The following is a 568,277-nucleotide window of genomic DNA, read 5'->3' on the forward strand; positions in this document are numbered from 1 at the left end:
TAAGTATGGCCTGGGGCAAAAAGGATGCTCTATTCAACAAACCTTGTCTTTTTTTGTCGTTTTCAGTACTTCTGCCCCTCTTGATCTACCGTAGGCTGTGATGTAAAACCTCAGGCATCTGCACTGCATCTTATTTTTTGTATTTTTTGCTGCTTCATCTTCTTGCCCCAGGCCTTTCAGCCAGTATTCACACCAGCTGATTGCGGTTTCTTTTTTTCTTTTCGAACTTTCTTTTCATTCGGATAATTCTTTTGCATGTGCTAAAGACATGCAAAAGAAACCAAAGCTGTCCTTTTTCCACCCCTTAACACATCAAAATTGAAAACCTTATAAATATAAATTAATTGAAATGTTTTCATTTTAAATGCGTGTATTCCGCGTTGAAACACGCGCCATAAAAACACACACGCGCCTCCCCAGTCGGCCAAAGCGCTCCAGTCGTTCGTGACGTCAGAGCAGCCGTGCCTTTAAAGCTGCTGGAAACCACTGCACGTTAATCCTGCTGGAGTCTGCACTGTGAGGACGGATTACAATCATCTCTAATGCACTTGAAGATGAAGCATTAATACAGTAGTATCCCGATTCATTTTAACCTGGCATGGCATAGACTTTTCTCTTTTTTTAACTGTAAGGTGAGGTTCATCTGCAGAAGCTGATCCGATCTCTGCGCGCTGCACACAGAAGGAGCGATGCATTGGGGTTAACAGGTGCTCCCGCTTTTTGTTTCGTCTTGGGAAGGAGTTTTTATTTTGGAGGTATGTGCGTTTTGAACTTTACACGAGGCTCTCGGGTTGTGCGAGCAAAATCAGCCCAGGGAAAAACTTGAGAAAACTATTGCTTCAAAAACAAACAAACAAACAAAACAAAACAAAAAAAAACTTTCAACGTATGAAATGAGTCGCAGGGTCGCTTTGTCCAGTGCGACCAAACTCCTCCAGATCAAAGACAGAGTTAGATGAATGGACCGCAGGATGTTTTCTGGTCAGGGTGCCGTGAATCACAGCTTCAACCAGAGCGGTGGCCTGGAGCCCGGCGACGCGTCTGCGGGCGCGGCGAAGCTCTCCCCGGCTGGCTTCGTCGTGCTCTCCGTCGTCCTGGGCTTCATCATGACTTTCGGCTTCCTGAACAACTTCATAGTGCTGCTGCTGTTCTGCAAATTCAAGAAGCTGCGCACGCCGGTGAACATGCTGCTGCTCAACATCAGCGTCAGCGACATGCTGGTGTGTTTGTTTGGCACCACGCTCAGCTTCGCCTCCAGCATCCGGGGAAAGTGGCTGCTGGGGCGCGGCGGCTGCAGCTGGTACGGCTTCATCAACTCCTGCTTCGGTACGTGTCTTCTTCTGCTCTCACAACCTCCAACAGAACATGTCCGACTCAATTTTGTTTTTTTCAATTTAATGCATTGATTCGACTTTTTTTTTAGTGTAACTTTTATTTATGACCAATGTATTTGGCATAAATCCTACATGAGGGACAAATGTAACGTCTTGTTGCAAGATACAAATGTCACAGGAGGAAGATGGGGACAGAGTAATATCTTTGTTAAAGAAATTCCCATTTAGATTTGGAATAGCTACAGTTTTTACATGTGTCTGCAGCATTTCTTAAACTATAACTTTGTGGTGCATTAAAAAAAAAAGGATGACTGATCTGACTTCACAATGAAATCTGCCTGTCTATAAAGCCCTGAAGCAAACAGTTGCTGCCCATATTTAGCAAAGGAGATATGGCTTTGGATAGTAATTGCATGGATGATCATATTTCAGCTGGTAGCAGTGATCAGCCTTAAACTATAACTTTGTGGTCAGGAAAAATATGTTCATTTATTTTTGAAAGTCTTAATTTAGTGGAATCCAGTACTTACTTTCAGCAGTGAAAGTAAGTACATTTCAACAAATGGTGTGAAGGAAGCTCAAGGAATTAGGACAAAGTGGATCTGTGAGGTTAACCAGGGAAAAACTTTGCTGGGCAACATAAAGATTGGAGCCTGGGTCAATGGAAAAATGCCATGTGTTGATAAATCCAGGTTTCACCCTGCTACAGAAGAAGCGAGGCAGAGGAAGTGATACACCCATCATACCTTCTGTACAAGCCTGAAGGGGAATTGCTGCTTGTTGCAGCCGGGCAGATCACAGACATATTCGTAGAGACAGTGCCATGTTATTAGGCACTGCTCTCTTCCTGGTTACCTTAATAGTTGAAGGATCTTTGTTTTCCACTCATTAACTATCTGTGTCTTTCATGATCATTTCACACATCTGAAATAAACTTTTGCAATTAAGGTAAACGTGTTGCCTTTCAGCCATCTGACTGGCAGCAACAGGTGGGGAAGTGAGAGTGCAGAAGTGGTCAATAGATAATTGCTCCATTCTGACCGTGAGCTGTCTCTCCATTTATACTTATTTTAACGTAAAGATTATAAACTAATTGAAATGAACAGAGCTTTTCAATAAGCTAACTATTTCAGTAAAGTTTGAAATGGCAGCAAATCTCTTAAATTGTCCAACCTAATTAGATGCTGCGCTGGAGGTATTTTTTTCTTGTTGTATAATCGGAACAGAGAGGCTGATGGAGATTTGAGGCACTAATGTTGTTTCTACTTGGGTAACAATGCAATTATAAAAACAATTACTTTAAATGTGGCACATTTGCTTTCATTCAGGGCCTGAAAGCGCTTGCTCAAATAATAGTTTCCAACAGTTTTACTTCAGAGCAAGATAGTTTTATTTACCACATTGTTTGCGCTGCGATGCACAAACTACAACTGTGACAGTTTGAGAATGGTGAAAAATTGCTTATTTAGTTATCAAGTAAAATGTCTGCTCAAATCTGCACTCGCTGTAGAAAAGTAAAATCCAGTTTTCACAAACTATTTCACCATCTTCAAGATCCACTTTCCCTTAAACACAAACACTAAGGTTAGTTTTTTTTTCTTATGAAACGCTGACAGGTCTCAGGGAGGTGTGTGTTTTGATGCCGATGCTGGGATTGCCGAGCCTGTGGCTGAAGGCTTTTTGTGTATCTGTCCAGAAGGTGGTGTGACAGAGTAACAAATTGGATTCTCCAGTAACCGCTTCTGGAAATATTAGATAAGACTGCTGAGCTCATTTGCATTCTTGTTCACTGCATATTGCAGGGATACAAGCTGAACAGCTGATATCAATATGAAGTCCCTGGAGACTGGGCCATTAAGTGGGAGTGAACAAATAAACCCGACCCGAACAGCTTTAACATTAATTCACATTAAAAGCCCAAAAACTAATTTGTTTTTAACAATTACTAGAAGATCCTTGGGTTCAGAGCATCACTTACCTGAAGAGCTTCAAAATGGACTTTTCCTTTTGCTTGATTTGACCAGAACCGACAGGCAAACAGTTACAGGTCATCACAGTGAGCCAGTAATAATGTCCCTGGATGTTAAATGTAAAAGCAAAGTTCTTCATAAGAATATTACCTGCCATTTCTACAAATTTGACCTCTTTTACTTCTCATTCTGCTACTTTAAATGATAGGCAAGTGAGCTGCAAGTGAAAGACCAAATGTCACTCTAAAATATTGCAAATAGATTCCATTAGCTGCTAAGTACAAGAGGCCACACGGACAAAGCGTGATTTTCAAAGCTTTCATAATTTGCTGTCAGGCTTCAGATAATTTCTGGTTTTCCACTTTCAATAATGTCAAGAGTGTCAAAAACCGACTCAAATGGCTTGTTAGTTTTGCTCCTTTAGCTGATATACAGTGGCTTGCAAAAGTACCTTTTTGAACCTTTTTGCATTTTGACTCATTATGGCCACAAACCTCATTGTAAATTATTTGGAGTTTATGCATCTTTGCTGCGTCAAAGGAAAATGGCAAATTGGGTCTGGCATTTTCATGGGCAATAATATCAGATTAGGGTCACATTCACCTGCTGTGTGAACGCAGCTTATCCTAGCAGGTTTGCTGCTGTGCCGTTCGCTTTTCTTGTTGAAGTGATTGATTGAATGCAGCTCTGTGACTTGTTCAAGCTTGAAATGTTGTTTCGTTAGCTAACTCTGCTTTTATCCTTTCTAAAACTTCGACCCTGAATGATCTGCTCTGTTTCTTGGCCTTCATGATGCCATTTGTTCTCTTATCTTCTCTAATAAACTTCTGAGGCTTTCACAAAACTGCTGGATCTATTCTAAAATTTAATTATTTACAGGTGGACTCTGTTTGCTGGTTGGGTTATTTATCAAACGATTTATGTGCTCTGACTTTTTATTCTCAGACTCTTTCTCCTAAATAAAGTGACAATCTGAAGTTAAAGGGTTTTGTTAAATACGGGCAAATTTGAAAAAGTCCACTTCAATCGTTTTTTCTATAATTTTATGGACATTTTTAGTTTTCAGACATTGACAGCTGGCACAGGGAATTGTTTCTTTGTACAGTCTAATTTTTTGTCATTAAACTGGAATTTACATGTTTTTTTTTGGTTTTTCATGCTTGAGATGCAAAAACATTTTTCATTACTCTGTTTTTGTACACGTTTGCCATTTTTCCTAGTTCTAAATTATTTTATGTAATAATTTTGTATATGATTTAATTAGAATAAATTTCTTTTATTAGCAAATGTTCAAAAAACATTTAATAGCCCATCATTGTTAAGACAACTTTTTTTAGGAAGATCTAGAGCAAAAATATCTCTGTGGATGATAAAGGTTGCTCATCTCAGTTGTTTGCAGAAATCCAACAAAACGTTTGGTTTAACATGACAAATTCTTAAACAATTCTCTGCATACAAAAGACTTGAAAAGGTTTATTGAGACAAGTACATTTTCTCACATGATAATCAAAATGTCTCTAATTTCTCTGCTCGTTCAGAGCAGTTTTGAACTTAGTCTTATTTGTTTCTATATTCATGTTTGTTTGCTTTCTTATCATTTCACAGTGGGGATTTTGGTGAAGCATTATGATAATTTCACATCCGAAAGCCTTGAATATTTCATGCTGTGTTAAAAATGAGCAGGTGTTTGGACTTCATTTTCCCTGGGGCTTCTGTTCTGTGCTGAAGGCACATTATTTTTGCATGAACGAAGTTTGATCCAGTGCCATTCTGAATTCTCCTGTATCTGCTGCTGTGCCAATTAATTCCCTTGTTGGGACAGCAGTACACAATAATTTACAGTTTTTGTGGGTGCCAATCAAATATACTGTATTTTCCGGACAATAAGTTGCTCCGGAGTACAAGTCGCACCAGCCATAAGATGCATAATAAAGCAGGAAAAGACATATATAAATAAGTTGTATTTTTGGTGGAATTTTTTTTTATAAATTCCAACACCAAGAACAGACATGCCATCTTGAAATGCTATTTAAAATAAAAATAGAATAGAGGCAAGAATAGGCTGAATAATTGTATGGTATGCTAACTTTACATAACGCAATACAAACTCAGAAGTGGATGGTATGATAGCATAACATATTAAGAGTTATTCAGATAACTATAGCTTTACTAACATGTTTACCAAACCATTCGTGTCTCTCCAAATCACTAAATCTTCATCTTCTGTGTTGCTTGTAAACAACTCCGCTAACTCCGGAGGTAGCTTCTACCACACATTATCGACACAGGCCTACAGCGCCCTCTTGCGGATTAGTGTGAAAAGTCGCTCCGGAGTATAAGTCGCATCCCTGGCCAAAAAAACTTCGACTTATAGTCTGGAAAATACAGGAATAAATATTAACTTTTGCTTTTACTTCAGATAAGATTGCCAGGAGAGTAACCAGAGAACCATAATCAAAGATTAATTTGCATTAAGTTGCAATGTCACGAATGATCATGTGCTCCGAGACTCCAGCAGGCTTGATTCCAACAGGAATAAAAATCAAACAAGGCACACAAAGGATCTCATCTATTCTCCCGAGGAACAGAAAAGATACAGACATCTGACATCTTTTCCAACACCTGTGTCATATCTCATCTTCTGTGCAATCACCTTTTCAACGCGTTTACCTTTTGCTTTTCTATATGGAACCAAATGCCAGGAGCCGGCCTGAGCAGGATGACTCATGCTCATCTGCTCTCAGTGTTTATGTTTTGACTTTTACCTTGTACGTGTGAGATTCCTGTCTACCTGTTGCCAGCTTCCACAGCATGCCAGTCTGCTGATAGTGTTCGTTTCAAGTAAGCATGTTTTTTTTTTTTTAAATGACTCAGTCTTCTTTGTAACTTGGCCTTGCGTTTGCACGTCTCTCAGCATGGTCTGTCGCTATAGGGAATCTTAACATTGCCAAATGTTGAAAGAACAGATTTGCACCTGTAAATATACTGTTTTATTGTGATTTATGTTATGTATATACTATCTTTTACTGAGGTCGATCAATCCGGGTGTTTTTTTCTCGATTAAAAGCTTTTATTTTTATAGAAAGGGTCTCTTCATGTTCTTCTTGTTGAATAGAGCTCGTTCAGTTCCTTGTTGCACAGGCTCAAACATCCTGGGTGTAGGGTGTTCATCTGCTTTCAGTCTGCTGGTTATTTAGAGCAACAAACAGATTGAGTTGTTTCTGTGACATACTGCATGCCCTCAGTAATTGTATTCTTGTTTTATTTTTCATCTCTTATCTTATGTTTCCTGTGGCCTGTACTGGGAAGAAGCCTCAGTTTTTCACTGCGTCATCATATCTTTGCTGCATCTGGCTTTTTTTTTTGACTCTGTCAGGCTAAGCGGTCTCATGATGAAAGTGAACTCCGGCTTTCTTCTGAGTACAACCCGATCAGTTTGGGACTGATCATAGATTAAGGTAAACCACACACCCCCCTGAACTTATTCCCTTTTAAATACCACAGGTACTGTGGTACTAATATTTGGACAATAACATGAATTGACTCATCAAGAAGTTACCCATTCTACACTGCGCCACTTTGCAGTTTACGTTTGACATCTGTACGTAACCTGTTCAGTACAGATTAATTGTGTGTTAACCCAGGTCAGCGTGACACGATGTTGGTTAATTGCATTTACTCAAAAGGCAATTTGTAATTTTGTCCTGACATAATTCACATTATGTCAATAAGCAATAGATAGGTCTTGTAATTGGTGCAACTGACTGGAGCACTTCTTCTGCCAGCCACGAATTTGGCCCCAGGCAAAGAGCCACATACAGAAAACTGATAAACACTGTCAGACTGAACGGTCTCGTGATGAAAGTCAGCTCTGGTTTTCCTTTCAGTACATCACAATCAATTCCCTATTCCCTATATTTTTTGCCAGTAGAAATAGGAAACTTAAAATACGATAACTTCCACGCAAAAAGCTGAGTGAACATTTGCATTGTGTAAAATAAAAGAATTAAGGACAAAGAATGTTGCTCTTAATCCTATTGCTATTATGAATTTCAATAAATGTTTGGTCTTTGCTTTTCTGGCATGTAATTTACCTTTTGTGTTATGTTTTTAATTTAAATCCTGGCACAGTTAAATGCTACAGAGAACTGATAAAAAGCTAATTAAATGAAGCATTTAATTGCTAACGTAGGTACATCTACAATGTCAGGCAACTACAGAAAGTAAAACTGCTTCAGCAACAAGAGAAGGCAAAACAAACTTTTTTACCTGAAAGTAATGTTGCTATATAAACCCTAGAGCTTATTTTTTTTACAGAAATGGTTGTAGAATAAATGAAGTAGCAAGACGGAAGACAAGGATATAATATACATACTGCATAGCAAAACGACAGCAGCACATCTGCTATTAAGAAGTTAACTCCGTTCATATTGAATACCTGAGGAAATTCATTCTGTGTCCTTCAGCTCTTAGCCACAGACTTTCCAACTGAGTTTAGCCTTCTATTAATCAAGCTTTCAAAGCAGTCTTGCTCATATTTTGCATAATATCAAGGTTGAATATAATGCAATGCAGTGTTAAGATAGACGTTCCCTTTTCTGGTATTTTCTCCCTTATTTGCCTGACCCGTTTGTTTATTTGCTTAGTTTTTCCTCTCATTTAACTGGCTTTGTCAGCCTGCACAGGACAATAACTCTGTGCAACTTTGTGAACTTATGCAATATATAGTTCAGCTTATCGGCAAGATCATTTGCAAAACATGTATCAAACCTGTATTTGAAGCTTGTTTTGTCAAGTCTGAACGGTAGACATGTTTTAGATCACAAAACACAATGTAGTAAATGAGGAAATATTTTGGAGCATACAGTGCAAAAGAAAAATAAAACACTATTTTAGAGGGAATTTAGATTTTACGTCTGCAAAATGGCATTAGACCACAAATATGTCAATGGCATTTTTGTAAATATATAAATGGAAAAAGAAAATCCATTCCCATCACGGATGAGCACGGCGGGATTATTTATACAGGTGAGCAGATAGACTGAACACTGTGGGCGGCTTTGCTTTAGATGTGTAGCTTTACTGACTAACACCAGAAAATAAATTTCATATCATCCCGGTGGCAACAAATAGGTGGCGAAGCGCGTCGTGGCGGTACACAGCAGGTATATAAGTTTATGTGTGTGACGAATGCAGGAGTCAAATCTCGTCGCCATCATGAACACAAGAGCTACAAATGTCTGGGCAAGGTGAGAGTTAATCTGTTAAACTGACTGAAGATGAATACATAAACTAAAAACTGGAGGATAGATGTTTTTCATAAGCGTATTTGTGAGCCTGCCTCTTGATTATTGAATTGAATAATTTCAGATATTTGTATAACTTTTCTTCAGGTGAACTTATAAAATGAGCTGTTATTGTTAGTTTAATTTTCTGATCTAGTTAAAGTGATGATTTTTATAATCACTGACAGATAATTGTATTAAAGACCACAATATTTGGATAGCATTTCTTGTGTTTTGCTGGGTTGGCCTTGCAACGCACTTGGTTTTTGTCAAGGCTTCTTTTTTTTTTTTTTTTTAACCAGGATAAGCCAGAGAGGAAACCTGTCCCTGACTCCATAACCTCACAACTTACAAAGACAGGAAGAGATGAAGTACGTGCCCTGTTGTGTTCACTGGTAGCCGTAAAGAAGACACACTGAAATGTTCTTGCGGCTCTTTTCTCAACAGTGATTTTCTTATTGGTAGTCTATGTTTAAGGCCAGCTTCGTGAGTAAAGTGAAGAAAATATTTCTTGTATTGTCCTTGCTTTCATTTACAAAACATTGTCTTAATTGTATGATGGCTAAGTGACAAATTAAAATATTGTAACATCATAGCCATTAAGGATTTAATCATGGAAAACAAGCTCAACAGATGGTATAGCACATCGGTCCTGTGATTAACGGTGCCTCACAGCACCGTTAATCACAGATGCTTTAATCCACACTGGCAATATGACTACTGTGTGTTTGGTTACAAGGCAAATATCCTTTCACATATATACAAAGGTTCTACAAAAAGGTTTTGAAAACGTCTTTTGACTTGGCTGACTGATGAGAAAGAAAAACTTTGTAAATCCAGAAACTGAACATGTGCTACTGCCCTGTGAGAACTGCTTCTCCATTTGCATGCTGCATGAAAGCCAGCGGCGAGCCGTAGTGTTGGGGGTTTTATTTCTAATCTGGCACAAACCAAAAGCAGATGTTTCTAATAAAAGGGAAATTACTCCCCAGCTGAAGGCGTACAGGTAGAATAACCAAAATCACAAACATACAATGACATAAATTTTGGAAATAAACTGAAATTGGTATTATTATTATTATTATTATTATCATTATCATGAGAACAGAAAATGCTCCAGGAAATAAATATAAGCAAGAAAGGAAATGAGTTAAAAGCTTTTTTCATTTTCTTTTGCTATAGACAGCATTTTAATAACTTCCAGACTGTTTAGGAAAAGAGGCAATTCCTCAATGGAAATCCTTGTTACGTGCTTCATGTACCATGAAAGTCTCCCCTGGCTGTGTTGTAACTCAGTACTTCAGAACCTTAAATGAAAACTCCTGCTTTTTTTCTTAAACAACTTGCTAAAGGCGGCATGAATATCTGATATTAATCTTTATTCTACTTGACATGAATCCCACTAGTCTTACCCAGAAACCAGAGAAGTACCAGGCACTGGACGTGTACAGATCTTGTCTCTGTGCCCACCCTCTTTTTCCATGGGGTGTGCATCTTAGAAACCTTTGGGAATGACAGCTAAGCTGAGAGCTGCTACAACTTGTTACGGGCAGAACAAAGAGGGAAAAGCACAAGAAGGAGAGAGACTTTCTCTGGGTTCTTTTCCTATTATCTGTGATTAAAGGTCCTTGTCAGACTTTTCTGTTGAAGCCTCTCACCATACAGTGACCTCTGCCATCTGACTTATGAAAAATGTTCAGTCACATAACAGCAGATCAGATCCTGATGGCAGCAACTTGTTGCCTTTAGGCATCTAGAAAGAAAGAAGACTGGAAAGAAAGCCGGTGAGCAAACTGAGAATCAGAATTGGGGAAGAAAAGGGATTACAGTGACTTTGAACTTGGCGTGGTTGTTGGTCTGATCTACTTTTCATTGAAGAGTTCAAAGTGCCTTATGTAGTAAAAACATAATAAGAAGACATGCAATTAACAATCTACAAACATTACATTTTGACAAATGCCATCACCAAAACTGTCAAAACACATCGAACATATTCAACATATTCAAAAGCAACTCCAATCTTTATTTAATGCAACTACTCAGCTGGTTTTTCCATTTTCTGAAAATGTTTTCCAGATTTGTGGTACTTAGATTCTGAATGCTGCTTCTCCTCGTTTGGTTCTGGTTCTGGGGATGCAGAGCAGAGCAGAACCAGAAGCGCTATACAAGTATTGGCCATTTACCATTTTTATCATTTGCACTTTTCCTTTTTACTCAAACTCGTACATCAAAAACAGAAATGTTTGAGATGTGTGAGAGCAATGCATGAATTTCAGAAAACCTGGACAAGAACAAAGCGGTTGGTGGTCAGAGTGCCTGTCAGAGAATCGAGTTTGAAAAGAATATCATCCTAAATCAGCGCATGTGGAAATGATGAACCAGGTTTAATTTATTGCTCAGTGAGCAATCATTAAGTCAAGCAGCAGTGAAGGCTTTGCTGCACCTCAGAGTGCTAGGAATGAAGGAGTCAGCTGATGGTTGAGAGGAGCTCTTCATTTAATCACCTGTCATAAGAATTATTTTGGTTGCTGCTAAAGTCTCTAATTAGTTATTGTTCGCCACAGATCTGGAGGAGTAGTGATGTCTGGGCGCTAGATTCTTTGTGACTAAATTCTTAGGGGAAAATTAGTGAAGCCGAAGGCCATCTAAAAAAGAAAAAAATCAACATGACAAAAACTTTCAAAGTATTTGTTGGAATGTTTGTTACCTCCAACCCACTCTCAGTACCTCACACCTTCACTTCTTTGTTTTTGCTCCCCAGGTATCGTATCCCTCATCTCTCTGGTGATCCTCTCATACGACCGCTACAGCACTCTGACTGTTTACAACAAGCGCGGACCAGACTACCGTAAGCCCCTGCTTGCTGTCGGGGGCTCTTGGCTTTACTCCTTGTTTTGGACAGTGCCTCCTCTGGTTGGCTGGAGCAGCTACGGCTTAGAGGGGGCTGGAACGAGCTGCTCCGTCTCCTGGACCGCTAAGACCGCTGAGTCACATGCCTACATCATCTGCCTGTTTATCTTCTGCCTGGGTCTGCCCATCCTCGTGATGATCTACTGCTACAGCCGCCTGCTCTGGGCAGTGAAACAGGTACAGTGGCGCTCGGTATTCACGTGTGTTTGTTTGTAGAGGAACAATTTTGGCACGTCATTCTACAATGTTGAAGACAAAATTACAAACAGTTGCTCAAAATGTTTTCAGCTCCCCACAGCAACTTTATCCTGCTACGATTTCTGGTGAAGGGTTCAAACATCATCAATTATTTTACTACATTTAAGCATATTGTCCCACAACTATTTTTAACATCTCAATCTTTTTATCTTTCAGGTTTTTATTTGTTTCTTTTTGATCAATCCATAGTTTTGCATCAGTTATTCTAAATATATGCCTTTACCAAAGATTAACACTAACTTTGGGAAAGGCAAAGCCTTTCCCAAATTACAGTCTCAATTAGTTAAGAGAAAAATAATATGAGATATTTCCTGAAGTCACTTTTGGAAATATTCATGTATATCTTTTGTAAAATGATACAAATATGTTCACTTCTTCTGCAAATATACTCTGTCCTTTAACAATACGGCATCAAATAGTCTCTTTTTGTTACAGTTCACAAGATTAGAGCATGCAGGGCGAACTTTAGCCATTTGGCCATGACTGGTCAACCTGACACAAAATCATCCTGATTTTGGATTTGGATCCTTGTCCTATTAAAAGATACAATAGTGAACATATTAGTTTTTTGTTTTATTGCTGTAAAGACCACAGGATTTTATTTGGATGTCAAAAAACCTCTGGATGAAAAATGGGTCTAAAGCATCATAGATCCTAATCTGTCTTGCGGTGCTTCTCTCCAAATTGACCTTTTGCTTCAGCCAGCTGGAGTTTGTGTTGCCAAACAGTAAAATTTTAGTCTGTCATTATGCTAAAGTCAAAGGATTGCTTTGTAAACTCCTTATCCATATCCAGCTCACCCATACTTGTTCAAACTTTGACTCTGAATTTCAATTGTTTCATATGTACCTTCTCTTATAGCTATTTTCTGATTTATTCAGATCTGCATATACCAGTCTCAGTAGTCAAAGATACTCTGATCGACATTAAAAAGGTAAATATAAATTGGAAATTTCTTCAGTGGGAGATTGACTGGAGTTCAAATCCAGAACTTAAGACCTTTGCTGCACTTGTTCCCCATTCTCTCTGCCTATTTTCTGCCTGATTGCTGTCAATAAAGACCTTTAGTGCCTCAAAATCCTTGGGGACAAAAGAAAAAGGTTCAGTTCTATTTATTTTGTAAAAATTGTTACCATAAGATTTTGAAAACAAAATTTAAATGGGAGAGTTTTTTATGCTCATAATCAAGGTGAGATTTTATAAAATATTTTCATGTTACTGCTGCAATAAAAGATTCAATTTGTGATTTATGATTTTCTTTTTAAGCAGCAATTCTTGACCAGTCTTAGTTGGATAGAAATGAGAAAAATGTTAAAACTTTTATTGATAAAGTTTGGCTAAAAACCTGCATGTACTAAAGATTCAAAATACTGTAAATACAAGACATGCCCTTGAAGCACCTTCTAGTGTTGACCTCAATGCTTTGCTATGAGTTTGGGAAAAAACATACATTTGCCCCTTCAAATGCACATTCTCATACAAAACACATTGTTGTTTTCAGTGTCCAATTTAACTGCATTTCAGTGGATTTTACCTTCAGTCAGTGGAGATATAGCACGTATAAGTCTTGTTGCACCATTTTCAGTCTATTATGTTCATGTGTTGTGTTCTTTGGTTGCTACATACCAATAACTGGGATTAGGTCATCCTAGTTGAAAGAGAAGATATTTCTGTCTTGTGTTTTGCATTCCCTGGTCACTGACTTGTAGACTGGAATTTCATTCTTCTATTTTTATCCACATTGAGGAAGGAGGGCTGTTGGTGCATGTAAACCTTAAAATGTGTCCAGAAATGTCCAGCGCTGACCGATGTCCATATTTGTTACCCTGTATCCAGAGTCTGCCAGGTTGACACCTCACCATGCATTGAAATGTTATTTTGCTTACTACCTTGGCTGAGTTAGCATTGAGAAAGCTGTTTGCTGTAAGATGCAACAAGCCCTGGGAAACAGAGAGAAAAAACAAGCAGGCTTACAGAAACCTGACGACAATGCCATTAAGTTGAGCTGTATTATGCTGCGTAATAGGAAAACCATCTTAAGCAGCTTAGCGGAAAGCTTTATGCCTGCATCCATTTTTTGAGATGAAATCTCTTCATCCGAAGGCAAAACTTCATATAAAGAGACAGAGGGAAGTGCTGTAGGTAACTGCATCAGTGAACTGGAAACTTCCGGGCGAGGTTGTAATCTTCTTGTGTTTGTGTATCCATAGATAACTGAAAATAAACACATTTCCCTGCCAAATATGGGTGTGCATTCAAGAAAGGAATCGGTTTCATTGTGTTTGTGTTGATGTGACACTTTGGGAAATTGTTGTGTATTAAAGCACCATAATACATCATTTTATTGCATATTTATTCATTTTTGACATACTTTATTGCCCTCTTAATATGGAAATAAAGAGCTAAAAGTGTCTCCTTCCCCCTGGCTAGAAAACTTCTACTTACAGGTCTTGTATGTGTGTCTTTCTATGTGAGGACACAAATTCAAAACTAATAAGTAAAGTCATCTTGTACTGCATAGAGCTGGTGTTGGACATTATCACTCGAGTGAGCCTCTGCCACGTCTGGCTAGGAGTGGCTTTGTGTTGCACGTCATGTCACCATGGGAATGCATCTTTAGAAGAGTGCAAAAAAAACACCATTAATATTTAAAAATTTAAAATAAGAGTTTGAGTCGCTCTTCATGAGTATGAGGATCACATTAGACACTTGTAACATCTGTTTTCAGCTTTTCATAAGGTCATAATATTCTTCTATATTGACTCTGGAGTAAGGATGGGATTCAAGAATGTATTTTTCTTCATTTTGATTCACATCAAAACTATGTTGCAGAATTTGATCTGCTGGAATTAGACTTTTCTCCACCTCATCCTCCTCTGTTTTCTGTGGAGTTCCTCAAGGATCCATCTTGTGACTTATCTTATTCAAACTGCACTTGATTTTTTGGGAGGTTTTTTCATCCGTAATATTTTGTATCATGTTTTTTATGCATTTTGTGCATGCTCCTTAGTCCAAATGACACATTACCTATTTTTCATTAATTTATTCATTGGCTGTGCTCACTTATCCTTGCAAGGTAATAGAATAGGTGGTGCTTGTCTCAAGCAGTGAGACGTGGGATTCATTATGGACAGATTACCAGTCCATCACCAGACAACAGAGACAAAAAATGCATTTTAATTAGCCAAACATGTATATTTGGAGTGTGAAAAAAGCTGGAGCACCTGAAACGTGCACATTCCATGTAGGAAGACTGGGATTCGAACCCAGGACCTTCTTACTGCACGTGAAGGACAGCTGCAGGATCACTCGAAAACATTTTGATAAATCTCAAATTCTTGCCTCAACACTAATTTCCATTTACACTAGGAGTGTTTTTGATTGGAAATGTAACTTTTCTCAAGATGAATTAACTGGACCTTTATTTCAGAGAGCAGGAAAAAGTTGCAGGGGGATTATCAATGGCCTGCCCTTCTGACAAAGCCTAAACCACCCAGGCTTGTTGAGAGTTGTGGAGTTGCTTTAATCCATTCTGGACCTTAGAGTGACCTCACCGTATCAATAAGCAGCTTTCACAAAGTGCCTACTAACTCAAGAAATCTGCACGGGTTTCATTAGATGAAGTACATTCTCTTAACTCATTACATTTATTGTCTCTGTCTTTGAGCCGTCATTTCGCTAATGTCGAGTGAAATAAAGAAATGCATTTGAATTTGTTTCACGGGGATTTATACCTTCTGTCACAATAATCACACACAAATGGGTGGAAATGGCAGTAAAAGCAAACAAGGATTAATTTTTCATGCTTGATGATAATTCAGTTTGAAGTCATTTATCTCTTGTTTTAATGCTGAATGTCTTTAATGAACTTTATAAACAAGGACAATTACAACAAATTCATCAGCAGGAAGTGGAAAAGCAGCACATGGAAAAACATGCATACAGATGAATTCAGCTAAAGCTCAAAATCCAAAATTAACTCAATTTTGTGATCCAGTCTTTCTTACTTTTGTATTTAAGTCATTCTTCTATAATAAAGGTCCAAATATGGAAATTATGGAAATAAGATTAATAATTTTTAAATTTGCATGTTTTTAAATTATGTTGTGCTTTGATTACATCCAGTCATGGTAAAATGGCCAAGTCAGTGAACCAGTTGGCTGGCTAATTTTGAAAATAGATTAGAGTTGTTTTGTCATAAATTGTTGCTTTACCAGAGAGAATTGAGAAACTGCGCATCAGCAACCCTGAAGGTTGAGATTTTCAAAAAATTCCTTTAAAAAATTCCTTAATGTCGATCACATCTTGTTTCAATCTGGTTGAAAGAAGATTTATGGGCAATTTCAAAAATACATTTTTTTCAGTCTTCATCTTTTCGACCTGGATTTGTATGTTTTTTTTTTCGTTGAATCCGTTCCTCGCTGTGCTGAACAATTGCTATGAGCTGTTTGTGATGACATGCTGTCTATTACGTTTTTCATGAAACATGGCAGTGTGTTTTCTTTCCAGAGGTCTTGATGTTCCTTCAGGTGCAACTTTTCCAAACTAAGCTATACAGCCGCATTCTTTTGAGACAGAAAAAAAAAGCGCTTTCTCATAGCAACTGTTCCAAACAAGAAAGATTTGTTGTGTGCTTCAGTTTGTTAGGAGGATTTCCAACTTCTAAAATCATTCTCATAGTAGAAAGGACAGTTTGGCTCATAACCCAAACTCTTACTAATAATCATTTTATTCAAGTAAATTTGATCACCACCACCTGACTTCTACTTTTCTTATCAAATTTTCTTTTTTTCTACTTTGACTTTCTTTAAAAGTGAAGCTCAAGTGATACAAGAAAAAAAGTTCTGATCATTTATATTCTGATCAGGGAAAGCTATCAGGAAAAGTGGCACTTAGAGGAAAGCGGACGTGTATCATGAGACCACAGGGAGCATTTCTGGAGATAAAGAACATCATGAATATGGTAATCTCACGATAATCTTTAAACGCTCAGATTACTTAGTTCTTGGATGAACACAAATTTTAATACTGCCATGATTCTCAACCCATGATCAAGTACTACTAGTAGTACTCAGATGCCTTTAGTGATACTTATAGTAAAACCTGTTATTTACAAGGCAAATTAGACGTAATCTGTCACTTATAAAAGCCAAACAGATGGTAGTCAAGGACATTGAGACACAATCCTACTGGGAGTGAAGTGAGGAATATTTTAGGAACATTGAGGTAGAACCAAAAGCAGAAAACTGAATTGAAAACTTTGTTTTTAATGATTTTACATTTAATTATTAGCTCTGAAGTTGAAAATCAGATCTAAGAAAACATCCACCCAATCGAAGCGTCTTCTAGGCAAATGTTGAAAAAGGATTTGCCAAATTCTGCACTCAAAGATCAGACTAGTTACCATTAGTTAAAGCTTTAGCAGCCAATACTTTGGATTTAAATATAAAATAAGATTTACAAATATTAATTGAGCATATGTTGATGTGCTTTAATTAAATAAAAACTCTCAGAAGAGCAAATGACATCTTTATCAAGGGAGTTTTTCATTAACATTTAATTCTCATTAAATGTTAATGAATTGAAAAGATCCAACTCCTGCTATACTAGAAATTTTTGATTATATTGATAGGTCTATAGTTACTGATTGTTATTAAAAGCTTGAGAATCATTTCATTGATAGCAACATAGTTGCTATCATACACAAATGGTTTCATTGTAGCAAAAAAAATTATCCTTTGACAATGACTCTTTTTATAGTGTTATTTTTTATTTTAGTGTTATTTTTTTTTATTTTGTCAAAAGCTGGAGCCTCAATTCTCAAGTTTTTCCTGCCCTGGTTAATAATTAAATTATTAAATTAATCATGCACTACTAGAGCAACATAAACTCCACTGCGACACAGGTCAAATATTATTATATTATTTATTAGAAAATCTGAAATGGGCACATTCTGAATTCGCTTTAAGGTTTTCTGCAAGATGGAAAGGATTAGACAATGTTTCAAATATAAATGCTACCACATACATTTTTTGTGTGACTGTGATAAAAAATTAAAATGTCTTTTAACTTTGAAGCTTCTGGGGGGGAAAAAAAACAACTTTTAAATCGAAACTGAGAGCAGCTTAAATTTTTATTAAATCTCACAGCAGTTCTTTAATGGTCTCCCTTTCATACTGGAGTATTACTAGCCTTTTGATGTTAAAAATCAGGCTCCTAATTGACACACACACACACATGCACGCACACACACACACATATCTATTGTATACAAAAATCACTTACATCCATATATATACATATCATGAGGATTAATAAGCAGCAGCAGAATAAAGAACCGAGGGCGAGAGCCAAATTGGTCGCAATGTGACTTCTCAAAATTGGGACTCTGTTTCTTTAAGAAGCTCCTGCTCTTTTCGACTCTCTGCCTTCAGTGTGTGATCACAACAATACTTATTCATTGTGCTTTTCACAATAGTTCTTGAAAAAACAATGGGAGTTTCAAGGATTTCTCAAACATGCATGAAAGAATCAAAGCAAGACTCCAGATATGTTTTTAATGAGAGAATAAGATTTCTAACACAATGTAAAGCTCAAAAGACAATTTTACATGACCCTCGCCTTCTAAACCCTCTCCCCTTCTTTAATAAACAGAATGAATAGGTAGAAACTATTTTTAGCCATTTGTTATTTGAAAATTGTTAGAGCAAACCAGGTTTTACCTGATCACAGTGCTCTCTCATCTAATGAACCAGGAAATATAAAATATCAGTATTCTACAAGAGTAATTTTGTAGTTTCACTTAAAAGCTCATTATATGACTCTCAAAATTTAAAAAAATGATTTCACTTACAAGAAAAGTTGCATGGAAATATAAATCTTGGGAAACATTTTAGTGCAGTTCCACAACTTTCTTTCCTAATGAAGTAATTTTTAACCTTGGACTGGGTGAACATAATCATCTCCCTTCATTCTTGTTTTATTCTTTTAATAAAAACTTGTGAAGAAACAGGATAAGACAGATGTAATTACACCTGGCAAAATATTTGGCAATTAACTGGAAAACAATTCAATAAACTCAACTGAACTGAGAACAAACAGAGGAATTGATTCTTTGTCATTTCTAGTTGCTGATGATTAGTTAGTCCACATATGTTGCAATGAATAGACTTTTCTAGATCATACTTACTTTACAAAATGTGACTTTTCTCATATTCTTGCTTGAAATTTAGCTTAGCACACTGTATTCATAACCTTGAAAGTCTCTTTTCTTTTAAAAAATGTATCATTACTTTTAAAGGAACTAAAACTTACTACCATAAACTGTGACTTAAATTACTTAATAGTTTGTTGTTTACGACATATGTATGCTTTTCCACGTAAGCCCAGAAGAGGGTCTGAACTTAAGTGGACAATTATGTGAGACTCATACTACCAGAGATGAGTCCTTTTAATTTTGAGCCAAATTAATTCTGACATACTAAAATATGTCTGAGCTGTTGGAAGGAAATGGTTTGTTGTGGGATAAACTTTCACCAGAAAATATCCAGGAAATCACCTGACTTTTCTTTTGGAACACCTGGCCTAGCTGAACTTCGCCAATGCAACACCAGTTTGGACTTTGTTCTTATCCTGATCCATCCACCATGTTGGAAGAAACCGGGAGTCCTCAGACTACCTGACCTTTACCTCTCTGGCCAGGCTTCATTGGACCGTTTTAAATAGTTTTAGTTGAAAAGCAGATTTCTTAGAGATACACATGTGCATTTGCAACTTTTGAATCAGTTTTCTACCACCTTAATATGTAGTCCATCCCATAACATTTATGTAACGTCATTTTACATTGAGCTTAAGTTTAATTTTATTTTATTTTATTAAGTATCAAAAACATAATGCAACAGAACATCATGCGTTATATTAAACAATTACCATAATTTTGGATTTTCATGAGTTGCAAGCCATTGTCATCAAAATGCACATAATTAAACACACCTACTCTTTCTGAACTGAATATCTGAAGAAAATTAACCTTTAGGATATTTTCAAATTTATTGATAATCACCTGTGGTCTCATAGCACAATTATCTTTGTTTTCTGCATCTGTGTAGTTTGCCACTATCCTCCTTCATTCACAAATATTAGCACGTATTCATTATGATGATATTTGTCCACTAACCTTCTTCATGTTAGCATATTTTGATTCTATTTAATACATATTTAATTACCTTCTTATCATCTTGTTTTATGAATCATCTTCAATTGTATAGGTGGTATTACTAATCATATTTTAGAAACAATTCAGCCTGTTTCCATTGTGCTTCAATAAAAAAATAAATAAATAAAAAAACACTCACAAAGTAATTGTCTTTTGTATCATTATAAAACAGCTTCTAAGGTTAGGTATTGTTGTTCTCATTTTGGAGCTTTATTGCCTCACAATGTTCCCAGGTGAGTGGGGGAAACAGTAATGCTTCCTATCTCTGGGATAACATTCAACAAAGGATACTTCTGACCCTCAAAATTGGCTGTGTGCCTGAAAGATATAATTGCTTTGCACCCAGGCATGATTGTTTTAAAAAAACATGGAGGGGAGGCGACATTTCCAGCTCCCTCTGAAACAGTAGTATGCAGCTACTCTAAGTTGCATCAAATTATACAACAGGAAAAGTCTTTGCCACAATTGGCGCCCACCTTCTTTTGGCTCAGGATGAAATGAATCCCTGGAGGTTTTTGAAAAAGCTCTAAACCATCTAAAATGAATTTGTGAGAAAGCCCAGGGCTTTTTTTTTTCAATAATTTTTTTAAAATCAATTATCAAAAACATAATGCAACAGAACATCATGCATTATATTAAGCCTCTTGTTATGTTTGTTTCTAAGGTACAGCAATAATATTCCTGGGTCAGTTTGTCCCAGCGACTGTTTAATCATGCAAAAAATTCCTCCAAAACATTTTTGTATCTGATTATTAGCTTCACTGCTAACCATTTCAATCAATATTTGTGCAGTGATGTTGTTTTTATTTCTCACAAATGTCAATGATGAAAATTTACTCCTTTAGACATAAAAAATTTAATTAAAATTTTTTTATTTCCACTGAAAAACAACTACAAACAAAAAAACCCCAATAATTTTTTTGAAATTATTTGTAAAAAAAATAAATGTTATTTTACATTTTGATTTTTTTGTTCAATGGCTGATCTTTATAATTGAACTTGAGACACATATACTGTTTTGGGTCAAATTGACCCGCTGATTTAAATCAAGACAAATGAGTCATGCAGAGAGTATTTATGTTGCCTGCCCACTCAGTGAGGTTTAAATTTGACCACAGGAACCTACATATGTCTAAAACAAATAGAATTGGACATTTTTAAAAATCTTTTATCATTTAACCCTTCAACTTGAACTTAAAGAAATGTGCCTACTCTTTTTGAACTGAATAAGTGAAGAAAAATCACTTTTAAGAAACTTTAGTTTCTTAAAAGTCAAACCATAATTGTGGTTGTCTGACTGAATTGTCCGAGGATCTGAGATGGAAAAATCTGCCCACTTTGCTTGTCCTCATACCAATTTAATCTCTGGACATAATAAGATGTCCAGAGATTAAAAGAGAACCAAAATGTGTTTAAAGATGTTCATCTGATGTTTCGATGGCAGAACCTTTTGTGTAAACTATTCCAGAGGCATTCAGACACTTTGGCGCATTCCTCACACCAAGTCCAACATTTGCACAACAGCTGGTGCCTTTCTCAACACAAGTGTGTCACTTGCTCAATGGACAATGCTCAACACTCCTCAAAAGCGAGTATTTATGTCAAAGAAAGTGTCGGCATCATCAAAATGTAAAGTCATGGCGCCATTGTTTAGAATCAAGACAGTGAAATGGCTTTCACAGAGTGGTTGTTCACTCTGTTTTCTGATGCAAAATAATTAAATCATGGAGACCAAACCATGAAAATGTTCGAGACGGTGCTATACTCTATCCACACAGTCACACAAAATCTACAGTGAAGTTACTCATTACTGTATTTAGTGAGGTAAATAACTATAAGACACTGAATACATAAACTTTGCAGTTCTACTGCATTCTATGCTATTTGCAGTTATTTCTTCACATAATTGCACAACAGAAAAATGCAGACTTACTTACAAAAACCATAAGAAACATCTTTTAGATTGACGTCAGTTTTTACTGAGGTCAGCAGTGGATTGTGTGGAAGCGTTTGATGCATGTCTGCAAAGATTCCAGTTTGTTGGCAGGAATGAAAAACTGCTGCTTGTGATGTTTGAAAAGCACTAAATGTTATGGAGGTTGAGCTGTAATTTATGAAGGTTTAATTTCTGATTAGATAAATACAACAGCGCAATTGGGAAACAATGCGCTGTTGCACAAACCACGAATATTTATTTTTTAAAAGCATTTTGTACATTTTGAAAATGGATGTTTTTATTTTTTCAACATTTTTTTATCCATATTATTTCAAGTGAAATCACGTTTTACTTTACTGAGATTTTAAATATTGGACATTTAGTGATAGATGAAAAAATGGTTATTTCAGTCTGAATAAAATTAAACTTTTAATTATTGACAAACATTCAGCTGAAGAAACTCACAGCCCAACTTGGATCACTGGTAATGATCCCTCATGTAAAGTAGATGTCATGCAATTAAATTATCATATTTAATTAAGAATAACAAGATATTTACATAAAATTAAAAAAGCTGGAGATAGCAGCTGCAAACAGAGATTGGAGAGTGGTTTTGTCCGTTTCTGCAAAAATACACAATTTTCTTGGATTTTTTGATGTTCCATGAGATTTAATGGAGGCAGAGCAATCATGGCTTAAAAGGGAGCTAAACACATATCCTTGGGTTGGTGAGCATTTCTCATCTTTAGTTTTAAATCAAATTGCGTCAAGCTGTGATTATATTGATGTATTTCCCTTACAGAGATATTGCTTCCCCCCCTTTTGCATCTCTGAAGCATTAGAAGTCTCCTTTTATACAACCTCTGGCTACATCACAAATTGATCATAGTTTACATTTTGCTAAATGCTTTTTCAACATTGTGAAATGAGCGTTTGAGGCTGAAAAGCTGTTGGTGTCCGTGCTTTAGTTTTCACCTTGAGCTGAACTCTCTTATTTATGAGGACTAAAATATTGAGGTCTCTACATTCAGGAGAGTGTTTCTTATTTGCAGGACTATTGGAAAAATCTTTTTACAGGATCCGATTTTGCATTCATTCCGCTGTTTTCTTTATCTAAAGCTTCTTATTTTGCCCAGCTTGTCTTTGTTGCTTATTTTCCTCTTAAATGGAGCCTGAAAATGTTTAATTTCTGCATTTTGATGTTTTACATTAAGGCAACTTTGATCCCTTTCTCTGTTGTCCGACAGGTTGGGAAAGTCCGGAAGACGGCAGCCAGAAGGAGAGAGTACCACATATTATTTATGGTTCTGACTACAGCAGCGTGCTACCTGTTGTGCTGGATGCCGTACGGCGTCGTAGCCATGATGGCAACATTCGGCCCACCCAACATCATCAGTCCCGTTGCCAGCGTTGTCCCCTCCCTGCTGGCCAAGAGCAGCACCGTCATCAACCCTCTAATCTACATCCTGATGAATAAACAAGTGAGCAACAGTATATTTTTTGTTGTATTTTACAATTTCGGTATGTTATTTCAATTTTAGAATTAGTGACACTTAACACTTTGGCATGTTTCAACAATTTTATTCACACAGTAAAAAAGGAGATAACAGCTCAAATCATACAAATTCTCCATTTAAATATCATTCGAGTTTAAGAAGAAGAAAACTCACTGAATAATAAAAATCAAGATCACCCTAAGGCTGCTGGGAGTGAAACAGGACCTCCTATCGCACTAAAGTATAACCTAAAATTAAATACTGAAAAATCCTTTAGAGACAGTGTGGTCCACAAGTTCCCACCATAGTAAATCAAAACAAGACATGAAAAGTAGGCCTCAAGAGAAAAAAAGGCTGGAGATCGGGTTGAAAGAACTTTATCATCAGTGTCTAAACAATGTACTCTTCCAACATCTATCCACCAGCTAATGTCAACATTTTTTACAGCTCCTCGTATTTAATACTGGCAATAAAAAAAAATCAGTACTTAAGTGGACAGGAAAAAAAACTATTAAGGTCACAGAGACTTCTCTGTGACCTTAAAAGTCACAGAGAGAAACCTTAATTTCCCAGAAGTTGTGTCTTTATTCTGAGTTTTTGTTCCACTTTAAAAGTCTGACAAATGATTTAAGGTGGAATTTGGCACAATACTGGATGAATGAAGTTGCCAGAAGGCATCAGGGACCAGCTGAATGCTATGTGGTCCGCAAGCATGCAGTAAAAGAAAGATGCAAAAACGTTCTTTAATAAAACAACAAAAACCTTAAAGCACAGTTGACTCCTACAACATTAATGACAATGATCTTCAGCACAACACAGCACACACAGTTCAAGACTCGACCCTAATCCTGACTTTTGCATGCTCTGTGCAACAGAAAGTACAAATGTACAATATGTTCAGGGCTTTTTGCACGTTCATTGTGCTACAATCACAACCATGTTAACACCCCTGCAGCGAGACCTGCAACCTGCAAAAGCATCATTTTGATTAGTCTTATTACAAGCCTTATTACTGGGGTTCTTAAAACAGACTGGGGTTGGGTATATGTTTACTTTGAAGAAGAAAAGTGTCAACAGGCCTTGCAAATGCTTCTAGTCTGAACCGGGAAGAGGGAGGAGAATATTGACTACAATTATTACTAAGCATGGGCCTGCATTACATTCTTTTGGTACAATAACTATCCAAAAAACATGCCAAAAAACATGCCAATTAAAAATAAAAATATATAACATGACATAATTGCTTTGGTTTAAAAATAGAAAAACATTTTTTCTACTGCTGGTAAAAATACATATTTAATATTAGTCTAACATTATATATTAAATTTAGTACTTTGACTACACAAAGAATACCCACCACATTTATGTCCAACTTATTGTTGTGCAGAAGAATTTCACCATTTTTGCAAGAACAGCCAACTAATGACTGCTGGTTAATTAGTTGGGCTATCTGCTGCGGTACACACTACAGTCTGTTGCTTTGTAGACATGCTAGTATCTTCTTAACTGTAGAAATAACTTCAAATGTCTGCATGGGTTTTTGTGCTGATAAAGGGAAAATTTTACAAGTTGGCGAGAGAACGCGCCGGTCAACCCAGCACCTCTGCTTGCATTTCTTTAAAATAGCATAAAATTATTAAAACCAACTTTTCAAAACCTTGGCACACACTGACCTCTGGGCATGCCCACTTTCTAGAAATAGCTTGAACATATTTTATCAAAACCTTTTCAATATCTCATTGTGGGAAATGCTTTCAGGGTTACACAATTTTGCATCAATGTGATGAAGCTTTTTTTTTCAACTAACATCTAAGTAATTCACTGAATTATGCATCATCTTATGCGTAGTGTACTACACATTATTTCACACTGATCAACCACAACATTGAAATCAGATGGGGAAAAGTATGTTGCTTTATTACTTGCTGTGAAATTCTTGTAAAAATGATTCTGGTAGTTTGACAGAAGTTCCCTTAAAATGTCTCAAATCTCTTTCCAGATCTGAAATTGTACTTGGCAACTATTTCCAAAAGAACTGTACACGATACTTCATAAAAAATAATTTTTTTGGCAGGATTAGTTTTTCTTTCCACAATGCAGAGAGAGGGAGTAGGGGAATTTAATGTTACATATTCATGTAATAATGGACAACTTAAGTGTTCTGCATGGTCTGGCCAACCTGCCAAAGTTGGTTTTCTTGTTCCAGTTTTTTCTGTCTCATGTCCTCGACCCCTTCTTGTCACAACGCCCCTAAAGAACTTTGCTTTCTTTCTCCTCCGCAAAACTTTTTCAACTTCCAGCAGCATCTTCCTGTGCTGCAATGCTAGCACTAATAAAGGCAAAAACCATGGTCTCTGTTTTAAATGTTCTATTTATTAAATTTGATTCAAGTCTAAATGCTAATTCTATTTTATTTTATCATTTCTCATTTTTAAAACTAAACAGCTATTTTCAAATAACTGAAACATAACTGCAGCCTCATTAAGAAGAGAAATACTTCTCTGAAACAACATCTCGGATGAAAAACCTACAAAGTCCAAATGGCTAACAACCAATGAGTATTTTGGATAGTTGAAGTCCCACATAAAAAAGCATCTACACAACAAAAGACTGATGTTTTAATGTGGTGGCTGACCATGAGTTTCTCATACTATTTGCAAAATCACAAATTTATATTAACACACCGTATATAAAACACCAAAAGTGAAAAATGGTACTCGATTTTAAAAGTACTTAGTAATTTCTTTCATAAAATAAAGATCGAATAACTTAAAATAAAAATAAAAAACACATACCCAACCCAAGTCAAACCCCAGTGGCAGCTTTTTCCTTTCTACACTACTGCAGCAGTCGCTTTTCTCCACATACGTCTTCAAATCTTTGATGAAACCACTACTGATTGCACACATTTATTAAAACACTTTCCTCAAGCCAAATATATTCTGACCTCCATTCCCGTGCTGACTTTAAACATCTACAGCTACTGCCGGATGTGGCACCGGCTCACTGCAAACATAAAGCAATCAAAACTTGGAGGCAAAGTAAATCCCGAGACACTGCTGGGCAAAAATCCCAGATTTTTAACCGTCTCTGTTCTGAGCCGTGGTGGATATTGGAACTCTGAACCATGTATAATTGTAAGGAATGCACTTTATCCAAAGTAATATCCCTGCGACGCATGTATGCAGACAGTACAGCAGAGGTGAGCTCCAGTACAGGGTTGGTCAAAGCAGGCAGTGGTAAAAATACATTCAATAAAGAGTGAAATGACAGCAGAGAACGATAAATTAAAATCTGAGGGGCTGGTGATTGTTGAGGCAGAGCTGAGAAATATATGACTGCAGGAAAATCCACTGCTCCACGCAGCATCACAATCAAACTGGATGGCAATGCAATACTGCCGCAGAATGTACTGCATTTATCTAAACAGTGACAAGGCAACCCGAGGAAAGTGTTCAGCTGACCATCAGGCACGGGGTTGTACTCAGCACCCGTTTTATTTTTTGGCCCCCATTTACGTTCATTTTTTACAAAACAAGTGCATCGTAAAAAAAAAAAAAAAAAAAAAAACAACCTCCACTGTGATCAAACTGGTGACGGTCAGTCATCGTGCAAAGAACAGTGATTTCAGACCAATCATAACACCAGTAGTGAGAAACTAACGCCCTGGTGACGACTCGAAGCGGCTTCTGATTCTGCTGGAAGATATGTACAGTAATGCGGATCATCCGTCTTTGAAAACTGTGCATTCTTTTTGTTGCTGCAATATGCGGACACTTTTATGAAATTCAGAGTGACTCTTCTCTTCACTCGAACCACTCTGGATTGTTAAAAAAGAAATCTGAAGTAATAAACTGTGGCTTTTCCTTCAAGTGGATTACCACCCATAAAACTGCAAAACATTTTTTTTCTTTATTCATTTTTTTTTTTTTTTTACATGACTGATACACACCAAGTTATTAAAAACTGACTTTCTATCTAAAACACTGATTTGTTGCTACCCTAGTCAGCTCCACAGCTAACGTGGCTCAGCTAAAGCAGAGTTTTTGTGTTTTACCTCTTCAGTCTCTCTTCAAGTAAATTGTTATTAAAGAAGGCAAGGTCTTTAGACAACCTTGGAGCCGATCCCTCCCTGGGGGGCTATGGCTTATGCTCTTACTGGGGCTAATTGGAAACGAGTAAGCCTCAGCCTTCTTGTCTGTTGTGGCTTTATTGCAACTCTCCCTTGGTCAACCAGCAAAGACTAGTGTATGCAGTTGTTTTTATTTTTTTACTTTCAGGCTCAGTGGGTTTTATATTTTAAATGTCACAGTCGATGGCGCTGAATCCCGGAATAGTTGCGCGTCCCTTCCTCCGGAGGTCGCTCTCGAGCCCCGTATTGATGCGCTGGATCAGGATCTTCTCGTAGAGGAGGGGGTGATAGGCGCCCAGTGTACAGGCAGCATCGTAGTATTGCTCGTGGTAGTGGCACAGGTCAGACTGCCTCATGGAGGGAATGTACTCGTACACGTGCACCTGCTCACACAGCGCCATCATCAGGAGAATGCCTGCAATGTCAATGTAAACAGGGAGAAAGGCCAGTGTTTATGCTTGAAATACTTGCAACCTTACATGTGCATATTTTTTGCAAACAAACTTTTTTTTAATTAAATGCTGATGTTTCTATTTCGCACCACTTTGCTAAAGAGGACCTCGTCGTGTTTGAGTTGTTGAAGTGATTTGTAATTTCTGACACTCTCCTTGCCATTTCTCAGGAAAACTGTAATACAGACTCATAGTTTGTCCAAACAACTCTGCTACAGAGCAGCGTTGGTTCACGGTGCAAGCTGCGGCAGTAAGTTGACTCGGGATAAACGTCACCTAGTTTTCGGAAACCGAAACCCCCAGGATATGCACATGCTTACTCCGAAACCTCCTCAGGATTTTCTCAAAGCCCACGTTCTAAAACGGGCCCCAGGGCAGAAACAACAGAAAGCACGGATGAAAACAATGTATGAAGAGTGGGTTCGGCTCACACAGCATGTGCTGCAGGAGAGCTTCTTGCTGTGACATGCTGGGAGCACAAATGGCATTCAGCATAAATCTATGTTAGTAGTTTTGTCACTCTTCATTGCTTTGCTCTTTCCTGCTGATTTCGGTTTATCATTCAGTCCCCGATTGTTTTTGTGCTCGCAGCCCTAAATGTCTCCACATGTCTAAATCTTCTCCACTGTTGCTCTCTCCGTGTGAACATTTTCAGCAAATTGTCAAACTGTGGACATGTTTAGTCGGCCCCATTTTTTAAATTATTCTTCCCACGCTGCTAAAAACCTTCGGGGCTTAAATATTGAACATGTCAAACGTTTATTTCTATAAGTTCAGTATTTTCTTACTTTCTATAAACTTTTGCAACTTCTTTGTGTCCACTACAAATAACTTGATATTTGCACTTATTTGTGTCACTGTTGTGCTTTTATTTCTCTGTGTGTTTGGATCATTTGTGTTACATTTGGTGGAAGTTTCAAGTCAAAAACCCCATTAGAAACATATTTACTAAGAAATGTGTTGAAATGTGAAAATGTGCTGTTTTTTCAATAGCATAAAGTGCAAAATAAACGACTATTTATTCCAATGTGTACCTCTCCTTATGGATAAGCTGGTGTATAGAAACAGAAAATGTTCTCTGATGCTGGCAAATGGTGACACTGCTAGAATAGAAGATGAATGGATAAAATAGCTTGTTTTCATGTTTCTTCTTGTACAGCTCAGATCTTGTATATTCTCAGATATTTTCCAGAATATCTAGAAAATACTTTTATCTTCATGACGACACACTGAAGAGATATTAATCACAATTTACAGTAAATTACTCTTCAAGTAATTGCACATCTTCTCTGTGATGTCAATTTTTCACAATTGAACCACTGAGCTATTAGAAGTTCGTTCTGTTCTTTATTATTACCTGCTGTGATGCCCTCTATTTTAATTCGGAAACTGAAAAGATCAACATTTTTGTAGGAATGCTCCGTACAAACACAGAATTAGATAAAAGAAAAACAGTCCCGATCCACAGACAAAGAGACTCCTTGTCTCTTAAAGACGAGGACAAATCTGTTCACTGTGTATCTTTGTCTTTTTTGTGCGTCAGTTCTACAGGTGTTTCCTGGACCTGTTCCACTGCACTCACTGGTCGTCAGAAAAAGGCAACACTTCGATGCCCTCCAAGACGACAGTAATCCCCTTGAACCGCAGAGTCCACAGCAACACAGTGGCCCAGATCTCTACAGATGCTCTCAACTAGTCTTACACCAACCGCTCCTCCCCTTCTCAACCTCATGACCCAAGCATGAAAGTCCCACCAGTGACCCATCTGAACTAATATGCAGTCGTGACAGCTTCAACGATTCCAAAAATACTTTCCACGGGATTTCAGAGGCTGTATGCAAGGATTAGCTTCCTCTCCGCTCAAGGCGATGCTTGGCGATGTCGTCTCGCACGAAGTCAGCCTTACGTGTCATCCTAAACATGTTGCACTGATTGAGGTCATGGCTTTCTGCTGCCACTTTGATTTTCTTCCATGCCATAACCTTGGCATGGAAGAAAATCAAATAATGAAGTTAATAGAAAATAATGCCATACATTTTCTACCAATACAATACTGTTCTGACAATTTGCTTGCCAATACAGAAAACAACCAACAGCTAATGTTGCCAGAACCCAAGGAAGACGGATGATATAGGTGAATAATAATCTCTGGCAACACTTTTATTTTTCTGTGAAAAAAATAACATGGCTGCTGTGTACTGGGCTTTTTCAAAGCGTACTTGTTTGAATTTCTTTTTATTTCCTCAAGCCATCTTCTGGATTCCTCTGCCACTCAATTTCTGAGTATTTAAAGGACTTTTTAAGGTATAAATTAATCAGAAATCCACTTCATGTTTGCTCAGATGTTCCCTTTAAGTCAATTTGTACACCACTCTGTATCAATGCGTTACCATTTCATTCCAGCCTGCTTTTCATATCTTAAACTGTGTCAAACCCACGTAGGCCACCTGATTCATTTTTTGTGTATAATCTTAAGACCAATTCATTTTCAAATAAATGTCCTTCTAAATTAGATTTTATTTGTATTGATTTTGGTTGCAAATAATACAAAAAAAAAGATAAATACTCTATATTTCACCTTTCAAGACACAAATTCAAAATGTTACAAAAAGCAATTAAGTTACCGAGAAAGATTCACCTACATGGATTTTCTCAAAACGCTGCTTTGCTTTCCTCCAATAGTGTTGTGTTGACTTTAATCAGTATTATCCTCCTAATGACATTTTAATAAGGGGGACATAACCAATCGCTATCATCATCTATTCACACGTTCATTAAATAAATCTGCTGAAGTGCAAGTAAGATCAAGGAATCAGACTGAATAGCATTTCCTTTTCTGATACACATGACACTACGGCTGAATTATTGCAGCACTGCATCTGCTTTTAAATGTTTTGGGGTTTTTTTCTGTTAAAAAAACTGGAAAAGGAAAAGCTTGAGTTTATTCTTCAGTTATTCACTCTGTCCTTGGAAAAGCCAGCCAAATAGAAACTTCTGCCTTGCTTCAAAATTTAGTCATAAATTTTGGGACTAAAACCTCTCCAGAGTTTTTTAGCACTTTGACTGTAAATAAAGCAAAATGTTTCAAAGGATCACAAAGTACATGTTCCACCACCATTTATCTTGTATGTAGCCAAAACCTAATAAATTTGTCTTGTCATAATGTTCTAACGTCTATAAAATGTTGCATTTCTTTCACATTATTTCTCTCCTCATGCTACGTCTTTACATTAAAGCCTACCTGTACCAGATTAAGATGTGTTAAAATAAAACCCACTCTACCAACGAGAAGTCGCAGGAAGGAAAGCTGCAGTGTCCCACGGTGGCAATGAGACAATGAGACGGGGAGCTAAATGTGATATCTGTGGGGGAGCTCAAAATATCTGAGGCTGTGATGCAACACATTAAGAGTGATTATGGAGGTTGTACACGCCTCCTACATAAGCGTCTCAGAAAAATCTTGACCCTTTTTGCATTTTTTTTCCCCAAGTAGAAATGAATAAAAACAAGACCCAACCACTTTTAGCGCATCTACTTGGCTGTGACTAACACAGCGAAACATTCACAAGGTCTAAATGAGAAAACGACTATAATTTGTTAGAGATGGAGTTGCTTTCCTGCGATAATGATACCTGAAGCCAGTTGTGTATTCTGACAGTGTGACACGAGTCCCTGTGGACGCGCTTTCCACTGAAAGATTTTATTGTTCATGTATTTGGCTTAAATAAAAATCCATATGCGGCAAAAATTCACGCATCATTTTTGGACTCTTGAACTTGGCAAGCGGAAACACTGCATGCAAAAACTGGTCAATTAATGTTTGACTGGCTCCAAATCGGACCTTAATCTAAGAAATGTCTCCAAATTGCTTTGCTAAATAAATTTATGACAGAAATTATTCACTAGAAAGAAAGGAAATTATCCATCAGATTAATGTTTCAGAGCTTAAACAGCTGGAAACTAAAAAGTACAAAGGCGACTGCAGGAATGGTGAAATATGTAGCTCCCATATTTCGCTGCACGTGTGTTTCGTCACCTATGAACCCAGAGGAGGGGGGATTGGGCTGGATGTTCTCCTGAGTGTTGCTCTGAATCACATCCCACAGTCGCCACACGTAGCTGGGGTGAAGGATGTAGAAGGGCTGGTCGGGGTGGGCTTTACGGTGATCAATGTACGGACCAAACAGGTTGTAGTCCGGACTGGCATACCACTGGGGAAAAGACAAAAATACAAAAAAAAAAAAGATGGAGCGAGAAAGAAATTCATTTTAAATTCTTAGACATAAAACATTTTCAGGTTTCAATAATTACTATAATAAAAGTTCTAGCATTTAGTATTGGTGCTTTAAAAACTAAACTTACTAGATAATCTATACTTGATGACTGCAGTGCTAAAAACCTCCATATTTTTTATTACCCTTAAATCTGTTTTGTAAATCAGATTCTTCCAGCATTTTGACATTCAAAACGAATCGAGACCCTTTTTTAAAAAAAGGTTGTTCGATTCCCTAAATGACGAAGGAAACAGGAAGAGTTTTGTAAATCCATCAGTCACCGCCTAACAAATAATCCTAAATAATGATCTGGTTTGTTGAATTAACTTTGTTACCAGTTAATTAAATTTTTTTGGACTACAATTATAATAGCAGAGTGTGTTTATACTCAGCAGGGAAGCCACCACAGGAAACTTTAAGCAGACAGCTGAGCATATGAATGTTTTTCCACAGCGTCAATACAGCAGATTGACTGAAGTAGGCAGTTTCCATCAAACCCCCACCAAAAACAAAAAAAAAAAGAAAAACGCATAAAAACATTGAAAGCAGCATGAAACATCTTGAAGCTTCTGGGTGCATTTTGTTTGCGACATCATTTAATTAAAAGGCAGCTGTAAAAGTTGTCATTGCTTGTAAAGTCAATAAATATATTTTCAATCCATTAGAACAAATCGGAGGTCATTTTTGGAAATTAAGAATTACATTTTTTGAATTGTTCTACTCATGTTGAAAGGTTCAACAGATCTAATTAAGCTGCCTACCAGGGTGAGAAAAATATAAAAAAGAAACATGAAGACACTTGCAGAAGATGAAAGGCTCATATGCTGTCAAGCATTTCAAGTGAAGTCGGCAAAATTTCTTTTGTCTTGAAGATGAACTGGCACTTCGGCTTTATATTCATCCCTGATTTACCGTTTCTACTCAGGCCAGAGCAGCACGTGGTCGTGAATCTTAAATTTTATCTGCCATCGTATCTTTTCACTGAGCCAACCCCGAGCATCAATTTTGATGTGTTTATTTCATATTTGACTCTGCAATATATTCAGTTGTTCTTTGTTGCCTCCACTGTTAGTTGGTCATGTTTTATTTATTTGTCGTTAGGCTTTAAAAATGCCTGATGACAGAACAAGATGGACTTAACACGAAATTGCTTCAGTTCAACATGAAGAATACGCAAGTCAGCAGAGATCACCAGGTTTTTTCCTTTTCATTATTTGCCGTCAGAGTCAAGATGAGACTTAATTAAATTAATTGAACCAAACACTATTATTAAACACAGAGATTACTTTTTAAAATAGAGTATTTAGAATTAACAAGAATGAAAAAAGTAGAGATTCATCGATCCACCGATTTCAAATGATTATGGTTTCAACTGAAGCAAAATATGCTTCAGTTGAAACATATTTTCTTCCACTTTTTCCTGTAATAAAAATATTAATAGACACAGAAAAAGGAAGAGAAAGAAAATATTTTCAGGAAAAGTCCCGGGCCACAAATCGAACCAGTGGATGACTTTTCAAAGTGCTGGAAACTACATTTTAGTAGCGTTCTTGATTTGGTAAATTCAGACAATATTGTCATCTCTTGACAGCAGCACAAGAGGCCAGGCTGTTGAGACGAGAGCTTTCCAAGCATCGTGCCATTTACAAAAATCTTGACAATAATCCTTCTCCCTTTCTTCTTGTGCCTGAGAATTTCTCATGGTGAAACCACAGAAGAACACTGAACATTATTTGAATGAGTAAACCAATTAACCTTTTTTTTTTTTTTTTTTTTAATCTGGTTTTGTTCCCAGTTTTTCTGAACAACCTTTGCCATTTCTTGATGTGGTTGTTGTGTGAAGCCGCTAAAGCACAAAGTAAAATAATTTTCTTCTGTTTCAACCCAGAGAAAGCTAATCAATGATCTAGTGCATTTTTTTTGTAACGTCATACTGAGGAATAATTTAAACTATTCAGACCGCAGACCACCAACAGCATAAATGCAAATCAATTTTTATTGCAAATACAAAAGTAGAATGGATCTCACAGATTGCTGGAACTAGAGATGCATAAATCATGCTTTTCTGGCTGAAACCAGTTTCTGGATGTATTTGCAGGTTGAGCTGCTGTTATTCTCATTTTGACCAATTACAATATTTCTTCCCAAGGACTGCAGCACATAAAAGAGGAGACAGAGCTGCTAGTTCTCTCATGCAGCAGAAGATAAAGAAATGACAGGATTATCCATATTTAAGTGTTAAAGAATATGAACCCAACATATAAAGTAAAGTAAACTAGACGCATGAGAGTAAGAACTGAAGAAATGTGTGATCCTCTCTGGGAATTATAAGCTCAGATATCATGTCTGAAGTGACGTTGGCAATGCGACGGGGAAGGAGAACATTTCTATGAAGTGTGACAGATGCATACTGGATTTCCTATAGTCTGCAATTCACGCATCACAGCATCGATGTTTATGAATTTATAATCCTTTAAAACCGCTGATGCATAACCAGCCGGCCCTCTGCAGGGTACATACCTTCTGCAAGTTAACATTGTAAGGTGCAGGATCCCAGGCCACCAGCGTTATGTTCTTATAGATGGAGCTCATGTTGAACTCATGCTTGGGAATCGCCAAAATCTGTGAAGAGAAAATATGACAAATTAATGCATCAAGATACAGTTCTGGAAAAAATTAAGAGCCAGCTGCACTAAAGCGTCATTGTTTTTCCACCAAATATCAGTTTTTGAACTCCTCTAGAGTTAAAACATTAGTATTGTTGTTTTTAAATGAATATTAACTTGTTTTCTTTACATTGTTTGAAGTCTGGAAGCACTGCATCTTCTGCAAATAAATGCAAAATTTTTGTTTGCAATTTCAGAGACATGTCATGAAATAACAGAACAATACATCTACAAAAAGTAAAATTAGAGAAACTGATTGTTTTAAGTAATTTTTTTCCAGAGATGTATATATTCTCTATTTGCTTTTGTTAAACTGAAACAAAAAAAATAATTAATATCTGGTCTTTTCCAAACCAGTCAAGCAAAAATGTGATTGCTCTGCACAACTCCAATTTATATCATTATAAAACATTAAAGGTATGCTGTGTAAATCCAAATAGCTGTAACCTGAGTCAACATTAACAAAACTGAAAACAGTCATTAATTGTATGATTATTAATTTTTCATACTGAAACAAATCGTTAAAGAGTCTGTTGTCAAACAGAAGATTTCAAATTTAACAACCGTTTCACTGGAAGACCTGGTACAAAGCATTTGTGCAAATATGCTGTTAATTAGCTTTTTTTCCCCGAACATTGGTTTCGTCTCCAGACATCCTCACCCCGACCTCAAACAAGTTCACCCAGAAGTATTCTGGTGAATTCACGTGCTGCCATATTTATTTTAGAAAGATGATGTTTTCCCCTGGCAACCTACTCAGACATGCATGGTCTGAACTTGGGATGAATTGACTGAGAAGTCCACTTGTGTGGTGATAAGCAGCTGTTTTTCACCAAAGAGCAACCTTTCTTTTTGTAAAATAATGGACGTCAAATTGTTTTAAAAAGGTTTATAATAGGGTTATTTTTGTAAAAAAAAAAAAAAAAAAGTAAATACTAACATCTTTCCCGAGTGTCGACACTCGACTGTGTGCTCTTAAATCGAAACTTCTCAATACCCATCCCACAAAGCTTTTCAGTTTTGTTTAGTAAAAATGACAAACTGGCATTAATTTAAAGTCCCAAATTGAAAGAGCGGTTCATTCATTTTACAAAGACTGGAATATTAAACTTCCACCTTCGATTTACAATAATAAAACTCCTCGTATCCTGAATGAGTCATTGTATTTTGTATCGACTGAGAGACTTTCAATCAGTTTTAACGACAAAGCCCCGTTTGAGAAGTACAATACAGGAACTTTTCAGGTGAATCAGAGAACTGCACAAGTCTGAAATACAAAATTATTTAAACCAATTTGATGCCAGATTTCGACGTACCTGTGAGTTGATGATGCGGATGGTAGTTTTGTTTCCCACATCATGCTCATATCCCTCCGTTGGGGCCGCGTTGAACCGCAAAACTGCATCATGAGCGTCTAAATGACAAACAAGGGCCAAAGTCAACAGAAGGATAAAGGATTGAGCTGATATCAAAGTACACAAAGAGGTAGGAGTGGGCAAAGAAACGATCTCAAACTGTGAGGGATTGGAAGATGTTAATGAGCGATCATGAAATATTCTACAAAGCACTTTCTATGAATTGCAGATTCTTGTTCTTGCTCAGGTGCGTTCATTGATATTCCTCTTAATACCTCAACTTATGCGGCAGGAATTAAATACGTTACTGGCTTAATGATTACCATGAAACAATTACAACAGTATTACTTTTTGTGCATTCACAATTAGAACTATATTTAGCAACTGAGTTTGCAACAAATGAAAATAAAAATCAGATTTTTGTCCCAGATGTGTGGCAGTAAGGTCAGGATGTTAAAAACATCAAAGAGCAAAAAGTGTTGCATCATTAAACTTTGAACTTTACAACTGTAAAAGAACAGCATTTAGAAGGCGTTTCCTCCTCACTACTTTAAAATGAAAAACTTAAAAAAAGCAGCTCTCATCCAGCTGTCACTGTCTACTAGCTGGCAGCAGTTCGGGAACATTTGGATGGATGTTGATGCTCTTTCGGATCCTCTGGTTTGTCACATTTGTTTGGATTGCTAGCGTTGTATCCGAGGGTGTGATCACACTCAGCTGAGTGGCCAATGCAGTACCATATTTGTGCCATTATTAATAGAATGAAAAAGACAAAACCTTCACAATAAAAGCATCAGAGTAGACTAAGCTATTTAAAATGTTGGTAAAAAAAAAAAAAAAAAAAAAAAAAAAAACATCTAATGCTTGATGCATTGTGTTCAGGCTTCGATTTTTCCCTGACACATCAATTAAAACCTTCTGTTTTAATTGATATGTCAATTAAACCCTGTTTTAATTGACATATCAATTAAAACAGAAGGTTTTTGATTGATATGTCACCATCTGAATGGGAATGTGACAGTGTGATTAAGTAATAATTACAAGTCAAAATCTAAATTACATGATACACTTGTTATAAATACTGCCATTACCAATATTAATTGTGACACAGACGCTAAAGATAAACCAACTGTGATAAAAAATTTCCTCAAAAATCATAATATAGAATTTTCTTAGTAATGAATCTGGCTGGATATGGAGGCGAGAGTGAATGTTACCCAAGTATTTTTTTTATTTTTAAATTAAAATAAATTAAACTTTGAGCTACAACGTAAAACTACTTGAAAGACTATTTTAAAATATTTCTTAAATTATGTCTGATAAAAATTGGCAAATTAATGCAAACTCATTAAAACATGGTTAGAAATAGTATTTGGCCTAATTTATAGTGTTATGTTCTTTAAGAGCTATGATTTTATGTAGGAAAATCTTAATTAAAACTTTGATCAGAAGGTTGTGATGCGATGTTTTTGGGGCCACTATTCAGAAGAGATGAAGCTCATCATGTCAGCAAAGTGAGGGAGAATTACCCTCACAATTTTAAAATAATCAAAGTTTTTTTGGGGGGGGTTAAATAATCCAACCTATGCAAATTTAAAGTTCCTCCAACTCAATTGTGTCCATCATCGCTGACAACAAGCAGTACTAAAGCGCTCCCTGGTGGTTGGCTCAGGTTACTGATGGGTGAAGAGTAATGAGTTCTCTACTGAAAACATTTTCACACCGCACGGCCGTGAAACGATTCCTTTGACGTCCTCTGATGTTTATTTGCCTTTGTGAAATCTGGAGCTTAACAGATGGTGCAGCATTTACATACATTTCAGACTATTTGCTGATCGATTGAGCTTCAGAAATCCCCCTCTCGCGTCGAACTGACACATGGAATAATGATCCTTCAGCTTATGAGCCGACTCTTCTTCATCATACATACAGCCCTTCAGCAAACAGTTGAGCTTAGCCGGCTACGCTAGAGAAATACTCAAAACACGTCTCTCATTCAGAGCTCTACTAAAATGGTAGACTTTAAATGACCGTCTCCCCAGACAGATTGTCGTTTTTCTTTTCATGTTCATCAAGGTGAAAGTTTTTCCCAAAAAAAATCTTAGCATTGGCGTTTTGTTTTGCAATATCATTAAAAAACCAGTTTCTCAAAAATGAAGCTGCTCTAATTTAAAGACACACAGTCGATGTGTTTCTGAACGCTAGTGGTTTCTGCAGATAATTAAACAAAGAACTAAGAGAAATCAGTCATGACCTTCATCACACATCCACACAACAAAAACACAAAATAATGGCGCCATTATTTAAGAGTCATGATGAAAACATTACACTGAAAAAAGAAGAACATGTCTTAATAAATTTATCTTCCAGAATGTCACAACCTTGAAAGCCAGGTTACAGGACAATTTAACCTTCCAGCATAATATATATGGCAAATAAATCACATTAACCTAAACTTAAGATACTGAAAACTAAGGAAATTCTGAGTCATGACATTAACAAGCAGGGACATAAGTTCAAATATCAAACATCCACAGAAGAAAAGCACAAAATGGTCCTACTGTTATGTGACAGACGTAACAATATTCATCCATCCATTATCTGTAAACCCTTATTGGGGTCAGGACTTGCTGGTGCCCATCTCCAGCTGCGTTCCGGGCGAGAGGCGGGTTCACCCTATCTGATTCCACCATTAGAGGGCATTTTGTCATTTCCTCATTCATTTTCAGCAGATATTCTCCAAGTCACAGCAGAGGGAGCTAAACTGTATACAGGAGTATCGTAATGAAATAAAGCATTAACAATATTATTTTAGACGGGTTTTTTTTTTTTTTTGCTTCATGCTGACAAAAACACAATGTTAAGAATTTTGAATCTAAACAATAAAAGGTTTTAGGGATTTTTAATCCAGAAATAATGTATTACAGCCCACGTTATTATCAGACAGACTTCTGACCAAACAGTCTGAAACTATCTGCAGAATGAGATTCAAAAAGTGTTATTCTTAAAGAAGCTGGATGCTCATAGAGGAGCCTGTTTGAGCAAGTTGGCGGAAAGTTGAGTGGAAGGAAAAAGTGTGATTGGAAAAAATTCCACAACCAACACGGACAAGATGACAGTGAAACTAAGATTATGAACATTTTGGGAAGATTCCCAGACACAGATGCAACAATGGACAGAATACAGACGCAATGACAAGATGGGCAAAATTTGTTGAGCTGCTCTCATCCTAAGCTCAGAGTGTGAGAAGTGACTTGTCTGGGGTAAAAAGAAAAAAGACTGACCTTTTCCTCAGGCTTTCAAAGTTCTTATGTTAAATAAAAATAAATCTCATATTTAATTTGGAAATTAAGGTTGTAGAGTCTGTAAGAAGTGTAGAGAGGCACAGAATCTGCTTGAGGTCCAGAATGACGTTCACTGTTATTGAACTTATTGGTGATTACTTTTCATAAGGCAGACACATTTTTTATTTATTTTAATCTAATGTCCTAAATTTCGACCTAACACTTCTTTGTATGTTTTTGTCAGATCAGATCAAATTAAACAGAAATAAAATCTTTCCAAAGTTGTTACTTTTTCAAAAATATTACAATATTTTAATTTTCAGTTTTATTAATTAATTTATTCTTTATTTATTTGACTTTTATTGATACAGATTGTCTCAATTAGATCCCAGATCTCATTTACAAGAGCGACCCGTTTTGATAAAACGCAGTTTTAAATTGGATGAGAGAAAACACAACCAGCAGCATAAAAAGCCACAGACAATTTATCACAATAACAAACTGAATGTTATATCACTTGTGCCATGCAATAAAAAGACAATGCAACAAAATATACTTTTTTTCTTTACCGGCTTGTTGACGCGCCCTTTGTTTTGAAAACATAACATTGAAAAGAATAGATTACATTTATTCCCCCCCACAGTCTCATTAATCATTTGTTCACCAGCCTGACATGGGAGTATCTGTTTCTGCATCTTTGAATGATTTGTTGTTCTAACATTGAGTGCCTTCGCCCTCGGATTGGGTGTTGTTCCCTCCATCCACCAGATGATGGCAGTCACCCACCGTATCACTTCCACACGTTTGACTCAACTCCAGAGCAGCAAACCACTCACATAAAGGTTTCAGCCAGTGGAAACACCAAAGTCAAAATGCCAGTAAACCTGCATGTGCCACGACAAAGATGTCAGATTTTCATTTATTTTCAAGCATATTGATTATTAGTGATGAGCTGCATAATGCGCATTGAAACCGTCTTTCGAAAAGCACAACAGGGCGACGGCAAGTAGAGAAAGATCAATGCAGTTTGATTTCCTGTGGAGGCCGAACTAAAGAACTGCTGTCATGTAAAAGCTAGCTCTTCCAGCGCCACATGGTTGCTTGGTGGATACTGTGGCCACATGACGCTTGTCTTGTCCGTCGAGTTGCATCAAGTATCGTACCCCTTCTTTATGCATTGAGAAAAGGGATGACGACACACTGAGTAAACACCCCTGCTGCTGTATTGTGTTTGTATAAATGGAACAAACGTCAGTGCCGATGACCATGAATAATAATTTTTTTAAGCCATTTTCAAATGTATTTGTACAAATATACTGTTGAAACCACATACTTACACACACTGCCTAACAATACAACTTATCTTTTCTTACTGTTAGTGAGTAAGCCATACTAAACCTATCCTATTTTTTAGTTATATCTCTCATTTTACTGGCAGTTCACAATAGCTTAGACTGCAATGTGTGTAAACCACATGCGAGTGCCTGAATTGGAATATCGTAGCTTTTTAAGTTTGTAATAAGTTAATTCAACACATCTGTGGTTCAATTGACACACCTGTGAAAAATAGAAACAGTGAAATGTGCCTATCAACTGCAGAGCAAAAGCCCTTGATAAGAAACTGGCAGAGGCAGATAAGAGGGTCTTATCTGAAGTGAAACGGATCCTTTACTGACATGGGCGCGAAGGCCACTCTCAAAGGAAGAAGCCATTATTTCAGAAGCAAGTAAAAAGACAGATTAAAGTTTGCATGTTCAAAGATGATTTATTTTTAACTTCCTGTGGTCTGATGACACAAAAATAGTTTGTTCAGCCTTTTCAGCCATTTGGAGGATAAAGGCGAGACGCTTGCAAACCCAACAACACCATCCCATCTGTGAAGCGCAGCGGTGGCGGCAGAGTCATGTTGGGTTAGTTAGCTGCAAAGTGGCTTAACGTCAACAAAATTAATGCTTTGGAGTGGCCATCACAAAAACCCAGAAAAACTCTTAGAAAGTCCATGGACACGTCTGCGAGCGGTGGCCTAAAACCGGACTCAGTTACGCTAGCTCTGACTCATGAGATGATAACCAAAAGTAAATCATTATGAACAGCTGATCCAAATCAAAATGTCGTGGCACTTCGCAAGTAGAAAGAATTTCAGTCATCCAAGTTGAAGATTTAGTCTGATTTCATGACGAATAACGAGGAAAAATGGTTTCAGAGAAAAAAGTAAATGTTTGGTTTCAACTGTACAAGAATGTAAATCTGTTGACTTGCATACGACGACAGAAACAGGTGAACCTTGTTTGCTCAAGACCATCTCGGTGTGTATCAAATTACAAGAGGGAAAACAAGAACAAACACAGAGGCTAAAGGTAGAAGAGGATTTCATGTGCATGAGGAATGTGAAATAGAGACAAAATTGGATATACAATCAAGCTGCCTGTTCTTATTTGTCAAATCAGATATGTCCTTTGAGGAGACAGGAGAAAAACTCACAAAACATGTACGGCAATCGCAAGCAAAAGGGTATAGAGGAATAAGAATTTAGTCAGCATTTCTATAAATGTGCAGGAATCTTTTAGCACTTCAGGCTATTTCACATTAAGGAGAGCTGTGGAAAGACTAAAGCAGAACGACTAACGTTTTCACTGACACAGCACAACAAGTCAATTCCACCGTGACCGCAAGATCAAGTGCATAATGCAGGTTTACATCACCTGCATCTGATTTTCCAAGAAACCTGCTTAGTCAGTTCCTCTCTGTCCAGGACGATGTCGTTTCAGGCAGCAAGCACTTCATAGTCTCAGGAAACAAAAATGAAGTTGATAAGCATGAAGCTCAAGCCGAGCTGATTAATCCTACTGCTTATTCTGCATAGCTGTTTCAAAAATGCAAGGAAGCTATACGTGATGTGAAGAAGGCTGATTAGCCACCAGAGGGTTTTTTTTTTTTTTTTTGCTTTTTCTGGTGAGCCATCTGTCGCCGAGTTCACACTCTTACCACTTACAGAAAAGCTGCCAATAGTCGCTTAAAACCCAAGAACACACACATTCTGGTGGCGGGAGATAAAACGTACGAAGCAAAATCTCAACTTTCCTCACAATCAGATTGACAAGCTCATCTGTGAAACCCCCAGGAAACCTGAACACCGTTCATCGGAAGACAGATAAAAGTGACTCTTTTTTTTTTTTAACAAGCCTGTGTGGTTTTTCTCAGGAGTGTGCATAAAGAACCAAGACAAAACTCCACAACATTGTGAACAAAAGGGCTACACTGTATTTCAAACATGCAATAAAAGTTACAATGTGAGCAATGTTTACCGGTTTTATTCCTTTAGAAACAGAGATGTTTCCTCAATCCTCTTTCAGCTCAGTTCTGAATCCAGTCACATTTCTTAATATGAATGCATTGTAACTCTGACTGCATATAGCTGTTGTCCTGATGGACGGCCAAGATATTTGCAGCCTTTAACAGGTTGTTCTTCCAGGTTTGACATATATTTAGCTCCATCCATCTACAAATCAATTCCCCTTTGCTTCCTTGTCAGTGCTAAAGAAAATCAACCCAACAAAACTGCACTGATGTGTTCAGTGTAGTGTGAAGATTACTTTTTGTACTCACACCTGGACCTTGAAGCTCAGTTTTGGTCTCATCTGACTAGAGTTTCTTCTTCTTCCACATGTTTACCATGTCCTCCACATGGTAGAGGCAAAAGTCAAAGGGGATTTTTATAAGACTCCCTTTCCTCACATAAGGGCCAGATTACTGGAGGCTGTTGTGCTGTTGACAGGTCCTCCTATTTGAGCTGTGGATCTCCTCCAGTCTCCAGAGATCTTCCGTGGGATCTCAGTGGGTTTCTCTCTGATTGAGTTCTAGTTTTACAGTTGAACATAGTGTAAACTTTTCTGCCCCTGATTTTTATTTGCAAGAAATGGCTATTCTATCACATCTCAGAAAGTATCTGTGGGTATAAGTTACAATATGGCCCGTTTTAATTTGGTAGTACATTTCTCCAGCAGTTATGTGCCGATTGCAGATTTTCCTTGCAAATTTCATTACCTCCTTGCAGCAGATTTACATTAGAACTTGAGTGTTTTGTTTTTTTAATCTGACCTGCTAATCTCTAGACATGCACAGGAAATAAAAAAAAACTGCAAGTAACTACATATTACTCAGAATTATTTGTGTCTTATTCATGGAAATATGTGTATTTGTAGAATGCAATAAAGTTTCCAAGTGTATCACACAAAATCTTCTAAAATCTCCTGTTGTAATTTCACTACCAACACAGCTTTGCATTCAGGGCATGCTGGAAAATACTTCTTTCATCCTGTTGTGAAGAACAATGCAATTTCCTCCAAAAATATGTTTTAATATTTGAGAAAGTACAGACATTTCTCCAGAACTTTGTCTGCATCGTTTTATGTTTCTTTCTCATGCTCGCAAAATGAGTCTTCTTGACTATAGACAGGTGACATGAAGTTTTCTGACTGAACTCATAAAAAAGTTAAATTTTAATGAAATGCCTCAAGTTTCAATAGCAAAGCAGCAGCTTTCCAAACAGATCGTAAACATTGGAAGAGCCGAGGAGCGGCTGACAGAATGTAGCAACATGTGTGGGAGTGGCAGCACACAGTAACTTTATGCATCAAACATCCTGTCACATTAACACATTTTTCTGGCAGCTTATTAAAATAATATTAAATTGTAAGAACAGTTCAATAAAATGTTTTTCTTTTGCATCTTTGACACTGCATCTACTAACAGCATTGATAGTTTTCACGTGTGAGAACTACAATTTGCTGCCCTTTGTTAAAACATATCTATGTGCTTAATCTACCACAGGAAGAGGAGTCTCAAACTAACAGACTGAAACAGATAAACCAGCTTATGCTTCATAACTATTATAGCGCTTATCAATGTTTGTTTTCAACACTCACCTATTTCCTTGCCCAGTCTGGAGCGCAGGATGGCACCAGCAGAGGTGACCACTGCACAGCTTTTGAAGCCACTCCTGCCCTGTTGTTTGTTCAGCTTCTCCAGTGGAAGGGATGGCACAAAGTCTGCCCAGCCCAGAGAGGAGAAGGGCTCCTCCAACCCATCCACCGTTTTCAGCTGAGCCTGGGCTTTCATTTGACACAACAACTCTTTGGCGCTCTGGGAACCTTTCCGATGTCCGTTGTAGAAAACGTGATGTTTGTTTGCGCTCATGTAGTCCTTCATGGCGCGCTGCAGTCGGGGACTCAGCATGTCGGCGGACGCGTGGCCTTTCCACAGCCTCTGCACCACAGAGGCAGATCGGGAGAAATAGTAATCTTCCAAGTCAGAAGACTCTCCACCAGGTCTCCCGTCTTCTGCAGTCCTAATTTTGTGCTCAAGATCTTGATCTTCTCTGCCGTCCTCTTCATCCTCACCGGCGTGGTATTGAGTGGCACTGATCTGGTTCTGGTACATTCGCTCACGACTCTGGACTGCAGGGTCTGAATGAGAGCCCACATTCTCTGTACCAAAAGAGGACCAGGCAGCCAGGCTCTGCGGGTCCAGGTACTCTTGGTGACCCGCCTCCTGGCTACCGTAAGTCACATAAGGGCTCTGGCTTGCCTCCATGCTAGTCTCTGAGGTTATGGAGCTGGTGGAAGGTTCTGGTCCTGGTTCGTCTCTGAGATATGTTGTAGTTAATTGCAAAGCCAGTTCAGGTCTTAAACCAAAGATGGCATTCTGCTGATTGGAGGCTTGTATGGAGGCCAGCCGCCTGGTGTCAGGATGCTGGGACAGTAACGAGCCAATAGAGGTCAGAGACTCATCCGCACGGGCATCCAGGAAGTAGGACAGCAGAGCAAGAAAGACCAGGACCCAGACCAGCATGGCCACCAACAACAGCCTCCGCCACTGCTTCATGCTGGACTTCATTACTGTTCACTCACATAGACACCCATGGAGCTGGCCCGCCAACAACAAATCCCCTTAGCCAGGACTCAACCCACAGGTCAACTGGGGAAGGGCTGTAAAACAAACCTTAAAGTTACTGCTTCAGGCAAAAGGGAAACATGTGGAGAGTTACTGCAGGCTGGTGAAGCACTCACCTGAACTGATGCCTTTATTTCCTCCTGCCCATGAGTCTGTTATGTGCAAACAGGACCCTGAGGAGAGGAATGGAAACAGTTAGGAGTGTGAAGAAACCATCTGTAGGCCTTATAGTTTGTGCAGTTGGACAACATCTGACCCCTATCCACACAACTGCTACGTCACGACTTGCAACAATCTTAAGCATGGATCAAAGTATGTTGGATTAAGCATGGATCAAAGTGATCCAAACCTTGGAAATGATTCAGCGGCGTCTGAAAATGGCCTCAACCAGGTGTGAGGTGTGTCAAGTTTCAGCTCATCCCTGCTTGTTCACAGTTGTCTTTGTTTTGTACAACATGCATAGCTACTGCTGTGAATGTGAACAGGAGCTAGAAAAATACCTCATTGATAACATCTCAGGTGCATCAACCACTTTAACAAGATTTCTTTAAAATGATCTCTGGACAGACTGAAACCAGTCATCAACGTCATGTGTTGAGAGTGGCTGATCTGCTCTTTTGTACCACAGGAAAAAGATAAAAGGTCAAAGTGTTACCCTGCAACCTTGGGTGGCAGAGTAATGTATTAGAAAAGATCTGCCTCCAACATGTGATGCTGTGACACAGAAAAGATAAGATACACACGTTGAGTTCTCATTAACATCCAACGGAAGATTTATTCTTTTTCTTGTGCAAACATACTCCATATTCAGTACTTTATATCTTTTGTCATTTAAAAAAAATAAATCAAAACAAAAGCACATGAGTTTGTTTTCAACCACTCCAACAGCTTTCCTTCTACACAGATAAGATATAATTTACTATTTAAACATCTTATAACTACTGGAGCCTAGAAAGATGAAGCCTATTGAACCCGTTACAAAATAGCAATATTTTATCCATCATAAAAAGAAAATCCTAACTGAAGAAGGCAGAATGCTCCTTTAATGGCGCGTCTCGTTACTAAATGACACATTAACGGCCCTTAGTTACGATGACTTTGGTTCTTAACAAGAAAACACAATTTTACAGAAAAATAAATAAAAATAGTGTAACAGTCTTTTAAACGTTTCTCCACACAGTACTCCTCACAAACAGCACAACATGACTCACTTAGTCGACTTCCCATTAAATAATATATTCAATTCTCAAAAGTAATCTATATTCAAGTATCAAGATACATTTTAACTAACCTGTGACACAGAAAATATGAGACACACACGTTGAGTTCTCATCAACATCCAACGGAAGATTCATTCTTTTTGCGAGCTCAATCTTTTCTATGCCGCCAATGCAATGCGCCCCTAGTGGTCACGTGGAGAATTGCATGGACTAACTGAAATGACGCTAAATAACTTGTTACAACAAGAAATTAAAAGATACAAAATAAAAAAATATGTTTGAGGTGTCTATGTTCTTACTTATTGTATTTATTTTTGGTTGGTTTTCACCCCTCTACAAAAGCAATTTGCCCAACTTCTTAACCTCCCAAGATTTCAGTTACCGTTTAAATAAGCCCCAACAAACTCAATATATGGAGCCGACATCCTCAGCCTACTAGCTCCAAAGTCTCGCCACTGAGATCCAAACACAAGTTCCCAAACACAAGATATACCCAAAGGACTGCATCTGGATATCCTCAGTACCAAAAGACAGTTCAGCTATCCAAACTCTATAGATGTGATATTTTTTTCATAATGACCAATTTATACATCAGTCCCCCAAAAATTCCCATATTAAAGATCAGTAAAACTGGAGTTAAGAAAAACACAACCTTAAATGTTGCCAAAGAAACAAATATTTCTATGCAAAGGGGAAATATGGAATGAGTTTTTCAAACGATGATTTCATCATCTTAAAATACGTTAAAGTTTGTAAAAATGAACCGAAATAAGTCAATTAAGTCTGCCAGAATATCAAATCCTTAACAATCGAATTGCACATTTGCTTTTATATCAACCATGATCTCAATTCATTTTCTATCACAGATTTATCTCATTCTGAGTCAAATGTTCATGACAAACGAACTAAAATGGGCCAAGTTCCTGCTGAGTGTCCTTAAGTTTAAGAAATTTCACAGAGAATGATTATGCACATGAGTCTCACCATTTATTTTCTGTTTCCTCTTTTGACGTGTTACAGTTAATATTGGAGCACAAACTGGTCCTGTGATTCAGAGCATGATAGTTTCTTTTATTCCTTGTTGCAGTGAATCCCACAGTAATTACTAACAATATCATTAACTGACTGGCTTACTTTTAACATCTTTAACAATTCTCATCCAATGTGTTGGATGGATTCTGTGAAACACACAACAACAAAAGGTGAATAAATGAAGCATTAAATTGCCTCAGATCTGTGGTCTACAATCCTCTCAACCACATACAATTATGACTTTTGGTCTCTTAATGCTTGAGCGTTTTTGTCGACAACAGAACGTGAGAGAGATTGGGGTAGAGATGAGCAGAGCTAAGCATGAGAGTTAAGCCTCCTCCAGTCCTAATTACAGCTTCCTGTCTTCGTAGCTGCGAGTCCTGTGGAGTGCAGCAGAAGTGATCTCAGGTGGCCCTGTAGCCTGGCCTCTTTTGAGTTTCTCTCCCAGGGTCATGCAGAAGACTAAAGCTCATCATGCTGACCCTAAACTCAAAGAGAGGAAAGCAGCAGGGGGCAAGTGGGCTAGAGGGAGCGCTGACAGTATGGGAGAAGAAAAAATACAAGATGGAAAAACATGCATCTGCACGAATGCATGCGACTGTGGCTGAATAGATATATCAGGCACGAACAGATGAAAGCAGATAGTCGCATAGTAGTGTATATAGAGACAACCTTTTTTTAACCTGCTGTCTGACAAAGTTGTTTTTATTGGCACTGTTTCAGAATAACCAAACAGATTTTTTAAGATACATTTTCCGAAATGCAGAAGCTTGCATACATTTCCTTACTATTCGATAGCATTGCCTTCTAAACTATATGACTTATTTTAAATGTCAAGTCAACTTTTCGAGGTTTGTAGCATCTTATTCCCTCAACAAAAGTCAAAGTGTTGTTTTGATTCTTTCATTAACGTTTGAGGAATCCTGCAAAATTATTCGCTAGAGTCCCCCTTGCAGAAAAACATCAACACAACATGATGCTGTCAACCCCCTATAATGCACAGTTTACATTGTATTCTAGTTTGCTGGCTTCACTTTTTTTCTCCAAATATAATAATGGTAAATATGAGTAATGATGCTTGAACAGGTCAACAAGTCTCTTCCTGATACCTTAAATGATTCATTTCGATTGTTCTATGTATACCACACAATAAAACCGTGTTTAAAGTGCATCTTAAACACTCTCACAGGTGTGAGAGTGAAACCATAATCTCGTTTCACCTGGTTTCCACCTATCGTGGGCTAAAATGCTCATGCTATCCAAAGACCCTTTTCTAAATGAACAAATTAGCACAACATATTGCTTTGAAAAATCTTGTAGAAAACTCAATCTTTTCCCTTAAGGCAACAAGCCTTCAGCACAGACCAGACCATAATCTGCAGCATATTTGGTCGAACCTTCTTAGAGCAAATGGGGCTAAAGTGAAAAAAAGCGGCATCTACAAAAGGAAAGTAACAGCATTCTTTTGAAGAGAAACATAACCGGAAAAAGACAAACAGGTACTTTGCAGTCGTGCTGTGAACAAGCAAATGTCATCTGTATGCATTACTGCTGCATGGCACCCCGCTGGCGAGTGCTCCCCGAGGCGTGACGCGCAGGCAAGGGTGCCCGATGGTTGCTCAACCTCACCTGATGGTGACCAAGATGTGCGTCTCTGTTGCTGTGGTGAAACACGGGTGTGCGGCACAGATGGAGAGGCGGAGGTGGAGGAGAGAGCTCCTCTGGTGAGCTCTTCACAAAAGGAACAACAAAACGGGAAGCATGGAAAAGCAACGTTGCCAGACATCAAATGCGAACTAAATGACTTGGCAGGAAACAATGAGCAACAAAAGGAGCCTTTTGGAATATAAATGAAAACGGTTGTGGTTTGCCTGAATAGACTTCAGGTACACAGAAATGCATGAGTAAGAGTAACAACAATTAGACATGTTTTGCTATGTTTTTTGTAACAAATAAGCTGTTTTTGAAAATGTGCTGTGGACTAAAAGAGTGTTGCACAACCGCAAACAAACCAAAAGTTGGCCACACACCTAATCTGATGACACAAGCACTAATCAGAGAAGGGGCCAAGATTAGCCGTATGGTAACTGAGGATGATGGGAAGATGGGTGAGGCCAAATACGAGACAGTTCTCTAGAAAATCTATTTCTAGGGAAACGCATTAAAAGGTTCCACAGACTGGTTTAGATCCAGCATAGGCACGTACATCAAGGTGTTAAAGTGACGCGTCTGAACTTGAATACAACTGCAAATATTCCACAGAACTGAAAAACCGGTCTTCTCACATAGTTTTCACAAAGAATGACAGATGTAAAACATTTTTCCTGTTTTACATCTGTAAAACAGGGTCTATTTTACAGATGTACAAAGCTGGTGCAGAGTTCAAGGTGCAAAATGTGTCTCTAAAATGTACGCAGTTACACAAAGTTCTAAAATATTTTTTACAATAATTTAAAGGTGTAATTTTTTTGTGTTGATCCACAACATAAAATGGTGTTTGCAATGTGGTAAAAAAAAAAAAAAAAGCTAAAACCTCTCAGGGCTTTTTGAACATTAGTGTACATAGATTACTGCAGATGTCTCCGAGATTTCTGTGGTTGGCTCCGTTTTCCTACACACAGCATCAGCAAAATGATTTAAATGAACTAATGTCAGCTGGAAAATACATAATCTCAGTTTCCCTGTGTTTTTCTGAGCTGGTCAGAGAAAACCCTCGAAGAAAGGGACAGGTTATCGCACGTCTAGTGACGGCAGACATTTAATCCAGTCATGGATTAACTTAGCTATAAACAATATATTTTAGTAAATGGATATTTCTGGTTTTAAGAAAAATAAATGAGCCAATAAAATATGTGTCTGAACAGTGTTTGAAAAAATTAAAAGTGATACGGACTCATACTCAGTGGTAATTGGTGGCTGAATTGACTAACGACAAACATTTCAGTGAAAGTTATTCTGAGTGGCTGAAGAGATGCCAGGCTGATGATTCTTCCAAAAACAAGAGTAGTTTGCCGCCTTGTTGGTTCAACAACTAAATAAGCTTAGAGGTGACATATAAAATAAAAGAAGTCAGAATAAACTCAGACAGGTGCAGAAATAAAAATAGTTGTTTTCTGGCAACAAAATAGTTAAGACTTAAATGAACCTCTGTGAAGGGTTTTTTAAGAATATCAAAATATCCAGAATCCAAATGTTAAGATTCAAAGAGAGTGTTTTTTGTCATCACAAACTCAGTTTACAACTGCACATGATATGACATAATATATCAAATTTGCAACAACTTTCCTTTAGTGCTGATGTGACCTGAGCCTGCATCTGTTGGAGATTAAAATGTTTATTTTTTTTGTTTATAAAACTAGACAGATTTTAGTGTCTTTACACTCACTTGTGAGAAAACCCAACATATTTCTGCCCATTTTCAAATGATTTAGCTTTTTTTAGTTGGTTGAATTAATCAGTCATAATGAAACATGATGCAACATTTTCATTCTTCAATTAAATAAATAAATGCTCTCTGTTCATCACAACAGAGATGCCTCTTTTTTTGCAAACATGAACTACAAAGCTTTACACCCATCCAACAATGTAGCACTCTCCAGCTCTGTTTGCAATAAATAAATAATAATAACTGTGGAGATTTTATTCTACAGCAAACCTTGCACAAATCTTTCATAACTTCCCAGTGGCTTGACTGTGCGGGTATGAGCCATTCAGAAAATGACAGATTACAGGGTCAGGATTTCCATTTATCTCTATGGAAACTATTGCAATCTGATCTCTTGTCTTTGCACATTTCTTTCCCTCCAGCTCACTGCAACATTTCACTATTATTTAAATAAATTGACAATCACCACATCCCTTCATGTTCTAATGCTTAGTCTGGTTGGTGCCTGCTTGTAGTTTAGGGAGTAGTTGAAATGTAGCTGGGTTTCAGGCAGGTTTTTCTGGAAATCCTTACAGATGACTTGAGGTCTGACTGTGACTGAGGCGCATCTATGCGGCATGGTAGCAGATTTTGTCCTCCACCCTCTTTCCATCTCAGTGCTTTCATGCTGAATTTTCCTCACCCAAAAGGTTTTTAATGACCAAAACTTTCTGTGGTTGTTTGCACAAAAAAAAAAAAAAAAAAAAAGAAAAAGAAAACTGCAAACACACATTTTTCTAGCCAAAATTTATGAGGCTGCTTCGTGCATCTTCAGTGTTTGGGGACGGCACATCCCTGTTAGCCTCATTTCTTTTTCTGCTACTGGCTTTAAATAATGCTGCACTGAAATACTGGCCGACGCCAGAGTCTCCAAAACACAGATGCGTCGACAGTGTTCATCCCTAAAAGTGCAACAAGATTGCAGTTGTCAGGCAACACTGGCAAGATAATTAAATGTTTGTTAGGAGTCATTCCAAAAATGCTCAAATATGTGCATGTTCCTTTTAACATGACAAAATGCTCATTCTTGAAGAGATAATGGCTTGTTTTGTCAACACATGCAGCATTCTGACATCTGGCCCATATTTTTTTAGTCTACGTTTACTTACTTGCATACTGATTTCCTGTCTGTGCACCAAGTAATTAACCTGACGCACCAGATGGACTGCTACACTGAACCAACTGGGAGATAATCTACAGGTACTGGAAGACACTTTCAAAGACATTTTTGTCAAAAAGCAAAATTCTTAGCAACACTAAAAAAAAAAAACAAGAAAAAAAGAAAAGCCATTCACAACATTTCGTTGTGAGATTTTTTGAACAATTTTGGCGAGACAACCCCAAAAAGTTTTAGATCTGTGATGTTGTGATGTTTTTAAATCCACAGAACAAAATTGGACATCTCCAGTGAGTGATTGTCATTCTTTAAATTTCTGCAATTTCTGTTAATATATGCCAAAAAAAGAGAAAAGAAATAAAGAACAAGACTTAAAAGCACTGTTAAGAAAGATGTGTAAAACGCCTTAATGTATAAATAAATGTTCATCTGCCTTTGTATTTTGAGTTATTACTCCGTTGAAAGATGATGTATTCCAACAGAATAGCATAAAGTCCCAGCATGTTCTGGTTCAACCAGTTGCAGTGAACCGCAGATGCAATTTGATAGCCGTGTAAGAACGTACCTCGAAGCTAATAGCCGTTCACCATATCAAAGAAAATTCTCTTCATGCTGCCCTGCTGAAAAACCAGTGGGAGAAATCCCATATTCTGAATACTTTAATCGTAGCCACTTTGAAAAATTTATCAGACATGTTAAAGTGGTTCTGTGCTGAAGTTTGAGCTTTGTCACACGCAAAAAAAAAATGCTACAATGATTTGGCGTTGAAAGAAGATAAAAAGAGAAAGCTGGAGAACGCTCACAGGCTTTCATCTCAATAATATTTTAACAAGAAAATAATGATTAATAAATCACATTGTGTGGCTAGAGGGATATGGCTAGAAATAATTACACTTACATTAGAATGAACTTACAAAAAAGTGCGAGTTAGGTGAGAATAAAAAAACAAAAAAACAAAGAAGCTCGTCTACAAAACCAGCAGCAATTTCTCAGTTGTTCTGCACACTACTTGTCAAAACAGCACTGTTTAAAATCAAATCTGAACCAGAAGACATAATTCTCATAAAATACTAAGCCCTTACACATCTAGGTATGCTGTGAGAAACAACAAAAAAAACAAACATGGTCTTTAATTGTTCCACCTTGAAGGAATGTTATGTTGTTACATTTAGCAAACAAACCCAGTAATGTTACCATGCCAAAAAAATCACAAGTCCTGTATTTCTCTAGTCAAGTCTCTTTTCTTCCATTTTACTTCCTTTAATTTATCTTTATGCATTTTATAGCAGTTAATTTCAGTGACTTTTTGTGTAATTTCCATCTTAGTCAGATTTTTCATCCTCAAATCTCAATTTATTGTGTATACATGTGTGTTTCCTGCTTCATTATTGCAGAGGATACCAGCAGTTCTCCATGTATTGTTTGACTCCCTTTAATTGATGAGATCTGTAACAAAACATCATCAGAAACCAGCAGCATCCCAACCATCCCTTCCTGTTGTGTGCGTAGTTTGTTAATTCAACCAAACGTGGTGACTTGTGTCCTTGCTGGGTCAAGCTAATTATTCTCTTAAATAAATAGGTTATATATTAACATTTCTATTGCTGGTAGATAACCTTCCCAATAGCACACGCAAATCTTTTAAGCAGGTTGTTGTGTGCTGCTTGCTACAGAGTACTGCTGACAAGTTTACTTTAAAAAACTCACCACAAACAAATTTCTTTGAGACCATTAGTGCTGTAGTGAAGCCCAAAGAAGAGGAAACCAACTCAAGGCTAAGATTATAGGAGACTTTTACTGCCATAAGTCGAGGGCACACATTTTCAATCTGAAAGCAGGATTTCAAGGCTTTGTTCTTAAAACTTGTCATGGTTGTTCTAAAAACTTGTGCTCTCTTTCAAATATTCACTGTGTTCATCAAAACCTTTCTCCTTGCGCTCGACTCAGATCTCGCAAATCTTTCTGCTCACTTGTGAATCATTTCCTGCTCTCTCTGGAAACCTCTCAGCCAACAGAAGAAAAATGTTATACTGGGTGCGTTTGTTTCCTTTTGGTGGGTGAGCCAGAGTGGCTGACCTGCTTTCAAACTGAGATCCAAGCACAATTACTAAAAGTTTTGAGAACACAAGACATGAAATCCTGCTTTTAGACTGAAGGTGTGTGTTCTTGACTTATGGCAGAAAAATTCCCCCACATGCATTTAAAAGAAAAATGCATTTCTGTTCAGTAACCAGGCCTCTTTGGTGGTTTTTCCTAAATGAATGATTTCTGACATTACATTAGATGATTTTAGTTTTATGTGGCTTATTTGCTCATGCTTTATGTGTTTTATAACAATTCTTTAATAGATACAAGTTATTTGGATTAGATCTCACACCTATTAAAGAAACCTTATGTGGCATTTACGGTACATGTAGTCGCTTAGATGCACTAATTCTTAATTTCTTGGAACTTCAGTTCTTTGTACTATTGCAGACAAACATTTTGAAGAATCATTTGAAAAGCAAACGCAGACAGAAATTCCTGACAGTCTGAGCTTCTCTTTGTCAGGTTTTCCAGCAAGGGGCTTCAAGATGGTGGAAAATGGCTGAGTGGGTGTGTGCACAATTCCAACTGGGAATCAAAGCTATTTCTGGGCCGAGAAAGCCAAATCACACGTTGGAGCTCAATTTATTTACTTCACAACAGCTTTTTAAAGTGATAATCCAAAAAGTCACACCAATTCAACTCTGAACTGTTTGACTGAAGTGCAACTAGATTTTTGTAAAATGTTATTAGATCATTTTCAGACTTGACTTGCACTTTTTACCTGAATCAGCCTCGAGGTTTGGGACTTCCAGAGATGATGTTAACAGTTTTTTTTTTGTTTGTTTTTTTATAGATTCATAATGATGGCCACAGAACTTCCTCTCCAACTGAAGGCTGCATGAAACAACTTCAGGGTTGGCACCAGCAGCAGTCCGCGACAAAAGCTTCCAACTTCCCTAAATAAAAAAAATTTTTTTGTTCTGTTTCCCTAAATATTTGTCAAAAGATCTCCCTCTCAAGGCACTTTGTTGTTGTTGTTGTTTTTTTTGCAATGCATGATTTAATGCAAACTAAGTACACAGTTCTATGTGACTGAAAGAAGGAAGTAATCCAATGAGAAGAACCACAATATGGTGAAGGAGTGTACAAATATAGCAGCCTCAATTGCAATATTGGACAATTGATCTGCATTTTTAGTGGACAACATACTATAGTTTGAAGTAGGAAGAGTGCCATAAAGGAAAAGTAAGAAGTAGAAAATATGCAATAATTGAATCCGATAATCAAATGTCATTTTTGTTTTAAGATTTTGCAGCCCAATATCACATTAACAAAAGGTCGTGGTGCATAAACAATATTTAGCATACATTACTAATCATATTGAAATGTTACAAGTTAAATCTACTCAAATAAGCATAACTGGATATAATTACTAAGGCACGCTTTCTTGCTTATGATTAGTATAAATTGCACTCAGGAAGCAGAGCTGCTTTCATACAACGACAGTTTCTGCATTTGCTGCTCTTTACGGGTCCAGAAGCCTGGTTTTATTGGTCAATTATTCAAAAAGTATAAGCAGTATGATTTAAATGGGTTGAATCTAAAATTGGTAGCGTTTTTTTCATGGTGAAATGCCAAAGGAAAAAAAAACAGTTTATTCTTGCCTGTATACAATGTCTCTCAACCTGATTTTAAACAGCGTAGATTTCAGATGGTAGCGGATTTTAGGTAAGTCAGAGGATCTGACAAGCCCTTCGTCTCAACTGCTGGGCTACGGTTCCTCAGAAATGGCTCTAAAGATCTACTGTCTGAGCACATCAGAAGTCAAATTCTTGGTCGTTCCCATCAGGCTCCCAGTAAGGTGAAGTGAGAAGCTGCTTGACAGAGCATCTAACATAGGAAGCCTTTTCATCAAGAGGGTGCTGGTCTGAACTGAGCACAGCTGTCCACCAGCACTTCATGTTTCCTCCTCCTAACAACATTCCAGAAAAACTGCAAGTCTTCTTCTCTAGTAAGTAATATCTGTAGAACTGTCATGAGAAAAATCCGAGATGTGAAACCAAAGCGATATAGAGAAGCTGGGCTGGTTTACCGCTACAGCAGAGTTGTGCTCACAACCACATCTGGGTTGCAGTGACTCTTGCATAAAGACCAGACACCTTTTCAGAAGCCAACCAAATAAAAGGATGGTGTTACTGAAAGTTAGTAGCCAATAAAAATAGTTTGCATGCTCTGCAAGTGAGTGATCATGATCTTCAGCACTTTAAAAACATAACTTGAAGCTTAAGAAACGGGCCCAGTGATTTATTTTTAGAGCAACATTAAGCTTCTGCAGCTCTGCAAAATGGTCCTGTGGTAGACTGACTTGGTGTTTCAGATCTGAGGGTGACAAGCATAACACTTTGAAGTTGGGTCACTGTGATCGTGCTTGTTTTTGATTTTCTCTGGCTCAGAGTGGTTCTGTCAGACAGCACCACAGATAAACAAAAATAGGAAGTGTCTGCTCCCTCTCTCCGACTGTGGCATTCTTTGCCTTCAACCTGGAAAACATTCGTTTAAAATCTAATAACTAATAAAATACATGTTTCTGGGTCTCGTCCTATTTTCTTTCTGGGACAGATTCAGGTTATTTTCTACAAAACTCTAAGCATTATTGTAGTTAATATGCAACTTTGAAAATGATTAACTGGATTGGTTAATAACTGAGTTCAGAATAACTCCTGTCTTTTTCATTCCTCATTCTCAAATTGTTGTTTATGAAAATATGAACAAACTGATCTGCATGTTCGAGTTCACACTTCCCTCCAATCAGTGAGATGAAATTTTCAAGCAGAGTTTCAATAAAGTCTTGGTTTAACAGGATTTTTTTTTCCTTTTTATCTGCTGCATGGACTGAAGAGGCCCCAAATTAATCTCTGTGTGAGACATTAAAGTGCAAAGCTGTGAAGTAGCTATACAGAGTTTAATTTTAAACACATGGACCGCTTTGTATGAGGAAGAGAGAAATCAATGTGGCCCACATCTCCTGGCTGTTTACTTCATTTGTTTTCCTTTTTTTACATTGTGAAAGCAGTTTTGGTGTTTATGTGATAAACCAACACAAATACAGACCAGAATAGCAAAGAAACAGGAAAAGTATTATTGTCAAAAAGCTTCACAAGTAGAAATATGAATGAAAGTGGCATGTATTTTCATTACTTTGAACCGCCAATTAAAATCTCGTAAAACCAATTGTCTTCAGAAGTGAATAAATGAATCGTGTCCAAAAATGTGTAACTTCCAGCTGGCCTCAAAGGTTCATTAGGGAACATTAATGAACAAAAAGCATCATGAAGATTAAAGAAAACAGCAGACAGATGAGCGAGAAAGAGGTTTACATTTTTAAACATATCAACACTTTGGCAAAGAACTAGAAAGAGCTGATTATTTTAATCTTAAATGTAGCCCAGGTAAATCTCAGAATAAAGGTTAAAAAATCTCAGCCTTCAGATAACAGAAGTATCTTAACGATTAAAACCAAACATGAACAAAATTAGCATAAATAAGCTGAGAGCATCTCAAATGTAGATGGCTTCCATTTTCCCCTCTTCCTCTCTTTATAAAGTCCCGGGTACTTGTCCACCCTGCTTTAGCCTCTGGAGGCAACAAGGTTATTACCATGTGGGAGAGCAGACTTCACCCTGTGTAATTATGCTGGCAGCATCTGAGCTCTCCAAAGGCTCCGCTGCACTTCATTACATCTTCAAACCCCAAAGTGCTGCTGTTAGAAACAGCCATTAGGCAGAAAGTAACAAAAGCACTGACAAATGAGCAAGTGCAGACAGGACAACGTCAAAGAGAAAAGGTTTCTTGTTGACATATAAAAAATAAAAAAAAAAGATTTAAAAACGCGTAACTAATTTTCTGAAAGAGTGTGGAGCGATTACATCTTTTTCTATACAGCACCTCGAATAACTGGAGGTTATTACTTCTTACCTCCAAAGAAGAGGCTTAAAATTCCAGACTTTAAGCTTCCTTATACATCCTGCCCTAATCCTACAACTGCTCCTACATAATGACATAATGAAAGACTTTCTCCTCCCATCACTTCCACAGCTCACCTTCTTTCCTCCCCCCCCATATCTTCCCTGTGATGTGACCTACATTCGACTGCAGCGATGTGCATGTGGATATACACGCACACAGCGCACCACTGAATACATTTGTGCACATTTGCGCTAAAGTATTTTAATACCAAGCCATATCCAGGCAAAGAACAGAATTTTCTGCTGCATCCAATGTTGCAGTGACAGAAAATCTGTGCAGTCGCTCTACTACCGCACGACCGGCCAGATTTTCTATGGGAATGTGACTTACTACCAGCAGCGGATCAGCCATCTCCTCGCCACAGACACCTAGCGCGAGGAGGTGAGAGTACACTGCAGGCGATGTAGCTCATTCCAGCCATCCAAGTGGCTGCCAGTCACACACATTTGGGCTTGCAAACGCATGGCTGCAAGCATGCAAAAACACAGAGGGGGCAAAAACAGAGAGAAAAAGACAAACAGACACCAACAAATATAACGAAGCAACACACGCATTTTAGGTTTTTCCAGAACTAAAATGGAACAGAAGCATGAAATACAAGGAGTCAGGTATACAAAGTGTGAGCAAATATATATAATCTTCTGCTTTATATAAACAGCAGCATACCTGCAGCTCAGCAAACATCCAATGCTTCCAGGTTCTTTCAAAATTTTTTTAATCTCCTAGATTAAGACAGTAAAATATCATTAAATATGCCCATATGAAAGAGAAAACATGCACAAAATGATGAACGGTCTGGAAGTGAACCAGGGAATATGGTGTGCCTGCTCTACCACTTAGCAATTTGACACTTATTGAAAATAAATTGCATAGTTTGTCCTTCTGTGGCAGGATCTCTTAGCATCCAGGTTTACCTTGTCAAAAAGACAAATTAAATCATTTATTCAGATGCTCTGCTAAAAATGTTTCCACATCATTTTCCATCTGCGCATCTAATAAAACTTTCTATGGGTTTAAACATGATGGTTATTTATGATGTGCTCCAATTATGTGCACGACAATTTAAACGGAGATGGAAGGTGTAAAAGTTAAGAGAAGTGGCAGAGTATCCCGTGATTTATTGTTTTCTCTTCTTGTTTTTTTCCCCCTCAGTACTTAATAATCACCTGACGAACATTAAAGTCTTTTTTTGAGTTCCCAAATAGCTGAATTACTCCAATCGTGTAAGCAACTTCAAAGATTATGCATACTAACCTTGCTATAGGTTAATTAACTAGCGTTGCTATAGGTTAATTAACTAGCGTTGCTATAGGTTAATTGCTGTGATATTTGCACTTAAAAAGGGCAGTATTATGTGTTTTCTAGACAGAGTGCCATTTTACAGCATAATCAAGTTGCTATGTTACCTTCATTTGCTACAAATGTGACTTATAAGAAATCTCACTCTGTAATTTAACGCCTTGTAATTGGGCTTCTGTCTTTTTAAAAAGATAGTCGTTTTTCTAAAACTCTGCTTTCAGAAAATCATCACAACATGGCTCCTCTATTATCCCTTTAACAATGCTTTTACCAGTGCTGCACTGAGAAGTAGCCTGCATAATGAACTCAGCAGAACGGTACCGCCAGCTGTTTGCTAATTGCTCCGGACTAGTCTGAAGGAACTGAGTGGGGGAGTCCTGGAGGAGAGCTCCTCTGTGTAGCTTGAAAGCTTGGAAATGCAGCTCCAGGGAGGAGCTTCGTCCTCGAAAGCGGCGCTGGGTCCAACCAGACATTTTGCATAGCTGAACAGTTGCCACAAGAGATTAAAGGATTTCTTAATCATCCATGAGAGAATCAAGGCAACGTTCCATGTTGTGTTATTTCCTCTTCCAAAACACACCTAATGCATAGCAAAAAGAAAAGTTGTTTTTACATAATACTGCCACTACAACTAACTTTAAATAAATGTGCCTCACGCCAGACCTTATTTTATTAGATTTTATTTTTCATAGAAATCACCCTCTCTTAGCTGGAGATGTCATTATGAATGCTGTGTGCGTAGCGGTTACATGACCCAAAACGGGTGAAAGAATGAAATCCGCTTCAAGACGACCTCCTTTCACAGGCTGGTTACAGCACGATGGAGCTGCATGCATATTAAGTAGGTGTCCATGTACATTATGTAGCCTGGGACTGACAGACATTCAAAAGCTGCCAGGGTGTTGTTAATTAGGACTTTGAGAAAGACGAGGTTAATTAATGAACAGAATGTGAGCGCTGGTATCATTTCTGTCGTAAGACCTAAAAACCTAGGATGTCAAAGGTATATGGTATTAGCAGCGAAAACTAAACCTCTACAATTCAAAGAAAGATTATGCATTTATTCTGGAGAGGTGCAGATGCCATTTTAAAATGTATATTTGACGTTTTGGTCATAAAAAAGATGAAAACAGTAGAACCCATTATTCTGGTTCTACCTTGGAGGTAAAGGGATCAAACTTAGGAGTCGGCCTCACGCTGCTGTAAAAACAGATCCTGCAAGGTCAGAGCAGAAAGGACCAACTCCATTAAAGACAGACTCCACTGAGGCAGATTAGGTCTGTCCTGTCCTCTCTATCCACCTTCAGCTTCAGGAGTGATTACATCAGTGAGGCAAAAAATGTCTATTTTTGAAATGTCGGTCTTAGAAGCTCATTAATCTTGATCCCAAGGCGCAACTACACCCAGTGAAGGTAGGGGGAAATCTGTTACACATTAATATCAGAGTCCATCTGTGGAAGAAAACCCACAAATATTTATTTTATTGGGTGGGGGGGTTCACAGAGACTAAACAAGACTCCAAGCAGTCCCAACGCCAAATGAACACAACAAGCCTTTAGTTCTTTTCTAAAAAATTCTGACAAAATAAGCAGAGAAATAACACCTGGGCAAAGTTGCTGCGCCGCTTTGCAGGCTGGCTTCGTCTGAGCAGGCCACAACATGTTCTTGCACTTCATTGTGCATTTAGTTTTTAACAGGAAAAAAAAACTTGACTTAATCAGTGAGAAGCAATCAAAGGGTCATCTGGACACATTACACCCGTTTAGTCTGAATAAAAAAAAAAAAAGACTTAAAAGAACCTGACAAGTTAAACAGAAATTGCCACTTCTTGGTGACTAAGAGCTTCGTCTTTACTGAGGAAAGACATCTAACAAAACCATGACTCTGGGAAGAGTTGAGTCATTGTTTTACCTAAACAAACTGAGGCTAAATCATACAGAGGCTGCAGCTCTTAATGACAAGCTTTCATTGCTAAACAGGGCCGTCTTTAACACATGCTGTCAAACTCAAGGTCCTATGAAGGAAATTCAGCCTTGCACTTCACATTATGGCTGCCAAATTCAGCTGGGAGCACGGACACACACAGCCAGGCATGGGCAGGTGTGAGATCGCCACACTGTGAAAACCTTGGGTAAAAATACTCTGGTTTTATAATATGTCTAACTTCCAACTGCTTTTATTTAACATCTAAAAATATTTATTTGTAATGCTGCTAAAATACAATATCAATTTATGCTGGGGGGGGTTTTCACTCCACAACACATATATATACTTTTGGCTTGAGATTATGTAAAGTAAGTGAATAAGTTACGGTTTGCTGTGAAATAAAGTAGTAATGTGTTTATGCCTGCCACATTTGGATTTCAACATGTCATAAAAAACTGCTTTTTGTGAGCTGAAGATCACGTTGTTTCAGGTGCACTTTTGAAAAATTAGGCAAATGTACATCATTGTATGTGCTGCGATACACACACTCCATTTAGGCTTTACGTTCATTCCTTAATGAGCCTGTTCTGTTAATAATATGAAGAAATACGACTCACTACACTCATCCTTCTCCTTTTATAAAGAATACATCACTGCAGATAAAGACAACAGATAGCTCAAGACAAATCTAGAGGAATTGCATTTTAACTCCAAGAACAGTCTCACTTGATAAGTGTTAAGGTTTAAAAAAAAAAAAACTAACAATTGCATCACATATTCCCTCTGCGATCATAACAAGCGATACATTTAGTCATAAAAACTGATGAGCGCCATTCAGATCGCATGTGGACGATTCAAAAAGAGTCACAAGAGCATTTGCCAGGCAAAAGAAAGGTTGTGGGTCCAACTCTATATATGTGAAAATCTACATCAGAGTGAGCAAGACACTGAACTTTATGACTATGACCTGTATAGTAAGTGTTTCCAGAGTTCAAGTACACTATTAAAGTGCTGTGGAAATTCTGTCTGTTTAATATTCACCACGACCAGCTGAAGCAAAAGATGTGGTCGTTTCCGTCATGACACCCAGTTTGTTTACTCTCTACTCAGAGGCTATACGTCTACCTCCTAGGGACGCCAACAAGTTTCGTTAACATCAGCGTTTTACATGCAGGCTGCTACATTTGTTGGAAAAAAAAATTATAATAATCAGGTGTCCAGAGAAATCCACAACTCCATAGCCATTTTCAGAAAGCTTGACCTCTTCATAGTCCATCTGAACTCTGGACACTTACTTTTGCAAATAGCCTGAGATCAACAGATATTCTTTTTTATTTTTTACAGAAGAAATATAAAAGTCACACTGCAATAAGCTGCTGAAACATCCATTTCGGGGAAGACTCAACATCAGGATTGGACTGCAGGCCTCAACAATCTCTCCTTTCAGATATTTTACCATGGTGTGTGGACAGCTTGTTACAATGCAATGCAATGGATCTGCGTTTCTCCTGTCCTCTAAATGCTTGCACACTCCGCCAGAAATGAGGGGGCACAGCTGGTCCTGATGATTCGAGCGCTCTGGCTTTTGAAGACTGACCTCAGATAACTGCTGGCCTCGTCACTTAGAGCGCCTCTGAAATTACACCTCTAGTTTCCCATGGTGCCCACAGAGTCCCACACAGTCGGGTGTTCGTACAGTCGGGGACAAAAGAAATGAAATTCCACTTTGAACTACAGCCAGCAGTAAAATTATATGAGCTTTACCTAAAAGGACTTGGAGCTGTATACCCAGTAAATCCATGCTGAATCATGAAGTCCTGAGTGTTTGGACCATGTTCTTTATAGTAAGCTTGGAAAGCTATTTGTTATGACGTATCATTAACTCCAACGTTGAGAAGGTTGGGAATAGCAGATTATTCAAGCAGAAAAGTATTTTACAAGACACATATAAGGCTATCCTCCCAGAAAAAGAAGCTGTGTGGATGTGTGGATGAATCCAGCAAGACGTTAGAAATGGAACGTTTTATGCCACGAGTTAATAAAGAGTCGATTATCGTTGTTCTGGTGTATCAATGTTTTTAATAAAAATAATGCCAGCGCCATGCTGTTGATGCAGTGTTGTCACATCTAAACATTAGTATTATTAATATGTATGTCCTAATTTGTTTTCCTGGTAACCAAGATAAATATAATGCAATAGCATGCTTGAAATGAAAGTTTTTAACAATTTTATCCCAAACAGCTTTCGTAATGCCACAGACAATACTCATTTCAATGCCGACGAACAATAAATATTTTAATTTCTTGGCAACTGCTATAGTTAAAACCACACATTGAGATGTTTCTGAGGGAAACCTCACTTTTAAAAACATTAACAATGAGGCAAGAGCAACACATCCACCCTAAAGCTCCCCAGGACAAAGCAACCACCAGGAAAACAAAAGGTATGCCAAAAGTGCTTATTGTTGGAGATGAGGCAGTAAATGGAATCAGTCACGTTTGCAATGCCAAGAAAATGAGGGTGATTTCTTTTTCTGGTGACACTCTGATTGAACTCACAAAGTACTCTCAAAGTGCCACCGAGCAGCCAAATATTGAGACCTTAGTTGTGCATGTTGATCCCTAAACAAAAATCTGAGATTCTGAAATATATTCTTCTAACATTCTTCTGAACACTATGGGAAAATCAAAAATTAAAGTCATTTCACAATGGTCCAATTCCATCACCTCAATGGGGAGACGAAAAACACTCCAGGCTGCTCATGATAAACAAATGGCTGATTAAAAGCTGCTCTGCCAGCTCAGTGACCTTCATCAATAACCTCTGGATCTATTGGCAGCGCTTTCACCTCTTTGGAAGAGGCGGGCTCCATCTTAATAAACATGGGGTAAACTACTCGCTGCAAACCTTTTTCATTTCATCAACAAGAACAACAATGTGATCATCGCGTCAGAAGAACAGGCTGACATGACTGGGGTGGAACCCTCCGCGAATTAAGAACAAATTATTCCAAAACAAAAGTGATACAACATCCTCCATTCATTCACTGCAGTCACAAAATACCTATGAAGAAAAGTCTTCTGGACAGGATTTACAGGTGGAATAAATCAACATGTTCTTCTCGTCACTTCCCTCCTTAGCGCTCACGTAGCAAACCGCACTTCATTCAAAAGTCCAACATATGTGGAAAATTTCTTGACTGACTTTAATGAGCTTCAATCTTTCATTTGCATTGATTATGATTGTTTAATAATTCTATGCGCCACAAATCTTGAACAAGCTTCCAGAAAACTGCTGAAACATTGACTTCCTTTAAATCTCAACTAAAAACCCAGCGGTTTGTAGTTGTATTTGAAATGTAATCAATTAAGAATTTAATGTTTTGATTTCTGATTCTATGTTGCATGATTTTCTGTTTATGAGGTAAAGCAATTTGAAATGCCTTGTTGCTGAAATGTGCAAATAAAATTTGATTGATTGATTTACAGATGTATTGCTCCATAATTTAGAAATGTACGTGAAGTATGTAATAAGTGAAAGGAGAAAAAAAAGAAGATGCTGACAACAAAAACTACGCTTCTATGATTAAATGATCGTTTGAAGTCATGTTTTGTTTGGATTAAAACAAACCAAATTATTTATTTCCCAAACAAATTACTGAATGGAAAAATCTGTGACACTGATTTTTCATAAACCAATCTAAGAATATCTGAGACTGACACGAACCAAAGACCGGAATTTAATCCAGAAGATCTTGCAGAGTGTGAAATTTAATAAACGTTAATAAATTTAATAAAGTGTTATTGTTGCTGAACAGACGAAAAGTACAAAAATAAGCCTTTCTCCTCCCTTACATGCGTCGATTTAGATTAATCTAATGGCTACCGAATGTGTGGGCATGATGTCACAATGAGCCTTTCATTATGAAACTGCAAGAGCAGTATTCCTTGTTATATTTTCAATAAGAGGATGAATGGCTTGGCGCCACATCAACAGATTGCCCAGCACAGTCGTCGTAATGTAGAATATGCTGTCCTTATTATTCAAGTCTGATGGAATTTATTCTTAAAGAAAAAGAAATAAGAATAAGAATACGGCTGCGACAGACTGGAGACCTGTCTAGGGACAACGGTGTACAGAAAATGAATGAATGAATGAATGAATGAATGAATGAATGAAATGAATGAATAATATGCAGCTACTTGTGGAACTTTTGGTCACAAAATAAAAAGGAGCAAAACAGAGAGGATACGGTGAAGCAAAGTTTGTCAAGCTTTGACAAATGGTGGCCTTGCTGCTGCAAAGGTCAACAAAACCTTCAGGAGTAAAAACATTTTCACATTCCCTTTATTCCCACTAGGAATGAGCCTTTATGAGATTCTGACAGAATGATAACCTTGAGCAGAAATATCACACTCTCATGATAGTAGTGTGAAACAAAAAACAGAAAAACTAATTCAGAGATGATGATTAAACAGTTTTATTTACTTTTGAGGAAATAATAGCATGTTCCTATATAAATGATTAAAATGACTTAAGTGTAGATGTCAGCCAAAATCATCTTAAAAATTAAGGCTGAAATCTTTAGACAGTAAATTTGCTGATCAGAAGTCAAAAAATATATTTTTTTCAGTCATGTTTTAAGATGTGAATACGACATTTATTGATGATATAGTGAAATCAAACATGGAAAAATACAGTGTCTGACCTAGGAAAAGTACAACACTGACTTTTTGTTGATTTCTACCACTGCTATTTTTCTCTACAGTTTTCAAGACGTCCACTTCTCAGTTTGTAGGTGTAAACAAATTACTAATTGGGTTTGTTCTCGTCGGGGGGGGATTGTCTGGAGGAGGAACATTATCAACCCCAGAAGAAATTTAACTACAGGGGAAAAAGAATCTCTTCCTCGCTCACTCTTCTGCATGAATCACTTCATCTCATCTGATGTAATGAGAGGAGTAGCCCTATTACTGGGTCATTATCATTCACACGGGCCGTGCGTTTCAGCAGCTTTACCTTATTGTTGTGAAGCAGTTGGAGCAGAAAACCTCAACCTGCAAAGATTAACCCACTGACAGATGTTTCAGCATTAGTCATAAGTCACATGGCCGCAAGTTTATGAAGGGAGTTTTTGATCTCCTCAATGTGTAGGGCGGCAAGATAAACAAACCCATGTCTAGTTGTTTTCATGTTAAACTTTGGAGTTACTTCCCTTAATGCGGTAATTTGCAAGCTTAGACAAACTGTAGCTGTTTTGCTGCAGGTCAACACACACCTTCATTACTTAATTGGCCTTTTTCTCTTTTCTCTCACATTTGCAAGAGTGGATGAGAGAAATTAGTCCTTTAGTGATGAGGAATTCTACTAAATTAAAAACAATCTTCCAAATACAAAGATTTCAAGACACTTTGAATAACAAACTACGAAATACAAAAAATACAGTTAGTCATTTAAAGAGAAATTGTGTTTTTTTGGGAGGGGTGGGGGGTTCACAAATTATTGATATAACATTTTTTTCCTAACTGAAATGTCCTCAAAGGTCAGATTTTTAGATGAGTGTGAGATTATTCCTCAGCGATTAAAGACTAATTTACTTTAGTGACTTCTGCAGGGCCTGATAAAGGTGGAATGCTATTTGTGCAGCTTGTTGATTTATGGGAACTCTGTAAAATACACAACCTTGATGAGCTCTGCTTCAGCCTTTCAAACAAGAAGAAAAGGCATCTGTTCCGCTTACAGAAATATTTTTAGCTGGTAGTCTTAGATGAACTCTCTTTTTCTCAGTCTACTCTAAAACACTCCAGACATGAAAGTTGTCAATTGTCTCTCTATTCTGCCTCCCTCAAAGCAAAATAATCTTCTCTCCTTGCTGCACGCAACACAAGCCTCCAAAACTAAGACCAAAATTAGTTAAAGGGATTGTTTTAATCGTGAATAAACAGACAAGCGTGCACCGAGAAAAAGAAGAAACATGAGAATAGGGTGTTTGCTTTAATGCGGTTTGGAGCTGCAGGATGAAGCTCCATTGTTGTTAGTGTGTACCCAGAGAACACCTCTCCTGCACACCTGTACTCTGCTGTCTTCGATTTGCAGACACAGAGGGAGATCATCTTACTTCAGACAATAAGTATCCAGCTGCAGAGACAAACAGATCCCAGACAGCAACCAGGAATAATTAGACAGTTCTAAGCAAAAAATGAGTATTTTGGTATGTTTGAAGTGCCTTTGGCTGAAGGTGCGCACGAGTACTTGCAGTGCAGATCGCCTTACTATGCAAAGTCAGGTAAGACCATGAATAAGACCATTGTTTAATGCAAAAACATTGTGGAGTAAAACCATAAAAACGCTTTGCAGTGCAGGACGTTTACGATTTTGCACTTGCTATTCTAACAGCCCCATTCTGATCAGCAGGGTTTCCTGTAAAGAACTTGACTGAGTTTCTCAACTGAAGGCATCCTAACCACTATCAGCTACACACAGACATTTCATATGTCAACCCACAGAATTGAGGAAATTACCCCATAATGCAGCAGATTAGCAGTAATTATGAGAATTAATCTATTCCAACATTACAGAGGAAGACATGTTAACGCCTCAGAGGTCTGTTTCTCAGCACCAGACAATAGATCTGTCACATACAGGGAACCACAAAGTCTGCTGTATTTGACGATAATACAGTGAGTTTTTCCATGTTTGTCTGCTGATAACTGAGTTACAGGTGGCTGGTGTTTATATTCAATGGGCAAGAAGTGAAGAGCACTGGGGTCAGTTGACCAGGCCACACATCGGACAGAGATCTATGGGCATAGCTGCATATGTTAATGGTTCAAACACCAAATATACCTCAATATGCTCTAATACGCACAGGAGAAACCGCCTTGTCACTACCACAAAAGGAGCTAGCATCTAAGCTTGCCGCAATAAGCAATTAAGAATTTAATCGCTTGGCAAATTAAGATGAGCTTGCTAATTTTCATTCTGATGATTATTTTTTGAAGGGCAATTCTGCTTGCAGAGACATCAGAATCCATATCATTTATGGTGTGTAAGTGTAAGGGTTTTGTTTCCATTTTGTTTACTGTTTTGGACAGTTGTGTTTTATTTTGTACATTTAAAATATTTAAAGTGTTCTTTTTAAAATGAAAGTTTATTCGTCTTTGAGAGAATTAACTTGAATCATTATCCCATTGTCATCATATTACTTGAAAATGATCTCAATACAAAAACCATTACCAAAATAATTACTGGGACAATTTAGCATCCAGCAACATTTGTGATTGTGACAAATTTTACTACTAAGCCGACTAAAATCTGCAGGCTTCTCGATCGCTGCAATTTGGGTTAAAGCCAACCAGAGCCAAGAAAACTGAATGGTGCTCCTGGATCGACTGCTTTGTAAATGCCAGCTCATAATTATTTTGGCTTCCAGCATTTTCTTTGGAATATTTCAGAAAAGCTGTATGAGAAAATTTGGAGTTCCACTCTATAAACGACAACAATCAGTAAAATAAGATAAAATTAAATATCAAAATCCATGATGAGTTTAGGCAATGGGAAGTGAGTGAGAATACTTTTTGTTGCGCTTTTCTAAAAAGCACACTCGGAGTCTGATGTTGGCAACAATCAGATTCACCATGAGGGCTGTGATGTCATGATCAACTTTGATAGCACAGAAGTAGTGGAGGGTGTCACATTTTAGAAAAAAATATAAAGATTTAAACTCCTGCTCCTCTCTCATTTTAGATAATAAAATAACAATAATCTGGCATTTCAGTGTAATATATATATATATATATATATATATATATATATATATATATAAGTTGTTTTTTTTTTTTTTTTTTTTTTTAAAGCAAAGTAAGTAACCACTCCCTGTTTTTTGTTCCTTCTAATTAAACATTAGAAGAGTGGACTAAAACAACCTGCCCATGCAGCTTACAGTCCGAACCAACACAAATAGGATGAAACTGCACAATTTCGATTGTTGCAGGGTCCTGACAACATTGCAACTGGGGTTAGTCATGCTGCATGGAAGAGACAACAATCAGCTTCTCCTCAAGTTCCCCAGAAGTCTTCAGGCAGGCCTGATTTCTCTGTGTGATATGAATGAAGTCACTTTCTAAGCAGAAAACCCCATAATGATTCATTGTCCTCGTACAGAGTAGCGGCAGCCACTAACTGGAAAACAGTGAACTGTCCTGCTTGTGTCGATAACGCCTTCATGTGATTAAACCATTTGACTCAATGAGCCAAACGCGTTGAAATCAACCGCTGTGGCTCTGAATGAGGAGGTCCAGCGAAGTAATTAAGACAAAAACAGCAACAAAAATAGACGCGTTTTCTGCATCCAAATCATTTGAAAACCCCCTCCAGTGGTGGGTTTTATTTATCAGCCGAACATGGAGCATGCATCATCATCATCTCTGGATGTTGCTCCGAGTCCCGAAACAAACGAGCACATTTGAGCGTGCAGATCTGCACGGAAACCAAACGGAGAGCGAACAAAAAGCCTCACCTAAACGCCGCCTCGCTGCTGTCTGGATGCTGCTGGCCGCCGCTTCATTATTCCGCTCCCGTTCGCCTTGTTGCACAGCGAGCATGCGGCTCGGCTCGCCTCGCCTCGCCTCGCCTCTGCCCTCCCTCCGTTCACTGAGCCGATATCCACTACAACTCTGAGCAGAGCGGCTGTGTTGTCTGTCACATTGTTGCTGCCCTTTTCTCTCTCTCTCTCGCGTCCATATCCGATTTTTTTTTCGTAAAGAGGCGGAGTCAGGGAGAGACATTTTTGTTTCATGCCAAGCACCGAGGTAACAAGAAGGGGAGGGAAAGGAAGGAAGGAAAACGACCAACAAAAGAAAAAATAACAAGGAGGGTCAATAAAATATCTGTCAGCCTGAAAATGCAAAAAATAAATTAAAAAATTGGTGGAAGCTGAAGAATATTTCAGATTTGACCGTTTTCCTTCTGGTTTGTTTTGCTCACAGCAGATATAAATACATATATTTTAATCTAATATTGTTTTGGCATAATTGAAATATGTCATATCAATAAATTGTATCATGCCGTGTCGTGCACACTTCCGTGGGAAGACAAACATGGAACATGATTCCAATCCAACCATGGCAATGAAAGTTTGGTGGAAGGAAAAAAGTGGTACGGGCTAAGATGTACAAGCAAGCTGAAGCTTACAAACTACTGATTTCACTTGTTGGATCTATTTGACAGCATGTCCTTATATTGTGAAGTATGGATCATACTTCTTCTAAATGTATGAATTGTTGAACAGCCCAGTGTTTGCATTGAGGATATCAGTGTGTGTCTCAGCTGAGGTGTTTAGGAAGCCCAGGTTGCTCTCATTGCAGTCTACTGCTCACATTTAGGTTGTGTTGTCTCTCCATCTTCATTTTATTAATAGACAGTATGTTTTCTTTGGGGCTTTGGTCAGACCGGTTTGTTCAGTCAAGCACAGTGATACAATCATCTGTAAAGCAGATACTTTTACAGTGAGGTAAAGAGCTGGAAAATGAAACTGCCGTTTCTATAAAGCTTCTCAGCAGAGGGGAAGCATGAAGTGCCTCAAGATTTCCGCTGCCCTGGGTCTGGACAAAACCCTGAGCAAATATCGGAAGATGACGTGACTCCCAAAATCACTGCTGACTATGGAAACCTCAACCTGCCTGGAGTCTGTGCAGGGTCAACAGCAACATTTCAGTTCTTTTTGTCCTCAGATGAGATGAGAGACTCTGACGCTGTTTGTGATTCTCAGATTTTTAATACAATAATGTTACAATTGTAGACCATGTTTAACACTAATCTGTGTGGTGATTAATGTAGCACTGACTCCAGCTACATTAATCACGTGTGGTACAAAACGGTTCACATTTTGTTAATCTCCCCCAAGCTTTTGAGTCAACTTTTATCTGTGTTGCTTTTGTAGTATTTACTACCTCACATTCCCCCTCCATTTAACTTCCTATTAATATTCTTGCAAATAGCAAGCAGGCATCTTATTTAGCAAATACTTTTTGTGTCTTACTCTCTGATTGCTAATGACATAAGTGACTTTCTATTGGTTAAATGTCAAGTCAGCTGTCTTCCCCATGATTATGTGGACTCTCTTGTGTAAAACTTCCTGTTATTGGTCATATCTACCGTATTTTCCAGACTATAAGCCGATTTGAACCATGCGGCTTATAGCCCCGTGAGGCTTTTCTGTGGATTTTTCTTCAACCACCAGGGGGCGTTTCAGCGCGAAGTGAATCACCGGAAGTCAAAATTGGAAATGAAAGAAGAAAGCGCTAATTTTCGTTTAGAACAAGCACATGTAAGCAGCAGGCACGATAGAGAAATGTTTTCAAACTCTCATGATGCAGCTTTAAAGTTGAAGGTTATCGAACTAGCAATACAGGAGGGCTTGGCTTTGGAGACGGAGGGCTGAGGCCTTAATATCTGAAGCAGATTTATTAAGGCTGCCCTCTGCTGGGTATTTATAGAAAACTAAGAGCAGCAAAGATGCCAGCGGCTATAGGTGCAGCAATGGACCTTACCATAATGGCCGCGTTTCATTGGCTGATGCCCATTCTGCAAGGTAGCATTAAAAAAACATCACAATTTATTTATTAGCCTTTTGTCAGCGGGGATGGGCCAACAGCGTCTCATCCTGATCAGACACCAGCAGTCGGAGTCCAAGTGCATAAAGCAAGGCTTGCAGGAAAAAGAGCATCAGTTGTCCATTGCGGCCACGTGGGATTTTCTAGGTCGTTTGTGGGCGGAGCTTGGTATGGCAATGTATGTACGTTTATTTATTTTTTTCTAAAAATTTGTAGGTGCGGCTCTATAGTCTGGAAAATATGGTAGTTTTCAAACTACAAATCATATTTTGGGTTTTCATTACATCGTAAATGTATTAATGTTCAGCAGTAAATATAACTTGAGCAATATCACTTTGCATGTAATTGATCTATTGTAGTTTCTCTTTTTGAATTGAATTACTGAAATTAATTAAATGTTTGATAATATTCTAATGTACTGAGAGTTGTCTTTATGTAAACATCCTCAGTACACAATATCATGACATGTGACTTTTCTTCCAGGATTTTTGTCCTGCTCATAACCAATCGCTTTGGCAAATATTGCCCTAACTTGATTACTCTCTTGTCTGTAGAGCAAACAGATTGTTGAACAAATGAAGTGCTACACCTTTCCTAAAGGTTACACCTTTGCCGTGCTGTGTCTTTAGCATGCAAGATAATTCAATGTAAAGGTTTTGTTTTCTATCCAAGAGACTCCAAGACTTGCTTTTATGAGACTATCTGGAGAACCCAAAGAACCAGCAACAAGACGTGGGGGCAATATTCAGAGACTCTAGCAAGGCAAGAAGCTAAAAGGATGAAGTGCAATACATCACCATAGCCCAGAATAGGCGAAAAGGTTGTTTCCACCAGTTTCTTTTCCACACAAAAGGAAAAGCAAGACTTATTTGTGTGGAAAAATCCCAAGATTTTCAACATACTGATAATGCTTCTTTCAAAAATTACTACATTTATGCAGGCTCATGAATGAACAAACACCAGAAGAAGACACGATTCCAAAAAGCATTTCTGACTCAAGCTGCTTGGATTCAGTGGGGGGTCAACAGGAACTTTTTGTCCTCAGTCGAGATAAGAGGCTCGGATGTTGCCCCGGGTTATCAGATTTTAAACACAGATTCAATGTGTTAGAAATTCTTATTGTTACATAAAAGTCACTCGGTCAGATTTATTAATAATCCTGTGCGTGATTCGAGAGATGAAAAGTTACACTCTTGAACTGCCTTGACAGAGAGAAAGCTCTGACTTCGAGTACCAAACATGTCTGTTATATGAGAGAACATAAGAAAAACAATGGGAGGCAGATGTTAAACAAAAAACAACGTGTCTGGAACAACCTTCAGTGTGTTAGACAAGATCATTCTGTGAAAGTTTATAAGCATCAAATTAAAGATGACATGACCTTCAGAACAATAAAGCCATAAGACTCCTCCTTGAACTATTTGTTTCCATTACTTTGTCTTCACAATGGCTCAGACATTTGCATATTTACCTATAAACACATCTGGTATCACTCTTTCTTATCTTTCTTTTCTAAAGAAATATAGAAATGATAACCTTAGCTCTATGACTGGAAGCCTGAAACATACAATTAAAGCTTCAACTTCAAACCTTTCTCTCATTAGCCTGGCCATTGCTTTCCCAATCAATGGACTTGACACCATCTGACAGTCATTCCAGCACTATTTGTCCCAAAGTACACGCCCCTTTTCTGAAGGACCTGAATCCTTGACAATGTTGCCAGGGGTCCTCATTGCTAATGCACTCTGGTCGTAGAGATTTTGAGAAAGACAATAGGAAATCATGGTCCAACGTTGTCAGAGGGGAACATGCAGTCGCCCAGATTGTTTAGAGGGCGGAAAACGATTTAATATATTTCGCAATCCCAAACGGAGTCTGGAATAACACAAGAGATTGACTCAAGCCTGCAGACGACCTCATGTCCATCTACAAGAAGTTTACTGTTAGTAAACATGCCAATTTTTTTGTCATGACGACGCTTATTGATGGTCAAATTAAAGATCAATAAGTGAAGGTAGTGATTCTTGATTTCATGTGTGTAAATTCTAATGGTAGCTGTATGACAGCATTTAAACATGTGCTGCAGTAACTGCTGGTATTTGCATTTAAGCACCTTTTTGTGCTAATTTTTAATTTTAAGAATTTACCTGAAGGCTGATTTTCACAAGCCAGTATTTAAGTCATTACTCACCTGTTATGAACATGTAAAATGTGTCTTACACTGTTAGGATTTTAGTTGGTGTGGGTGTTCTTGTAATAGACGATCTTCGTGGGAGCGCATCTGAAGCGCACCTGAAGCGGATCTCCTACAATTGGCGGCAGGATTCTTAAGGAGCGGTGGCGCAACCAGTCATCACTCGATGGTCCCACTTGTTGGTCAGAGTCAAATCTCAAGTCTTGTTAAGTCTCAGGTCCACAGAAGATCTAGTAAGCTTTGTGTGTTCTCCCACAGATTGGAGACGTCTCGTTGGATCCTGCCAGGAATTGCATCTGCTCTACTGCCAAGCTGACTACGGATCGACCGGAAACATCTGCCTGCCGCCTCGGCCCCTAAAACCTCGCCGGACCTCCACACCAACACTTCCTACCACCTCCCTCAGCAACTCTCCTTCCCCTTCTCGTTCCCTCCTCTGCCACGATCCCGCCGTCCTTTTCCTATCTAAACCTCTCCCCTCTCCGAGCAGCACCCGAGCCGACCCTCTGTTTTCCAGCTCAGAGGACAACCCGGACTCACCACCCATACAGAACTGTAAAATAAATCTTTTTGAACTTTAATCCTCATGGCTTGTTGTTTGAGGCCTGCATGTGGGTAAAAAAACTAAAATCCAACATGACATACACAGCATTCACACTCATGTCCAATGAGTCTTTGTACCCACCATTCTTCCTGTGGTTAAGAAAGACGTGGCCTTTAACACTGATTTTGTCTACAGACCTGATGTAGGACAAGTTGGAACATTTTCTTTCCTTTTCACTTCACTCAAAAAATGCCTGGGGTAACACAAAACAAGAAGTTTATCTTCTTGTTGTTGACGTTAATCAGCATTACAGCCACCTACTGGTAAGGTGGCTGTAATGCCACCAAACCTAAATCCACCATCAAGCCATCAGCAAACTCCCTGGACTCTGAGCCTTTAATAAAGCTGTCGAAACTCTGACATCCCCCTGTGGATCGTTGACCTTTATTTTAGTTTTACATAGTGTATGTGACTACAACACATACCAGTAGTCAATGTGTTGTGTATACATATATTCATACAAGCAGTGTGAATATATGTATACACAACATATCTGTATTTCAGGTTTTCTCCTACATATCATGTTGTTTCTAAGTCCTTTAAGTGCCCAAATATATAATATATTATCATTTTTATTATTATAGTTTTCATTAATAGTATGAATATTTGTATACACAACACATTGACTTTCGCTATCTCTGCCATTTTAACACTGTAGGAGGTTTATTCTATTTCTGCATGGTGGTGGAGCATCATATCAAGCATCATGTCAATTATGCTGCTCCTTTCTTCGTCAAGTTTCTCTTGAATAATAGAGATCTCATCTCATTGAACCAACGTGTTTAAATAAAAAAAAATCTCAAACATTTTCTATTTTTGGGACCTTACGACTAGTTGCCATCCTTTCACTATTCTGGGGATTAGTGTGCATTTCAACAAAGCTACAGCAATGTGCCATATTTCCACAACAGACAAGGAAATTCTAAATGGTCATAGCTTTACAGGACCTCACTTCAAAAGCTTCACTCTGTTCAAATCAAATCGATCGAGTTTACTGGCATTTATGATAACATGCGGGGTTCAGCAGAAGCAAAATCAATTTTCGTCAATTGCCATCCCAGTCCCCAGACTTAGTAAATCCAATAGGAAACCTGTGCAGTGTCGTTCCTAGAAGTATTTCAAATGCATTGCTGGATAGCGACAAATTATATTCAGAACCGAAAACAAAATTTTGGGTCTTTTATTATGCCGTTTTTATATATTATGGCAATATAATATATATATATGCCATAATATATATATATATATATATATATATATATATATATATATATATATATATATATATAATATATATTATATATATATATATATATATATATATATATATATATAATTTCACTTACAGATAAATTAATACAGACATGATTTATTAGGAAGGCACAAGAGTGAAAGGCCACAGGAACAGATTAAGTGCTATCCTATTGGCAAAAGGGAGCAGTACAAATGATTGACAGCTGAAGTACCAATAAGATTGGTGTAAAACCATTTTTCTTTGAATAAGACCTTTAAGATCTCCTCAGCGGCAGGTATGTGTTATAATTTATTTTTCAATTAAGCATTGCATTTTTTAAAAATATTGCAGTTTTAGTACATACTGCAATAAATAGTTTGTGTATGTTAAGTGTTTTTTTCACATCATGGGACCCTGTAAGTGTGGAGAGCACCCTGTACAATTTCTCTTCAGGATAAATACTTTGACCTCATTTAGGTGGCATTCGGCTCCCTCTTGATGTGTTTTTGCTGGATCTGATTTTTATTGCATTTTATGCAACGTATGAATTATGGCTACAAAAAAATAAAAATAAAAAATTTGCAGAAAAACAAACACCCATTGCTTTAATGCCTTATCTGGTTTCACCATAGCAGAGAGCTATTAAGCAACAGCTATAGGGGTATTGCTTTGTAGCTGGTTCGGTGGTTGACCCTGGTGCAATGCAGAGTGTGTGTTTGTGTGTTGCTCCCTTAATTGCCTCATCAGTAAATGTCAAACGTTCAAATGGTTCCAAAATCTAGATTTATTCATTCATTTGTGCCTCGTCGGATGCAGGCGCTCTGCCTGCATGCTGCAATTACTGCTGCACGGCTAAATGTGGCAATGAATAATAAATCACAGCACAAAAGGGCCTAACTAGCTGCCTGTGAACTGTAAGATCAGCTGGTGGAGCAAACTTGGTGTTTGCTCTAGAATCATTCCCCTGAACCTCTCCTCTCAATAAACAACCACAAACACAAAAAAACCCCTGAAATGCATTCATATGGATTAGGAAGTTAAAACAGACACTTCAAATGTTCCCTTGAAATAACCACAGGCCACTGGCTGCTTTGAGCACAAGCTGTTCTTTTTAAAGTGAAGCTCAATAACCGGAGCGTTCGAAGGCAGATGACTCACATGAACTTGATGGTGTGCTCAGAGCCCGTGACTGAAAAATGGAGATCGGAAAGGGGGGCTATGGGAAATGTGTTTCTGGCCCCGAGCAATATGTTAAGACCCTCTTTCTAAAATGTCTCCTACTGTCATACTCAGCCGCCCCCGAGCAGGTCGGCAGCTCTTTGTTGAACACCTGACTCAGGTGCTTATCATCTTCCTCCAGGTGCCCGTCAGTCAGCTACACTTCATTATACTGCGGCCTTTGTAGTGCAGAGCAAAGAAGGAATTGAAGGAGAGAGTGTGTGAAGAAGTATGCTGTTTTCTTTGCATAAAAATGGTTTCTTGCTGTTTTTTGGACAGGAACAGAGTCATCATCCTTCTCATTTGATATTTTACGTACAGGGCCTTCAAAAGTATTCATACCCATTGAACCTTCATGTTTCAACCTCAGATGTAAACGTATTACTGGGATTTTATGACATTAACACAAGGTAGTAGGTATTGTGAAGTTAAAGCAAAAGAAAACTTTTGTTTTTACAAATAATAATCACAAATGCATGATGTGTCTTCTAAGTCAAAAGTTAGATCCACTTATTGCTCCAAATGATATTTTGATCCATTTTCTTTGCAAGCTTTGATCAAAGCAAGTCCACATTTGCTCTTGCTGTATTCGTATAACTTTTTCCCTGTTGGAAGGTGAACATCTGCCCCAGTCTCAAGTCTTTTGCAGTCTTTAGATTGCCCTGAACGTAGTCCCGTCCATCTTCCCATCAGCTGTCTCAAGCTTCCTTTCTTCTACTGATGAAAATCAACTCCATCACATGATGGTGCAACTTTTTCAACATTTAAGGTACTTTCCACCACAGATTTCCAAAAATCGTAATTTTACCTTAATCTGAAAAGGCTAATGATGACACCAATGTTACGAAATAACTTTCTGCTTCTACTCCCACATAAACATCATATTTCGGGACCAAATTATGTTGGTGTATCACAGAAAATCCCCCCCAAAGTCTGACTAGTTACAAATGTATTAGAAAATGAATGCACAAAAATGCCATTAGCCGTGAAGGCGCATATATTTTGGTATTTTTTGGTAATTTTAACTTTACAGGGTTGAAGCATTAAACAAGGAAAGATGCCTCTCTAAATGATGAGTCTTTTTTGCCTACTGCTTGTTTTGCAGGTTATGGCGCCTCAATGTAAGTTGTAGACTTACATTCCCACAAACGGCAGCATGCACTCCAGGCTTTTTGCCTGTGACTCCAGCTCTAATCTTTTCAGCGTAATCATCACCGAGGCTCATAACTGTGATCTGGATGAATCAGAGTGCAGGCAAAATGCTCTCTGCCGCTGCTAAATTCATACCTGAACATCTGGCCCTCTCTCTCATCGGCCCACTTTGTTGTTGCTCTCAGTTAATTGTGGGCATTAGGAACCCGCAACAGCGTGACGGTTTCCATGGAGATCCACTGATGTTGCTCGGGTGTTTCAAGCCTTTCGCATCTCGGTCATTTCACGGCATCTGTCTCTCCGTGTCGCACAAGCTTGACCGATTAGGGAGTGATGTGCGTAAGCAAATTCTGGGAGCCTTAATGGGCTCATTCAGATCAGCAGAACGCAGATATTTGATTTCATGTTTCTTGACAGAAGGATGAGTGAAGACCCTCATGTTTGTTATCAGCTTTTACACGCAACACATCAGTCAGTACATGGCATGATGAAAAACAGCAGGAGGTTAACTCTTATTTTGACAGTTTGTAAACAGATAATTGTGAGAAATGACTTCAGGCAACAAGAACGGTCTAATAAAATCCCTGCTGTCAAGTCTGCACATGACAAAAAGAGTGTGGTTGACATTGTGCCAGGTGGTGAATTTGACTTGAGGACACGTGTTCTGCATAAAGCAAACATATTAGCAGATATGAAAATGCCTGCGCACGATGCAAAAGACAGACGGTATTTTATCTGAGACTCAAAATTTGGTTTTGCAAACTCTGTTGCAAAGTCTTGATAGGTATTTGAAAAACCTACAATTACTTTTGCTTGTTAATATTTATCACCAAAAGCGTCTTTCCCCTGCAATGCTTCCATAGATATAACAAATCAATCATAAACTAAATCTCAGAGATTTAGTTTGTTTCAAAAGGCAAAACGTGGATCTGGAATTGATGACACACCTGAATGGTTGCGTTCTGGTCTGGAGCTCAGAAAACCAGTTAGTATTTGCTGTCTAAAGTGATTAGTGCATAGATTAACTATTGTATGCAGTACAAGCAGATGGAAACTAGACGGAAACAAATGACTTTTGGATAATTTCCGGAGCTCATTGCTGTGGCCACCAAGTTAGTGTTCACTACTACAGTGGAAATAAGCAAAAATGTTTTCCTTTAAAAATATCTGTACATGCTTTTGTTATCCTTCTAAGTTAACTTATATTTATGAGGAGCATAATGTTCACATTTCCTATTTCATTTCTAGTATTTGTTCATTGTTGTACTCAGTGGCCAGCCTAGTTAATATTAACTGGAAGTTGACACTGAAATATTTCCGTGTTTGGGAGCAGAAATAAGTGGCTTCCACTGCTTCAATCTATGAGACGGTAATGCTGCATTTTAAACTCCAAGCTGTGGACAAATCTCCAACTTTACCAGATGGAATTGAGATTTTGGGACAATTTTAATTTGATTTACAGCACCCTCAATATCCATTGGTATTTCTTGAAAAATGTGTTGAAATATGGCTGAAAAATTAATTAGTATTTTATTGCAGGAGCAAAATTACATGCTGGGAAATTAAGAAAAACCCAGCCATTATTTAGATTACATTTTGTAGGGATAATATCTCAAATGAGGAACTAATTGTTTTTAATAAAACTACATGAGCCACGAGGGCTGACGTGTTCGTGTGTCTGACAAAGAGAAATAAACCGAGAGAGAAGTAATTATATATTTTTAACACGTTAGCGTGCTAGCTGAACTTCATATCAAAATGTAAAATGCTATGAAAAACAATCAAGATTCATTATTGTTCATCAGCTACCGTACGTTTATTTCTATCACATTCTCTTTTAGTGGTGTGTTTATTGTGGTGTTATTGCTTATATGCTTCATAATTCCTCTGAATAGATCACTTCCTCCTGTTTCTGCCCAAATCAGCCTTCATTAGAAACACTTATTAATGATTTAAAATCATTCGGTTATTACTGAGCCCTTTTTACCAACTCAGGTTTTTGAACAGAAAGCTTCATAAAGCTACATGACGAAAGATTTTACTTTTACTTTGGCTCAACACGTGCTCTTTCCAACGTGTTCATGCAGACTGCATTGCATATCCTCACAGATAAATGTGATGATACAGTGTCGACTCTGAATTTAGTGTTCCTTCTAGCGACTCTCTGAACAGGATATAGCACCACACATAAGGCAGAATTACTACGAGCATCGTTACTATCACGATCAGATATTTGTGTCTACTCTCTTGTACGGTGAACACAGGGGAACAGGTGTAAAGTACGATAAAGGGATGACATTTAAACAGCTACCTAGCTTGATTTTCAAACACTTCCATTTCTCTATTTTATCTTTATTGTAGCACATCAGGCTTCTCTCTGGAGCACAAAACCGCTCAGTAACTAAGAGCCTTGCTTCAGCTGCTGCACGTCTACCGTCAGATCAATAAATACACTTGAAAAAATGTAAATGTGACAAACAAGGGTCCATCCTCCTCTACCAGCCTGCAGCATGGTAGGGGAGGCTAATAATATTTACGTTTCACCACTAGAAAACCAGAGTTGTTGTTATTTACTGCAAATTTATGGTGCTGCAATGCAGATGGTTCAGTGTTGATCAATTAGAAACTTTATTTTCTGTTGGGATTTGTATTTTTTCTTGATTACAAGTATGAGTATCCTTTGCAGAAACTGGTCAGTTGCTGCTTGTTTATAAAAGTGGAAATAGCTTAAATTCTTGTCATTTATTAAGTTTGAATGTTGAAACTATTCACAAAGAAATACGTCAAACCTGTACCTGATTCGTTGTTAGAAGCTTCCATCTGTCATTACACGCTGCACGACAAAGCGTGATAGACTGTTGTGAAACAAAGCCTCTGGGAAATAACGTAACTCACCGAGTCCCTCACAGTTATTAATAAGATGCAAATAAAGGCATCTCCATTTTCAGTCAACAGCGGAAGGTGTTCTATTAGTTTTAATTTTGAAATTGACAATCTGTTCAAGAGTTGGGGTTGTGAGGGTGGGGCTTTATGAATATTGCATATATGAGATATGGGAATAATTTAAGCAGTACAGATCTTCTTCTCAGAACTTGTAAATTAATAAAGTCTTCTCCAGACAGGGGGGACTTTAGGAAATGTGATGTTTTGTATTATTAATGTCTCATGCGCCTCCTGTTCAGCGGTTCAGCACTATACCTTTGGCGCCACTTATGCAACACTTCACCTCCCGCTTACTGTTGTTGCAGGGAGGAGCTCTGCAGTCTCTTTATCCTTTGTGAAATTGTTTTGGGGGAAGTCTGTGGCGACTAAGTGAGTTATGATAGCAAAATACAAAATGGAGATTTTCATTAGTGGCATCTTTATGTTGTTTCAGAAAGCATGGAAACAGAAGCGAGCAGAAAATAGACTCCTTAAAGGCCACAACGACATCTAAAAGATAGATGTAAAACCAACAAAATTGACACTTACTGTGCATGAATTATTCCAGAGCCGAACAAACAGTGAATAGAAGAGTTTCTTTGGATGACATTTCATTCAAACTAAGATTTGTGACATGTTTGAAATCAGCTAAGCTCAAATCTCACTCTGTATGGTGCCTAGAAAAAATATTCACCCACTTTAATTTTTTACCCCTTTTATTGCTTTTACAAACCTGTCAGGATCAACAAAATTAGATATATTTTTTCTTTTTTACTTTGGCTTGGCATATAGCACCTACTCGAGATTGAAAGTGCTCACTAGAGATTATTCTGGTATCTGATCACAGTATGTACAGTTATAGATATTTATAAAATGTGCATATTCTGTGTTTGAACAGAAAATGTGCTGCAGTCTTTTTGTTGTTGTTGTTGTCTAATGATTGTGAAATGAGAAGAGTCAGAATGACCAAAAACTATATCAAAAGAGGAAATTTCTTCCTTCTCCTTTGTGTTTTCTGTTGCACACGGGAGGAATGCTGGTTAATGGGGATGCTGTGAAAGCAGCAAACATCTGCTCTTCTCCTGACTCCCTCCAGCCCTTTGAAACATTCGATGAACTCGCTGACCTAAAAAGAGCCTGAATCATTGCAGGAGCAGACTACTTGATATCTCTGCATGATGTCTACATATAAAATAAGTAAAAGCTCCAGGGTGCTCTTCAACAGGCATGGCAATACCCTCTGATTTTTTTCCAACCTGTAGGACATCAGCAGCTATTTGTTGGATTGAAAAAACGGTCGGGATGTTTTTCCAGGAACAAATGTTGCTTTTTGGAGCTGTTCTTTGTCCTCCTCCAGTTGAACTGCAGTAAAAAAAGATGATGTAGGTAGAAATTTACCCCCAGATTTACCCCCACCACAAAGCTCCAACCTTTGGGGTGGAGCTTTGTGGTGGGATGCTGCTCAGCATTCTGAAAAGTAGAACTTCACAATTATTTTTCCTCCTTACGAGTTTAATCACAGCCAATGTTCACGTTCTCTGTTGAAATGATATTGTCTTGGGATTTCCAATTTTTGATAGAGTCGACATGGTTTTCTTCCCAGAGTGGCACCAAAAAGTTGTCAGGTTCACACTGAAAACTGTCTGCTTTTTCATTTTTACTCTTCCTGTCCAGGCAATAAAAATTTGTTTTATTGAGAAATCAAACTCCCACCATTTGATAATCTGCTCTATTTATTTCTGTATTTGGAAGGATTTTAACTTCTGCAAAAGAAATGGGTTGTTTCCCTGTTCACTTCCACTTCCTCCAATAGTAGTAGAAGGGGAAGTTTGCTTCCATCCACTTAGGAGCAACTTATTGAGTAAAATGTATTTTTCATCTTTCCCTTGTACAGCTGCAAGGAGTGTACTGCTGCATGAGACGAGTGAATTTCTCAGCACCAGTGAACAAATGTGTCCGTTTCCAGTGGAAAACTGAAACAAAATAGATCAGATTTCAAAAACCCAGGAAAGGACACAATTTCTACAACCAGATCATTTCTAAGAATACTAACAATAAGAAGATACAGTGTGATATTTTAGCAAAATGATGTTTAAAATACATATAAAACATGCTACGAACAGGCTGTAAGCTAGGCACTGAAAATGTTACATTTGAGCAGGAGAAAGGACTAAATTTAACTTTGAGCATGCTATCCAACTCTTTGGTGTGTAGAGTTCACTTTTGTGTGGAGGACTATAATTAGGTGTAGTGATACAAGCAAAAGATGGGTTTTAAAAGTAAAGACAAAGTTAGACGGAGCTTCTCTGCAGAACTATTTATAACACATCACAGGCAGTGAGAAAAAAGAGAGAAGATGACCTGGAGATGCTGCAGCATCATTATTAATGGTAATGGCTCTGGTATGTAAATGGTTAAAATTGAGACGGCGAGTATTGTTTTTATTTCAACAAAGTTTAATTACAAAATACTTCCAACTATTTTAATTGTATATTATATGAAACCTATGAGCCAGAAATATATTTCAGGAGTCAGCCATGAAAGAACACCTCAACCACATATACCTTAAGTTTTCAGCATCAGAGACTGAGATCAAACTCCTAACATCAGACTCAACCAGATGGGTTCAAAAGATAAAAAGCAATACTAACCCAGAGGATGTTTCAGTAAGCAACATGAAAATTAGATCATCAGTCTGACTCAGGGGAAATTGGAAAAGGCCTCAGAATCTCTCCCACTTTCCCACTTTCACTAACTTTTTATAAATTACATGACCTCCTGAATTACAGAGATAAATGCCATCTAAGTTAAAGCAGCAAACAAAGCTGTGTGAATGACAGAAGTTGAATGTGTTATTTTAAAAAAACTTTGTCCATAGAGGAAGGCAGGACCTCAGTTTCTCAGTTGTGGACCTTGACTTCTGCACACGCCTTCACTTCTTCTATCATTTTAGAAACTGAATCAGCTGACAAGGGAGAGCAGAAATTGAAAAAACGAGAAACAGGACTTGGAGCCCGCTCTTGTTTCTTAAAATGGCAATATCTCAACAAAGGAACGACAGCAATGATGAAGCACATTTTCATGTCTGTTCTGTCCCTAATGAATAGATGTGAAAATACGAGCAGAAGTAACAGACTTAACATCTTAGCACTTGACAGAGCCGCTAAAAGCACATTAGTTTTCAGCCTTGACTATTTATAAACGTTTCTCTCTTACACCAATAAACCGAGTGTTTCCGACAGAATGAAACAGAAAGAAATCTTACCGAGGGAAATTGTAATAAAAGTTTAAGGTTTGTGCATTTTATAGTTAGAAGTTGTGATTTTCTGTGTTGTTTTGGTCTCTTTTGTTCTTTAATTGCCAATATTGCATATCACATATTAAAGAAATCCTTGTGGACTTTACATATTGTGAAACTGTGGGGAAAAAAATACCTGTAAATAAATTTTTCCTGAAAGCTAATGAGTGTAAAAAATTTTTTTACACTCATTAGCTTAAGAGAGCAACGATAACTAAAGATCTACTCTAATTATTTTTTTTATTTTCACAACCTGTGGAATTTCCTAAGTAATTTTTGCAGATTTCTTTAAAAAAAAATATTGCTATAAATATTTTTTGAGCTACTTTTCAAATCCAAGTCTTTTAAGCATACCATTCTGATTAAACATTGCTTTATATGAAGCTGAACTTGTCCTCTGGTATCTATTTTTTTCCGTCACAGCTAATCCGCAGGGTATTTGGGCTGCGCCGCTCGCTGTCACTCGCAGCTGCTATATTAATCTGCGCTGCTGTTTTCCCAGCTGACCTCAGGAGGCTTGCCTGGGATCTCTTCACGCTGTACCTGTCACTTCCTAGGAAATGGCAGCTCCACTCCCACAGGCTCGCTGCACGGCGACGGCAAACTGCCTCTGCTCACCTTTTGTCCCTTTTAGTGCGATTCCCATGTCTCCTGTGCTTCAGGACTGTGCTTTGCAGTTCATATCCCCACCTCACACTACAGTCCTGTCAGGCTTCTGTGAATCAGCAATTATGATTTTTTTTTATCATGGATTGCAATGTGTGTTCAATCTTATTACCAAGCAGAATGAGCTTTTTTAAACAAATAAAGAATATCTCATTTTTTTCAACTCCTGAAAAAGTAGTCATGAATTTTAGTGTTACTTTATCTGTTTTTCAAAATGTGAAACTACTTATGCTCCACTCTGCTTACCCTGGTGGTCTGTTGTCTTTACTGTAGCATCTCTGCCTAATTTTAATTATATTATTTACTTTGTGAGACTGAGTTTAATGACCTTAAATGCTCCCTGTTGGTCTAATCATTGTGTGATTTAATGCAGGAGTGGGTGGGCATGTCATCAGCTCAACAGTATGGCATATGGAGTAAGGTGGATCTTCATCAGTGCAGACAGAGAGTCTGAACAGCATAGCTTGAAATAAAGTTACACCATTACTGGGTCTTTGTCAAAGCAGTTGTATTGGTTTTTGCAGTGGAGCATAATGTGGCGTCTGAGGCTTATGTCTTTGCAACAAGAGGGCGATAAAATGCAAAGGTTTTGTCTTTTTACCAACTCCTCAAGAAGAAAAATTGTTGACTGCCCTAAAAATCATTAGTAGTGAACTATTTTGAATAATTATCCTTGTGCATGCAATTGCAACAATGTGGCAGAGACAAATGTTAGCTTTGATGCAAAAGGTGAGGGGGAAGCAACTAAATAAGATTATGCTTAATCTTTGAGCGTCACGTTGCTTTTTGAAAAGGAAGGTCTTAGCCCTTTCAATCAGCTCATGCATGTGCTGCTCAATGTGCTAATGTTGGAGAAATGACTGACTATTACAGAAAAACCGCAAACTGGATGCTAACTAGCCTGAGCATTCATGGAACACTCCTCTGTGCTTAACTATCTGTAGCATTTCAGAGAGCAAGCCGGACATGAGCAGCATGTACATGAGCATTATTGATAGAGCATTAAAACTGTCCTGCCGGCTCTGTTTGGTTGTTTTGAACTGAACACTATTTCTGTTGATGACAGGCCCGTAAGGAGGAGACATATTGTCTGTTTCATAATATATATATATATGTCAGTGACAGTTTCAATAGATATGTAGAAAACATATTTTATAAAAGTTACATACAGCAGCTTTAAGCACATTGTCACCCTGCCCTGAACATAAAGTTTCAAGGTACTTGGATCTTCTCTTTCGATTCGTTTTTTCTTCCATGTTCTACATCTGTTTTGTTTCGTTGCTCTGCTGGTAATCTCCCTGGTATCTGACTGATGTAAGCTGGATGTAATACCTTTAATGACTGCATGTTGCTGATAAGATAGATCTTCTTGAGCTCTCTGGAAGCCTCATGTCAACCTCTCTAAAGCTGCTTTAACGTCTCCAGAGACACATTGCAGGAAGAGTTGGGCCTGTCTATTTTAATAAGAAGTAGAGCACACAGCTGTGCCGTGAGCACGTAACTGAGCGCATATCCTGTAACTGTCCTGTGCCTGTGTATATTTCTGGTACCAGAGGCTGATGCGGTGCCACACTCCCTCTCCCTGCAGTTCTATCCTGTCTAAGTGGTAAAGACAAGGATGAGGACGGTAGTTGCCTGTAAAGCAGCCCATCCCCAGGCAGGCAGTCAAGGCAGGCAAGCCTCGGTCTGGTCCTTCATTATATGACCACGCCCGCCTGGCACCAGTTTGGAACTGGGTTGTTTCCATGACGACCAAGTATTTGATGGGCAGGTCTGCGTGTGTGATGCCCAGTTGCCTGTGTGAGTTTGCAACCCTCTGCTGTCTGCTGAACAGGATGCTAAAGATCTGGCATGTTTGGATATCTACTCTTTAATATATTTAGTGCGCACACAAGGCCCTTCTGTACGCAAACATGCCCTGTGAGGCTTTCGCTGTCGGGCCAAGTGTAGGGATTAAAGAATTTGGAAACGGCTAGCATTCAGCAAATCTACTTTTAGATACAAACGCCTACTTCGTACTTTCCAGCAGCCAATCACAGAGCAGAAGACACCGAAGAATTTGGGTGTCTGATGCGTGAAATCTGGGTTTAGAGCCTTGTTCTTTTCTTTTTTCTTTCTTTTTTTTTGCATTATTCTTAGACAAATAATGGTCTTGGATTCCAATGTAGAAACTTAGTGGATATACTTAATTAGTTGAAGGAGTCAAACACTGAGCAGTGCTTAAAGTTTTTACCAGTGCATGTCCTGATTGTTAGAACTTTTATTCTATTAAGCAATTGGAATCAATTGAAAAGAACAAAAATTTATCATAATAATTTTCCTGCATTTTATGACTGCAACTACAATTTCAGTAAAAAGTATTGCAAATTTTACAAGATGTAGTGAAATTTTATTTTCCCATATAGATGTTTTTACTTCATTGTGCAAATAGGGCAAATAGCTGCGTTTTAAAAGGCGCATCTGTTAGGACTCTGTGTTGTTTTGAGGTTTGTTTATTATTAATCATTCCTATGTCTCTTATATCAGACTTGCCATAGTACAGTACTCCCAGTTTATGTCTTGTCTCGAGTTACTGTCATTCTAGGTTAATTATGTTTTTTAGGTTTAGTTATTTTTGTGCGCAAAATTTTCATATGAATGTCAAATTAATTATGTAAAGGTGTAAGTAAATATCTGGGTTTGTTTGTACAGATTTTACCCTGAGTAGATATGTCATGTTTCAAATTCATAACAATTAAATTCGTACACCAAAATCCGTCCATCAGTCAGTTTCATACAGCACTTTGTTGCATATTCATGCTGCTCTGAAAAAGGAACAGAAAATATGTGACACATTCAAGCACATTTTGAGATTCAGTAAAGTAAAGCAGCTAAAATTATGAGTCACACATGACCGAGAACGTTGTGGTGAGATGACTGTGTAGCCCACATATGATTTGAAGCTTTTTCCTTTAAGAAGTGCCATGAATATCTGAACAAGTTAAAAAATTCAGTTTGTTTGTGTCTTCATATAGCGCACTGTATTTCCGTAAGTTTTATTCCTTCCATTCGTTTTGCGTTCCAAGAATTTTGAGCAGTTTGAAATGAATAAATAGAATAACATAACCATTACTGCACTTCAGTGTTTTAAAGATTTGAAGTATAAGCTGCAGAAAAAAACCTCTTGACACATAAGCTGTAGTGCAACCTTTTCAACCATGCAACAGGAAAAGGACATGAGACAAAATATATTTTAATTTAGTTTTGATGTGGTTTTCTTCCATTTTAAATTAGTTACAGCTTATTAAATGTGTTTGAGGGGATTTAGGGTCTTATTTACCATTGTAAGATTAAGAATGGAGTCTGAGATGGAAAGACTGGCATGACAAACAATGGGCATGTATGAACTTGAGGACATGAAGGGGAAACGGAGCCTTTTGCAATACTTGGTTTGATTAACGAGTGGTGGCGATTGCTGCGCCACTTCCTCCTCTTGACAAAGGAGATTCTAAAAATATTCTGGGGGAAAAGATTAAATCACACTCTTTCTCCTTTTGTTTCTCGCAGAGAATGCATGTAAACGTTCCAAGACTGAAATTCACTCTGATCTCAGCTTTTTTGATGCTGTTTTCTAAGTGCCTGAATAAACATGCTTGGCAGTGAAAGCTAGCCAGGCTTTCTTTGAAGGATCACTGGGTGAGTAGGATGAGATTTCTTCCCATATCCTCCATCTCGGGCAGCACAAAGGAAGAAACCTCAGTGATATGGCAGGTTTCCAACTCTTGCTTCTAAAGAAATTGTCATATTTTGGTTCTAAACTGTAAGTGCAAAATTGGAAACCTATTTAAAGGGAGAAATATTTTTTTTAAAGCAAACCAGGTTGGTTTAAACATTTAACAAAAATAATAAGCACAATTATGAATAATAATAAAAAAAACAGCTTCAAAAATACCTGTGATTTTACAGTGCATAAAACCTGAATGCTATTTTATTGGTGTTTGCAAAATCTGATGCTTAGATGAAACTATGTGAAAGAAATCTGCCAGGCTTTGTGCAGTGTGGGAAAACATTCTCTGCAAGACTTCTGAACAGCCCCATGTGGGTTTGGAAAACTCTGGATTGGTGGTTTAAGTCGGTACCAAACACTGCACTCTGAATTCAGAACCAGATCTGAAGAAGGTGAACAAACGGTCAGACTAGCAGCTGTAAAAATCTCCACATATGAGTCAAAGTTGGATCATTTGGAAAGTTTTGCAGTAAAAATTTAAGCTCCTGAGGAATATTCTGTCTACCACAAGGTCTCAGAATTACATAAGCTTGTCCAGGTAAATATGAAAGAAAAAGCTTAAACGTTATTTAGACGCAAGCTGTAAAAACAAGTAGGCTTGTTGTGCTGGATAGCAATCCAACATAACCATATAAAATAATTCATCAACCCAACATATGCATAAAAATAGGCCATATTATAAATGTAAACCGAATATGAAGATCTACAACGGTACACAACGGCAAGACTTGTGTCAAACAAAATCAATCAAAAAATTTGAATCCAGAAGTTAGAAATTTGTATAAAGGCTCTCAGTGGATCAAGCCATACTGAGACTGAAAGTTTTGCTATTTTTTTTCCCCAATCAGTTGAAGTCTGGCACTTTCAGAAGAAAATGCATGCAATTAATATTCAAATCAATTAAAGGTTTAGTCCTTTTCTTCTAATACTCGACATAATAAATCACAAATAGTCATTTAGCTCAGAATCAAACAAATTGGAACTTGGGAGTCTATCAATACATCAAATTATTGTTAGCTTGCCATGAGGAGGTTTTATTTGCACAGATACATTTTTAATATTTTATGAAATACATTCTAGGAAAAAAAAAAAAAAAAAAAAAAACCTTGGTATTTTATTCTATGTTGCATGCCTTTGTGTTTTGTGTTTATGATGTAAAGCACTTTGAAATGCCTTGTAGCTGAAATGTGCTATACAAATAAAATTTGATTGATTGATTGCATACTCTTACAATTACTTATATGGATGTAGCTCTTCCAAAATAACTTCTATCCTTTTTGTATGGTGCATGACCATCCATATCAAGATCATCATCAGATGTCATCAAATGTGGAAACACTTTGTTGACTTCCTCTATTCTTATTGTAAAAATTGTCCTGGTAATTCTGTACCTGAGGCTGAACCTGAACAGCAGCACTGAGGAAGAAAGATTATAAATTACAACATGCCAGCAAAAAAATGTGGGATAATATAATTGAACAAAACAAGCACAGGAAAAATCAGAGGTAATCACTAAACAGAACCTGAGTAACCCAATATGCTACTTAAATGTCAAAAAACCTCAAATAGTACAGAACTAAAACCTGTAGTGACAAAACAGAATTAAAGTTCCACACATAATGTGTAACCAGATATTGTTTTGTTTCTCACTTTCATAGATGTAACAATTTGTTTTTTACGTTTTTATTGAAATGTAGGAATTGTACAACACTGAAATCTTCAGGCTTTTACTGAAAACATTGCAAAATAAATAAACATCAATCTATCACGTACTGTTAGAGTTTGTGTTTAACTCAACCAGCATCTCTTATTGACAACTGTCTGGTCTGGGATTCTCCACCAAATGTATGAACAATCTCCTGGTTTTTCCACCAAATGTTGATTTCTGAACTCTTCCTGAGTTAAAACATTAGTATTGTTGTTTCTAAAGGAATATTATCTTGTTTTCTCATCATTTCTCATCTTCTGCAAATAAATACTAATTTTTTTTCTTGGAATTTTGGAAACATATTGTCAGTACTTCATAGAATAAAAGAACAATGTTCATTTTACTCAAACATTAATCCATAAGAAGAAAAAAAAAGATCATTTCAAGTGGTGTCTGAATTATATACTCACTGACCAATTACTTTATTAGACAGTGACTGGTTGGAACCTCTTTTGGCTTCAGATCCGCTCTGTTCTCTGTAGCAGCGCTTTAACAAGACTTCAGAAATGATCAATAGTTTTTTTTATACTCACACTGTCGCAATCTTATTATCCTGTGGCCTGCAGATCCATGTACTACGCCCAACCAGAGTGCAGCATTATTGTAATATATAAGAAGTTAGTTTGGACTTATCTGTGCTTTGGGACGTTCTTTATTATCCTAGCAGAAATAACCATCAGAAGATGGGTGGACTCTGATCATAAAGGGATGGTTGTGGTCAGTGTTAATACTCAGGTAGGCTGTACCAATAAAAAGATGCTGGTATGAAGGGACCTGAAGGAATCCAAGAAAAAAAATAATCATTTCAGCTTCTTGATAAGCCTGGCAGGATGGAGCCATTAGTTAAATTCTGATCCTATGTTATATTTTACAGCAAATGGACCTAAATGTGGCAGAACAAAGCAGCTAATAATGATTATGGGTTTTACTGATGGACAAACACATGAACAGGAACCGGAAGATATAGGAAGTTAAACTTGAATGAGTGTACGGTGATTTTGAAACCAGATTAGTCTAATTAGAGAAATGCAAAACATTTGGAGCCTGAAAGCACTGCATCACTGTAGTTTGCAAGATCTAAACTACAATAGCAACACAGAGACATGACCTGCAGTATGCATAGTAAGACATAAATAGCAATTATAAAAATCCCAACATAAATCAAAACGTTAGTGGATTGTCACACCCTACCTTCTGTTGCTGGAGTTTATTTGCAAGTTCAAGCTCAAACTTGAACTTGCAAATAGAGATTCAGAGATTTTGCATACCTTGTTTGGAATAAGTGGTTATTTGAGCTGCTGTGTGCTTTCTCTCATCTTAAACCAGTTTAGTTAACTTTTCTGAACCTGAGAGATGGTTTTGAGTTGAAATCTCAAGAGATCAGAAGTTTCTGGAATGCAGACACACCCACCATCCGGCATAAAACAATCGTTCCACCTTCAAAGTCGCCTAAATCCCCTTTCTTCCTCATCATATTGTTCACTTTCAATTTGAGCAAATCATCCTCCTAAAGTCACTGTGATCAACTTATTTGCTATTTGTTTCAACAAGTAATTAATTTAGGCATACCTAATGAAATTGCCAGTGAGTTTCTGTCTCTGCTCTATGCTTACAATACACATGATTCATCGTAAGTAGAGCTGAAGCATAAAACAAAGAGCTGTAAGCCTCTATAATAAGGAAGCTGTCTAATCCATCAGAGGGCTTTGAGCAACGAGGATTTGCATGACAAAACAAATATTGTGAAACACCACTAAGATGATGTGATAGACTGAATCGAACCGGCCCGGCCTGCTGCATAATTTAGCAGCACGACTTCATCTTGTTATGCCAAAGCACCCCAAGCGCAACAGGTAGGCAGCAGATATGTGCGGCGTCATTGCTTGTCAGTCGCAGTAATGTATAATTCATTTCTCATGTGGTTTACTTGAGTGCAAGATGGTAATTATCTTAACATATGTGTTCGCCTCAGACTGGCGCTTCACTCTGACCCTGCCAGCTTTGCAGTCACCAACATGTGTGCAGGAATATGACCCAGCGTACAAATGAACCCAACGTGTGACCACTTGGACTGCCGAAGCCACCATTGTTGCTTTATGAGTGCGTGGTTAGGAGCACTGCTGTGCAATTTCACTGCAGCTCTGTTTGGGCTTTGAAGACTTGTTTCCTTTTCTCCCAAATTGGCCAGACTCCCCATAAGTTATAATGAGGGGGAATTGGAAGCCAAACTACAGATTTGAAATGGTAATTAGTAAGACTCCCTGCTACTGAGAGAGACAGAGGGGCTGATTTAGCAGAACAGAATTAAAGATTGGAGGATAGTACAGGACCCATTTAGATGACTGTGGTATATATAGCTGTGTTACCGAGAAACAGGAATGGAGCAAAGTCATATTTTAAAGAAAAGATCTACCAAAACAGATTACAAGTTCTTGGGCCATGCTGCAGTCCACTCAGTAAAGAAAGGCCTGCTGTTTTTCGACAGAATATTGCGCCGCTTTATTCTGGTCAGCTGGGATTGTTTGTGTCTATATTAAATTATGAAGACAAAAAAAGAAAAAGAAAACGCCACACAAAAGCGAATACAACCCTATTAAGATACATTCTTCTAATTTCTAATTTGCATGCCTGCTTTGTTTGCGGTAGAACAGCAAATACCCAGACAGAATGTGTGGGACAATAATATGCCTCAAAAGATGCCATTAAGTCCATGTGACAGTACATTTCTCCCCAGCTAATTGTCGCTTCCTCCTTTTTTTTTTTTCTTTTCACTTTCACTCTAATTAGTAAAGTATGTAGGGCGCTTGGAGTTCATCCGCTCCACTCTGACATGATAACTCTCTCATCTATTCTCCCTTCACTTCTTTGTATGCCGAGGCTGAGCAAACAGTATTTTCAGCTGTCTCAAGCGATTCGCTAACAACATGCATTTAAAAGCATTGTAATGACTCATATCATATTCTAATTATTAATGTATGACCGAGTCTTCAGATAGTCTTTCTGCTTACGGAGACTCTGCAGGATGCTTTTAGATTTGTTTACCTGCCAGGAAACATTTTTACCATGCACTGTGCTAACCCTGCACCTATTAAGTTATTGTAATGGCTAAGAGAAAAAAGTATTCATGCTTTTATCCCTTTAAGCTCACGTATATAATCTGGATATGTGCTTTTTGATAAAAGGGGGAAGCAAAGTTCTGCTTTACTGTACTGCAGGTTTTACTCTACCAGATTTTATTTGAATCTATGTAATATTAATGAAGCCCTTTTGCCTCAGTGTAAAGCATCTGAGCACCACTAACATCTTTATTAAGTTTGTTTATGTCTTTGTGTGGATATTGGGACAAATGAAAAAAGTATTTGCCCCCTTGCATATTTCCTTTTGTTTTTGCTTTTTGTCGCACGTAAGATGAAACAAAGATTTGAGGAAATGCAAAAGCTGTTTTCAAATTTAATCCTCCTGTTCGTTTTTGAGGTGCTGTGGATTTAAATAACTCCGAGTTGAGTTACTTAAATCTCCGGGTACATGACGCGATGACTTGTTTTGACGTGGGGTGTTTAATCATGCAATAGAAACCAAAAAATTCCTCCAAAACGTTTTTGTATCTGATTATTAACTCCAATACTAGCCATTTCAACCAATGTTGGTGCAATAGTGTTTTTTTTTCTCACAAATAAAGGATCAATGATGACAACTCACTCATTTACTCATTTTGACATAAAAATTAAACTTACGTTTTTTATGTTCACTGGGAAAAAAAACCTACAAACAAAACAAACAACAATAAAAGTTTCATGCAAAAAAATGCTTCCAACTATTTTCAATTTTTTTTACCCACAACTAATAGGAGGGTTAATAACCAAATTAGTTTGAGTTCAAAGTCACAAACTAATGGAGGGGCTTTAGTATTTTTCCATTGTAAGTTGTCCTGCTTCTGCAGCAGCTGTTATGACGGCGAATGCTTCATTAGTTTTCATCCACATGTGATGGAACTCAAAGCATCCAAAGTCTTTACCAAGAATTTTTCCCCAGGAAAAAATCAGTTGCTTTTCCAAAATCAGTCCTTTTCAGTTGTTTTTTCTCTTTTATGAGTGGATTATGAACTCTGACCTTAACTCATTCAAATGCTACTGTGCTTTAGATGCTGTTCCACGTTTTCTCCATTTATGTATCACAGCTCTGCTGTGGTTCACTGGAATCCCACAGCCTTAGCAATTGCTTTGACTTTTCCCAGACTAGTATATGTCAATAATTATGTTACTCTTTGCTTTTTGAACGTCTTTCAAGTTGAAGCAAAAGAAAAAAAAAAACATTTATCACAAATATTTGATGATTTAACAAAGGGGGATGGCTACTTTCCATTAATTAATGATGAACATATTGATGAAAATAAGATGCTAACACATAGTCGGCTTCATTTTGTCTCTTAGTAAGTGTTTCATTTAGATCGAACTTTGGGACTCAAAGTTTCATCTGTAAATAGTTAAACCCTGACCTCAGTATGCCCTTTCTCCCCCCAGTTAAGTAAAAAATCTTAACTAGCTGCCATGCTGTTAAGTTTCACCAGCTGAAACATTCAGCTGGTGAAAACAAACTCAAAGTGGGGGAAAAAATGTTTCACATGAACTGGATGGCTGGTTGCTTGGTCAGGTACTCGCAATAGAAAATGAGGCTGATCATCCTCACTTAGCATTATTCCCTGCTACACTTCCTCTGCTACACTTCCTGCAACATAATATATCCAGGCTCTAATACAAAGCCATTGTCTTACAAGCATTCCTCAGCCAGTTCCTCAAACCTAATTACTGAGAATTTGTTAGCGTGTGTAATTCAAAGTCAGTGAGTGTGAATGTAGATAAAGATATGCTATTTGTATTTTTTCATAATTCCACATGGAGCATTCAGGAGAAAGAAAAACCATAATAAGCAAATAAAAGGCATGAATTTCATCTGATTCTTTAGATTATAAAGAGTTTATGTGCAAAAAAATAAATAAATAACAATAATTTGGTAATTACGTCACATCCTTAATCCAGGTACTCTGTTCAGTCTAAAATTGGACAAATAACTTTGGATCAGAGGTGTGAAGATAATCATGAGTTTTGAAAATAAAGGATGAGCTAATTGGCACCTAAGTGGTCTGATGAACATTGAATCTAAGAATAACGAACGAGAGAAGAGCTGATCCAGACATCTGTCAAAGATGTTGCCTCGGCTTCTCCTTCCAATTATCTCATAATAACACGTCTGAAAGCACCAGATTAAAGACCAGCTGTTGGTAAAGACTCTCTGTTTTTTGTTGTTGTATTTTTTTTATTTTTCTTTCAGTTTTAGTTAAGTGCCAAACGAAATGGAATTTGCTTCATGTTTTTCCGTCGGTACTTTCTGCTGAACTCCAGCAGAAGAGAAAGATTGAGGTGGGAGCGCATGGATTCTCCCATAGCTGCATGAAACAACTCCCAGCAGATTTCAGACATTAAACCAGAACAGCAGGAGGCTGAGTTGGTGAAGCTGCCTGTACAAAAACCTGCTTGAAATTCAGAAGAGCCAGAAGGAAAGTTATTACAAATGGAATCAGCGACATGGTTTTCATTAAGTTTGCATGTCTGCTGCATTGTGCGAACATGAAGGGTTTGAACATTTTGTCCAATGAGACAAGGCGCATGTTTCTACAGCTTAAAAATGGTACGGTCAAACATTTCAGATTTTCTTTTACCTTCTTTTAGAAGTTATTCTTAATTGGTTATCTCTAAAATAACAAATGAGATTATCAATACTTTACTATTAAAAAAAAATCTTTACTATTAAAAAAAAATCTAAAAAGTAAGAAATTTAAAAATCTAATAAAGAAAGGCTATGTGCAAATTTTTCAACTATACTTCAGAGAAAAAGGTTTATTCTTATTTGTTGTTATTTATGTGTCTTTTCAGCATATTAGAATAAACTCAGAAACAACTTTAAAGTATCAATCTAACTATAATAATACAAAAATCCATAACAAAAAACCATAGTTATGACCTGACATACCTTTCTACACTATGCAGGTGCTCTATCTGCAGTGATGAAGAATCCTAGGCATTTAGCTTTCCATCTCTAGATCTGCAAAGAAAACAATGAAGTACCAATGAAACAGCATCACATCTTCTTCTAACAACCTTGGACAAATGTTTCTCTCTGTTTTCCTGTTACTAACTGAACTATAAATACAGAAACTACTTTTTTTGCACAATGGTGTGATATTTAAGTCCGTCCTCTGAGAAGTCGATTTTGCCCTTTTTTTTTTTACAGAACTTCCTACCCTTTCTCCCCATGACAAAAAAACAGAAGTTACAGATTATTTTACTCTCAATTTTCAGTTTTATATAACGCAGTACCACAGAATACTAAACGTCTTACTAAACAGCATGTTATTGATGTAAAGTATTTTTGAAGAGTGCCCAAGTTTGCAGCAACCCCCTGCATTCTTCATTTTCCCTCTCAGGATTGATTTCAGACTTGGCAGTGGCTCACACTGTGAAGAGAGAAAATCCATCTTCAGTAGCACACAAACACCCAGGCTGAAGGTTGGTGTTTTAGTTTTGGGGTTTTTTTTTTTGTACTTTTCATGTGAATTCCTGCTTCAGGCTCGCCAGAGGCAACTATTAATGACTGGAACAGGCGGCTTTCTACTCACTCGGCCAAGTGCGAAGATGGATTGGGAAAGAGTGATGCACCGGTCATTAATGATCTATTTAGGGCCTGACACTATCTGGCGTCCCTTGGCATGATATCTTGGAAAGGTCACCGCTGTGTGAGAAAACTGTTTTAAGAGAATCACATGCTTGGCTGGATTGCTTTGGGTGCAGAGTGACCGAAACAAGAAAGACGGATTTGGCCGTAGAGTTTCAGATGCAACATAGAGAAAGGAAGAAAAGATGAGCGGCAATCACAAGTAGATTCAGTTTCACTATTTCAGTCAGCCGTTGTTCCGTCTTCACTGCAGGTGTTCAGCATAGAGTGACTGGAGATAACATTGTCTTCCATTATATAGAGAGAGCATGCATGCAGTGACAGTGGAATGAAAAAACTCCCCATTAGCATGAAGAAACCTCCAGCAGAACCTGGTTCCACGACTGACTTTGGGTTTGAGCAAACTGAGCAAACACACATGAAAGAAACAGTGATCCACCATTACTTTCTATGTAGTTTATAGCAGGAGAAGGAGAATGTTAAATCACTGGCTGCAGTCTCTCAGCTGATGGCCTCCTAAAGGAAGGTGTTACACTCAACACAGCGCCAGACCAGATGTAGCAAGAGAAAAACACTGAGAGAAAACACAAACTTACCAGCTGAAATAAGAGCAAATAAGGAGGGCTCACCAGAGATAAAACCATTTTAAAAGACTAAGCTTTCTGTGGTTATGAAACAACCAGGCATTTTCATGAACTACTTATAATTTGATCATCAGTGTGACATCAGATATGCCTCATGACTTGGATTGCATAAAAGTTCCCTGGGGATTTTCTCAGCTGAAATGCACAAAAAGACAAACAAACAAAACAAAACAAAACAAAAAACAAAAACACAGAGACCTAGATTCTCAGCTGTTATGGAAATGTTTCATACTGATAAAAAAGCAAAACCTAAACTCCTCTGGGGACCCGATTGTTGCTGCTAAGGGGAGTTCAGTCACATGAAAGAGGAGCATGGCCGCTGCCCCTTACGCTCCTACTGATACGCCACAGAGAGAAAGCTGAATAAGCACTAAAACTGGATGAAAAACATGACCTTCAGGTCCAGTTCATGTGCAGCATCAACCCCAGTCAGCCACGAGGAAGCAGACATCGGCATTCTGCTGGTCTTTTATTCTTAAATGCAACATGCGCAGTTTTCTGCTTTTAAATGGCCACATGTAAAACTTTTTTTATTTTTTAGCGATTTGGACAATCCTCTGTAATATCATGTTCTCCATCTGCAAGAGAAAGAATGTTTGTCATAACAGCAAAAATGAGCTTCCTGTTCAGACAGGACACTGATCAGCAGAACGTTTTCAGAGCTCAACATAAACTTCTGTTATCTGACTCTCTGTATGCGTGTGTGTGTGTGTGTGTGTGTGTGTGTGTGTGTGTGTGTGTGTGTATGTGTGTGTGCTGCATGCAGACCTACCAGCCTTTGCTTGGCTTCCTTTTGGTGATAAAATCTATGTATGTTGAATAACAGTTGCAGAGCGGTTAGGTTTGGGTTATACTTTGAGCTGGGTACAGTTACAAGTTACTTACTTGCCTAAATCCAAACAAGATCATAAGTGATCTAGATTTTTTAATCACTTTTTATCCAAAAGTTACTTTTGGATAACTTTTGATTTTGGATCTGAGTTTACGGTCTTTGGCACCAAAAACTGAAGTTTCTTCTAGATTGTTAGAAACAGGAGCTGTTGGAAGGGAGCTGGAAGGTTTTCATTTTAAAACGCTGTCCAAAAAATACTGTTTTTGTCATTTTTCACAAAGCCAATCTATTGTAACTACTTTTACTTAGGAAATAATTACGAGGAAAAAGCTTACCGAGATCGATATTATAAAACTTTAATGTCCACCGCGGTGGAAATTCTCCCTCGGCTCTCCAACCGTAAAATAAAGCACGTTCATACAATAAAAATGTCAACAATTTGTGAATAGAATAAAACATCTGTAAAGGTAAATATTGTCATTTAGTTTAGTTTAGACTTTCACCCATTCATTCTCTACATATAGGATGCATCAAACCTCTCTATGTAGTCATGCAATGGACAGACATCACAGGACAAATGTAAAATGAAGTTTGTATAAAAAATTTCTTATTAAAGCAAAGAAAAAAAAAAACGTCCAAAGCACCTTGAATCTATATGGAAACTTATTGCGGTGATGATTTTTACTGTATAATCAGATGGCAAATGGATATCATTGCAAAAGGATGTTTGAGGTTTTCCTCATCCGATATTTCAACCTCCATATTGATGGTTTCACATGAAGACAGACGTCTGCCTACGCAAATATACTTTTTCTTGTTTAAAGCGTTACTAAATCTGTTTCCTGTGTGACTTCCTGGCTGCCTGGAAGAACAACAGCCAGTCGCAAGGGTTACAAATCAGTGATCACGAGTGAGAGGGTGAAGTACAGCGGGGGGACTTCTGAACAGATGGGGAAACAGAGAGTGGAAAACAGCCAGGGGTGGCAGGGCAGTGATATATGGGCGAGTAAAACAAACAAGTGCAAAAGGTCGACAGACGAAGATTTGAATGCGTCGCGGAGTCGGGACCTCTCGAGGTGGAGGAGGAGCGGAGTCAAAAGGAGCAATAAATAAACAAACAACAGAGGCTGCTGGGGGAAGGAGAGTTCCTCGAAGGTCTGTGTGCTCGCAAAGTGGAGGTGAGGAATGCTGTTAGGGGGCAACTGTGGTTTACATCCCTGTACAGAGATAAACGGCATTGAAAAAGCTTGGTGATAAAAGAATGTTTTATTTGGATATGTGAAATGTGGACCCTATAAGGAAAAGTCTAACTGCTGTACAAAAATCTGACATAAAAACTTGGTTACAGAGATACTGAAAAGATTGGAAACTCAGGAAGAACATGGCATCTTGGGAATAAATTGTGAAGGAATTGGTTAAGTTGCACAACTATATTCCAACCTCTGAACATCGAGGAGATGTGTTAATGGAAATCATGAACATCCACCTAAACTGACAAACTAATAATCTAATTCCAGCTCACAAAACACAGTTAAATCCAAACCACAACACACTTTTGTTTCCTAACTGGCAGCTTATTGATGCAGTTTTTTCTTGGTATTTATGATTTTTCCTTTCACTAAATCATGTGTCAGCTATTTCTAAGGAGACCTTTGGTTTATTCCTGCTTTAGGGGGGTTAGTATTCCACTTTCATCCGCACTTGTAATTAAGAAGACACTTGATCTTTACTTGCAACATCACATAAAGACAGAGCTTGTTCTTCAGCATTTGGAGGAAGCCCGGCTCATACATGTGGAGCCATCGGCAACAACCAGTGACAACTATGATGGATGCAGCGAGACAAAAGTGACAGATGGAGAGAGAAGAAAAAGAGGAACACTTGATAACGTATTCCCATCTGCAGTGAAATGATGACAAATGGCTTCCATTTGGAAATGGCAGCAAGATTTCCCTTTGCAAGGATTCCTCTAGGTCCAAGCCGCTGAGCTTGTCTTCATTTGTCCCTTGAGCTTCGTCGTTTTCTCTGTTCCTCCTCTTCATTCTGTCTGACTTCAACGGTTAACATGTTAAAAGGATTAAACCCAGCGGTGTTAAATGATTCAGCATTGCGAGCAGGAGTGTTTCTCCCTGGTTTCCGTTACTGCTAAGCATTTTTAAACCAGACCCTAAATATTTTAAAGTCTGTACGGCAGCTGGTAATGCAATTGTGTCCACAGGCTTTTTGAGGAGACTGTTCAAATTTGGGGGATATAAAACAATTTTACGTGGTGTTTTTTTTTGGGGGGTTTTGTGCATCATGCAGAAAACAGATTATTTATCTAGAACTTTCTGAAGTCTTGCTGTTGCAGAGCTTACAGAGATACAAGTCGCTACATCAGAAAATGTATACCTAAAGCGAAAAATTAACAACCAGTCCAGGTGGTACCACTAAAGAGTATCTACTGTTAAATGATCCTTTAATTTTGTGATATTTTTCTAAAGAAAAAAAAGACTAGTAATAAATCAAGAGCTTTTTTTATGCTATTTGAGACATTTTGATCTCTAATATTGAGCTCAAAATGTTCTTTCTCTCTTCAGTAAACAGCTGTGAGATTCCTCCTGGTTCCTAGCACTCACAAGTGTCTTTGTTTGTCCTTATGACCTGAGTTTCAATGAAGAGAAATCTTGGGAAACATAATTTTGCTGCAAAATGTGATAATATTCTTTTACCCCATGCTGCCTCACACAACTGCAGTTTCTTACCCTTCGTGTTTTGTCAGTACAGCTTGTCGGAAAGCATCTAAAGTATGCAGTCACGTTTTTACCTGCTTTTTGTCTGACTTGAAGTCATATTAAACATAAGCTTTGTTGCCTGGAGAGAATTTGCAGCGTACATTTCCTGCACCAGTGTTTTTTCTTTGGTATCATATCCTGCTATTTCTCTACGCTTCAGCTTTGGTTTCTTTGCTTTTGGGTTTTTTTTTTTTACTTGTTTTATTTAATCAAACGTCTGGCCAGTCACAGATTGGTAATTTTCTCCATACAGGGATTCAGCGCCATTTTCTATTACCTTTCTGTGGTTACAGTGAAAGGAAGAGAATGTAATTCATCTTGGCAAACATTAATTTTCTCGCTCTCTTTCCCACCTGCACCATGGTTTGTCGACTTAGCACCCATCTCTGATGCTATCCTTGCTTGGATGGATTTCTGGCTGCGCTGAAAAGGAATCATAAGTCTGCGAGTGCAATCAGCTGAAGAGAAAGTGACAGAGTGGCACAATATCTTATCTGGTTTTCCTCAGGACCAGTCCTCCTGCTCAAGGACTGGAGATGCATTCTTTATCAGCAAGGTCAAAATATTCCACTATTACGCAGCACACAAAGATAAATAAATTCACTCTCTGTTAAAAAAGAAAAACTATTTATAATTTACAACTCAGATAGTGATTTTTATCATAAGATCTTGGATTGTTGAAAAATAATTTCACATTAGTAAAATAGCTCATTGTGCATAACATACAGTTAACCTGGATTAAGTGATTTTGAGTTATTACATTTATTGGACCACAGCATAACTAAATATGAATAATTATGTAGTCAATTCACACAATAACTATGTGACCATGTAGTTAGCATTGCTGCCTTCAGGTTTTTTGCTGCATACAATTGCAGAATTTCTTCAAGAATAACAAAAATGCTTTATGTCTTAATACACCTTAGAAGTGACATGCATGTTTTTTCTTTTGTCTTTTGTGTGACCTCCTGAAAAATTTGCATGGACAGAAAATATGTTCTTCACCAAAAATGGCACAAATAAATAGTTGCACATTAGCTTCCAGCTTTGTAAAAGTGCACTGTGTATAAACATGGTTCCTTTTTAGCTGTTTTTTCACCTAAAACTTTGTCAAACATTTCATGCATAAATTGTTGTGATCACATTTTGAGCTGGACTGTGAAATGCTCCCTCCTCAGTTTTACAGGAAATTAAAATGAGATGACAAAACCACGTTTTGCATGTTCAGTGTGATCTGCGGAGGAGTTGGGATTTATTTGTTTATTTATTTTTAATATAGCAAAACTGTTTTGAACTCTAGCCATCAAGGACAGAACTGCATACATCAAAACAGTCTGGATAAAAGCATTTAATCCCAGATTACAGTGTATTAGCATTTTTCTAGAAAGAAGAGAAGGAATTTTACTGTGTAAATAATTACTCTATTCTACATAACCTGTTAACAATTATCAGTTACCAAGTGGTTATCAAGTTGTTTGAACAGAAAAAACATTGAACATGTATGTATTTGCAGGAAGAACGAGATGTTATGTCAGATTCTCATCCTGAGCGTATGATAGCATAAACACCATGGGAACGTCCAGCTAGCACACCATTTACAAAGGTGATAGGTTCAGTGTTACAAAGACAAGAGAGTTTTGAAGCAATATGTGTTTAATAACTCCAGAACAAAAGCAAGATGCCTTCTGAAGATGCAAAAGATCATCTATCATAAAACCAGCCTTTGCCAACAAGAACTGAAAAGTCCCTCAGACAGGAAGAAGCCTGAATGCACCAAATAAAAACAAATGACAAAGAACCTTTGTTTTGGAGACAAAATAATTTATTTTCTACGGTGTTAAAAAATGATCTTTGTTAGTGTGGAGGAAAAAGGGTGAACCTTACAAACGCATTCCAGCTGTAAAGCACGAGGGTGGGACCATCATGCTGTGTGGACGTTTAGCTACAGAAGGGACTGGTGCACTTCACAAAAAGGATGGAGTCACAGAGAAAGAACATTATGTGGCACCATTGAAACAGCATTTTAACAGGAAGTTGAAGCTTGGGCACTAAAGGACAACAAAGTCAATATTTTGAAGAGAGCATCAGAAGGAACTGATGTCAGCCCCAAAGATTTATTGTAGAGCTAAAAAAACAAATGTGTGTGGTCACAAAAAATACATTATAATTTCATTTTTTTAAGCTCTCCAGTGGTTGGAGTTTGCTTGGTAAAATACGCACCAATACTGACAGAAAAAGCAATGAATATTTTCTCCTGCACCTTAGAAGAGCAATATATGAAATCAAATGCAAAGTTTGTTCCTATGAAAACACACGCATTGACTTCTGTTCTGTCCCCGTTCGACAAAAATTGACCTCAATCAACAAAGTACAGAGCGTTAGAGACTAACTGTTCCCTTAATGGTGTAAACGAACAATTTTATGCCATCAAGCTTTATCAGTAAATAAGAAGTTATGTCTGCTTTATTAAAACCTGGTGTTATTGCTGCCACGTGGATAAAGTCACTGACAATAAAAATCTATTGTCAAATAAGCTGCAATATGTCAAATAAGCAAATGTTCAGAGTGGTAACTTTAAGCGAGGGCGTGCCTGTTGCAAAGATTCTGAACAAAAAAGAGAAAGCGAGTCTTGATTCTAGATTTATTTTCCCACCAAGCTCACTGAAGCTGTTGGAGAAAGAGGACACCAGGAAGACAAGAATCCACGCCAGGATAAAAGGTTGTAATCACAGAGAGCAGAGCTGTAATCAAGCACAGGGCCTGTGGCACAAAACAGACAAAGCATAGCAAGAGAAAAAAAAAATGTAATCATAGCAGGGAAGGAAGGAAAATGATAATATATCTGAAGCAAAACCTTTAATCACTCGGGGGGGACAGAGACAAAGGGAGAAGGAACCGGGCGACAGAAGTAGATGGAGTGGGAGAGGTGAACAGACAGCAGAGACAGAAGGTAGGCTGGAGTGGACATAGGGGTGAAGTTGGTATTTTTAACACGTTCTAATCAAAGCCAGCACATCAAAAGTGGCCTGCTGTGAAAACGCCCTCTCAGTTAATCAGCAGGAAGAAAGGACGGGGAAAAGAAAAAGTAATCGTTATTCATACTGGAACAAAACCGTGGCAGACCCGACCTTTTTCTTTTTTTTTAATGAAGATTTGTCGTGTACAGCGTACAGAAATGAGGGCAGGATGGAGCGAAATCTTCTTATGCAAATCTTTAACGCATGAAAAATTCCTCTTGTACACTTTCAGGTTTAATAAGCTGGGAGTCCCACCCTGTCTTCTGCTGGTTCGGTGGGTTTTTGAGAGGAGAAAAGAGAAGAGAAGATGAGTTGTGCCTGGAAACAAGATGAGAGCTGACTCAGGGGAGGATAAGATCTGGCTGCCTCGTGTTCGGATGCATCCCCCTCAGCTCCCGCTCTGGTTTTTCTGGGGGTTTTTATAATCCTGGTGCCATAGGACAGTTGTGTCTTCCCCTTTAATAAATCCCAGCAGATTAGCAAACAAGAGAACATACTACTACAGCACATCCTTATCTGTGTTACCTGCAACATAAAATGAAACAGTGTCATAGTAGGAAATGTGAAAAACACCAAATATCCTGAAAAATCCTGAAAAGCTATAAACAATGTAGAATCCCTTGTAAAACTGTGCAAAATGTAAAAATAATGTTAGAACTTTTGGACATCTTAAATGGCAGATAGGAAGCCCCGGTAGCAAAAGTACATAGCAAACATTAAAAGCTAAACATACATCTAGAGGTGCCAGGAAATGGTTTAGATGAACGCATCATCATGAGAATGACCTAGTCAAAGTCTGCAGCAGCACTGAAAATTACAATTCACATTTGCTCTCCATCAAAACCTGAGCAAGCTTTTAAGAAGAAAGAGCAATAAATTCAGTCTCTGGATCTGCAAAGCCAGCGGGAACTTAACCCAAGAAAGCTGCTGGTACAAATGGAACAAAACTGTAGCAAAATTGCAGAGTTACACACACACACACACCCCCACACACACACACACACACACACACACACACACACATATGCATCACACTTTTTCATTTGTAAAAGTTTTTTGAAAACTGTTCTCATGCTTTGCAATCGCAACTCTGGTACTTTGAGTTGACCGACAGCAAAAATTCCCAATAAAAAAACAAGACAAATTAAATTAATACCTTAGCAAGTCACTGTAGCTTATTAATGTTACCTAGTTAGCAGTGTATTTTTTTTTGTTTTGTTTCTTTGATATTTTTTCACATGGGTAATCCCTGGGATATTGACGAGCTGTGGGCCTGACGATGCTCAAGTCACACTGCAATCAGGCCCAATCACGACCCCTGGGCCCAGCGGATCAACGCTCAGGTACAGCTTAACGCTCCCTGACTTCACCCTCCCATCAGTAAGGACGCTCTGCACCGAATGATTGCTTGTCATTCCACGCGCTTTCAAAGCTCTGCTGAAGAGACGGGGAAAAAAAGTCACATCCAGTGATCAGCAGCCAGCCAGCGGTGGGACAATACGAGAGCTTGTATGCAGCAACACACTTCCAGCCCCCGCGGCCCGAAGGGAGTGGGACGGTGCAAGCATTTAAAAGCCTGTTGTGGGCAGGATAGCGGGGTTATTATCCAAGAATCATGACAGGAATTCAATACCAGGCGTTTGTCTTGAGAATTTTTTCTTTTGCCATATGAATCTGTATGTTAATGCCTCTTTTTTTTCTCTCTCTCTCCAAGTCCGTCCTCATTTTATATCTCTCCGCTCTTCTGTGGGGAACAAGTTAAAAGCATAACATTGGGAGTACTTGACTGTGAGGATTCCTCTTGAATGTTAATCAGTCTTATCAAATGGCAGACTGCAGCACAGTCCCAGGCAGGGATATTCTGAAAAGTCATCTGATTATTCTGTCTACCTCACAGATAAGGGGGGGAAAAAAATCAAACAAATCTCTGAGGCCTGGATGGGCTTTTGCTCCTGGATGGATGAAGCATACGAAGTGTCCTGCTGGCAACGCGGCATCAAGAAGTGACGTTTCAGAATGCAATCGTGTCGACTTGAAGGCGAGGTTTGGGTTGGATGCCTGTTTTCTCTTTGTTATTTGAAAAGCTGTCCTTTTATGCGGGTTGTTTTCGTCAAAACAATAACAGCAATAATTTGTTCGATGACATGAAAATGAGACAAAAATCCCAAACATAAGAAATCAGGAAGATGACAAATACTTTTGTTTGCCCTTCATGTTTCCATGAAACAATCTTAGAAATATAACATTGTCTGTCATGAAGTAATGGTAATGTCAATAATATGATTGTCTTATAAGCTCAATGTTAGTAATAAGGAAAATGAGACCAGTTTGGGGCCATGCCAAGTTGTAATTGTGGTGCTTTGATTTGTTTCTGGTGGTAAAAATGATTTATTATATATAACGATTGACGTAACTTGTCTTTCCAAAGTTGCCTTTAAATATGATTTTAAAATGTACATAAATAAACCAGATACACAGGCCTGTGACTCGTTTCAAATACATGATTAGATATTTCATTCCTCTGCCAGATTAACAGGGTTAACAACTTATTCTGGCAAATAAGGAAGACAAAATGTTCAAAAATATTGTGAGACTAACGTGACCAAAAAAAACAAAACTGACATGAAAACTGAAACTGAATTCAAGTTGTCTTTTGTCCTTGCTTGTCATTTTTCATAAAATATGAGAAAAAGCTGAAAAGCTTGGGCAATTATGAAAAGAAAAGCTTGAGGAACATCTCAAGGTAGCTGGGTTAATAAGCAGCAAATAGGTCAGGCGATTAGCTATTCAAGGCACATTGTGGTAACACTGGCCTCACAAGCATAGACAAAGAGAAAATATTTAATCTGTACAACATTCTGCCTACACCGCTGCTGCTTGTCTCAAATAAGCAGCGGCGCTGTGTTTCTGTGGGAGTCAAAATCCTGACGGATTGCGTGAGCTGCGGGGGGACAGGACGTTGTGTTTGTGCGCACGGATCAGTTGAAGTAAAAACCATTTCCTTCCACCATTTGTCCAGTTATTACACGCAGCAGTTTGGACAGTGACCGTCGGTAAATTACAGCGCAGCTCAGACGGACGGCAGAAAATGGAGATTAGAAAAAGCAAGCCTTCCGTTTCTCTTCAGTGGTTCGCGTACAAATGTGTGGCAGGACCCTTGGCATTTTAAAAAGAGACCCGGAGCATAAAGATTTAATGAAGCTGTAGGAAATGTCGTCTGGTGAAGTTTAAATGTTTTAAATGCTGCTATTTTTGACGCGGCAGAGGGACGAAGGGCATTTCCTGTGGCAATCTCTGTGTCGGTGGTCGTCTTCCGTTCTGCCTTTACCACAGCAATTCCCCTGAGGCCTCAGTACAGTGATGTCTGTATGATGTAAGCTTTGCATAAGCTACTGCACAGTATTACGGGGCTCTAAATGAGCAACAAACTATGAGGAAGAAAGCCGTGCATCAACAATAGAAATCAAAATTTTGCTTCTTTTATTAGATTTGCAGAAAGAAAATCTTCTTCTCTGTGATAGGGATGTGTTTGGGGTGGACTGACTTACACAAATTTAGCACAAAAAGAATAATATCATAAAAGAAGGACGGCTGGAAGCTGAATTTAACAAGCAAGGGAGAGAAAAAAAAGGTGTCCTAACACAGAATTTATCCAACAGCCCACTCAGACTCAGCTGCTCACATATTTTTTACGCTTTCACAACTGTCGCTCTCTCCGTCTGAAACACTTGCCTTTACAAATGGGATGTTACAACCCTTTAAGCTGCAGCCCAGGGCGAGCAACACGAAGATGTTTGATTAAAAGAAAAGGGATGAAGTAAGCTGAGCAGTGCTGTTATGGAGCCAGTGAGCTGAAATGAAACTGATTCGATGCTCATATCTACATTTAAATTGGTGCCAAATCCAGTTCATTCCAAAATGCTTCAATTTAAAGCACTGATGTAAGACGTTGTGGAAGCAACCACACAGTCGCACTCAGCCGCTGTACTTTCTAACCATAATTATATTTACAGATGCGATAATTAAGAGTAATTATTCAATAACGACTCCCAGAAGGATTTGCTCATGCCTACTTTGTCAGCTGCACAACAGACCGCAGAGCAGAAATGGTGTTAAAGGAAATAAATCACTGTTTTTCCAGCTTAATTTTCCAGCTTAAGTTTGAACACAGCTTGTTTGACTGTGTTCAAACTGGCTGCATTCTCATCACATGAAGAATGAAGCTAAATGCAGGAGAATCCTGATAGAAATAAATGAGCCAAGAAATTTACTGATGAGTAATGATGTTGTGTTTGGATGGCTGAACTGTGACATCACTCAGTGGCCAGCAAGACAAAAGTAGCTACGTCAAAAGCCAGGATTTATATCTTGTTTTGAAAACTCTGTATGCTGCTGCCAGGATTATCTTGTAGAAGAGAGTTTTAAACTCAATAGGATTTTCTAGGCGGCGTAAAGGTTAATAATATATTTTCTGAAATCCGAAGACATGATGTTGGAGATGTTTACAGTTTCGTTTCTGGCTCTGACCATCACAGAATCAGCATTTTCCATTTCCACAAACAACTGATATTTTTAGAATATTTTTATGCAGTGATTTTTCTCAACACAATCAGTTTGTGTTGAGAGGGTTTGACTAAACAATACAGCAATATATCAATACATTCATTAAAACATATTTTGGAGCATGCTACTCGTGGTCTTATTTTCTTCTCAACAACATGTTGATTATTTGTCTCTAAACAATCAAATCAAGTTGACTTTACACATGTGGAGCATCTGAATCATATTTATCAGGTGAATTCCAGTTTATTCATATTAATGGCAAGTCTTCACCTCTGGGAGTTCCACAGGATTCAGTTCATGGGTCATTTTTGTTTTCTTTTTGCCAAGAATCATCGTAGAGCATGGATCATTTTCCACTGTGATGCTGATGATACTCAGTTATATTTATCCAATACATCCTGGTGGATCCAAGTAGACAACAATCACATCATAAATAACCTGATTAACTCTTAAATTTCTGCTTTTAAATTCTAACAAAATAGAAGATTTAATCTCTGGACCAGAACCTTTGAAAAATAAAATGGTGTTAAATGGATGGCATTGCACCTTAACCCTAAATCAAGCAACATAATTACTTGGGAACAGTGTAATTTAACAAGCATAGGGCCAAGAATGGGCATTGATAATGAACATAAGCAGTGCTAAGCTGGGAGGGTACATAGGAGGTTAAAAAGAAATAACACCAATAAGCGCATTAACATTTAGCTGTATTATTTAATTAAAAATCAAACCCATATATATCCATGATCTTTTTAAAAGTATGACTTTTTTTTTTTTACTTAGCACAGTTCTATAGGTTAGCTCCGATAACTGCAATGCAATCTCCCCAAACATTTTCTAGATTGTAAATATTTCCTCTCGTATCAAAGTTATCAAATATAGCTATTTTATTTCCTTTAATCTGGCTGCTGATTGATTCTGGACAACGTTTTAAAACATGGCAGCATGAGTAAAAAATGTTTGAATATGAACCTCGCATTTAAATAACAAGAAGAGAAAGATAAGTCAGTTCATTATGGCATCTGAACAACAAAAGCTCATCCCAAGAAAATGTTTACACTTTCAGTCACTACAGAGAGGAACTGACAACCAAATGCAGCCAAATCTAAAACCAAGCTGTATCAGTTTTGAGGGAGGTGGACATGGAGGTGAATTATTGCTCTTCTGAGATGAATTAATTAACAGAACCGCTGACTAAGCAGTCAAATTGCATAATGTTGAGATGCCCGTTACAGGAAAATTGAAGTCAAGCTTACAGCATTAAGCATTATTGACTTGTTGCTTTTACCAGTGAAAATTGAATGTTTCACATGTCTTTCTAACTTGTTAATCAATGACTTTTGTTCATTTGAAATGTTATTTTAAAGACAAATATTAAATATCTGCAGCTTTATCCATAATGCCAAGGTTATTTCAGTGTTTAAATTCATCCTCAGGTTTTACATTATGTAGAGTATAAACCTCACTGTGTTTCTATCAGATGCTTCGTCTTTTCTAACATAATTGCCTGATGGTGTTTGCGTCACATTTGAGAACTTTAACTTTAGCAACTATTACATTTAAATACCTAAAGCTGATTAACATGTATTATTATACAAATTGTATCTTCTTTAAAATGTTCAAATTGTTAAAATTTTTGTTGTAAATTGGTAAACGTTCAACAATCAACCAATAATCAAGTGTCTGTTTTTGAAATAACTCAACAACTAATCATGAGCCTTTTAAAGGAAGCAAACACCCCTTAAAGTATATTTTATGAATGGCTACGTCATCACACAAAGCAAATATTTAGACTCAAATATTAAAACTGAATGCAAAGTTTAGCTCAATATTTAATGTATTGCTCAGACCAGGCAAAGCAGCACCGGTGATATAATGAAAAATGTTTTTTATTTATTTTTTCTTTCTTTATTTGGATTTCACAGACAAAATTAGGCCAACACCAGCAGTAAAGCCTTGCGTCTGCAGCTCTGTGTGCAGCAATCAGACACTTTAATCAAATAATTTGCATGTGACATTTTCTCTCCACTGACCTATTCATTGGTTAAAGGGAAACTCCAAGCTGTGTCCAACTAACACAACACAAACCTGTGTTTGTTCTCATCATTGGATGTCTTCAAAACAGCAGGTTTGACATATTAAAAATTTTTATTTACACATAATGTATTTTACCACATGTTGAAGGATATCTGAAGACATATTTATTCAGAGAGCTGAAATATGCAATGATCCAAACTAAACATACTAATAGTCCCCCAGGAAATGCCTGAAAAACAAAAGAAAAAAACAACAACTAGGAAATAGGAAAAAGTCAGAACCCAGATCTTTGTCACTGATATTCTGTACGGACTGAACCTGCGATAAAAACTTCAAACATCCGACAGCTGACAGTAAGAATTGGGTCAAATTTCCTCAAATATCTGAAACTTGCAGATGGGTACAGAAAATTTGACAAAATTATAAAGAAGTTATGTAAAGAATTATAATTTGATGCTGCTGCCTAAATAATTTCTCCTGGTTTTGGCCATAAATAACAAAAGGTTTTTCCTGTGATGAATTGTGTTTTGCCCAGGCTGTCGGTTTAGGTACCTCATAGTTTTTATAGATGTGAGCAAATGGAGGTGATTACAAATGCACACTTTTTATTTCTGCAATTTATATACAGAAAAACAGAGACCCTGCATTCCTCATAGTTATTGTTCACAGACATTAGCTAATCACACACATATCTCAGTAAAATACATTGAAGTTTGGGGTTGCAATGTGACCAAAGGCTCTTTCAAAATTCTGTTTGATGAAGATATAAAATTACAAAGTTTGTGATTGTCTCGGTTTACCTTCGGTTTACCTTAGTGAGTCTATTGTCAGTGTATAATTATCAGCCTGCACAGTCGTATTGGACCCAAATAGCTTCATGCACTGGAATCCAATTAAAAATAGTAATAAGGGAGGCTTATAGAAACAAAGATATGTTTATTGAACAGAACCTATTGTACTTTAAAAAGACAAAAATAAATAAAGTGGTTTGTGATGACATGGTTTTCTTTTACATCATATTCTCTATATTCAGATTATTTGCATTGAAGATTTTTGTATCTATTTAATCTTGCTCTGTCTAACTAAAATATTTGGTTTTTATACCTAAAATGAGTCTGAATCAGAGGCTTTGTTGTGGTCTGCAGTAGCAGCATATACTTGCTTTTCTTTTTTTTGCTCTCTACATCTCTGGTGAGTATTGATAGACTCCACATGACACATTCAAAATACCCTTAATGCATTGTGCCGAGTATATTTCATTTAATGGCCTCCAACTGAGCAATCATGCACAGACTGACGGAGAAATACAAGAAACTGCTATTTTATGCCGTCAAACACCGAAGTCCCTGACTGTTCAGCAGTGAATTACTGAACAAAATACTAATGTGTTATCATTGTGTCATTGAAAGCAAAAGCAGTTCTGACCCAGGATCCATTTTCGCCGCTCTTGATCGGTGTGATCAGGACTTAACATTCCCATTTGCATTTTTGAGCACAGCCGATGCCATTTATTTGAAGCTAGTCGGAACGGTTCCAGCTAATGTACCATGCAGCCGTTTTTGCAGATCAATAGGCTCCGCTTACCCTGTAATCACTCCGAGGGGTTATTATATAGGTCAGGTGATCTCTGTTATTATCTGCAGTCTGCAGGTATAGATTTTTCAGAGATCAAATGGTTACGATATTTAGGATGCATAGCAAATAACACAAACATTTATTAGAGCTTCAAGGACATGCAGAGGCAACGTCTCTTTGGCAGAGACTTTCAGCCGGAGACATAAAAAGAAGAAGCCACGCCAGAGCTTAAAATATATGGGCACCAAAACGACAAGAACAATAAGTACAAAAGGAGGAGGACAATAGAGGATCTGTTCATAGACAAATAATGAATAATGGCTGGCAGCTTGCAGGCCTTTTTTTGGCAGCTGAGAGTATGTGGACGTTGGCTGTGGCTTTGCTGCACTCTAGTGGCAGAAAGAAAACATGGACTCGTGTAATCTGTACAAGCGATGACGACGGTTCAAATCTGCATGGCTTATTTTAGCCAGATTTTAATAAACCAATTGCGTTTCACCTTTAGGTCATATTGCATATATTTCACTTGTCAGTGTCCTCATCTGTGGAACCAGCCCACATGTCCTGGTCTGTGTGGCGGACACTCTGTGTACTTGTCAGAGTTTTCAGTCTTTATTCCACAGAAATAGCTGCAGCAAACTGAAATGAGTAGGTGTTTGATCATTATCACATTATCACATTATAACCAAAAGCATGATGTGATTGTCCCAGTTTATCACATAATAAAGAGAATACTAACTACGGTGTGATCAGGACTTAAAATGGTGCTGAATATAGGGAACACCGTTGCACACAAACAGAGTTTATCTCACATTTATTCAAATGAAATGGAGAAGATGTCAAAATGTGTGTGAGTTAGGCTGCAGTTTAACACAGCACTCCGTTATTCAGGCTTTCCAAGATTATTTGAGCGTCACCAGATCATAACATCTTTGAAAAACATTAGTGTAAAGGAAAGCCTGACTGTAATGTGTTATTAATGCCATTAGTATAACATCTAGGACATGAAGCATTTATAACCAAATATATATAGTATAACATCTGACTTTCTCACATCTGTTTAGCTTCCCTGCATATGTGAGCGATTTCTGCACCTCCACCATCAGTTTCATCTTTGGTCTAAATGGAGGAAAAACATCAGTATTATGTATCAGACACTGGAGACAGTAGAAAACTACAAATATCTTGGGACTATTTTGGATAATAAGTTAAAATTTACCTGCCTTTCAGAAAACCTACAAAAAAAAGGGCCAGCAAAGATGATTTTGTCTAAGGAGGCTCGCAAAGTTTCAAGTTGATGAGTCATTGATGATTCTATTTTATAGATCATACGTTGAACTTATGTTGCCTTTTTCCCTCCTCTGTTGGTTTCAAAAAATGCCCTTAGCAGAGTCATACACACTAGTAATGAGATCTTTGGAGTTGAACAATGCTCACTTGCAGAACTGTTCAAAAAAACAAATCATTAGGGAAACTAAAGCAATTATTGTTGATACTTCTCATCCTTTACATGCTGAGATCCAGTTTCTGGCTTCTGGCATCAGGCTCAGACTTCTTAGTATGAAAAGTAACAGGTACAAGTTCTAGTGTTTGTAGCAACTGTCGGTAAGTAATTAATAAATACGTCTGCTGTACTCTTCTCATTATGTATTGATTTGTATTTCATGTCCTTTTGACATGATTTTTTATTTTTTAATAGTTGATATTTTGCCATTTAGTTTTTAATACTTGCTGTAACATCAATTGCCCATTTGGGATACAAATCTGAATCTGCATCAGATTTGTTTGGAGCACCGACTGATGCTTTACACTTTGTCTAATCCAGTCTGAGCGCCATTAAACCCAATGTGCATATTTACCCAGCAGTCTTTATTGGGTATAAGCTAAGATTTCTCAAAAATATAAGCAAGAAAGATTTTAAAACTTCTAAAATACTGTTCAGTGTGTGCAGACACCTGTTCAAACAATTATTTAAAAAAAAATGTTTACAAGAAAAACAGCATCAGATCAACAAACAGCTCAATTAAATGCTAGAAAAAAGACTAGAAACATTAAATATTACATGTCTAAGTCAACCAAAACCAACATGAAGCATTTATAACCAAATATATATATATACAGTTTTACCAAAAATAAGATATACACTGACTTAAAGAGCTTAACATCTGCTCTCAAAACAAGAAGTGAAAAACGTTAAATGACAAATATCATATGGAAAAGTAATGAAGCTGTACACTTGTCTTTGTATCATTGGGACTTCCACTGGACAGAACCAGCAACTCAGGAAGGAAACATCTGCTTCGCCTGAAAGCTGAAGATTTCTGCACCAGCAGCAGAGCCTCTGAGCGTTCCTGCTGTACACTTTGGTTATTTGACAAACTCGTCGTCGTCCCCTCAGATCATGAAGGACTGAGTTTGTTTGTAGTGCTTGAACTGTAGGGAGTGGAGAGAAAATACAATCAATCATTTCCTTTAATTAGCCTGCTATCAGCAACTTATCGACTGCCTTTAGTGGCAAACCTGAAGCAATGCGAGCAAAACAAGCCCTGGAATGATAACAACTGTTTTGATCACTTACGTTGCGGGTGGGAGGAGGCGGGGGAGGCGGAGGAGGGTTGTAGGACTTGGAGCTGAAGGACAAAGGGTGACGTTTCAGAATGAGCTCAGAAGAAGGTAATATAGCTTAAAGTGAGTTCGACCAAACAGAGACTCTCACCTTTTCGTCTTCCTGCTTTCTGTGTGAAAAAAAAAAAGTGACCAGGAAATCAATGCATGTAGTTTTGATCAGCACTTTAATTAAATATTATTTATTCATTTATTGTGGAGTCTAAAGGTTTGTTCCAATCTGATTCCTTGAGAAAAGTATCTCACTAAATTGAGGAATAAAAATTTAATATTCAATAAATACTAAATCAGCCCTTCTGTGTTTTCCTGTGGATTACAGCCAGAGAATTACATCTGACAATAACTGCAGACTGAAAATAATAAGAAAAGCAAAGGTGAGACTCATTAAACTCAAAAAAACAATTAATTAATCAAATATTTAGAAGATGATTAGGGGGTCCAAAAGTCTAAAGCTGAAATCTTTACTTCAGCCAGAAACTGCTTCTCTTTCCTTTCTGTTTTAGATTGTAAACATTTGCCTGGTTTCTGTCAAGTCAAAGGAATTAACTAATGCTTTCTGGTTGGGAAAAAAATACAAGGCAAGAAATCTGTTTAAGATAATGATCGGCACATTACACAAGTTTGTAATGCGCAGCACTAATCGTGTCCTGGAGGTGTAATTAAACACCATTTTTAATCTCAGTAGCGTCGTAAGCTTGTGTTGCTCCAAGAAGATGTTGAGAAACTAAGAGGTGACAATCAAAAAACATGAAAATGGTTTTGAAATCTCACTGGTTGATTGGAGAAACTGTCAGACTTGATGTTTCGGTTGTACAGTGCATCTAGAAGGCATTCACAGCACTTCACTTTTTCCTTACTTATTTTTCAGCCTTATTCTAAATTGTACTAAATTAGTCTCTTTTTTTTTGTCTGGCTGCTCTACCATACAGGCCTGAATGGTGGGTTGTTGCAGAGATGGAAGGTTCTCCTCTCTCCACAGAACACTGGAGCTTTGACAAAGTTCCCAGTGGGTTCTTGGTCACCCTAAAGCTCTTCTCCCCATAAAGTTCAGTTTAGACGGCTGGCCGGCTCTAGGATGGAGGCCATTCAGCTCAGTAGAAGCTTCAAAGCTACAGAAATGTTTCTGGATCATTTCCCAGGACAATCTTGTCTCAGAGGTCTATGGACAATTCCTTTGCATTCATGGTTGGCATTTGACCTCTGACCTGCAGCGTCCACTATGAGCCAGGCACACATATCTAGATTTGTGCCTAGTCTTCTGCATGTTCTCATGTCTTAATATGTAAACTCTGTTTAATCTGGACTGCCCCCGTCAGAGACTTGCAGTAACATGTCAGCACTCACTCTTGCAGCAGCCTCTGCGGCGGCAGATGCAGATGCTGACACAGCAGAAAAGGATCAGCGCCACAAATCCTGACGCACCTGCTATCAACATCGTCATATTCCATGGATCTGCAGGGGCAGTGATACATGCTTAGTCGTTTCTTATTAATATATGCCAGATGATTAGTTTATGTTTTCTACAAAGACACTTACATTCAACAACTGTGAGCTGCTTGGCTACACAACTCTTTGGCGCCCCCACACTGTTGGAGGACTCACAGCGATACATCCCTGTGTCTTCTTTGGACACGCTCTTGAACTTCTGCTCCAAGCCGTCAGAGATAAAGTCAGAAGACAAAAGGCAAGCTCAGCAAAGATCAGCAACTGTGACTCTATACACTGCACAAATGGACGCCATTTTGGGATGCGCTCACCAATGTTCCCTTGTTTGTGTCGATGCTGTATGGAGCGTCTCCCGTGGCTGTCAGAGCCGTATTGTCTTTGTACCAGCGGTAGGTGGCCGGCGGTACGCTGAGCTTGTCCTTACAGAACAGATCGAGGCCGGTGCCGACAAACACCGAGCTCGGTACCTCACATGACGGGACGTGAGGAGGCACTGAGGAAGAAAAGGAAGCAGACCACACCACTTGGAAACATACATGCACTTTTTGAGCAACGAAAATGTTTTGAAAACAGAAAATGAATAAGGCCGTACACTGTGCATGGCCTTTTTGGGTAGTAGAGTCTAATCCCAATGCTAAGTGTGTGAGTTCGCAGGAAAACCTTCATAATGCAGAATATTTTTGTTGTTGGTTGAATGTACAAAGTACCTCTGATTTATATGACATAGAGTTTTTATGGCGAAGAATGAGTCACAAGGACAGTGTGTATCCTGATAAAAGAGGAACTAAATCAATAATTTTCCTGGTCTTCTTTTCTCCAGGTATCCATGTGTCAAGATATCCGTGTGCCTACATCACAGTATCTCTCTTTTTAATCTTGGTAAAAAGCCCAGATGCTTTTAATTATTTACACTGACCCAGAAGGAAAGAATTAAACAACAGGTTCGTTTGGCAGAAAACTTAAATCTAATGTCAAGGGAAAATACATGCTTTATAATAATGTACTTTTGAAAGTTTCAGCACTTTTCACAGATAGAAATGATGGTAGGTAAAGCATAGTGTGGTATTTCTCACTGTTTTTCATTTTAAAATGTTGAGATGTTTAATTCTTCCAAAGATACACTTCTGTTCATCAGGGGATTGTTTTTAAAATATTTTAATAAGTTACTCAAATCTGTGCACAATTTTAGAATACAGCTAAAATATTTTTAAAATTTCATTCTTAATTTGTGATTCCTAAATGTGTGTAAAGTGCTTTACTGTTCATCGGTCAGGAAAGTTTTACAACCTTTATTTTGTAAAATTTGGAATGACACATTTTGGTGAACAGTGGACTACTGGGCACTTAGTTTATGAATTTAATGGAAAATATTTTACCACATTATTAAAAATCAGCAAAAAAATAATCTAACATTGTAATACTTTCATGTTATAAACCTATGAAGGCCCTCATTTCTCTAGATTTTTAATAAACAAGCTGCAGCGTTAGAGTGGCAAACAGCAAGTTATAACTAAGAATGTGTTTGTCTGCGTTCAGTTTTAACATACCGAGCACATTGAGGGTCACAGTGGCCTCTCCGAGGTTAACGTGGTCTTCACTGGCAGTTACCTCACAGCGATATTCCCCCGAGTCTTTCTGGGTGACGGAGTGAATCGTCAGCGTCGCTCCCTCTATCTTAGCCCGACCTGCGTAGGACTCTGAGACGGAAAGCAAAGAAATTTAGTCTGGGGGTGGAAAACAGGAGGCAAATCCATGACAACATGCATAAATGTTGGCTTGATAAATAAATATGAGCTTTCAAGGTGCGTGTCTCACTTGCAAATTTCTTGTCAAAATAAACAAAAGTCACTCCTTTTCCTTTCTTTTTCCACTCAATTCGAGGGTTCTGATCTTTTTCCGTCTTGAACTCACAGGACAACACGGCGTCTTAAAGGGCAGAAAGAAAAGATGTGCTTAATATGCAGTGGTCATTCTTTATGTAAACTTTAGTCTCTTCATGTCATTTTATTTGGTGTATGTAAATGTAAATGTCTTTTATTTCCCAGATCTTTTTTTGTTTGTTTGTTTTTAATATTTGTATGCATGAATTTAATACTTCATACCTAATAACTTTAAGGAGAGACTATGTGGCAATTAAAATGTACTTTTCTAGCTGTTTGGTTGTAAAGCCTCTTAAAAACAACAATATGCATAAGCAACATGCAACATGAACAGTTGCATGTTGCATGTTGTCCTACCTGTGTGCTCATGGATCTCCACTTTGGGCTTGCTGGTGCTTACTGTCACTGACAGACACATGTGACCTAAAACAGAAGAATAACATGCTTGTCTCAGTTCCTCTAACACAGATTTTTAGATGTTTTTGAAAAATACCACCTTCACAAGTAAAAAAAGGGACATTTATCAGTTTTTCAGTGAGTCTATAGTTTTTGTTCAAAGAGAAATAAAAGATGGATCTTAGCAACTTGTGCAATTTAATGCTGGGAATATATGTTGATTAATCTTGTGATAAAGTGAAGAATCTGCATGGTGGTTATCATCAAAGCCTAGTGTCACTGTATTATATTACATGCACAAATTACTGTTTTGTACACACAAAAATAGACAGCAAGATAAGAAAAAGAAAGAAAATCAAAACCCGTCCCACATATTTGACTTGACCAAATTGACCTTTTCTCCAAAGTTTTGTAATTCTTTCTGGAGGAATACTTTTCAAGACTTCATCCCTCATTAACAAAACACTTTAAAGTGCAAAAACATATTAAGACGTATATAGATTTTTGATTCATTCAAAGCAAAAACTTTGTGCCAGCGACATGAAAGCACATTAAAAGTGACGCCTTCTCTGTTTCGAACGTTCTAAACATAAACTGAGCTGAACTGTCACTAGAAACTTAAAAACTAAGCCAGATGTTATTTCTATGTTGTAGGACTATAAGAAGCTTGTGAGCAGACGAACAGACAAAACCAGAAACATATAGACTAGTATGCGATTAGGTTCTGGTGGTGCCAGGAGCGGTGCTGTTCAGGAATGTTGCTGATGAATCATCTCCTGACAAACTCCTGATAACCTTCTCCACTGATCTGTCTCTTCAACCAGCGCTCAAACCCAAACACACACACACACTGACGCCAAACACACACTGAAATGTGCAATATTGAAAACCTGGCTGTGACCCGACAATCAGTGTGAAAATAGGCATGTGTCCAGTTTCTATGTAAAATAATACAGCTTCAGTCAGACTGGATACAAACTAAAGTCTTTTTAGTTTGGTTTTGGTCTGAAACCTGAATATTCTTTGATCCTAAATATTTCATTGTAGCCCAGGTTTTATGTTAAGGGTAATTTTTGTGCTGGAAGGTAAACTTGAGCCACAGTTCTAAGATATTCAGGACCTCTAAAATATTTTCTTCCAGTATTCACCTCCATCCACCATCCTTCACCAAGGGGATGGTGTGTCCAGGGTAATCAGACAGACTCATTTGCATCCAGGCCTCAAAGTTAATTTCTTGACCCATTTACGTTCTTCCACTACATGGCTCGTAGCAAACAGAAATCTACAGTATCAACAACAGATTTCTTCTCAACACTCTTCAGTTTCTGAAGCCTATTGCTGATTGTCTATTACCTGTCAAAAGATTTTCCCACCTGAGCTGTGGATCTCTGCATCTCCACCGGAGTCACCAAGAGTTACCACTGGATTGTTTTTAGGTGCGTCAGATTAAAGGAGGTAAAAACAAAGGCATGCCACACTTTTCAGTTTATTTATTTATTTATTTTTATTCCCTCTTTCTTCAGTTTCACAGTTATGTGCTACTTTGTGCTGATCTATAATATAAAATCCCAATAAAACACACAAGTTTGTGATTTCAATATAAAAACGTAAAAAAGATTTGATATGACACAAAACCAGACAGACAGACAGGTTTTCAAAGAGCTGCATGTAGTTTAGATTTCTGCTACAGATGCATGTGTCATCAAATGTTCGAAGATGGCATTTCGTCAGTGTTTGCGTGTGTGTGTGAGGGTGTGTGTGTGTGTGAGTGAGTGTTGGGACCACATGCATGTGCTCTTCTTGCACACAAAGACAGCCTGTAAAACTGTAACCTTACCCACCTCAGCTGACACGCCACACACAGAGGCATGTACATTTGTAAGGATCTGACTGAAGCCTGACCTCCGATACTATAAGTTTACCTTCACCCTTAACTTCTGGTTTTTTGGGGGGGGAGGTTTCCCTGGATGTTTGCCAACGATGCCAGCCAACAAATGCATTTTGCAATGTTGCACTCTCAGGAAAGGGAAACCAAGCTTGTAACATTTTCGATTGGGCGTTTGTTTGGTTTTTTTGTTGTTGTTTTGCTCTGTTTTTAAAAATGTGAACATAGCCAAAGCAAATGTGTTATAATTCAATCTGAGAGAAAAATGCATCGATCTGCAAATCTTTGGAAGAACATCGGCTCCGCACAAATAAATGTGAGGAAGATGAAAACACCAGAGCTCCAATTATTGACATCAAGCTTGTTGTTTAAAATTCCTACAGCAACATCAAATGTGTGATTTTAACAGATAGCGAGCAGTTATTCTCATCCCAGACCAATTAGCTGGAGGGTCACACGAAGGCCACCTTTCACAACTCAAGTGACAGGACCTGAAACTCCTCTGCAGCTCTGTGTGATCCGTTTCATCAGCCTCTGGATCTCGGGTTCAAACAGCATCAGAACCCGCTCAGTGTAAACATGAAGCTCAGCCACTCCCTTCACAATCTCGGCCCCTGAACACGAAACGCCCTCCTCCCTCTGCATGAGGGGTCTGCAAAAGCTCAATCACACACACTATAAATCGGTGGAAAGAAGCCCAGGAACAAATGGAATGCAGTAATAATCAGCTTAAACTCTTTGTCTGAGTAAAGTTAAATTAAAATATATATTTCATCAGGTCGTGGCCAAGAAAGTGAGAATAAACATAGAAATGTAGGAAGTGTTTGTTCAGTTGAAATTGCTGCAAGAATAGCTTCTTTTTATCAAATTTATCGTTTGTCTGTTTTACTTGATTAAATTACATTTACTCCAAAATCTCAAAACAATGAATAAAAACAAAACAGAATGTCCAATATAAAAAAATGAAACTTTTCAAATCCTGCGCAGACAGGATAATCTTAAACTACTCTCATTAGTTACAAAATATAAGAACTGTCCGCAAGTTTTTCTACCCAGAGTCACTCACTGTGTAAAGCGATGATGAGCAGCAGCAGCGGCAGCATCTTCGTGGTGTTTTATGGTCCGTCCCGGTTCTGGAGTTTAGCTCTGAGGGGATTTGCTGAGTCTGGATGAGATAAAGTTTAAGTGCTAACTCTCCACAGCCTCTTCTTCAAGTTTCATCTGCAGCAGGGGCTCTGGGCGCTCGTGTGTGCTGCACAACTGACAGGGCGCAAGGGAGGGAGACAGGGGTTTACACTGTACATGCACACACCCACACACCCACACACACACGCTTACACACACACATACACACACATAGGAAATATGAGCAGGACAAGAGTTTGTGTTTTGACCTGTGCCAACCATTAGGCCACTGATTACAATGATGTATCAGATCTTTGTTCAAGAGTTTCTGTTATTAAAAATTCTGCGTTAAACATGAGAATAACTAAATTTATATTGAAGAACTCTATGATATATTTAATATAACCATACAGTGTAAATTTGAAGACCATTTATCGAATGATGAACAATGCAAAGGACAGGAGCAGCTTTTAATCTGCAGACATAGAATATTGCCAAAGTCAAAAAGGTATAACATTAAAAATATTTTGTATAGTCAAAAATAAGGATGTTCTTTGTTGGCCAAGGTGTTTTTCAAACATGTGTGGATAAGTGGATATTGTATATTCAGTGACGCATTAGTTTAAGCAATACGTCACATAATTTAATGCAATAAAAAAAAAGAACAGGAGAAAAAAAATCCTGCAAAATTTCATTTTTAAAAATTCAGTTTCTGACAAAGGACTTGACAGAAATACAGTTATTCCCCCTTTAACTGCTAAAATCAAACACCTGATTAATGTAAACGCTCATTACTGGAACATCATTGCTCAGCATTTTGAAATATTTGTTTAAAGCTGAAACATTTAGCTTGGTTTGTTCCTGGCTGCAAATGAGTGTTTTTCTGAATCTGAAAAAATTCCTTTTTTTTTTTATTACTATTTTGCAAATTGCTTTTGAAAAGCGGCCTTGGTTTTTCATAACACTTCACAAAATATCACAGCACCTAAGAAACATACTCATTTTTATCAGATATCTTTACTGAGTTTCAAACATCAAAAATATAAGAGAACAACGACAAAAACAAATGTAAAGAAAAACAAAACCAATCCCGTTATAACCCACCTTCCTCCCGCTGCCATGGCCCAAACCTACACAAAAGGCACTCGCTCCGGCAGCACCCCAAATCTGAAATGAAATTTTTAAAAAGTAATTCCTTTTGGAAAAACTTCTCAGAACATTCCATTAGTGCACACTTAATTTTCTCTGACTTTACAAAAAACATTCTAGGTCTTCCCTTCCAGGAAAACTTGAAGTTTGGCCACTAGAAAAGGGAGAGTGAAAACTTTCCTCTCGAGTTCCCAGAGATGGTAATTGATGGACCAGGCAGACTTTAGCGACCTAAATGGCATTCTGAGCAGGTGCAATGTTTTCTTTTATTTTTAACTTTTAGACAACCTACATTTCCATTATTACAAATGACGTAATGATGCATCACTGCATCATTTATTCAGCTCACTTAAACTGCATAAGTGAGAGGTGAACACAGGAGGGGACTTTAGAAGTCTTACCTAAATTCATGATTCATCAAGAAGGTTGTGGTTTAGCTCACACTCCCACACACACCTGATTTTGAAATTTGGGTCATCATTAAAGCCCAATGATGCCATTATGAATCTGTGAAATGCCTCCTTTGTGCTGGCGAGGTGGAACAGAAAGAAACCTCAGACTTTAAAGGAAACGCTTCAGTAAATTTCGACACTTTTTTACAAAAACACAAATTTCATGTCAAAACATCCAACACATCCGTCACATGTGGTGTGGTTCTGTTTGATCCAGTTCTGTAGCATTCACACAAAGCTACAGAAGCCTTGTGTAAGAAAGAAAAATACTGACATTACATGACATTGAAAGCTCAGACCTGTGGATTTATTTATTACATTCCATTATTTCTCTTTATGTCACAGGTTTTTGTAATTAAACGATCTGTATCTTTGCACCTTTAGCTGGGCCCGACTGTCTAAGCAGAAAACTGGTCAGCATGTCGGTACTTTGTGAAGGTATATAATCTTAGCTCGGTGAGGCTGTTTGTAGAAAGTTTTGTCAAATGAAGGCTTGAGGAATTTTGTCTTTCCTCAGATTTGTGAGTTTAGTATCAAACCATTAGACATAAACAAAACATGGCAAAAATGTTTGGGTTTTTTTACATTTAATATTGACAATATTAAGCTAACAGTTCATGTAAGTCTATATAAGTTGCTCCACTCTCCATGTTCTAGCAGCAGGACAAGCTCTGGTCGTTTACTTTCACTTGCGTCTTTATTGTTGTCCAACTTGTTAACCAGGCCCTCCACTTGATACCAACGGGCTCCTGTAGACATGTTGCTGGGGGGCTTGTGCGACAAATTCTGCCCTGTTTTGAGAAATAACTAATGTTATCGGATTTTATTTTGATTATCCTAAAGCGGCCCTCCCACTAAGTGAGTAGGATGTCACAGAAGGTCTCCATGTGTCGAGTGTCGGATGAGGTGCGGAGATGAGACAGCTGCCGTTGAGCCTCTGCGTCCTTGGCTATAAGGTTTCTAACCAGCAGCAGTCACACAACGGCACATTGTTGCTCGCTGCAGCTAATGTGCACACATGCTTACACTTGTGGCCATATGCACACTCAAAGACACACGGATAAGCCCCACACGCCGACACGTGTGCGAAGGCGCACACAAGAGAGGGACAGTGAAACGCTGTCAGCTAAAATCTCAGCTGTAGCACCTGTTCACAATCAGCCGTCCCAGCTGTTCGGCTCTGAGCAGGTCTGATGTCATGTAACACACAGTGACACACTGACACACGTGTGCCAGACTGCTCCGTCGCTCACTTGACATGTTTGGCATAAATAAACTGTCCGAGGTAAAGCTCCTCATATTCTGAAATATCTTAAGAGTTGAGTTTGAACCAGCAGTGCGACTTCAGTCATCGGTTCGCCAGCTGCCTTCATTAAACTTTGCTGAAACTAAACGCCGAGGAGTCCAGAACTTTAAACTCTGACTTCAAAACAAAGCATTGGTTCAATTTTAAAGCTTTAACATGTCTCTATCTCTGAAAAAAAAACATGTTTTTGTAAATTTCCTATATACTTTAGCAGTTTTATAAATTTTGATGGTTTTTGCCAAAGTAATCTCGCATAAGGAGCATGTAAACGCTGCTGTGTTGAAAGTTTCTGATTTTGACATGTAAGTTTTTAGTTTCTTGTGGGCATAAATCGGATGCAACTTAGGCTAATGTCGACATTGAAGATGGATGAGGACCCAAATGAAGACATAACAAGGTGTTTTGAGGTCACCGAACATCAGTTATAACCATAAATAACAACAAACATTCCAGGTAGATCTGGTATAAAACAAAGGATGAGTAAGCTGAATTATCACTATTAAGTAAAGTGGAGGATGTGTGATGCTGTGGGCCTTACATATGAACATCTTTACCAAAAATAACTCTGTGTGTTAGCGCCACATGCAGGTGTGTGATAAAGATAAAAAGAAATCTTACAAATATGTTTGCTCACAAATTCTCTGCGAGGAAACATGTTGCTATTATGTCCTATTTATTTTTATTTCATTTGGGTCCTCATCCATCTTCAATGTCGACATTAGCCTAAGTTGCATCCGATTTATGCCCACAAGAAACTAAAAACTTACAGGTCAAAATTAGAAACTTTCAACACAGCAGCGTTTACATGCTCCTGGCCAGTTATCTCTACAGGATTTGAGACGTCAAAGTCACAAGGAAGAAAGATAGTCAGGCCACGAGACAGGTAGTTAATTATTATTTTTCATTTGAAGGTCAGAGTCCAGCTTCAGATTACCAGTAAATAGGTTTGCTTCCTGGGAAGTTGAGATCAAAATTACCATAGCTGTCCTTTTAAATAATCACTATTTTCATGCAATTTTCTAAAAACTATTCTGAATTTTATGTCCAAATCTTTGTACAAGACTCACTTAAAACAGCTTTTTTTTCTGTGGTCTTTATAAACAACTATCAATTAAATACTAAAGTTTAAAAACTCTAAATACTCCGAGCTTGTGTTATAAATCAGTTTGTGCATTCAGGAGTTTTTGTCTTTATTTAGAGAGTGTAAACTTTCTCCCCTAATACCTGTGTCTGAACCAATGCCAAGAGGAAGAAAAAAATTGAAAAAAATATGGCCTGACAAAATCAGGTCAGGGTTATGAGGTTTATGATTTACAAAAAGAAATAAAAAAGGAGGCAGGATAAGGGCTGTTTAAAAAGACTAGAAGAACGAAATAAAGCTATTGTTCAAGTCAGAGAGCAGAGAGACAACATTTGAAACGGTCTCAATCGGGAATACTGAAGCAAATTTTAGAAATCAAGATGAAGACGCTGGTGCTGCTCTTCGTGAGCGTTACAGGTATGAGAGTTTTCATTTTCCCAGGAGAGGAACAGACTAAATCCTCTCCTGTCCGTCTGTGCCGTTTACTGGCAGCTTACGAGTCTCTCTTACTACACTTTTCCATGCACCGTAGTTTTGAGCTGTTTTGCAGTGAAGTCTTCTGTCAGAAACTTACTAACAGTGTAATGTAAGTTTAAATATTCAATAATGAAAGGGTTGCTGCTTTTACAGCACTTATAAAAAGAATAGATTATTTTCCAGATAACTTCCCTCACCGACGAAGGGTCAGATTTAAATTTTATTGCAGTGACTGTAAAATGTCCTCTCCTACCAAGCAGCTTCAAAACAGATTTAATATCAACACAAAAAGGATGGCGGTTGTTTTCATGCCTCCTAACTTTATTTTTCTATTATTTCACATTGCAAGCACAAACTGCAATCTATTTTGTTGGGTTTTATGTTAAAGCTATAAAGTCTACAGTCTTAAGTTACATACTATAAGTGTCTCTTTGAAAACAATTTGTTGCAATAGGCTTCAGCTGAGATGAAAATGTTTTGAAAAATATCCACTTGGAGTTTTGAGATTTGTTTTTGTAAAAGAAAAATTGAAAATTGTAAGCATATTTTTTTTCCAACTCCAAATGGTGAATTATTTTCTGTTGTTTTTTTCATCCAAAATCCCCAAAAAATAATAAATGGTATCCCGTTGATAATGGTTTTATCAACGACCATTTATATCAACTGTTAATAACCTCAGCTTTTTTTTTTCTTCCAATATTCTCACAACTTCTGTTTACAGTGGCTATGGGAATGCCCACAGTCCCAAAAGATCCAGTTGCAGAAGACAAAAACCAGCCGCCAGTGGCCGGGGACTGGGTACCCGCCCTGGGGCATGTGGTGGTGGAGCATCCTGCACCGCGGGTTGAACCTGATCCCAAAGAACAGCAGGAGAAAACGGCTCCAGCAGAACAGAAAGAGAAAGAGGATCAACCTGAGACCAAACCAGATGAAGTCCCGGTGGAGGAAGAGTTGGAACCAGAACAAGAACCAGCACCAGAATCATCTGGTTTGGTCTCTCAACCTGAGACCAAACCAGATGAGGTCCCGGTGGAGGAAGAGTTGGAACCAGAACAAGAACCAGCACCAGAGGGAGAGGCAGAGCCTGTAGAGGGTCCTGACTTTCAGGTGGAGTCTGACGTTAATGTTGAAGTCGAAGGACAACCTCAATATGAACTGGAGGAAGAAGAAGAAGAAATAGACCCTGGTGTTCAGGTGCAATCAGCTCCTAGGGTAGATGTTGGAGCTCACATGAAGCTGGAACCAGAAGAGACACCTGAGTCAAAAGAATCTCCAGAGACATTTCAGGCACAAGCGGAGCTCGATGGAGGAATAAGTGCAGAGATGGAAGATGAAGAGAGGCAACCCCTCGCTGTGATGGAGTTAGAGCCGCTGGACGATGCCGACATGCCTGCAGAGGAAGTGAGCGAGATGTCAGAAGAAGAAATGGCTTACAGAGAGGCTTTTCAGGAACAGGATTCTCCAGAGGAGGAGGTAGAAGAGGAGGAGGACAAGGTAGACAGAGAGGAAGATTTGATGCAGAAACATGAAAATAATGTTCCAGATGAGCAAGAAATCTTGGAGCTGGAACCAGAGTTAACAGGAGAGCAAAATCCAGAAGACACACCAGATGCTGCGGTTCTGGTTGAGGAACCGCTGGATCCAGCGGCGCAGCAGACGATGCCTCTGTCAGAAAACTATTTCCCAGAGGAAGAGGCAGGAATGGAGATGTATGCAAGGGATGGAGCACCAGAGCAATTCCCAGAGGGGCAAGGAATGGAAGATGAAGGTCTTCCAATGATGATGGAAGATGATATACAAATGCAAGGTGAGAGGAGATGAAACATTATTCTTTTAAATTAAGCAGCACACTGGAACTGTTGGATTTATTTAAGATTTCAACTACTGGACGTGTTTAAGAGCTTAATTCTGTTATTATAGATGAGGTTGCATAAAGGAATTTATTTTTTGTTCAGTTTTGTTTAAATATAAAATGTAATGTCTAGAATAGAATAGAATAGAATAGAATAGAATAGAATAGAATAGAATAGAATAGAATAGAATAGAATAGGCCATCTTTAGAAGAACAATAAAAATCTGGGTAGAAGCACATATTTTTTTATTTTTTTCCTTTTTTTAAAGGCGCACAAGCTTATATTTCCGAATAGTAGATGATCTTATATTTTAAGACAGGCCATTGGTAACCACAAAAATGAATGCAGTTAATGTTAAAACGTTTAAATGTTTAAATTATCCCGCAATTAAGAAAATCTTGCATTTTTCCTTTTTGCCACAGGGGAGCGCTATTGTCCCGGTATGATTGTTGATGGGAAGTGTTACCAGTTCTTCAAAGGGCCTCTCAATTACGAAGATGCCGAGGTGATATTATTAATACGTCATTTCTTCCCGATTGAAATTATTTATGTTTTAAGATTTCTTCACAAACTCGAGATGATCTCACACGACATCCCTCCGTCTGTTTATTTTCTTGTAGCTCTTTTGCCAAGAACAATTTCCAGGAGGTCACTTGGGCTCCATCACAACCCAACTCGTCCACCAAGAGCTGATGAGTCTTATGCGGCAGAGCGGAGGATACACACGGACCTGGGTTGGAGGACGACGACTAGATGTGTGTATTCTTCACAACTTCATATCTCGTCAGCTGCAGAACCTGCACGATGTTTTATTTGGAGGCTCACTTTCAGTGAAGCCTGTCAGCCACCACATTATCAACCAAACATCCTGTTGCCTTGTCCACGCTTGAATTTTTATGCTTCTTCTATAGTTATTATTGCATTCTGTGTAATTCCAACTTTCCTAAAGACAAAATGTCTGACAATCACGACTCTTCAAAAATATTCATTACGTAGAATTTTAAATTAAAATCAATTCCCAACATTTCACTTAGCATCTTTTTATATTTCCATTTTATTATTATTATTTTTTTAATTAAATTAGTTGTCAGATATACTGATGTTGGTGCATAGTGCTTTGCATTAAAAAGGTTCTGGGTTCAATCCAGGCTCCAAACAAACACAAGACACAAGCAGCAGAAATGATTCACTGAGGTTTAAATTATTACTTTGTTACTGTTCAATCTAAGGTTTTTTTCTGTATTCACACACTTGTCAACATGTCCTGAGATAATTTAGCTTAACTTTAACAAGAGGCCTTAATGTTTGCATCGCTCTGCATCGTTCGGACGGTTCATTCCTCAAGTGGAGGAGTGACGGGTTCTCATGCTTATTTTGTCACATTGCAGAGACGCTTCGTCTGGTTGGACGGATCCCGCTGGAGCTATGAAGACTGGCTCCCCGGCGAACCGAATCACACAGCCGGGGTGGAGAACTGCGTGGAAATTCTCGGTAAGAGATGACCTGCTGGTCAAATTTGAGATTTCAATTGAGGTTGGAAATATTTTTTTCAAATTTCAATATTTTTATTAAAAAAAAAAAAAAAAAAAAACGTTTTTAGGCACATGTTGATTTATTGATTGAAGCTGAACACAGTGTTTCACACAAACACAACTTAATTACAGGTTGTTTCCAACTAATACTAGTGCCTCATTATGCTGAAAAACTTTGCTGTGATAAAGTTTCTTATGTTTTTAGCTTGTTTGCTGCAGCTTGTAAAGCCTCTTGAGGAGTTTACTGAAAACACTTCACACTGATATTTTCCATAACCCATTTGCATCCTGCTCTGCCTCCTGTTGATAATAATTCACATGAAGGATGTGATCTCCTGCTGTGATGGAACAGCAGCTTTAAAAAAACAAAAAAACCTCCCTTCATATCTGAAAAGCAGCTTGATTTCTATTCAGAAATGCAGGACAAAAACCTTAAGTCTGTACTATAGTTTAAAAACTTATCAGCAGATATTTTAAAGATGTCAGCAGTTCTTAAAATGACTGTTTAATTTATGTGATCAAACCGGATAACTTCTAACTTTACCTAACTGGATATGAAGCGGTGCAGCTAAACAGTGAGTTTAGCGTAAGGAAACTAAAGAAAGTGTCATTCCCCTGTGGTTTATTGTCACAAAATATGCTGCTTCTTTAAGCAAATACACATATTTTACTGATTTCTCCCATATCGATGAGGGGGACAGCAGGCAGAGCAGACGTGCGTGGACAGGATGAGAGCTAAAAGCAACGACATGAACAGATTTTCCCTCAGGTTTCCCTCTAAACATAGAAAGGTGAACTGTGTTTGATCAATTCTGCAAACCTACATTATTGGATATGAGTTCCATAATTCAACACTGAATTTTAGCCTCCATGTTTGATGAAGTCTAATTGGCTGATGACGGCCACTAAAGTTTACAAAACTAGCTACTTGCTTTAAGGAACAGTAAATCGTTCATATTTTCATATATGGTCAAGTTGGTTTGTGTATTTGTTTATTTCAATTAATAAGTGAAATGGTGGTTAACTGTCTTATTTACTCAAGTTGTCTTGACCTGATTTTAAAATTTGCTTGATAGAGTGAATTATTTTTAAGACACAGTACATGGCAGTTTCCAAATGTTTAGTTTATTATTTAAATATTAAAAGTGGCAGTAAAGGAACGCTTAACTTTTTACTCATGATTTGATTTTTGTCTGTTTCTGTTCCTTCAGGAAATGGAAAGTTTAATGACTTCACATGTTGGGAACCTCAGGCTTTCGTCTGCTCCTACCCTGCTTAGTCAATTCAGAGGAAGAACAACAAGCTACTCTTTTTTTTTTTACCTGAATGTTTGCTTAATTCAGAGTTGTATCCATTGCTTTGTGTCTGTATTAGGAACAAACTTTTTAGACTAAATAATTAGTCCACAAAGAAAAATAGATAAGTCAATATTTCAGTCAAAACCATGTGGTTTTTGGTTGTCAACCAGGATTAGTTTTGTAAATTGGCAAACGATGTTGTTTTTAGAAAATGGGTGAAGTTCACTTGTAACATTTTCATGTCAGATGCTCCAATCATATTACAGCAACGTTTGATTTTATGGCATCAGCTGGTTGGGGTAAAATTCAAACCTCATACTTGAGTTATTTCTCAATGTATTTGATTTTTAAAAAAACATAAACTTTTTGATAAAGAAAAACTTTTTAGCAGTGATTATATTGTTGTGAATACCAGCATGAGGTAGCATGTAATTACACTGTTACTGCATGTTTATAAGTACACGTCTAGACCACTGTATGTTCAAGGTTTAAATACGCTTAAAAAAATCTAATATTTGCTGTCAGAATAACATAAGATTCAAGAATAAACTATTAACAAGGGTTTTTTTTTTCAATCTGTATAAATTAAAGTTTAATTTAATATTCATGTAACCATCTTATAATGAGTACAGTTTGGGGGAGTGAAGGTGATTTAATTACAATCTTCAGTTGTTAATCTCGTCATGAGTTACATTTATAAAGTGCAGGTTATTGGTTTTCTATTAGTTGTTTTAAATACAACGAATTGAGAAAATGTTCCTGAAAAAGGCTTAGATTAGGTTTAACTCCTGCAGCTGTTTCCGATATCCTCGATTAGTTAAAACTACACATTGCTGATTAGGAAATAGAGATGACAAATTTTAATTGTATGTCAAATGCAGGGCATTTCATAAATTATGTATTTGATGCAACTGCCAAGCAAAACACTAATAGTCTGTCTAATCAATTTGCATAATGTACACCCCCAGAATGTAGATTGGTGAGAAACCAGGTTATGTTTGTTACAAACAGTCAGCTTAAAACTACAAATGTGTTTGCTAAACTGATCACAAGTGATCACACTCTTGCGTTCAGAAAGCATCTTTGTTCATTCAATAGAAATCCTCGCCCTCTTTTTAATGTTACTGCGGATTAAAACCCATTTACTAATATATTTACACTCCCCTGCTGCAAATAGAGCTACTATAAGCCCGCTGTGCCTTACATGCTGCTGTGTGACTCATTTTCCACTGACCCATACACAATCTTTTCCTGACCTTTGCACACAGAGATGAGGATTACAAACTCTAAGGTCTTTATCCTGCTGTTGTATTTGCTGACTGCTCCACCTATGGATGCATGAATTATCACCACACACACATGCACACCCGCGTTCTCACCACCATTCCTAATATTCAGATGACAGGGACTTTTCTCAACTATTGTTCAAAATGCCACATGGGTTCTCTCAGGCTTTCCACTGTTCTCCTACCAGGAAAAGTTATGGCTGCAGGAATTAAGAGATCATGAATAAATGGGCATGTGAGCTCTGCTACTCATAGGAATAGCCCTTACGGCTTTAGTGTACAGTAAGTATTTAAATAGCTCACGTTAATTTATGGACTCTACATATCATCGGAAAGGATTGTTTTTGTTGTTGTGAGTCAGTGCAATACATTTAATTTCTTCACATGCTTAGAACAGAGAGCCATATATTCCTCCTGTTGGGATCTTGTTGCTCTGCAGTGATGGAAATCCCCCTCCTCCATAATACCTTCACTGATTATTAGTGTTGCTGTTTAAATGAAAGTGACTCACTGTTTGTGCTCACCATCTGTCAGTTCAAGCCATTTTCCAGCTTCATGCAGCACCGCCACCTGTTTGCCGGCTCCACTCTGTGTGTTTGTGAGCTCAATTCACCGAAGCTGTGAATCCTCTCACCTAAACCTGGACAGCCTGGCTTACAACGCCGTCACCGAGTCCGCTCTCAGTCAGCAGGCTGGACTGTGCTGCTAGCAACATCACACCCAAAACAAGCTTTAGGGAATTGTCTTTTAGTATGTTTTTATGTACCAACACTTAACTCTTGAATCTAATTGTAGTGTTAACTATTTCTTTTGGTTGAATGACACCGGAACTTGGCATTTTGTGGATGAGGGAAATCCCTTGTGTTTTGTATACAGTATGTTTCTGCAGCATCAAATTTCTTTATAATAACTGCAAAAACTCCTCCTGCAGAAACCCATTTATCACCCAATTATGTCACTGAGGCATGTGGCAGCAGGGAAACACTTAAAACATGCAGGCTAGTGTTGACAGAACTGACAAGCACCGTACCAGACTTTCTGGTAAGCCATAAATAGTTCAATGTAAAACATGAGAAATGCTTTCGTTGAAATTAGCGGTAGATATATGATTAGAGATACTGAGACGCATGGTAAAAACAATTTCTGAATGTGGGATTTGTTTTTGAGAAAAACTACATATGGATATCCTTCTTTAATGGCATCACAGCACATGCATGGAGGATGAGAGGCTTCTTTGCCATCACCCTAATCTTTTTTTCACGCCAGAGACTCTCAATAAGAGTCAACTCAGGACTCTAGACGGGACACTCCAAAATATACCTATTATATTAATAGATATAAGCATATACAAACATGGTCAAATTAAAACTTTAAAACAAACATCTGCCAAAAGAAATCTGTGCTTTGAATTTTTACATTTAGAGACCCGTATAAAGTTGTTTAGTTAACCAAACATTATTTTTAATCTGGTTGCCTCCATCTTTTGTGAGCAGGTTTACACTAGAAGAAGGGAATAATTATTGTATGACACACATTATTAAATTTAAAGGCACAATAACTCACATATTGTCAAGCCAAATCAAGAGAACTGGTTGGGTCTAACAGAAGATGTGAGGAAAAGGATGAAAGGTGGGAGTGCATGGGAGTCGGTTTCAATCATGTAATCTTCTGCACATGTGTGGCATAGCAGAGGATATAGCATCACACAGTGCAAGCTGCTGTTGAAGCGTAGGGAGGGGAGGGGAGACCCCTGCTTCAGGTCACAGAGAGCAGATGAAGCCGCCTCTATAAAGACATGGACTCAACCTACAAAGGTGCGCACTCTGGCAAAAACATAAATTAGAAGAGGAGAATACCGCTTCCTGAAGGTATGTTTCACATTTTATGAAATTTGGCATTTCAACTAAGAATTTTTATTCCACGTACTGAGATGGCTAAAGAACAACATAATATGCGTTTTGAGTTGAAAAGAAAATGAAAGTGTTAAAAACTATGTTTCCGTACCTGTTCTGCACTTCAGCACATTGGGAGATTTTCAATATTTGTATGAAGATGTTTATCACTTTGTGACGTTCTCATCTCTCAACACTGTCCAGAAGACATGGAAGGATTGTTATCAGCCAGCCAGCCTTTTCTACCAAAGACTTCAGAAAGCAGAAGGAAAGAAATCATGAGTCATGATGAGAAACTGCAGAGCAAGGAAGAAATGACTGATCTGGGTAAACCACAATTCACTTTATCAGGACAAGCTGTCACTGAAAAGTACAGAGAAATAGTTTTAGACAGTTACTCATTACAAAGCCTGATAGATGCAAATATATAAATGTATGTGATGTCTCGTGCTGAAGCTTTGACAGACCAAGATATGATGACAAGGGAGGGTTTGGACAGGAGAAATGTGTGGGAGCCGAGCGTTTATTATCCCCTGGGAAAGGAGTCCTTTCATTTTGTTGGTCATGAAGTCAACATCCGGGAGTCCACGGACTCATACGGCGCTCTGATTTGGCCTGGGGTGAGTCCTTCCATCACCATTCTACAAATTCACTGGACAACAGCCATGGCTTTTGAATGAATGGTTCCCTGAGTGAGGCATGCTTACTGCCACCCCACAACCAATCAAAACACTGGGGATTGTCTGAATTTTAAGATGCAGTGCAAATTCATACGAAGCAAGTTAAATAGTGATACTGTTGTCAACAATAATGGAGTGGCAGAAGTCCATTGACTGCACTGGTACAAAATGTGCACCTAATTTGTTTTTTATTTTATATTCGTGCGGTCTTCCTCTTTCTGATGCCGTTCTTTACAACTAGCTAGCTGGTCCATATCAAAAACTTCCACTGCTGATAAATATAAAAACTTGTCTCTTTATAGGCAATAGCTCTCTGTCAGTTTTTAGAAAACAACCAGCAACAAATGAACCTGATGGACAAAGCAGTGCTGGAGCTTGGAGCAGGAACTGGCTTACTCTCCATAGTGGCAAGTTTGTTAGGTAAGTTTGTGTTTACATGGTTTGAATGAATTATTTTTAAATTCATGAAAAGGTATGGATGGATATTGTTGAATTTGAGTTGTTTTTATTGGCTCATTAAATTTTTATTTTTTTTAATTTTGGGGGGTGAATACTTTAGCTTTGTAGCTAATTTTAGCTTTAATTATCTTTGTAGCTAAATTTAACTTTAATTAGCTTTTTAGCTAATTTTAGCTTTAATTAGCTTTGTAGCTAAATTTAGCATTAATTAGCTTTGTAGCTAATTTTAGTTGTAATGTAGTTTGTTGCGTACTGTGCGAAGTTACATCAGATCAACATGCTCGCGATAGCCTACATGCTACTATAAGTATTTTAGCTAGCTTTAGTTGTTTTGTTTTGTTTTATTTACAAACTTTTGCTTGCACATTAGGGGGAGTAAAATTATAAAACTTGACATTCATCCACAATGTTTGACATATTAGCTAAAAACTATAACACACTCACTGCTCTTGAACGGATGGCCTTACAATCTGGCTTTGTAAGCAGTCTTCTGGACCAATTTATGAGACTCCATAGCTGGGATTTTTACACTGACTTAAAGTTTTCACTCATTTTCAACAGTTTTTCCAATAAATGTTTTATGCAGAAACTATTTTTGCTTTTTCTGCTGCTTTTCCTTCTTTCTCATATTCCTGCAATTCTTCTGCGGTCGGCTTAAAACGCTTCTGCAATTTTCACCACACATTGAGCTTACAGCAATGCAAATTTTTCTAGTTTTCATTTGATTTTTGTATTTTTTGGGGGGGGGGCATTTTAGTACATTTTAAAAGTATATCACTCAAACAAAAATAAAATATTATGTCTCCACCAGGTGCCTGGGTGACTGCTACTGATCTGCCTGACATCTTGTCCAATCTGTCCTTCAACCTTCGCCGGAATACCAAGGGGCGTTCACGCTACATCCCCCAGGTGGCTGCCCTCTCCTGGGGCCAGGAGCTGGAGCGAGACTTCCCCTTCCCGTCCTACCGCTACGATTATGTGCTTGCCGCTGATGTGGTGTATCACCACGACTTCCTTGGGGAACTGCTCAACACTATGCTTCACTTCTGCAGACCAGGGAGTGGGACAACCCTGCTTTGGGCGAACAAAATTAGGTTCCAGTCAGACCTGAGGTTCGCAGAGAGCTTTAAGAGCAGTTTCAACACAACACTGCTTGTTGAGGTACCGCAGGAGAATGTGTGGATATACAAGGCCACAGCGAAGGAGTGAACAAACGAGATGTAAAAGCTCAAAACCAGCTCAAGAACTTCCTAAATTTGTTTTTCTTTTGTTGATTTAAATCAGTGCAGGGAAACGTTTGGCTTGTTCCATAATCATACGATTCGTATTTTCCAGTAATATCACATGAAATGAAATCACGGTAATACTTTCCAAGTACCCTTTCAGTTTTGATATGGGCCTGGATGACATTCCTTGACTGGAGTCTAAACACCATATTGCAAATGCAAAGTTCCTGACACAAAATTTCATATGAATAAACTATTTTTATTTTAATCTCTTGAAACATTTTCTACTTCTGAACAATATAATTTTTTTTTTTAGAAATAATTGGTTTCCTATTGTTTACCTCAGAAAAAACCGACCCGACATAGTGTTGCATTCACAGTTATTCATTATAAGTGACAATAGTTGATCAATAAATAAATGTTTAAGAAATATTTAAAAACAAGCGTGAAAGTTTGAGCTTTTTGGGCATTGCAGCGTGGAATAAAATCAGTTTTATAACTTATAAAGAAAAAAAACACTTTCACATAAATGGCATGTACTCTATAGCAGCATGTCAACAAAAAGAAAAAAGAAAAAAAGCTTTTGAAATGTTCAGAAAATTACTGACAGCACCAGATGCATAATTACTAAAACTATTAATGGGATTTTTAAAACGCCTTGTGTGAAGTCAGGACATGACCACATGAAATTAAGTTACGTTGTTTGGAATTGCTAAATGAAGTCCTCTCCAAATTCAAGCTTCACCTTTATTTTGTCCTTTGCATTTCCAGGAAAGGAAAACAGGTCAAAAAGTTCTCCGTCTGTAGTCAGAAAGCTCAGAAGACACTTTTGTCCTTCCCGGGGGCTTTAATGAGACCTCTTCTAAAGAAATACAAGTCTATAAACTGCATTTATTTTCAGTTTGTGTCCATGACTTTACGATATGCAGCAAGTTGAGGACTTTGGCTGCTCCAGGATGGACTCTCTGCGGAGATCGTTTGGGATGGTGCCTTCAGGCCCCCAGAGGTTCAGCTCTCCATAAATGCCCATGTCAATCATTTCCTCTTGCCAGGGGATGGAGATGTTGCCTGTAGCAAACTCGTCAAAAAATGTCTTATCGGGATCCTCCAAAGCGACACCCCTCACCGAGGAGAAAGCCCCAACGTCATCCAGGTCCTTGGCGTAGACTACTTTAGGGTCGGGGACAAACGGAGGCGGGAGAATACCTGAGGAGTTCAGAAAAAATAGATGTGTTAAAGCTTTACTAGTACCTACTGAGACTTTATAAGCCATTAATGAATGTTTGAGTGTTTTGACATTTTGTTACATTTGAATTACCAACACATAAACTTAATAAACTCTGAGATTTTGTGATAGTCAGTAGACAATTGTGAATCAGAAGGAAAATGATATACGTAAATTTACAGAATAAAAGTCTGAAAAGTGTGGCACCCGTTAACATTTAACCCCTTATACGTCTGCCTGTTTGTGTTGTTTCTTCGTTCTCCACCAGTCTCAGATCTTTGGTGCCCTCTTTCAGGTTTTCTTTACCAACTTTATGAGCTTTGGCATATTTTCTTTCCACACTGACTAAGATTATACTGTGATTCTGCCACAGAATAATGATACTCACAAGTTAGTATGAGCTCTACTCACTCGTTATAGTTGCATTGAAATTTGTTTAGGGATGTCAGAGTAAAAGGGGCTGAATATATATGTATGCCTTTTTTTCTACTTATAAAAAAAAAATCATCTTTTTCTTTCCACTTCACAATTAGGCAATAGTTTATGTTGGATTATGGGATAAATGCAGAAATATTCCGATACTCAGTATTTGTGGTCTTCGTATGTCTAGAAAAGACTGAAGGCTGCGTACCTGCATTGAGTTTCCTCCAGTTAATGTCTTTGAAAAAAGGATGTGCTCTGATTTCATCGCAGCATTCGTTCTTAAACCCCATCCTCTGATCAACCTCTTTAGCCAGCAGCCCGTCACACAGCGATTTCGCGTGTTCACTGAAGTTATCCGGGTAGGTCACCACGCGGTTCAGCATGCGCTCCTTCATCTCTTCTCTTTCAACCTGAGCAGACGACGAACAACCTCTCACCGGCTCATTCATCCAATAAACTCCAACAGAGACTGAAAGAGCCAAACCTTTTCTCCTCGGTTTCGAAACGGATTCTTAGCCGCGATGAACTCATATAGAGTCACCCCCAAGGTGAAGTAGTCCACCGAGGTGTCATATTTATCTCCTTTCAGCATCTCTGGAGCCATGTAACCTGCAAGTGGAAAAGTAATCAGTGAAGTAAATCTTTTAAAATGTAACTTTACAGAGCTTATGTCTATTCAGGAAAAACAAAGTGGTGGGTCAGAGCAAATGTAGGGGAAGAAGGAGACAACTCACTGTCACAATCTTGATTTTGTTCATTAAAAGGCATGCTTGTTGCATCAAGGAGGACAGGCCATTATAGTTATAGAGACACAAATATGGCGAAAGAGAGGTAAAAAAATAAACTAGAGGTGGAGGGACACCAGTAACGACGACTGTGAAATGCACACAGAAAAAAGTTAAGAAGATAAAATTAGACTAACCTGGTGTTCCAGCGTAGCCTTTAGTCATTGTTTTGCCTTCTTTTAGCTCTACAGCAAGACCCAAGTCAGATATACGAACATTGCCTGTTAAAACAAATTTGAATCAAATTAACAGAATACCACAAAAAATTTAACGTTTTTTTTTTTTTTTTACTTAGAATTATGTTATTGTCATTGAACAAAGACAACAGTGGAGCACACAACAATTTCACGCAGTTTTAGTGATGGCATTGTTGAGCAATCTGATAGCCAACATGGGAGACAACTATTTCTGAGTCTGGCTGCTCAACAACAGACGCTGCAGAATCTTCTGCCAGACGCCAAATGGATGACCAGAGCATGGAGAGGATGGGTGTGATCTACAGGCACTGAGGTTTTAGTAAGAGCATTTACCATCATTGTCAAGCAGCACATTTTCTGGTTTGAGGTCACGGTAGATGATTCTCTTCTGGTGGAGGTGCTCCAGACCCTGGATGATCTGAGCGATGTAAAAACAGGCTCTGGGCTCGTCAAACCCAGGGTTGTTCTCGTCCACCAGGTAGACGTGGTACCTGAGCAGAGCAAACAACAGAGGACGACTCTTCACATGTAAAAAATGCTGCTAGCATTCATAATGTTGTGTATAGATGGACACATTATAGAATACTCAATTATATTTTTAATGCATTTAAGTTAGTGAATATGAATTGAAAACTACTTTAAAAAAAACAGATTTTCTGAAAAAGCTGATTTTGAACTTGTTTTCAACTTTAGATGACGATAAGAGGTCAGCGCTTTAGGAGAACCCACAAAACATTTCGCGTCCGCTGAAAATGAGTGCCTTGTTTTGCCTTCATAAAGCATTCCTTCGGGGACGTATTTGCATGAACCGATTCTGAACTTGTGCCCTTCTGCTTGGCATGTATGTCGCTGAGATCCTTCATCTGAGTAACACGAGTTTGGATTTTATAAGCAAGCAAAAAGATATGAGAAATAAATTCATGCACAGAAGTTAGAGTTAAATTACACTTGGTATGATTGCTGAAGTTTCATCTCGCCTTTTTTAGGTCTTCCCTCTCAAATGAGTTATTCTTATGTTGGAACAGTGGAATAAAAAAAAAACTGTGTGGTTTGCATAGTGAATTTACTTGAGGTCTCCTCCATTCATGATGGTCATGACCAGACAAAGCTCCTCCTTTGTCTGAAAGGCGTAAGCCAATGAGACAATAAAGCGACTGTGGACCTTCTCCAGAATCCTCTTCTCCACCATTGCCCCCTACAGGGATAAAACATGAGAGGCAATTTTAATAAAATGAGATAAGGGACTTTAAACTACAAAAAGCTACAACAGAGCCTTGTGCGTCAGTGCACTTCCATTTTCGGGAGGAAGTGGGACGTGCATTTTGCAAGATGACCTCAGCCGAGTCAAGGGCAAGATATAACTGTGCAAGGAGTTCCCTTCAGAGGAGCTTTTCAGTAAAGCCCCCAGTAATCACTCTATCCCTGTCTCAGTGTTTAATTCTGCAGGCTAAAGCCAAACGAGACAAAGGCAGGGACAAAGATGATTAACACCCCTGCAGCCCGGCAAGCACAGAACACTTTTACTAATACATGAAGCCAAATCAATATCTTGATTATTCAGACTTCTTTGGAACAAAAAGAGCAGCTAATTGAATGTAATGCCTACCAAAATAAAGAAGCCAGTGATAAATTCATGCAATAAAACGCTCTATGCATTGAAATTGTCGTAAATCGTGCAGTTTGCTGCGTGGGAAAGTAAACTTTCACCAGTTCCCACTTTTGCGTATCTAATTGAAGAGAAGGAAGTCTGATGTTTGCTTAACTATAAAAGAGTCACAAATATATGCACATCTGAAAATGTTGCACAATAAATAAAAATCGCTGTCGTCATAGTGTTTGTGTTTGCAGTATCTCAGTCTAGGGACGTCTTGGTTGCAACATCATCCAACGTTTCAGGTGCTGTGCATTCACTATCCATCACTATCCGTTACGATGTGATCAAGTTCTTACAGATCAATCACACAGTGTGGGGTGTGACTATCTGATGATGGAAAACTTTTATTTTGACAGAATTTATCTTTTTTTTTTTCAAATATAAGATGAAACAATTTTTTCTGGTGCTAGAAGTTTATAGATTTTGAATACTTTCTTTTTATTATCATCAACGAAGAAGATAAAGTCCTTTTTCTAAATCAACTTTGAAGGCATTGTGTGTTTTCAAAGCCAGCTGAGTAACAGACATATATAAAAAAAAAAAGTGCAGGGCTTTCACCTCATAGCCTTTCCTCTTCTTCAGCCTCTTCTTGTTGAGTTTCTTACATGCGTAAAGTTTCCCGGTGGCTTTCATCTGACAGGCAGACACTTCCCCGAAGCCACCTTTCCCCAGCACACGGAAGTCCAGGAACCAGTCTGCATCCATGGGCTGCATCTCCAGCCACTTCCACTGCAGGAACCTCTTCAGGTACATGCTCTCCAGATAGAACGTGTAAGGGGCCTCTTGGAGGTACTCCAGCGTTTTGGCCAGCGATGCAGAGAACAAATCATCCCCTACAGCCTCCAGGTTTTCCTTTACCTTGGCTATGATGTCCTCAGGAAGGTACGGGCAGAAGTGTTTGGCTGATGGGTCCATGTACCTCTGGACAATCTTGGAGGCTTTCTTTCCTCTGTCAGCGTCCTCTGCCAGGTCATAGTCCTCGATGTCTTTCCACAAACGACAAGCGCCGTGATACTCTTTATTCGCTTCCAAGAATTCCCTAAAGAGGCGTTTGCCGATCGGCTGTTCCACACAGATCGAGTCAAAGGCCAAATCTAGGGTGTCTCTGAGGCCCTCACAGATGGTGATGTGGGGTAGTTTGAGCCGAGCGTGGTACTTCTTCTCCCGGGCTGCTGCAGGGTTGGAGCCATCGATGCTTCCACGTGCGTTGATGTACGCAGAATTTGCTACCACAGTGGTCAGTCCTCCGATATCCATGTTGAGGGCAGGTGAGTGTTAGGCAAAGGAAAGGGAAGACATTGCAAAGGGAGAACAGAGGCAGATGGTGTTTGATAATAATTACTCTCCAAATGTGAGGATGGAAAAGGGGGAAAAGGAGCTAGGAAACAGGAGACAGAGGAGTGGTAGTGGGAGCATAAGGGGGGAAATGCTACTCAGGAAGACTGCAGCACAATTTGAGGGACTGTGCTACACAAATACACGCACACAGGAACACACACACCTGAGTCAACACCTTTCAGTAATCCATTAACACCCCAATGCCCCAGACAAAGTGTGCGAGCACCTGCTGGAACAGTACAACACCAGAACCGTCTGTAGGAGTCAACCAGTGCAAGTAGATTCGATTCATTTTGCTGTAGTTTGAAAAAGCAAAACGGTCTAAAACTGAATGAGGTTGACTGTAAGTTGTTGCTAATGCTTATCCCAGTTTAAGGGTAAAAGGAAAACAATGCAATGATCTGCAAATGATAAAAAAAACAGATAATAAATAAATATAACTTGTACTTCTGCAAGACATTTCAAAGAGAGCTGCCTGATGAGATTTTATGTGACTCAACAAAACAGAGCAGGACGTATACGTTACTTGGAAGGAAAATGTCACGGGCTTCACTTCACATTTCACACTTTACTACAAAAAAGTAGGAAAGCATTCAAAAATGCCACTCATTTGTTTCAGCCTCTTTTTTTACTGTGACATTGTTAAACTAATACAAGGAAACAATTGGCATCAACTACTTAGTAGATAGTGTAATTGTGTAATTTTATCACAACTTGGAACATCAGTTCAATCTAGGATCTGAAAATGTAAGTATAACTCGACTGCAAACCTATGAAGACTTGACGTTTCACCTAAACTGACTGACCACAAAGAGAGCTCTCATTGCTGAAGCAGCCAAGAGGCAAACAGCAACTCTGGAGGAGCTGCAAAGATCCATGGCTCGGGTAAAACACTAGACCAAAATGAAACTTCTGACATGGATTTTGTGGTGAGTTATGAATTATTGTTATATTGCAAAACTGAAGTGTGCTTGAGTATTTTAAGTCACATTATACTTGAGGATCAATGACACAACTTTCAAAAATGTCTTCTTCTCTCACCAGTCCAAATTAAATAAAAAAAAACAGGATCATTTTCAGACTAATGTGAGGTGAGCCTCGCTTCGTAGAATATGACATTTTTGTCCAGACTTGTTTCAATAAGTTACTGACCTTGACATCAGATGATTGGACTTCCAGTGCTTCAGAGGTTCTGGGTTTGTTTCTCACCTTCAGAAGGAGTCGTCGTCAATCTCTTAATTTTGATAGGCTGGTCATTCTTGTGAAGTTTTCACGTTTTCTCCATTTGTAGGTCATAGGTCTCACTGTGGTCTCAAAACTTTAGGTGATTTTGTAATCCTTCTCATATTTTTAACTCCATGAATTCATAACGTGTTGCATTTCTAGATGGCCTACTTTATATTGTGAAGCTGATCCTGCAGTTATATATGATCTCAAGTCTCAGGGTTGAAAATCACATTGATGTTAGATTTAAAACATGCAAGACATTTTGGTCTTTATAGATTTTCCACCTTAGTAAAGTAATTAGAAAACCACTTTGGTATTTATTCTGGTTACGATAGTCTAAGAAAAAGTATAAACAGAAGAAATTTGTAACAATGAAGTTGCTGGTTTTTCACAGCACAATCAGGCAGGTTTTTCACAGCACAATCAGGCAGGATCTCTCCACTGATCTAGAGCTTTGCAGAAACAAATTAGCTTTACTTTCTACCGTTTTACTTTCCGTTCTTAAACCGCTGTTATGCAGAAATAGAGCATATTACCCAAGTGCACACTACCTACCTTTGAAACATTAATTTTAAGAAAAAAGACAAAAGGGCAATTGAAGAGTACTAAGTTTTAGTTGAAGCTTTGCAGTTTTGGTTGATTTGTGCCTGACTTTTCTGTGCATATATTTTTTATAAATGCTTTGAAAATAAATAGAAATGTTATATTTGGTCCATTAACCCTTTCATGTCAGGACTTTTTGCTTTTTTTTTCTTAAGACATAAAAAAAAATGTAGGAAAGAAATTTTTGTAAAATGTTTTATTTTTTTTTTATTTTTTTTAGGTGATCAATTGTAATTTTCTCCAAATACAAAGTTTTTGAAAAATACATCAGTAGTATTGTTCTTTATGGGTTATCTGATCTCACTATCTTGAGTCGTCTACAGAAAGCGGGTCCGGGTCGGTTGGCATGCTTTTTGTCTGTCTGCCATATTGGATTTAACAAAAATAATTTCTTGCATTTGCAGCTGATGGCCAGTAGTTGATAGTGTATTTTATGATGCATTAGTGTCCACTTCAGTGGTCTGTGTGCATTTATAACAATCCACAAGAAGCACAGAAAATGGCCTTTAGATAGCTCTCCACTGTAGTGACCACAATGCATGAAAGGTAAATAAAACAAAATGTGAGATCCAGCATGTGTCTTTAACTTCTGTTTCCGTTTCCAACAAAAACAGTTGATGCAAACTTATTAAAACAATCTATATTTTAATTTGCAAACTTATATTAGATTACAGAAAAGGTATTTGGAAGAGTCAGTACATGTGTTGCTCAGTTTTAAAAGGGAGATCTTTGAAGGGAATACACAAAGATCTACACAACCACACATTGTGTTACATCAATAATTTTTGAAAGGTCTATCTTAACCACTGGCCTCTAAAGGATACTATAAGCTACAATCTTTGTAGGATTTATATACTTAATTAACAAACAAAGCTTATTTACCTATCAGGAGCCTGGGTTATGAGTCTTTACCTCGCTGCTGCCATATTTTTGTAAACACTACCGAGGCGTCAACAGGGCGGCGGTGAAAACTTCCTCAACTCCAGAATACTAAAAAAAGGAAAAAAAAAAAAAAAAAAAAAAAAAAAAAGAAATAAAAACAGATACAAAACAAAACTAGCAAACAGGATCAGAAAGCAGCTGCCTACAAAACAGGAGGAAGCCAACCCATCTCAATGGGAAACTATCTTAAATCATTGTGCAGAACACAAACGAAAATGTACCGACGGGTCGGACGGAGTCCGGACTCGGGACGACGTTCCAAGACCCGCAGAGGTGACTAACAGCACGTTAACGCAGACATAGTAGGGAACATTTTGATCATAATGTCTGTCTGCCAAAGGTTAATAGCAAAATAATAAACGAGTAACTATTTAAACAGGTACATTTTACATTCTCCAACAGCAGTGTGTTTTTATAGAGGGATGGCTTATTGAAAAACAGGATTAGATGTACAAAGACTTCAGGTCAAAAAAGGAAAAAAAAAAAAAAAAAATACCCAAAATCAAAGAAAGAAAAAGCCTACAGTTCCCTTGGATCGCACCTCCCCCCAGAGCTGTGGTGCAGGTGCACGTGATTCGGGAGCAGAGCGCTGCCTCTGCTTGTTCAATATTCATCTACAGCCCTGAGAAAGCCAGACAGAAATACAGGCGTGGGACACAGGGACAGAGGTCGGGGGGGGGAGGGGGGTTCAAGAAGCGCACATGAAAAAGGGGGGGATTCGATTCCCATGGTGACTGTGGTTTGAAGGACTGCGCTCGTTGGAGTGGTGAGCTGTGGGAGGGTTAGTCTTCGTCGTCGTTTTCCTCATACTCATCCTCCTCGTCGTCGTCCCCCATGTAAGAGACGGGGGTCTCAACACGAGACCCGCTGTAGTGAGAGTCGTTTGAGCTGGACGCCATGGTGCCGTCAGTGCAGCCGTCACTACAAAGTAAAAGCAGAAAGTAAGATAAACCTGAATATACTGGGAGAAAAAAAAAGAAAACAAGATAAGATCTGCTTCCCACCTTGCAGTGTAACGACCTCCATTGGCAGAAGAGCCTCCAGTGATGTAGACGTTGCTGATGGGGCCTTTTGCCATCTCTTCAAGAAAATGATTTGCACAAATACGGTGACTACATGACGGCTGCTGAACTATTTACTCGCTAAAAACTGCTGAATGGATTTAAATAACCTGACATGAATGAAAATATATCCTAATGTAGTCAAACTGTTTCCCCATTTCATTTTCATCTTAACTGCATTTCTTCCTGACACTGGCATAAGTTTGAAAGCATTTACCTATAACGTAAGGCTCCAGGGCTTTTGGCACCAGGCTTCGTGCAATTTTCAGGTTCTCAGGAGAACACTTCCCCACTTCCAAGCCACAGGCCATGCCCATGCGCTTTAGCACCTCAATGTCGTCGTGGATCTCAAACATGCTGTCGAAGTTGAACAAATACTCAAACCTGGAGACAAGGAGCAGAATGGGAAACATGGTAAAACGTCAGATTCCCACTTTGGCGTTGATGGGAAAAGACGGCGCTGGAGACGCAATGAAGTAGAAGCTGTTCAGCTCATTTCAGCAGTAAACATTTCCAAATCCAGTATTCTCTATAGCAGCCAGAGATTCAGAGCTGGAAGCACATTGCTCCTTTTCTCTACTACATCAATTTGGTGCAAAACAACCTAAAAAGCAACAAAACCTGTATCTGGTCTAAGCATAGCAACATCTGAGAAATCAACTAAATCTCATGTCAGTGCATGAGCTACATAATATTGCATACTTCCTATTAGGCAGAAAAATACCAACTATAACAGAGAACTTAAGAGTAGCATTACCTGAATATTAAATACAACTTGCTTAAAAGTACTTTGTATTTACTTTCAAACTAATTGCACAAAAAATATATTTCAAAGGAACTTCAAAATGGCAATTGATGCGTCATCTTTTTGATTTGCTCATGTACAAACCTTTCATCTGAACTTATTTGGTCATTCTTCTGCTGAAGTGAGAATTGCCTGTAGAACTTCTTGCTTGAAATTGTATAACACTCGTATTTTTCACAGCAAATGACTCATGCTGCTGTCTCAACATAAACGTGTAATTCAGCACGGAGACAGGAAGTTGACTTTATGAGACTGAGAAAACATTTCTCCAAAGCCAAGTCAATTTTGAAGCTTAAAGAATAAAACTTTTATATTTTGGGTTTGAGAAAATATTGACCCACCACAATGTTAATGCCTTAGAGAGGATTCTGTAGGGTGTGAGTGCGCGCTATGCACTCGCACGCTTTTACTTCGCAGTGACGGCTTCACACAAGTTCCTTGTGTGGACTTCGTACGAGTTCAAAAGTTGCTGGAATCAAGTCAATGTGAAAGTTTCTCTTCTGCCAGAGTTAAACTTAAATCATAAAAGAGCTGGCGATCACGTACTTGTCGTTGGAGATGCTGCAGTCGATGACGGTCTTCTTGCTGGTGTTGACGATAATAAATGGAAGATGGATGATGGAGTTTGGAGGTGGGGGTCTGTTTGCTTGCTGCTCTGTCTCTTTATTCCTCTTAACGAGGTTCTTGAAGGCTATTTGCTGTCAAGACAAACATGAACTGTTAAGTAGCCACCAGATACTTTACCGTCTGGGGTTTGATTTTATCAGGGAGGCAAATACCTATGATTTCTACTTTACACCACTGTAAAATAGTACCAACTTTATTTATACACTTCATTTTCAAAATATTCCTCTCAGATCTCGCTGTTCCGCAGGTCGTACTCCAATAGCTTCTTCATTTATTTTAAAGTTAGACATAAGCCGTTCTGCTACCATTGCACTGCCATCAAGTATTGGCAACAAAAAAAAAAATGGCATCAAGTCTTTCATTAAATCTGGGAAATTTTGACCCACGGATGCTGTGGAATTGTTTTTAAATGATCAGTGTAAACTCTGGTTATCATTTAAGTGTGTAAAACAAATAATTGAGGACATATGTTTTACTACACCACTGTATTAGTAAAGAAGGTTCAGTCTGAACGATCCACTTCAGGATTGGTACAAGCACTCCATTCACCTGCAGTATGAGCTCCTGCAGCTGTGATTGTTTCTGCTTAATCCTCTCCAGCCGCCTTTGTCTCTCCACCTGAAGAGCAAATCAAACAGCAGCAGCTAAGAGGTGGAGCTGTTGTAAAATGTTTGGAGACAGCGAGGTGGCAAAGGTTTCCTCCTCTGTACCTCCAGGTTTTGGCACTCCTGTGCGGAGTTGGTGGGCAAGCCAATCCACTTGATTTCTTTCTTCTCTTTGGAGATGATGTTCATGGCCATGAGCACATTGAGCGCGTCATAAACACGCCGCCGTATGTTTTTCTGGTCATAAACGTGCTGGGCAAAAAAAAAAGAGGGAAAAAAATTGCTTAATTACCACAAAGGAATCAATTTTGCCGCAGTCTCGCATTGGAGGAAACTCCCAACACTCACCGAGTCATTAGGTGACATGTGGTTGTCTGAAGAGCTGAATTCTGCCACCAGTTCGTCTGCCACTTCGTTGTAGGTGGTGACTCCTTTCTTCTGCACCTTCTCACACACTTTCATGGAGAAATGCCGCAGGCCCTTTCCATTCTTCTCCCCTTTTTTACCCCGTTTTCTGTGGACAGAGCCCCCCGCCCCGTCACTACACGTCTAAACATGGTGACACCTTCTGAACTTCTTCACTTGGAAAGACAAATATATTGTGCAAAATATAAGTTTTTCACAAATATTATGGGGAAGACCCATAATGATTACATTAAGTAAGAAATAAAAACAAAATAATATACCTTTTTTTTTTTTAAAATGAGTAGTAAATAGAGTTCATGGAAATAGATAAAATAGAGCATCATGAAGACCAAAAAATAATTATGACGTACATGTAATGTAACAAAATGCTATAAAAATGCTGGGAGTATTTATGTTGAATTTAAGCTTCACAAAGCTCAGCAAAGACTCACCCTGACGACCAGGGCGAGGCATCAGCGGGCTGGGCCTGAGTTAGGAACTGGGAGCTGGGCGTGTGTGGACTGTTTACCAGAATCGTGTTCGATACCGTCGGCCTCTGCGGCGTTCCAATCACCTGCAAAGGAGAGGGCAGAAGAAGTGGTGAGAACAATCAGTCTGTCCGGCGACTGTGTGGAGCAGTTATCAGATAACTGATATATTAGCAGATACCTGCTAATATATCAGTTATCTTAACTGATATATTAGCAGATAGCTGCTAATATATCAGTTATCTTAACTGATATATTAGCAGATAGCTGCTAATATATCAGTTATCTTAACTGATATATTAGCAGATAGCTGCTAATATATCAGTTATCTTAACTGATATATTAGCAGATAGCTGCTAATATATCAGTTATCTTAACTGATATATTAGCAGATAGCTGCTAATATATCAGTTATCTTAACTGATATATTAGCAGATACCTGCTAATATATCAGTTATCTTAACTGATATATTAGCAGATAGCTGCTAATATATCAGTTATCTTAACTGATATATTAGCAGATAGCTGCTAATATATCAGTTATCTTAACTGATAGAGAAGATATCAGTTGTCCAGGGTTTAGATTACATTAAAACAGTGAAGTAATATTTTCTGGATGAGTCAGACAACAGCTGAAAGTTTCAATTAGAAATGAGCTTTCTTAAACAGCTAATGTCTATGGTATTTACAAAGCTAAAATGATTTAATGCAACTCAAGTTCAGGTTACTTTGTGACGTAGTTTGTTTTTGTTTTTTTATCATTTTTTATTAATTTGCCTGTTTTCGTTGTTGCTGCTGTTGCAAAACAATTTCTCACATGGGCTTAATAAACTATCTGTCTACTTTAACATCTACTAGATTTCTATAAATACTTATTTTTATTAATAGAGCAGCCAAAAAAGAATGGAAGACGACGCTGGAAGACAAAAGCTTGATAACCATAGAGAAACAAAGCTTTTTTATGACCTTATCTTACTGATAGTGTCAGGAATATTTCAAATTTCATATTTTACAGCACTGTGAATTTTACTGACTAGGATAGTGCAGGTGATCAAATTCAAGGGGGGGTGGGGGGGTTCATGTCAGGTTATAGAGAAACTACAGTTGCTCAGACTGAAGGTTTGAATCAATCTGTTAAACTCGGTCCTGAGTCTCCTTTACATATCGACACATCGAAGCATCAAACCATCCAACTTCTTCTTTTCTGGAAAACGTTTCTGGATTTTTGGTGAACATGTGCATCCCCACCAACACGAGTAGGCCTACAGAGGATAGGTGATCTATTCCTTCGCTAAGGTGATATGTAAGCTGATTTCCGTTGTGTATACATTGCTTCAACATAATGAGATGATGGGTGTAATCCTGCTGACTGTAGAGTTGATGAGCTTAGGATCAACTGCCTGCACCTACCCTCTGCCCGGTCACCTCGCAATGATAATAGGGGGGCTTACATTACGAAAGATGAAGCAAAACTAGGTAGTTTGTTTGTTTTTTTTAAACATCTGGAGAAATTTTGCAGTAATTTGTTCATTGTGGTAGCCTTGCAGAGATTTATACCCATGCACACTCACCATGTGTGGCACATGCTGCATATGTGCAGCAACGTTCACATTAGACGGCCCAAGAGTTTTGGGTAGAAGCTGTTTGGGGGCAGCTGTAGGCTGGACAGTAACCAAGGACAGAACACCTGAGAGGAGACAAAGGAGAGCAGCGATGAGGAGGGCTCGCAAATGAATCTCCATTGCCCCCTGTTGTTCACTTTCAAACAACAAGGAATGCACCTGGACATAAATGTGTGTATGCTACAGAAATAGATTAGATAAAAATGATTCAAAAATATGCAGTTTTATTTGAATGCTGAAGAAGAAACAAATATTAGGGTATACCTTTGCTAGGGCTCAGATTCTGATCGATGAAAACTTTCAGCTCTGCATTTGTTTCAATCAGACCAGCCTGTAAAAGAAGAAACTTACACTTTTAATCCATCAACAACTAACTTATATCTCCTTTAAGTTAGCCCTGTTATTCATTTAGCCACATTTCTCTGTAATGATTTGCTGATTTTGATATATACAAATATCAAAGGTAAAATTAATGCAAGTCTTAATGTCTGCAATTGAAATTTACATAAAGCGTAAAAGTTTTTCTTTTGTCTCATTCTCAAGAGTAAATCAAACTAAATTTTTTCCATTTTAGGTCACTTAGGATGAACCAAATCATTTCTATTAAGAGTTTTCACAAATGTTCTTTAAATTTAAAAAAATTACATTCCTCAGTGTTTGATGGAGTAGAATTGCCTTTAAGTTGTATGACTTGGATGAAACATTTTGGGCTTCCTTTTAGGTTTCTTACTGTAGTTTACTGGCACCAGTACTTTGAACAGAACTGGTGTTACTGGGTCGAGATTTATGAGCTCGAGATAAGGGCTTTGCGACAGCCACACCAAAGCACTGATTGTTGTCCTGAAGACACAAACCAATTTCGCTCAATGCTAAGAGTCAGAGTCCATTTTCAAGACCCGTTTGTGCCGAAACTTCAACTTCCTGACTTTGATCTAGTCTGTAAAGCGCACCAGTCCCTCCTGCAGCAAAACATCCACATGATGTTGAATGCCCGCTTCATTCAACACCATCTTCAGACAAAAATGTCCTTCACTGGTTTTTGCTCTCAGGTTATTTAGACAATTTCCAACAAAAACATTTCAATCTGGGATACAAATTCCATCTTCTTTCTGACAGCTATGAAAGATATACTCACATAAAATAATTTGAATAGATGAATGTTTCAACTTCAGACATGTGGAAGTTGTACCCAAGGATGAAGCAGACTTGTGGAGGTTCACAATGACTTATTTCGATGTTTTCATGATGTCACACAAGCAGTGAGATGTGTCTAAAGTGTTGAACTTAAAATAAGTTTAAAGCTGTTCCTAAATTTACCTCAAGTGTTTTAAATTGACTTGTTAAAACCTTAACAACTCACCACATCCTCATCTGATCTTTTCTGAATTAAAGACTTAGTAAGTTAAATATTATTTAATCATTCTGGCTTTGGGCAGATGGAAAAATTTTTGGTTATCGTCACTTACCTAAACAAGAATAAGTTTAGAAGAATTTAATGTCAGATATGAAGGATAAATGTTTTTTTTTTATAACTTAGAATTTCCCCTTTAGGAATTACTAATTACTAAAACATAAATAGTAATTATGAGATGGTAAAACATACTTACTGTTTATGTAAAAAGAAAAAAGGTAGTAGGTCATTTCACTATTTTGTACCTTTGTAGTTTTGGTCATTTCATACTCAACTTTTCCCAGGTAGAAAAGGTGGTTTCATCACACCAGCAAATAATATCACCAAATCATTTTGATTTGGTCAGGAGTCACAATCTGAATATTTCATAGAAATGATCCAACCTCAATAGGCATCAGAATCAAAATAACTGAAGAAAGCTGTAATTCAAACTTTTCAAAGAATAAAACAAGCCAGATTTAAGTCAAATAATCAAAGTTATTTTACCAGTTCATTATAAAGAGAAAAAATATATTTTCAAAGGTTTAAATAGGTGGTGGCCTGATATTGAGTCCAAGAATTAAATCAGACTCAGGTCTTGTGCCGACATTGGGTCAGATTAACCCAAATTCAAAACTCATGTCAATGCATAATTCTGTTCAAGTTACAAAATTTTAACTGGATTTTAATCTTAAAAAATGGCATATATAATCTTTATAGAGTACATATATACTTACATCTTTAGCCATGATCCCAAAGGACCAAAAGGAGTTCTGTGTAAGGTTAAAAAAAATTATATCACTCAATCTTCAGATTCCTGCAAAATAAGAAGAAGAATAAATTATTACAATGACTGGGACATTTCCAGTTTTAGTCAAAAATAATATATTTCAATAATTAACCCCAGGTCAGATGTATACTCGCATGTTTTCACAGGCTCATTTGAACTTATTTGTGAACTAAGGCCCAGTTCAATTTGCTGACTGGGAGCACACTATAGAAAGCTAACTACATCTCTATGGTTAGCTCCAATTTCTCTTTCACATTGGCAAACACACGGAAGGTGTGATCAATCTGCTTTACTTTTAACCCCGAGAGCCTTTGAGAGACGCATCTGAACACGTTTTGCATGTAGAAAAGCACATTAGACCACCCCTAGATGCTCTGAACTTTTACTACGCTAAGAGTGCACAAGGCCTACTTCAGGTACCGAGCACGTCCGGAGGAGAGGCATCGTCCAACTTCTGCTACAGGTCACGAAAGCACGCTAACTTTATCGCAACACCGCAAAACTACCCGTGTGGCTTCACCGACAGGGCTACATGGCTACAGACAGTGAGGCTTCTCGCCACAGCAGCAGCCTTCGCATCATATGTTGACAGCAATGTAGAAATCTTTTGTTGACTGCAGCTAGCTAACCGTCGCTGCTAACAGCGAGCGTCAGGTTCAGCTCGCTGCTGTTAGCCTGCTACCAGTTAGCTCCTGCACGCTTTGAGCAGATTCACCGACAAATTGCGAGAACCCTGCTCCCCGGCTGCACAAACCAGCCTCGTCCGAACAAGAGCTGCCACTGTGACAAACAAACGGGACATTCACCACGTTAAACAGTCAGAGTGGCGAATCTGTGCACTTACGAGTGCACTCTCTTGTCTCTTCGACGGCTGTTGTTGTTGGCATTTGAGAATGGAGGAAGAGGAGGTCTAAATCCCATCTAAACAGGAAACAAACTGGGCAATGTCAATACTCTTAATCCGTTTTACAAATGAGCCGAAGAGATATGGATTTCACAGATAATAAAGTATTTACCCAGAGGGTTTATTTTATACGAGACGCTTTTTAAGGGGGCGCTAATTCAGTAAGGGATGCCAGGATTTGCCTGTTGGTCAAAGTGTGGCAGCTGGTCGTTTTCAATCGGTGCTGACGACCTAACGAAGACTGTTTTTATTGATAAGTAACGAAATAATGAGCGACTAACCCAGACCCTTCGACTCTTTCCTCTCTGGACAGCTGCTATATTTAAAAAAAATGAGTAAGCCGTCCTGGTTCATCCAGAAGGATTTATGAGGGTTGGAGGTGAATCCAGCGGCCTCAGTGGAAAATAAACTTATTCAGGTTAAGGCACATGACAAATATTAAAAATTGAAAGAGCGAACAAAACTGAAAATATATATGACTCCTAAGTATACATTTGTTTTTAAAATTGCTGATATAATCTGTTATTCAGAGCTGAGTATGAGGGTTACCTCCCAGTCCCTCAAAAACAAAACTAATCGATAATTCTGGATTAGCCTTGCAGACTGTGCATTTTTTAAAAAACAAATGGTTTCTTCTCAAATTTTTCGAAGCGCAATTTCTTTGTTTTAAGTTACGAAATAAGGTTGAAGATCGTGTAATGCCTGCCTGAACTACAAAACAACGCGAAGGCTTCGACATTGTAAACACTTTCATTTTAAAGTAGGAAATTCAAAACTTTGCAGACATTATATATGCCCTAAAATGTAACGTTTTTATTTTTTTACACAAACACAATTATTGATATTATTGCAATAGAAGCCGAAGACTCTAGTAATAATGACAAAAATAGATAACTGCATAAAGTAGGTAAATAACTAGTTATCTGTTAATTACCAGCTGGCTATTTTAGCTAGGTGCTAACTTAGTTGAGAAACTGTAATTTCCGCTGCTTTGTTAGCCCAGCTGCTAGCGGACAAGCTAACTCCCAGCTGTCATCCAGATCCGCGCTACAGTTAGCCCAAAGTTTACGCTGTAAACTGCGAGTCTGTGTTTTCAATGCAAATTTAAAACGTTCAACCGGTTAATGGGTAATTGCACGAGCTCTGCGCCGCGGAAGGCCAGTTTCGCCCAACAAGTCAGTAAACGGATCTTACCGGTGCACTTCCCAAGTTAGCAAATGCACTCTGTTACTAGCCCAGCTCACAGCAGCGCCTCTCACAATCTGATCTTGGCGGTGTCTCGCCTCAGCCCGCTCTGATTGGCCAGCGTGGAGGAGACGAAAGCAAAACAGCAAAGAAGGCCTTGCCCACACGCTACATCTCGTGGGATTGGTGGAGAGGAGCCAGCGTTAGAGATGCGTGTGCCGCCATCTACTGCACAGGAGTGGGACGACGCTGTTCATTTTCCCGCACTTTGCTGGTCGTGTTTTCCTGCTTCACAACAAACCTACAAGTGAATGTACTGCTCGATTTAGAGGCAATCAAATGTACATTTAGATCAAGTTTCTAGTTAAAACATAAGAGAAGAGAAAATTTTTCTTATCTTTTGATAGATAGATAGATAGATAGATAGATAGATAGATAGATAGATAGATAGATAGATAGATAGATAGATAGATAGATAGATAGATAGATAGATGGATGGATGGATGGATGGATGGATGGATGGATGGATGGATGGATGGATGGATGGATGGATGGATGGATGGATGGATGGATGGATGGATGGATGGATGGATGGATGGATGGATGGATGGATGGATGATGGATGGATGGATGGATGGATGGATGGATGGATGGATGGATGGATGGATGGATGGATGGGGGGTGGGTGGGAGGACGGACGGACGGACGGATAACGTTACTGCAGAAAGTGAGACTAATTAAGATTTATTACTTAAGTATTTTTTATAATTATCTTGTACATTTATGTTATTTAAGCCGAAAATAATTCAGTGTCTAAGAAAATTTGAATATTGGGAAAACATGAAATATTGGAGTCATATAATGTTGCACCCTAATCAGTTAGTTAACTCATAATTAGCAGATCTGTCGCAGGGGTTCTATCTGGATTTCCCTACATGTAACACATTCGATTTTCATCTACTCTGACCAGTTTCTCTGTCCCTACTGAGCAAAATATTCTTTGTATACTGCTGAGTAAAGTGTTGCAAGATTTCTTAAGATGTTAGTATTGTTTTATATCCTAACCTTGCTTAAAATTCTCTCAAACTTTATCCCTGGTCTGTCTGCTGTGTTTCTTGGTCTGTTTGTTTGCTAATGTTCTCTGTACTAATCATCACAGAACAGCTGGATTTATCCCATGACTAAATTGCACACTGGTGAACTTGAACTAAACAGCTGACCTCTGTAGGGATTTTTTTTTTTTTTTGTAAATGACTTTATTAATAAGTGATGAAGTAAACAAAGACTTCAGATTATTAAAAACTGAAATCTGAGTCTATAAGGATGTATAAATTTTTCACAGAAATGTGATCAAGAAGCTCTTCAGAATCTCAAGAGCCACATGTAGCTCTGGAGCCACCGATTGTGGACCCCTGCTCTATAGCATGACAGTCATTTAATTACATTTTAATAAATATTCTTTACAAGAGCTGAAGAGGAACATGAGACTCAACTTTTGCTATTACAGCCCAAAATAATAGGAGTCACCACCAATACTAGTGAGGTTTGCTGCAAAATAACCTTTTTAAAAATGTATCAAAATCTTTTTTTGTTGTTGTTGTTATTGTTTTCTATTTTTTGTTGCACATTTTAGCAATAACTTAAACAATTATGAAGTTTGCATTGGTTAGTGTAACTGCTGTGTGGCCTTTGGGTAGTGTTTTTGTTTAATGAAGCGTTTCTTCTGGGGTCTGTGCTTGGACCCTTGGGGGTTGTTGTTTGTGAGTTATGCCAGTAAATTCAGGTTTCATAAGCTCAAAATAAGCAGAATTAAAAACAAAAACAATTCTTTTTATAACACTGGCAATATAAATATTGTTATCCTCAATTTCACCAAAACAAAACTCAGTCAATGTAGCTTATTTTTACTGACAAAGCCAGCAGAAATTTATATATAAAGTATAATCGAAAGCCTTTGAAAGCTACCATGCTTGTACGGGACATTGATAGTGCATACAAAATATCACAACAGTGCATGACTGTCTATTTTACACTCCTTTCACTATAAAATGACAGTGGTGGCAAAAAGGAAGCTGATGTCCACAGATACAGTATCAGTGGCACTGCTGTGTGGTGTGTTCATAACACTTGTGGCAGGGTGGATTCATTTTTGCATGAGATAAAACCGAGCTGTGCCTTCTGTCCGCTCAGCTCAAAGCGATATTTTAGACAGCTCAAAAAATGAGATGTACTCTGTAACTTTTTATCCATAATAACAAGAACTCATGTTTCATTGTTGACAAAATGTTAGTCTCCCAATGCCTTTTTCCTTATTAAGCATAATAATAAGGAAAAAGGTCATAAAAGGTCAAAACCTTATATAAAGGTCATATTATACCATCCATTTTGGAAAAAAAACTCAAAACAAGACAAAAGTTATTATTTATCTTTATATATTTCACAGTGATTATATCAGTTTGATATATTAATTCAAAATAAAATGTAAGCCAACCACTAAAATAAAAGCTTTGGAGGAAACTCATGATCTTAGTTTTGGTTTCTAGATCTAGCTTTGGTTCACATGTTTCTGTTTTGTTTCTTTCAAATTATTGAAGTAAAAAACTTGGTTGAGGAGGAATACCATAACTTTTAGATTATCACGAGTGTTTAGGCAGGACTCGTCACGTGTCAACCAGCCAGCTAACCTTGCACTATAAATGATCAAATTTGGGTACAAATTGTGTTTAGTCTGCATGCTATTTTTTAGGTTTTTGTGTTAATGCATTTGGAAATAATAAAGGTGCATTTTTGACAAGGTGAGGGCATGTGTGGTGGTTGATCAATAAAAAAGAGAAAACTAAGGGAACATGCATCAAAATACTTTAATCCTTAAAAAAGGATTTGTTCATTGTTCCAATAATAAGTGTCCACTGATTATAGGGTATAAATTATGGATGAATAATGTTCGACTGACTTTTTTCTTTGAAATTAGTAGTACTTGCATCTTTTGAGAGCATAATTTGGCATCAGAAAAAAACAGTCCTCCCACATGGGTTTCTTTCTTCCTTCTTGCCACACTTCCATTTATGGAGAAAATTTTTTTTAATTGTCATAAAATGGCATTGTTCCACCTAAGTTGTTGACTCTTTCCATTTTCAGATGATGGATTGAACAGTGATCCGTCACATCTTACACCCTGGACAGAAACATATCTAATAATTTGGGGTTTTTTCTCCTTGATGTACTGGTTGAAAAATGACAACCTCTGCCTCGTCTGAGTTTAAAAGCATAGCATTTAAAAGTTCTCTAGTCTTCAATGGCTTCAAGATGGTTGGACTTTAGTAGTCTAGTAGAAAAACAGAGCTTTGTATTCTCAGCAGTACACTGGAAAGTCATTCCATGATGTGGTCTGATCATTTTCCTAAGATAAAACATTTATATGTGTGTCTGTTTTATCATAATTGTGTAAGTGCGTGTGTGTAGCATAATTGGCTCAAACTTTGAACTCTGCAAATAGCCTTAGTTTGTGAAGGTTTATCATTAACATGAACAAACTGGAATCTGTGAGACAAATGTGATCTAAATAAGACTAGTACTTTTCCTTGATCCCCTTTCCTTCTAGGACAGGGGTGCTCAGAGTCGGTCCGTGAGGGCCAGCGTCCTGCATGTTTTAGTTCGCTCCCTGGTTTAACGCACCTGGATCCAATGATGGCTCATTAGATGGCTTAAGAAGAACCCCTACATGATGAAAAGGTCTTTACTACCACCAGGGAGAGGACTAAAACGTGCAGGATGCCAGGCCTCGAGGACCGACTTTGGGAAAATGTCCACGCACAAATACTTAGATTATTTTTATTTTTATTAAATATGATGGGTTGTGGCCTGGTACCGCACCTCTCCCCAATGACTGCTGCAGATAGGCACCAGTCCCCCATGACCCTGCAAAGATAAGCAGGTGGAAGGTTTGTCAGGGTAAGAATTTAAGTTGTTTCTTTTTGTAAGTCACGTTTTACAGCAGGATGTACACCAAATAATGAATTAGAAATATTGGAATTGTCACACAAGCTGCCTTATTTTTTTCCTTTCAGTTTAGATCTGAAAGGATCTTCATTTGGTCCCTGAAATAAAGCAACTCACACAAGAACAAATGCTGCAAACCTCGACTTTCTGCTCAGCTACTTCCTTCGCGCATGCGCACGCGGAGCAACAGACGGGCTACTAAACTGGTCAAACAGCGGGTGTAAAAATGGTAGGTAACCAAAATAAACACAAACCCAGGCACTGGCTTTTGTGCCATGAAGGCTTATCTATCAAGACTGGTGGGATAATGTCGAAGCGCATGATGTGTCGCGTTTTGTGAGGCTCACAGTGCTCAGTTAATTGTTTTCGCTGCTGTTTCAGGGAAGGTCAGTTGATATTTTGAGAGCAGCTAGCAGCATTAGCCACACGTCCCTTTTTGGCAGTCTGGTAACTTCGGCTGTAAGAAGGTCAACCGCTGGACCTCAAACACGGACGGGGTCGTCTCACTAAAATCTCGGCCTGTTCATAACAGCACTGACACTTCAGTGCGGAGGATATATTCTCATGATGGTTGTCAGTACATTCTGGCTAACTCAGCTAGCGTTAGCCAGTGCAAGTTACTAGCTGGGATGTAGACAAAGCTAACCCAAATGTTTCCCAGCGATGACCAGGTTTGTCTGTAAAGGCAAACGGAACATCCATCTCAATCCACGCGTGATTAATGGCAGAAATCAGTAAAAATGTCAGGCGGGTCAACAGCAGCTCGTTGAACTCAACCTTTAGCCTTCGCTTCGAGGAAATGCTGCTCTGCAGAGAAGTGTCCAGATGATGCAGCTGGTCGAGATTTTCCCCTTCAGTTGGACCAGTTTGCTTTATAATTTAAAGTTAGAAATATTAAGGGAAACAAAAATCATAGTGCAATTTTATGCAACCTACGGATATTTCTACGGATGCATATGTGTGTTCAGCCCTTAGGTTCAAAACCCAGACGCGTTCAAAACCCAGACGCGTTTGCTTATCTTTCATCTGAAATGGAAACATAAAGAGATAATCAGCACATCCAAGCTCCCAAGCTAAATTTGATAAATTACCTAAATGAGCAGTAGCACTACAGCTGATTTAATCTATAATTCAGTCAATTGGAAACCTTGAACTGGGACTGTTGTCACTATATGGTAACTTCATGTAAAACAAAAAAAATAGGTTGTTATATATCCAGATAACAACCTAAATATTTTTTTTAACAAAAAAGGGCTAACTGTTTTTATCTAAATCAGCTTTCAGCTAATGACTTTCTAACTGTGTGTTTTATTGGAGTGACAGCCGATTTGGGTTTTTCTGCACGAGAAATATTTAGTTGTCTTTTCTTCAGCCAGCTGTCAAACATTGCACAGCAACAGGTGGCCAAAAGGCAACGCTTTTTACTGAGTACTATAGTCCGAACAGCTGAAGAACTTTGCTGTCAAACCAGTCTTTTCTCCAGCACCTTAATATCCCATTAGAAAGACTTTAAACTGGCTGCAGAATGCTAATAGTTTTCACTTGGTTTTGAACCAGAGTGTTTGGAAACAAGATTGTCGTGTGCAGCTTTGCTTAAGGTATTATGAAAGCTTCTGGGCCTCATAGATTCCTACAAACTAGTGTTATATCACTTTTATGTTTCAGTATTCTTTACTTATATGTGATTGGTTGGAGCTGGCTGAAAGTTAAAGTCTCTCCTGTTTTGATTGAATTATTTATTTTTATATTTCTCAGTATTTTCGGCACAGTGCTTGCGTTACACTCCAGACTTGTTGCACCTCTGGCTTGTCGCGATGGCATCTTATTTCCATCCTCATGTTACGTCTGTGACTGTAGTTATCTGTGGGGCCCTTAGGGGTACAGCATGTGCTCTGAGTACCCACAACATCCCTCTTCAGAAGAGCTTGTGTTGCTCTCACACAGCGTACAATTACCATCCTGTTAAACTCTTGTTTGTTGGGGTTACTGACGGTGTTGGACGTATGGGTTTCTGAGCGATTTCTTGCCTCCTGAATGTGTTTTAATGTTTGCATCTCGCTGTTTGTTTTCATTCTTGTGTCTCGGTGTGTTTGTGCGTTGGTTTCTGCTTTGCCTGGTCTGATGCCGCTTGTCTCTGACCACCCCTGTCCCGTGTCTGCGCAGCATAAGCTGAAGTCTTCACAGAGGGACAAGGTACGGCAGTTCATGTCCTTCACACAGGCTGGGGAGAAGACGGCCGTGTACTGCCTCACGCAAAATGACTGGAAACTAGAAGTTGCGACGGACAACTATTTTCAAAATCCAGAGCTTTACTGTAAGGAATCCATGAAAACCTCGGTGGACCGGAAAAAGCTGGAGCAGCTCTACAATCGTTACAAAGGTAAGGCTCGATAACTCACATCCTGCTCTGCATGCTGTTTCCGCAGTTCTTTAAAAGTATTTATACCCATTAAACTTTTTTATTATAACCACAAACGTCAATGTATGTCATTGGGATTTTATGTGATGGACCAACACAAAGTAGGAAATAATTATGTAGTAGAAAAGAAATAGATGTTCAGTGAATTGAGGTTTGTATTTGCAATTAGCTTTCATTACTGTTTTTACCTTCAGAGGTCACCTAATTAATCATTTATCATAACCTTGGGATCACTCCGGTTGTTCTGTGAAGAGTTTAGAGGTTTGTTTGAGAAAATTAGATTACAAACAGCTTAATGAAGACCTAGGAACACAGCAGGTACCGTATAGGAGTGGTTAAAAGTAGGGAATGGTTGTAAATGTCAAGCTACCAAGGCATGTCCACTTGGTAGGATGGCAACTTGCCATTAACGACAGAAAAATTCAAGATTCCTATGATAACTCTGGATGAGCTGCACATATCCACGAATCAGGTGGGAGGACCTCAACAAATATTAGTCACAGACTCCACAAATCTGGCTTCTATGGAAGAGTGGCCCTCAGAAAGTTACAAGAAGACCCCTCTACCACAAGCCACTTGTAGTGTTGTTGTATAATATTGCAATGAAGAGAAGTTATTTTCTATCATCATAATGTCCAAGCCCCTCTATCTGAGCTTTCAGATTTGGGGAATGCAAATCTATATCCGTTATAGGCATAAAATACAAGTCCATCCTACTGGCCAAGTGTATTATTGGAAAGGAAAGTTGAAATTTGATATGTTGTGCAGCTCTGTTATAGGTCAAAGCATATTCATGTGTTAGAATGGCCCAATCAAAGTCCAAATCAGCTGCAAGAATCAAGCATTGAAGCTCAGGCATATTTATCCAGCAGTCTGACTAAGCTTGAGTGATTTTGCAAAAATGTCTTATTCCTAGTCGGATAAATTGGAATCATACAGGAAAGGAGTTGCAGCTGTTTTTGCAGCTAAAGGCGTTTTGGGGCTGAATGCAAATCCCAGCTAAACTTCTGATTTTTATTTGTTGAAAAGTTTCCAGATGGTCTATAGCTTACGTTCCACTATATTTTGATGTTGCTAAGTTGTGTTGGTCGGAGGTTTTGGTTGTGACATAACATAGTAAAGCTTTTTGTAAATCTGCATCACTGTCTCAGGTTGACGTAGAAAGCTTCACATAGTTGTGCTTTTGTTTTATCCAAAACGGAGAAAGTCGCCCAGCTCTTTGTTTCGGTAGATCCCCAGGATGAAAATAAGATCGGCATTGATGGGATCCAGCAGTTTTGTGACGACCTCTCGTTGGACCCGGCCAGCATCACCGTGCTGGTCGTTGCGTGGAAGTTTCACGCCGCCACTCAGTGCGAATTCACCAAGAAGGAGTTCATGGATGGAATGACAGAACTGGGGTGAGTGTTTTTTTTTTTTATCAGCAGCCTGCTTTGCACTCTGAGTTTCATCTCCTGGTGGCTCTCCTGCTGTAGCTCCAAGGGAGGGAAGGCCGGCTAAATATAGATCCGCCCACAGCCAGGGTATTCTGTGTCTTCGTGTGATGACTCAATGAGAAAGTTGCAATGTTTTGACTTTTAAGGCTCTGTGTCTCCGAGTCTGTCTTCAGCATCCAGGCGGTCCTGTCACGACTGGCTGGGCTATGCCAGCCTGTGATTATTTTTGACGTAACTGGACTGTTTTTTGTTTTTCTTTTAGGTGCGACAGTCCAGAAAAACTGAAAGCCCTTTTGCCAAGATTAGAGCAGGAGCTAAAAGACAGCGGGAAGTTCAAAGACTTCTATCAGTTCACTTTTAACTTTGCCAAAAATCCTGGACAGAAAGGTCTTGGTAGGTTAAATGTCAACAGACAAGGTGTCATTTTGAACAGATAAAAATCTGAGCTGTTCCTCTTGTTGCAGATTTGGAGATGGCTGTAGCCTACTGGAACCTGGTTCTGTCAGGACGTTTTAAGTTCCTTGATCTTTGGAATAGATTTCTTTTGGTGAGTGAAAGTGGTGCCAGTAATTTATATCCCATCATTCATACCCCATAACAATCCGGTTTGAAAGCCTGTGCAATCTCTGGCTTTTGTGCATTACATCACTGAACTGAAATTACTTAATGGGTTGAGTTCAGCTTTCATTTGAAAGATAAGAAACTGGACACAATCCATCATTAGAGGTTCAATCTGTGGGTTTGTCCTTGCTTAAGTCCTAACATCTTAAGCAAGAGGTGTCCATACGTTTTGTCATGTGGGTCAAAATCATAAGCACAAAAGTACTAAACATTTACCTTTTTAAAACCTAAGATCACCAGAAATGTTCTCATTTTTATTCATTTTATTTCCTCAACAAAGCTGAAATACATATTTGAAGGAAACAAAATAAAAATTGTGCATTAACCAAGTGCTAGTAGTGTGCACAATTCAGGTATGGAGCATCTTATGGGAAACGCTTTCTGCTTACAAAGTTCTCCAACGTTATTGAATTATTTCAGTATCTTTTGTCCAGAGTAGACGAGCCTTCAATTTTCTTCCCATTAAGTATTTGTTTGTTGCAACAACTTAATGGGAAAGCGTTTAGAAGAAAAGGAAGTGGCAATGTGGTAAAGCAAACACACATGCAGATAATCGGTCGTCTATCCAGCTACTGGAAAAAACTCCATCTTTAGAAGGTTTACTGAAAGCACTGTAGGTAACTTAGAACTTGTAGTTCCTCACCAACTTGCTTACGTTATTACTGCTTTACCTGCCAACATCAAACGTAGACAGACAGAGAGCCAGACTACATCTTGGTTAAATAACATTTGTTGTAGTCCAGGCAGTTCATCCCAGAATCCATAACTCTGACTACTGCAGTCTTCACCTCATCAGGACTTCATGCACCTTGGCAGTAGCTGAATTTGGGCCGGAAACCGTTGGATCTCAAGAAGCAAATGTAGAAAAAGTCTAACAGATGAAATATGGGTAAATATTTCATTAGTCTGTGGGGTTTTTTTTGTTCAAAACCTTTCATGAGGAAGCCGTTGACTAATGTAGAGCTTGTTCACAAAGACTTAACTCTCATCGTTTAGGGTTTAAACTTTATGTAGATTTGAAATAATTTCAGCATCTTCTTTTTTTTTTTTTAATTAAAAATGTCTCAAAACATTAAGCTAAGGCTGATGAGGGGAAGAGCAACTTAAAATTCCTGGAGAACCATTGTGTTCAGGTGTTTGAGAAGGATTAAAAAGCCCCATAATTAACTGTAGTCTGGTAGACATGAGCGCCTTTACTTGGTGGGAAGAGTTCAGAGAAAAATGCAGGATGTCCGTCGGAGGCTGTCCTAATGTGCTGTTAGACAGGAAGTTATTACCTGACGTGGAAAGTGTCCTGACAGCACCGCTGGTTATAAAAAGGACAAAAAAAAAAACCCCAAAAAAGTTGGCATGTTTGTTTAAAGCAATGCTAACTAAAAATCTAGAAATCTGACATGTTAACAAGTCCAATTTTGCTTTAAATGTCCCACTTTTGGAACCAAAGAGATAAACCGGATGGATTGGAATAAAATGTTTGTTGGTTTTAATTCGACTAGTTGGTCCATAAGTAACATACTGCTTCAAAGACGTGTGCTCTGTTGTGATATGAAGATGTATTTGTTTTTAAAGACGAGGGGAAAACGAGGTGCGAACCGACACGTTTAGCTGTGTTTTCATCAGCTTTTGTCTGTTACAGGAACATCATAAACGATCCATCCCAAAGGACACGTGGAACTTATTGTTGGACTTTGGTAACATGATTGCAGATGACATGTCTAACTATGATGAGGAAGGTGAGTCTTTAGTGACAAGACACACAAAGCCTCTATTTTCTCTGCTCCATCACTAGTTATTTAGCGTTTTATCTCTGCTCTCTCTTAAGGTGCATGGCCGGTCCTTATAGATGATTTTGTGGAATTCGCTCGACCAATTGTTACAGGATCCAAACGTAAAACTCTCTAAATCCGATCCCAACCCTGGAAAGCCAGAACATTGTTTCTTTTACAGCGACATCATAGTTTTTTTTAAGACTTGTACAAAAAGAAAAGTGGAAAAACTGTAGACTTCAGAAGAGAAAACGGAAGCACTTGAAGCCGTCTTTCAGGGAGCTGAGTTGAGAAACAACTGGCCACATTTTCGGTCTCCTCGAGACTGAGGCGCCGTACGGACATCGCCAGTGTCTCAGCGTCCCGGAGGTTCCCTCCGCTCTGCTCCGGGAGGAGCGCCACAGCCTCACCACTGGGCCAACGAGGACGCGGCACCGAGACGAGGTTCACCCGCTGTGCGTTCTTTAAACGGACAGGACAGAAGAGAGCTGTGTGCTTTAAGATTCTTCCAGGTCATCTTTGTTTTGGTATTTGAAGCTCTGCGTGACTGTGCAAACATCCCATGTCTTAACTCCAGCTTTGGGACAGAGTGCTCGCGACACCAGCACCAACAGAACTGTTGCAGTTTTTAACTGTACATACTGTATCTAATGGGACAGATAACAAAGAGAGCTATAAGAAGAATAATATAATTATGTTCAATTTATAAATGCAAAAAGATGATTGTTTTATGTACAGTAAATGCTCAGATCTCTAAACGGTGATGCCTCAATATTACGGATAATAATGCTGTTGGTTTAGTTGTTCGGTGGATGTCCAGTCATGGCGTTGTGAGCTCATTGAAAGCATGTTCTAAAATCATTTTGCGTCACTTCAGGCTGGTTTCAGAAATAAAGTTTCACTAAAGTAAAGGCAGTGCTTTAATTTAGATAACTGATACTCGTTCATTTGTCTGAATAATTTCGGTTCCGAGTGGTCGTACGTAGGCATGGGCCGGGTGTCGAGGCGTAACGAGATTCTGAAATGTTTCAGGTTCAAAACTTTATGTCTGCAATTTATTTTTCATTGTTATTTTGTAAAGACATTTGAGGTGCCAGAAAAAGTATCCAAGTGAGGAGTTTTCTCCAGGTGTGTCCAACACAAATTAATGTAGACTGGCCCCTCTCCCACCTGTTGCTGAACACTACTTAGCAGCAGGCTAAAAAAGAATTAAAAAGTCTGTTCCTTATTTCTAATGCTTAGAAAGACTAATTCTACTGCTTTTAAGTATTTGTACAAAACATATGTTTACATATATATAGCACACACACTGCAGTGTAGCCCCTCCCCCACCTTTTTCTGGGCAATTGTCTCATCTAGCTAAAGAAAAGCCTGCTGCATTTTTCTCATGCTTTACAAAAAGCATAATTTGACCATCTGCAAATATTTCTGGTCTCGAAAAACGTAGAGTAATGCAGTCTTTGGCCATGCTCGCCTCCCCACAATGTTACTGCACACTGCTGGTCAGATGGCTAAAAAAAAGGCAATTTTATTATTATTATTTTTTATCTTACAGAAAAATACTAATTTGTGGCAAAAGTTTGGGTTGCAAATTATATATTTGGGGTAAAGCAAATCCCAATTCTGTTGCTGAGCACTGCTGGTCAGTTGGCTAAAAAAATTCAACTACATTTTATTCATGCGGACATTAAAATACCAATGTGACTGTTTTCCCTACTTGAAATATTCTCAGTCGTAGGCGAGCTCAAGATGTTTTCAAACTACACCTGGCAAACACTGCAGGGATTGTTTGGAATAAAAGCAAGTAGAACATCTCAAATCTTCAGTTTTAAATTTGTACTAAAACCGTTACGACTTCACTCAATAATAAATAAAAATACTGTGAGAATCTCATACCGGCCCATGCCTACTTGTAAATATAATGTAGTCTGATTTTTTCCACTGTTTCTTTAAGAAAAACAGAAACCAGTCTTGGAAAGACTTCTTTAAGATTATTTTTAACAGACGACCCCGACTGTAGTCTTTGTCACTCTAAAACCTAATTTTCAAACTTTACAGTTAAGAAACGCTCAACCTGTAGGATTGCATGACATAAATCTGTGTTTTGGCAGCGAGGAGTTTTTTTTTTTTTTTCTTTTCTTCAGAAGTTGAGAAAGCGACGACAGGACAACAGAGTAAGCCTTAAGAGTAAATGCCTGTCTGATCTTTCTGTACCTGTCCCAAACGATCTGTTTCAGCGTTACTGCAGGTAGTGAACATCAGACTGTGTTGTCGATGCATCGTTTTTGTAGCCTAAGTATATCGCTCATCTCAGAGAGTATAAAGCATGAGTTTTCCCATAATCCTAGATGTATTTAGCTTATTTGTTTGACGAGACTCATCATGGAAATGTCCCAGAATACAGCTGTGCAGCAAAGTATAAAGCAGAAATATGGTGATGCAGTTGTGAAAAGTATTTAATTTTTTAAAAATTATTATTTGCCATGAGCCAGATGAGCTTGTCCATTAACCAAACTCACGTTGCAGGACACCTTGTGCCACTGGTCTGCGGTAGAAGAAGACAACCATGTGTCTTAAACTAGAGCTCATTTGTTCTTGATGTTTTGATGAAGTTGCTGCTTGTCCTCTTTGTGTCTTTTTTTTTTCTTATAAGAGCTGGGTGATGCTTTATTTTATTCTTAAATAAAATGTATATTGGGCACTATAATTTATTGGGAAGCTATGACTGCCTTAAAGGAGCTGCTCTATTAATTTGTATAAATATGGGTTAAAATATTGATTCATTTATTTTATTTTATTTTTTTACTCCAAACACCTTTATTACACTCATTTACCTTTAGTTAATTAATTCAAGATATCAGATATTGATTTTGTTTTGCACTAGCAACTCTTCTTGTCTCATTGGGGATTGTTAAAGGACTCATTAATTTATTAGACTGATTATAGACGATATTTCAATCTATTTTACGGATATTTTCTTACTGTCCAGGTCCAATAATCAGAAGTTGTTCATAATTTGCAACTTTTTTTGAGTTATTAGCAACCTTTTAATTGCTTTTTCAGTGACCTATGAGTTCTTTGTTTGAATGCAAACTATTTTATAATTTCACCACTATTTATGCTTTAAAGTTAGTGTAAAGTCGCATAGCTTTACACCAATGAGTCAAATACAATATTCTGAGTCTATAAAAAATTTTTTATCGAAGTTTGCGCAGAACTTCAGGAACATATACTGTATGTTTGCCTTCACTTACTTATTAGGATGTGCTGCTTTAAGTAAATATTGGTTTAGTATCATTTTCTACATGTCCAAAACAGTTGTGTATGTAATCAGACAATAAGCTGTTTCACGCTGTTGTTGATTTTTATAAGTCAAAAATATGACAGAATATCATATGGTTTTGGAATTAACATCAATACTGTTCAAATGTCTTCACAGTGACTCACTTGGAATGTAACTTTGTCCCATGCTGCCCTATGCAGACTCTCTGTCTGCAGCTATGAAGATCACTTGGGTTCTAATGCTTGAAGTGGCTCCAGAAGCAGAGCAGTCTGACCTCTTTTGTGACTAATGCCATTATTACACTGTCCATTATTATGGACAGTGTACAGATTATTGTGATTTACTCTCCATGTTGGCAGGAAGTTAAACGGTATGGGGAAAGGACAAAAAGATGCAGCCTGTCTTCATACAGCAGCATGACAAATTTGACACTTTTTATTCCAATTCAAACACAATGCAGGGTTGTGTTCAAGATCATATGAGTGTTTTTAAAACTAAAGCTAAAATTTCTTGTAATAGGTGTTGCTACAAATGTGTTTCTGAAGTTTTTGGACAATTTTCTTAATTTGGCCATATTTATAACATGTGGTTGAAAGCATTGCCACTGCTGCCACTGAATCCCTCAGGTTCTACTTAAAGTATTCTAGATTTGCAGATAAGTGCTGATTTTTCACCGCTAATTAAGTTTGAGACTCCAGAAGCAATTGGAAGCAGGATTTTGTGTTAAATTTGTATATAATCCTATTATGTAACCAATTGAAATTGTATTGTTTGCTAGTATGAAATCTTCAGGGAATAAGTTTCAGACTTTTTGTTGTTTTCTAAACCTGAGTTCGGATCCCAGGATCTGTGTGTCTGCCACGTTCTCATTTTCATCGTCCAAACAGACAACATTGAACTGCAGCCTCTGTTCACAAGAAATCGTCACGTTAGGAGGAGCTTCTCTCCCTCCGTTTGTTTTGTGTGCAAATAAAAGTTGTGCACCTGTGCGGATGTTACCTCTGCGGTACGGCCACTCCTCTCTGGGCGAGCTGTAAGGTGAGCCACTGAAAACTCGGGCTGCTTTGTTATTTACCCTCACAGCAGCTTGTTGCTCTCTGGACGTTGGGGATGGAGTAACCTTCATGTTGGAGGTTGTTTGTACGTTCAGTGGACGACCGGAGCTGTCTCACAATGGACAGAGAAACCAAAGGAGATGCAGCTCAGCCTCCAGGTTGCTGCAAAGACACTGACAGGTAAACGTTTCTAATGTATTCTCGTTATTAGATCGGGGAGTGCCTCAGCGCCTGCTGCTTCCTCATGGGTGACCTTACACAATCGGCCTATTTGCATCACCTTCTTCCTCTTCAGATCATTGTTGTTCTCTTTTAATCCATCAGGCCAGCATTAGAAACAGAAGCTGTGGTGTTTATTAAAGAGCACAGACTGCTCCCGATTCCACTCGGGTGTAATTTAATACTTAACCATTCATCCAGCCGGGGCATTCGATCACCTGGCTGCAGCAACCCAACCCAGTGGAGGCAGCCAGGGGAGTTGGCTGTACAGCAGGAAGACACATAAAGGAAGAGGGGTCAAGGGTCTGGCTTTTTCCATCGGCTTTGTGCATTGATGAGAGAGGGATTGTGTTCGCCCCCGCAGGATCGACCCCTACGGCTTCGAAAGGCGGCACGATTACGATTCCTACAAAGAGATGATGAACGAGTACGTGACTGTCCTCAACAGAAGGTCGATGAGGTGGTCCAAGCTCCTGGAAGACAAACCCAACGTGGAGAAGAACCTGACGGGTACAAACATCAATTCACACAATGTGTGATGTACAGTCCTTCACACAAGCGCTCACACCGCCCTGCCACGAAACTGCCCCAAACCTCAATGCATTTAATCGAGATTTCATGTGATAGACCAACCAAGTCTACACTTGAGTTAAGGGCCTATTGAGTTTAGTCCCTTCGCTCAATACTTTGACTGGGCCGTTCCAACACATGAACACGTTTTGATCTGAATCGTCTCATTGCAGCACTAGCTGTAAGGTCAAGGTCATTGCCCAGCTGGAAGAGGTTTTTTAACAGTTTTTTTTCCAGAATGCTCCATTTATCTTCCCATCAACTCCAACCAGATTCCCAGTCCCTGAAGAACTCAACAGCATGATGCTGCTACCACCGTGCTTCTTGTTAGGGAAGCACGGTGGGTTCAGGATGATGTCCAGTGTTTTGTTTTATAAGCTTTTGGCCACATGTAGAGTATGGTATGCAAACAGACACAATACCAAGATTTAAATAAGTCCCTCTATTTTGTAAATGGAGGGACTTTTCAGAGCACTGGATTGCAGCGGATTTTATTTAAGGTGTCAGAATAGATGAGGATGAATGCTTGTGAATTACACCTCTTTTCAGACCAACTTTTTGTTTTGGTCTGTCAAATAAAATCAAGATAAAATACGTTGAAGTTTGTGGTTGTAACATGACATAAAGATGCTATTGCCAGTCACTGCGACCTCTGAAAACCTACTTTTGGATATTTTCTTTCAAGTGAAAAGATTTGTGCGTAAAGGTGTTCCCAATGAGCACCGAGCCAGGATCTGGATGGCAGCGAGCGGTGCTCAGGAACAAATGGAGAGCAAGCCAGGTTACTACCAGTCTCTATTAGCCATGGAGCACGACGCCAAGCTCAAAGAGACCATTCACACAGGTGTGACCATCCGACTTTATGCACTCAAAATCATCATTTAAAGCACATATGTCAAATTCAACAGCTTTTTATGCGGCCCTCTAGATTCTAGTGTGCTGAAGTATTAAGTTGTCAATCAAATTGATTCTGTTTTTAACTCTTTACTGCCAAATTATATCAATCAGTCCCTCCAGTTTCTTGAGAATTATTGTGGAAATTCATGCAAAAGCAACAAATTGTGCCTCCATTTGGGAGTTTATTGTAGATTTATCTCAAAAATTGTCAAAAACTGGCTTGCTTGTACTTAAGCAAGACAGGTTAAGGCAGCTGCCTCTGCCTTAATCTATGTCAGATTATAGTTCAAGATATGTACAGAGAGCAATAAAAAGCCGCATTCACCGTCACGAATAAGTGCAAATATCGCAAATATTTTCAAATTAGTGCCACAAACACAAAACGAATCACAAAATCCTGGAGGAACTGAAATTGAATTTTAAGAATCCGTTGATATTTTAACAGCATAATTTGAACGGGTTTTATCAACCAGCCCTTTGAGAGCATTTATGATCTTGATTGGGCCCAAAACAAAAGCGAGTTTGACTCCCGATTTAGAGAAAGAAATCAGCCAATTTTATAGCTCAAATCCAACACCGGTGATATTCTGCCTTGTGGGCAGACATGCACCGGACCTTTCCTGACAACATCCTCTTCAAGAGCCGAGCGGAGGAGGGTCTGCAGAAGGTTCTGTTCAACGTGTTGCTGGCGTACGGACACCACAACCAGACCGTGGGATACTGTCAGGTGGGCAAAACGCTCCACTCTCCTCTCACCTCCGTTGTACAGGATGTGAGGATCTGAAGAAGTAGCCATTATCTAAAATGTATTCTTTCAACTGTGCCTCCCTACTGCCTCCAAAGTTCTTCACTCTTTGAAAAACATTGTTTCATAACTCCCTGAAGATCTTCCTTTGTAAATATGTCTTGTTCTTGACTGCTGCCAGTGGTTTGCATCTTAAGACACACCCTCAGTATTTACATTCATGCAGGTGTGTCTTCATTTCGTCTCAGAGTTTGTTTTTTTACGACTTGATATTTTCTTGCTGCGTATTTATCTGTCTAATGAGCCAAATTGTTTGTTCAGCCTGAAAAAGGCTTCTTGGCTGGCCGCTATATTTTAGGGACACAAAAATCAGCAGCTTATTGTCCAGCTACTTTAAATAGGAACTGTTTAGTAGCCTTATTTTTATTTTTTTTTAAGTTTAACTGAACAGATTCAAATGTTAACCTCCGACATTTTCAGCACTTGACGGCATTCTCAACTTTTCCACATACAGCTCTGGAAAAAAATTAAGAGTTTCTCTGATTTTACTTTTAATAGGTGTAAGTTTGAGTAAAATGAACATTGTTATGTCTCCGAAATTCCAAGCAACAATTTAGTATTTGTTTGCAGAAAATGACAAATGGTCAAAAATAACAACAAAAAAAAAAAGATTCAGACTGCAAATAGTGCAAAGAAAACAAGTTAATATTCATTCAGTTAATACTAAAATTTTGACTCAGGAAGGATTCAGAAGTCAGTATTTGGAGCTTCAGTGCAGTGGTCTCTCCATGTACTTATGTTCTTAAGTTATTTGATCACCTTTAAATAAGATTTTAGATATACATATATATTTAAAATGGAAAACAATCGAATTATTTACTTTTTCTGGATTTATCAGTTGAACATTTCATTTGCTTTGTCTTTCCCAGGGGATGAACTTCATTGCAGGCTACCTCATCATCATCACCAAGGATGAAGAGACATCCTTCTGGCTCATGGATGCGTTGCTGGGCAGAATACTCCCAGGTGCATTTATTGACAAAGAAAGATCCACTCATCCAGAGGGACACCAAGCCCTGTGCACATCCGGCTGATCGGTTTGAATTCATGGTGGATTGTACGGACAAACTGTGGCACTTCCACCTCCGTGCGTCACACTTAGGTGTGAGATTATTTCCCTGGTATGACGTCGATATCAAGCGTCCTAGTTAAACATGTTCAGGGCGTTCCTGATGCCGCGTTTATGCCAACAGTATCTAAAAAAAGATCTGCTGGAGACTTCGTTTAGCATACTGCGGTCTGCTTTTAGTGAGAACGTACTTGAATTGCAAGGTTTCTGTCATTTGTTTGTAGACGTACATCTAAAAGATTAACAATAATGTAAATGTGCTGCTGGAATCCTTCAGACTACTACAGCCCAGCCATGCTGGGATTGAAGACGGACCAGGAGGTTCTTGGGGAGCTGGTGAAGACCAAAGCCCCCGCCGTGGGACAGCTCATGGCTCAGTATCCTGGCATATGGACACTGGTGGTGTCGCGCTGGTTCATCTGCCTCTATATTGACATCCTCCCCATAGAGGTAAGGAAAAGTACCGGCCTGACCGCAGAATCGACGTTAGGACCTCAGGTTGATCATCACACAGGAATCCTCCACGTTCCTCTCTCTTCCAGACGGTTCTGAGGATCTGGGATTGCCTTTTCTACGAGGGCTCCAAGGTTCTCTTCAGAGTTGCTCTGACTCTGATCCTCCACCACCAGACGGAGCTGCTGAGAGCGCGCTCGCTGCCCGACGTGTGCGAGTGCTTCAAGCAGATGACGTGTGGGTCTTTCACGCTCGACTGTCACACCTTCATGCAGGTGAGGCGAGAAGGTCAAGGGCACAAGCGCAACATCAGTCCAGTTAGTTTATCTATTTAAATACACGTTATGCTAGCAAAGAAAATTTTTTCTTTTTGATGTTTTTTTTTTTCTGCAGAAAATATTCACAGAACCCGGGACGCTGTCGATGACGACTGTTGATAAACTGAGAGAGAAATGCAGAAGACAAATCTTGGAGGAGGAATCCCGACAGCCCTGAGGTCTAGTCTCCTCCCCACCAATTTCATCTTCCTAACTTGTTTCAAATTATAAAGCAATCTATGCAAACCTGAGTGCGTGTGCCTCGAGGCAATAAAACAGAAGAAAGAAGCCCTGTTTTACTTCCTGCTGAATATATTAGCAGAGCCTTTGGCTGATTTCTGAGACTGTGAGATACAAAGATTTATTACATTGTAATTCAGCAACCTGGGTGTAAACTTTCTGAGCCTTTCCTTTAGGTTTTACCTGAAGAACCTTTCTGCTTTTCATACGGTGGAGTTTATTTTTATTATTTGCAAAACGTATTAGATTCCCTGGCGTTATTTTCAGACTTGTATTGTTGCCACATTTTTGTCCAAATGTTCCCATGAAGACTTTTCTGTCTCCTGAGTCGAGCCGATAAAGTGAAATTATACAGCTTGACTTCTGTGAGATGTGTACACTCAATTTGTTTCAGCCGTTATTAATAACAGAAAAGAGGTCATGAAGGGTCTGATTTAGCTGGAAGTCAGAATGTAATTTGCTCCAAATCTGTAATTTTCACAGTTCAAAACACCTTTAACCCAAAGTCTTCAGAAAATTGTGAGATCTCAGCAGTTAATTTCTGAGCTCAATTAAATCTTGTTTTAGATTTAGTAACAGGTACATGACCTCTGAAGGGTTGCAACATCTAACTATGGAGATGAAGGTTCAGAAACTAATTTTTAAAAGGCTAATTCTACTGGACAAAAAACAAGGATGTAAAAATATTGCTCACTTTTTATGTCAGATTTAGTTTTTTGTATCCAACATGGAAAGAAAACACCAGCCTTTTGGTGTGCACAACATGTTGTGCACTGAGCCACATAATCGCCACCTAACTTGACCAATTTAAGCACAGAGAATTATGAGAAGTACTATTATGCTTAAAGCTTTACAAACAATTCATCCATTTTGTTGGGTCTCTTTCTGGCAGAGGAGCACAATGAAGTTGACGCACAAACAGGAAATAGTTGCAAACATCTTTACTCCAATACCCTAAAGTCATAGGGATGGGGAAGCTGCTCAGAGCTGGATGGAGCTAAATACTGGAAGAAAACCATTTAAAGGCTGCAAACCTTCAGCCAGGGTTTCAATCTGCAAGACGTTAAAGTTTAGACCAAAGCTCAATAAAGTATCGAGAGACTTTAAAATTAACTTTTTAAAGTTAATTTGACACTCAAGTCTTAATCCAATCAGACTTGAGTGTCAAACTCTAGATGTTCAAAGCAGATTGAGAGACATTGATGAATGCACATCACACTTTACAGATTATTTTTAAAGCTTTTATAGTCATGCATTAATATTCTTCCTTTTTAAAAACTTGTTCTAATTTTTGTGTTTTTGATAAGCCATCTAAACTTTCACACTTTTTGTTCCAGCTAAGTAAAATTGCTACGATCAATAATTTTGATCAAGTAAGAATCATTAGCCGTTTTTCAAATACAAAAGCATCCATTGCAATTGAGTTATGAATTCACCCTGACCGGTTTAATGCTTTGAATTTTATTGAATGCTGGTCGAGGTTTGCTCTGAACACTGGACAATAGTTATGCGACAGTTGCTTTCACTGATATTTACATTTTGTGAAGCCTCTGATGTTATTTCACTTCCACTTCTAGGGAATTCAAACGACCAGGAACAGGTCTGACCAGCGACGATGACAAAGGGGAAACATGAAACGCAGACGTCTTTCCTTCATTCACTTTTATTGACTTCTCCTTTAAAAAAAACAGTTCAAACAAATCCAATAAAACATTATTATTAAATCACTGTGTATATTAAGATGAGGGGAAAACAAAACAAAAAAAATGGTATAAATATTTAATTCTACCTTGTAACAATGCATGTTTTAGTTGTAACAGTACATGGAGGCTATGCGAGATGTGCGTCTCTTTCCATGGCAGCACACAGAATGAGTGAGGGAGTTTCTGTGTGGTATTGGCTTTAACTGGATCCCACCCGTGTCCCGGCTGGGAAGGCACCGATCAACACCGACAGGAGTGTTTGGCCACTTTGAAATATTTATTTCAGTGCAACATCTTTCCCTTTTATCAAACAAAACCCTAAATTGGGCCAGAAAAAACAAACAAAGCCATTCCTATGACCTACAAATGTTTGCATTTAATGAAATGTAACTGTCAGAAATGTTCCCTTTTTTTAAACCAAACTTTGGGTAATACCAATAAAAAAAATAAAAAAAAAGGCCACCCAAGAAAAGGAAAAGTAATCTGCTCGGATCCCCACTTCCCTTCACAAAAATCATAAATAGAAGAACGCAGCGCGACGCTCTGATCAACATGCATCCCCTGCTTTGCTGGGTACCAGTGAAGAGTTTTAAGAACCCCGTTATACCCCAACGGTGTCCCTTTAGCATGAAAGAAGTCAGCTCAGAAAGCGCATGTCTAGTGTTACTGATGAAGGCGAAGAAGAAGAGTAAACACACAGATAAAGGATGAAGGGACAGAGGGGGGAAAAGGTGGAGTGGTTAAATTCAGGATGGGGAAAGCCCCCCTGCGGCATCTAGTAACCGCTCCATGAGCTCAGATGGTTTGGTAGCCGGCGTGGCTCCGCTTCCTGCCGATGAGGTAGGCCAAGAGCACGATGAGGACGAGCCCCGCCAAAGCTGCTCCCACTATGATGGGGATCAACATGTTGTCTTCATCCAGCTGACACTCCACAGCTGAGAAAGGAACGACACGATGTTAAAGATCAGGGATCATCGTTGGATCTTCGATCGTAAGCGTGTCGCTCGGGTTTTTTTACCTGCTCCAAAAGCGTTTCCTGACACCCCAAAGGGCTGCAGCTGCACCTGGAAGGTGTTGATGGACAAATTCTGGGTCACAGTCAGAGTTTGCTCCATGCGGCACATGTAGGAGTATCCAAGAGTTCCCTGCAGGAAGTCCAGGCTGCTGTTCTTAGCAGAGAAGTTCCCCTCTGCCAAAAACAGAGGCGTCATTAAACTGCAGAAATTCATTTCTGAGGTTCCTACTTTCCATGACCACTGAACAGTAAAGTAGAAACATAAGAAACAAACTATATGGCCATTTCTGTATAGCACAGCAAACATTCCCTCACAAATGGATCTTTAAAAACAAATCCATTTGTAAAACGTTTTAGGACACCGGGCACTAAATGTCGTGTGATTTGTACCATTAAACTGCACAAAGTAACCACATTTAGTGATGTTTTCAATTTAATTAATATTCACTGATTTTGTCATTGAAGAAACTGAAAGAATTAATAAAAACAAGCCTACAAATACAGAAAGTCTGGGGTTTTGGACAATAGAAACTGGAATTTGTTGTGACGACAAATCAAAATGCTTGGACTAAGATTAATCATGATAAATAAAGAATATGATAAGTGTCCACCCTTAATGAGAGATATAGACTGAATGCTTTATACAGTTTGTCTTTGGAATTAGATTTTTACTTTGTTGGATTTAATGAGCGCAGAAAGTTGAGCCAAAACTGAATATTATATAAAAACACTGATATGAATTCAACTTAAGTATTACAGATAATCTAGTCTGTCATTCATCTTCATAATGCTAACCTAGAAAACCTGTTTCTTGTGAACTAAACAGAGCAAATTCAGTAATTAAAATATATATGCATGTATCCGTCACTGTAAAAAAATGTTATCGCACAACAAGACAGATGCAGAGGAAGAGGCTCACTTGTGGTCAGAGATGCTTCGCTCAGGTGGTACATACTGGACGTCGTGTTCTGCAGACAAACAGCCACACGAGCAGGTTTACATCGAGCTCCCGCTGCCATCTAGTGGCGAGGTGCATGAAGTACAACATGATGCAGAGACTCACCTGAGTGAAGACGAAGGTGAGCACGGTTTTATTTGCGTCGGTCTTCAGCTCCAGCACGGCCCTGTCTGCTTCACACGAGCCTGAAGCCAGCGTCTCGTTGGGCTTGATGTTCACCACCTCCTGCACGGCCTGTGAACAAATCAGAGGGTTAAAGGTCGCTGCCCGTCTGCGGCCGAGAGGTTTCGCGTAAGCCGTCGCCACATGTGGGCACCTTGTTCTGGGAGGTGGAGTTGTAGGTGATGTTGAGCTGGAGGCCCAGGTAAGCCAGTAAACACACTGTGTTGTTGCTGTTGGTCACGTTGTACTTCCCCCTGTCGGGCCGACCGGGCTCTTTGTGCGGCGCAGCGGTGGTTTGGGCGGGCGTCGGCGTGGCAACCGCGGCAAAACTCTGACGCAGGAAGGCAGCTGCGAAACAAAATGAATCACGTCTTGGTTTTATGTTTTTTAAACATCCATTATTCATAATGATAAAGTTATGCTACTTTTTACAAGTAAAATAGTTTTTATAATGATGAAAGAAAATGTTAATTTTTAAAACATTTCCATAAAAAAAAAGCTCTAATCATGCTTGACCTCATTTAATCAAATTATCAGAAGCATGTTTATTATAAAACAGCAACAAAAACAATAACAGGATCTCCAAACTATTAATAAAAAAAACAAACGTGATTTACCATCTAGAAATGATCATTTTTCCCCCCAACAGTTTCAGCAAATAATGCACATAAGGGAATGATTTCAACCAATCAATACTAAATAAATATTAAACATAATCATGTATGTAAATGTAAAAAAAAAAAAAAAAAAAAAAAAGAAAATTCATTTCTGCACTTTGAAATACTGATAAAAATAAAAATATTGCTCATAATCAGAGATTTTGGAAACATTCTGGAGCATCTCCTTAGTTAAAAATGTCTGAAACGACGACATTTTTGTTTTAATGTTTTTGAATAAAATGAAATTGAAACCTTGTATCCCCAAACGTGGAGATTTTAATAAAATTTATACAGTTCGGACAAAGTTTTTGGCACACTTCACTGGAAATGTGTTCATTACTATTACACAAAAACGACAGCAACTAAATTACGATGAATGAAGTCGAGTGGTAAGAAAGATTAGGAGATCCTTATCCTGCACTGTGATGAACTGCTGCATTTCACTTCCTTTTTAAAGAGTTGCACAATTTATGCGAAGCTCTGCTTGGTTTGAAATAGATTTAGAAAAGAAAACTAAATCAAAGACATCTGGGCAACACCAAAAGAAGTCCCTTTTTGGTTGAGTACCTGATTTATAAAACAAGCTGCAGCCTCTGCAGAAGCACCAAAGAGCAACAACCAAAACGCCTGTTGCATGATGGGAGGAAAGGATAATGGTAGCCAAGTAGATAAAACAACTAATTTGCATATTTAAATCAGCAATGCAAAGCATGTTAGAAATAAAAAAAATCCAGTGTAAAGCTAGATCTCATGCAATGCACTGAAAATAAGTAACTACTAACAGGACGTTTGGGTTGTGGTAGAAGAGCATAGCAGTAATACTTTTAACCAATAATTAACCACATTGAACATTTCTGCTGTTGACTTGGTTCAAAAAGTCAGTTACATTCGCTATAGTTCAGGTCTTTATTTAAAAATATACTAGATAAAAAAACTCACAGTAATTAAATTATCTTCTAATATTAAACACACTTGATGTCATGGCGAGAAAGTAAGAGCAAGAGTCTTAAGCCACATGACATTTCTTTGCAAGAGAAGGCCTAAAAATCAACATGTAGTAGGTCAAAGGTCCCCAACGCCATTTCTGCAGCTTTTATCTGCTCCAACATGCTGAATCCAATGACTGAATTACCTCCTAACCATGACATCAAGGTTGACAAAGGCCTGGTAATGAACCAGTCATTTAAATCAGGCGTGTTGGAGCAGGAATGCATCTAAATCACAGGTGTCAAACTCCAGTCCTCGAGGGCCACGGCCCTGAAACTTTTAGATGCGCCTCTGCTGCGCCACACCTGAACAGAATTAGGTCATTAGCAGGCGCTGCAAAACTTATCTACAGAAGGAGGAGGTAATTAAACCATTTGATTCCAGTGTTTTGTATCTGTGGCACATATGAAAACTTCAGGACAGTGGCCCTTGAGGGCTGGAGTTTGACAGCCCAGATCTAAATGCTGCAGAAGGGACTGGAATTGGAGACTCCTGCAGTAAATGACCAGAAAAATCCAACAAAGGCCTGAGAAACGCTCCATCCTCCAGTTTATCATCCACTGCATGTTTGTTTCTCAGCCATTCGCCCTGTCAGAATCACCTTGTTAGGAATAAAATGCTATTTTATATTTGTCAACCTGTTTTCTGTAGTATTTTTCATAGATTGGAATGAAGAGGAAGTATTTGTGACCGATAGTAACCATCATCTAAAAATATCACTTCATGTAGATGTGACAAAAAAAAAAAAAAAGTCTTGTTTGAGCTTGTGGGGCTTTAATCTTCTCGTTTGGTTCTGGGGATGCAGAGCAGAACAAAACCAGAAGACCTGAGGGGTCTGGAAGGTTGATACAACAACAACACATCTTTAATGTATTGTGGTGCTGATACATTCAGTGATTTATAAACCAACAGTATTTTACAGTCTATTCTTTGAGCTACAGGGAGCCAGTGCAGGGACTTTAACACTGATGTTATGTGCTCCACCTTCCCGGTTCTAGTGAGAAGCTGAGCAGCAGCGTTCTGGATCAGCTGCAGCTGGAGCATTGATTTGTTGGACGCTGTTGCAATAATCAATAAGACTGAAGATGCATGACTTCATCTAGATCTCGCTGAGACATAAGACACATGTAGTAATGTAATGTTCTAGACTCAAAGCATAGCCTACTTAAAAAAAAAAAAGAAGATATGATTAGATTGCCATTAAACATTTAGATAACGACCTACACTTTTTAAGGCTGACCTGAAAGAAAACATGAAACTAGAGAAGTGGGCGAGGTTGAAATTGAAAGCTTCAGAAATTGAAAACCACAAACATGTGACGAAAAACGACATACGCCGAAAACTTTGCTTACCATTTTAACTGTCTGCGTGCTTGCTTGGTTCCAACGTATTATTCAGGCTACATATCTGCCAGCTTTCGAGCTGCTAACGCTGTTTCCCGGTAAAGTCACAAAGACTTAAAGCAGTTACTCACCTAAAATGAGCGGTAACATCACTCCCATCCAACCCCGAGGCAGTCCGCCAGCAGAGATCATATTGTTTTCTTTTCTCCGGGATAAAAATAAATCACAACAAACAGACAGTTAGCTACGGTTAGCTGGGCCGTGCTAGCGAGGCTAACGTTGGCGTCGCCAAAAAAAAAGAGAGAACGACGAAAGTAGAAGACTTATAAAGCAATGTCGCTGAGAATAAAAAGCTCACACAGTCGGTGTTCACTGGTCTCAGATTTCTTCTGCCTGCATGAAGAGGTTTAGAGGTCAATAAGCCCGCATTTGACACTTTATTGCCACTGCTAGCGCTGACGTCAGGGTCATGTGACTCGCGCTTAAGAAACGCCGAGAAAGTCACGTGACATCCAGACTAACTCCAGCTGGAGTTAGTCTGGTATTCCTGAACATTTAAAGCAAACAGCCGCATTTACTCAATGTAGCGATGTTTGAGGTCAAATGACCGATTATTGAACAGTCGAGAGGGAGAAAACACACCTAAAAGGCCTGGCAAATCTTTCATTACAAATACAATAAAATATAGCAGAAATATTTGCTAAATATTGTCCTAAAGTGAGGAAATTCAGAAGCACCAGCACCAAGTTAAAGGTAAACAGAAGTATGCCTATTCAGACTTAGGTAAAATATTTTACGTATATGAAAAATAAAACCAAACAGGAAGTACAAATTTACAAAATAGGAAAAGTAAATCTGCACAGATATTGAAAATAACAGTCCGTTTAAGGGAAATGTGCTAGTGATTTTAAAATGACAAATTGTGCACAAATATCTTCATTAAAGCAACAAAATGTTTATGTGTTTTTGTCCATAAGAAAAGGGGGGGGAAACTAATGCAAAAACAGAAGGGATTTAAACATTTACGGGAGATGTGATGTTACACAGCCTACAACTGCATGGAGAAATAATCTGATACTAATCCTGTGTCTGCTGTGGATGCAGTGGTCTGTCACTGTAGCAACAGCTTCATGGGATAGGAAACATTAAACAAAAGTGATGTTATTTTAGTCGAAAAGAAAGTTAAAGAAAGAAATATTAATGCAGAAGCACTCAGGAAAACAAAACTCCATAAAACTGGTAATTAGTTAGGAAGCCATTTTATCAATTATAGAAGCAAAAACAAGAAAAGTGCTCAAAATGACACTCTCTGGGGTTAATACCAGAGACAGTTCAATTTGCTATCAAGACAAATATCAAATCAGTATTCTCAGCAGTAAATATTGACATTTCTGGATCTAGGCGTGCCGAGGAGGCTTCTAGAAGTTTAACCAGATTTAAAATCGGAGAGAAAAGGGGATTTGATTGATTTCTAACATGGCACGGCTGTTTTAGGCTGATTGTCTGAACTGAGTATTTCAGAAACGGATACTGGGATTTTCACAAACAGTAACCACCTATCCAGCTTATGGAGATTGGCTGGAAAACAGAAGACATCCGGCTGCTCCACAATATAAGAGGAGAAAAGTTTGACGAATTTCACATGAAGGAAAGGAAACAGTTGCGCAAATACTTATTACAAACTAAGATATGTGCAGAATTTCACCGATAACTTGACACGTCAAACCTTGAAACAGCAGCAGAAACCACACCTGGTGCTGTTCATGTCACCTAGGAACAGGAAACTGAGGCTACACGGGTTCTGCCCCGTATTTTATCCTTTAATGGTTCCCCTGTTGAGCTTGTGTCTTCTTACAAATATTTGGGGGTTGTAATTGATGAAAACGTACATTTTAAAGCTTGTATCAAAAATATTTTGGAAAAACTAAAATTGTGTTTCTTCTATAGTTATTTTTCTCTTGTAAGTCAAGGAAACAACTTGTTGCTCCCATCTTCCTGCCAATCTTAGACATCATGAACACCTTTGCACATTCTCCTCAGCAATTAGACTCAGCTTGACATCAGGCACTTAGGATAATAGCCAGATTTTCCTTAATTAAATTGTAAACTTTTTCCACAGGCTGCATTTTCCATATCAATTTTTGGCTTGTTATCACCAGGATTTCTTGCGATATGTATTAATATCTGCCTGCAGCCAGTTTGGATGTTTTCTTCAAATTGGTGTGATTGTGCAACTTCAGAAATGTACAAGGCTTTGGAAGCATGCTGAACTGTTTCTCTTTGCTCAACACAAACCCACTAACATTTAACTAACATTTAACATTTCTCCTGACCTTTACAGTTGCAGATATTTGAAGAACGTAGAGCAGTCAGATGAGCTTTTTGTGCTTGTTAAATGCTTACCGTACACTGACTGTGTCGTTTTTATTCGTTTTTATTTGCTCCAAGTTTCTGCTTTTGTCATTTTTAAAAAAAAAAAACAACAATCTGTTTATTGCAGTGCCATTTTTTATCTTACAGTGAAGGCAAAAAAGTTTTTTTTTTAGTTTATTCCTTTTGAACAGTTATATTTTTAGGTTTTCCTGTTGCCAAAAAGAGAGCTCAGTTGAGGTTGCGTGAATGTTGAATATCCTTGAAGGTGGTGAAGATGTTCCAATAGAAAGAGGTCATTACTTTGCACGATTTGAAGACAAAACCTTCAGCAGGCAATTTTATTCCTCTTTTGCAACCAAGTTAATTAGCTCCAACTCCACCAGCTATTATTTGTGTCCGGAATTAACTTAATAATAAGGCTGTACGTGCAATTTAGAGGCACAGCCTGAGTTGAGACCCTCAAGGTGGCAACATTTAGCCTCTAAATGCAGATTCTGAGCAGATCAAATGAACAGAGAGGGCGAGACCAGCGGTAGGTGTTCAGGGTTGCAACACAGCTTTGTAGTTTTCTGTCTCAGTCCACTAGTAGGTTGTCATTCAGCCTCTTCCTCTCAACAGGGGATCAGACGATACCGTGAGGCGACTTGCAGCTGCTTGATGAAAAGAGAGAAACATTCATTTTTACTGACAGACAGAGGCATGGATTCATGGATGAGAGGCGTGTTGGTGCTCTTTGCACTGTTCATGCCTGTTTGCTGTGAAGGTAAGTGAAACAAAAAGAAAGTTTTTGTCAAACAAACTTTTCTGAGCTTGTGACAAAATGTTCTTCGGATTTTGGTTTTTGTGATTAAGATTTATGTCACTTTAACTATGAATATTGAACTCCGAATTAATTTTGTTTCCCAAAAATGTTGTTAATTTCAATAAGTTTCAGCGTGACCCCTACGATCGACATCGCACCAACAAAACTCAACACTCTGAAACATTTAGATCATTTATCCTGCTGTACTTCTTTGTTGTCATCCTGATGCTTTTTATCTTAAGTGCAAATTTATTTTGTTTATGTTGGTTTAAGATTCATTTCTATGTTCAGTTTTGCCAAAACCTGGGACAAAGCAAGAAAGAAGATACAAAAATGATAATCCAAAATTACACTTGTTATGGAAATTCAAAAGTATATTTCTTTTTGAAAATAATACATATACATATATAAAAGTACATTTCCTATTGCAAAGGGATAAAATTGCCAGACTGGTAATTTTTGCATGAAACTGTTAAAAGATGCAAATCCAAGAAGACGTTATGTTGTGGTATTTTTTTGTTTTGATCTGTTTTATTTCGTTTCGTTGATTCACATTTGTTTTTAGAAGGGGATAAAATTTAGATTTCTCACAGACTTTCTATTTTACGTTGTAGATAAAAAAAAAAAAAAAAGAAGAGAAAAACAATCAAAAAGATGTTCTAAGTCCTGATATTTATTGTGGCCTGCTTCACTGTGATCACAGTTATATTTCTACAAACTTTATTAAATTAAATTCGGACAGAAGTGATTGTGCAATCAGCTACATATTGCAGTTATTAGCAAGCGACAACCACTCAGATTCGGAAATGTGAGGAGTTTGATCAATATTTTTATAATTAATGGCACATCGCTGTTCTTGAATGGAAAGATGTTCCACTGTTCTTCTTTCTAGATGGTAACACTATGATCCAAATGAGTCTGATGTTATTAATGTAATTCATGAAAGATTTTAATATCATCACAGTGGTGAAAGGAAATCTCTTACACTCCTTTTCACCCATGTTTTCAAAAAAACAAATCCTCAGACAAGTTGGATTTTTATTTCTCTATAGATTTAAAATATATTTTCAAAAGTTTACTTTTGTTTGGACTGCAAGGTCATCTGTTTGGACGTATCTTTGTCAGATCAATTTTTAATGCGCTTGGTACTTCATCAAACTATCTAAAAACGGACCAGACACTTAACAGGTATGAACTTTTCCACCAAAATTACTCCAAAAGTGCATCAACAACTCGTCCAAGAAGAAAACACAAAGCACTGCAGGCCTCGTTTACCTCTGTTAACATCAGTGATCATGATTCCACGAATATTAAGATGCCGGGCAATAATATCGTTTTGCCGTAATTGGCGAAACCACGAATTATATTGGCAAGCAGAAAATGTCTGGCCAGCACAGTTTTTTGACAGTTTGCTAAAGCACATCAGCTGCTCCACCTCTACATAAATAAATACACATTTTACAGTGACCTAGTCAAAGTAAAGACATAAATTCAAATTAAATGATGTGGCGTCAAGCCGAACAGGCCGTTTATACAAAGAATCGTGACTGAACTAGAAAAATCAATGACATAAAAGACTCGTGTCACAAACACTTGAGGGTAATAGTTGCTACCAAAGGTAGACCAGCCAACTTTATTATCTTTGAGTAAATTATATTAACTATTTCAAACCTGTATCTGCACCTGTTTGACAACCTGATGCATTTAAATGTGCCAAAAAAAAAAGCCATTGAACTGTGTAAGTGGCCAAGTACTTCTTTATAACCCTGCGTGTTTCGAATCTGAAGAGTAATTTGGAGTGGATTGGCATATTTATTGTTCAAGTTGGAGTGGGAAGCACTTAAAGGACAGGAAGTCGTCTCCCAAATAGACCAAAGCTTGTTTTTATGCAAAGGATATGGGAATATTTCTTGGTGCTGCACTAAACCAAGTACCTTAAGGAGAGAACCGTCAAAAAGTTGACACATTTCCTTTGTATGAAACTTATTTTCAAGCTACGCAAACAGTGTAACAAAATTATTTTTAATTATTTTGTTGTGTTGTTTTATCTCTAAGTTGCTTTTGTGTTCAAAGCAAGAGAAAACAAAAGTAGAGTTGAGATTAAATCACACGTCTTCGTTCTATACGTCCAAATGATGCTGCCATGATTCTTGGTTCTGAGCTAAGCTGACAAGCTCAGTGAAAGGGGTGTCAGAAATTTTACACTATAAACTTTATAAAAGAGTTTCAATGCATGCAATGTCGATGATTTCAGGCTACAAAAAAAAAAAAAAAAAAAACATTTTCACAACACATTATGAGTGCCAATATTTCCAGATGACAAAACAAGATAAGGCCCAAAATTAGCACCACTGCTATTAAGTTACGCTTTGACACAGTTGTTGCTTTTAGAAGCACAAAAATAACTTTTGAATGGAAGAACTGTTGCGCTCTGAAGCGACTTCAGATGACTGAGAGAAAGACGTTAAGGCCTCTCTGAACCTGCCGCGGCTGTCCTCTTTCTCTCTACAAGGCTGATGTTCCAACCGCACACCAAGATAAAAGAGCCTCACAGAAACCTCACAGCAGCCCATCGCACTGACAGGAAGACATTGAAGGTTTTCAGCTGCAGATATGTAGTTTTCTTATTTCCTGTTCTGAAGGGGTCTCTCTCAGTTGTCTCATCCGACTCACTTTAATGGCCTTTTTTTTTTTTTCCATCCAGTTCACACACACCTCCGGGTCCATTTATAGTTTCTTCCTGTGTTTCTGTTTCTAAAAAAGCACAGTGTCACTTGAATGGCTGCATGAGGACTCAGAGATCTAAAAATGACAAAAATGCAGTTGGTATAGATTTTGCTTCAGGAAAAAAAAAAATGCAGTAAATTAAAAAAAACAAACAAATAAAAAAAAAACTCAAACCCTTGCTTGGGTGCTGTTGTAGAAAAAAAAAGAGATGCTTCCTATAAACACAGACTTTCAAAATGTACAATTCAGAGCATGACCACCGGATTTTTGCTTGAGAAATTGAAAACTGAACCTAAATCATGAACTGAAACAGAAAGGGCCCGATTAAACGGAACGACAAAACACCAACAAATTTCAAGTGGGTCAATCTGGGATCGGAAAAATTGTTTGACAGCAGAACTTCCTCTGCGAGAGAGAAGATCACTGCAGAAACACCCACAAGCAAAGTCCTGCATGCTCAAAATAAAAACACCAGCAAACGAGCGAAGAGCACAGTAACTGTCATGCAAAAGTAGCAGCATAAGCGTTTAGGATAAAGATTAGATAATTAGAAGGAAAAATAGAGTTTAAGAGATCAATGGTGGTTTTCTGCAGATATCAGCGTTGCGTGCTGTGTGTTAGGGGCTGTGAGCCAAATCTGAAACTTGGTCATAGATCAAAAAGTCCCCTTCCGACAACAAACTGCCAGCATTTTATTATCATGTGGTACCATCAGCGAGACAACTTATCTCTTCCAAATTCACTCTGCAACGTGGCACCCAACCCAAGACGGACCGTCCACTGCACAAACATCTTCATTTGTAGCTTCACGTGTTCTTCTGTTGCAAACGTGATACAGTTGTGCACAGGTTGAACCAGTCGTCTCACTGCCTGCCTCTGTTTTCCGTTTGTTTCTTCTGCAGAAACTTTTTTCACTGATCCGGTCATCTGCTACTTCCTGGACGCGTTTCTGATGGTCTACTGTATTGGTGCGACGGCGCTGTTCTTCAGAGAAAAAGTGAGTTTCACAGCAAAGGTTGGACCACATTTCAGAGCGTTTCAAATGAGAGATAAGCAGCAGCCGGCGGAAACTTGATTCTGATTATTTGATGGTTAAAAGTGTAAAAAAAAAAATTATTTCTCAGAGTGTGGGAGAAACAACAGAGCTGAATGTCTGCAATAAGTGACGGGAAAATTATCAAATATTTTTAAATGAGATTTCACATTTTCATTTAATTTCATCTTCTGATAGAATAAAACTACAGTTAAATTAACTACAAAGCAAAAACAAACTTTATAAAATAATTATATCTGACAATTCCACCTCCACACATGTTTTAGACAAATTGAATTCAATAGATATTTATTCTTTGTATTGAAATATTAACATATAATTTGTAGAATACACAGGAATATAACATTGGTCAAGCAAAAGTGGACATGCAAACCTACCAAGACATTGGCGTCCCCCAAAACTGGCAGATCAAACACGAAGTGCGAGAAGCAGCACAGATGACTCTGGAGGAGCTGCAGAGATCCACAATCCTGGAAGAACTTGTTGCTGAACTTTACCTTCTGATCACATAGTGGGCTACAGAAAATGTTCCCGTTATACTTTGATGGAAAGGCTTCATTTGATTGTAAAGGTGGTTGAAATGTTGGATTTAATATTTCTGTTTGTTTCATCCTGGCTCAGTTCTCCAAGATGCCACGAGTTCAACCGGAGCCTGTAAGTATCCAAACTTCAAATCATCTCTCTAATGACTTTTTATTCAAATAGAGCTGGTGATGGTTATCCAACTTTTCATATAAACCACGTGCTTTTCATTTGATCTTCATTGTTATTCTTGTCTTTTAAGATGAAGGGAGAAAAAGGGGGTATTTACCAGGTAAGGTCAGCATTCTCACAGCTTAAATAAGCAGATTTTTGGTAATTATGTTCTTATCCATTTATCAATTATTTCATTTTGTTTCAGGAACTCGAGAGGCCAAAGGACACCGACACTTATAATGTGCTTGAACCCAAAAAAGCAAAGGTGTGCTTAGAACGTGAATGAACAAATTCCCACTTGTTCACCTTCTTCATTTTTCACAACGGTGTTTTGTCCTCTTAGGGAAAAACTGACAGGAAGAAGAGAGCTAAGGTAAGGCAGCCTGCTCACCCGTGAGATACTAAAGTCAAAAATGCTGAAGTATTTCAGACTCTGTGAATCTCCCGAATATTTTAGGGAAGATTAGGAGGCACGTCGAATTCATTTTAGGTCGTCAGAACAGTGAAATCAAGTCTGAAATATTAAATAATCTTTTGAATCATGTGGACTTGTAACATATTTCAATGCAGTTCATCTCTCTTCTCTGCAGAAGAGCCAGGGCAAGCCGAGGGATACCGATCCGTATGAAGCTGTTCCCACCAGCCCTCAGCCCACTCCGGCCCCGTAGCGACGCATCCTGCAGAGACACAGAAGTTTATTACAGCTGAGATGAATGTTAGATTATTGCCCGTTTTTTTTAATGTAAAGACATTCCTTTTCTCTTCGCTTTTTTCCGTATCGATAAGCAGTTCATTTATCTAGTGGTTCGTTAGATAAAATGTGGTTGGATTTTTAGCAGACATGATGTTTTGCACCGCCGAGAACAGATAGTCACATGCACTGTGTAAAACAAGACCAACTTTTTTCCTCACTATCTGGCATTAAATCAGACTGAACATTTCCTATTTTATGTCAAATTCTTAAGTTATTTCTATTTGCTAAATAGCTGAATAATGACATTATTACCTTCTTCCATCACAGCTACTGGTTTGATTCTCATTTGAGTAAAAATGAAGGCAACTCAAAACTGGGAGCTATTGATCTCCACAGTAGTAATACTGATTCAGCCTGTGAAAAAGCAAAACATCTTGTAAAAACCTTGGCTGACGCTGGTGAATGTCATTACCTGGGCTGAAAAAGCCACACAACAAGAACATTTTAAGAGATTATTTTTTTCAAAAGCATCTTGGGGCAAAGAGCTTGACTTTTACAGGCATGTTGAAGTGATTACTTCTACATTTGTAGGATGTTTGAAACTTGCAAACATCTCGAGTGTGAAGTAGGGGTGTGGCAACCTTCTCTCGGGTGTTTTGCTCCAGGATAGGCCGATTAAATGACTTAAGGAAAGAGTAACAGTTACAAAAACTGAAGCAGCGTGTCAAGACGTCAGCCAGGAGGTTAATGCTTGGACTTCAATTCAGTTTTGTAAATGATGAACAACACTAATACTCCTTCTAAGTTAGCCACAAAGTAACTTTAAGGACAATAAAATCAATGTTTTGGAGTAAAACGTTCAAAAAGCCTGGATCCGACTCCCAACAGGAAATGTGTGAGCGGTGCCACCTACAAAGCTTTTGTTGGGAAGAATTAGCCAAAATTCCCACAAATGATTTAATAGGTTATTATTAAAGGACATCAAAAATATTTCACCCTACTAAAATAACTGAATAGATGAAATTGTATTGTTACCACATGCTAATGAAGCACAAGTCAACTTTTGACGTTAAAGTTGCTTGGAAAAATAATCCTCCGTCTGACATTTAGAAAATAGTTGAAATTTAATTCCGACTAAAGTTTAGTCTGATTTAATGTTTTCGTTTTTTAGCTTGCTGTTGTGCTGCAATAATAGCAATAAAGGTATTTTACTTCAGCACAGACTGAAGTAAAATTGAACACAACAGGAACTCCGCAGACGGATTCACTGTACATAACAGGAGAAAGCACATGTCAAAACACTTGGAAAACAGTTTTAATGATGTTTACAACAAAAAAAAAAGAACTGTACATTTACAGTAAAAGATTATCTTTGTATGTGTATAAAAACAAAAAACAAAAATACAGCAGACAAATGCATCAAAATCTACTATGTATCCTGATTCACATACTTAAAACTCCTACACAATCTTTCATTTCTAAACCCCCAGGACTGGAGGCCTTTACTTCTTTTTCTTTTTTTTTTCTTTTTTTTAAATTCTTTTTAGTAATAATGTCAGAGCAGTGTCCCTCTCTCAGTGTTGTATTTCAGGTGAAAACCAAAACTCCTTACATTCGAGTCCTGGAAAGTAAATCGATAGACTGCAGAGTAAGAAAAAGGAGGAAAATAAAACAGGAACACATTCCTTTAGATCAGCCCAAGCTTCCAACATGAATTGTTTTACAGAACGCATTTCTTGAGATACACTGACATAATATGTACATGGTTGCCATCTTTTTTTTTTTTTTTTCAGTTTTTTATTGAAAGCTGTGGTTGCCTGGGCCGGAAAACTGATAATCGCACACATGACACACCCAAAAAAACATACAAAAATACTATATCTTTAACCTACTAAGAGTAAGACAGCTCTGCAATTAGTTCCATGCTGTGACAGAAAATAAAATAAAAAATAATAAAGAGGTTACAACAAACAGACGCTTTTCACACAAGTTTTTTTTTTTTTTTCTTCTCAGAAATGTACCAAAATATACATCTAAGCTTTGGAATTACTGAGGCTAAGGACTAAAAGCCAGAGCTGGGTTTTGTCTCTTAATACACATGCTGCAGGGCGGGAAGGGCGGCAGAGAGAGACAGAGACAAAGAGAGAAAGACAGAGAGAGAGAGATCTTTGGTATCTGCGTTTGTCAAAAAGTTTAAATATTTGGATTTTTGCTTTGGGATAGCGCTTGTGAGAGCCGGACGGCCTCGCCTGGAGTAAAGCCTTAGACAAAAGTGTCACCGAAGCCCCGTCGGGTCTGAACCGGGCGGGGACGGACCGTGATGCATAGTGTCACAGAGTCTGTAAAGAGACGACGGTGAAGGGAAGGACGAGTTTCTGGAGACATGGAGGGGGAGAAAGGGGAAGAAGAAGTCCTTGAGAAAGAGAGAGACGCAATGGAAGAGAGTCAGGGAGGACGTACAAAGTCCTGAGCAGGTACAGCGTGCACAGGATCCACCCTCAGAGTGTATTAACAAACATCACCCAGCTATCGCCACATTGGTTCGTGCCCGTCACAGAGGCCCGCTCAGCCCCCTCCGATCCCCGCCCACAGGCACTGAAACCGCTGCACCGACAGGACGCACATTCACTACGAGAAAAGCACAACAAAACAAACAAAAAGAACATCCCCTTAAACGCTTTGGGACTCTGGAGGATGAGGGACGTGGAGAGAGTGCAGCCTGGATTAGATGCTGAGCAGTGAGGCGGGGATGGGCGAGACGACGGCGTTGCTCGCGTACAATCAAGTTAGAAGTCTTTGGTTAGCGTTGGTACCACAGGAAACCGAGAGCGGGCCACGACAGGAGGAAACCTGCACATACTTGTACCGTGTCATAAATAACAAGCAAAAATATGAGCAAAAAAACAAAACAAAACAGGATTGTCAAACTTAAAAGGAAGGGTACAGACACAAAAACGAGGGTAGGAAATTAACTAAAGTGGCAACAAGATTGCAGATTTTTCAGTTCTGACAGAAGTAAAGACACGTGTGTGCACAAGTCGTGAAGGGGAAAAAAAACAGCAGACATTCACAAGCACTGGTGTGTAATCTGCCTCCACCTTGTGGCAGTACAGGTATGAGCAGGCTTCTCCACCGACATTTTTTTTTAAAACTTTTAAAAACATTTTTCTTCTCTTATAAGTAGATTAAAGCAGGTTTCACTCAGTTTTGAGTTAAGAAATGAGGTATACAACAGTTTGTTTTGCCTTACTGGTGGTCCACCTGTTCTTCCTCCACAGCAAACTGACATAATCGGGCTCAATATAGTCGCCTGGTTGAACCACGAGAACGCCTTGAAGTCTCAAGATCACCTACTGACAGTGAAGCACTAAAAGCCAAGAAAACAGCTCATCAGAATATCAAATAAAAAAAAAGAGAGAACAAACAAATTAACCACAAACGGTACGATTTTCCCAAAGCAAGCTCGGCGAACGGCCTGCTTGAAGCCTGTGGCCTAATCAGTAGACGAACTCAGTCAAAAAAAAAAAAAAAAAGAAGTAAGCACTTCTCTATTACAAACTTTTTGATTCAAGAAAGAAAAAAAGAAAATCACTCCTTACACCAGCTGGAAGATGAGGGAAAATGCACCGTAAAGGTTGGCAGACAACCCAAACTCACTTTCATACACAAAGAGCCACTGGAATTACAAGTAAAGCATTTTCCAACCTGGCCGAAACAAAACGCACATCACTAATCCACTCCAAAATGCCCCAGATATCTTCCATTTCAACGAAATGCACCAGAGTAGCCCTCACACACACACACACACACCAACGCAATGCTACAATGCTCATGTCTTCTACGCAACAGTAAGGCATAAATGATAATGTTAATCCTCTCTTGTCAAACTACAAAAGCCAGTGATCGTATCGTATCCTCTCACGCTATACAAAAAGAAAGGCCAAAAAGTTAAAGAAAAATGATTGTTAAAGACAACACAGCAAATCAAATTCACAACAACGCAAAAATAAAATCTTAGCAATAATAATAATTATAAAATAAAGCAACAAGGTCAGATGCTTCAGCGTCTCGAGTTCCTCAGGTCAAAAACAGAGGCATCCTCACCGACTTCCTCTCATATTTTTGGTCAGGTTAATAAAAAAACAAAACAAAAAGTGAATAAAGCATTAAAAGACTGCGGGGAGATTTATTCTTTTGAGTTAGCATGATAGACACTACATTCAATCTTGATAACATACTAGTTCAAATATAAAATATGAATATCTTACACGTGTTTATATATATATTTATATAGAATTCAGAAAAGGTTGCTTCTCTAATTGTTAAGTCTTTCCTCAGATAAATATTTCAGTAACATCCTATGGTGCCAGCTGGTTCGTCATGGTGCAGGTGAAACATAACAATTAAAAGAGGGGGGCAGGAACTGAGCGCCCCCTGCAGGCTGGAGGGGGCCAGACATCCACAAAGCTTTGATGAGAAAAGGCTTTTACTTTGGCAAAAAAGATCTAAAAAAAACAAACAAACAAAAAAAACAACAAAAAAAACAAAAAAAAACACATAAACCCAGAAATACCCTTTAAATAGTAGTACTAGAAAATAGCAGTAGTAGTAGTAGTAGGTTGTCCTTTAACGTTATGGTTCCTATGAACGGTATAACCTCTGAATGGGAAAGCCAGACAGTACTTATACATTCTACACCCAGAAATGTCTAACGGTGAACCTATGTTGAAGTTTCTGCTGAGGTATATTTAGTCACAATTATTAAAAAGAAAACGAGGAGGAGGATCGTGTGGACAAATTTCACAACTTACAGTCACAGAAAAAAAAAAAAAAAGAATCACTGCAGGAACTAAAGTCGTCATTTGGATATGGATCAATGCTACCTTCCCGTGGGGTGTGACTGAATGTGCTGCTATGCAAAACAGTTAGGTGGGTTTACAACCAGTTCACAGACACAATGGGTCAAAGCGGAGACACCGAGACGAACATGAAGAATGTTCTCCGACGATTGGGTTTATGCATTTACACAGGTGAGTCCTCCCGGTGGGAGGGTCGAGACTACCTAACCCCGACTTCCACAGGGCGTAGTCGTAAAGCTATAAAGGAAGCATGCAGGCCTCTCGACAGCTCGGCCCCCCGTCGGGAGCTTCTGCAGCAAGTTGTTAAAGCTAAGTTTCTGTGATCTGGTTCCAGCAGCACCAAATCGGGGAGAATCTGGCATTTGGAGAAGAGGAAAAAACTGCTTGCACGAGCGGGGGAAATCGTAGAAACCACGTGAACAGCAACTTGCGTGCTCCGGCAGGCACAGCAACTACTGAGTAAAACCGCTTTGGTTCGAGCTGTTGTTTTATGGCTGAATATTAGCACAAAACAAACAAACAAAAAAAGTCCATTAGGCATGGGCCAGTTACCTGTTACAAACAGTTCTTATGGTTAAAGTCGGTTTAATGTAATACCAGATACTTTTTTCTGCAACTTGAAGTAGTGATGCTGTGCAGCTGACCGTTTGGAAATATTTCAAGCCTCAAAAAAATCCTTCACTCTTATCAAGGAACTACTGACATGACAGTCGGCCAATCTACGAGCCAGTTGGCAAGGCGTTTAAAAAAGAAGAAATTAGATCATCTGAAAAGCGTAAAACTTGGTCTATCATACCGGCCCATGCCTACTTTCCACTACGGTTCAGAAAAAACATCAAAAATGCTACTAGAACAGATTAGAATAAAAAAAGAAAAAGAATACCTTGAAAACGGCTCTGAAAAACCAAAAATTGAGGGCAAGGCCCAGGTGGTAAAAATGAACAATTATGTCTCATAAAAGTAAAAAAGAAACCAATTTTCACAACCATCGCATCCCTCTCCTGTTGGCGAGTAGTGCTGCCACTCAAATTAAAAAACAACACCAAAAAACAGAAACAATGTTATCTTTGGAAAATGGTCATCAAAATATTGCATTTCTATATTCTGTTGACGATGAGGAGAGATTCTGCACTCATAAATATATCGACTAGACTAAGCTACACTGACTACACACAGCAACTATTTTGACAAATATTTTTGGTATATCTTAAAGTACGTATTCATTCCTCCCAAACTCAGGCAGACTGCAGCTCATCAATCCAGTTTTTTTTTTGGTACAGATACTGTGCACAAGTTCATATATGACAGTACTACTATTAAAAAGAAAAGGAAAAAAAAAAAAACACAAACCCACAATAAAATCCCATGGAGCCAGTAGTACTCGCAGTACATGCCCCTCCTCGAAAAAAAAAAAAAAAAACACACACTGCCAGAAACTGATCTGGAAGAGCTGCAGAAAGCACATTGCAACCCAAACCACCTCGTCCGGATACGTGGCTGCAGCTCGCTCTCTTTAAAAGCTTTTCACACAAATATTTCGAGCCATTTTCTGTCAGTGTCAACAATCCACAACTAGACCCTCATTTTACAAAAGCTAAGAGGCCGTTTGACCGCCACAGCGACTTGTAAAACTCAGTGTTTCCAGAGAAGAGACGCAGAGAGACCCACCCAGTCACCTCCGACCCTTAAAGCAATGATAACCTTTAAATCGGCCACTTATTACTTGCATTTAAAGCCTTATAACCACGATTAAAAAGTGATAGGTGAATATTAACTTATTAGAATTATATAGATTTTAAAGTCTAAAAAAAGTACATAGAAAGGAAATGCAAAGAAGAGTACAACTTTGATATGATTTAAGTTGAGGCCTGTCAAAAACATGAATAAAAAACAGAAAGAAAGTGACGTACTAACCCTTGTTATCACGACAAAACATTGAGATTAGTGAAAAAGACTCAAGTTTAAATGTTAGAAGGGACAAGATTTAGTTTTTTTTTTTTTTTTTTTGGTTAGACGTGTCAGTTGTGATTCTGACCTCGTAGTAGGAGGAAATATGTACATAATAGTGTGATGGTGCAGAGTTTGTTTTTTCTTTTTTTCAGGCCAAGAGTGTTTGTGAAAGAAAATATTGAGAACTATTGAAAACAAAAAAGAAAGAGAGAAAAAAAAAAAAGAAAAACAAAACCTATGCCCAATTACATTGGATGTCGTTTTCTTTTTGGTGGCAGCAAATACATTAAATAATGTTCTACTTCTAATGTGAAACGTGTGGGGGGCGGGTAGTGAAGCCTGTGTCCCCCGCCCGTCGTGACGGGAAGTAGTGCTCGCGGCAGGAAGCGAGGCATCAGGAGCGAGGCTTCACTGAGCCTTGGAGGCAGTGGTAATGGTCGAGGCTTGCACAGGCACGGCAGCGGTGGTGGCCTGGTGGTGGGCGTCGGCGGTAACCTGGAGCCCGCCTGCCCCCGCCGACACCAGGCTGACGGGGTTGCTGGTGAGCAACGACAGGTTTTGGGGGTTGAGGAAGAGCGGCGTGGTCACCAGGTTGGGCGCGTTGGCCGCCGAGGTGTTGGCGAACAGCAGGTTGCCGCCGTCCAGAGACGTGATGGGGATGGGGCCGCCCGATGCCAGTGCTGAGGAGGAGGCAAGAGGATCGGCTTTAGTGTGCAAAACACAAGGTCTTCAATAATATTTACATGTGTTTAACTAATGCAACCATTTGTTATGGGCTGTTTAATTTATCCAAACATTACTATCCATTTTCTACAGATAGATTCAGTTCTTTATTTGCAGGAGAAACAAAGATTGAATAGAAACAATTTTAGTCGTTTGTCTTTGAAATCAGTCCACTCAAATAATAAAACAGTTAACAATGACGTTGACTTTAAGGCTGTTTTTGGCATAGAGGCCAAATTAGATCAGCACTATTTCATAATCTATAACCCTGACGCTCCTCAAATCTGGTCTGGATTATCCTCCACTGAATAGAACTTCTCTAAAGCCCATATTGGGATTTATTAATGGTTGCTGCAGCGAATCAAAACTAAAAAGATCAACGAGTTTAACAGAAAGTTTTATTGTTACCAACACAGATGTAAGTTGTTTTTTAGATAATACTATCTAAAAGAAAACTCTCCTTTTCATCTTTTAGAAAGTATTATTCTAAATCCATTGAGCAGCAACTGGGTGTTGCTTGCAGTTTTATTTCATCCATTGTTTCAGTGTGCAATGTCTTACACAAAAGAAACACAAAAAAAGAGAAAAACCACACTCATTTTGCTAAAAGGGAAATTATCCAAAAATGTTTACTACTGGGTCATGATGCTGGCCTAGCACACACCTTGAATTGCAGCCAGAGTGCTGTTATTCATCAGAGGACTCAGTGCACTGCCAAGCCCCCCAGGAGTCAGACTAAGAAGGGCGCCCCTGAAAACAAAACAAACATTATTAAGGCAAATACAGGGGGAAAAAAAACTCATCAAATTGTAAAAAAGTCAGAGACTAACCCTGGAGTGAACTGGGATGATGCCATCAGTCCCGGAGTCAGCCCCGCAGCTGCAGCCATGGCTGCAAAGCTGGCACTAGTGGGCAGCTGGGCAGTGGATAGGCCTGGAGCGGCCACCATTACCTGGCCCGTCCCTAAGGACGTCGCTATGGACGTTGGCGCCTGCGTGACCAGCGCCTGAACGCTGGTTTTGCTGTCTGTGGATGTGGACTGAACAGTGGTCGTGGATGGGTTTATCGATGGAGCGCTGGTTGACGTGGTGAGTACAGGTGCGGTGGAGATGACCGATGCAGTGTTTGTGCCTCCAACTGTTGTGCCTTAGTAGATGGGGAAAGAAGAGGAATCAAATTTATTTTTTCTCCATGAAAATAATCGGGTTAAACGCTCGATTTAAAACATTTCCATCATCAATTTACAAAAAAAAAAAAGAGTAAAAAGAAAAGGAAGAAGACAAAATCTTGTGTAAACTGGCCCTGTCCTCACAGCCAGGACAGGGATATCTTGTTGGAAACAAGATATAATTTATTCCAAAGTGTGTAAAAGTTAATCAGGTTTGACTTAAAGTCGCTTGAATGAAATTAGAGCATTTTTTTCCACCCCTCATCTAAACTGTGCCAGTTTTACTCCATGTACCGAAAGTTTTACTTTTGCAAATAATGAATGTGATGTCGAAATTGTTCAACTGAAACTCTGCAGCCTGTTCTCTTTTAAAATGTGTATAAATATGCAAAGTGGTCCCCACCTAAACCTCCAACACTTGCCTGCAGCTGTTTCCTTTCAACTGAAAACTACTTAAAAGTTGCACAATAGCCCACTGCAATATTAAAGACACTCTCTAAAACATTACTGAAGCTAAAACAACAAACATGTAAGATTTTTGATACTCAGTCAGGATGCCGATGATATCTGCGACTTATTTCAAGATCGAATAAAGTTAAATGTAAGCAGGAATGCAGCAGCTGCAGGCGTACAAAACAGAGGAAGCTATTTGCCTATTCATAAGTTTGTGCATGGTGAGACTCCCAGGTGTAGATTTACAGGTAGGGCATTTTAACACCAAGGTTGCTCTTAAATAGTAAATAATGATACATGAAACAGTCACCCAGCTTAGATCAACTGATTCAAGGTTTCAGTCAAAGTTAAGACAAACACAAACCTGTGAAAGCCAAACTAGAGACACTGGTGCTGGTGAGAGGCATCACTGGGTTTACAGTCAGGGTGGTGGATGTGTTAATAGTTGGACTGCTAACAAGGCTTGCTGTGCTTGCCACCTGGAGACGAGGATATGGAGGAACAGTCAGGAAGCTTCTCAGGGTTTACATCTTGTTTTACGTTTAGCTTAAAGCATGAAGTGTGAAGGATCAGTCAAGAGATCCAACACTGCTAAAGAACGGTTTTAAGGTGGCTACCAAAGGGCTGCTGGGGGTAAAGATGGTTTTGATGGAGGTGCTGCCTCCTCCATTATTGACGCTGCTGGGCGGGTTAATCCGCTTCTCTTTCTGTCGGCGATTGCAGAACCAGACCCGGATCACCTCCTTCTCCATGTTGAGCTGGTCAGCGATAATGCTGATCTCGTCAGAGGTAGGTTTTTGGTTCTGCTTGAAGAGGGCAAAGAAGCCAGGAATTCCCTGTCAGTACTGAGGAAACTGCAGCGCTGCGTCATCACAAACAACCTCATCGCTGCATCACAGTTTGCAAAAACTGAGTTTCAAAGGCAAGTTTTCAAATTTTTCCAGCACCACACTTTTCAGATGGAAACTATACAAATGAATTAAAAAAACAAGTATCAAATCACCATTAAGTACGTTAATTAATTATTAACATAATTAATTACTGTTATTAATAATACCTTATGATAGTATTCTGAATAGCAGGGACAAAGTAAGCTGAAATAAAACAAAATTTTAATTCTCTCTACACCTGACTGGTCTGAGAACAAAACGTTGATTTAACAATTTTTTTTTTTTTTTTAAATCAGCAATTTCAATAATTTTAGTGTATAAAAATATAAGACCACCTTCATTTCAATTATTCAGATCAATAACTCACTGAGCCATTAGGAATAATAAACTGTCATTATTTTGTATAAATCTGCCTGTTAAATTACATTTTGGCTCCAATGAAATTCTTACCCTAAATAAATAATACCCTGCCTTTCTGTAAGGAGTCTTTTCCCCTAAAAATCTACTGCAACTTTATTACAAAACAATGCAGATAGATAGATGTCACGCACTTCCCAAACCTTGAAAACTCAATTCAATCAGGATTTTTGATTTCATGAACATGAGGCTCTCACCTCCAGAAAGCTCTTTTCTAAGGCCACTCGAATGTTGGTCTCGATACTGGTCCTTTTCTTCCGCCTGCGGTTGATGCCCTCTATGCCCAAGCCTGAGGAGCCCAGGGCACTGGGGCTGGACAAGGACTGGTCAGATGTCAGATTCTCTGCACAAACAGCACCGACAAAAGGAAAGGAGAGAGGTAAAGGCAAAGTAGATCATACAAAACCCACCGTCCTTCAACTCAGAACATTGAGTTCAAGTTCTTCAAAATGCTCATCATGATTTGTTTGATTCATCTGCCATCAAACTCAAGAAACACACTTTTTATATTCAGGTGGGTTTAGGGACAAACCTGCATCATTAAGCCACTTCTCCAGCAAAGGCTTGAGTTTGCACATGTTCTTAAAGCTCAGATTCAAGGCCTCAAAGCGAGAAATGGTGGTTTGGCTGAAGTCGTTTCCATACAGCTTCCCCATAGCCAGGCCGACGTCCCCCTGCGATTTGAAGGGAGACAACGACACGGAAATATGAGTCATAAATTATTAACTGTCCTCTAGTCTCCTATTTCTGATTAAAGCCTCTAATAACTAATCTCTGTTCATTTAAATTACATAGTGAAAAGATTTTTTTGGATTCGCAAAAATATTCTGATCAGAGCTTAAAATGGCAAACATGTGACTTTCGCACATTTTTCTTCATTTAATAAGCATGGATCTATGAATATGCAAGCTGGTTCCTGCTGCTGCAGCTCCTGAATCTCAGCTTGGTTCAGACACAGAAAACTAATCATGCTACAAGACAGGAAGTTGTAATTTAGGTGTAACTCAACTGCACAACTTCAAACTGGAGTTGAACACTAACTAAATGTCAGAGCTTCCTTTATGTCTCTGTACTGGTTTGCAATATTATATTTCTTTAAAGGTGCCAATAGTATATGATACCTTGAAGATGAAGAAAAATGAAGAAAAACACAATTGACATTAAAAAACAGAGTTCCTTTGTAATTTATGAGTCAGAGTCCAAACTTTCTCAAACTTTAAATTCTCCTCCCACTTTTATAACATTCTGGAAACGAGTCCAAAACATGAATCTAGTTACTTTTTATTTACCAATTCCATTTAGCTTCATTTTAAAGTCTGCAACCAAAAGATTGATCAAATCTGAAGGAAATTATCCTGCACCTTTAATACATGCACATACATTTTCCAATATTTATTTGGGAAATCAGAAAGCAAAATTTCCTGCTTTCACAAACTATGTAAAATCAACTGGAGATGCTTACTGCCAGCACACATTTGTGAATCTAACTCGAAATCTTTTTCAGATTTATCTCTTGACCATTCACCTGTGTGAAGCCCAGTTTGATTCGCCGCTGCTTGAAGGTTTTGGCAAACTGCTCCAGCTCTTCAAGATCACTGGGCTCCTCCATCGTGGGGGTGTCCATCCGCTTGGGGGGCGTCTGACTGTGGGGCAGACTCTGAATGTTGGTGGTTGCCGTCGTACGAGTTGGAGATGCAGGCTGCAGAGGAAAATGAACGTAAATTAAGAAGTAAAGACAAACAAAGCATATATAAGAACTTAGCAACGTAAACAAACTTTGATTATATCTTACCTGAGTTGCAAGGGTAATGCTTGTTTGAGTCGGATGGAGGTTAGCTTGGCTTTGAGGTAGTTGAGTTAGAAGACTCTGGGCTGGCAATATGCCTGAAGAGTTACATGCAATAGGAACATTTTAACAAAATTGTGCTAATGTTTCTCTCTAAATCGTGCGAGTAAATTCACATGCCTTGCTGGGCCGGCGGCGTCTGCGAGATGATGAACTGAGTGGGCTGCAACGGCGTTGCGATCGGGTGGCCAGACTGAACCAGGACAAACTGAGGCAGGGTTAGATTCTGCGGCAGCTGCTGCACAAAAAAGAAAAAGAAAAAAAAGAACACACACAATTAGCTGACTGTTTGAAACTTTTTACTGGAAGCGTATAGATAGCGGCGACTTACAGGGGCGATTTGGATGGGCTGTGACAGGGGCAGCTGGGTGATCGGCGCAGCTGCGGTGGCCGAGATGTTGGCTCCAGTGGTGCTGCTCTGCTGACTGGCGGAGTGCTGCTGCTGCTGCTGCTGCTGCACGGCTGCAGCCAGCAGATGAGCTTGGGCCTGCTGGAGCAGCAGCTGCTGCTGCGCCGGGCTCAGGGTTAACTGAGGGGAAAAAAAACACGCAGGAGGCGTGAGACCGGAGAGGCTGGAAACACTGAGGAAGTAAGTGATGCGCTTTAGGTTTAAGGATAGATCACACGGAACATGAAGCGTGCTTTGTCTTCGATACCAACGAAACGTTTATTGTCAAATGTGATAAGAGTTTTTGATTTAATGCCTGGCATGTTTGAGAGAAATCTGGATATATTTACAGGAAATCTTTCAGAGTAATACCTATCAATAACAAACTGTTTTTGATAGCAACTTGTTGTTATTGTTAGTTTGTTTTAAATAATTTAAGACAGTGACTTCAGTTGGTGTTGATGCTACACAACCACAAGTGTAGTTGTACTTTGTTGCCCCAACACACCAATCATAGTGCCTTGCAAAAGTATTTACACCTTTTTGATACTTCTCAGGTGCGCTGGTGGCATTAGCCCCTTTACAGGGGCTAATGAGATTTTACCAATGAAAAATTAAATAGTGGCAGTAAGAGAGTTGAGAGAGAGCCATCAGAAGTCAAATTTAACCATTTGTTCTAGATCTAAAAAAAAAAAAAACATGTTATAGAAAACTGAGACAACCCATAATTCTAAACACATCATCTCCACAATGACACATAGTGGTGGCAGCATCTTGCTGTGGAGATGCTTGGTATAGAGATGGGTAGATTTAAAGGAAGAAAAAAGGCTTCAGCAGCAGTAGATAATGATCCTTCATTCAGAAAGCTGGTTCGGATCAAAGCATATTCATTTGGTCTAATCAAAATCCAGACCTAAATGAGTTAGAAATTTTGTAGCAAGATTTAAAAATTCCTACTTACAGATGTTTTCCAATCAATCTAACCAAGCTTGAGCAATCTTACAAAGAAATTTCAGTTTCTAGTTGAGCAAATTTGGTGGAGAAACCACAAAACTTGCAGCTCTCTCTCAACTCTCTTACTTCCACTATTTAATTTTTCATTGGTAAAATCTCATCAGACCCTCTGAAGACAAGTATCCACACAGCATGATGCTGCCATTAGCGCACCCGAGAAGTATCAAGTACTGAACTAGAGGACCTGAACATAAATATATGCAACACTTTTTAGATTATTTGGAAAGAAAGAAAGAAAGAAAGAAAGAAAGAAAGAAAGAAAGAAAGAAAGAAAGAAAAGAAAAAGAAAGAAAGAAAGAAACAAACAAACAAACAAAGAAAGAAAGAAAGAAAGAAAGAAAGAAAGAAAGAAAGAAAGAAAGAAGAAAGAAAGAAAGAAGAAAGAAAGAAAAAAGAAAGAAAGAAAGAAAGAAAGAAAGAAAGAAAGAAAGAAAGAAAGAAAGAAAGAAAGAAAGAAAGAAAGAAAGAAAGAAAGAAAGAAAGAATGAAAGAAAGAATGAAAGAAAGGAAGAAGAGGACCTAAAATCATGTTTCTTTTATTTATTCACTACCATCTGTCAGTCACATACAATCTTAATAAAGTAAACTCTGGTCATAACATGGAAACAATCAGGGCAGTGTGAATACCTTTGCAAGTCACGGAATTTTGTAAACTGCAAGTATTTTTGTAAATGTCCTTGCAGAATGTGACTTTACAAAAAGATAAACAAAAGCTTAGGCTGTTTTGTAAGCACAAATATGAGTCATCGCAGGAAAACAGAGAAAAGGACTCATGCAGCTGCGCCAGGCAAAAGTGCGAATGAGCATGTTGACGTCGATGTTCAAACACAGATCCACATGCACAGTAAACATTCACTCCCGCATCGCACAGCAGCAGCCGTCAGGTCCTCTCAGGAAAAAACATGGAAATGAAATGCCTCGAATGCTCGTCTTACACTTTCAGTTATGGAGACGTTTGAACATAAACTGACAGCCACAGAGATGAGCAGGCAGACAGGCAGAGGAGGCTCAAACTTATCCAGCTAACATTTAATCAGCTATGTTTCTCCAGCAGGATTGATCATATTGAGAGGTGATCACTGCAGGATGCACGTAACGACGAGGTTGTGACCGAGCACAGCGGAGGGTGGGGGGCCACTTACTCCAGCAATCTGTCCCCCTGCCAACATTAGCTGGGTCTGAGGCAACACGCTCTGCTGGACGGAGGCAGGAAGAGCGGACGAGTCTTCCGACTTCGACTGGCAGAAGTGAAGCGGAGAGCCAAACTTACTTTTACGTCCTTTTAAGTCATAATCATAAAATATAGGAACAAGACACTGATGTTTTTCTAATTAAAGCAAATCAGATCAAGAAACAAAGCAGCGTGCTAAACAAGAACATGATAAAAATCTAATTTCTCTGCTACCTGAGTGGCTCGGTCAGACTGCACGCTTTGTCTTTAAGCAGTGAGAAGAATTTCAATTTTTTTTAAAAAGGCAGCAATAAAAGTGGGCATTTTAAATGTGTCGCAGCCTTCGGAGACAGGAGGAAGTGAAGTGAAGGGAGGGGAAGAGCAGAGATGCTAATTAAAATAACTGTTATGCAGCGCATGTAAATTCTGCATAGATTTGCATATTCTCTGCCATCTGTTTCCGAGCAACCGCAGAGCAGCTTAATTAGCATACGGGGTTGATTAATCTGCCTTGTTGCCAGGCGACACTGCGAGAGCCTGGCTCATTTAAATGAACTCCTTGCTTGCAAATGTTGTCATGCTGATGAGCATGACTCTCCGAGAATTGCATCTGTTTTTTTTTTTTAAGCAACTACTTTTATGAATATTTAAAACCGCAGTTCCGCTGCATAAAAACACCTCCTGTAACACGGCTCCTCCTTGCATTAAAACAAGACATTTTTGAAAGGCAAAAGTGAATGCTGCAGCTCATGCAGGCATGTGTGATGTGCTACCTGTTGGAAGAGGGCTTGTGCATGTGCGTTAGAGATTGTGGTCGGCACCGTCTGCCGCTGAAAGTCCAGTCCATTGGTTTGGACTCCTAGAGACAGAAACACAGACATGTTTGTAACAGTGGTTCAACCGAGAAAGGAAAAAAACAAAAAGAGGAACACTGAACATATCTGCAGGTGGGAGGAAAGGTTTCTTTAAATGCATATGAAAACAGCTGCATGTTACTGATAAATGAAGTTTACATTTGGAGCTTACGCAGGAACTCAAAGCATATATCAAGAAGAATGCAAATGTTTATCTTCGGTATTCAACGTAAGGCAACGTAGTTGCAGCAAAATGTCACTAAAGCGTTGAAACAAAATAAAACAAACAAAAAAAATTCTGGTCACTTTGGAAAGCTGATCAAATGGGTTTACAAAGATTAACAGGATGGTTTTGTGTTGCCAACATTTTAAAAATAAATTCGGATCTTATTCTGAAACCTGTTGAATGAGGAGATAAAACTCCAAAAATTCAAGATCTTCACCATGCAAAAAAATAAAAAACTGAAAGAAAAAAAAAGAAATAGGCTGATCGATACTGACCGGTGTTCTCGTCACCACTTTCCATTTCACATTTAGAAGTTTCTGACTGATTATTCACTTTAGCATCTGAAAGAACCAGACAGACACATCATGAGATAATCTCATTTCAACTGGTGCTAAAATATTACTCCTGCTCTTCAAGTCCTCATTCATTCTCACTGATGAAAGCTACAGAAAACTCCAAATTTAAAAAAAAGCAAGATGCTACAACCACGTAGGATAAAACCTGTTACATTTGCATGTCGATATTCCAGATTAGCCTTTGAACAAACAATAAAACCCAGCCGAACTCGCTCAGTCTTCTAAAAAAAAAAAAAAAAACTCACCCGCTTTTGCTCCACCTGTGCTTTCCTGCATGCTTGCTGGACCTGTCGAGAACAACCCGACCGACCGGGCAACCCCACCGACAGGATGTCCAGAACGCACTCCTTCCTCCCACGCCTCCCCCTCCGTCCCCCGCCTCCTGCCTCCCTTCTCTCTTGTTTTCACTCTCCACTGGTCAGCAGCGAGCACACAGAGACACAGGGACACAGTGGCGGTCTCTACCACACGGTCTGCTGAGCAACACTGGGAAACGCACACTGGGAAAGCCAACAGGGTCTAGCCAAACAGCTCTCCTTGCTCCCCTCTTTTCTTTTCTTACAGCTCTGCCCCCTTTTTTTCTAGCACTCCCTCTCTCAGCTGCCAACATTGCCTCTACTTCTGAAAAACTTCTCTCTCCCTCTCTTTCTCTCTCACTCTTTCTATCTCTCTCTTGCTGGAATGAAACAAACGACAAGTGCAGCTGGCGGCCTCCTTCAACACCGACCCCCCCTCCACCTTTTCTTCCCTCCATCCAACTCTATAATGAAGCATAATCAGTATTCAGCTGATTAAAGCCGTATGCAAATCTACTCCTGCCTCGTTAGTGATGCAAGGCTTTGAAGTCCTGCGAGCAACGCATTTCACACCGGGCTCTGAAAGCTCTCTGCATAATTTAAAACGCCTATAAATATTTATCAGCTCATTAGCATATTAATTGGATGGCTTTTGGAGGACGATAAAAAACAGGGGAATAAGGACAGCGGAGAGAGAGAGAGGGAAAAAAGTGCTCAAACTAGCACTCTGCACAGCAGAAGGAGGGGAGGAAGCAGCACAAGACCAATTATTGTTTGAGCGTCGGCCTAAAAAGTAATTAGCTAAGAGCAGGTAAAGGGGCTGCAGACATCCCAGAATGCAACGTGAGACCTGACAGCAGAGGGTTTGCAGTGTTAGCTGGGTGAACTGCTTCGATGGAGCGTCTGCGACTGGAGACTGGGCCGAACTGCTAAAGAGGGAGAGAGGGGGAGGTTTGGGTTTTGTGTGGGGGAGGGGAAGGGCAGAGGGGGTGGAGGGTGTTGGACTCGCTCAATCGGAAATAAATAACTCCACATTAATCCACCGGCAGCTTGTCATTACTGTGAGAACCCCCGCGGCGAAAACATTCCAAAGCGAATGACTTCAGAAAGTGGGTGGTGGGCCGCTGGCGTCCATGTTTATGAAGTGTTTGGGGATTAACATATTTAGATTAGCTTTACATTCCATTAGTGTTTCGTTTTGGTCCCCCCACCCCCTTTTAAAATTCACTCGAAGCATGTGCTGAGAGTTAATGCGGCAGAGAAGCGACCCGGTTATGGAGCCGCACAGGTGTCCAGCCAATCAGAGAGGAATGCGAGGCTGGATTTGGGTCTTCTGGGGAAGGGGCTTACCGACTAAATCCACAGCAACTGCTCCTGGCTAAAGGCCTAATCAACCTCTGTACGTACCAACCACTGCCTGACCAAATCACAGCTGACCAACGCTGATAACTGTGCCAGCACCACAGTAAATACTAACGAACATGTTTTCTTCCTCATTTCTCTCTACATGCATGCTGGAAAAAAATATTTCCCTTTCAACCAAGTAGATAAAATTACAGATGAACTGAGAAATAAGCTGGCCCTCATCACTTACTGCCCAGCCAGAAAATAAATACCCGACCTTTTTAACAATCACTGAACAGTACAGAAATACTAACCCCTTATACTCAAGAAACACTCTTCAGTATAGAAGTGGTTACTGATGGAACATGACTCAAAGTTGGCTATTTTAAAGAGAGATGCACTAATTCGATATCAATATCTGTATTGGTTCCTGATATGAGAATTTTCTATGTTCTTTGATTAATTGTACATTTCATGCTCATTTTATACATTTTCAATACATTTTAAGAAGTTGAGTGCTGCATGTTGATTGAATCATGGAATGAGCTCATGGTCGTCACCTCTGGAGCCCATGGACAACCGGAGACTGAGTACTGTATGTTAATTGATCACGATCAATTAACATACAGGAGCTCATGGTCGAGTCGTGGGCAGGGAAGTAGCATTCTGATTGGCTAACCCGTCTGGGAGAGGGGAAATGGCCATTCCCTTCTTTCATTGGAGGTTGTTTTGGTAATGAGTATAAAAAGCAGAAAAGTCCCATTGTTCAGTAGAGTCAAGAGTAGAGTCTCTGCTGTGGGTTACATACGGACGCCCAATTACATGTTGCTGCAGCTCTTCCCCGAACTGTCGGCTCTCCAGCTCACTGTGTCACGGTAAGAGCGGATTGAAAGAATCTAAGCATTACGCATTGTTTGTTGTGTGAATGATTTTGCTGTCATCTGTGGCGGAATAAAAGGACACATTTATTCTAGCAGAACAGCGTGTTGTCATTATTTATCACCGATCACCCCCGATCCTGCTTAAAATTTCACAAAACAATTCCAATATTTAAAAAAAAAAAGTCTAGCTCATGTATCAGTGACAATCCTTGAGGGCAGTTCTATTCAGTCTAATTCTATTCTTTGGGCTCTGAGCAACTTCCTGGCTTAATATTTATTTTACATTATCTTTATAATTCCTAATCAGACAAATGTTCTGTCAAATTGTTCAGAAAGTGCAGTAAGATTTTTTTTATATGTTTCTATTGTTATTTATTATTTTACATTAGCTGTTATTCTCCTAATTGCACTGACTGAACAAATTAAAGTTATGTTGTTTTCACATGTTTCACCAAGCGTTTGCGGTTGCTTTTGTATTTAAGTCTGTTGTACTGGTACAAAATGATCAAATAAATTCTTACTTCAGAACATTTGAAGTTTTTAAAAAATGAATGTTTTAAGTCTATTCATCACAGTTTTTCTGTATCGGATCGGTATCTGCCGATAATAAACCACAAGATATCGGTATCGGAAGCAAAAAAAGTGCATCGGTGCATCCCTAATTTTAAAGTTAATGTGATGTTTCAAAATGAAGCCAGACGAAAGCTGTAAAGAAGATTCTCAAAACCAATAAAATAATGAAGAAAGTCTGCTGTTTGTCCTGACCGCTACCTTTAAACAGGGTGAGGCATCAGCCATTAACCAACCCTGAACACAGCAGTAGCTTTGTTTGAACATTTTTAAGAGTTCAAATATTTGTTGGCAGTCTTTCTGGAAAGGTTATGGCGACCCTACAGGGAACTGGTGTTAGCATGACTATTGTTAAACATGGTAATCACACCAGTTATGCTGAATGCTACTACAGGTTGCTAAAAGCTGCTTGAAGCATCACCTCTGAAAATGTTGTGCTGGAATATTTCTTATATTATAGAAACATCACTATAATTATGATGATTATAGAAACATCATAATTATAGTTTTAAATAATTATGAGGCACCAACTGCACTCTCTCACTTACAGATGGGGTGACATTGCTTCTGGACTTAATATGAATCAGTGAAACATGCTTCACAGGACTTCTTAATGGTGAATGAATGAAAGATTTAAAATGTAACAATCCACCAAAAGTACATGAGGTTTCCCCAATCACACATTATCCCAGACAATGCTTTTGTTCATTTGTAAATGACCCTAACAATTATTTTTCCAACATAATCCCAAGGATTTTTCTGTATTTGTATTGTCTATGATGTAAAGACAGCTTCAGTGGTTAAAAAAAAATTCTTCCTCTACTACAAAAGCATTGTTCAGTTACATTTCTACTCTAACCAGGAGGGAAATAACAACTTATTTGATTTTCATTTATTGTTGTGAAAGAGAAATGAAAATCAGCTAAAATCTGTCAAGAAAAAAAACTCGTATCTTTAATTTCAGAATCAACTATGTTTTTTCCACGAAGAACTTGGCAAATACATCTTCAAAATTCCCTCAGATCTTGGAGTCAATTAGAGTGGCACAATATATGGAATCATAATTATTATTGCAGCAATATCAATATCTGCAATATCAGAAAGAACAATTTTGATAAAACATTATGACTGATATATGTCAGTCATAATCCTGTGACATGGCTGTAAATGATGAATGCCAATAGTATACTTGATACACTTTTTTGTGCTGTTGATTTTCACACCTTGTGCATATTTTTAGTGGCAGAGATGATGAATTTCACAAAAAGTGGTGGTGAAAATAATCATTGAATCGTCATAAATAAGTACTATCACAGTAGTGTTTGGCAATACTATCTTAATTGCATGTTTTCCTGCCCTAGTTTGAATCTGAAAATAACTTGGCTCACCTTTTATCGACGACTTGAACTCTGCTGGCACATTCTAGATGACTGCCTAATAATTGTCAAAACACCTCTGATACTCAATATACCCTTCACACTATTTATCAGTCTTATTCCCTTCAAGACATAAGTATTTAAACAATTTAAATAAATGAAGCATGTTTAAATGTATTGACATGTTCACACTTGTCAGCCGTTTGTTCAAAGATGAGCATTTCCATGTTTCATGCCAACTGTAATCAAAAGATTTTGAAGATGTTGCCTGAACAAGGTAAACCTGGGGAGGCTGAGAAACGACTCTTCATGTCCTCAAGCAACCAAATGAGAAGCAGAGGAGAAGTGAATGCAAACTTGGTTATCGGCAGCGCTACACATACACAGCCCCTTGGTTGAATGGTTTGCAAAACCTCAAAGTGGAACAATGCATTATACAAATATCCTGCGCAGAGAATTTTAAACCGTTATCTCATTAGCGTTGTAATACGGGAAGGCTGGCTGAATTCTGCAGGGACATTAATGTGAGCTGAGAGATTCGACACGAGACTGAGCAAAAAGTTAATTAGCGCATCCTCATTCTGTACTAGCACCTTTGTTTTTCAGGGTTAGCTGAGATTATACGGGCACACTGTACATTTAGGTCAATCTGAGCACCATTCTGATTTGTTTTTATTGGTCTGCATGTACGCGCAAGACAATTTATCTGAGCGTTTGGGGCCATTAACCTAAAAACACAACAACTTCCCAGCTAACTGCAGCATTTTTATGAATATTCCAAGCAGATTCAGACTGGAGGGTAATAAACCACACCACAAAGACAAGAAACTGCAGCTGGACCGAGTCCACAAATGAGCAAAACTACATACAGCATGCCGAGTAATTTGATGAACAGTAATAGGTCTGTCACCTCTGTTAGCTACCGTGGTTTCTCTCCTGGGTGGTCATTAAGCAACTTTCGGTAGACTAGGAGGAAAATACAATCCGAGCAAATTAAAGTACATTTCTGAGGACAAGGCCTCCATTAAGCACATGCAACAGAGGTTAGCCGCATGACTCGCTGTTACAGTTTAAATTCACATGAACGTCACTGATGAGGGACATGACATTTATATTAACTCCTGGATATTCAGGTGGTTACTCTTCGTTCTGAACCTTCTGCTCTGTAGCAAGTCAAAGGAAGCTCAAGAAAGCAACAACATTCTTACTAATCTGCACGTTTTCCTATGCAAGACCTCCATTTCCACTTCTCACTGTTTATAGCGAAAACAAGCTACAATAAAATATCAGCAGTTTACTACAGATCTTAATTATGTCTGAGGCATGTTTCCGTTAGGAGCAATGTGACGGTTATTGCCTGCAACATGCAACAACTTGCCTTTCCCTGCTATTCCTGAAAGCCTTATTAAAGATTATCTCTTGTTGCTACATCGTAAACACGCTGTCACCTTTACTTTTCATCTCCATCTAGACTTTTAATGCTATTAAATGCTTACCTAAGCTTGCTTATTTTTTGCTCTGGTATTGCAAAAAACATTTCTCCCTGCTAATTGGAATATATTTAACAAGTTTTGCATGTCATTGTAAAGTCAGAGTGGATTTTTTTTTTGTTGTTGTTTTAATTCCCCAGAAACATGAGAGGTCCTAGGGCACCACAAGACTCTTATTATTATCTAAAATGTTGCTTCCACCATAGGAAAAAATCAGCAGCCTGTCTAACAGGAGCCTGCATGGAGGCCCTCTCAGTGCTCTGAAATGGCATGTCCTGAATTTATTACAGCGGGTGTTACATTATTCATAACAACCGTGTTTACAACAATGAATATTCATGATGGAAGTACAAGGCTAGAATGAGGGTGGAACTGTGAAACTGATTAAATGAGAAAAAGTAGCTCCAGTTTGAGGGAAACATTCAATTCTCAGTTCAATCTAATATAAGTCCTTTTTTTTCTACATAAATTAACACATTTTTCACAGTTGCAAATACACTACAGGAAAAAAATGTAAGTACTAGCATGTATGAGGGTGTTACATAGGAGACATAACCAAATTTACTTTTCTTTGGCAATCCCTAATGCAGTACATTTAGTTTAAGCTCTTGGAACATAACATTTGACACTTAATTGCACGAGACTGGTTTTGTACTTTGAAAGTGAATCAGTTTGGAGAAAAATACAATTTAAACAAATGGCAGACAAGGTTCCTACACATTGTTAAATATAAAAATTCCACAAACATTTACGTAGCAATTTTTAGGGGAAAAAAAATACAATATAAATTTATGGTACATAGTTTATAGTTGCCAGGCTTTAAATGTGGATTCCACAAATGGGATGCATGCCTTATCATTTTGATGAGTCAAATTGATAAGGCATGAAATGTAGAATTATGCAAATATTATTCTGTTCTGTATTTTATTTTCTCAGTACATATTCAGTCTTAGAAAACACTTCCCAGCACTTTTAAGTAGATCTTTCAAAAATCTCTACGAAAATAACCAAGCAGAAAAAATACATCTCCTTTTTGGTCAAATGACCTTCGTTATTATTACAAACTCCATCTGAGTGCAGTTATCTAAGCCAAAGATCGCTTTCAGGAAGGTTTCATTCATTTCTTCAGCTGCTATTTCATGTTATCTGTTCATCTTGAGCATTTGCATTTGGGTACTTGAATGCTATTTTTGCACATTCAAATACTATAACATTATTGCGAGCACATTTAGTCTGAGCTGAAAGAGGAAGCCAGAAAAAAAAAAAAAAACACTAAGTGAGTTGGAATCAGTGAGTCTGTGGCTGCCGTTTGCTCTCCAATCGCTTTATAGCTGATTATGATAAAGGCTGCACTGTCCCCTCAGAAGCAACATTTTCTTAAATATTTGCCAAAGTATACTAAGATTTTAAAAAGTTCTGACTTAAAAAACATTAAAACTATCCAATTTGATTCACGTGTGTTGGACAAAAATGATAGGACACCGGTCCTTTAGAAGTGAAATGAGACGGCAAAGAGAACGCCTGAGTGACTGAAGTTCATTAGACTGCATGAAACAAATAGCTGCCCTTTTGTTGCACACTGCCAGACAGCTTGCTGAAAGAAGACAACGCCTTAACTTACAAGAAAAAAAAACAAAAACAAAAAGAGACAAATTACTGTTTGAAAATACTTCCGGGCACAAGGACACAAAATCAAGATAAAGAGACCAAAGGAGTCTTCATCCCTCGCACTTATTAAGGTAAACCTGTTAAATGTCTACATTTAGCAAGCTGTGTTACATAAGAACAATAAATATCACACATTTTTAATCTCTATATTAATGTTGTTATACCATTGTAAAATGCCAGAAAAGTTATTCGTTGTTGGGTCTTATCTTTGAATATTTAGTCCAACAAAACCATGTTTGATTAACATAAAGATGAGTAATTTTTTAAATAACCCAAATAACATTTTTCATCAACCTTTATGTCATAGGTCAACCAATTTGGTATGTTACCGAATACTTAATTGTATCTGATTTCAATCAAAACATTTGAAATAGTTTGTGCAAGTTACAGAATTTGTCAATAATTTGTGTTTCAAGCAAATTTTCTAATGTTGAAAACGTAACATTTTGCAAGAACAAAGGTGACCTTTCAGTCCGATACAACTTGTATTTCGGAACAACTCATCCCTAACAAGGCAGATCCCAGTATCATTTTGTAAATATATTGTGGTGATATAATATTCCAAAGTACTTCTTAAGTTGTGAGTGTGTGCGATTTTGGATCAGATATTTTCCTCAAAAATGGTGGCGCAATAAATCTTAATATACAGAAAGGAATTTTGGCCTGAAAAAGAAAAGCATACGCAAAGCAAATTAAGATATATATATATATATATATATATATATATATATATATATATATATATATATATATATAAAGCCAATGTCACAAGAGTGCAGCCCAACTTCATTAATTAACTCTAACTACCATGTCCAAAAAGGAGTGGGTAGGAATGTGCCCTTCTCAATGGGTTTGTGAGTTTAAAATAAATGAAATAAGAAGTGTAAGAGCATGGAGTTAAATAGTGCTGTCATGCTGTGTCTTGCCTGCCCGGTCATGAAACCAGCATGGAGAATAACAAAAAAAAAAAAAAAACACCTCCTGTCTGTTATTACTGTGGCCTTCCGGAAGTGGGCCTCGCCACCCCTCCCTGTGCCTGGGGGGATAACACAGGTACCTCTGAATTCAGTGCAGCTTCACAAAGTCCAAAGACAACCTTCCGCCGCGAAGGGAAGAAAATCACATTGAGTTTTCAAAACCAATCCTCCAGAAGCAACGAAGGCTGAACAGAATACATTATATTCTGTTACAGATTCACCACACTCGAGCAGAAAAGTGCACAGAGCAACTTCTTTCAAAACGCTGCTTATGTTACCTCTTAAACACAAACACAGCAGCTGCATCTTACGAAGCTAAAGTTAACTCCAGCACTATTTGGACTGACACTAGCCACTTAGGTGATGACTACGCTGGGAGAAAAGACGATGATAATAGCTTTAAAGTGTGGTGTTGACATGTATTTGGTGTGTGTGAAATAATGCTGAACTCCGCACTCTGGCTGAGGGAGGGAGGCCTGCATGAATAACACAACAGGCTGCTGCTGTGGCTCCGCTGCGCCGAGCACAAAAGACAGAGGCAAAATGCTGTCGAGAGGAGAAGAGGGGGGAAAAACCACGTCGAACAGAGGCACACCGAGATGGCACTGTGCTCCTAATGAAAGCCATGTGTCCTGTGTTTAGATTCATATCTCCGAGACGTCCTGGTTGTGAAAGAAACGAGCTCAAAGCCGCTGCCCGACCGGTGAAAAAAAAATAAAAAATGAATATGCAAAGCTCCCTCAAAAGCCTCACTGTGGGCATCAACACAAAGCCAAGCGTTAGCCGGTGAGCTAACGCTAATAGACTACCAGCCGAGAGCCACTGGAAAACACAGATATACGCTACATATGAACCCGAGCCACGACGGCGATTACTAATAAAATATGCTAAGTTGTATTTGTCGACCGAGGTATGAATATGTAGCGGCGTACGGGCCGTCTAATCACACAAAGGGGGGAGGCATGTTTCCATGTATTTCTGCGTCGCACTGCAACAGCTCGTTTCCTCCTCTGTCAAATTACAGTTTAAGCTAGCTGTGTGTAAACTAAAACAAAGCCTAACGTGGTCCACGTCGGCCGGTCGTTCTGTGTTTCATCTGCACTCTGCAATCATAAATTGCGAGTAACGCAGTTTGAATATGAGTATGAATATGTAAAATGCTGTAATCATTACCTGGTGCTGAACTCTCATCTTGACTCGCTGCTCCTCCGTCCGCCATTTTGAATATTTAACCCGAAATCCCAACCCTGAGCCTGCCTGCCTGCCTCACACACACACCTAAACGCACACACACGCAGTGAAACACTACTAAACAAATACCTTGTTGTACTTTATGCAAGTAGCGCGTAAAATACAGTGGTTGTGTTCCGCGTCGAAATACAAAGTCTAGACCTCATAAAGTCTAGACCTCATGTTCACATAAGGAAACAGAAGAAGCAAGGCAGAGCAGGCTCTTCGATTTATTGTGAGCTGTGGCATATTTACATACATAAATAATACAGTTTCCCTCTCACTGCGAATTTGGATGTAAAAGGCCTCGGAGGGGAAGCCCGAGTAGACCTGAAAGTTTAAAATCGTCTCTGGAGTGATTATTCAAAACAGACTGACTTCCTGAGCTGACAGTTTTTAATCACACAAACATCTCAATAAATACCAATGTTATGGAGAGGTGGATTTGTTGTAGTAATCAAATTTATTGCACACAATAAGATATTTCGATTGTTGCAGAAAATGGAAAAGCTCAATTTCAAATTTGCGAGATATTTAGGGCTGAACTCTCAAAGGCGTCACAATCATGTTGCTTGTCAAAAAGTGCACTTACTATGCAGTACATGGGCACACTTTTAATTAGACTGACATGTCCGTATTTATAATAATCCCATTTTAATTTACGTTTTCTGAAAAACCATGCTTGATTTTCATTAAAAAACAAAACGGAGATAAAGACTCTAATGAGTCAATATGACACAAGTTTCCCTTTTTGGAGTAAAATTAATTAACTTTTTGATGATATACACATTTAGACACACTTGTCTCTCTGTCACTAACCACATATTTATCCATAAATTGTATTCAGAGTTTGTAGCAGAGAAAGCAAAATAATCATTGCTTATCTGAATCAGTTACCATTGGTACTCCAAAAGGGGTGACTAAACACAAAGTTGAATATTCAGAAATAAAATTCAAGATTAATTTGTTTTTTGTTATGATTTTCTTTGTTGTAACATATTAAATGCAATCAGTTTATTATCATTGTTAAAATTAGATTAAAACACACAAACAAGATGAAGCATGTACAAAAAGTCTAATAATAATCTGAATCAAAGAGGAGGGACAAGCAGAACTTGTTTTTTTTGTTTTTTTTTGTCATATTGTGGATACTGGAGTATCAGGCTGAAATGAAGATGAGCCCAGACTGTTGCGTATTGTGAGGACGTTGGTAGGTTGTGATGTTTGTTTCAGTTTCCTCAGAAAGTGTTGTCTCTGCTGTATGTTCTCCTACCATCAAAGATCTACCACATGGTTGCTGATGCTAAGTGGCGGGAAGTGCTTCCTTTCCACTGTTGCTTTATACTTGATCTCATAGAGGGATTGTTGCAGAGTGAATGTGCAATCATCCAGGATTAGACACATTTTCAACTAACAGCCATTATGCAATTAGTTTAACTTGACTGGATTGCTTTATAATTTTATTTGGACTGTAAGTAATTCAGGTCTTTAACCATTTGACTGCATTATATTAGTATGGACTGGACTTATTTGATTTAATTTGCAGAAATTCAAATTTACATGCAACTAATCCATCTGTCTCTATAATTAGATATGATTTGGACCAACTTTTTTTCTTATTAACAAAGTGCCTCCAGATGAGATTATTTTTTTTCTTGCTTGATATTATTATCCTGCATTGAGAACCCAAAGTTACTTTAACAGTTTTTGAGAGCATTATTCTTGTTTATTTGGGCTTCAGCAATATTTCAATTGCTCAACCACATTTTGGGTTTTCATATCGCTACTGCTGATTTATTTTGATCGTTGGATGAAAAATGTTCTCTGGTACAGATTGCAGATTTTAATGAGTGAATGTAAGCAACAGAATTTTCTGTTTTTGATTTTTGTTTATATTGACTGTTTATGGGCAAGAAAAAATACAAATGATTTCTGTCCAAACATAATGTCTTAGAGAGTTTTGATCTCTATTTGACCACACAAAGACAATTTCACTTCTCCAATATATAGGGATGTTAAGCCAAAATAACTTTACTGATGTCCTACCACTTCCTGCAAATTACCCATAGAAGTGAATTGCACTAAAACCCTTGAAATCACACCATTTTCTTTACTCACGCCATTGAACTGCTGTGTAAGTTTTTATGTTTTGCTTTAATTTATTCTAAAACAAGTTGAAACTTGGCAACAAATAACAGGAACAGTAATAAAAACCCCTTGAGGTTTAACCAGCAAACATAATTAGATAATAAAGGTTGTAATCTGAAGAACACACCAACCATGAAAGAAATACAAGGACTTATAATGCAAAGAGCTATGCATGACTTTATATAAGAACCTGTAACATCCATTGTAATTATGCATTTCCAAAGTGTAAATAAACCACTTACTATTTTTACATGATTTCTTCATGTGTGTCAAAGTAAACATGGACATTGTAAGTGGCCTTCAACTCTGAATAAATTACATCATTTCAGTAATCAGCTCAAAACATATCGTGAGAAATATGTTGAAAAATACCCTAAATTTGACTCTAGTCATAACGAATAAATTGGCAGTTCTGTCAAATGTTGAGGAACTTGATCCAGACTTATTGTCATGTTGTGTGGACGTTGATGTGGACCCAGAGGCGCAAACGTCAAATGGGTGGTGAAGGTTTCATGAAAATAATTCTGAAAAAAACAAATTTACAAGCAGCCGGGAGATTACAAAAGCATGAACAAAACTGGAGCCAGGAACACGGGGTGCATAACGGCGGGTAAACAGGAATGGTTGGGATTTAAAAGGAGGAGCCAGAAAAGAGTGCAAGCAGGAAAAGGGTTTAAATACCGAGATAATGAATACTGGAAAAACAAAGACCTGAGCAGATGAACTAACAAGTTACAGGTGTGAGGGGAGCGACAAATGGGAGCCAGGGAAAGCACACTGAGAACCAGGAAGTGAATCTAATGCTAAAGAATGAGTAAACATGATAAAACTATCCAAGAAAGGAGAGACACAACAAATTCACCTAATAAACTAAAGTCACTAACAAAGGACTGAACCAAAGTAAAACAGAAATACAGGTCATCTAATGAACGAAAAGGAACCAAGGAACACAGAAATTAGTAAAACCCAAAACCAACTCAAACAACCCAAAATCATGAAACCTTTAACGTTTAAGAGGTAAAGATATACTTATTGTTCCCATATTTACAAAACAAGAAATACAGTCACTTATTACATAATTTTTCCTACGCAAAGAAATTTTAACCTGATTTTATATGAAACCGTAAGAAACAATATTAGATCTCTTGTTCTAATTTATTTTACATAACTGTGGTTCTCTGGTTTCAGTTTATTGCAACAAGTTTTGAAGAAGAAGTTCAGCAAATCAAGGAAATACCTTCTTATTTGTCTTTTACATTTATGAGCTTTTTACACTGTTATAATTCAGCAATAATATTCATTCATTTAAATGTGACGGGCTATTTTCAGCGCAATGGTGCTACCTGCAGGTCAAATGGTATACAACACGAGCTGCTGTATACCATATATACATTTATAGGACGAGAAAGTCTCTGCATTCATCTCTTTCTGGCAATCTGCACAACATAGTAGAGGGAGCAACAAGCTGTTCAAAGTCGCTGGGAAGAAAGATGCAGGTAATGCAGAACTTTATTAAAGGATAATGTGTTAGATTTAGTAAAACTAATTAAATATGACTGAGGGTTGCTTATTTTCATAAGGCAATAGTGACATTAATTGGAGCAAAGTATTAACTAAGTAGGACACATTACACATGCATGCAACGCTTTTTAGACCTTTCTCTTTGTAACAATGTGTTCTTCTTCCTTTTATTTCACTGTGATGAACAACTTTTTGTTGACCTATAAGACAAAATCTGTGTGTGGTTTCTGTATGATTGGTAGATCCCCTTTTCTTATCTTTACAAGTAAAAATTCAAACAAAAGCAAGTTAGTGATTGGACGTCGATTGACATGTGACACATATTGTTAACTCATTACCTGGAAGAGTCAACTTCTCCACACCTATAGGCAACACAGGAGTTCACCGTGAAGGTTAGGCAGGCTCCTGTTCCTCGTCAAAGAGCATCTGTTCTGGTGAATGTTTTAGTCTTCGACTTAAAAAATGACAATGGGAAGGCATTTTGGATGGCAAAAACAAATTCTTCTACTAGCAGGTAGGTTTTATGTTTTTGTTCATTTTTATTTTTTGTTAAACCTGCCACACCTTAATGGTCGTATCACTGTAGTTAATCAGTAACTATTCCATTGCCGTCCTACTTGAAGCAGGATTATGTTTTACTAGAAAGAGATCAGTTGGTCAAAATGATATTTCAAATGAATATCAAGATTTCTCTCCCCCTGAGTATATTGAAATAAAAAGTTACTGACATACTGTTCGTGTGTTATCATATTTTTATTCTTTTGTTTTGTAGTTTTGCCCTGCTGTTGGAGTGTGCAAGTGTCTATCAAAGAAAAGGAATACAGGGTGGCAAAAGGAGATGATGTTACACTGACCTGTTCCTTCATCCCTGCTAAGCCTATAACAACTAACTTTGTCCTGGCATGGGACACTGTGGGCATCCCATCGGTAAGATGTACAAGATCTAAAGCAGAGATACTTTCTGGGTGGTTTCGAGTATGTTGGTGGTAAATCGCAGGTTTATGATACAGTGAAAGGGTCTAATCTAAACCAACTCACTTCGGAAACTTTGGGATCAGTTGATGTTATCAATTGAAAAAATGGAGAAGTTTTAAAAGTCCATATAAAACAAATAACTTAATTTGTCCACATTTTATCATGTTACAGCCACCAAATTTAAATGTATTTTGTTGTGATTTTCTTTGACCAACACAAAGAAGCTCATACTTCTGAAGCTAAAGGAAATTAACACATTTATGACATTTAGGTGCCTTAACAATTTCAATAAAACGTAGTGTTTATGCAGCGAAATAAATCTGATTCATGCTTTTATTGGATGTGATGAGGTAGTGACCTTTGTCCCGTGGATGATGAATGGGTGAATGAATCAGAACTGCTTTATGCACAAAACTGCAGTCCTGCTTAAACGGGTCAGAAAAAAAAAACAACCTCTGTAAGCATTAACTGAACACATTTTGTTTTCTAATACTTAGTAATTTATCTTTGATAAGAGCACATAAAGTACTATAAACTGAGGAAATGTGAAAGGTTAGAATGAATATTAGAAATTATGTAAGAGCTATCACTATGATGGATCTGTATTGTCGTGAAGGATTGTAGCAATTTATGGATTATCCTTTTCTATCAAATCTGTGTTTTCCTGCTCCAGAAACCAGTGGCCTCCTTCTTTATGAACAGTCCTGTTGACATCGCTCCATCATATGAAGGAAGAGCCACCCTGGAGGTTGATGTTGACGGGGGATTGGCGAAGCTCCACTTAAAACAGTTGACCATGGAAGACAGTCGCCATTATCAATGCAGCGTCAGAATCCCCAATGATGATGAGGGAACACCGATCGCTTCCACTTCTGTTTTAGTTCTTGGTGAGATTTAACTCAAGGGCGAGCTTTATGTTCTTGATTGTCTGTCTGTCTACATTCATTGATAAATACGTATTGTATAAAAATATTTAGTTAAAATCTTAAACTCAAATGGAAAAGAAGGGTTATTGAAGTGGCAGCGACACACTTATAGAGGTTGCGTTGACAATATTAGCCTTTTTTTATTTCAATCAGTAAGACCCTTACAGGAAACAAATATGCCTACTTCAATAAATGAAAGATTAGCTCATTTACAAAGGGATTATTACCTTCTATTTTTCTCTTCACTGTTTTCAGTGTTTATGAGTTTGTATTTGGTTTGTTCTGCTGTGATCTGTCATCTACTCAAGATTTCCTTTCACCCTATTCTGTCTTCACCTGCCATACTCTTGCTATTTTGTGTAAAGACATACTTTGCAAAAATAGTCATCTCGCTTTATCTTTCTCAAATGTTTTTACATTACAACCATGTACTTCAATGTATTCTAATAGGATCACATGTTGCAGTCAGATCAACATGTAATTGTAAAGTGTAAGGAAACGATTTATTGTTGTCAAAATCTGCAGCGTAATGCACTAAAGATGATTTTCTTCATCAGAAAAAGGATACGGATGATAGTTGATGGGAAGTTGATTGGAGATAAATAGTATCCAGTACTAGAGAAAAACCTTTTATAAGCTGCAAAAGCCTTTGGCTCTTCTGGCAGATGTAACGCAACACTTTTCAAATCTCTAGTTGTAAACAAATGTTGGAAACCACCTATTCTGATTGTTGCACTTCACAATTATGTAATACACTGTGTGGTTTTTCTCTTAGTTAAACTGCAATGTGCTACATAAAATGTCGCAAAGAACATGTAAACTTAATTCTTTTGTAAATTGTTTGTGTTTTTTTTTTTTTTTTATATTGTTGGAAAATAGAATAAGGGGTGTTCTTTACAGATTGACTGTTCAGAGATGGAAAAACATACACTATTTTTTTGTAGTTTATGTTTAAATCCAAAACATTTTCCATTTCAGAGCCTCCCTCTAAACCAGTATGCACACTTCAGGGACAAGCACAGTATTTCACTGACATCACACTCACCTGCAAGTCTGAGGAGGGTTCCCCAGCTCCGGTCTATACCTGGACGAGCTACAGTATTGAAAACATTCCCAGACAATTTCCCCCAAAGACAACACAGGGTATGCATTAAAACCAATCATGTTTTGAAAAAACATGTTTATAATCCAGCCTGGTGTGTATGTTGCACATATTCTGATTAACATGCATGATGTTGTTGCAGAGGATGGAGTTCTGTCTCTCTTCAATATTACAAGGGAGACGTCTGGCTTCTTTATCTGTCTTTCGAAAAATACCATTGGTTCTGCAAGCTGCAACTTTACCTTAGCTGTCATGCCACGTAAGTATTTTAAAACATTTCAATCCAACAACTTGTGTGCATACCAGATCAGTTTCCATCATATGCTAGAGTGATGAAAGCAAGCCAGTGAAGTGGAAGAAAAACAGTTTCAGGATATTTTACAGGTAAAAGACTGAAAAGTCTGGTGTACATTTGATTTCATTCCCTTTTATGCCGAGAGCCCTGAATAAAATCTAGCGCAACCAACACTTTAAACTTTTCTATAGCATGAAATCCCAATAAAATACATTGTAACTGTGACATAACAAAAGGTGAAAATGTTTTGGGTGTGCTCTGCTTTTCAAGACATCGTATTCCTTCATTTTTGTGGATAGAAAAGTACACAAAACATTTATCTGGCACTAAAAATCATTGTTTTAGCAACACATGTTGAATAATTTAATTAGGTCCAAAAGGAAGTTATTGACATCTAAATGAAATTTATATAATCTTTTAGGTAAACATATTAAATTACTATGTTCATTCAGAAAGAATCTCAAAACACATTTTTGTTTAAAAAAATCCCAGCCAGAATGTCTAGTTTTCTTCACAACAATAAAATTGTAGACCGACATAAATTGTTAATATCCACACTTTATTACAATAACATTTATATCATCACTACATTAAAGATTATCACACATTGCCTGATTCGTTTTCTCTCATTGTATCCATCTGTCTTCTTTGTCAAAACAGTTCAAAGATGGAGTAATGTTTTTTTTTTATTTATTCTCTTAGCCAGTATGAGCTTTGCATCCACTGGAATTATAATTGGAGCAGTTGCTGCTGGACTTCTGGTTCTGGGGATTCTCATTTTCTGCTGCTGCAGAAGAAAGAATAAAAACGAGGCTGATGACGAGGGGTATGCAATCATTCACTAATCAAACGAACAAATCAACAAATGTGTAATTCTTAGAGTTTTCTGTGTCAGTCGTGTAACCATTTATAACTTGTTTGTTGTTTGTGTTTTAGTCCCCATGGAGATAAGGTGTATTACGACAAAGAAGGTCCTGAAGCGGGAGAGCCATACACGGATGACAAGTCAAACACTGAAAAGAAGAAGTCTAATCAGAATGAAGTCAAATACATTGCTCCTCAAAGCGATTACACCACAGGTGGAGCAGGAAAGACATTTGATGATGACCAGGAGAGTTACAGAAGTGGTTTAGAAAGGCACGACGGAAAGGGAAGTGACATAGATTCCCAGCGTTACCAAGGAGATCGGAAGGATTATTATCGTGGAAGTCGGGATCGTCTTGACGACCAACGAGATCGCCATGGCAGCAGAGATCGTCTTGATGACCAACGAGATCGCCATGGCAGCAGAGATCGTCTTGACGACCAACGAGATCGCCATGGCAGCAGAGATCGTCTTGACGACCAACGAGATCGCCATGGCAGCAGAGATCGTCTTGATGACCAACGAGATCGCTACGGAAGTCGGGATCGTCTTGACGACCAACGAGATCGCTACGGAAGTCGAGATCGCTACGGAAGTCGGGATCGTCTTGACGACCAAAGAGATCGCTACGGAAGTCGGGATCGTCTTGACGACCAAAGAGATCGCTACGGAAGTCGGGATCGTCTTGACGACCAAAGAGATCGCCGTGGCAGTAGAGATCGACTTGACGATCAACGTGATCAAGACTTGTACCGTGGTAGTCGCGATCGCATTGACTACTGAGATGAGTAATATGCATATGTTTAATGTTGACTTACTGAGTACTCTTCAGAAAAGAGTACTCAGTAAGTCTCAGTCATTGTCTCCTTGGGCAAGACGCTTCACCTTCTTTGCCTGCTGCAGGTGGTCAGAGGGCCTGGTGACACTGACACTGTCAGGCTGCCCCAGACCAGCTGTGGCTACAAGGTAGCTCCTCGCCATCTCTGTTTGAATGACTGAATGTAGAGTAAAGCACTTTGGAGTCCTCTGACTGGATAAAGATCTATACAAGTACAGGTTATTACCCTTTGACCCTCTAAGCTTGTGGCATAAAGAAAGGTACTATTGTCCATGGATGCCTAATGTCTTAAAAGGGATTTTTTTTTTTACATTTAAGACTCAGCAATAATTTAGTTTAACATAATTAATGTTTGTGATCCAGACGTACTGAACTCCCCTACATGAAAATCACAATTTATAGCTGGTCATTCTTGGTGGCTCGTCTTCCTATAATTAAATGCCAATTAGGGCAAAGTAAATATAAAGTGGATGAATTCACTATTTAGAATAGTTTTGTATGCTAAAATTGTGCACGAAATGCAGAAACTGATCACACGTGTATAATTAGTATAATTATCCACCAGTCGGTGGCATAATATTACAGCCACTGAAAGGAAGAGTGAATCATTTGTTTCATTATGCATCCAATCCACAGTAGGATCCACAGTGGTTTGTAAAAATCTCCACATCCTGAGAAAATTACAACTTTTTGTGATGTGAAATTTGATTGTTTTTCAGTTGAATTACACAGGATATGTCGCATTAGCTGTGGAAAAGGTTTTGAAGTGATTTGCAATGCTGTCAGTCCTGTATTTCAACAATGGTGTATATTATTTGGGTGTCTCTGCAAGATGCAGTAAGGAGAAATTCAATGCTCAAAGCTACTTTATTGAAAGCTGAAAATATTGGCGTGCTTAGGGACTCCAAAAACTGATCACTACATGACTGGCTCAAAGCATCTCTAAAACTTCTGCTCTTACTGCACTAGGTCTGCAGTGGTCAGTGTCTGTCAAAAGTGTAGAGGAGTGGGGCGCTTCTGCAGCTCAGATTGTTAAAGACATTAATTGTTCTTATTGGAAAGTGTCAAAACACATAGTGGATTTGAGTTTGTTGCTTGCAAAGAAATAGATGAGGGATGATTATGGCATAAATGTTATGTTTGCATGTTGTATAGCCTGTTTGTTAGAAAAAGTTTTTATACTAAACTCTTTAATCGTGTTAGTGCAAAGAGCCATGGTTAGTGTATGTGGAAACTAGACTGTCAACCTACAGAATCAATTATACGGTATACTGAAATTTTAAATGATTAATTAAGGTTTTGCATTGATGAATGTATTTGGACGATTTAAAAAAATATATATATATTTAATATATATATATATATCTATATATATATATATATATATAGATAGATAGATAGATAGATAGATAGATAGATAGATAGATAGATAGATAGATAGATAGATAGATAGATAGATAGATAGATAGATAGATAGATAGATAGATAGATAGATAGATAGATAGAGAGAGAGTACTGTTTTGCATCTTTTAATGAAATTCGGGAATAAGTTTGTATAGTGTCTGTAATCTTAGTTTATTTTGTAACTACTATGTTTTTTTTTCATGCGTCTATCACAGAAATAAAAAATAGACATAGGATTTTCTTTTTTGTTCCACAAAATCCACGTTAAGTGTCTTAATCGATCATTTGTAGTAATTTTTGTGTGTGTTCTGTGCAGCCAAGGTGAACTTTTACATCGAGATGAATAAATTACTCTGGCGACACCATTAGCGTGCAGCATCTTCTTCTTCTTCTTCTTCTTCTTCTTTCTAATTAGTGTCAAAGTGTTTTCTCAGCCAGTTGGAGCCCCCCTTCCTCAGTGGAGTGGTACAGTCCCGTTAGACGCAGCCTGCCTCCGGTCTGGAGCAGCGGCACTCAGAGCGGACATCGACGTCGTTAACATGCGGGGAAAAGCCGTTTCGCCATAAACACGGAATATATGATGAACTTTTACCGGTTGGCAGTTTTACTGGGAGCCTCGGGTGAGTTTATGACCGCATTGTTTTAACAGCCTTTCTGTTCTCGACAGCAGCGCAACAGGTTGCGCCCGTAAAACTTGAGCTTATCCCAAACCCGCTGGCCTCAGCGAGGGACCTGCCGAGGGGTTGAGGGTTTATCTTCGCCGAGCCAAACTGGACAGGCTCCCCTTGATAGCCGTGGTTTGGACAAATGTTTTTGAACTGTCTTCACGTGTCTTTTGGCTTCTGGGAAAGCCTGCCTAGTGCAGTTGGCTGCTGGTTGTCATCAATCATTGTGGATGTTTCTCAGGGTGTTGAATCTTTGCTGTTGGAAGAATTTGTGATGCAGCAACACTGTGTCTGCAAGACTATGTAAGCTTTTCAAATGTAGCAAAAATTATATGTATTTGGAATAGTAAGGGGTTTGTTTGGAGATGTTACTGGTAATTAATGCAATTATAACTGAATTGTACCTGGTAGTTTTTGTAATTTTAATGTATTTGCATTATACATTATATAATATACAAAGTATAGCTGGTTAGGAAGAGTACAAAGTGAATGAAAACAATCCAAATAAACCAAAAGGTTTGCGGTAGTATGAACAATACTAAATGAAACAATCATAGTCTGCACTTGTGTCAGTAACAACAGAGACAGTAGGGAGAAAAAAGAAGTACAGCAATAAAATGCAAAATTACCAACATGGAATCTAAAATAAACCTTAAGAAATCAGTTTGGAAAATATCTCAAGCATTAACAATAACTACTTTGTGAAAATATCTTAAGAGAAAAGTTACAAATACTTTTTCTATTCTTACAAATAGGTGTTTCCCCCCACCCCCCAAATGTCACTACATAAAACAAATGCAGCACCTCTATACCTTGTGGAGAATCTGCATCTGCATGTGAAAAAATTAGGAGGAGCTTCCAAAGACCGGTAAGCAAAGTAGGAGTAAATCCACAAAGTTGTTGTGAAATAGTCTATGCAGTAGTTCATTAAAAAAAACTAACAATAGTAATAACATTATATGGACACATCATAAGGTCGATTCCATCCTGCGTAGATATGAGCTTCAAAGGATGTTTGACATTAAGCTTGGAAGCAACAAAGCTTAATTTCCTGACTTCTGGGTGCTTTTTGAAATTGCCGAGCAATCCTCCATCAACCATTGAGTCTATTTTCAGTCTTATCAGTGGCATCTGTTGGAATAATGAGTCGATGTGAAGGAATGCACTGCAGGGAGAATAAAAGGCAGGAAATGTGACGGTTTTGGGAGGAAAAGCCTGACCGTGTTCAGGAAACGAGCAGCGTCCAGCAGCAGAGCTGTGACCTAGAATACCACATACTGTTTTAACGGCTCCTCTAACACTGAAATAACACCTTCAGTCAGAGCACAGGTGGCGAGGAACCTGCCTATTAAACCACAGCCTCAAACACAGTAAACAATGGTTAACACACGTGCTTCATGATGCATACAGACGTTTTCCTCTCTGCTTATTCAAAACTCCTCGCACAACAAACTGAATGCATTCATGGAGCTGATGGAGGAACGTTTGGTTTAAATCTTCAGTGGCTAATTGGTCTGTTCGGAGCCAGCAGTATGAGGCCGGACTCTCCTATTGGCTCGGAGTCTGTGACCTCCTTCCCCCCACTCCATCTCCTCAACTGGGACAGCAGAGTGGGGAACAATGGTCAGCTCCATAAAGAAGGAAACAAAGGGAAGACCGCAGCTCCTCCACTGGAGGAATTCAGGATCTCAGTCCACGTTGTGCACAATTCTGTTTGCAGAACGTAAAGTTGTGAGGTTAAAGTTCAGGGTGGAGGATTCGGAATATGCGACATGTGAAAAAACTGGATTTCCGTAAAACAAGTGTTCATGAGGCAGAAACATAATCAGGTCATGTCGGAGAGTTAAAATTAATAAGACAAAAAATATTAAGGAATAATTGTTAAATTGATTTTTAAAGAGTTAGTTTTAAAATGAAAAATATCTCATTTTAAAATATTTGAATGAAATCAAGATTAAAACATCCTAATATTTAGATTTTATTGTTTTTTTCCAATAATATAACTTTACTTATGAAACATCAATAAATACCATTACTTATGAAAAACATATTCAAGTCTCCCACCAAAGGTTTACTGAGTCTAAAGGTCTTTCTCTTACAGCCATAAGCCAAAAAAAAAAAAAAAAAAAAAAAAAATCAGCAAATTAGATTCCAGGGTCTGGTTTGAGTTATTTTGACTCATTATTGTAATTTTTTTTTTAAAGTCAGTAGTTTACATCTTTCTGAATGCTTTGTGCTTTAGACCACTGACTGATTAGAACTGTTGAAATAAAACTACAGTTTTATTAATTAAACTGGTTATTACAGAGTAGAAGAACAGAACTAATTGTTCTAATCAGGGCCTGGCATGTTTTTTAATTAAAAGAGAGTAAATAAACATGGTAAACACATGGTAAGTGCTTCTCCTGCTGCTCTGAAGGAAAGGCAAAATGGTGGACTTGCTTTTGTTTTCATTTCCTGTCTTGAGGGAAATGTTTAAAACCAGTTCCTGCCCCACCTAGAGCTAAAATGACTTTCAGGCATTACTCACGAGCATCTGACTGCTTCATCCCCTCCCTGTGTGATCACAGTGCCCCTGGCTCCCATCAGTCCTCCCCCACTCCCCACACGTTACACTGGAATTTAACCTTGTGACCCCAGAGCCCGAACAGCAGAGGATCCCCCACACACCTAATCTCTCTTCCTGTCTTCTCCCGTTTTGATGCGATGCAAATTACAGTTTCTTATCCTGAATCTGCTGCACAGATAAAGAAGATCTACAGCTGTTTCTACAGAAATAAAACTGTAATTTACATGCATTTTCCAGCCATAAAGATGTTCCTTCAAAACCAGTAAGCTAAAGGAGCGGCAAAAAATAATCAATTAGCAGGTACAACAACAAGAAAAAAAATGCTATTAACCATTACCTGTTAAAAGCTACCATGAAGTGCATTTTAATCCCAGAATTAAAGTCCAGATTATTTGGTCCAGGCTGTAGTAGGAACCGCTGCAAAGCAAATTGTTTGTATGTCTACCTAGTCAGAAACTTTCTAAATTTCAGAGTGAAAAATACACTCTGGAAAATGTTCAGATGTGAAGCTGAAAGTAAACCTTTTCAAGTCTGAAAGTTGGGTTGGTCAGATCAATTATTGCAGAGCAAAGAGAACACAGTAAATTGTTAATCGGCCATTACAAATTCAGGCCTTTATACAATATTGTTAATAATGTTTTATGTGGTTGCAATGTGACAGCATATGAACAAGATAATGGTTGTTTGTAAAGAACTGTAAACAAATGTCAATATGTCACATCAGCATTAATAAGCCAATATAAACTAGAGCACATTTATGAAGTGAAAACAAAATAGGCGCTTTTCAAATTTTGGAAGAAAACCTATGAGAAACTACAAAACACTTACCAGTGGAGAAGAGGTTTTGAATTATTTTTTATCTCAAATGCAAATAATTTTTGCACAATTTTGGATTAATCAATTATATGGCTGTTGTTCTTTCAGCACATGGACGTTTAAAATTGATTGCTGAGTTACTAATCGATTCATCACGATTAGTCAAATCAATCGCTTCAGTCCCAGTTAACATACCAAATATCCAGGAATAAGAGTTCAGTTTGTACAGTTGTTCTTTCAGTGTCATAAAAAAATGTTAATCAGAGTCCGTCTCTGTCTGTGCTTGTGTCAGTCTGCGTGTGTAATGGCATGCACGTCACAGTGCGGGAGAAGAAGCAGTACGCCATGCTCTTCCAGTCCGTGGTCCTCCGCTGCCACTATCAGACGTCCTCCAGCAAACCTCCGGTGGTGCAGTGGTGGTACAAGTCCTACTGTCGAGACTCCACACGAGCCTCCTTCTCCCTGCCCGACTCTCTGGGCTACAAGGCCTCGGAGCTGGGAGCCACGGCCCAGGCGGAGTGCTCCGACAGCAGCCGGACGGTCCGGATCGTGGCCTCTAAGCAGGAGTCGTCTGTGACGCTGACGGAGCACTACAAAGACAGAGACGTCACCATCATAAACAGTAATGTTGTCAGCTTTTCCCTCCGCAATGCAAAAACACAAAGTCTTAGGAAATATTTGGTCTACTTTCTACTACAAATGTCTTAGTGGACTTGAAATAGGACAAAGCTAACTGACAAGCAACTTTTCAGCAAGATATAGGAGCTTATTTTTAGATTATAATTTCTTAATGTTGATGATACGGGCTATAAGTGCAATAATCTGCCAGTGGGAAAGGACATTTCCCCCATGTTATAAGTGAAATAATTTACCAGGTTAACTCGTACTTTTTCATCAATATTGAGGAATTATTCACTTAAAACAAGCTTTTATTTCTTGCTTCGTTGTGTCTTATTTTAAGTGTACTACAATATTTGCACTAGGACCTAGACCAAAAATACTTGGTATGATTTTGTCTTTTTGCAGTTCATGACAAACGTCTGAATCTGTTCGGATCATAGCTGTTCTCTCCATATAACAAGAATTTGTGTCATAGTTTCACAGTGCAGGAGGAGGATCAGTCTCATGATCGCAACCTCCTTGTCTAAAGTTTTGCATAACTCATCTGTCGTCATCATTCAACGGCTCTTTTCTTCAGAATGGATTTAACCGCTCATCTTCCTCTAAACTTGAGCTTTCTGTCTCCGTGCAGAGGCCGACCTCCGCATTGGGGAGCTGCAGTGGGGCGACAGCGGCGTGTATTTCTGTAAAGTCATCGTCGCCGATGATCTGGTGGGAAACGATGAGGACCACATGGAGTTACTGGTTCTCGGTATGGCTGCGGATGAAGCAACATAACATTTCTAGCCGTAAATGTTTTTGAAAAAGGTGCCTTCTTTGGGCTGCATTCCCAAGTGCCTTTACAGCAGCTGCCATGGAAACAGCCTTTGGATGGTCCTGATCCGTCATGACACACTCTATTGTTCAGCCAGTCATGCATTTCAGAGGATCTGTGTGCACTTGACTGGACTGGAAAAAGCTTAAAAGTCAGGGAGGCTGTGCAGCAGAGTCCTGGAGGATTGTGTGTGTTATTGGTTCACTGGGAGTATTGCTTCCTGGTTAATGATTGTACAGGTCTAGCAAATCTCCATCAAGCAGCCTGTACTTCACTGATAAAGGTCAGAGAATGAGCATTTGCTGTAAACTGGAGCTCTATACAGAGCCGGTTGTCCTCCCAAGACCAACTTGGACCTGAGGCCTATTCATTCGTAACCTCTTGACTGTGCTAATATTATTAGACTGATTTGATCAAAGAAATAGACCAAGGAACAGAATAATCAAACCTCAAAAACCACGCAGAACAACCTAAGAAATAACAATTCAACCATAAGCTAACCTTGTTTTACAACAAAAGTGGTACAAATGCTGCCATTCCTCGCCTCTCTAAACAGTTATTCACAGTTTTCTTCCCAACTAACTGATCCTTGGATATTTTTTCTAAATTTCTGCTTTTCACACTTTGCTGTTTGCCCCCTGTTGCCTTCCAAAATCCCCTCATAAATTTGCCCATGACTCACTCCATAACCTCCCAATCACTGCCTGCTCCTTGTCTTTCTCCAGTTTCTCCGTGTTTCAGATGGTATGTGAGTACAGTTGCAAGGCCAAGGTAGCAAGATTGTTTTTTTTTTTTTTTGCCTCGACACTCCCTACCACCAGCTGACTCAGCACATTTGGAATAAGCTCTTTGCAGTTTCAGGAGAATTTGGTTTCTGCTTGCAGACACACAGATCATTTGCTGGCCTTTACTCTAATCACAGTTGTTTAAAATCTCATAATAAGCACATGGGGCAAAAAACAAGTGGCTCAACCTCAGAATGTAGCAGTTTTCTACCTGATGAAAATACTATTCCTGACATTTTTATCTTAAAAATGAGTGCAAAAGAACATTGCCTTTTAAATACAACACAACTCCTCAAGCCATTTTTCAAGATATGCTATGGAAAAGTGTTGACCTCCGATTTGACTTTTCATATTCTTTAGTGATTGTTGCTAAAGGTTGCTATAATTGACTAAAATATCTTTGGATTATGTTTGGCAGAAACAAACAGAAAATATATAATGTTGTATTGCTGAAGCTGGTGCCTTCAGACAGCAGTGTTAAACAAAATGTAGACGCTAAAACTATGTTTCATTATTATCATTATGCCTCTATTAAACCAGGAAGTCCCACTGAGATGAGAAATCTCTTTAAGAAGTGAAACAACACAAAAATTAGAACCAAATATTGCACAATAAATACGACAAATTACACAGCAATTTAAACACAGAGGAAAAACGATGACGTTCCTTTTTCACCGCATTTTTTTATAAACCTTATAATGCTTAATTGATGTAAGTGTTTTGAATTTAATCCAACTCCGTAACCCATGGTAGGAAAATGCTGTTTTGCCCAAAATTTGTCAAAGTCAGACATTCGAAAGCAACCATTTGGAGGGACTAAGTGGTGTTTATGGAGCTGACAGAAAATAGGTTACTGAGGCATCCTGGGAGTTCACCCAGCAGGGCTTTACACATTAGGAAGTACGCATGAAAGATTTTGCATTTGAGATGGAATTTGAAGACGGCTCTTTAGAGAGGAGGAGGATGCATGCATATACAGTATGTCACAGTAATCAGTTACAGACACATACATGGATTTAGCCGTTTTCTGAAATATAAAACTGAAATATTTCTGTCTTATTATCTGGTTAAAGCTCTGCGCATTTAAACCTTTCATCAGTTCATATTTCCAGTTACGTAGAGGAGGACACACTTTTAATCATTACATCATCAGACGTAAACAGTCCTTGATTGCTAAAGTGTTATAGGAATGTTTTTGACAAAACCTTAAACTTTGCTTTTGGGGGTATTTAAAATCTATTTCAGAAGTTGTAATGCCAGTGATAGCCGATCTGCGGATCATCTGGAAAAATATAATTTAGTTTGAATGTTTTTATCAACTCTTCAGATCCTCTGGTTAAGATGTTTGGGTTCATTGCTGGCGGTCTGCCTATCTGTTTCTTACTGGTAGTAATGACTCTTCTATCAATAAGTACCCAACATGACCCCATTTCAGGGAAACACACTTACTCTTTTAATGCTTTTCCTGTGTGTTTGCTAAGCCTGATTTTGTACAATCTTAGTTTCTTTAATTAATTGATTACTGCATGAACATCAATCATCATCTCTGCTGCCAGATTTGCTAATTTGCCTGACCTTATTTGGCGCTGCTTCCTGCTGCTTCTGTCTGGCCTTCACCTGTGCTCTCCCTCTCTCTGCAGGCAGGACAGGTGAGCAGGACGATCTTCTGCCTGAGTTTGATATGGAGATCATGCCAGGTACAGCCAATCAGCTGCCGCTTCTCTGCATTTTTCAGCTTTTCTGTCGCCTCCTAACTGATTGAACTCGCACTCGTCATAACCAGCGCTTTCCTTGACTCTGAAATAATTTATGGGCTTCCATCTAACAACTTCTTGTGCTTTATCTTTAGCCATAGTTTAAATTCTTTGGAGCTCCGGTGGGCTGTGCAGATTTTGCTTAATGCCTCCCCAGGGGAGGTGTGTTGTTGGCGTCTGTAATTTGGAGATGGGATCAAGGATTAATGTTATTGTAAGTTTCCTCGAGATTCCCGTTACCAAACCCTGCTTTCTGTCACTCAGAATCGCTACAAAAGCTACATTTGGAAGAAAAACTGGTTTATTAGGGGTAAGAAGTTGGCTTATTAGGGTAATAGATAATATAGGACCTCTGAATTTACACTCAAAATAATTATAAGATTACATTTGTGTACAGATAAAAGATAAAAATTTTTTAAGTTTGGTAAATCTTCATGGATGTTATTTTGTTTCCAAACTGTTTAGCGTCATGCTTCGCATTTTATTGAGATTTTAAGTGCTAGCGCAACACAAAATAGGTCATAGTTGTAAAAATACATGTTTTTTTTACATCTGACAAATACAAATCTGAAAACTGTGACATGCATTTGTATTCAGCTCTTCTAAACCAATACTTTAAAGAACCACTACACCTTTACACATTTAAAGATTCAAATTTTGTCCATTTAACTTTATAAAATAGCTCAAACTCAGTCAGACTGGATGAAGAACAGCTGTGAACATAAATCTTCAAGTCTTGCTACAATAGTATTTTAGGACAGAACTTTGACTGGGCCATTCTATCACGTGGCTTTGCATCAATGTAAACGTTTCTGTTGTGGCTTTGGCTTTTATGATAGCTTTTGGAAGATGAACCTTTTGCTGCTTTCACCTACTTAGCTCCATCCATCTTCTCCTCAACTCTGACCAGTTTCCTGTTCCTGAGAAGAAAACTATGCTTTATGCAGCTATGTGATTTTTTTACTGATCTGATGTGATATTTTAATCCCAAAATGTCATTTTTTTATTAGCTGTAAGCAGAAACTCATCATGATTAACATAAAATGTTTGAGGTACTGAAATAAATGAACTTTTCAGTAAAAGTCTAATTTATTAAATGGGTCTTTAAGCTCCTTTGTTTTGGTTCTGCCTTGTATATACTAATGTGTTGTTCTGATCACAGTCACAGTGCAATCTGAGCAAGTTATAACATTATTGTTTTTGGCTGCTTGTCAATGAATCAGATGACCATTAAAGGTGTATTTATTGTTTGTTGTATTTCCTTCCTGTGTGTGTGTGTGTGTGTAAAACAGAGTGGGCGTTTGTGGGCTCCGTGGCCCTGGGCAGTGTCCTGTTCCTCCTGTTGTTGGGGATCTGCTGGTGCCAGTGCTGTCCTCACTCCTGCTGCTGCTACGTCAGCTGCTGCTGCTGCCCTGATACCTGCTGCTGCCCACGACACCGTCAGTAACACAGGACAGTCACCTGCTGTATCTCCACTTTTCTTACCACCTGCCTGGGTGGTGTTGATGTGTTGTTGGTTTCTTCAGTGTACGAGGCAGGGAAGATGGCAAAGTCCCGACAGGCGGCTCCGGTTCCCGCCCAGGTTCCCGTCTATCCTTACTACATCTCCAGTGTGCCGACTGTGGTCCCTCTTGCTCCCTCATCCCAACTGGACCCGAAAATCTCATCGATTGCCTCGACTGAAAATAACCTGGCTGGAGGTGAGTCATCGCTCCTTAAATGGTTTACTTCCTCCCACCCGAGAAGGAAGTAAAAATAACTCGTTTATCACTTTATGAACTCATAAACGTAAAACTCCCTCCTTTGATTTCTCTGAGCTTCTAAGGAAATATGATTCATGGAAAACCGTTAATCACTGACCGTCTAACTCTGACTTTATCTGTCACCTTTGAGCCCGTTTCAAAACAGAAGCATCTCTTTGTGTCATGCATGCTTGTGAATTAACCCGTCATGAATCATTTGTGTGTGTGTATGTGCTTCTAAACATCCTCCTTGTCTGTGTGTGTATGGGTGCTTGTGTGTCTGCATCTACAGTGCGCAGTGGTTACCGTCTGACCAGCAGCCAAGACCAGGACTCAATGAAAGTTTTGTACTACATAGAGAAGGAGTTGGCTCAGTTTCCAACCAGCAGGTTGGCTTCACTCAAATGTAAGCCGCCACTAAATAGGCCTTTTCTCAGTGTGTCTCTATGGCCGTGTGTGTGAGTGTGTGTCACTCTGTCTTTCTTATGTGCGATTTGTGTGAGTTAAATAGTGGTGGACTGCATCTAATCTTCTCAGCCATCTCAAAACATCTGACTGATTCAGAGCGCTTTGGGAATGTATTGTAATGTCTTTTTCTCGTCACCAGAATCTTATGAAATGTCCAAAAGTTAAAAAGCCTGCAAATATTCAGTCTGATCTTCCTTCCTTCCAACGGAAACAAGGAGCACAAAACATCTTCTCTCTTTTCGTTTATTATGGAACTTAAATTTACACTTGTGTGAATCACCTTTTTTTCCCTTTTCAATGTTTTCAATGTGGATATTTACGGTATCTAATTTACGGTAAAATATTGGCAGCTATGGTTTCCAGAGTCTTTCTGTATAAATTCTGGCAAATTCTGGCTGCTGGTATTTTACCATAAATTAGAGACAGGTTTCTTCCTAGTGTACCTTACCTGTAAACATTGTGCTTAGATTTGAAGTTTCTCCACAATTCTTTGCTTCTGACTTTTTTTTAACTCAAGAAAAACACCTCGGAGCAAATTAGCAAAAGCAGTCGACTATTGTCTAAAAATAAAAAATACACTTTAAAAGCAGCTTTTAATTAAGTAACTACCAAAAATCTAAAGCACAAAGTGTAATAACTAATGAGCTGCTGACTAAAGACACTTTTGGTAATTAAAAAACAACATGAGTTAATCATCTTTATCACAAGATTCACATGAGTAAACGCAGAATATCAAATACAGAATATATCATTTAAACCAGAATGCAAGTCTTAGGAAAAGTATGTTAATTCCTATGCTCTTAATACTTGGTTGGGGCTCTGTTTGTATTAATTACTGCATCAGTGAAGCGTGCAATGGAGGTGTTCAGCCTTTTCCGTGTAGTTCCTGCTTACTTTGATACTCAGACCTTCCTCTCAACAATACTCTATAGACCCTCTTGAACTTTGTCACAATATTAAAATTTTATTGGCTAATTTTTGTATGTTTACATCTAGAAGAAAATCCTCATTTGATCCCAATTTAGCCTCAAATCATTTCTTACTGTCTTCCATTTTCACTGTAATTGTTCCTTTTCTGAGCACTGAATTTATCAGTTTCAGTTTCTGAAATGAGTAAAAATTATGTTGTACTTCACAATATTTAAAAAAAAAAATTTTGTTGACGTTAGACAAATTTATTCATTAAAAGTGGTTAAGACATTTTGTTTCATAAAGAAGAACCAAACATGAAGCACTTTGCAAATTGCAGGGGAGTTTTCTAAATTAAATTTACAGCCACAAAAAAGTGTAAATAATCTTGACTCTAAGTTTCTAAGAAGTTGTTTAGAGTTTTCTGTTGTAATAATAAAAAAATGCACATTAGACCTCATCCTTAATGTGGGTAAGATGGAGGTTTGTTACAACCACAGATATTTATTTTCGAGTGCTGCCAAATGTTTTCATATTTCATCCAAGCAGAACTCATTCCGCTCATTCCTCCTCTGTGAAATGTTGCAATACTTGCTGGAGATTCCCATAAATCTTTCTGTTTTGAATGTCGCCACAATCATTTCTCACCTCTCCAACAGCCAGCAGTATGTCAGAGCTGAGCTCACTTCATGATGGAGGCAACACAGATTTCAGACGCAACTATCAGACGGTCCAGATGAAGGCGCTGCCGCCCATCCCGGACCGCGAGGAGCAGATGAGAGCGGCTCCACCCGCGCAGAGTCGGCGGCCCAGACGAAATGACGGCAGTCTGTCGGACGATGAATTGGAGCGAAGGTAACGGTGTTTGTCTAGGATAGGCTACCTTCACACGCCACGAATTGTTGTTGAGTTCTGGTCTTTTTCTCAAATCCAACCTTTTTTTCTTTTTTTTGCACCGTCGTTTGTACTACCGATTAAATTCAGCCGCAATGAGACTTCTGTGTGAACGGTTTACGTTCCCAAAGTGACCCACAGAAGAAGAACATTGACTTCACACAGCAGCGCTGTTTATTCAGCTACAAGTCAACAGTATTGTCACATGAAGGAAGCTAATAAAAGGAAAACACAACTAATAGCAATGTTTTGCTGTACAACATTCTGTAGGGAAGTCTGGATGTGCAGTCAGAGCATTAGTGACGCAGGTTAAGTTCATGTAATCATAATTTCTAGCCGTTATTGACTTCCTGATTCACCACCTCCGGCTTTTTCTGGTTCAGAGTTATGATGTACAGCAGGTCTCACGTCAATGACATGAAAGCTAGAAAGATGCAACATGTCTGTTCAGTCTGCAGATGGTTTAAAAACAATCTGATACGTATCCAAACTCGCACCAAATGTAAGTGGCACGGATTGGACTTTTGGGGGAGTGAAAATATTGGAATTGGGCTTTTCCAGCCTGTGGTGAGAAAGCCAGATATAGGTCGCATTTTTGGGGGGGGAGGGTGGGATTCAGATTTGTGTCACTTTCATCTGCTGTGTGAATGTAGTTATTGCTCTTTTATGGTGCCTTAAAAAAAATCCTCATGTCTCTTGAAACTTTCCCACATTTTGCCACCACAAACTTCAACCTAGGGGACATTTTCGATAGGTAACAGAGTAACAGTGTCAAGCAAAATAAGCTGTAATAAATGTTGCTGTAGGTGGAATCCCCGCTCCGAGCACCTGCAGAGGAAGACGTTGAGCAGGCGAGGTCGCACCGGCTCCCTGGATGAGCTGGAGGAGTTTGCACGATCCTACGGCTCCCGCGCTCGTCGTCCTGAGCCTCCAGACCGGCTCCAGGTGAGGGACTACAGCCCACCGAGGCGTTCCTACCGAGAGGAGGACGATACCTGGGTCCGCCGGAGCCCCTCACCTTTAATGCACAAGAGAAGGGACACATGGGACAGTGACCGTCCTTCTCGACCGCCACTGAGCAAAAGCTATGATGACGGCTTCCTCACCAGCGTGCTGGAGAGGAAGGCGAGAGGCCGGGGAGGGGACAGGAGCGCTGGGAGAGCGGACGAGGACAGTGACACTCCATCTAAAGGCAGCTCCAGGGGAAAAGGCAGCGACAGCTACTACAGCAAGTCGCCCAGCCACCGTCCAGATGAGGACGACCCTTTGCCTCCGTACTCTGAGCTGGAGGCCGAGCGATACCGCCGGGCTGACCTGACCCCTGACAGGTACCGCACAGCTGAACCGCCCCGATCAGACCGATACAGGACTGCCGAGCCAGGCTCGAGGCCTTTCTCCTACACCCGTCCCCACCAGGGAATGTCCCAGACACTACAAGGGGCCAGAGAGGAGCGGGACAGGAGCCGAAACCTGGTGAGTTACTTGTAGCAGGAACAAGAACTTCCTTCCTCCATCGCTCTGCAGAAAAAGAGCATTTATGTCCTGCAAATTGCTACAAGTCAAGCCCAATGGCATCCGATAGTTTTCTTGTTAACATTATCGCAAGTGGACTCCACTATTAAAACCTACTAAAAGGCTGTGGTAAATAAAAGAAGTGTAAAATGAACTAAATTAAACAAACTCAGCACAAAGATACGCTAAGACCAGAATGTGAAAAGTCAGTGTTGCCATTTTAAAGTTTAAAGTAAGACAGATCCAAAATCTGCTTCCAGTCTCTGATCCATGTATCGCTCCAACTATGAAAAGATGCTAAATGACCTCAAAACAATGCAACGTGAGCAAATATGAGTAAAAAGACAAGCTTGAGTGCAGAAAGTCCACAATCAGTCCTTGTCGTAACACAACTATTAAATGATGCCTAATTGCACAGTAACTTCAGGCATGCCTGTCTTCAGAGTGATGAGATTGTTAAATTTTTGTTCCCAGGAGTTTGTTTTATTATTCATAATGTGTCCTGGTGACTTCTGATTTCAGTCCAGTTAGAGCCTTTGTTTCCAGCCCTCTCTGAAATTCCCTTCTGGTTCTTTTTTAAGGATTTTTTTGTGCAATTTCAGCTCATTATTTTAAATTTTCAGCCCACAACTTTGGAAGAGAGCAGCAATTGGAAGAGAGTACACAAAATTACCCACAGTTTTCATTTCGTAAACTATTGGCACCCCAAGAGAGAGTATGTAAATTTGATATACACAATCAAATCATCAAGGTGCTTACAAACACCTCGATGTTTCTACAGGTCTGCAGGAGGTGTAAAATATGCATTATTCTTTATGTATGTCGAGAATATTAACATTTACAGATTGCTCCGCAGCCCTCCAGTGGAAACAAAATGAATTGCAGCACTAAAAGTCAGCAGTTCTCAAATGAAGTGTTTTTTTTTTTTGTCTGTTTTTGTTGTATTTGTTGTCAATAAGAAACATTCAGCGTTAGTGTTTATGTATATATTTTTGTCTCTTTTAACTTTTAAGTGTAAGGCATAGTGGAACAGTGAATTATTAGTTTTTAACATATCGTCCTTTTGAGGTATTATTATTGTTCTTTTTACAAAAATGTCCTTTAAATCAAAACTAATTCTTGATGTATGCTCTCAGTGTAAAATGTGTCTTTCCTTCCTTTCCAATGTTTAAAATCTAAAACAAATCTTACTAAAACTCTTCCTCTGCATGGTTTCCAGCTGTCACACTGGTTAAGCACCGTCACTCAGCATGAGCGTCTCTAACCTGCAGCCTCTCGGTGTATTTCCCTAACAGAGCGCTGCACTGAGCAGGGATTCTCTGGTAGTGTGACGAGGCACTCGAACCTCCACCTGCACAGAGCTGCCGGTCCGTTCGTTTTATCCGTCCTGCATGCAGCCACGCAGGGAGAAGCTAACTGTCTCCACCAGCAGCTGCATGAAGTCTGGCTCACCTTGAAATAACCCCAGTGGGAAACAACATTAGAGGAAGGAAAACCTGGGACAGAGCGAGGCATCCGGCCTCTGCTGTTAGAGCTTGAAGGTTTCTGGATTATACTTGTGCATAAATGATACTGTATCATGTGTGTTTGTACGTGCATATTTTATGTAAGGTATGACCTTTTTTTTTTCATTTTTGTCCATTTTGTTTGGTGGCTAACGTGCCAAGATGTTTTATTTTATCTGTCCAATTTTTGCAGGTAAAAACCTCTGCAGGATCCACTCTTCTTATTTATGTGTCAGTACTCTGTAACTCAGGTTAACTCTGCATTTTATTCTTGTATCTTTCCGTTTTGTGACTGTTTTGGAAGTACTGCACCTTGAACTTGTTTTGCAGATGATCATTGCACTGCCTGGATGCTTTGTAATAAAAAATATCTCCTGAAAACCTGTCACTTTATCATAAGTGCAGAATATAGAGACTCTTTTTTTTTTGTCGTTTGGCTGTGCAGATGCAAAAGTTTTGCATTTGTGATTAATCGTTCCAAAGCTAAACTCTTAGATTATTTTTAAATTGTTGAAATAAAAATATAATGTTCCTAAAATAATTTCACTGGATTGCCAGACAGATGCATCCAGGGTTTGTTCAGTTCTCTTCCTGCCTTGCTTGTCATTTCTCCAATTATTTTAGGCTCATTATTTATTCCTTTGTCTGTCTGGGAGAATTTAGGCAAGAGGTTGGTGCCATTTGATCTAGACTTAGTATATCAAGATGCATCAGCTGGAGATTACTATGCTACTTCATCTATGTCATGTATCTTGTTTGCCTATATTAGGACTTGCTCCATTGATGCAATTTCAAGCAAAAGTTGTGTTTGAAAGAAAATAAGAGACCTGTTAATTCTGATACCCAGATTAATGAACCATCATGCTGAACTTTTTCACTCAGTGGATAGAAGCCAGCACCGACTGAAAGGTGCAAAGACAAAGAAGGAATTAAGGAACTGCAGAGAGCAGAGCTATTCATCTCAGCATCATTTCTTAGAGCATTGAGACACTTGTGTGCAAAGTGGAGAGTACTTCACTACAGGCCGGCCTGTGTTGTGTCTGCCCTGTGAAGCTGGAAGAGGGTCCATTTCCCCACGCAGGACGTGAGAATCCTGACAGCTGCATCGCTTTGCATCCTGAGAGGAAGCTCCACGGTCAGGAGCTGTGAGGAAAACAAATCCCTCTTCTTCGTGAAGAGGATGTCAGCATTCACGTGAGGAATGCGTTCTGGTTGAATGGAAACTCACAGCAGCACTGCAGATTGCTGCTGATGGACAGCTTTAATCTTACAGATTTAAAAGAGGCAGATAAGATCACTTTTAAAGAAGAGCAACTTTCGTTTCTCTAAAAATGGTTTGTTTTAAATTAAAAGGCTCCTTAACAAACAAACATCATGTTAACAATTGTAACACGGTTAGTGGGGGGAAACTTTCACACAGGTGGTTTGGGGAGTTTTTTTTCCCTTCATAAATTAAATATTTAATTGAAATATTACATTTCAAAGCGATATTAGAATTTCTTTGACGATACATTTAAGTGGGGGGAAAAAAGCACAGAGGAAATTAATAAGGGGGTAAATTCTTCTGTAAATGCAGGTCAATTTAAAATTCCCCATCGTGCCTCGCTGCACCTGTCACAGTGGGCGGGGCCAGTGATGTCACCTGTAGCTAAGTGGGGGAGGGGACGATCAGCCTCCGCCTTTCCTCTGGAAGTTCGTGTGGACCACTACCGACACCTCCTCAGGGAGAAAACCAACGCTAACATGTTGCCTTTGGTGGAAACCCGGTGATTATGCGGAACAGCGAGTACATGACTTTTTCCTACCAGTACTCCGGGTTTCTGCAAGACTTTGGCTTAACAAGAGCAAGTAGTGACGCTTCCGCGGAAGGATACGGAGCACAGAGATGGGAAATATGATACTGGTGGCGTTTCTGGTGCTGCACCTGCCAACAGGTGAGGTTTTAACTCTTTCTGCCCGAAAGTTCACCTGTGACTGTATGTTACTGTTGTACAATTTGTAGTGAGGCATTCAGAGACAAACAAAGAAGAAACCTGGGGCAAACCGTCGTCAGTAGTAAACAATGGTGGCAAGTTAATAATCGACAGGTGTAAACTGGACAAGGCCGAGTGACGTCACGTATCTGCGGGACCTAGTTTCCCATGTCCACAAGAAACTGCCAACATCAGGAGAACAGTTTCTGCAACCAACACAAAGGAGTTGGATCATTTATCAAAGAGGCTGTTAACAAAAGCGCTTTAAATGCCTTCTTACCCCTCACAGGAGCTGGATTTGTTTCAAAGAACAATTCTAACCCAATCTCTTGTTTCATGATCACTTTTGTGAAATAAATGTAATGAGTTAAAGCTAGTCAGTGGTGTAGAGGGTTGTAGCCTCTGATCTTTATAAACCTGCTGTATGTTTGCACCAACACTTTCCATATGTAAGATTAGAATGACAGTTTGATTTGGACTGTTTTTTTTTTTTTTTTTCTGTAAAACACATTAGAACTTCCTCATGTTGGCTATTCTTGACTTTTGCTTGAATCTTTGACCATATTATTATCACAACAACAGCAGTAACAGCAATAATTATGATAATTGTCTCTACTAATTTAATTTCCTTTGCCTGGAACAGATTAGCATCTGTTAGCTCTGTTCCTTTAAATGAAGATCAGAGTTTCCTTTGAATCACAATAAATGAACATTAACCAACATATCAGATATTATTTTGGTGACAGGGCTCATCAAAAGATAATATCTGTTCAATTGATGACTGGATGGTCTTTTCTTTCTAATGTTGTAATTTTCTGTTTTTGTTATTAAAAGCTATACAAGTAAACTTTGATTTTTATTTGATCTAGTTTTGTAATATGTGTTAAAAGTTGTTGCAGAGGTCATGGTCATTTTTGGAGAGCCTTGCTGTCTATATTTCTCTCTTTGTTGGAAGGTCAGTATGATTTAACTATAAAGCTAAACGCTGTGTTGGACTAAAGATAATCAATGGAATATTTTTCAAACTTGGGTAGACTGTGCAAATGTTTGTAATATTAGGTGAAGCTCAATCAATCAATCCAATTTGTTTTCACATGTATTTTTTTATATATTTAGTAAATAATACATTATGACTGTAACTGATGGTCAAAGTTTAAGGATTTCAAATATTGTTCAATTATGAGAAGCCAAAGCTCATAAATATCAGACAACAGTCACAGGTACAAAGTGTTTACATTCTCCAGTAATTGAAGATCATAATTGTACTCCTGAGCAATGGCTTCCCATCATGAGAACACACAGTTTGCAGTTAATGACTGATAACTGTGATTATAGGTGATGACACAGTCTACTTGTTGTAAACTGTTAACCAGCCTGGTCGGGTTCTTGCATTTAAACACAGAGTTATGCTGCTGTCGCTCAAATATCGTGACTCTTATGTCATTGTTCTTTTGTCTTTGTACCAGAGCTGCTGTCCATTCAGGTGGTCGTCCCAGAGGTTGAGAGAACAACAGCGCTGTTTGCTTCGGTGACGATCCGCTGTGACTACACAACATCAGCCAACCCCCAGGAGGTCCTCATCACATGGAGATTCAAGTCGTTCTGTAAAGACCCGGTTCTGGAGTACTACTCCACAGGTGAGGCTGTGGATGAGTGGGAAGGGCTCAATAAGATCAATTTAGGCCCTGCAATTAGTTATTTGATTATTTTTTTCATGGAAATTACTAAATAAACTTTGGAGGAAGTTCTGAATGCATCGTCAAACCTTCCTAAAAGAGTTCTGTAGGGTTTGGTGCATCCTACTTGTGAACAGAACATGCAGAATCAGATTCACACTTCACAAAGACATTTGAAAAATAGCCAGAACGTGTGTCTTAAAGAGGTCTACAAGGATGCATCAAAAATACACAGTGGGTTCACTAAGATGAGTGACATTGTATATTTAATCATTTCATGATGGTTGTTTCACCAAGTAAAGTTCATACAAGCAGGCAGTGACAGTGAGCTTATGTTATATATGTGTTTTCTCTTTAATTGTACAGCTACAAACAATATTGTACAAAGTAATACTGCAACACTGCAGAAAAAAAAACCTCTTGGCGGCTTTATTAGGCACTTATCCTGAACCGAAATGGTAAGCCTGATGCTCTGCAATACTTTGTTTCTGAAGCTTATCAGGCGGCTCTCAGGTTGGGTCAGGATCCTGCCAATGACTGTCCAGACAGCCAGCGCACAGTTCGGACCGTCGTCCAGAAGAGAGGCACCAATGAGCCAATGCTGGGGTCAGAGTACAGAAATCGTAAAATCACAATCCAGAACAGTAAGTTTGATCCCAGTACAATTTCTTTGTTGCTTATCAGCTTGAATGTGTTGTCCTGGTACGGTTAACATGCATACTGTACTTTTTCTTTCTCCTGGCTATTACTCTAGTGTTGAAGGATTGTATTCTCTCGCAATTTTTAGAGAACATATCTTAATTAGTACGTTATTGCAAATACCCAGCGGAGGGGGATTTAAACAAAACTTTCTCTCAACAGAGGCTGACTTGGTGATAAATGAGGTGATGTGGTGGGACAACGGCATGTATTACTGCAATATCGATGCTCCTGGTGACACCACAGGCGACTCGGATCGAGAAGTCAGACTCATCGTGTACCGTGGGTTTCTTCAGCCTTTTAACATTCACAGAGAAAAAAGCCTGCAAACATAAGAACTCTAATAAAAATGATTGTCTTGTTTCAGACTGGCTAACTGTGCTATTTATCATCATCGGTGCTCTGTTGCTCATCATGCTCTTCTGCATATGCTGCTGTCAGTGCTGCCCGCAAAAATGCTGCTGCTATGTCCGCTGCCCCTGCTGTCCACAGACCTGCTGTTGCCCTGAAAAAGGTACTGATGATGTCTTCATGTCATGGAGACAGAGGGAGGTTTCTGTGGCAGAAACTCTTTTACAGATTCTGATTTGCAAAGAGCTGCAGTTCAGTGTTCCTTCATAGTCTTTAAAACTTTGTGGTATAAAAGTATGATCTTTATCTTGCTTAGAATATACTTTCAGGTTTAAAAATATTGGAAATTATTATTAACTTGCAGATTCTGATTAAATAAACGGACTCGGTGATACTTTGCGCCACTGAAGCGTTTCTGGTCTTTGCTGTGATTGTAGCCGTGATGCAGCATCGGATGCTGAAACAAGCTCAGAAAGCCATGGCTCCCTGGATGTACGGTCAGCCTGTTTACTCCAACGTCAACGCCTCCTCCCAGGGTGTTCCCCTGCTCTACTCAGGTGAATATCAGTCAAACAAAAGCATGAAAAGATTTATTTGGTGAATGATTTGTTTCTTTTCTCAGGGTGTGTTTATTTGGTTTGCAAACCAGTGTACAAGAAAACCAGTTCTTGCACTGATGAGGACTTTTAACAGGCCCATTACATATTTATGTTGTGTCTTAGTACATTTAACATATTTTCTAAAAACTTGACGTTTTTATTTTGCATTTATCAAATTTTTTTTTTCTTCTTTAGTCCCAGCCTCGGTGTCGGATTACTCAACCAAACAAAACATCTCCTTGACTCCCATCCCTTTGGGACCCCTGGCCCCACAGCAGCAGCAGCCCCCTTTGCATGCTCAGTATGTGATGAATGGCAGCCTGCGCAGCAGTAATCAAAGTGCCAACCCAATGCTGGACTACCTGGAGAACCAGGTGAGAGGGCTGGATGTGGGACCCCCTCAAATGGCACCACATGCTGTCCGAAACATGCCCCCCTCACAGCCCCAACCCTCTCCTCCAGCCGTGACCTACGCCCCCGGCCCGCCGAGCATGTTGTCGGCGCTGGATGACATGGGGGTGAAAGGGGTGGAAAGAAGGGTGATCACTCTGCCTCCTATCATCCAGCGAGTTCCCAGCTTTTCCACCCGCAGGGATCCTGCTGGAGACGGGCCTGGGGGGTATCCGAGAATGTCCAGTCACTCTAGTGGGAGTACTAACCGGTCAGGAGGGGGCCAACGGGGAGACAGCCGTGGCTATAGAACCAGAGAGGACCTTCTACCAAGGCTGGGGATACTGCGCGAGTACAGCGATGAATCGGACTGGGACAACCGGCGAGGACGAGCAACGCACAGGAGTTCAGGGAACGAGAGGGGCAGTTCGTCCAGGAGGAGAGAGCGAGGGTCCAGGCCGCGTGCCCGAAGCCGCGACGACTTGATGGAGGAGCTGCATAGCAGATCGGCAAGGAGGGAGAGGAGCTACTCTCCTCCTATGCACCACAAAGGATCCTGGAGCTCAGATGAGGGCAGCAGCCGGAAAAAAGGACGCAAAGTAAAGGATTGGCCCGAGAAACCACCCAGCTACTACGCCAGTGAGGTGCAGCCTGGTCGCAGGAATTACAGCCATCTTTCTGTAAGAGCTTCCCCTACTGCTGACTCACACACCAAACCAGCAGTGTGTTAAAATTTAACCTATTTTGTCATTGTGCTTTACTACCTTTAGTTTTCAGCCTTTACCTCTTTCTTGCTTCTTTAACCTGTGTGTGTTGTGGCTTTGAAAACAGTCCGCCATTTTATAGCATAAACAACCTGAAAGATCAATTTAATACTCAGCTTAGTTCCACTTTGAGGAAATACTTCTTTCATTGTACTTTGAAACCTGCTACAAAGTATGATGACCGTCAGAACCTACAGTGGCAGTATCTTGACGCATAAGTGTGAGCATGAAGTATATTGGGTTTATAGCAATATGTAAATAAGTGAATGATAAAACAGAAATGTACCAATTAATTACATGGACATAATGTTAACATAGAGTATGTTTCTCCAGATCTTGTGAGAATTTTCTGCAGAGAAACTGAAAGATACATATAAAAAAAAGTAAATTTTTATATGTAAAAATGTACTTCATAAAATGAAGTAAATGCTTCATCTTATCATTTCAAGCTGGAAACATAAGAATAAAACGACTCTTTAAAAACTGGCTGTTACAAACCTTGTCACTGTGGCAAAAAGAATCAGTCTGTGTTCTTGATCGCTCAATCAGATGCTCCTTTAGTCGTGTAGAGTAGCAGATTGTGGCTTCGTCGCAGCTCTTCTCATTGCTTCAGGTGATAGAATAAGCTCATCATCTCAAACCTTTTCTGGTCCCTTTTTGATGGAATTAAAGAAAATTGGTACATTAACAAGATTCAGCTCCAACTCTTCCACAGACCTTTCACACTGCCCCCAAGTGGCAGCAGGTGGGTACAACCAATAGATGTGCAAAGCTCTTTATCGTCTGTTCTTGCATAGCTTTGGTTTCTTCCTCTCCTTTGGTGCTTTTTGGTTGTTTCTGTCTGTTTTTGGATGTGGTAATCATAGCATCTCTTGCTTAGACTCTAACCTTAACTTTTTTTCCACATTTTTTTTCTCATAGGATAGAGGCTCCCATAGCAGTACCAGCGTAGTCATCTGAAACATTTCTCTTATATTCCCCTGACTGCTTCCAATTAAGAAGTTTGTATCTGATTAATAAACTGAAATGTTTCACAGACCTAAAACATTTAAGACTGTAAAAATATGCACATGCATGTAGTATATGTGCACATATTTGAACTGTAAATCCTTTGTGTGTGTATTACATCAATATAATAAATCATGTTCATTTCCATTTTTGTTTGTTTTTATGTAAATCTTTCATGTCTCTTTTTCTGTTTTGGGTGCTTTTCCCTGGTGATGGAAAAAAATCTTTAGGTTGAGGTATACTTAGTTTCAACAAACACATGAAGTACTTTGTCTTGATTTTTTTTTTCTACATGTTTTTGCATAATTCTGCAATATTTAAACATTTAGTTTTTATCTCTAATAGAACAGCTGAAGCAGAAAGTACTTTGAAATTAAGGAATGAACAGATTAGATTTGAAATTACTGTTGGCACTGAAATAATATTAAATGTAATCTTACCTAACCATTTCTTTTGTGATAGAAAAGTAGTGTGTATAAAAAATGTTTGCATGTGTTTTTTTTGTGTGGTTTTTTTTAATAAACATTGTCTATGTAAAACCAAAGTGATTTTGGTCACTAAAGTGCTTGAATACTCCTGGAGAAATTCACCTGAGGTTGATTGGAGATTTTCAATGGATCATATGTGAATATATTTGACACTGTCATAAAGGCAGAGCAAAACTTATGTAGTATTATTTGCTGCAGTAAATGTTACAGATGACAATTGCTGTCCTGTTGGTACAACAGGGTTGTACAAATGGCAGCTCATTAAATAAATGCAATAAATACATGTTTTGAAGTTTTTATTTTATGAAACTGACAGCTTCCTAGCCACATATGAACACAGAACAGTGTAGAATATCTGACTGGTGAAGATTTCCATCTGGATTTGTGGTATTGGATAGGCTTACAGTTTTTAATGCCTCGATGCAAGAGTCACCAATGCTGTGCATTTCATCTATTAGGCCAGGGGTGTCCAAACGTTTTTGTCAGGTGGGCCAAAATTGAGTCAAAAATAGTCAAGGGCCAAAAACAATAAAAATAAAACTGTACAATCAAGCAAATACATTTTTTAAATTTTATCTACAAAAAAGTTGCAAGTAGCCACAAAAAAACTCATAAGGTCAAGATTAATCTAGGATATTTTCTAAAAAAAAATATTGGTAGCTTTGTTTTACATTTCTGCCTGGAGTTTAATTGGGATTTTTCACTTAAAGATGTCTTAAAGAAAATGTGGGTATTAAAAAAACAAGCGATTCTGGACAAATGTTTATGAAGCAAAACCAGAACAATTTTCAGGCGCCAAAACACCTCAGTATTTTATTTATTTTCAGTTTTTTACTAAAACGTCTGTAGATTTACTTTTGTTTACCTCAACTGCACCAATTTGTGGCCTTTTTTATTTATGAAATTTCTATTAGGCGGACAAAGAGTTTAAATTTGTTTGGTAATCCCAGTGGTAGAGTCCGCTATGCTAATAAACAGTGCGATAAAATGAACTTGCATTTAGTTACACTCAGTAGCTGTAAATTTACAGAACATGGATGACCAGAAGGCGCCTAAAGGCCTCATTATCGTGACATCAGACAAAAGCACCTATTTGTTTTTGTTGGCGCAGACGCTGAAGAGGGCGGGGCTTGTGTCCTCGCGGGTCTCTCATTGGCTGATGCGCGGCTCGGAGAGGCGGGCTAACCTGGACACGGAAGTGAAGCCGCCCAATGTCAGGAGACCCTGGGTCAGCTGTGGCGCCTCCTCCCTCCGGTTAAACAGCAGCCAGTTCTGTCGGTGGCGGTAGGGCCGGAGGAGTTTCTCCTGTGATCAGTTCGGCCGGGTTCTTATTGTCTTCCCGCAGGTTTCAGGTGAGGCCCGCTGACTAACAGCTCTGAGTTTGCTGGTTTTAGCTGGTTCATCGTAGAAAGCCGTGCTTGTTGGAGAGCTGCATGTGCTAACCGCAGCTAGCTTCTTATATAAAAGAGTTTAACCATTCGGCTACTAGTTGAATCGTTATTATAGGGGGATTCAGCCCAGAGAAACACTGCACAGTGCAGAGGACTGAGTCTTATAAATGACTCAGCTTGAAGCTAATGGTTTAACGCCTGAAGCCGGTTGTTTACGGAGAAGCTGAACTTGTTTTAGTCTCGGTATGTTTGGCATCCTGGCGTACTGCAGTGTGTCATGTTCCACTGAGTTGTTTTTTTGTGTACTCTCGGTGTCCACAGGCAGCATGAACTCCCTCCCAGGAAAAGCCGCCTTGTCTCTGTGCAGACGCGCGGCTGCGGGCGGGATGAGGGTGCTGGTCGCCCCTCCGGGTCGCCCCACCGGGGGAGTGCAGGCCGACAGGGCCGCTCTCCAGGCCGTCCGGGTCTGCCACTCTGGGACCAGCAAGAAGGGCAGCGTGTTCACCAAGAAACGGGGCTACGACATCACCAGGAACCCCCACCTGAACAAGGTTAGTTTATTTATCTGCCGGTGGCATTTATAACCCGCAGTGTATTATAAGCCTGGTGGGCCACCAGGCTTCACTTATGCCTCCCCCCAGGCTAAGCATTGTTTATTGTTTAAAGTCTTTCTAAGACTTTATAGTTGGTGTTCAGGTATTAATCGTCCAGTCTTTTAATAACACATCACTTATCAAGTGATATTTTCAAATTTCCTGTCAACTTTAAACATTTTTTAACTCAAAAGATGACAGGCCTCTGGATGAATGACTGCCCTTGCGCCCAACCACTGGGCTTAGCAAACTTTCTGGGGGGAACCTTGTATCCTCATATTTTAGAGTATCTTAGTGGGACTTAGTATGGTAGATCAACACACAGTAGTGCATAAGTCAGAGGAAATCATAGTTTATAACTTATGCTTTTGTGTGCAGTCCCTTTTATATTCTACAGACATTTTTAGTGAACACCAAGAAGCACACAAGATGGGTCAAGAAAAAGTTAACTTATGAAAATCACCCCACCCCACTCAGAAAAAATAAATAAATAAATAAATAAAATGCAGAAAAGCGCCCAAGAAGTCTTTGGTAACACTGGAGAAGCAGATAAGATCAAAAAAGCGCTTTGGGTCCACATACAAAACCCTCTGTGTAGCAGAAGGTTCACTCTGCACTGAACACAGAATCCCCAGGGTGAAAATTGCTGGTGGCTGCATTATCTTGTGGGCTTACTTTTCAACACCAGGGAGGCAGGTCAAAGTTCATAGAGAAGTGGAACCAACCCTTTAGTGGAGGTTCACCTTCCATCCAGAAGTACCATGATCCTAAATATACAGTTACAGCTACAATCGAATGGTTTAGACTGCACCATATTCATCATGACCTAGTCAAAGTCCAGACCTAAATGCTTTGCGAATCTCCTTCCACTTTATAATTATGTGCTACTCTTCTTTACTGCATATTACTCCTAGATAATGACATGTTTTCTTCAACTTAGTCATGATTAATGGATCTACATATTTGTATCTTTAACTATCATGTCATTTTCTAACATTAATGCATGCCATTTGAAAAAAAAAAAAAGATAACGTTTAGAAATTGCATGCCTAAGTAGGTTTATTTTTGTTTTAACAAATAGATGCATTGTGGCCTTAAATATAGCCTTTTTTGCGACTTTAATGATCATGGTTTAATAAAGTCAAGTTGAAACTTGACAATGAACTGATCAGTTGTAAATACACAGTAGAAATGATGCCAGGTTCCCAGTGCAGAATTGGGTGTCGAATGTATTTTTTAAAGTTGCATATGTGAGGAAAATGTAAATGGATGCATAAAGGCGCTTCACAAACTCAGCTCTCACTACATTAAGTTAAATGTTTGTACAGCCAACATAACGTCCTGCGTAGCACGTGCTGTGATGTTGACATATATATAAACACAGTAAAAGGCCAAAACGTTTGGCTTCATGAGTGATGTTAGTATTTAGCACTTTTTACTTATTTAACAAGTGAGCACAGAACAAGAATCACACCCCTATTCCTCCTCTGTTCTGTTTGGATGAAAATAATCAAAATTTTCTCAAAGAACATTGTCTGTGGTATTTCTGGATTTTTCATTCCCCCACCAGTCATGATGGCGTTAGTCTGTTCCTGCTTTAACTTGTTCCAGCCCATGAAGACACCAGGATTCCTGCAGAGGCTCAAGATGAGTTTATTGCTTAGATTGTAGATGTTCAGAGGTCACTCTCAGTTCTCTCTTCTCTCCATGCTGACTCAGCAGTCACATCCTCACTCACAGGTTCATTTAAGTGCAACAGTCAGGAAATGGAGTTGCACTTTGATAAAAAAAAAAAAAAAAAGAGAGAGAGATTTTTCTTCTGTGCTGTGCAAAATGGTGAGACTCCAAGTAGAGCTCCACTTCAGTGAGCTACTTTCTACAAGCAAGATTCCAGTCATTTCAAACATGTCCAGATATTTCCTCATCGTCTTCACAATGCAAAACTTTATTACAGTTTGTAGCTTTACAGCAGCAGGGTTGAGGTGTGGCTCCTGGTTAATTTAACATCAGACACATTTTTTCTTTTGTATTTTTGTCTTCTTTTTTCTCCATGTGTAAAAAGTGTGTCTTTTTAGTCTGATCCTTCTCGATGACATCCAGTGTAATCAATTACCTCCAGAATTAATTTGTAAATGGTTTCCACGAACAGTTAACAGTAAGGCTGCACAGTGTGTCTGTCTTCTGTCTTAACTCTGTTTCCATCACTTTGTGAATTTGAGCATTTTGGGGGAATGTCAGTGTCTGCTGTGGAGCATCTGCTGCTGTGAGACTGTCCAGGTGGACAAATATTATGTTTGCATGTAAAAATGCGCAACACTGAAGTAGTCACCACTTTAAAAACACTTGGTGAGAGTTGTGAAGGTTTTCCGTCTGTGTAAGCAGTTACTTTGAGGATTTTCCAGGGAAGCTTCCTTCCAGATAACTTTCTCTTACTCTGCAGTTCTGGAACCAGTGTGCTCTTGTCTTCTTTCTGAGAACTTCACTTGTGTGGCAACAACAAATCCTGTTTAGTTTAAAGCATTGTAGCTCATCTGATGTTGGAATAGGTTCCAAAGAAAAAAATTGCATTTGCGATAAATGCACTGCAGAACAAAGTCGGCGTGGATTCTATGTTTTCAGCGGGAGAAATGGGAGAGACGGTGAAAGACAAGTGGAGCTCAGAGGGGAGTGGGTGGAGGGGCTCACTTTCATTGGACAGAATAAATAGATTAAAGCTCACACCCCCGCTCAGATGCCTTTCAAGTGGCCTGCAGGCAGGACACTAAAGGAAACTACTTTCACAAGTTTACAGTGTTCCTTTTCAGAATTAAAGCTGTAAAGTTTCTTTTTTGTAAATTACCCAACCGACTCACACGTTGGTATTAGATCTGTCCTTCCATATCAGACACATTATCTAACAAGAGGCAATGCAAATGCTAATAAACCTGCAAAAGAAGGCTTCTTCAATGCATTGGTCAATTGAGATTAGCAATGGCATGAGCAATAAAGATCATTTTTATACTAACTTATGCTTCTTTTTTTTTTAATGAAAAACCACAACCTTTCTTCCTTGTTTCTTTTAGATATTGGGAAATGGCTGTACAAACATAATGTTAACCTATTTTCTTTTATTTCATCCGAAGTTTTTTATGCCCAGTGTCTGTAGGCTGAGTGTGTAAAACTTCTTGTTTGTGCACACAATCTTGGCCAGTAAAGCGGATTCCGTTAGTACATGTAGCAAATAGAAATGTACTTTAAATTAATATAATGCCCTACAAGTAACTCAACTTTCCACCCACATTGAAAAAAAAATCTGCGTTATAGATTAATTTTCTTCCTTAAATTGCCCTCGTGATTGACCGGCAACCTGCCAAGGTGATCCCTTGTCCAATGACCGCTGGAGATTTTTTCTTTTTTACTTCTGAAGTTTTTTTTTTCCTCTTTTGTCTAAACTTTCTCCCCGACTGAAGCAGCATACGATCACTGCTTTCAAATCCCTTCGCCTCCTGTTGTTTCCTCCCTTGAGTTTCCACATATTGCGTTCGCTGGAGTGGAAATGTGACCACAAAAGAGAGACATGTGAATACGATGAGTCATAATGCCACTCTGAGGTTGATGACAGACGCATGAATCACTGCAAACTATTTCCTGCTGTCTTTAGTTATTTTAAAGCCTTTTTCTTGGTGTAGATTCTTTCCCTGGTTTACAGTGTTTTTATAATAATGGATGTTCCACCCTTCAGGGAATGGCGTTCACCCTGGAGGAGCGCATGCAGCTGGGCATCCACGGCCTGATCCCCCCCTGCTTCCTCTCTCAGGATGTTCAAGTGCTGCGTGTCATGAAGAGCTACGAAACCCGCACCAACCCTCTGGACAAGTGAGTCTCCCAGCAAAGCGTGGCAAAGTGCTGTTCAAGATTATCACGCTGCAGATGTTTAATCCGTTGCTCTGTCCTGCTTGTTGAGTGAAATCCTCTTTAGCATGTTCCAGCTGTTGCACCTACGGCTTGTTTTTTTTTAATCAAGGGATTCAAGATTTATTTATTCTGGGATTAAAGGCTCAGATCATCACTGGTTGAGAATTTGCTTTGAACGTTCTAAGAAAAATTGGAAAGTATTCATACCCACAAACTTAAAGGTATTTTATAGGGATGTGTTGGATCTGCTTTAAGTATCAAACTAACTCATTTGTATTGAATCCCTCTGATTTATCCTTGTCTATAACAAATGCATGAAAAATATTAATTTGACAACCATTTATCCTTTTCCCTCCTGGTGTCCTAACATAAATCCAAGTACATAAAAGTTTGAGGTTACAATATGGGAATGTTCAAGGGCTATTTCTAAAAAATATACACTTTAACACACAAAAAATGATCATTTTGTGCTCCATTTCAGGTACATCCTCCTGATGACTCTGCAGGACAGGAACGAGAAGCTGTTCTACCGGGTGTTGACCTCCGACATCGAGGAGTTCATGCCTATCGTTTACACCCCCACCGTAGGCCTGGCCTGTCAGCAGTACGGCCTCGCCTTCAGGAGGCCTCGGTGAGGCTGGTTACTGCTCGCGCTGCACAGTATTTAAAAGAAATAAATGTGTGATTTTATTCTGCAGCATAGCAGTGATAATTAGACATTTTTTATTCTTTTTCCACTCTTTATTTTCCATTATTCTGATGCCCCAGACACTAGCTCCTACTGCTTCTTGACAATGGATGCGTTTGTGCTTTACTTTTTAGTATTTACTTGATGTTAAACTTATCTGTGACTTTTTAAATGCTTTATGTTATTTAATTTTCTGCTGCCTTCCCATACATTTGCAGAGGACTCTTCATCACCATTCATGACCGGGGACACATTGCCACCATGCTCAACTCCTGGCCTGAAGACAACATCAAGGTACACATCGTGCACTGACGCGCTCTACTCTTGCTCCTGACCTGTTGACACACATTAACCATGTTCCTGTAGAGTCTGGGAAAATCGAGCACTGTGTAGAATTGGCTTTGATTTTCCAGATCTGAATAAGTATGGATAAAAGTAAACTGAGGGTGCCAAATGTACTTTCCTTCTTGTATTTTTGATTGAGAAGTCTAATAAAGTCTACTAATGCAATGGTTTTTACTCTGATTTTGCCACATGGAGATGTTTCATCTTTGATTTGCCAATTTGATTTTAACATTTTTCCTTCTGTATTTTGGTCTTGTATCGAAAAAAACCAAAAGGAGATAATTTTATGAACATTCTAAGGCTTATGAAGTCAGTGGGTCTGAAATGCTAAACCAAACACTAAAGCTAATATTTTAAGGAATTTTTATAATAATAATAATAAGGTTTGTAAAGACTCTGCATTTTGCCTTGGATGCTCCATTCTTAATTTGACAAGTCAAAGTTACAGATTTTTAAATGATGTCAACGTGAGTCCAGATGCTACCGAAGCAGACCAGTGGCCCTGCACAATACTGAGAATCAGCAGCTAGTTTGCTGTTGTGCTTTAAAACTACATAGTCATTTTGTGATGAAAAATGTGAAGTAATGCTTGGTGTCTGTCCAGGCCATAGTGGTAACAGATGGAGAGCGAATCCTTGGACTGGGAGACCTGGGCAGCTATGGGATGGGAATTCCTGTTGGGAAGCTGGCTCTCTACACGGCGTGCGGCGGCGTTCCTCCTCAGCAGTGTCTCCCTGTGCTGCTGGACGTCGGCACCGACAACCAGGTGAGTGCGCAAGAACGCTGGAATGGGTTTTTCTTGTTGCAGAACCGCACAACAACCTGATTTATCGGCATGATCAACTCTAAAACCACTTCAGGAAGTCAGAAATATGTGTTCTCGTCCAGTCGCTTCTAGACGATCCTCTTTACATCGGCCTGAAGCACAAGAGAATCAGAGGAAAGGAGTATGACGAGCTCATCGACGAGTTCATGCAGGCAGTGACGGACAAGTGAGTCTATCTCCAATTATTTACTAAACTCAAACAGTAATCTTGGTGCTTGGCTGATGGTGCATTTCCTCTGCAGGTATGGCATGAACTGCTTGATCCAGTTTGAAGATTTCGCCAACAGCAACGCCTTTCGTATCCTTAACAAGTACAGGAATCGCTACTGCACCTTCAACGACGATATCCAAGGTATTTTGTTAGTCACAGGAGTTGGCGTTGGCATTGCAATCGGTTTTGTTGTCATTTGAAAAAGCAGAATTGGCACCCATTAAAGTTTTGTACATTTTTCCATTCCAATATACTTTTATTTTGTGTTGGTTTCATGTGATTAAACCAACAAAGTCGTGTGAAGTGGAAGGATAATGTTTAGTGACTGGTTTTGTTTGATGCTTCTGATCTGTAGTGAGTCACAAGCCGATATTGTTTCATAATTAAGTTCATTTTTTTCTGCAGGCACGGCATCTGTAGCCGTCGCTGGAGTATTTGCTGCTCTGAAGATCACGAAGGACAAACTGTTGAACCACACCTTTGTTTTCCAGGGAGCAGGCGAGGCGAGTCGAGCTAAACGATGATAAATTTAAAAATAGCTTTAAAGGGAAACTTTGTTACAGAATGAATTTTTGTTGTTGCCGTCATCTGACCAGGCTGCTATGGGCATCGCCCACCTACTTATGATGGCCATACTTATGATGGCCATGGCTAAAGAGGGAGTGTCTCGAGAAGAAGCTGCCAAGAAGATTTGGATGGTTGATTCAAAGGGTCTTATTGTGAAGGTAACGTGTCTGATCACGTGTTCCTGTACGTAAATCGCCATGAGGTTGGAAAACAAAAAAAGAAAGTTGTTGCTCCTACAGGGAAGAGGTAATCTGAACCACGAGAAGGCTGAGTTCGCTCACGAACATCCACACCTGAAGACTCTGGAGGAGGTGGTGGAAACCATCAAACCCACTGCCATTATTGGTGAGAGAACTGGAAATGCTGGTTAAATGCAGCGCATTGTTTCACCAGTGTGTAACCCACATTTGTTTTGTTCCTAACCAGTTATGGAAACTCAGTGAAAATCTGTGAGAGGTGACTCTTTTTCACATAGCGTTTCTTCCCACCGTAGCGGCAAAATGCTTAATCGCTGCTTTGTCTTCAATCCAAACCATCGAAAACCTTTGTACTCAATAGTTTGAAATTCGCAAACTGCATGTAAATTGAGCTGTCAAATATTTCTAACATCTCGTCAAAGCAATCGGCTGTAAGAAAAGAATACATGGCACAAAACTAACTTATCTGACAAAATGATCAAATATAATTGTTAGCTTTAATTTTTAACAGATTTTGCCAATGGAGATGTTCTGAATTCATCATTATCGTTGTCAGAAAACTGACTGGTGTTTGTGCTGAAGGTGTGGCTGCGATCGGAGGAGCGTTCACCGAGAAGATCATTAGAGACATGGCGTCGTTCAACGAGAGGCCCATCATCTTTGCTCTGAGCAATCCCACCAGCAAGGCTGAGTGCACTGCAGAGCAGTGCTACAAACTCACAGAGGTGATACATTTTCACACATATTGCAGTTGCTGCATTTCAGGGCCATGCAAAAGTATTTATTACTTTTTTTTTTTAAGGCTGTCATGTTTCCTTCCCTCACTGTGATCAGGGCAGGGGCATCTTTGCCAGCGGGAGTCCATTTAACAAGGTGACCCTGGCAGACGGACGCACCTTCTTCCCCGGTCAGGGAAACAACGCCTACGTGTTCCCAGGAGTCGCCCTGGGTGTGATAGCCTGCGGAGTGCGCCACATACCTGAAGACATTTTCCTCACCACTGCAGAGGTCCGTCCCTCAGTGAAAGAAGCTTAGCAGCTTCTGCTGAATCTCTTTATGCTTCATCAAACCCAGAATCTCTCGGTTTTCATTTTCAACCCTCTGATTGAACCTTCAAGTAAAAGCCTCACGTCTGATCATCATGTGCCTGTTTGTCTGTGTCAGGCGATAGCTGACATGGTAACAGAAGAGAACCTGGCTGAAGGAAGACTCTATCCACCTCTCAGCACCATCAGAGAAGTGTCCTTCAAGATTGCAGTAAAGGTGGGAGATTTAATATTAAATAATATTTTGATTACCTATTTTCTCATGCAGCTTCCTGAAAGATTCCTCCAGCCAATCCCAACTAGCTCTCCTGAATGTTTTCCTATCCAAAAGACAAAGCATATCTAACTTTAAAGCAACATGGTGCAAATAGATGTTAAATAAGGATCAATATATTCTTGAGCCTTATTAGTTTTAATAAAACATGTTATAGAAAATAACATTTCTAATTTAAAAAGTATTTTTTTATTCGATCTGATTGGATATTCTAATTTTCTCTGAAACTAAATTTGGCTTGACTTTAGTGTTTGTTAGCTGTAAACTCAAAATGTCAAAATAAATGAAAAAGAACTACAGTTTACAATGAAATCACTCAAATAAATACACTTTTCGGTATTTTAACACTATTTATAGGGGTAATGAGATGTAAGAAGATCTGTAATTTGTGTAAAGTATGCTGGTTTTTGCATCATCTTATGAGTGGGAAAATAATTCCCACAATTAACATTTTTAAAATCCAATTTATTGTGTAAATTAGACTCACTTATAGAAAAAAAGAGTAAAAGAAAAAAAACCTTATTTGTCTTTGTTAGTGCTTTGTCCTTATCATTTAAATAATAAAGTAAATCTTTTGATTTGCTTTGATGACCAAAGTGAAGGAAACACCTGCAGTGATTACTAGAACCAGCAGAGGGAGCTGGAGATCAGGCAGGGAGATGCCACAAAACATCTCCACCTGGTTGATTAAATCAAAATGACTGATATCAACGTCCTGCCCTTTGTACCCGTTTCAGGTCGTCAGCTATGCATACAAGAACAACTTGGCTTCGGTGTACCCTGAGCCCAAGGATAAGGAGGCGTTTGTGCTGTCGCAGATCTACAGTCCTGACTACGACTCCTTCACTCTGGACACTTACAGCTGGCCGCAGGAGGCCATAAATGTCCAGGACGTGTAATCATTCTGTGATATCTATATACCGCTGTGGTGTCGCCTACAATTTCACTCCCTTTACATTTTATTTTTTTGTTGAATTTTTTTTAATATATATATATATATATACATATACTTTTCAGTAAGGATTGGACCCATAGATGCCAAACAATGAGTGGTCTCAGAATTGAGAATTTATTATTTTGGTAGTATTTATTTAAGCCGTTACTAAATGAAGATTGTGTTCTGTTCTCAAAGCAGCATATCAAAACATCAACTATGCCACTTTTACACAAAACCGTTTCACTTCTTTCTTTCAACTAAGATGCTGCAGTCAGGAGTCGCTGTACAGCGTTGTCACAGCACCTTGCAGTGCTTTGGTGTCTCGTCACAAGAAAACAGAGGATTCATTGTGATGCTGTGCCTGAGCTGCAGTCAAAAATCCCCGTCAGTCTCTGTGTGCCTGACTCTGTGACCTCTAGAGGTTGCTGCTCCATAGGCTAAAGTCATTCGATCGTTTTGTCCCGTTATTCTTCCTGTAATACACTCTGCTCCGTTTCTTCTTGTACTGGTTTTAAATTTTGTTTCCGAATCAGTTTGTTCAATTAAGACACTTTAATTGTAATTGTCCCCATTATGATGTTTTTGTATGACTCTGGTGTTTGCCTTCAGTTCTGTACAATTTTTTTTTTATTGCCAAAACAATTTTAGCGCTATACATTTAACTATGAGAAAGGATGCTGTGCAGGCTTTAGCACTTAGAGATATGTTTGAAGTTTTGGAAAAAGCTCCACGAACGTTTTTAAATAAAAGTCTTAACAAAATGTGGTGAATTTTTTGTGTGTGTGAGTTTATGATTGAACAGTAAAGTGGTTGTCTATGAAGAGTGCACCTTCTGTAGTTTGTTTCATGGACCTGCACAAAAAGCAGCAAGGTGTTGACTAATGCAACAAGAACGAAAAAAACTTGTTTATGTTTATAGCTGGTCTTGTAAAAGCTGTTTGCATAATTGTGTTTTCCTCTGGTGAGGTTGCCCATAATTATTTTGCTGCTTGCCAAAGAATCAGTCTTGCATTAAATGTAAATCGGTCCCAAAGACAATTTGTTTTCATTTGATTTTGCTTTAATCTTTGAAGAATACCAATAACAGCAGGTTATATTGGTACATTTAGCAAAAACAAAAGAAAAAAACAGTAAAAGTTAAATATAAAATTCTTTATTTCAAAAGTGATAAGTAACAATAAGGGGAAATTAACAGTCTTGGTAAACTTGTATTAAAAAATTCTGATTTGCACAAAATGTCATCTAAAGGTCTGAGGATAGAACATTGTGTTGATGCTCAAATAACTTGGTTTCCTAAGAGGAAGTAAGAAATAAAATCAGACCTGTATAGAGCTTTCCAGGTCTCTCAAAGACGCTTTACAATAAGATCAGTCATTTCCATTCATTCACACATTAACACACTGACAGTAAGCTACTAGATTGTAGCCACAGCTGCAAGCGTTCTGCATGCCGAGGAGAGTTCACCTTCATCGGTACAGACAAAGTGTCATCATAGGGTAGCATGAGACTATTGGGTCTGATAGATTTAGATAGTATGTATCTAGTGGCACATGTGGTATTTTTGATATCTTTAAGTGGTGAGATGCCACAGAATTAAAAATCCCCCAAATTTCAAAAGAATATAGTAGCCTTGGTACTAAATTGCAAGATAAGTAAAAGTTTCTATTTAAAAGTGCATGTACTCTCGTTATATTTTTAAAAATACTGATCGCTCACAGAGTTTCACATTTTTTTAACAAGGAAAATATCCAAAACATTCATCCTCTCCTAGAAATCACTTCAGAAATACTCCATAACTGGCTGGCTCAGATTCCAACACGAGCCAGCAATGATTGTTTCTCACCTAAATCAATAGTCAATGATGAAACTAACTGTTGTGCAAACTCTATTGTGCTCTTGAGCCAAAAGTTTTGATCAGAAATCTGTATAAATTTGATTCACTTTACATTTTCTCATATCGAAGAGTGAAAAGAGTTCCTGAGCACCTTGGGAGGAGTAGCCGAAAACAAAAGAAAACCAGAACCATTGGAGGCACTGTCTTATGTCACGTAAAAGGCAAAAGTAGAAAAGCTTTCAGGCAAACAAAAAGGCTTGCTAACCAAAAAGAAGACAAAAGCCTCTCCTTTACACTGGCCCCAAAAACATCTTGATGAATTCAAGAGTTTCATTTTTGGGGAAATACTCTGTGGATTGATGAGACAAAAGTGAAAAGTGTTGATCCCAAACAAAAAACAAAAAACTTTACGAGAAAAACAAGTCTCTACGGTGACTCTAATGCCTTCCAGCAGAAACGTTTGAGAGAAAATGTCTGACCACCAGTGTGTGACGTTCACCTGAAGCAAACCCGGGCTGCACTGAGTGTTGCTGCTTCAACAAACACTAGCAAGGCTTTCCCACATACGGCGACACTGTTTTGGTCAGTTTTCTCAAAACTATAATTTCAAACATGAATTTTGAGCTTATTCAGGTTTCTACGTTAAGTCATAGCAATCGGAAACATTTAACTACTTAAACTGGTGCAAATTTGTAATGTTTTAAAATAATTCATTCATATTTGATTCTAAGGTACGTTTTGTCCAATTTTTTCTTTTGTAGCATTCAGGAGGAATCTTGTTTGTGATGAAGGGATGAATGAGAAAAATAAGACATGATTTTTTCTGCCTCAGGCTGTATTGAGAGGCATGAAGAAGCCGGGTACGCTTGACACGCACAGACAAGCTCACTTTGGTTCCAGCAGCGGAGAAGAAGTGATTCTGCCTGAGTCTTTGGCATTCCTGGAATAAATTATGTACAGGAAGGAACACGATAAGTATAAAACCATTCGCTAAAATTTGGGAGGGTAACAGAAGCTGCTCAGATCCGTACAGTTGACAGATGAATTCCCGTTCCCTTCGACAAGAGATTCTTTCACCAGACGCCGCAGCTTCTACTTTGTCCTCGACTTTGTCCCTGGGCAGACGTAAGACAGAAGCATGTCTATCATGTTCTGCACGATGGTCTGAGGAGGATGGAGGGCGTGAGGGAGGTGATGAGCCAAACTCATTTCCCAGGCGTCCACCATGAGAACATCCAGGCCTCTGAACATAGCCTTAAGCACCGTGTCCAGCTGCAGGGAGTACCAGTCGCTGTTGTACAGGCTCACCTCCTCATCCAGGGCTTGGAGGTTGGCCGACCGGATCACCACCAGCGTCTCCGGCGCCCGGCCCAGCAATCTCAGCAGCGCTCGCCGAATGTGCCTGAGGCGCCGGATGTACACCTCCACGGGGAAGGTGCTGAAGTGGGCCCAGATGCTGAGGACCACCACGGTGTTGGGGCCTCCGGAAAGGCCGTCCAGTTCATTAAAAATGTAGCGCAACTCGCTGGACAGGACAGTGGAAAAGCGTATGGGCGGGCCATGGCATCGGTACTTTACCAGGATGTTATGGGTTGTATCCACGGCCATGAAGGGCCCCACATTTTTCGGACTGTGCAGGTTTATCTCCTTCATTTCTGGGAATAAAGGAAAGTTGCTTTAGGAGCAACAAGGGATGTGTAAAAGTAAATAATTAAAATAAAATGAAAACAAACAACGACTCACCTGGGACCAAGGTAATGAGGTACTCGAACCACTGTCGAACAGTTGAGTCGCCATACATGTTGATCACCTTGTTCCTCAAACACTGAGTGATTGCCGCCGATTCGTTGAAGCGACGCATTACGGTGCCTCCTAACGGCCTCCAGGAGTCTTTAAAATAATATCCAGAAGGCCTGGGCTTAACCGGGTCTGTTTTCACAGAGCTGCTTTCCTTCTCAACTTCACCTGCTACAAAGGGAGACAAAAATGAATCCATGAAATACACAGACACTGCAGAACAAAGAAGTATAAAGTTTACCTTCAGGTGGCAGCACGTTGATTCTGTCTTCTCCTGAGGCGTGTATTTGAACTTTGATGTTTACACCACTGGGAAAAGAACGGAGAAATTTTATTTCAAGCAAATTTAGAGTGAAAGTTTATGTGAAACCAAATGTTAATATGTTAATGTTAATATATAATAAACACGTTTGAAACGAGTTTGTAGAAAACAATCCCTGGAGCTAAAGTTACTGATGTGCTTGCTGTTTACAGTATTGATAGTGAGTGTGCATCACACTGAGTGATTGGGTTGATTGGTAGTGGATGTATGGATTGATTGATGGATTGATTGATTGAGTTCATTCTCATCTCATCCTTTACACATATGTGCCTGACGTGGTAAACACTTGATTTACAGAACTGCCCAGACTGTGGAGGAACCCAGTATAATTTGTTTACCCATAAAACACAACAGACCTCTGGAAGAGCAGAGCCTCCTTGTTGGTCAGGAGGTGTTTTAAATATCCCCCTTTGGCGTGGTTGATTCTGGTGTCACAGCCGAGCATCTTGGGCTTGTAGCAGTACCAGGGTTCGCCCGTGTAGAGGTCTGTATAGTTGCACAGAGGATGCTGGTCGGAGGGTAAGCACATGTTACACAGAGTCGTTTCTGACAAGAAACCCAAGCGGAACAGGCTCTTGAAGAAAACCCGATCGGGCCGATGCTCCCTCAAGTGTTTCAGCACAGCGACCGCCTCGCTGGAGTGCACAAGCGTTATCTCGACGTGGGCGGCCCCCACCCAGAGCAGCGGGAACAGAGCAGAGTAAATTCCATTCCTGTGGTCGACCACCGTCCCGGCTACACCCGCGCCGAGCTCTGGAGAATGCAGCCTGGCAAGGAGGAAGTCCCCGCCGTAACGCTTAGGACGACCCTGATAGTCGTGCATTTGGACCAGAGCCTCCAGCTGGTCCCCGATGCGCCACTCTCTTCTTTCCTTATTGGGAAGGACGGTGAAGAGGCTGTGAACAGGGTCACTCGTCTGGCGTAGGCCGAGTGGAGCAAGGCGAGCTGGAGGGCCAGGCCACTCTATTGAGTCCAACAAGTAGTGCTCTTCAAGTTTATCCTCAGGAGATGGTTTCTGGCCCAGATGGGCACAGAAGGTGAGGTTCTGATTGTATGTTGGGAGGTTCACGAGAGACGAGTGGATCCTGGTCTGAAACTGGTAAAAGGCCGAGATTGCGTGGCAGTTCCAACTCTAAAAAAGAAGATAGTTGAGTATTACACACAACCTGCTGCCCTGTACACTTGTATTGTTTGCTGAAATCAATATTCACTTTTGCCAATTGCAGTTTCTTTGTAGAAATGATAATATTATAAAGATAAGACCAATTTTTCTGCAACAAGAGTTCTTTAGCCAATTGCAGATTATTTGTTCATTCCTCGATCTGAGCAGATTGATCATGATCAATTGAAAAGTCTTGAGGTGAGCTGGGCCGTTCCAACTGACCCACCGATCGTCCAGCTCAGAATGTAATTATAAACTCACAACCACTAACAACTGCCTAGCTAGTATGGGTAAGTGTTGGAGTTCATTAATTTCTCTCTCTGTGCACCAACCAGGTTTGTTAACCAGTTTCAGGACCTGACCAGAACTCCTCAGCGTAAATTAGCTTCAGAAAGAGAGAGAGAGACAGAGAGATAGAGAGAGAGACAGAGAGATGCACAGAAGAGGCAGCTTTCAATAATCTACTCCCCAAACTAACTCACAACCCTGCAGAGTGTCTCAGACTCTTCACAAGTCTCGATAAAAGGTGAGAGGCTATTTAGAAAGGAGAAACAAAAAATGAAACTCAAAGCTGAACTAAAAGGGAAATGCATTAATGGTGCGAAAAAGGTTTAGGTTTAGGCACAAAACATCAACCTTCAACAACTTGTGTCTGAGACCTTACCAACTGAAAGGTGCCACATTTTACACAAGAAATGGTGTGAACTTTAGTGCTACACTAAAATGTAGGTAAGGTTTTTACTAACCCTGCAGCCCCAGTTGCTGAGAAGACAATCATGTCCTCTTTCACTATATATTAGTAAAGTACTCTGTGCGTTCTGCACCTCACATTTTTTCCCAGTTTTTGCTGAAAATAAGTGAACTTACCAGCTGTGTTTTGTTTAATAAAACCCAGATGTGTCCCACTTCCTGTCTTACCTCCAGAGTGTGGATGTTGCGCAGCAGGAAGATGAATCCTGACAACAACAGGAACACGAAAAGCAAGGCATACTTGGACAGATTTCGGCACATGGTGTCTCCTTTTTATCTCTCATGATCAGGCCCTGCTCTTCGCCCGCACGTCACCACGGCATGGTTTTGCTTTTCAGCTCTGTAATAAGCACACGGAGAGGCAGAGCAGGAAACGTCGGAATGAGCAGAGCCATTATCAGTCCATTATTGCAAACATCATCGTCTTTTGTACGATTATGCTTTCCGGCCTGGACACACTCATGGTTTACAACAAGTGAATTACTTATGATGTGATCACAATCTCACAGTGATCATTTAAAATGAAAATAAGGGGGGGAAATCCAACCTTTTAACCAGGCTGACAGACAGGGAGAGCTCAAATCAAGAAGAAAACATTTAAATCCATTTAAGTTGGTCAGATGGTCGACAAACTTTCAGCGTATGAATCCTTTTCTTCCTTGCATAAAGGCATAACTTAACAAAGAACAACATTTCTCCTGTTTAACGAAATCTCACTGGCGTTTGTTTTTGTGAATTTGGAAGTGGCTCAGAATAGAGCTGCTCGTCAAAGCATCCTATGATAGTCAAAGTTAGGAAATCCTATTTTCCAAATAGCCAAGTAATTATAATTTGAGAAAGTGTTCATTTTTATCAACAATTCTTACAGATGAAACATATGTAAAACATATATATATATATATATATATATATATATATATATATATATATATATATATATATATATATATAAATTCCCTTCTCATTTTTCTCCCTTCAATATATATATATATATATATATATATATCTATCTCTATATATAGATATATATCTATATGTATATATATATATATATATATATATATATATATATATATATATATATATATAAAAAAAATTCCCTTCTCACCCACCGCGGGTGGTTCTTATCCTCTGAGCTCGGGTCCTCTACCAGAGGCCTGGGAGCTTGAGGGTTCTGCGCAGTATCTTGGCTGTGCCAAGGACTGCACATTTCTGGACTGAGATGTCTGATGTTGTTCCTGGGATCTGTTGTAGCCACTGCTCCAGTTTGGGGGTTACTGCCCCGAGGGCCCCGATGACCACAGGCACCACTGTGGTCTTCACCTTCCAGGCCCTCTCCAGTTCTTCCCTGAGGCCCTGGTATTTCTCCAGTTTCTCGTGCTCCTTTTTCCTGATGTTGCAATCACTTGGTATTGCTACATCTACCACAACGGCTTTCCTCTGTTGTTTATCCACTACGACAATGTCTGGTTGGTTCGCCATTACCATTTTGTCTGTCTGGATCTGGAAGTCCCACAGGATCTTAGCTCTGGCGTTCTCCACCACCTTTGGGGGTGTTTCCCACTTTGATCTCGGTGTTTCCAGTCCATATTCTGCACAGATGTTTCTGTACACTATGCCTGCCACTTGGTTATGTCGTTCCATGTACGCTTTCCCTGCCAGTATCTTGCACCCTGCTGTGATGTGCTGGACTGTCTCAGGGGCCTCCTTGCACAACCTACACCTTGGGTCTTGTCTGGTGTGGTAGATCTGGGCCTCTATTGCTCTGGTGTTTAGGGCCTGTTCCTGGGCGGCCAGGATGAGGGCCTCTGTGCTGTCCTTGAGTCCAGCTTTTTCCAGCCATTGGTAGGATTTACTGATATCAGCCACTTGGGTTATTTGCTGGTGGTACATCCCATGTAGGGGCTTGTCCTCCCATGATGGTATCTCTGGCACCTCAACCTCCGTTCCCTGTTGTCTGAGACATTCACTGAGCACATTGTCTGTTGAGGCTTTGTCCCTGATGTATTTATGAATCTTGGACAGTGGTTCTCACACTCACTAGTCCTCTGCTTCCTTCCTTGCAGCTCGTGTACAGTCTCAGGTTGCTGGATTTGGGGTGGAACCCTCCATGCATGGTTAGTAGCTTTATATATATAAACAGAGTAATTTAGATGCAGGATAGAAAGTTATGCGAGAAGGGGAACAAGAATTGCCTGTTTTTTTGTTGTTGTTTTTGTTTTATGTCGCATCATTTTAGGTTCAGCCCATAACAAAGGACAGAGCTGAACTCCAGCTCCTCCTGCACAGCCAGAGGAATCGGGTTGCTGTTTTGACGTACGGCAAGACGATAAGAATTTAATACAGCTCTTAAAAATGTATTCCATTCCCCCCGTCCAAATAAAATAAATAAATAAATACATCTTTGCAGACGTCAGTAAAGCAATGAGCAAAACAGAACAACAACAATGGTGCAGACTGAGCGGCAGTTTTGTTTTTAAATGATCTTAGAAAGATGACAGTGTGTGATGTCGGAGCGCACCGACGCCTTCTCATACGGAAATAAACAACATTGAGGAGCCTTAGTATATAGGCTATGAAGATTTATCAGAGAGATGCACTTTACAACCGAAATCGTTATTTGTATGCGTAGGGCGTTCAGGTGTCTTACCTACATGTCAGAATGACGACGAACCGATGGAGGAATCGAGAATTAAGGCCAGGAGACCAGAGAGAGATAAAACCCGAACATCAGAGGCAGAAGCGCCGTTATCGCTGCTGAAGAGGACCGCTGAGCTTTACCGCGCCCCCTGGTGGTCAGGGTTTGCCACACGTTGACTTGTTTAGGATGCCGTTTTTCTCCTCCTCCTCCTTCTTCTGCTTTCTTTTTCTCTTTTTTTTAATAAAAGCTACATGGGCTCACTTCTACAAAAGAGGTCAACAGCGAAGCCGGACGTTCAGAGGTCAAACTTTCCAGCTTTTGACCCACTTTTGGGTCAGCTTTTGAAAATAAAGGCGTAAGAAGGTCGTGACTCAAACTCCGAGCTCACAAGCATTTGAACCAAATCAGCATGGGGAGTGGTGCAGTGCCAACATGATCAAAATAAACAGCAAGCGAATTGGTCAGCCAATTAATTGTTTAGATTATATATATATATATAATATATATATATATATATATATATATATATATATATATATATATATATATATATATATATATATATGCGGAGGGCGTATATATATATATATATATATATATATATATATATATATATATATATATATATATATATATATATATATATATATGTATATATATATATATATATGTATATGTTTTTTTTAAACCCTTAGTAATTTATTTCAACCTACTTTTATTCTCAGTTGACCTAAGTCAACCTACCTCAGTCAATTAAACATTGACCTACCTCAGTCAGAAAACACTGACCTACTGTGCACAAACTCGGTTAATAATGCAGATTAACCTACATTACCTTTAAAAGAGTAGCTTTTTTCTCAGCCTTGGATCTTCATTCTGTCGTGGTTGATCCTCTCGGTGGATCCAGGAGAGTCCCCTTTCTCTCAGACAAATTTGGTGGAGGTTGGGAGGAGAAGCCTTGGTGGTCAACCCTCTTCTAGACCACCGATTGGACGAAGCAGCAAAGAATCCTTGTTCGTGACGCCAATTTTGTGGAAAAAATAAAAATCTGTGTGGTGACAGCTCAGGCTTAAGACTCTGGCAAACGGCAAAAGCAAAAAAAAAAAATATTTCTGTCGTTTGCAAACGGAGAACACACAGCAACCACAGCACATCAGCTGTACCTGCAATGAGCTCTGACTTGGAGCTGCATGCTCCCACAATATATAGGCCTCTTCAGCAATGAAGTCACTCCCTGGCCCAGAGGGAGGGAGCTCAAAACCTGTTCAATTTTGAACAAGTTTATGTGGCTACGTGACCTTATGCATAGTCATGTAGCCACAGGGCAGAATGGAACCTCTTTCGTACTGAAGATTAGTTGTTTAGATAAGATCCTTCTGTTCACCACTGCATTTTTTTGTAATGAAGCTCCAAAGATGCAAAGTTTTGAGTTAAGTGAGATAATGACTGTCTTCAGGTACAAAGTTGCAAAACAATTAGGAGAATTCATGTCTTGAGTCGAAATCAACACATGAAGCAGGAAGAACTGTTCCAAGATTGTTTGGTCTGAAGCAGAGCAGATGCATTCTCCTCTCCAAGTTAGACTCACACACCCACTGATAAAAGCTCTGTATACTGTAGCTTTATTCTTTCCATTTAACAATTGACTACATCAGAGAGTGGATTTTTCAGGTGACCTTTTGAAACTTTCGTCCCATTAATTAACAACAACTGTTTGTGGAGACAGTGTTTGTTGGCAGCTGGAGCTACACCCTGACGGGATGAGGGTGTTAGGAAATGGATGGATGCAAGCAGATGTGGAAAATGGTTATTCATGGAAGGATATGCACCAACACTGTGTGCAAAATGTGACTCCAGCATCAGACGCATAGAACAATTCCTGGAAATTACAATGAAGCTCAAACATCCGGAGCACAGAAAGAGGCTTGTGAACAGACTGTAGTCGTGCGAAGTCCAGCTTGGAGGTGAATACAAATAAACTGGTTTCTGAGCTCTGGGGCCGAGACAAGGAAGCTTCTGTCTTCGAAATGAGAAAGACAGGAAAGTCATTCAAGTAGGACAGACATGTGCTGATCTTCTGCGCCAATGATGCATATCTACGTATTTATTTACATTTTTGAAAATAGCACAACCGCTAAAACTTATCAAACCCAAAAGTTGACAAAAATCTACATTGGTAAACAGATCAAAAATACAAAAAAATACAATAACATACATTGTGTAACTGTCAGCCTCTAATTGTATTCGCAGTAGTTACTGATGAACTTTGTCCACATTAACTGTTAGAAATTCTGTTGCTACATTCAATCAATGTATTTTCATCGCACTAAATGTCCAGTGATAACCAGAACAGATTGTACAAAACAGCTTAAGTTACATTCAGTGTACGTTAGAGTTTCAAGCTTCTTCTGAGAGTTAAAATTGAGCTTCATTTGTAATCAAGAAGAATACAGTTTACAGATCTAATCAAGGTCTTACTAAGGAACAAAATGTCTGACTCCCACGCAGAATAATTATTCACACACATTCTGGATAAGGATGTCAGGCCAACTCTGGTGTGCTTTGTGGTGCCTTCTGCATGGGGGTGTTGTTGGTTGAAGCTGTCCTGCTTGGGGACGTGTGTGGAGTTTCTGTTTTATCGCTGTTTGCCCCTTCAGCCTCCTCCTCCCTCTGCTGTACAGAAGACAGGTATTCGTCCAGCAGGCTGCAGTCTGCGCTGTCGGCACCGTCGCCCACGCCGGCGAAGCCACTCCGGACCGAGCTCAGCGCTCGAACCGTCTTCAGAGAGTCGGCCGTCCCGCTGCTCAGAAAGCTGTCCTCCTGCGCAGCCTGCTGCTCATTGGTCGACTGGAACCCAGAGTCCGGAAAGGAGACGTCTGTGATGGGAGGGTTTGTGGTGCTTGAGGCGGCAGGAGGGGCTGTGTGGCAAACCCCCGGAGAATAGGTCGGAGCCGGAGGAGCTGGTGGTGTAACGGCTGCAAGCTTGTTCTCCACTGACTGCTTCCACTGCTGCATGGACTGAAGCTGCATGAAGAACACGGAACAAGAGGAATGATATCAGGCTGCGTCTCTGAAGAAATCACCCCAGTGATGGCAAACGCAACTTAAAGAACTTTGGTACCCATGAAAATGGTTTCCGAAAGGATGCAGTTGATCCTGTGAAAAAGTAACTAAAAAAAACATTTTTCAAAGTTTGTCACATTACAAACTTCATTGGATTTCATTGGGATTAATGTTATCAACACAAACTAGTGCGTGACTGTGAAGTGAAGAAAATGATAGAAAGTAAACATTTTTTGAAGGCTTCAGATCAGAAAGATCAGGGAACACGATTAAAGTTGTGCAGAGGCGCTCGGCAGAGCTAGGTTCTCGATAATGTACCAAACTTTTAACAGTAAGATGGTTCAAGTCACCATCTTACAATAATATGGGCATCAAACTGAACTGGCAAGCCAGGCGAGAAAATGAATCAGAAGCAGGACAGAACGAACTTGATCTGTATTCTGATAGCATTTCAGCAGAACACTTTGCATAAATAACAAATAAATAAATGTATAGATATTTTGGTTTGTGTCAACCGTTTACATGCAAATGCTAAATTTTTTCTTTATTAGTCATAAATGTAATAATTATTAACCTCTTTCCATAGAAACTTCACCGCCTCCTCCTGAACCAGCCTTTGGAGCCTCTCCTCCTCGTACTGCTTCTCCACCCTGCTGACACAACAGATTCTACCTTACGTCTTGTTTCTGACATGTGCTAAAACACAACCAAAGATAAAACTAATCAGGTTTGTTTTTGCCTCTTGCCGAAATCTGCTATATAAGCACTGAAGAAAACTCACATTTCCAGCTTATCAGACAGGAAGAGGATGTGTTCCTGCATTCGGCGCAGACGGATTTCGCTGCGCACTTCTTTGGCTGCGGGATGAAAACATCGAACAGAGTGCCCTCGCCACCAGGACTGGATTCTGACCGCCGCCTCATTTGCCTCCAGCAGATTTAGTTTGTCGACGGACGAGCTCACTTGTGCTGCTTTTCCAGTGTCTTTACTTTCTACTTCCCCAAAGTCAAAGGGCGTCTCTGTAGGATCTTTTGGCATGGCAACCCTTGCCGTGGATGCAGCTGTTGTCGTGGCAACAGATGCGTTATTCTCTCCACCAGGTTTACTCGGGTTCTTCTCTGTGGGAGGCGACTCGTTGGTCTTGTTAGGGTTGGAATTTCTGGATTGCGATGGTCGCTTTGGAGCCAGAGAATCGGGCTCAAACGTCTCCGTCTCGTCTTCGCTGTCGGTGTGGCCCGTTTGTGGGTGCAGGTCAGACGTGAAGGGAAGGAAGGTGGACTCAGAGGAAAGCAAGCTGCAGTTGATTTTGTCCTCGTCGGTTTGCACGTCTTCCAAAAAAATGTGCTCCGCTGTAATCCTTGGGCTGCGAACGGCTGGCAGCGACGCATGAGATGCATCGCAACTTACCCAAGTGTTGAACTGCACGACTGGCTCTGTGGAAGAGCAGAAGGGGTGAACACTAGCAGGTCAACACATGGTTTCTGCAGGTTCCGCCAACTCAAATATGTTAAACTTACATTTTCTACAATGACGTTAAGAAATTTTAAGGCCTTAATTTTAGATTAGGACTTTGGGACGTTTTAAGGTTACGCGGACACTCTGTGGTTCGGATACGAAACCGAAAGCAAAGGATTACGACTACCAGTACAATTGATAAAGCAGTCTTCTCACCTTTCTCCTGGACAGACGGAGCGGCAGCGAGTGCAGGCGTGGGGATTTTTTTCACCTCTCGGTCTCCGCTCTGTGAAGCTGGACGTGAAGGGCTCTGGCTTTCAACATCGAGCTGAGTCGGACGAGGAGGACTGGGACAGTCTCCGCGCGTCTCCTCCAACAGCTGCCGTTGGTGAAATCTGACAGAAAATGAGCAAATTCGAGATAATTATACGTTATTAAAGCGGGTGGAAATAACCATTTCATGCTTGCATTAGGTAACGCAGCATTCACAATGATACCTCTGTTTACTGAGGATCTTCTCCAGTTTGGCATCTTCTGCCGTCTCCAGGGCAGGTGACGCCGTCAGAGGGCAAACAGTGGCCAGGTACTGAACCAGCTGAACATGCTGCCCAGGTCGATATGAGCGACCTTTCCCCTGACTGTAGAGCCACTCTGCTTTGAGACTATTGTCATCAACAGATAAAGAAAACACAAATTAGATTCAAAAGTTTTGACAAAGCGTCGCAAGTAGGCCGTAGCAGTGCGGCAGACGGGCTCACCCTTCTTTTTGCGACACTATGTAGCCGTCGAGGACCTTCAGGTTTAGGCACCAGCTCATGATGTACGGTCGATAATCGAAACCTGGCAACGAGGGAGTCACCATGACGCAGGGGTTGCACATGATGGACAGCTGCTCCAGTTCATGAAGAGGGGCCAGGTATGACACCTAAACAACAACACTCAATGCTGTCACTGATAAGCAGTATTTACGTTTCAGTAAGGCCAGTTGCAATAAATAATAAATCAATTAATTGTACAATAATTTAAAATAAGCTCATAATTTATATTTCCACGTTTTATCATTTTTCTTGTCTCTCTCCATTTCTACCAAAAACAGGATGACAGAAGTTCTCAGTCTGGTTCATTGGTCTCAACTAAATCTTTTTTTGTAAAACAATTTTCTTTACAGAAACTTCATACTTTATATAATTTTGCGCTTTTTTGTTGAAATGACTACGAGTTCCAGTAAATGGACTGAACTTATATAGCGCATTTCCAGTCATTTTGACCACTCAAAGCGCTTTACACTAGAGTCACATTCACCCATTCGCACACACATTCATACACCGACTGGTAGGCAATTTGGAGTTAAGTGCCTTGCCCAGAGGCACATCGACATATGGCAGGAAGAAGCTGGAATCGAACCTACAACCTTCCGATTGCAAGACAACTCTGCCACACAGCCACAGTCGCCCAGTGTCAAATACTCATTAGAATTTATAGTTTATTGTTCTTTGAGGATGTTTTTCTCACATTATTATGCCACTATCAATATATTATTTGAAAATGGTCTCAAAACAACAAAATATTATTATTTACCACAATAACGTCTGAGACTATTTATCACTCAGCTAAATTTGTTATGGTGGCAAGCCTTATTTCAGGTTGGATCCTAATCAGGACAGAATTAAATGGTAGACAATTACTTCATTAAGATCCCTTATCTCATTTTCTGCCAGGGAGAGAATTGATAAATGGGCAGGCAGATGGGCAGGAACAGTGCGGAGCGTTGTTATGCTGTTTCCATGGAGCAGCAGCGTCTGTAAAGTGGACAGAAAATGGATCACATTTATAAAGAGAGAGAAAAAAAATCCCCTCCAACACAAGAATCATTAAAGTGCTCTATTGGATTTTTTTTGTTTAAGTAAATATTGAGACTTACCTTTAATGACTCTAGTTTAGTCAGGTCACCTATGGCAGATATGTTATTATCAGAAAGATCCAAGTGCTGGAGAGACACACAGCTGTTCAGTTGCTCAATGACCTGTGATGGATAGGAGACTGTTAAAGATTTATCAACTGGCATTAGATCAATGTATAACCATATTAATTACAACATAGTCAATGTCTGTACAAATATTTCCGTACCTTGATGTTGTTTCCTGACAGGTTGAGCCATGTCAGATGGGACAGATCTCGCAGCCCTTCAATGTAGCCAATACTGTTATTGGGAAGATTGAGGACTCTCAGCTCTCTGAGTTGGGAGACCCCCATCATTCTCACCAATCGGTTATTGGCTACAGATAGCTGATTGGTAGAAAATAATGAGTTCAAATTAGACAGACATTAAACAGATTAAAGCAAATGTTTATAGGGTATGAAACCTTCGAGTTCTACACATTTCTCTAGTCAAAGTTGCATACTTTCCTTTTATTTCACCAATTTTAAGGTTAAGTGCAAAACATCATTATGAATGTACAGTATGGCAAATATTTTCAATGGATGGGGGATATTTTAAAAGCGGGAAAGGGAACAAACTGCAAAATACTCTAATAATCTAATCAATCTTTATCTATACATTTCTCTAGTCAAAGTTGCATACTTTCCTTTTATTTCACCAATTTTAAGGTTAAGTGCAAAACATCATTATGAATGTACAGTATGGCAAATATTTTCTATGGATGGGGGATATTTTAAAAGCGGGAAAGGGAACAAACTGCAAAATACTCTAATAATCTAATCAATCTTTATCTATACATTTTTCTAGTCAAAGTTGAATACTTTCCTTTTATTTCACCAATTTTAAGGTTAAGTGCAAAACATCATTATGAATGTACAGTATGGCAAATATTTTCTATGGATGGGGGATATTTTAAAAGCGGGAAAGGGAACAAACTGCAAAATACTCTAATAATCTAATCAATCTTTATCTTGAGCGTGATACCAGTGAGTGCTGTGTGTCTTTCCTAACACTACCTGCTGAAGGCTTGGGCAGCGTTCCAGGTGATCCAGCTTCATGATGTTGTTACGGTCCAAGATGAGGGTGTGGGTGTCCTCGGAGCATGTGAAACTGGGATCCAGCTTCTGCATACTGCGAGCTGAGAGATCAACCACAGGGACTGGGGCAGAAACGAAGGACGAGGACAGAGCAGTCAGAAAAGCCACACAAAAATGTGATTTCATGACTTTATAATGACTACAGCAGACACAAGGCTTTCATTTGAAAACAAAAGCAACGAGTTTGACTGACAAACTTATTGAGACTTAAATGTTTAAAAGCTCAATAGTCGATGGAATTCCACGAAGAGGACAAAATTAGGGCAGAAAGAAAATACCATCCTAACAAATACTTTTTCATAATCTTACAACACGTATCAGATACCTATGCATAATATGCATTGATTTGACTCAGAGATAAGCAAAACAAAACATGAAACGTGTAAACTTATTATTTAATTTAGAGTAACTGACTCTGTGTGTTTCTATGTACTGATAACGTTAGGTTGCTAACGGGTGTCATGTAATGCGCCCCGCTCGGCCTCTTCTATTAACCCCCAATTTATATATTTCTCTATGAAAAACTACAATTTATACACTTACCAGCATTTGTATCACACTTCACGTCTGATACTCCCATCCTATCGGCTCAGGACAAGGCTAAGCTTTGGCTAACAGCTACACTGGGAAAGACAAGAAGCATCTTTCGGTCGCCAAACTGCGGCACGGGGGGCTTTATGGGAAACGTAGTTCCACGTGCCTTTCTCTTTCACAAGGGTGCTTTTACAATATGCCCCCGACAGGACTACAGCTCACTGCTTGTCGGCGGTTGTACGCTCGTCCCGCCAACAACGTTTTGATTATAAAATAAAGAAAAAAGATGAATAACAATGCGGAACGGAACTACTCATTATTTTTAATAATAATTTTATATTTGTTTTATTTTTATTTTTGTTAATCAAAAAATTATCCGTCTTTTTCGGCAACGGTTAAGTTATGACGTCACATTGTAATGTTTAGCCAAGATATAAAAATGACCCAAAAATTACTTTAAATCTATTATATTAAAACATATAAAAGCAAGCATACGATTAACCCTTAGGAAGCGTTCACTTTTTTGTTTATTAAATATCAAATAAATAACCGTAAATCAGTTTCCGCTTCCGGTATCTTTCTTTCCGGTTTTGAGCCCTCTCGTAGCCATCATGAAGTGAGTGTACCGAATATAATCAAAAGCAATCTGAACTCTTTAATCGACATTGTTAAGATACCTCTAGCATAAACTGATATGTTGTTCACTCTTCTATCGGTGATGTATTATATTTGTTGGTTACAGGGTCGAGTTGTGCAGTTTTAGCGGGTATAAAATATACCCCGGCCATGGCCGCCGATACGCCAGGATAGACGGAAAGGTAACAATTTCGCATTGTATTTTGGCCTTTTACCACTGCGAATGTAGCTGTTTTGCGGGATAAATGCATCTTTTGGTTTAAAATGAGTAGCTTGTTGGTTATGGTTTAGTTCAAGATGCTCTCGGTCCTCTTGAAAGCTATTTACTTTGCTAGCATTAGCTTCTAGCGTCATCATTCTAGCAAGAACATATAAGTTAATATAAAACTTCAGTTTGTACTGACACGAGGTTCTTACCAAGAGAATAGTATGTATTTTTGAAGTCACATAATGTTAAAGTCACGCTTAACCCAAGTTTGCATATGTTTTAGCAGGAAATTTCTTTATCTTGATATCATTCATATTTAGGTTAGTGTGTTGAATGATAACTTAGCATTGAGCATCTCAACAATTTAGTATAGTTATTCATTGTAATTATCTAAATTGTGACTTATAATAGTATTTACATCCTTATTATTGATTGGTGTAATATATAAAAATGTTTATTGAACTCGTAAATGCCAAGTTTCTAGGGCACAAACTAAAATTATAGCAATTGTTTTGTTTTTATCAGGTGTTCCAGTTTTTGAACGCCAAGTGCGAGTCTGCCTTTCTATCTAAGAGGAACCCCAGACAGATCAACTGGACTGTGCTGTACAGACGCAAGCACAAGAAGGGCCAGTCTGTAAGTACCAGGGCTTACAAACACAACCTGATTTGTGTTGATGTTGAAAATCTTCCCTTTGGAGTTTATGTATTGTCCTGCGAAAGTCCACACAGTCCAAATTATAGTCGTGTGAACTTGCACAGCTGAACCTGAAGCGTTCTTGAAAGCTGCACTGCCCCAACAACTCCTGTACTACCACAAAATTGCATATGTGCATTTACCTGTCCGCGAGGATGAATTCAGTTGAGATTTAATTTCTCTGCATAGAAAATGTAAAATAAATGCTGGAGAAAAAAAATGTTGCAAGTAATTTCTTTGTAAAACATCACCAGAGATGTGCAGAACATAAGACTTGACAACATCTGTCGCCAAACATTAAATATAAGTGCTTGCTTTCTGCCTGGAGTCTTTGTCTTTTTATGAGGGTGGGATGCTTCGTTTGTGTGTGAAGTATTTTTTTGGCTGTCGGTGAATGGTGTGCACAGTGTAGGTCTGTGTTATGTGGTGTCGCTAGGCTGCGTTTTGCAGTCCTGGCCACAGCACTCACTCCGCACCTGCAGCCATAGAGCAATCGGGGATCATAGTACTGGTCTTTGAGGTCTTCGCAGACATCTCACCATGGACCAGCCTCCAAAGTCTCCAACAAAACACTCATTTACACATAACGGCTCATTTATCAGCTAGTGGTGGCTAGTATTATCGGTACACTGCACAGTGTTTAATGTCAAAATAAGTATTTGCTTTGTCAAGTGGAGAATAGCTCAGTTTTTTTTATTTTTAAGACTAGTGATCTACGTTTTGTGCTTTTGGTTAAAAATAGTCTGAAACTATTTTCTGAAGTCTAGTTTTTGTTCAGTGCTTAAATATCACCTTGTTGCGTCTGAGTACTGTTTACTTCTGTCAGTCAAAGCTTAGATGGGCTTATTTAAATCACCTGGTGGTGCTGAATATCCAGTCAACTTAAATACAGCTACAGCAGATGTTTAGTCCTGTCTGCCTTCCTGCTCTGAGGTAACAGCCGTGCTGCACCCTTAAAAGAATGTCTGCTTTAGAGAATTAAAGCTTTATTATCAGTGACGAAGTATTTTAAGGAAGAATATTGCTATTTCTCTTAGCTTAAACATGGGTGCTGGACCTGTTTGTCTTCAAAAGTATCTTCTTGTATTACAGACTGAAGGGATTTTGATAAATGTCGTGTCTGCCTTTACAGGAAGAGGTGTCAAAGAAGCGTACCCGTCGCGCAGTGAAGTTCCAGAGGGCCATCACTGGGGCCTCCTTGGCCGAGATTCTGGCCAAGAGGAACCAGAAACCCGAGGTCCGTAAGGCCCAGAGGGAGCAGGCCATCAGGTAAGAAGACGAGTTATGATTAAAGTTTTGAGATGTTCAGAACTCCGTATGGCTGTGGTTTGTAGTATGCTTGGAGGAAATAATATTTAAATATCAAAGTATGGTTTTGATAGAAGACAATCAATCAGTGTCTTGCCCAAAATCTCTTTTTATACTGAATTTGAGAAAACATAATTCTTAGAGCTATCTGGTTGTAGAAGTGGCCTGAACAAAAGTAACTACTATATTCATTTGTTTAACTATAATCAAAATGCAACAGGATTTAAAGATTTAGAAATATTTCCATGTTTAATAAGATGTTTTAGAGATTGGACAAGAGCTACAGTCTCTAATGGACTGTTTGTTTTAACAAAGTGAGGACACTAAAGTTCTCTACTGTCCATAAATCTCAACATGACTAAACGCCACTTAAAAAATAATTCTTATAAAGACTGTTCCTCAGTCTAGGATTCCCATTCTCTTTATATATTTTATGTTAAAATGAAGCTTTGAAGAATGTAAATGGTGTGTATTTTTATGTACATCTTTGGACAGGAGTTAAGAAACTTCTAAATGTCAAAAAATTAACAAGATATGAGACAGCCAAACTGGAACTACTTGTGCCATTGTTTTGGCTCTTGTTCAGTACTTTACTAGAGCTGATATGATAGACTGATCATTTAAACATCGCCAAATCACAATGACACTATCATCACTTAAAGATGGCTTTATAATGGACCAGATTATCCAGCAGCAGCTGTTCAAACCTTCCTTTTCCTTTTAGAGCTGCCAAGGAGGCCAAGAAGGCGAAGCAGGCAGCCAAGAAGCCCGCTGCGCCAAGTGCAAAGGTGAGAAATGTGAAATATAGACAAGCTTGATTACTCAGTGACCTTGATGTAGGTTTGGCAAAATTGGCAAATTTAGGATTTAACCAGTTTTTTGATAAATTTGGTGTTTTGAACGACTTTCTTGTTTTCTAGACCTCTGCCAAGACGGCACAGAAACCCAAGATCGCCAAGCCCATGAAGGTCAGCGCACCCCGCGTTGGAGGAAAACGCTAAATCTGGACTTACATTACTGCTTGTGAATAAAGTTTTGTGGTTAAACCTCACGTCTGGTTTTGGATTTTTGTTGTTTAATATACAACACCGAGTTGAAGGTAAACCTCTGATGTGGTTCATTTTGTTTCCTTACTCTTTAAAAATTAATCCTCAGTTCATTAAGCTGCCATCCATTCACATCTGAGTTTATATCCAGAGTTAATCAACACTCGGGTGACCAAGCTGTATTAGTCTGATTTATTAATACACAGCAATTCCCAACATACTTTTTACATTTAATGACCATCCCTTAAATGCCTGCACAGTCGGCAGATTAATTACACAAATTATTGCTAAATTAGGGAGTTACTGCATAAATACAGTTTGATTCTGTCAATTTTTTTGGAGAAAAAAAAAACATTTTCTTAGATCAAGTATTTTACAAGGAAGTCTGAAAAAAAGCTGTTATCTGCACCAGTGTTTGCTCGTTGACTCGCAAAGCTGCACGCTCATCTCGAATAACTTCTCGCACATCTCGAATAACTTCTCACACACTTCTGTCACAATAAAAATACAAATGAGGGTTTGTTCTTGAATGGATTATCAAAATGGAAGGAATCCTTTCCATTGAAATCAAAGGTTTAATGGCTGCTGAGGAACAGACACCAATAAAATTCTAAATATGTGAATGAAAAGATAAATCCTTAAATTTATGGTGACATTCAGCACAGATCCAACATTTTGGGAAATTTGCTTGAGGTACCGATTGCTACAAATGACGCAAAATTTCCCCGACTAGTGCACAGGATACAAAAGCATGACGTGTGAAATCAGACACTGTACAATCATAAAACTTGGTGAACAAGCGGTACTTGTGCGTTGATGACCACGATATTGACGAGTTAAAAAGAAGAAAAAAATCTTATCTTTTTATAAACACCCTGAGGAAACTTGAAACTTGGGGAAAAGCATATTTCCTTCAGGGACAACAGGCTTAATGTGGTAAAATGTAGTTATGGCATGGATGTTATGGGAACAGCGCAGGATGGTGCAGAGATGATATAAAAGTCTCCCTCTGTGTCAGCAGCATCGCAGTGAGAACTTCCTCATGACTCGGCTTCAGTAGCCTTCAGCTCCTGCTTGTAGCTGCAAACGCAAGGAGAAAAATGTATTTGAAAGCATCAACATTGAACACTTTTGTCTCTTGTAGCTTTCTATATATTCATTTTTGTTGTTTGCTACCTGGATTATGCTGAACTTGGTATTCATGCTAAAAACATGAATGTTGTAAAGATAAAAGTCACTTTAGTAAAAGCACTGTAGCACCACCTAGAGTCCAAAATGTGAAACGTTTTTGTGGGTGTCAACCAGTCGAACTGAGCAATGAAAGATTTTTTTATTTAAGCCAAATTCAAAGAACATTCCCATGTAAATAATGATCTAAGTTACATTCATTAAAATGGAGTTGAAAAGACTCAATTTTACAGTTAAAGTGAAAACAGGAAGTCCCAGTAGATGTGGGCCAAACGGTTAGCATCACAGGTTCAGGCGATATTCTGCTGGCGATCCTTGGTTCCTCCTCTTATATGGATCTACGTGAACAACCTGCCTCAGCATTGTTATACACCATTTACTTCATCCATGAAAGCAGTACGTACACTAAATACTGTTCCTCAGAACATTCCTGGGGAAAGCAAAACCGGTTCACCGAGGACTAACGAGCCTGATCCACGGATCTCACAGGATCCGCTGCTGACAGCGCAGAATGCACTCAGGGGTTCGGACGAGTCCATCGGTCACAGAAGGGGAACCGGCTTAGCGACAGTCAGGCGGTCATAATGTTATGCCCGTTTGTTTTAATTAGCCTTACTCTGTTATTATTTAAATCTGGTTTTGGTTAAAACTGTTGTTGCTGCACATAAATGGATGTCGAGCAGCTGAAACTTGAATATTGAGCTATTTCTAATTTTATGTTGTTCAACAAGATTTAAAATTTCCTGTCTTACGTTTCTGATCGTGACTTGACACTTTTCCATAGATTTAGTGTTACAGAAACTGTAATAGTTGTGAAGCACATATTTGTAATTCAAGTTGAGTGCAACATTTGTCACTTTTTTTTTTTGGTTTTTATGTATATATTTATTTTAGAGACTGACCAAGAGGAGTGATGCTGCTCATCATTCTAAATCTGAGGTAAAAGAAGCAGGTAGAGGTGATTCTCTTGGTCCAAGTTCAGTCATTTCATAATTTGCTTTAATACATATAGAACACATCTAGAGCGGAAGGTCAGAAATGAACCTACTGGTGTTTTACATCAGGAATGATCACAGGTTGTGGGCTCCAATAAAAGAAAGCAGCCATACATTTCTAAAGATTATCAGTAAAAGGTGAGAAAACTGGACTATCTTTGCTTGACCAATGTTTAGTTGTGAATTTAGAAAAACGCAAACCCACCTCCAGATCCGGTAGAGCTGGGACGCTCCTGCGCCGCCCACGAAGAAATTCACAGCAAAAAGGTTCCAGTTCTTTGGGATAATGACCAATGAATATCTGGACCAGATGAGCCCTGAGGGAGGAGAACAGGAGGGATGTTTGTCCACAGTGATGATAAACCAGCACAGAGTCAATGTTTTGGTGAAAAAAGGCCGATAGATAAGATTCGTTAAAGCAAACGAAGATGCAAAGGTTAACCTTTAGCACATTTCAATCAAACTATCTCTGAGGGAACGTCAGCAAGCAGTTTGATCCAGAAGGTTTGTTGAGAAAAACCAAACCAGATCTCACCTCAACCAAACAATGTTTCTATGTCTAAGTAGTTAAAGTTATTTATATGCTCTAAAAGGATTCCTGCTGAAAAATTCAACTTAAACCCACCTGTGGCTGTCAGCACTGCAGACTGGGAGGTGCTGAGTTTCTCTGCTGGTCGGGTCATATCAGCCAAACCAGCTAAGACCAGGCCCTGAAAGAGGGGGGGAAAAAGATTTTCTTTAATCCCAAACATTTACAACACCAGTCAGTCAATGTTTCAGTTCCGACTTTGACCCCTGAGAAATATCTGAGGTCCGCAATGTTCACGTACTGAACAAGCAACCAGGCAAGGGTTATGTATGTTAAACTGTGTTTTATGCTGTCAAAAGCCAACAAAGGTCGGGAACGACCTCTGTTTGAGTTCACAGGCTTACATATGACTGTGTGTGAAAGTGCACTTACCCATTTAAACATCGGGGCCCAGAAAAAAACTGTTTTTGGACCTGGAGAGACACAGTGAGAGGGAAACCGTGTGACGTGGCATTAAATGTTGAGGCTACTCTGGTTAGCTCCCAGTTCCTGTCAAGCAGTTAACTTGTCATAAGACGCATAAGCTGGCTAATCAAAAGCAGGAAAACTTTCCTTCAGAAACTTAAAAGTCGCTTTAATGACATGTCACACCACCAGGAGCAGAGCTTGGGGAGCTTTGTGAGCTTGGCATCCAGACTGGCTTCATTACTGATTGTTTTATGAGCACAACATATGAATAAACCTGATTGAGTGATTTTACCTGCACAGTGCTTGGAAATAGTTTTTTTCCACAACAAAACACAGAACTCACAAAGTTTATATAAATGCCTATTTTTTTTTTTTACCTGATGATGAGATGAACAGTCTTTCTCGACCGACTAAATAGTTTTGAATGAAAAAGACAATAAAGGATTATCCCATTTTATGCTTATGCAAATCAGGCTTTGAATAAACTCAAAACTAAGCATATCACAGAATGTGCTATTTGATAATGTTTAATTTTCGTTCAATTATTAAACAGTCAATAAAAGAAAACAATTTTTTTAAACTGTCCTGCTGATAAACTATCCAAATCCAAAACTCTTTCCCCCCCCCCCTTTTTTTTTAAACAATATTATGCATTTTTCCTCCATAAAGTCACTCAGATAGATACTAACAACTTTAAATGAGTTAAGGTGTTTCATTTTTTTTTGTTTTATGACAATGCCTTTGCACTCTGGAATAAAAAAAAGCCCTTAAAATGTCTGATGCAATCTGCATTTCATCAGGACAGCTGTAACTGCAGCAGCACAAGACATCAAAGGTTAGGGATGTTAAAATGGGCAATAACTAAAAGTATTCTTTCACTCTTTTCTAGAGTTTGACGTGTCAAAGCAGATCAAACCACACCGAGAGTTTTACTGCCATGAAACAGGAATGACACACAATAAAGCTGCGCAAAGCTTCAACCCTGATCATCAAAGCTGCTGGTCTGGAGTCAGTACTCCTCTCAAATGTGGTGAACCAAACAGAAAAGTGGGACGTCTGTCCCTGCAAATCATGATGGAGGGAGGTGGCTTTTGTCGCCGCCCTTACTACCAGGTAGGAAAGTTGTCCTTGAATAATAACATCAACAACAAAAAAAAAAAGAACAGTGACCTCGCTTCACCTCAAAACTTCCTTCACTGAACTTAAAATCAAACTCTGAGTCACTAAACATTAGCTACACATATAGGACTAAGAAGTTAGGCAAATTATAATCGGTGTTGTTGCTTTGTTTTGGAAAAGTCATGTTGGTCGGTGTTCGTACTATAATTATTCTACCCGTATTGATAGACACTGAGTACGCAAATAAAAAAAAATATATATATAAAGATGTGATGAAAGGTGAGAGTTTTACCTTTTAATCAATTTAATGAGCAATCCTCCATTAAGTCAAGACCAGCAGTAAAAATTTGGATTTTAAAATACTAAATAAAATAAAAAAATTGTTTTCATAGAAAAATAATGTAAAAAAATAATCTAAATCCAATATTCAGTTTTGATTAAATTTGTCTTAGAAATGTGTGACTTGCTGAACATTTTTGGTCATAATGAGACATAAAAATACCACCCAGAATATTGAAAACTTTTTCATTTTACCCTTTTACCTTTCTCAAAACAAGGAATGACTAAAAACAGAAATTTAAAAGAGCCGAACATTTACAGTTCTTTGCCATACTAATAATAAAAAAAAGTCTATATTTGCTCATGAAAATGTTATTTTTGCTGCAGAAATCAATAACTAGTTGTGTTTGCTTTCCAAGACAGAAGACAACACACAGAAACTTGACAGGTGTGTCTGCAGAGATGTGGTCGAAATGAATGAACTGATTGTTGTCAAACCAGAAAGCATAACCTAAAGTGCGGTTTACTTTCCTTATAAACGCTTAACAATCTGAGAAGATTAACTCTGGTTGGGGTGAAGTTATCCAAGAGTGAGATTACTGCATAAAAGCGATGACCTTTCGTAAACTTGCGGCGCACAGATTAGACAGTAGCTGCTCTCGTTTTCTCTTTCAGGATGTGCTCCCCATTCATAAACAACAACACCACCACAGCTGGACCACCAGCAACACCTCGCCAGTTTCACCAAGAGGCTTAGCAGTACATTTACCTGCCGGGTGGTTGTAGAGAGGTCTCAGTTTGGCGGGCAGGATGTGCTCGATCCCGTCCAGAATCCTGTGGTAGGACGCTCTGAGCGCAGCCATGATCCGGGTGACTCCAACCGCAGAAGCTAGCTTCCTATAAACTGTTAGCTTGCTGTTTAACTGCGTTTAACAGCGGCAGAACTGTTGCTAGACGTTGTTTAATGCGGTTTAAATAGGGTTCTGTGATGTTTAAGGTTAGAGGAGGATGCTACTGTCCTACTGTCGACCTTTCCCCGGCAGAAGCCGTTGCTGTTAGCTGCCAGTAGCTTCCTCCCTGACGGACAAGAAGAGGTGACTTTCTGTTCGACGCAACCTTCCGCTTGATGGGCGGGGTTACACAGCTGCATGGTTCTCATTGGTCCAGACGGTGACAGCTTTGCGACGATTGGCTTACTATCGAGTTTGTTTGTTTTTATGTACATGATGTACCAGAAAGGCGGAAACAAAACAAACTCATCAAAAGAATTACAGCGCCCGGCAATTTATGTTTTTTATATTTTTACGTAACACCCTAAACCTATGTGTATTTGTCTTCATTTTGTGTGATAGAAAACACGAAGTACTAAATTTTTCAAAGTGAAAGGTAAATTATTCATATTTTTTCCATTTTTTTTCTGAATAAAAATCTTAAAGAGTTTTGAATTTCAGCCACCAAATTCAAAAGCCTAGAGCTAATTTTCACTGCAGCAATCAAAGCAGCAAGACACGAAAAGAACCCTAACAGTAAAAAGTTTCCATCAGATGTTTATGTGACGATTTATTCACTTTTTGTTTCTTCTCATGCATTAGGCCCACATTTCTACACTGAGTTGAGTTTGTTGGGTCAGCTGAGGATCTCTGCTTTCTCCTCTTCAGTTTCAGTGGATTTTCAAGCTGATTTTCTGATTTATCCTGTTTGCATTTGTTCCATGTCCCATCTTGCTTCTGTATATTGTATTTTGAGATCACTGCACACAGTTGAACTATATTTCCCCGTTGTGTGGAAATGTGTTTTTCTGTTGAGCTGAATTTTATTTAGGACGATAATAGTAAACTATCTGAACACAAATGCACATTGCACAGAGGCTTTGGATTCTGAAAAGAATATTGTAAAACATTTTATTGTAAAATGGGGAAATCTGGAGCAGCTCAGGTTGCATGAATACATTGGCTTTATCTGTAAATATAGAAACAAAAAGATCAAAAACAAACAACTTAACAGTGCCGTGGACATTTTAAAATGACAAATTAAGACTGTGTTCGAAAGTGTGTCAGCAAAGCACACTTAGAATTTCTAAAAATATTAAAATGGTTCTTACATTGTCCTGGGATCCAATTCTTCTTAAGATGAAACTGAGCTTGAATTTTAATTATTTGGTGGTGATAGAACATTATTTCCATGTGTTTCATTTTCATTCGTAAAGAAAAATATACATAATATCCAGATGTGAATGGCTCAAGTAAGTGTACAGAAAATTAATAATATGACCCAGTTATTACAAGGAAGTAATAATAATAATAATAATAATAATAATAATAATAATAATAATAATAATAATAATAATAACTCTGAGCGTCATTAAAAAAATTTTTGGGACACAATCTCGGTCAATGTTGTCCATTCTGATATTGTATTCACAAAGACTCCGACAGCCATTTCTTCCAGGCGTTAGAAAACGAACGCACCTGTCTTCTTTGTCAAAAGCACGCACTTTCTCGCGTTGTTTTGATCCAGCTGACCGCTATCCGCAGAAAGAAATAAACCAGGCTAGACTCGAAAGACAGGGAGAGTTTGGATTCCGTAGCGCAGAGACGCGGACCGTGTGGGCTCTGAGGGACTGACGGCGGGGATCGGACCGGGGAAGACTTTCCCCTGCACGGCGATGCCGAGCGCCACAGCCAGCTAGCACCGTCCCGACAGAAAGGGACCGAAGTGGATGGAAATCCGACAAAAGGCGACGCCGTCCGAGGAAGGGTTAGCTTAGTTTAGATGTTATTGTCAGCTAAAACAAACCCACTTGGTCGCAATGTCCTGCACTGGGAACTTGGTTTGGGATGTTAATAAACGTCTGATCGGATACGGGGAGCCCAACTCCATCAGAACCAGCTATTTAGGTGAGAACAAAACACCAAGTCGCTATGCTAACGCTGACATATGTAACAGGACGTGTGTTGATTTGTTTGTTTTTAGCTGAATCGGAAGCAGGAGAGTTGCACCGCTCCTCCAGGCAAACTGAGCCGAGATCTTATTCTGCTATCTAACCCAACAACTTAGCCACTTTATGGAGGTTAAAGCTGGATGTTTACTGAATTGCAGACCATTTAGCACTTCGGATTAATCCATAACACAGTATCTATGTGTCAGGCAGCAGAGTGGTGATATTGCAAACTCTGGGATGATCTACTTTTATGATCACGGATCAATTAACTGCTTGAGACATAAAGCAAACATTTATGTCAGATCTCTGGAGTATTTCAGCACTCAAATGTTTGACTTTATTCTGAAAATTAGTTGTACAAACAAACAAACAAACAAAAACATTTCCATTTGTTGATTAAATTTTTTTTTGAAAATATATTTTGTGTGTATAATAAGCAGTTTTCATGTATAATTGCCATTATTGATCTCCTTCAAATAGTAAACTTATGTTATAAATAGCAAAACAATTGAAGCATCCAGATCCAGTAAAAAACGGCTGGTCTTGTTTTGCCAAATCTTCACTAAAATAATGAGAATATTTCATATATTTTTCAAAATGTTTTTTTTTTTAATAGCAATTTACAAAAACTTAAAATTTCTTTCTGTAGCAACAGGTGGGGGCAGGACAGCCTTGCTCATTTATTCTGACAGTTAAAAAGTAAAGTAACTTATTTAAATCCTTTCATTTGCAACAATGAACAGAGCAAGAGAAGAATATAAATGATATCACAGACATTCAGAAATGTAACTTTTGCAGATCTAGGAAATATTTAAAGGTTCAAAGTAAAGTAAAATTAAAATGAGTTAAACAACAGTTAAAAAAAAGAAGTATTATATGGAAAATTCTACAGTAATGGTATTGGAAGTACTGGAAACCGGAGCAGGCAGATTACATTAGTGAAACGAATCTTATAGAACATTCTTTAATTTGATTTAGGATGCAGACAGGAAAAAAAAACCCCAAAGACTTCCAGAGAGACTGAAACTTTACGCTTCTGTAACCTGATGTTTGATTGCTTTATAAGATTTTGATAAAAGTTTTAGAATAGCCAACTCCTATGTTGAAGAAAACCCTCAGTTAAGTTGGCTTATGCGGAACTGTTTTAATCTACAGTCTAAAGTTATTTAAAATGCAGCCATTTGTTGTGTTTCTTCTGCATTTTAAAGTAATTTTAAAATGGAAAAAAACAGAAGATAACAGAATAGATTTCCATTTCTGTCTTCCTGTATTCATGAGATCAGTGCTCATGGATATCATCTCTATTTGGACTTTTCTAGAGCTTCTTGTGCACATAAAATAAATAAAAAGGTTTGAAAAGACAATTTGTCTGCTGCTGAATTAAAGTCTTACCTAAGTTTTTGGGTAATCTAACTTTAGAAGTTTGCCTTCGCTTGTATTCCTCTATCATACCCACATTAAGGGTTAAAACATGTAAAGTCAGCTGCTAAACACGGTTAATCTTGATTGAAATTCCGGCTTTGGGTTCTTTTAGTCCATCACAGCAAAGGTTTCCTGTCATCATTTGTGCGTTTGTGCTCTGGTTGGTTTTGAACGGCGCAGACAAACCAATCGGTAAAGATGGCCGTCATTGGGAGAAGCAGTCGATCTCCAGGACTTGGTGTGTCACACCGTTCAGTCGCAGGCCTGAATGAGGAGATATGAGCCTGTCGAGGTGGAGCCGGTGCCTCAGAGGTTTAGTCAGTGCCGTATTTAGCCGAGCCGAGATAAAGTCAGAGCTGGGCTTGTGCACGCGAGGATGCATGCAGGGTTGTGTGGGTCACACCTCTTATCAGATATATTTAGTGTTAAGAACGGCGCATCAGAGGGTGAAGCGGGGAGATAAACTGCGAAGCTGAAGACACGGTGGGATTTGAGTTGGTTCTTTGGCCATTTCAACCAAATAGAATGTTGAATATAAGAAAAGGAATAAATTCATAACAAATGCTTCTTTGAGCAGCTCTGTTTGCTCAATTTCTTCACCTCCACTAAGTTAAAAAGTTTTGGGGGAGTTTCTGCTAATGACTGAGGGAAAAACTTACATTTGGAATCTGCTTGAATGCAATTTCTGTTGGCATATAACATTTCCAGAACCTTTCAATCTCACTGAGTATGTCCAAAATATGTGCAGCCACTCGGGATTTGTTCTATACTTGCATGTCTGTATTTTATAGCATATATTGTGATAATTATAATAATTCTGATAAAAGAATTAAAAAATCAATTTCAGTCTGATCGCTAAATGCCACACAGTAACAGCATTTATCAATATTTCTAAATGTATTGATATTTATGGCTAACCTCATAGGACCAACAGTTGATTTAACAACAATAGTTTCAGAGTTTGGAGGTTTTAGACGTTTCAAAAATCATTCGATAGTAAGTCTGTCAAAATAAGAAGTAAATCAATGAACCGCAGGATAAATGAAAATGAGGTTGATAATTCTGATTTTTATGATTAGTTTTTTTGTTTTTGTTTCTCTCTCTTTGTACCTAATGCTTTATGACAAATGGCTTCAGTTTGGTGCATTAGTCTGTAGTACGCCCTTATGCGAAGGGCGGTTGTGTTTACGGACACTTAAAATGTCTTCCGGTTTCAGTGCTAGATGTTTATCAAAAATGAAAGCTTGTTGAGCTTTGAGAATGTACACTTGCATTATTATGTCATTACTATTGTACTACTTATCCCTGAACTTATCTTAATAAGTTCAGGGACTATTTATCGGTGGTACTAGAGGACAACTTAAATAGAGGGCAACAAAATAGAGAGCAACTTAAATAGAGGGCAACTTCCCTTTAATGCCAGATGTATATTTTTAGTGGCCGAGAAGCTAAAGATCACAGAAAATAGTTAACAATGGAGAAGAAAAAAAAGTGAGAAAAATTATTGATTATAATAACTCTTTGCAATTAGAGGAACTATAAGTATTTTGAACAATACTTTACTTTTTGCTCTCAACTAACGTGACTCAGAATACAATCCTAAATTATTAACAAATACATATTTTTTGTGTGAATTTCGGAATTTTTCAGTATTATAAAAAATGCCATTGGAGACACTGGTGTCTCTAACATGGCAACGTTTTCAGCACCATTACGTGTGACATGCCTCTCCATGCCGCCCGGAGTTTTAAACCCGTCGATGCAGGTCCAGTTTTCCGTCTGAGCAAACGGCAGCCGCAGAATTTCACAGCTTGAACTCAAAGGCAAAGCCGACATCCCCAGACTGATTTCAATAACGTGGCGGCTTCTTCAGATCCTGACAGAACTCGGCTTTTGAACTGAGATCAGCGAGTCATCACACCGTCCTCTTTCTGCTTTCCTTGCTCTCGTTCTGCAGCAGCAGTGTTTCTGCAAACAAGAAGAATACAGTGCACTCTACACTAATTTATTACAAATGTTAAATGTGTCAAAGCTCTCCGTACCGACTCAAATGAATGTTAGCAGGTTTAAAAGCGTTTTTATCTTTTCTGCAGGTAGAAGAGAATTTGTCCAGAGGCTGAAACTGGAAGCGACGCTCAACGTCCACGATGGCTGTGTGAGTATTCTGCATTTCTGAGCCCCTTTTTTGAAAAAAACATTTTTTTGTCCCGTTTTTATGAGTTTATTTTGTCTTGAAGAAAACCGCGTAGTGTGTTGTTTTCCCCTGGGCCGGTATGTAAACTCCAGCAGAGCTCTGGCTGCAGGAAACCTGAGGCTGACAGATCAGTCACACAGCGTCTCGTGACGCTTTCGGGCAGGACTTCAGTCCGACCAAAACACCGCAGCAACACTCGCACGACATAAGAGAGCTGCCTACCTTTTTAAAATTTTATTTGTAATTTAATTTTTTTAAATTACAAAAAACTATTAAATACAATAAAATATCTATATATTTCATCAGTTTTCATTAGTTTCTTTTTTTTATAGAATAAATCCTGCATTAAATTTTCACAACAGAATGACACAAACATCAGGGTCATTTTATTATATTTGTTCTCATCAATACTAAGTGCTTTTTGTAAGTGATTTATGTTTTTCTTTGTTTTGAAACTTGAAAACAAAACGGTGATCCTTTAAAAACAACTCCATCAATTTTCCTATTGTGGATATTCACTACAAAAAAAATTCAGATTGTCTTTTCACAAAAGTTCATGCAACGTTCACAACTCAAATCTCTTTTTTATTTAGCTTTTATGCAAAGAACTGTATCTGGTGGAAATTAACACTACATTGCAAACATGGTGGTGGCAGCATCATGCTGTAGCTGGTTAGATTTTTGAGGAACATGGAGGATTATGGAAGGAAAACTGCTGGCAGAGTTCAGACTGAAGGGGAGTTTCACCTTCCAGTACGACATGCAGCATTTTTATAGGATTATTTGATAAAAAATATTAAAGAAAATACATTTAACAATATAATTATAGCATTTTTATACAGCTTAGAGGTTAATTAATATGTTTCTATTTAAAGAGGTTTCTATTTTTGATTAACTGAAACATTTAATCGAATGGATTAACGGTTCCAGTTAATCCATTTGATTAAATGCACAAGTCTTTAATATTGCAGCGATGACGCCACACCAGTCATTAACCCTCTTTTGACCACGCCATCTGCTTCTTGTGTGGCCATTCATCACGCAGTCTAAAACACCCAGGGTTACTGAACATTGAAGTCATGTGAGCGCTCATGTTTTCTGACATTACTGCTTGTACAATCTTTTTATTCAATAAATCCAGTCTGTCTAAACATAGGAGTGTCGGCAGTCACAATCTGTGGTGTTGCCGTTCCTTTAAGTGTGTTGAGTCGGAACGTATGCTGAGCAAGACGATATGCATTCAGTAGTAGGACCCAAAAAAAGCATTTATGCAAATCTCATTTAGATTTGAGTTTTTTTTTCATTTGTTTTTTCTAAGAAACACAGAAATGTAAATTTAAATGTAGCGCAGAAATATGACAGAAAAGTTGGTTAGGAGGTGTGTTTGTTTTTTTTAAAATGACTGTTCATGCAGCTTTTGGATGAGATGAAAATTGGCTCTGAATTTGGTAGCTGCTTTAGTTACTGGTGAAGAAAAAATCCTTCCTTAGGAGTTTGAGTTGCTTCATAATCTGATTTTCTTCTCATTTTATTAAGAGCAGTGCATCATGGTTCAGTGCTTTTGGCCTCGAGCGACATGATTGCATTTACAGATAAAATAAGAAGTCGATGTTCGTCCTCACCAAAGTTTGAAATTGATGGAGAAATTAAAATATCAGACAATTAAAGTTCTACATGGAGAAAGAATTGAAACGGGTGAAAATAGGATTCCTTAAGAGTTTTAATCAAAAACATGTTTTTCTGCTAAAATCGACTCCTCCTCCACTTTGAGGTGGATTTTTATTTTATGTTATTTGTGGACTGGAAAACAGGGAACCAGATGATGACGTAAGATGCTCAAACACAACAAAACAGGAAGAAAGCATCGTAAGTCATTTTAATTCATCATCAGCGACAGAAACTGAGATTCCCAGTGAGCGCTCGGGCAATGAAAAACAGTTAGTGCCGTGTTTTTAAATAAAACAAACCATCATAACAAATGAAACCCACAATTTTTTCCCTCGAATCGGCTCGTCTCTACTCATTAGTGAGTTGGAAGCGTCGGCTGTTGCAGAGGTGTGGGTTTGTTTTGCAGTGCAGCTCTGAGCCCAGAGTGATCTCACTGATTGCAGCGCGCCGCTCTGTCACGACGGAGCGCTGACCGAGGCTGCAGGTCGTAGTGAAATATTGATCCACAAACAAACAGAAAGCGAGCAGATCTGAGGCTTTGTTCTGGTTCTGCTGCTGGGAAACAGCAGCAGAACCTGGGAGTAATTTCTGCTCAATTATTGTTGATGTTCAGCTAAATATGAGCAAAACACAAATATAAATCTAGGATTTGAGTGAAAATTTTGAAACTGGATTTGTTTTAGAACTTCATCTTTCTTTGATTTAAAAAGGCAGATTTTTTTTTTTTTTAATCCTATTTGGACATAATTAAAAAAAATCTTTTGGATTAATACAGTGGACTAAAGTGAGTGTAAACCTTTTTGGCTGAGTCATCATTTATACGCTTGGTCTTTTGATTTTCATACACAGAAGAGGAAATAATTCACTTATTTAAGTGTTTTCTTCCACATTTTACAAAAACAAATATCCCTGTTGAAATCTAGTTAGTCTGCAAAATCAGAAGACATGAAAATGATGACATTTTTTTCCCTTTTTTGTTCAGTTGTGATACAGAATCATTCAGGTTTGAGAAGCTACTGCGTTTCCTTGCATGTTATGTTTTTATTTAAACGTCATTGTGGATATTTATACTAACTTCATTCAAACCAGTCTTGTGAAATTTGATATTTGCGGCTGTCCACACAAGTATGTGGATGGTTATTTTGTTGATACAACAATACAAAGAGTAAGAATCCAAAATAAAAGAGAGAAACACAAGTAAAAAGAACTTCAAGATGATAAAGAAGTGTTATTAGTAGATGTCTACAGGTTTTAGTATTGTCTCCTATTGCCAGTATGGAGTCATGAACTTTCCAAATTAGTTTTCGGTCAGGCCTCTAAACACTTTATTCCTTCATCTCCTCTCAGGTCAACACGATATCCTGGAACGACACAGGCGAATACATCCTGTCGGGGTCAGACGACACCTTTCTGGTCATCACTAACCCGTACAACAAGAAGGTTGGTCGAAACCTGTGAAGTTTACCGCTATTACAGAAACATATATTTAGAAACAAAAAAAAAAAAAAAGATTTCGACTGAACGGGAGCTTTTGGTACCACAAATTAACCATAAAGGTCCACTTTTATTTTCCCGTCTTCAGGTGAAGAAGTCGATCCGCTCTGGGCATCGAGCAAACATTTTCAGTGCGAAGTTCATGCCTCACACAAACGATCAGGAAATCGTCTCCTGCTCCGGAGACGGCATCATCTTCTACACGCACACCGAAAAGAGTCCCGAGTACAACCGGCAGTGTCAGTTCACCTGCCACTACGGCACGGCTTACGAGGTGCTGAACGGCGACGCCGCTCCGCCGATACGATGCTGCATTCGCTTAACGACCTCTTCTCTGACTGTATGCTTATGTTGTTCCTCTCAGATTATGACTGTACCAAATGATCCCTACACATTCCTGTCGTGTGGGGAGGACGGCACAGTGCGGTGGTTTGACCTTCGCACAAAAACCAGCTGCACTAAAGAAGACTGCAAAGATGTATGCAGACAACTGGGCTGTGTTTAATTCTAGTAATGTCAGTAGAAAGTTACAGAAATAATTGAGCGTTTACTAAATCCTCGTAGTGTTGAAGGTCAGCCTTGTGGCGCTGTTGCTTCTTTCTGAAGGACTTCGGCAAACTGTGTTCTTGACTTCAGTCCAGGCTGCCTGGGATGCAGAAGCCTTTGCGTTGCTGCTGTCTCATGTTTCGTTCTTCGGATCAGAACCCATGACCTTAAAACTGCTCGAATAGTTTTACCAGGTGGCGTCGTCGTTGCCTTGCTTAACCCTGGTGCTGTTCCTTCTGAGAGGAGATCCATCAGTGACTGATCTGAAGGAGGACAAACAGCCAGGCGTCCCGTTAGCTCGATTAGCTCGTCTAGCGCAGTGAAGTCCAGCCTTTCAAAAGATGTTCAGTTTACCTGACTTTTTTTTTCGTTCCATATTACCAGAAAAACAACTCTGAAATTTAAAATTGGTCACATTTATCAACCTTAATATTTTTCTGGTACTTTAGATTTTGAGATTTAGCCCAGTCTGGAGACGGTATGGATAAGCAGAAAGCAGAGTAGCTCTCGCATGTTGGAGATAAAAATTCTGGAAAATGAAACCATTTCACATTTTTTAAAATGTATGTATTGTGTTGCTTTGCATAAATAAGCAAAATATGTTTACTTTTCTCCTGTTCTCTTAAAGATATTGACCAACTGGTCCTTTATCTAAGCAGTCCTTTATATCATACATTTGATATGTTGTGCAGCTGTACCAAACAAAAAAAAACTGCCCTTATCCACTTTCATGATAAGAAAGTGAATTAGTCTTAACTTTTTAACTTTTAGAAATGTGTATTTGTGGCTACATTAAAGCATTTCAAGGTCACTCCTCCAGTTCTGTGAAATCTTGTTCCAGTTTAATCACATTAGCTGATAAAAGTCATCACAAATTGATGCTATGTTTTCTAACAGAAACTTGTGACAGAATGCATTTAACTGTAGGTTTGTTCCTCTGTTGTACCTGCAAACCAGTCTCACTTCCTGCCTGCAGCAGGCTCTTAAGGGAGTGAGACGCTGGATGTTCATTTATATTTTTTGGATTTTAAGCTTTATTGACCAGATTACCAGTTTACGTCGTTCCGAGCTTCACCCAGTGGCGTTTGCTTTGATCCCAGGACATTCTGATTAACTGCCGAAGAGCGGCGACCTCCATATCCATCTCACCTCTGGTGCCATACTATCTGGCTGTGGGCTGCTCAGACAGCTCAGTGCGAATCTATGATAGACGCATGCTGGGAACCAGAGCCACAGGTAAACTGCCCCTGTTTCTGTTCTTTGTATCTTATGTTGATTTCAGCAAGATTTAAAGGGAACATATTATGCAAAGTTCACATTTTGTGCTTCCATGTGGGTCTCTGCTGTTTCTGAACACAGCCTTTAAAAAAAGCACTCAGCCATTTTGTGGCAATAAGATAATGTTTTATGGTTTCTGGAAAATGAGCCATTAAAAAAAGAAAACAAAAAACGCAAATGTTAAGTCAGATTTTACGGTTAGCTAGCAACCCCAGCTCAGCTCATCACCTAGCAACCCAAGTTGGAGCACCAGCATATTTGGTCAGCTGGCTTTACTGCTGCATGCCCTATACAATGGCTGCTGGAAAAGAAAAGGGTTTTGTTGTTGACTTACCATACAGTACTAACCAACAAGGATGCATCTACTGCATCCTTGTTGGTTGTGCAGTAGGCTCCACTTCTGCTTTTCAAAGACGAATATACGGATGTATTGGTGTGTGGCAAGCTGCAGCTTATTTGTATTTTAAGAGACAAAGCAGCTCTTCCATGATTTTCAGAATAATACATTCTGTGTCTACATTATTATGCTTGTTGTGTAATATATGAGGGGAAAAAAACGAAGGCAATCAAACTCTAAGTGCCCATTTTACATCTGATTACTTAGACTGATTAAATGGATAGTCACGTTTTTCGATACATCTTCCTTTCTTGCTCAGGTAACTACATGGGCCGGGGAACGACGGGCATGTGTGTGCGGTTCGTACCTTCCCACCTGTCCAACAAGTCGTGCAGGGTGACGTCTCTCTGCTACAGCGGGGACGGACAAGAGGTGCTCGTCAGCTACTCCTCAGATTACATCTACCTTTTCAACCCCAAAGATGACCAGGCCCGGGAGCTCAAGGGCCCGTCGGAGGAGAGGAGAGAAGAGGTGAGGTCACGCTGCGATGCTTTGTAGCCTTTTTTTTTTCCTGATTCCTTTGCCACTTTTCAACTCTGTGTTAGAAACATGCTAGGAACATTTTGTGGTCTTCTTTTACGCAGCAGCATCTGAATGTAGTGTTTATTTCTTACAGGGAGGTTTTACTTTTTTTTGTGTTGCATCATCTGTTTCAGTCCGGAAAGCCTTTTATGTCGTGGCTTTATAGCACGATTCTCCATGGTTCCTGCACAGTCTGGAAAAGCATGAAGTTTATTTATTTTCAAGTTATCTGTCTAAGTATTGAAAATGAAAACAAAAGTATGGAAGAAATATTTAAAATTCCAGATAATTTTCCCAAACCAATCATTTAAACTTTGTTTCTGTCCATCTGTCTGTCTGCCCTTTCATTCATCTGTTTGTCCATCCATCAGATTTACACAACAAAAATCCAAGTGGATTGAAAATGTTTGTCATTAAATGCTGCAGAGAGCAAGTATGCATGCTTCTATCAAGTTATGCTATCAAAGATTCATCATCAGTTTCTAGTCTTTGGTTACCGTAAAATGTTTATCTGTTGATTTTATTCCATTCAGATTCCTCAGATTTCATCATGTAAAACATAATTGTTCATATTTTTCAGGGGAAGAGGTCAGACGGTTAGTTTGAAAAAGAGTTCAGGGTAACTAAAACAGCAGTTTGATTGAAGGCTGCCAACATTTTAAAACGTGGCGCCGCCCCTTACAGACGCCGTACAGATGAAACAAAAGCATCATTCTTGCTGGACCTTATTCAGACTTGCCTCTTGAAAGTCTGGCTCGCTCTCACAGCTTGAACGAACTTGTCTCAACCTGCAGAAAATGGTTTCACTTTTTAAAATGGCTTCCGTGCTTCCTCTCTCGTCATCTTCAAACAGCTATCAGCAGCTTTGAATCTTCTTCCCCTGATAGCAACTTCCTCACCGAAGAGTGCTAGTGCTCAGATTTGGAGGGTTTATTGATTGGAAAAAGAGTCGTATCTTTTGAGCTGCAGTGAAGAATTGGAAGAGCACCAAGGATAATTTCTCAATTCCCCTCCAACGCGTAATGTTAGTATGAAACTGTGATAACCAGTGAGGAAATCTGTGCTGCGGTTGTTTGTCTAAATGTGCCTGATCATGGTGACTGGGTTTCAGCTGTGTCGAGGTGCACACACTCACACATTCCTTTCCAAATACAGCGACCGACGCAGACGGCGTTCCTCAACCCACTGAAATAGTCTGAGCTGAGGCGTACGGTGCAGAGGATGGTGGGGGGGGCGTAGGCACCTCTCTTATCTGTCTTTCTCCTCCACCTCTGACCTCATTTAGTTCCTGGTCTTTTTCTTTCTTATCTCCTCTTTCTGTCTCGTCCCGTCTGTGCTGCTTCTCACCACCTGTCCAGACCTTGATGACATTTCCTGTGCAAAGCAGTTGGAAGTCCCTCCACTAAGACCTTGATTTTCTATTTCTGGCTCTCGGCCGGTTGTACCGCAAAGCATCCGAGGGACTGGAAAAAAAAAAGGGGGCAGCCTTAGTTGTGCTGCCAGAGGGGTGGGAGAGGACGGCGACAGAGACGGGCAGTGTTTTGCTTTGGCAGCAGAGTTATTTTTGACTGTGGTTTGACTAACAAACCGCTAACCTTTGACTGCGTGTGTGTTTCCACAGCTACGGCAGCCTCCGGTGAAGCGGCTCCGGCTGCGGGGCGACTGGTCCGACACCGGACCCCGAGCCCGTCCTGAGAGCGAAAGAGAAAGAGATGGTAAGATCACAGAATGTTCTGCTCCTCGTTCAAAGCAGACCTCTCACATTTCAGGAGAGAGCGCCAAGCTTGCCCAAATGTTTTCATTCACACTTCATCTTCTAAGTCTCGAGCAACAATCCCCAATAAACACAGAAGATTATTTATTAGGATCCTCGTTAGCTATTACCTTAACAATGGCTGCTCTTCCCGGGGTTCATGTTGCAAAACAGTTTTATGACATTTATAATATAGCATCTTAAATCGTAAATGTACAATTGTAACACTTTACACGATAAAGTAATTCAGTACGATAATCAAACAAGTTGAGCAACCATGAGCTTTCTGTCACGATGTGGTACAAATAACATCTTGCTGTTGTGAATGGATAGCGTGCTTTAGGAACCAGGGCAACAAAATTGTGGGTTTTTTTGTTTGTTTTTTTTTTCTTTTGTCAGGAATATAATTGTTTTTTAGCTCGGTACCTTGAATTTATTAAATCATGGAAGAGTCACTTAGCTCGTTGCATCGTGATCATCTGCTTCTTGTCACTAACAATCTTCTGGTTTAAATCGGGTTTGGTTTTTGTCATTACTCCGTGGCTCTTATGTGAAATCGCCAAATACAAGTTTCCCCAAAACGCTGCATATTTAAGTGGCCTCTCTCAAGGATTACTTCAGCACCTGAACAAAACACCAACTTCTCCTCTGATCTTTGATTTTCTCAGGTGTTGTGGCTGAAATATAAATTTATATCCTGGAAATATTTCCATCCGTCCATGTTGACTCGCCATTACGCTAATTGCATTTCTTATTAAATAGAAACATTGCGATTGCAAAATTGTGGGGTCTTTTTTTTTTTTACATTAGCAGAATGTCAGAAAAAGTTTTTGCACATTTGTGAAGAAAAAGCTACTAATGTCGGATTTGAAAAAGGTATTTCCTTCCTGGTGGGACCTTCTCATTGCACAACAACATGAAACTTGCTTCACAGTCAAACACAAAGTTGTCAAGGTCAGGACTGGCATGAACTGGGTTGGGGCAGAGCGTGGTGTAGCGGTAGCTCGGGCCGCAGATGCTGGGATGCTATTGGTCCTCAATGCAACCATCTGAAAACCATTTCCTGTCACGTGCCTGTAGTTTCAAATGTTAATTTGAAACGTTTCCCCTCCTCTCGCTTTAGGAGAGCACAGTCCAAATGTGTCCCTGATGCAGAGAATGTCAGACATGTTGTCCCGGTGGTTCGAAGAGGCCAGCGAAGCTCAGAGCAGCAGAGGAAGCCGACCTCAGGCTCGGCCCAGAGGTGAGATCTCGCTTTTTAATTGCTTCTTAGTTTGAGGGCGTTGTACAAAATAAAATAAAATTTTAAAAAATCATGCCAAAAACCTGATTTTATATGCAGTGATAATAAAAACAAAACTGTAAAATTGTGATGCGTTTCAGTCTGACGCTTAGTCTTTGTCCTCAATTATTAATCTAAGGAGCCAATCAATTTATATTACTTGATTGCCTCATTTCTAGGAACTGCTGTCCGGCCTGAGGGCTCGGCAAACACTCCTGCCCCCTCGGGTGCAGACTCCACCCAGGAAACCGGGGCCCCTGAGAGGCCCGTGGAGACAGACTCCCTGGAGGTCCCTTCCAGTCCTGCAGCCACGTCCGAAGCCCCGATGTCCAAATCCACTTCCTCTTCCTCCTCAGGGTCGTCATCAACAGTCACTGCGCCTCCTACTTCCGGCTCGTCTTCGGTAGAGAGCTCGGCCCCTTCTTCTTCTCCTCTTACCTCCTCCCCTGACTCGGAGCAAAGGAGTCAGGGGGACACAACCGGGACGCCCACAGCCACGCCCACCTCTGAACCTGCACTATCGGGTGAGAGTCCAGTTATACTTTGACTGGCGTCACTTCAGTTCAGTGTGAATGAAGGCGTACTCGGAACCGCTGTTTTCAGTGCATCGCAGAAATATTCACACCCTCTGAAATGTTTCACAGTTTGTTACAGCCACAGACCTCACTATGTTTTTATTTGCAATTTTGTAGACCAGGCGCCTGGAACCTTTAGATCGCAAAAAGATGTTTTTGCCCTCGGTTCAGCTAAAGAGAACCTCAGTGTTACATGACGCTTTAAAAAGAACAACTTTCGATCTTTGATAAAGCTCTACTGGGAATTTTTTTGTGGCAAAGAAAATGTGTGGCAAAAATAGAAAAAAAAAATCACAACATAACAAGAAAAATAGATTGAAAATATAACTGATATATTACGTGGTTTATCTAAATGAACGAACTAAAGTCCTGCATTTGCTGGGAATTTTTTATTTCACAAAGGGGACAATGCGTATGAATTAATTAGTTCGTAGTTGTGAAATGTGAGTAAAAAATACACACACTTTCCCTTGCATCGCATCAGTTCAGTTGTGTTGAGGTGTTCTGTATTAATCAGAGAACTCTCATTTTAACTTGGAGGAAATTTCAGAGATCTTGATGGGACACCTGTACCAAACATCAACAAGAAACTGCTCTAGTTACATGAGACCAAAGCTGAACATTTTGGGAAACAAATGAAAAACTACTTACATTTGATGGAAATACACCATCTCCACTATGAAAACGTCTTCAGCAGATAAAGAAAAGCTCTTCAGAGCTGATGGGACCTGAATGTTTTAGATCAGGGCCTTAGGCTTGTCTCCTGTAGCAGTCTGTGCTTCAACACAGCGTTCTGAGACCTCTGGGTTAGACTAGACCCAGTCCTGTGTCCACCTGGTCCATTCAAAGTCTAGACCTACATCTAGATGAGAATCTGTAGCTAGATCTGTCCAATCTGACTAAGTTTTAACCTTTTAGCATTTAAGAGTTGAAGGGGAATTAGTTTCAGATGCGAAAAGCTGGTAGAGACACGTCTCTGCCTGTGGAGTGAGACGACTTTCTGCAAAGCGTTGATTCAAGAGACCTGAGTAAGAGGCCCACCACACTTGCACAGACATTTTTAAAATTTTTTTTTGTAATTTAACTAATGAACCGTTCTCCTGCCAGTTAAGTCCCAGTAAAATGAATCATAGTTTGTGGTTATGTAACAAACTGAAATGGTTTAAAAGAGTGTGAGTGCTTCTGTAATGCAGAATGTGCGATAATGGACCTGTGAGTGTGTTTGAGCGTCTGCTTTGGAGCCACTCCACTCGAGAAGCAGCAGCAGCTTCACCTTCTTCTCCTTCAGCGTCCTGTTGTCCCTCTCTTTGTCCCTCTGCTCCTCGCCTCCTCCTCCTCCTCCTCCCCTCTCTGTCCTCCTAATGGCTCATCCACTGTCCCTGTCTCCCCTCTGCCTCTCTGTCAGAGTACGGTCCTCATCGGCTGCCCATAAGTTTAGTGTGTAGGCGTTTGCAGAGGTTGCTTCGGCTGGCCGACCCCCCGGGACTGGGTCAGCGAGCGACCGCTTCCACTTCCTCCGCAGCCTCTGAGCGAAGGGCTACCTCAGCTGCTGCTGCCTCCGCCGCCACCGCCGCCTCTGCTGCTCCGAAGCAACCCCATACAGGTTACCCCTCCCTCCAAACCTGCAGCAACACCTGTCAAGTTCTGTGTCTGAGCTTCTTCATATAACCGTGGCAGACATGTTTGTTTGCAGACTCACTTCGGCTCCAAATTCCCGTCTCGCTCGAACCCAGCACTAACCCCTCCGTCTAACGCACCGTGCGTTTCACAAACCCATAACCGCCAGCAGCTTCTCTGCTCCCCTCACTCACTAACACTCTCACTCCCTTCCTTTCCTCGTTGCTTTGGGTTTTCATCTGCAGACTCTCTGTTTGGAGTGGCACCAGCGGTTGTGAATCTGATTGGTTTGGCTCATGTGGTTGTTTCCCTGGTTGATGATGAAGACGCGTTAAAGATTGGTTGCGACTGGCTTCCTTCCTTCGCCGTGAAACTAAAGTCCTTGTCAAACATGAAACTTCAAGCACCGAATTTGTTGAATGAAATTTGGACTGCAACTCATTTTTATGCTGAAGTTTTAATTGATTCATTGAAAAAAAGGGAAAAGTTTGCAGATTTTTCATTTTGCCACTTAAGCTTATTTTCTACAATATTATAAATGCATCAAAAGTACAGATAAATAATTCAGTTCCTTTTTTAAATGATAAAATAAGTATAGTATTGCCTAAAATGCAATAACAGCATTTCTTTTGAATACACCTGGTCATTTGTTAAAGTTGATGTCAGCTCTCGCTGCTGGACTTAAAATCAACACAATGCAGGGCTGATCTGGTGATTATTGGTTGGATTAACCAATAACAGGACAACAAAAGGTGTCCAGATTACATTTCTGAAAGAGTTTTAATCGAGTGAATCAAAACTTTATGCCGTTTGAGGAGTTCTAGGCAGAATATATTTTTAGATATATTTTTTAGATTAAAAATATAAATCCAAAGTATTTATATTTTTTGTACAGTTTTGGCATAATTATGCCTCTTGAGTCTGCTCTTTTTGTTTTAGATCTAGCGGTTCACCGATTTCTAAATTAGTTGACGATCATTTCAATAATCGATTAATCACAATTAATCTGATTAATTATTTCAGCTGTGCATGAAATCACTGAATGTGTCAGTGTCACGAGTTGTCTGGCAGAGGACTGACAGCTCAGCTGAGGTCAAAGTTCAGATAAATGCTTCGTGTCTGATTGGGACGTTTATTGGACGCTTGGTGCTGCATTTTGCTTTTGCTCAGCTGTCATGCAGTCCTTACTCCAACATTTTCTGGATATAATTCCATTTTTTGGGGAGAAAGAAATAATTGTGTAGCCAGCAGACAGGAGTACATACAGACTACTAATGTTTATCTTGATGAATAATTTAGCGTCTCGCAAAAGTATTTATAGCTCTTGAGCCACTTCCACATTTTGTCCCATTACAGCCACAAACCTCAGAACATCAATATATTTAATTAATTCTATATTTAAGAAATGATTGTTGCGTTTATTTCTAGTTGAATTATTATTATTTTTTTACACATTTCAGGAATTATTTTGTTAAAAAAAAGTGTAAGGGTATATTAATACTTGTGTAGTAAGCAGATGTGGACTCTGATTTTGTTGTTTCTTTTCAGGTTTGCTCATTTCCCTCTTTGTGCTTTGTAAAAACCTGCCACAGCGCCTCCATGTAGCTCCGTATAAACCGTGTAACTCGAATGAAGTTTGTGACGCTTACGCATCTTGAGCGTGCGAGCTTTCACCTTTGAACTCCCTGTTAAGTGTTTAGTTTGTGTGGTTTGTGTTCCAGATTCCCCTTCGTCTGTGGTAAACAAACAGCTGGGATCCATGACTCTGGATGAACAGCAGGGTGCGTCTCTCCATCCTTCCTCTGTCCTCTCTCTCCATCTCAGAACGCGTCTGTCCAGTTTGTCTTGTTTCAGCCCTTTCTCTAGTCATCCTCTTGTCCAATAGGAAATGAGATGGTGATTTTAATTACTAGATGTGTGGATTTTGAAGCAGCCTGCAGAGTTTCTCTTCAACCTGTTGAAGATGCAGGAGATGCAGTTCAACATCAGTGAAAACGTGTCCTAACAAATTAGTTTGTCAAGGTTAATAGTTGGGCTCCAACCTTATGTCTTACCACGACCTAAACTACTGACAGGTATTTCCTTTATTATATTTTTATTTAAGGATGCAGACCTATTATAAAAACAAATTTATTAGTAGGTGTAGTAGAGTAATGTCCGCTCACTTTCTTTCTTGATTTGAGGATTTGATGTTTTTAACTGGCTCATCTGTACTTCTGTTGACCACTAGGTGTCACCAGAAACCCCAACAGTAAATAAAAATAGATGTTAAGCGAAGAGTTAATGAAAAATGATCATTTCTTGTGACCAGCTAACCAGCATAGACACTGTTAAATGCCTTATATGAATGTAATATAGATATGAATATGACTTTTATTTGTTTGGCTGCTTTTATTGCTGCCGTCTTCTGATTGTTAATGAAGTGCCACTTATATGGGCTCTGCTTTCTGAAGTTATTTGGAAATAATAATGTTTTTGGATGAGTTATACAGTTTGGGAATGTTAAATAGACAAAAACAGTTTCCAGTTTGTTTTTGCACAAACTCAGTCTTTGTTAAAAAAAAATAGAATATTTAAGTTAGATAATCTAGTAATAAATCTTCACCTTTTCACATATATTGTAAGTTACAAGATTGTTTTTCAGTCTTAATTCATCTGTTTGAACCTTTCTGTGTTTTCTGTGGGTTAAGCTGTGCTGCATGTTTTTAAAACCTTTCGGAATCGTTTTTCTTTTCCCATTTCCAGCGCTCTTCTGCTCACTCTGCAAGCACGAGAGGTTCAACCGCCGTTGCTTTCCTTTTTGTTTCTGCCGCCAGGAGCAGCAGAGGCTGCAGGTTCAAATCCCGAGGAATCGGTTACTGCAGCAACCAGCGGCACCCCCACCGCCCCTACTCCCACCCCGTCCACCACCCGACCCAGCGCAGCAGAGCCGGTCCTCAGCCTGCACTACAGCTCAGAGGGAACCACCACCAGCACCATCAAGCTGGACTTCACCGACGAGTGGTGAGAGACGAGCAGAGAAACGGTTTCTGTCCAGACCCGAACTTGTGTCAAACCACATCAGCAATCACTCCGTGTTTTAACTCGATAAATGACTCGGATACAAGATCAGATTAAAATAAGTGACAAACGGATTCGATGTGTCAAAAGCTTCAGAGTTTGTGTTTAAGATCAGATTAGCGTTGATGCCCTGACGGTGTTTTAAACGTAAATGAAAAAGACAAAGCAAGTAACCGATTGAAAGACGGAATGGTGGTTTTATAGAAATATGTTCTCAGTTTAGTTTATTAATTTGCCAAAAGCAGCACAGCACCGACCTGTGGTTTCTCGTTAGGAAGTGTTGCGATTCAAATTCAAAGACTTCTTTGTGATCTTTTATCATCTCCACTGGTACTTTGGCTTTTTTTTTCCTGACCTAAACCTAAGATTTGGATTTGTTAATGATTGTAAATATTTCTGCCTTGTCTATCTCTGTTTTGAACATGGAGAGCTTTCCGCCTTCTTTATGAACCATAAAGAAATCCAAATATGCAGGTGAATACATAATGGGCCAGATATTTACTCAACATTCAGCCACAGTAGTTTCAATCTAGAATGTTTTGCAGGAACATATTGTGGATTATTTTGACAGATTGTTGCTAAAATCAGTAAAACCTTCAGACCTGTTCTGTTCTTAAATTACTGGTTTCTGGACATAGGATTTAGGTTATCATGTATCTTTCGGTCTCAAAAATCCATCCTTTGCCACTTTTTGTCGGTTTCTTCATGGTAAAATAAGTATTTTTTTCTCCACAGGAGCAGCAGCACGTCCAGCTCTATGGGCAGCGGAGTCTCCAAAACATCTGAAGTCGTGGTTCCAAACAGCCAGGAGACTCTGTCAGCGGAGAGTTCAGTGTCGGAACAGGGTGATTCACGTCCTTCAGCATCATAGTTGCACAGCATTCAGTGCCTTCAAGTATTGATGCCACTCGAGCTTTGTCAGTGTTTGTCACAGCCGTAAACCTCAGTGGCTTCACTGGCATTTTAATGCGAGACAAACACAGAGTTGTACATAATTAGGAAGCCGAGAGCCAATTAGCGGAGTGTACGTTCTCAGATTGTTTAATTCTGGCCTCTGCTAACGAGAGCATCTCCTTTCACGTGGCTTGTGACAAACTGCAAATGACTTTGTTGGGTTTTTCGTTTACCAACAGATTTCTTCTTCCAACTTTTCCATAAAGTGCACACCTCCTCTGCTTTAACCCTCTCACTTTCCTCTTTGACTTGTCTGCTCTGTTTCTCGGTTTTAATGATGCTCTTTACTCTGTAACAAACATTTGAGAGCTTTACAGAACAAAGAAATCCCACAAATGGCAACTGGTTGCACTGGATCTTATCTAGGACATATCAGAGTAAACGTGGCCCTAAATATAAATGGATGCCACGTTTTTTTTTTAAAAAGAAAATTGCTAAAGGAAAAAAACATCACTCTAAAAACCACTGGTTGTTTTCCTTTAGCTTCACAATTATGCACTTTGTTGGTTTCTCACATTAGAAATCAGTAAATTACATCTTATAAAGCTCGAGGGGTATGAATGCTTTCAGCTGGCACTATAACCTCAAATTTATTCCACACTTTACTGCACTTCCTGTGCTCCTCAGCTCCCTGCGAGTCCTCTGGGCAGCACAGTTTGGCAGCAGCCGCATCAGCGTCTCTGCATGACGCCTCCGGCGCCGGCCCCCTCGGCGTCGCCACGACTCGGGGTCCCGCTGAGTGGGAAAGCACGGGGTCTCCGCCGCAGGAGAGGAGTCACCCGGAGGGCTCCGAAGACCCGTCAAGCGACTGCAGGAGGGCGGAGCCTGCCGGAGAGGAGGGCGTGGAGGGTCAGAGTCAGCCGGCGCCCAGCAACCAGGACTCCGACGACAGCGACGACGATCCCATTCTCATCCCACCTGCCAGATTCAGAGGGCAGGGGCAGAGGTAGGACATAGGAGCCTCCGCCAACTACACGTATATATAAAAATATCTTTTCACTTTTTAAGGATAGAGTTTCTGATTTAAGTTCTGTACTTTCACACTCACTGTTTTCGAACGAATGTAGATTTAATTCCAGAGGATCTGCAGTAGGGGATAGGATGATCAGGTAACACGCTCACTCTGGAAACCTAAAACAAGCTAACACTGGAGCTGCGTGATCTGCTGCACAGCATCTAGAGCCAAAAGCACCACACAGTGTTCAGCTAACCGTTTGTTGTTTCGACTTGGTTTGACTCAAGCTACTGATGCAAGGGGCTGAGTATGGAGTGTTTGCATGTGATCACAAGCGACGTGAATAAAAACGCCACAGCTGCATTTATTGTATCTGTATGCATGATGACTTCAAAAGAATTACATGTTTTGATGCTTCATGCAGGTGATTTTACTAAAAAAAAACCAAAAAGATCCTATTAAATACTCTAGCGGTTGAAGTGTAAAAATCTGGGTTAAATCAAATCATGACTCGGCATGAATTTGCAGATGTTTTTTGAGTTATTTAAGTTTTGTGGGTTTCTTGCTTTTTCTTTGCCAGGCGCTCTGCAGCAGCTCGCATCCAGGAGCTGTTTCGCAGGAGAAAAGAGAGGAGAGAGATGGAGGAGAGTGAAACTCAGAATATCAGGAGACCTTCAGTGAAAATGGTTTACAAGGGCCACCGCAACTCCAGAACAATGGTAAGCATCAGCCCGGTCCAACTGATCAGCTCACCCGGTAAATGGAAAAGTCAGAAAATCCCTTAGTTTTATCTCAACGCAGACAATCGACACACGTACGTCATTTATCCGTTTTTGAAAGCGAATCTGTTTTTATGACTCTCGCAGCAGGAGAACTTGAGACACCTGTCATGTTGAGGTGTCCTCTAGCAGTCGTCTGTGTGACATTTGAGGTTCTTCTCGCCCTCGTGTCCAGATAAAGGAGTCATGTTTCTGGGGCAACAACTTTGTGATGAGCGGCTCGGACTGCGGACACATTTTCATCTGGGACAGACACACCGCAGAACACCTCATGCTGCTGGAGGCCGACAACCACGTGGTCAACTGCCTGCAGCCGCACCCGTACGACCCCAGTGAGTCCAGTCAGGGAGGTGGTCGGATCGCAGAACGAGACCAAAGGAATGCAGATGTGTAATTTAGTATCTTTATGCTTTTTTCTCTCTCTCTCTCTCTCGTTCTCTCTCTCTCTCCAGTTTTGGCTTCTTCGGGGATAGACTATGACGTCAAGATTTGGTCACCACTGGAGCAGGCGGCATCTTTTAACAGAGTCCTTGCTGAGGAGGTGTGACAAATTATATACGACGACTTGGGGCAGGGCGATTTAGCTTAAAATTAATATCGCTGAGTCATCCTTTGTTGTTCTACAAATGACAGAAAATATTTTCAGAAAATGGTTTTATTTCAGTCAATTATTCTGCGAGCTTTAAGACATTTTTTTTGGTTTAGTTACAAGAATGCAATTACAATATTAGCAGGTTAAAGATGCTATTTAACCACAAGAACATCTAAACATTAGTTTGGATAAAAAATATTTTGTGGTTTTCTTTGTTTTCAGAAAATTACGACGACATTTTCCTAACATTAAAGATAAGATCGTTTTATTAGTCTCCCAATTTATCTTTTAAAAGATAAATTACCAGAAATGCATCTTGGAAGCAGCGGCAAAACTGCAATACAACAATCCAAAAGGACTGACCACGAAAAAATGCATAAAAACAATCCAAAAAATGCACAAATGTCAGATCAGCAGTGCATCCCCGTAACCATTTCCATTCACATACGATACATCCGACATAGTTGGTCATCGTCTGGACCACTACGACCCTGTTCTATTAACGTTAAGACTTTATTCTAGAATTATTTTAACCTTATTCTCATACTGCTGTGACTCTATTTTTGTAATATTGTGACTCTATTTTCATAAGAAACTTCACACGACACCAAAGGTGATGCAGCGTGAAAAAGAAAAAAGTTCTTGATAGATTGAAACGCATAATCTGTTATTTGTCTTAGCGTCCAATTTTCATTTGAAAAGTTCATACTTCTGTCCTGGGACTAAACACTGTTCAGCTGGATGCCCTGTTAATTTCAGAAGGTGAAACATAATAATAATAACAACAATAACTTCCAGAAAGCTCTCTTTACGGACATAAATCAAAAATTTTGACTATTATTAAAAATTCAATGTTCCTGCCTCGAGCTTCATGTATTAAAACCGTTCTTATCTCCTCATTAAAAGGTCATAACCCGCAATGAGCTGATGCTGGAAGAAACGAGAAACACAATCACTGTCCCGGCCTCCTTCATGCTCCGAATGTTGGCGTCCCTCAATCACATCAGATCGGGTAAACCTCGTCGCAGACGACGCACAGAGCGGCGCTCTTTCTCTTGTGCCAACTTTTTCTTTTCTTCTTCTTCTTCCTGTAGATCGCCTGGAGGGCGATCGATCTGAAGGATCCGGTCAGGAAAACGAGGAAGAGCAGTAGCCAAGTTGGCATTTTATTTTCATGGAAAAAAAAAAAAAAACAAAAAAAAAAAACAAACACCTTTTTGTTGTTGCTGTATAGCACTTGCAAAGAACCCCTGAGATTTGTACTAGTAGAATACTTTTGGATATTAGTGTTATTTCTAGGCCCATGTGTTACTTTTTTCTTTTTTTAAAGAACTTTCTTACTGACGTTTCTGTATGAGGATAAACTACAGCTGTGTGACTGCAAAAGGACGCCAGTATGGGTATAGAAAAGTGTGTGTCTCGAGTGCTAACAACAGCGGCTGGCGTGAAAGGATGTTAAAGTGCAATATTATTTGTTTGGGAAGGTGAGAGTTGGATCAGTGTTAATGTTTGACATTTTTGAATTTGTAGCAATGAAATGTTGTCGTGCTGCTGCAGCACTTAAAGCATGTGAATACAGACTTTAATTAAAATACAAAGGCTTTAATTCTGCTGTTTTATAGAGTTTGGACGGAAAGAACTGTGATCAGCGATGGAGACGCACGCGGCAGTCGGTAATGGAGCAGTTGCTGAGTTGCTGCTTACAGCTGTTGGTTTTTTTTTAGCAGCTGTTTGTCTGAACGCAGCCTTTGTCTGTCTGGGAAATATCAAAAGCTGAAGTATTTTTCGCTTAGCCGCCCTTTTTATTTATTTTTCATGCATTAAACATGTTTGTTTTGCTTTCTTACTTGACTTGGGCTAAAAAAAAAAACTGATTGAGAAGCGTTTTACTCTGATAAACTCTACAAAATTGGATGGAGCGTTAAGTGATTGTTACCCATAGAGCTAATATGGCCAAACGCACAATAAACAGAACTGTAACATCAGTCAGATGTATTTCAAACTGTACGACGTGATTTGTTTGTTTTTCGGTGCAAAATCAGGATCGAGCTTCGTTTAAACATTTAGCTTAATGAGATAGACGGCTGCATTATTGTTGAGATCCCTGGAAAAGATGTACAAGAAACACTTTCAATAACTTCCTCTGTTGTTACAGCATCATAAACGGTCAAAAGATTTCATCTTGACATTCGTCCTACTGTCCAAATCATAAACATGTAGAGTTTGCTAGTTGGAATCTGTAAACTAAATTACCGATACTTCCTCCTTTTAATTTTTCTTGCGTCTTCATAAGTTCACACAAAATCAAGAAAATTATGGACAAGTCTGAGCATCCTCTTCATGAAACTGTCGGAAAAACAGTGTCTTCAGTCAGAGGCTTCTGTAACACAGACTGCTACAGGAGATCTTTGTCGAATCTTTGACTATAGGAATTACAGCAGCATTTAATTTCCCTTTAAAGTGAATTCAGAAAGTATTTTTGACTGTGAATTAAATTGAATTGGCAGAGACACACAACCTTCACAAATAAAAATATTGAGTTCCATTCAAAGCAAACATGTTTGATGGTATAAGATTTTAATACAAATATCTGTGTCTATAGTCACAATAGAAAATGAATTGAACCTCATTGAAGATTACATCACTTCTCATGTGTAGTTTTTTTTCCTACTAAAAACATACCAGTTAAAAAAAATAAGAGAACATGCAAAGTAAAACTGAATTTCATAAATACACTCCAGGCATGTCTTGAGGGAATAACATCATAATATGAGGTTAATAAATAAGCTGAGGTCCTTCAATACAACTAAATGTAGAAAAAGATAAGCAACGTTTACCTCTGAAAACGTTTCTGTAAGCTGACTGTGAACCATCAGTTCAGCATAATTTGTTTCTGAAATATTTGCTACAGCAATCAGTTTAAGGACTGAATAGACTATTTGTTTTGTACCACTGTGTGCTGAATCTGAGTCTGAATGGACTAAAAAAACAAACTGAAACAAAGACCTTTTTGGTTTTTTTACATGAAACTTGACTTTTTTTTTTTAGCTGTGATTTAATTTTTGATTATTTGAATTATCAAATATTTGATTATTTGAAATTGTCTCTAAATAATAATAATAAGAAAAACAATATGATGTAACTGGAACTTTTACAGCCTTAGTTTGGCCTGACATTAAACTGCATTTACTGTAATTAAAGTCCAAGTCATAAATAAAGTATATTTGCTACAAGATGAAGCAAATATATTTAAAGGATTTGTATTGAAATCAAGACAATTTTTCGATAAAGTTTCAGGGTTATCAAAAATCATCTTTCTGATTCTTGGGGTGATTAATTCAACATTTAAGATAAATCTGCACATTTATATGACCAGTTCGGGTTTTTAAAAACCTAGCATAAGGTCTATTTTACAAGACTATGTTGAAGTTCTGAGTAAAACTGAAAAAAGTAAAGAACAGATGGTGGGGTAAGTAAGGCAACAAGAGATTTTTTTTTTTCTCAAAGCTGGTGTGTTAAGAGCAGAAAAACAGGAAACACTCAGCCTTTGGTAGTCTGATGAGAACTGATTTGTGATGCCTGCAAAACTGGGTCATATCATTCCCAAGTGTCCATCAAACGAGGCCCGGCGAAGAAACCGTGGTTTACCAGAGTTCACAGCTGCACATGGGATCTCAAAGTTGCCCTGTGTTGCCCAGTTTGACAGATGGATTGCATGAGAAGCTGCAGATCAATAAGGGTGGAGGAAATATTCCCTGAATAATGCACCTTGACACAAAATGGTAAAATGATTCAGGAATGGTTTGAAGAATCACTTTTAAGGCTTTCTTGGACTCCACGCCCCCAGATCTCAATGCAATCATGTTATACTGGACAAACAAGTCAAATCTATAGATCAGGAGTGCACTGATAATAAGGAGTTTATGCCTGATTGGTGCATTCATGCATTTGCTTTAAGCCTGTCCAAAAAGGTGTGTTTTTTTTTAATTTATTTATTTTGTTTTAAGTAGCCAAGTTGACATAAAAATTTAATTTATTCATGACTATTTTATCCTGAAGTCAGAACGAGGATTTCAGTTTGGTCTTTAGAAAAAATACGCATGAATAAAATATTTTGAATCAATACATTACTTTTTTGATACTGATCAAACCTGAAAAAAAAAAAAAAAACATTTATATTCCCAAGGCTTAGAAGCATCATGAAAATAACGGTCCTGATCAGGTTACCTGTGCTGGTAGGAAACCTAAAACTGGGTCAAGAAGCTTTGCTGCAACAGAACCTAATTGGACTGTAAACATCTGCATGAGAGAAACTAGCAGATTGAATCTGAGGTGAAAGATTTGCTAGTTGGTTTTTTTTCAATAATTTCTCTTTTTTTTTTTTTACTCAAACTGACCACAGCACGTACTAAAAATATATAATTAAAAAAAAAAGTGTTGCAAAACATTATTACCATGTAAGGTTACAGTAGTACAAAATTCCTATTACAAGTACAAACATGATAGAAAAATTCGCCTGGACACTGACAGTGTTCCTTTGAGTGAAAAAAGTGCCTCGTCTTGTCTGTCAATAACTTTGGAGAATCCAGACTTTATCAGTCGTACCACAGGGTTTTAGTGTGCAGCCCAACCTGCAGCGATCAGATGAGCTTCTCCTTCTCCTCCTCTTCTCTGTCGTCCTTGACGATGCCTTCGTCGATGCTCTGCAGCCTCAGTCTCTGACCGTCGGGGTATCTGGGCTTCTGCGACCCCCTCGTCACAAACAGCCCTCCCCCCGGCGGCGTTAGACTCTGCTCGAACAGCGCGAGCTTGGCGTCGCTCTCGATGGCCTTCGCCAAGCAGGACGCGAACGAGTCGAGAGATTTGTGAATCTCTGCGTGGACTTGGGCCGAAGACGTGTTTTCAGCTGAGAAAATGACAAGTAATTCAGAAAAAATTCAAAAAAACAGGATTCATGCTTGGTGTGGCCATGTTTTTCATTGATTTCCAACCAAAAGTTGCCTCTCTGCGGTGTTCTCAGGGAACTTAATGATGGGATACCTTTGGAATGCTCCACCTGGTCTTCAAAGGTGACCGAACTCCGCCTCTTCCCGGATGGATTCCCGTTTTGTGAGGGGAAGGAGGAGCCGTCTGTGCAGGAGTTCTCCAGTAGCATCACATCGGTGCCTGCAGGTAAAGCAAAGAGGGCGGCTCCCTGTGATCCTTTTTATCTCCCAGTCGGAAAACGACAAAACAAGAAGCGCGTGATCTTGCTCATCCTGAATGCCGGCTCTCCAGCCGAAACATGAGCTGTTAAACAGGAATGTATGAGGAACCACGACTAACCTGAAGCCACAGTTATCTTACAGTTATAGAAATTGGGTTTACTTCAAGCTAGGTAGAGAAATTTGTAAAAAAAGAATGTTAGTGAATTTGCAGGATTTGAAATAAGAAATTGGAATATGAAGTAGAAGGAACTCTATAAGCTAAGCATTTTAATTTATTTAACAATAATATAACACAGAGGCTTAGCATAGACTTTTTTGGTCAGCCTGTCACGATAAGCAATAAACCAATTAATTGCATGATAAATTAAACCAAGCTCAATAATCTCAGTTTGCATCAGTGTTTCTCTTTCTACCAAAGCCTGGATGACAAACGTCTTCATTCTGCTGCATTGATCTCATCTAACTCCTCTATCGAAGGACAATTTTGTTCACAGGGACTCTAGTATGCATTTTATTTACTGTTTTGGTTGTTTTGCTTTTTTATCTTCAATATTTAAAATGTCCTCCAGTTCCGATGTTACACGTTTAGAGGAAATTAAAGTTCATGGATCTTTGACAGATTTTATTTGCATTTTATGCCATTACTAATTATATTACTTTAAATATTGTTGCTATTGTTCATCACAATAACTCCTGGGACAATTTATCATCCAGAAAGATTTGACCTAGAGACAGGCCTATTTCTTGGTTTAAGTCACATATCTTTATCTTTGTTAAAAATGAAGAGGAACATTAGTTTTTTTGTTTTCCATAACAAAAACTACCATACTGACAGACTTAATAAAATTATAGTATAGCAGAACCTTTTCTGTTTCTTGTCAAAAACAAAAAGTTTTTACATTTTCAGCTGAGAAAATGACAAGTAAACTCTGTTTGTTCAGTAAAGTTTGTGGGGAGAAATTTTGGTTTGATTGTGATAGTTTTATGCTCCTGACTCACTGGAGACAGTTTGGAGTTACAACATGACTGTGTGCACCACAACATGGATAAGAGAGATTGATGTGAACATAATCCCATCAAGAATGATGTGATGAAATTATGTCAACCTTCAGGATGAAAGCCAACGTGTGTTTCTTGTGTGTGTGTGTGTGTGTGTGTGTGTGTGTGTGTGTGTGTTCCCTGCCTGAGTCCTGAGTGAAGCTGAAGCCGGTGTCTCCTGTGCTGCTTCCTTGGACCAGCAGGTGTCCTCCTCCGGCCAGCATTGCAGTCAGGTGCGGGGACATACCCAAGTCTGAAAAAACAACAAGTACATTCACAAAACACACACTCACAAAGAAATCATTTGTTCTCACATAAGTCAAATGCTCATAGGAAAACCTTTGCAGATTTCAGGTTGATGCTCAGCGAACTTTGATACAATATTCTGGTGTAACATATGTTGGTGCCAGTTTTGGGGTTCCCCAGGGCTCAATACTCAGTCCACCACTGTTCTTTTTAAATCAGTCTTTCTTTTCGTCATTTTCAGTTCTCCCTGCCAGCTGAACTGAACAGCAGAGATTCACTGACACCAATGTTGGGCCGTGTGAATGCAACCAAGTTTGGACAAAGTTGAACCTCAGTGAAAACAGGACGGGTGAGTTGGTTTGAGTCAACACTTTTGGTTTCTACTTTTTTAAAAAATACATGTTCAACACATTATGAGCACACTGATAATTAGAAACATCCAACTCATGAAAATATATGACCTTAAAGACTATAGTCCCTGCTGCTGTCCCACCTGTGATCCTGTTAGAGATGCTGAAGAGTCGGGACGTTCGCTGTCTTGTGGCAAACGACTCTCTATAGTAACGATCGCCGAAGCACATCCCCAGCAGCTCCTTCCTCACCGTTTTATTCCACAGGCCATAAATGAGCGGGTGGCACACGGCGCTGCAGAACGAGAGCCACGCCACCAGAGTCTCCAGCTCCTCAGAGACGCTGCCCTGACCCCATAGGGCCTCTGTGCACACCACCCCAACGTACGGCCCCCAAGTTATGAGAAAGGTGCCGATAACCACCAAGATGGTGACGAAGGCCTTGCACTGACTCCCTGCGTACACAAGGCTCCTTCTGCTCCCGTTAGAGGACGTTGAAGTGCTTGAGTTCTTGCGTCCGCTTCTCTGAGTTCCAGTTGAGTCGTCTTGGGCTACAATGACCGTCCCGCAGTGAACTTTTCTGGCTTTCATGCGAGCAACCCGGAAAATGACTCCATAGCAGACCAGCATGATGAAGAAGGGCGGGAGGACGCACCAGGTGACCCAGAAGGCGGCGTAACTCGGCTCTCTGGACCAGGATGCGACACATGTCCGCTTTAAACAGTCAAACTCGAAGGAGGACCAGCCGAACAACGGGGGCAGGCAGCCCACCAGCGAGTGAAGCCACACGTAGACGATAACGACCACCGCCCTGTTCCCTGTGATCTTCATGGGGTAGATCATCGGGTAGAGCACGGCGTAGTACCTGCCAGGATGAAATGAGAACAAGATGGAGAAATCTGTCAAACAGCAGCTGAATGTGGTTGTTGGGGGAGACTGCAGATCTGTAAACCTCAGAGACTGCTGAGATGGAAGAGGGCGACACAGGAGCCGAAAGCTGCACGAACCCACTAACAGCGTTGTAATGCGTTTTGGTAAAGGATGAAAACAACAGACAGACGGGAGTTTGGCAGGAGAACAAAAAAGCTGCTGTGTAACCAGAAATCCCCCAAAGGTGCGGAGGATAATTAGAAAAGCAGTGAGAACACCGTGGACCGGGAGCTGCTGAGAAAATTTACAACCACTGCTTTGTGAGCTCAGAGGAAATAATACACAGGTTATCTCAAGTAGCATTAAATGCTGAATTTGGCTCAAATAAAGTACAGTTCGTGAAAATAATAAGTCCTAATGAGCAACATATTTATTCTCTTGAGACTTTTAAGTGAAATAAATAGCTGTCGATCGCTTCCCAGAGTTTCACAAAGAATTTTAAATGTTTAATACAGAGAAAAATAAAAAATTCTGGAAAATGTCATTGTAAAATCACTCTGTTTGTTCAGTGTCTGAGTGCCACAAAAAGGAGCTTTCGATTCCTCATCTATTATTTCCCATTAGCCAAAAGACACAAATCCGTTCTGCGCCTAAACGTGGAGGAAGCTAGAGAGAGTCGACATGCTGCACATTTACAAAACAAAAGGCAGAAACAAACTAAATAAGGCTGGGAAATCTGGCATGCAACTTTAAATCAAATATTGCTTCTTGCTGCCTGCTGAATGGAATTAAAGCCCTTGAACATCTTCACAAGCTTCACTTTTATTTTGATTTCATATAACACACCAACATAAAGAGATTTGGTGCTAAACATACTTGTTTCTAACAGCACTAAAACTCTAGAGAGAAAAGTTTTGTCCATTCTTCCCTAACAAATAGCTCAAACTCAGTCAGATTAGATTAAGATCTGCACTAAAGCTTACTAACATTCAACTTTGATTTTGATCCAAACTATTTCACTGGAGTTAAAGTTGTGTGTTTAGTGTGGCTGACCTGCCCGTTGAATGTTTTAAAAGGTTTTCGCTTGTATTAACTCTGATCATCACACTTTCAATTATTAGAAAAAGCATATCCACAGCATGACGCTGCCACCACCTCTCAGGGCTTCACAGAAAAGCTGGATTTTGACTGTGCACATGAGTCGACTCAGTTTAGTAACTGCTTGAGGCAACTAGTTCCACTGCATTTTATTTAGGGGTATCAGACTAAAGGGTGCTGATTGGATATACAAGCCACGTATTTTCAGAAAATATTTTTCAAAACTATTCAAAATTGACCTTCCAATTAACAATTATGCAACATTTTGTGTCAGAATGTCTCATTAAAATACATTCAAATTTGTGTTTGTGATGTCAAAAAAAACAACAAAAAAAAACAACAAAAAGTCATCAAAATGTTGAAAATGTATGAACAAATTTGATTTTTCAGTTTTAGGATTTAGGATAATATAATAATACACACAAATACCATCTCCAACACTTTTATAAGAAATATGTTATATTTGTTTCAGGCAAAATGCAGAAAACATAAAAAAACAGTAACATAATGTATCAATATCTGCTGATATTGATACCTGCAGAGTTCGTCTAACCGCAACTCCAGGCTGATCCGGTACCGACCTGTCGATGGCGATCGCTCCGAGGGTCAGCATGCTAGCCGAGCTGATGAGCAGGTAGAGCAGCGCGGTGAAGTTGCACCACACCACCCCGAAGACCCACTCTCGCTTCGCCGAACTCACGGCCACAAAGGGCAGCACCAGCACGGACAGCAGCAGGTTGGACAGGGTCAGGCTGAACACAAACTTGTTGCTGGGCGTGAGCAGGTATGGTCTGCGGTAGAGAGTGGCCACGATCAGCAGGTTCCCCAAGCAGGCCAGGAGCGTGATGGTCACGATGGACACCGACTCCAGGACTGCCAGACCATCGCCGTTCCCCACTGAGGTGCAGTTCCTACTGGAGTTCATGGTGAGTGACTGGACCACCGGACAGCGAGGCAACTGTGGAAGTCTGAAGAGATGGAACTCAAAATTACACAAACATACCATGAAAGTATTATTTGAGAATATTTCAGCTTGAAATAGCAAAGCCTTCTGAACCTGATTAGCCTGCAAAGAATCTGTAAAAACTAATATGACTTCTATTTAAGCACTTATGATTGGCATGTGTTGTCATGTTTTATTATATTTTAACAGTAATTATGAACTGGTAAAATCCACCAATGGAGGCCCTTGCAGTTAGCAAAGTTTTATTTTAAGTTTTAGGGTTCTAGAGAAACATGGAGGTCTAAACTGAAAAGGGAAAAACAAAAATGCTGTTAGGTTAAGGTTGATAATATTGGTAAGTACTGAAATGATCAGCTGTGCACATATTTTCTTCATTCCTCTCACTCTTGATCATAGTTCCTACATTCTGTGCTATTTTGCATTTTGGGGGATGTAGTTTGTGTCTGTTGTGAGCATCCTCTGCCCTGAGAGTCAGTCCATCTTGTTAAATAATACATCAACATGTGAGATGCAACTTCATCCGACTTGGAATATATCAGCCAACAATTACTGCACTCCAACTTGTCCTTTGCAACATGAATATTGCACACATTGATAGTGCTTTGATGACATAATTATGATAAACTGTGCTGCCTTAGTTGAAATTATATCGGTGAAAATCAAAAAAGCTAAGTCTAAGGTGAAACCAGTAAATTTGTACTCAAAATAAGCAACACGTTTGAAGGTGGTGAGTCACTCACAGCGTGTGGTTCATCGATACAATCTGAGATGTTTCACACACTGCGGTATATTTGAGCAAAACGAGGCCAAAGAATATAAAGGTCCCATACACTTTTTCTTATAAATTTGTGTATTTAGAAAATTTTACAGCAGTTATTTAAGTTTCTAATATAGATGGGTGGATGTTGGGATGGAAAATAAATGTTTAGATAAAGGATTACATGGGCATGAATTGATGGAAGGATGGAAAATAAATGGGTGGATTAGTTTTTCCAGATCTAGAAAATGGTGTAATCAAATCCTTAACTTTTCCAGACTGCACAAGAACCATGGAAATGAACGTCTACCTTTTTTTCTACAAGTACTACTTCAATAATGAGAATATGATCCCATTTTAAAATTAAAACCCATTTACAAGCCCCCCCAAAAGAGCTACAACTGTAGTTATAATTATTAAATAATGCATTACAAATAAGTTATGAATCTTTTACGTCCGCGTGTTTCTTTACAGACTAGTTATTTCAAGTTTTGGTTAATTTATAACGAAACATCATGAAAGCATCAACCTAAAATGTGTCCAGCTTACCCATTGCAGATGGTGGATTCATTTTGTTTTTGTCTTATGTTGGGACAGAACTTTAGTTGCCTTTAATTGTGTCTTTCACCTGATAGTGACAGATTGTGAAGCTGTTCCAACGCAACATGGAAACTATTTTGTAAATCACCCAAAGATTGAGCTCGAGCGAAACTTGACCGAAAATTGAGGCTTTAAATCTCAATATGTTGGCACCAGAAACCGACCTGAATTGCCGTGTATGTATACAAATACAACTTTATAATCATGATAGTAGTTAAAATGAACCCCAGAGCGCAGCGTTTGTGATTTTGTTTGTATTTTATTTTTTAGCTTTCTGAGTTGATGATAACGTCCAGCTCCAGACTCCGAAGCGGTTGCAGCTACCGTTAGTTAGCTAAGTTGGGCTAAAACTTTCCCCATTGTCCCCCCGTCAACTCGGCTCGTTTACCTGCTTTTGTTCCGCGCTGAGGCTCCACATTTCCACTGTCAGCGAAGACGAGACGTCCATCTTGTTTTTGTATTTCCTCGAGACCCGACAAAAAGCGGGGCGAACCGGAGGAAAACGGCAAAGCCAGTGAATATGGAAAGAGTTTGGGATGGTATGAGATTTATCTCGGGCGGCCAGCTGTGGCTGCAATGGCGTCCTCCTCCTCCTCTCCACTCCGCCGCCTCCCACCCTGAGCTCCAGCTCTCTCTCCGAGCTGCCACCCTCTCTCTGTGTGGGTGGTCGTCGAGGAAAATTGCTCCGTTTTCGCTTCGCCATTGAAGCTGTGCCGTTATAACCCTGTTTTAAACGAATTTGTTTCATTCAAATACGTCTTATCGTTGTTATGCTTTGTGTATTAAACGAATGAAAAGTGCATTTGATTCTTTTTTTTTTCAGAAGAACCACAGGTAGTGTGTTTTTGTTGCTTTGTTTATAAAGCAATGTTTATGAATGGGTACATGTTGACGGAGGTTTCTGTTTATGAATGAACTGTTATGCTGGACCACACACGGAGATCATAGCTTCCCGCTACAAGTGTGCCGCTCGCAACCGAGCCGGCTCTAATTGCCGGCTCATTACATGTAAACGAGGGCTGTCATTTACTAGAATCCGTTTATGTGGATAACCAACAAATTAGTTTTTTGTTTTCACATGAGCATACAGTCTGTATTAAAAAATGTGCAAATATTCCATATCTGTATGATACAGATATAAAATAGTGAAAGAACTGAGGTTGGAGAAGAGGGGAGACAGATTCACTAAGTATAATGAGCACTCCTGTAGGTGGGAGACAGTTTGTGTTATTTTAATCATGTGTTTCTTTTCCAAAACATTCCGTAAATAAACACAAATTTAACATTTCCTTAGAAACTTCTGCAACTTACACTTTATTTCAGTGTTTATCTATAATTATGAATGTCTGGTTAATTTGGTTTTAAATTACGCTTAGGTATTAATGTGTGCATGTATGGTCGTTTGTCTTGTGTGTCTCTGTGCAGTCTTGTAAATGAAAATTATCTTATTCCCAAAGTTTACATAGTTACTGCACATGAAACCAAAATGTTATGTCCAGAGACAGGCTATATTATTAGGATCCTGGAAAAGGGCCGTAATTCCCATCCCAAGCAAAACACGTCATCTACCGTCTTCCAATCAGACACCGAGACACGTTACTGACTTTGACCACTTGGTGTCGCACTTGCACAAAACACGCTTTTGGATAAAGTTGTGATCTTACTACAACATTAATCAATCACAACGCACACAATACTTTCATTTATTGCTGGCACCCCCATCAAGTCCAGATGAATAAATTGCAACAACTCAGAAACTGTTTCCCTGTTAGTAAATATTACAATTATAAAAGTAAACACAAATTTTGCTAACACATGTTGTTTCATCAGTAGGTCCAAAATAAATTCCACCTTAAGTTTAAAACTTTGGCATGGAGATCTGAGGAGTGTAGTCGGTCAAAAGAGAAACCATCAAACCCTGAAAAAGGTAAAACGGCTGATATTAGTACCCATAAATAATGATGAGAAGTAAATATGAAGTATCTACCAGCTACCTTACCATGATGGTCCATTTCCTGTTCTCGGCCTCAGGAAAGACGAGGGAGCGGGATGAGTAAAACACTTGGTCATTCACCTCCTCCATCTTCCGGGGAAGGCAATGTAGGAAGGTCCAATCTGGTTTGGCCACATTTCCGGTCTGTGTTCATTCACCCCCCCATCACAAAAAATATAAATAAATATTTTCTGAAGTTGCTGGAGTGACACAACTAATTAATAGAGATTAGATTTTTGTGTCCAGAAACTGTATTTTCACATTTTCTCAGACTACAACCAAAAATATCAACTCACTTTAGTAGGATTTAATGCGACCAACTTTCACAAATTGTCACAAAAGTGGAAAGAGAAAAGGACAAAATACAAAGTATGTTGTGCATTCAGAAACTCAGACAAGTCACTGAGAAAATGATTGAGGAGCTTCAAACTCCTCAATCAATTTGAAAATTAACACTGCACCGTGAACACCTCAGTTCTACAGTGAAGCATGGTGGTGGTAGTATCATGCTGTGTGGTGTGTTTTTCTTCTGGGGGAAGATGAATAGAGCTATTTTATAGGTCCTGGACAGAAACCTGTTTCAGGTTGTGGAAAGACTTGGAAATGTATATTTAAAATCCCTCTCTATCAGTCTGACTGAGCTTGAGATATTTTGCAAAGAAATATTGCAGGTCATGTAAAATCCCAACAAAATACATTGGTAGTAACATGAGAAAATAAAGGAAAAGGCTCAAGTGATAAGTATGAGACGGCACTATGGAGTAATTTAGCTGATATTAAATAAAACAAGCCTCTTGCTTGCCTGCATTGTAATCTGGTAGCCATGGAAATCTTTTAGCCTCCTTTTCTTCTCCTCTTCCTGGCCCATGCTGACCCAGGTGTCGGTGACCAACACATTGCTGTCATGGGCAGCCTCCATCGGATCTGAGGTCAGAACAAGTTGGGTCCCGTGCTGAGACAGAACCACGATTAGAAAAAAACTCAGGGTGAATATTGTTAACCGATAAATGACTTTGAGCAGTCTGGGGCCTCACGTGTTTGGACAGCCTCTGCGCCTCTTCGGTTACACCCTTGTCCGGTTCATAACCCTGTGGAGAACGGCGCTTTCAGTGAGACAGAAAAACCCATCAGAACCCACGACGGTCTGAGAAGAAGAGGCGGACCTTCGGTGTGGCAACTTTTAGATGAACCCCCAGTTTGGCAGCAGTCATCATGAAGGAGTGGAGGACATTGTTTCCATCTCCAATCCAGCTCACCGTAAGTCCACTAAGAGACCCATAATGCTCCTAAAAGAAAACAGCAGGGATTAAGGAAGTTTATCATATGTCAAAGTTGTAGTAGGCTGGGGAAAAATGCCACCTGCAAGGTGAGGAAGTCTGCCAGAATCTGGATGGGGTGATAAAGTTCAGAGAGTCCATTAATGATGGGGATGGAAGCCTCTTGATCCAGCTCCTCCAGTGTGGAGTGACTGTAAACTCGCGCCAAAACGATATCGCAAAGTCCAGAGAGAACCCTATGCAGAAAGATAGGAGACACCGCTTTCAGTGAAACCAGCAGCACCACAAGTTAACATAATATAGTTGTGTGTGTGTATGTGTGTATGTTACCTTGCTGTATCAGTGCAGCTTTCATTTACTCCTAAGTGGATGTCCTGTGAGGTTAGGAAGCAGGGGTGTCCACCCAACAACGCAAAACCTGAAATATGAATGAACTTGTCTATTCAGAATCGGCTCACGGGTTCTGGGAAATGATTACATAAAAATAACAACACTCTTGAACGTACATACTGCACGTTAAATAGAAAATAGGTCTCACAGGAATATTTTTAACCCCTACACTAAACTATTTTGTTACATTACAACCATAAATGTCAATAGGTTATCCTGTGATTTATTTATTTATTTATTTTGAAGCATGGTTTTCAAATTTCAATCTGAAAATAAGAACAACTTCAGGTGTTTGTGCGTTGACTAGGCCATTCATACACATGAACATTCTTTGATCTAAAACGTTAATTTGTAGCTCTGACTGTGTGTTTAGTGTTGTGTCCTGATGGAAGGACAGTCTGTATTTTTTTACCAGGTTGATGCACAGTTGCAGTGTTTTCCTTTTTTATTGATATAAAGCAGCTGGTTTAAACTCCACTCTTTTGTCCCTGAACTGCCTGCTGTGATCTTTGGTCTTCATTATGCCACTTGATCACTAAGGTTCTCCAGCAAACCTCTCTCGCTCTTTTTTTTTTTTCCACACTGAGATACAATTACTCACAGGTGGACTCTTGTTTAGAACGTAGGTGACTTCTGAATATTATCGGTTGGATTTTTTAAAAAAAAATTTGCAGGCGTCAGAGTAAAAAGTGCTAGACACTTTTAGATTTTTGTTTCAAAAAGAATAACAAATCTTCATAAACGCCTCTAGTGCAATTGCCTCTAAATAAACTGGAGTTGCTCACCTAAATCCTCTGTGCGGGTTGTAATGAAAAGCATGTGTTGATCTAAACTATAAAACCTCAACAGGATAACTTGAAGCTTGTGGTTGTGATGTGACAAAATGAAGTCCCTTTCTGCACCCAGTGGCTTGCCCTGGAAATTTGCCTCTCAGCAGATCTTTTGTTTCTGTTAACAATGACAGACAGTAAGATGAGGGCAGAGAACAATACCAGAACGCACGCTGTCACGCTGCTTTCTGTCCTAAAAGCAATAAAGGCAACACAGTTAAATCCCCACGCAGATGCTGATGTACAAACTTGAGCACCTGTTTCTGTGGACATTCTTGTTCTGGTGCTCCTCTTCTCAAATATCATTGCAATCGCCTTTCCTTGCAGAAGAGGCAGATACTGAAATATAAATAGCGTTTGGCTTCTTTCAAAACCCCATAAAGCAAATATGAACTTGTTTACCAGAAAAAAAAAAATAAATAAATGCTCCCTGTTAGTTAAATACCTGCTTTCCATGCTTTATCTGATGCTTGAGGTCCGCTGATACCCACAGCAGCCTCTTGATTTCATCGGAGCTGAAATCTTTAAGTGTGAGACAACTGCGACCCTTTAAACTCGCCGAGCTTAAGGAAGCTGCTCCACCTCTGAGAAGGCAGCAATAATGCATGATTTAGATTTGCACAACCACGCAATTATGACAAGAGATTTTTTTTTTTTGTGCAATCGCCTCAAAATAAACTTACCTAAATCCTCTTTGCGGGCTGTAATGAAAAGATTTCAAACATTTTAAAAGGCAACTGCTGACAGAGAAAAGATTTAAAGGCATCGCAGTTGAAAAGAAATTCAAAAGAGCGCAAGGATCAGCGACTTTTTGGATCAGTGAGTCGTGGGGGTCCGCACGTTTTAATCGCCGGGGTGGGGGCGGGGGTGGGGACTTTGCGGTTCTAAGAGTGGGTGGAGCTTAAGAGAGATTTAAGCTGCTGATTGGGGGTGGAAAGTGATCTTAATATTCTCCTAGCTGCAGCTAGAAACTAGGAGCTCAGTTTAGGGTTGGTGGAACCATTGAAGGGTCATTAATTGGCAGAATGATGGCTAATATTATATATATATAATATATATATATATATATATATATATATATTATATATATAATATATATATATATATATATATATGACTCCAACCGTCTCCCCGGTTAAACGAAGAGGAGCGGACCCACATCCGAGCACATGTAGCGGCCATGACGTCACCATCCTGCAACGGAAAGCGAAACAAACAAACAAACAAACAAACAAAAAGTTTATTATCAGAGGTAATCTTTTTTTTTGTTCGTTACTTTGGTCCGACGTTCCTCAAATAAAAGTTATAAAGTTTTAATCGTTGAAAATGACCCCCACCCCAAACCACCCAAACTAAACAGTAGCCAGTAAAATTATTTTTTAAAAAAACTTTTCCTTTCTGTAGGCTACTATTTAGGATTAAAAATATTGTAAAGCCTCTGAATTAATTTTATTTTATTTTAAAGTTGTTTATTGCGTCTTCTAGTGTTTTGCAAGCCAAATAGTCGTTTATTTATTTATTTATTTCTGTATGTCAGATCCACGGGTCTCACGAGTCCAGCTTAGTCCGGTCTGAGCTCTCCCTGATCTGCAGCCGCAGTCTGCGCAGTGTGCGCAGAGCGGCGGCGCGCAGACTGGGAGCGCGGCGGAGATGCCTGGCCGGACCGAGGCAGACATACCCGGTGAGCTGCAACCAAGCCCAGTTAGAATAAAACACACGCAGGAGTAGACATCCTCTCCTCCTTAAAGTGTCAGTTTCTGTATTTCTACCGTGCAAACCTCGTAAACCTGTTGCTATTTCTGTATCCGCTGCCGCTTAAATCTCCTGAGAGTTGACAGCAGCTTGTGCTGGGATTTGGGCCGTTCGTTCACTTAGACAACTGCGGTAACTTGCTGACCTGCTTAGATTTGAAGGGCCGATCCTGTGTCAGGGCAGCAGCAGCAGAGAGGTGACTCACACACGCTTTTTGTTTCCTTACCGCCCTCCCCCTCAGAAACAGGGGCCATCTTCACATGTGGGAAGAGCAGCTTTGCTGACGACGTCCCCAGTCAGTTCTGGTTGAAAAGTGACCGTCTAGTGGAGACATGCTGCGGCGCAGAGCACAGTGCTGTGCTCACAGGTACATACACAAACATTTCAGTCAGAGGCGGATTTCTGGTTCAGGATGTCTATTTTTTTATTTTGGCTGAAAAAAGAAAAAGTAAATAAAATCAGACTTTTGTTATAATTATGCAGAAAATGGGAGGTTGCTCATGTTTGGTGGTAATACTGGTGGCCAACTGGGACTGAAGATAAAACCAGATGCCAAGAAACCCACCTCTGTGAAAGGTACCCACACAGACCAAATGTTGTAAGTTTTTATTACTAACATAGTGTCTTGTATTTTGGGGGCTCTTATATAACAGCTCAACACAAATGAGAGCATAATTGTGTTTTAGGAAAAAAAAAATTCTGAAAAATACAGCCCACCTTAACATACAGCTAGAAATGCATGCTCTCATCTTACTTTGTGTCGTGCTTAAATGTTTCACATAATCAAACAAAATTTCATAAAACACAAAAACAAATTGGCCTTATCCATAAGAGTTTCAAGGTCAACTCTTATGTTCTTTTTTTATTTTTAAAGTTGTGTCCTGTTACTTCTCACCAAAAACCAATACAGCATTTTAGCCAAGCCTGACAGTGACGGTCTGGGGATGTTTTTCTACAATCGGACCTGAAAAACCCAATTAATCCAGTTACACAATTTTTGGAACCATTAACCCTTTCATGCACAAATTATGATCCTTTGTGTCAGGAATTTTTCCAATTTTGTATTTATGTTTTTTTTTCAATTTTCTTAAGGCATAAAGAAGGTAGGGGAAAAAATGTAGAACAATTAGTTATTTTATTTCATATTTTTTAGATGATTCAGTGTTATTTTCTCCAAATACAAAGGTGTTATTTGAAAAATACATCAGTAGTATTGTTCGTTAGGGGCTATCTGATGTCCCTCCTTATCACTGTAGATGACAAGGTGGGTTGTCTGTTGGCCATATTGCAAATGCAAAAATAATTTCTTGCATTTGCAGCTGATGGCTGGTAGTTGATAGTGTGTTTTATGATGCATTAGTGTCCACTTTAGTGGTCTGTGTGCATTTATAATATGCACACAGGAAAATGGCGTTGAGATACCTGCTCACTGTAGTGACCACTATGCATGAAAGGGTTAATTCTGCTTTCTCCATGAAAATCATAAAGAACATTGGCCAGCAATTCACAACCAGTAACCTGACTGAACTTATTCAGGCGGTCATTGATCCAAAGCACACCGACATGTCTCCCAATGATCAGTTATTTTTTTAAAATGCAGGTTTAGGAGCGACCTCGTCAAAGGACAGATATAAATCTAATTGATTTGTTGTGGCAGTACCTTAAACTTGTTACACATTCTCTGAAATCATCCAGTGTAGATAAGATAAATCCAAGAAGACCCAAAACTTTTATAGCTTTACTGCCTTAAAACATGAAATTGTCATTTGAAAAGTATGTTTTGATTGTATTTACAAGATTACCCTTGTCAGACTTAACCTGTGATATAACAGGCTGTCTACTTCTCAGCACTGAAGTCTGAAAAGGTGAAGCTTGTGGCCTGTGGGAGAGATCACACACTGGTCTGCACATGTAAGATGTAAAACCAACAATCTCAAATCACGATTTGTCAGATTTCTGCATTAAAACCAACTATTTAGTTCCTTACATGTCTTGTTTTTGAACTGGATCTTGACTTGCTGTTTGTTTCAGTTCAGCACTGCATCTGCGGGGCTGGCAGGAACCAGAAGGGACAGCTCGGCTTGGGCCACAAGAAGAACACTAAATCCTTTCAGCTGCTGCGTCCGTTTTGTGAGTCGGTCAAAATGCTCGCTGCTGGCAGCAGCACTTCAGCTGCCTTAACAGGTCTGATTAGTCGTCAAGAGAAAAATAAAAGGAAACGTATGCAGACTGGTGTTGAGCTCGATTTGCTCTACTCTGTGTGTGTGCAGAGGAAGGGAGGCTGTTCATGTGGGGAGACAACTCCGTGGGTCAAATCGGTTTAGGGGGCAAGGCGTTTGCAGCAGAACCCAGAGAGCTGAATGTGGGGCAGGCAGTGATGTGGGTATCTTGTGGACATCGCCACTCAGCGTTTGTGACAGGTACGATGCAGCTGGACCAAACCCAGACCCGCTCTGACCCAGTTAGACCAGACTCTTAACATTTTATTCATCAATAATTCTGTTTCAGCACACGGTGGACTTTACACCTTTGGTGAAAGCGCTAATGGACGACTCGGGCTCCAGGTGGGGCAGCTGGCTAATCACAGAGTCCCTCAGCAAGTGCACGGCATCATGGGAAGTGTCATTCAGGTGTGCTGTGGAAGGGAGCACACTGTGGTACTAACAGGTGTGTTGACAGGATAAACTGAAAAGACAAAATCTCTTTCCTTTTACAATGACATAACTCGTATAGTTTTAATAGGGCCTCTTTATGGTTAAACTAAAAAAATTACACTTCTGTCTTGCCGATGATTTAAAATGCACGTAAAAATTTCACATTTGTGGAAAATTGGCATAAAAAGGGAGTAGTGTTACTAGCAGTAATATGTCAACATATTCCTTGTAGTATATGTTTCATTTCAGTTGTAATTTTATGGAGAAATCAAATAAAAATAACAGAAAATGGTCAAAATGTATGTTCTTGGTGCCTCTAAATCAATTGATCGGTCGGCCAGTTGGTCGGCCAATTGCAATTCAAATTGCAATTATTTCATCATGAATAAATACATGATAATATATACTTTATGAATTTCTCTGTTTCTCTGAATTGTCCTATTTTGAATAAATAAAGCGGTGGTTAAAAAAACTGCTGGTAAATATCCCTTAAACTTTGCTCACTATTTGTATTCATCTCACTGAACCAAAAGTGCAATTATTGTTCTGAAAATAGAATCGGTAAACCGGTCAAACAAGAGCAAACATAACTGATTTCTACTTTTGTACAGCAGATAAGTAAGTTGACCATTAATTGTGACTGGTTACGTTTCTCTTGTCTTGCGTTGCCATATTTGTGTTCCTGAGACAGAGGAGGACGTGTACACGTTTGGCAGAGGCCAGTACGGTCAGCTGGGCCACGGGACGTTTGAGTTCGAACTTCATTTGCCAAAACCGCTGGAGCGCTTCCACAACAGCAGCGCCAGACGCATCGCCTGCGGAGAAAACCACACTGCTGTGATTACGAGTAAACCAGCCATCACTCTTGTCATTTGAAAATGCTATTTCACTTTTGTGGCCCCGCATGAACATTTGTTGTGCTGCGAACGGCAGGAACTGTATGATCAGATGTTTTGAAGTTGGGTTATGTGGAGGGGTTGTGAGCAGTCAGTGTGTTAATGTAAAATTACAAAAAAATCACTTTGTTGTTACCTCACCCTCACTATTTTGTTTTCCAGGAAAAACAACATAAATGACCTGAAATGCTGACCTTGTGTTCTTTTTTTTAAAATGATCTTTTAATTGTAAATATATTTTGTTGTCAAATAATGCCAATTTTTCCATCTCCTCTCCAGATGCTGGACTGCTCTACACATTTGGTGATGGCCGTTATGGGAAACTGGGCTTACAGCAGGAGAACTTCATCAACCAGTTCAGCCCAACCCTGTGCACCCGTTTCCTGAAGTACAGCGTGCAGTCAGTAAGTTAGGAGTCTCACAAACTGAAAACATCAATGGAAAAACACTTTTAAAAGTCAGAATTATCATTCTAATGAATTGCTTTAGTGTCTCAAAAACATACTCTCACCTGGTGCACTTTTTTCCACACTTTTTCATGTTACAGCCACATCCCCGTCATAATTTCTTGATTTTTTTTTATTTTTATGACTACCAATGCAAAAATAATAGTACATGGTTGTGAAGTGGAAAGAAATTCATCAATAGGTTAAAAAGACTTTCACTAAAAAAAAAATATGCATAGTCTCTCTGTGAATTCAACACTTTTAAAACTGATGCCTAATTGCAGACAAAAGTTGTCTGTTTGGAGAATAGAATCCGACTTTGTGTGATTTAATCTCAGAATAAATTCATTTGTTCTGTGGATAATATGAACGTTAAACAAACCGTATGATGAAGACCGAGGAACACAGTGGGGAAAGGCATGGAGAAGTTTGAAGTAGAGTTAAAATATAGAAATAGACATCTAAAGTTAAGCTCTACAACGCTGCTGCTTGGTTCAAAACATTTTTAGTGAGTTAGAACGGCCCAGTCAAAGTCTGAGAATCAGTGGAAGGACTTGAGATTGAATGATGTTCACAGATGCTTTGCCTAAAAACACCCATGTCACAAAAGTAAGTGTTTTTCACCTTACACTGTTTGTAAGGTGAAAAAGTGTGAAAAAGTTAAAGGCTAACACAATAAATAAGACAATAAATCCCAAAATGTGCAATTTCAATCCTGCAAGTGAATGGACAATAATCAACTGTACTATTATGTGTCTTTCATGCATTTAGGTGTCCTGTGGTGGTCACCACACTCTGGTTCTGGTTGTCCCCAGGCCAGCAGCACAGAGTCAGGGTGTTGAGTCACAAAAGGATGCTGCAATTACAGACTTCTTCTGGGAATCGGACGACCCTGAAAACCTCTTCAAAGGCTCTCCGATGGGCCCAGCTCCAGTCGTGCCTCTCTCAGCGCTAGCCGCTCGGGCTCGCCACAGAAAAAAAGTGAGAACCTAACGCCTCACGGCTCATTTTAAGAGCACAGTCATGTGGGATGTCCAGAAATACGTCTAAAAATAGAAGTCTTCTGTAATCGCTGCATGTTTCTGCTAAAATAACTTCAATAATATGAAAAATAAACAACAATAGGTTTTAATTTAATTCAATTAAAACCTGAAAATATTTCTTGTTTGGTTGCAGTCACAGTTTAGCTCCAGCAGGGAGGAGCATTACACAGCTTTTCCGACTCTGCTGTGCTGTGGAGGCCACAAAGATGAATTTCAAACCTTTAATCCTGAGATTGTTTTGCCTTTGCAGAAAAGCTTTGTGGAGCTGTTTGGAGAGTTGCCTCAGACCCAACCTCGTCCTAATTCTGGCTTCCTCAGCACCTCCTGGCAGACGTCCAGAAATATCCCAAACCTGAAGCAGCTTCCAAAGGATGCTCCCTCCCCCACCTCCTCCCCCAAAGCGACACCAGCAAGCCCGCTTTTATCCCCTAGATCTCAGTCCGTATCCTCCAAGCCGTCAAGCCCACGTACACAATCATCTCTCTCATGTCGGAGTAAAGCCTCCGCTGCCGCCTCCTCCAGGTCCAAATCCAAAAGGCTGCCTTCTTCTGTATCTTCATCTACGTCTAGAGCTAATCATAACTCAAGAACTCCTGCCTGTTCTGAAGAGGCTGTGAGGAGCGCAGCATGCAGAGGCTTAAATTACAATCCGTCTGACGCTTTCCCACCTAACAAACCCTGCAGCCCTAACAGACCCGTCATCCGTGTTTCTGATAATAACCTGGACCAGCAAGGATCACAAACAGGTATTTTGAACTCATGCTTTCGTCAAGCAAAGTAACTAAAGTATCTGCAGTCAATAAAGTCTTCTTGTTTCAGAGGGAGAAGCTCGAAGGGGACAGCTAATCTCTCAAGAAGTGGAAGATGAGAGAAACCATGTGGATTTTTTGCCATATATGGTGAGAGAAGAGGTTTTTATTAGCTTATGCAAGGCTGTGATGTTTGGTGGAGGAGATGGATGTAGCATAGAGTCATTAAAACTCACTCTGCTGAGCGTCGTTATCCACTTTAGGTTTCTTCTTTCTGCTCTAAATTATAAGCACTTCAGGGCAGGAAGCAGCAGAGTTGAACGCTCACCGACTTTTCCAGGAAATCTGCTTACCTCAGCATATGTACCGTGTGTAAATGCGCGTGTGTGTTTGCGTGTTGTGGAAAGCACATGGTGCACAGGAGTTTTCCCACTCGGTTTAAAGCTGAAGTGAGATGTTAAATTGAATTGTGATTTCTCAGTTGTCAGCACACTCTGAAAAGCATTAATTAAGCTTTTCAGAGTGTGTTTACTCAGACTCAGGAATGTACACGCACACACACACGCACACGCACACCTACACACACACACACACACACGCACACCTACACACACACACACACACAGCGTTTCTGAAAAGCTGGCAGCAACCAAGCCACATCTCATCAGTGTTTCCACAGCCAGCATTGAAGCAAGCAGTGTCCTGCATTGTTGTTGTGCGCAGCAGGTTTGTTCAACATGTGGCGTCCAGTGACCCAGTCTTGTCTCACACAGAGGGTGTGAATGTTCAGCAGCGACAGACGTGTTTGCTTCTGTACATGAGGGTTGAATTTAATGGATTATAAGCCAAATAGAGTCTGAAAATAACAAAACATTAAGCTGCATTTTGCTTCACTTTCTTGTAATTTATTCCAGTCACCTTGACATTTGTAGTTGGCCTGGTACAAACCACAAAGTTTTTCAATGAGTTTTTCTTCTTTTATTTTTTTACCTGATGTTTGTCCTGAAATCATTAGTGGCAGAATCCTGTGCAGACCAACGTTGAAAGTCATGCCGTAAAGAAATAGGAAATAAAAAGACCTAACACAGGACCTGGGTTGCATCAGCCACTGTTGGCAGCAAATATCTTATTTTTGGTGGTAAAATATTGTTTTACATGTCAAACTTTAGGATATTTTTGTAGTTTTGGGTATAAAAGTGAGAATCTAAACCAGGGATTTTTATGTCCAAGCCTCCAAGGCTGGAAATGAAAACTTTGAAACTTTTCTTGTCTTGTCTTCAACATACGTGAATCAAGCAGTCAGGTTATTAGCGGGACTTTGAAGAACTTGACCTCATGTTGAGGTAATTCAGCCATTTGATTCAGGTGTGTTGGACCAGGGACACATCTAAATCATTCCCTGAGGAATGATTGGAGGAAGCCTGATCTGAACCATCCCTTTGGATTTCTAGGTGTATGTTTGAGGCCTGTTACAGTACTTTTTTGTTAACTCCAAATTGTGCTGCATTTAGCAGTGTCCATTTCTTTCATATCTTCTTGGCATTTTTCCACAAGGTCTTGAGTCGTATCCCACACAAGTAGAAGTTGCCCTGCATGAATTGAACAGCAGCTCTGAGCTCTGACGTACCAAAATTTCTACCTATTTTGGTCACATTCACTGCAGGGAATTTGGCACTGTTGTAGTAAAAACACTTTTAGCTGTTAAAATAAAAATATATACTATTGTTTAAAGGTCACCCAAACAGAAAATTCCCCAAATCACTTGTGAAAACTTTATAACACAAAAATGAACATGACACAGTGATATCTGATAATCCATTGGAGGAGCTTAGAGACAAGACAGCAGTTTTTTGGGAGTTTTTGCACAAAACCCCCAAAAGTTTGCACAACTTTTTGTGCAAACTTTGCACAAAAGTTTCTTTGCATTTATTCTTAAAATAAACCCCAGCAATTTAATGTATTTTCTAAACAATGTATATATAATTTTAATATTTTGTGCTTTGATTTGTTAAAGATTATATTAGAATTATTAAAATGTTTGCCTCAGTCATTAATAGCAACATTTGTAGCTCAAGTTTATGTTGAGAATCTCCTTTTGTCCTTCCTGTTTACATGTTTTTACAATCCACATAAAAAATATTCAATGCTGTCTTTTAGGAAACCAGAACCGGGAGAGTTCAAATTGCCAAAGAGCTGGAGGTTCATGGAGACCAGAAGAGTGGCCAAAGCTCGCCCAAACACCTCAAAGCAGAGGCTCTGACAGGCTCCAACTCCAGAAAGGAAGAAGAGTCGTCACTGAAAAGCAGGAAGAAAAAAACACAAGTCACATCTCAAGACCGTCAGAACATTAACAACAGCAAAACAAAACCTCCAGAAGCAAAAGATGGCCAAAGCAAGCTCTATACGATAAAATCGACAAAACATGACAAGAAGAGTGCAACAACACAACAACCTGTGCCGATAACAATGACCAAAGTAAGTAAAAAACGTGAAAAAGATCAGCTGACAGAGCACTCTTTTAAGAAAGAGCTAAACATGACTCCAAAAGGAACGAACATATCATCTTCTTCAAACAAGATCAGCTCCACTCTAAAGGTTAAGGAAATAACCACTGAAAACATCTCAAAGGATGATGCTGTGATCCAGAATAAAAGCGCTGATCTAAAATCCGCTGAAGTGAAGAAGCAGCAGGACAAAAAGCGACTCAAGTCCACTCCAACAAAGAAAAAGGTTGAACGCACATTGAGAAATATTCAGAACACAGCAGTGCCTTTAAAATCACAAAAACTTGAAGCTGCAGAAATGACTAAGTCTCTTCAGGCTGAGGGTTTTAGTGTGAAATCGACACCTGTGAAGGTGATTAAACCCAAACCAGACAAAAATCAGAGTAAGCCTGCAGAAAAACCTTCTGCTGAAGGTAAAAGCATTAAAAAAGGTGACAAGGATGCGTTAATATATGCAAAAAACACAAGAGGTGAAACTGAAGGCAGAACGTCAGAAAAACAGAATTTACTTGAAAAGAAGAAAAAGAAGGAAGAAGAACCTAAAGTTAAACAGAGAAAAAGAGGGAAGGAAGACTGTGCTGATGTGGACTCGGATCGTCACAGCAAAGCCAAACCCAGGATTAAAACAACCGAGGCTCCCAGCCAGATCTCTTCACATCATGAAGATGCTTCTGAAGTCTCGAGCAATGCAGTTTCCTCACAAAGCCCCACAAGAACCAGGGCGCTTTCCGGCAGCAAAGCTAAATCTTTGCAATCCACGGAGACACTTGCGCCTGAAACTCAAAGGAAAGAGAATGAAGACCTGCAGGAAGGAAAACAGACGTGGGGAGAGATTCTGAGCGACGCAGCGTTTCTTCTACCTGCTGCGGGGGTCGCAGGCGCAGCCGTCGGCCTCCTGAGCGAGGCCGTGACTCGTGTGGAGGCTTTCCGGGCCGACAGCGACGGAGCTGCCTCTCCAGTACCTGAAACACCGAAAGTCAGACAGTTCACAAAGCAGAGTGCAACTATGCACCCGTCCTTCTCTGATTCAGAGGAAAGGGAGGACAGCACACAGAAGGATGCTCAAATGAGCATCTTATCAGATTTAGGAAACGATGCACATGAGGAAGAATTCAATGATCCGTCAGTGCAGGAACTGGCTGAGCAGATCAGGAAGGAAGAAACTTTTGAAAATAAAGAAGGAGAAGAGGAAAGCTCTGAAGAGCAAGGTGATTCCAAGATGACTGAAACAAACACCGGTGATGAAGAGCAAGAAGAAGACGAAGAAGCGTTGGGAAGTGACGTGGGAAGCAAAAACGAGGATGAGGAAGGAGAAAGCAGCGAGGCTGCTGGGGGGAGTGAACCTGGAGACGATGACGATGATGAGCGAGATAGTGAGTCAGAAGGAGAGGAGAGCAAGGGAGAAACAAGCTCCAGCGTTCAGGAGGAAGGTGAAGAAAGTAACAAAAGTGACACAAAGGATGCAGAGAGTGAGGAAGAAGAGAGCAGCATGGAAACGGGTGAAGGAGTGAGTCACTCTGAGGCGAGTGAGGCAGCCGAGGAGGACGAAGGTGGAAGTGAAGAGCAAAGTGACGATGAGAGTAAAGGAGAGGAAGTTAGTGAGGCGAGTGAGGATGAAGAAGAAAAAAGCGGCGAAGGATCTGAGAGAGAGCATAGTGAGAGTGAAGAGGAGGAGGAGGAGGAAGAAGAGGAGGGCGGGGAGGGAAGTGACACGGCGGTGTCTGAGGAAGAAGAAAGCGAGGAACGGAGGCAGTCTGATGAAGAGCAGGAAACTGAGAAAGAGGAGAGTGGAGGAGAGGGGGAAGAAGTCAGTGAGGAAGAGGAGGAGCAAGGAGAGCTTTCTTCAAGTGATGAAGAAGCTGAACAGGAGGCTACAGAGGATGAGGAGGAGGAAGAAGGGGAGAACACAGAGGAGGAAAACGAGGAAGAGGAACAGGGGAGCACAGGGAATGAGGAAGATGAAGGAATGGATGAAGAGAGCAGAAGTGAGGAGGAAGAGCAAAGTATGGAAGAAGATGAGGAAGGAAAAGAGGAAAGTATCTCTGCCTCCGAGGAAGAGGAAGAAAGTGAAGATGACCAGGAAGACAAAGAGGAAGCAAGTGTGGAAAAAGGAAAGGAGAATGAGGAAGAGGAGGAAATAGATGAGGAGGAGGAGGAAGAAGCAGAAGAAGAGGAGGAGGAAGAAGAACGAACAGAGAAGGGCGAAGTAGAAGAGGAAGAGGAGGAAGAAGAACAAATGGAAGAAGAAGAGGAAGAAGCAGAGGAAGAGGAGGAAGAAGAAGAACAAACGGAAAAAGGTGAAGTAGAAGAGGAAGAGGAGGAGGAAGAACAAATGGAAGAATATGAGGAAGAAGAGGAGGAGGAAGAAGACCAATCGCAGAAAGGTGAAGTAGAAGAGGAAGAGGAGGAGGAAGAATATGAGGAAGAAGAGGAGGAGGAAGAAGAAGACCAAATGCAGAAAGGTGAAGTAGAGGAGGAAGAGGAGGAAGAAGATCAAATGGACGAAGATGAGGAAGAAGAAGATGAGGAAGAAGTGCAAGAGACAGCAAAGAAACAGAAGAAGAGAGAGAAATCAACAGGATCAAAGGGGGCGGAGCCACAGTCTTCTTCTTCTCCTTCAGGGAAACGGAGAGAAGCTCCCAGAGCCGCTCCGAGGAGCAAACAGAGAGACGCAGAGGAGAAGAAACCAGAAGAATCCAAGCAGTTCTGGAACGACGTTCTGCCTCAGTACCTGGACCTGCAGTGACCCCTACTGCCTCACCTGCCCATACTGTTGGTGACACATACTGGTTTCTGAACTGGAGATTTCATGCCTTAAGGTGGACACTCGTCTGTGGCCATCTTGGAGGCAGGAAATATTTGTTTTTTTTTGTTGTTTTTTTGGAGGAAAGTTGATACTTTTTGAGCATGTTCTGCTGCTGCCTCCTGCTGGACATCAGTATTGTTGCACTTTAATAATGTGCAAATACATCGGGTCAACAATTCCCCTCACTGCCAGTCACACTCAGTCAGTTACAGTCGCTGGTGTTACACTAGATGACACGCAACCAGGAAAACAGTCAAATCAAACAATACATCACACAGTATATCAGATTGTACCTGGTTGTACAATTTGATATATTGTACAGTTTTCGCTGAAAAATCACATAGAAAAGTCAACGTATTTCAGCAATTTGATTCAAAGAGGAAAACATAAAACATAAATTCATTACGCATCTAATTTCTGCTAATTTTAATGATAATTGATCAGATTTTCCTTCCACATAACTTTCCGTACTTATTAAAAGGGTGAAGTAGAAGAGGAAGAGGAGGACACAGAACATTGTTATATATACTATATGAACAAATATTGTAATACATATACTGATATGTATTATAATATATTTTATTTCTAAATCAAAACTCTTCTTTTGTTCTTATGTAACATTCCAAGGAAGTGAGTTTTGGGCTTTGGGTTAATCCTCAGCTTCAAGACGTGAATTCTTAAAATGTCTCCTTTGGTGTTATGAATCCATAATATACTTGAATTTCACTTTTTAAATTATATTACTGAAGTAAATGTACTTTTTAAAGAAATTTAATTTATTGAGATGCACTTGTGATAAATATTCGAGACTGTAGTCAGCACTGTGCTGTTTAATGTTGGACTGTCTCAAACTTAAGTCTCTGCAAGACGTTTCAGGAAGTGCAGTTGAAGTAAGTTCAGGTTATTAAAATGAAAGTTACTTTATTTTTAAAATATTTGACATATGAAACTCTGGTATTGTTTGAATATTTGCTGCTTTTACTGCTTGCTATTTCAGTTCAGTTATAGTGGAGCATCTATATTAAACAATGGTGTAAGAAAACAAATCAGAGCTGTGTGTTTATAAGGCTAATATCTGTAAAAAAAAAACAAAACAAAAGACAATAAGCTTGTTTTCTCTTGCTTGATTGCTTCTTGTATACTCCTTCCATTTCCATCTGCTTGATGTAGAGTTCTTTTAGTGAGTCACTTTACTTTCCCTGCACGATTAGTCATGCTCCTATCGTTGAATGCCGTCTGAAGCAGGCAGGTAAAGAAAATGGAGTAAAAGAGGAGGCGAATTTATAAAGAAAACATCAGCTCTGCATTCCTTGATAGAAACAAAAAGACAGACTTGACTCAGCATAACAACCTCATGAATACTAATGATCAATAAAATGCACTTAGTACTGCATGTACTGTGACAAGATGCGACTGATATTGAATGTGACAAGAGATACTTTTTCAAAGCACTGAGTCTGAAACTAAAAAGAGAAGCTGAAATGGATCCGCCTTTTGTCAAGCAGTTCATTTCAAAATGATTTGAATACTCAGGCCTAAAGTAGGTCTTCAGTATTTAAGCGTGACATTCTAATATTTTTGCTGATTTTTGTAAGTTAACCTCCCCCTACTGTTCGTGACCAAGATGTATTTCAGGTGTGGACATGAAGGATGTAATGTTACTAGCAAGTAGGGATTTTGTGCATGACACCAGTTATGTTAAAGCTCACCAAAAAAATGCATATTGCATTTTAAATTTTTTAAAATGCAAATTTCCAAACAAAAATTGTGATTTTTATACATTGTGGAGTTCAAATATAAAGCAATCCTTTTATTTTGAGACTATTTTTTTCTTTTGAGTGGAAGTAATGTTAACATTTCGGAGCCCAACCTTGTCAGTCTGTGAAGGAAAAAAAATAGATCAGGATGAAGACGAGGTGGCCTACAGGTATTTTAACATAAACTGTTAAAATACCTGTAGAAATGTTCAAAACGTTGTTCAGCCATTAAAAGGGATTTTATTTTTCCTGAGGGATGTTTGTCTGTTCCTATCAGAAATAATCTTTGTTGAATGGCTAAATCTAAATCTTACCGGGGTGTGAATACTTTCGGATTTGACTGACCCTGAAAAAAATCAGTAATTTTTGAATTAAATAATCTATTTTTTGTTTGTTTGTTTGTTTGTTTTAACAGTCATGAATAATGCTAAACTTGTTTTTCAGTTCATTTATAGCTTTATTGCTGCATTGCAGCTGAATGTGTGGTTGTTCACGTCAGGCCCCGGCTCTCCCGGGGCCCCCGCCCCCCCCGTCTTTACCCCTGCTCCCCTGACTCAACGCCGGTGGATGCCCTGCCTGCTTTAAAGAGAATCCTCCCTTGTTTCTGGAGCAAGAGGCGGGCTCTTTGGAAAAAAAAAAGCAGGAATGCGCTGAGAGTTTTCCTCGCAAGCTGCCTGCACGTTAAAAATCGCCCGTCCTGACATGGAGCTGTGGCCACTGGCTCTCCTGTTCGTCCAGATTTGTCTCTGCTCCGGATATGAAGGTAAGAGCTGACTCAACGCTTCACAAACCCCGCTGAGAGAGAGAGAGAGGAAGAATGATCCATCCACAAATGACCCGCTGGCTTATGTCCTCACTGCCTGGAGGGGAAATTGTGAAGCAGCGGAAGCTTTGGCTCAGCTGGGCAGATTGAGGGGGGCTTTTTGTGTGATCGGGGGTCTGAGTTTGGTGAACCGCGGGTGTGTTTACGTGGAAGCTGGGGGTGGAAAGCGGAGGGAGTGCAGTGTGCATGTGGGGAACGTTTCTGCACAGAGCTCTCAGCCTTTAGATCCCTACTGTTCACACTTTTTATTTTAATTTTAATTTTATCAGAGACAGTGAGAAAGAGATTTCTAATTAAAACAGAAAACATTTCCGCATATATTTCCATGTAACTTTTTATGGAACAAGTATTCTTCTCTTGGAAAGCCTCATTAGTCTTAGCGTTGCTCTGCAGCAGTGATTAGATGGCTTGCACTTCTGTTAATTAGCTTTTCCTATCTCTCCTTGTCCTGCCTGAGCATCTTTTTTTGTATTATTTAAGCATAAAACATAATTACATGTTTTGTGCATCAAACATAGGAAAGCATACAAGCTTTCCAGATAGACAAACCTGCAGCAGATTAAATGACTTCAGAGTTCATGTGTGTATGAAAGGAGTTCGGTGTGTGTGTGTGGGTGTGTGTGTGCGTGTGTGTGTGTGTGTGTGTGTGGACGTGAGCAGCAGCAGTGGCTATGAACTTGTAGATGGTTGTAAAGCAGCTCACCGTCACTGTAAGATCATACAGGTTGCAACATGAAAACACCCTGACAAACTTAAAAACTGCTCATCAGGTCGCCGAGGCTCCAGTCTGAACTTGTGTTTGGATTAATGAGGGGTTTATTTTACAGGGGGCAGCTGGGGTTTGTGCTGGTGCTAGATTATGTCTTTCATTAGTAGCTCGTGGCTGCCTGAGTGCACAGGCTGGGATGTCGAGATTTTCTCAACAAATGCTTCTTGCTCTTTTACAACGACAATGTTTACACAAATTTTCTTTTTTTGGGGGGGCCCTATAGGTGTAGGGGGGTTCTGCTCGGCAAGGGTACAGAAAAATAGTGCACAGCTGTGAAGTGGAAGGAAAAATGATGCACAATTGTTTCCGAAGGTAAAGGATATCAATCAAGATCTACCCAGATTTTCCTGACTCCTTTTTTTCTTTGCCTTGTTGGCAGGGAGAGTTCAATCAGCGAGCCAAATATCCAGAATCTGCTTGCATTGCGTTTGAAATACACAGTATATCCTCCAAATATTGCATGCTAGCAGTCCACTGCAACTGTGGCAACATTATGCACACTGATATTGCGATGCTGACTTCAATTAGGTACATTGTCCTACCAAAATGCTTAAAGAAAAATTTTAGCAACCCCAAGGAATTATTGAATAATTATTGCAGTTTGTTTGGTCAGGGAAGAAGCAAATGGGGTATTGTTGATGGAATTTTGTTTTAGTGCGAAATGTGTCACTCGCCACAGCTGTTTTCATGACAGATGGCAAACAGGCAAACCCTCAAAGGCAGATTTTGGAGCATCCATTCATAAAAAATGGCTTAGTGAAGCAAGAGCCTTTTAAGAAAGACTGAATCATGTTGCAAAATGAAGGAAAATAGAAGAAAATGTAGAACAATCAACTCATAAAATGATTGAAGCGCTTGACATGTTATTCCTTTAAGAAATGCTTTGTTTCTTTTATTAAAATATTTGGTGTTTTGTATGTTATTGAGCAGGTAAAAATAAGAAATTTACTCTCAAACACTTTGAGAAAAATAACAAAAATTAGAAGAAGAGTCTTCTTCATACATATTAGTAATTTTGTTGCTGGTCACCCCATTAACTATTGATGGTTTTTTTACGCTACAAATTTATGTAATGCAATGAAATGTAATGGAAATGTTTTGACTACACCAACACAAAAAGCATTGTTATGAAGTGGAGGAAAATGAGACTGAGTTGATTAATTTATTTTTGTACAAATAAAATCTGAAATTTTGCATTTACTTGGCGTCCCTCTTTACTTTGTTTCCAAAAATAAATCCAATGAAACCAGATCAATTCTGTGACGACTCCCCATGTTTCTTAGAGCATAAAGGACAAGCGGCATCATTAAGTATCACAAGACATTTAAGGAACAAGGCAAATCTGTGTGACAATGGCCTCTTTTGGCTTCAAAAATGCATTTGCATACAGAGCAAAAAATATTCACGCCACCTCTTTAAAATACCCATTTTTACCTTAACAGTGACCAGGCTGAAAAATTATCAGTGGAAGAAAAAAAAAAAAAAAAAAAAAAAAAAAAGGACTTTTTAAAGGCTGGATAAACGGCTTGCTAATTTAGGTACTGGTGATTACGTTGGTTTTTGGAACCTTCTGGTTCTGGTTAAATGCTTCAACCAGAACAAACTCTTTCCAAGGTTTGATGGTTTGCATTAAAAGCCCCAAAAGAGCAGCTAATTGGAAAATCGGGCTCAGTTATTTTAAGTGTGGTTACTCCACGAGGATGGGAAGAAAAAAAGCTCCTTCTGCTTCAGCACACTTAAAGATTTGGGGGAGATTGTGCCAACAACTCCTCCGACGTTGGAGGGACGAACAGGAAGACGATGCTGGCGGCTCATTTCTTCTTCATCATCCTGACAGATTCACAATCTACGAATGAAGAGGAGTCTCAGATCGCTCGTGCTTGTCTTGAATTCATTAGAACGAGAAACTATTTATGAACAAGCAGGAACGGGATCAATTGGACTTAATCTATGCTTTTTCGGCTGCTGTGTCAGCACTGATCCAAACTCAGGCAAATCCACGCCACCTGTAGGAGAGAGCGCGAATAGCAACAGACTGGGTACAGAATGGACTCCAGTGTGAGACTGGTTGCGTTTCCAGTGACTGTCCAGTTCCAAAGGATGGATCTCAGTTTCTTATCTTTTTTGTAGCAAAATATTCAAAGTGAAAATCAAAAAGAGATTTATTCTTGAGGTTTTTTTTTGTATAAATCAGCAATGAGTGATAATATTAAGTGGAGCATCACAATAAATTTGATCGTAACAGTTCACAGATGCAATATTAGTTTTGATATCATGTTTCGAGTGTCGGGACTTCATGTTAACAAGTCTATACTCGACGGACAAATGTATGTATTTTATGTGGTTTTTGATGCTGAAGCACACAGAAAATGTAATGTAAGAAGGCAGTTTAGAGAAAAATAAATCGACTGATGTTTATCATTATTAGATCCAGTTTGGACTCTTTCAGCTCTGAGTGGTTTTCATTTAAACTGTGAGCACAGACACACAGCTGCACAGCCCACTGTACCACTGGATTGTTATACCGCCCTCCTTCGCTCCACCATGAAGCAGAAACTTTGCAGTCGTTTCCCCATTAGCCGGCTATAAGTCTGACTCAGTAACTGCGTTTTCACCATGAAGTTCATGCCATGATGAAAACCTCAAAGCATGGAAAGAGTGTGTGAGTGTGTTTCTGTCACAGCACGATAGGCCCATGTTTCCAGCGAGTACTACACTGTGAGGGGCCCTATGGGTCCCAAAGTCACCAGTGTAAATGGTGTGAATTCTGTATTGGTTAAAGTTGGAGTTAGGAATGTACTGGTTAGAGTTAGGGAAGATATCTGAGCAGGGCACGAACACAGTCACTAAAATGGATCAATGCTTGTGTGTGTGTGTGTGAGGTGATGACTGTGTTTTGTCCCAGAAAGGTTTCAGGTAAACTTACAGAAAAGCCATGATAAGAAATCGGGTGGAGGGGAAGCAGATTAGCTCACTGGCTGGAAGCAGAGTGGGGCCGAACACTTTTCTCTTATCCTGCAGCACAGAGACCATATTCACTCTTCAGTTAAATCCACCTCACTAATTTAACTCCTTCTGTACCAATATCTTCTTATTCGTGTTTCCTTCATTTGCCCCCAGCCACTGTTTCTGAAAACAGTTTCCTCTCTCATTGCATATCCTCTCTCTCTTATCTTTCACCGCTGCCTCTCAAAAGTGTCCTCTAGTGGTCGAACAGCCGGGAGAAATTTCTTTATCAGTTGCTTCCTTTCAGTGATTGTGTTCCCAGTTGAAGGTGACTCAGAACGGTCTATGGTAGGTATGAAGTTGAAATCTAAAGCTTGTGTGTGCTATGTCTCTTTGACGTAGCAAACGGACATGGCATTTTGTCTTATTGTCCAAGATTAAATCAGAGTAATTTCTTCCTGCTTTAGGTCAAGTGGGATTACAGTAATTCTTTCTGTTTGCTAAATGCCAGAATAACAAATAATGAATTAAGTCAGTTTCAGATATGTTTGTAACCTTAGCACCAGTAAAGCACTGGAATCAGTTTGGTGGAAAAGGTTCTTTCCTGCTTGATGTCGCTGCAGTATTTCTACATAACGTTATTCTATTGTGATAGCACCTGTTTTACAAAGTGGACCAGTTTCTCCTGCAGGACAAAAAGCTGCCACAAAGCAAAGTCATTCTGCCATTTTTGTTTGCCAAACGTGCTTGATATAGAATATTTCTTCAAGAATTAAGTCTTGATCACTGGAAGCATTATTTTCAAACTTTGAAGCTGTTTTTAAAGTAATGGCTCCTTCCTCTTGCACTGAGGGCAAGATGCCAGTTTCAACCATTTTTTTTTTCTAGTGATGATCCATACATTTTTCACCAAAACACATCATTCATAAGGTCATTCAGGAAAAATCTTATGCCTTTCCTGAATGATGTGTGCTGTACATTCGATGTTATTTATGCCTTTTGCTTGAACAGATGGATGTGGCACCATCACAAATCTGGACATTTGATCCAAAGACCAATCAGAATTGAGGAGGTCTTGATTGGCTGATTTTTCCACGATGTCCTTGAAGAAAGCAGCAAGTTTGATTTGTTGGCTTAATATATGCATCCATGTCTATTAGTTGGCATTTTATCAATTGACCCACGAGTAACTTATACTTGTAGGGTTTCTAAATGCTATAGTATTGCTATAGTGTCTAAAAACTTCTGAATTTGAAGAAAGTGATCAAATAAATAGTCTATGTTTTGTTATCCTGGCATTTAGAACATTTTAAACTTAACTACAACATATAACTTTCACTCTGATTTAATATTAGACAGTGAGGAAAAGAAAAGGTGATGTACCTTTCATACATCTGGTTTCAACTTCAACTCCAGTTCTGTAATGGTAGAACTTTTTCCATTTGCATCAGGCCTAGCAAGGGGGTTTCAGAATGAATATTTTCACTGAAAATGTTTATTTATTAGTGGAAACAAGATCTTTTGGAAATTTACTCTTTGCGCTTATGTTGTGTCCAAAAGATCCCCCCTGCAGTCTGACGAAAATAAAAAGTTGAGCACGTTTTCTCTGCTTGTTTTGTCTGCTTTGCAGATGCTACCCTGATGAGTCCAGGGAAAAGCTTTAAGAGATTGCTCAACATCTAATCTTGTGCTCCTTTTGCAGTAGTTCTTCGTAGTAGTTTTCTCTTTTTTTTCTCTCACTTTCAGGGTCAGGGCACTATGGTTACGGAGACGACGAGGACTGGTATTCTCGTAGATATAAAGGTGACTATGCTGCAAAAAAAAAAAAATGCATGCATGAAGAAATATAAGCAGAACCTCAGAGGATAAGTAAAATTTGTGTTTATTTTTCACAAAAGGTTGTGCTCTTGTGTATAAAGGAGATTAGAAGATGCATGCAAATCAGTAAAAATGACAACATTAAGCTGGATCAACAACAGATAGACCTGATCACTCCCAAAGCAAGAGAATCAGGAAATCACACAGAACCTGGCTGACAGCATAAAGTAGTCAAAAAGACCCCAAAAAGAAACACATCATGCCCTAATCAAGTGAAATGTCAAGACAGATTAGAAACAAAATTACTGCCATCTAGTAGTCTGGAAAGGATTATGAAAGCATTTTCAAATACAATGAAAGCCATTGTCCTCACATGGATAAAACATGGGACTCATGATCTACATAACTAGCTCAAATGGATCACTGAGCCCTCCACAACAACATCTAAAGCAGTGCAGGCCTGACTTGTATCAGCCAATAAGGAACAGAGTTCAACAAGGACTGCGCAAAAATAGCATTTGTGGTGAAAACCACTGCAGACGACGAAGAACAGAAAAGGCTTGTTGCACATTTCCCAAAAAAACCTGATGGAAAAGAACATCATGCTGATAGTCAAAGATGCTGTGATGGACTGAGGTTGATTCATGATTAAAAAAAATTATTTTAGTTGAACCATGCCTTCTGATTCAGAGCAGGGAATCAGCCATTCGTTTGTGACCTAAGGCTCATGCAAAACTGGCTAGTGCAGCAAGATGGTGATTAAAATCATATCAGCAAATAGACTTCTAAATATTAAAGTTCAAATCAAGGTTTTAGAGTGGCCTAGTCAAAGACTAGACTTAAATTTGTTTGAGATGTTATGGCATTACCTAAAACAGGCCGATGTGTTTGAAAACGTTCCGATGTGACTAAATTAAAATATCTCAGTTATCTAAAACTTTTGACTACAGCTTGTTGCAACCAAGGCTAGAAAGAGTTGTTACATTTCAGAGGCAATAAAACACAGGATTTAAATGAGTGGAAAACCAATTTTAAATGTTCAATGCATGGGTCTACCTTAAAGTAACTTACTTACTGGACACACACACACACACACACAAAAACAACAACTGTGTAAGACCTCCAGGCATGTTGCTCAAGACCAAAAGATTTAAACAAAGTTTGTTTCCAACATCTTTGATTTTGAAAAAGAAAAAGTCAGTACATTACATACACAGATCATTAGGAACACATACAAAACAAGTATACAAGTCATCAGAAGATTTAAAGAGGAGCATTTTATTTCAAAATAAACATTTGCTTTGGCCATCTTTGTACACTGACACCCATTCAAACTATAGTTTTGATGTGATAGTCATTCGTGCCAAATAAAACTCTCCCCTCATGTTACATATTGTTTTCTTTTTACTCAGTGGCTGTGGAAACACTATCAACCCTTATGTCCACAGAGCAACAGTAAGGGAAGCTGGACCCTCATTTTTATTAGAAATGGCTTTAAGCCCAAGCTTGTGTCTCCTTTCTCCTCTCCAGCTGAGCTGATATGTGTGTTTGTCCTGAGCCAGCAGGAAATAAACTGCAGACTTTTATTTTTCCTGTATTGAAATAAGAAAGTCATGACCCTGCAAATCTTGGCAACAGACAAGAAGTTTTTTACACAGCTTTCTAGACACGGACTGATTGAATAAATGCAGCCAGATGAGCGGTAAGAGACTCATTTAATGCTTGCGAAAGTATACTCTTCGTCTCACAATTGAGATGAAAATCACAGATTCATGACAAATATGCGGTCTGCAATGAAAACCAACTTAATTTGAATTCTGAATTATTAGATTGAAATGATCTAAATCATGTTGTAAAGGTGTGAATACCTATAATTCAGTGGCAGTGCGAACAAAGAAAGACTTTTCCAGGTATTTTCTAACAGCCATAAGAGCTCTTCACACATCATTAAATCTTTTCCTTGGGTGAAGCTATCTTCTGATCCCTCTCCCGAGACACTTTTGGATGATTGGAAGTCACGGAGAAGGTAATGAGAAATCCACCGTATCTGCCTGTGCTCATGCAGATAGCTGGCTTTCATCCCTCTGCTTTCCCTTTGGTAAAGAAACTCTTTCTAAGCTTTCAGTCTGCAGGTAAGTGCTTCCAATTGAGCTTCTCCAGCTGAAAGGCCAAGTCATGTACCTGCTTTGAAGCACCCAGTGAGAACCCAGGGCCCGGTCTTTTTATTTGCATTTTCTGCTCTCAGGAACCCCGTGGTGTGCGCCCATTAAAGTGAAGCACGGTGACGTGAGCTGCCGCACGCCCAGAGGGGAGCACTACAGGAACGTGATGGGGACGCGGTGTAAAATCCGCTGCAAAAGGGGTTACGAATCCCAGAACTCAGAGGTGGTGTGCATGGCCAGCAAGCACTGGTCCTCCAACTACGCTTGCCGGGGTGAGAACCAACATCTGCACACACATTTGATCTTTTTTAACCTTTCAGAGCACCGAGATGAAGTCATCTCAGTGCAGTAAAGAGAGAAAAAGAAACAATTCCAAGTCAGGTGTTAAATGGTTATATTTTATGGCTCTGATGGGAAACATGTTAGTCATAAACTTAGAGGGTTTAGAAAAGAGTGAATGCTGAAGAAAGCATCGTTATCTCAGCTGCAGCAGGAGCGGGGCATTGTTTTCAACATTTCAATTCAGTTTATTTAGCGCCTATTCAGGAACAAATGTCTCTTCAAGACAAACAGATCCAGTTGAAGGACTCGCTCTGCAGCTCAATGCGAGCAGCCACCTGCCACAACAGGATGTGAGTATTTGCAGGTACACGGCAGAGTGAATGAGTTCGTCATTAACTCAGGCACCACATAGCATAAATATGAAGCAAAATCTTGAAACCAGAAACATTGAAATGTTAAAATGATTGACTTAATGTTCTGCTCAAAACCCAGAGAAGCTCTTGCAAAGTAATTGTTGAAAAAATTATGCCTGAAAAACTCTCTGCAATCAGCTAAAAGTGAAAGAAAATTGAAAAAAGCAAGAGAGTGAATTGTATGTTTTAAGTGAGACTTAAAACATACAATTCTGCTTACATATCTTTCGGACACCTACCCGGTGCCTTCCACCCATCTGTCTCCTGTAGGGAGTTTCTCTCAGTGTCTCCCCTCTCTGGTTAATTGGTACCTCTGTCCCTAAATCAAACCCGGTTCAAAGGAGTTTTGGTTGGACAAAGAAGAAAAAACATCTTCACTGAAACCTCTGTTATCAGTTCCATAAGAAAAACAGCTGCTCAGAAACCTTCGTTATTAGCTCATTCTTAGTTTTACTTTCCAAGACAGTGGTTTGACAGACTCGTGATGTTCTGTCCAGACGGCTTGAAGTCATTAAAGGAAGGCCTTTTATATCTATTACTAATTGCTGACTATTGTAATCCTAAGATAATTTAGCTCTAATCTCTCTCCTTGGTATACGGCCATCGCTGTTCACTAATTTTGATAAAAAGTTATGTTTTGCTTTGGTTGGTTTGTAAAACACTGCTTTAGTGTTAAGGTGTAGGTACAGCAAAAAAACAACAACAAAACAACAACTTTAAATGTTGAGCAAGGCAGATGACATAATTCATGCATTCACATGCTGTTCTGTAATTTGGACCTCCCATGTACGGTACAAATAAATCCACTCCAAAACACAAGGGAGAAAATTGACTCCCGCCCTTCTCTACCACCCTTGATGCATTTCCCAGCAGATGCTGGGTCTATGTGGAGAAAGTCAGCTCTCATCTTTTTGGGCTGTTACTACGAGGGTAAACCCCAGAATCAAAGACCGGCCCACCAGGTGGTCCATGAAATTAAGGTGATTGGAAGAAAGAAACCTCACTTTTCAAGCCCCTTTACCCCATTTCCAGTTTCTGCTGACTTTGTTTTTCAAAGTCCCTGAATAACCTAACTCCTCCGCTGGGGTTCATTTGTAATTATTGTAATAATTGTAATTACATAAACTACTAGGAGGAAAAACTCCCAGGATTATAAGGATACTCAAACATCAGATTATATTGACCAAATGAGGTAAACCACCTAGTCCACGTTGGGGGGTCCTTGTCTGCATGAAGTCTGCAGTATGCAACTAATAAAAATAGATAAAAATTTTTTTTTACATTTTCATTAAAACTGTCTCTATGTCATCTCAGCATGACATGAGACAGATAACCTGTGAGAAAAACGAGCTCCTGTGCTGCCGTTCCAACGTACAGACATGCACCGCTCCCAGTCAGAAACAACCAATCAGAGCCAGGAGGAAGATCTTAGCGCTGTCAATCATGCTCATGAATGCGCTGCTCACACAGGGTGTATGGACACTTCCTTAGAGATAAACTCATCACTATAGTGAAAACAATAAAAAAAAGTCCCTTAAAAGGCATATTCACCTCTCGACAGTAAATATTATCAACCCAATAATCATGTCTGTGTCGTGATTGATTCAATAATCTTTCTGCTGTAGGAGCAGAAAATCCAGAAGATCAAACTTAAAAGTTTGAGACAGCCTGAGAAAATGGTTGAGAATGTGACAAACTGAATGACTAATATGGTCTATTTTTACTGGGAGAAATGATTAGGTGAGAGGAGGTAAGCAAGAGATGAGTAACAGGTGGTGAGATGATCTAAAAACAACACTCAGGTTACTGAGGATACCAGGAAACAATTAAAGTTACAATGAATTTATAGAAACAAGACCTTTCAGAGACTCCTTTAAATCAGAAGATGTGACTTAACATTGAAGATGTGAGCAATGTAAACCTCAGACTGATTTGTGGTTTTCTTGAAGAACTGAACTACAGATTTTGATGTTTTTTTGTTTTAAAGATAACATTAAATAACATTATTCTACTTTCTATAACATAAAATAAAAGGGGAAAAAGGTGCTTTGTTGGCAGACAGATGTACTTAAATTCCCTAATCTTTATGTTATTGTGGCAAAGCATCAGAGTCCATGCTGTTTATTGATATTTATAGACTGAAAAATATGTTTTTTGTTTTGTTTTTATGCATTTAATAAATTAGCGGAACAAAATCTAATTTTTCAGTGCATAATCTGCCAATCATTGATTATATTCATAGTTTTGGTTAAGAAGTGGCTCACAATTAAAGTAATAATGTCACTAATTTGCAAAATATTGTCAATTGATTAATCCTCAGAGACGAACATCTCAGTAAATTATGACCTTTACTTTTTTATTTGGATCTGTTGTTTTAGTCTGTGCTTGTACTCTAAGGTAGCCATATTGTTCTTATGTTCTGAAAAGGATTTGAAATGAAAGATTTTTGGGTATGCAGAGGAAACTCAGACCCTGTCTATTCAAAAATTCAGTTTCTCCAGGGAAACTCGTTGGGAAAATAAAGCCTCTTCTTTGCAGCAGATTTTTCTCTGCTGTTTGAGTTTCTGAAGTGTTTCACTTTTTGAATTAATTCAACTTTGACTTCTGAGGTTTTTCTGAGGAAATTTGAGAAGCTTTTGATTTCTCTTTTTTTTTTTGCTCAAAAAAATTGTTTGTGTGCTCCTTTCTTTATCGTGTTCAATAGCATGTAATTCACCAGACAAACTTTAAAAATAACCAAAGTTAACTAAAACAACTCATCGCTGTTGGCTGCGGCTGAAGGCCTGCCCACCCACTGTTATTTTAGATGATCCCAGTGAAACAAATATCACTGTGTATGCATGAATGCCAGTTTTTTAAAGTCTACTGTCGCAGATAACATGCTGCCAATTCACACATCCCGAGAGTGATACTTCCACAATCGAACCTTTTCCCATGTTGTTGTAGTCATGGCGCATGTTTCTCAACTCGAGCAGCAAATTGATGACTGATAATGAAGCAGGGTGAAAACCTGCAGGTGTGATCGTTTGTCCTGCTGGGTACATGCTGCAGGTTATAGTTTCTCCTGTTATGCTTTCAAATTTCTTCTGTTTGTTCAGGCTTTAACTGGCATTTTAGAAGATTAACGTTAAACCAGAAAGTGATTAAAATAGTCAATCATTTATTTTTCTGATGATAAGGTTGCTTCATCAATTCGGCTTGTTTGTACATATGCAGAGTTTGTTGATTTTAGACTTTGTGAGCGTTGATGAGTTTGTCTTACTTTTATAAAGACAGAGGGAATGCGTGTCCACAGAGTGCAGAAAATAGGCTTTACTCTAGTTTGCAGCAATATTGACTACTAAAGAGATGCACAGAAAATATGTGGGTCATGAGAGCCTCTCTTTAGCAGAAGAATATAGATTATTGCTCTGTGGTGCCAAATGCTGCAGCATCATTAGTGCTAGAAATATTCCTAAATAAGAAAAACTTTTCAAAATTACAAAAAATTGCATTTGAGGCACATGTGTCAAAGTCAGTTTTGGCCCACCACAGCTTTTTATGTGAAATAATAAATAGTAAATAGGAGCTTCAAGATAACAGTTATGTGCTTAAATATTATTTCACCAATCTAATCCAAACATTTTCTATGCTTTTACTGCGTCTGGTTTTTTCAGTTTCTGACATAATGGAAATTCACTGAAAATTAACACATTCCCACACGTTTTCACGCTAATCCACAATCGCAAGTTTTCCACAAAAATGGTCAAAAACATTGAGTCTAAGTGACTTCTTACTCCCACCTCTAGGGGGCAGTATTTCAACCTACTTGATGGGAAGATAGTCTGTGATCCATATGGCGAGTAGGAGAAGGTCACATTTACCGCCAGATAGACGCACAAAAAATGTCTTGCAAATATTTCCAAATTAGCTTCACAAAAAAATCACAAAAACAATCACGAGGTAGTGATCCATGTGAAATGTTCAATGTTATTTACTTCTAGAAAGAACTTATTGAATGCACACAGCTATTTACTAAACCTTTAACAGTTTGCTAAAGAGTTTTATCAGTTCATTCTGTTACATGTGGCCCAAAATGAAGACGAGTTTGAAGATGAACAACACTGAAGTCCTTAATTGCATATGAGTGTCTATCTTCAATGTCTTTCATCATAATTAGCGGAAATAAAGATTGTGAAATATCCATCCGTGTTTCATTCAGTGAATTGAGTTGCAGAAATAAATGTTATTCTAGTTGACTGAGTTCTACCAGACATGTCAGAAAAACACACCCAGTCTCGTCTTCATCATAAGCTTGTTGTTGCTCACAGAGATCCGCTGCCCAAAGCTCAACATGTTGGCTAATGGAGGCTACAAATGCTCGGACGGCTCCTACTACAACTCTCGCTGCGAGTTCTTCTGTTCTCCTGGATATTCCATGAAGGGCCAGAAAACATCCGTCTGCCAGCACAACAAGGTGTGGAGCGCCGGAGTGCCCACATGCATTGGTGAGACTATGTTTGTATTTGCTGCTTCAAGTGTGGCCAGAGGATTTTTACAAGATTTCACAGATTTTCCTGGAAAGCCTAGTCAGTTCCAGATTTTTTTCCCCTGATTTTTCTGATTGATTGATGCTTGGAAGAAAGCGGGCCTCTGGACATGAACAGACATCTTTCACAGAAAAAACGAAACAGGCAGGCAGCGTTTTTCTTTTCCATTCACTGGAAAATTACACTATTTTCACTTCTTGCACAGAGTCAGAGCTGAAAATGAGTGAGAGATGAAGACACTTAAACACATCAGTGAAAGAATGGGTTTGCACCTGCAGTCAGTGTTTTCTTTTTTCTTTTATTGTTGCGCATATAGACTGCACGACAGCCAGCATGTACTTTGAGTGCATTGAAGATTTAATATTGAGTTTTCTACTTCTTTGTCTACAGGACACGAAGAAACATCCATGTTTTCACCCTATGATTAATTTGCTTTTGTGACACACTGGAAGGTTCTTTTGACATGTTTCTGATTTCGCTCACATTTCCCTGGATGATTATGTTTGTTTAACACAACAAACCACCCGAGACTTTTTGCTCCTGCACAAAGACAAGTGAGACAAATGAGAATGCACACTCACCCAGTGAAATTTGTATTTGCATTTAGCAGAACATGAATGTTTTCAGAGTGTGGGATAAAATGAACCCTTTGAGACACAAAGAGAGCATAAAAAAAAAGATTCCACGAGGCGACAGTGCAAACCATCTAAAACATGTACATTATGATTTATTCAACTAAATAGTGAGAAATAAATTGCTTACGGTTAATATATTAATATACTTGAGTTTCTATATTTGGCCTTTTTAATTAAATTTGTTGTCATGTAGCAACTTTAGCCACAGTAGCTCACAAAAGTAATTTGACAATGTTTTTTAATTTTACCTTTCTGCAGTGACTTTTATTAGGATTTTATGTGATAGACCAACACAAAGTAGTACAAAGCTATAAAACACGAGGCAATATAAACAGGATCCTACAAATGCAAAACTACCAGGATGTCTGGTCTTTATAAAAATATGGTTAGGGATAATCATAACCTCTAACCCTGACAGAGCAAAGTCTCAGAAACCCTTTGATTCTCTTTCGCCACAAGTGAACTATCATACATTTGTTTAGATCAATGCATAATTATGAGATGAAATGGTCTAGTCAAAGTCTTGGCCTTTATCCAAATGATAATTTCTGACAAGAAAGGTTCTCAGATGCTGTCAATTCAGTGTAACTGAGCTGAAAGCTGTTTTGCCAACAGACGTAGGCAAGAATTTCTATTTCTATACATGCAAAGTTGGAGACACGAAACATCACATTAAACATGTGTCTGTTGTTTTTATTATTACTTTGCCTGGTTCTACTACATGAAATTGAAGTTAGTGGATGAAACTGGAGAAAATTTGATTAAATTGAACACTGACGTTTATGTGCATCAGACAGAAGGCCAAATTCGTCTTATTTTTTTTTAACTCTGTGCTGCTGTTTCAAAGGTTAAGAGAAGAATCTTCTACCATTATCTGTGAACCATGCATGCTCATGTGGATGAAATAAAGATTAGATAAAGATCTCTTTCTTATCTGTTTGTAGATATTGACCCCCCGAAAATCAAGTGTCCCAATGTCAAGGATAAGTGGGCAGAACCAGGAAAACTGACGGCGAGGGTGACTTGGGACACACCTGAGGGCGTCGACACTGCAGACGGCATCCTCACAGAGTCAGTCCGGATGTAACCCTTTGATTCTTTTAAGACCTTTTCTCTTCAGAGTCAGCTTAAATTGTGTTTCGAAACTCATCAAAGATCAGAGTATAAGATTAAAACTCAACATGGGCTTTGCAGTGTGACCCTGAAAGGGAAACCATCAAAATCCAACTTCCCAGAAGGTCTTCATAAGATGTCCTATAGCGTGTTTGACCGGGCCGGGAACAAAGGGTCCTGCCACTTCACCATCAGAGTGCGAGGTGAGCCTGAGAAAACAGCTTGAATAGAGCTGCTTTTTTATGTACTTGCAGAAAAATGCACCCACTGCCTCACAGATCAATGTTTGAGCTTTTTTGTCTCAGATCATGAAGGAAATGTTGATAACAAACAGTAAGCCATCAAAAAGCTGATTTTTAATAAAAGTTATTTAAATACTAAGGAAATTAAGCTACACAAACCAATCTACTCTACTGTAAAAAGTATTTACCTTGTTATTCAGCGTCCATAAAATGTCAGTTGGTGCACCAAATAAGACAAAAATACATAAACAAATACTTTATCTTATGGAAAAATTACATTTTGTGAAATGATAACCATTTTCATGAATTTAATGTGAGTTTTTATTATACATATACAAATATATTTCTATATAAGATTAAATATTTATAGAAATTGAGCAATTTCAATATATATTTTGTACTTTATGCAGAAGAGTTTGAGAGTTGGTGTTGCTCATTCACTGTTTTGACATGATAAAAGTCTCAGTGTTTGTAGATTCAGTTCAAAGTCTTACAGAAGCTAAAAATCCATGACTGTTTATTAAAAAACTGTTACTGCAGATTAATTTGCTGTTATTGTTTCAGTGTACATGAATGATACTCAATTTATATGTTTCAATTATTAGAAAAAGTCTCACTTCTTAGTATTTGTGTTTCGTGTAAAATCAGATCGCAGTATATGTTGGATGCAAAATATATTTTTAATTGCTAAACTGTTTAATCCTGGTGTTGCTGCTGTTTCTGTTCTATGTTCCGGTCTTTGCACAGTGCGTCGATGCAACCCTCTGTTCCCTCCAGACAACGGCTACATGAAGTGCGACAGTGACGGAGACAACTACGGCGCTACCTGTCACTTCTCCTGCACCGGTGGCTTCGAGCTGCAGGGCAGCGCTGCCAGAGTGTGTCAGTCTGGACTCTCCTGGTCTGGTTTAGACACAACGTGTGCACGTATGTACCGCTCAACACACAAACAACCAAAGCTGTTTTAAATTTAAGAGGAGTATATTATAACTCTTGTTGCGTTTGTTAAGCAGTCATAGAGGTTACAAACATATACTCAAACTAAAAGTTTTGGGTTAAAAATGGGACATGGAAGTAAACTGCAAACCTAAAATACTATAAAAAGGAGCAGATTCCATTTTTGTGACATATTTGTGTATGTGAATATTTTATATAAATTTTAAGGAGTTTGTCTGCTAAGCATCATTGTGAGATGTAAAGGTCTGTCTGAAGCCTTCAGGAAGAGAACTGGAGTAAAACAAATAGTCAACAAGCAGAGGACATTTGAAAGAGCTGCAAACACCCCAAGTCTTGAAATTAATACACTCAAAATTGTGTATTAATTTTTCCACAATTTTGTTTGAAAAATCCAGAAAATTAAATGTGGGAAAGTTTAGAAATTTGAAACAGAACATAGGAACCAAGCTAAAAATTGGATCATGTAAGATAATTAATGCTGCTCAAGTATTCCTCTTTAAAATACCTTTTTGCAAGTTCGTTATGTACTCTATTGTGTATTGTGTACTCTATTGTGCATGAAGCTGTGCTGCAGGGGCGAATGATAAAACGGCCTCCGTGCCACTTTTCCATTGTATTTTCCAGAGGTGAGGGTTAAGGGGTTAAAGTCTTGTTTACTGTCTCATCTCAAGGTTTGCACCCTTTCAAAATGATATTTATTGACCAAATAAGTGAGCCGTTGCATTGTGTGAGGTTATTCATTTGGTCGAACTAATAAAGGAATAGTTCAACAGCGTTGACAATAGTGGCATCGTTGATCAGTTGAAGACTAAGTGCAAACTGGAGGCTGGCTAATTTGGAGAAGTCCTGGAACATAGATCCAGATTCAGCATTTTTTAAAATATTTTCTTTTACATGTGGCAGTTATTTATGATATTGCAGTTTCTGTATGGATTTGGAGGCTCAGTGGAGAAGAAAATAGCAGCTGGTCCATCGATTAAAAAAATCCATAGTGAGTTCATTCTGTTTCACTCTCGTCTGTGAGGCAGGAAGAAGCTCCTCATCGTCAACCTTAATTATGCAACGGCTCTCAGAGTGTATGGTAATAAATATTCACCTTCGTGTACTCTCTTTCGTACACTGACTTAATTTTGCGTTCGATGTCACCGCAGCCATGAACATAAATGTGGGGGTGCGCTCGGCCGCGGCGCTGCTGGACCAATTCTACGAAAAGCGGCGGCTCCTCATTATCTCGGCGCCGACGGCTGCCAATCACAACTACCGTTTCCAGATGACTAACCTGCAGGTGAGGCACGACTCGCGCACACACACTCACAGCTCCATCCAAATCTGAGTTGACTGAGCTGGGTGCTGGAGCAGGAACAGTGCAGACAAAGACGACTGCGGTGTGTTTGCGTTGTTTTTATCTTACCAAGAAAATTGAGAAGATGGAGAAGGCGTCATGCTGATGATCAGGAAATGTCTCAGCGATGAATAAATGATAGTGACACAGCTCTGTGAGTGCTGGCTTTCCGTTGGTGTTGTTTTCCTCCACTGCGTCAGAAACTATTAAGTCAGAGCTTCGTTTAAACCCCTGACCACTAGCGGAACAAGTCAGAGTCGGTTTTTAGCAAACATGAATCAATAATGACTGGGGCAGCCTGTTGTATAATCTACTGGGCCATCATGCTACATACACAATACTGGACAGGAGAGGTGTCGCTTTCTCCAGCTCTCATCAGATGTGGCTTGGCTCCCTGAAGTCATATTCTGGCTCCCATCCAGGGGCCCACCGCCCCCCTGGTTCCCCTGAAGCTCCGTCCCTGACCCTTAAGATTCAGCTCATGAGTCAAGAGACTTAATCAGTGTTAGTTCATTAACTAACGGGACCACTGGTCAGTCCGTTTGCTAGTCCTCTAGTTTGATTATAACAAATTCCTATCAGATATTGAATCATTTTTACACTATTCCTAAAAACCGAGGCATTGTTGGATCACTCTTTAATTAATAATTCAAAACTGTGTCTAAAATTAACACTGATTAGGCCTCGTTTATTGTAAATTAGAGAGTTTGTTAAAGGAGAATCATATGACAGATCTGGTGTGGATTAAGAACAAGACACACAATTACATGTAATTCCTCACATAAGTAATTTATGCAAATGCAATATCTTCCCTCAGAGTTGATTGGATTAATTAGATTTTGTCTCTGTGTATCAGATGTCAGATCCGTATTCGGTCGTCACTCTGCAAAGGTAAATGAAACCCCACAGACCTGTTCAATGTGGTGCAGAACTGCACGGATCATAATGATGCCACATATTTTCACAACTCATAACAGCAGAGTTCCTCTGTCTGATGTATTGCACACTCATCTGCACTGCAGTATTCTTTTAACACCGCTCCACCATCTACCAAAGCCACTGTGTGAAAAACTCCTTCGCTCTCTCTTGACTGGAGCTCCAGGTGTCTCCTCCTACATGTTTTTCTGCATTGTGTGTCATCCTGTGCTCATGTCCAAATCGACACTTCATAACATTTGCACATAAATTACATCCTGCACCTATCCTGCAATTCAAACAATTGATAAATAGAGTAGAATAGAAACAGCCTTCATTGTCCTGCAAAGGGGAAATTCGGGTGTAGCAATAACATCAGGTATGAAGGTTCACACACAATAAAAACTTTTTTTTTAAATGTGGAAAACGATAGAAATAAAAAACACTAAATCAAATGAAGCCAATATTATTACTTATTTATATGTTGCAAGCATTATTTAATTTTTTAAAGTGTAACATCCACTGTAATTTCATATATTAGTTTTTTTTTTTTTTAAACAGAGCAAACAAATCCTGCTGCTGTAGATTTTGCAGAAAATTAAACCAGATTCCGACCGTTTCAGGACAGACACAAATCATGTTTCTCTACCATCTGTCCAAGTATGGAAAGAATAATATTTATGTTTTCAGAATTTTCTTTATTTTTTTTCGGAAACAAAAAATTCCAAACTTTTTAGAAATGAATAGTCAAAGAAAACGAGGCTAAATCTGGATGGGTTAAGCAGGTCAACAGGATAAAGTGATAAAAGAGTCACATTTTGATCAATTACTGACTTAGTGACATGACATGAGTATCTTAGTTTTTGAGCACATCAGGTTTACGGTGTGATGGGCGGGAATCAGATAACAAATTAGTTTTTGTTGTGACTTTTTATGACTTGTCACTATTTCATCCATTAATGTCTTGCAAAAATCAATTTTCTTCATCGTGTTAAGCGAGGCAAATGTGGCGCCGTTGTCAGCTCTGTAGCTTTGCAGCAAGAAGGTGATGGACTGGCGACCAATCGATGTCGTAAGTCTCACACAACGACCAGTGGAGACGGGCATCAGCGACCCGGTTTAGAGGACAGACAGATAAAGGCTCAGTGGGTTTCATAGTCATTTCTGTGAGAGCCAGTTTGGATAATCAGCTGTGAACATGCAGCAGCTTTAGTGCTGTTCTGATGACAAGCGCACACTTCAGATAAAACCCTCACACGCGACACAGCACAACCCATTTTTAAGAATAATTTATGTGTCAGAATCCCACAGTTGTATAAATAAATAAACTTCTCGGCTTTTGCTGTGTTGCTCAGTATGTTTCTGTTTTAATAAAGGAATAATTGCTCAGCCGTATACTTGTCTCTTTGTCACAGATGGGGAGCAAACACATCTTGTTGTGTTATAGACGGTATTATTATGGCATTATCCAGGAGGTTTTTTGCCCAGCTGGTTAAACATAATTATTTGGAGCTAATTATAGGACTGAAATATAACAGTTCAGCTTTGTTTTCCAGCTGCATCTGACTAGATAAAATGAGTGTTTATTGTTGGCATGATGTTAAGCAGATTATTATTAACATGATTTCATCCAGCTCTGAGGATGCAGCAGCTGATTGCTTTACATCCTTTAAATAAAATTCATTTTCTTCAATGACATGGAGAAGATTAAAACCATCTTACCGAATCCAATGGCTTTTAATGAGATTTTCTTCATGAGTGAAAGAAGTGGAAGAACATTTATTGTGAAAATATAATTTTCCTTCATTGCCAACATTTCTTTAAATACAGCAGTTACAATTAAATAAATACATATTTTCTTTCCTGATGATATTTATTTTTGGATTACAGATTAATAATTGGATCATAAATGATCTTTAATAAGAAATAATTTTTTCAGAATGTGAATCGGGTAGAGCAAAAACTGGGCCACTGGACGAGTTCTGGGTAAATCAAATTGTCGGACCAAAATGTTCTTTTTTTTTTGACTGAAATGTAAAATTGATGTATTTTTGTACAGTTTTTCAGCAATTACCCTTTTGTGTTGTGTCTATATACTCAAGTTAACGATAAATCCATTTCTAAATTAGTTGACAATTACTTCAGCAATCGTTTCATCGTGATTAATCGCTTCACCCCCAGTAAGATCTCCAGTTTCTTGACTCACTCTGTAGCTGTGTGACATGTGGATCTTTGTCCCAGCCCGCTCAGTGTGGACTGGACCTGAGACACGTCACCGTCATTGAGCTGGTTGGGACTTATCCAGCTCAAGTTGGCCGAATCCGCCACAGGCTTCTCCCGCCCGGGCTGGCCCTGCAGATCAGGTACTGACACACACACACACACACACACACACACACACGTGCGCACGCAGTCGTGTGTAACCTCAGCAAACATGACTTTAACCCGATGTGCGTTTCCTAGGATACTGCTCCGGATCCCCCAGAGGTCGTTCCAAATGGTGCTGGTGGACAAGCAGGGCATAGACAAGCAGCGCTACCCGTTCCCCATCACGGCAGCTGAGTTATTCACCACCATCGACACGTTCCCGCTCCGCAAGGACGAGATGGTGTTACAGCAGGAGGCGGGCCAGTTCTGTCAGTCATAAAACAGGAGCTTCCCTTCGTGGAGCGTTGATCTTTTGTTGCTCCACAGACACACACAGCTCAGATCGTTGTGTTTTTTATGCCACACACTCCTCTCTGAACTCCTCCTGTCCTGTATCCAGTGTGTGTTTGTGTGTGTTTCTGCGTATGATCAAAGATGTCTGGCGTGTTGCTGATCTGAAGCTGGTCTGAACAGATCACACAGTGCTGTGCAGTCACATCGAGGGCTGTCACTGTGTGCTTTATTTTATTTTTTATATATTTTTTCAGAGCAGAAATATGATTTACTATTTTGTAAAAAAGAAGAAATTTTGGGAAAATTTCTATTCTTTCTAATATTTATGTCTTGCGTCTTACTTTGCGATGTACTTTGAATTCATAAAACTAATAAAGAATGAGTAATGCGGATGTTGTGCTTCGCGGTGATGTTTGTTTTTGTGAGTCAGTTTATTTCTGTGGCAAAATCTCCGTCATCATGATGTCATTTGGGTTATTTTTCAAAAAATGATTCTTCAGACACACAACGTGTGTCTGAAAAATGTTTTACTTTGGCTCCATTGAAGCAGAAGACTTTCTTCAACGTACCAGTTGTTTCCAGATTCACACTGTGCACATAAAAGAAAATTTGGCTTTGGATAACTTTCTTACTCACTAAATGATACTAATATTAATTGTCCATTCAGGGTGAATGAGCATGGCCAGGCATCATTTTAAGATATTAAACTTTTTTCTTTAGATTCTTAAACCCAGGAAGGTTGATTTGCAGCCTAACTCCGCTTTAAATTTTTCTCTGACATTGTTTATTGTGTTCCCTGTTCTTCATGACGCTGTTTCTTCTCTAACAAACCTTTTATCATTATATTATGTTAAAACTTTACCCAGGTGGAGTCTGTTAATCTGAAAGCAATTCGTTTTCCTCTGGATTTTATAGGTGCTTTGGGGCGATGGGTGGTAAATAAATATGGATGCCACAGAGCTTTTTATTTGTAAAAATTCATGTGTTCTCCTCCTTCAGCTTTACAATATTAGGTCGACTGAACAGTGTGGCAAATATTTTTTCAAGATGAAAGAATGACTTTGGAGCGAGAAATAACTCCTGCTAATTAAGGCAGTGAAGAGTTTCCTGTGTTTTTACATAGCAAATATGAAATACTTCAAATATCAAACATGCCACTTATATAACAGCAGATGTAACCATGGATGGGCGTTCTTTATTTTGCCTGCCTCATGCTCAGAAAAAGATCGGTATGCTGTTTTAGACATTTTTCTGCCCAGGGTGGTTATAGCTAAGGGATCAGCTATCTTCATGTGCTGAGAAATGAATCAGACCTTTTCTTTTTTTGGTTACATGACTAATGCATGATTGTAACCTTCTCATGCATTCATCTTCTGCTGTCAGCTGCGGATAAAACTGGAGCTAAATAAGCAAATGTCACACCAGACTTGTTGGGTTGAAGCCTGAAAATCTGCTTCCAAAAAACACGAGAAGCACCAATCAGTCAGATATATATTTTTTAATATCAGTAATATTCTTCAAAAACCATATTACAGACTATGGAAAGATGCATTTATCTCAAAATGTTCTTGAAGCACATTTGGGAGAAGATAAGCTTTTTGAAAGGTGAGTTTGATGACCAGAACCAGACACGAGAGAGAGATGGTACATGCAGCACAGAAATATTTTCCTCTGGATTGAGACTTTGCATCAGATTCTTGGTCATGCTAAAGGGTCAGGACGTGAATTTTAGTTATTACTACTTTGTATCTGGGAGTTTCGAGCAGACGTTTACAACTAGCATTCCACATGAAATGAAGGTTGTTGTTTTTGTTTTTTGTTGTTTTTTTTTTCACCTGGAAACGTTTCGGTGAACTGCAGAACGCATCACAGAACGAATGATCACGGCGCCCCGGGCAGCAACGACAAGGTCGGCGTCTGACTATCAGCGGCTCGTGATCGGTCCCCACTCCCTGAGATGATGGCAGCTCACGTTGGTGCTGACTCACTCTGCAACACGCAGACCCGGCTCAGGGTTCCTGAGAAAACGCCGCAGATCACACCTTCTCCTCTAGGTGCAAAGTGATGTCAGCATCAGTGCTTTGTGTAACCTTCTTGTTCCTCTACCCTAATGAACACACTGATACAGTGTTATGTAACTTTACAAAGAAAGATAGTCTGAATTTTCTAATTAGACAGGACTTTTGTGCCACATTTTATATATTTTCTTTCAACCAGAGGGGGAAAGCAGATAAACTCGTCTATAAAGGGATGACTCTTGACCCCACTGTTTAATAGACCAGCAGCTGCAATACAATTGATTTAATAGACAATTTGCTCCACTGCTAATTCTGCTTACATTATTACTGCCTACACTGAGCTCATTTTCATTATTACAGTGTACAAGTGGTTTGAAGTCATGACATAAGAAAACATAAAAATTACTGCAATTACTTTTTAAAACCTCTGTTTCCTACTCGTGATTTAGCTTGCAAATTCTCAAGAATTATTAGGACGAAATTCATAGGAAAAATCCTAATATTTTGATTCAGGTGTTGCTGTTTTGAGGTAAATAGTTTCTCAGTATTTTTGCTCTTACCCTATGGACAGTCTTCTGTATTTTTGTTTTCTGTTATACAACCAGGAGCAGCTGGTTACCATCTCAAAATCTTAAGTAATACCTGAGCTTTACCAAAGAGCTCATGTCAAAGTAAAGAGAAGACAGGATTCAAAGGGAAACCACAGGTGTCCAGGATTTTGTGAAAACTATCATTTAAATTTTGAAGACAAAAAATAAAAGATACACGTGAAAAGCAGCATTGAGCACTTTGAGAATTGACTGGCTTCCTTCTGTTTCCTGAAAGCTGGAGCTGTTCGCTGTTCTTCACTTGGCAATTTTCCCACCATTAAAATTTTGAACAAATATTTTGCATTTTCTTTACACCGGCATTTTTACTTTCTGGAGAAATTTGTGTCGAGGTAATTCACATCAACAAGAACTAAAAAAAAAAAGGTTTTCCAAGATATTTTGCAAAAATATCCATCTTTCATCAATATGAGATGATTGTGCTCTTCACAAATCTACTCGGGTTTTCTACAGTAAGTTCTCTGGTTTCTTCTACTGTCCAGAATAATATTAATCTTAGAAAGGAAGGTGTATGAATATCTGTATCATATGTCCTCATGTAAAAGATTGACCTGCTTTTCCCCTCAGTATGCATTACTGGCAATGAGATATATACAAGCAACAAGACTTTGTTGCTCATAGAGGGAATGTTTATACATAGTTTTAACCAATGCCTCATCTAATACACCTTTAATCATTTCTATTAGCTGTTACTACATGCAGAAATGACCCACAGACGAGACGAGGACAGGGACATCAGGAGTAACCATGTGCTTATCTATAAGTTACACAAAGTTAAATACAACACGGGTTTCCTAAGAACAGCAGTGCTTGGTCAAGACAGATGCTTTGGGAGGGAAGAGGGGCACATGTGGGTGAGAGAGTAAGGCATGACTGGCTGTGGTGGACAGGAGAGGAGATCTGAACAAGAAAGAAAGTAGAAAGCGGAGTGGTTCCAGTTGAGTCACTGCTTGCTTTTTTTCTTGACCCGTCGACCTCTCCAGCTCTCTCCCCACAACGTCAGACCGTTTCCTCCGCTTCTTTCCCTCCCTGTAATTTGCTCTTCCGTTGTGCTTCGGTCTAAGTTCATGTGTTGCACTTGCGCATGCTCGACCGCAGCATCAGCGTGCACTCTTGAGGAACCTCTGGGTTTTCAATCATGCGCTGCCAGACCTGCTGCTCTTCCCCGAACGAGTCCATCCAGTCCACCTCATTCCCGTAGCTTTTGCCTTGAGGAAAATGAGACAGATATTTGGTTCAGCTTATCAATATATCTAAAGGTAAATCCTGTAAGAAAACTGGTAAACAACTTAGCAGGCTTTTGACCCCAAGGAATAATTAAAGCATATTTATGTGGCCCAGTTAAAGCACATATTCAACTGAGAGTATGTGGCAGTACTTAAAATATTGAAGTTCAGAGTTGCTTTCCATCCAGTTTGGCAGTTTTCTCAAACATATCCAAAAGCTTGCACAACAACAAAACTGAATATTTCAAGGGGTTGACAGGCACATTTCTGGAAAATATGTAGAACTTTCCATCCACATAATAATGCTGTTAGTTCATGCTGGTCTATTAAACAAATCCCAATAAAATACACAGACATTTCCCCTTATAATGTCATAAAAATCCCAAAAAGCTCAAGAAGTGTGAATAGTTTTGAATGCAACCCAACAAGCACAAGTCAGCTGGTATTTTCCTCTCCTACCTGTCCCTGCTCCCAGCCTGACTCCTCCTAGGAAAACATTGCTGGACAAAGCCTCTTTGTCCCACACGGTCAGCTCAAGGCAGATGTTGTTGAGGTCTCCGTCCTGCAGGCCGCAGTAGGTGAAGGTGTGGTTCCACTGCGGGTTCACAGTGCGCCGCTCCACCGCCGTCTTGTGCTTGGTTGACTTGTTATTGTCCGGGAGGAGGTATCTGTGGGAGAAAGTTTACAACCTCTCGTTACTCTACTGTGCGGCTGAGTGTCTCTGTTCTGTGAACTCAGAAAGTGAGTCAGTGAACACAAAGTAAAGATTATTTAGGGCAAAACTATTGCCTGCAGCAGCAAGCAAGAATCAAAAGATGAAGAAAATGAAGTGGCAAAGTCTTAAAACATTAAGCAGCTTGAAGGAAAACATACAAAAAGTTGTTAATTGAATATAAAAAAAACACAAAAAAGTTAGAATGATTTCTTTTTGATGTGTCTTTCAATGTAAATTTTCAAGGTTGCCAATAGATAAGTAATTTCAAGGCAACCACAAAAAGGCATAAACTGAGACAATTAGCAAAGAAAAGGAAAAAGGACCAGATATACCAGACATACAAACAAATGACAAAATGAGCATTGAAATAATGAAACATCACATAAGATATGTCACAAAAGTACATAAAAGGAAAAAATGAAAAAGACAAGAGAGAGCCAGTAAAAACACTTCATAAAAAGATTTTTGCAAAATAGATTGATTGAAAAACACAGAAGCAAACATATTAAAGAATGCAAAAACATTTTTAGGGTTGTGTGGTTTTGCTGATGGTGGTTACTGATTTTTCAGAAGAGTAAAGGTACATTTTACTTTTTTTGTAATTTAACATATTTACCAGGTTGGTAAATTAGTAAAAAATGAACTGGATGGTGGAGGTTTTACAATACATACATGTTCATATATGAGTGTAAAAGTCTTATTTTCCAGAAAACCTGAATCTCTCCTGACAATAAAGTGAAGAACAGAGTCTGGAAAATCAATTACTTTGCCATACTCCTCTTCTTTTATCCAGACTTTTAGAAATGAAATCCAATTCCACACTTTCCAAGCTCCATAATATCTACTTTTCCACAAGAATCCTGAATATTATTAAGATTTTGTCTTGACAATAACGACTGACAATTTCATAATCATGCATCCACTATGCAGAATAACTATCAACACGCTTATGTGTCTGACCATAGGAGCAACACTAAATGTGTCTCCTCAAACATCCCAAGCTGTGTCCTGAATCTCATCTCACCCTTTCATCACATCTCACCCTTTCACAAAAGGATCCGAAGTGCCTCCAGACTTGACCGCTGTTAGATTTTTGGCCCCTTTGACCAGCAGCTCGACCATGCCCCCTTTAGGCAGCGTGAAGCTGCTCGTCTTCTTGCCTTTCAGGAAGCTCTTCTTCACTGCAAAGAAAACCGATTTGTCAGCACACATGATTTCAGTGCCGTACTTAAGAGACTACTGGGAATTAAAAAGCTGTATGTGAAAGACTTGATCTCAGATGTGAAGGAGTTCCGTTTTTAGCTGCCGACAACTCAAAAAATGAGTCATAAATAAATAAAAACCTACAAGAAGAAATGTGTTTGACAATTCTCGGAGGGCTCAAGGTTTCTACACCTGAAAACAAAAACACCAACGACAAACACATTCACACACACTGATCACTTTAGCTGATAATTAAGCTGCCTGTAAACATACAAACGCAAAGAATAAAAGCTTTAAAGGTCCCATGAGAAATGAAAATGGTGTAAAGTATTACTCAGGAGCACTGTACTTTAGCTCTAAAGTGAACAGAAAATGCGACATATATTAGGTCTAATATTTCACAGCGTCATAAAAGAAGTCTGCATCTGGACGATCGATGACCCTTGAACCTATCCATTTTAATCAGAGCTGTGAGTGTGATGAATGCCTGGATGAATCAATCAAAGGAAGAGTGTGACAGATGGCATCCGGAGGTGTGAGGGGTGAAACAATACCCCTATTATTAAGAGTGGACTGGGTAGCAAGCCGACAGGGACCATTTTACACATAAAAAAATATCTGAATATAAATCTGTTTGAGTTTAAGAAGGAACAATTTTGTTATTTGTCTCTGGGAATAAAAAGATTCACTGTAAATGCTTCTGTTGAAGTTGACAGATACCAACTAATAATATTTTTACCCCTTGATTGGGATCTAAGCCATTCAGATCATCTCTGAATCTCAAAATAAATAAAGAGACGATATTGGACATACGGTACTTGCATGAGGTTTACATCGAATCTGTATGAGCATGAATTTATTCTTTTATGGCTCAAAAACTTTTAAGAGCTAGAAATGGTTTGAAATAAAAAAAGAGTGAAATGCATAAAATACAAACTCTATGCCCTGAGGTTTAAAGAAATGCTTCATAGCCACCAAGAAGGATCTAAGACTAATTCTGGGTGGATATTTGAAAACTCTTCTATGCTTCATTTAAATTGCTTAAATGCCTGGTGTGAATCTTGGATTTGTGAAAGGTTTGAGGTCTAGGATTTGGACTGAGAAGGTTACTGACAGCCTGTTTTAGAGATTTCTGTATTGATGGAGGACAAACTTGTGTGCTTCAACAGAACGATTGTATCAATCTGACCCAAACTCAATCTCTGAGATGAAAAACAACAACAATAACAAAACTGGCTATAGAAATCAAGAAACCGTCAGGATGAAACATATCTTTCTAAAGCCACAACCTCCGATCGACTGAAATTGTATTTTCAGTAATTTATTTTATTTTGAGCTCGACAATTTCTGAAATGAACAGATATCCATCCAGAATTTTGCCAGAAGCCCATTGATGTCAACTAAAAGCAAATAATCAAGGTGTAACTTGGTAAGGGACATTGAAACAAACATTAGTGGGGGTGTCTTTATATTTCTGAGGTATAATTTTGACCAGTGTGAATTAAAGAAAATCCACAATAAATTCAATAGTTTAGAAAATGATTAAAGTTGGTGTGTTAGCTTTCTGCCCTGGAAAAGGAAACGCTCAAATATAAGAGCGAAAAACAACATCACCTGTGCATGTGAACCTTCATGGACGGTTTCAGTCATTTAGGATTTCCTGTTAGCAGATAAAATGGGCCAAACCTGAACCTGAATTTGAACAAGTATTCATTGCATTTCATTTTGAGTCATATCTAGAAGCAGGGTGGCGACATTTCCCAGGGAAGCAAACAAACAAATCCCCAGCTGTGAAAAAAATAAACAAACTTCCGTCAGCACGGGCAGCTGAAGATTACAGTAAAATTAAATTTTTAAATGCAGCAGGAGGTGTTGAGTATTCGGCTGTATCTAATTTACTGTGGGTGAAATAATTTATCCTGATAAATTAGTTTTGCATGAGACTTTGAATCCACCTAACAGACTAGCAGGGGTTGGAGTGTATACTTAGGCTTAAATCTGTGTTGGCGTGGATGCGAGTGTGTGTGTGTGTGTGTGTGTGTGTGCGTGTGTATTCAGCTTCAGCACCTGTTTATTGAAATAGATTAGAGTTTGTCCAGGCTAATGCTTGTTCAGCTGCAGGTAAAACTCAGAAAATGACTAAGTACCTCATCTACATACAGTTCAACATGAAGTTATCCCTTTAAAATGATATTAATCAGAAAAAAACCCATTGGACTGCAAGTCCAATGGGGTTGAGTTTTGTCCTTTGTGTTTTACAAATGAACATTTTCACATCCTACTTGCTAAAATAGAAAATAATCTCAACAATTTTTTCCCGGCTTTGCAATAATAGGTGATGAAATGAGAGGAAGTAAAGGCAACTTTTTAATAGCGACTTGTTGGGTCAGATGGAACCGAGTGTTTAATTATCGCTCAGACTGGGTTAGGAGAAAACTGTATTCATGCTTGTTAAAAATGATCGGCTGGCTGGTGGATTACTCATTATTACAAGCTCCTGCTGTGCTGCCAAACAGCATCCTCATCCTCAGAGCTTCCTTTTATAGATCAGCAAAAGAAATAATAACTTCCAGAAAAACAAACTTAGAAAGCGGCTGGGATATTTCAAACTAAAATTAATTTAAATTCCAGCCTGTTAAAAGTTGATCAGCAGACCACATCAACTCATCATGGGTGTGATTGTCATGTTATTTTCCTATTGATTCAGTTTACTACTTTTGTCCAAGGAGAAAAGGTGAAAGTTTGAGTAACTTTCTTTCTGGTTTATGATAGGTTCAGATTTTGACAATAATTGTCTCTGGACATCCAAACGCACTTTCTGTCACCTGTGATTTCACTGAGATCAGCTCGGTGTTAAACATACCTTGAACCTGGTCCAGAGGCAGTGTGAGGTTTTTCTCTGCAGGAATGTACTTTAACACGACAGTCAGCTCTCCTTTGTAGTGCATGGTGGAGTCAGCGCTGCTCTCTACCTGCACACACATGCATAAAATACGCTGAAGCATCTGAAGCTGCTTTAAAGGAAGATCATATATGACAAGGTGTACTGCCGCTGGCTCCTACCCTGGGCTGCAGAGAGTACCACTCCTCTATCTGAGAGTCGAACTCCCAGGAGTCAAAGGTCAGCTCCACTTCTCCCAGGAAGCTGTTGTATCCAAAGCGGTCATGGTGCCACACAGACACCTGCAGGGTTCGAGTCTCCAGCTGCGAGTGGCTGATCACGTACTGAAAAACGGAGGAGAACAACAGCTTGTCGAAATCTATCATTCAGACTCGTCAGCGCTGATTTTCTGTGACTGACTCTCAGGTTCTCGTTAAAAACCGGGTTGATGGTGTTGGGTCTGATGCTCGTCTTCCTCTTGCTCTGGCGGGACGTGTCAGGAAGCAGGTAGGTCTTCACATACCTACCAAAACAAAGTCCTTCTGTTTTTCCCCACACTGACAGGACTCCATGCGGAGCAAATTATCATCAATTGTCATCAGAAAACCTCTTACGCGTCTGTGCGCTGCCTCCTGTCGTCTCCCGTTGCCAGGTTGTAACACTTTTTCACCAGAATGTTGAGGGCGCCTGTTTTGTAGCTGTAGCTGATGTTGAGGAGAATCTCGCCGCTCACCCTGGCGTTTCCGTAGTCGCCCGTCTCGCTGTACATGCTCATCATGCTGTTGAGGCTGCTCTGAGATGCCAACACGACAGATAAGACATGAGATGAGGAAGAGGAGGAGACGCAGATCCAGTATTTGTAATTCCCATCACCTCAGCTAATGGTTTATGGGAATAGATGGAGGATTTATAGCACAAAAATGAGATGTTCTCAGAACTACAAAACGTAATAAACTGTACAAAACAAAACCTTTTTTCATAGGAAGATGAACAAATGTGCAACAAAGGATCAAATAAGGAGATTTATGAACAGTACACAATAAACTAGGGGTTTATTTCAGCTAAATGAAAATCATTCAGAGCCGCAACATCATCTTCTGTAAAGGAAAAGAAAAAAAAATTGGGTAAATATTTACCACAGAAAAATTGCTGTAATTTATCTGCAATTTATCTTTCAGTGCATTTATTCCACGAAAGAGTAATGGCTAGAGTCAGTTGGTTCTTTGACATTTTAGCCAAGGTTATTAAAAGCCAATTTGAAAGGCCCACAGACTGCAGGCCCCTGCACTAAATCATGAGTGAAATGCAGAATAAACATACAATAATGTGACAAGAAGTAATTAAGATCAACATCAAATTTAATCTGGTATTTTCTTTCAGAACATCAGGATTTACAAAACAATGTTGATCATTTCACCTCTTTGTCATTTTGTAGTTTTTCCCACAAGATGGGTAAAAGTACACATTGTGATGTGCATTCATTTGACAATCTGAAGCAATTAAGTGCAAAAAGTAGAAAAGCCTAAAGGGGAGCGGACTCTTTCCCACACCACTATTTAACCAGATAACAGAAAACAGAAAATGAGAACAGTTAAAACCGCAGCAGTGTGGTATGTTATTAGAAAGCTTGTGCTCAGCTGCGATGCTGTGTTGACTAAGTTTTACCCTTTTCAAACCAGAGGAACAAACCTAATTGTGTCTCTTGCACAATGCATACGTACAAACTTAATTTCTCTATGAAGAAAAGAGTCCAAACCACATCGGTAACAGCAGGTAATTAACTCTGGAATAAAACTGACTGCTGGTAAACAGGAGGAGATAAAACCGTCTGGACCCAGCTGGAATTAATCCATGCTGCTTTTCACAAAAAGGGAAGTTTGCTTCATGTATTTCCTCCAGCCACCGACTGTGATGAAGACTTTTCTCTTGTAGGGACTTCGGGAAATATTAGCGCAAACGTCCACTGAGCCAGGCAGTTGACTGAAGGCAAGGTTTTTATATATTACTGAGCGACAAGTGCAATATTTATGCTCCAGTACTGCTGCATCTTTAATGTAGCAGGAAAACATCAGCATGCAGAAACGTGAAACACGGAGACTCACAGTCTCAGCATCCGAGTCGGGGATGTTTAGGTACCCCCACCTTCTTTCTGTGCCAGGAGTGGAGGACTGGATTCAGAATGAGCCGGGAGGAGAAGAAAGAGAGCCAAAGGAAAGGAGCAGAGGTTGTTGAAGCAATAACACAACACAGCAAGACTGACACCAGAAAACCCCCATCATGCACACACTGTTACCGTGGTGATTATCAGATAAAACCGCAGAGATTAAGAGTGGTTGGAAATCAGCGAAGCTGGACAGCGCAAACAAGCAGCAAGATAAGAAAAGTGGATAAATGTTTCTGTTCTCACTGAACCACAGAGAAGTCAGAGAGATAAGAAGCACACATCAAAATGGAGTTATTTTCTGGATACTTTTCATACATTATATACACATACATGTCAGCAAATTAGAATATTATAGAAACCATCAATTATTTAAGTAATTCTGGCTATAGCTGTACAGCTTTATGGCTGATAAAACATTAAGAATTTTACCTATTTGGATTTTAAATACAGATAGCTCATCCCATTCACGAGTATTGTATGTACTCAGTACTTGATTGAGACTAATTTTGCATGAATTACTGTATTAGTGCAGTGTGGCATTGAGGGGATCAGCCTCAGGATGTGTAAAAGTTCCAGAGGCGTGAATCCATATGAAAGACAATGTATGTAAATCGCTTTTAAGTGAAGAATCAGTAGATAACAAAAATGGTAACACTTTATTTGAAAGGGTGTCCATAGGGCTGACATTACACTGTCATAAACATGGCATAACAACAGTCATGAACCTGAAGGAGTCTTTATAAATGTTTAAGACTGTTGTCATGAAATGTCTTTCTGTAAATAATGACATTTTAATGCAAAGTTGATTCTTTTAATTGACTTTTAATGTGAGTTTTAATGCAAATTTTTTTGTTATTTAACAAATAATGCTAAGTTGACACTTTTAATGCAACTCTTAATGCACTTTTGCATTAAAAGTTGTATTATTTACCAAAAGACACTTCATGACAACAGTCATAAACATTCATGAAGACCTATTCATGATATTGACAGTGTAATGTTACATTTATGACAGTGTAATATTAGTCTTATGCACACCCCTTCAAATAAAGTGTTACCCAAAAAATGTAAAACATCAGCTTAACATGATATATCTGTTATTTGCCATATTTGTATCAAACATCTGGTGAACCTCTGAACATCTGCACCAATAAATCCTGTGGAAACAGGACATTCCTTCTGGACTTACATTTCTACATTCTCCACAAATGAGACGGCAGAAGTCTCTCAGTTACACCGCGTGAAAGCTTGCTTTCACCGCGCACGTCACTCTGATGACACGAAGCAGGAATCCTCCAGCATCGCACACTGTGACTGCGTCATGTTAGTTTGCTTAAATGCAGCAGGTTTGTGAGCGTGGGAGGCTTTCTTGACATGGCTCATCCCGTGTTGGCACAGTCAACACAGAGAGAGCAGAAATGTCTTACTCTGAGGGCATGTGTGCACAAGGACCAGGGCCGTGTCTGACATGTAGGACTTTCCAGAGGCTGTTTTGTTTGTGTCCTTGTTTGTGCTTGTTTTTACTCGGCGTTACCGTTGATGCGGCATTGCTAAGGCGTCCGCCCCGACTCAGGCTGTGTGCCGACATCAGGGCATCGATGTCCTCCTCTGCGTCCTCGTCGGAAAACTCCTGCAAGAGATGGTGATGAGATGAGCGTGACATCTGGAAGGTCTGATCCAAACGTCGCTGAGTGGGCGGATGGAGCTGGGCCCGGCCTCTGTAAATTCAATCAGTCAAATCCGGACACAGCGTTGTAATCTGGTTTTCACGTGTTTGAAACCACGACGTCCCTGCTTTTACAGTAAACCCGAGAGCTTGGCTGGAAGAGTGGGCGAAGGAAGACAGAATCAGTGAGTGTTTCTCTGAACTGCTTCAAATGCAAATCCGTGAAGACGAAACAAAGCGGCGCCACATGCTGGCCGCCTCATCCTTCCTTCACCATTTGCAAACTACATGTGCTTAGATGCTCTTTGAAGTGAGCTCTGATGTGAAATTAGCATTCGAGCCTACAGCTGACGGATCCCGTGAGTTTATCGGCCCACACATCTCAAGTTTGACGCGGTTACACAATAAAGTACGTCACAGGTGAGGATTTGAGAGAGGTCAGGACTGAATATTCACTATTTGTTAACTGAATCAGAGCGAATTTGTTGGGAGAAGTGTGATCACTGAGCGGAAAAGATGAGACAAAGCGACCGCGCTCACCGCTTCGTTGAGCCCGGGGACTGAGCGGCTCCTGAGGCTGAGGGCGTCGTCGCTGTGGTCAGATCCCGGAGCTGACAGGTCCATCTCTGAGTGGCTGTGATCTGGTGCAGGGAGGGAGGGCAGAGGAATGAATAAAGAGGCGGGTTTCCAAGTTTGGTAGGTCAAAAGATGGAAAAAGTTGAGCAAAAATTAAGAAGCATATCAAATGTAAAGGACGTTAAAGATCAAACATTTAATCTGATGATGTGGGACTTTTTCTTATTGATTCCCATAATCTTGGCAGCAGCATATTTCCTCTGGTTTGGAGAAATCTGACATGCTGAAGTCCTTTTTAAACCATTTTTGATTTGAAAACAAAAACTCTAAAAGACTTTTTGAAGACGTGTGACAGAATAACGCTGCAGTATGTTCCCAATTTCTTAAAAACGAGAAAAAATTTGATTTATCGGGGGTAAATACTTATGGAAACACTTTTTAAAATAAATATTTTCATTTAATTGTCATTATTTTTGCAGAAATCAGTTTCACATCAACATGCAAGGTGGGTTTTTTTTTGCAATTTTTTTTGTCCAAATTTTATTGCTCATTGGTTTGTAAAAGGAATAATTTTTCGCCCGTAAGTCTTTCAGTTGTTTCTTCACATTTTGGGCGATAAAACACACGGTCAGCATCTTTGAGGAGGTTGTTGTTGCTGATTACCTCAAACCTTAAAGCATGAAGCTGATGATTAAATCCCAACAAACTGTAAAATGCCTCACTAAATCAGACAATGTGAGTAACAGGCTTAGTTACATTTGATTTTATGGTCTTTGGCTTCAGTGAGGCTTAAACAATAGATTAAATAGACTAGATGTTAATTATTGAGCTCCAGAGCCACATGGGATATTTCCTGATCTTTGCAGGGAGCTGCTGCTGTTTTCCTGCCTTGTAGTTTTTTTTTTTTTTTTTTTTTTTGCTAAGCTAATTGCCCTCAGGCTCTGACTCAATACTTAAAAAAAAAAAAACTAAACTAAAAATGATTTCCTCTCAGTCTACTGTTTTTTTTTCTCTTGAAGCCACTGAATTATTCCTCTGTGCATGCCAGAAAAGGGAAACTAGAATTTAAAATGATAAGAGATCAAAAACTTTAACCCAAGCTGCTTCCTGCTGACACAAAGCAGAGGATCAGACACATCCTGCAGAGGGACCAAAATCATTACTAATCACATAGTCTGCTAATTAAATCAAACAAAGGATCTGTGATCTGAAACGCTACAGGAGAGAAAACCCTCCGCCCTGACGGTTCTGCATATACCGCCTGACATCTGTGGTCACGACTGGAGGTCTTCGTTAAAAACCGACGGCCCTGATCAAAGCCATCCTAAAAGCTTCACAGACTCCAGTAAGAAGCTGAGATAAAGGCTCTGACAATGAATGAGACAAAGAAGAAGAGATTATACTTAAAAGAACAGAAGAACAGCAGCTTGGAGTGAAGGAGCAGAAGTTAATGGTGTAATTTGTGGAGACGTGACTTGTGCTCTCAGCAGAGGGACTAATTTTATCCTTCCTAAGACCCTGAACGCGCCGAGTCGTCTCTCTCTGTGGTGGACTCAGAGAGTCTAGCATCACCTCTGAAGTGATCTGCTGCCTCTAGCACTTCACGAAGCTGTGAGCCGCTGACCAAAAACTTTGAGCGTGTGAGACGCCAGCAGGAGTCGTGGATGTGAGGGTGAAGACAAACAGGTCCACGTTGCTACCTGACACCACAGACGCGCAGGAGACGGAGATGGTCGGCGTGGCCGAGTTAGCGAGCTGAAGTCCCGTCCCTTCCTTCTCAGACAGACCCTCGCCGGAGCGCAGGCTGGCGACGCTTTCCGCTCCGTCGGGCTGCGTTCAACGACAAACACACGGGCTGCTGGAATAAACGCTAACCTGAACACTTCATTTGGCGCTGAGTGTCTGTTCGGGTGCTACTGTCGCTGACCCTGACCCTCCGGTTGTTGCTGGGGTTGGGTGATTTATCTGGAGTTTGGGAACGGAGATTGTTGGGGACCGTGGGCAAACCCGAGGACTCCAACGCCACCGCCACGCTCCTAAAACCAAGACACAAACATCAAGCAAACACAAACATCAACGATTATGAGGGGCTCCGGTCATCCATGAGTCCAAGTCAATGTCGGCCTTAAGAGTTTATTTGGTGGAGACATTAGATGCACAAATTTTAAACTTGGACTTGGACATATATTTATGTTTGAATGAAGACACCCCATTAACAACTAAATATTTCCTCTTGAGCTAGTTGCAAATATAGCGATCAACAAGCTTCAGTTTTGATTATGTCTGAATATTTAAACACTTCTCAGAATTGAAGTTTATTTAAAAAGGCTGAATTTCAGGCACTAACCCGACATTTAACCTGATTTTGTTGTTTTTCCTTCTTTTGCAACCCTACAGAAAATGGAGTAATGTTTCCTGTGAAGTTTATTTTATAAACAATGGCATTAAAAAATACTTAAAACTTTAAAAAATATTCCAGAGTTAATCCAAATATCAGCTGATGTAAGCTCAAACAGGAAATGTCTGGCGTTTACGCACAAGAAGGAAGTAAAATAATCCTAAAGTGTGAATAATTTATTTATAGGCGTTTAAACTATTATTCATGTCCAGCAACCTTTTTAAAGGCTTGTGCTGCTACTGGGATGTTTAAATTAATCTGCTCAGCAGATAATTTAACTTCATTAGATGGGTATTTCATTCCACCTCGTAATAAACTCATAAAAACTAACAAACCAGCAAACAAAAGGTTCAAAAAAATTCATTTTAGATCCAAAATCAATAAGACATGCATGTTTATGATGGGTGTATGTAAACTTCTGACCTGCACTTCCACAAATGGAGCTCCACAAACATAAAACAAAAACATTTCTATTCAATTCTAACATTATAAGTTAATATAATTTTTTTGTATAAGAGATTGTGAATTTAAATTTGATGTTTGGCTCTCAGAAACAAGTTTTCCTTTCTTTTTGTTTTTAAATCTTCTCGTCTGATCACTAACTGTTTGTATTTTGTCAGGACTGACGCAGAGCGGCGGCCTCGGCCAGATCAGGGCAGTGAAACGGACCGATGGGAGAACGGTTAGCCTCTCACGAAGGATTTCAGCCTTTTTAAATCCTGTTTTTATAAGAAATATTTAAATACTCAATCCATTAAACAGAGAGCTTAATGCCACTTATTCTTTGAAGATGCCTCATCTTTTAAGATACGATCAGATTGATTGACGATTTAAAGAAGCTCTCTTTTAAAATGTGAAATTCCCATGAAACCACTTTTAATCAATCTGCCTTCAATAACACATCATCTGAGCCTCTGATGTTATCACCTAGAAAGATACACTTAATGCTGAGAGAGCTTCAAAATCATAGATTTGTTTATTTTTGTTCATCTAAATGATATTTTCTTTGTGTGTCACCTGTTTGAATGCTGACTCTGAGCGGAACGAACGCTCTGAGTGTCTCCATCTGAAGACGACTTCATGCTGACGCTGTCGGCTCCGTTCCCGGGTTTCAGGGTGGCGCGGCTGCCTTTCTTACCAATTTTCATCCGTCTACACACACGCCCACACACACACACACATGCACAGAGACATAGAGGTTATCTGCTGTGCGGATGCAGCAGATCTAACTAGTGTCCATTACTTCACAGCCATTACAGAACTCCACTTTATTACACTGATTTTGTGGATTCCCCAGAGGAAATATACAGTAGATAAAGTTTAATTTCAATCAAATTGCAATTATTGTTCCATCTACTTACAGACATGAGGTGGTTTTATCAGCATTCAGAAGGAGATGGCAAGATTTTTAAAGATATGGCAGATGTAGAGCTAGCAGATTCATCAGCGACAAATAACCATAAATTCATCTGGTTGTTATTTGTAACTCATCAGAAGATTTTGAAGCTTCACCTGCTGGTTGGACATAAATAAAAGTTTAAAGCTTGTTTCATTAAAACCTTGAGGTTTGTTTGGGTTTATTTCCATGTTTTTTATTTGCTTATCTTGCCGACTGGTTTCTTCCTATTAGTGTCGTTTTCGTCTTTGAAACTTAAAGAGATGATTTTCATGTTTGCTACTCACCCACTTTCCCCCCTTCTGTTGTTGATAGATTTTAGATGTATGTTGTGCCTCAATTTGCTTTTCATCTGGTTGCACCCAGAGAGCTGTTTCCATCTAAAGACGCTTGTGATCCGACTGTGAGCTCAGAGAGAAGATTTCTTTTTCTTTTTCAGTTATTGTTAAATTGGGGGACTGGAAATAGTGCCACAGCAGCCAATGGCAAACTCTTTTATATTTTCTTGCCTCCCACAACGCTGTCCCTAATCAAACAGTGCAACAGAGCTCATATTTTATACCAAAGGAATTTAAAAGCAAAGATTTTTCTTGCGTTATTATTGTTTATACCTTTATTTCTCTTCACAGCGCCTGTATTGTTGTCCTGCCAAGTTGCTGGAGGATTAAACATTTACTGAATCTGTTATGCTGCATAGCATGCTATGTTATGTTATGATATGTTGCTATGCTGTTTTACATGATGCCATACTATGACACTCCATGTAATGTTGTTTTATTCAGGGATGCGCTATGCTGTGTGATGCAATGTGATATTATTTCATGGTTTTCGGTGGTAAACAGCGTTATTTTCTGTTCCAAGTTTAAATCCCAGCCTGGGGAGTTTTCATATTCATGCATGTTCAAAATATGCATATTCCAGGTTAATTGATAAGCTCTATTTTTTCCTTAGGTGTGATTGTTTGGGTTTGACCTGTTTAAGATGACTAATGGCTACTGGAGACACTGGGCTTCATTACCCTGTCATCCTAGAGACAGAGGATGGGTGCATGTCATGCAATGTATATTTAACTTATATCAAGTGCAATTTGTCTTCTTAACTTTGTATTGCACCCTATGATCATCGTTTCAGCCAGTTATCACCCAATAAATATGACAGTTAATGCTTAAATCCTTACATTGCACTAAGAGTGGACATAAAAATATACATTAAAGTTGTCTGCTCTCAAATCAGGTATAAAACATTTCACTGGCAGGTTTCCCATGGCAGATGGTTTCATTTTAGGAGAGAAAAAGTTGAATATGAAAATGCAAAACAATCAGCGTGTCTTTTTTTTTATTATTGTGATGTGTTTTACGTTTATTATATCACGTTCTACTTTACAAAATTCAAACTTGAACAAGAAAAAAAAAACATGTCAAAGTGGAGTACTACTACTACTACTGCAAATATCTGATTTAAAAAAATACAAATCGTTTTGCTTTTGAGAATAGCTGAAGCTCGGTGCAAAGTTCTTTGCCATCAAACCCGTCCAAACATTTATGATGAAGCAGATCTGTTTCGTGCTGGTATCGTTTTGCGCCACGCCTTCAGAGACCACCAGACTGCAGCCAAGATGAGAAGTCATCACAGCTGGCAGAATCCAATTCATGTTTCTTAGCTTGAGAAAATATATTTTAAACTACGTTCCAGGCCTCTGGCAAATCAAATAAATGTCCATTTGGTCATTTCAAAGAATCTTAGATTAAAGAGTGCACTGAGCTCAAAGCCAATTTGATTAGATTTGAGGTTATATTATCCTGTCTGCATGTTTCATATGCTGTGTGGCAAAAAGAAAAAAAAACAACAAAACAAAACAGAAATAGTCAGACGTTTGCATTTATTGGTCCATCTGTAGCTGATTGTGACATATGTTGACTGTCATTGGTCAGATAGGTTAATACTGCACACTGTCACAACACTTATTTCCTGCCAGAGCCACATTGATTTTCTTCTCCATGTTTTTATGTCGATGGTAGGAGACTGCAGGAAGTCTTCTCGGACACATCTAAAAGATTTTCAATGCGGTGAAGGCCTGGACTCCATCACGGTTGTTTTTCATGTGAAAATGCATCACAAGCCCTTCAAATATGATCATAAGGATCTTCAGGAACCCGTGTATTGGAATCTTACTTGATCTAAATCATCCATGAATGGAGGTTCTAGATAAATTCATTCATGTAGAAAAAAATGTAAAGTTTTCATTTTTCCAATATCTCATTTGTGGTAGATTTACGTCAGTGATGTCAGTTTAAAGAATGTGAATAAAGAAGCTGATGGGAGAATGAAGTTACTTAATTATCAAAGATTATATTAAAGAGCTTGACCATTTTGAGTTGAGCTGCTGCCTCCTCTTTTCTATTCTGGATGTGAATTTCACTGCATGAGACATTTGCAGCCTTGGTCATATTCTTGCAGCTATAGTCCCTTTCATGAGACACTTGCAAACTGGATCCTGCACCATGTTCCAAATTATTATGCAAATTGGATTTAAGTGTCATAAAGATGACATTTTTTGCTGTCCTGTTAAATTTATTGATGGTGTTGTGTGTCAGGGCTCTTTTAGTCACTATAATTAATTTCAGAGAGCTGGTTGATTAGTTTGTCTGCTGAGCTCAATTAAATAAAATCTACTTAAGAAGGATGTTCCACATTATTAAGCAGGCCACAGGTTTTAAGCTGTATGAGAAAGAGAAAAGATCTCTGCTGATAAAAATCATCAGATAGTGTAGTGAATATGACCAGGTATTAAAACAATAGATATTTAACAAAAACTGAAGTGTTATTGTACTATGAAGAGATTTGTGGTTGATTCAGAACAAAGATGGGTTTGTACAGATAAAGACTAATGAGGAAGGTTTCTGTTAGACAAATTCATCGGATCAAGACAGCAGCTGTTAAAATGCCCTTACAAAACAGCAAATAGTTATTGCTTAAAATTATTTAAAAGTGCATTTTTGTTGCAATTTATATGGAAGAGGATTAGGGCCACTGGAAAAAAATGAAACAGTTCTGACTTTTTTTCTCAGAATTGTGAGATTCAAGTCAGAACTGTTTTATTTATTTATTTTTGTTAAATATTTTTTTTTACTCCAGTGGCCCTGATCCTCTTCTGTACTCTTCTGTAAATTTTAGATACACTTTACATTAATTTTTGATAAAAATGTATCTACTACTCATAATTGCTGTATTTTTTAAAATTATTTTTAAAAATTAACTTTCAGACTAGTTGTTTGAATTTATTATAGACTTTAATACATTATGTAAAGCAGCATGTTTCCCCCAGTGTGTCAAAACGTTCCTCACTGCAGCAACATCGCCATTTAGCAGATGGCAAACAACTCAGCGGTAGCAGCAAGATCCCTTTCATATTCATGCATGTTGATATTACTCAATGTTATCTACTGTTTGAAATAGAAAAACACAAACATCTATCTAGTAAAAATGACAGGATGTAAATATATTCAACATTGCTTGAACTACTAGGCAAGTTTTAAGCTTGAATCTTTTTTCATAAATTGAGGAATTTGCTCTGACTTTCCTGTTTTTTTTTCTTGACTCTTCAAGTTTAATCCTTCCCTGAGTCCTTGAGCTAAAATCTGTCTGACCGGTGTAAAATACTGACTGCTCATCACTCCATCCAGCCTCACTACACACAACTATTTCTGCTGTTTTCTCACCCTTTCTTTCTGGCACCATCCATGATGTTGCGCACTGCACTTCTGTTGGATTTCGGAGTGTCTGGTTTCTCCAAATCAGAGGACGCTGACAGGTTTTCTGTTGACTTTTTTTCTGCACCTTGTGACCAAAAACTCTATTAATTAATAAAATCTGCAATCGTACAGCAAACAGCAGTCTTAATGGGTATAGTTATGCCTTGACGGTGTTATCGTTCAGGCATTAGCAACCAGACTTACTTGGTGGGGCGCTCAGGATAGTCTGCTTGATGACGTCACTGCTCAGCGCTTTCTGCTCGAAGCGCCTGGACCGTTCCTCCAGGAACCACTCTCCAGTCACCACCTTCAGCTCCCTGTTGTAAAAACACACAATCCGGGACACAAAGACCAGCGGGTGAGAGCCGAGCAAAGGGTTCACTCCTTCCAGATGGGCTCAGTGTCATTACTCACATCAGGCACTGACAAAGGATTGGGTTTTAAGTACACGACTCAGAGACCGAGAAGAAAAATGTGAAATGGAAAATGCAGAATTTGGACCGATAGAGAAAAGGATTGCTCAAAAAAGATTAAAGATTGTAATCTTTAATCCTCATTTTTATGTCCATTTCATGTCATTTTTTATTCACAAGCCAATACAACAAACATTAGTTAAATTATTTAAATGATGTACAACTACAGAAGTCTAAAAATAAAGAATTGAGTATTAAAAAAATCTTGTCCATGTTATGATGAAGCTGAAATTAAGGTTGTTAAAACTAGTAAGCATTTTTTAGGCTGATGTCTTGATTTTGTTTCTACTAAAATAAAGAATCTGTCTAAAATCACTGTGCAAAATGCTTTATATTCAGCTGTTTTTTAAATCTAAAAACCATTTGATTTGCCAAGATTCAGCTGGTATCAAAAATGACTGCATGAACAATGAAGTCTGGTCACGGCGGCTCATGGTTGGTGGTTGTCACTGTAACTTATCACATTGTCCACAGGCGGAGCATTAAGAGAAAGCTGCTGTCAGGGCAGATATAAAAAAAAATCTATCATCATGAACAGAGTTCACTGAAGCGCCAATAAATCTCTCCAAGTTCGACACAACCGGAGTAAGATGAACGAGACTGTGGTGAAACGACAGCTGACCCACACTTTCAGAAATAAAAAGTGCAATAAAATGAAGCAGAAAACTTTAAAAGTACAATAAAATAAAAAAAATTTGTTTTGCTCACTCTGGGTGTAACTCCAAAAAACCCTAAATAAACACCTAAACCTTTTGGTCTTTTTGCGTCCTTGATAAAAAATAAAAGCTTTCCATCATAATTGATGTTGAGTCAGACATGCAGAGTTTTCAGTCAGTAGGAACAGAAAAATGTCTTTGCACTAAATACCCTAAATTACCTTTTTACATTTTATTTCAGGCTCCATTTGGCATCCGGGGAAGTGTGGCGATTTATTCCCACCCTCATTAGTTGGACACATAGGCTCTGCTGATTTCACTAATGATACATATGCTTTATAGCATATTTAAAAAATAAATAGATACACTCTCTGAGAAACTGCAGCATCCAGAAGGAACAATCTAACATGAACGTGAATTGGTGCATTTGCAGATCAAGGGTGCATAATGTCTGTGAATTCACATGCAAAGAACTGGAACACATAGAAAAACAACAGAGGACATAAATGGAGGCATCATGAATTAACAGATAATCAAACAATCATTTAAAACAGAGCGGAGGCCAGCAGTCACAGAAGATGCATCAGTGATGCATTAGACGACGTTACCAGCACTTAATGAAGATAAATGGGGGGGTTGTTGCATTTTGGCAATCCTTCAGGATGAACGGCTGTAATGTGGTGATAGTGCAACATGTGAGAAATACAGATTGAACAACACGGGAACCAACAAGGCCCTTAGGTATGTGGTGTAACCCGCAACATGCTGCGAGGAGTGAAGACGTGTTTTAACAGGCAAACTTAAAAACCTTTGGGTTGGAAAATCAATCTTTAGAAATATTGTTCATGTATGTAATAGTTTTGTTCAATTTTTATAAAAAAAAAAAACATTCAAATTTGTTATATTTTCTTAAGGTGCATCTCTAACTTCGGGTTCAAAAGTTATTTTAAAAAAGTAGCTTTTTTTTTTTTGCAGGAATGTCTTTCAGGTCACAATGATGCTGGGATGCATTGCTGATCCAGATCTGCTTCCTTGGATTAATCCCCTCGGCAATTATCAAACTGCAACACTCAACATTTTAAATCTCTGTCACACAGCTGAGGGCTATTGGAGGCAAACAATCTATGATTTTTGTTATGTTACACATTTTTGAACAGTTGCTTGTGCCAGCATGTCAACACGTCAAACATGTGAAAAGTCCCATGTTCCTGGTGAAGCTCTCTGGTTATTGTACTTATGAATTGTTCATAAAGATACAACACATTTCATTTAGGGTTAGGGTAACCCTTAAAAACCTACATTTTTGTCCAGCTAATTAGTATTTTAAGGTATTTGTGCATTTGGCATGACAACTATAACACAACTAATGAGCTCCATAAAAGTTTAGAAACTGTCAACAAAAAGTTTAGAAACTGTCTGATTAATGGTTGTTTTTTGGTTTGTAAGGATCTTTTTTTTCAGAATTAAACACAGCACCAAATCCCCTGAGGCCCTGATTGACAAATGGGTGCAGATGTAGGATCATTAATCAAAACCACACATGTAGAGTCCATCCCTCCTCTCAGTTTCTGTTCTGCCTCTCCATGGCCGACACACTTACGAAATCTTGGCACAGACGTTGCATCTCCACTTGCGTGAGCCGGCGATCGTTCCACGACAGTCGCTGCAAACGCGCAGCCGGCATTCATCGCAGAGTTCGCCACGGTCAAAGATCAGCCCTAACGTTTTGAGGCAGCGAGCGCACTGCCGCTCCTCAGAGTCATGAGGCCGGCGGGAACCTTTTCGCTTGATCTCCAGCAGGTCATTTTTTAACTTTCTGCAAAGCAGAGAGGGAAGAGAGGGAGATAAGCAGATGGAAAAAAGAAGAAAAGAGACTTTTGGGGTTTAAATCCTTACCGTATCCTTTTCTCCTCACGTTTCCTCAGCTTCTCGTCTTTCTGTAGCACCTTCAGGATCATTTCCCTTTCATGCTCCAGCAGAAAGGACAAATTTAAATCCTCAACAGCTTTCTCCATTTGTTCCATAACCCAAATCAGCCCCAGTGACTTTGTTTTGAAGAAGGAGTCAGTAAGGACTACATTTTAGTCTTGGGCTCTATGATGCCCTGCAGACAATCGCGTGGCTCCTCTGCTGTTGCCATTGTCCAACTTCCGATTTACAAAGCTCTGGGCTGCAGGGTTTGCTTTTGAAGTCCAGAAGGAAACCTGTAAGACATGAATGAAATCCTGAAAAGATCAGAAAAACAAAGACATACATCATTAACAAGTATCTATGGATTGGAGTTTTAAAAAAATCTTTTAACAATTATTAATAAATCTGTCTTTTGTCCATTTCTAAAAACAAGAGTAAAAGAGGAACTGATAGTAATTGGTATATATCTGACAGCTCCACAGCGCCTCAACAACCAACCAATTAAACCTGGAGTACAGCAGCCATGTTTCTCTGCTTCCATTAGCAAAACCTCCACAGCATTTTCCTCTAAAAGCCATGACCAGACTTTTACTTGTTATCAGTACACCTGCATGCCAGTGGATACAGCAGCAGGGCTTTTTACCGACTCCGGAGACCACAGCAAGGCTGGAGATGTGTCTAAGTGAACCACCACCGAATACTCTGGTGTAAATTTATGTTAAAGAGTCACTGAGGCAAGGGGGGAGGCCTCCAGTCTTGTTTTTCAATTCAACAAAAGTATTCTCCCATCCTTCCAAATCATTGCTATCAGGTGTTACAGTCACTTCCATGGCTGCAGGCATACAAACTCCAGTAGCGAGGGTTGCAGCCAGCGTCTCAAAACATTAGTGAAAAAATGCTTTGAGGCGTTAATTGAATGACAGCAGACTACCATGAAAAGATGCAACCTGTACAATACATCCAGTTGTCTTACACAAACAGTGATTTGGAAACCTGGGTTTGGTAAGTTGCCTGACGTCACTATGTGAAGCACAAAGTTTTGTGCGTAGGGGGTTAAAATTTCAGTGACAGAAAGTTTTACCACTACCAAGACATTTTGGAAAATTTCACGCTTCCAACTTTGTAGGATTAGTTTTGAGACGCCCTCTTCTAGTTCCAACATGGATGCACACCAGTGCATAAAGCCATGTCCATGAAGACATGGGTGACTATTGTTCGACTCAATAGAACGGCCCTACTACGATCACCATGTCCCTTCACCAGGTGAATGCACGTTAGCACAACAGACTCTGCATGCTACAGTTCAGCATTTGGAGTTAACTCCATGTTTTATGTTGCTGATTTGCCAAACCTGAAAGATGTTAAGGTTTGGAAAAGGCACTGAAGGTGCGTTTCATTTCTTTTCTATGACTTCTTTCTCACAATTTGCTTCTTTCACTTCAGATTCAGGGTCATCACTTTATTGGAAACTGCAGCTATTAAATTGATTGCATAGCATATTTGTTTCAATGCAATAACATTTGGGAAACAGTGTAACTGAACAATTAACCCTCTGATGGATGTTTTCACAGTCATGATTACAGATGGTCCACTGAGAGTGATAAAAAGCAATAAAAATGTCCCCCCTTCATGTAGAGCGGGAATGGTGAGAGGCTTTGATTACTGCTGATAAAAGAGGAACTGATAGTAATTGGTAGATTTCTGACAGCTTCACAGTGCCCCAATAATAGTAATCATGAGTGATTCTCATCTCTGATAAATAATGTGTTTTAAATCAGAAAACAAATCAAGAATATTGTTTCTGGAGCAGCAGTTCCTGATTAAATAAACAAATGGGAAAAAAATTGCAGAAAAAAAAAAAAAGTCACCTTCTCCAACCATCAATAGCTTTTGAAACCAACAGAGTAACGTGAGCAGCAGAGCATTTATGAGGGAAAAAAAATAAAAGCCTTGCCTGAGCCTGGGTAATTGAAGTTGGGGGAATAAAAATTCAAAGGAGAACAAGTATCAGCATAAGCTCACACCAGCCTCCTCCACTCCTCATTCATCCTCTTTCTTCTCTTGCCTCTTCTCGTCACTTTACATGAATTAGCACTAATGAACCTGCATCATCAAAACTTCATTTGCAGCCAAAGGCACATCATGAAATCAGTGATTATGAGCATTTTAAGCGGCTCTGCGCCCAATGAAGACATCTTCCTTTTGAAGCTCGCCGTGCTCAGCGACTAAAGAAAACAAGAGCGGTTTGAGAATCCTGCAGATCTGAATTTCATTACAGCTCTAAATACAGACTATTGATAGACTGCACTCAGCCATAGCAGCACTTGAACTACATCCTCAAGTCACGTATGGATTATTTTAGCAAGCAAATATGATTATATCCAGGAGAAATAGTAAAATAATCAGACATTTTATTAAAAAGCCTCAAGTTGAAAATGTTTGGACAAATGAAAAGAGAAAATCTGCGCTTCAGATACTTTTTACCAACCCCCTCGGTCTTTAATTATCTTGTTAGCTGTTTCCAGCCTAGAAAAGGTCAGGTAAATTAAAAATCATTATTCAGACTCTTCAAACCTTTTACCAGCAATCAGCAGCTGTGCGTTCATCCAAAGCAGCTCTTCAAGACTTTGAATCTTAAAAGTTGTGCTACTCTTGTTCTAACAGAAGAGCGATTTAAGCCATTTTTATTATTTCAAAACTTGTTGAGGGGAGAAAAGAGACATGTCAGCTGTTGGTTTGGGCTTCAAGAGAGAAAAACTTAACATTGGTGACGCAGTCAATGGTGCATCTTTTGTATTTTATAAAGTTGATTTTATAACATAAATATCAAACCTAGATAAAAAGGTAATTGTTACTTAAATAGCTCTCTAAAAAGGTTTGAAAGTATTATGGATATTTTCATCACAGCTATAATAATATATTATTTCAACAACAGTATTGATTGCAGCCTTTTTGTTTTAAATAAGACGTTTTCATACATATTGAACCATTTCCAGGCCCTAGATTGTTGAATTATATTTATTAGATTGTCTGCAGATGTAGAAATGTATTTCTGTGACTTTTAAAGCTTTGTGATTTATTTGTTTATATCTTAGTAGATAATCCAAAGCACCACAGCTAATAAAGTTTATTAAGAATATTTAAAGCAGGAAGCGAAAACAAATATCTGGACAAAAAAAATACGTCACCTCAGCCTGCTGAACCACACGATTCTCCTGGTTGTCTGGGCAAACATGACAAACGCTCTGTAAACACTGCCAATAAAGTGAAACTAATATTTATCTGAGCTTCTCTGATATTACAGAGGAGCTATGTTAGTCTGCGTGTGTGTGTGTGTGTGTGTGTAGGGGTGTTGTCCTGATGGTGCCCTCCCTAAGAACACATGACACACATTCCCGGTGCTGCTTGCTCTGCCCTGAGTAAACACGAGTGTGCTGCAAAACCTCCCAGACGAGGAATCACACTTTCTCCTTAGCTCTGCACCAAACGACGGGGACTCTCAGCTTTTTAAACATCCTGGTTTCCACCTGTTCCACTAATCATAATCTAAGCAGTTTTGGCGTCTATTGGTTGAATTGCTGCTGATCTGTGTTGGAGTATCTGTCCATGGGGCCAGAAAGCCGACTTGTTGGTGTTTTGTAACTCTTGCCAGCTGTCAGTGTGGCGTTTTCTGCAGGCGGCGAAGCTCACAGGCCGCAGAATCAATCTGCCAAGCAAGGACCGCAGGTGAGCTGCAGACAGCTGGTCTTTGCTCTGCAGTAAAGCAAAGCAGGAACGAGTAAAAAGTGAGCAAAAACAGTCAAAAAAAAAAAAAAAAGTAACCTTGCAGTTGAGCCTCAAGGTGACGCGATGCTCTCTGAACATTTTGTCAACATTATACCCAAACTCTGTTTGGGTATAATGAAAAAAAAAAAAAAAAAAAAAAAACTGTCGCTGATGAATTTCAGCAATGCAGTAAAAAACAAAAAAAGAGCCCAGAAATATTCTGATTAATCTGTTTGAGAAATATTTTAAAGCTAAGTAGAGCACAGATCATTACATTTGAAAATCATAGTTGTTTTCTCTTTTTGTACAATGTGTGTTTTCCCCCCAGGCCACGTCGTTTTGCTCGTCCCTGCTGCTGTGACAAACAAAACAACAAACATCTGTTCTCTCAAGGTGTTTGTCATTTTATCCTTGTTTTTTCAGCAAATGTGTGTGACTCTCGGGGATAAAGTTTGCCACAAGCTGGAAGTTTTGTGTCAACATTGACAGCATATTATGGATGCAAGTAAGCACAAAATGTAAACATGACACTATTTTACTCTGCATATGCTGATGCATCAAGACGAGCTGAAAATGCAGGGTTAGGTTTATAAAACAAGTCATTTTAAATGATCTAAAAACAAAAATACTCCATACTCTCTCACTATTATTTATTTGCACATATAAATAATCTTGGTGGCCCTTCCTACATTAAAACAGAAAAGCTTAATTTGATGTAACGTGGTAAAAAGGTCATGTTTCTTTTCAACCGTGTCTGTAAATATCTGGTTTCCATCGGCTCCTCTCAGCCTTTCTTCCTCTTCTATTTTGCTCCAGCAGTTCTTGAAATTAAAACGTATTTCCATGTCTGCAAACTAGCTTTAGATGTATTTTTTTCTATATTTAAAGTCAGAAGCTGTAATTGTTCTTGAGAGTTATACAGAAACACAGATTTATTTTACTTTTACCATGGAAACATGCTAAATTAAAAGCTCCTCTACTTCTGGCAAGCAAAAAGATTTGGAAAGTAACAAGCAGGAATCAAAAAGTCTCTCTCATTAGCTACACACCTTCAGTCCGGATTTGTTATTAAAGTATGTCCGTACTGAGGTTTTATTTGCACTGAATCGACAAAAAAAAGCTTTCACAAAACATTTTTCTCTGCATTTGTGTCAAGAAAACAAATAGATTTTTCATTTGTGGTCACTGTTTTCAGCACACTTGCAAGACTGAGACATTAGACGACGTGTAAGTAGTTTATGAGAAAATGTAGGTCATGCTGAATCCTTATGCTGAAATTTTTATTCCTCCTTCAGCTCCAGCCTTGTTGTTGCTGCAGAATGATTCCAGGTTGTTTGGCCTTAGAGACAATGCACATAAATCAAACCGTGGCTCATTGGCTGTGAATTAGAGGGTTGTTTTTTCTCTGTGAGAGGTTAAAGATTTTCCCCTAAATGTCTCCAGTCACAAAGGTTTAAACTAAATTACATAGATTGCAGTTCCCACAGAAATGCCTGTAAAAACAGGGAAACCAGGCTGGGAACTGATGGCAAACATTGTACAGTTTCATTATTTCATGCAGCTGCACTGGTTAATCCTCACCGTCTGAGAGTGATCATTATCAATGCTATATTTCAAAGTATGGCCCCTAATTTACAGTGTGATTCACTGGAAGCTGAATCATTAATGCAACACACAAACAAGTGTGATCGCAGTCGGCAGAATGTGTCTCTTAAGACCATTAAACAGTGAGCTTTTTCAGTCCTTCTTTAGTCAGAGAGCACAAGGTTTTCCACACATACAGACAATGGACTGGCTCTTAGGGTAGGAAACGTTAATTATTCATCCACAGGTCAATATCAACACACTTCACAGCTACTTACACGGATATCAAGCCAAACGCTGGAGAATATATCACAGATCTTGTCATCCTGCTTTAACAAACAACCTACGCTGTCATACGCCTTTAATCACCACCGGCAATAAAACATCTATCTGTTCGATGTACTTTTGGTTGGATTTTTGAAGAAGCACTGACTTTATTTTGTTATTTAGCCTTTATTGAACCAGGATCGTCCCACTGAGATCAGATTTCTCTTTTACAAGGGAGATCTGGCAGAGACAGGCAACCTCATTACATTAAAAACAAAAAATACATACAGCAAAATGTGTGTTTATAATTCAAGCCAAATATAAGCACGAATATTATCAATAAAAATTAATGATGAATATAAGAAATAAAGCAGCAGTCTTTTGTAGCGATGAGTCACCAGACAGCAAATGTTTGGAAAACGTCAGATAAAGTTAAAGTCTCCCAAAAACAAACAAACAAAAAACACAGGCTGTATAAAACAGTACATAATAGCTGCACTTAGACATATTTTCTAACAAGCTGATATTAAATCAGCAATTGGAGAAAGATATTTAAAAGATCGACATAACAATCTCGGACATGCTGTCAATATTTAAAGTTTGCTAATATTAGAAGTTGGAGATATTCTTTTCATGAAAAACCTACGGAGCACCACAACTGTTATCACAAATTATTTTTTTACAACATCAATAAATTATAAGATAACTGCAAATATGTAGTTATCTAGTCTCCAAACTGATAAGTAAAGAGAGGAAAAAAGAGTCGAAACTTGAAACTGTTTCCACTTCAACACATTTGGAAGAATTACTTGAGACAAACAGATTCAGGTCCGTCTGAGAATGTGAACGTTTCAAGGGAATCTAGTCATTTTAAAACATGACTTCATCTCGCTCTCCAGTTTTAAATGCTTCTGTTTATTCGCTGGCACGTCCGAGCCTGTTCATAACAGCCGTCTGCAGCATCCAGTTAAATATTAATGGGAGCAGTGACCTGCAAAGCAAAACAAACAGAAATGAACACAGATCCATTTCTGCTGCCATGAACAGACTTCCGTGGTAATAATGTAAGATTTTCATGTATGTACTTAAATGTTTTGTTTTACTATTCAGAACATTTGCTCAGCATATTCTCGAGTCTTTGAGTTCTGCTTCGTGACAGGATGCAAAGAAGCACCGAGCTCCTCAGATTGACTTCTGGACATAAAATGCAGAGTCAGGCTCATTTGATTTACTAGCGGAGCCTCAAGAAGACAAGTGTTCTCTCAAAGTCAGCGAGAAGAAAAACAAGCCTCATGCTGTGAGGAGCCTGAAAGAGATCACGTTCAAAAATGCTTTCTGGCTGCTTATCTCGATTTAAAGAAAACGAGACCAATAAGATTTATCCTGCTACCTCTGTGGCGCCTCTCTCTCTCTCTCTCTGCATGTCGTCCACTTCCTGTGACCGGATGTGGAGTTGTATAGTCCCAGCAAGGTGAAATCAATCTGCAAACACCATCTCTGCAGAAAGCAGAAGATGAGACGTCTCATACTGAAATTGACCAGAAGACTTCCTTCCTCCAGTTTCCGTCTTATTGGATGCGACCTATTTGTCCAGCTGGGAAAGTATTCCTGTCTTTCATTCAATCGTACCTCACTGCTTCACTTCCCTTGCTTTGTCTGGATTTGACAGGTTCACACAAGCACATCACCTCGGGGCAGATAACGTATCTGCGCCGCTGCAGTGCACTGATGACCTGTCAGGCACACTGTTCATGTCACTCTTCCTCATCCTCTGAATCCCCTGCATGCTAATGACTCTGTACAGACACATCATATCCTGTACTGTCAATCAGAATCCAATTAGAAACCCTAATTACTTGCCTGTCTTATAGGTAATGAAGGGGCATTAGACATTAATATGAGTAACTCACCTGCGTCAAGGCCGACACTTGGCATAACGGTGACTGGCATTCTCTCCCTGCCAGATTTGGCCTTTTGTCTCTAATTGCAAGACTGTTTGGAGGAGGAAGAAGAGGAGGAAGAGGAGGAGGAGGAGGGCGAAGACGCCAGATTGCAGCAGGAAGAATTAAAGGAGGCCAGCAGTGAATATGTGTGATCCAACATCTTAATTGGCAAGTTTGTATGCTTTGACTGAGGATGAGGATCAATAAATATTCTGGCACTTTTTTTTTTAGTTTCCTCAGCCATTAATAGAGAATCCACCTTACAAGCAGCATTCACCCGTTTGCGCACATATTCCACTCAGATGTTCTTCGTCTCCACAGAGTTTGTCAGAAGTGTTTTGTCGTGCAAAAGAGCATCTGAAAGGAGGCGGCTGGATTTGTTGCACATCTTCTGCCAGCTTCTCCGCAAAGCCTTTTATGATTTTTTTGCTCTCGTTTGCACGAGACATGACAGAGGACAAGAACCTGTACAGAAGGTGCAAAGCAGAATCCGATAGAGCTTCACTTCCAGAGACGGAGGTTTACGGCGTCGTCTCCACGACCCATAAAAAGGCAGTAAGTGCTGCTTTATGCACCAGAAATCATCAGAGCAACCAGAACCAGAAGAGTGTTTCTAAAACGCATAGCCACCTGGGAAAAGTTGAGAGCACAGAAAGAAAAGGTTGAAACTATATATTCTTTTTTATTTAGGTGTGCCGAAGCAGAAAAAAGTCAAACTCGTGCACTGCTGTGCATCTGGGGATTATGGCTCTGTCATAAAATAGTGACTCAAATGCAGACACGTGTCTTAAAACAAGAAGTAAAATGGTCCTCTGGTAGCTGATGGTGGATTTTTATCTAACCATTCAATTAAACGCAATTCAACTTAGAAAACATATTCTTCTGACAAATTCAGCTATCAGAATAAATTACCAGATGGTAATGTCTATTTATCTATGTATCTATCTAGAGAGCATGTTTGATCAAACGCACATGAAGAGTACAAAAACAGCAAACATGTTTGCTATCCAGAGACATGAAGCAATAAGGGCCAGTTCTAATTTCAGTGGATTGCATCAACACAGCCCTGCTGTAAGAAAATGGAGTTCCTTTCAGATTATTATTTTCCCAGCTCCCAGGCCTCTTTTGTTACTGGTATGTTCGTGACGGGCAATGACTAACAATTAAAACGCTGCCCTCACAGCTATTGAACCCGCGTGTCACTGTTGCTGCAGCGTTACAACTCTCGCCAGAGCGCTCGTCAGTATCCAGCCTCCGGGCCTCTGCACTCTTCTGTCGGGCCAAATGGAGCAGAAAATGAGAAAAACAAACCAACATTTTCAGAAGGTCTAAATAACGCATCCAAACATGACCTTTCAGCTGTCCTCTCTCTATCCTCTTTTCTTCTTTAACCTTTACTTTACTGAGTTCTGCTTGCTGCGTCTGCTGGTGTGATTTCAGCCTCTAATTAAGGGGAAAATTACAAAAAAGTGCTTCTGTTCATCCACGCAAACAAGGGAGCGCAGTGATATGAAATAAACGCTTGTTTATTTCATCGCGTACGAGTGAAAGAATAAAAAAACCCATCAAACCGAGAAAGGCAACCCGAACTCCAGGAAGACATTTAGAAAGGTTCTCAGTAATAACCAGAACAAAGAGCTGCACTGTAAAAGCCTCAGTTTAAATTATTTACCTTAAAACAAAGCAGTATGTGAAAGTAATATTAAACAAAGAAGACAAAGCAGTGTTTTTGGTCTTCCTTCCTACTCTTTACAACCCTGGATCACCGTTGCATAACGCTAATGCTTTCCTGAATACACTTTAAATGTTAATGGGTGCTTTGAAACAAAATTGCTTCGGCATTATGAAACAGAATCATGTTAACCAATATCCAAGCCCCTTATTGGAGCTGAAGCTTTAGCCTACGTCAATCTTTGTTTATTATTTTCATTTATGGCATATTGAAGCATATCAAAGAAATGGAAAATGGAAAAAAATAAAAATCTAAAATATAATATACTGAGAAGCTTTTCACATTTTAACAATAAAATAAAGGTTTTTATTAATTGTGTTTTTTCTTTGGTCTGTTCGGCTTTTCATCTTGATCGGCCGTGTGAGTTGTGGGTCGGGTTGTAGAAACCATGTTAACTATATTTCACCAAGATTCTTTTGTTTTATAGCGTTTCCATTGGAGAAACAGGTCAAAACACACACACACACACACACACACACACACACACACACCCCACACACACACACACACACACACACCCACACACACACACACACACACACACACACACACACCCCCACACACACACACGCATACACACACACACACACACACACAACAGGGGTACGACTGCGACCTTGTGCTGCAGGAAACTGATTTCTTTTTATAATTTGTGGAGTTCCTCTGGGTTTTGTTCTTACATGTCTTCTTTTCTTTTATATTAATAATATAGGTACTTATTAATGGTAAGATAATTGATCAGTCTGTCTGATAAAGCCTGTGTGAAGATCTACAGACGACCTGCAACCTGCAACCATCACCTCCTTCCTGGATGTTTATTTTGTCTCTGAGAGCTTCGAGGAGGCCAAGGAGAAGATGAGGTGAACAACAAAATACACAAGTAGAAAACACACCGATGAAAACGCTAAAGGAGTTGAGCATGAGATATCGCTGAAAAAAACCATAAAGTCTTAACATGAAAAAAATGTTTTGTTATCAGTAAATAATCTGCCAGTGGAATGATTGCTATTTTTTAAATCACCATTAAGAAATTATTAACTTAAAACAAGCGCCAATATCTCACTGTAAAGTTAGTTTTATCTTATTTCAGGTGAACTATTACATTTGCACTAGACTAAAAATACTTGGTAAGATTTTATGTTTTTGGAGTGTATAGCTAAAAAAATCTAGTTTTAATTTCATCATAAAGAAATCCTTCACTCCAGAGCCAAACAAAGTTAGTGTGAGAGTCACCCAATTTGTTTTGTTTGTAATAAGTTCATCCATTGTTCATTGTAGCTGTCTCGTGCATTGATCTTTGGAACTCATATTTCCTTTATGTCAGTGAATGCGTCGGTGTAACGTGTGTTCCTGGAACGTTTGCTCGGCAGTATACTGTTTTTCCCGCTCCGCTTCTCTGTCAGGGACGGGTCAAAAACAAAAGAGTCGAACTCGTCAAAAGTTTATGATTCCAAAAGTGAGAAAGTCCAGCTTTAGCAAATATAACAAAAACATAAATAAACTACCATAATCATTGAGGAATGGATCGAAAAATAACAACAAAGCAAAAAAAATATTAACAATATTGGCTCCCATATGTTTCCCAGCTCAGAAACCACATTTTCTGTGTTGTTACCTGTGAAGTAAAGGAGGAGCAAACCGAAGAGGAGCTTCTCTGTCGGGGATGGGTCAAAAAGAAAAGCGTCAATTTTGTCATAATAATTACTTTTTATAAAACAACAAACAAACAAAAACTGTAGCTTCAGTTTCCAGCAGACAATTTTAACAAGATCTTTTACAATGGGCAACATGAAACTACTTTTATAAAAAAAACAGTGAGGAAAGTTATTCACCAATAACTGAACTGCACAAAAGAATCATTTCTAACTTCACAATGAAGGCTGTGTACAGCCAGTGCTCTTCAGCGTTCACATGATGACTGTCTTATTTCAATTCTGGTGTGCAGCCGCATTGATAAATCAGCTTGTTTGTGTTTATTTGATTAATTCAGAAGAGGGGGAGGTCTCCTTCTGGCCGAGGCAGAGACGCCGAGGACGAGTGTCGACCTTTCCACCTCCAGTCTCCAGTGTAATCAGCGCTTCCTGAGTCTGAAACCAGCCAATTTATTCTGCCAAAACAGAGTCCAGCCTGGAAGCTGCAGTCTGCTGCTGGCTCCACACGCTGGGATCCGAGCATAAACTGTGAGATGGATCAATCTTTGGAAATCTGTTTGTTGGGAAACAAACAGATTTCCAGCCCACTCAGTTCTACAAACGCAGCTCTTTTAGGAATTTGGGATTTTCAAAATGTTGTGTTTTATCACAATCATTTTTAATAAAATCCCTAGTTTTATCCAGTCAGACATGTTTTTTTTTTTTTTTTTTTGCTACTTAAAAAACAAAAACAGATAAAAGCTTCAAATATCGAGGGGGGATGTTGTTAACCTAGATTTAGTCGTAGCCTCAGCTGCAGCTGCTGCAGCTTTGCTGCCAGAGCAGAAGACCTTCGGGTTGCATTGAGCTCCTTCTTCTTTCACTAACACAACTGAATATTTCATAACTCCAGCTCTGCCACAATGACCAGCTCTCCTGAAACAACAGCAGGCTAATGGAGAAAAGTCAGAAATGCTGGCATTAATCACAGAGGCATGACTGAACAGTGCGTGAAATTTTAGGCTGAAAGATATTTTATATAACAGCCTGCAGAAACACGGAGGACACACTTGCACAACGCAGGTTGACACTGAAGCTTATGAAGATTATTGAACAAAATCAAACTGAAAGCACGTCTTTCTGTTTTAATCATTTTACTTACCAACCAGACTTTGTTTTAGGTTTGTTTAATTTGAATTCTAGAGTCTCAGTTCTGTACGATTTCCTTCAGAGTAAATCATTTTATAACAGCCTGAATATGAGGCTAAACAACTGCAGCTATGAAATAATCAAAAGGCGGTGAGCAACTTTTAGAGGCTTGACTGTTTTGACAGAAAGGGCATCGTGATTTAGGTTTCATCAAAACCAGACACAATTACTGAATCCTCGCATAAGAAAGGGGGAAAAAAATAAATAAATCAAAAGTTCAGAACTGCTCCAGGATTTCTAATCAGCTCTTGGTACATTCGTCACAAAGATACATGAAAAGTTACTGAGCCGTAACTCAGTTTTGCTATTGTCCTTTGTAAATGCTGATGTTCTGATAAAGGGCTTAAAAGTTGTCAGGTTGTGAAATATCCTGTTATTAAGGCATGAAAGCTACAAGAAGGGAGAACAAAAGAGCTGGGCTTCAGAGAGGAAGCGACTCCAGCTAAAATCTGATCTAAGCGTCTGATTTCTAGTTGTGTTTTTTTAAGTGGTTCTAGTGTTGAACCAGGCTGAGCCACATTCTTTCACAAGAAGCCAACATGCTGCCACATCGTTATGTCTCTCAAAACAAATCTAATTTTCATAAACTTCACAATCATACTCATAATACAGGAACAAATTCGCAAGAAAGATTTGCAAATCGAGTTAAAACACATTATTTTCATCTGTTGGGAATTCACAAGGACTGACAATAGATGGTGAGAAAAAAAAAAAAAAAAACAGCTGGGACTGACACAAAGACAACTTTTGGGGTTATTTGGTGGATCGACGCACTATTATGGCTAAATTATTGTCAGTCGGGTCTGATGGAGATAATAACAATCAAAACGAATGATCTTACATCACTGAGCCAGTTAATGACTAAAACCATGATGGATTATAACATGAATGCTGAGGCCCAAGCAAACGGTATGAGGACAATGACCCTTTTCGCATATGTCACTTATATGAATCTGTTTTCTTTTTTAAAGTTTATTATTTAATTAATTTCCATGTGTGTCCGCTACGTAGTTAAATATTTGACATCTCAAAGCAGCAGTCATATACAGAGAAAAAATAATATACATTAGGCAATCTACAAACTAAAAAAACGTACATTTGAGATTTGTGTGTGACTGAATCAGGTGCTCAGTTGTAGATTTCCATTATCCAGTCGTTACAATTTAATATGTTCTTTGTGTTGGAAATAAAAACGTACCCTGACCAAACTTAGAGCTTCAGCTGTCGACTGACTGAAACGTTGGCGAGCGATGTGGTGGAGCTCTGACTGGGCTTTGACTGGACCCCTCATCAGTCTGTCTCCATGACAGTGAATGGATGCAGAAATGAAAGAGTTTTGCAGATCCCTGAAGGATAAAAATCTGATTATTTTAGTCTGCCCTGATCCTCTTCAAATTCATCTCCATGCTGAAAAATAATCAAGAAACAGATGTCATGTTTTTAGGGTTTTTCAATTAATGTAAAGAATACCAGCTAAACTCTGCTAAAGAACAAATATGTATCATAATTACTAATAAAAACTTAGCCAATTGTACTTGGAGCACATCAGCATTGTTAGCAATATTTTGTTATGTAAACTAATGTCTACTATGACGTCTCAGAGACAAATAAAACTGATTGCTTCACAATATATCACCGAGTTTTATTGTCACAATAAAACTGTGATATCCAGTGTTAGTAGACGCAATATCAATAAATAGAAGAGCCTATAAAAATGATATAAAACTAATTTTCACTATCCAGCCTTGAACTGAAAGCAGATTGATGCTGTTACTGTAGACTAAAGTCATATTTTAATTGGGACATTTACCAAATATATCACATGCTTATTTTATATTGTGCAGCCCTCATTTGGTTGTATAGAGGCTGAACTATGTATTATATATGGATTTGACAGATTCTAATGCAAAGCCTAATCTGTGTGTTTAAAGGCCTTTTCTGTAAATGTCATAATGTAAGAAATGTTGCTTTAATCAACATGCGGTGCTTGTGAACGTCCCCTCCAGTCCTGACCAGCTGACCTCAGTTCAGTATTTACCTGCAGTGCTGCAAACTGGAATAAGACTCAGTGCTACAAGAGGATTTATTTGATATTAACATACCGACATTGATTTTCTGAACAGATTTAGAAACAAGTTGTTCAATACGGCACACTGACTCATAAATAACTCTGTGGCAAACAGCCTCTGAGTGATGCTTGAGCTCACGGTATTCTCACTTTTATGAATGCTGAGGTTTTCAATTTTAGGGTTAAAATAGACAAATTAAATCTGTAGCTAACAGCAGTTTTAAAAACAATGCTTCCAACATTTTGATTGGTTGTCGGTGGTGTCTACCAAAATTTAATGGTAGGCTTTTATGTATTTGGCACACTCATTTGTAGCTACTGGATGAGCACCACATTCCCATTAGTTTGTAAAATCCTCGATCCCGGCCAAATACGAAGAAACTCTGGCCGCAGAAGTACGAAGAGTCAGGTAAATTGACTCTGCTTGTTTGATTTGAAATGCACTAACGATTCTGAAGAATTACAAATATTGGGAAAGAAAAACAGTGGGTAAAACATGTCAATCGTGACATACGGCAAATAAAATGACCAAAATTTCCTGGAGAAGATTATTTTTTTATGTGAGCATGCACAGCAAATGACTGCGATGTAAACACTGTCACAAGGGAACACGTCCGGTTCACAACATCGAAGGTTAACATCTAATTATTTTCTGCATATCAGTCACAAAATTACATTGCAGTATTTAATGTACGGTTTGAAATGAACAAGAATAATTAATCTTAGCTATAATCCCTCAGCTAATCCAAGCAAAACCTTTTCCTCACGATCTAACTGTGCATTTTAACTTAATCAATCAAATAACATCAAACATAATCAGAAGGAACTAGAATAATCTGGATAATAATTAGATCATTAGGGGAAACTTAAGGGAGATATTTTATTTGTCATCTGGCTTGTAGGAGGTAAGAGATCTGAGTAGTTTCTGTTTCTTTACTTGCTGTCGAAACTAAATTACGCGCACATCACAACCTCACCGCTGCTGTTCTGCAGACAGACCTGAAGCTCGGCAGAGAGCAAATGAAGGAGCCTTTTATCTGTCAGGTTATTGCTTCTATCAACTCTTTCAGACAGTTCACAGAACAGAGCGAAGATTAATGATCTCTATGTAGAGGTGTGCTATCATCTAAAAATGAAATTTCCTTACACTGTTCTTATACAATAACCGTGTCTTCTGTTTCCCCCCCAAGTCATGATCCAAGCAACTATAAATCTGCAAATTTCTGTGGTTTTAATCTCTTTGCATGAATAAAACATTTGATTATTTAATGTTGAATTCTACATCCAGCCTTAGAAATGAACCTTTTACAACTATTAATTGATTCAGCTTGTATGGGTGGTAATCAGGCGAATATGTTTCAGGGACAAATGCTACACTTTTCTGAACATTATTAAACGACAAAGAAATAATAAAGAATCACTCCTTAAATTATATAACATCACACAGGCTAATTACAGGTTCCGAAACAGATGAAATGTCTGCGTAGTCTTAATAAAAACAGCAATAAAAACAAAGTTATGACATGAGTCATATAGGCAAATGGAAAATTCAGTTTCAAGTCTAATGAAGTTGAAGGTTGGTAAATAAACCCACACAAAGAACAATCTTTGCTCTCCAGAACAAACATAGGTGAGGCTGACGGAAGATAGAGATAATTTTCCAAGATTATAAGACTTAAAGGTTCACAGAGTCGTTATTTAAAACCGCATCAACAATTGTTCATCGCATATGGAAGAGAAAAGCTGTCAAAATTCAGTCTGATCTCTTGAAACTATTTAGAAACTATTCATGCTGCTGTTACATCCACATTTTCCCTTTGTGGGAGAAAAAAAAGGATGTCTCTCTTTCTATTTTGCAAACAATAAATGCCCTTTCTGCTTTATGCTTTAGGCCTTCCACATAGAAATTGGTTTGTTGTTTGACAAAAAGGGTCAGTAACACAGAGAAGCACACACAACTCCAAATTGCACTTATAGGTTTAGCAGAGTTGGGTGCTGCAAAATTGAAAGAAGGTTTTAAAAGTTGAAATTCAAGTTGATGATATGTTTGTCGGCCGATGAGAAAAGACCTGATGATGAATCTCTCAATGAAAAGAAAGAGAAGATGGATCAGAATGCAGTGCTGGCCTCTTAGTAGTCCAGTATTTTCACAATCAGTCAATTTCTTTTAGCTTGGTTGATCTTCTTTCTTCTTCTCTGTCAGATTCTCTCCTGCAGCAAATCATCTGTCTCCATTTAGCCTCATCCTCTGCTCCCTTACACCAACTAACTTCACGTCTTCTTTCACGTCATCCATAAATCTCTGTTTTGGTTTTCTCCTCCTGCCCTGTGGCTCCAAACTCAGCTTCTTCTACCGTGTCATTACTGCACCTTTTCGTCTTTCCAAAAATATTTCTTCACTAAACGTGACATTATTGCATCTCAAATTCACAGAAACCTCATTAATGTCTGTTTGAAGTGAGTCAGAGCTGTGTTGACTTTTCCACTCAGCACATCATGGTAGGCATCCAATAAAGTGCCAGAAGTTACATTTAGAATTATTTTTCATACGATATAAATCTGCACGTAGTTATGCATAGGATTTTACTATCTGCTGTTTAATATCTGCTGCTCAAAGCACCTACAGAGGTAAGTGTCCTCATTTTCCAGGTTTAAGGAGGGCAAAATGAAAGCAGCGCCCTCTAACTTCACTGCAATCTATTACTCAACTGAACCATTTCTTCCTCCAAATTGCATTTCTGCTTTTAGTTTTTTTTTCTTCCTTTAGCAGCAGCATGAGTATGGATGTCGTGTCGATAGGTTTCCCACTGATTGCCTCGCTGCGGCCCAGGCTGAAAGGAGGCGTGATGTATTTCTGAGTCCAAACGGAGCTTTAGGCTGCATGTAAAATCAGCATGCAGCACACTTTGTGAAGCGATGGACGGGAACGGCTTCAGAGTGAGAGAGAGGATGGGAGGGAAACCCCACAAAACACCGCCCTCCAGGGAGCACATCTCATTCAGCACAACAGCTCTGATTAGCTCGGACACAGAAGCTCAGGCTATCAGCAGATTTAATCTGGATCTAATCTGTCTCTTAGCAGATCATTCTCATGTGTTCAAGGCTGCTGCACATGTATCTCAGACGTACACTTAAAACAGAAAGTATTCACCAGTTCGGCACCACAAAACAGTGGAACACGAAGTGAAGCAAAATCATGATCCAATTCAACTTTAGATGCTGATCGAGATTAAACTGGACTGCCAGCTAATGCAACTCATTTCAAGAACAAACAGTTTATACTCATTCAAAACAAGAAACTAATGTACATGCTAATCATTTCTGCTGAATATTTTGTTTGCACCCTAAATACCAACTACATGCAACGCTTGATGGAAAAATTAAGAAAATATTTCAGTTAAAAGATGCAATTTGAGGACATTTTATGTCTTTTATCAACTACCTGCTTAGAAACAAAAATAACTTCATCTTGTTGTTTCAAATAAGTATCTTACGGCAATTTACCTTTTGATATTAAATCAACATTCTGCTGAGATGATGAGTCACTGTGATGGACTGGTGACCTGTCCAGAGTTTAATCCACCTCTTCTCCAATGTGAGGAAAAGTTTCCTTATGCTGGACAGAGGAAATTAAATATGAAAGTTGCAGAATTTGTTTTTATTTTTTACAATGGGATGCCACATTTTCTTGAAGACAATCCGTGGTCACATTTCTACTCTCAATCATATTGTCCGAGTGTTTGGACAATATGTTGCGTTTATGAATACAAAGGTTCTCTTGTCCAATAAGATAAACAAAAACAAATTTAAAATAGTAATTGGTGAGTAATGTGCAGAGAAAAACTAAGCTTAATCTTTTGCGTGACGCCAATCGAGCGCCTCATGTATAGAAGTTTCACAATGCTATTATTAGAAAATTATATACATTTAAAAGAAATGCTTCAGCTACTGGGGGAATTTTTTTCTTTTAATTTTCTGGCAAAATTGTTGCTACTGAGAAATAAATAGAAGTGAATCTTAATTTTGTGTTGTGTCATGCATGTGCAGGGCGGTGCGTCTCAGATTTCCTTCATATACACACCTTAATATATTGTTTGCATGTAAACAAAAGGGGTTTCGTTATGGCTGCTCAAATAACAGAAAGTATAAGTGACTTATGACGTGATGAACAGCTCCATGGCCTGGAATACCTGTGACACAGCATCAGTCTGACAGGGTGAGCTGCAGCCTGAAACCTCGGCTATAATACTGCGTCTATATCTGTCAGCGCACGTGCACACATTGTGGTGCTGAAGGGCTCCATTCTCTGTTGCCTCATCGTGGAGATGCAGTCCTCTAATGTTGTGTGACTGCTCTCCCCAGGGGTTTCTTTTCGCTCTACTGCCTGCATGGAAAGAAATTAGGGAATCCCAGCATTCGCTGGCTTTCTCTGCTGCTTTGCTCATCCATTTGTTCCTCCCCCCACCCCTCTCCCACTGCCTCCAGCCTGAGTGCTGTGCAAAGGCTCAGTTATCATTAGGGAGGTATTCCTTTGACAATGATAAAAACAGCCTCAGCAGATACGGCATCTTTTTTGCTTATGGAAGCCAAATGAACCAATTTGGAGGAGTGCCACTGTGACAAATTACAGTATAATAGGATATCTTAAACCGAACCCTGGCTTCTTGCTTGTGAAATTCACTGCAGCATAAATTTTAGCAGAGATCATTTGAATCAGAAACACATGCCTCTAACAACAAGGCCTTTAGACAATAAGAGTGGATATTTATCAGACCGTTTATCATTTGTTACATCATATTTTGATGTAGTGTTGTCATGATGATGTTTAAAACCACCAAGACTCTCTGGGAATCGTTAGCGTTGGTATTTTTACCACTGTTTGTTTAATGACGTTATCATTACATTTGAAAATATGATTAAATGCTGTTACTGTGAGCAGTTTAGTGACACTTATCATGCTTCTTTATGTGAAAAGGAGTAATAAATAGTTCTTATTGTCACTTTTATTGTTATCACAGTAATGCCACACAATGTTATGACAGCACTTTAAGTCCAGTGGCATAAAAAAAGTATTGATATCCTTAAACTTCTTCATTCTTTCTTGCATTGCACGTGAAAGGTTTTGAGTATTTCTAAAGAACTTTTCTTTATTGTGATGAAGCTAAGGAAAGTAGTGCAAAACAATGAAGTGAAATACAGTTTTTAAATATTTATTCATCAGTAAAAATAGTAAAAAGAATGGTGTGTATAATGAAGCCCCTAATAAAATCAAGTGCAACCAATTTTCACCCAAATAGGCATCTAGAAAGGCAACAGAACAAAGTTAGGTCATAATGAAACATAGCTAGCCAAAGCAGCATCATGCTGTGGGTTTATTTTCCTCTAGTGTGAACAAGGAAGCTGCAGACATGAATGGTCTGTTAAAGGCTGCAAAACACCCAAGATAACGAGAGAGGTTTAGCTACGATGGGAGGGTTTAGATTAAAGCATATTCAACTGTTAGAATGGCCCAGTCAAAGTCCAGTAGCAGCACCTGAAAACTGTTCACACAAGCTCTCCATCCAGTCTGACTGAGCGTGAGCTATGAGCACACACACTTTGCTTACTGCAATAACATGTTTTCTGTAGCTACTCACTCAGTGTAAGTACCCACTTAGGCCAGCAGCCAAATGCATCTGACAAGTGAAATAGCTACTTGGAAAAGCTGAATATATATTAGTGATATTTTTACTTCACCATGGCAGCTGGACTGGATACAGATCAATGCTTGCAGCCAAAAGGTTGTGTATAGACATAAATTCACAACTCCTTGAACAACAAGTGGAGAAAAAATATCTTAATTTTAGTGATGAGATCAGAGGTGAAAGTAAAAAAGAAATAATAAAAAACCCTCAACAGTTCTGCATCCTTTCTCAGTTAATCTGTATTCATTCTGGCTCTGCAGGTAACAAATTGCCTCGTCTTTTTAAGACTGGATAAGAGCAAAATATATGAACCAAATATTCAGCTTAACCTAACCTGAAATCCTGATCTTTCTGGTCTTATGCGGGGGCTTCAATTATGAACAATTAGTCTGACACTGCAAACATCTGCATCTCTACCCCATGATCTGGTTGATTTGGTTCAGATCATCATATCTGATGATGAACCAAAAACCTGTGAAGTGGAGCCTGTGGTCAGCCTGTGTCTTCCTCAGTGCATTGTGACATCTAACCCTGCAGCAGCAACAACAGCAGCAGCAGCAGCAGCAACAGCAGCAACAGCAACAGCAGCAGCATGTACATGTGACCTTTTCCAGAAACACCATTCACCCCTGAGGAGAGCCGGGACATCCTGGAGAACCCATGTCCAGGGTCAGCATCAAACAAGCAGACATACACCTGCTAAAGTGCTCACTTCTTCTTGTCCTGGCATTTAAACCCACTTTTATCATTTGATCTAATTACCTCCACCTCCCTGCAAGGAAGAAGTTAAAGTGCTACAGATCAGTATTTTACTAATGCATTGGTTCATCTGTTGTCGAGCCAGTGGAGGCGGCTGAAAGCAGGAAAAGGAGCTTTCCTGCTGCATTGCACCTGCCTAAACGCGCCTAACTTTGCAGGGGAAGTGGGCTGTCTGCTCCCGGTCATGTGTTCCCGGTCCACCGAGGTCGTGATGATGGACCGAAAGCACCCCTCCCATCCTTTCCTCCTCTACCCAAAACAAGAAATCACCCAAAAAAAAAAAAAACGAAAAGAAAGAAAGAATCAGACAGGAACTGCAAACCGGCGACAGCGGCTGAGCCACATGAGGCCTGACAATAACAATAAGAAGAATTGCACTGGACTGACCCGCAGAGGAGAGCCTTACCTGGCGGTGGGGGGGATTCTCCAGCAGAGCAGCGGGGCAGGCTGAGGAAATCAGTCCCGGGAATCGCGCCGAGTGCGTCCGCCTGTCGGTGCGTCTCAGCGCCGTCTGAAGGCAGAGATCCACCGCCAGGGTGTTCCCGACAAGAGGGGGCGTGGTGTGCGTGTCAGTGTGTGTGCGTGCGTGTGGGGGGCACGCACGCAACCCCACAGATGTGTCTTCCCCCCCACTTCTCCACCCCCCTCCTTCTTTCTCTTCTTCTTCCAATGCTACAGTTTTATTCCCGTGACTTTATGAATGAATCCGTGGATGATTTCGCTCGGAGCGGCACATCGCTGCAGAGCTGTGGGAATCTCCTCGCTCTCACAGCCCACATTATGTACCGTGGATTTCCCTGCTGCCGTCCGCCGGGAGTCTGGTTCCGTTTCGGAGGAGCTGCCAGCCGCACAGTGACCGCGGGGACCGTGAAACACTGGTCAGTTTAGATCAACAGCGCTGTGAGACGCAGATGAGATCAGCAGATATTGATCTCGTTTGCTGCTGTGGTACATAAGGAATAACCTCGTTTGAGAGCTCCGTGATCTAATGCACTTCTCTCCAAGCTGCTCTTATTGAATTACGCTCACAGGTCGGGGGACAGCTGATGAAAAATTGGCTAGGAAAAAAAAAATTGAACATTTGAACATATTAAAGAAATCAAAGATAAAAAACCATTTAAGTACCATCTTGTTGTAACTAAATGGTGGGCCTATTGGTTTGTGGTTATATATATTTGTTTTTGCATATGTTTTGGAAATAGTTGTTTTTTTTCTTATAATAATGGCAAATTGAAAAATCCATGCAAAGTGTTTTCATGCTTTTCAATTCAGTTTATTTGTTGGACTCTAATTTACCACCAATGTCATTGCAAGGCACTTTCATGAGACAAACAGGTCAACTTTACATCTAGAAATGTGTCAAATCATACATAAGTTAAATTTTGTCCTGGTTATAAAAGACACTCATATTAAGTTTATTTTGCCAACTGGTAGAAAGTTGTAAAAGAAAGTCTATTGAATCCATTCAGTCAATACCTTTGCAGCAATATGTAACACTATATGATAATTCTATTCTATTCTATTCTATTCTATTCTATTCTATTCTATTCTATTCTATTCTATTCTATTCTATTTCTAGCTAAATGGTTGTCCGAGAAGAAATATTTCAGAACAAACTGACAAACTGAGGCACATTAAATGGAAGGTTTATTTAAATAATAATAATAATAATAAAATAAAATTTAAATTAAAGACACTGAAACAGATGCAGGTGCTTCATTTCCAATACTAGCTGTTAAAATGTGTGTCTCTAAAGGATCTTCAGGTATAGGAGTAATTCAAAAATGACTGCATGTGAAATAGATTTTGAAGCTTTCCTAAAGAAGGTGGTCGTTTGTTCACACTCAAAAGTGTGAACAGTTAAACGAACTGATATATTACAAACTATTTCCCCTGCCAGGATTTTCATTCCACTGAAAGAAAAAAGACTCAACGGAGTTTACAAATCCCTGAAACCTTTACAGCCCACGATGCAGTCATAATTCAGACCAGTAGGCGGCGTCAACACTCGGTGCAAACCTCTCACAGATAGAAGAAGAAGAAAAAGAAGAAGGAAGCGCTTCAACAGGAAAAACATCCATCACCAGGGATCATCACAAAGAGAAGAGACAGGCGGCGTTTTGTATGCTGACAGGGATGGAGGAGTACACCTCTGGGGATGATGTAAAGTTATTTTTTTATTCTTATACGTTTATAAAAAGCTCTACGGTTGACGTTTTAAATCCGTGTCCGTTTGTCACAGCAGTTAGCTGTTAGCGCGGTCAGTTAGCTGATGGGTGTGGTTGCTCTCCTCTCTCAGCATCATTTTCTCTTTGTTTAACATCTGAGATATGAAAAAAGAGACAGTGACGGCTGTACTGACTGAGGGCCCATCCATGTACTGCAAAATGATTTAATTCAATAAAACAGACAGGGTAATATATAGCTAAGCTGAAAATGTTAAATTGTCTGTCTTGTCTCAGAACAAGACAGATGATATTTCAGTTATTTATGTGCCTATTTGGCCTCTTAACGGCGTCAAATCAGGGTTTTAAGGTTGATCTGATTTAAAAAAAACTAAATAAAGTTATGGATTAAAGTGTCGCCTTAAATAATGTCCTAATCTGCAGGATAAGATTCAGATCTAACATGGGATTTTTAAACTCAGTTGACCAAAAGGTTACTAATTTAAAAGCCAACTTAACCCTTGTGTTGTGTCAAAATCATAACAGTGAATGAATCTGAAAATGTGTTTATTCATTTTTGTTTCAATTTAGCTCATTTTAACATGTAAAGCTGTTTATAAACCTGGTGGATTATTTCCCTGGGTCAGGTTGTTATTTAAAGGTTGTCACGAGTCTCCTCTTTCTCTTCTACAAAGTCTGTTAATGAAGCAAAGATAAAATTAATTCCATATAAACTGAATTGACTGTGTTAACAGTGCTGTGTTTCGACTTTTGATATGACATTCAACCTATACTACTAAATAAAAAAAAGTGGTTTGCTCTTCTGTAAAACCAACTTCATGTTTTCTTTCAAAACAATCCTGCAGGGCAACTTCAACACTGACGAGACAAGTGTCTTGGTGAAGGAGGTAAGATTTTACACCTTAAAATTAAGAGTAGCAAACTTCATTTGAATGCAGTCCCCTGGTTGTTGCTTTGCCTCAGTGTATCGAAGGAGTGATAGGAGGAACAGACTATAACCACAACAAAGTGAACCAGTGGACCGCCAACATCGTTGAGCATTCGCTGACTCACCTGGTGAAGCAGGGTCGCCCCTTCAAATACATTGGTGAGCCACCGTTTGCATTATTCACATGTGATGATGTAGGAAGCTCGAACTTGGTTAATTACATAAGGTGCAATGTGCATGTCTGTAACACTGTTTGTTGTGATTCAGTGAATTGTACCATCATGCAGAAGAGCGGTGCAGGTCTCCACACAGCCAATTCCTGCTACTGGGACACCACCACAGACGGTAGGAGGCAGTAGAGCTGGGTTGTGTGGCACTAAGTGCTTAAACAATCTGCTGATGGTTTATTTGAATATTTTTAAAATCATAGACTAAAAGCAATGCTTTGGAAACTCATTCCAAAGCATCAAGCTAACAGTAATTTCAGTAAAAAGGTGTGCCATGAAAATCAAGAAAGAACACTAAATTTGAAAGATTCATGATCAGTAACAAGTTCTAAAGGATGGAAGTAAACCAGCCATGTTCAAAGAAGCTGTTCTTTCCTCTCTTTTCTTTGATTTCACCTCTAATTGTGTAATTTGAAACAAACTACATCAAAGAAACAAATTGTTTCACAAACCTCTTGCATTGATTGCAGTTTGACTGCTTGGTTAATGTTGCAAATTTCTGCAGCCATCTAAGATATTGATTCTGTTTAAAGGCAACATTTTTGTAATTAAAATATGATATATTCCACTAAGCAGCTGTTTTTTGTTTTGTTCCTTTTTGCATTTTCAGGAAGTTGCACGGTCCGGTGGGAGAACCGCACTATGTACTGTGTGGTTAGTGTGTTTGCTGTGGCGATGTGACAGCGGCGCCGAGCTGCAGACGCTCTCCCTCCAAGCGCCGTCAGCTCCGAAGCCGAGATCAAAGAGACACCAAGTCCTGAGACGAAATTCTCCCAGAGCTCCCCCGGGCAGCTCTGCGTATGTGAACTGGTGTCCGTGTGGATGAAGGTTATTTTCAGAAAACCGGGCTGGTAGAACTTATTTTCAGTCAAAATAAATGACAGTCTGCAACACTAATTGGTCTCAATCCTCTTTACAATCGTTGTACTTTCTTATTTATATTTAGAAAATGCTAAACGTCATGATGCCTCATAAAACATTCAGCGCAAAGGTTAGACTACATTTCCTGATTTTGCACAATGCAAGAAAGGTGTAGAAGAAAAAGTCTTGTTTTTGTAAATGTTAATTTACTATAGTGTTTTCTATTAGTCTATATGGACAGTATTTGTTCTGTGCATGTAGTTCAGAGGTCTTTTCTCATTTTCTGGGTTAAATTCCTTGAATGCAGCTTCAAAACTATTGATGTTCAGTAAATAAATGTCTTTGTCCATACTTTTACCAGTGTGTACGTTGTTTCTTTTACTTAAAGCAAAAAAAATAAAAATTGATATATATATATATATATATATATTCAGTTTGAGTAATTGGCCACTAGATGTCAACACAGCACAGCATGAAAACAAGGGTGCAGTCTTCACATATAAATCTAGATTTATTTTAGACTAGGCATTTATCTTGTAACACTTCAAGTGTCTCAGAATGTTTTATTTTTTGGCATTAAATGCTGCGTATTTGTACGAACAGAAGCATTCTGGCAATTCCTTTGCAGACACGGTGCAAAGACACTGATTCTCTCAAATGTAAAATTACATTTAAGATTGAAAACAAGCAACTTTTTAGTGATTTTTCTTTATACAGTTAGTCTGTTTTGTGCACTCTGAATATCCAAAGTGATGAGACGAAAAGCATTTCACGTCACTATGGCTGCTCGACTGTTGAGTAAAAAGACATTTTCTTATGTAAACGTGCAAAATACATACTAATGCTTCTTGGAAATGCCTGTGCTTTACAATAGCATGTGAAACATCTCATCATCAAGTATGAGCACATCACAGAAGCAGTGTGTGATAACCGTAAAGCTGTTACTGGAGGAGTAAAAAAAAAGCTGCTTACAGCCATAAAACTGGCAAATTTTCGTCTTAAAAGCTGTTGTACCTCAGCTGAGGTTCGACATCTGCATGCATCCATGCCAAAACGGGACACTAATACAATCAGATTAAATGTGTTGGCTCTAGGTTATCCCTACACAGCATAGCCTAAAGGCTGCAGGAAAGAAGGTGCTGGCTGGAAATATGAGCGATCATCATATTTGTTTGTTTGTAGCCACAATGACTCTATGTTTGTCTTTTCTTAAAAGCAGACATTGAAATATGAGATCAGAGGACCAATAGAGGGACAGATGTGGCACTTTAAAGGTTACAAAGAGTCTGCTGTGATGCTTCAGACATTGCAGGACATACTGCGGCTTACATCCCCGTTGGCTCCACCTCTGATGCCGTTTTCCACATTGGGATCGTCATAGATTGTGTCATTGAGAACATCATATGTGGTGTCGTTTGGCACGTCGTCTGCGCTGTCGCTGGATGTGTCGGGAACTTGGTAGTTGGATGGTTCTTGGTGGACAGATGTCTCCAGTACCGCCCTCCCCATTGGCCTGTTGTGAGGGGAAGCAGAGGTACACAAGACGCAGAGGAAAGATGAGCAATCCCAGAGGCCCTGCGTCATGCTGGAGGAGAAGAGCCTCCGGCACGGATGGCAGAACTGGTAGAAGACCAGCATGAAGAAGATGGCCATGGCGTAGGCCAGCAGCAGCTGCAGCACCAGCAGAGGCGCGAAGATGAACTCGTAGAAGTCCGTTTTGTGCACATACCACAGTAGGAGCAGCGAGGCGTTCTCCACAAATCGCACCATGTAGTACACGGCCATGCGATACCAGTTCTGGGACTTGTTGATGAGGTCCGGGTCGTTCAGCTTCACCTGCACGGCCGACCAGCAGAACATGTTGATGCCTGCGTAGAGAAACGTCAGCAGGCACAGCACAATGGTGGTCCCCACCCTGGTGAGGGTCTTCTCTATGTTCTCGGGGAATGGTGAGTGACTCAGCCAGAAGAGGATCCAGGGGTAGAAGAAGAAAACCAAAAAATTCAGGAAGACCACGGGCAGGACCCAGAGCTGCAGGACGGAGCTGAACAGAACGAGGACCACCACACGCGTTGCGATCTCGAAGCCTCTCCACAGGAAGATGCAGAGGTAAGCCATGGGTCGGATGTCCACCTCGTAGTCATCGTATTTGAGTTTAATGGCCAGGATGTTGCAGCGCAGCGCTCCATACACAATGGACAGAAGGGAGATCACCATCAGTGTGCCTAACAGAGAGAGGGACAAAAAGAAGAAGGCAAAATCTGTTAAAAGTGTAGTCAGAGACAAAGTACCATGTACAGTTTGCGTCTGAGCACTATGAGTTATAGTCTGACTCTAAGGCACATGTGTCAAACTCCAGTCCTGGAGGGCCACTGTCCTGCACCTTTTAGATGCGCCTCTGCTGCACCACACCTGAATAGAATAATTAGGTCGCCAGCAAGGCTCTGGAGAAATTATCTAGACAATGAGGAGGTAATTGAGCCATTTTATTCCAGTGTTTTGTACTTGTGACTAATTACTGCAGGACAGCGGCCCTTGAGTTTGACACCCTGCTCCAAGGTTTTCACCTGAGAGGCATTTAAGAGAGAAAAGCAGCATTTTCATCATCTGTACCAGTGGGGTTGTTACATAACTTCATTTGGACTCAACATCCAGCTCAGCCCACACGGTAGCACACTTGTGACAGACTTGCACCAATTCCTCCCCCACACACCTACTCCTCTTCCTCACCTCTTCCGATGGACACGTCCTGCTGCAGCACGCAGATGTAGAGCTGCAGGGTGAGCTGCGGAGCCGATCCCAGGAAGGCCTGGATCACAGAGGTGCGGGAGAACGCGGCTCGGTGTGTGAACAGCTTCCCCTCGGCCTGACCCACCTGCCGCTCCACTTCCTCTGACTGACCCTCGTGGGGCATCTGCTTCTTCCTGGTGATGCTGACATAGGGCTCCTCCACTTGGCCCACACTGCCGTAGATGCAGAACGCCTCCAGACACCTGGAGCAGCAGAGAGCAGAGGCAATGACAAACTGGTGCTGCATTACTCAGTCTGTTGCACACCATTATTGACTATAAAAATGACTTGGTTTCTGCTGTATGTACTATCATCTGTGAAACATTGTATAGTATAAAATGGATGGATTACGTTTCATTTTCAGCTTACTTGTATCCTTAATTTGACATTTTCTTCTCTGACTTAGTTCTTTCAGATTATTTATGGCATCTCGTGCACAAGAATGGTGAATGAAGGATGTCCTTGGCAACTGGTTGCTGATTTTCACCTTTATTGTGAAGGAGCTGAAAGCTTCATGACTGCACAGACCGGATTATTTCTGCACAGCGTTTGCATTTAAAGGGTGAAAAAGAAGCTGTAAGTGACAACTTTAGACCAATTAATGATCCTCCAATCAAGTAGTCATGTTTGAAAATCTTCTTATAGCTCAATTATGACTGCGTATTAATGGTTTAGAAAGTATTAATAGCTTGAGCAATAATAAATTGTAAACCAATTAAACTGATGTTGAATTTTGTTCTGCTTTATCTTACACTAAGATAGAAGAAAATATCTAAATCTATACTTGCAACACTTTCTTCAAGCAGTTCTTATTATTATTGCTTTTAATTTTTAATTCATTGTACAATAAATTGACCTGCTACTTATTGTAGCAGGTTTATCTATTTCAGTGTTAAATTGTTCACTTACAATATACACATGGCTCCAGATTGACAATGGATTTTTAGGAGTTTACAATCAATCAATATGTTTTTTAATCAATCAAAGATTGTAACATTGGCCACAGCTGATCATATTTTTACTTATGTTTAATAATATAGTCAATCACATTTTTTATGATGAATATATGATTTCCAGCTTCTACTATTATCGTGCACCAACAGTGGTGTTCAGTGTTTCACCAGAACAGACACAGTTGAAGCGCCGCAGCACTGAGACGCTGCAGCACTGAGACGCTGCAGCACTGAGACGCTGCTGAAGCTCAATAAGCCTGAGGTAATTTTACCGCCAGGGTCATTTACCTCAGCATTTACTAGTTTGTCATTATGGAGGTCAAAAGAGCCATCAGGTTGAGAGAGAGCCAGTAATTTTCCAATGCAATACGAAAGACTCTGAAGAGCAGACCGCAGGCAGACGAGCTGGGGGTCGAGTGGCGCTGATCAGCAGCCAATCAAACAGCACAATGTCAGGATTTAAGCCTCAGCTCCACAGGGAGACCAAATGTTTATCTGTTCAAAAACACGGCATAAAAATCAGACACACGACTGGAGCTCTTGAAGGATTGGGACTGGAAGAGGGTTCCAGCTTGTTGTAGTTCTGCAAGGGTTCCACACATTCATTTAAAACTGAAACTTTTGTTTTTCAGATTCAGTATTGCAAGGAGCTCCGAGTGCTTCACATTCATTATTAAATATAAAATGTTTAAGTTTCTCAAGACTGTAAGGTAGTTTGTGATACAACAGGAAGGCATTCAACACAATAAAGAAGAGAAGCACATGAGGGAAAAATACACAGAGTGTTTTTTCACTTAGTTCAGGAGTTTGACTGCAAACAGCATGTCACGATAAACAATAAATCAATTAATCACATGATACGTTAAAGCAAGCTCGATCATTTCTGTTTTCATAATTTATTGTTTTTCTTTTTCTACCAAAAACTTGCTGACAAACTTCTTCAGTCTGGTGTTTTGGTCTCATCTCGCCCTTTTTGAAGGAACAATTTTGTTTACAGAGACTCCATAATTCATTTAAATGTTGTTGTTGTTTTGTTTATTTCCATCTATCCATCCATTTTCTAACACCCTTGTCCTTAGTGGGGTCGGGAGGTGCTGGTGTTCCGGGCGAGAGGCGGGGTTCACCCTGGACAGGTCGCCAGTCTGTCGCAGGTTTTCTTTATTTGTTTTGGATATTTATTAAAATATCTTCCAGTTGCAATGTTAAATATTTGTTAGAATATAAAGTGTATTGATCTTTAAGAGTGTGTAGATTGTCATGGCATTACTTTTCTATTGAAAATGATCTCAAAACAACAATATAATTATTATCGCAATAACTTCTGGGACAATTTATTGCGAAAGTTGTTACTCTGACCAGCCTAACTGTTCCACCTCTGAACTGATGTGGACAGAGATGCGGTCCTTCAGATATTCTCATGACCTGAATGTGACTTTAAAAAGATATTTTGGCCAGGATCAAGATTACAGTCAACTCAAAGTCACATTGCTGTAAATGCTATAAATACAGCTTCTACAGTTGTTTTATGAAGGTGGTCTTCCAGTGCAACTTTTGTCCCTCTGCTAACTTTACTTACTAACTTCCACATTTAAAGCACAAAGTCCTTTAAATGTGGACTTTGTGCTCCATAGGGCTTAAAAACAGATTAAAACCCCAAAAGGAAAAATGTAAACAGATTGCAAACCTCCTGCTGAAATGGTTTTATCTGACTTCTGCTCTGCTGCACTATCAAGATGAACTTAAGTTCATTTTTGCAAGAAGCACCAAGAAGAGAAAATGAGCATTTGTGAAGAAAGAAAACTAGTTAGAACTAATTCACAGAACGGAGAAGACCGTTTTACGAGTCCAGCCCAACAACTGTTGGTGTCACATCTGCAGAGACAGTTAAAATGGCGAAGATGATTTCAGCATTGTTGTGTCTGGATAAGACAAGAAAATGCCGCTTTGGCTGTTTGCAGCAGAGATAGACGTTCCCCTCTGCGCTTGTGCTGTCAGTGATAAGCAGCCTGCAGTGACATGCGCTATTCTTAGAACCGTGCTTCACCCGGGGAAGATGTAAATGTCTGAAGAGTAATGATTGTATGAGCACTGGAGGGAACAGAGACTGCTCCTGGGAAACAACGTGAGAGCAAAACAGGTCGTCACCGAGTCGGCCACACATTGAGGCGTTGCCACACCGAGGGTTTCTTCACATGTCGAGTCGTAACCTCTCGAATACTTCAGGGGTTTGACTGCAAACAGTGTCAGTTTCAGAGCTGCTAGATGACAGTACTGTAACTTAAGGCTCTACAACGCTCACATGTTTGTAACTCAGTTTTACGAGAGCACCACAATAATTAGGAAGCCCCGAAAAACTAAGATTTTTCCTCATTCTGCATTGTCTGCCCAACATTAAAATCTTTAAGGCATTGTCTGTTCAAACGCAGATGTGTCATAAAACAAACATTTTCAGAAGAAGCTGCAATTCTGGCAAATGGGAAAGGATTTTCCATCAAGAAATGTTTTCTTTTCAAAAATGAACATTTTAAAAAGCAGAAACTAAACGTTTACCGAAAAAGCCGTGCTGTGTATTTTTGTTCTTTCACAATTGATGACTGTTTAGTGTTGGTATACTACCGTAAGTAAAATCCCACAAAATAACAATCTTGTTTGTGCCATTAACAATGCAAAAAAGGTCCTTCTTTTGAAAGCCACTGCAGATGCTTAAACACAGATAACCAAAACAGATGCAAAACACTTTTAGTGGCTCTGCAAATCAGCCACTAAGTCAGCTGTCACAGAGCAGCCTAGATATTAGAGTGGTGCGTCGGTTTTACACCAAAGTAGATCTACTGCTGTTTGCACATTGATCACAGAGTGGGTGTGGGTGTGTGTGCACCACAGGGAGTTGTTTTCTAAAAGCAAGATTAGTCAGTCTCATGTTCCTGTAACCAGATGGTCCAGTCAGACCGCAGAGATGCAGGTTTGGTTTAATGGTTCCTTCATCACCGCCGAGAATTGATCCATATTGAGACACGGATCAGACACTGAGTGGGCGATTCTCATGAAGGTGTGAATACTTAGCTGTCAAATGTCAAGAGGAATGTGGAACTTATCGATGGCTCTATTGATCAGATGTTTACTTCCGATCTAAATGACACTCGCGTGCATCATGCTGCATCAACACGAGGACAACCAGACAAAAAGCGGAGAGGGGATGTAAGCAATAACAGCATGTGCGCAGAGCATTTTCAGCAACTACATCCCCGCTGGTTAGAGACGACTCAAAAAAAAACACACACGCACACACGCCACTGACGGGGACATGTCCCCGTCAGTGTCCCCGTCTGACGCGGCGCCCAGCTGGAGGAACCCACTGCATCTCCACAGACAAACATGCCAGCTCTGACCTGACAATGGGACCGAGCTGCAGGATGTGCAGCAGCAGGATGAGGGGTCTGTCTCTGCTCAGGTCCCGGTGGACGAAGGTGAGGGTCAGCTGCACCAGGACGGACGGGACGAGCGTGAAGAGGAGGGTGAGACCCTGCCAGATCTGGTCCCCGGCGGAGCGGTACGTGGTGCTGAGGTACAGCGCTGCCGTGGTCTCGGCCGTGAACAGAGACACCGACACAAAGATGGAGCTGGGGAAGCGCATCCTCGCTCACTCCACTCCGCCATCCGGGGGGATGCGGCGCGCTGCTTCGCCCCGGGTCCTCGCGTCCATTACGGGAACCGCCGAGCCGTGCGGACGGCGTCGAGCCACCATACGGGCAACGCCGCCTCAGCAGCTGCTAATCAGCGAACTGAGGAAAGAGAGGCGTCCTCAGCCAAGCTTGTGCCAAAGAGTTACGGCAGGGGGCGCTGTGCGACACCGAGGAGATGTGCTCTGCTTCACAACAACTCCAGCAAATTAACTGAGTTTGGTAATTAGGTTTAAATAGTGCAGATGGCGTGGCGTGGTGAAGGCATTATTCAGAGTTATACTGATTTACAGAGGTTAGAAACCAATAACCCAGATTTTATATATATATATATATATATAATATATATATATATATATATATATATATATATATATATATATATATATATATATATATATATATATATATATATATATATATATATATAAAACTGCTCTTTTACATAAGACCAGTAAAAGAGCAGTTTTGTTGCAGCATCAACTGGTCATGAAGGCATGAACCCCAGATTGCTTTAATAGCGACCTGAAGCTCTTCTGAATCTTTGGATCTTGGTGTTTCTGCTTTTGTCAAAGATTTTCTGAGGCATTTGGTCATGCTAGTTGGGTTGGCTAATCAGCTACACTGAAACTATAGTCAGTGTAGTTTCACCGACTATAGTTTCAGTCAGCTTAACAGTAAACAGATTCAGGTTGCACAAGTGTTGCTCCATATTATCATAAGGTGAATGAGGACATTTATTAATGGAACATAGTACCAAGAAATATAAATTGAACTGCAATAAAAAAAATCTATTTAAATCAATTTACATCAGTAAATACAGTAATGAATGTTATGAATTATTCAGGAAATCTAAACATGTGTCTGATTTTATCAGAGATCTGCTTCCTTTCACTTTCCTAACACTAAGATCCAATTTGGTTTGGATCTTAGTGTTATCCAATTAAAGTTGTATTTGGACTTGGGGAAACAGAAGAGAGAAGAGAGAAAAAAAATGGTTTCCAGCCTAAATTAATCTGCCTTCTAGGTGTCAAATCTTTACAGAAAGACTCATCTAGGTCTACAGATGCCAGTGGCTGATAGCATTAGTTATAAAACGAAGACTTAAGTTTGATTACTAAATGCCTATACACTCAGAAATATTCGTCAACTAAACAAGCATTTATGATATACAACAATGTAACAGACACTGTGGTGAAAACCCCCATCCAACCCTAACCCTGACTTTCACCTTTGCAGGACAATAATGGCTGTTTCCATCCTGTCGTCCAGACCATGGAAACTAAACGGACCCATGGATACACATTGCTGATCATGTTAACGTCTTCGGCATGTTCACCTGCTGCTTGGCTGATAAGATCCAACATCTAAAGAGAGACATTACATATTCAATATTCTCCAGACAAAAGAACTTTTTATATTTTTAATCTATCTGAAATTATTATTAATATATAAAATATAAATATTTTTACATAAGGAAAAGAAATCTGCAAGTTGCAGAAATTATGCTGGTAGATATTTAAAAATTTGTGTGTTTCGTATGGAGCATAAAATGATTTTACTTCACCCAAAAATTAAACAAGGATCAATGAGCTTCCTCAAAGTGAACAAAATGATTCATATTCGACTTCAGTTTTAAAGAGCCATTCATATATTTATTCAATGAACATTACAGAAACATATTTCGACAAAACCACGCTTTAATATGCTTTAGCACATATACAGCATGTCATTGTGCTTAAGATTATGTGTTGACAGAGTAAAGCAAAGCATCCATCTCCTTTTGTTTATGTATTTTCTGATCTGGACACTTAACAATAATCCTGTGGATTAGACTGTAAATGCAGCAACATTCACTCACTCATGTAGCCTAGAAATATGGAGCGACAGGCACATGGAGCATCAGAAACTGCTTTGGTTTGCTGTTTTATTTTTAATGACGTGAGCCACTTGTTCACACAGTAAATGCTGACCAAAGCATCTTCCATTTGTATTTTTAGACTTAATGACAATGATTTTTGTAAGGCCACATAATGACAATTAAAAGACATCAATTATTGACGGTTACACAGCTGGGGGGAAAAAAAGTCACTTCTGGAATTTACTTAGAAGAAAAATAAGAAGAAAACCAGACCTTGGTAACTTTCACAAAGTTACAGATTGTTTTTGTTTTCCACAGGGTGAAACAAATGACAACGTCTTACGATTTCAAAGTGGAGACACGGCGGCCAACAGAGCCGGAAACACCAAAAACAGCAGCCACACAGGTGAAACGGAACAAAGGGAAGCTGTTACGACAATGAACAGATATTAATCTCAACATTTACCGACTGTACCTCTAACATATATCAGTAAATCTGAAAGCTTAATGTCATTGAACCACGTTTTTATTCCTGAACTATTTAAATTGAGAGATTATGTCCCTAAAGACTTAAATTAACTACATTGTGTGATGCTTAGCTGGTGTAAACTTCAAAGGCATTATGTGACTCGTGTTTTTTTATATATATATTTGAGGGTATGTGTGACTTAGTCGTGATTTCATTTCCTTTCGGCTGTCGATAGTGCATGTTTATCTCTGTCCTGAGATTAAGGGTACACACACTTCAGTTTTTTTCTTTTCCTTTTTAGTTAAAACTGCGAATGTTGTTTTGAAAGATTACTGCGAGAGAAAATAAAAATTATTAAAAATGTTATTGGAGTTTTTGAGTTGGTTTCAGCTGAGTAGTTTGTTGACAGCCTACCTAGCGATACCATTTACGAGTAATTTTACGCAACCAGGAGCAACGGGAAATGTTTTATCACTGACAGACGCCTTAGGGATAAAAACAAATACCAACAGCTGAGGCTGAATCCCTTTTTGTTGTTTCTGTTTATATGCAGACTTGCGTTAGCGCTGCAGCAAAATGTGCATGCTGTCATTGTTTACAGACTGATTTAATTGTTTTTTGACTCATGTAAATATGTTGAATAAGATATTGTGCAGCTATATATTTTTTCAGAACATTTTCACTATATTTACTCACAAATTCAGCAAATTTGTTTTCTTTTATGCATGTTAGCTGCTGGGTTTTTTTTAATGCTGAAGCAAATCTGAGGAGATTCTATTAGACTCTGTAGATAAGGGAAATCCAAAGGAAACTTATAAATACGTATCTCAGGTTAAAGTGGCTGTGAGGCCTCATTTCAGCTGATTAAAATGTCGTCCACACGAAGCAAAAACTTTCTGTGCTACTGCATCAATTTATTTTTTTTTAATTCCAACTGAAACCCACTCGCATACTGTCCCGGTTTTACAGTGCATGTTACTCCGTCTATTGTAAAAATGATAGCATCTGCTCTGGTCAGGAAACAACGCGGTGCTGGATCCGTTCACACAAACACGCTGAACAGAGGGAACTCTGACTGGTCTGGTTGCAGGAGATCGACCAGGAAGCAAACGGTCCCGGAAAGGCCCTCGAAAAGGCTGTAGATGCTGGTGACCGAGAGGGATCCCGCCTTAAACTCCTCGGTGAAGATGAACTCTGCAAACCTGTGGGGCGAAGAGAAGAACACAGAAAGAGATGAAATGATGAATAATATAAGTGTCTTTAAGATTCACTTCACCAGGGCAAACAAATTCAAGAATTTTTTTTTTGTAAATATGTATTCTAATACTGACATGAAATGTAAACCAGAATACCATGTGGTCCACACATAGTTTAGAAATACTACGGGTGAAAAGTGGAGGACATACACATGAGTAAAAGGAGATGCAAAAAGTCACAGAAAGCCAAGAAAATCAATGAAATCTGAATATATTTAGAAAGTGATCCTGCAAAGCTATGGAGAGTGGAATCAATGGAGATAAAATTGACTCCAACATTGTTTAAGAAACAGACAGTTTGAATGATAGAAAAACTCTCAAACTCACTCTTGAGCAGTGAATTTGAAATGTTTCTTCATACAGAAAATGTTTAAACTGATTTGACTAAGATGATGAGGCTTCTCCTATAATTAGACACCAGTCTGACTAACATATGTGACACAACAGCGTTTAGTGCTCAGAAAAAGGGATTTAGACCAAATATTCATTTTGAGTTTAATACAAAAAGCAACATTAGAAACGGTAACATCCTGAAAGCTAAATGATCAATTAATTAGCAGGTAGGCTAATTAAAATGTTGTTACAGATAGGGGTTTTTAAACTGTCTCACAAAACCACTTAGTATCGTATCAGAAAGCAGATGATCGGTTCAAAACATACATAAAGTCAAACATAGTAGTTTATAAAGCTATCTGCCTTAGAAAACAGATCATTGGCTTGTTGTGCATGAGTTTTGATATGCATTTAATTTTCTGTGCATTGTAGATTGACACAAAAATTTAAACTCATTTAAATTATATGTAATAAGTTAATTATTACATACAAGTGAAATTATATGTAATTACATAGGCTATATATGATTATACATAATTATGTGTTTTTAAAAACTTCAACTGATTGATCTGTATTGTGAAAACTAAAATGAAAGTCATGGAAAAAAAAGTTTTGCTGTTTTACACTATGAGCTGATATGTGGTACAATCAGTTCCCAACATATTGGAGAAATAAATTTCGCTGACAACTTGGGACACGACTCATAAGTTTCTGATATTGAAGACGGCTTATAGCCTGCAGACTTCACACCAGTGAGGAAGAGGAGAAATGATTGCTTGCCTTTGGGCACGGTAGAGGTATTTGGAATTGCCTGTGAGGCGATAAAGCAGGAGGAAGACATAAGCGCTGCCTGCAACCCCGTGACAAATGCCAGGTCCTTTCTTCAGCAGGCCTTTCTGCCAGACGAGCTCCCCACTGCGGATACACGTGTCCAGATACTGTGGCTTCTTATTGATCAGATAGGCTTTTGCGAAAAGATACGCCACGCCTGCAGGATGAAATGGAAACATTATAGTAACAGGGAATGTGATACTGGTGTGACATTGGTAACAGTGGTTGTACCTGGGGCGCCGTGGCACCAGTGCACCAGCTCGTTTTCCCTCTCGATGATTGCTCCCAGCTCTGCCGGCCAGTTGCAGTTCTGCTCCTGAGTCATGAGGAAGTCAACGCTCTGCCACACCAGGTCCTTCTCCGGCCCGCTGAGGACATCCTGGTAGCTGAGCAGCATCTGCAGCACCGAGGAGAGGCCGTGGGCCGCACCTGACAGGACGCAGGGCGAGGAGCGGGTCAAAAACATGCGGCAAACAAAACCAGCCGGGCAAACAAACAGGCACAACCCTGAAATATACGATCAAAAACAGACTGCGTGGAGGCTTCCTTTTGCCTCTTGTGGTTCACTGACCTTGCTCTACCTGGCTGCAAAGAAAGAACTTTGAATAGAGAAACACATCTGGCTTTGACATCAAAATCAGGAGGTACCACATGCAAACTGACGGAAGGTGAAAAGAACCAAAGTACTAAAAATGTCAATTAGTAAAGAGAGAGCACTTAACACAACATCTTCAGTAGGCAAAGTGAAGATTGCATTCAGAATTAATTATGCCCAGAATTATTTAATTAGCTTTTTTTGAACAGTAGATTGACAGGAAAGAGGGTGAAGACAGAAGGGGAAACATGCAGCAAATGCTCTGTTGTCTAACAAAAACATTTTCATTGTGACTCCAAATGGTCTCAAAAGCAGTTTAATGAGCAGCTTTACCACATTGCTCAGCAAGTACACACATATAATTGAGCACAGTTATATAGATGTAACATTGTTCATTTTCAATATAGATCGGCCTTACTTTTTCTTACTCATTTCTTTCTTTAATCAACAGTGTTACGTATAAAAATCAAATATAGCTAATTTACAAACTGCGACAACCCTCTGAGCTGAAACAAATTATTCACTGAATCAGAACAGACCGGTGAGAAGTGGAGCTAAATCATGTGAATCCTAAAGTCCTCATTACCACTAAATGCATGCAGGGTAACCACAGCGCTCTGGGAAATGTCAAACACTACAATCTTCATTCATATCCGAGACTTCACAGTAAACAGTGAGCAAATGTTTTAATGCAGGCAAAGTTTGACTCATGCAGATCTTTAAAAGTGTCTTCATTAATCTCTCTAAGGGAGTCAACTCTTTTTTTTTTTTACTCCATTTTCTCCCATCGGCGCTGAAATCATGCAGAGGTGACCAGCAGGGCTATGCTTACTATGAACTCTGTGCTGGTCTGAAAGTTACTGAGGATCTCCAGCCCTGATGCTTCTCTTCATCCGATGCAGTCAAGAAAAGCACAGTTAGCTTCATACATGTCAGCACAACAACTCTGGAGCCAGAGAGCGATAAAGACTAAGTCATGTGTAAAATATTAGGACACCCTTCTTATAACACGTTTGGATATTTGATACCGATTTTAACTTCATTTGTTAATCAGAAAAGGACTAGAGATGTACAACTTTATTGGAAAATAAGAAAGTTAATCGGTCCTAATTGATTGAACAATTAGGATGGTGCAAAGATTTCAATGTTCCTATAGTGATCCTGATAAGTAGATCATCTGAGGGTCTTTCTAAAAACTAAAAAACTGCAAGAAACCCTGATGACTTTCAGAGGAACCATATAAAGAAATGAGGGATGGCTTGAGACTTTTGCACAGCGCTGTTGAAGATATTCTTACCAAGATATTCTGTTCCATAGTATGAATACATCAGAGGGAAAGGCTTCCTCTTCCTCCTGGCGTATTGCTTTCCTGACTCGATGATGGCTTGGCAGATAGATTTGATCTGATCTTTGCTCAGAATCTGTCAAATGAAAAACACAAAGACATCTTTAATAATGTCTTTAATCTGTGAAAACCTGTGAAAAGACTAGAAATGTTTTGTTTTCTTTCTCCTAGCAAACCGCAGAATGCAATGTGAAGCCAAATTGGTCTGGGAGAGATGTACCATTACTGATTCACAGTTTCCAGGTAAGACCAGCAACAGAAGAGCGTCTGAGGTCACCTGAGGTGGCAAACTGTCAAGGATGTCAAACATATACTATGTCCTGTCGAGTCAGGCAGGAGGGAGAGCGAAAGAGGTGACCCAGCGTCTTCCTCGTCTCTCTGTTCACACCGTTTGCTTTTCTCTTGTTGGGAACTTGGTTGTGATGATGTGAAAATGTCACAAAAAGGAACAACTGTGAGACAAGGTTTTATAAATGGTCTGTTTTATACTAATGCAGAGCATCCAGACGCTCTGTAAATGAAACAACTGCACATACACTGAGTGCTTTATGGAGTCATCTTAAAGTTTAAACTTGAGTGTTTTGGTTTTAGTCATTTTATTGTTTAAAAACTGAGAATCGCAACCAAGAAACTGCATGTGTGGAAGGATCCCCAGATTGTCTGACTGTGACTACTTATAGCTTTATTTTACTCTCGTATGCGGCATCATTTACAAATATTACATTAATTGAATTAAACAGAGTTCATAAATAAGACGACCATCTTCTGAGGTCACCAATTACATCAGGTTTCTGTTATGTTAGCAACGAATGTCTTGGAGTCATTTGAGACCATTTATCTCACTCTTCAGCCACAAGAGACTTTGTGTCACATCTTCCACCTGCGCAGCGCCATAATAACTCAGGATAAGTAAACAAACAATGTTGTCAAAGATACATGACCATCAATAGCCGTTTGCCCACTTATAAATTTCTTCTTTCGTCTTCATGTTTCACATTTAAATTGAATTCAATTAAAAAATATGTCACTGATCCCAAAGGGAAATATAACATCTAAAGGCAATCGACCTATTGTGAAAAATTCTCTTTTTGCACAATTTAGTACTTCCATTTGGGTCTCCATTGTTTCTATATGTTAACATTTTTTTGTCTGTGTGGAAAATTGTGTTTTCTTTTTCTGCAATCTCAGATTATGACAGATGGGTTGAATTTGTCTGTACTGCCTCATCAGGTCATTTGGAAGAGGATAAATTAAAATCATTTTCACAATTGTCTCTATTTGAAAGAGTGAGAAACTAGATCACGTGACATAAATGACATAAATCATGTCGTCACTCAAAGACGTGTGGTCAGCAACAAACTTAAAGCTGACCTTTGACATCTAGGAGCAACAGAAATGGCATGGTTGACTTTAATGTAAGCTTATAAAATATTGTGCTGCAAACATTAGTAATAGAAAATGTTCTTGACCCAAATGACGAGTTGGGGCAACACATTTCAGGGATGTGGCCTTCATCCCAGGAAGCGCCTGTTGTTTGTCAGAACATGAATAACATCATGGAAGATTCATATTAACATCCATATTGACAAAACACCAATTCATTAGACAGTTTTCCATCATTCTACCACAGCTTGAAATAAATGATTTCTCATTTAAAAATATAATCCATGCCTCTTGAAGGAGTAAATGAAGCAGCAAAAGCAGAAATCATTCATGTTTCCAGGTCTGTGTGTGATATTAGTGTGATATTAATAAGGCACATTAAGAAGTTTACCATCCCGGGGCGTCTGCCTCACCTCGATGCCCAGCTTCTGCTTCAGGACCAGAGCGGCGCACAGGTAGCCCGCCCTCCCCACGAACAGCTCGTCCGAGCCGCACTCCAGGAAATGGATGGGCGCGCACACCTCCCACAGGTTCCGGAACTTGGTCAGCGGCTTCACGAAATCCGCCAAGCCCAGGGACTTGTATATCATCGCGGCCACGGCGTAGATGCCCGCCCCGCCGAGCAGGAAGGCGGCTCGCATGTTTTGGTCAGGCTCCGAGTCCGCATACCTCACCGACACGTCGATGATCCGCTTGGCCGTCTTCAGGTAGACGTCCCGCTGCTCGGAGAACAGCGGGCACTCGCTGACGTGGTACAGCATGTAAGCGACTCCGGCCGGCCCGTCGTAGAGCCCTCCATCGCAGTCGCCGATGTCGACCGGGATCTTTTTTAGGATCTTGTCAATTTTGGCAACGACGGCTGGGAGGACGGCCTCGGCGCTCTGGCCCGGCAGCAGCGCGCCTCGGTAGTCGGAGAAGCGGTTCGCGAAGCAGCGGGTGTTCTCCATCAGGCCCAGGTCGAGGTACCAAAGGCAAAACAGGCAGATCTGCGCTCCCTTCTTAAGGTGTCCAAGGATGAGAGAGGAGATGAACAGCAGGTCCCGTCAGGCCGCAGCTGATTGGACGGGAGCGGTGATGGATGGAGGCGGTCCGCCTCCAAGAGCTTCACCAACACACAGGTGGAGGAGATGGTTCACACGAATCCATGTTTGTTGTTGATGCTTTGGAATATTCTGGGAGGAAAATATCCACGGTTTTTTTCACGTTTGCTGCATTTTAATTCTATTCCCCGTTTACTCTGACACGTCTAAATAAAATCCAGTGCAACCAGTTATTTTCAGACTGTCCATAGGTGAGTCATTAAAGTAATGAATTAAATAGATCTAGCTGCTCAGTGAAGGCCATATATGTTTGTTTGAGAACATTAGTGAGCAAACAGCATCAGGGTGGAAACGAAGACACAGAAATCCATCTCCACCGATGGGCGAGGAGATCATTAATCAGAGGAGCAGCAAGAAGAGCCATGGTAGAATAAATATACTGCCTATCCCAGTGATTAATTGAATCATGGATGTGGACTGCAGAGATCCACAGCTCAGATGTGAACAGGGTAAGTATCAGTTCTGCTCTCTTGAAATCTGGCCTTTACAGGAGAATAATACGAAGAAAGCAATTGACCAAAAAGTCATTTTGAAGTCCTGATAGCAGTTTGTGACCCAAAGATATCTGGACCATCTGTCCATCATTGAAGCATGTTCATCTCTAAACACAAATTTTATAGGGTACCAACAAAAACCCTTTTAAAATCCTATTGGTTAAAGCTGCTTGCTCATTAAACAGAATCTATTTTTAGAATATAATTTACCTTCATTGTAGATTTTCAGTATTTTTTTTCAGCATTTGTTTTTCCTTCCTCTTTTTAGCATCTCACACATATTTTCTTTTTTATTCAATGACAAGTTACTTCTGCATAATGCGTTATTGACAGATAAATGATAGCTCTATGCTTTATTGTCCCCATAGGGGAGATTTGACTGGGACACCAAAATGATAAGGACCTTCCAAACAGTTGAACACTGGTACCACAATAAAATCAAAACAGCCATATTGATCAATAAAAACACATATTGCACATTCCTGCATATCCAACAAGTAAACAAGCCAACAAATCAGACCAGAGGGCTTAATGAAGCACTTCATATAATGCAGCTGTTGTCGTCTTCCTGTTTTATCGTCTGTTTGCCTTTTCTTCTGTCCTTCAATCTGACTCTTTTTTTTCTACTGCAGCATCTGGAGTTTCCTCCGGCACTTTGTTCTCTATTGGATTCAACATGATTTGCTCCTGCAGCCATTTCAATCAATCAATTTTATAGGCAAATGAGAGTTCGATAAAAGGAAGTGAAGATTTTATGTTTTTATTTTTTATTGTATTTTGTTTTCTTATCTCTTTTTAGGTGAATGTATTGCGGATTTTAATATATAACTTGCTGGTCAGATTGTCTCATATCTGCTGTTTTTCTCACTGAAACTTTACTGAAACTTTTTAGTTGAGTTCTAAAGCCTGGAAATAGTCCATAAATTAAAGCTTGTCCTTATTTAAACCACCCGTGAATAATTTATTTTCACTAACCAGATAAAAAAAAGAAAAAAAGAAAAGAAAAATCGCTGTGAATTTATTTTTAAGTTTTTATCTGGTGTGTTTGTGTCGGGAAATAATTCTCCATTTGGTTTTGATGTATGCTGAGAGAGTCTGTTATTCTCGTTCTCATAAGAATAAAATGTTCAGTTTCATTATTTCTCATTTGTTGTTACGATGTTCTGCTTTTTTAAAGTTTAATCTGTGCATAGTTTCCGTTTTACAATATGGGTCTAACCTTAATCTTAAATCAGTCCATCTTGAATAATTGTTTCCAGCAGGTGGCGCCAGAGGCCCACAGGCTCAGCCAGCTGCTGTCCATGGTGCTGAAGAAAAACTGCCGGTTTCTGTCTTAAAAAGGCGCAGACGTTGTTCTCACTGTGTGCGGTGGGTTACAGTCCTATAAAACCACACTTGTGCGTAACTTTTTAGCTCTGAAAACTGCGAACACAAAACAATCCGACAACAAAAGTAGCCGCAGAAAAATTCACCAGAAACATCAAATACAAGTTTTAATTAGAAACAATCTTTCCCGCGTATTTCTGAAGCTGTATCAAAACTAAAAGCTAACCTAACTTATTGCGTTTAACATTAGAAACAATAATAATTGATCTGCTCAAGCTGGAAAGTGGAAACAGATCTGAAATGGCTGATGTCATCCCCTCTTTCCCCACAAGGTTAAAAGTTGAGTTGCTGTCCAGTTTAACTTTGATCTGATCTCCTTTCGTTCAGCCTTGGAAGTGAAGGATGTCTGGCTGAATTTTGAGTAGTGAAGAGCATGATCCCTAAGCTCTTTTATCAAACTCAGAAACTATAACAACCATTAAAAAAAAGCTAATATCCCAGATAAACAAGAGCAAACCGTTCTTAAGAGAAGGACAAGCAGATTGTTATTGTGCTGCCTTAAAATTAGGATTTAATTGACCTCTATGTTATTGGATGTGATTAGATTAGAAGGAGTTGCCTTGATTGAAATTAAATTTAGACCAAAATTTGATTCTAATTAGAAGTGCCAGGTATTTGAGCCTGTTCATCATGACATTGCATTTGTGATGACATCGGTTATGAATCGGCTTGATATTAAAATAATATTAAGACTGGACTGAATTTAGTTAGTTACTTTCTGAATGCACACTAAAAAGATCAAGTAAACTGAATGAAATGTATTTATTCTGGTCATATTCCCCTTGGGTATTTTTTCTTTAATATTATTTCTGTAGCTGCGACTTCAACCAGCAAATCTACATTTGTATCTGACATTTGCATCTGTCACGAAATAAAACTGGAAGCAAAAATTAAGTTTGCGCTATTATAGAACATCAACTGTGGCATCCGAGGACCAGATAGGCGACTCATTAAGTTCCCAGACAAGATGTTCTCACCAAGGATGTAACCTAAATCTTCGATGACAGTGAGGCAAGAAAAATGGAATAAAATAAGAGCTTCTCATCATAAATTTGCATTTTGATGACATTAGATTTTAAACAGCCTTTTGCACTGATTACAAGAGCTTTGTTTCATGTCATTTTTGTCTGAAGGATTGAAATGACTTGTAGGTTTTAGACCTGATTTTCCTCCTGCTGCTGCCACCATGGCACTCATTTCATCAGAGGTTCTCTATATGTCAAATTTATTAGAAGGTCCAAGTTTTCTCACACTCTCATTATGTGATTTTTCTCATCGGATGTCTTTAATTAAAATAATTTTTTAAAAATCAAAGAAATTGTATGTTTCCCTGTTGTAATCACAGATTTTGATGCATGCACAGCTTAAAAATGCACAGCTTAAAAAATGTACAGGGGAAAATCAGAAATGTGAAAAGTGTGCCATGAAAATGTATTAAGTTAAAACCACCATTTTTGTTATGGCAGCCTCAAGTCTTTACATGATGCTGCCATCACCATATCTCACTTGGACTTTCAGGAAATTCATTGAGTTTCATAAAAAAGACCCAAAGTTCCATTTTTCCCCTATGTGTTGCTGCGTCGAGCCTTGTAGCTCTTTTATTTCATCAATTGTTTTATGTTTTCTGCTTACCTGTTGAGGTCAGACCCGCAGAATGGTAAATAAGGTAAAAATAAATAAAACAAGACCTGTGTCAACTACAACTCAAGAAATATTCTCTTGTTGAAGGAGACAGACATCTCACGGATTCATCAGAACTTTGCCTCTTTGTGCCATTTCCAGCACAAGTCTATCTCTGAGTCAAGGCTGTGATTGTAAGAGACGCTTTGAACATTTAAATTTGAAAGCAGCGTCTGTTTGAAAAGACTCTGATACAAAAGGAGAGGATGAATGCCATGCTGCTGATACAGCGGTGTTGGCAAAGGTCAGCGTATCAATACTGAGGTAATTAAAATTTCAAGGCTAAGTGCAATTTCTCAGCTCCAAAAATGTAACTTGAAGCAAAGCAATTTCAGGAAAGGCAAGGCTTTTTAGAGTATTTATGAAAGTGTGAGCAAGAGCTGCACTTCTGGTTATTATTGAAAAAAAAAAAGAGAGAAGGAAACAGCAGTGGATCAGCATCTGTTTCTGAGGCGTGTCTCTGTTTATGTGTTTAGATAAAAGTCTCCTTACAGTCTTACTTTAAAGCTGCTCTTTTCTCAGACTCACATTACGGACAAGTTAGAAGATTTTACTTTTCTTTCAAAACTTTTTCTTTTTTTGGTAAAAGTTCTCAGATGTGGCCGACAGAAGAGTTGGGCAAATTAAAATAGCTGGAGACAGGCGTGGAGATGCGTGTTTTTTCCCGTCTTATCTGGAGAGATAAAAAAAAAAAGAAAGATAGAAAAAAAATCTCAATTTGCATTTATATGAGAAAATGATGTAGGACTTAACTGGTCCCATCTAATGTTGCAGAAAATAATTGTTCATTTCTCCAGCTTGATATGCAAAAGGCTTTAAAAATGTGGGTGAAGATGAAAACATGGGACGAGGAACCACACAGAAAATGACACAAAACGCCAAATAAAGATATTCATTCAGGTATTTCAAAATGAACAACAGATAAACAGAGTCTGATACCGCTGCCCAAATCTCCTTATTATTAAACACAATGCATCTGTGTGTAACTTAATGTCCGTGCAAATTCAGCTGTTCTGTGAAAGATGTTTGTTACATTAGAGAAAACAGAGGAACACAGAATAGAAGAAAGGGAAAATGTTATGAAGTCTAAAACAGAGTTAGGTTACAAAATAAAATCCAAAAACAAGCGAGTGGTGCAGCACTTTGGCCAATATCTCTTGCTTTTATGTGCTATGTAAGTTTTATTTATTTATTTTACATGATGGAAGTATAAAATCACACACGTGAACAAGCAATGCAAAAAAACATATTTTACACCACAATAATCTTAGCAGGAGTAGGACGAAGTAAGAAACTTATGAACTCTTACGCCATAAACCTTTAAATAGAAAGTAAAGAAAGTAAAAAAATAAACATAGGTTAATTCATTTTCCATTTTATTTGGGTTTATGTCTAAATATTGTATATACCCACACACACACACACACACACCCACACCCACACACACCCACACACACACACCCACACACACACACACACCCACACCACACACACACCCCACACACACACACACACACACACCCACACACACACACACACACACACACACACACACACACACACACACACACAACACACACATCACTCTCACCCATATTTCTATATCCTGTGAAATTGACCTCTATATATTTCCTTTTAAATGGTGTTAAATTTTGAATTTGCTTTAACTCCTCATTTTACACCAGGAATTGAAACACAAAAACTCTTGTCAATATACATTGACAGTGATATTGCCAACACAATGTAGAATGAGGTAATCTGGCCTCTGGAGAGATTTTTCTCAAACCTCACCGGATTTGAGACAAATTATTCTCACAGATGAATTTTAATTTCCTGAGGGAGTCTTCCCAAGGGATCAATAAAGTCTAAGTCTAAGTCTAGCGGCAGCAGAATGGTGCTGGGGGATTTGTTTCTCTACAGCAAAGCCTGGGAAGCAAAAATAATCTGCATAGAGCAAAATACATGGCAAACAATGAAGGACACCTATTAGACTTTCTACTGGTACATTAGTGTTATAAAACATTCTCTGTCCCTATTTTTTTGTTAACCGAAAAAGTTTTGTTTGTGTTGGTATAGTGCATGAAATATAATCAAATTGAGGACATCTTGCTTTTAGGTGAAATGTACGAAAAATCTTAAAAAGTTCACAGTACCTTGATTTTATATTGTGGATGTAGGGCACTGAACAGGCAAGGCAACCTTGTACAACCATGGAATTGTGATTTTATTATTTTAATAATGCATTGGGACAAAAAAAAAAACCCAAGGGTTAGGGTTAGGGTTAAAACAAAAGAAAAATAGAACAAGTGCTGGGAATACTACAACAGAAAAAGGTCAATGTCTCAGTAAAATGTCCGCATCACACAAAGCTAATGGGTTTATCGGCTCACAGTCCCCTGCTACTCTTTCTCATTAGTAATGATAGCATTTAAGTAATTATTTTTCCAATTTGCGGTTCTGAATGAAAAGCTTGGACAAGTCCAATTAAATGAGACCGAAGCAAAGAGAGAGAGTGCTTGCAGACAGTAATGGGCTGCTTCAGCTGGCTGACTGGCAGGAAACACGACCCCAGCAGGAGAGCTGTCCGTTAAAGCCTCAAAAAGCTCCATCAATTTCCTTCAAGAAGGTCATTCAGCGTGAATGTTGTGGCAGAAAACATTGGCTGGTCCCAAACAGCTGCGACTGAAATATGTAGCAAGTGCAAGCAAAATAAAAAGCACAAGAAAAGAGATAAATAAAGATGTCAGTGTTACATAGGCTGTGAGATGTTTCAAACAGAAAGACAAAAATGTATCAGAAGCAGGAATATATGTTCTTGATTTCCAATGGAAATCGAAAAATGCGAGATCTGCAGACAGAAACGACAAATATTTGCAGTCGTCAAGAGCAAAGCTGGAGAGAACGAGCTACAGTGGACCAAAAGGAAGCAGCCGCTAACTGTGAATCATTAGAAGAAAGAGAATGAGTCACTGCTCTGCATTTGGCGAAGAGATGAAGCCAGAGCGTCTAGATGATGGCCTGGAGAAAACAAGAGCATCTCAGCAGTCATTGTAGAGTTGACACATAAGGTAAAACAACCAAACAGATGGTCGTCATTGCTTCAGCATACAATTGGTGAGTCAGAACACGTTTCTTTCTTTCATGACGAATACACAGCGAGGTGCACATTCACTGTGATACCAGCTAGAAATGGTTAAAAGGCAATCAAATGAATGTACCCTTATTGACAGCAGACATGGAAGAGTGTCAATCTTTTGCGTGGAAAACCATTTAGGTATTGATTTTGCCATCTCTCCAAAAACACAAAATCTTATCAAACATTTTGTTTGGTCTAGTTTCTAGCAAATATCTTAGTAAACTTGAGATAAGGCAAAACTAACTCGTAAATACATTTTCAGCAAGATATAAAGACTTGTTTTAATGGAAACAGTCTTGTTCCGTTTGTGCTTTCTCAGTGATATGTTGTGATTCATTCTTCTGCTTAAAGATCCATTTTCAGTTTTAACAGCAGAGGAAATGTGACTTTTACTGCAGATCTTCTCCAACTTGAAATAGTCTTCAGCAGCTGTGGTTTTGGATCAAAATGACCACGTGTTGTGTCATGAGGCCACAGAACAAAAGAATGAAGCAAACGAACAAAAGAGGCTGATATTTGAATTCCATGCATAACAGTTTCTTTGGCGTTTTTCCTTCCACCATGGCCTCAAATATCTCCAGACTGAGACCGATTACGGAGCCAGCTCTCCTGATGATCTCGTTCAGTCTGTGGGTGTTTCTGGCTCCCACACAAAACAGCCTCAAAAACGATGATGCTGGAGACAACAGACTGTTAGAAGATCTCCGTCGTCTTGTTGCAGGCATTAAAGCAACTACTTTTTCCTTCCCTGAACGCAGCCTCGGTGTTAGCCGTGCATTCGAGTGTGCTGTCAGACGTGATGGATAAAGCCTTGACTGTTTTCCTGTCATGCTTCCCAAGTGGAAACTGAGTGACAGCAGAAGGCCACTTTTTGTGCATTTGAGCAGAAAGCATAAGCAAAGATGGGGGGCTTGCCATCTTATTTCATGATTCACTAAACTGTATAAAGGTGCAGATTTGACTCTTTGTTGGGAATCAATCGAGTTAAAACGCCAGAAAAGAGCTCTGATTCTAACTTTATATAAAACCCAAAATATGTGGCATTTTTTTTAAGATGACCTCTGTGACCTTTTATCTGTTATTTCCATTGATTGCGGCTGTTTAATAAATGTGGGAGGCTTCAGCATCCATGTTGACAGGGGGAAAAAAACTGCGTGATATACTTCAAAACTTTGGTTTGACTCAACGCGTTACACAAGCAACACACAATCGAAGACTCGCTCTGGACCTGACAATCAGCAGCAGTGTAAATATTTACAAGGTCTCTGAAATTCATGTCGCCCTATCTAATCCTCTCTCTGTTATCTTCGAAAGTACAATCTCTGTTGACTCACTAAGCCAAAGAGATGCGATAACAAAACTCTCTTTCAGGCACAACACAGCCGATTCATAATTGGTTACTGTACAATGTATTTATTATGTAAAATACTTTTGAATTGTGCTGTACAAATAAACTGTAAAAATACCAATGTCAATGCATTAACATTGGTATTTTTAAAGTTGGATATTTTCTGAATGTGATTACAACAATAGATGGGTTTATTTTAGAGTTTTTACACATATTTACAATTAGGTCTAATAATTGTGGAAAGATGCTACAGATTACAAATTCACACACTCAATAAACGTGGAGAGCATTTTGTAGGACGAAGCTAAAATACCTAGAGAAATCTCACAAGGACTAGTAGAATACAGTCTGAATACAATCATAATCCTGTTGGTCTCCTGAGAAATTTACTTCTAAGATATCTTTGTTGATTTTGCTAAAACCTGAACACAAATTAATAAGAGAAGCTTCCATTTCAACCCCACTTTTCCCTGTGTGAATATGTTCTCCGAAGCAGAGCTGCAGCCAATCTGAGAGCCTGACTTTGCCAAGTCCTCTGGACATCCTCCAAAGTGACAAGCTGATTTGATAGCAGATGACAACAACCAGCAGGCAAAATGCCATGACACCTGTTGGAGCGGAGAACTGCTTGGAAGCAAGAATCCAGACGAGATCCTTTAAGATTCGCCCTCATGGCTCTGACTTTGTTTTCAGGCTTTTACTGTTGCTTAGTAAAATGTTCAGGTTCAGTGAAGATTTGGGCCTCTATGAACTGTTAGTTTGAGGAGAGCTCAATGAGATAAGAGAAGGAAAAAAAAAGTGATTTCTTGTTCACCCAGAGGTCTGTGTTTTAAAATAAACTGAGTGGTTGAATGCCTTCATTAATTTTGCAAACCCACTTTATTCAGTTCAGGTTCCTTGCATTTTCAGAGCAGGAGAGACAAGTTGCACTTTAAACAGGTCATCCAACCATTTACTAAAAAAAGAAGCTATTAAAGACTCCTTGAACCCTTTAGCATAAAAATGTGTTTTTATTTGAGGTAACGGAGTCAGTAGATGGCGGTGAGAAAGAAATAACCTGCATCAGTCCATGACCGGAAGCATCCAGCTAAAGCTACACAGAAACGGACTGAAGACGACTGGAGTGGCCCAGTCCTCTAGTCTTATGACTTTAGATAATCAGGCAATTATCCAAAATGCCTGATTATATTGACTATAATTGATGTTTCAAGGCAATACAAATGGTAAAACATCCAAGGAGGTGAATACTTCTTTTAGGGACTGTGTATTTATTTTTGCATCAATTTCCTCTGGTTCTGATTCATTTATTTACAGCATCATGGCCGGTGAAAGAAGGAGGTCTTTGGCAGCTGGTCAGAGATTTGTATTTTCATTGTGAGCGAGCTGAAGGCGTCATGACAGTAGTTAGTTCAGATGGAAGCAAGAATATTCTGGGTTCACGTCCAGTTCAGGGCCTTTTTGGATGCAGTTTGTAGGGTTACTTCAGGAACCATGGCGTCCTTCCACAGACTAATTAGGCTCTCCAGATTGTTCTTGGGTGTGTGTGTATGTGTGTGTGTGTGTGTGCAGCCGTTTTTGCTGTATATATTTTTTCCCCAACTGAATCAAATCGAAGGCTATACATCATATCATTTATTATAAAAATTCTGACTTTCTTTCCTGTCCATAAGGACGTTCAAACTTCCACGGTACCATATGCTGCATCTAGAGTCGCCAGAGATTTTCATGTAAAGTTTGGCTCCCATTTGACGTTTGTCTAACTCTGCACACCACCGTAGCTGGTTGGCTCAATACTGGAGCTTTTCTGTTTTTCGCTCACTGTAATGGATAGTTGCGTCCACAGAGACGTTTTAATAAAAAATGCATAAGTTCACTGTTTACAGAATCACATAAACCGTCGCCCTTCTTTCTGTAAATGTAAATTTGTTTTTGCTAATTATTTAGGGATTTTTTTCATTACATTTGTTAAAAATTGTCTTCCAATTATGAGACAAACAACAAACATCACATTTTGTCAAACACCATTGTGAAACTAATCAAGAATAATCATCATCAAATATCACAATCAATGTTCCAGATATTCTAAAGGCAGCTGAAAGGTCAAAATCCTTCTGAGTCTCACTTTGGAACTCAGTGTTCCAGCTGTTTTGCAGTTTTATGGAAGTTTGTGGAAGTGCTGCACAGAAACCGAATGCTGCTTCTCGGCGTTTGGTTCTGGTTCTGGGGACGCAAAGCAGATCAGAACCAGAGGTTTGGAAAGTTGTTACAGCAGCAGCAGATCTTTTATGTATTTTGGACCTCTGCCGTCCACTGATTTATAAACTAACCGACGTCTATTCTCTGAGCTGCAGGGTACCAGTGTAAGCACTTTAACACTTGAGTGATGTGCTCTATCTTCCTGGTTTTACTGAGGACACCAGCAGGGTTCTGGATCATCTGCAGCTGGAGGATTGATTGTTTTAGACAGACTGTGAGGACACTGCTGCAGCAATCAGAGTGGCTGAATAAAAATGCATAGATGAGTTTCCCCAAGACCTTGCTGGGGACATTTGTCCTGGAAATGTTCTTCAGCTGATACGTTTCCAGGATGCATCACCTGATTTAACATTTTTATATGTCCCTGGAGAATGATATGCATCGTTTGGAAGTACTGTAATGCAGTGCACTGTTTGACTGAAAGTCATTACACCAGCTTCTTATTGTTCATCCGTCATAACTATAGGTCCAACAATTTCTTACTAGTGGAGCATTTGTTTATCCACAGAAACATCTTCCTGTCAGCAACAGCCTTCACTTTAATGGGAGCACTGGAATGGGAGTTTTCTACCAACTCATCCACCGAGTTACATGATAAATGGGAGATGGAAGAGTAAATTTGATTAAAAGTTTCAGCTGGGTTGTCCTTATAAAAAGTTTTGCAATAGCATCTCCTTGGCTATGTGAGTCAACAGAAATTGCATTTTCAAAGATAACAAAAACCAAATATTCAGATGGCTGACATCACTTACAGACAGACACCTTGGGTTGTATTGTGAAAAGGTAATCACCTCAACAATAAAGCAAAAATCACAAGGACACACTGAGCTGATAATCACTACTCATCGTTTTCGATTAATCAGAACTTGCAGTTCTGACTTTTTCTGAATTTAGTTTAAAAAAAAAAAGGCACAAATAATTTATGGTTAACCGAACCAATAATTATGCTCAGTGTTTTGTGGGTTCTCACTGATTAAAAAGGAAATGAGCATATTTTAATGACTCATTTGATTATACAATATTTTAAAGTCAGAACAGATAAAACTCGTAAAAGTATAAAATCTTAACAAATCATCTATTGTTCCAATTTTTTTTTCTTTTTTTTTTTTTGGTAAAATAAGTCGAAAAGTCACTTTTCTGTCACAAAAAGCCAAGCTGTTGTCTAATATACAATCACTGGTTCTAAATTATGTCACAGATCGCGTGTAGCAGCAGGTAGAGCAGTCCGTTGTTCTAAACAGAGACCATGCCTCTTTTCCAGGCAGATCTTTCTCACAGGAGCATGTTCAATTGTTTTATTTGGCCGCTTCCTGGAACCACCGAATGAGCATTTTCCAGAGATTCAGTTCCAAAAGAAAAGTTATAAAAGTAATTTATAAAGCCCTCTTAAGCTTTACAAATTAACAGCTCTAAAGGGCTCCCATTAAGTCTTGCTGTTCCACAAACTTTTTGTGAAATAAAAATCTTTAAGTCAAAGGGACAATCAACCAGTCAATAGAGTTACATCAGAGTGTGACCACAACACAGTCAAAGTGGGTCCAATGTGTTTCTGAGGGAAAAAATATATATATTCTTTTTATCTCTGATTTTGTCCCTGTCTGCAAAAGCAACTATATACATGAAGATAACAGAGAGACTTTTGGCTGCTTCCATCCACTGTTTAAATGTCAGATAAAGTATTCCTCACAGCTGCGTTGAGCACCTTTATCACCATTTGAACTTGTAAACCAGCATTTTCTCTTTCAGTCTATCTGTAGAAAAATATTGTGACTCAAATTTAGTCAGATCTTTTCATACACTTACAAATTTCTTAGCTCCATCCCTCCACTATCCATCCTTTGCTCCATGGAGTGACGCACGACCCTGTAGGAGGGCAAATAGTTTATAAAGCTGCCAGAAAACCATCAGCGGCTCATCAGTCTGTGTCCTTCACTCTCAAGCCGCGATGTCCCTGGAGGATCAGTTGACTTCGTCGCTGGAGGACAGCGACGCTTTGCTCCTCAATGTCTCCAAGACGCTCTGGGACTCCAGCGCGGAGCGTCACCAGTACGCCGTCTGGCTCCCCGGCATCGGAATCGCTGCCGCCTACGGGTTCATCATCCTGGTGGGTCTGGTCGGGAATATCACCCTGATGAAGACGTGTCTGCTGGTGAAGTCCATGCGCACGGTGCCCAACCTGTTCCTGTCCAGCTTGGCGCTGGGGGACCTGCTGCTGCTGGTGACCTGCGCCCCGGTGGACGCCAGCCGCTACCTGGTGGATGAGTGGCTGTTCGGGCGCGTCGGCTGCAAGCTGATCCCCTTCATCCAGCTCACCTCCGTGGGGGTTTCCGTGTTCACCCTGACTGCGCTCTCCGCTGACCGGTAACCTGCCGCGCAGTCCGGAGCCGCGATATGAGCTGTTTCGACTTATAAATATTATATTATATTATATTATATTATATTATATTATATTATATTATATTATATTATATTATATTATATTATATTATATTATATCAAAATGTGAAATTAACCTGTCACAATTCACGATTCTGACTGCCTTGTTCTAATAAGCATTAAACAGACAAAAAACTGATTAAGTAAATAAATACATGTAAACGTTGATTTGAATCCACAACAATAAAAAACAATCAGGAAAACATACTAAGCATGAAAAAGGTGCACAGAAAATATCAACTATAATAAAGTTGATGAAACACAAGCTAAAAGCTGAAGAGTTGCACCAGAACCAGGTCCATCCTTTGCATATTAGATATGCATGCATATCTAATATTATAATGCTAAAAACAAGGGGAGAAGTAGAGGGTGGGTTCAGCATCAGTGGTAGACAACAGGATGAACCACCAAGCCTCCGTCTTTCCTCGTTGGTTCTGCAGTAAATTTGCGGATTTTACAATTTTATCTTCTTCTGCAGACCCTGAAAGGTAAACGACAGCGATTATTAATCTTAAATAGAGCAATGCAGCTTCTGAACTCTGACACTTCCTTATTAAAGACCATTTCTTTCCTTGGCCATTCATTCTACCACTTTTCAATGCCGTCAACACAAAGCATTTAACCTATGTTCTTAACATTTCATTGAACTGAACCGAGTTCAAATTGAACTGATTCTATTTATTTATATGAAAAGAATCTGTGGGATTATTTTCATATAAATAAAAAGAATCCTAGAAACCTCAGTAAAACTAATTCTGTTAAAATACCACAGCACTATTTTAGAGATTCAAAGGATTAGTTCTGATGAGCAGTTCTCAAAATCTAGGCTGATAAAAGTTCTGCCTAGGATTTTCCCCTCTGATTACTGCTGCTCTGGTGGTGTTTTAATTTTGTTCAGGGCATTATTCGTTATTTTAGCAGCCAAGCTGAGCAGCAATCTCCAAGGCAAATACTACATGGAATTTTTATTTTATTTTATTTTTTGTATCACTCTTTGCAAAATTTTGATTGGAATGGACCTCCAGCTGTACAAGGATTTTGGAGCTCATATGTAGAGCGAACACATACAGCTGTCATGTCAGAGGGATGTGTCTATCTTCACTTTTAGTGGCCATAACATGTCTAGCTTCTAGCGTTTTCAGCCTTATTCTACTGCTATCTTGTGCTTCTGAGAAGAGAAAATATCAAACAGAGGCAGGCAGGTGTGTTTGGGTTGCACATTCACCAGCAGTCATGATCAATCAGATGATCTCTACATGCAGTGTTGATAACCTACTGTTCCTGAGATTCAAAGCTTGCTTTGATTTCCTCTGTTGTGAGGCTAGCTTTTTGCAAATTAGCTCTTCTTCTTCGTGACTTGAACTGCCGGCTTCATGCTAATGTTTGACTGAGTTATGCTTAAATCTGAAAACCTCCTCCTGCTTTTGGACCTGATTACACGAAGACTGCAACGCATACAAACAGCTCGGCTCTGACGCCGCAATGCATCAAAAGAATACGTGAAGTTTGGAGACCTGCAGTTATTGACTTGGCAGGAACTTGGTAACCTCTCTTCATGATGCACAACAGCATCCTCTGATGTCGCGCTGTGATTTTATGTGGCCGACCAATTTGTGTCTGAGTAGGTGTTGTTCCCAATCTCTTCCACTTTTTTATGAGAAAGCCTTAAGGGATCAAGCAGTGAAGCCACAGAGGACACAGGAAAAATGTCTTCAAAGTGGGTTTTTATATCAGCCACCTGAAAAAGATGGAAATGGGGTAATTGCCTGAAGAGAATCACAAGCTGCTTTTGTTATTGTAAATGGCAACATTTCGACCACAAATGGAGTCTCTTCAGCTTTATCGTGGGGTGAAAGCTGACAGATTCAGATGGTTCTGCTCTTTTAAGTAATTTTCCTTTGTTGCTTTTCCATTGTAAGTTGAAGTGAAAACTTGGAACTAATTTATTACCCCCCCTGAGACCAATACAGTTTTATTAGTTGTGCTATGCTTGATGGATGTTTCTCTTCCTGAAGCAATCATCGAAATTGGACCAATAAACCTAATTCTAGATTTAAACGATTGCTAACTCTTATTGATTGTTCTCTTGGTTTGCACATTTTCAACTCCTTTCAAATTCTTGACTTGAAGGACAAGAATTTGTCTGATTTTGAGAAAAAGCTGCCAGCTTCACCCTGCTCTTCGTTTCTCAGGTACAAAGCTATCGTCAAACCGTTGGACATCAACAGACCGAGCGCTACTCTAAGCATCGGCCTGCGCGTCGGGACCATCTGGTTGCTCTCTGTCACCCTGGCCATTCCCGAGGCCGTCTTCTCCGATCTGCACACCTTCACCACCAGCTACAACGTGACGTTTGTGACGTGCGCCCCCTACCCGCACGCCGGAGAGCTGCATCCGAAGATCCACTCCACTGCCTCCTTCCTCGTCTTCTACATCATCCCTCTGCTCATCATTTCTGTTTACTACTGCTTCATCGCTCGCAGCCTGATCCGGAGCTCCGCAGACATCTCTGCAGAGGGACACCTGCATCTCCACAAACAGGTGTGGATCGGGACGCCTCAGGGAAACGTTAGTCGCGTATTAGTCACATATTTAGGACGATGTAAGACTCTCTTGAGCACAAAAAAGACTTGAGACACACTGCAAAAAACGTTGAAAGAAAATTCATCTCTCAGAGGTAAAAAGTGCTTTTCACCTCACAAAGAAACAAATACACAGGACCCAGTTTCACACAAACCATGGACAAAGTTTTTCACACTGCTGATGAAGACTTATAAACTACTACAGATTTAAACATATTAACAAGAAGATAATAAAACACAATAGGAAGATGATTAGAAAACTGAAATAAATGGTATTTGTTAGAAAAAAAGATAAAACTGACACGTCAATGAAACAAAGATGCTATAAACACTGAAAGCAGTAAAACTAAAACTCTTGTTCAAAACCCTCAAAACAAAGTGAATTTTTTTTCTGCAGCAAAACCCCATACTGAAAAAAACAATATTTAATTAGCGTACATTTATTCTGTTAATAAAACAATGAAATTCAATCAAATTTGACAGTTTGTACCTTTCTCAGTGCTCTTTAAATCAATGCTCTTTCACAGCTGTTCCGATTTTCTCTAAACTTTTAATTAGAAATTGATGTCTTTGCTTCCTTTGGGTATAAATATGATGTTACTAATGGATCCATTTCTTCCAAAAACTTTGCAGCTCCTCTTAAAAAAGAGTAAAAGAAAAAAAGTACTAGCTTCAACAAAAATTTCTGTCGTGTTTACTTTATAGAAATTATTCATCAGTAATATTTGAGGATTTTCAAAGAAACCAAAATTGACCTGAATTTGTGATCACTTTACAAATGAACTCGAATCAAAGGTTTTTATTTCTCTAAACTTGATTTCAAAGTCTAAAAATCTTGGAACTTTCAAAATAGAGAATAGATTTTCCTGGATGAAATGCAGACTATTTGAAAAACAATCTGAGGATTTTGTTTGTGTGAGCTGAAAAAAAAAAAAAGAATCGCATTTTGGCATTTTAGTCCGAATGTAAAAGCCACAGTTCAGTTGCTCTGTTTGAATTTATGTTGTTTCAGGATCAGGCAGGAGGTCAAATGGCTTTTTATTGACTGTGAAAAGACAATAAACTGATGGGTAAAATCTCGAAATGCAAAGACGCAAATCGAAGGCAAAGCACGTCTGTTTATTATAAGTCAATATTAAATCATTTTTTACACTCACCAAGAAATAGAGTGCAGTAAAGATCAATTCACATATAAAACTAAATGTGTAAAATAAATTTTTCTGTCTCATCCAGGCCTGGAAAAAAATATATAAAGACAAATCCATACAATCTCTGGAGAGCTTAGCAACCTTGAGTGCAAGATTGTGCTGCTGCCATAAGGATACATTTTTAAAGAACATCTTTATTGGGATTTTATGAGGTTGCTGCTAAACCTATGACCTTCAGGACAATTGCATAAGATATTTATCATTCTGTCAAACAGCAACACAGCTTCATATTGTCTCATCTTCCCTTATTTTCACAAGAAGCAACTATCAGCGCATATGCATTCATAAAATATACAACTCCAAGTTTTATTCTTTCATTATCGAGTCTGAGGCTGTGTCTGGAGTGGAGCTTCTTCACTGAATACTTAAAGTGACATTCTTCACTTTACTGCAGACAAGAGGCTTTGCACCCAAAACAACACAGTAATAGTTTTTTATATTGGATGTAGCAGCACCATCTGATGAATGAATACAAATTTCTCCCTGGTCTATTGTCAGCAGAAAAGGAAGGCTGCTCAAACAAAGAAAGCAAAAGTCAGACAGAATGAACATCGATGTATAAAAGGAAAGGTGCACCATTATGGACAGGCGGGAAAGTCTTGGTCAGACGGGCCGAGGTCATGCACAATGGGGGCTGAGAGCAGAATCTGTGGGAGTGGGCAAGAGCCCGGGTCGAGATCCAGATGGACGGTCAGCAAAAGTCCGACAAGGGCAAGACAAAAAGGGCAAATCCAGGGAACCACAGCGTGATTGTGACAATGAGGGCGAGACGGGAGTGCTGGAAAACTACTTGCTGAAAGCGTTCGATATTCTGGCAGCGTGGTTGAGACTGAGAGGCTTAAGAAGGATAGAATCAGGGAGCGACACAGCTGCAAGGAATAATGGAAATGAGGGACGTGGATCAGCTCAAAACAAAACTCACAGAGCACCATGTGAACTTCACACATATTCTATATGAAACCAATAGCAATATGCTAAGGCACCTGCATGTGATGATGGTTATTTTGTGACTAATTTTCTTGTGCAAATCAAATAAAAAGGAAATGACCTGTTAGAAATAATCCTGAAAAGTGTTTCTATACCACAGATTGTCTCTGTCAGGGTATTTCAGTTGCTCTGGTTGCTTTCCGAACTTCTGGGTCCAGAAGGTTCACAGTTAACCTGATTTGCCTTTTACACTCTTGATTGCCTATGGATTATAGAAAGAAGTGATGATGTCTGAAGTGCTGATCTCAAAGGAGGTGAAAAGAAGATTTTTCCTCCCTCCGGTAGTTGTCTTGTTTCCAAGTTAATCGACTAAATCTCACCACTTAAGAGCTGTGAATCAAATTGTTCCTTTTTGAAAATCTGCAAGATGCTGTTCGGTGTTAGTCCAGACTAAAATGAACAAATAGCTACTAGTTAAGTATTTCTGGAAGAAAAAGCTTCTTTTTATTTTCACCTCGGCTGACTCCTTTCGGTGTGGAGCAGCAGCTCCACTTCCTCTGAGGGAGAGACCCAGCCCCTCTGAGGAGGACGCTCAGTTTGGCAGCTTGTATCTGAGAAAACAAGATGCTCCCCGCTTGTATCCAGGGAGATTATTTTTAATCACTTTATATTCTTAATGCTTTTGTTTTCTGAGAGCAAAGTGGAATCAGAATCATGTTCCTTGCCTGTGTGCACAAGCTTGGGGCATAAAACTGAATCTGATAGCGACACAGGTTCTGTACAGTAACATTTCCTCTTATTCCACTATTGTTACCTCTTGATCATGTCACCATATTTGTGACATTACAAATACAGACAAGGAGCATTGTATCCATCACAGACCATCACAAAGTAAAGCCTAATAACAATATATAAACATATCTTTAAGGAATAAATCTGCTCTGCCAGAGAAACGCTAAGAACAACAGAAACACTTGGAATTCGACTTAAAAGAAAAAAGCTATTTTATTTTAGTATTATTTTCCTAAAAACATAAACAAGAAAGGCTTAGCCTGGCGGTGGGACTAGTAAAGCCTGGCGGGCCGCCAGGCCTATAATACACTGGGGAAACCCTGAAATAACCTCTGCTTTTTTGATCTTCCCATCGACTCCAACCAATCCGGATGATTGCATGATGCTGCGGCCGCCATGTTTCAACATGGAAATGTTGCGTTCTGGGTGATCTGCACCATAACATCTCATTTGACATCTTTTTTTTTTTTATGAAGGCTAAAAAGTTCCTTTATAGTCTGGTTTGTCACCAATTTTTTGTTCGGAGAACAATTTATTTATGTTGGCTTCAAAACCAGAGTTAAATAATGAAGCCCTGTCAGCAGGGCTTCTCCAGTAATGTAGGTCAAAACTCTAGGTTTTGTGTAGGCCATTTTCAATACTACGAATTCATCTTTTCAAATGGTAAGATGCTCTCCTTTGCTTGATTTTCAGATGTATAATTGGGCAATTTTCTCTGAAATACATTCAATGTGAACGATTAAAATAAATTGCTCCAATTTTCCGCTAAGTGACAGGTGTGCCTCTCTTGGTTATCAGTGCGTAGGCAAATATTTGATGACAACCAATTAAAGCTAAAATGGTAACACAATTACTGAAGACACTCAAGTGTAATTTCTCCTCCTTCTTCTTCTTCTTCTTCTGTCAGATCAAGTCCAGGAAGCGCCTGGCCAAAACCGTGCTGGTGTTTGTCGGCCTGTTTGCTCTCTGCTGGCTCCCCAGCCACGTCATCTACCTCTACCGCTCCTACCACTACGACCAGGTGGACACGTCGCTGGCTCACTTTATCGCCAGCGTGTGTGCTCGCATCTTGGCCTTCACCAACTCCTGCGTGAATCCGTTTGCGCTTTACTTGATGAGCAAGAGCTTCAGCAAGCACTTCAGGAACCAGCTGCTGTGCTGCAGCTCTCCCAGACGGCTGTACAGTCAGAACAGCGCGAGCACAAACGTGACCTCCGTCTGAAGGAGTGCTGCTTCCCCCAACCAAACACAACGTGTGCGTTACAAGGACTGTGCTACCTTTGATTCTTCTCTTGGATATGTTGGTAAATTGTTCTCAGCTTGTTGGAAAAGGAAAGTAACATCAGTAAAGTTGATTTTAGACCCTATTGGTACAATAGTCCATGGTGGGAATGGATCATTTCTGTTGGAGGTTTTCCCTGAATGTTAAATATAAACTTAAGTCCAACAGCATTGCTTGTGTCAATTGTGGTTTTGCAAGAGATTTAAGTAATGCAAATAAAGGGGTGTTTATTGCTCCCATACTGATAAACCAGACAGACTGTTCCTTTATTCTGCATGTTTTGGTTTGATGTGGTGGTCGCGTCAAATCACCACATCAAACCAAAAGTGGATTTTCAGCTTTGGCCTTGCTGGAGCTTCGTTGCCGGTTTTTGACTCATGTTTTAAACCATTTCATCCTCTGTGCTTACAGTTCACACAACGCAAACATCCGTCACTCCGTGGAGCATCTTTTCTACGCAGCTCGTATTACATGAGTGGTAATCTATATGTTCAAATATGGGTAATATGCACAGTAACGTTTTCACGATCAAGAGTTGAGTCAATTATTTCAAGAGTTGAAAATAAAATATTTTCCATGAGTAAAACATCTCAATTAAAAACAAAACCAGGGAAATATTTTTCTTCTTTTCACCTGAATTGTTATTAAATTACTGAATGTTCTGTATTTAAAAAAAAAAAAGTTTTTATATTTTTCATTTTGCAAGAATTGTTGGACCATTTTGGACCTAACTGTGATGTCTGAGTTGATGATGTCTTTGTTGGCTTTGCTTCTGTAGAGTATTGTTATTGTCATTGTTTAAATTATCACATTGTAGTCCTTTCTCATTTGACTCAAATTAAAAAAGAAACTACAAAACATTTTTGACTTATATGTTGATTATTCAGACAGCGATCAAGTTAAACATCCAAAACAAAAACAAAACATAACACATGGGCGTTGCACAAACCATCCACATAAATTATATAGTGACGAATTTAAACTCTATGATCCGACTTAGTGAACATGTTTTACAACTTCACAGTTTCTTAGCGTGAGGATGAGCCAAAGAGGAGGAAACAATTTAGGAAATCCTCTGTAAATGGTCTAATATCTGAAACCAGATATTATATTAAATCATTGATAGTTAGTCGTCTGTAAATAATGTCTTCCACTTGTGAAAAGACACACTGATTTTATGAACAGCTGCAGAAATATGTCACTTAGCAAAGAGCATGAATAACTAATCTGAGGCAATTTGAGGTTTTCATTGCTCAGGTGATGCTACATGCAGAGATTTTGTGACTGAGACAAGAGGTAACTATTTGTAAAGCAACATTCATATGACAGGCAACAGAAGGTGCTTCACAGAAAACAAAGGAACAGAGATAAGAGAAACACAAAATACATTGTAAATACGAAGACGTTGAGTATAATTTTCAAAAAGGCGATTTGAAAGCATAACTTGAAGTCAAAAAAGGAGCCATTTACTGAAATGCAGCTGTAAACTCTGTTTTTCATCCTGATTTAAAAGAGCCGTCTGTGTCTGCACACGTCAGATTTTGAGGGAGTTTGTTTTATCGATGGGCGGCGGAGGCGGCTGGTTTCATCAAAATTCTGCACTGATTAGATTTCGTTAAATGAATAAATTTGTGCAGATGGAGTTTCCTAAATCTCGTATGATTTTAAAGCCCTTTTTTTTGCTGTTGACATTGTACCAACATAAACTCTGTTGAGGGTTGCTGTATTGCTGCTCATGAAAACTGAAGATTGTCTTAGTTTTTGATCTACAGTCCACAATCATGGCTGCAGATGATGGACTGTTTACTTTCTTGGTTGTGTCTCTTAAATGTAATCCTGCAAATGAGAAATCTAATTTAAAGACTGAAAGTAATAAAGAAAAAAGAAGATTTAGACTTTAATTGTGAAAAAATGCATGTCAATACTAAATCCTGCATTTAGGTTTTCATGCACCTGTCGAATTAATTAAATCTGATCTTGCTTGGTCTTTGTCGTTTAGCTAAAGTCTGTAAGTTTAGAGGAAATGCAAGAAAAACAAAAAAATAAAAAATAAAACAGAGCACACAGAAAACATAAAGACTGATTAACTGTACTGAATCGACAGGCTCAGCATGAACTCATTGCCTGCATTTTGAGGATGTGTTCTGGAGATTCCAGGCTTTTTCCAGTTCTGAGTCGGCTTCAAATGGGACACGAAGAGTAAACACCTACAAAGATGTGCCCAGAAGTTTCCCCGACCAGATGCCTGAACCGATGCCAACAGAACAACAGTGTGTGCAAAATCCAAACATGGGGCCTGCCGGTTTCCAGACCAGACGCCCTCATCTCTGCTGCTGTGTTGAGATTTTGTCCATGAACACCAAACAAATGGTGACAAGTCGTCCACTCTGCTGGAGTTCAGCCTGCACTTGTAAAATCCTTCTGTTATTCACAGGATTAAAGATATATATATATATATATATATATATATATATATATATATATATATATATATATATATATATATATATATATATATATATATATATATATATATATCTCAAATGTATGCTGTTTGAGTAAGATAAATTTTAAAGACGTTTCTTTATAATACACTTTTGTCTGTATTTCATCTTACTTCCCACTTCAAGAGATTCATTGTGATGCTGTCTCCTGGGTAATCAGGAATAATTACTTTAAAAAAAAAAAAGCTTTAAGCTGAATTGATTTTTTACGTAAGACAGTCCCTGAGAATGTTTGTCTTATCTTCTCCCGCAGAGGAGCACATCTGAATGGATACGTAAAGTGTTGAATTACTCTCCAGAGTAAAAATGACAGACACCGACTGGTCGGACCATCTTCTTGTAACTTCAATGTAACCTCGCTGCGAAAGGCCTGCAACACCTTCAAATTGATTTCATCCACCAATAAAATACTGGTCTTCTTGCTTTAATAGCGACTCCAGCAAAGGTTACAGAAATGGAAAAACAGGTCGCAAAGCAGCGTACATCTCTTTCAAGCAGTTCTTCTGAAGGCTGAGGTTTTTCCCTCGCTATTTAGCTAAAGCCTTGTCGATTCAAATCTGCCCGGATAGCATTTTTCAGGTCTCTACTGAGGTGACCTTTCAGAGTGGCATTTGGAAATTAATTCCCCTTGAGCAACACCAGCCACCAAACACAGAGCATCCAAACACGCTCACCCTTCACTCCTTTGCAAGCCTCAGTTTTGGTTTTGTTTCTGTTTGTAAATCTTTGTTAAGGGAGATGTAAATCTGAAAAAAAAATTAAACAAAAAAACAACACATTAGCATGATGGTGGTACCAGACATAATGAGAGCAAAGCCCCAAGGTGTTCTGAATTTCTCACACACATCTTGAGAGACAAATAAACGAAGCAGAGGGGGATTCAACTAATTTCCTCAGCTTCATTTAATTTGTAATCTGACCTTTTGCTCTTTTATGCCCTATGGTATCCTAAAGTCTTTAATATGGGAGAATTTTTCTGCTATAATCTAGGAGCACACATTTTCAGTCTGAAAGCAGGATTTCATGTATTTTGATATCAAAACCTTTAAGACTTTTGCTTACATTTTCATTTTGAAAGCAGGACTTCACGTCTTTCTTCTAAAAACTTGTATTGCTTGTACACAAGTCTTTTCCTCGCACTCTTACATCTGCTGGGACGCTCTGCTCCCTCACGAAACATTTTCTGCTTGCTTCAGGAACAAAAATGCACCGTCTCCTGGCAACCTATCAACCAATAGAATGAAAGTGTTGCACTGGGTGCCTTTGTTTCCCTCTAGCGGGGTGTGCCAGTGTGGCCACTGTGGTTTGTAGCAACCTGCGACTGAGGGATTTGGTTGCCTGAACAAAATCCTGCCTAAGATCAGTAGCTGCTAGTGATCAGTATCACTGCTGGTGGATGTCTGGTGTAACAAGGAGCAGAAAGCCCGCATCGTTGGCGTCGTTGATTTCGTGCTGCGCACCACAGCAAAGGGAAAAGGCGTTCAATCGCAATTCAAACCCACTTCTTTCTCGCCACACACGCAGACTCGTTGCTAAATTATAGAAAATCAGTTCATATATTAAATGTTTTTTAGCCATTTTATTGGCGAAGTATAGACAGGAGGAAAATATCATCGACTGACAGCCAATGCAGAGGTTGATCAATTCCAGGTGAAGCTCAGCTCCCTGCTGCTTCACCAGCTTGGCTTTCGAGCTTTCAAATGGGAAAATGCAAAAATTCAGAAATTTTGAAGAAAAAAAAAATGATCAGAATTGGCTAAGCTAAATGAAAAATTCTAATATTTTTTTTTCCACGATGACAGGCTCGGCCTCACCTGACCGCACGTCACTTGAACACCTCTTGTTCATTTTCATATTTTTCACCAAGGTAAATTCAGTCATTTCCGGTAATATCATGACACAACATGGTGGACCAATCTGTCAATGCACAGGATAAAACTGACCCGTATACCTGCACATCTCTAGACCTGACTCAGGCTTTTCTCGGTAATAATCAGATTACTCCTTCACAGTCCTACGCTGCAAAAATAACACCTTTTTGTTCCCTGAATTTTGTCGTTCTGAGTCTTGCTCCAGACCACCCTTCCATCTTTAATTAGATCTAATGTTAGTTCTTAATAAATGGAGCTGCCTGTTTCCAAGACTACAGCAGCAGTGCAACTAATAAGCAGGAAACAGGAACCAATTACATCTGTTTCACGCAAATGTAGTCAGAACTTTGTATGGCACCGAAACCCCAACCAGCTGCTGAGGGTTTCAGTCGATTCACAGACGCAAAAGAAACCACTTTGTGATTGATTCACAAACCACTTGAGTTTTTGGTTCTTGTGAGAAATAGACTTTATTCTTTGAATTGTATTACCTGTTTTAAAAGCTCCTTTGGGTTTAGGTCTGAAGTACTGAGTCAGCCCCCTTAACCATAGAGTTATCAGAAAAACTCATTTCCATCCATCACTTCAGAGCTATTGAACTTCTTGTTGTTGTTGTTGTTTTGTACATCCAAAAAGCTCTGCATTCTCCTCTTGCTTTTACTTCTATGTGAAGCACTTTAAGGGCCACTTCGAAAATATTCCATATTTCATTAGTCTGTCTTGTATGGAAGCTATTATTCAGTTTCTTAAAAAATCTTTTCCTCCTCTTTAATTGTTGTCATTCTCTGTTACTAACCTCAGTTCCCAAAATACTTTCTATGGGTTTTTATTTGGTTTATGTAAAAGATTTTTAAAGCAACCCTATGATGAAAAACCAATTTAGGTTAAAAATATACTCCAACCTTTTCTCCTATCTGAATGGCATAGTTCATTAATTCATATTATCTTCTGCTGCTTTTTTTTAATGATCATTTATGTTGAAGCTCAGAGAAACCAGAGAAACAGAACATAGTGTGAAAACGTATTTAGTGATTTCTCTCTCTCTTTTTGCATACTTGTCACACTTCAGTGGTTTAGAACATCGAATCAATTTAAATATTATTCAAAGATAACACAAGTAACCTCAAAGTGAAGTTTTTAAATGAAGGTGTTTATTATAAAGGATGGTCAAAAGTCCAAACATACACAATTGTGTAAAAAATGATTCTAGAATAAGCGTCCTTTTGAAGGTCATTCCACATTTGTTGATTGAAATGAACCGATCAGACAAGCTGAACTGGATTAAGAAAAGTGAGTTATGATGATGAAGCTATGCAAACTTTTATTAATTGCCAAACAGCATCAACATGCTGTGCCCGCTCCTTTCTTTCCACCTGCTTTTAAGGCAACTTAAAATCCTCACTACTTCCAATATTTGATCACTTTAGGAGCTCTCTTAAGGTTTAAGATGCTGACTGAAGTAAAACTCTAAGAATGACGAGTAAGGAAGTACTTTCAGGCTTAGGAGTCATTGGGAGTACGGGTCCCAAGGTCCTTCCTTTCTGCTGTATCTTCTATACCAATTTCACACTTTTATGTGCATGAAAACATGACAAAATTAAACAAATATTGTGATAAATCAAGACTAATCATGAGTTATTAGACATCTTTGATTGTATGTCACTCCTGTTCTTAAAAGTAAAATAGTCCAAGTACGTGACATTCACAGTATTCTGCTGAGTCTAGAGACGGTACATTACTTTTGTCATGATTTGACCTTTATGTCTAATATTTTTATTTGGTTTATGGTTGAGATGTACTGAGTACAAATTCAAAACTGCATGTTTGTACCGTAGCAGACAGCTGAGACATCTAGTATGCTGAGATAAGTTTATATTGAAGTCAACTGCAGATATAACATAACTCTAAAAGCCTCACTTTTTAAAAACTCAGCAAAATGTTTCTTTCATTTTGTCCGCTCTTCTTCTCTTCAGCCACAACAGACTGTGATTTATCTGGCATTCAGACAGCTCCCTGTGGAGCCACAAAGGTTTCAGAAAACAGTTCAACAAAGAAAAAAAAAGGGAACATCCAGATATGCGACTGGTTGTGTTCACCTTTTAAAGGTTTTGCAAAGAGATGGATGTTAAACAGACAGATTTACTTGAAGTACAAACATGCAACGTCTGAGTCATTTCAAATGTGACCTGTCAGTAGAGCTTAAATATCAAATTTTAAAAGCAAGATTATCCTAAAATACACAAGTGTGCAGTTGTAGTTTTGAGAATATTATTCCTTTGTAACTATTTTACATGGACAATCGATGACGGGAGGTGTATGGAGCAAACAGATGTGTCATTTGTGGAGGAGGAAGTTCTGCATCCTGTGAGGAAGGACGAGGCTGCAGGACGAGTTCGCCTGAGACTGCGGCGAATGCAGAAACGGCAAAGCTCAGACAGAGAGCAGGGAGCTACAATAAAGAGAGAGAAAACCAGGCATGTTCAAGCTTAATTCTCAGGGAGTTAATGAAGGCGAGTAGATTGCTCCACACACCTCTCCTCTCCAGAGCGATTCGAATCGCACCGTTTGGTGTCGACAGATCGAGAGACGTTTTTCCCTCTGTGTTCCTGCTGGCTCTGTCTGCCCCAAAGTCCAGGAGAAGTTTAACAATGTCTGCTTCTCCAGCACAAACCGCAGCATGCAAAGGGCTGATCTGCCCACACCCAGAGCCAACATCTGCACCTGCATGTACACAAACAGGAAAAAAACTCTCAGTATCAGAATGAAGACGAAATAAAATCCATTTGAAGTACGAGCAAATAAAGGCATGTACAGTAAGTAATGGTGGAGTAGAAACATCGACACTAATTAGAGCTATAAATACAACGTCAAATGGTTTCTCCTTACATCTGACGGCTCTGCAAATTAAGACGACTGGAAAAGCTTTGAAATGTCTGCTGCTGTGAACTGTGAAGCACTGCTTTCTGTTTCCATGGAAAAGGACGGAGGGGGGACGGACAAATAGACGGCATACCGGCTGAAAATCACCCCGGCAGTGCAGGAACAAATCCACGACTGAATCTGAAGTTTTGTTAGACGACCGCACATAGTTGGCTTCTTCAAGGAAATTTGGCAGAAATACGTCTTTGTCTTGGGGAAAGAGGGAGTCAAAATTGCACTTAATTTCAATCGAGAAATACATTTTTTGTGTGATTTTGTTCAATCAGTCTTCAAATCAGAGAATAGTTCTTGTTTTTATTAAAATACATCAAAATTAGACAAACTATATTAACTAACATTTTTTTTTCCCGAATGATCACGTCAATTTAAATTATTCAGGATGTAAGAATAACTCATTTGTTCGAGTGTTTTCTTATGTTATCTTCCAACCCTGTGCACGACATTTGTTTCTCTTGCCAAGACAAACGATTACAAAAACCACCATTACAGCCTCTTTTTACAAGACATCTCCGTCATAAACACACAAAGACGACATCTGAGCTCCCGCCAGCAATTCATAAATCACGAGTGAATTTTGGGAAATAAAAATAAGATATGTGTCGAAAATCTTTTCAAATAATAATGGTTAAAGTCAGAGAAGAAATCTTGATGTTGACAAACGCTTTGAATTCAACAATTTTATTCTCAGTTCTACAAGAGAAGTGTCACCTTCACAATTGGTGAATTCGTCACCAGTTTCAAGGTGACAAATTTCAAAGACAAATTTCTTTTAAGTCGCGTCTGATATACACCGGATTTTTATAACAACTGAGGGTGACGTGGTTATTTGATTGGGCTATAAAATGGCACTATGTGCCTGGAAAATATGTAACATTATCCCTTAAAAAGCAGGATAATGCTAGTTTTTATTTCCTCATAAAAGTTAAGTCATCAGCCATCCTCTCCCATCTCGGACAGGATTTACTATGGGAAATTTGGGTGGCGTGACTACAGGGACTTTGATTACTGCTATATGGAGCTACAGCAGTAAACAATTATTTGTACTCACTTTGTATATAGAGTGAATTTAGAAAGTATTCTCATTATTGGGGAATTTCTTCTTGAGTGACATTCATAAGTTTGAAAAATATGATCAAGATCAATGTAATTACAAATTTACAGTATTTACAGTGGAAAGAGAGGTTCATTTCCACTGTTGTCTGCCACATGCTTTCTGACGTCAGAGACTCATTAAGGCCACTTGTAATCTGTAATCCTTACAGATTACAATCCAACAGGTGACCTTTTTGTCTTTTTTTTTTGACCGCAAGTTAAACCAACATGAGTGAGAGGCTGAAAGGTAAACTCGTGAGGCCTTGCAAAAGGTTCCTCCTCCTGGTCACTCCGTTTCTTCATGCACCTGAACGCAGCAGCAGCGCCACGCAGTCCGTCGCCGGAGCCCTGCAGGCGGCGTACAGCGGGGTCCCCACGCCCGGGTCCCCACGCCCGGTGCCTCACAATCAATCTGGGCTCCGCTCGACAGCAGCAGCAGCTCCAGACACTCTCTGTGACCTGGACGGAGAGAGACACAGCCTCACAAAAACCTGCGCTGAAACAATTCGCACCTTTATGCTCATGGCTTTTGACACCCACAGACCGCTTTTAGCAGCTTGGTGGACGGGTGAAGCCAGCCGCTGGTCGGTGTGGATGGAGGCTCCGCGCCGCAGGAGGAGTCTGACACAAGCCGCATTTCCACTGCTGCAGGAGTTAAAGAGAGGTGTGGCGCCCTCTGCTGACAGCGCCGCAGCCTGACAGGGGGAAAGAGAATCTGTTTACCAGATTTCCCCAAAGTTTCACCCAAAGTTGCAGTATATATTTAAATCCTGAAAATGCTTACATTATGAATTTTAAACGTTTGGATGAGAGAGAGAGAAAAAAAACTTTGTTGTACATGAATGTATTTTTCTTTGACCAGAAAATATAAAATAATGAACATACAAATAAATACTTTCACTTTCTTTTCTTTTTTCCTTTTTTTATGTGCAGTTTGACTTTTGTTGTTTTGAAACTGTGTTTATTAAACTTTCAAATGTTTGAAATTAACTAAATACATGCTGTGTGTTTGAAAAATAGGTGATAATATTTACACGGAGAATCATTTTGGGTGTTACAATAAATTCTTGGAACAGGTACAGATTTATTACAGCCACTATAATCACAAATGTCATTAAATTGTAATTTTGACAATTAAAAAAAAAACTGTTTTAGCTCCAGATGAACTAATAGGAATAGGGTGCAAAAGTTTAAACGTGTCGCGGCTTGTCGTTTTTCCACAAAGGATCAAAAATATGCGTAATGTTGAACTCTAAAAACACACTCCATCACAGATATTTCCCCCTTACAAACTATCACTCGGCTGAGCCATCTGCAGCCATTTACAAGCTTCCAGCGTAACAGAAGCAGGATATTTGATCACTCATCTTGAAAGAAGAGCTCAAGCTCATTTAACTTCAAACAAGGCTCACACATTTTGGGGGCTGGGAAGGCTTTTTTCCCCAAACTTAATAGCAGCCTGTCACAGATTTGTGCTGATGTGTGTTTTTGTTGGAACGCCCGGATGGATTAAGATGCATTAGAGATTCAAAAGTCATCAAAGTTCAAATTTGTCATCGCATTAAATTATTGCGCTGAAGTGGGTTTAGTAACATAAACTTTGAGTTTGCAGACCAAGAAAAACAACTCTGCTCCAAAATAAATAAGACTGACTGAAATTTGCAGACATCTACATGGAAGAACAAGAAGCCGAATGGTCACACAAGAGACAACAGTCAGAAAATGTTCCCAAGCTGTCGACTTCATTTCAACACTGGTTTTGCTGGTTTAAGTGGATAAATGAATGAAAAAAAGACAGCTAACACCAAGTTCGTCAGCTTCAAATCAGAAGGTAGATAGTTGAAACTTGACCCCACTTAAGGGCAACAAGATAATGATCTGAAACCCACCACAATAAACTGACTTTAATTCGGGTAACAATAAAGTTCTACACGGATCCCGAACACAATCCCATTAAAAACTGGAGTCCGTACTTAGAAATTCAGTCTGAAGCAAGAAACGAAAGTGGTTTCTCTACTTTTGTTTCTCTATAACCTGTAAAGGGACAGTCAACCCTATATCAATAAAACGAAGAAGAACCAATCTGATATGCCGATCCTGGTAATCATGAGTGTAGTCTTGTGACTGGATCCAACTCTACATTTACACAACACCATCATGTTCAACTCTGAGGCAGAATAACATTTCTTACATTTGCACCATTGTCTAAGAGGACTTTGGCACAGGCGTAGCCTCATGAAGAGGAGAGACTCCATCCAGGGTGAGAGTGTTTACCTGGAAGCCCTGCAGACAAAAGTTTAAATCTGTCATCTTTTTCCAATCCATCTTGTCGTTGAAAGATAATTCCTAGCACAGAACCGTTTTTTACCTGAGCCATGAGAGTCATGAGGCGAAGAAGTCGGCCTTGATAGGCCGCCTCATGTAGGGGAGTTCTGTCTGAACACGTATCTGTGACAGGAACAAAAAAACAAGACAGTCTTTAAACACAACAAGCAACAACCCCAAAGTGACTGACAATTCTTTTGAGATTGTGATTGTCAAGCAATGAAAGCTTTTAAGTCCTGAACTCAGGGGAAAACATCCACCACAGTTTTGCTTGGCTAAGGAAGAGGCTGCAGGCGGCACAAAGTAACGACCAGCAACCACAGTAGAAATCAGCAAAGACAAAGACTCACCAGCCATCAGCGAGTTGCATGGTAGGCCTTTGTAGATGTACAAACGGCTTTGCAAAGGTTGGGACCTCGTGGAAATAGTGGCCATCATGAGAGTCACAGAGCAACAAACTCCTTCAACTCTCAGGAAACACAAACCTGAACTCGGCCTTCCTCCCACTCTTATCTAGGTGGCTGGTCACCGACCCCACGCTTCAGCTTCTCAGGATTCTGGCCAAGACTTAAATAAAAATAGCAGTTACAACGGTCCTGGAGAGGTGAAAACACCTCTACATGTGCATATGAAGAGAAATGCATTGTGTATGCGATCTGGGGGGTCGACAGGCACAATAGGGATGGAAGTACAGCGAATACACTCTTACAACTCTGCTACACTGTGAAGGTTTTGAGAATGAGGGTCAACAAAAACATTGTTTGAATTCTTGGATCTATTTCAGTGAAATGAGAAAGTGATGTTTTTATGTTATTGGTTTGACAACATTAGTTAAGGAATCTATACAACCAGATGTAGAAGGCCTTACAAAAATAATCACTGATTGGGTTGAGAGCTGAGTTTAACTTTGACCTGCTTCCATGTCCCTGAAGAAAATCATCCCCACAGCATAATGCTACTACCACTATGCTTCATTATGGGCATGGTGCGTTCATGGTGATGTGCAGAGTCAGTTATACGCCACACTTTTAGTGTTTTGCTTTTAGGCTGTAAAATTGAAGTCTGCTTTTCTCTACATCTCCTATTGGTTTGAGGAAAACTGCAAGTAGAAGTTCGGATGAAGTGCATGACTTCATACGATTGCAGATTCTGGAGCTGTAAATTTCTGCAGCTCCTCCAGTTACCTTGACCTTCTTGACTGATCTGTGGATCATCAGATTGGTTGATTGATTGACATCTGTGAGGCATTAAAGCCTTGGGCTATAGCTTTCTATCCTAGCGTGCCTATGAAAAGTATTAGTGCCTGTGGATGTTTTACGCTCTTTTATTGCTTTTACGCATCAATCATGATTGTCAAAATTAGCTTTCTTTCAGGTTACTGTTTTAACTTCATGCGTTCGTCTGGAAAAGCATCTTTGAACTTTAGAAAATAAAAAATTAAAACGACAAGTTGCAACAATTTTAAAATGTAAAAGTACTTTTATTTCCTAGATTGATTTTAGGTCAAATGATAAAAACTCTCATGACATAAAACTTTTTTATAAAAGTATATTTTATAAATCATACAACAAGGTCCACCAGATAATTTTTTGTTCTTTGTAGATTTAAATATGTTTTCCATTCCCCTTTCTTTCTGTGCAATAATGGCACTGTGCAAAAGTTTAAAATCTGAGTTCTTCATGCTTCTTTTTCAGAGAGTCAGATTTCTGTCTCAAGTTTTTACAGTTGTCTTGGTCTATTCATCAACAGTTTCCTTTGGACTCTCCCTCCTTTTTTGTGCTTATTTTAAGAAGCAGTATGCAGTTCTGGTACTTGGGCAGTATGTGGTTAAAAATGAGTCAAGACTGTAGTATGTAACTTTTGGAAACAATATGATTTCACCATGTTGTGACAGTAGGTTATGAGATCGATTATCTCTGAAAAGATCAATCTCCTGCACCTCTTCCCAGAGCTACCTGATCAATACCAACCAATCCAGAACGGGAGGAGGGTTTTAGTGCTGTCAATCATCCACATGTGCTCACTGCTAAATGTGCTAATGGGGGAGAAACCACTTAACCGCTACAGAAAAACCATTTATCCATCATCATCAATGACCACGCTAACTATAATAAGCATTCACAACAGGCTTTGCTAGCAGCAGCGTAGCAGAAGGACAGGGAGAGGATGAGTAGCGCCACACTAGTTTGTGATTGAGACCTGCCTCCTGGCTCTGATTGGCTGTTTGTACTTATCACTGGGAGCACTGGGAGAAGACAAAGGAGCCCTTTTTTTCACAGATTATCTGTTTCATACCATAGTGTTATGACATAGTGACAGTTTCAACAAATACGTCAAAAGTAGACAATGTGGACGAGAGAAAATAAGGATCAGAAATAAACTGTCAAGCTGCAAAATTGTAAATATAAAAAACTATGAAGATATTCCACCCCCAAAAAATTCAGATGTACAAATCAGGGCCAGTTTAAATCAATTTTAAAAGAAGTTTCTTCATACTTCCTTTTATTTTAAATGAAGTATAAAGAAACAAAGAAGGACGTTTTTGCACTGAATCATATGGGTGTATGAATCTTTAAGAAGTGCAAAAACACCTTTTAACACAAACTCCCTTTTGATAATAAAATGTAAACATCGTTAAGGATTCTCCTGAGCACATTCAGTTGGACTCCTGCAACACGCTGTCAAGAGCTGAAGAGAAGAAGTTTTCGTTTCCGATACTCGCTTCATGGCACATTAGCAACCAGCATCGCTGCTCTTCCTATTCTCCTTCCACAGTCCATTTGGGCCTGTGGCATCAACAGCCGTGTCCATGTGCCGGTCGGGTGCCAACCACCGCAGGAGCAGCAGGAGCAGGAAGTCCAGCACGGCCAAAAGGGCGAAGATGGAGCCTGCAACAGGGCCGCAGTGAGACCTGAGTCTCCGTAACCTCCTGTCCAGTGGAAGCACATCTTCTCCAGCTACTCTGTCATACACCTGGGTGGTGAAAGGGAACAGCGACAATTACTGTAAAGCATTTACCTTTATCTGTCAGTGATCATCCTTTCTGTCTGTTCTCACGTACAGAAAGGAGAACATAAACAGTTGGCATTTGGAATGAGATCATCCACCTAACATAATCATGTTGGAAAAACAGAGCAGGCTCTGTTGGTTTTGCAAAGTGTGAGTTTTCATTACAAAAGTCAGCATGTCAGCACCTGCCTAATACAAGGTAATGTTTGAACTTACAAGAGAGTGAAACACATGTTGGATCATTATCACCCAATTATCTCCAAAAATGTTGTGCTTCTTAGAGGATAAAAAAAAAACAATAAATGTGACGTCTGACTGTGTCTTATCCAGGAAAATGTCCTTGTACCTAAATTATATTGTAAAACGAGCTCATAAATAATTTCCTGGATTTTATTCCCATTGGTTGCAACATGTTTTTTTTTTTTTATTGTGCCGCTTCAACAAACAAAATGTATCTGATATGAGATATGCCAAATATGATGAAATATAATCTCAGAAGTTGTAAAAGAATGTGTGTGATCGAAGCACTCTCAGTCCAATAAACCTTTACTCCCACTTTGTTATGGCTAGAGCTGTCTACTTTCTCTTAGGATTTGGCTCTGAATCAATTGAATTACAACCTTTAGAATCTCAATTCGACCCAATTTTGTTTTCTTGCAGTATTCCCCAGGAATGTACAAATGTTTTTGCGGCGCTTGGCAAAGATGTCTTAAAACAATTAATTGATTAAAGGTTGTATTTTTCTATTTTTGGGGGGTTTGAAATTATGCTACTGCAAAAACAAAAGGTTACTTGTCTGTAAACGTGACAACAGATACATGCATTCATTTCAAGTTCTAACAAGAACCAACCTAAAACAAGCTGACATGCCTGCCACTTTCTCCAAAAACTCATTTATCTTTCCTTGGAATCTCCCAGATACAGTCAGAGGATGCTGCTTTATTTTACAGCCTTACCTTTTCGGTCCTCTCGGCCACATTTTTCCATGTGTAGAGGTTTTTCACCCGAGAATGGATGGAGGCAGGTGAGGGCACCGAGCCGGACCTCTGCTTGGCAATTACTTTTTCTAAACCGGCACACAAGGAGCGAACGGTCGGCTCACACAGCGTGATCAGATCCTCGGGTAGCACCTCAGGAATTCCACCCACGCGAGTGCTCACCACCTAAAGGAAAAGAAACTTATGTTCAGGATCTCCTTGAGTCAGACATGTCATTACCTTAGATGACTCAAAATAGTTTCTTGGTATCATAAATCGTCGCACTAATAAAGTGGAAAAAACGGAGCAGGTGTCATAATTTTCTTTACTATGACAGTTCTAATCAAAATCAAGAGCATTTACATTTCTTGTAAATGTGTAATGGATGAACATGGTTCTCCTGTGTGTAATCTCAGTGGAAATGCAGCTTTTCTCTGGAGGCCTTGGAGCATAGGTGTCACACATAGGGTTCGTGGGCCAAATCTTCCTCCAGCACGAGTCAAGTACAACTCATCTACAAACCTACCGAAGCATGGCCGAGTCAAAGTCTAAAGCTAGATCTAAGAAGAACGGTGAAAATGTCCAGTCTATTAAGTTTCTAAAGCTGGCAGATACAGAACCCAAAAGATCTGCAGCTACGCGAGAAGCGACTTTTACTTCTGCAAAATACTGAACACAAACATTACATTCTTCAGAATTCAATTTATTGTAAACAAAAAATAATTATCCTTTAACTTTTTCTTAATAATCATGCACCACTTTGTGTTGGTCTGTCGCATAATAACCTAACAAAATATATTGAGGTTTTTGTGGTAACTTCACAAAAAATCTTCAAATCATTACAAGAAAGACAAAAGAACTATGAAAACCCAACATAAAACAGAACAAGTCTTTTGTTATCTTAAATAAATTGTCATTTTATTGACAATAATCTTGGTTTTGTTTTTCTAGATCAGCATATCAGATAAAAGCCTGGGGATCTCCAGGTTGAGCAATATGCTTCTTAGTGAATAGTTTTTAGTCTTTTTTGCTACATAAGTAAATCTGAACGAGTCACCGGATGCTCTAGACCCAGTTTTAAAAATCAACCATCAGTTTATTGGAGGGAAGACTGCTCCCGCAATGCTTTAAACGTGGCATAGAAGATATTAGTGCTACGTCTGCAACATTTATCATCAGCTGTTCGGTTTATGAGACAATCCCACATGCTAGGTTAGCCACCAAACGGATCATTTCCTCTGGTATTGTCGTCAGATGTTGTGATGCAAATGTCCACTTGCATAATCCAGTTTTCGTTTGAATATGCACAGCTGACCTCCACTGTTACCAAAAAGCTGATTATTGAGATGTGCATTCATTTACGTTGCTGCTTCATTAAATCATTATATACACTCGTATTCGTAAAAATATCACTATTTATCGCACTGTTCAGAAACTGTGTTAATGTTTCTTTACAAGCTGAAATGGATACTGCATGAACTGAAATCATATTTACAGCTTAGCCTTTTCTGAATCATTAACCTAATATTGAGTTATAACAGCTGCTTCCGGGAACACGTGGACCCGACTTACAATTAAAAGTGTGCTTTGTGTTCTCACATAAATTATTGCAATTGTTGTTGCATCACCTGACCAGAGTGGAACACAATAATGTGAAACATGTGCCAACGCAACCACACTGAAAACAGAAGTGAAATTTTCTCAGACAGACAAGACTAAACAAGACTAGTTTTCCATCGAACATGGAATTGGCTTTTCTTTTAGGGATTCCCTTCTCATTCGAAAGGGAAAGCACTTCTTCTTTAGACTGTCTTTAGGATTGTTATTGTAAAATCCTTCCGATTTAATAACCCTGACAAAGCTTTGAGTGAGAGCACACCTGCAGCCCACAGCTGGCTCCCTCCACGATGGCCATGCAGAAGGCCTCGGTCAGCGATGTGTTGAGGAAGATGTGACCTTGAACCAAGACGCCCCGCACGTCTTTATGTTCCAGGGCACCAAGCAGACGAACCCTGCAGGAAAACGGTTAACACAAATCAGATGCATTTCGTGAGGGCAACGTCTGCACTTACAGTCAGTCTCACAAAGAAGTGCCAAGAAAAACTCAAAAGTAGTTCCGGGAAAATGCTCATCTTGATTATATGCCAAAAAGAAACATTGACAGATTTAAGCTCAAACATTTTTTGAGCCACACTGACAGAGCAGGTCTAACCAAGTCTAACCAGGAGATAAAATGTTACTTCTACAACACCTTATCATTTTTAGCAGTGATTTTTCTAGAAAAATCATTCTTCTTAGGAATGATTGTAATACAAACTGTGCCCCTAACAGACAAAACTAAGTGAACTCTTGTCCCTGGATGTAACCGTCCAGCAGTACCTGTCATGAAGTTGGTATTTTTCTCTCACTTCCTCCAGCACGAGTCTCTTCGGTCCCTCGCCCCCAATTAAGAAATGCAGATCGGGATGTTTGAGGCAAAGTTCTGGGATTATTCCACCAAGCAGGTCGATTCCTGAACATCGATACAAAATATTAACTCGGTTAAAACCAACCAGCCATCTATTTTCACCATATTATTTTAAAGGTAGACATTCAGTGAATTAGGATACGTTTTCTCATGGGACTCATTTGTCAGATCAAAGGAATGTTTTGAAAATAAGAACTTTTAAATATATTGAAATATATTTTTAATTTAGCCCACATGTCTGTGGGAAAAAATGGTTATTTACAATATCCTAATCTTCAATGTCATGTTTTCATTAGATGCAAGTAAATCTCATCACATTTAACAGAAATAAAGGTTTGAAAACAATGATCTTTACGTGTGCTCATTTTGTTTCACCTGTAGAAAAAGACTAAAGTTGTCAGTTTTTGCACAAGTGCTTGATGTTAAAATGAAACTTCTTCAAAATTGATGAATGTTTTGTATTCCAACACCACCACAATTTGATTCATCGTCACAGATGACAGATGAAGATTCAAAATGTCAAGTTTGAGTTGCAACACATAAGCATGTTTGTTTTTACAACTTTCAATACCGTTGTGGGCTTGCACAAGGTGCTCGGAATTGGTGGAGTCACTTCCTAAAAGTGCTGTCACTACTTTTATGTTTCTTAGTTTAAACAAAATTAACCAAACATTAAACATTAAGCACAGGTTCATATTATTCAACGTCAACTTGATTAGAGAGAAACAAGAAGATGACAGATTAGAGTATGACTCTTTAATATAATATACTGCTGGCAGCAACTAATCAGGGTAGTAAATAATACATTGATAAACCTGTTCACCTACGTATTTCCTTTTAAAGTAGTGGGTGACGTGGCATTATGAGCCTGTGAAACAGTCAGGAAGTTACGAATTGCAAACATGAATGAGAATATGTAGGGGAGTATTTGTTCTTTGTTGCATAATGCTCTCGGGCAGAAGAACCAGTTTTATTTAGAAATGCTCTGATCCTGGATTTTGGGGTTTCCTTCTTGATTTCTTCATTTAAATATCTGCCAATACTTATATTTGTCAGTCCACACACACTGTGATTTGAGTCCCTAACGTCAACATTACCTACGTTAATAAATTGCTGTTTACATTAAAGGTATCAGAATAAAGGGGTTATGTGTCATGCGTGTGCAACTCGACTGTGGCAAGAATTGGTAACCTCTCACTGGTTACCCTGGTTTCCCCGCATTTCTCTCACTGTTTTAACATTAGCTAGCATGTTGTGGGCTTTCATCAACAGTTTATCACAGCGCAATAAAATAAGTTAGTTTAAATCAAATTGACATTAGTGAATGAGATGCTTCTATATGACCCATATAAGAATTAAATGCAGGTGAGTCGATAAATTATGAGAGAGAAAAGCTCAAACGTCAGTGGCAGGTGTTATCACTTAGTAGGGATATTTTTAAAAAGCTGAATTTATATTTTGCTCGCAAAGGACAAATAGAATACAATTATTTCTTCCTATTTTGTAATTATTAGCGAGAAAATTAAGATGTAGCTGCGTCTACAGCTGCAGCTTAGTTTCTCATCAAGGCAGATGAGAAACCAGCCCTTCAGAAATTGAAAATGCAACGGACTAAACCGAAGGCAGTACGACGTACAGAGACGCTGTGCTAAAAATAAAACTTCTGACAACTGCGTATCGCCCACTCGGGTGGGAGATACGCCGGGCGGAGAGAAAGGTGATCGCTGGCGGTGAATTGTTAATCATTTTATCAGTGTAATAGTAAATAGTTTGAATAGTTAGAACAATGTATTCTTGACTGCCTTCTGACGGTGACATGAACAGCAGAGTGGCTGCTGATGCAAAGTGACATCGATTGATAAAACCACTATACTTTGGGTCAGTAATTGGGTCGGGTATTTCTAACCCTACCATTCTATCCTGCCTTTATTGGCTCCACATGATGCTTGAAAAGGTTAACTTTCTGCTCTCCAATAAAGGTTCTTTACACTTTTACATTATACTTTCTAATGTAAAAATGGCTGCTTTTCTGACTAAAGAACGAAAGCGAAAGGAAAGACACAGAAACACAGAATGAACAGAATCACACATGGATGAAAGGCAGGACAGCAAAAGGGAAGGAAATCAGGAAAGCACTGATGTTATCGTTTTCCATAGTCAAGTTAGCTTTGCTGTTGCTGCTGAAGCTCATTGTAGCTCCTCTATAAAGCTTTCAGTATCTATCATCAGTTATTTTTACTGTAACCCAACAGTTGCCTAAAAATACTCTGCTAAATTTAATCGTGCATTATAAAATGCATACCGACGATCAATTTAAGACAAGTTTTTTGAGAGAATCTATCCCGTGCTCAAAGATTTTTTTACATTTGGATTGCACAAGTTAAAACATCTTCACAAGTCAGGATGCATAATTATTTCCATGCTACAAGACTTGAAATGGTGCCACAGATTGTTAACGTCACAGAAGTTAACGATCAAAATTTCTCTGGAGGTAGAGAGGTTGCTTCACCTTTCGTACACGTTTGTTATTTTACGATCGTTGTGTTGCATCATGCACATACGCATGCACTGCAAAAACAAAGACAACCTTTAACCGAGTTTTAAAACAGGTTTAACTAGGACAGCATTTGCTACTGTCCTACTGAAACTTAATGTTTATTATTCCTCATTGCTATTAGCTGATTTTAATAAACTTTATGCATTCATTTTGGAAGCTTTGTGTTGATTTTTAGCACCTCTAATTTTTTAGAGTTTGTAACCATTTATTGTTGCAAACTAATGGTATAAGACAGAGCCAAAGTAGTACAGTCATTTTGGCCACTTTTTAATTTTCGAGTCACAATTAAGGCTTCAGATGAGTTTATATTGAGACCAGTAGGCTACTTTCTGACCGGCTTTAACTGAGTTTTGGCTCCTTCGCTACGTCACAAAGCCTCTTAAACTGTAAGCAGCAAATAAGACCATCAGTATAGCTCTACCTTTACGGTAGACAAGCCGGCTGATGACAACAATTGTGATCCGGTCGGGTGGACGCTTCGAAGGATCCGGGGTGAAATCCGTGGGGTCGACGGCGTTGGGGATAACGGACACAATCTCTGGGTTTAGGGCTGCCCGGAGAACCGTGTTCTCCTTACTGGTGTACGAGACACACACGATGTGGTTGGTGTCACACAGCGACACGGTCAGGAGCTTGTTGGTCAACACAGAGCTGACGTCAGCAAAGCCAAAGAGAGAGTGGTCAGTGAACACCTGAAGAGAAAAAATGGCTTTTATGTTTACAACAGTGGTGAAATGTTTGGTCAGATTCTGATTTCTCTTAAATGCTACAATTTCCTAAGATCAAAACTAAAACCTTCCAGCAAACGTTAAAGATGCATTATTAGCAGCAGATGATACATTTCATTTTGTGGGAGAGAAAGAATTTGTTATTTATTTAAAACAAAGAAAATGACTATACATGTTTCAGCATTTTATGTTTGTCACAGCATCAGTTACTGCAAACAGCTGTGTCCCTTGATATTCCTTAGTGAATGTGGATCACTTACTTAGGGTGCATTCACACCAGCCCTGTTTGGTCCGCTTCAATCAAACTCTGGTTCATTTACCTTTAAAGTCCAGTTTACTTGGGCAAGTAAACCGAATTCTAGTTCGCAAACTCTGGTTAGCCTAAATTCCTAGGTCTCAGTTTGGTAGAAGTGAACTCTGGTGCAGTTTGAATCTATATGTGATGCGAAGAGAACCAGAGACCGCTCCAAAAGCAAGAAGTGGACTGTAGGCACAAGTCATTATGGGTAAATACAACCAAAACAAGTGTGTATCTCTAGCGCTAGTAGGAGCGCTAGTCTTTTACCAAAGACAAAAGAGATGGCGACCACTAAAATCTGACATCACTCCATTTGTGTACATTTCGTGAAGAAAGAAGTTCTCATCAGTGTCTTCTTCATAGGTTTTGATGTTGTTTGCTTCAGTGGTTCTTTATGAAGTGCTATTATAGGCAAGAAGGGGAGGGAACAGGTTTTTCAAAGGCCTTAGTTAATTTGAAAAAGTGCAGAGTGAACCCCTGAAAATGTAACAAATGTTGCTAATTTGGACACCAATGAAATCAAGTCAGGTGTGAAAGTACCCTAAGATACACCATATCTAGATTGTCCAGAGAAAAGGTAAGCTACTGAAAAGACCAAAACTTTAATAAAATGACCAGAAAAAAGCTAAAGTAACTCTTGTAGAAACAGCCAGAATAAATAGATTGTATGCAACTATTCTAATTTTTTTTTAAAAGCTTGTTCCATATTTTATGTTTCTTTTATGACTTTTTTTTTACTTTGATGACACTGCATCTTTAATTCACTCCACTTAAAAAACTACAACACCCAGACACTTCAAACCTGGACTGGATTATTCTCAACTAATAGCAGAATATTTCCAACCATGTTTGGGATTTGTGAAACCTTTTTCACTCCCTAATCAGGACAGACAAGGCCAAAAACAGTATGACTGAAGTCACCAGTATTTTAGTTTTAACAATAAATAACCTGCAGTTGAAGAACCTACTCACATCCAAGACGTCAGGTCACGTACCGTGTTCAGGCCCATCGTCTTGGCGTGGAACAGTGCATCGTGGGCCATAGCAGAGAAGGAGCTGTGTGCGTGCACCACGGTGATGCGCTCCCTGACAAAAACACAGCGCAGCAGAGGGAGGCTGTGGAAGCAGGTGGTGGCTGTGGACTGGTTGTACATCACCTGCAGGGGCAGGTAGTAGACCTTCAGGCCGTTGGTCAGGTACCGGACACCTTTCCTATTGCCATAGGCGTGCGTGGCGATTACCACCTTGTGTCCCTTTTCGATCAGACACTGAGACAGGTGGTAAATATGACTTTCTACTCCTCCCATATTTGGATAGAAAAAGTCTGACACCATGCAGATGTTGTGCTTCCGGCTGTGGACCTTGGAAGCGTCTGCAGATTCACTCTGCAATGAAGGAGTGTTCATAGATCCAACTTTCCTTCTCTGGCCCATTGTTCAGTCTTCTGCTGGTTTGAAGTCAGTCAATCCTGAAACATTTATATAACATATATTTTTATAAAAGAATCAGCCATAGACACCTGATAGAAAACAAACAACCCAAAGGAAAATTTACTAGACGAAGCTAACATAGTTGAAAGATAATACACTTAATCAATGTATTATAGTGCACATATAATTACAAACTCAATCAAAAAGGAAAGTTTTAAGCCTCAACTTAAAAATAGACTCATGGTCAAAGACTTTGATTAACTTTGCTTGTTTCTCTAACTTATTTATTCTTTTACTTCAAAACTGATTACTGTCACGCTCTGAATGACTGAATCCACATCATCAAATGTACTTCAATATTTGTAGGGTCAAAGTTTAATTTAACTATTTCAAGCTGTCACCTCAATAATTCATACAGTTAAAATTTTCTTTAATTCTTTGCTGCCAGATAAAGCACAGGGTGATTGTACATATTTCCAATAAAAAGAAATCTAGGAATGACATGAAATTCCAGATCTGGAAACCAAATATTAAATACGGTAGCCAATTGCTAGTTTGTCCAATTGATACCAAATTACAAGCTGGTGTCTGGGCTCTGAAACATTTTTGACATTCAAAATTTTCAAATTTCCAGAATTTATAGTGCATTCTCTCTTTTTTTTTTTACCAGATTTTTAGATCCATGGATGGACGGATTGTCAAAAAAGAGGTTTAATTGACAAATGGATGGATGGATCAGAGCCAAAAATACATGAATGAATGATGGCAGAATCTGAAGAAACCACGTAATGCACGCAGATGGATAAATGATGGAGGGCAAATCAATGGTGGGATGGATATTAACTTCCATACTTCTCCAGACTGATGACTTGAGATACTTGCATCATGTATTGGAAACAAAATTGGCAATAGATCACATAACAGTTCAAAAGCTTCTCACACCTAATGTTAAATATGATATCTTTAGCAGAATAAAAACCTCAAGTACTTTCATGTATCAGTCGCTGCCAAAACAGCTTTCACCTGTTGTTGTTTGCTATCACGGTTGTTTTAAGAGCGGGTTCCTCCTCCCACTAAATTTGTCCCCCAACGCAACTAGTGGACACCCATTGGTGCAAATGCGTAATCTAAAAACATTTAACCTCAAGTTTAAGGAAATAAACCCATGTCTACTTCCATTCAACACAGCTAACTGGTTGAATAGCATTATTATTTTTTTAGCATCCGTTTTGTGTTTTTTATTTCCTCATGGCGACAACAACTTGACATTTCCTTGGTCCTAACAGTCTTACCTTTGACCTAAATGCCTTGGCACAACTTGTTAAACCGCAGACATTTGAACTTTTAGCTTCGTTTTTCAGTTACTGCCTCCATGCTAATCGGATAGCCGCCCCCTTGAAAACATACTGTGGAGACAGGTGTTATGCCGAGAAATGCATGCCTGCCGAGAATTGCATCCCCTGTCGCGGGAGCGCGCATCGCTCTAAACTCTCGCATATTGACGAGTAAACGGGCTGAAATCCGACCGAAGAGGAAACTTTTAAAAATATTGGTAACATTATCACGTTTATTAATCATGTAAGCGCTAAAATTGTGGGTTTTACTTCGCAAATTAATTAAAATAAACACTGATTTTTTTTACGTTTATTGAGCCATATTTGTCGAACGTTCTTCAGTGTCTGATGAACAAGTTCTCCGCAGCTGCTTTGAAATTCCAAGATTTTTCTTTTAACACCATAATAGCTTAAAACTTTACAAAACCGAGGCCCAATCCCAATTACGTAGAACATTTTATATTACGCTTAGCTGTCTAGTGTATTAATGTAGGGGAGATGCGTTTTAATTTCTGAGCCTGCTAATATTTGCATCCCCTGTCTATTGTCCTGTTCATATGAAACTTATAGTGGTAACTCAGGGAACAAGTGTCATTATGTAGAAAAAATGTAATTTCCAAGTTAGCAGGGGATGCAATTTTTGGCAATATGGATTTCTAGCTTGCCAAAATTTGCATCCCCCAAGTTTTCATCAAATATGATCCAATTGAGGTGAAACTCATACCAGCAGTTCTTACAACTACTCTGGTCATGTAGGACAAGTTATTTCACTCTTAACTCTGTGTTTCTCCAAGTTAACAGGGGGATGCATTTTCTGGCAATGTGGAATTTCAGGTTGCCAAAATCTGCATCCCCGCTATTGTCATCAAATATTATTGAATGCATCTGAGAATGTGCTCAAAATGAAAATTGTCAGAAAATGCATGTCCTGCAATTTGGAGAATTAGGATAGTAATGTGTTATATGAAATGTTCTAGACAATGACACGTATGCTCTGAGCTACTAGAGTGACTTTCAAATCTGTACGACACTTTTGAGCTGAAAAAAAGGGCATGCAAATATCGGCAGCTCATAATTTGCTATGCCAAAAAATGCATCCCCCCAAGCTTAAAAAAACAAACAGTTATGAGTGAAATAGCTTTTTCTATATAATCACATTTGTTCCCTCAATTGCTGGTATGAGTTTCATATCAATAGGATAACATTTGAGGAAAAAAGAGAGGGAAAGCATATTTTGGCAGGTTGATAACAGGCTGTGCCATAAAACGCATCCCCTGCTAACGTGTACAAATAAAAAATTAAGAGTGGAATAACATCTTCTGCATAAGAAGAATAGTTGTATGAGCTTCTGCTATGAGTTCCATGTTATTAGCATAACATTTGAGAAAAATAGAGAGGACATGCAAATTTTGGCAGGAGCAAAATCCATATTGCCGGAAAATGCATCCCCCTGCTAACTTAGAGAAACACAAAGTTGAGAGTGAAATAACTTTTTCTACATCACCAGAGTAGCTCTAAGAACTGCTGGTATGAGTTTAATCTCAAATGGATCATATTTGATGAAAACAGGGGGGATGCAATTTTTGGCAAGCTGAAAATCCATATTGCCAAAAATTGCAACCCCTGCTAACTCTGAAAAATAATGAGTTAAGAGTGAAATATGTCTTTCTACATGACCAGAGTAGTTCTTTGAACTACTGGTATTAGTTTAATATCATTCTGAAAATATTTGATGAAAATAGAGGGGATGCAATTTTTGGCAAGCTGAAAATCCATATTGCCAAAAATTGCAACCCCTGCTAACTCTGAGAAATAAAGAGTTAAGAGTGAAACAACTTTTCTACATAACCAGAGTAGTTCTATGAACTACTGGTATGAGTTTCACCTCAATTGAATCATATTTGATAAAAATAGAGGGGATACAATTTTTGGCAAGCTAAAAATCCATATTGCCAAAAGTTGCATCCCCTGCTAACTTGGATAAATAAAGAGTTAAGAGTGAAATAACCTTTTCTACATGACCAGAGTAGTTCTATGAACTACTGGAATTAATTTAATATTATTTTGAAAATATTTCATGAAAACAGGGGGGGATGCAAATTTTGGCAAGCTAGAAATCCATATTGCCAAAAGTTGCATCCCCTGCTAACTCTGAGAAATAAAGAGTTAAGAGTGGAATAACTTGTCCTACATGACCAGAGTAGTTGTAAGAACTGCTGGTATGAGTTTCACCTCAATTGGATCATATTTGATGAAAACTTGGGGGATGCAAATTTTGGCAAGCTAGAAATCCATATTGCCAAAAATTGCATCCCCTGCTAACTTGGAAATTACATTTTTTCTACATAATGACACTTGTTCCCTGAGTTACCACTATAAGTTTCATATGAACAGGACAATAGACAGGGGATGCAAATATTAGCAGGCTCAGAAATTAAAACGCATCTCCCCTACATTAATACACTAGACAGCTAAGCGTAATATAAAATGTTCTACGTAATTGGGATTGGGCCTCGGTTTTGTAAAGTTTTAAGCTATTATGGTGTTAAAAGAAAAATCTTGGAATTTCAAAGCAGCTGCGGAGAACTTGTTCATCAGACACAAGAACGTTCGACAAATATGGCTCAATAAACGTAAAAAAATCAGTGTTTATTTTAATTAATTTGCGAAGTAAAACCCACAATTTTAGCGCTTACATGATTAATAAACGTGATAATGTTACCAATATTTTTAAAAGTTTCCTCTTCGGTCGGATTTCAGCCCGTTTACTCGTCAATATGCGAGAGTTTAGAGCGATGCGCGCTCCCGCGACAGGGGATGCAATTCTCGGCAGGCATGCATTTCTCGGCATAACACCGGAAATGACGCAAAAGCGAAACCACACGGAGTATGGCATGCCGTCAAACATAAAATCAGTTAAACCACAAATTCCAGATGAGTGGAATTGGTTAATGAATCGAAATAATAGTTAGTGATATTTATAATAATTAACTGTGACTAGTTAATTATGACTAGTTAATTATTAAATATATTATAGCTGTCATATATTATAGTTTAATTAGACAACATGCCTAATTGAGAAATCTTAAGTCAAATTCTGACAAGTATAAATGATGTAAGATTTACAATTAATTTGTAAATCCATTTGATCCTCTGTAGATTTCTTGACATAGTACCTAAAAATAATTATGTCAAGAATGATTTTATTCTTAAAAGAATTAAATATTAAAGATATCATAAATGTATTTTAATATAGGATATAAAATAGACTTCTCTACCCTTAAGAATTGTTCTAAATTATGAACTGTCATAAAATAACAAAAATCATTTATGTTTTTTTTTACTAATATTATTCCCCCTGTCATATTATTTAACTCATCATTAAATGTGCACATAATAAAATGTTAAACTTTGTACAAACTGGAAACAAAGCACCAGCAACCCATTTTTATTATTTTAAACATAAATATAGAAAATACTTTTTGTTATTACCAAAAATCCCGTGCACCCTTAGATAGCTTTGTAAAAAAAAATTTGTTTGTTGAATTTCTATTTTAAATGTTGCTTCTAAATATGGTAGATAATAAAATGTTTTGAGAAGATAACACCAAAAGTGTGTTTAATTTATTGAACAGAGATAAACACCCAAGTTACATAGTTTATAACTAAAAATGTTAAGTTTTTGTTATACACTAAAAATGTGTTTATCAATTTTAGCTTATAAAAAATGAACGCTAATGCCCTTTGAACTGTTATTTAATTTGTTATTGCCACACTTTGGTAGTGGTTAATCCAGTTCAAGAGACGAGAGTGTTTATGGAAAACTGAAACCTGGGATTGGCAAACAGTATCATTTATCTTTTCAGACTTCTCTCTTTTTGACAGAAAACAAAGCCAGAAGCTACAGTGGAAAGAGGTGAAGTAAGATGATACGGCAACGTTAGTTTCTAGAACAGTTGTTATCATAACCGATGACAACTGTTATACGTGCTATTGATACAAGTCAGTAGCACTTGTATCACATCCTCCAAACTAAACAGGAAGTATTTGGGTTTGGAGCTAAATGTCTGGTGTTTTATAACCGTTCTGTTACAATTCAGTGTATCTTATTACATGTACGTAATATATTCTGTATATCAGACACAGAATATAACCACGAACAGATTAGGTGAGTCATCTTGGTAAAGTGCTACGACTGCAGAAATGGATCAAGAGGCCGAAACTCACTTTTTCCCACCGGGCCTCCAGACTGTCATGATTCTGATCTGATCTGATCTGTCAGTATCAGAATTTGTCTTAACAAGCCCGACAGGCTCTCAGCCAGGATCCCGTTGCTCAACACCTACTGTCTCTTTGAGTGGCACAAGGTGTTTGTTTTTTGATTTTGTGACAGGTCGTTGAATCGAGGTGACAAACATTTTCTTACTGGCTCAGAATGTGCAGCTCTTTGTTTCACAGCATTGATCTGAGTTGACACCATAATGTTCACTTCACTTTTAGATGTAAAAAGTATTTCTGATCATTGTATTCAAAATGTACATTATCTGGAGGCAAATCTATTTTCATTTGATCAGATGTATCACTTTTTCACAGTGATTTCATTTCCAAATGTATATGTGTAACAGATTTTATTGGGTCATTTGTTTCCATGCATGTCATCATCTGGAGTACCACATATTTTTTGTTGAATTTATTTATTTATTCTCTTTCTTAGCTCTACATTTCATTAGGTTGTTGTACATAGAGTATAGTTCAATTTTCTTTTAATTGACAATATACATCTTTTGTAAGACATTCAGGAGGTTTGATCCCTTTAGTTATTCCTTACTGCCAAAGTAAAACATTTTGATTGTTAATATTTTTAGGGAGAATATTGAACAACGCTAGACTCCATTAAAACTGCAAAAAGAAGATACTAGAATGTTTCTGATGTAAAGTATCGGGCTCATCCAAGAAAAGCTGCTGAGACAGATGACGGAGAGTTTTCTAAGGAAGTAAATTTCACACTTGGCCAACCAATGAAACAAAGAAAACACATGACTCTTCTTTCAGCATAGGAACAAATGAAAATTTTAGCCCTGAAATACCTTCTACCAAGAGTCTTTTGTTTTCACTTTCTCATTTCATAAATCTTGAGTCCTGGTATCACTGTGAAATAAGAAATGTTAATCTGTCACACTTTACTGAAGTTAAAGTTCTAATTGGTGCATTAAAGCAAAAGATGCACTGTGAATCTTTTTATCCCACAATTAAAACACTGATTTAATAGAATATGTTTTGTTCTTGTTAAAATTTGCTCCTTGTTTCTTTTATAAACTTTCATTTCCTTCTTATAACCATAAAACGTGACTTGAAACATAGCGTTCCTTCAATATGTAACACGAGAAAGGCTTGTCAGGTAATTTTCTATAAAAAAAAAAAAAAATTGCTACCAGATTTCACAGATTCTATCTGTTGGAAAAATGATATGCATATTTATATTCAGTCCTGTTTAATCTTATGCCCTGAAAAATGCAAGCATTTTTAATAAAGTAAAAAGCAAACCTTGTACTGTTCAGCCTGTCATCTGAAACTGGAATGAATGTACATACAGCATGACTGCAACCAAAAAATGACTGCCAGTCTCAGCGGACAGGCTGGACGCTTACCGTAATACAGATTGCCATAAGCCAAACACAGAAATCTGGTGGAAGGATTAACCTATCCAATCTGAATGAACTTGAGTTATTGTGTAAGATAAGTGGGCAGAAATATTTATTTCCTGATGTGCAAAGCGTGTAAAAACATGAAGGTGGCTGCAGCTTATTGAATGAGAACTAATACAAATGCACTCCACACCTTTTGGATTTGGATTTGTCAAGTATTAAATATTATGTCTCAGGAAAAGATGAAATTTTTACAGGTTTGAAAATCTACAGTTTCTGAAATTCAAGAATGTGTAATCCAAACAAAAACCCCTCTGTCTGTCGCATTTATGTGATGAGAAACTCAACAGAAAGACTAGGAAAAGACCACTAATGTAAGAGAACACAAGGAAAGTGTGAAGTATGGAAAGTTGAAATGAATGAAAAACAGAGGAGGTTAAAATGGAAACCCAAATGAGACTCCAAACACTGAAATCAGTAAAGTCCAAGTTTTCACACTCCAATTAGAGTTACAAGTTTAATACATAAGCACATTTGCAGTCTTATGTACTATATTAGAATATTGCTATATTAAGTTCAATTATTTCAGAAACTCAATTTTCTAACTGGAATACATGATATAGATAAATTCAACATACTTGAAGTTTTCAAGACTTTATTTCTGTCAACTATGATGAGTTTGAAATATATTTTAGGGGGTTGTCTATAATTCTAAGACATGTATAAACGAGGACTCTGTAAGACAGACTTAAATAAATAAGCATATTTATTACACAATCCAAATACATTTGCAGATTAAGAAAGCTCTACATTTAGAGACGAGTCGGAGGGACAAACTCAACAAAAGTAGCCCTGAAACTACAGTTTCTCGGTCTTTTATAGGGGTGCAGGGAGCGCTCCCACAGCTTCGCATGACATCACTTCTTGTGTAATTTGGACCTCCAAGCCTTGGTCTTTATCCATGCAGGTCAATATATGCAGACTGTGGCTATGGGATGTATAGAGCGTCTCAGTTTGGGACGCTCCTGCAACATAAAGGTACTACAGCCATTCTAAATAAATGAAATTATTGAAATTTGAAGAAACAAAGGCTTGAAATTTTTCACTTTAGGTGTGATGACCATACATTATGAGTTTCTTTTTGTCTGGCATATTTTAATTGTAAAAGCTGCTCTCATTCATTCCAGTTTTAGACGACAGATTGAACAGTTCTCTCAGATGACCAGAGCGACAGACGTTTTAAATCTTTTCCAACACACAATATTCCCAGTGTAGACCAAACGGTTTAACATGCTTCTCATTGAAGCCCTGACCTTCTTTCACCATCTTTCCCATATCTTTCTTCCAGACCCGTGTGCTTGTTTCCTTTGCCCTCATGATGCAATTTGTTCTCGAACAATCCTCTGACACCTTCAGAGAATAAATCACTAACACATAAATTGTATTTACTATATGATGGATTATATTTAAGGGTATAAGAATAAGATCTGAGTATGTATCATTTGTCTCAGTATAATAAATTTGTGAAACTCTTTTGAAGCAGAATGATTACTTTGGAGACTTCAGTACAATTTGCTGATGAGACGTTCTTGTTCTGTGTGATAAAGGAAGTGAGTCATGTCTCAAAGCTTTTTTGGTGGTATATAAAAAGGAACTGGAAGCTTATAAAAGGAAATAAAACCGACCAACAACATTTTTCTATTATGTTTTAATAAAAAAAATGCTTCTAAATACACTTTGTACATCAGTGTTTCAAATCCCAATATAAAAAGGAAGTGTACAATAGACAGTCTGACCACATTGAAGGAGGAGGGAATCACAGTACGTTTCTTTAGCTGCTTGCTGCATCTCCTCGGTGAACTGAACATTGTTACATTTGATTTAACGAGATCTTATTTAGCACCTTTTCTCAGTTACATCCATTTGAACATTAACTTGAAAATAGGAAAGCAAAAACAAAAGACAATTGGTAGAAGGTATTCCAGGGAAGGACAAAAGGTCATTTTCTTTGTTTCTGAGGAGGAAGAGTCATCGTGAGCTTTTCCTTTAAATACTTTTTTTTTTACTCTGACCTTTAATTCACATTTTGTCTACTTCCTTTAAAAAGCCCCTCCATAGCTTGAATCAGCAGTTTATATTGGTTGACCCTGATGAAGCTCACAAGAGGAAACATTTTAGTATCTTATTTTCTCAGTGCAGTTTTATTGGAGTCCAGCTCCTATTGTTCAAAATCCTCTTTGAAAATATTAAAGATCAAAATGATTTTCTTTGGCAGTGGGGACTCATAAAAGATATCAAACCTCTTGAATGTCTTACAAAAGTTATATACTTTCAACTGAAAGGAAAAACAAACAATATATTATGTACAACCACCTAATATAGGTTAAGAAAGTGTAGACAGAAATAAATATTATTTTCCATTAACAAAGAACAAAGATATGGCACTAAATATGATTACATCTGTGGAAAGAAATATTAATCACCCAATATCTTCATGATGCCTAAAAATATTTGTTACATATTTACAAATATATACAGATAGAAATGAAGTCACTGGAAAAAGTGATATTTCTGACGAAATGGAAATATATATGTCTTGCATCCCTCTCGATTATATACATTTTAATTACAATGTTTACTTTAAATTTGGTTAAAGTAAACATTACTGTAACAGCTCAGTTCCATGTCATAATCCTTAGAGTTGCACATTCTGTCTGGTGGTTTTTAAAAGTTTACTAATTTTCCTCAGATTGTTCCCACGAGAATTCAAAAACACTAAAAATCTAACACGTTTTGGGTGCCACCCAAAGAGACTGATACGTTTTTGTAATAAAGTGTAGGATGCTGGCAGACAGATTATAAAACAGTTTACACATCGGCAGTATTTTGATGGCGCTTCTTAAGACACATCCTAATAATAATAGGTCAGATCAGGCTCAGTGCAAGAGAAGTGGTCTGTCCTGTTCTTGATCCTTATCTGCTCTGCAGCAGAGTACAAAGTCCAACTGGAGGCGGCTGCAAGCATTCTTATCACTCCTGTCTTCAGACAGTGTGACTGGATTTGAGTTCAGGTTCAAATAATATTTAACTTATTTGAGGGGGCTTCCTATCAGAACCAGGCGTTATGTTTAGGTTACCGGCATGATCCACCTTATCGGTTGTTGGACTTATTATTACTGGAAGGTCAGAGTAAATTTGTTTCTGATTAGGTTTATAATGATTTATGGTGAACCGGTCATTCAACTTCCTTTAGACCAGACGGCATGTGTGGGTTTCAGGACATGTTGGCGCTGTCATAACCTCGGACAAATCTGTCACCTTTTGGGTCAGCACTTTCCAGTTTCCTCTTCGTTTCCTGTTGATAGAGAAGTGTGAAAACTGAGTTGTGGTGTCTTTCAGCAACAACGTACAAATTTAGATTAACAACTTCACATTGTGTAGCTGCTCAGTCATGCAGCTATACAATTCTGTATGAATTGTAGCAGTACCACAATTCTCTTTGTTTTAAAATATTTCACTTTCTTTTTTTTTTTTTGCTTATTTGCACTAATATTTTACACATGTGCATGGTGTCCAGCTAACGCCTCAGTGTTACTCGTATGTTAGCAGCAGTTGTCTATTTTCTCAAAATGCTGAATGCCTCAGGTTTTATCAAAAGATGGACTAAAACTGCCTCTCAGTTGTAAATACAGAGTTGCAATTGTGCTTCAAAGATGCTTTCAAAATAAATATAAAAATAGAGTAAGACTATATTTTTATAGTTTACACAAGTTTAAACACAAGTTCATAGTTTAAACAATTACTAAAAAACCTTTAGTAATTGTTTGTTTTGATGCTTTTATTTATTAAAATAAACAAAACTGGTAATATTTGTTTTGTACTATGAAATATGTTCTTTTTAAAGCGTCCATACTTGCTTGACAAAACGAACATTGCCTACTTTGCCACTAACGCAGTTTCACTGCAGACATAAAATAACCGTCAAATGGGGAAAATTGAGAGGCAGTTTTTTTGGTTTATAGTTTCATCTTTAGTTTTTAGTACATTGGAATTAAACAAATGTAGATGATGTGAAACTGTTTAAGTAAACATTTTTAATACAATATACTTAATGAGAAAATGAGCAGAATATGAACTATTTCAATTATAATTTTAAAAGAACTCACAGATAAGCAATGCAAAGGCAACCCACGATGAGAAGAATAGCAACTATTGGAATGATCAAATAAGTCTTCCTGAAAGATAAACCTTTTTTTTCTTCCTTAGAAACGGATTTTCCAAGATGAAAGTCTGTTGATCTTTCTGAAGTGACCACTTCTGGACGAACTAAAAAAGAAGAAGAAAAAAACAACAACAATTAGAACATTGTAATATGAAATTATTTGACCATATTTGGGGTATATTGTCTATCACATTATTTGAACAAAACTCATTTCAAGAAGATGACAGTAACAGATTAGATGTGGCCTATCTTTCATAAAACAGTTTAACACAAAAACTGACCTGTTGTAGGTGGTGGTGGGATGACTTCTGTAAAGAGAAATAAATGAAACCGTTAAAGCCTTGACATTATCAGTTAGAACACATTAGCACTGATTCTATTTTTTGTCAATGTTTTTTGACAGATTTTACAGAAAATATGCAAGGTGTGCTGAATTATCATTATTCACACTCATGAGAAAAACTCTCATTTAAGATGACAACAGTTGAAAAGATAATAGTAAATATTAGAGATATTAATGACTGACTCACGCAGGTTTATCAGCTTAAACGTGTAAACGTTTTTTGTAAAACTGCATCTGTAGGTGTTGCTGTCAGCCTCTGTGATACTCTTCAGACCGAGAGAGCAGTCACTGCTGTTCTTTCTCCAATAGGTTTCAACTCTGGTTAGAGCGTTTTGCTCAGGTTGTTCCATTGTGTATATCGGTGTCGTCGGATTCTCAATTTGCCACTTAAGCACTTTTAGCTCTCCTTCCCCACAGAGGCAAGGCAGAATGACATCTTCACCTTGGACACCAGTGACATAAACTGTAAAAGAAGATATGACCATTCATAAGAAATTAATGCAAACACACAGATTTGATTAAAATAGCAAGTGTGAAATCAGATCCATTTATTTATTATGTCTTTATTCAGAAAACTTGTATTAAATTTTAAACATATACTGAAACATTATTTCCATTTATGTAGGAACTGAGTTGGTATGAAATAAAGCATGTGACCATTTTCAGTAAATAAATAGCTGATGAGGAATTAAGAAAAAAAAGTATTTTTAATTTTTCTTGAAAGCATGTTTTGCATGTTCTGTAGTTTACTTAAAATTCAACATTTTGACAATTTTCATCTTCTTCTCTCCTGACTCAAGTATTATTCTGCCCAATGTCATTAATTATTAAACTTCACATTATTTGCTTTTGATTTGTTTGTCTTTTTTCCTCAAATTTTTGTGAAAATGCATTATGTTTTCATTATTTTGTTTGATAAAAACAAAATGTCACATCTGAGGTAGTTGTTTTAACTACTGTTTTGGATGTGCATTTAAAATTCACTAATTTTTATAATCGATGAATAAAAAAAGGTGATGCATTTCTAATTGCATTTGGTCAAGCTTTTAACATCATCCTTTTTTTAATTTCTTTCATTTAAGCCTCTCTTGCATTCTTTTTTTCACATTGAAGTAAAGCAAGAACAAAACCAAAAGAGAACAGGTGTTTCTAGTTGAAAGTATGAAAACAGACACACAGTCTAGACTTGAATGCAACCCCATCAGATAGATGTCTTGGGTTATTTACTGTTTTAATTTAAATCATTAGTTCTCAACTTGAACATTGAATCTATCAAACAGAAAAGAATAACTGATAAAATGAAGATTAGTGCTAAAAAAAAAAATCAACCTTTATCTGCTAACTTCTCATATTACCTCAAACATTTCAACACTTTGAGAAAAGTGACAATAGTTTAGATTGATCTGTCTTCACATTAGTAACAAAGCTGTGCTCTTTGAAGATCTACCACTACGGCTTTCATCAGGGAAAATCTCCCGTGTTTGACACAAGACGTGTTTGTCTTGTGCACCTTATCAGAAAACTCTTGAGCAATGTTCAAACAACTTTCAAAAACAAAAACAGAATTTCTAATGAAACTGTGATTGAATATAAAAACTGACCTGTTTCTTGTGACATGGCTCCTACAAGCAGAAAGAAATAGAACAGTTATAGCAGCCGTTGAAAGACCTTGATTCATTTTTCTTGAATCACTATCAAGGTATTTTCCACAAAATAACTCACTGAAACTTATTGCAGTCAAACATTTTTTTCAACATGTATGAACATAATAACAGAGGTTGCTATTAAATGCAAAATTGGTTTTGCACAAAATTTTTACTTTGTTTATGAAGCAAAAAAAAAAACTTTGAAAGAAGTTTTTCTGTGAAGCTATCCCAAATGTTGTTTTACATTCGAGTCAAAGTCCTGTACAAATTAATTGAATTTATAACTTACCAAAAATCATCATTAAAATCAGCGGCACATAAATGAGACCCATTTTCTTCATATGTTTCCTTTTGAATTTCTCAATCTGGTTATCTATATGAATTGTTGTTCTTGCAAGTCCTTCTGATCAGAGGTTGCAAAGTCAGATCTCTCTCAGAAGCTGCATCCTAATACAGACTAAATCCAAGTGACTGTCTTTTTATGTTGGCTGAAGTGAAAGTAAAAAAAAAAAAAAATCAGAGCAGAGCAATCAAGAAGGATTGCAACATATCCTGGGTTATTTCCTCTGCCTCCCACGCACATACCCATGCACGCACTCCTACTGGCAGAGGATGTGCAGGAGGAGGGGTTGCATGGAGGTGATCCAGTATCAGTTCCTGACTTTAGATTTATCATAACTGATTATCAGAGGTGGATAACTGAAAAAGGGGTACGCATAAAACACAATAACAGTCAGGTTTCATAGCCTGATTTGTGGTATCAAAAAAGGAAATGAAAGATTTTTAAAAAATAAATAAAAACATTATCTTTTTTACTTTAATAAAAAAAACAACTGACGAAGATCCTTGTGGTTTTAGAATCTTTTACCACTACACCGCCACCACTTTTCCAACACAGCATCCGTAAATTGTTTTAACATGGACCGCGGTGTGGTCCATTGTTATCTAAATAAAATATTATCTCACTCTTTGAGATTGCGACCTTTTATTTTCTAAAAGGTCGCAATCATTATTATGTCAGCTGTTCTCTCTCGGGCATCCGGAGAGATTCTGGTGTCGCCCCTGCAGAAAACAATTATGTTTCTCGTTTAAATCCAACAGATAGAAGATTATTGTCCAGGTTCTTGGCATCACACACAAATGGTCAATGCAGACCCGACTCACTCCCTCCAACACACGAACACGCTCTCCCCCTTCCGTCCCCGCTCCAATCCCAACACCGTCTCCAGCTTTCACACCACCGCCACCTCCGGGAGAAACGAGGAAGGATCACCGGGATCGGAGAGCCTCGGCTGACACGTTTAAATCTCTTTTAAACGTTTCTCTTTTAATCCAAGCGACACAATCCGTGGTCACGACGGTGGTGCTGGATATCAGGAGGCCGGTATGGGGGAGCACACGGCGTTTCTGCTCTTGCTGGTGGCGACCTTGACGCTTTCATCTGAGGTGAGCACATAGCGGAGAAACCGCAGCGTGTGGCGGGGTGTTGGCGAGATGTTCCCAGGCTCCGACAGGCTGCGGCGGGCCTGTCGACCGAAACGGTGGAACACGGAGCAAACCGATGTGGCGCATTAATACAACGGCTAATGATGTCGATGTAACGGCTATAGTCGCAGATCCACGGCGGCCTGTATAAAATAATACGGGCTGTCTTACTTATCTGACAGACGTAACGCGGTTTATTTTACAAACAAAACGTTACACACTTATATTTAAGCTTACAAAATAATTTATTCTAAGCTTTCACGTCTTTTTTTTCAGGAGCTCGTCTGCATAACAGGCCTGTTAGACCACACAGATTTACTGCGTAGGATAAACAGTCACATCAACGACTACCGTTAGACGTCAGTGATTGACAGCCAGGTCTTTGTTGCCATGTTGGATGTTTTTGATCTGGTCCGAAATATTTTGCTCATAAATAGTCCTTAATAAAGGCTATTTTCCCCGAGCAGATTCAAATTCAGGGGTCAAGTCAGCTAACGTCTGCTAGCTTTATTCTATAAACTTTAATAACAGCTCAGGCTCCTGGTAAGAGAGAGAGAGAAAAAAAACAAGATTTCTACGTCAGTTTGCTCTTTTGAAGGTTACAAGAGACGACGAACATTTCGCTTTTATTTGGAAATATCCATGTCTTACTATAAACAGCGTGGAGGGTTTTACCTAAGCTATTGTGAGAGAGCTGCGGGCGAGAGATAAACTGCTGAGGAGAATGGAAAAAACAAAAAATGCAGACCGATTAGTTTCACTCAGCAAGATGGCGCCTGTAGCTCCTGTGCTGCTGCTGCTGCTGCTGTGCTGGACCACAGATGCTGCTCTGCTCAGGCCTGCCTGCCTGTACCGTACATTACTACCAGTTAACATGCCATTGGTGTTGTCATTTCTCAGTGATACACTTTTAGGGTCTCAAACTGTCATTATTCTGCAGTGAAGTTTAAGTTTTTCTTTTATTTCCACCCACCAAACATAAATGTCACGCAAATATAAAATGCCTGCCCTTAATTAAAGCACAATTCTAATTTGTCACTGTAAAACTCATCATTTTATGGTTCTTTCTTTTGATATTCAGCAAGGTGTACATGCAAACATGTGAGATTTATATAGCAAGTTTATTCTTTACATCTGCAAGATCTAGCCTACCTCCTCTAAAGAGCAAAAGCGTCCTTTAAAATGTGAAATTATTTATTGTGCTTGTTAAAATATTTATTAATGATCTCTCCACTTAAGTCCAACATCTGCAGTAAATGTGAAGCTATGGAGAAAAGCAAAAGCTTTATCAAACCTAATTGAAGCCATAATTTTTATGCACAAAAAAAAAACAAAAAAATCTCAGGATAGAACATTTTAAAGTGTCTCCATAGTGAGGATGGACATTGTATTACATATTTATTGTTATTGCAGCATTACAGTATGAAATATCAGCATTACTAAGACTATATTAACTGGACTGCTAATTGCATGTGAGCACCATGCACTCAGTGTCTCTATGCTCGTTAGACAGACAAGTTTACGGTGATTATTGTTTAGTGCAGTAGACATTCTTTTAGTAGGGAAGTATGATAATTTGTTAAGGTGATTAAAAAACTAAAATTGTTTCATTGCCAAACCATCCGATAAAAACAGCTTCAGAAATCTTAAGATGAAAATATTAAACTTAACTTTATTTCTAGAATCTGGATAGAACATTATGTTTCAAAGTAGCACAGTCTTAAAGCTACAGTTAGCAGTGTGTCTTTTAGTTAACCAAGGTTGTACACCTGCTCTGGTAGGAAGCCCGGCTAATCAACCAGCCACAATGCACAATTAGCATTGTGCCTAAGCATGTCAGCTTCCCAAGAAAAAATAAATACATTAATATTGCATTCAATTCTTATGACCAGGAGTAATCAGAAGTAGTTTTTGCTTTTCAATTTTATTAAAGAAAAGCAATAATAACTTTTTATCAAAAAAAAAAAAAAAACACTTGATGATTTCTGCGTTGTGAGGAATTCATACCTTGGTTAGTCCCAAGCTTCCCGAATGCTTTTTCTTATTTTATCAATGAAGTCTGTGGCCTCATTGTGATAACATAATGTTGTCGTTCAATTGTTAAAATTAAGCAAGTAGATAGCCAGACCTGAAAGTAATAATATGAACAGAAGATAAACAGTTTCCAAAATGAGATGTGTCTTTCATCCCCACTCAGTTAATAATCTACTGTAGCTTCTGTGCTGAGCCATCTAAAAATCCTGTCGTTGATGGTACAAACACCATTTAATGTGTATCAAACTGTGTGCCCATGGTATTTTTAATAACTTTGACAAATGCATTTGAACAAATTTGTTTTGTGTATTTGTACCGATAAAGTACTGGTATCTTTATCTTAAGTGTTCATTTATGATTGGATAACTCAGACCAGTTCAACAGCTAACAAAGACCAATGAAAAAAAAAAAGTCACTCTTCTGAAAAATCTCACAACAAGAATGTCTCCAAAAATGTAAAAAGAAAAAAAACAAACACAAAAAACGGATGAACACATTTTGTGTATCCGTTGTTACTTAAGAAGAGTTGTTACTGGTTTTAATGTTGATCGTTACCATTATTCAACATTTATAAATGTTCTTTGGCAGCTATTCTCCGAAATGTATTTTGATTTTTGTAATCCAATTGAACCACTTCATTTTAATGATTGGCTTATTATTTTTGATATTTTTAGAGGGCACCCAGTGGAAAACAATGACAAACACAATGAAAGCAGTTTTTGAACGTGACTTCTTCAACTTTCAAAAGCTATTGCTGCCGCTCCCTAACCGCCACGTTTTCTTGTTTGGCTGTACACAAAAGCCAGTCTGACAAGTTGTATTTGTGCAAGTAAGGCAAGGAAATTTTGTTGACATTACATTTTAGTGTTTATAGATACTTTAAAGGATTCTTTCTTAAGAGCTATTATGCTTTACAGAATACAACAGCTTAGTGTTGAATGCTGGAGTTATTGGCAGATGAAAACAAATATAAACTGTAAAATGACTGACGTCATGCAACTTGCCTCTCATTAAATTAGAGTTAATCTAATGTGAGAGGAAGAAAAAAACATGTTTTGCAGAAGGGAAATATTACGCTGATTCTTTCAGGCAGAGGACTTCGACTTTCATTTTACACATAAACATAGTTAGAAATGTTTTGCCAGATTGTGGCACCAATATAATTTGATAGCAGCTTTGTAAGGTCTGGAAAGTATTACTTTGAGTGATACTCAAAAGGAACACAATCATTGCACTCGTCTGGTAGTCTGCAAATAGATGGATTAGTTTATTTACTCATGGTTGTGCTTTGTGTTCACTGCTGTCTGCTAAAGCCTTCTGGAGCAGAGCTGCTTTATTGTTGTCTACTTTCACTTTCTCTCATTGACGGTTCTAAGATAGTCATAACAAACAATACCATCTTCCCTTGTTTTTGTTACGATTTTTATCTCTTGGGTCCCAAAGAACGAATGGCTTAATTTTTCTTGGCTGAGAAACTTATTTCTTCCATTTCTACTGATAAATTCAGCTTGAAAAAAAAAACAAGTCTATAAAATGTAAGCTTATGAAAAAATAGAAAATATGCAATAATCTAGTTTAAAACTTTGTAAATCATTACACTAAGGCTTTCTTGACACACCTTTTGATTCAGTTTAAGCATCCAGTCTTCTTCTTTACTTGGTAATATTTACCCACTCTAACTTGCAAACGCTCTCCAACTTGATCAGACCATCAATCAGTCTTCATTCTCTGATAAATCTTCTGTTGCATTCTGGTTTGCCCATTCCAACAGGTTTTATTCTTTGTAAACTGTCTGACTGTCTTTGTTATAGAATACAAATAAGCAAATCTTAAGAAAATCCTTCGGGTTTATATGCGGTTAATTAAATTCTCCGTATATAATGGCAGGTGTGTCCGCAGGAATGCCAAATCATAAAATTGAATCAAAAGGTTGAATGGTGTGAGCATATTGCAGCTCAAAGTGTAATGACGTATTTATCCTCAGAAGAGACAGAAGGTTACATTTAGGTTTAACAGGTTCTTCCAGGGTTTTTCACTGCTGCTGTGTTTCTCATTCAGGTGCCCATGGACGACTCTGTGGGTTTGCTAACTGAGCCTCAGGTGGCCATGTTCTGTGGGAAGTTGAACATGCATATCAACGTACAGACTGGGAAATGGGAGTCTGACCCATCTGGCACCAAGAGCTGCATTGGCACCAAGGAGGGCATCCTGCAGTACTGCCAAGAGGTACTGAGACAGAATGTCACTGCAGATAGATGAGGGATGAACAGAGACCCCACATAAAGAACAAAAATGCAGATAATGCCATAGAGAACGCTGGAAACTTGTTTTCTTTTATCAGGTGTACCCAGATCTACAGATCACAAATGTTGTCGAGGCCAACCAACCCATCAGCATTCCCAACTGGTGCAAGAAGGGTCGCAAGCAGTGCCGGAGTCACACACACATGGTGGTGCCGTACCGCTGCCTGGGTAAGCAGTTGGGATACTGCAGCTGTGGGTAGCTGAGGGATAACGTTTGAAGAGTGTCCAGCAGTAACCTCATGACTGTTGCAGTCGGGGAGTTTGTCAGCGACGCCCTGCTGGTTCCCGACAAGTGCAAGTTCCTGCACCAAGAGCAGATGAACAAGTGTGAGAGTCACCTGCACTGGCACACTGTAGCCAAGGAGGTGAGGACGGATAGCAGGCGCTGCCTGGCTTCACACAGTTTATCTTCACTTATCTTACCCTGTTTTGCTTTTTTCACCCAGTCTGTCCTTTTATCAGTTTCAGACTTACTCTGCTGCTGTCTTGCTGTGGCCCTTATCTTTTTAAAAATAATTTTATGTTCTATTGTATGCCACTTAGCGAGTTATTTAAGCAATGTTGGAATGCAACCTTATGCAGGCTTAAATATCACAAACAACTGGCTTTTAGAATGATTCCACAAGGTGTCTGAACATCCTTAAAAAGTCTTCAATTCATGTATCTAAAATTAAGGCCTTTAAAATGTCTTAAATTCATTTGAAGAATGTAAGTTGGCTCTAAATATGTTAATTACAGGTCTTAAATTTAGTCTCGAAAGGACTATTTAATCTCATTTATTCTATGTATTTTTCTCATGGGACATTTCTGTCATGCACCTTCATTGGATTATGTGACTTGCTGCTAATGTACCCCTGCTAGCTCCCTAGTTAGATTATTTTGCCTCTATCATGGGTGATTACAAATTGACCCAGCTGGCTGGACAAAGTAATAGATTTCTTCTGCGACACGGGTCTTAAATTTCATTGATAATGGTCTTTAAAAAGTCTTAGAAAATCTTACATTTTATTCGGTAAAGCTGCAGAAAACCTCATTCAAGGTTATGTGGTGTAGCTTTTGGACACCGTTTGTATGCAGTCCACTAATTGAAGACGTCTTTTATTCAGTCCTGTGGCGACCGCTCAATGAATCTCCATGACTACGGGATGCTGTTGCCTTGTGGCATCGATCGTTTCCGAGGTGTGGAGTTTGTGTGCTGCCCGGCGGAGGAAGAGCGCAAGTCGGACAGCGCGGAACAAAACGAGGAGGAGTCTGACGTCTGGTGGGGCGCAGCTGAGAACGAATATTCTGACAACAGGTACATCATATCACCGCTCACCTGCACAGGTCTGCCTCCGTCTGCCCGTGCAAACACTGACCCGGCTCCCCTGTCGGCAGCATGACGCGCCCGGTGGACACGCAGCCAGCTGCCGCAGAGGATGACGAGGATGAGGAAGAAGAAGCCTTCGAAAGGGACGAGGACGGAGACGGCGACGAAGACGACGAGGAAGACGACGACGAGGTCATCGATGAGCAGGATAGCGACGAGCGCAGCGCCAGCGTCGCCATGACGACCACCACCACGACCACCACTGAATCCGTTGAGGAAGTCGTGCGAGGTAAGACGTGAGGCTGGGCGCCTCCTTCGTGTTCATCCGCTTTATTTCATTTTCACGTTTTCCAACACATTCAGAAGCTCCATTCCTGCTTTGACGTTTGTTCCAATGTGTGTGTGTGTGTGTGTACGTAACCTCAGCGGTGTGCTGGGCCCGCGCCGATTCAGGCCCATGTCACGCCATGCTGGAACGTTGGTACTTCGTCCCCAAAAAGGGCCGCTGTGCTCCCTTCCTTTTCGGGGGCTGTGGGGGCAACAGGAATAACTTTAATTCAGAGGAGTACTGCCTGGCTGTGTGTAGCAGCTCGTGTAAGTCCTTCCTGACTAGAGCTGGACCACGAAGTGTCCACCTCACTGGCCTGATCCCTGTCCTCAGGCTAACGCTGCTGAACGTTTATTTCCTCTTATACTCTATAGTCTCTCCTGTGTTTAGTCTTGTCTTGTGTTGAGCATGAAATGCCATCATCCATCACGCCTTTCTGCATCATTTTTCTTTTATGTCAACTAATCTAAGGCGATTAATCTGAATCTTGTAGTTCAGTTGAAATTTTGAAATTTTACAGGTGGCGACATGTGATTCTCATCCAGTTAAATGAGACATTCTTAATTTTTCCATAATTGTCAAAATTTGTAAGAACCCTCCCCCCAAAAAACAAACAAAAACACACCCACAGTCGATGTTTGCTCATCTTAGAATCTGTTTTTCTGATTGACCCACTCCTTTAACAATATTGTACAGTTTAAGTTGAAAAAAGAAATTATAATTTCCTTGGTTTTCCTTAATTTGTCCCAATTATTATTTTTTGACCCATATAATAGTTAAAGTAATTTAAGCATTTGTGAATTCTTAGAACTAGGCCAATATGTCACTTAAGGTCATAAAATCAACACTATGCAAATATAAGTGAGGTGAAATCAGACACCACATTTCATCACAATACACTGATTCACTAGCAGACAATCTCTTGTTTTCCTTCCCAGTTTTTCCGACAATGAATTATTTTCATTAGTTTGAAGTACTGGGATAAAGCTAGTTTAGTTTCTTTTTGACTTGTTGATTGTTTGACCCGTAACCTACTTGCATACACTTCCAGATGATGATGTGTAGATAAAAACAGCAGCCAAAACTTAGCTTAGTTTTGTCTTGTGTTGAGCAAGAGAAGACTTGCTCAACACAAGTCTTGTCTGCTAAATGGCTGCTGTATAAAATTTATCATTCATAAAATTTGACTGCTGTTTCAGTTGCTGTTTTTATTATTCTCCTTCACTCTGAACACTCTCTGTAAGACCCAGAGTTAAAATATTACAACATCTTTTTACAAATATTGGTTTGTTTTTTTACCCAAACTTAGATATTGAACCTTATTGTTGAGTCTTGGAATGCTATTGGATTGAAAATCTGGAAATAACTTCACCTCATAGGATCACAAAATATCAACATGGAAAAAAAAATCTCTGTAATTCTCTGTAATTCACTTTATTTAAAAGAAGTAGTGGAAATGTCTCTTCAATTTTATGGGATTATTTGTACAATGTCTAGAACTTATGATCACCTGTAGAATTTTTATAAAAATTTCCAAATGCAATAAGACTGGACCACATAATATTTACATCTCCTTTAAAGCCATCTAAAAGGTTGAATTTTTTTCCCCCTCGTGTCTCTCCGTCTGGGTGTTCCAGACTGGAGGGCGCAGCCGTTCCTTTTTCATTGTGAATGTATTTGAAAAGGGTGGACAATCCTTTTGATTAAATAAGCAAACTAACATGCACAGCCTGTGCACAAGGCAGATACACAAAAAACCAGGCTGCGATTTAAAGAACCCCCCTGTGTAGAGCACTGCTGCTCAGCTCCTGGGGGTGTGTCACAGAAAATGACAAGACAGCAGACCACTGTGGGTGTCTTCAGCTGAGTTTTGTAACAGATGCCGAAACCAACCCTGTAACAGAAGTAATTGAGACAACATGAAAGCCATTTGACCGCTTCTTGGTTTTATTTGGGAACTTGGGTTTACTATTTAGACGTGGGTGTCTTTAAGCAATGCAGAAAGACGTTAATATCACCAGGAACGACCAGACCTCATACATCTTCAGGCAGGAAATCTATGACTGACCTTCCTCTGTACGTCACTTTATTAGTTTCAGGGAAGGAATGTTCTTTTAGGCCCAAAATAATTGTCTGGCTGAATATATATATATATATATATATATATATATATATATATATATATATATATATATATATATATATAGATATAGATATAGATATATATATATATATAGATAGATATATATAGATATAAAATATATTAAATAAAGAAAAAACTTGAAGAAAAAAAGATTAAATAAAATTTTTTAGTGAGAAAAATTAAATGAATAAAATTAAATTGTATTCATTTGAAAGCATTATGGAAAGTTATAGTTGTGCTTGGAATGCTATGAGATGAAGAATTAACAACCAATGATTGCAGCTGTTAATTTTTTTTTTGAGGGAGTAATATCATATTTTACCAACTGTATTATTTTAATCATATTTTCAATGAAACACAGCCAGCAGTCGGGCTGGTGATGTTTGAACTCTAAAGTCGGAGAACAGTGCTGCGTAAAACGGAAGCAGTGAGTCAATCAAGGATAGAGCCCTTTTGAAATCATAATTTAAATTTAAATCCATGTCATGTAATTATTGCTGACCTAAATTACTAACTCTTCTTCCAGCATGAAGACAAAGACATCTGGACTGCGTCTGCATGCATTTCGTCTCGTGTGACTGCATGCTTTGTTCTGCAGAGTTTACGGTTGTTACTCTCTCTCTGTGTTTGTCGGCTGAGGGCTCACAGCTGAAAGACGTTGTGAGCAAAAGAACTGTTGGCACAGTTTGGCCTGATCTTCAGTCAGCGTGTTGCAGCTTGTCTGCAGATACCCAAAAATGATTTCTTTTTTTTAAGAGTATTTAAACGTTGTGACTTTTCATAGCCTTCGTGTCACTTGCTAGAGTGTGAAATACTTCAAGGTGTGCACATAACTGCTTTTATGTGATGTAACTAACTGCTTATCAGTGAAGACAAATTATGCTTTTTCCTCTACCTTCCCACACCATCTTTTGTATACTGTATATTCAAAAGATGTATATCCAATTGACTGGGTTCTGGAATCATTCCTCTCATTTCCCCCATTCAGTGCCCACCATAGCGCCCAGTCCTCCGGATGTGGTGGATCAGTATCTCGAATCGCCCGGGGATTACAACGAGCACACAGATTTCCGAAAAGCCAAAGAAAGCCTGGAGGCCAAACATCGTGAAAAAATGTCACAGGTACGTGACTTCATGTCTGACCAGAGATCATTCCGGTGTCAAGGAATGTAATCGCAAGTTGTTTGACTCTCAGGTGATGCGGGAGTGGGAAGAGGCGGAGAGGCAAGTGAAGAACCTTCCTCGTTCGGATAAGAAAGCTGTAATTCAGGTGGGATTCAAGTGTTTGTTTTATTGAAATGAAAGCAGTTACAGTCCCACGAAGTGAAATGGATTCTAAAGAAGTCATTGTCATCGTAACTTAAAAGGGGATTTTTTCCCCAGTTAAAAATTTACATTCTTCTAGCATCACACCAGTCTGACCATCCATCCTGTAAAAGTCTCAAATTTAAGTATACTAAATTAAAGCCTTAAAATGTTTTAAACTCATATAAAAAAAGTTATTTGGCCTTATTAGCTTAGCTTATTCCCAGGTCTTAAATTTTGTTTTAAGAGGACTATTTAATCTCGTATACTGGATGTATTTTTTTTAATGTGTTGTGGGACTTTTTTGTCAGGCAAAATCGGTATACCGTTTGCAGTTTTCTGCCCGATTATTGATCTTTAAAAACCCTCACTTGCCGATTCCGATTTTTGCCAATATTGATTTTTTTGTGTGAAATGTTGCTAAACATAGAAAGAAAGCCACTGAGTTGTCAACAGTCAGTCAAACCTTTCTCACGATAGAACAAAACATGTTAGACCTTTGTGAAGGTAGATTAGATTGATGGATAAGATTGGCTACATATATAAGTATCAGCTGATCACCAATCTCCCAAAATTAAGAAAACTTTGGCCAATTTATGGATGGGCCCCTACTTCCTGTGACTCAATGTGATTTAAGCTACCTAGCTTTTTTGCATCTATCATTGGTAAGTACAAATTCATCGGCAGTTGGCTGGACAAAATCTGTTCATTTCTGTGGAGGTTTAGGTCTTAAATTCAATTCATAATGGTCTTAAAAGGGCCTTAAATTTGAGTTGGTGAAACCTGCAGAAACCCCGACACCAATTGACTGGGTTCTGAAATGTGTCATGCATGCAGCACTTCCAGGAGAGGGTGGAGGCCCTGGAGGAGGAGGCTGCAGAGGAGCGGCAGCAGCTGGTGGAGACGCACATGGCCCGAGTGGAGGCCCTGCTCAACAGCCGCAGGCGCCTGGCTCTGGAAAATTATCTCAGCTCCCTTCAGGCTAATCCTCCACGGGTACTTCCACACATCCACGCCGCACCTGCAGAACCACTTTTTAATTGCGCTTGTCTGTAAAAGCTATCACGCATCATTAGTCTCTCTGCATCGTCTCACAAACTTCCGCATGTTTTATTAGGAATTTATTTGATGGACCAAAACAAATGTCGTGCATCATTGCGGTCGTAAAAGGAAAGTGAATATCTTAAAAGTGTGGCGTGCATTTGTGTACTCTTAATTGAAATCCCATGAAAGCAATTGGTTTTAGGATGGGAAGCATGTGGAAGAAGGTTCTCAGGTTAGACGAGGCCAAAAATGAAATATCATAATTTACAAGCAAATCATTATGTGTGGCTAAAAGGAAAGATAGGTTATCACTCAGAAACACCATTCCACATGGTGGTGGCAGCATTATGCTGTGGGAATATTTATTTTCAGCAGAGACAGGGAATGTGTCTGCTAAACCTGTTTCCATTTATTGCAACTGAGACTGTATTATGTATTGTTATGAGTTCTTTGGTTTATTTCATAAATTCCCAATTAAATGAACTGAAGTTTGTGGTTGTAATGTGACAATATGTGTAAAAGTCTCAGGAATGTGAATGCTTTTTAAAAGACACTTCATCGGAGTGCAGAGTTTCCGTTTGTACCCTAATAAACAAGAACTGGCATGAAACATGCACATGTTTAATAACTGGTGTCACCGGCAGCCCCGGCAGGTCCTGAGCCTGCTGAAGAAGTACGTCCGCGCAGAACAGAAGGACAGGCAGCACACACTGAAACACTACGAACACGTCCGCACCGTCGACCCCAAGAAGGCTGCTCAGATCCGCCCTCAGGTGCTGAAACCTACACACCACAACCACTTGCTTTTTTCAGGTGGAAAATATGGTTTGGAGTTTTGACTCTGACCTCTCTTTTCACCTCTTGACCTCTAGGTTCTGACTCACCTTCGTGTGATTGATGAGAGGATGAATCAGTCTCTAGGTCTGCTCTACAAGGTGCCCAGTGTGGCTACTGAGATCCAAAAACAAGTTGGTAAGTGTTCCTAATGACAGCATTTGGACTCACTTTGTCAAACAAATCCTCTGCACTTAAAGAGATTTATTCGGAGAACTTTTTTTTTTTACTGTCTGTTTACAGTAAGATCTTGTTCATAAATGAGGGAAGAAGGGAGAGGGAGGTCGACAGGCGGATTGGCGCAGCGTCCGCCGTGAAGCGGGCGCTGTACCGGTCCGTCGTGGTGAAGAGAGAGCTGAGTCAAAAAGCGAAGCTCTCGATTTACCGGTCGATCTAAGTTCCTACCCTCATCTATGGTCATGAGCTTTGACCGAAAGAACGAGATCTTGGATACAGGCACCCTTTCCTCCGTAGGGTGGCTGGGCTCTCCCTTAGAGATAGGGTGAGAAGCTCGGTCATCTGGGAGGGACTCAGAGTTGAGCCGCTGCTCCTCCACATCGAGAGGAGCCAGTTGAGGTGGCTCGGGCATCTGGTCAGGATGCCTGCTGGACGCCTCCCTGGTGAGGTGTTTCGGGCACGTCCCACCGGGAGCAGGCCCCGGGGAAGACCCAGGACACGCTGGAGGGAGTATGTCTCCCGGCTGGCCTGGCAACGCCTCGGGATTCCCCCGGAGGAGCTGGAGGAAGTGGCTGGGAGAGGAAAGTCTGGGCCTCCCTTCTTAAACTGCTACCCCGGATAAGCAGCAGACGATGAATGGATGTTTATAGTGATTAGCAGTGATTCAAAATGGCACACAAGCCTAATCCGTAAATACTCTTGTTTTGGTTCGACATGATGTTAATCCCAAGCAAACAAAGAAAACAAATAAAGCGATTTCAGGTGACAGAAATACAAAGTAGGAAGTAGCTGTGAATTAGATACCTGCTTTTTAAAGGTTTTTACAGATACATATGTCACAGTCCACAATCAGAATACGTTAAGACTACGACATCGCTGTCAAAGCACCAAGACATGACATGCAGTAGACATCCACAGCTCAACTGGACAAATGTCAGTCACACAGGTCACAAATCAGGCTTTTCTGAAAAGGCTTTCCTTCTTGTTGAAACAAAGCCCAAGGACCTCTGTTTGAAGGAGACACCACAAACCAAAGGCTGCTCAGAAGAGACCAACATTAACATTATTTTTTTTGCCTCTGTTCAAAATACTGAACCATGAAACACAATGGTGGCAGCATTATGTTCTGGAGAAGATTTCTTCTACAGGGAAATTGAAGCTGGTCAGGTTCAGTTTCCAGCTGGACAATAACCTGTAAACAGATACTGACCACTACAATGAAATGGATAAGATCAACACATTCTTGTGTTCAAATGGCCTAGTCAAAGCCTCAAAACCAATTCAAAATCCGTGCCAATACTTTTCTCCATCCAATCTCACCGAGTTTGAGCTAATTTGGGAGAAAGATGAGTCAAGCCGGCTACAGATGAGTATCAAGTATTCACTTTGTGGTTTTAGCTACATTCTGGTTGTAAAAATAAAGCTTAAGGGATGTAAACACTTGAGCAAAGCAGTTTATCTGATTTACTTATGTAACATCATCCTTTTGCTGTACAACCAGAAAACAACAAATTCTGCTCTCCCTGGTACGGGATTATGCTTGTTTCCTGTGCTTAATCAACTGGAGTGTATTGGACTCCAGTTGTGTCCAATAGTGAACTGACAGTCATATAATTTAGAGTTCAGCTGTGTTAAAATTGTACCACAGCATGTGATTAACTTGCGGCAAAAAGACATTGAGACAACGCTGCGCTCCACATGGATGGATTAGTCACTTTGCGAGGTGGTTTGTGAAAGTTTGAGGCGGTGGATGAATCAGGCGCAATATGTGATGCGTGTGGGAGATTCGGTAAGGACGGAGAATGACTCTAATGTTAGATTCTCATTGTTATTACTAATTTATTAGAAGTTTTCTTTGGAGAAGCAACACGAAACATCAAGTATTGATGTTACATTGACAAATGGTCAGGATGAAAAGCATCTTAGTTTAGGTCATTTCACATCCTATCACCTGCTGTAAGGCAACTGGAATGGTACCATCATGCTAACTGAGCTGGCTACTTTTACTCACTTACCCCCTCCCACCGTCTCTGCCTTCCATGCTCACTCTGCTTCTTTCCCTTCCAGCGATTATAGTCCAGAGAGTCCAGTCTGAGCTGTCTCAGCAAGTCTCTTCCCTGCAGAGCGACGGGCGGGTGAGTCAGGCTGCTCCCACTCGCATATGCCTCTTGCATGTATAAATAGCGTGAAAGCCACACAATATGACAGTTGGGACAAAGTCACGAAGCACAAAGAAACTTAAATGCTGAGGTAGTGGGTGCACAAAAATAAAAGCTGAGCTCCAAACAAATCTACCAGACTGTGGGATCACAGATTTAGAATTTATTCAGTGTTTTTGTGTCATTTTGCCTCTTAAGGCCGTCAATCGTTCTTGTGACTCAGTCTTTTGGGGACAACTCATCAGATTTGGGAAGCCTTTCGCTCTTACACGTCCTGATTAACGTCCCTCTGCGTTTGCAGGTGGACGGCAGGGTGAGCTATGGCAACGATGCGCTGATGCCAGATCAGGCCTACAGCTCTGCTCCGATGGAACCCGGCCTGGACGGACTGGGCTTCATTCACCCGGAGAGCTTCAACCAGCCAAACACTGAGAACCATGGTAATGGTGAATGTAAAGGGGTCTCGGTGAAGTAAAACATGTGAACGGTGAACTTCTTTAATAATAATGAAAAAAAAAACATTAGATTAAAAGTACTTAAGAGGATTTTTATGTCCCTGAAGCAAAACTTTTACAGTGAGCTCTTGTCCCAATTGGACTACTTTAAATTCAGTATCTTTGAAAAGCAGCATCATATTACCAGCACATTTCATTAGTATCAGATGGTCTGCTCGGGTATTTGTATAACGTCTTAGTTAATTGACAGTTCGTTGGACTTTAGGCGTCTCTGCAGCTCTCTCCCACACAAACACCTGTCTGAGCGGCTGTCGCCAATGCCGACTCTCTTTTACAAAGACGTTCAGTCTCTGTAAAACCTTTTGTTGATTGTGAAAACCCAGATTCATTAGCGCAACGTATCAGATGGCACGCCTGTGACTTAGAGTTACAAGGCGCATACATGAAAGCAGGCTGTAATTGTTACAAACCACATGATTCCCTGATGAGGCAACTTGCATAAAGTCACAACAGCTATGAGACGTTCAGTTTAATCCTGTTCAACATTGTTTTTCTGTTTTTCTCTGCAGTTGAGCCTGTCGATGCTCGTCCCAATCCAGACAGAGGACTCCCAACACGACCTGGTATGTATCTATGTTTGCAACACCCTTTTTAATTATTTTTTTTAATATATATATTTGATGATACTAAAAGTAGATTATATAAAAAAAAATATCAACAACGTTTTGATGAACTGCTGTTTTACTTCACACAGATATGTGTAATTCTTATTTTATGGACTCTTTTTGTTCTTTATTCTGGTAACAACATGAAAAAAAAGCTGCAAATATATATATATATATATATATATATATATATATATATATATATAGCACCTGTATTTGCAGGTGCAATAGTTTACAGTGCAATAAAGTTTTACAGTTTACTAAACTCCACACCCTAATTTCACCACCTACCTTCATCATGCAAAACGTTGCATCACTAAAAGGCTATTTTTTTTGGGGGGGGGGAGTAAAATGCTGCTGTGCAAGCATAAAGAAGCATGTTACATTTAAAACATCCATCATCCGTAGTTTCCCGAATAAAAACTGATGAGATTACATTTTATTTTCTGTTTCTGTTTCTCACTATGTTTAGTTCTCACTATGTTTCTTTTGTTTTTACTAGACATTGTAAAAACAAAAGAAATAACACCGGTTTGGAGGCAAGTCTGTCTGATCCCTTTCAATTTATCTGGAGACAGTTTCCACTCAGACCAGTTGGACAATGGACCCGTATTTATGTGCACACTTCAGCCAATCAAATTCATCACGTTGTTTGTTCAGGAAAGTACCTGGCTAAGTGGCCTCACTGCATTCATATTTCGTGACTGGAAAAAATTTAACTTCTGTTCTTGAAGGAATTATTTTCCCCCTCTCAAACTATAAAAACATTCTTGTCAATCATTATGTTATTGCTTTGTGGGCTTTTTTTTCTGTAAGCAGGTGTGTGACAAAGCATTTTGAAGTGAAACGTTCTGTTTTCAAATAAGAATGATGTGTTTGATTTCAGTTTCTGCTTTGAAGCCAGAAGAGATGCCAGAGGTGCGGATGGACACCGAAGAGAGGCAGAGCGCTGGATACGAGGTTTACCATCAAAAACTGGTAGGGATCACCAAGCAGGTCATTCCCGCCTCCCTGAGTAGTTTAGAACAAGGTTCCTACGCAATCTGGAACCCAGATTGAGTCTTTTCCTGGATTAAAATTTAACAAAAATAAACAAAAACTAAAATCGACACATTCAGATCCAGACTTTTTTCTCTGCCAGATCCGTGCGTCATAAATTCAGTGGAGCTTTTATACATATACTGGAAAAACAGTATATGTATAAAAGCTCTGAAAAATTGAACCCTACAAATGAATTAAGGGGTAGAAACTCTATTGTTACTTGAAAAATCTTTACTTTTGGCAAAAGTTTTTGTATATCCTATGACAGCAAAGATTGCAACAATGCATCCGTACCGTAAAGACTTATTAAATGTCACTTTACCAAATACGAGGAAGCTGTTTAAATGCTACAACATTTTGTATGTTTGTAGCATTCAGTCCCTTTTATTGTACTGATAAATAGTCCGGACTGACGCATCTCATTTACAGGTGTTTTTTGCTGAGGACGTGGGGTCCAACAAGGGCGCCATCATCGGGCTTATGGTTGGCGGGGTCGTCATAGCGACAGTCATCGTCATTACTTTGGTGATGCTGAGAAAGAAGCAGTACACCTCCATCCATCACGGTGTAATTGAGGTAAAAGGCTAAAAGCTACACGATGTGATATTCTGTAAAGCTCCTCCTTCACAAACTCCCTTTCTCTTCTGTGTTCTCTTTGTGGTCGAAGGTGGACGCAGCAGTGACTCCCGAGGAGCGTCATCTGGCCAAGATGCAGCAGAACGGCTACGAGAACCCGACCTACAAATTCTTCGAGCAGATGCAGAACTGAAGGACCGCTGGCTGACGTTTCCTTCAGGTGTGCCCCGCCCGGCTCCACACGGTCACCGTCGCGCTCTCCTCCATTCTGATCCCTTGCCCTGAGCCCCTGCAGGGACCACCAGGGCGGCTGTCAAAGCTGGTTTTTAACGTTTCAAACAGAAAAAAATCAATCTTTTGCATGTCTCAGTCAGGGGTTTGGGCCAAAGGATGCTGGCATGGAACAAATATTTTTTTAATATCTGTTTTTTTTGTCTTGCTTGATTGTACAGAGCTAAAAAGTACCCACCCCCAAATCAAGCAGACAAAGGTACCCCGGTTTACCTGCACGTTTCAGCCAATCACAACTCTTCGTGGTGTTTGTACAGGAAATACCTTTGTGTTTATATGACATCATCGTCTGCCCTCAGATAACAGGTCAGGACTCTTAGAGCTCCTCGCCGCACGACTGAAGTGTTTCAGAGTAGGTTTTGCATAAAAAGCGGAAAACAAAGAAAAAATATATCCTCAATCAAAGTATATTAAATGCTGACGATATTTAATGTTTTGTTTTTTCATGTGTAATATAATAAGCCAGAGATTAGCTGTAAGTAAATGTAGTGCATGGCGTTATCGAAGTATGCGGACGTCCTGAGAGCGGACCTCCCTCTAGATATTTTAGCAGGATTGTATATTTCCAGTGTCAACTTTGTGATCTTGTGATATGAAGGAGAAGAAAAAAAAAAGTATTGAGAATATGTTCTGCTTTGTCGTCGCACAGACTTGCTTTAATTGAAACCCGCTCATCTCCATGCTTCACTGTTGCGTTAGCTGCATGGGCCAAATGCTCTCTCCTCGTGTAAAATATGAAGTCTGCTAGAATCTGAAAGGAAGAAGATCGTGTTAATGTTTGCGTTTCTATGCACTCGTCATTTCCGAAGCCTGACTATTTTCACCAAATATGAAAAGCGCTCATTTTGATGCCGACTGTCGCCGCACTTTGTGACGTCTTCTTTTGTTTTAGAACGAAGATTGAAGGGGGTAGTCCAGAATTTTACAACGAGGTTCTGTGGAAAGATCGTAAGCAGTTAGTATCTTACCTGCTGTAGGTAGTTTAGTGTTCGCCTCGCTCTAACCCATAGTGTGTGAATCATGAGTACAACTTAGGGATCAGCATTGTTACACGCACAGCAAAGGTCTCAGAAGAAACAAAAAGCATGAAAATATCAAGTTTAACTCTTTAAATTGACTAATATGAACAGAACTTCAGGCACAACAGCAAGAAGAAACATTGAGCTGCTTATGTTTTGCAGGACTTCTTGCAGCTTTAATATCAGGAGGGTAAAAATACAATTTTATTCAAATATGTTTCTATGCTTTTAACCGTGCTGAGAAAATCATGTATTTGACTATTATTATTTATTTATATTGTACATATTTGAGCCATGGTCACATTTGCAGTCGGTGGGTATTTCTCATTATTTACCTCAGACGTGCGCCGCCAATGACCTTCCTGTGTGAAACATGGACTGAGAATGGAACTTGTAAAAGCTTTTCTGGTCAGAAAAGTGAGGCAGTTTAAAAATCAACATTTTGCACTATTTTTCTTATGCTGTTGATGTTTCTAAAATTTCGGAGTTGCTTTAAGCCTCGAGGATAAAATCACCTGGACTGACACTAAATGAAGACACAAACTGTAATGTACTGCAAATAAGATATTATCTGCTTCTAACCTCGAACAGAACCTCGCTCTTGGATCCTGAGCTACCCCTTCCATGTTAAGCTTTAGAAAGCTGTCTTTTTTTTAGTAAAGCATGTCATTCCTGATTTTACTAATATCTTGATTGTAAATACTTGGCCGACGGAGCATCTGGGGTTGTTGAGCCACTGAAGTGATGGTTTCCAGTTGTCTGCTCTTTTGTCCTCGTCTAAAAATCCTCACATTGACCCTTTTTGTTTCAGATCTAGCAGCAATATAGTACAGAGCAGGAGTTGTTTATCAGACATTACTTAGGGCAGTACTTCCTGGAAAGTGCTTGGATGTTCTCCGAACGGTTCTGTATTTACACCACAAACATTCCTTCACCAAATCAACCCTTTCTATTTTTCTACATCTGCTGTGTATACATGTACAGTGCTGTAATATCTGTTGTAATGCTCCTCAAAGCGAAAGACCTGTTCAACTCCCCTTAAGTTATTATAATAGTTACCATGAATGTGACATGCATATATTGCATTATGAAAATACAACACATATCACCTCTGCAAATGTACAGACACCAACTGAAGCTCTTAAATCAGGTGAATGTTTGATTAAATGCTTTTCCCCCCCTTCATTGTTTTAGTGACCTTCCTTTTGTGTGTAGTTTAAAACATTTGCTTAAAGTCAGAAAAGCTTTCTACGCACCCCCATTCCATAAATAAATTTTGAATGTACATATGACTGTCTGTTTCTTTTTTTTTTTTCGTGGGGCAAGAGTGGGGGTGGGCTTATCTGGAAAAGATTTACAGTTCACACAAAGTTGATAGAAAATGTGTGTCTCTTTATTTCCCCCTAGTGGACAAAAAAGTCCAGCACTTCAGGGAAACACTAAATAAAATACAAAATGGGTCTTATGAAAATACACTTGCCTTCATGGCTATCAAAAAACATGACATATTTGTATGTACAGTGGATTACAGACAAAGAGCTCACAACACCAAGCCTCTAATAGCAGTTTCAGTCACTCATTCAGCCATGCACACGACAATCTGTAATTATAAACACATTCTTTCCTCGTCCTGAGCTCACCTCTGTTGGATAGAGTTAGTGAAAAGCTAAAAAACCCAACATCACCTGCCTCAGTCTAAGCTGAATTTAACTGTGTATACAACAAAGTTTTTAATCCACACTGATCGGGGACCAGCTTTGTGTCTAAAGGGACGCATGATTTCCAGCCAGTGCCACGGCCTCCTTCAGCTGTCTTTGTCTAGTGTGGTGGCCAGCGTGACTGTGGTGATGGGCTGTCCGAGGCCGTGCATCTGAATGCGAGCCAGTTTCTTCTGCTCGCACTCCGTCACCAGGCTGTTGAGCTCGGCGGCGCTATAGCCAATCAGAGTCCTCAGGTCGCACACAAACTTGTAGACGAAGCGCTTGCCCTGCACTTTGCTGATCATGTCCCCGTCGTAGTAGTACCTGAACCGCAACAGGCAAAGTTGATCATTAGTAAAAAAAAAAAAAAAAGCAGTGTGCATCTCTACTCTATTTTTAAAGCTGCAGTATATAACTTTTTTTTAATATATGTTTTACATATTTCTTATAATTCAAATAATCTGTGGGAATAAAACAACAACAATGACTAAGCGGTTTCCAGAATGGTAATTTGTTTCTTTGCCATTAGCACATTTAGCAGCTCATACACATGGTGATTGAGAGCGCTAAAACCTTCCTTCAGGCTTTGATTGGTTGTTTTTGACTGTGAATTGTGCATTTCTGCAGATTGTAAAAGTAATGATATAAAGTGGAGAACCTTTATTTACATTGTCAAAACAGTGACAATTTAAAAAATATATGTAAAAAACTTTCACAGTGCCTTAAAGTTACACACTGCAGCTTTAAGGCACTGTGCATGACTTTGATCAGTGGAGCGATATCACCTTCACTCAATGTAAACAGGAAAGACACTCCTGCCAACTGAAGTGAAAAAGTTTCCACTCCAATAAAAAGAAAACGTGCACTGTGGATTTTTTTTAAGCTAGTTTTTTATTAGCAGCTGGGATGGGCTTCACTAAAGTAAAAACCTCACCCATTATCTGAAATCAGTAAATTGTGCCAAGATGTTTTCTCAACAAACCATATGAGTTTCAGCTGATACTTGGATCACAAGTACTCCTTTCCTTAAGATTCACTTTTACTGATAGGAAAAATGTGAACTGGTTAAACAAGTCCAAGCACTATAAATAGATTTACTGACTCCAACTTCACTCGCTCTAAATATGCGTTAATCTCAGCGTGCCCGGGCTTGGTGGGAAAACTGCTTTATCAAAGCAAGATGCATTATGGGTCGTTGCTCAAGAGGTGCTTTAAGGGGAATCTAGAAACTTTCCTCAACACGAATCAGCAACCTTTACAACGCTGAGGTTTAATTATTGAAAAATTACTTATTTGACAAAAACTCCCATTTTTTGATTACCTTTACATTTTAAATAGAGCTAAGTTCTTCAGCATTTTTGGGCCACAGTGGGGGGTGGATCTGCATGTTGCAGACCCCTGCGATACACATAACCTTTTCATGCAAGACAAAACGTTTTAGTCACATACAAGAGCGCCTTCTTTATTTTCCGGAGGCAAAACCCTTGCCTTTCTTACATGAAGCTCAGATTTGTGGATTGCATCATGACGCTGTTCCGTCAGACTCTCCTGCCTGAGTCACTGCAGGCCTCTTGGCTGCTCCTGTGATATATCCTGCCTTTCCAGAAGTTCAGGGTACAGTTGTGGAAAACCCTTTTCATTCCTGCATCAGGGATTGAACCATTCTAAGCTTGGTATGAACCTTCATTTAAATCTCCCCACAACGTTTTATCCCTGACCCGTCTCTTGTGTTTCTTGGTCTTCACTAACTTCCTCTACTGAACCTCTGAGACTTTCACAGAACAGGTTGATTTATACTGGAATCACATGTGAGCATGAGTGGACTTAATGTAGCTATTGATGTCTGAAGGCATCCGGTTGCACAGGACTTTATTGAGGAGTGTCAGAATAAAGGGGCCCAAAGATCAAACCAGCATGCCTGAGCTTTAATTTAACTTTATTTTATGAATAAATTCACAATTAGGCACTATTATCATACAAAACACTAAATGTCTGGGTGTAACTTAATAAAATGTCAAGGGGTTTTAATACTGATATAAATGCCACATTTGGAGCTAAATAATTCAGCCACTTAATTTCTTAAGATTTTTTTTTTTTTTACAAAATCAAAGAAATAAGCTATTAATTAATTTACAAATTAAAGAGGTAATTTAATGAAATAAAAAAAATCTGGAAGTATTTAGAAATTTTTGAAGTCCCAAACTTGATCAATAAATTGAACACGATCAATCAGGAATGTTTCTAAGCCTAAATATCATTACGTAAGTAAGTAAGCCATATACTTCTGCATCAATTTGACACCAAGGTTAAAGTTCAGTTCCTGGAAGTCCCTAAACCTCAAGGTAAAATGCATCTAAAATAACGCAGTACTTCTGAGAAAGAAAAAGATGAAATAAATGAGGAGAATCAAACCTCAGGGCTCTGCTGAGCTTCTCGTAGTTCATCGTCGGCTTGTTTTTGCGTTGGCCCCATTTCTGCGCCACAAGCTCCGGCTGGTTCAGCTTGAACTCTCCCTCCTCTCCGACCCAGGAAATGCAGTCTCTTGCGTCTTTGTCCGTCAGAAGCTCCAGCAGGAACTGCCACAGCTGGATCTGACCGTTGTTACCTGAAAACCAGGGAGACGGGGCAGCCATCACAGAGGAAATAATAAAATTAGTCTATGAAATCAGCAACAATCAAATTCAGTAACCATCATTTCTATATGAGGGTCACTGATAAACCCGATTAATGTAGAACAGGGGTGGGCACTCCTGGTCCTCGAGGGCCGGTGTGCTGCAACTCTTGGTTATCTCCCTGATCCAACACACCTGAATCCAATAGCTGAATCACCTCCTAAATGCAATCAAGTTCTCCAGAGTCCTGCTAATGACCTCATTATTTGACTCAGGTGTGTTGAAGTTGCAGGAGACCGGCCCTCGAGGACCTGGAGTGCCCACCCCTGATGTAGAATGTAGTCCTGTAATATAGAAATATATTGACATAACTCCTCAATGGGAAATGAAACTAAATACATGTTGAAATTTGTGTGAGACGTTACCTGTACGGTTGCCGGGGGAACTGCGCTCCTCTCCTGAAATCCTGGGCGCTCTGGGGCCCCGGTTGTGTTTCAGTACTTTAATAGCAGTGGGCGTGCTCACTTGAGCTGGAATTATCTGAACCGCTACAAAGACAAACAAGTGATCAGGCACATTGCAGCTAACATGTTTATGAGTCACTTTTTTTTTCCTGTGCTAGGATAACGTAAGCCCCACACATCAAACCAAACTCAGGTAACTGGATCACTTGTAAGACTTACGTTGATCTATAGTGACAGTGGCGTCCCCGCCCGATTGGTCCTGACTGGCCAACACGTCTGAGATACATTTACAGAATTACTCTCTTTACAGAGGCAAATATTTAGCAAACAACAACAACCCTTCGAGTATTTAGAGCAAACAGAGGCTTGTTGTGACGTACATTTGCGCAGCAGCTCCAGGTGGCTCCACAGTATCTCCCCGTTTGGCACTTTCTGAAGGAACTCCTCTTGGCTGAAACTGCAGAGCTCTCGGCCGGGGATGTGGATGCTGCCGATCTCCATCTCGTCGATGTTGAATTCCTTCATGACCCACACAGCCCAGTGAATCACCTGGTCAGCTGTCCAGAGTAAAGGATCTGGGGAAGAGCAAGGAGGTTAGGACCCTTACAGCCATGGCTCGTGAGATTAAAGGTTTTAGTGAAGGCGTTTCTCACCGTACGGTATTCCAAGCCGAACCTGCTCCTTGCGGTAACCTTCCAACGCTGCGGCCCAGCGTGTCACCTGCTCCGACGTCTCATCGGACAGGGAGGACCGCTCTACTGCGATGAGCTGTCCCTCCTCCACCAACGTTCCATCTTCTCCCGCCGCATCCGGGTCAATCACAACTTCTACTGTTTCTACTGGCTTCACTATTTCCAGGATGTTCAGCTTCTCCTCCCCTGGGCAAAGAAAAATACCACACATGATGATTTAGTGAAATTTAGGTTTTAGGTCAATCATGTTCAGAATCCTGGCTGAACTGGTACCTGGTTTGGCAACAATCTGCAGGCTGAGCTGCACGGTGCCGTCCGTCTTTACTCCCTGATCGAAGAGGCTGTGATCTGGGTGAAGCTGAAAAACAAAAAATAACAAATAAGTACAAAATATTTGCTTCAAAATATGAGATGATGTAATCCCACACCAATCTTACCTGAATGTCTTGTAAGCAGATGTCAAATCCATCCAGACAGAATTGGACGCGAGGCTCCAAAAGCTTCTTCAGATTGCCAATGGGCTCGTTGATGTCAATATCTTGTTGAATCAAATCAGAAGCAGTGATGGTCTGCTCCTCAATGCTACAAATGCAAGACAATGAGAATGAAAACATGTAGGCTCTGCACATGTTTTAAGTGACCTTTTAGCTTACCCTTCTTCTAGGCATGCCTGCTTCTCCCGTTCATCTATCTCGATCTCTATCAACTCTTCAGTCTCGCTTTTAGACATGTTGATTTGCAGATCCCTTGAAGACAGAGGGAACACGTTTTACTCAGATTCATTCCACTTAAAGGTTTAACACAAAAACGATCAGATCAAAACTAAAGAAAATATGAAAACAACTACCACAAAGTTGTATTTTATAAAAAAATTTGTTTTAAAATCAACTGATTCATACATTTCAAAAACAAGATATACAGTGCTATGACAAACCCCACTTTAGGGAACTATAAGTCATTTTCAGCAACATCATTTAGATTCAAATTTGAAACAACTCTTTATGTTGAGCGATGGTGCCCCCTACTGGTTCCGATAATAGCTCTCCCTCCATCATGGTACTGGCAATTTATTGGATGAGGGTGATACTTTTAATTGTTATTAACAAATTAATGCTGCTGTATTTTTCAAAACAAAACTCAACAAAATAAGAACAGAATGTACAATTGTAGAATTTTAAGGTATACAATTAAATATAATTAAAGATCTTGAATTGGAAATCTGGTCTCATTTAAGACTTTTGAAGACAAAAACCCCCAACTATGATTAAATTCAAGACTTCCTAAATAAATTTTGTTAGCTCTGTAGAAACCCTAACTATCAAGCTGTGAAACACAAATTGACTTATACCTAATTTATAACAAACAGCAAAATGTATAGCTTTATTACTTGATCATAAAGTATTAACATTTACTCTGTAGGTAAACTTTAACAGTTCACTAATAAATTAGTTTTTTTTTTTTACAAAACTGAGTTTTTATTTGGAATTTATGTAATCATATGTAGACATGTGGAAAAAAGATAATTGTAGTGTTTTTGTCACTGCAGTAACGACCAATCTACGACTCTTTATTTTTATCCTGTGTGACTACTCCTGTGGAAATGCATTTATTTGTGGTAACTACACATTCCTGGCTTTGAAAAATTCATTTTCCAGTTAAGAGGTTTCTAAAAGAAAATGAATATCCTTTTGCAAATTAAAGCTTCTTCAAAATTTATACATAAAACTCAGGTATTCAACATGGTACCAAGATTGTTAATTTGTTCGCTTTTATTTGTACTTTATCTAACGGCAAAATTTATGAACTTACTGCAAAAGCAGCAAGAGTAGAATACAATTTAAATTCAACTATTAAAATCTGAATGGTTTGGAAGATTAGTTAAAACACGTTTTGCACCATTGGTTGAACTATATTATAAAGAATATAACATATATATTCTTTACATATATATATAGCTGACAGCTTAAACAGAGCACAACCTCTCAAACCTCAACTTTTGTCACGCAAACAACATAATTACATGAGCAGCTACATTTTTCCTTGCTATAAGGGCCTCTGAGTCTCGCCTCCTCATTGGCCGCCTGGGACACTTCACTCCTGGCCATCGTTAGCCAAGGCGAGGTCGAGGCTGTGGGGTTTAGGGCCAACTGTTAGGCCTCGAACAACAAAACACTCTAAACATAACTATTAGTCCCAATTAAGTGCCACACGAATGTACAAAAGTCCATTTCAGATAGCAGGCTACACGTGTGGCAACAATGGAGCGGGCCTGTGTTGGACAAGTTAGCTACAAAACAGCAGCGCGGGGCGAGGCAGCCCATTACACAACCGTCGATCCTCCGCTGCCTCCAGTGCTAAACTACGTTTGAAATAAATTTAAAAACACAGGGAGGGTTACAACTTCAGCGCGGCTACGTTAAACGACACTATAACTCTGGATGTAGAAAACTTTTAAAACGGAAATAGAATAAACGGAAACAAAACAGCATAGGGCAAATGGAAAGGAGCCGGAAATCCTGGCTAAAGGTTTACAGCGTTACAAGACTTCCTAGATCCGCCGCTCGGATCAACAACACAGCCCGCTTTTTTCACAGGAAAACTACTGCCTAAAATCCATCGTGTTGTTACCGATTTTATTCAACTAAGAGCGGTTTGTCATGAAACGCGGAAGTATGAGCTAAAATTCGTTTAATTCTCTCGGGATGTGCACCTACTGTCTGTTTGTAGGGGTCAGCGGCGGCTCAGCTTTACCTTCGGCTAACAGCTAGCGTTTCGTTTCAGCGCTTTCTGTGTTCCCAAGACGACAAAAGCTCAACGCCGGCTGTCTGTGGTAGTCTGAGTTTACCCTCCGTCGGCAGGGCTGTTACCCGAAGAGTGCTTGCCTAGACGGTGGGCGGCCTCTTCCCACTACCCTGACTATACTATCAGCTGCTAACAGGGTTAGCTTTGCTAATTCAGCTGAAAAATAGCGGGAAGAGTCAGGGCACGACCAAACGGAACCGTCTCTCATTACACCAACGTGTTACAAAAAAACTCATCCGAACAGATCAACTTTTTGCGAATATCAGTACCTTTTTAAAGTTCTAACTTTTAATAATCAGAAGTCCCAAAATTCACCAGGTCGTGTCGTATCTTCAAGTTTTTGGGCCAACAACACAGAAACGAGGGGCGGAGACTAACCGGTAATACTGAGCTCAAAACTTGCAAACAAAATACAGGTAGTTAAAAGAGACATGTGCTTTTTTTCTGGCTTAGTTTATGTGTAATAATTATGCATTATAAAGAGCTTCACAAGAGTGTTCTATGGCCCATTCAAATATTGTCATGTAACAACCACACAAATTAATGTTATGTATTGGGATTTTATTTTGCACTATTGTTTTGAGGAAAGAGGATGGTTTTCTGAAAGCCAAAACAAATAAGCCATGCATATGGATTCAGCCCCACTGAGTAAATTGGTTAGTAGAACTTCCTATTTCTGCAGTTTGATCTGCATGTGTTTTTATGTCCCTATCAGCTTTGCACCTCCAAAGATAGGAGGGCTTTGACTGGTCTATTCTAAAACATTGATCTTAACACCATTACTGTTCTGGCTACATGTTGAGGGAGTTGTTCATCTGGAAAGTTTATCTCTTCCCAGTTTCAAGTTTTCTTACAGGACAGGCCTGCATTTATGCCATCCATCTCCCTATCAAATCACCTGACCCGCTGTCCGTTCTGAAGAACAGCATGATGACGCCACCGTGATGATTATTGATCTTGGAAGTTTGAGAATCATTTTTGCTTCATGTATTGCAACATTTAAAAAGCAACATCAGGGCACTTGTATGATCCTATAAGTCCATTCCAACGATTATGTAGAGTATCTTCACATAGACCATGTAACATTTGGTCTGCTAAAAAAGGTAGTACAACCAACAAGCAAGGGTTAGTTTATGTTGACTATGTCACATATTGTACTAAGACTTTTGGATGTTTCACTTCTTTTCAGCTGTAAATGTCAGGCCTCCACCTGTGTACATGTGAAGAGTGTGTATTTACGGATTCCTGCATGAATATATGGCTCTTTTTTTTCAGTGAATCATGTAAATACTCACTCGTGAAATTAAAATAAACTTCTATCAGTTTTTATGTGTTAACATCTATGTAATTTTATTTTCACGACATTGTCCATTCCTGGAATGTGTAATTTGAGTTGGAACATTGTATGCACATCCACTAATTAAATAATCCTGTTCACGTTGTTGGTAATGCTCAGCTTAAATGTACATCAGAAATTTGGAACGCACAATCAATGTAAAGAATAATGTAAAATAAAAAAAAGGATAGAAAAAGTCATCTGTGAACAGGGGTGATTAATGTATTCACAAGTTATACTCAAGGGTAGGACTACTTAAACATATTCACACTAATAAAAAGCAAAGCATCTGAGAAATTCAAGTGAAAGTAAAAATAATTTTAAAAAAGTATTTAATTTCTGAGTAATAGATCATAACATCTGATTTTGTATTTTGAAGTAATGTTAGACAAAAATATAAAGCTGCAGATTTTGGTATTTTTAAGATGAACATGCTGAAAATAAAAATACTAATAATACAATTACAATATAATAAATTAATGCAGAAGAATCACTTCTCCAAGTGAACTTTTTATTTTAAAACTTATGAAACTAATACTTACAGCTATGTATACATCAGAATAAAGTACTTCCAATAACAATAATGTGTACTGTAGTTTACAGTACAGAAATTGTATTTATGTAAAAAATAAAAAAGATAAACATAACTCAAGTAGAAGCATATATAATAGTGCAGTAAAAATACCGCTAAAATAAATTTTTTCCTGAAGGTTCCTTAATCAGTAAAAATAAGTTACTGTGATCGAATTAAAGTAGAGACAACAATGGGTTGAATAAAAAGTACATAGACACATCGAGATAAACTACAAATTACATCTCAAGTTATGATTCAATCATTGATTTGTCTTTTTCAGAATGCTGTTTCTTTAAATGTTTTTTTATTGTGAAAATTGAATGTTGACAGTGAACGTGCTTTTATTGTGAAGAAAGCCTGCCGGAAGTGTACTAGTCAATGCTGCCTGATTTGAATAGCCAGGCGAGCCAAGATGGCAGAATATCTGGCGTCCATTTTTGGGACAGAGAAAGATAAGTAAGTGCATAAAAAGTGCTTGGTTGACTAATATGTATTTTCATCGTCCATGTTTTTTAAATCAGAATAGCTTTGAATATAAATGCAAAACTCACCCAGTCCTTATTGAAAAGCCGTAGTATTACATTAGCCGTGGCTACTAGCGCTAGCATGCTAAATTTCGTCGCAACGCGACAGTTAGCTTTTGGTCTGAATGAGATGGTGAATGAAAAGTGCTGTTTCGGAATCATAATCTGTTATTGACGAATAAAAGTGGTTTAATTTAGCATTAATACTGGTTTTACTCAAGCTACTAGCTCCCGGTGTGCTAACGTCAATCATTTCTTTGTTTGTAGTAGAAAAAAACGTGATGCTCGTGGTTAGCTTTTTAATAAATTAAATTATCGTAACCTCTCACTAACATTCTCTAAGCACCCAAAAACTACTAATTTTAATTACCGTCTTTATTTTTTGTAAATCAAAAATATTGGATATTGGTCCCCGGGTCTTTATGGTAAACATAAAAAAAATAATTAATAAATCATTAAAATCTTCTTTTGTTGTTGTAAAACTGCAAGCAATTAGTAGTTTGTTTTTGCATACAGTATTTACCTCTATTAAAAGGAGTAAAACTAGTGTTTACTAAATTAATTTGAGTAGTTGGTCCTCAAAAGTATGAAGGCAAACGTGAATTAAGACTAAAATGATCTCTAACTGCAATCACTGTTGGTTAAAATATTAACTATGTCTGATTCCATATTGGAATCCATGTTTGGACATTTACTGCAGAAGTAATGCTTCCTGTAACGTAATATTGCATAAATGTGCAATACCTGGCTGTTATACTTATGCTCTAAAAATAAGGTAACATTTGTCTTATAAAAATGAAGCAGGTAGATCGATGCATCCATTTTTTTATTTGAAATTTTATTCTCTCGTAATTTAGTATCTTTTTGTTAAAAAAAATAGCAATTAGACTATATTACAATAAAGTCTTAACTTTATATATGTATGTTTAATTTGTGTTGTCTTCTGAAGAACTCCTGTGCCTTGTTTAACTTTATTGTTTTTGCTTCATTCTTTCCAGAGTCAATTGTTCGTTTTACTTTAAAATTGGTGCCTGCCGACATGGCGACCGCTGTTCCAGATTACACAACAAGCCAACATTTAGCCAGGTAAACACCTCTTACTGACATTCTTCCACATATACAGCATGAAATTGAGACACTTGTAACAGAAAATACTTTTTTCACTGTGAAATACCAGTAATAATATAACAGTGTAGGATCAGATGGTGGCTTGACAACAAAAAAACCCCAAAGCTTATAATTTGACATTAAATATGGCCTAAAATCAACAGTGAGGAAAAACTGCATGAAGGATGAGGTGAAACTTTTCTATTTAGTTAAGTCTGTATCATAATAATATTACACAGTTAGATTTTGCTCTGAAAGACATCACTTAAGTAGAAAGCATTTCTTGTAGTTTGATGTTTTGCTTCATGTACGGTATCTAAATGTGATTTTTATTTTATTTTTTGTTTGTTTTTCAGACAATTGCCCTGCTGAATATTTACAGGAACCCCCAAAACAGCGCTCAGTCTTTGGATGGATTAACCTGTAAGTAAAAAATCTTAAAATGCAGTAAAGGTATCTGTTTTTTTTCTGTTTTCTATCTTTCTGTAAGATATTAAATGACATTAAATGCCCGGGATTTAATTTATAAATTTATTCATGCTGAAGATGTTTGGTGTGAGCCCGTATTAACTGTAATGCTGTTTTCAGTGTATGGATCTAGGATGTTTATATTCTAAACATTGTGTTTTCTCTCCCAAGGTTTAAAATTACAACAAAATAGACACTTACAATGTGATAATTTGATCTGATTCTGCATTTAACCAAATTAACCCAAAACTGGTAAAACTCTGGATTTGAAAGTTGATGTTATTTCTAAAATGCAAGTTAAACAAACTGTATCTAGTTTGAAATAATGATGCTCCATTCAGCAACAAGTGCTGGTTTTGCAAAAATACCACCAAGGGTGATTACTTCCCACATGCGAGAGGCTTTCTGCTAACATGTAGTAAACATAGTTTCAATAATCAGTTTTCATTCAGTACTCTCTGTTGCAACCACCAGGCACCGTCAGCGACATGGAGATGCAGGAGCACTATGATGAGTTCTTTGAGGTAACTGGTGATTCATATTCTCTACAAAGTCTTAGAACATTTGTTAATCATAAATCCATACAGGTAGAGCTCAAGACCTAACTCGTAATTCCTTGTTTCCTGCCACTGCAGGAAGTCTTCACAGAGATGGAAGAAAAATACGGAGAAGTGGAGGAAATGAACGTTTGTGACAACCTTGGGGACCATCTTGTGGGAAATGTTTATGTGAAGGTGAAAATTGTTCTAAAATGAACACGTATTGTTGTCTTTGCTCTGCTGTGATGGTTCATTTGATGCCAACACGTGTATATATATTTTAAATGAATATCTCCTTTGATCGCATTATAGTTCCGCAATGAGGAGGATGCTGAGAAGGCTGTGATCGACTTGAACAATCGATGGTTCAATGGGCAGCCGATCCACGCGGAGCTCTCTCCCGTCACAGACTTCAGAGAGGCCTGCTGTCGCCAGTATGAGATGGGGTGAGTCCGTTACAGACGTGAAAACAACCCTTCTGGAGAGTTCATTTCTAGCATTGGGCCACAACCTGTGCTTCCTGCACCATAAGATTTAGAGGTTTTTCAACCTACCAGCCTAAAATACTTAATTAATTTACATTTTTAAAACTTACCCCCTCACATAATTCATAATGTTAGATTTTGATTATGAAATAAACTAACTTCTGGATAAATAAAATAAAGTAATATCAAATAATGTATAACCATCAGTTTTTTGTCTTTTTCTTGCAGTCCATTGAATTCACAACATCGACATGACATTTTTTTATAGACTATAACTGCAAATGCTCTGTCATCTTTAGCTTCCAGCCTTGATTTATTCATCAAAAACAGGCCATGATCAGTTGACCTCCTGGTCCTCAATGGTGATGATGCATTGCTCAGGATGGTTGGTCAAACAATTTTAATTCAGCCAAAAGTTGTTCCAAGTGTTGATTCAGGCAGACTAAACATAAACATTGCTGATTAATTTCCATTTCAATCACCAATGATGAACCCAGCTGATAAATAGTGTTGAATCAGCTCATCTTTAAGAAGCAGGACATCAACATTCAGCAGTGGAGTTTGTATGGCTGCTTAAGGTGTTTTTGAGTTTTGGCTTAAAGAATAGTGCAACCCCATTTCTACCATCTGTTGTTTGTAATAAACGTTTTCACTTCAGAATATCCCAAAGTTGTTTTATTTTTTTGGTGTTTATTTTAAGTGACTCTCCTTCTCTCTGCAGAGAATGCACTCGTGGAGGTTTCTGTAACTTCATGCATCTGAAACCAATCTCACGTGAACTCAGGAGAGAGCTCTATGGACGCCGCAGGAAGGGGTGAAAACCTCTCCTCCATATTAAGACACGTTACCTGCCTCCCTGTGACGTTGTTTTGATTTGACGTTTTTTTTTCCCCCCTGCTTCTTATTTGCATGTGCAGCCGCCACCGGTCTCGGTCCCGATCCAGAGACCGGGACAGAGGCCGCGGAGGAGGAGGAGGCCGTAACCATGAGCGGCGTCGGTCCAGAGACAGAGAGCGTTCAGGGCGATTCTGAGCCACAAGCATCGACCACTCAACTCTCCATCCCTGAATCCATCACTGTGTTGTTTTTTTTTTTGTTTTGTTTTGGGTTTTTTTTTGTTTGTACCCTGCCTCATTTGGATTTATTACAAGGCAGCAGGTTTTCAAGATTTGTGAAAATAAGTTTCACCTCATTAAATTTAAAGTTTCTACTCAAAAAGGACGTGTGCTGACTCATTTGTTCTGTAACGAAACACAAGTTTTTGTGTTTTTTTTGTCTAAGTTCATAATTTGTTGAACATTTCATTGGCTGTGCTATATTGTTATTTTGTCCTCGTTTCCTGCTCTGCGTTTTCCTTCCACACAACTTCCGGTTAATACATCTTGCATACAGCACTCTGAAAACAGCCAGATTCTTTATCAATGTCCGTTTTTCCCTCTTTGTAGAAGGTGTCATGGACCGCCTGCTGAACTAATGTCTAGGACATAAATGTGTTGACCATAACATTCCTTCTTAAAAATGTAGGTTGGTCTTATTCACTAATCCAAATCTCAAAATTAGCAGAAAAAAATATTTGAGATTTAGTGAAATAGTGAATAAATTAACTTTTCTATAAAATTGCCAGAGAATGACCAACACCCCGATGTTCAGCTTTGATTTGGAGCATGGGACTATTGCTGTCATAATTTTTGATCTAATTTAATCAAAATGTTAACTTTTAATAAGTAATATTTAAGGATGGCTGGAAATTTCTAAGTTATATAAACTTATAAAAATACATTTATGAATGCTATCATGAGCTTCAGTCATTTAAATGGCAGTTTTGTGATGAAAGTCTGAGTGATTTTATCCTCAAATATAGAAATATGCTGAATTATAATGCATACATTATTTTGACAAAATTAAAGTGTGAAATTTTAAAATGAATTTAAACATGCAAATTTATTTAAAACGTTTTTTACGAGTAAATGTCAAATTGATACATTTGATGCTACAATTTGAGGAAAAAAAAAATACAATTCAGCACAAAATACACAACATTCTCATAACCTAGTGACGTTAAACTTGGCAAATAAGAACTTTATATATTTTCTTAAATATTTTAAGATACAGAAACCTGAAACAAAATACCTTTTGAATTCACAGAAAAATAAAAAAAATTGAAAGAAAAACTAATTCAAGGATTTTAGCATTAGGAATGTATTTTCCAAATCTGAGATTATTTGTGAGTGGCAAACCAATATTTAATATTATATGCTGCAAATTGATCCAAAAAGAGGCATAAACTCAAGAAGATTCGAAATCCTCTGAATGAAAATAATTGTTTGCAAAGTTTTTCCTTTGCGGTGCCACATGGGTGGAAATGCTGGAGGGGGGAACAGGGAGTCAGGAGCCCCCTGAATCCAAGCAGCCAAGATATTTTTACCTCACTTTCTCCCTTCGAGTGAAACCATCCTACACAATGCAACAGTATTCATTAAATTCCCCTTCTTTAATAGAGAGTGTAAAGTGTTGAAACACAGAAGACTTGCATTCCCCCCATCAGTGCATGTCAGTGGTTTGGTCCCCTGCATGCAGCCTCCAAGCCTCCCCACACCCACCTGGGGTCTGGGAAGGAGCCTCTTTTGTGCAGCAGCCTTTGGAAGTGTCAGTCGTGCCCAGCCTCCTGTGAGTGAGTATCCTCTTTCACTGCTTCACTGGATAACAAATGATGCAGCAGAATTTACTGAAGCTTCATCTAAAACTTGTGCAATCTGGTTGAATTTTATTCTCTCTGTTTAACTAGATGTTTAAAACCTGCAAGGTTGACATAGAAAGAAACCACCTGCTTCATAAACTGGATAAACTGTTCATAGTCTTGTTAGGTCAAATGCTACATACTGTATGTGTGTTTTATACAGCTTATTTTTACAAATTAAAGGTGCAGCTTCAAATGCAAAAAATAATTCTGATTTGCTGACTGTAACAAGAGGTTGTTAGAGTTTTGGATGAGTTTAAACTGCTTTCAATGACTTTGGAAACAAATGAGAACTTATTCCATACATTTCATTACAATTGAAAAAGGGAATGATTTTCCAAGAACCAAACCTTGGAAATAAAGCATATACTTTGCTATTTTTAAATAATCCACTTTTATTAATAGCCATTAAATAAAGCAGTGGCATAAAAAAATAACCTTTTTAAATAACTTATCAGAGAATTATATGTGAATAAAATAATGTTTTGTTTTGTTTTGTTTTGTTTTTTACTTTTCATTCAGAAATGGGATCAAATGTTATTAGGAGCACTGAAAATATTTCTGGCCAAGAAAACCGGAGCAGGGGGAAAATGCCTGGATATTTTTGTGTATCAGGAAAATGTCTTTTATAAATAAATTATTTGATTGATTATAAAGCATTCCTTTATCGGTGGCATCCTGAAATAATGCATCTGTCAGCAGAACAAGAACTGAAGGTCTTTATATAAATGGACATATGTAAAGATTTGCCAGCTTTTGGTATGAATTATATGTCATTATGGGCAAAGCAGAAACAAAGAGGAGCTGCTCACTGCTAAAACATATCATAAGAAAATGAAACACAAGGATGGAATAAAAATAATGTTGTAAACTGCAGGTGACAGACGGTGCTGAGGATATCTGAGTCTAAATTTTCAGCATTTAATCGCTCTAATATATTTTAGCTCTTAATGTTTCCAATAGATAAAATACTTAGATATTTTTGTAGCACAGAAAACCCAATAAGGTGTACTAAAAACAAATGTTTTACATATACCATTTCTTTATCATATGCAGAAAAACAAATGATGGGAGCAGAATGTTGGAGCAGAGAAGAGCTCATTTTATTTGAAGAGACAAAATAATCTGACTGTATAAATTCATCAGTTACATTTTAAAGTTCAATGCGACGTTCTGCTGCAGATGAGCCATGCCTTCTGTGTCTGGAAGCAAATGCTTGAAAGATGCTCAAACTCCACGCACAGATGAAGGAAACTTGCTGTATGCAGACAAGAAGTGTCCCGTGGACGGAGTTGTTGAAATTTTCCCCGCGGCGCACAAGTCGTCTGCACTCAGAGGAGACGACTGCATCGACGATGAGGACAAATCCCACCAAACACGTGAAGAAAATGGTGCAAAAGAGGAAAAGGCAGAAGCTCAGATAAAGTGGATTCGTCCTGATTTACCCAGCAGATGCACCTGGAGGCCGGGCGCGCCGATGTCAGAGTCCCCTCACAGCCAACCACCACGGTAAGAGTCACACCAAAACAAAAATGATCTGTTGAAGGTGTCAGGAATAAAACAAAAAGGTGTGAAAATAAAGCCACATTCTTGTCTTTCTAGTTTGCTGTGCAGTAGTCCTAATTTGAACCATAATATAAGTTCATATTTTCACGAGAAGAAGACAATGATATAAAACAATACTGATAAATTTGAAAGTTGTTGTTTTAGGTGAGGCTCGAGACTCTTGCAACTCCTGTTTGTCCGCATCTGAGCATCCATAAATGAAATATATTAATGGTACATTGTGATGAAAACTGTCAACATCGTTAATAGAGTCATTTGTCTTCTGTTCGCTGCAGCATTAAGCCGCCACGAATCCTCCCCAACATCCTCGGACACATTGGATACACACCTCTGGTCCGCCTGAACAAAATCCCGAAGGAGTTTGGGTTAAAGTGTGAAATGTGTGAGTACAACATGACACAACCGCACAGGTGTCAGATCAGCTTCTTGAACAGGTTTTGAGGTCTGCTAAAGATTGGGAGGATGACAGAAATGTCGTTGGATACACATGCAACCTGAAACTTAAACCAGCAAAAAAAAGAAAAGTCTAAACACTTTAGATTCTGTTTAAGTTTATGATGATAACTGAGAGGGAAATGCTCCATTTCACAGCAAAAGACTATTGAGTTTCTCTGCCTATTTATTCTGGGGTTCTAACACAGGGTCACATCAGCGATGTTTAAGCCGCTTTAACTAAACTCTGGTTCGTTTGCCTGGAAAGTCCGGTTCGTTGGGTAAGGTGCGAATGTGTAATCGAGCCCGATGTGAACCACAAAAGGGAACTTTCTTCACCAACGTTTTGAAAAATGCCACTGAGTTCACCTGCGTGACTTTCAGAAAGTCAGCCCAAAGTCAAAACAACACATGAAGATGCTTTTGGAGTTGCTGACAACACAGTCGTCCTGTTAGCTTCCTGCTTACCTTTTACGCATCGAGTATCGCTCACATCATGGCCTTGAACTGGGTGCTGGTACTGTAGGGGTTTTGTTTAAGGAGGCAGCGAGGTCCAGTGGAGAGAAAGGTGAAAATGAAAGGCTCTTTGTTTCTTGGGCCAACAGAAAAAAACAAAACGCAACGTGAAACCTGAAAACTTTCAGGGTGCTTGGGAGAGAATCTCCTCTGCTGCCTCACAATTTGCTGAAAAAGAGAAGATTTTATACCACCTTGCAAAAGATTTTTTTTTTTTTACAAACAAAATCTTCACTCAGGATTTTATGTGATAAACCAACACACAATACCTTAAAAGTGTGAAAAGGAAATAGACGATGCGAGTCTTTCCAGTTTTTAGTGAATAAAAACCCAAAAGGTTTGGTGTGCATTCCAACCCACCCTCATCCAGGTACGATCCAAAGCCACTAATCGCCTTCAGAAGTTACCTCACAAGCAAAAAGAGTAAATGTATCTTATCTGTGAGGGGCTGAGGTTTGATAAGTGATCGAATAGTATGTTTAAGACAACTAAAGAGAGCCAGAGTAAGTATGGAGCAGCTGCAGAAATCCACGGCTCAGGTGGGATCACTAAGACATATTTAGCTCAGAAACACGTGGAAGGAGGTGCTCTGTACCAAACGTTTTGGCGTCAGAAATGACAATGACATGTCCCAAAAGCCTTAAAGCTGTGGTTGCAATGAGAAGTGGATCTACAAGGAATTAAATACAGATGGATGGCACAATTTAAACTAAAAAAAAAGGTAAACCATGTAGCTTTTTCTTTCATTTCAGGCCTATTTGCTGCCTGTCTATGAGATAAAATCCTGTGTGAGATGTATGATGCAAGAAACACGTAAAAGAGCTTTACGTTACACCTCCTAAGAAATACTTGTTTGCTGCCTTTGAGAGCAATTAAAACAAATCTCCTTGCCTTACAACCAGCAGATCATATTTTTAACTAAGTTCGTGAAACAACACAAGTCTGGTGAGAAAGAACTGCTAGACGCGAAGCTGCATTTTTCCATATGAAGACGGAATCGAAGCTTATCTTAGTTGTCACATACTAGTCATAATAACATTCTTGGGGCATCATTATATTAACTGTGATGAATTTCCAAATTATTCCCAAATAATTAATTTGTCTGAGGCCTAAGCTGCTCGAGTGGCAGTCAAAAGCTCTTGAGATTCAAGTAGTAGATTCTCACAGCGTCGGAGTCTGTTTGCATACTAACGAAAGTTGTATTTTTCAGACTCGCTCACCTGCTTGGACGCACTCGAGTCCCTCTGCAGCTTAAATGTGATCATGTGAGCTGAGAGCCTCAGCAGTATGTAACCCAGAATAAAAACCCTCCTCCAGATGAAGACCGCCAGAAAACGAGCAGAACAATGTAGGCATTATCTGCTTTCCGTCCCTTTACAATGCTTCGTTGACTCAACCGAGGGGCTGCAGACCAATTATACGCACATGCACTGGATGCTTCGCTGCATCTGACCCCGAATGTGTGCATGTCACGAAGATTGCAGTTGGCTGGTGCATGCAGCAGTTTGAGGGACGCATTGAGCGTGATATTTACCAAACAGAGATGTCCTGCCGGGTTTTATTTGTCGATGCCACAACCAAACTTCAAGTGAACAATTTAGATTTGAAGATCAAGCTGTTCTTTAACTCTTCTTTAATCTCTGCTTTGATGCCTGAAGCCTTGGGGAGGAAACTGAAAGAAACAGTTTCCTCCCCAAGGAGGAAACTGAGGAACAGCTGAGGAAATGTTTAGCTAAAACAAAAGAAAATGTACATCTCTGGAAAAAGTTAAGAGACCACTTAAAATGAACAGTTTATCTGATTATATATGTATGTTTGAGTAAAATGAACATTGTTCTTTTATTATATGAACTGCTGGCTTTCAAGCCTCAAATAATGTAAAGAAAACTAGTTAAGATTCATTTAGAAACAACAATACTAATGTTATAACTCAGGAAGAGTTCAGAAATAAATATTTGGTGGAAAAAGCAGGAGGTTTTCAATGAGTGCAGTGGGCTCTTCATTTTGCTCCAGAGCCGTGTAAACAAAACAGGGAGATAAGGATGACCCATGTTAATGTGCTTCAATTCAAAAGACATTCATTATGGGAGAGTTTTGAAAAAGTAAAAATCTTAGCAACTTTTCCAAGTGGGATTTATTTGGGTCACTAAAGGCAGTTTATTGGCAGAGCAACTCATTACACAGATTAGAGGAAAAAAAAGACAGCTAATGGGAGTAATATACATTAAAAACACAAAATACACGTTAAATATGTTGAAAGAATATATCGCAAATTTTAATTTGTAACTTGTTTCTTATTAAAAGGTTAATCAAACTCCATGTTACCCCTTCTCTTAACTGCTCATGCAGCTGCATTTCAATGCCTCCTAAAAGACAAAAACAGTTTTATTTTCACCTTTAAAAAGAACATTTTTAGTTCTGTAACAATCAGTAATTAGGAAATCACATCAGTTTTCACAATCCTACTTCTTTAATATTTGGGATAAAAAAAATATAGAAAAAAGTGAAAACGACACAAAATGTTCCTCATTATTATTTTTACTTTTCTGTCTCCTGGTTTAGTTGCCAAGTGTGAGTTTTTCAACGCAGGCGGCAGCATTAAAGACAGAATCACCATGCGGATGGTGGAGGACGCCGAGGAAGCTGGCATCCTCAAACCAGGGGACACAATCATTGAGCCCACCTCCGGTAACACAGGTACTCCCTGCTGAACAAATCTTTCACCTAACTGGGATTTTATAACTTGACACGTGTGTCAGCCACCGTGAACCGCCGCTCTCCTCTTCTAGGAATCGGACTTGCTCTCATAGCGGCTGTGAAAGGCTACCGCTGCATCATTGCGATGCCCGAGAAGATGAGTATGGAGAAAGTGCGTGCTTCCTGCACTCAGTTATTCTTCAGCAGACTGTGGCCCAGCGCATGCAGCTGATCTTCTCCTGTGTTGTAGGTGGATGTGCTGAAGGCCCTCGGGGCAGAGATAGTTCGCACTCCTTCATCTGCAGCTTTCGACTCGCCGGAGTCTCACATACGGACAGCTTGGAGGTTAAAGAGCGAGATTCCCAACTCGCACATCCTGGACCAGTATCGTAACGCCAGTAACCCGCTGGCTCACTACGACACAACAGCTGAGGAAATACTGGAGCAGTGTGAAGGTCAGGTTTTCCTTTTATTTTGAAATGTGTCTGTTGTGAAATGTGCGCATGTCAGTGGAGCGAAAGGTCTGCTCATTTTCAGTTCTGTAAACTACATGGAGCTGTTTAATTTACTCTTCTAATATTATGGAAAGTTTAATGACTTCATTTGCACAGTCAGTTTGAGATTAAATGCAGCAGACACACAACTGAAATAAACTTTTTGGGTCGTACAAAGTTACATGTTCAGGGTTCAAATACTTTTTGTGGGATCTTATTAGAAAGTAGTCAGACCCACTATTGTTATTACATATATATTTGTGTGATTTATATTTGGTGCTAACAAGCTGGCACCAAATATAAATCACAGTTTCATAAAAATTCCAAATCCTGCAGATTATTTAATATGAAAATATTTTTTTAAATGATAAGTAATTACTTAGAGAGAACTGTGATTTTCCTTTCAGGTAAACTGGACATGGTTGTAGCTGGAGCAGGGACCGGTGGTACGCTGACAGGCATAGCTCGAAAGCTAAAGGAGAAGTGCCCCAATGTCAAGGCAAAACCCACAAACCAACTCAGTGACGATTTGCCAACGAACACTGCTTTGATTTTGTCTTAGTCAGCCACAAAAAATGTAAACATTTCTCCCAGGAAACACACCTTTTATAAGTCTGTAAGTGCTGCCATTGTAATTTGTTTGCAGATAATCGGCGTCGATCCTGAGGGCTCGATGCTGGTTCACTCAGAACAGCATCAAAGTGCTCATTTCGAAGTCGAGGGCATTGGATATGACTTCATCCCCATGGTGTTGGACCGATCTGTGAGTGCTAGTGTGAATTCGGAAATGTCATTAGTTTCCAGCGAAAATACAACTTCATTTTTCTCTTCATCAAATCTCCAGCTTGTCCACCAGTGGTACAAAGCGAGCGATAAGGAAACATTTAACATGGCACGCAAACTAATAAGAGAGGAAGGCCTCCTCTGTGGTGAGTTTGGACCACTGTTTAGCTCAGCATGTTAGATTTTTAAAGACCTTTTGTGTTGCTTTGCGTTAGCAGTTGAATTTGTTGGTGATCCAGGTGGGAGTTCTGGCTCAGCGATGGCGGCAGCAGTGGAAATGGCTCAGCAGCTGGAGGAGGGACAGCGCTGCGTGGTCATCCTGCCAGACTCGGTTCGCAACTACATGTAAGAGAATGAACAATGTTATTATAGCCAAGACTCTAAAAGAAGACTTCTATTATCACCTCCCACAGTCTGTTAAACCAGAGATAAAATGAATATTAATTCACATCTGTATTTTTAAAGTTCTAATCATTTGTTTAGTCCTGATGACGTTGTCCTTTTTCTTGTAAATTACAATACACACCTTAATATTTAATTGATCCATTGAAGCTGTACTTATTACAAAAATGTGTACTAATGATAGGAAAGAAAATGCATTTTGCATTTTAAGGTGGTAATTTACTATTTATTGTCAGGCACAAACTAGTGAAGTCGAATAAAAAAAGATGACGAAAAGTTTTATAAACTGGATCATGATGATGAATGTGGTTCAATCTAATCTCTGGTAGAGAGTAGTTTACTAGATCACTAGTTTACTAGCTCCAGAATGAAAAAAAAAAAAAAACTACCTGCAGGATTTAATCGTCAGGTCAAAGTTCCTGTGCGATCAGTGGATGTGTGAAAAAGGTTTCCTGGAGAGTCCGAATGAGATCAAGCCCTGGTAAGAGTGAAAAAACCAAACCTCTCCTGTTTGGATGCAACGGGTCAGCTGGATGTTTTGACATATTTCTGTTGAAGGTGGTGGAACGCGACAGTCCGCAGTTTACACCTCTCCAATCCGCTCACCTTTGCTCCGTTACTGTCCTGCCAAAAAGTCATCGAGATCCTGAAAGAGAAGGCTTTTGACCAGGCTCCAGTCCTCAGTGAGTCTGGGTATGTTCTTTAGATTTTATTTGACTCGAATCATTTCATCACATCGTATTAAATCCTCGGGTATTTCATCGTTTAATAGCACAGAGGACATTGGAATCAAGCTGTCATTTATGAAACTGTCTCCAACTTGATTCTTCTTTTCAAAGAAAAAAAGAAAGTATTTTATTTGAATATTTCTTGATTCACGTGGCTCTGCAGTGAGGTCATGGGCATGGTCACTCTGGGAACCATTCTTTCCAGTGTGCAGGATGGAAAAGTCAAACTATCAGATCCAGTCAGCATGGTGCTTTTCAAGGACTTCAGACAGGTCAGTTTGGTGGTGGAAACGCTGAATCCTCTACATCATGGACGGCTAACATGTTCATTATAACATGTTTGCTCTTAGGTGCGCCTGACGGACAACCTGGGGAAGTTATCCTGCATCCTCAAAACCCAGAACTTTGCCCTGGTGGTGGATGATCAGACCCAGAGTAAGAATTTTTTTTTTTAGCTTTTCGCTAAATTCTGTTTAACCATTATTACCAGTGAGACGTTTCTGTTTCCGTCCAGACGATGCGGCGGGTTCTGTTTGTCCGAGGCAGAACGGGTTTGGCGTTGTGACGGCGATCGACCTCCTGAACTTCATCACCGCACATGAGGGACAGGATCTCCCATAATCCTCATGTTCGCCCTCATGCAGCCAGGCAGTGAGTTGTTTGGAGGATTTCACCTGCTTAATCAGGTTGTTTTAAAATAAAATAAAAAGCCAGCTCAATAAAATGAAAATATTGTGAGGAATTATGCTTCATTTAGTCATTTTGTTTCATTTTTCAACATTACAGTAGATGTAAACACCTTATAAGCATTCAATGGTTAGAATATGATTGAGAAGAAAACTTTCTACACTTTATGTTACTTTTATGAAAAGTTTGTAGAAAAATTGCAGATGAAAATTTCTGGTATGATTCGTTTTATATAGTTTAGTTATACACAGATTATTTAAAGTATTTTCATGAGTCAAGGAGTCGATGTCTGTCGGGATCAGCTAAGGGATTTGCACGGGTCAAATCTTGTAATATGTAAAACATTATTGATACAATAGACACTCTTCAACTTTTTTCATCATTAATTAACAACGGTAGGTATTGTACCACTCCTTCCAGTTTTGTTGCTATATTTGTTTTCTTTTTACTCTATTTGCCTCTGTAATGTTTAAGTTTTTTTTTATAGATTTAACGTCGCTGTCTGGTGATAAAACTTCAGCAAAGAGAATTATGGAAGTGTGTGAATTTATGTTATTTTTCAGTTGAATTAAATATAGTCAAAAAATAAACATAAGGCTGTCATTTTCCAGATTTTCTCACTTGTTCTTGAATTTCTTTGGAATATGACATGATGTGTTGCTTTGAGTTATTTTGACCAACAGGTGATGTATGTTGGAGGCAAGCTTTGTCACGTGGACAGCACACTGTGGATGAAAGGTTTGATTGTTTTTTTTAAATTGATCATGCGTTCCCGAATCCCGAAACAGGACGGAGTGTCTAGTTGAGCCACAAGAGGGCAGCATCGTCACACCAAAGAGACACGGACAGCACCATGGACAAAACCTGAGTGACATTTTGAAAACTCACATCTCCTTGTATGAACCGAGCCCTGAACTTCGGGCGTTTCTAATTCAATTCAATCAGCAGTTGTTTTTCATTTTCGTCAAATTACTGCTCAAATCCTTTCTGTGACTCAATGCGACTCTTGGGGAGGAAAGCCTCTCAAAAGATTGAATTGAAATAATCTCATTTCATTTGTCAAATATGGAAAGCTTTGAAGAGACCCTCGTAAGGCCTCACTAAAATCCATTTAAAATGCATCATGCCCAAGTCTTATTAATTGATTAGGAGATTTTATTTTGTGTAATTGTAGTTGTATTGTTTCACATTCAATCATCTCTTTGTTTTTCTATTTTTCTTTTATGTTTTTTTTGTATGATTAAACCGCAAGCTTCCTGAATCAACTTTATTCTTGACAATCAGAAAACAAAGAAGGCAGCTCTTTTCTTCTTCCTGCGTCTTTGAGCGTGATTATACATTTTGAGAGTAAGAAACTGCTTGCCTTGATCTTTTCTATCCATTTTCATCCAATGGTAATTCAGACAAAAGGTTTCTCTTTTTTAAAAAATGCTCATTTACTAACTTTCTGCAGCACCTAGCTGTGCTACAGTGCTAATGCTGACTTGTTGATGAACATAAACAGCTAATAAAGGTTTGCTTGTAAGCAACCAACAAAACCCATAGTACTAACTAAAGAAAATAAAACAGTAAATGCAATGTTGTGAAGAAAAAGGAAAAGTATGGCAACATGAAGTCGACAAAATTATCTTTAAATCTTCTTTGCTTTTTTCCTCAAGGCCAGAAATAAAAGCTAAGTCACTGACATCCGTTGTTCTGTGAAATGTTACAAAACGGTTCCCAAAGCTCCGGTACTCAGTAAAAAACCTTCCTGGAAGTAGCCGGCCTCCCAAGATTGCTCCATAAATGCATCAGTGACAGAAAGCCTCACTGAGTCAAGGTTAGAGTTCATGATTTAACTGTTACAGTCAAATTCAGTAAATCAGAATTGACCCGATGAGTCTCATTTGTACCTTTTGAAAACAAGAGCCTTTTAAAAGATCTTAAAGTTTTTTATTCTGTTTTTAAAAATAGTTTTATTTATTGGTCTGATGTAATATTCTAATTTTAAATGTCATTTTTTTTATGAACTATAAGTGGAAAATCATCACAATTAAAAGAACTAAAGTTGTGTGTATATATGTTTCACTTGGTGATAGAGTGACTGAAGCAAATCGACTTTTCAATGCCTATCTATGTTATCTAATGGGTCTGTAGAAAAAATGGCAAATATGGCAACAACGGTTAAAACCACTTAACCAAAAGTACGGGGAATTTTAATGCCATAATCCAAGAGGAAAACCAGGATTTCATGTCTGTCTTCTCAAAACTTGAAATTCTTGTACTCAAAACTTCAGACTCTGTCTATGCTCGCCTTTGAAATAAATGCCTTTTGGCACAGTCACCTGGCAACCTCTCAGCCAATAGAATTATAGTGTGGTACTGGGTGCATTTGCTTCCTTCTAGGTTTGCCTGTGTGGCTTCTATCGATTGTAGCAACCTGCACCACCCACTGGAGGTAGGGAGAAACAACATCAGCTTTATGCTCCGTAGCACATCAGAAAACCGCCAGCAAGTGCTACTGATCGCTAACAGCTACTGATCGCTAACAGCTACTGATCGCTAACAGCTACTGATCTTAGGCAGGAGTTTGTTCACCCAACCAGCTGCCAACAGGTCATGTAAAAAGTTGCTTTTTCATGACTTTCAACAGCCCGTTAACAAAGTAAAACCCTCCTTATAAAATTGCTTTTGTATTTATTAATGTTATTCTCGTCTGTTATCAAAATGTGTTTTAATATCTGAAACATTTAGGTGTTTGATTGGAATGGAACAAATAAATTCTCAAAGCACTGTAGCTCCAAAAGTCCGATTTATCATTAATTGAAGTATACTGAAAAGAGTCAGATAGTAAGTGCTGACCGAAGACACAACTAAAGAAATAATGATTCTTTTTAAGTTACAAAAACAGCAAATTGTAAGAAGACAAAATAGTCAAATAGCAGCAGAGGCTAGCTCTCCCCCCAAAAACAGAAAAACATCTGCCATTTAGTAATTGTACTTAATTTTTTTTTGCAATATTGCAATCTTTGTCTTGAATTCTTCAGTGTTGATGAATGGGTGCTACCTGCATTTTCACAGCATCCTGTGTTAACGCGGAGCCTCTGCAATTAGAGCATTATCACGCTCCCTCCCGCCTCTGACAGCCTGTGAATCATTTCCAGTGATCTGCTTGTCATCACACATCATTTCCTGACGAGGAATTGTGTCAAATAACAGCTCCGGTGTCACAGAACGCTGATTTCACATGACGCCGATAGAAACTGCAATCATCGACTCCATTATTTACCAGAGCCTCTCCGCTGGGGCCAAACTAGTCACAGTCCAAGCGCGTCACTCTGAGGAACTGTTGATGTCACGTCACGCTGTCCTTGGATGTCCTCGCCTGTCCTCTTTACCTCACAGGACATCGCGGTCTCGTCCTGGGATAATGCTGATCTCGTTTGGTCATCACCTCCAGAGTTCATAACGCAGAACAAAACCAAGAAAGCTGAGTTGTTGTGAAGATCTGTATCACAGAGGCATTGCCTTGATGAGCCATGTTAGACTACTTTACTCGTTTGCGGATTATTGTGATTGAGAGCAGATTCATATTTCTATCAGTTAAAGTACATTCCAGTTAATAAAGCGGCAAAACAGCCCCAGATTATCGTACCACCACCACAAATATTTACATTCGCTCCTATCACTCTGCTATCAGTAGCCATTTGTACCTCAATCACATGACATCTTATTAGACATTGTAGAGTTTGTTTATGTTTGATTATTTTATTCACCATGTTTGATTATTTTATGAATGCTTGTAAAAAGAATAACTTTTGTCTTTTCAGTCCACAGAATATTTTTGCCAAATGTTTTGGGAATCATCAAGACCTTTTTGGGTCAATTCAGGATTTAGTCTTCATGTTGTTTTGAAACTACAGCAGTTTTGGTCTTGGGATTCTTCTTTGCGATTTTTGCCCATGAACCTTGACCTTATAACTTAGGCAAGTGTGGTCTGCTATAGTTGTTACTTTGAGTTTTTTTTTTTTTGTGACCCTCTGGTGATGCATTCTGGGAATAATTTTCCACTCCTGGGAAGGTTTACCATTGTTCCTTGTTTTCTTCATTTGTGGTCTGTGGAGTACCAAGACCAAATTAATAGTGTCTATCAGAAATAAAAGCTTTGAAGCTTTAGAGTTGAAAGTAAAGATGAATTACAGTGAGCCACAGCAGCAGGAAGACTTAGCATTTCTGCGTAACATGTAGAAAACTCCCAGCTGGATTCTTGACTTTATATTATATTACAAACTGATCAGAAAGTTTTGTCTGCCAACTGAAACATGCTTCGATAATGGTTCTTTTCATATGTTTGTTGAATTGATGTAATTTTCTTTCGACAGTAAAATAGTACTAACATTCTCATTGTTTTTATTTTCTTATTTTGACCATGATCGCCTCTGTTCAGCCTGGAAGTCCAGCATGGATCTCAGGTCTCCCTCAAGAGAAAATTAAACAAGTTTTTTTCTGAATCAACAGGTCCTCTCAAACACCTCACACTGCTGCTGGGGGAGCGGGACAGTTTCGCCGGCAACCACAAGGTGTGGAAATTCAGAATGACGCACGCAAAGGTCATTTTATCCAAGCAGCTTTCACCTGCAGAGGATAGCAGCACAATTAGAGGTTAATTATTCACCTCAGGCTGGAGCCTTGGAGTACACTTATCAGCGGTCGTGAACTTTAAGCGGTGAGCAGAACGTTTCCAGGGAGTGAAGGTCATGTCAGAAGCAAAGCGGAGCTGGAAATGTTTTGATTAGTCACAGTTAAAAAGCATACTTTACAAATCATGTGTGAAACACTTTCTTTTGTCGCTTATGGTATTTCTACCAATTCCTCTTTACAGCCGGAAACGTCAATGTTTATCACATAAACTTCTAAATTAGGAAGACTGATAAAAAAAAATCTGCATTTGTGTTTCACTCTTTACTCTGATCATTAAAACCCACTGTCAGTCATTTATGTTCACACATGTTTGCATCCCAGTGATAGATGACAATGGCTACATTCATATAAACTATAATTGAAGTGGATGTGTTTGTCGCCGGATTAAAGCACTTTTGAGTGGTCACTACGACTGGAAGCATTTATTTATTTCATTTACTTTTTATCTAGTCAGTAAGTTTCCACTGGTGTGTAATTTAATTCCCGGTGTAAATTTGTGAAAGCCTCAGAGGTTTGTTCGGGATCAGTACTGACCAAACAGAAATGATTGAAGCTCTGTTCCTGGAAGAGCAAAGGCCAGGGAGAAAAATGGGAAGACAACAATATTCCAAGCTTGTAGCATCTCACAGAGCAATGTTTAAACAATCTTCAGGAAATGGAAAGATTACTACTGCAAAACTACAAATATAACAACACAATAGCAGACAGATCTACCAACACATTACCCAGAGAAACAGTCCAAACGCCCAGAGTAACAATGGAGGTGCCACAGAAGTCCACAGCTCCAATTGATGCCAAATTTTATATAATTTTTCTTTCTTTTCACAAAATTGCACCATTCTGTGTTGCTCTGCTACATAAATTGACAAGAAATACATAGAAGCTTGTGTTGTAACATGATAACATGTGAAAAGGTTTAAAGACTGCAGATGCTTTTGCTGTGAATTGTAAGAATATACACAGGAAAAATAGGAGAGTATTTCTTTCATTATTTTCATCTAAAAGAGTCATGTTTATACATTAGAGAGTGAAATCATTTCAATTGGTCAATAGAATTGGAGTACAAAAGTGGAGGAAATCATACAGGAGTAAAACAAGAACACACCACTGAAGTTCCTTTAGTTTCGTTTCTTCCACCATCTTGTTTTCCCGCAGTGGAAACGGAGGTAATATAAAAATAATTCTAAACTAAGTACTGCCGATGATACTAATGATATAGCTGATTTAAAAAAATACATACATATATGTAAATATATATTTGTATATTTCCATCTTCTGCATTGTAATAACGTTCCTAAAAGTAGGTGAATGATAAATGTTTTTAAAGCCGTGAAAGCAAAGACAACCATGAATGCTAGTAGCTGTGATTTACAGATTTTATTTCACATTGTTTGAATTACATAGATAAAATCTCTTCACAATGTTTATTTTTCAAGCTGCAGTAACCCAACACTGGAGCAATGAACTCTACAAAGGTTTAAAAATTGGAAAGTTAAAAATACGTGGCACAGATGCAGGGCATGCAAAAGAGAAACATTTTCAGTTCTACTCAAACCACAGCCAAGAGGTCGAACTTCTGTTTTCAACGTACATATAGGAAGTTCTTAGGATCAGCCAGGTAAGGCAACAAGGTAATAATACCCTTTGCATGGTCTTCTTTTACACGTCTGGAAGGACTTGTCCTACAGAGACATGGCAAAAACTGTGATCATTGTTAAAGGTGGAAAGAAAACCTTCAATAAAGGCAATTGTGAGAGGTGCATAGAAAAAATAAATAATTTCAGCATACCCGTGTTCACTTGTCATATGGGCAGCCAGTATCTTGACCATATCACGCCGCCTGCTGCCTGATAGGCTTTTTGTCTGTGCATATTCACTGATGATCTTGTCTCCTCCTGGTTTGTGCTTTACAACATTTTCAGTTATCTCAGTGATGGTAAAAATGTAACAAAATATAAATCAATACATCACAAAAACACCACACACAAGACAATTACAAATCCTATTTTATTTAATAAAAAGAGATGGTATAAGAAGAGCCATGATAGTTCTTAGTAGAATAATAAGTTATGTTTAAAAAGCACAAATAAAAACTTACAAAATTAACATTTTTGGTGAAGTCCAGAGCCTTCCACGATAAGCATCTGGACTGAAATTTGCAATTTTAATTTTATTGTAGAAAAAAAAAGCTCCTAACCCTAACCCACTCCTTAACAATCACTCGCAAAAAACTAAGAAGGTGGAAGGAGTTTACTGCTCGGAGAGCAAAGCGCGAGTCAAAGCATCTGAATTTCATGACTTGTCAATGAACATAAACGTACAATGATTTTAAAAAAAAGGGTTCGAAATGACACTTACATACCGGCATGCTTTAGTGTGTGGGGAAACCGGAGTACCCGGAGGAAACCCACCAGCACAGGAAGTAACATGCAAACTTCTTACAGGAAGGCTCCGACCGGGAATTGACCCCGGAACCTTTAGATTGCAAGGCATCAGCCATCAGGCTGCGCCACTGTGCTGCCCGAAGGATGACTACGCTCCTATTAATATATCTTTGTACCTTTTGACGTCACCGCCGTTCTCGAGTGACGATGTTGAAGTAGCATCCGGGATCGTTCCTCGTCATCATCCGGGTCTTTTCACATTACTTCCGTTGAAAATAACAGCGCGTGTGTTACCCATGAATGCAGTAGCTGTCATTTACCACGCACTCACAGCGGGATTAAAAGCAGCTATCACTTCCGCCTCTATTAAGAGTGAGACGGAGTCACGAATACAATATGGACATAAAAAAAGACATATATAAACATACCTCGATAGCTGACCCTTCCTTTCCACGTAGAAATGAGGTTATTAAATCAGTTCTTAAACTTAAATGACCTTTCTACAGTCGCTTGCTAAAGCTACGCTTTCATATAGGAAGCGTCTCTGGTTACCTAGCAACATGCTGGATTCCACTTCCTATTTTAACCTTTCAGAATAAGAGTCATAATAACGAACAATATAAATAATACAAAATAAAACATGTAGACTAAAACTATGGCATTTATTGACCTTTTATTTGACCTTTTGTCAAATATGTCTCCAAGCAGAAAGTCCTTGAACAAATCCGTGGTCTCACACAGTCTGACGACCTTGAGAACCTTCTTCACAATGCTGAAGGCACAACAGAAGAGGAAAATGGTAAAGTTGCTATGACTTATGAAGAAAGTGTTTAATGTAACAGAAGTTGATATAAATTGGTTCAATATAAGAGCACCTCCTCCTGCCGTCAGTGTTTGGTAAGCTTACTATGGAAGTATTAATAAGAATAAGAAGTTTTGGATAGCTTATGTTTATTTTACTATTTCTTCAAGGATGGCACAGTGACATGTCATCCATTTTAATCCTAGTCCACTTCCTGCCACCGTCACCTCATGGGCGCAAGAGACCAGGAAAACTCTCAGACAGACAAGCCAGTGAAGGTTATCGAGATAAAATTACTGTAAAGGGAACATTTATGTTGATCAAAATTTCATGTTTTATTCTCTTTCCCACAAACAGGAACCAGCGTTTTTGCATTAAATGGAGTTGATTTTAATCTGTAATTTCAACTCTTCCATGAGAGTAAATTTTACTCTCTTTAGACTGGGATCAAATGTTGTCTTTTTTAGAGTAAAATTTTTTTCAAATTGAGCAACTTTTACTCTGGAAATTTTACTGTGTAGTTACTCGGAGGATGAAGTCTCATTGCAGCACAAGAGGAAAAGTTCACATCTCATTCAGTTTCTGAACAATTACCATCAAGAAAAACAGCCTATAAAACCAAGCATGTTCTAAGCACGTTTTAATTGGGTTTCTTGCTTCACTTTTGAGTTGGTCATAGACGAGGATAGATAACCTCCACATATAAACTCCTAACTTTATGTGCTTGCTTTTGTTGTGGTCTGAGACTTGCTGTGTGAACGGGTCCGAAGCTCCAGCTTGGAGTTCGTTTCTCTGGGTTTCTCTTTACTCTTGCTCTCATTTTGTGCTTTGTCATTTCCTGTTTTGTTTTGACAGCACTATCCCCTTATTTATGGTCCTGCTGTTTGCGTTTGTCACCACCAGCATCTGGTTCAACAACCACGCAGTTGATTTCCTTTTGTCATGAACTCCCTCAGCTCTGGTTCAACAACTACCCAGTCGTCTCGTCTTTGATGAACTGGTTCGTTCTTCAGCTAACTGGCTGCTTTAAGCCTCTTTTGTTGCATCCGTTTACTTTACGTCCATTTTTAAAAGATTTATCCTCCAGATATGTGACTGAAGACACATATCTGGGTGTCAAACCCAGATATGTGTCAACCTCTCAGTTGACTTTATGGCAGCTGTTCTGGGCCAGCTGTTCTGGGCCAGCTGTTCTGGGCCAGCTGTTCTGGGCCAGCTGTTCTGCGGTTCTGGGCCAGCTGTTCTGGGCCAGCTGTTCTGCGGTTCTGGGCCAGCTGTTCTGGGCCAGCTTCTGCTGGACGTTTCTTCCAGCTAAAATGAAGTTTGTCCTGTCCACTGCTGCTGCATGCATGATCTGTACGAGTGAAACTGAATTCAACTGAACCTTCTTATCTAGTAGCAATTTAAAAGTGCTAAACTGCCTCATCTTAATAGATTTATTATTTCCCGAGAAACGTCACATTCAGTTTTTCCATCATTCTGACATGTCAGCGTTTTCCATACTCATACTCTGAGTTCCTGTTTCCTTGACGGCTAACCTCTACCCTTATTCAGGTTGACCTTTGCACCCTCTCATGTAATTATCGAACCACTTCACAGTTTGGCTTCGTGCTGCAGCGAATATAAACCTGTCTGGAGAAATCTCATACTGCAAACATGCACTCACAAATGAGATTTGTTAATGAGATTTTTTGTTTTAGTTCAAAATAAATGAGAATTTAGGCAATGTAAAGTAAGAAAAAAAAAGGATAAAAAATGAAACAAAAATTCACCAATGAGGCATAACATTATGACCCCATGTGGCTTGTAGAAAAGCTCTGACCTGATAGGCTGACTGCAGCAGAACCTTGAAGGCATGATGGTATTTTATAATTACCAGCAGGATTTTTATGGAACTTCAAAGAAGCCAAGTTAGCTGTTCAAAACATGTGTTGATGCAAAATTATCATAACAACCAACCAGGACAAATATGCGGAAATATTGTAGTATCATCTCTAAACCTCAGCCAGAAAGATAAACCTTAATGAATCATGACCTTAAGAACACGACCAAATGAATTACAAATGTGTTTGTAAAATTAAAATTAATGTTTTGGGGTGACAATTACAAAACGCTGATTCCAGAAACAGTGTGTCTGAACAATGCAGTCGACAAAACTGAGGGTTTTTTTTCCCCACCAGTTCTATCAGGATAAACAAAAAAAAATATGTAGCAAAACTAAATAATTTTTGGAAAGATGGCTGGAAGTCAGACTGGGGGAAGCTTTTTTCTTTTTTTCTTTTTGCCAGATTTTTTTTCTCATGGCATCTAAAAGCTGACAGAATCATAATATACGTATTGAAATCAGACTTGCTGCAGACTTGAGTTTGACTTCATCGAACTCAGTGTGATTGACGTGCATGTTTGTGTGCGCGTCGACATGCGCACGCAGAGCATAAACCCTGCAGCGTGGACGACATCTCCCAGTCAAAGCGATGCAGACTGAGCCCTGTCAGTTCTGAGCCGACGCTCAGCGGCTCCGGGCTCCAGTCGTCACTGTGCTGCTGATTTTGGTCATGTCACCCAAGCCTGCCGTCTCCACTGTCACCCTGTTAGTGTCAGTAACAACTTTGCTGGTACAGCCCATCACTCCCCCAGGCCGTCATTATCTAACCCACTGGAGTCAAGTCACTGGGTCACAGCAACTGCAGTCATGACCCTTTTCCCAGAAAGTTGCACTTACGTCAGCAGTGAAAAGGGTTCAGCCTCTGATCTATTATCACTGTTAATCCACTGTGGGAAATCAATAATGCTGGAAACAGGGTGATGTTTAGTGATGGAGAGTACGATGTACCCAGTTTCCACATTTCACTTTGAGAAAAGAAAGTTTGAAATGCTGCGAGGAAAGTTCAATAAGACGATCGAATCTCAAATCTGCACACTGTGTGCTGGCGGTTTACTCTTTCCTCATTGTGGATAACAAACCTACCTTCTTTCACAAAGTGGACCGATTCTGTAAGTGCCCCAACAGAATCAACAAACACGACAAAGACAGCTTTCATTAGATCTTGAGTAGCAGCTGGATTTCAATGTTGCAGCACATGTCTCATATGATCCCGGCACAAAAATATTCAGCATATCCACCGTTTTGTTCTACTAATTTTTCATTCATCTAGATTTAATTTTTTAAGAGCTGCATAAAGCATAAAGATAGAGAGTAACAGAGTTAGAAAGTACAAAACGTTACTCTATGGATAGAAAGAAATGTTTTACATATTTGAATTTATCGAACTAAATATTTTTGCATTATGAGAAAAACTGGTGGAAACGTCCTGCAAGTCAGAAGAATATTTATGTTACTGCATTTACCGTGTCACAATAAACATTTCTTCATCTGTACAATTAAATACAGATTACAATGTGTTAATTTATCAAACTGAACTGAAATCAAATTGAAAAATTATTGGAAAACACAAAACCCCTAGTGAGATTAAAAACACAAAAAAATCTTAGAAGGGGCTGCACTTTCATTTCACCGTGACTTTATACCATCTATTATAGGGGTGTCAAACTCATTTTCATTTTGGGCCAAATCCAGATCACGAATGCTCTTAAAGAGCCGGACTGTATTGATAAAACCTGTTCACAAACTGCTACAATACCAATGAATTCTTAAAATTAATAATACTACTTAACATCTTTTCCCTCCATCCAGGATTTTGTGATAATTTTTGCAATAAAAATCAAAGTGTTTGTGATATTAATTCAGAAATATTTGCAATATTTATGCTTATTTTCATTGCTTTCTGTATATATCATGGACCATAATCTGACATCAGTGAAAGCTGAGGCAGCTGTTTAGTACAAGTAAGAACATTTTTGACAATTTTTTCCAAAAATTGTCAGAAAACTCCCAATTATTAGCACAAAGAAGTGCGGAAATTTGTTCATTTCGTGTGAATTTTCATGTTAATTCTCAAGAAACTGGAGGGACTTATTGATATAATTTGGCAGTAAACATATTAAAACTGCATTGAGTTGATTGATAACATAATATTTAACCGCACTTTGTGGCCACATAAAACGTCATGGCGGCCCAGTTCTGGCCCATGGGTCTTGAGTTTGACACATGTGATCAATGACATTTCATCACATGATCATACTGGATCATTACATAAACCATATGCAGCATATAACATCATATTATATTAGGGCAATGGCAATGGTTTTATATCTTAATAAATCAAATTATACCTACTATTATCATATTAATTTATTCGTAAGTTGAACCACATCTGTAAAAAAAAAATAGTGCATGCTTTTAAATTATTCTGACTGGTACGTTTAGTTAGTGCGGGTGTGGTTGTATTTTTATTTTTATTCTTTTCTTTGACATTTTCAGAACAGGCTGTTGTTGAAAACGTTCATTTGTTCTCAATTAATTAAATTTAAAAAACATATTGTGTTGTGTCATACCAGGCCACATAGAATCATATTGTATCGTATCATATAATAACGTATCATGTATCATATCTGCTTAGGTGCAACTTTGACTCATCTTTCTCCACAAACTATGACCTCTGACATTTAAAAGTAGCCCAGAAGTAGACCTTTGGTTGATCCCTGAAACACTAGTGCCTGGTTCCCCCTCAGGAGCACAAAAGAGAACAATGTGGGTTTTCAATAAACTCTGTGGAGCAAGACACAGAGGGGGGAGAAAAGCACATGTCCTGGTTTTAACTTTCTCATTTTGCGTCATCCCTCTGTCAAAACATATAAATCACAACAGTGTCATCTGATGAAACGAAGGAGGTTCTGCTTCTGCCGTCTCTCGTCGAGTGGCTTCTTTACACTTCCTTCGCTCTGGATCCCTGCTGTACCGCGTGGAAACAGATAAAGAAATTAAATTTCAGCAGAGGCAGATATGGCAGGAATGTGTGAGGACAAACAGACAGAAATGTCGAGGAGAGTGAGAGAAAGATTGAAGCGAATGGAGGGCAGAGTGGCTGTTTGCTCTGATTTTCCCGCGTGCGTCACTCTCCGGCCCCTCAGGGGGGAACGCAGCGCCTTGAAACTACCAATTGTACTTTAATCAGCTGAACTACAGTTGTGCTGGTCGAACAAATAGTATTTCTTATTCATTTCTGGTGGGAACTGGTAGTCGAAAAGTCACATCTACGAAAGTTTTAAATGTATTTTTAGCGGGACTGGCTTGTAGCTCTGCTGCAGAATAGTCACACATCCCCCACATTACCGACATAAATCCTCCACAGCTGCTGCTGACGCTCAGCGGGATGGCGGAGGGCCTCACGAAAACTGCTGAAGACAGGCTCAATAATCACAGGGTGAAAGGTTAAGCTGAGCACCAAACTCCCCCCAAACACAGATGGAAAGTTCGTCGAATGGCATCGGTGGGACGCATTCCACAGCATTTATCTGTTTGTCGTGAAAACAATGTTAACTGACCCACTTTACAGATCACTAATCCTGCAGGCGCTGGCGGGATGTCACTCGGTGTCGCAGGAACTTTGATTATATCAATTAGTGAAGCGACGTCCTCTGCAGCTGCAGGTGGATTCGTCTCACTTCCATTTCCAAACCCCGTTTTATACCTGTTAATAAAAAGATTTGCTGACAGTTTTCAGTTTTTGTGTTGTTTCAGATCTTTACATGAAGGTTAATCCTTCCCAAAGATAATCAAAATTATTATATAATCATTTTTGAACAGTTACCATTTCATTTATTGAGGGAAAGACAATCCAAGTCAACTGGACCATGCTTGGAAAAGTGATTATCCCATTGTTAAATCATAAATTAATTACAAATCACAATTAGTGGGCCAGAACTCCTCCACAATAAAGTTTGCCACTTGTTATAACATTTTATGGCAGGAATTGCTGCCAAGGATGTTAATAGCTTAATAGACTCAAGGAACAATTAAGTTTCAAAGATTGATGATAGTTTAGAAGACTTATTTTTATTTGAAGTGGGCCTATTAAGAAAAAAATCATTTTGCACATTTTTGTGCTACCATTTGGGTTTTGACTGTTTCTAAGAGTGTTTTTTGATGTCATGTAAAATGAGATCGTTGAGTCACAATTCATGGGAACCCGCGCTGCCACATGGCAAGCCGAACTGAGCTCCAGCACGTTTGGTCAGCTGGTTTACCGCTATACAATGGCTGCTGGAAAAGACAAGCATTCTGTTGTTGACTTAATATTCAGAAACCACTGGCTGCATTCTTCTTGATTGTGCAGGAGGCTCTCCGTCTGCTTTTCAAAGATGTACGCTTATATAATTGCGCATGTGTTTGAAGTAATTTCCACGTGTGTGTAAACATTGAGTTGGGGTCGCAGCCAGCAGCTGCTTATTTGTATCAAAAGTGACAAGATGCCATGAAACAGCTCATTCTGAAAGGAGCTCAAAACAGGGAGACATGAGCAGATTGAAACTTTATCACTTAAGAATGATTTTGTGCAAAAAACCCCAAAAACTTATGAACATGTTTTAGATACCTGTTCGAGGAAGCATAATAAGTCACCTCTCATAAGTGAAGCCGTCATTTGAAAACTGAATTTTGCATTCCTGGGATTTTACTGTCTATGCTTGATCATCTGAAGCCTCTTCGTGTTACAAAAATCTGGAATGTCTGCAAAGAAGGGAAGCTACCCGCAAGACTGCAATCTGCAGATTTGAAAGTGATGGGATGGTGCATTTCATATGACATGATAATAAAGGAAGAGGACGGAAGAAGATTACTAGGGCACAGAGGCACAAGAGCAAAAGATCACTGGCACAAAGAGCCACACAAACACAAGCGCACCGAGCCAGTCATGCCTCAGAGAGGAGCTTGATCCTGATGTGCAGTGAAAGGCAGAGGTGGTGCATGAGATGGAGTGCAGAGCAACTGTGAGTCAGACTGTGTTGCCGGATCAGCTCGTCCAGACAGACGCTGCTCTCCAGGCTGCGTGTAGGTGTCTCTCAGGGGGACAGGCGGGCTTTTCCATTATGAAACCCGGAGTCGAGGCCGGCGGCCGCCTCCGCAGCCTTTCAATTCTTTATGACACGCAAATGACCGAATTAACAACAGTTTCTAAGCCGAGCCCGACCAGTCCGGTGATGCAGCGAAGCCCTTCATCTGAGGGGTCACCGTGCTGCTGAATGAAATTACATCACATGGCCATTAGCAGATTACAGCAAGTTTTCCTATAAATCTTTCATTAAGTCATTCAAAAATGATGTTCAAAGCTTGTTTTATTCAAACTTATGGTTTTATGACACTGACCTGATAGCTTTGAGGTCTGGAGACTAGAATCTTTGTTATATACAAGGCAAGATATCAGCCTTATCTGGAAATTGTTCCTGCATGTGTCTGCTTACATTAGTGGAAGTGTTTTTTCCCCTGAAAGGCTCTGGTGGATTTTACACTTCAGCCTCATTCTCTATCAGTCACCATCAATGTTCCTGCAAACCACAGGCTTGTGCAACTGTAATGGTTTCTGTCTTAACTCAGACACACAGAGAGCTGCTAAAAGTACTCACTTACTTACAGATTTCTTCTACTTTTTCTTTTTTTTTTCCTCAACATCTTTTAGATTAGTGTTTAAAATCACACCAGAATTGACCAATTAAACGCAAAATGCAGGAATTGTGCCTTCCTGGAAGGCAACAATTGGCAACAAGCATGGAAACTGATAAGACCAGGTCACAGGCTCTTAGGTTTAAGTGAAGACTTTGACTAGGCCACTCTAGAGCCTCCATATTGCCTTTTTCAGTCGTTCAGAGGTAGATCTGCTTGTGTATTTTGGATTATTGTTCTACCACATAAGTCAAGCAACTTTAAGCTGCTTGAACTTAAAGTTGATGGCTGGACATTTTTCAAGGTTTTGTGCTACAGATAAAATTTGATGGTTCCATCAATTATGGTGTGACCTGAACCTGAGACAAAGCATTTGTACAACTAACAAATGCTTAATTGTACAGCAGATGTAACAGGACATATACCCTCCATAAAAGTTTCATTTTTGTCCCATTAGTCCACAGATTATCTCTTTTCTTAAGAAATAGTAGATGGACCTTTGTGTTCTTTTTTGCAGAGTTGTTTTGTTTTAATATGCATATTTTTTAAGACAGTCCTAATCTCAACTCTCACACAAAGTTTATTTCTATTTCATTGGTAGACTACAATATGTGTAATGTACAAGGCAAGCTATCAATCTCATTTGAAAATCTGTGCACGCAGATAAATGTTCAGGGATTTGTTTTTGTTTGTTTGCGTGCCTTTGAGCCAGATGTTGCTTATTGTTTCAGCGACTCGAGCTTTTCCATCTTGGGAGCCCCCTTGCTTCCATCAGTTTTTTTTTTTTCTCTTTCCGTCTCTGACGTCAATGCTTCCAGCCCGTCTCAGAGTGAAAGGGTTTTCCCGCTTAATGCCTCCTGAGAGCTGCCCCGCTTTTTCACAGGTCACTTGTGTAGAAATTGCCAATCGGCTTCCTGACTGACTTGCCAGCTTCCCAGTGTCCTTTGTTAGAGGTCTACTTTTTTTTTTTCCACACAGGTGTTTCTCTAGTGCTTTGTAAACTAATTTGTCATTTTTTTTTTTTCCAGCCCGGTGAAATGGCAGAGTGCACACGAACCGATGGCGTCAGCAGGATATGCGCTCACTTCCTCTGAACAAAAAGCTTGTTCCTGTCATTTGACTCGAGGCCATACAATGACTCTGGAAACAAATGAGCAGCTTGGAGGTGAGAGACGGCATCAGAAGCATAAAAGCCTTCGGGAAGATTTGAAATCTATTAGATGATCAGCCTGAAGGGATCTGAATACGTGACATGGCGAAGCATTGATGAAAGAAACAAAAAGGGAGGAAATGTAAGACAAACAAAAGGCTTTCAGTCCTGAGTGTTAATTACCACATCATTTGAGCTGCAAGACTGCAAGGCTGCTGCACGACTACCTATACCCTTCATCCCCAACCTTCGTCTCTGCCCTTCGTCCAGCTTGTGCAAACACACACGACCTACATGGAAAAGCTTTCACACACTCTCACAGAACACACACACACACACACACACACACACACGCACGCGGCTTCTGCAATCTTGTATAACCCACAGTTCAGAGAAATGAAAGGCCAACTTGTAAACAGACCGATGACTGTTGGCGGCATTGTGGAGCCGGTGCAGCTGACGTCAGCGAGACCTGATGACTTCATGTGTCCGCCGCCGCCTGAGGAGGTGATAGACAGTTCGACGGAGGAAGGTGACACCGAATGAACGAGCTGCGCAAGTCAGAAACAAGGAGTCGGTCGCTGAGAGGAGAGAGGCTCTGACGAGGCAACGCTGGTTGAAACCAAATGCTTATTGGCGCCTTATTAAACCGCTCCTACCCTGGCATTGGTAGAGGAATTAGCACCACATCACAGTGACAGCAGATTTCCCTCAGCATCAAAACACAGGGTGACGTTCAGCTCTGTTTTTCCTGAATCGTTTTCCCTGAAGGTTTCTTTTTGGGTTTTTTTGGTGTTAATTTTGGGTGTGTGACAGAAAGTGGAATGAGAATTAGCATACAGCAATTTTGAGATTTCAGTGTCTTTTATTTTTACATGCCCTACATACTCAGGCGCTGAATTTTGCATCCTCCTTGAACATAACTTTAAACTTTTTCTTTCTTCAAATATCCGCTAAAGTGTAACTAAATCCCCTGGAGTGGCATAACTCCGCCCCCAAACAATTTTTGAGGAATTCCACCAAAGTGGGCGGAGCCAGGAGACAATGAGGGGCGTGGCCTACTGTGGGGATGAGCTTTGGTCAAGACGAGAAAAAACACTTTTGCCAGCTTCAGTGACTTTTCAAACTCCAACTTATTTGTTTATTCAAAAAAAGCGACTGGTACCAAATCTGACGACTTTTTTCAGCGTTATTGGAGACTTTGGCAACAACACTTGAAGCTGACTGAGGTTTTACACACGAACATGGGGCGGTGACATTAACATCAACTAAGATGTACCGTTGTCAGTGGCCTGCCATGGGTTTTCAGTCAGGGCCTTCAATGCACATCAGCTATACCTGAACAACACACACGTTGTGCAGGACGATGCAAAAACTGCACCACACCGAGCCACAGGCATCCAATAATATGCAAATGAATAAAAACACGCCAAGAAAAGCAACAATGGTCCGTTGTAACAAGTAGAAAAAGTTGACTGCAGTTGCCCCCGTTCATCCCAAAGACAGTTAATTAATGTCCATAAAATAAACATAATAAGATGGATTTGGGATGGTTCAGAGATTGGTAACAAAACTGATTTAATTGCATTTAATGCCAAATGCTTCCTGTGGTCAAAACTGCCCTTTTACTTTCGTTACTTCTGCAGCTAAATTTCCACTATAGTACACAGCAATACATTTGCATACATTAAATGGATGTAGGTTCCTGCAGTGTGAGGAACTTTATTAGAACAGAAGCTCTATCTGCATTAGCGGTTTATGCAAAAGCCTGGCTGCCGTTTGCTGCATGATTGCTTTATTGCTGCAGATTCAAACATTTTCAGAGCAATAACTGATGCAATAGGGGTTTTTATTAGTGCAAATGTGATGTGTTTGGACCTTCATTTGTGAACTAGTAGACTTCTCATAGTGACCGCGGCAGAGGGGAGAAATGTGATCGTGCAGCAGAAAGCAGTGGTGCTCACTCTGGTGATCACAAGCCAGCTGTAACAAGAGACAGAAGCCCAGGAGTCCGGCTCAATGACGCAGCTGCTGCATGACTTCTACTCTTCGAAGTTTCCACCGAGACACAACTTCTGACACTCCCGTGTCATAATATCACCACGAGGTGCAACGAGGCCCTGTGACTCTCGGTGATCACTGTTTCTCTGTTCTTTGCACATCACGGGCCCTCTGGAGTCAAATGAAATGCAGAGCATTTTATTTTAAATAAATTAGAATAAAGAGTATGGGAAGTATTGCTTCTGGTTCATTGAAAAATAGTTTGGCCATGGCTGTTGATTTAATCATTTACATTCTAAAAATGGTCAGATCCCACATTATGTCAAGATGTACATAACATATTTTATAAGGATGTGCGATATTGGATTATTGGTCGAAATGCGATATGCCAATATACTAAAACTCATTTGACTGATAACTGATACCAATGCCGTTATTTTTTTCCTATACGTCTTTATCTACCATGGAATTAAAATACTGCATTTTCTTTGTCAATTTAGCCTCCAAATGCTAAAAAGCAGGCTGAAAATGATGCATTATGTGTAAAGTCAAATGTATTTATGACATTTGCTCTCTTAGACAATGACCCAAACAGGGCAAATTTGACGTTGTGCCGACTTTGGCTTCACCGGTAATGTATGTGGTTGTTTGTTATTAGATGTCTACACTTTAGCATCGGTAAAAAAAGAATTATAATACCTAGAATAAACTGTAAGGCCAGGAGGAATTAATTATGAAAAATATTAGGCGTGATAGAGAGCGTGTGTGTTACTGAGACAAAGACTAACTCAACATGCAGCTGCTGGTTGAACTCGGCAGGAGAGAACTGGAGTTTATTGCCTGTAGAGGAATGCTCACACAGACGGCAAAGTCTAGTGCACAATATTAACACAGCCCAACGTGCGTCATAGCTCTCAAAGCTGACACCGTTTCCCTTACTGCATGTGTGTGTGTGTGAGAGAGAGAGTCAGTGTGTGTCTTTGTGTTCTGCGCTCCTCTTTAATCTCTTTACTGTACTGCCACATCAGTCTGGTGCTGATGCATGAGGCACATCCAAGTCCTGTGCAACGTCAACATTATGACGAGAACAATGACAGAGATGCACGTTAATGTAATGCGCACAGAGAGAGCGCATTGCGTGAAAGGAGTCTGAAATAGAGCTGGCATTGTTACCAACACTATCCAAGACAAAAGACCTCCAAGAGAAATAAAGCTGTGCGAGAAGACTGTAATGATAATAGTTTTGGACTCAACGCTTTGGATAGCAGTCGACAGCTAACACTTCATATTAAAGCTGAGTACTTCCCAAAGTTTCGGCCAGGACCCCACCGGCGTTAATACAGAAGGTTGGATTCTTCAAATGTCATTCACAAACACAAGCAAATGCCAAAATGCTAATTGGAAAATATTATTGATGACATAAATCTTTCATGAGACTAGCACCGACCTCCTGTGCTATCAGTAATCCATACTGCTTTGTAAAACCATTCCCTGCTCTTGATCTTGTCCACGTTTTGTTATGGATAAAGGAATATCAAAATTTGTGAATCTGTCGTTTGGGGGTCGGCGTGGCGCGTTCTGCTGGTCAACACATTCGCTCAATATAAACAGAAATTAGCCAGCAGTAAGTCATTTGATGAATTGTCCCTGCAGGGCAGCTCTGACATTTGTTCACACTAGTTTATCCAGAACTATCAGATCCTTTATGAGAAAATAGGATGTGCTTTTATTAACATTTTATTGTTGCATTAATTTGGATGTACAACAACTTAAAAAATGCATCAAGTAGATTTACTTTGCAATTAACAGGCATAAGGAATTTACATTCTGGATATTTTTAAATGACCAGTGTTTCTGGGCTGCTCAGTGGGACAAGAAGGTCCACAGCCCAAAAACATGAATTTAATTTAATTGGCTTCTTCTTTAAAGTCGTACAAAATACCATGCTGCAATGTTGACACTGTTATGGTTTGCTGTTACTTGAGGGGAACACATGAAATTTTCCCTGATGACCTGGATGATGTGTTATTGCCTCAACATAATAGTTTCATTTCAACATGTTTCTGTTAGCATTGTATCGGGAACTGCATTCCCGTACTGAATGTAGTCAGTACATATACCAAACAAATACAGCTTTGATTTATACCTGAGCTGTGAGAACGACTTTGAGACAGTTCTTCCATTTTTTCTTGCATGTGACAGTATTCTTTATTTCCGGTGGGGTGTGACTGTGAGGCTACTAGCAACCCGCGCCACCCACTGGCTGTAGGCAGAAACAACGACCTCAGCTTTCTGCTCTGTGATCGTAAACAGCAGGACACATCCTACTGCTCAGGCAACAAGTGGACATTCTAACAAAACTACAAATTAAAAGTACAAAAAGAGAAGAATATCCACTAGAAGAGAAAAATAAATATCAGCACTGACAAATTCACGTGTGCAGGCATTGATCAACACTTGCCACCTTTTTGCGAGCGTGTTGAGTGGTTGCTAGCATAAGATTGAAACTTATATGCGATTGTCACAGATGTGGAAAAATGCCAAGAACGGATTATTTTGCTGTATATATATATATATATATATATATATATATATATATATATATATTATATATATATTTATATATATATATATATATATTATATATATATATATATATATATATATATATATATATATATATATATATATATATATATATATATATATATATATATATATAATAATAACCCAAGTGGCTGATATCAGTAAATCCTACCAATGGCTGGAAAAAGCTGGACTCAAGGACAGCACAGAGGCCCTCATCCTGGCAGCCAGGAACAGGCCCTAAACACCAGAGCAATAGAGGCCCAGATCTACCACACCAGACAAGACCCAAGGTGTAGGTTGTGCAAGGAGGCCCCTGAGACAATCCAGCACATCACAGCAGGGTGCAAGATACTGGCAGGGAAAGCGTACATGGAACGACATAACCAAGTGGCAGGCATAGTGTACAGAAACATCTGTGCAGAATATGGACTGGAAACCCCGAGATCAAAGTGGGAAACACCCCAAAGGTGGTGGAGAACGCCAGAGCTAAGATCCTGTGGGACTTCCAGATCCAGACAGACAAAATGGTAATGGCGAACCAACCAGACATTGTCGTAGTGGATAAACATCAGAGGAAAGCCGTTGTGGTAGATGTAGCAATACCAAGTGATTGCAACATCAGGAAAAAGGAGCACGAGAAACTGGAGAAATACCAGGGCCTCAGGGAAGAACTGGAGAGGGCCTGGAAGGTGAAGACCACAGTGGTGCCTGTGGTCATCGGGGCCCTCGGGGCAGTAACCCCCAAACTGGAGCAGTGGCTACAACAGATCCCTGGAACAACATCAGACATCTCAGTCCAGAAATGTGCAGTCCTTGGCACAGCCAAGATACTGCAGAACCCTCAAGCTCCCAGGCCTCTGGTAGAGGACCCGAGCTCAGAGGATAAGAACCACCCGAGGTGGGGTGAGAAGGGAATTTTATATATAATATATATATATATATATATATATATATATATATATATATATATATATATATATACTGTATATAAAACTAAAACAAAAAAACCCATGCAGCTATTTATAGAAAGGACGTCTGTCTGACAGAATAGTTTCAAGATGCAAATAGAATGACGTCTCATTACACCCTTTTGAAATCATTTACAGGATGACCTTTTGGATGTCCAGCAGGAAAACAAACACTTGACTGAGTGAAAGATGAGTAAACATTCCTGCAGCAGGCTAAAGGGAGTTTGAATCTTTTCATCTCTTACGATGAACAGACCTGAAATATATTTTGTTATAATGCTTATATGCTCATTAAAAGGAGAAAAGGACTGAGTCATTAGTCTTGTACGGCTCATTCTTGCCTTGCATGACTCTCGTCCTCCTCTGTGTTTTCTTGTTAATGATAATCCTTGATTATGCGTCTACTTGTTGGGGTTTTGTTTTTGACCAAGCCGGAGACACTGGCAGCTACACTTCCTTCTGTCCAGTCCTAGAGGTGGATATTTTGCAAAGTGAATGTCCTGATGCTGAGTCTCATGTCTGAGCTGAAACCCAAAGCAGCAAAGGAAGTGGTGGTGACTATGGTCACTTTTAAAAGTTGTGAATAGGGTCAATATTACATAACTGTAATCAGCATCCTATTTCAGTGATATAAATAAAATAGGCGGTTTTCTGTTTGGCCACAGCAATGGAAAAAAAACCTTCTGTAATGGTTTTGTTCACAAGATGACATGTGATTGCTTTTGGTGTGTTTCAACCCCAGTTTCTCTCACAGCAGGGTGCTGATTAGCTGCAGCTGCCCATGTGGGGGTGGACTTAAAGGTCAGCCTCAACCTGTGTTTCCTTCCTCTAAACATCTTCAGGGAAACCAAACTCATTTTGTACAATCCATGGTAATTCTATTCTTTTTTTTTTTATGAATGTTCACCAGTCTTCTTCATCTGCCTGACAAAGTGGAAAGTACCAGTGACTGACCTTTTGATGGTCTCTGTAATTTAAGTTTGCTCTAGTCAGGCTGTGTTTTTCGTGTGACTGTTTTTAGTGTGAGGATTCAGTTGCGGCAGACATGGACTCCGTGTGTATCTGTCCATGTGAACCGAGCGTGCAGGTTACTGCAGTTCAGTCTCGGTCATCCAGTGCAGAGAAACACAGGATTCATCCGGACAAGCTGTCCCTGAGCTCCCGGTGCTACATGACCGTCCGCATGCTTCAGACAGGAAGTACAGCAAATTCCTCTGAAGCTCCCAGATCAAATGACCTACGATGAAAACTCTGGTCCCGCTTTATTAATCTTTCCACTATAACATCGAACGGCGGTCATGATCCCCCGGCCTTAAGGCACTCTGTATGTTCCAAACACACTCGATTCAAAGCGCTGGATTACCACAGGAGCAGGTCATCAACCTTTGTCCAGACATCTGGTGGTTATCCGCAAATGTGGTCCAGGTGTGCTTCTTTGACTACGACGAGAAACAGTAGCAAACACTTTGTACCATTTGCGTCAGAAAACGGAGCAGTAAGTCCTCTGGGTTTCATTTAGTCTCTTAAAACGTTAGGCTGAACTCGATGTAATCTGATTTATTGGTTTGAGTTTGGGCATCAAACCAATAAATCCTGCCAAAAAGCAGGACACATACTTCAGTGAAAGAAAAATTAAGTTGTGATTAAAGAAAAAGAAAAGTAATAGCACCTCTGAAAGGGAGTAGGAAGAAGCAAATGCTTATTTAATTTGATTCCACCGCATATATATTGAATGCAATAAGTTGATCTGTGCATATTCTATGTATGGCTAAATGCAGAATGCTTAGTTATTTCATCAAAGTATTTATTTTTAGAGGTGAAATTATTACATTTGTCAAAGACATCTGTGATGTGCAAAGTGTTTTTTTGTTGTTCTCAAAAAGAACAAAATGGGATGAAATTTCTCATCTGTAAAAGCTGTCACTGTTTAGAGATTTAGGACTCTTTTTACCTCATTGGCTGGATAATAAAATGCAGGCCTCTGTTTCCAGGGTGTCTGCTTTGGATTTGTTGACCATGCTGATGTGGTTTGAAGGAGGGAGTGCCTCTCATCCTTAACCGATAACTCAGCAGGAATAAAGAGTCCGCACTTCACCAAGTGAAGATTGATCGTCCCGTTACGCAAGATTGCAAGCAGTTGTTTGCTTAGCTGCTCCAGATGCCAAGTTGTTCTGAAAGTGTTTTTAACTAATTTGTGTTTGTCCCGGATGGGTGTTGAGCAATCCCAATTCAAACATCTACAAAAAAAATGTTTGGCTCAAAAAAGAAAACTCCCCAAAACAAAAGAAAAGAAAAGCAAAGAGATAAAGTCTGTTTTTTTTTTTTTTTTTTTTTACAGCAATCAGGATTTTTTTGTGACTACCTAAAATTATGACCAGCATTTTGAAGAGCCGATTGATATTTATGAGAGTGTTTGGCTAGTTTGTCTTGTAAACATGTCGAGTCATAGATACATGATCATTGTCAATAAAAAATATGTTCAATAAAATGTTCAATAATTCAGCTGAATTCCGATCCAGAACCGCACAGCATTCTGGGGGATGTAGGCAGAGGAAAGACCTTAGCTACTTAACCTTTCACGACCAGTTGGTGCATTAGCATTAGCATGAGCTCTCTCTCTGGTTAACTAGCAACAACCTGCTGAGTAACTGGCACGGCAGCAGTTTCAGGTTTTGCCGCCACGCCTCACAACTGCATAAAAACAAGAAACGACGGCGTGGAGTGAAGCTCGACAGGAATTAAAACAGGAAAAGTCACCGGCTTGGCAGCATATCAGACATTTACAATGAAAAATCTAGTCAGTAGTTGTTGATATCAACTGATGACATGCCTATACTGTGGTAAACTGTTCGGCCATATCGCCAAGCCCTGCTGATATGTGAGACCGAATTTCACATATCCTTGCAGTACTAAGCTTTGTTTGCATCAGATTCAATGTTAAAACAAAATTTAGATTTTTACTTTTTTTTTTTACAGTATGAAAAGAGACATCAACATTTTACTAATAAATATCAAAGATGAGTTTTTGAAAAGGTTTTTCACTTTGTGCCTCTGTGGATTTGAGTTTGACGCTCCTGGTTTACTGTAAGCAATGATTTTGGTTTGATCAGGTTTTCTTTACAGAACAGAAAAAGGCTTTTAGTGAGCAATTCAAATTTACTATAACAAGACATGAGTTTTAGGAAGGACACACGTACAGAGCGTTTCCTTCAGGGATCAATGGACTCAATTCATAAATACCAGTCAGAGTCAAAAGATGCTGCAATATTTGAGAACTGGCAGCAAATAGTGTTTATAAATCCAGCTTTGAACATGGCGACCAGTGAAATGAAAAGAAACAGCAGTAGGACTACGGGCACAAGGAAAAATTCGGCAAATCTAACTGGATTTTATTGTTTTCATCAGAAAAAAATAAAAGGGGAAATTCATCAGGAGTTTCAGTTGGTTGTTTGTCTCTAACAAAACTATTTTTCTTCCCCCCCTCTGTTAAAGCCAAGATGGTGACAGCAATAACGCAGTCAGAGGAGGAGTCAAGCAAACCTGACCTCCAGTTTAACTCTGGAACCAGTTTGGTGAAAAAGAAAAAACCCAACAAACTAAAAAACTTTGTGAGACAAAAACACAGAAGACAGAAGCAGGTTCTCGTCCGTCCCCTCATAGTAATGAGGCACAGATGACAGAGGAAGTCAATGTCTGATGACAGAAGGGGAACTCGGACTCATGAGGTCAGTGACACGAGAACGGTTGCATCGCCGGCTCTTTCTGTAAGGCGAGCGCTTACTGTAAACAAGTCTCCTGAATGTGACGGAGGCTGATAAAGCACACTCAAAGACTCCCCTGTGCCGCCGCTGTGGAGGCTTTCAGATCTTCCCGCCTCCCAGTGAGATTAGCACCCTCCTTAATTGTGCGTACGTGAGTGAGAAACTGTGCACATGCGTCACTGCCAATAATCGGCCTTTCTGGCGGGGCGAGTCCGAATACCAGAGGATCTGTGGAACTCGTGGAGCCGCAGAGCTGAGTAAATAAACAGCGTTCAGCCGAGCGCGTCAAGACTCTGCATGACAGATTTGTTGTTCCTGCAGATTGCTCGCATAACTCTCTCTTTCCTGAAGGCTTCTGCTTGTTGGCATTTTTGTCAAGCATTTCAGTAGAAACCAAATATTTAAGCGCATGACCTTACTTTTCTCTCTGTCTTACATTGGGTCAAGTAGCATAACTGAATTATTTTTACTTGCCAAAAACCAGAATAATGAGAGAACATTTTCACATTCACTTTTTTTTAGCTTTCTTAAAATGCTTAAGTTTACATACGTATCCTTTGAATTTGGCACATTTGTCTTTTGACAATAGTTTGCTCCAATTTTGGCCCATTTCTCCCGACAGAGCTGGTGTAACAGAGTCAGGCTTCAGGCCTCACATCTTTCAGCTTTGCCCACAGATTTTCTACAGGGTTGAAATCAGGGTTTCATTTGCAGCGACCTCTCCTTAGCATTAAAGCCTCTTTGTAAATAAGTTGGTGGTTTGCAAAAGGCCACTGGAAGACCCGTTTGTGCCTAAAGCTTTGACTTCCTGGCCGATGAGGTAAGAATATTTCCACACAATCTTCTTTCCTCATTATGCCATCGTTGCTGTGAAACACCCACCCAACATGAGGCCGCCACCCCCGTAGTCCACTGCTGGGATATTTCACTCTGGATTTTGTCCTTCCATTATGAGCTTCAGTCAATATTTTCTAAAGTTCTTAAACAGACGGGCCAAAACTTATAGAAAACTTTAGTTACTTCCTTTAAGCTTACAAATGACTTTCTGATACTTACAAGTTACTTCCCAGTACTTACGGTTTACATTTCAAGATGATCTGTTTAATTTTAGTCTGATCTCATTATAGTCGAGTTGCTGTTCTTGGATTTTGCTTTTTAAATTTTGCAGGATACAGATTGACACAAAACCTGCAAGGTACTTATGGAAAACATTTTTTGTCACATCTGGAGCTTTAATGAAAATTTTCAGTCATTCTTGAAATTTTATGTCACCTTTCTTGATCTTAAACGTTTTCCTTTCCCCTCACTTGCATAACACTTAGAAAATTTTGCAGGTCACTTCCTCCTCTAACTTGCAAGTTGCTTTTGATAACTCACAGTTTGGACTACTTCTACAACTTCCACAATGCTTGATGTAACTTGGATGTTTTATTCTTTCAGAACAAGTTTTCTGAAACTTGTTCTTTAATCTCCTGGGTTTTCTTACTGTCTATTGCTTTGTAGTCCTGCCACTCTGTTATTTCCAAGAGCTCCCAGTGAGCTTTAGGAAAACATAAAGTTTTATTATCACCCAAGATACTTGGGAAAGATTCAAACAAGGGAAAGTTTGTGACCGTTGCTAAATCATTAGATATCCAGAAATTAGCCATGACAACAAAACAAATCGGCTCGGTGAAATGTCTTTTCCGCAAACACAGAAACCTGTGAAAGCAAGCGTGCACAAAGGACTTGTAAAACCTGTCCAGAAGCTGCAATTTTGGAACTAAATAGAGCAGCTCAGATGAACAATGAGGGCCTTTGTCTTGTGAAAAACAATTATCTGCTTTCATAGATGCCCAGTTTCCTGGTAAGTTAAATTATCACCTCGGTGGATCTGATAAAGTTTTTCTCCAAACCTATTGGCTGGGCTTCACCATGTCTCCAATAAAACTCCAAGGTTCTTGTTGAAACCCGGTGAAAAAGCAAATATATTTGACATTTTCTTTTGTTGAACACTCGATTGACATTAATTCGAAGTCTAAATTAATTGCAGATAATTGCAGCACATTTTCTATGACGTTCAGTGTACGTGACCCACAAAGCGGTCTCTAGTGCGGTGCTCACAAACGATTTTGTTTTGTTTGCGCATGCCACTCGCAGATGCTTACGCTGCATCCAATGAGGTGCCTCTCCTGAAGCTCACACTGCCACAAAATGGTCAGGCTACTTGAGAGCACCTATCAGAGGTGGATAAATGTTTTGGGAGGGGTTTGGCCCCGTTAATGAAGAAAATATAAAAATAGCAGCGAGCACGAATGACACACCCAGGAAGGTTTCGTGGGAGTCTTCAGAGGCAGCGTGCTTTATTGCAGCCCTGACCTGAACTTGACTTGGAACAGCAATTATGTTCACATTTCATTGTTTTACACTGTACTTCCACTGTATCTCTGTGCATCAAAAACAAATATCCATGACGCAGACAAAATCTCGCTGCTGACCTACTACATTTCCTCGTCACACATCATTCCTGTATAAATCCAGCTGTTCAGAAGTAACGTTATTGTAATTGTTATATCAAGAAAATGTTAAATAAACACACATTTTTGTCCTTTTTTCCATACCGTTACAGCAAGTAGAACCACATCTTTTTTTTTATATTTATTTTAATTTTGTGGTTTTGGGAAAACGGCATTTAACAAATCCTTTTCTTATGACTGAGAATAAATGTGTTAAACTGAATCCGACAGAATTTGGGAACTAGATGTCTTTCTGTTAACGCAGCAAATCTGTTCTTTTATGTTTTGGATCTACGATGCATAACATATCTTTCCTGCAAACTATAAACAAAAAAATTGACAACTTGACTTGCTTGATTTTAGTCCTCTTTTTTTTTCCTGGCCTGCCAATTCTTTTGAATCGACAACGTTGACCCACGTCACAAAAAGTTTGTACACCCCTGGTTTAGATCAACGTGTTAGAATGCAGTTTACTGTAAAAAAAAAATTATGTTCACTCAGTTAATATTAGGACACAATGATTAATTGCTGCAGGTTTATTTTGTTTTGTTGTTGTTTTTTTGTTTTTGTTTTGTTTTTTTACAATTTTATTGCAGAAGTTAACTTTTAAGTTTTTTTTTCCCAAAAAAACTTTCAATCTGTGAAACCACATCTTTGTTTGCTTTAGGTTGAGAGCGGCTGAGCATTAGCATTAGCATTCGGGAAGCAAACGTTTGGGGTGCATTCTTGTCACTCATGACGTCAGAGAGATCCAACAGAATTCCACGGGAGATTTGCATTGCAGACGCTTTGCAGAGATGCTCCACTTGCCCTGAACTGATTCTCCGTGTCATGTGCGGCACGTCGGCCGGCTGACATCGGATCAGCAGCTGAGGCCTGACACGGTTGTGCCAGCTGGTCATCAGCGTTCCTTTCAGGCCGGGAGCCAAATGTCGAGACGCATATTGGCTCGCAACAATTTAAATGTGTGCCTGAGGGAACTCTGGAAACTTTAGAAAGGCATCTCTTACCCTCGTCCATGAGGGGGGACAGTAGTGACTCAGATGTCACCCCTCCTGCACCAGCAGGAATGTCGGGTCGGTCACTGGGGTCAGAGGCCTCGCTGCCCTCAGAGATCCGTTTACAGGAAACACCTAACGGTGACCTGTGATCCTGCTGCACCACTTGTTTCATTTTTTTTGTGTGTGTGCATTAATAAGACTTGACGTGTCAAAAACACAGTAAATTAATCTTGTATTGAAGTGGTTTATTTTAAATTAAAAATCGACACATCCTGTCTTTAGTTTCCTTTTTTTATTTCTAAAATTGAATTGTACAGGGTACAGGTCACTTCATATTTTGGAAAAAATTTGAAATGGTTTAGGAATGCAACACTTTTGAGCTACTCCATTCTTTTTTTTCTTTTTACATCCACTGTATGCAATTTCTGTTTAAATTTATTGAATGATCCATAATGAGTGATCCATTGCTTCCTGTTTACACCTGTGGATCACAGAGGCAGGTTTCTTGTAGCCACTCTTCACGCCATCCCAAGCAAATAAGATAAAAGCAGAAGATCATTTTAAACATCTGATCTAGAAAAATGCACAGACACGGCACATAATTCAGGAAGTGAACTTTATTTAAATAAATAGCCACATAAATAAACAATCTTTCTTTAACAAACATTCTCTCTCCTTCTTCTTTCTGGTCCTCCTCTTCATACACACACACACACACACCCACACATACACACAAAGATGTGATCATGCTCAAACAGTCAAGTGACAAAAAAACACAAAACAAACAGGAAATACTTCTTATTATCTGAAGTTCTTATCCAAAGGATTATCTTATTGATTTGTATCACAATTCTTAGTGTTTGACAGTTTTTTTTTCTTCCATCATGAGAAACCAACAAATAAAAGAAAATCCTTAACATAAAGTGCAAATTTTGCTTCTGTTAAAACAGCAAGCTTAAAACAAAATTTCCGAGGGACCAATGAAAGAATGAAGGAACGAATGAATGAATGCATCATCCTTTTTTTCAGTCACAATCGGAGACGGAGGGTTCTGATTGTGAGTTTGTTCCGGTAAAAGGCACAAGTGTCGGTAGTGAGTGCAATCAACCAAAAACTGGAATATCAACACTGCACGTTTCCGGGTCCGGGAACCTGGAGGAACACTGCTCTCCTATGAGATGTTTCACAGATATGAGACGAAGAAATGAACACACCATAACACACATCGCTTCATCTGAACTAAGGTTGCAGCCACTGAATAAAGTTCAGCTTCCTTCACAATATGGTATTGCTATATTTAGGTTTAGTTGTTTTTTTTTTTTTTTTTTTTTATTTCCTTTTTCTTCTTCTTCTTTTCTAAAAAAGTACAAAAAAAGAGAGAACACAACCATGGTCCTGACAGTAACAGCTAGAGATACAAAGAAAAGGTGTAGCTTTAGGATTTGGTGGCAGCAGGAGTTTCAGATCACATGGAAATGGTCGCTAACCGCCCGGCTACATCTTGAGACAGCATTTGAGAAAAGGAAAAAGTCAGTAGTGTGTCTTTGACAGATCACCTGTGCTGTTCGCTCTTTGGTAAAACCCAAAATTTCTTCTTTTCTGTTAACTACGAGCACTCCGCAGGATGAAGCAGCAGGCTTGTTTTTTTTTTTTTTTTCTTAAATGCCTTCCTCTAAATCACTACAGTGTCATGTTTATTGGATCGCATTACGACGAGTACCTTTTCTGGTCGGACAACTAGCAAAGCGAGATCAAACACATTTAAAGATAAAAAAAAAAAAAATGAGCGAAGGAAAACCTCAGGCAAAACACGCAATTTTTAACCTTGTTTTTCCGTCGAGTTTCTGTGTGAAATATTGCACTGTTCCCACAGTCTTTGTTCTGTCCAGCTTTCCTCTGATACACTGGGAGTGAAAAACAAGGACACAGAAGTGGAGGCGCTCCAGGAGCGTCCAGATCGCAGGTCGACGCCGCAATAGTGTGAGGGCAAAAGCATATGGAAGGCAGTTCTGTCCTGAGGGATTTAGGTGAGTTATAATAGAAAAAGCAATGCCAATTCTTATTGCTCACTTATGTTGTTCACCATTTTTATATCAAATCTATTATTATTTTTTGTCTCTGTTGGTGTTAAGTGAACAAATATTGCATACAAGAACAATTTAGTGTTTTGCTTTTCGCTCAGTTTGCTCTCCCAGGTCAATTTGCCACTCACAATATGGCGGGTGAGCTGACGAATCATTTCTACAGGGCAGCGATGCGTCTGCTCTTCCATGTCTAACTTGAAAACGTGTTCTCTGGTGGGATTTCACCCTGTTGCCTGAGGAGGTAGTGAAAGCATCTAACATGGAGGCGCTCAGCAAACGAAGACATTGTGGATCTTCACCCCGGCGTACCTGTTTGTGCTTTAACTAAATCAGCGAAACAACGTCTCCGTTCAGTTTTGGCTGATTACTACATCGCAGTCTTCCTGCAGCTTGAGGTAAAAAGCAGCGTTTTGCGCAGCAAAAACAATCTCGCACTGAAACAAACAAACAAAAAAAACAAATCGTCACAGTTTCCGTACAAGTCCTTCAGTGAACGCGTTCGAGCTGCATCTTCATTGCACTGCTACAGAGAAAAGTCTCTAGAAAGGCGAACAAAGTGGGGAAGAATTTTGGTCTTACTTAACCGAAGAAGAAGTCGAACAAAAAGCAGAGGAGCGAATCTTCTTCTTCACTTAGACAGCATCAGAATTCGAGTCAAATATTTCAGCTGATCTCATTCAAGTGAGTCCGACGGAGAGCTGGAAGAGAGCCGATCACTCTTATTGCTTCTCTGGCTGCTGAATTCACCGTCTCATCCAGAGTTTGGTTATTGCTTCGTCTTTAGCTTATATGGTCTCAAAAAACAAGGTGGACACATTCTGACGTGCCAGTTTGTCGCTTGCATCAACTTTTTGTTTCTTTTGCTCAGTTGTGCTCTGTTTTTTTCCTGGGGACAGTCCTCCTTTTTATTTCACCATCACGCAGCTGCTGAGCTGCTGCTGTCCGGCCAGGCCCAGCTCCTGCATGCCGGGGTCAGCGCCGGAGGCCGGGCCCATGCTCCACACGGCCAGATTGGACGGGACGGGGAAAGGGCATTGTGCTGCGGACTGAGGCTGCTGCAGCACGGCGAAGGAGAGAGGCTGGGGCTGCTGGCTGATGTGCAGGCGCGCCTCGAGCATGTAGGCGGCGGAGGCCACGGGGGACAGGGAGGAGGAGTAGCAGCTGGACGTAGGCGAGGAGCAGCCAGAGAAGGAGGTGGTCTCCAGGGTTTGATGCCAGAGGCCCGCCGAAGCCGGCTGCTGAGGAGGAGGAGGAGCAGGCAGGGCGGGCTGGACGGACGGAGCATCAAAGATGGAGGAAGGGGAAAACGTGGATGTGGGTGGAGGAGAGGGCGACTGCTGCTGGGCCAGGAAGAGCAGGGGGTTCTGGGTAGGTCCGGTCTGAGGGGCCTGGACCTGGGGTTGAGGTTGGTGCTGAATCTGCAACATCCTGGAAACAGATGCAAAGAATAAGATGCTGCTCTAACGTCAGGATACAAATCTACCCTTAAAATTTCTACTGATCACATTTTCAGACAACTAAGAACAATTTCTTCTCTTTAAATGACAAAACACTTTGATTGACTTTTTGGGATTATTCTGTGATTGCATCACATTCTGATGAATTAAAAACGACTTCGCTGCAAAAACACAAAATAATTCCAAGTATTTCTGGTCTAGCTTTTTATGTAAATATCTTAGTAAACTTAAAAGAAAAGTAACTTACAAGTAACTTTTCAGCAAGATGTAGGCTCTTGCTTTAAGACGATAATACATGAACACTGATGAAAAAGTACAAGTACAAGTACTATGTCTAGCTGAAAAGTTTCTAGTAAGATAGTTTTGTCTTATTTTAAGTGTAAAAGAAACTATAACCAAAACGACAAGGCTCAATTTTGTATTTTCAGTGAATTCCTCTGCAGGACTTTTTCCTCTTAGAAACTTCAAGAAAATGAAAGTTTTGCCTTAAAAAACTTAATTTGAAGGATCAAATTGGATGCTGACCTTTGCTGGTGCAGCACCTCCTCCAGCATGCTGCGATGCTCGGAGAAGGCCGGGCCGAGGGAGCCTCGGCTGCCGCGGTTGGAGGTGGACGGGGGAACGACCTGCCTGGTCAGACCTTTGATCTTATTCAATCCCAGAAGGCCTTTGGTGCGCGTGTTTTTCCTCAGCTGTTGGCGGAAAGCTTTGAGGCCTGCAGGAACACAGAAACCTTAAGGTGACACGGCGCAAACACACAGCAGGTGGGATTGTTCTGGAGGGGGTGGTGTGAGTGCGTACCTTGTGTGAGGGAAGTGTCGGAGGCCCTGCGGCCTTCCTGGAAGCTGACTGCAGGCAGGCTGCTCTGAGCTTGGGGCACCAGGTGGGAGGAGAGAGCCAGAGGAGCTCCGGCAGGAAGCCCGGCTCTACCTTCAGCCCTGGAGGTCAGAAGTGTTGACATCTCCCCCACAGCGGACTGCAGTGTGGGAGCGGGACTGCATGAGGACTTCAGACAGCTGTCTGACGACGCTCCGTCTGAGGGACTCACCACAATACCTACAGAGACGGAGCAGAGGAAGTTTTAACATCCTGACCGGGCAGAGTGAAACGTGTTGCCGTGCTTGCGATAAATACTGACATGGAGGATTGCATTGGTGGAAACGGGCGGAGACTTCGGCCACAGTGTGTCTGCGGGACGTCGTGGGCGGAAGCAAGGGCCCGAGGCTCTGCGTGGCCTCCTCCTCCTCCAGGTCTCTGGGACGCACCTCCTCGCTGATGCTGGTCTCCAGCAGGCTGTTGGGTGAGATGGAGCGGTTCCAGAGGAGTCTGTTCAGGCTGGCCTCCACCGGGAACACCACCCGCTGAAAAGCATAAGGAGCAAGGCGGTTATTGATGGAGACTGGCTACTGACTTTCCAAGTTGTCACGGCTCTCTAAGCTTCAAAAGCAAAATTATCACAAGAAAAGGTGGGTGGCGACGGGTCGTTTGTTTCATGAGCACAACTCCGACTTGATTGTTTGAAAAGTATATGTTGTTTATTTCTAGCAAAAATATAGACAAAATATTAACTAAATAGTCACAAAATCATTTTTAAAAACTTCCTGTAGTCACACCGGACATTTTGACAAACAAAAAACATCCACACTGTATATTCTAACTTCTTAAAGAAAAAATGAAGTAAGTAGGACTTTTGATTCACAAAACCTAAACATAAATGGCCACAACACACATGGTCCTCTGGCAACGACAGCGAGCTGACGAAGGACATCAGGGTTTCAATTTACCTGGAATAGTCCACCTTGGTCGCACTCCACCTCGGAGTAAACAGGAGGAGTGTTTTGGGTTGGGAGTGAGAAAGGAGTAGATCTAAAACTTTCACTGGATTCCATGATGACCTAGAGAAAAGACCAACAATAAAAATCAGCTTTTGACTTGAGCTTTATATAAAAACAGGTCTGAGTTTTGTACATCCTGACGGAGCGCTGACCTCTGGGCCGGTGGAGTCGGACGTGCTGCGGGGTCTCTGGCTCCAGGTCCCACACTGACGACTCAGCTGCTGAGCACGATGCTCTCGCACTCGCTCCAGCAGCAGGTAGTAGATGGCGGAAAAGTGATTATAGCTGCTGCTCTGCAGAGACTGAGGGAAAAGGAACAGCAGATTAGTGATAGAAATGAAACACTTCAGTTGATTGGTTGATCTGCAGCATCATGTTGTGGTGCGACATTTTCCAAGGAGGGACTTGGAAAATGCTATTATATAATCGCAAGAGTGTAGATATATTCACAAGGCACTGCAGATGAGTGAGACGCTCTTTTTCTCACCTCGATTGTCCTATGGCGATCGATGCCCAGCGTGTTCATGATGCCCAGCACCGGTTCGCTATAATCGCCCAGGTTGGAGTTGTACTCTGTAAGGGAATGACTGAGGGTCTGGTGGGCGGCCGACGGGTCGGCCAGCATCCAGCGGTGCTGCTTGATCTGGGCTACGCTGATCCTTTTGGCCGGGTCCACCACTAGCATCTTACGGATCAGGTTTTCACAGTCTGTCGAGGGTAGAAAAATGCGATCAGCCTGACTGGTTCTGGGTAGTTCACTTTCAGATTTCCTCAAAACAGACAAAAGGAGGTGTGTACCTTGGGACATGAAGAAGGGAATCCTGAATCGTCCCTCTGTGACTCTCTGTCTGAGAGCGGGAAGGCTGGGTGCATCGAACGGAAGAGAGCCGCAGACCAGAACGTAAAGCACTACGCCGAGGCTCTGTGAGCAGAAAAGAGACGGGATTAATTTATGCTTTATACTTCCAGTTAGTTGTTTTGCTTTTATCCATTGAGTGCTTACCCAAATGTCAAGCTGTGGCCCCTCATACTCTTTCCCCTCAAACACTTCGGGAGCGGCGTAAGGCGGGCTGCCGCACCACGTAGACAGAGGCTCCCCTGCGTTGTAGAAGTTCCCAAATCCAAAGTCTACAAGGAATAAACAAACACATCCATCACTTTAAACCTGAGGAACATCCTGAGAAACACCCTCACTGCTTAACATCAGTCCTAGTGCACCGACTCAATCGTTCACATTCAATCAGCACTGATTCAATGATAGCCTTTTAGAAATCCCAGAGCGGCTGCAAATACTCTTAAACCAATTAACTCTGTCTCACACTTTGCTTCCCAGTAAATGTGAGAGCAGCGAGCGGTTTATGTTGCAGACCTACCGGCCAGTTTGATGTTCATGTTGGCATCCAGCAGCAGGTTCTCGGTTTTGAGGTCGCGGTGAACGATGTGATGCCGGTGGCAGTAGTCCACCGCCGTGAGGATCTGCCAGAACTTCTTCCGTGCCTCGTCTTCACTCATGCGGCCGTTTGAGGTCAGGTGGTCTGCAAAGAGGGAGAGAGAAAGAGGACAGACATTTTAGTGGCTAATCTGAGGTAAAGCATGACATTTAATTATAAATTAATCAGACAACTTTATTATTATTAGCTTTGTTAGGATTTTGTTCTTTAGAACATTTTTTAAATCCTCAAAAATTCTACTGTTTTTCATCATTACTTTCCTTTTTTTCCCCTATTTATCTAGAGCTGGAAAATTTCAAAAGTGAATTTCACACTTCTGCATGCTTAATATAAAAGTCAAAGAGTTTTATGTCAAACTATCCGGATCAGATCAGAACTTACCGAACATCTCTCCGTTCTTTGCATATTCTGTGACAATGTACAGCATGTCTTTGGTCTCCATGACCTAGGAGAGAAAAAAGCGAGATTTAAATGACTGAGTCAAGTGTAAAACTTGTTCCAAGAATTCCTGTGCAGCCGCGAGACATTTCCTAACCGCCTAAACCTCCTTCACATACTTCTCCATAAACTTGTTCCACTCGTTGCAAAAATGCCACAGGCTGTCCATCGCGTTACATAAGCCGACCAATTTCCTGAACGCATTTTTATCATGTTTTAAACACCAGTTTACACACGTCAACACAAACCATAACTAAGATTCTTAACATTCACTTAGACCAGCTACATAAATGATTGGGAGTGTTACCAAGAGGCTAGTACCAATTAGCAAGAGATGCTAGTGTTTAATTTCACAATTCCCCAGCCTCCTTACGACGAACAAAAGTGCAACAGTTTCACACAGGCTTGCTCACACGGGGCCTGTCTTTTATATTAAAAGCAGCGTACGTGCGGTAAAAGTCCCAGTCCTTTTCCTGGAGCTCACAGAGGGCCTCCGTTTCCTCTGAGGCCCCCGGGGACGGAATAGTTTCGGCTGAAAGGTTGCACAACAAAGCAATTTTCCCTCAGATGACAAAAAGCCCGAATGGATAATGCCGCCGGCCGGTTTTGAACTGATTGTCACCAAATTCCACTGAATGGAGGAGTTTTATTTTGCCCAGACCCTTTAGAAAACCAAAGGTGGGTGAGTGAATACTCAGTCCACCAAGAGGAAAACAGTGTTTATCTCTGAGACAGACCAATACTCTGGAGCTCAGTCACCTTGAGGTGATGCTGACGTCATACACCTGATGCTTTAAAGGCCCCCCATTCAGCCATACTTTACATTTGAAAAGCCTCATAGAAAAACCTTTACCTTCCTTTTTGCTTACATTACAGGAGATCGGATAAGTTTACACTCAGTGCCCCACCATTGGGGTATTTCTGAACCCAAAGGGACTTGGATGAAACGACAACGAAAGGTCATCTATTGTTGATGATACAAGGGGAAAATCCATCTTGTTCCCATGATGATGGTAGGAGAGTGAAAGCAGCAGCAAAGCGAAGCAAAAAACAAACAAAAAAGACAGCACAGACACAAAGATCATAAGACTGTCTTATGCCAGATTCCTTCCTTTGTACAGGAAGGAGAGGATTATGTGACTCGCATCATCTCCATCAAGCCAACAGCCAGAGGCTAGGTCACAAAGAGGCTAGAGACAAACACAAGACCCATCGGAGTGATGTAACATCACCCTTTATCATCACTTACTAGATTCATGACTAATTCACCAAATGAAATTACTTCAGCTGCTCTGAAACAAAGCGCACAGAACATCAGTCGGTTCGTCAGCCTGCTAGCGCCACAGCGTTCAGACATTAATCGTCTTCACATTCCTCCCAGGTTGAATCATGTCAATCCATGAACAGAGAGAACTCAGTGTTTGCTAGTTAAGACTAGGCATTGGAGTTGTGCTACTCTACAAAGAGAAGAATAACATTTATTTTATTTCTGTATTTTATGTATCAAAAAATAATGAATGAATGCTATACGTAACATAAATTGTTGCATTTCTGTTTAATTATGAACATCATATTCATTTTAGCTGTGAATGTCTGGGTGAATTCAAGTAAACCGTGATACGTTTTACTAGTTAGTTGTTTTGACTATTCAGTCAGACAAATTCAACTAAGATGCAAAAATTAATACCAGCATGTCAGCTCAGACATCTCGTCATTTCATCACAGTTTTGAAATGCATCATGATTTTCTGCACTTTCTATCGAGGGTGTAAAAATAATTCTGAGCTGCACATAAAACTGCTGGTAAAGAAAAAGAAAATAATATAAAATAATTAGAGAATTACCGTTAATTCAATTGTAAAAACCCACATCAGAAGTACATTAGATTGTTATCATTCTGCTAATTATGATTATAGATTTACATTGCATTAATATGTACCTATGCATATGAGAAGAAGTAATGGCTGAAGGGGGGGTTCCCAGAAATAAAGTCTTGCTCAGAACAGTCAGATGTAAAGTAATCCACAAAGGCAGCAAAACAAAAAAAGAGTGAATAATAATAAAACAGCGCTTGTTTGCTTGTTTCCAGGGGGATTTGTTTGTGTGTTTGTTGCCAGACGTGTGCCAAAGTGCCTGCAAGGTCGGCTGACATGGTAAAAGCGGATTCTTCTCACTAAGTCTTCGATTTGATTAGGAGTAAAGCAGCGCTTTGTGAGGAGGCTTTCACGTGAGGCACAGACACATTGCACTTGGCTTTAACAAGTGCTAATTGGACTTAATGTTCTGATCCAGCACACTTCCTCACCTGACTGCTCTTAAGCCCGCATTTCTTCAGCCAACATATCATTACATAACCAAAAAAAAAAACAACATGCTACAAATGCATTGTTTCCACGATTGACTGGTGCCCATAAATGTCCTTGCAGAAAGCGAGAGAGATAGCGAGCGAGGTCAAATAGGATTGCACTAATGCTGCTGTGCTGTACTTATGATTTGGAGTACTCTGAGAATCAGCAGCGCACCACCAGCTGGCGAAAACCACTTGCATGCCAAATGCCCCTTATTTCCTTCCTATCTATTGCCACTTCTATTTCCTGATGTGTGCAATAATGATGCACAGTGCTCTGCAGTCCAGCACTGTTAAATGTGCAAAGTTCTCCGCACAAACTTAGACAAACTCCCAAACCTAGAGAGGGAAACTCAAAAACCGCACGCCTTCCAGTAATCTGCACACGTACCGTTGCACCCCATGCAAAACCGCAGCACAGAAGAGATAAGAAACAACACACACCTGGTAGAGCTTGATGATATGGGGATGGTTCAGCAGCTTCATTATCTGCACCTCTCTGTAAATTTTCTCCAGGTTCGAGGGGCTCAGTCTGGTCTTATCGATGATCTTTATTGCCACCTGCAATGAAATGCATGAAAAAGAATTAGCATGCAATAAATAAGAATTTTTTTTTTAAAGCATAAATAAATAAAGGCATGGATTTTAAATTAACTATATGTCAGAAGAAAGCCCGCTGACCTGTGTTTTGGTGACTTTGTGCTTGGCCAGTTTCACCACTGCAAAGTTTCCTTTCCCCAGGGTGCGGATGATCTCATAGAAGCCGACCTGAAGCGGCCTCCCCTGCGCAGGGCTGGGCTGAGCAGCCCTGCTGCTGTCTGTCATGATCACCATGGCGCACCAAATGTAGTAGCAAAAGCTTAGACAAAGGCAGGCTTGTACCTGTGAAAAACGAGCAGAACAATTGCTCATTTAATATTCCGTGATCTCTATTGAACCTACACAAACCTGGGAAATCAAAGAAAAAGATGCCAAAAATATATTATCATGATCATTATTATTATTATTATTATTGGAAATGTTATTTTTATTCAAAAATAGATATAAATATTTTGTCAAAGAAGTCTGATATTTTATTATAGATCTCTCCAGTTCCACAAATCAAACATGAACAATCTAAAAGTGGCTAAAAAGTAAAGTCAGAAATTATTGCGCTTAAAAAAGTAGCCAAATTATTTATTGACTCATTTGTGTGCTTCTATTGTTTGTTTGCTTGTTTTTGTTCTTTTGTTTGCTTTTGCGACGACGGACTATCAACCGAATATTAAGCGATGAAAAGTGATAAAAGTCTCACCTCAGAAAGACATAAAGCGCCTTCTCTCGCGGTTCAGACTGCTGCGCGACGGAAAGTGAACCATTCCACCGCGGCTCCGACAAGCAAACGCATCAAAGAAGGAAAAACTGCGGGAGCCACGCGCGATGCAACTTTTCCCCTTCAGCTGTTCGCTCTGAGCTCACAGGAAGGCTGTCGGCCCGGGACTGCGCTGCGGTCTGTGTGCGCCCGAAAGCTCCGCCGGAATGCAGAGCTGCGGGCTTCGGCACTCGCAGAGGGAACTCCTCCTCCTCCTTTTCCTCTTCCTCTACCCTCCCTCCCTTCCTTTCCTCCCCCCCGCTCGCTCCCTCAGCCACCATAACAAATTCATACCCACCTCATTAACGTCACACCCGCGTCAGAGCTCCGAGCTGGGTGCGAGGCAAGGCCGGACCCGAGCGCGACGCACGGGTTGCTGGGTAACCGCTCGGCTAGGGCGCTCGGTGACGCGAATGCTGATGAAGAGGTTGCTTGGAGATGGGAGCGGTGACGTCAGTCGTAAAGATGTGTCACCACGTGATGTTTCCGTCCGCCGGGCTGGCTGGCTGCAGCTCGCGGGCTCTTTGTCTCGCGCTTCGCCGGAGCGCGAGCGCGCGCGTCCTCAGCAGGAACAGAAACAGAAAGCAGCAGCAGGCTGGTCTGTCTCTGTTACTCAGAATGAAATACATTTAAATCTGAAACTTTTATTCTGAAGTATTCCTCCACATGCAGCAATGTTTAAACACCCCGAGGATACAAGTAAACGTCTTATTATTATTATTTTAAACATATATATGTATACTTTTCAGAAGATAATTACAGAGTGCATGTTGCAATTATAAAACTTTTGCCCTGCAGCAATGAAGTACTGTGGTCGGATCCCAGCCTGAGTGTTTCTGTATGAAGTCTGCCACTTCTCCCTGGGCGTGTGTTGGTTCTCTACAGCTTCCACCCACAGTCCAAAAGCATGACTTTTAGGTTGCTTCACGCTAAATTGCTGATTTTGGTGGGCGTACATGTGCATGCTTTGTTTGTGCTGCTTGTCTCAGTTGTCCTGCGATAGACTGGTGACTTTGTCCAGGCTGTCGCTTGTCCTTTCGCCCAGTGACAGCCGGAGACGTGCACCAGCCTCCAGCAAACCTGCAAAACGAAGCCTGTGTAAATAATGGATGGGTTGATGGGCGTTTCAATTATGCAACAGGCAGTTAGTGCACAAGGAAAATAATCAGTGTTACAAAACAAGCACCAAGTTAACAGAGATGTGTGAGTTCTTGTAAAGAGTTACATAGGGACAGTTGCAATAGTTAGGATTTATAGGCTGTGGCGTTGCATAGGAAAAGGATAGCAACGCATGCCGGCAAAGTTAGGGAGTTAAACCATGGAGTCTAAACATTCCTATAAAGTTAATATGCAATATTTCCAAACATGTATGGAAATGGCAAGATTATTATGGGTATAAAGCACTTAAAACCCTGATGTGTAAATACACATTTCCGGACAGAACTGATGTAGTCAGGTCGTCTTTCTCACACACACCACTTGTGAACACTGGGCTGAGATCCAGAGTTTTTGATGGCTTCTCCAAAACATTCTTTTCCTTAATGTAAATGTAATGTAATGCACTAAATGATTTGGCAGAATAATTAGGACATTTTCCATCTTACAGGCCTCTTTGAATCCAAGGTTTAACTTCCTGGTTTGACACAAATATAGATTTTATTTTCACACGCTGTTCTGTTGTCATAATGCCGCAGGATGGTGAAGCGCACCACTTCCTCCTGCAGCACAACACCCACATTTCACATTTGTAATGACATTTTCCACCTTGCTTCCCCCCTTCTGCTCTAAATATAACAATGGTCATTGTGGCTAAGCACTTAAATTTTTGTTTCCAAACTGCAATCTTGGATTTTCATGAAACTTTAGGATTAAAGGGTCATTCTCTGAGTGACCTCCAGGCCCATGTCAGCATTTGCACAAGATGTTTTGCATTTGTTCTGGACAATTCATATTGAAAAGCATTCAACTCTGTGACCCAGAACATTTCTCCTTCTTAAATGTGTGTGTTGTTTGCATAATGCTGTAGTTTGAGCTGATATGAATGTAACATCTTCAGGCATCGAGAGAATCTGGGGTAACTCAAATGCTGTGCACGAACCATGACAGCATCTGGGGTCTCCCACATTATTTAGAGGCAGAATAATCTTAGTGTATGTTCAGAATGTGTATTATTTTGACTGTTTTTGAAAAATGTGAAAGAATTTTGATCATTTTAATTGACCTAAAGTAGGAAATGTGTAGTCTGATTTAATGCCAGTCAATTTACGTCTATTGAAATATCTTGTTTAAAATGTATGAATATTGGTGTAAAAATGACTCTTAATTCACAAAAAATATTATTTGTAATAACAGTTTTTAAATGTAAGTAGATCAACTATGTTTTTCTTTTTTAATTCAGCAATTACGTTTATGTTTTTTGGTTTTAAAAAATGTATGAAATTGATTTCTTGCTCTGAATGGAAAACATAAAACCTTCACTGTTAAAGAAAAGCAACACAGCAAATAGTAGCTGAATTCATGTTTAGCTAATTTTCTGGTGATGAACCGAATAATTAATCAATATCCTGGTTCATTTTCAGTCATATGCATCACATGAGTTGCATTAAACCCTATCTGGTGCATGACAAACTGCCTTGGCATGCTTTTTAGGCAGCGTTCGTGTTGCTCAGTTTAGAAAAAAAAGGTTCAATCCGCAGGGGTCACACACCTCCCATGAAGGAACAGCAACAAATAGTTCATTGACCATGACATGGCTGATGTGGTGGAAAATGAAAGGAAACAAGCTTTGCGACACCAAGGCGTGAACGTACCGACTTCGTAAATGCTGGGAAACCACCACACTCCTGTTATGAAGCTCAATGAATTCTCTTTCAATCTCAAGGATTTGTTTGTAAAAGTCATAGTCAGATCTGAAACCTATTTCAGCTCAAGCTCAGATCATCTCAAACTGATCACAGATGCTTTGTCCTTCTTTGGCTTCAAAAGGATTGTCAGCAGTGGCTCACAGGTTTTCGTCAGATTGGGGAGTTTACTCTGCGGCTGGAAGGCCGTCGGATGGCCTTAAGCAAAACCAAACTTAATTGCCATTGGTTAAAAGAAAAAAAATCCCCCCTGAAAGATCAAAGGATGAGATAAAAATAACCCAATCAAATTTTAACTAATTGGATCAAACTTGTTTCTACTCAGCCTATCGACTTGATTTGCTGTGGGAACCACAAACACTTTGAAAATACACAGCTTTGTCGTTTACCACTCATTTTAAAGAACATTAATTCAGAAATGCATCCAAATAGCACTTTATAATAAAGCAATGCACTTTCTGACTTGCATTTTGTCTTGACGATGTCAAGAGATTCTTTTCAGCCGAAGCAAATGTCACCTGAAGATAATTTAATCACCTATCACATAAATCTAATTAAATCATTGGGAGGTTAACTTTGAGATACAGTTATATTGGTTGTTTGTTCTCAGGATAGTGGAAGAAGACTTTTCTGTACTTCTTGTTTTTTC

The 568,277-nt window shown here is 39.2% G+C and overlaps 38 protein-coding genes, 2 long non-coding RNA genes and 1 other non-coding gene across 69 annotated transcripts; 22 read left to right on the plus strand and 19 right to left on the minus strand.

Annotated features, from left to right (window-relative positions):
• Positions 1–479: 479 nt before the first annotated feature.
• tmtops2b (teleost multiple tissue opsin 2b) lies at positions 480–31,155 on the plus strand. The gene is made up of 4 exons (XM_055031683.1): positions 480–1,326; positions 11,351–11,676; positions 23,156–23,389; positions 29,532–31,155. Exons 1-4 carry the CDS (start codon positions 960–962, stop codon positions 29,682–29,684), a joined length of 1,080 nt encoding a protein of 359 aa, XP_054887658.1. The 5' UTR covers positions 480–959; the 3' UTR covers positions 29,685–31,155.
• st6gal2a (ST6 beta-galactosamide alpha-2,6-sialyltranferase 2a) lies at positions 23,475–70,319 on the minus strand. 2 transcript variants are annotated; one of them, XM_055031681.1, is made up of 7 exons: positions 70,111–70,319; positions 45,636–45,692; positions 44,493–45,554; positions 36,245–36,342; positions 34,783–34,884; positions 32,025–32,199; positions 23,475–27,951 (listed from the first exon to the last, which is right to left on the minus strand). In XM_055031681.1, the coding sequence occupies exons 3-7, from the start codon at positions 45,460–45,462 to the stop codon at positions 27,704–27,706; spliced, it is 1,593 nt and encodes a 530-aa protein (XP_054887656.1). In that variant the 5' UTR covers positions 45,463–45,554; positions 45,636–45,692; positions 70,111–70,319; the 3' UTR covers positions 23,475–27,703. The 2 variants fall into 2 exon arrangements, with proteins under 2 accessions (XP_054887656.1, XP_054887657.1); XM_055031682.1 differs by lacking the exon at positions 70,111–70,319 and adding an exon at positions 46,811–46,856.
• A 43,616-nt stretch (positions 70,320–113,935) lies between these two features.
• jam2b (junctional adhesion molecule 2b) lies at positions 113,936–122,614 on the minus strand. The gene is made up of 10 exons (XM_055032344.1): positions 122,437–122,614; positions 119,447–119,512; positions 119,025–119,135; positions 118,757–118,906; positions 117,521–117,702; positions 117,300–117,408; positions 117,108–117,215; positions 115,855–115,873; positions 115,717–115,768; positions 113,936–115,571 (listed from the first exon to the last, which is right to left on the minus strand). The coding sequence occupies exons 1-10, from the start codon at positions 122,471–122,473 to the stop codon at positions 115,533–115,535; spliced, it is 873 nt and encodes a 290-aa protein (XP_054888319.1). The 5' UTR covers positions 122,474–122,614; the 3' UTR covers positions 113,936–115,532.
• Positions 122,615–126,766: 4,152 nt separating this feature from the next.
• si:ch211-160b11.4 (retinitis pigmentosa 1-like 1 protein) lies at positions 126,767–132,204 on the plus strand. The gene is made up of 6 exons (XM_055032337.1): positions 126,767–126,900; positions 127,682–128,767; positions 129,236–129,318; positions 129,434–129,568; positions 130,202–130,304; positions 131,557–132,204. The coding sequence occupies exons 1-6, from the start codon at positions 126,864–126,866 to the stop codon at positions 131,622–131,624; spliced, it is 1,512 nt and encodes a 503-aa protein (XP_054888312.1). The 5' UTR covers positions 126,767–126,863; the 3' UTR covers positions 131,625–132,204.
• A 2,375-nt stretch (positions 132,205–134,579) lies between these two features.
• Positions 134,580–137,345, plus strand: mettl21cb (methyltransferase 21C, AARS1 lysine b). Its single transcript, XM_055032346.1, has 5 exons — positions 134,580–134,797; positions 135,029–135,148; positions 135,278–135,441; positions 135,804–135,921; positions 136,772–137,345. Exons 2-5 carry the CDS (start codon positions 135,031–135,033, stop codon positions 137,167–137,169), a joined length of 798 nt encoding a protein of 265 aa, XP_054888321.1. The 5' UTR covers positions 134,580–134,797; positions 135,029–135,030; the 3' UTR covers positions 137,170–137,345.
• A 133-nt stretch (positions 137,346–137,478) lies between these two features.
• Positions 137,479–142,923, minus strand: LOC129361472 (rhodopsin kinase GRK1-like). Its single transcript, XM_055032336.1, has 7 exons — positions 142,029–142,923; positions 140,884–141,011; positions 140,150–140,307; positions 139,757–139,840; positions 139,319–139,443; positions 139,043–139,244; positions 137,479–138,392 (listed from the first exon to the last, which is right to left on the minus strand). The coding sequence occupies exons 1-7, from the start codon at positions 142,725–142,727 to the stop codon at positions 138,103–138,105; spliced, it is 1,686 nt and encodes a 561-aa protein (XP_054888311.1). The 5' UTR covers positions 142,728–142,923; the 3' UTR covers positions 137,479–138,102.
• Positions 142,924–144,838: 1,915 nt separating this feature from the next.
• On the minus strand, positions 144,839–155,559 carry LOC129361474 (transcription factor Dp-1-like). Of its 2 annotated transcripts, none has more exons than XM_055032338.1 (12): positions 155,472–155,559; positions 153,321–153,400; positions 151,458–151,524; positions 151,143–151,258; positions 149,536–149,657; positions 149,027–149,192; positions 148,784–148,930; positions 148,623–148,691; positions 147,993–148,144; positions 146,859–147,025; positions 146,585–146,660; positions 144,839–146,501 (listed from the first exon to the last, which is right to left on the minus strand). In XM_055032338.1, the coding sequence occupies exons 2-12, from the start codon at positions 153,330–153,332 to the stop codon at positions 146,363–146,365; spliced, it is 1,233 nt and encodes a 410-aa protein (XP_054888313.1). In that variant the 5' UTR covers positions 153,333–153,400; positions 155,472–155,559; the 3' UTR covers positions 144,839–146,362. The 2 variants fall into 2 exon arrangements, with proteins under 2 accessions (XP_054888313.1, XP_054888314.1); XM_055032339.1 differs by lacking the exon at positions 155,472–155,559 and adding an exon at positions 154,218–154,289.
• A 3,747-nt stretch (positions 155,560–159,306) lies between these two features.
• Positions 159,307–168,482, plus strand: dcun1d2a (DCN1, defective in cullin neddylation 1, domain containing 2a). 2 transcript variants are annotated; one of them, XM_055032343.1, is made up of 8 exons: positions 159,307–159,413; positions 159,530–159,690; positions 161,625–161,841; positions 163,112–163,280; positions 163,579–163,709; positions 163,781–163,863; positions 165,574–165,670; positions 165,760–168,482. In XM_055032343.1, exons 2-8 carry the CDS (start codon positions 159,688–159,690, stop codon positions 165,837–165,839), a joined length of 780 nt encoding a protein of 259 aa, XP_054888318.1. In that variant the 5' UTR covers positions 159,307–159,413; positions 159,530–159,687; the 3' UTR covers positions 165,840–168,482. The 2 variants fall into 2 exon arrangements, with proteins under 2 accessions (XP_054888318.1, XP_054888317.1); XM_055032342.1 differs by lacking the exons at positions 159,307–159,413; positions 159,530–159,690 and having other exon boundaries at positions 160,517–161,841.
• Positions 168,483–170,007: 1,525 nt separating this feature from the next.
• On the plus strand, positions 170,008–176,335 carry LOC129361475 (growth hormone-regulated TBC protein 1-A-like). Its single transcript, XM_055032341.1, has 9 exons — positions 170,008–170,221; positions 170,625–170,770; positions 171,516–171,674; positions 172,330–172,454; positions 173,402–173,498; positions 173,879–174,051; positions 174,144–174,329; positions 174,448–174,550; positions 176,189–176,335. The coding sequence occupies exons 1-8, from the start codon at positions 170,160–170,162 to the stop codon at positions 174,547–174,549; spliced, it is 1,050 nt and encodes a 349-aa protein (XP_054888316.1). The 5' UTR covers positions 170,008–170,159; the 3' UTR covers position 174,550; positions 176,189–176,335.
• lamp1b (lysosomal associated membrane protein 1b) lies at positions 176,259–181,909 on the minus strand. Its single transcript, XM_055032347.1, has 6 exons — positions 181,570–181,909; positions 178,604–178,797; positions 178,393–178,521; positions 178,249–178,297; positions 177,333–177,503; positions 176,259–177,249 (listed from the first exon to the last, which is right to left on the minus strand). Exons 1-6 carry the CDS (start codon positions 181,628–181,630, stop codon positions 177,110–177,112), a joined length of 744 nt encoding a protein of 247 aa, XP_054888322.1. The 5' UTR covers positions 181,631–181,909; the 3' UTR covers positions 176,259–177,109.
• Positions 181,910–184,412: 2,503 nt separating this feature from the next.
• On the plus strand, positions 184,413–190,092 carry cd247l (CD247 antigen like). Its single transcript, XM_055031736.1, has 7 exons — positions 184,413–184,574; positions 188,243–188,337; positions 189,016–189,048; positions 189,179–189,208; positions 189,296–189,355; positions 189,434–189,463; positions 189,681–190,092. The coding sequence occupies exons 1-7, from the start codon at positions 184,469–184,471 to the stop codon at positions 189,756–189,758; spliced, it is 432 nt and encodes a 143-aa protein (XP_054887711.1). The 5' UTR covers positions 184,413–184,468; the 3' UTR covers positions 189,759–190,092.
• Positions 190,093–191,083: 991 nt separating this feature from the next.
• pou2f1b (POU class 2 homeobox 1b) lies at positions 191,084–215,920 on the minus strand. 4 transcript variants are annotated; one of them, XM_055031733.1, is made up of 15 exons: positions 215,875–215,920; positions 206,019–206,084; positions 205,437–205,522; positions 204,635–204,730; positions 202,422–202,619; positions 202,211–202,328; positions 202,037–202,128; positions 201,770–201,943; positions 200,777–200,918; positions 200,442–200,587; positions 199,555–199,740; positions 199,302–199,416; positions 198,147–198,462; positions 197,981–198,066; positions 191,084–197,273 (listed from the first exon to the last, which is right to left on the minus strand). In XM_055031733.1, exons 1-15 carry the CDS (start codon positions 215,918–215,920, stop codon positions 197,002–197,004), a joined length of 2,139 nt encoding a protein of 712 aa, XP_054887708.1. In that variant the 3' UTR covers positions 191,084–197,001. The 4 variants fall into 4 exon arrangements, with proteins under 4 accessions (XP_054887708.1, XP_054887707.1, XP_054887710.1 ...); XM_055031732.1 differs by having other exon boundaries at positions 199,555–199,743; XM_055031735.1 differs by lacking the exons at positions 204,635–204,730; positions 215,875–215,920 and adding an exon at positions 206,345–208,127 and having other exon boundaries at positions 199,555–199,743; positions 202,211–202,325.
• A 4,060-nt stretch (positions 215,921–219,980) lies between these two features.
• On the plus strand, positions 219,981–225,919 carry LOC129360866 (cell surface A33 antigen-like). The gene is made up of 7 exons (XM_055031330.1): positions 219,981–220,114; positions 220,373–220,527; positions 221,249–221,462; positions 222,480–222,644; positions 222,746–222,862; positions 223,601–223,724; positions 223,835–225,919. Exons 1-7 carry the CDS (start codon positions 220,063–220,065, stop codon positions 224,544–224,546), a joined length of 1,539 nt encoding a protein of 512 aa, XP_054887305.1. The 5' UTR covers positions 219,981–220,062; the 3' UTR covers positions 224,547–225,919.
• A 544-nt stretch (positions 225,920–226,463) lies between these two features.
• ildr2 (immunoglobulin-like domain containing receptor 2) lies at positions 226,464–241,470 on the plus strand. Of its 3 annotated transcripts, XM_055032422.1 has the most exons (10): positions 226,464–226,625; positions 230,348–230,677; positions 231,308–231,427; positions 233,916–233,972; positions 235,322–235,468; positions 235,556–235,729; positions 236,064–236,177; positions 237,808–238,003; positions 238,849–239,515; positions 240,850–241,470. In XM_055032422.1, exons 1-10 carry the CDS (start codon positions 226,583–226,585, stop codon positions 240,883–240,885), a joined length of 1,884 nt encoding a protein of 627 aa, XP_054888397.1. In that variant the 5' UTR covers positions 226,464–226,582; the 3' UTR covers positions 240,886–241,470. The 3 variants fall into 3 exon arrangements, with proteins under 3 accessions (XP_054888397.1, XP_054888399.1, XP_054888398.1); XM_055032424.1 differs by lacking the exon at positions 236,064–236,177; XM_055032423.1 differs by lacking the exon at positions 233,916–233,972.
• A 1,260-nt stretch (positions 241,471–242,730) lies between these two features.
• On the plus strand, positions 242,731–249,290 carry ildr1b (immunoglobulin-like domain containing receptor 1b). 2 transcript variants are annotated; one of them, XM_055032366.1, is made up of 8 exons: positions 242,731–242,993; positions 244,499–244,669; positions 245,203–245,352; positions 245,570–245,689; positions 245,775–245,921; positions 246,196–246,315; positions 246,553–247,427; positions 248,433–249,290. In XM_055032366.1, the coding sequence occupies exons 1-8, from the start codon at positions 242,945–242,947 to the stop codon at positions 248,469–248,471; spliced, it is 1,671 nt and encodes a 556-aa protein (XP_054888341.1). In that variant the 5' UTR covers positions 242,731–242,944; the 3' UTR covers positions 248,472–249,290. The 2 variants fall into 2 exon arrangements, with proteins under 2 accessions (XP_054888341.1, XP_054888339.1); XM_055032364.1 differs by having other exon boundaries at positions 246,553–249,290.
• Positions 249,291–250,241: 951 nt separating this feature from the next.
• On the plus strand, positions 250,242–260,746 carry me3 (malic enzyme 3, NADP(+)-dependent, mitochondrial). The gene is made up of 15 exons (XM_055031648.1): positions 250,242–250,359; positions 250,720–250,949; positions 254,713–254,846; positions 255,367–255,516; positions 255,792–255,867; positions 256,523–256,684; positions 256,807–256,910; positions 256,987–257,096; positions 257,361–257,458; positions 257,552–257,680; positions 257,762–257,867; positions 258,302–258,444; positions 258,554–258,727; positions 258,884–258,982; positions 259,777–260,746. Exons 2-15 carry the CDS (start codon positions 250,725–250,727, stop codon positions 259,936–259,938), a joined length of 1,872 nt encoding a protein of 623 aa, XP_054887623.1. The 5' UTR covers positions 250,242–250,359; positions 250,720–250,724; the 3' UTR covers positions 259,939–260,746.
• Positions 260,747–261,113: 367 nt separating this feature from the next.
• On the minus strand, positions 261,114–269,638 carry nxpe3 (neurexophilin and PC-esterase domain family, member 3). Of its 4 annotated transcripts, XR_008606123.1 has the most exons (7): positions 268,492–268,617; positions 266,010–266,181; positions 264,286–265,061; positions 263,849–263,916; positions 263,554–263,778; positions 262,842–263,465; positions 261,114–262,750 (listed from the first exon to the last, which is right to left on the minus strand). XR_008606123.1 is itself a non-coding variant. In XM_055031652.1 (6 exons), exons 2-6 carry the CDS (start codon positions 266,100–266,102, stop codon positions 262,903–262,905), a joined length of 1,725 nt encoding a protein of 574 aa, XP_054887627.1. In that variant the 5' UTR covers positions 266,103–266,181; positions 269,318–269,638; the 3' UTR covers positions 261,114–262,902. The 4 variants fall into 4 exon arrangements, 3 of the variants coding, with proteins under 3 accessions (XP_054887627.1, XP_054887625.1, XP_054887624.1); XM_055031652.1 differs by lacking the exon at positions 268,492–268,617 and adding an exon at positions 269,318–269,638 and having other exon boundaries at positions 261,114–263,465; XM_055031650.1 differs by having other exon boundaries at positions 261,114–263,465; positions 268,496–268,617.
• Positions 269,639–270,081: 443 nt separating this feature from the next.
• cep97 (centrosomal protein 97) lies at positions 270,082–276,808 on the minus strand. Of its 2 annotated transcripts, none has more exons than XM_055031654.1 (11): positions 276,580–276,808; positions 275,956–276,098; positions 275,128–275,286; positions 274,922–275,023; positions 274,686–274,799; positions 273,759–273,925; positions 273,498–273,662; positions 273,217–273,395; positions 272,327–272,978; positions 272,120–272,195; positions 270,082–271,506 (listed from the first exon to the last, which is right to left on the minus strand). In XM_055031654.1, the coding sequence occupies exons 1-11, from the start codon at positions 276,614–276,616 to the stop codon at positions 271,024–271,026; spliced, it is 2,277 nt and encodes a 758-aa protein (XP_054887629.1). In that variant the 5' UTR covers positions 276,617–276,808; the 3' UTR covers positions 270,082–271,023. The 2 variants fall into 2 exon arrangements, with proteins under 2 accessions (XP_054887629.1, XP_054887628.1); XM_055031653.1 differs by having other exon boundaries at positions 272,120–272,198.
• Positions 276,809–277,123: 315 nt separating this feature from the next.
• rpl24 (ribosomal protein L24) lies at positions 277,124–280,469 on the plus strand. Its single transcript, XM_055032015.1, has 6 exons — positions 277,124–277,186; positions 277,313–277,388; positions 277,940–278,050; positions 279,243–279,379; positions 280,143–280,206; positions 280,339–280,469. The coding sequence occupies exons 1-6, from the start codon at positions 277,182–277,184 to the stop codon at positions 280,417–280,419; spliced, it is 474 nt and encodes a 157-aa protein (XP_054887990.1). The 5' UTR covers positions 277,124–277,181; the 3' UTR covers positions 280,420–280,469.
• On the plus strand, positions 278,500–278,680 carry LOC129361555 (small nucleolar RNA SNORA23). Its single transcript, XR_008606156.1, has one exon. It is a non-coding gene; the product is annotated as a small nucleolar RNA SNORA23 (small nucleolar RNA).
• A 173-nt stretch (positions 280,470–280,642) lies between the features above and the next one.
• mpc2b (mitochondrial pyruvate carrier 2b) lies at positions 280,643–286,165 on the minus strand. The gene is made up of 5 exons (XM_055032363.1): positions 285,812–286,165; positions 283,609–283,649; positions 283,273–283,357; positions 282,853–282,964; positions 280,643–281,544 (listed from the first exon to the last, which is right to left on the minus strand). The coding sequence occupies exons 1-5, from the start codon at positions 285,903–285,905 to the stop codon at positions 281,505–281,507; spliced, it is 372 nt and encodes a 123-aa protein (XP_054888338.1). The 5' UTR covers positions 285,906–286,165; the 3' UTR covers positions 280,643–281,504.
• A 1,400-nt stretch (positions 286,166–287,565) lies between these two features.
• dcaf6 (ddb1 and cul4 associated factor 6) lies at positions 287,566–311,343 on the plus strand. 4 transcript variants are annotated; one of them, XM_055031619.1, is made up of 21 exons: positions 287,566–287,939; positions 291,499–291,560; positions 294,615–294,707; positions 294,850–295,035; positions 295,126–295,239; positions 296,408–296,543; positions 297,242–297,453; positions 299,126–299,219; positions 300,381–300,500; positions 300,719–301,063; positions 302,520–302,717; positions 304,453–304,512; positions 305,548–305,734; positions 306,527–306,636; positions 307,373–307,691; positions 307,813–307,854; positions 308,281–308,419; positions 308,655–308,811; positions 308,932–309,020; positions 309,978–310,083; positions 310,166–311,343. In XM_055031619.1, the coding sequence occupies exons 1-21, from the start codon at positions 287,852–287,854 to the stop codon at positions 310,222–310,224; spliced, it is 2,916 nt and encodes a 971-aa protein (XP_054887594.1). In that variant the 5' UTR covers positions 287,566–287,851; the 3' UTR covers positions 310,225–311,343. The 4 variants fall into 4 exon arrangements, with proteins under 4 accessions (XP_054887594.1, XP_054887595.1, XP_054887596.1 ...); XM_055031620.1 differs by lacking the exon at positions 307,813–307,854; XM_055031621.1 differs by lacking the exon at positions 302,520–302,717.
• A 284-nt stretch (positions 311,344–311,627) lies between these two features.
• gpr161a (G protein-coupled receptor 161a) lies at positions 311,628–320,777 on the minus strand. 2 transcript variants are annotated; one of them, XM_055031625.1, is made up of 6 exons: positions 320,590–320,777; positions 318,462–318,848; positions 316,056–316,777; positions 315,462–315,569; positions 314,112–314,237; positions 311,628–313,977 (listed from the first exon to the last, which is right to left on the minus strand). In XM_055031625.1, exons 2-6 carry the CDS (start codon positions 318,803–318,805, stop codon positions 313,712–313,714), a joined length of 1,566 nt encoding a protein of 521 aa, XP_054887600.1. In that variant the 5' UTR covers positions 318,806–318,848; positions 320,590–320,777; the 3' UTR covers positions 311,628–313,711. The 2 variants fall into 2 exon arrangements, with proteins under 2 accessions (XP_054887600.1, XP_054887599.1); XM_055031624.1 differs by lacking the exons at positions 318,462–318,848; positions 320,590–320,777 and having other exon boundaries at positions 316,056–317,497.
• LOC129361022 (uncharacterized) lies at positions 313,929–318,533 on the plus strand. Of its 2 annotated transcripts, none has more exons than XR_008606120.1 (4): positions 313,929–313,992; positions 314,092–315,549; positions 315,804–315,911; positions 318,422–318,533. It is a non-coding gene; the product is annotated as an uncharacterized LOC129361022 (long non-coding RNA). The 2 variants fall into 2 exon arrangements; XR_008606121.1 differs by lacking the exon at positions 318,422–318,533 and adding an exon at positions 316,180–316,285.
• On the plus strand, positions 319,009–321,001 carry LOC129361024 (uncharacterized). The gene is made up of 2 exons (XR_008606122.1): positions 319,009–320,377; positions 320,472–321,001. It is a non-coding gene; the product is annotated as an uncharacterized LOC129361024 (long non-coding RNA).
• An 887-nt stretch (positions 321,002–321,888) lies between these two features.
• Positions 321,889–325,522, minus strand: otc (ornithine transcarbamylase). The gene is made up of 10 exons (XM_055032000.1): positions 325,375–325,522; positions 325,137–325,275; positions 324,949–325,030; positions 323,802–323,889; positions 323,554–323,707; positions 323,358–323,480; positions 323,229–323,282; positions 322,997–323,146; positions 322,201–322,338; positions 321,889–322,119 (listed from the first exon to the last, which is right to left on the minus strand). The coding sequence occupies exons 1-10, from the start codon at positions 325,455–325,457 to the stop codon at positions 322,060–322,062; spliced, it is 1,071 nt and encodes a 356-aa protein (XP_054887975.1). The 5' UTR covers positions 325,458–325,522; the 3' UTR covers positions 321,889–322,059.
• A 787-nt stretch (positions 325,523–326,309) lies between these two features.
• Positions 326,310–339,638, plus strand: rpgra (retinitis pigmentosa GTPase regulator a). The gene is made up of 13 exons (XM_055032393.1): positions 326,310–326,372; positions 326,685–326,810; positions 326,927–327,019; positions 328,292–328,354; positions 328,475–328,627; positions 328,714–328,863; positions 328,952–329,110; positions 329,789–329,944; positions 330,273–330,397; positions 331,211–331,420; positions 331,733–332,228; positions 332,302–332,381; positions 334,389–339,638. The coding sequence occupies exons 1-13, from the start codon at positions 326,342–326,344 to the stop codon at positions 337,479–337,481; spliced, it is 4,935 nt and encodes a 1,644-aa protein (XP_054888368.1). The 5' UTR covers positions 326,310–326,341; the 3' UTR covers positions 337,482–339,638.
• Positions 339,639–339,884: 246 nt separating this feature from the next.
• srpx (sushi-repeat containing protein X-linked) lies at positions 339,885–361,297 on the plus strand. 2 transcript variants are annotated; one of them, XM_055032297.1, is made up of 10 exons: positions 339,885–340,061; positions 345,583–345,639; positions 347,900–348,088; positions 352,822–352,998; positions 354,620–354,746; positions 354,870–354,991; positions 355,778–355,957; positions 357,139–357,272; positions 360,486–360,607; positions 360,708–361,297. In XM_055032297.1, exons 1-10 carry the CDS (start codon positions 340,001–340,003, stop codon positions 360,889–360,891), a joined length of 1,353 nt encoding a protein of 450 aa, XP_054888272.1. In that variant the 5' UTR covers positions 339,885–340,000; the 3' UTR covers positions 360,892–361,297. The 2 variants fall into 2 exon arrangements, with proteins under 2 accessions (XP_054888272.1, XP_054888273.1); XM_055032298.1 differs by lacking the exon at positions 345,583–345,639.
• Positions 361,298–362,388: 1,091 nt separating this feature from the next.
• Positions 362,389–405,724, minus strand: sytl5 (synaptotagmin-like 5). 3 transcript variants are annotated; one of them, XM_055032226.1, is made up of 18 exons: positions 405,597–405,724; positions 384,534–384,841; positions 384,238–384,453; positions 381,713–381,825; positions 381,476–381,593; positions 377,378–377,512; positions 375,896–375,998; positions 375,663–375,792; positions 373,927–374,027; positions 373,255–373,350; positions 371,659–371,724; positions 370,171–370,349; positions 369,977–370,079; positions 369,739–369,900; positions 369,539–369,647; positions 366,515–366,653; positions 365,217–365,425; positions 362,389–364,739 (listed from the first exon to the last, which is right to left on the minus strand). In XM_055032226.1, exons 2-18 carry the CDS (start codon positions 384,659–384,661, stop codon positions 364,597–364,599), a joined length of 2,250 nt encoding a protein of 749 aa, XP_054888201.1. In that variant the 5' UTR covers positions 384,662–384,841; positions 405,597–405,724; the 3' UTR covers positions 362,389–364,596. The 3 variants fall into 3 exon arrangements, with proteins under 3 accessions (XP_054888201.1, XP_054888200.1, XP_054888202.1); XM_055032225.1 differs by having other exon boundaries at positions 375,890–375,998; XM_055032227.1 differs by lacking the exon at positions 371,659–371,724 and having other exon boundaries at positions 375,890–375,998.
• Positions 405,725–407,190: 1,466 nt separating this feature from the next.
• Positions 407,191–409,749, plus strand: LOC129360874 (dynein light chain Tctex-type 1-like). The gene is made up of 5 exons (XM_055031353.1): positions 407,191–407,353; positions 408,222–408,263; positions 408,340–408,463; positions 408,572–408,649; positions 409,142–409,749. The coding sequence occupies exons 1-5, from the start codon at positions 407,315–407,317 to the stop codon at positions 409,210–409,212; spliced, it is 354 nt and encodes a 117-aa protein (XP_054887328.1). The 5' UTR covers positions 407,191–407,314; the 3' UTR covers positions 409,213–409,749.
• Positions 409,750–409,884: 135 nt separating this feature from the next.
• On the minus strand, positions 409,885–417,003 carry xk (X-linked Kx blood group (McLeod syndrome)). The gene is made up of 3 exons (XM_055032448.1): positions 416,525–417,003; positions 412,123–412,385; positions 409,885–411,617 (listed from the first exon to the last, which is right to left on the minus strand). Exons 1-3 carry the CDS (start codon positions 416,767–416,769, stop codon positions 410,692–410,694), a joined length of 1,434 nt encoding a protein of 477 aa, XP_054888423.1. The 5' UTR covers positions 416,770–417,003; the 3' UTR covers positions 409,885–410,691.
• Positions 417,004–418,448: 1,445 nt separating this feature from the next.
• LOC129361499 (lanC-like protein 3) lies at positions 418,449–425,896 on the minus strand. The gene is made up of 5 exons (XM_055032378.1): positions 425,302–425,896; positions 423,458–423,581; positions 421,797–421,994; positions 421,515–421,722; positions 418,449–420,347 (listed from the first exon to the last, which is right to left on the minus strand). The coding sequence occupies exons 1-5, from the start codon at positions 425,833–425,835 to the stop codon at positions 420,188–420,190; spliced, it is 1,224 nt and encodes a 407-aa protein (XP_054888353.1). The 5' UTR covers positions 425,836–425,896; the 3' UTR covers positions 418,449–420,187.
• A 12,326-nt stretch (positions 425,897–438,222) lies between these two features.
• LOC129361385 (gastrin-releasing peptide receptor-like) lies at positions 438,223–445,455 on the plus strand. Its single transcript, XM_055032196.1, has 3 exons — positions 438,223–438,649; positions 440,917–441,265; positions 445,141–445,455. The coding sequence occupies exons 1-3, from the start codon at positions 438,234–438,236 to the stop codon at positions 445,453–445,455; spliced, it is 1,080 nt and encodes a 359-aa protein (XP_054888171.1). The 5' UTR covers positions 438,223–438,233.
• A 5,590-nt stretch (positions 445,456–451,045) lies between these two features.
• Positions 451,046–456,891, minus strand: asb11 (ankyrin repeat and SOCS box containing 11). The gene is given in 11 exon segments (XM_055031953.1): positions 451,046–452,277; positions 452,280–452,339; positions 452,423–452,611; positions 454,230–454,305; positions 454,308–454,381; positions 454,467–454,617; positions 456,114–456,154; positions 456,157–456,205; positions 456,291–456,370; positions 456,598–456,760; positions 456,868–456,891. Coding segments are annotated over 11 exon segments (960 nt in total). The 3' UTR covers positions 451,046–452,224.
• An 848-nt stretch (positions 456,892–457,739) lies between these two features.
• On the minus strand, positions 457,740–469,132 carry piga (phosphatidylinositol glycan anchor biosynthesis, class A). The gene is made up of 7 exons (XM_055031280.1): positions 469,006–469,132; positions 467,279–467,751; positions 465,679–465,949; positions 462,613–462,745; positions 462,113–462,245; positions 460,213–460,419; positions 457,740–459,220 (listed from the first exon to the last, which is right to left on the minus strand). The coding sequence occupies exons 2-7, from the start codon at positions 467,714–467,716 to the stop codon at positions 458,981–458,983; spliced, it is 1,422 nt and encodes a 473-aa protein (XP_054887255.1). The 5' UTR covers positions 467,717–467,751; positions 469,006–469,132; the 3' UTR covers positions 457,740–458,980.
• A 7,252-nt stretch (positions 469,133–476,384) lies between these two features.
• Positions 476,385–482,133, minus strand: LOC129360938 (uncharacterized). Of its 2 annotated transcripts, none has more exons than XM_055031466.1 (6): positions 482,068–482,133; positions 480,859–480,879; positions 479,445–479,720; positions 479,196–479,222; positions 478,859–479,018; positions 476,385–478,047 (listed from the first exon to the last, which is right to left on the minus strand). In XM_055031466.1, the coding sequence occupies exons 2-6, from the start codon at positions 480,872–480,874 to the stop codon at positions 477,942–477,944; spliced, it is 585 nt and encodes a 194-aa protein (XP_054887441.1). In that variant the 5' UTR covers positions 480,875–480,879; positions 482,068–482,133; the 3' UTR covers positions 476,385–477,941. The 2 variants fall into 2 exon arrangements, with proteins under 2 accessions (XP_054887441.1, XP_054887440.1); XM_055031465.1 differs by lacking the exon at positions 482,068–482,133 and adding an exon at positions 481,193–481,401.
• Positions 482,134–482,241: 108 nt separating this feature from the next.
• On the plus strand, positions 482,242–501,358 carry appb (amyloid beta (A4) precursor protein b). Of its 3 annotated transcripts, XM_055031463.1 has the most exons (19): positions 482,242–482,349; positions 486,481–486,648; positions 486,764–486,893; positions 486,978–487,090; positions 487,832–488,022; positions 488,103–488,323; positions 488,461–488,628; positions 491,494–491,627; positions 491,701–491,775; positions 492,648–492,806; positions 493,499–493,627; positions 493,727–493,826; positions 495,933–496,000; positions 496,326–496,464; positions 497,049–497,102; positions 498,031–498,122; positions 498,615–498,761; positions 498,853–498,981; positions 499,214–501,358. In XM_055031463.1, the coding sequence occupies exons 1-18, from the start codon at positions 482,290–482,292 to the stop codon at positions 498,952–498,954; spliced, it is 2,250 nt and encodes a 749-aa protein (XP_054887438.1). In that variant the 5' UTR covers positions 482,242–482,289; the 3' UTR covers positions 498,955–498,981; positions 499,214–501,358. The 3 variants fall into 3 exon arrangements, with proteins under 3 accessions (XP_054887438.1, XP_054887437.1, XP_054887439.1); XM_055031462.1 differs by having other exon boundaries at positions 498,853–501,358; XM_055031464.1 differs by lacking the exon at positions 488,461–488,628 and having other exon boundaries at positions 498,853–501,358.
• Positions 501,359–501,442: 84 nt separating this feature from the next.
• On the minus strand, positions 501,443–508,705 carry gabpa (GA binding protein transcription factor subunit alpha). 3 transcript variants are annotated; one of them, XM_055031468.1, is made up of 10 exons: positions 508,611–508,705; positions 506,193–506,285; positions 505,977–506,121; positions 505,813–505,897; positions 505,501–505,725; positions 505,228–505,422; positions 505,067–505,123; positions 504,809–504,931; positions 504,184–504,376; positions 501,443–502,095 (listed from the first exon to the last, which is right to left on the minus strand). In XM_055031468.1, exons 2-10 carry the CDS (start codon positions 506,267–506,269, stop codon positions 501,876–501,878), a joined length of 1,320 nt encoding a protein of 439 aa, XP_054887443.1. In that variant the 5' UTR covers positions 506,270–506,285; positions 508,611–508,705; the 3' UTR covers positions 501,443–501,875. The 3 variants fall into 3 exon arrangements, with proteins under 3 accessions (XP_054887443.1, XP_054887442.1, XP_054887444.1); XM_055031467.1 differs by lacking the exon at positions 508,611–508,705 and adding an exon at positions 508,291–508,533; XM_055031469.1 differs by lacking the exon at positions 508,611–508,705 and adding an exon at positions 508,254–508,533.
• Positions 508,706–510,594: 1,889 nt separating this feature from the next.
• u2af1 (U2 small nuclear RNA auxiliary factor 1) lies at positions 510,595–514,586 on the plus strand. The gene is made up of 8 exons (XM_055032002.1): positions 510,595–510,707; positions 511,774–511,861; positions 512,239–512,305; positions 512,825–512,874; positions 512,986–513,084; positions 513,202–513,335; positions 514,096–514,188; positions 514,292–514,586. The coding sequence occupies exons 1-8, from the start codon at positions 510,664–510,666 to the stop codon at positions 514,404–514,406; spliced, it is 690 nt and encodes a 229-aa protein (XP_054887977.1). The 5' UTR covers positions 510,595–510,663; the 3' UTR covers positions 514,407–514,586.
• A 1,407-nt stretch (positions 514,587–515,993) lies between these two features.
• cbsb (cystathionine beta-synthase b) lies at positions 515,994–524,976 on the plus strand. 3 transcript variants are annotated; one of them, XM_055032016.1, is made up of 15 exons: positions 515,994–516,045; positions 517,294–517,620; positions 517,953–518,059; positions 521,188–521,322; positions 521,415–521,494; positions 521,573–521,777; positions 522,224–522,315; positions 522,463–522,579; positions 522,661–522,745; positions 522,818–522,944; positions 523,411–523,482; positions 523,560–523,694; positions 523,893–524,001; positions 524,080–524,164; positions 524,244–524,976. In XM_055032016.1, the coding sequence occupies exons 2-15, from the start codon at positions 517,301–517,303 to the stop codon at positions 524,348–524,350; spliced, it is 1,776 nt and encodes a 591-aa protein (XP_054887991.1). In that variant the 5' UTR covers positions 515,994–516,045; positions 517,294–517,300; the 3' UTR covers positions 524,351–524,976. The 3 variants fall into 3 exon arrangements, with proteins under 3 accessions (XP_054887991.1, XP_054887994.1, XP_054887992.1); XM_055032019.1 differs by having other exon boundaries at positions 523,935–524,001; XM_055032017.1 differs by having other exon boundaries at positions 522,839–522,944.
• A 29,428-nt stretch (positions 524,977–554,404) lies between these two features.
• Positions 554,405–565,183, minus strand: sik1 (salt-inducible kinase 1). Its single transcript, XM_055032013.1, has 14 exons — positions 564,711–565,183; positions 564,098–564,298; positions 563,861–563,977; positions 561,014–561,077; positions 560,555–560,716; positions 560,185–560,309; positions 559,980–560,103; positions 559,669–559,889; positions 559,334–559,483; positions 559,131–559,241; positions 558,485–558,707; positions 558,148–558,402; positions 557,872–558,061; positions 554,405–557,317 (listed from the first exon to the last, which is right to left on the minus strand). The coding sequence occupies exons 2-14, from the start codon at positions 564,248–564,250 to the stop codon at positions 556,795–556,797; spliced, it is 2,418 nt and encodes an 805-aa protein (XP_054887988.1). The 5' UTR covers positions 564,251–564,298; positions 564,711–565,183; the 3' UTR covers positions 554,405–556,794.
• Positions 565,184–568,277: the final 3,094 nt, after the last annotated feature.

The sequence above is a fragment of the Poeciliopsis prolifica genome, unplaced genomic scaffold (genome assembly GCF_027474105.1).
Source record: "Poeciliopsis prolifica strain line A6 unplaced genomic scaffold, Auburn_PproV2 SCAFFOLD007, whole genome shotgun sequence".
Lineage (NCBI taxonomy): Eukaryota > Metazoa > Chordata > Actinopteri > Cyprinodontiformes > Poeciliidae > Poeciliopsis > Poeciliopsis prolifica.

Bases quoted from the DNA above. Each gene is read 5' to 3' on its own strand.
- mettl21cb (XM_055032346.1), top strand. From the start codon at position 135,031: ATGGAAGGATTGTTATCAGCCAGCCAGCCTTTTCTACCAAAGACTTCA. The intron at 135,149-135,277 runs GTAAACCACAAT...CTCGTGCTGAAG, and splicing joins GGAAGAAATGACTGATCTGG to CTTTGACAGACCAAGATATG. The intron at 135,922-136,771 runs GTAAGTTTGTGT...TGTCTCCACCAG, and splicing joins CATAGTGGCAAGTTTGTTAG to GTGCCTGGGTGACTGCTACT.
- mpc2b (XM_055032363.1), bottom strand. From the start codon at position 285,905: ATGGCTGCGCTCAGAGCGTCCTACCACAGGATTCTGGACGGGATCGAG. The intron at 283,358-283,608 runs GTAAGTGCACTT...CCCCTCTTTCAG, and splicing joins GGGCCCCGATGTTTAAATGG to GGCCTGGTCTTAGCTGGTTT. The intron at 282,965-283,272 runs GTGGGTTTAAGT...CTCCTCCCTCAG, and splicing joins TGCAGTGCTGACAGCCACAG to GGCTCATCTGGTCCAGATAT.
- nxpe3 (XM_055031652.1), bottom strand. From the start codon at position 266,102: ATGTGCCGAAATCTGTCCAAGTATGCCTTGCTTTTCGTGTTCCTGTTG. The intron at 263,917-264,285 runs GTCTGTTGTGTT...TTCTTTTCCCAG, and splicing joins GAGGCTCTGCTCTTCCAGAG to TGGTGTAAACATCAAAGTTC. The intron at 263,466-263,553 runs GTGAGTCGTTGT...CTTTATTCCCAG, and splicing joins CCTCATTACCTTGGTCCCAG to AAATGAAGGAGATAAACCTG.
- LOC129360866 (XM_055031330.1), top strand. From the start codon at position 220,063: ATGACAATGGGAAGGCATTTTGGATGGCAAAAACAAATTCTTCTACTA. The intron at 220,115-220,372 runs GTAGGTTTTATG...TTTGTTTTGTAG, and splicing joins ACAAATTCTTCTACTAGCAG to TTTTGCCCTGCTGTTGGAGT. The intron at 222,645-222,745 runs GTATGCATTAAA...ATGTTGTTGCAG, and splicing joins TCCCCCAAAGACAACACAGG to AGGATGGAGTTCTGTCTCTC.
- rpl24 (XM_055032015.1), top strand. The intron at 279,380-280,142 runs GTAAGAAGACGA...TTTTCCTTTTAG, and splicing joins CAGAGGGAGCAGGCCATCAG to AGCTGCCAAGGAGGCCAAGA. The intron at 280,207-280,338 runs GTGAGAAATGTG...CTTGTTTTCTAG, and splicing joins CCGCTGCGCCAAGTGCAAAG to ACCTCTGCCAAGACGGCACA.
- xk (XM_055032448.1), bottom strand. From the start codon at position 416,769: ATGCGCTTCCCCAGCTCCATCTTTGTGTCGGTGTCTCTGTTCACGGCC. The intron at 412,386-416,524 runs GTCAGAGCTGGC...CTGCTGCTCCAG, and splicing joins CAGCTCGGTCCCATTGTCAG to GTGTCTGGAGGCGTTCTGCA. The intron at 411,618-412,122 runs GTGAGGAAGAGG...TCTCTCTGTTAG, and splicing joins GGACGTGTCCATCGGAAGAG to GCACACTGATGGTGATCTCC.
- pou2f1b (XM_055031732.1), bottom strand. From the start codon at position 215,920: ATGGCGGACGGAGGAGCAGCGAGTCAAGATGAGAGTTCAGCACCAG. The intron at 206,085-215,874 runs GTAATGATTACA...TGGTTCTTTCAG, and splicing joins AGATGAGAGTTCAGCACCAG to ATGCTAAAGTGAATAATCAG. The intron at 198,463-199,301 runs GTTTGTGTTTGT...CCATCTACTAAG, and splicing joins CTCTAGTTTGGCTTTCACAG to GCACAACAGTTGGAGGCACA.
- LOC129361475 (XM_055032341.1), top strand. From the start codon at position 170,160: ATGGACAGAGAAACCAAAGGAGATGCAGCTCAGCCTCCAGGTTGCTGC. The intron at 170,222-170,624 runs GTAAACGTTTCT...TCGCCCCCGCAG, and splicing joins TGCTGCAAAGACACTGACAG to GATCGACCCCTACGGCTTCG. The intron at 170,771-171,515 runs GTACAAACATCA...TTTTCTTTCAAG, and splicing joins CGTGGAGAAGAACCTGACGG to TGAAAAGATTTGTGCGTAAA.
- st6gal2a (XM_055031681.1), bottom strand. From the start codon at position 45,462: ATGAAGTCCAGCATGAAGCAGTGGCGGAGGCTGTTGTTGGTGGCCATG. The intron at 36,343-44,492 runs GTGAGTGTTGAA...TTTGTCATTTAG, and splicing joins CAGACTGGGCAAGGAAATAG to ACGCTCATGATGCAGTTTTG. The intron at 34,885-36,244 runs GTACGTCGAAAT...TTCTCTTCACAG, and splicing joins TCCGCATCATCAACTCACAG to ATTTTGGCGATTCCCAAGCA.
- cbsb (XM_055032016.1), top strand. From the start codon at position 517,301: ATGCCTTCTGTGTCTGGAAGCAAATGCTTGAAAGATGCTCAAACTCCA. The intron at 518,060-521,187 runs GTGAGTACAACA...CTCCTGGTTTAG, and splicing joins TGGGTTAAAGTGTGAAATGT to TTGCCAAGTGTGAGTTTTTC. The intron at 522,580-522,660 runs GTGAGTGCTAGT...TCAAATCTCCAG, and splicing joins CCATGGTGTTGGACCGATCT to CTTGTCCACCAGTGGTACAA.
- cd247l (XM_055031736.1), top strand. From the start codon at position 184,469: ATGAAAAGAGAGAAACATTCATTTTTACTGACAGACAGAGGCATGGAT. The intron at 189,209-189,295 runs GTAAGGTCAGCA...ATTTTGTTTCAG, and splicing joins AAAAAGGGGGTATTTACCAG to GAACTCGAGAGGCCAAAGGA. The intron at 189,356-189,433 runs GTGTGCTTAGAA...TTGTCCTCTTAG, and splicing joins TTGAACCCAAAAAAGCAAAG to GGAAAAACTGACAGGAAGAA.
- LOC129361385 (XM_055032196.1), top strand. From the start codon at position 438,234: ATGTCCCTGGAGGATCAGTTGACTTCGTCGCTGGAGGACAGCGACGCT. The intron at 438,650-440,916 runs GTAACCTGCCGC...TTCGTTTCTCAG, and splicing joins ACTGCGCTCTCCGCTGACCG to GTACAAAGCTATCGTCAAAC. The intron at 441,266-445,140 runs GTGTGGATCGGG...TTCTTCTGTCAG, and splicing joins ACCTGCATCTCCACAAACAG to ATCAAGTCCAGGAAGCGCCT.
- dcun1d2a (XM_055032342.1), top strand. From the start codon at position 161,496: ATGTGTTTTAATGTTTGCATCTCGCTGTTTGTTTTCATTCTTGTGTCT. The intron at 161,842-163,111 runs GTAAGGCTCGAT...TTGTTTCGGTAG, and splicing joins GCTCTACAATCGTTACAAAG to ATCCCCAGGATGAAAATAAG. The intron at 163,864-165,573 runs GTGAGTGAAAGT...TGTCTGTTACAG, and splicing joins TTTGGAATAGATTTCTTTTG to GAACATCATAAACGATCCAT.
- LOC129360874 (XM_055031353.1), top strand. From the start codon at position 407,315: ATGCTGACAGGGATGGAGGAGTACACCTCTGGGGATGAT. The intron at 407,354-408,221 runs GTAAAGTTATTT...ACAATCCTGCAG, and splicing joins AGTACACCTCTGGGGATGAT to GGCAACTTCAACACTGACGA. The intron at 408,264-408,339 runs GTAAGATTTTAC...GCTTTGCCTCAG, and splicing joins CAAGTGTCTTGGTGAAGGAG to TGTATCGAAGGAGTGATAGG.
- u2af1 (XM_055032002.1), top strand. From the start codon at position 510,664: ATGGCAGAATATCTGGCGTCCATTTTTGGGACAGAGAAAGATAA. The intron at 511,862-512,238 runs GTAAACACCTCT...TTTGTTTTTCAG, and splicing joins ACAAGCCAACATTTAGCCAG to ACAATTGCCCTGCTGAATAT. The intron at 514,189-514,291 runs GTGAAAACCTCT...TTGCATGTGCAG, and splicing joins TATGGACGCCGCAGGAAGGG to CCGCCACCGGTCTCGGTCCC.
- gpr161a (XM_055031624.1), bottom strand. From the start codon at position 317,145: ATGCTACTTGAGATAACCTGTGTATTATTTCCTCTGAGCTCACAAAGC. The intron at 315,570-316,055 runs GTGGGACAGCAG...TTGTTTTTTCAG, and splicing joins CATCTCTAACAGGATCACAG to ACTTGGGTATGTCCCCGCAC. The intron at 313,978-314,111 runs GTATCCCATCAT...TCATTTTCTCAG, and splicing joins CCAGGTGGAGCATTCCAAAG to CTGAAAACACGTCTTCGGCC.
- ildr2 (XM_055032422.1), top strand. From the start codon at position 226,583: ATGATGAACTTTTACCGGTTGGCAGTTTTACTGGGAGCCTCGG. The intron at 231,428-233,915 runs GTATGGCTGCGG...CTCTCTCTGCAG, and splicing joins CATGGAGTTACTGGTTCTCG to GCAGGACAGGTGAGCAGGAC. The intron at 235,469-235,555 runs GTCAGTAACACA...TGGTTTCTTCAG, and splicing joins CTGCTGCTGCCCACGACACC to TGTACGAGGCAGGGAAGATG.
- sytl5 (XM_055032225.1), bottom strand. From the start codon at position 384,661: ATGGAACAAATGGAGAAAGCTGTTGAGGATTTAAATTTGTCCTTTCTG. The intron at 375,999-377,377 runs GTGACACACAAA...TCTTGGTTTTAG, and splicing joins CAGAGTCAGCATTCAAACAG to GAGCGTGGCGGTGGCGTTGG. The intron at 370,080-370,170 runs GTAAGAGGTTTT...TTGTTTTGGTAG, and splicing joins AGGAGGCAGCGCACAGACGC to GTATGTGAAGACCTACCTGC.
- si:ch211-160b11.4 (XM_055032337.1), top strand. From the start codon at position 126,864: ATGAAGACGCTGGTGCTGCTCTTCGTGAGCGTTACAG. The intron at 126,901-127,681 runs GTATGAGAGTTT...TTCTGTTTACAG, and splicing joins GCTCTTCGTGAGCGTTACAG to TGGCTATGGGAATGCCCACA. The intron at 130,305-131,556 runs GTAAGAGATGAC...CTGTTCCTTCAG, and splicing joins GAACTGCGTGGAAATTCTCG to GAAATGGAAAGTTTAATGAC.
- LOC129361499 (XM_055032378.1), bottom strand. From the start codon at position 425,835: ATGGAGAACACCCGCTGCTTCGCGAACCGCTTCTCCGACTACCGAGGC. The intron at 421,995-423,457 runs GTAAGAATATCT...GCGTCCTGTCAG, and splicing joins CTATGGAACAGAATATCTTG to GTGCGGCCCACGGCCTCTCC. The intron at 421,723-421,796 runs GTACAACCACTG...TTCATCCTGCAG, and splicing joins CTGGTGCCACGGCGCCCCAG to GCGTGGCGTATCTTTTCGCA.
- dcaf6 (XM_055031619.1), top strand. From the start codon at position 287,852: ATGTCCTGCACTGGGAACTTGGTTTGGGATGTTAATAAACGTCTGATC. The intron at 301,064-302,519 runs GTGAGAGTCCAG...CCTCTCTGTCAG, and splicing joins CTCTGAACCTGCACTATCGG to AGTACGGTCCTCATCGGCTG. The intron at 305,735-306,526 runs GTGAGAGACGAG...TTTTCTCCACAG, and splicing joins CTGGACTTCACCGACGAGTG to GAGCAGCAGCACGTCCAGCT.
- gabpa (XM_055031468.1), bottom strand. From the start codon at position 506,269: ATGTCTAAAAGCGAGACTGAAGAGTTGATAGAGATCGAGATAGATGAA. The intron at 505,423-505,500 runs GTGAGAAACGCC...GCTCTTCCCCAG, and splicing joins TCGGCTTGGAATACCGTACG to ATCCTTTACTCTGGACAGCT. The intron at 504,377-504,808 runs GTAACGTCTCAC...CCTGGTTTTCAG, and splicing joins TTCCCCCGGCAACCGTACAG to GTAACAACGGTCAGATCCAG.
- ildr1b (XM_055032364.1), top strand. From the start codon at position 242,945: ATGGGAAATATGATACTGGTGGCGTTTCTGGTGCTGCACCTGCCAACA. The intron at 245,353-245,569 runs GTAAGTTTGATC...TTCTCTCAACAG, and splicing joins TAAAATCACAATCCAGAACA to AGGCTGACTTGGTGATAAAT. The intron at 245,690-245,774 runs GTGGGTTTCTTC...GTCTTGTTTCAG, and splicing joins AGTCAGACTCATCGTGTACC to ACTGGCTAACTGTGCTATTT.
- otc (XM_055032000.1), bottom strand. From the start codon at position 325,457: ATGCCTTTAAATCTTTTCTCTGTCAGCAGTTGCCTTTTAAAATGTTTG. The intron at 323,708-323,801 runs GTAACATACACA...CTTTCTGCATAG, and splicing joins AGCTGCACTGATACAGCAAG to GGTTCTCTCTGGACTTTGCG. The intron at 323,283-323,357 runs GTCCGCCTCTTC...CGTTCTCCACAG, and splicing joins TAAAAGTTGCCACACCGAAG to GGTTATGAACCGGACAAGGG.
- lamp1b (XM_055032347.1), bottom strand. From the start codon at position 181,630: ATGATCTCTGCTGGCGGACTGCCTCGGGGTTGGATGGGAGTGATGTTA. The intron at 178,798-181,569 runs GTGAGTAACTGC...TTTGTTTCGCAG, and splicing joins GATGTTACCGCTCATTTTAG to CTGCCTTCCTGCGTCAGAGT. The intron at 177,250-177,332 runs GTAAAAAAACCC...TTCCTTTCTCAG, and splicing joins AGGAAACGCTTTTGGAGCAG to CTGTGGAGTGTCAGCTGGAT.
- LOC129361472 (XM_055032336.1), bottom strand. From the start codon at position 142,727: ATGGATATCGGAGGACTGACCACTGTGGTAGCAAATTCTGCGTACATC. The intron at 141,012-142,028 runs GTGAAAGCCCTG...TTATCCCTGTAG, and splicing joins AGAAGAGGAAAGGCTATGAG to GGGGCAATGGTGGAGAAGAG. The intron at 139,245-139,318 runs GTTTGGCTCTTT...TCGTCTGCTCAG, and splicing joins TTCGAAACCGAGGAGAAAAG to GTTGAAAGAGAAGAGATGAA.
- LOC129361474 (XM_055032338.1), bottom strand. The intron at 148,931-149,026 runs GTGAGTGTTGGG...TTTTTTGCCCAG, and splicing joins ACATGTCACCTAATGACTCG to CACGTTTATGACCAGAAAAA. The intron at 148,145-148,622 runs GTGAATGGAGTG...TTGTCTTGACAG, and splicing joins TGCAGGAGCTCATACTGCAG to CAAATAGCCTTCAAGAACCT.
- me3 (XM_055031648.1), top strand. From the start codon at position 250,725: ATGAACTCCCTCCCAGGAAAAGCCGCCTTGTCTCTGTGCAGACGCGCG. The intron at 257,681-257,761 runs GTAACGTGTCTG...TTGCTCCTACAG, and splicing joins CAAAGGGTCTTATTGTGAAG to GGAAGAGGTAATCTGAACCA. The intron at 257,868-258,301 runs GTGAGAGAACTG...TTTGTGCTGAAG, and splicing joins CAAACCCACTGCCATTATTG to GTGTGGCTGCGATCGGAGGA.
- jam2b (XM_055032344.1), bottom strand. From the start codon at position 122,473: ATGCTGCCGCTGCTGCTGCTCATCATCGCTTTACACA. The intron at 119,513-122,436 runs GTGAGTGACTCT...CTTCTGTTTTAG, and splicing joins GCTCATCATCGCTTTACACA to GTCACATGTGTCTGTCAGTG. The intron at 117,216-117,299 runs GTAAGTGTCTTT...CTGCCCCTGCAG, and splicing joins GCAGCTCACAGTTGTTGAAT to ATCCATGGAATATGACGATG.
- piga (XM_055031280.1), bottom strand. From the start codon at position 467,716: ATGGGCCAGAGAAGGAAAGTTGGATCTATGAACACTCCTTCATTGCAG. The intron at 462,246-462,612 runs GTACTGCTGGAC...GTTTTCCTGCAG, and splicing joins AAATACCAACTTCATGACAG to GGTTCGTCTGCTTGGTGCCC. The intron at 459,221-460,212 runs GTAAGGCTGTAA...TTCACCACCCAG, and splicing joins TGGCCGAGAGGACCGAAAAG to GTGTATGACAGAGTAGCTGG.
- appb (XM_055031462.1), top strand. From the start codon at position 482,290: ATGGGGGAGCACACGGCGTTTCTGCTCTTGCTGGTGGCGACCTTGACG. The intron at 487,091-487,831 runs GTGAGGACGGAT...TCTTTTATTCAG, and splicing joins GGCACACTGTAGCCAAGGAG to TCCTGTGGCGACCGCTCAAT. The intron at 491,628-491,700 runs GTACGTGACTTC...TTTGACTCTCAG, and splicing joins ATCGTGAAAAAATGTCACAG to GTGATGCGGGAGTGGGAAGA.
- tmtops2b (XM_055031683.1), top strand. From the start codon at position 960: ATGGACCGCAGGATGTTTTCTGGTCAGGGTGCCGTGAATCACAGCTTC. The intron at 1,327-11,350 runs GTACGTGTCTTC...TTTGCTCCCCAG, and splicing joins CTTCATCAACTCCTGCTTCG to GTATCGTATCCCTCATCTCT. The intron at 11,677-23,155 runs GTACAGTGGCGC...GTTGTCCGACAG, and splicing joins TGCTCTGGGCAGTGAAACAG to GTTGGGAAAGTCCGGAAGAC.
- cep97 (XM_055031653.1), bottom strand. From the start codon at position 276,616: ATGGGAGTATCAGACGTGAAGTGTGATACAAATGCTG. The intron at 275,287-275,955 runs GTAGTGTTAGGA...TCTACCAATCAG, and splicing joins GCTGCCCAAGCCTTCAGCAG to CTATCTGTAGCCAATAACCG. The intron at 273,663-273,758 runs GTGAGCCCGTCT...TGATGACAATAG, and splicing joins ATAGTGTCGCAAAAAGAAGG to TCTCAAAGCAGAGTGGCTCT.
- LOC129360938 (XM_055031465.1), bottom strand. From the start codon at position 481,244: ATGAAGAAAATGGGTCTCATTTATGTGCCGCTGATTTTAATGATGATT. The intron at 479,721-480,858 runs GTCAGTTTTTAT...CTTCTTTTACAG, and splicing joins AGCCATGTCACAAGAAACAG to TTTATGTCACTGGTGTCCAA. The intron at 479,223-479,444 runs GTGAGTCAGTCA...TTCTCTTTACAG, and splicing joins GTTTAAGCTGATAAACCTGC to AAGTCATCCCACCACCACCT.
- srpx (XM_055032297.1), top strand. From the start codon at position 340,001: ATGGAGCTGTGGCCACTGGCTCTCCTGTTCGTCCAGATTTGTCTCTGC. The intron at 354,992-355,777 runs GTGAGCCTGAGA...GTCTTTGCACAG, and splicing joins CTTCACCATCAGAGTGCGAG to TGCGTCGATGCAACCCTCTG. The intron at 357,273-360,485 runs GTGAGGCACGAC...TCTTTGTCCCAG, and splicing joins TCCAGATGACTAACCTGCAG to CCCGCTCAGTGTGGACTGGA.
- rpgra (XM_055032393.1), top strand. From the start codon at position 326,342: ATGCCTGGCCGGACCGAGGCAGACATACCCG. The intron at 326,811-326,926 runs GTACATACACAA...ATAATTATGCAG, and splicing joins GCACAGTGCTGTGCTCACAG to AAAATGGGAGGTTGCTCATG. The intron at 329,945-330,272 runs GTAAACCAGCCA...TCTCCTCTCCAG, and splicing joins CCACACTGCTGTGATTACGA to ATGCTGGACTGCTCTACACA.
- sik1 (XM_055032013.1), bottom strand. From the start codon at position 564,250: ATGGTGATCATGACAGACAGCAGCAGGGCTGCTCAGCCCAGCCCTGCG. The intron at 563,978-564,097 runs GTCAGCGGGCTT...ATTTCATTGCAG, and splicing joins ACAAAGTCACCAAAACACAG to GTGGCAATAAAGATCATCGA. The intron at 559,242-559,333 runs GTCAGCGCTCCG...TCTTTTCTCTAG, and splicing joins CCGACTCCACCGGCCCAGAG to GTCATCATGGAATCCAGTGA.